The 576,716-nt window shown below is 38.2% G+C and overlaps 6 protein-coding genes, 2 non-coding genes and 1 pseudogene across 20 annotated transcripts; 8 read left to right on the plus strand and 1 right to left on the minus strand.

The window, feature by feature from the left end:
• Nucleotides 1-34,000: 34,000 nt before the first annotated feature.
• Nucleotides 34,001-243,555, plus strand: SLC44A1 (solute carrier family 44 member 1). 3 transcript variants are annotated; one of them, XM_059925223.1, is made up of 16 exons: nucleotides 34,001-34,138; nucleotides 82,275-82,364; nucleotides 93,047-93,189; nucleotides 125,707-125,843; nucleotides 138,276-138,369; nucleotides 145,355-145,524; nucleotides 147,478-147,567; nucleotides 152,051-152,190; nucleotides 153,413-153,599; nucleotides 154,774-154,939; nucleotides 155,945-156,101; nucleotides 156,791-156,874; nucleotides 174,686-174,823; nucleotides 181,468-181,704; nucleotides 183,503-183,583; nucleotides 243,330-243,555. In XM_059925223.1, the coding sequence occupies exons 1-16, from the start codon at nucleotides 34,103-34,105 to the stop codon at nucleotides 243,342-243,344; spliced, it is 1,965 nt and encodes a 654-aa protein (XP_059781206.1). In that variant the 5' UTR covers nucleotides 34,001-34,102; the 3' UTR covers nucleotides 243,345-243,555. The 3 variants fall into 3 exon arrangements, with proteins under 3 accessions (XP_059781206.1, XP_059781205.1, XP_059781203.1); XM_059925222.1 differs by lacking the exon at nucleotides 243,330-243,555 and adding an exon at nucleotides 186,447-188,825; XM_059925220.1 differs by lacking the exon at nucleotides 243,330-243,555 and having other exon boundaries at nucleotides 183,503-183,953.
• On the plus strand, nucleotides 89,609-90,685 carry LOC132367593 (Y-box-binding protein 1-like; annotated as a pseudogene).
• Nucleotides 243,556-250,722: 7,167 nt separating the features above from the next.
• FSD1L (fibronectin type III and SPRY domain containing 1 like) lies at nucleotides 250,723-321,289 on the plus strand. Of its 3 annotated transcripts, XM_059925224.1 has the most exons (14): nucleotides 250,723-250,912; nucleotides 264,195-264,290; nucleotides 266,565-266,696; nucleotides 274,315-274,416; nucleotides 282,163-282,185; nucleotides 287,524-287,645; nucleotides 292,176-292,385; nucleotides 293,589-293,687; nucleotides 298,094-298,223; nucleotides 299,136-299,168; nucleotides 304,076-304,176; nucleotides 304,629-304,880; nucleotides 310,589-310,677; nucleotides 315,183-321,289. In XM_059925224.1, the coding sequence occupies exons 1-14, from the start codon at nucleotides 250,898-250,900 to the stop codon at nucleotides 315,303-315,305; spliced, it is 1,527 nt and encodes a 508-aa protein (XP_059781207.1). In that variant the 5' UTR covers nucleotides 250,723-250,897; the 3' UTR covers nucleotides 315,306-321,289. The 3 variants fall into 3 exon arrangements, with proteins under 3 accessions (XP_059781207.1, XP_059781209.1, XP_059781208.1); XM_059925226.1 differs by lacking the exon at nucleotides 304,629-304,880; XM_059925225.1 differs by lacking the exon at nucleotides 299,136-299,168.
• A 6,002-nt stretch (nucleotides 321,290-327,291) lies between these two features.
• FKTN (fukutin) lies at nucleotides 327,292-426,981 on the plus strand. Of its 7 annotated transcripts, none has more exons than XM_059925231.1 (11): nucleotides 327,292-327,332; nucleotides 340,478-340,664; nucleotides 351,787-351,846; nucleotides 355,648-355,851; nucleotides 367,731-368,008; nucleotides 368,695-368,827; nucleotides 375,486-375,615; nucleotides 377,559-377,692; nucleotides 380,052-380,179; nucleotides 394,768-394,865; nucleotides 426,902-426,981. In XM_059925231.1, the coding sequence occupies exons 2-11, from the start codon at nucleotides 340,560-340,562 to the stop codon at nucleotides 426,913-426,915; spliced, it is 1,284 nt and encodes a 427-aa protein (XP_059781214.1). In that variant the 5' UTR covers nucleotides 327,292-327,332; nucleotides 340,478-340,559; the 3' UTR covers nucleotides 426,916-426,981. The 7 variants fall into 7 exon arrangements, with proteins under 7 accessions (XP_059781214.1, XP_059781213.1, XP_059781211.1 ...); XM_059925230.1 differs by lacking the exon at nucleotides 426,902-426,981 and adding an exon at nucleotides 413,734-413,812; XM_059925228.1 differs by lacking the exon at nucleotides 426,902-426,981 and adding an exon at nucleotides 404,231-404,328.
• LOC132368312 (U6 spliceosomal RNA) lies at nucleotides 379,194-379,300 on the plus strand. Its single transcript, XR_009504050.1, has one exon. It is a non-coding gene; the product is annotated as a U6 spliceosomal RNA (small nuclear RNA).
• Nucleotides 413,752-429,973, plus strand: TAL2 (TAL bHLH transcription factor 2). Of its 2 annotated transcripts, none has more exons than XM_059925234.1 (2): nucleotides 413,752-413,839; nucleotides 426,902-429,973. In XM_059925234.1, the coding sequence occupies exons 1-2, from the start codon at nucleotides 413,808-413,810 to the stop codon at nucleotides 427,227-427,229; spliced, it is 360 nt and encodes a 119-aa protein (XP_059781217.1). In that variant the 5' UTR covers nucleotides 413,752-413,807; the 3' UTR covers nucleotides 427,230-429,973. The 2 variants fall into 2 exon arrangements, with proteins under 2 accessions (XP_059781217.1, XP_059781218.1); XM_059925235.1 differs by lacking the exon at nucleotides 413,752-413,839 and adding an exon at nucleotides 421,697-421,768.
• A 34,675-nt stretch (nucleotides 429,974-464,648) lies between these two features.
• LOC132367917 (10 kDa heat shock protein, mitochondrial-like) lies at nucleotides 464,649-464,960 on the plus strand. Its single transcript, XM_059926520.1, has one exon. The coding sequence runs from the start codon at nucleotides 464,649-464,651 to the stop codon at nucleotides 464,955-464,957; it is 309 nt and encodes a 102-aa protein (XP_059782503.1). The 3' UTR covers nucleotides 464,958-464,960.
• Nucleotides 464,961-467,558: 2,598 nt separating this feature from the next.
• Nucleotides 467,559-537,602, plus strand: TMEM38B (transmembrane protein 38B). 2 transcript variants are annotated; one of them, XM_059926522.1, is made up of 7 exons: nucleotides 467,559-467,786; nucleotides 487,742-487,898; nucleotides 509,526-509,634; nucleotides 510,208-510,271; nucleotides 510,533-510,620; nucleotides 516,240-516,357; nucleotides 537,069-537,602. In XM_059926522.1, the coding sequence occupies exons 1-7, from the start codon at nucleotides 467,675-467,677 to the stop codon at nucleotides 537,282-537,284; spliced, it is 864 nt and encodes a 287-aa protein (XP_059782505.1). In that variant the 5' UTR covers nucleotides 467,559-467,674; the 3' UTR covers nucleotides 537,285-537,602. The 2 variants fall into 2 exon arrangements, with proteins under 2 accessions (XP_059782505.1, XP_059782504.1); XM_059926521.1 differs by lacking the exon at nucleotides 510,208-510,271 and having other exon boundaries at nucleotides 509,526-509,710.
• A 29,004-nt stretch (nucleotides 537,603-566,606) lies between these two features.
• LOC132368333 (U6 spliceosomal RNA) lies at nucleotides 566,607-566,714 on the minus strand. Its single transcript, XR_009504069.1, has one exon. It is a non-coding gene; the product is annotated as a U6 spliceosomal RNA (small nuclear RNA).
• Between the last annotated feature and the right edge of the window lie 10,002 nt (nucleotides 566,715-576,716).

Here is a 576,716-nt window from a genome sequence, read left to right on the forward strand (position 1 = left end):
CAGCTAGCATTTATTGAGAGCTGACTTCAGGCTAGGCACTGAGCTAAACACATTATATGTATCATTTATCATGACATAGCTCTGATGACTATCTTCATTTCACAGGTAAAGTGAGACAGAGAGATTATGCAACTCACCCAACTTTGCATAGCTGAGATGCAGCTGAGCCAGAATTCAAACCTGCTATATTAGTTTGCTAGAGCTGCCATAACAAAGTGTCACAGACTCAGTGACTTAAACAACAGAAATTAATTTTCTCACCGTTCTGGAGGCTAGAAGTCTGAAAGCAAGGTGTCAGCAGCATTGATTCTTTCCAAGGGCCATGAGGGGAGGGTCTGTTCCAGGCTTCTCTCCTTTCCAGGCAAAGCCTTTTTGATCTTGGAGAACCTCATCTCCTGCCTCAGTCCCCCTGACTCTCAGGCCTCTGCCCTTTGCACAGGCCAGACTCTCTGCCTGGAAGACCTTTCCTCACACATCTGCCTAACTCCTATTTATCTTCCAAAGCTGACAGCAAGAACCACCTCCTTGTGGAAGGCTTCCCTACGCTGCCAGATTCTTCTGAGCTTCCTAATGCTGTAGTTTTGCTACTGGACCTAAAGGTCTCTCCTCTGGAGAAAGGGGGCAGTGTCTCCATCCCTGTGGAATCTCTAACACTGGCCTGGCATATCACCGTGCTGAGGAAATGTTTGACCGTTTGATCCTCAGCCACACTCAAATCCCACAGCACCGACAGACCCCTGAGTGGTGATTATTTGCCTGGATTTTGAAAAATCTCTGTGGCCTTGACCCCTAGCCTTTATAAGTCGTTGATTTCTATTGTCTAATCATCCTCTGACTTGGGGCTGCCCAAGCCCTGGGCACCATGCCCATTTCTCCAAGCCCACTCATACCCTCAGCCTGTCATGTTACAGTATGATAGAATAATCCTCCTTTTACCTGCCTCTACCCAGTGTTCCTTCTCTATCACCATGGGGAAGCGTAGGACAGTGTGTGTGTGTATGCTCATGTGTGTGTGTGTGTGTGTGTGTGTGTGTGTGTCTGTGAGTGAGAGAGAGAGAGACAGACAGAGAGAACCAGACTGGCTTAAGCAAAAGAAAAGGAATATCTGGGTTTATGAAACTAAAAGACCCAGAGGTAGTGTTCAGCATCAGTCCAGATGCCAAACTCAACCTCTTCACCAATCTCCACAAGATAATCGCACATGCTGAATATCTCATTCGTTTAGCATATTTGACCAAGGATCTGTGTATCCCCACAAAGGGTTCCAGAGTGCAGCAGACACCTCCGCGGTTGCACTGTGGTTGCACACTCTTCCCTCCACCTCCCTGGCCTCCCCCTTCTCTGCCCCACCCGTTCTCTGCCGTCTCTTAGGAGCAACACAATCCGTCTCCTTGTGTCATGCAAAGCAGTTTAGCAGACATCTTTCCTTGATGGACAAGGCCCTTGGGACTTCACCTTCCACCCCAAATGTCATTGCAAAGTATTTCTTCTAATCAAGCGGAGAGCTCTCCCTAAGAGGGTTCTGGTGACCAACATTTTCTCTACCTCATTACTCACCAGTCCTCACAGTTCTGCCATTGGCTGTGGATAAAGCTTGTATCTCAGGCCCCAAACCCGACGAGTGCATGATTAATAGAGCAGAGGGCTTACTTATAGGAAAGCATCCCTTGGGCAGGGAGCCTGTCCAATTTATCCCACTGAGTCGCCACAGAGCCCAGAACACGCAGAATGGATATCTGATACTGTTTGTGGAATGGAGAGTAGTTTGAGTGATTAACCAGCAACTCTTATGAGGCAGGGAAAAGATGATTCACAGCGCTTGGAGAAAGGCAGGGCCTAGGAGGGCCAGAGTTCAGGCAAGATGTACACAAAGGGAGTCATTTACATTTCCTCCCTTGGGTAGAAGGTGATTTCCTGAACCTAAAATAACGTGTCCATTTCTCTGCATTTGGTGCCTTCTGTAACTACATATTTCCTTTAAATCCTTGTTGTTTATTTTGTTATCTGTATTATAATTATATATATATCCTTGTTTTTTATTTCATTTGTTTTGGAAATATAAACCCGTGGGAACTATTTTAGGAGAAAATCAAAATGTTCTGAACTGACCCAAACTAATTTGGCCAGTCAGCAACTGCCAGGCTCTTGGGGTAAATGTCAGTAGCGCTAGTGCACACAGGTGGGCTGTGGCATACATCCTCTACCTTACAACTTCCACACCAGGTGAGAACTCAGACCTAATTCTGCCAAAACTGCAAATGTTTACTAGCCAGCAGGTACAAGAACAGTCCTGTGACTGGTTCTTGAGGATTTGGGGGTCCGTTTACCACAAGCAGCAGGCACTACAGGCAATGCAAGCACAAACACTTCTCAGGTAGAGTCTGTCCCCTGAGCTTGCTGGAGCTGTACACTCAGCCCTGCAAGAGCAGTGGGGCTTCTATTTCCTAGTCAACCACATGCCTTGTTCCAGCACTCATTTTACCTGTTCAAAAATATTTCTAACATTCCTTATAGGAATTAAAAACCAAGTGAGATTTTGATAAAGGTATTTGAAGTGTTCCGTAGCCACCTCTGGGGTGTTAATTCCTGGTAAGAGAACTTCAAAAGCTAACTGCCTGTCCCAAGGGTATATATCAGAGTTCATTTGTGCACATATGTATTACAACATGTGTAAAAAGTATTTGTAGAGTAAATGTGACCATGCAGAAGATAACATTAAAAAATAGTGTCTATTCCATGATGGGACAGGAGTTGTAAGGTTATAAGGAGAATGTAAAAGGCCTCTTTTGGTAGGGGCAGTAGCAGGAATCCGAGTGGGAGGACCTCAGGGAAAGGGGAAGATGCACAGATGGGCCTGGAATCTGGCTGAAGGTTGGTTGATGATCTAGAATTTTCCTCTGTTTAAACATTAAATGACTTGTGTTTGTTTTCATGTTGGAGGCTGTTCCATCCTCCCTGAACTTGAAAGAACTAATTTCAGCCCTCCTTTTACAACTCCCCTTTTTAGAAGGGGCAGTTTATTCTCCTGCTGTCAGCACAAATGTAAAAATTAGAAACACATCTGATTGCACCTGTAGTTACTCACTTGCAGCCACAATTAGCCATAAGCAGGCTCCAAAAATGGCAAAAGCAGTTTAAGCATGCCTGCGATTAAGTAATTGTGGGCATCATTAGTTGCATCTTTACTCACATGAGTAACTTTCATGGTCTCCATGGCTACCTTCTGATACTAAATTATCCACCCAACAAGGGAGCACTTGGGCTGAAATCTGACCACACCCTCTCCCATTTTGTGAAAATTGTGTGCTCTTTTTCTAATTACTTCATACAAGTGAATGGGGAATGTTTGCAAATTCACACTATTCATGTCAAACCAAAAAGAAATGGTCATCCTGGGTCCTGTGTGTTATCTGTTCATCATTTTTTTTTCCGTTTGACAGACAACAAAGGCAAACTAGCTTTTTTTTTTTCCCCGGAAGAATAACTCACTAGTGGTATCTAGGTGACAATACAATCGTTCATTTGAATATTCTGTCCAATAAAGAAGGTTTATTTTATGCCGTAGTTACCATTTCCCAACTTGAATATCTGCTACAAATTTTCAGTTGGAGAGCCTTACTGCTTGTTTGAATGGAAATGATTAGATCTTTTTTCCCAGAGGGTTTTAATATGAAAGGGAAATGGACCCAGACCTAGGAAGAGAGTTCCTGCTTGGAGAATGATGATCTGTGGAAATGTCATTGAGAAATGTATTCTTAATGAATCACCAGCTTGAGAATGAAATATCATGTTCTTCAAACTCCCAAGAAACGTATAATCACATACTAGATCAGAGCAGGGTAGAGAGATGCATGTTTTTGTTTTTGTTTTTTAATTAATGTATTTTATTTTTGGCTGCATTAGGTCTTCGTTGCTGCGCGAGGACTTTCTCTAGTTACGGCGAGCGGGGGCTACTCTTCGTTGCGGTGCGCGGGCTTCTCATTGCGGTGGCTTCTCTTGTTGCGGAGCACAGGCTCTAGGTGCACAGGTTTCAGTAGTTGTGGCTCGTGGGTTCTAGAGTGCAGGCTCAGTAGTTGTGGCGCACGGGCTTAGTTGCTCCACAGCATGTGGGATCTTCCCGGACCAGGGCTTGAACCCGTGTCCCCTGCATTGGCAGGCGGATTCTTAACCACTGTGCCACCAGGGAAGCCCGAGATACATGTTTTAATTTATATTTATTTATATAATTTCAAAATGCTTGATATAACAACAGATTAATCATCCCTTACTAAGTAGCATGTTTCAGATTTACCCATCCCAGAGGTGAGGGGCTAGGACCTATTCATCCCATCTATGTGTTTAAAAAGTATGGAATAGATGACTGAACAGCTCATATTTCATCATCTGTCTATTAGCCTCGTTTGCCATTTGAAGAGTAGAAAGATTCTATCAGGGATTCTGACCCCAGCAACTTTGGCTAAAGAAGGAAATCTGGCTCTAGAGCAATGCTGTCCATCAGAACTTTCTGTGGTGACATAAATGTACTTTATCTGTATTGTCCAATCTGGCGGTCACTACCCATATGTGGCTAGGGTGTGCTTGGAATGAGACTAGAATGACTGAGAAACTGATTTTAAATTTTATTTATTTTCAATTAATTTGAATTTAAGTAGCTACATAAGGCTAGCACCTACCATATTGTACAGTGCAGCTCTAAAGTGTATGGCTACAGCCAGAAAAGGGAATCAACAATGGCTCCTAATATGATTTTTTTTAATGTGATAAGTGGACAGCAAAGTATTTGAATCCAAAATCCCAGGCCCATGGTTTTGGCTTCACCACCTCTTAGCTAAATGATCTCCGATAAAACACTTGTTTCCTAGCACAAGTTACCTTTTAAAGGTAGCGTGCTGATGGTAGGGTGGAAATTGGAGAGAAATCAGAGAAGATCACGGTGAACCAGCTTGTTTTCCTGTTGCTGGATGTGTACGGTCTGTACTAGAGAAGACTGTTGAGGAGAGAACACTGAAGAAGTGAGACAGGAACTGTTCTTACACAAATTAGGAGCCTCTTGACTACAAGTGGCAGAAAAACTCAACCTAAACCTACCTTAAGCAAAAAGGGATACTATGGGTCCACATCTTTACTGAGAAATCCAGACCTAGGGCTGGCTTCAGGTAAGTGGATTCAGGTTTCAATTGAAATCATCTAGATTTAGTTTCTCTCCAATCTCTTGACTCTGCCTTCCGCTATCTGGTTTCAGCCTTGGGCTTTATATGCTGGCAATATGGCAGCAGCAGGCCAACTCCCTATAAACTCTCAAATCTACCTTCAGTGTAAAGAGTGAGAGTCTCTGTCTTATAAAAATCCTTCATTATGGCTCATTGACTCTGCAACAACTAACTAGCCATGTTTGAAGTCCATGGTCCCCTCTGCAGCTTGGCATTGGCTTAACCTTGCCCAAGCCACAGGGGCTGAGAATGGAGGAGGGAGAGCTTCTCAGGGGTAAAGGAGAGTACTTCTAGAGGGAGGGTGAATTGATGCACTATGGCAGAAAACAATAGATGTCCTCTAGAGTCTTGTTCCCAGGACCTTGAAAGACAAAATCTCTGACCCCTTGAGTAATCACAGAAGAAATCAATCCAATTCAATTCAATTTGACTCATTTCAACAAACACACCCTAAGACTACCTGGGAGCCCTCTGCTTCTAAACCCATGCCTGTGGTAGCCATGAAAATGTATTTCAGCCATTTTGGAAATGTATCTGGTCTTCCATCTTTATACATGATATTGCTTATACAACAGATCAGAGTTAGTATTTTCTACTGGCTGTGTTCTAGGATTTTGTATCCTTTAGGGATTGTGCTAAGAATGGACAGTAGTTCTTCAGAAATTCAATTTCCACTTGATTGAATTATTTGAGTGGCAGGGATCCCAAAGGTCATTCATTCATGCTGATACTACTTCTTGGAAACCCCAAACACATTCTGCCAGTTTGCTTTCTTTACTCCCTGCTATACTAGGGAGAAAAGGAAGAATCAGGGAGTAGAGTAGCTGTTGTTGGTTTATTTATTCATCATATTTATTATGACACTACTATGTGCTAGGAATGGTACTTGGTGCTGAAAGAGCCATTAAAAAGTCAAATATTACAAGAGAGAGTTGCCGGTGAAGAAAGCACTAGCCTTCAAGTCAGAAGACCTCAGTTCAAGTTCTGACTTTGCTAGCAATTATCACTGTGATTTGGAGACAAAGGCGTCACTTAAGACACTTTGGAAAATCCCTTGAGCTGGAAAACTCTCAGAAGCCATGAAAGGTTAGATCTCCATTAACATGACTAAGGCTTGCTGCCTGACCTTTGAGAACTAAAAGAAAAACACTCCCTTCACCCTCAGAATTCAGCGCACACACCTCCACTGGGATTCAAGCTAAGAGGATCAAATTAAAGTAGGAGACACAAAAGGAGCTTTTCATGAACTCTTAGAAATTGTTTCTCTCCTTGGGACCAGCTCATTACCAAAGAATCCCTAGGAGCCCAGGGCACACCTCTCCTGCAAAGTGGGGTTCAGAGAAAGTAGGGTCTTGCAGGAGGAGCAGGAATTTGACAGCTGGAGAGGCATGGTGAAGGACACTCCAGGCCTTTGACAGTCCAGTGGGGCAAGGCAGAACTGGAGCCAGAGGCTGACAGCAGCAGTAGTGAACATTTGTCCCTCTGGAGCTCAGGCCTGGGAGTGAAGGAGGACTGGTTCCCCAGAGGTGACCACACTTTCCCAGGTTGGTTTTGTGTATCTACAGTCTCAAGTTCTCTGAGTTCCAGAATCCTATATCCAACTGCTTACCTAAGATTTCTGCAAAACCTCCACCCTGCCAGCAAGCTGGAGAAAGAGTTATCGGGTCTCCAGTGTTCTTGGCCTGCCATGCCTTGGATAGAGACTCCACCTATACGTGGGTTTTGGTGAAACTGAGCGGGGCCCTGTGGGGCTCCTGGGCATGGAGGCCTTTTTGTCCCCTGTTTCTTCTAGGCAAGACTAGAGCCTCCATGACCTTCCCTGAGTTCCAAAGGGCAGATTCAAACTGTTCCTAGTCAAGGGAGGACCAGCCAAGAAACCACCTGAGGCAAGACTAACGGGAACGAAGAAGCTCATCAAGATTAGGAGACCACCTGAGACAAGATCAAGGGAGTGCAAGCCCTGCACACACCCTAATATTGTCAGCAACCCTACCCTTGAACTATTACTATGAATCTCTTCATCAAATCCTCCCGGCTTGGGACACGTAGTTTTAGTTTTCTCCAGGGCAGGAGCCTACTGTGTCCCCCTTTGCCTGGCAAAGCAATAAAGCTATTCTCTTCTACTTCACTCAAAACTCTTGTCTCCGAGATTCGAGATTTGATTCGGCACCAGTGCAGAGCTTTGGGCATCACTGGGTGGAGGAAGGAAGCCCCTCACCTGTCAACCACACTCCCCAGAGCCGCGGCATGAGAGATGCTGGTGGCCTGCTCCTCCACATCCCTTGACTGGGAGCTGAGAGGAGAAGGAGCTTCATTTTTCTCGGTGATACCTTCCCAGATCTGAGCTTCTGTCATCAAGCTGTGATGGGAAGCGGGGAGGGAGCAGCTTGTGCCACAGACTTTTGCCGTTCTGACCAAGATCTACTAATAGCATTTCTTTAATAAAGGTTTCTTCATTTTCAGACAGGACAGAAAGGGGCAGGACACAAATGCTAGATAATGGAGAAGGGGCTCAGCTGTTGGGATGTGATAAAGACTGGCTGGAACTGGCTGAAACCACGGTGGCTTTGAGAAGAGTCCGGTCATTGACATTTAACTCATTATACCTTCATTGTAATAGTAAAAATCACTCCCCCTTACGCCATGGCAGTTCCAAGTCAGACCATAAAAGGCCAAAAAGTGGGCAGTGGCCCAATCCCCACCCTTCCCCAAAATAGCAAGATTATTCTTCCCACTCGTTAGCCTATGAAATTACTTAACCCATAAAAACCTACTCCCCCATGCCTGGGGGCAGCTCTCACTTTCTGAGATGACCCCATGCCCTGGGGCCACTCACATTCTGAGCCTTCTGAAACTGAACCACCTTCGGCCTACGGAATGTGTTTCTCTAAATAAACTTGCTTTCCCTTTGCTAAGGCTCGCTCTTCAATGTTTTCCTACACAAAGCCAAGGACCCTCACTTGGTGGTCCGTCTTAAGGACTCCTGTGGGTCCCAGGACATGACATCTCCCTCTCCTGCAACACTTCACTACATGGCCTTAGGACAACCTCCAGAGATTTTAATGGTTGGTTTACGTATACATATATATAATAAAAAGGTTACTAGTTACGGTTGTTTCTGAGGAGTGGGTCACTGTTCCATAAGTGGAGCTCCTACAGGTTTTAAACAGGAGTTTTAAGCATTATCAAAACGTTACCAAGGCTGTTGCCCCAGGATCATGCCCCTTTCCCTCCCTCAAATGGAAACCAATTGCTCTTATCTGAGTTTCAGGAGGAAGCTGCAAAGAGAAAAACAAGAACTGGTTAGAGCCAACCAGGTCCAAGATGGCAGAAGATTTGACTTCTAGTGGACCCTGATCCTCATTATATGCTTATTGTAATACATTAGCATGCTAAATGACACACCCATCAGCGCCATGACAGTTGACAGTTGCCATGACAACAAACTGAAAAGCCCATACAAGGACTGAAAAGGAGTGTTGCCTCAATTCCAGGTCTGAAGCACACCCCTGTTCTTGGATAAGTCAGGAATATTCCTCCCACTCTCTTCATTTCCCTCCTTTTTACCTCCATCCTCCTATATATGTGGTGTCTCCACCAGAATCAAGTTAAGAAGTTAATTTGCAAACAAGTTCCTGCTTCTCCATTCTTTGGCCATTATAATGCTTGCGCCGTTTCAGTCTCAGCATCACTCTCATTATTGGCTATGCAAATCTGAGCAGAAAAAGAACCTCCCTGGCCAAGACAAGGGGTCTCGGCCCAGGCTAGGACCCAGGTACAGATTCCAGGCGGCCAAATTAGTAACAGAAAGGTTCTTCTGCCTGGATCAAAGGGAGATCAGAGTGTAAGCAGACACATCAATGAGGAGATAAACAGAGTTGCCCAAAAGAGACATGGGTGATGTGGAGATGGTGAAATGGACAGGGACCATATCTATCTTTTGTTCATCATTGTAACCCAAGCACCTAGTACACTAGCATATACTCAGTAAATATTTGTTAAATGAGAGAATGAATGAGTACTCCCAATTTACAGCTTTGGAATTAAATTTATACATTTTCAAACTTGCCACCCCTGACTTCTCTTTTACTCTGATTCTGGAATATGACAAGACTTGTTTTGTAAAAACGGCTGAAAAGTTAAAGTAGCAATTCTGGTCTATCACGAAGCCTTTGTTTAAACTCATGAGACAAGAAGGGGGCAGGGCACAACCTTTAAAAGAATAAGAGCCATTGAGGACATGACATAAACTGGTTAAAACCAACTAGGTCCAAGATGGCAGATGATTGACTTCCACTTGACCTTGAGCCTCAGTATACGCTCATTGTAATACATCAGCAAGCTAAATGCACACCCCCAGTCACCACGACAGTTCCGAGCTCATTCCATAAAATGTCAAAAAGTGGGTGATGGCCCAATTCCTGGAAATCCCTGCCCGTTACGCAAAATAGTTGGAATAATCCTCCCACTCGGAGAGCAGACAGCAGAAGCAAGGAAAACTACAATCCTGCAGCCTGTGGGACAAAAACCACATTCACAGAAAGACAGACAAGATGAAAAGGCAGAAGGCTATGTACCAGATGAAGGAACAAGATAAAACTCCAGAAAAACAACTAAATGAAGTGGAGATAGGCAACCTTCCAGAAAAAGAATGCAGAATAATGATAGTGAAGATGATCCACGACCTCGGAAAAAGAATGGAGGAAAAGATCATGAAGATGCAAGAAATGTTTAACAAAGATCTAGAAGAATTAAAGAACAAACAAACAGAGATGAACAATACAATAACTGAAATGAAAAATACACTAGAAGGAATCAATAGCAGAATAACTGAGGCAGAAGAACGGATAAGTGACCTGGAAAACAGAATGGAGGAACTCACTGCTGTGGAACATAATAAAGAAAAAAGAATGAAAAGAAATGAAGACAGCCTAACAGACCTCTGGGACAACATTAAGCACAACAACATTCACATCATAGGGGTCCCAGAAGGAGAAGAGAGAGAGAAAGAACCCAAGAAAATATTTGAAGAGATTATAGTTGAAAACTTCCCTAACACGGGAAAGGAAATAGCCACCCGAGTCCAGGAAGCACAGAGAGTCCCATACAGGATAAACCCAAGGAGAAACATGCCGAGACACATAGTAATCAAATTGGCAAAAATTAAAGACAAAGAAAAATTATTGAAAGCAGCAAGGGAAAAATGACAAATAAAATACAAGGGAACTCCCATAAGGTTAACAGCTGATTTCTCAGCAGAAACTCTACAAGCCAGAAGGGAGTGGCATGATATAATTAAAGTGATGAAACGGAAGAACCTACAACCAAGATTACTCCACCCAGCAAGGATCTCATTCAGATTCGATGGAGAAATCAAAAGCTTTACAGACAAGCAAAAGCTAAGAGAATTCAGCACCACCAAACCAGCTCTACAACAAATGCTAAAGGAACTTCTCTAAGTGGGAAACACAAGACAAGAAAAGGACCTACAAAAACAAACCCAAAACAATCAAGAAAATGGTCATAGGAACATACATATTGATAATTACCTTAAACATGAATGGCTTAAATGCTCCAACCAAAAGACACAGGCTTGCTGAATGGATACAAAAACAAGACCCATATATATGCTGTCTACAAGAGACCCACTTCAGACCTAGGGACACATACAGACTGAAAGTGAGGGGATGGAAAAAGATATTCCATGCAAATGGAAATCAAAAGAAAGCTGGAGTAGCAATACTCATAACAGATAAAATGGACTTTAAAATAAAGAATGTTACAAGAGACAAGGAAGGACACTACCTAATGATCAAGGGATCAATCCAAGAAGAAGATATAACAATTGTAAATATTTATGCACCCAACATAGGAGCACCACAATACATAAGGCAACTGCTAACAGCTCTAAAAGAGGAAATCGACAGTAACACAATCATAGTGGGGGACTTTCACACCTCACTTACACCAATGGACAGATCATCCAGACAGAAAATTAATAAGGAAACACAAGCCTTAAATGACACAATAGACCAGATCGAGTTAATTGATATTTATAGGACATTCCATCCAAAAACAGCAGATTACAGTTTCTTCTCAAGTGCGCATGGAACATTCTCCAGGATAGATCATATCTTGGGTCACAAATCAAGCCTCAGTAAATTAAAAAAAACTGAAATCATATCAAGCATCTTTTCTGACCACAATGCTATGAGATTAGAAATCAATTACAGGGAAAAAAACGTAAAAAACACAAACACATGGAGGCTAAACAATACGTTACTAAATAACCAAGAGATCACTGAAGAAATCAAAGAGGAAATCAAAAAATACCGAGAGACAAATGACAATGAAAACACGATCCAAAACTTATGGGATGCAGCAAAAGCAGTTCTAAGAGGGAAGTTTATAGCTATACAAGCCTACCTCAAGAAATAAGAAAAATCTCAAATAAGCAATCTAACCTTACACCTAAAGGAACTAGAGAAAGAAGAACAAACGAAACCCAAAGTTAGCAGAAGGAAAGAAATCATAAAGAGCAGAGCAGAAATAAATGAAATAGCAACAAAGAAAACAATAGCAAAGATCAATAAAACTAAAACCTGGTTCTATGAGAAGATAAACAAAGTTGATAAACCATTAGCCAGACTCATCAAGAAAAAGAGGGAGAGGACTCAAATCAATAAAATTAGAAATGAAAAAGGAGAAGTTACAACAGACACTGCAGAAATACAAAGCATCCTAAGAGACTACTACAAGCAACTTTATGCCAATAAAATGGACAACTTGGAAGAAATGGACAAATTCTTAGAAAGGTATAACCTTCCAAGACTGAACCAGGAAGAAAAAGAAAATATGAACAGACCAATCACAAATAATGAAATTGAAACTGTGATTAAAAATCTTCCAACAAACAAAAGTCCAGGACCAGATGGCTTCACAGGTGAATTCTATCAAACATTTAGAGAAGAGCTAACACCCATCCTTCTCAAACTCTTCCAAAAACTTGCAGAGGAAGGAACACTCCCAAACTCATTCTATGAGGCCACCATCACTCTGATACCAAAACCAGACAAAGATACTACAAGAAAAGAAAATTACAGACCAATATCACTGATGAATATAGATGCAAAAATCCTCAACAAAATACTAGCAAACAGAATCCAACAGCACATTAAAAGGATCATACACCATGATCAAGTGGGATTTATTCCAGAGATGCAAGCATTCTTAAATATATGCAAATCAATCAATGTGATACACCATATTAACAAATTGAAGAAGAAAAACCATATGATCATCTCAGTAGATGCAGAAAAAGCTTTTGACAAAATTCAACACCCATTTATGATAAAAACTCTCCAGAAAGTGGGCATAGAGGGAATCTACTTCAACATAATAAAGGCCATATATGACAAACCCACAGCAAACATCATTCTCAATGGTGAAAAACTGAAAGCATTTCCTCTAAGATCAGGAACGAGACAAGGATGTCCACTCTCACCACTATTATTCAACATAGTTTTGGAAGTCCTAGCCACAGCAATCAGAGAAGAAAAAGAAATAAAAGGAATACAAATTGGAAATGAACAAGTAAAACTGTCACTGTTTGCAGATGACATGATACTATACATAGAGAATCCTAAAGATGCCACCAGAAAACTACTAGAGCTAATCAATGAATTTGGTAAAGTTGCAGGTTACAAAATGAATGCACAGAAATCTCTTGCATTCCTATACACTAATGATGAAAAATCTGAAAGAGAAATTAAGGAAACACTCCCATTTACCATTGCAACAAAAAGAATAAAATACCTAGGAATAAACCTACCTAGGGAGACAAAAGACCTGTATGGAGAAAACTATAAGACACTGATGAAAGAAATTAAAGATGATACCAACAGATGGAGAGATATACCATGTTCTTGGATTGGAAGAATCAATATTGTGAAAATGATTATACTACCCAAAGCAATCTACAGATTCAATGCAATCCTTATCAAATTAACAATGGCATTTTTTACAGAACTAGAACAAAAAATCTTAAAATTTGTATGCAGACACAAAAGACCCTGCATAGCCAAAGCAGTCTTGAGGGAAAAAAACGGAGCTGGAGGAATCAGACTTCCTGACTTCAGACTATACTACAAAGCAACAGTAATCAAGACCATATGGTACTGGCACAAAAACAGAAATACAGATCAATGGAACAGGATAGAAAGCCCAGAGATAAACCCACGCACTTATGGTCAACTAATCTATGACAAAGGAGGCAAGGATATACAATGGAGAAAAGACAGCCTCTTCGATAAGTGGTGCTGGGCAAACTGGACAGCTCCATGTAAAAGAATGAAATTAGAACACTCCCTAACACCATACACAAAAATAAACTCAAAATGGATTTGAGACCTAAATGTAAGACCAGACACTATAAAACTCTTAGAGGAAAACATAGGAAGAACACTCTTTGACATAAATCACAGCAAGTTCTTTTTTGATCCACCTCCTAGAGTAATGGAAATAAAAAGAAAAATAAACAATTGGGACCTAATGAAACTTAAAAGCTTTTGCACAGCAAAGGAAACCATGAACAAGATGAAAAGACAACCCTCAGAATGGGAGAAAATATTTGCAAATGAATCAGCAGACAAAGGATTAATCTCCAAAATATATAAACAGCTTATGCAGCTCAATATTAAAAAAACAAACAACCCAATCCAAAAATGGGCAGAAGACCTAAATAGACATTTCTCCAATGAAGACATACAGATGGCCAATAGGCACATGAAAAGATGCTCAACATCACTAATTATTAGAGAAATGCAAATGAAAACTACAATGAGGTATCACCTCACACCAGTTAGAATGGGCATCATCAGAAGATCTACAAACAACAAATGCTGGAGAGGGTGTGGAGAAAAGGGAACCCTCTTGCACTGTTGGTGGGAATGTAAATTGATACCGCCACTATGGAGAACAGTATGGAGGGTCCTTAAAAAACTAAAAATAGAATTACCATATGACCCAGCAATCCCAGTCCTGGGCATATACCCTGAGAAAACCATAATTCAAAAAGACACATGCACCCCAATGTTCCTTGCAGCACTATTTACAATAGCCAGGTCATGGAAGCAACCTAAATGCCCATCGACCGACGAATGGATAAGAAGATGAGGTACATGTATACAATGGAATATTACTCAGCCATAAAAAGGAAGGAAATTGGGTCATTTGTAGAGATGTGGATGCATCCAGAGACTGTCCTACAGAGTGAAGGAAGTCGGAAAGAGAAAAACAAATATTGTATATTAACGCATGTATGTGGAACCTAGAAAACGGTACAGATGAACCAGTTTGCAAGGCAGAAATTGAGACACAGATGTAGAGAACAAATGTATGGACACCAAGGGGGGAAAGTGGGGGGTGGGTGTGGTGATGTGATGAATTGGGTGATTGGGATTCACATGTATACACTGATGTGTATAAAACAGATGACTAATAAGAACCTGCTGTATAAAAAAATAAAGTAAAATTCAAAAATTCAAAAAAAAAATAAAATAAGTAAATAAATAAAATGGATAACCAACAAGGACCTACTGTATAGCACAGGGAACTCTGCTCAATATTACGTAACAGCCTAAATAGGAAAAGAATTTGAAAAAGAATGTATATGTATAACTGGATCAGGTTGCTGTACACCTGAAACTAACACAACATTGTTAATCAATTATACTCCAATTTAAAAAAAAATCCACTCATTAGCTTATGAAATTACCCTCCCCTATTAAAGCTGACAACCCCGTACCCTGGCGCCTCTCGCCTTCTGAGATGGCCCACACTCTGTCTGTGGAGTGTGTATCTCCCTGAATAAACCTTCTTTCACTTTACTATGGCTCCCTCTTGAATTCTTTCCTGCGTGAAGCCAAGAATCCACGCTTGGTGGCTGTCCCAGGGACTTGCCTGTGACCTGGGACGTGACCATCCTCTCCAGCCCCACTTTCTTTCCTACAACACTCAGATGGCTCATCTCATCTGAGGCTGCAAAACTTCACAGAAGAGAGGACATTTGATCAGGGCCTTGAAGAGTAACACTGGCAATGCTATAGAGGGAAGGGGGGAAATCTCAGACTCTGCTGACTACTTTTTTTTTTAGAGGAAGGAATCGTTTTAATTAGCAGAAAGCCTCTGGAATATCGGAGCACAAAGGCTCTAGAATTTATAATCTTAGTAAACTTATCTTTGTCATTTCCTCACTGTCCTTAAATGTGAATTAAGGGGATAAGTGATCTGATCTGCACAGATCCAGCCAGTTCTAACATTCTAAGAGTCTATACGCACCCATGAATGGAAATCTGCGAGGAATAAATTATGAAGGGAAAAAAATGCTCTTCCTACCAGATACTAAACTTGAACTAGGACCAATGCATTTATTTGGAATATACATATGTTGTTTCCCTCTTACCCTTGAACTTCACACACGTGGAACTTTAGTATAGAAGAGAACAGGGAAAATATGGTTTTATTGAGCAAATCATCATTATTTTAAATCCCTGTCATTGGCAGGGATTTAAAAAATTCAGCAACATCTAAATGAATAAACACTAGACAGATCTGCTGCCCTCTTCCTGTACTTGTTAACTTTCTAATAATAATTTGCACTTTTAATTGCTTTTTTTAAAAAAATTAATTAATTTATTTTATGTATTTATTTTTGGCTGCTTTGGGTCTTCATTGCTGCACACGGGCTTTCTCTAGTTGTGGCGAGCGGGGGCTACTCTTTGTTGCAGTGCACGGGCTTCTCTGTGGTGGCTTCTCTTGTTGCAGAGCATGTACTCTAGGCACGCGGGCTCAGTAGTTGTGGCGCACAGGCTTAGTTGCTCCGCGGCATGTGGGATCTTCCCGGACCAGGGCTCGAACCTGTGTCCCCTGCATTGGCAGGTGGATTCTTAACCACTGCGTCACCAGGGAAGCCCTCAATTGCTTTTTAAACATGTTTTTGAAGTCAATGAATCCTTTGAAAATCTTATGAAATTTGTGGGCACCCTCTGACACACACATAGCAAAATGCACTTATCTACAAAGTAATGAATGCAACTTGAGAAGGTTCCCCAAACCTTAAGGGACCAGGTTTCCTGAGTAAGATTATGTTGTGACTTGCAATTGATGAGGTACAGGGCAGGCTGTCCCAAGATATACCACTCTGGCACACAGAGCTGAAATCAAGCAAGACCCAAAAGACTCAGGAAGAACCTTTGAACTCCCCCCTAACTGCCTAAAAGAATTTAAGACAGAAGACCTGTTACTGGAAGGAGCTATCACCATAGGTAACTATAATAAAGTATGAACTAGGTGTGGCCGACAGGGAGGAACCTAGCAAGGCCTAGTGATCAAAGTCCTCTCTGTCCCATTGTCTCTACATGTCCCAGCAAACATTTATTTATCAAATATTATTTTCATCTTCCTGTGAATTACCTTATTTCCCTTTGAAGTAAGGAAAGGGAAGACCCCTACCTCATTCTCCTTAGTCCAGAATGACATACATACCTAATCTTACCTTACTGTCTTTGGAATTCATGTTTATGTGAATTCCCCTTTACGTATGTGATAAGTTTGATTTTCTCCTGTTAATCTGCCTTATGTCATTTTCATTGCCATCAGAAAGAACTTAGAGGGTAAAGAGGGGAATATTCCCCTCCCCACAGTTTGCATAGCCGGCAGGATTCAGCTTTACTGGATCCTATTCACCTCAAGACAGCTGCCACTAAGAGATCCTGAGAAAACTGACAAAAGCCAGCCGAAGATAAGAATTCTTACCATGTTAGTCAGTCTCCCAGATCTCTGCCCTCAGGGTCTTTTGGAATCGAGCGTGGTAAGAATCCTTTCTCTTGTTTCTAAAATTAGATAAGCAGGAGAAAATATTTGTGCAGCAAGTTCCTTGGATTTAAGCAACTCTTGGCAAATTTGATAAACTTTTATTTGATTTTTTCTCCTGTTAATCGTCTCATGTCTATTTAATTCTTAGACCAGCCAGAACTTAGATGGGTAGAGGAAAATTTCTTCCTCCTAACACAATTTACAAAAGGCATTTTAAAATCCTGTTTATCACTTATAACTCTGAGTGAAGCAGTCTCAGCCCCATCTTAAATATAAAGAAATTAGACCTTAGAGGAGCTGACTACTCATCTTTTTCCAGGAAGGTAAGAGAAAACACTGAGGCTGCTTTTTTCCCCAGTGTTGACGGCAAGGGCGGGGGAAATCAAAGCCCAGGTCCTGTCCAAGATGGACTCTAAGGAGAAGTCTCTTCATCTCAAAGAAAATGGGGCCTCAAAGTGTCACACCTCTCCCCAACTTCAGGGGCTGTAAGAAAATTGTGTTGTTGCTGAACCCCAGGTCAGGGAGGGAAAGACGGAAAAGTTGTAACAAGTTACCTCAGATTTGCAGCCTACATTCACATCACTGAATTTGGTTGGTCCAAAAATTTGCAACTTCTGAATTCATTTTATTTTATTTTTAAAATTAATTTATTTATTGAATTATAGTTGATTTACAATGCTGTGTTACTTTCAGGTGTACAGCAAAGTGACTCAGTTTTATATATATTCATACACATATATATATCTATTCTTTTTCAGATTCTTTTCCCATATAGATTATTACAAAATATTGGGTTCAGTTCACTGTGCTATACAGTAGGTCCTTGTTGTTTATCTATTTACATATAGTAGTGCATCTATGTTAATCCCAAGTTCCTAATTTATCCCTCCCCCCCACCCCCGAATTTATTTTTAAATGGTTCCAAATTGTCAATGCCTTTGAGCACCTGGCAAAATCAAATGTATATTCTCCCTAGAGGAAAATACCTCCATCCTAGACCACAAGGGATCCCAAATATAATTTTTCAAATGGTGAGCAGCACACAGTCAAATATAATCAAGCACACAAACAAGGCACCATGAGCAAGAACCTTTTAAAACAATAGAACAAATAGACAACATAAAAAGACTCTCACAGATTTCTGATGTCTGAATTATGAGACCCAGGCTATAAAACAATTATGCCTACTATATTGTTGTTGTTTTAATAGCTGGGGTAGAGGTATTAAAAAAAAATTCCTGGAGAAAACTCACTCCTTTTTTTTTTTTTTTAATTTATTTATTTAATTTATTTATTTTTGGCTGTGTTGGGTCTTTGTTGCTGCGCGCAGGCTTTCTCTAGTTGTGGTAAGCGGGGACTACTCTTCGTTGTGGTATGTGGGCTTTTCATTGCAGTGGCTTCTCTTGTTGCGGAACACGGGCTCTAGGCATGCGGGCTTCAGTAGTTGTGGCTCACAGGCTCTAGAGCACAGGCTCAGTACTTGTGGTGCACGGGCTTAGTTGCTCCACGGCATGTGGGATCTTCCTGGATCAGGGCTTGAACCCGTGTCCCCTGCGTTGGCAGGCGGATTCTTAACCACTGTGCCATCAGGGAAGCCTGAGAAAGCTCCCTTCTGATTGGAGAAAAAAGAAAAATAAGGAACAGGAAACTATAAAAAGGCACCTAATATATTTGAAGAAAAAACAAAAAGAATGTCTATGAATAAAAATTGCAATAACCAAAATTAAGTACTCAGTAACAAATTAAATATAATTGAATACATATAAATGAACTAGAAATAAGCCAGAAGAAATTACCCAGAATGTCACATGAAAGGTAAAAATATGAAAAATATGAGCATTAAGAGACATGGAGAATATAAATAAAAGGTCTGATGCATGTTCTATTGAAGCTCCAGAAGAGACAGAATGGTTGATATGCCTCTTATATCTCTTTATTTTTTATTAGAAAATTATTTAAACATACATGAAAGAAAGAAAATAGAGGAAATAATACTATAAACCCCATATGCCCATCATCCAGATTCCACAATTATCAAGATCTTAACACATTTCTTCATTTTCTTTCTTTCTCTTTATGTCTCTCTTTGTTGGTACATTTTAAGGCAATTTCCAGAGTTCATATAATTTTACCCCTACAGGCAATATTTGAATACTGAGTGGCTGAGAATTTTCCAAAACCAATAAAAGATACCATCCACACAGATTCAAAAATTTCTACCATTCCGAAGCAGGATAAACAAAAAGAAATCCACATCTGAACACTTTGTACAGAAGTCACAGAAGATAAAGACAAAGACAAACTCTGAAAAGCAACCCAGGGATTACATAACTCTCTCAAAGCCATATAGCCTCCTTTAGTTCTAAATTCAGCATCTTTCCTCAATACTACCTTAAGCTTCTATACTCTAAGCCCCTTGCTCAGTCACCATTCAGAGAGTTGATACGTTACATCTTCCTTCAGCACTGGGACCAGAAGAACTAATACCCAGTTTTTACTGGTCTGTTTTTATTTAAGGATTAAGACTAGGCAGAGATTTTAGAGCTCAATGACTTTCTGTCTTCATTTATAGATGAGAAAAGTGAGTCTACAGTGAAGAAATACACTGAGGATCCCACAGCTAACATATTATGCCTGGATATCCAGGAAGCTTATGCTTGTAATGAAAACTGCTAACCATGTCCAAAATTTCTGGAGAGAGCTTAGCTATGAGGAAGAAATTTTTAAAAGATGGGAAAAAAATATTCCATCTGTTTGGAGAAAGTTAGGCTGTGTAAATATTTCTTTCTTTAATTTCTTAATGAGAGAAAGGAATTGGATGTCTTTTTTAAAAAACAGTTGACACTGTAGAAAAAAAAAAAAGGAACAAACTTGATTTGATGCAAAAGCCATGAGATAACTGGCCCAAAGAAAGTGTGGAGGAAAGAGAAATCCTGGGAATTAGAAAGTAAATGGGTAACTGGGTGCTTTTTGGGGTGGAGTGGGTGTGAAACTATATACCTCAGATTGGGACTTGAACCCACATGCTGGGACTCAAACCCGGCCAAAACCCACAGTCTTCCAACTGAGATCACACACCTGGTTTCAGGACTTAATGAAGCTCACGTTCTTGATGTCTCATGAAGAAAGAATTCAGTGAGAGACAAAGTGATAGGTAAGAAGTGGATTTATTTAGAGACAAAAACACTCCACAAACAGAGTGTGGGCCATCTCAGAAGGTGAGAAAGGCACGAGAGTATGGGGTTGTCAGTTTTTATAGGGGTGTGTAATTTCATAGGCTAATGGGTGGGAGGCGTATTCCAGCTATTTCAGGAAGGGGTGGGGATTTCCAGGAATTAGGCCACCGCCCACTTTTTGATCCTTATGGTCGGTCTTAGAACTGTCATGGCACCTGTGGGTGTGTCATTTAGCTTGCTGATGTGTTACAGTGAGCATACTGAGTCTCAAGGTCTAGTGGAAGTTGACTTGTCCGCCATCTTGGACCCGTTTGGTTCTAATCAGTTTATGTCATGTCCTTGGGCTATGTCATTCTTTCAAAGGTTGTGCCCTGCCCCCTTCCCGCCTGTTTCATTGGTGGGCACATATTACTTAAATGAGGATTACTATGTATGAAGAAAGCATTTTAGAAAGCATAAATCATTATTTAGCCTTGCAGTAAATAAATAAAATTATAAAAAAATAAAAAGCAGTCACAGAAGTAAATGAATGCCATCCCCCTGGGAAGGTTAGGAGCAATAAAGAATTGGTAGAATAAAAGCCACTAACAGCTGAGGATTAAAGGAAATATGAGGGAAGACAACAAAGTGACAGTTAATTCCAGCCTAGTACAGGTGTTGTTGGAAAGTGTGAGCTGTACAGAACATGTTAATCAAACTTGGTATAAAAGATCAGCATTCAATGATTGATCAGTTGAAGATTCACCAAAAATTTATCAGCATTTTCTAAAGCAACATTTTTTCAACTTTTTGGAAGTTACACATTCTTATCATAGAAATTCCAGAAAATATTGAAATATATGTACAATAAAATAAGAATCACCAATAGTTCAGTAACAAAGAATTAACCATTGGTGACATATTATTGTTTCCTTCTCATCTTTCTCCCATGTACATAAATATGTGTTTTTACAGCTATCACTCTGATAAATGTCCTCATTCATAAATCTTTGAAAACAATTTTGTTCATTTCCTTTGAATGAATCCCTAGAAGAGAGGTTATAAAGGTATAAAATAACAGAGTTGTTAAGAGATTGGGCTTTTAGTCAAACAGAACTGTATTTGAATCCCAGTTTTGCCACTTATGAGCTTGGGCTTGTAACCTTGGGCTACTTATATAACTTCACTTCTCTAGGTCTCAACTATCGCTTCTGTTAAAAAAAAAAAAAAGAAAGAAAGAAAAAGAAAGAAAAGAAAAGAAATAAAGAAATTTGAAAAAACAAAGTGAAAAATGAATCTACTGCCTAAATTCATAGTAAGGATTAGAATAATGGAATGAATGTACAGCTCCTGGGATACAGTAAGGGAATCAATAAATGTTTGTTATTGGTGTATAACATGACTACAGGGGATTTTATTGCTTTTTGTGTTCTTTAAAAAATACTTTTGTGGGCTTCCCTGGTGGCGCAGTGGTTGAGAGTCTGCCTGCCAATGCAGGGGACATGGGTTCGAGCCCTGGACCGGGAAGATCCCACATGCCGCGGAGCAACTGGGCCCGTGAGCCACACCTACTGAGCCTGCGCGTCTGGAGCCTGTGCTCCGCAACAAGAGAGAGGCCCGCGCACTGCGATGAAGAGTGGCCCCCGCTTGCCACAACTAGAGAAAGCCCTCGCACAGAAACGAAGACCCAACACAGCCAAAAAAAAAAAAAAACTTTTGTATATTTTCTAAATTAAAATGCATCTATTGCTGTTATTACAGAAGAACATTACTCTTTTTAAAAGATAATGCTACTTCTTTAAGTCATATTTCCATGTCTTTGTTTTTCTCTCTCTGCAACACAAAAGTAAGACCCTAGAAATCTTTCTGATTTCAAAAGACTTGCATGCTGGGACTTCCCTGGTGGCACAGTGGTTAAGAATCTGCCTGCCAGCGCAGGGGACACGGGTTCAATTCCTGGTCCGGGAAGATCCCTCAAGCCGCGGAGCAACTAAGCCCGTGCGCCACAACTACTGAGCCCGCATGCCACAACTACTGAAGCCCGTGCGCCTAGAGCCCATGCTCTGCAACAAGAGAAGCCGCCACAATGAGAAGCCTGTGCACCGCAACGAAGAGTAGCCCCTGCTCGCCACAACTATAGAAAATCCGCGTGCAGCAACGAAGACCCAACGCAGCCAAAAAATAAATAAATAAATAAAAATTTTTAAAAAGTACAATATTGTAAAAAGACTTGTGTGCCAAGTATACACTGGAAACTGTGCAGTGGTGTGCCAAGGGTGGGGCAGGGGCAGTGGCTGGCCCTGTTGCAACAATAGAGCATGCACTGTCTGGAGAGAATTTTAAAAACCACTCAAGCCTAGCCTGTCTGCTTTTTTTTTTTTTAATTAATTAATTTATTTATTTATTTTTGGCTGTGCTGGGTCTTCGGTTCGTGCGAGGGCTTTCTCTAGTTGCGGCAAGTGGGGGCCACTCTTCATCGCGGTGCGGGGACCGCTCTTCATCGCGGTGCGCGGGCCTTTCACTATCGCGGCCCCTCCCGTTGCGGGGCACAGGCTCCAGATGCGCAGGCTCAGTAGTTGTGGCTCACGGGCCCAGCTGCTCCGCGGCATGTGGGATCTTCCCAGACCAGGGCTCGAACCCGTGTCCCCTGCATTAGCAGGCAGATTCTCAACCACTGCGCCACCAGGGAAGCCCCCTGTCTGCTTTTTATTATCATCATGTGCTCACAATTTTAAACAATGCTGGTGATAAAATGCTCTTCCCTAAAACATCTTTGGTTGGTCTATCTACTAAACTGCTGTTTTAACAATATGTATATATATTATATAATATGTATATATGTGTATGTATAATAAACATATACTTATAAATTTATTATATAATATGTGTATATAATACTTATTATAGAATATGTATATGTGTGTATGTATGTAAACTTCAAATTCTTTCTTTTTTTTTTTTAGACATGAGTAGTTTCTATTTGTATAACCAATATTAGTATCTTGAAGCACTACCATGTAGTTTTGTTTATGTTCTATGAATCAAACCATTCATTTATTCATTCATCATTCAAATTGTCTCTTAATCCGCATTGTACTCTACGTGGAAGATACTTCAGAGAACCCCCAGTTACACAGGCCACCCTGACACATGTGGACGCAGCTTCATGGGTTTGCTTCGAGAGTAAGTTCATCATAGCTAGGAACTGTTCAAGCTCACTTAGGGCACTGTTCATTTCTCCAAGCCCTGTGGTACAATATATCCCTACATTTAAACAGTAAATATGAATAAACAATGATAGCACACTGGTTCTAAAGACAAAGAAACAAAACTGGATTAATTTAATTCAATCATTCCACTGACAATTTGATTTTTTAATTAAAGTTTAAAACTTTAAACAGTAGAATGGTGAGCTGCAAAGTGTAATACCTTGTTTAGTAACTGTGTATTTTAGTTCACACAAAACATACATTTTAGTTCTTAAAAATTAAATTTGTTCTTTTTAATTGTAAATTGTTTTGAAACTAAGGAATAAATTAAGAAAATGATTATTACTGATAATAATTTTCGCATCTACATGAGTGAGTTAAAAATGATCTGTTGCCAGTGTCAAACATGCCAGGTATACCACTGTAAACTTGCAAAGTTAGATTTTCCTCATTTAATAATCACGATGCTATGTCACAGACGAGGACACGGGCTCTCAGAGAGCTCATGTAACTGGCACAAGGTTCCATAGCTAGTAGTATGCTATGCTGGTTATCAAATCCACATTTGTCTTGACTACAGAGCCCAATATGGCAAGCAGTGTGTCAGGATGTTTCAGTTGCTAACAAGAAAGGGAAAGTAAGAAATAAAATTTGTTATGCTTCAGGCTCCTTTTGAAAAAGAAACTTGCTTTGGGAAGTTCATTACTTTTGCCATGAACCTTGGAACCAAAAGTTATTAATTATCTCTACCAATACTCTCCTAAACAATCATCCAGGGGCCTGAAAGAGTTAATGTGCCTTTCCGTAGCAAACAATTTACTTTCCTTTCCCAGGAGGAAAGGGCCCAGTAGGTTTCTAAAAAGACATTTTTCCTAACACCTGGTTGCTTTAATAGATGTTTAATTCTTTTTTCTAAGTAACATTAAAATAATATACAGGACCTATTTTCAGAGTTTAGGAGAGGCTACAATGGTGAACCAAATGGGTTTTCTCAGTAGGTTAATACCTGAAGGCATTAGTGCTCACTCTACATTAATACAACTTGACATTTACTTCCTAGAGAGGCTCCAACATTTCCATTGTTTTTAAATGTGAAACTGCTCTCAAGCCACAACTTTTAATTTTACTGTGACATTATCTTTTCCTTTTACCTGAAGTCATGAATGAGTTGTGCTTGGCAACACATGAAGGAAATCGCCGATGTCAGGAAAAGGACTTGTAATAGAATCAGAACTTTAATGCTGGAAGTGTTTTAGATCAGGTTACTGAAGGCTTTCCTCTGGCAAAATTTCAACTACAACTTTCAGCGAAAGCTCTTACTATGGAAGGACTTACATCCTAGGAAGGCACCCGCGTGACAGAAAGAGGGACAAGAAGACCATTCGTTGAGAGAGTGTTACAGGTCACGAAGGTCTCATGCTTTTAACTTCACAGTGATTTAATGAGTTTTAGTAACTTCTATTTTATAGATGGGAAACCTGCTCTTAGCAGAGAGGCTAAGGGGCTTGCCCAAGACCTCACAACTAGGAAGTGGCAAAATGGTTAGGCAGACCCACCTGTCACAAGTCCAGGTACCTTTCTACTATGCTATATTTGTTTCCTATGCAATGGCTACTTCTATCCCCAAAATGGCATTATGAAGTGATGAAAATACAATGGTTGAGACTCCCCTGGTGGTCCAGTGGGTAAGACTCCACACTCCCAGTGGAGGGGGCCCAGGTTCAATCCCTGGTCGGGGAAGTAGATCCTGCATGCATGCTGCAACTAAGAGTCCACATGTCACAACGAAGATCCTACATGCAGCAACTAAGACCTGGTGTGCCCTAAATAAATAAATATTAAAAAAAAAAAAAAGAAAAGAAAAGAAAATACAATGGTTAAGAGCATGGGCTTTGGGGTCAGGCAGCTTAGATCTGGATGACAATCCTGCCATCTAATAGCTATGGGATGGTGGACAAATTATTACCTTATAAAGCAGTGACAGTAGTGCTTACCAAATATTCCATTTCTTCTCCAGTTCCTCCCTCTTACTGTTATGTGAGACATATGACTAGTACTAGTTAATGAAATGCACGCAATGCAATGTATGCCATTTCTGGGCAGAAGCAGTGAAACATCCATGGATAATTATCCAGTTCTTTCTTATCTCTGAGAGATTGAAAGACTTCAAGTTAAACAGGTTGCAGTTACAATATCTTGGAGCCTCTATAAGCCTGGGTACCTGAATGACTGTATGGAATAGACGCTACCACTCATCTCTCTCCAGCCAGGCCAATTGTTGTGCCATACAAACTGTGAAGGAGAAATAAACCCTTGTTCTATGAAACCACTTAGATTTGAGGGTAAATTTATTGTAGCGGCATAACCCAGTCTATCAAGACTAGTTTTTTCGTACCTCATTTTCCTGAACTCTAAAATAGTGATAACAATTTTGACTTAATAGAATTATTGTGAGGATGAAATGAGACTTTTCAGGCTACACCTGAATACATTGTAAAACTAGCAAGAGGCAGGAGGAAAGAATGGGATGTGTGGCAATCTTGGTGAATCACTCTCTCTGTTTTTTCCAAAAGTAAAGGAAAATAGACTGCATGATCTCCAGACTTTCCTTGCCACCAACTAGGATGTTCTGCTATTTCTCACATCTAAATTTCTCTCTGACCTCAGAATTCAGTCATTCAACTGTTTGACCCAAATTTGTTGGTGACTATTCTGTTGTCAAATGCTGTGCTAGGAGCTGGCCTCAGCAGCAGATCTTGAGAAGGGGCAATGTGGACTTTCTCTAAATCCACACTGAGGACAGGGCATACACTTTCCGGAGGTGGTCTGGAGAACCTTAGCAGAGTCTCTCTTTCCTACTTATGAAAAAGCCATAAATGAAACGCTCCAGCAGTGAGCCTGGGGAGACTGTGATGGCTGTAAGACGGCGGCCCTTCGGGAGGGGAACTGCATGTCATTTTTGCTTTAGTACTCTCTTTAAATGTCTTTCTACATCCCTGCAACTAGCTGAGGGGGAGTAAGAGAGCAAAGCTGTCAGACCAGCAGCATCTTAATTATGGAGATTAGAAATATTTTATGCAATTGACACAGCCTCTTCTAAATTACATAGTATTAGGGAAAATGACTCTGTCTAATGCCAATGAGAAAGGAAGAAAGGAGCTCTGAGAAAAAGAACAGGTGGATTTTGACAGTTTGTCCAATAAAATAATAATAGTTGGGGGGAAAAAACCTTTAAAAACCAGACTAATGCCACAATTTTCATTGCCTGACAGAAATCTCTTAAGAGGACTTGAGGGAAGCTGAGAATGATGGTAGGTGAGCTTCCAATTGCTAGTCCAGCCAGACCTCACAGCCTGTCCCCTCCCCTTTTCCTTCATTTTGTTCTTCAGCACCACACTAGGAGACAAACTATTGGAACACTTGGGAAGTGAGCGAGTCGGTCGTCAAATCAGGCTTCATTCCCAGGTAGTATATGTCCTTTGCTGAGTGGGAGAAATACCAGTTAGTATCCCCGAAGTGGTACCTTGGTATTCTCAAAAAGTTCAATTACTTCCCATGGCCTAGTTATTTCCTGCCAGGCATAGGAGTATCTGGTTCTATAAGAATTGAGGCCCATTGAGAGCATCCTGAAGACTGAAGGCTTTGGTAAGGATATGGAGGACTCCTGTCAATCATATTTAGGCATCATTTTGCTGAATTGAGCAGGGGAGCTGATGAGTAGGGGCAACAGCTTTAGCACCCACTGTTTTTATTATTTAATCTCTCCTTCCTCTAGACCTCCTTGTAAGATATCATCATAGTGATCTTTTTAAAGCAAAAAGCTCCCTTTATTACCTTTTTGCTCCAAATTCCCTGCTCCTTTTGTCTGTAGGAATTACAAACTCCAAGGCTTATGGATGCCAGTGGGTAATGTAGATGGAAGAAGCTGACTCCTGTCAAAAAAGACTTGAGAGAGTGTTGGGAACCGTAGTAAATTGGAGAGCTCCTGGCACGGCTTCCCAACTTCCCATCCCATATGCTCTCCTTACAACGTGACATTGATATTTCTTCAGTTGGGGGTACGGTGGTGGTGGCATCTATAGTTTCTTCCCTTGAATCTGAATGGACCTGTGACTACAGCAAAAGTCATGCTATCTGCTGTCTGAGGTTAGGTTATAAAACGTAATGCAGTGTCAGCCTGGTTCTCTTGGGATGCTCACCCTTGGAACCCAGCCACATGCTGCAAGGCAACCCAGGTCACACGGTAAGCGTTCTGGCTGACAGCAACAGCCAGCATCAGCTATACCAGACATGTGAGTGAGAAGACTTTGCAATGACTCCTGCCCTGTCCACTGTCTGACTGCAACCACGAGAGCTGCCCAAGAGAGAACTGCCTAGCTGAGCCTACACAGTCCCCAGAACTATGAGAGGTGATCATAAATAATTGTTGTTTTGAGTCACCAAGTTTTAGTTTGGTTTGTGATGCAACAATGGATAGCTGGAACAGCCAACGGATCTTACTCATTTATTTATTTATTTTTTGGCCATGCCATGCGACTTGTGGGATTTTAGTTCCCCGACCAGGGATCAAACCCAGACCCTCAGCAGTGACAGCTCAGAGTCCTAACCACTGGACCACCAGGGAATTCCCAGATCTTATTTCTAAACCTGCACTTTCGCTTAAGTCATTTTGTGCCTTTGAACCTACCTACTGTTCAAGGACCGGCTCAATACCTTTCCTAAACATTGATTAATAGTGATCTGTTCTTTCTCCATATTTTCTCCATGATTAATAGGTCATTTGTGAGGACCCTATCCCCCTGCAGTTATTTTATTAAAATATTCTAATATAGTTTAAAAAACAATACCTGCTTTTGTCAAAACTACAAACAATACAGAAAACAATAATCCAGAAAGTTATTCTGTCTTGCTCTATCTCACTGCAGTTTACCCCCATCCCCTCTCCAAAGGTAACAGCTTTAACAGAGTGGTACATATTCCTCACAACCTCTTCTGCAAACACATACACACACACGTACAAACTATTCACATAAACAGGATTCCATCACAATACTGTTTTATAAACTGCTTTTTCAGTTGATGGCATATTTTAGTTATCTTTCTGTCAGTAAATACCAATCAATCTCATGCTTTTTAACACCTGTATAGTATTTCCTATTATTTAACCAATTGTTTAACTAATATTCTCTTTGTAGAAATTTAGGTTTTCCCCAACTTTTCCATATTAAAAACAAGAGTATATTGCTGTTGGATACATTCCTGGGAGAAGAATTGTTGAGATTTTTTTTAAAAAGCCCCTTTTAAGTTTGGTATAAATTCTTAAATTCTTCTTCAGAAAGAGGTAACTATATTCCCATGAAGAGTATATGAGAGTACTGTGACTTTCTCTGACACTGGGTATTATCAAGCTTTTAAATCTTTGCCAGTGTTTCAGGTAAGGAATAATAGCTCCTAAGTTTTTTAACTTACAGTTTTATTATTAGTGAAGTTGAGCAGCATTTCACATTTTATTAGTCCCTGTATTTCTTTCATTGTAGATTTTGTCTGCTATGCCCTTTGCCCATTTTTTTTTTTTTTTTGTAGGAGTTTTTTTAGTATTATGGATAATAAATGTCTTAATCCATTCAGGCTGCTCTAACAAAATACCATAGACTGGGTGGCTTATAAAAAATTTCTGTGAGAAACAGAAATTTGTTTCTCACAGTTCTGGAGTTTGCAAGTGCAAAATGAGGGTGCTGGCATATCAAGTTTTGGTGAAGGTTCTCTTCTGGGTTACAGATCATAACCGTGTCCTCACATGGTAGAGAGCTTTCTGGAACCTCTTTTATAAGGCACTAATCTCATTCATGAGGGTTCCATCCTCATGAACCCAAGCACATCCCAAAGGCTTATACCTCCTACTATCATCTTTGGGGTTAGGATTTCAACACATGAATTTTGGGGGACACATTAGACCACAGCAGTAAACCATTTACATATTGCTTTGCAAGTATTACTTATCTGTTTGTTGGTTGTGTTTATTTACAGAACCTTTTGCATCTAGGAGTTTTAAAAGGGTTATGTAATTGATCCTATCTGTCTTTTACTAAGGTGTTAGGTTAAAGTGTCTTCCAAAGAAAGACACTTTCATACTTCTAGTGTTATATAAGTAAATATTTTTTATTCCAATTGCTTTATAGAAAAAAAAAAGCCAGTAATTGTTTAATGTTTCAGATAACCTTTTCTTTGAGACATTCTAGTAGGCATTTAATTTACAAATCTAAATTTCCAGGAACTCATACTGAGAAAATTCATTCATTCATTGAAGAGATACTTATGACACATTCCTGGGTACCAAGCTCTTTTCTAGGCTTATGGTACCCAGTGGGAACTTGTCTAGTGGAGGTAAGAAAAAAAGGGGAACGGGAAAGAACATAACGCAGCAATTTTTTTTTTACAAACAAAATAATCTGTGGCTTCTGAGCTTATATAGCATGTGGACTCATTCTTCTCATTATATTTAAACATAACATACTCTCATTCTTGGCTTAAATGTCTTTCCACCTCACTAAAATGTAAAACGACTTAAGGGTGAGAAATGTCCTTCATTCATCTTTGGATCCTTGGCATCGAGCTAGTATCTGGCTCATTATAATGGCTCAAGAACTATATTGTTAAATAAATGGATTTCCCTATTTTACAAATTGCCTCTTTCCTTCTCAAATGAATATTCATAATCCTGCCTTCCTTCCCTTCCTTCCTCACCCATCACCCCAAAATAAAAACGAACACTAGTTTTATGTTAGGTCAGATCCCTGGGACTCATGTTTGCATACATGATACTTAAACATGCTTAGCTCATAAGAGGGACTCAATAAAAACAAATTGAATAAATGAATAACTACAGATTTAAAAGAAATGTCTTTCAGAAAAGTCATAGGGAAGTGCCACACCCCTGTGAACACAAGTTCACAGCAAGTATTTTTAGAGAACTTATATGTTGTCTGATCTTGCAAAGGAAATCCAAGTGAAAATAAATAAAAGCCAGAGTTATTAATTAACACTGGAGAAACATCAACTTACAAGTGTGGGCAGGAGCAAAGTTGCACAGCTAAGGAATTATGATTCTCACTGGAGTCTTGCTGGGAACAATGTTGTCTTTTTCTGCCACATGCCTGAGTTCAGGGAAGCTCTTTTCAGGGGTTTCTAACTTCAGGGTTTAACTAGGACGCTGGGATACATTTCAGTCTTCTCAAATAGCGACCTGCTCTTGCATGTCTGGTAATGAATGAACAGTTACAGCCCTTGGTTACAATTAGTTTTCACTTTTGGAGCATTTCCCAGGGGGGATATGCGAATAGCTTGAAGGAGGAGGTTGTGAGGCGGACATGGAAGCTAGGGCTCTGCCGAGGCAAATGTGCTCGTGTGGGATGCGGCTGTGAACACAGTATGCGCTAAAATGTAAATAACACAGCCAAAGCACCAAATGCCATGCTTTAAAAAAATTGTTTTTAATAGAGGACTCTTCTGAGCGATGAGTCGGGCTTTATTAAAATCTCCGGAAAGACCATTAGTACAGTGTTTTCCCTCGGTGAGTGACCAGCACCAAACCCTCCATTTGAAGCTGGAAACCCTGGAATTCACACGGCCAATTATGCAATACTAGACCACTGGGAAGCATTTCTGGCTGGCTCAGCTGGTGATCTGATTTTACCCTGCAGCATCAAGATTGATAGACCTTGTAATTTTATCCTGGTTAGCGCAGATGCTGTTCTTACATAAGTTTTTTTTTTTTTTAACCCCCTTTTTCTTAAAAGAAAAAGAAAAACAAACCCAAGTCTTTCCCAAGTGGTTTGCCTTGATGACACCTCATGGTGGTTAAGATCAGTACCCTGATCACTAGCTAGTGGAAAAAAATTCCCTCTCAGGATTTCTGAATTTGCTGTAATTTAATTTCATTGAATGCTGTGTGTGCTTGTTTATGAGAAAGAATGAAAAGAAGCAGTAATTTGCCCCCCTCTAAATCATTCCTTTTATGAGGCTTCTTTGGGTAGGGGGAGGGGTGGGAAAGAGACTCATTCTTAGAAGGTACAGAACATCAATTTGGGAGCTGTTAGTTTCTTTCATGCTAATGACAAGGTATAACTTAAAAATATAACATTCATATGCATATATGGTGCATATATACATAATTAGTATATTGACAAAGCACCTAGCAGAACCTTAGAACTCTTAGTTCCATTAACCCTTAAAGGGAAAACTGGAATTCAGATCAGTCAAGCACAGTGGAATGTGCTCCCTTTCAATTATATTCACCCATCATCCTTGTCGAGGAAAGAGACCTCCCAAAAAAGTGAAATGCATTTTTTTTTTCTGAAGCACTGTCACAGTCTGTTACGTGTTTATCAGTTTTTGCAGTTCTAATTACAAAATAAGCACTAGCTACTACATAGAATAACTACACTAGCCAAAAAGACTTTTATAATCTGAGAGAAATGCTCCCATATTGACTCTGCTAAGAGAAACAACTGCCCTTTCCTTGATTATAAAGAAGGAAGACAGATGGCTTCTTGTTCAAGACTGTAATTTTACTTTCAGCCTCCTCCCTCAGTTAAAAACAAGATGTACTTTGAGGCTTTGAGGGAAAATCTCAAGGGAAAGTTTTTTATTCCTGGCTGCATTGAATAATTCAACAAACATTTGAGAGAGCTGAGAAAGATACAAAGGAGAAAATGCTTTCCCTTGTTCTCAGGGCGTTTACAATCTAATTGTGGAGTTTACAGTCAGAATTGGGACCAGAGCCATTAAAGTTTTATTTATTTCACTTCTATTTAATGGCCTAATGGTTACTGGTAACACACTTAGGATTCACCAGCCCAGTGGTATGGTGGACCCTCTGATCAAATCTGAAGGGAACATAAGGAGAATGCAGAGGAAGAATAATCTCAAGCAGTACTTACTAAGTCCTTACCATCCTACTAGCTACTTTCAGGTAGTATTTAATCTTGACAACAACCCTTCCTGGTCATCCTTATTACCCATTTTTCACAGACCAGGGGAAAGAGGCAGAAGTGATGCATCCCTGGTCACAGACCTAGGAAATGGTATTGAAACACACCAACTGGGAATTCTTCTTTGGCCTTTTCTTTGGCTGTCCCTAGGTTCCCATCTTGACTTTCCTTTGCTTAGATTCCCTTTCAAGGCACGTGAAGTTAATTTACTTCTGTGCTATTTTTTTCCTCTTAGTCTTTAAAACTTGCTGTCTTTCATTTGGCAAGTCAGGCCTTCTAGAGTCTCCTTTGCAAATACTCTTTCTTTTTTTCTTCTTTTCTAACTGATTTTGTCTTTAAGACATTCTTTGACAGGATGAAAGGAAACATAAAAAGGTGCCTCATAAGTGGTTCTCTTAATATTAAGCAGGATCTTTAGTTTTATTCCTGCCACATTTTAACTGTTCTCATCTCACACGATTTCTCAAGGACTTGGGTTGTACACTTCTTGAAGGTGGTGACCGCACCTACTGTAACTTCTTGATACTGCATAGCGTATTCATGTATCAACAGGGACTTGTAAGAGAGCAGAAACTTTGGTTCTTTTGTTCACCTCTTTGTTCCCAGTGCCTGTAAATTACTGGAACTTAGTGTGCCCTCAGTATACATATGTTTTAACATGATGAATTAATACTCGCTTATTGTTTTTTGTGTACTATTCTGTATAAAAAGTTTCGTTTAGATCCAATATGGCTCTGAATTGAAAGACCTGTAGAATTTTTTGCCTTTTCCCTATTTTCGGCCCTTTATAACAATTTCGACCTTGGGTGCGTTCCATTAAGCTCTTGGTGCCCTTCAAGGCTCAGTTTCCACATCAGCAAAATGGGGCGAGTAGCAACAGTTGCTTGTTTCTCCTTGTCTTCAATCAACTACTACTTCTCCAGGGGTTTATTGCGTACGCTTTCCCTTGGATAAAATCAGCCACCTGAGAGGTAAGAAACCAGCGGGGTCCTCGGGTTGCGCGCCTACTGGGGATAGCAAGCAGCTCCGCAAGCCTCGCCCGTACCTCCCAGGTCCGGAAGCAACCCGACCCCATTTCGGCTGCGAGCCTGTCCAGCCCTCCGGCGCCCCAGCCTCAGGCGCCCTCTCGCACCGAGGTAGCGCTCTGCCTCGGTGCCACCGCTAAATGGGCTCGGCACCGCGCAGGTTCCGACGCGCGCCGAAGGGCCCGGCTTCGTTTTGGCCGCAGCCGCCCGGCCGCCCGCGCGGCGCTGCACTGGGGGCGGGGAGTCTGATGGGAGACGCGCGTGGCGCTGAGAAGGCGGCGGCCCGGGAGAGGGAGCGGGAGAGGGACTGGGCGCGGGAGGCCGGAGGCGGGGGGACAGGGGGAGGCGCCGCCGCCGCCGCCCGCCCCTTTCCGCTGGGGAACAGCTGCAGCAGCAGGAGCGGAGCAGGAGCCGCGCAGCCACTACCGCCGCCGCTAGGGGATGTGGTCGGCGCCCGCCCCGAGCCGCGCCGCCTCCTGAGTACCCGCCGCCGCCCGAGCCGCCGCCGCCGCCGCCGCCGCCGCCGAGCCGTGCGGAGCCAGGCCGCGCCCTCCCCGGGCGCCCGCCGGCTCGCATGCCGAGGGGCTCCGGGGCGTAGCTGCGCGCCCGGCGCCGCCTCCGGGCTCCTCCGGCCCCGCCATGGGCTGCTGCAGCTCCGCCTCCTCAGCCGCGCAGGTGAGGGGCTCCCGCCTCCCGGCCGCCCGCCCGGATGCCTCCCCGCGCCGTGCCGCGGCGCCCGCAGCCTCCCACTACCTGCGAGCGTCCCCTCAACCCGCCGTGCACTCCAGAGACCCCCACTCCCGCCTCCCTCTCCCGCCTCCCCGTGTCCCGAAGATGCCCCCGCGCTGGCTCCCAGGGCTGCCGATTCGCAGGCGCCTCTGCGCGGCCCCCAGGGCGCCCCTAGCTCTGCCCAGCCACTTGCCGACTTGGCCGCCTCCTCCCAGTCACACCTGAGCGGCCCGTCCCGCCAGCCCGCAGGTAGAGGCAATAAGGGCGTCTGCTCTCCACCCCTGGTGGCACCCCCTTCCCTCGTCTTCCGGGCCTGGCTCCTCTCTTCCTACCTCCTTGGAGTCTTCCCCCTCCCCATCCACAGACTATTTTCTGTGCTCCCTGGGGGAGTACCCCCAGTATGGGCTGTTCACCCCTCTCCCACCTTATTACAGTTTCTGCTCTTAGATATTCTGTCCCTTTTCTCTTGCCCGCCGCCCCCCGTCCGGGTTCAAGTGTTTAAGCGGATCCCGGAGCCCTTCTACGACCCGCTTCCCCGATTCTAGCCGCTCGCCTCCCACCCCATCCCATCCCCCCTTTGTGCCTTGACCCCGGGCACCGCGGCCTCTTCGCACCCCGAGGCCCCTGCGGGAGCGCGGGGATTGGACTGAGAAGGAGATTGGGCACCTGGTGGGTGACGGGATCGTTACGGAGACTCCCTCTTTGTTGCTAGTGTAACAGGAGGAAGAGGTGCCGAATTTAGTTTTTCTGTGTGCACTGGCTGAGTGTTGTCGCTGAGGGCTGAGATGCAGAGATTTCTCCCAGCTTCTACCCTGCCCCCATCCAGATTTCGCTAACCTCCCTCTTTTGCCGATCCCGGCCCTTAACCTGGATAGAAATGTTTAGACAACTGTATAAGGATCAAACGTAATAGGACTTGACTGCTGGCCACTAATAACTAAGAGGACCTGTTTGTAAATTACCTAATTTAGTGGATTAGTGAGTGTATTTACAAATACGATAAAAAGCAATCAGGAATACTGCATCAAACTGTCTGGTGGTGGTGTATGAAAAATAGGCTCTGACAACGCCTGGGATGTAATCTCACAGTTTCATTAGTGTAGAATGTAACTGTGGTCTTTGATTTGTTTGTTTTGGGGGGATACAAGGGCTCTTGTTTTTAGAAATAAAGGCTGGTCCGTTCTTGGTGAAGAAGAACGCTAGTTTGGAAAAAAAAAATTCCTTCAGAGATCTAGCATCTGTGATAATGCCAGAAGTGTTTTGCTGCTTCTAAATGACTATATATAACTCAGTTTTAAATAACCTGCATACTTGTTCTGAAAATCTGAGATCTGTTAGAGAGAAAATGACTAGAATTGCAGATGAATGGAGGACATTTATGTTTTATTAAGTATCCATCCTATTTGTCCACTTCTTTTTTGGGTGTTTGCTTACTCTTTTTTTGATTTTTTTTTCCTTTTCCTGTTAAGATCGTAGTCAGGCTGACTGGGTTAGTTAGTTAAACCTTCCTGTTCAGTTAGAATAACAGAGAAAAACTATATGTAGTGGTGTTAGGAAGGAGAGGTTGATAGACCACAGTTTTCATATTAACAGATAAAGGTGTGGAATCACACAGTACCTTTCAACTGGTTAGAGATTTTTGGGGAGAGGGAGGAATCTAGTTGGGTGCTATTTGTCTGATATTTACTTAAATATTATTTTCACCAAAAAGGTATCTTTCCTGTTGCCTTTCTTTTAAGAATTGGGTTATTTTGCATCCTCTTTTGGAGATAAAATGCCTTTAAGACAGGAAAGTATTGGATAGTTTATGGATGGCTTGTTCAGTGTTTAATCGATTAAATTTGGAAGGGATGGATGCTGGACCAAAACTCTGCTTAACAGGTCTTGCATTTGACTAGCTCCACATCTTACTTTTCAGAATGCTGTCCCATATATTTTCCTTGCCTCTTCCTCCTCTTGCAGCCACTGTTTCCTTCATGCTGTGCTCTACAGACAAGATGCATGTCATGCACTCCAAAGGGTGCATTTTTTTTTCTGTGGATTCCTATAACCAATCAACAGCTGTCACATGCCTTTAAGTTCAGCTTTAGGGACTTGTAGTGTAAATGGAGCATTGAGGTTTCGTGCCAAAGAGCTGGTCATCATTTTTTTTTTTTCCCTTATTTGAGATTTTGGCATCATTCTTCATTTGTGAAATGTTACCAATCTGCTGCATTTTAATGCTCCTTTCAGGAGCATCGCCAGTTAGGATCATATAGTATCTGTATGAGTTGTGTTGAAACAAAATAGGGATGCAGCTGCACATCTTCTCTAAATGTGAACCTTCACATCACTTTGAACTTCTCTTAGAGGCCTCGATTGTATTTTCAGGCAGAATGTTTCTTTCATCCCATCTACTGAATTGTAAACTTCTTTTTTTTTTTTTTTTTTAACTTCTTGAGTATAGGAATTGTTTTTATTTTCCACACGTTTGTATCCATTGCAGTGCCTCACTATACCTTGTACATAATAGTTGCTCAGCAGTAGTCAATGAACAGAATATAGATACACAGATTGGAACATTTGAACATTTGGCTGGCGAGTAACATTTAATATGAATGCAGCCCCGAACTATGTGCTGTCTTACTTCCATGAGCTGGTTGAGTAATGCCACCACACCACCCTCTTCAAAGCTCAAATTTGAACTAAGTTAAAATTCACCTGCTTTTCCCACATTCCTTCCTATTCTGTCAATGGTACCGTCAGTTTGCAAAATTGAGCAGGTTTTTTCTTTTCTCCTGGTGCTCTGCTCAGTGCTTATATTTTAGTTGGAGCAGTGGCTATAACATCTTAAAAGAGCTTCTCTGCAAACTCTAATGATAACCTGTACAGCACATCAAAACAATGTGCTTTGAGGTAATCTGCAGTTCAGCTTAGCTTTTCTCAGTGGTATCGTCAGCAACTTTAAAGCCCTGGCAGGTTTTATCAATGTAAATATCGTGTGTTTCCTCTTTGTAGTAGGAATTCACTTTTGAAATACATATAATTTATTTTCCCTCATAGTCTCTTGCTATGTTGTAGACTCTCATAAAAGAGTTTGACTTCCAAACTGCTTCATCTCTTGTAGTCTGTTCTGGTATTATTTTCATTTTCTTGGCAGTGTCTGGTTATCATAATTTGCCATCAAAATAATTATCCTGTTTTTGGATTTAGATAAAAGAAAAGTATCACATTCTATACTTACTTGTATTTTACTGTTGAAGGAGGAAATTTTTGGCAAAATTATTTGTGCTGTATCAGATATGTGTTTCTAAGAATCTTAAGAACTCTTAGATATATTTATAGAACTCTTATAGAACTCTTAATTATTTTTTTATCTGTGGCCACTACAAGTTACTTGCTAATATTAGTAATTGCTCAACACAAGCCAATACATGATAGCCTTTGCCTAAAAATCTCTTTGAAGAGAACATAAAAGTGAGATAGTCATGAGTTTCTTTTTACAGCACTCATCCTCCCTAAGATTCTTAAAATTTATTCCCAACTCTCCATAATTCGTTTGTTCTGTTATAACCTGACATAATTTCTATTCTTGTAATGTTAAACTTCAAAGTTCAGTTGTAAATCTTCAGATTTATGAAATGTTCTTTCCCATTGACAAACCAGTTTGAATGAAGGAGGCTTTTGAAAGATTACTTAGCAAATTGCCAAAAGTCTTTGTCGTTAATGGCTAGATCATCATTTCTCACAGCAGCGCTTTGGAGGCCAGGAGATTTCACAAGTGCTCTGAAGTTCTGTGTCCTTTGGTTCTAACCTTAGAAATTGTGAGAGGGATGGAGGAGAATCTTTCTGGTTGAACAAACTGCCCCTCATATCTCTCTGACTTTAGGAGAGATTGGTCTTGTCTCTGGTCTCGTCCCATGTCTTCAAATTGAGAGCTAAGTATTTAACTGTGTTTTTCTAGCTCTCATATCTTGTCTCAGGAGTAATGAAAAACAATCAAGTGGTTCACAAATACTGGTTAACTTTTGAGAATGTTAACTGTTCTTTAACAGAATTTTATTAGTACTGTAGTCTCCTTCTGCTTTGTGAACTTTGAAGTCAGAGGGTAAAAATGAAATTTGAAGAGTGTCCAGCAAAGTAGACCTGCTCTAACTGGAATAAAAAAAAACACAGCATGAAGACAATTTATTTTTTTCTTCTTCTTCTGAATACTATGCTATTAGCATAGAAGATCCATTCCTCCAAATATGTAAATCAAAGTTAATATTAAAATTGGCTGGAAAGTAATGTAAAAATGGTGAGAATTTTTGTATACCTATTTTTCACAGCCATTTTCATGTTTTAATTTCTCTAGTAACTCTGAAGTTGACTTTACTTCCATTTTACAGGGGAGGCAGTTGAGACTTGGACATTAGTTGAGACTTGGCTGAAGTCTCAGAGCTACTAAGGGATCAATCCAAACTTTACCCCAGGTCTTTTGAATGTGAGTCCTGTGCTTTACTTTCTATGTTCACATACATGCTTCCCATATCATAAATTGCAGTTCATTTTATCTTTAGAAAAGGTCCACTCAATAACATTTTGAATTAAGGAATGTCCAAGTTAAAGTCATGCCTTTTTGAACTTGCTGCAGTTACTAGCTGGAGAATGACATAATATAATACAGCAAAACTAGTCCAGTTAGAAAGTTCCCAGGCTTAACATATACTACCAAATACTATCTGATGTGTTAATCCTATCATTTAGAAATGTTATTGGCTTGGAGGATATTTATTTATAGAAATATATTCTCTGTTCTATTACTGGTGATTGATTAGTAGCTATTTTACTGTCTCCTTCCTCCCCAACCCCCCCCCCCCCAAAAGAAGTAAATATTTCAATTTCATAATTTGGCTCAGATTTGGGGGGCTCTAGTTTATCTCTATTAGAGATAAACTAGGCCTACTATCTCTCTTTTATATTGAGCTAAACTAGAATGTAGAGATAAGAAGTAGTCTAAGGTCAGAGAGATACATTATGAGGTAGCTAGGACTAGAAACCTACTTAGTCGCTTAATCTCTTGAGCTTTCTATAGTTAGTGTTAATACTTAATGTCTTAAGTCTTCTTATCTTTGCGACCTTGGCTCCACATAGGAAACACTTAGAGAACTTGAAAAAACACGGATTCCTGGGTCCTCCTTTCAGAGGTTCTGATGTCATTGGTCCAGGGGTATTTTTTAAAGTTCCCCTGGTGATTTTCATGTTCTGCCAAGGTTAAAACCCACTCTTACACACCCTTTCTTTAGATAATTCCATCTCCTTCTATGGTTTCAGTTACAATCCATATGCTGACAATTCCCAAACTGACTACTGAACTGAAACCAATTTTTTCCTGGCTTCTGAGCTATATATCCCCTGATTACTTAGCACTTCCACTAGAATGTCTTGTAGGCAACTCAAGCTCAGCATGTCAAAACTGAACTCAAAATTTGGAGGCACATACACACACATCTTTTTCAGTATCTTTAGTTCACTGAATGATACCAATATCCTGGTGTGGAAACTGGAAACCCGAGGCACATAGGAAACCTGCCTCTCATGATTCCATATCTAGTCACCATATCTTGCCTCTTTTACCTTCTAAACTCCACTACCAACCCCCTAGTTTAAGCTTCTGTCATCTCTGGCCAGAACCTTGCTTCCATATCTCCCGATATTCATTCATGCTTCCTTCTAATTTTTCTCCACACCGCAGTCTTAGTGATCTCTTTAAAACAATCCAAAGCTGTGTGGGGATTGTGTCCCCCACTTACTTGAAACCCTTTAATGGTTTCTAATTGCTCTTAGGACAAAGACCAGAATCACTGACCCTAGCCAACAATGCTGCATGGGCTGGTCTCCATCTCTCTCCAGCATCATTTTCACCTCATACCATGCTTCTCCTTACTCTGTGCTCGCTCCAACCTCACAGATTCTTCAGGAGACTGTATTCTTCTTTTAAAGCTTTTGCACATGCTTTTCACTTGTTTGGAAGGCTCTTTGCTTTTCTCCCTGGCCTTTGGCTGCCTGATACTCATCCTTTAAGTTTCAGCCTCAGAGTCACTTGTTTGGAAAAGGCTTCCTTGATCCTTCAAACCAGGCCATGTCTCCTCATTAAATTCTCACAGCCTTATGTATTTTCCCTATGAACACCTAAAGCAATATGCAGTTAATGTCTAGACTAGGAGTTGGCAAAACTACAGCCCATGGGCCAAATCTGGCCAGCTACCTGTTTTTGTATGGCTTGCAAGCTAAGAATGCTAAAAATGGTATCTATATATTTAAATGGGTGAAAAAAATTGAAAGAAGATCTTTGCATGAGAAATTTATTTCATAAAAATTATATAAATTTGAATTTCATTGTCTGCAAATAAAGTTTTATTGATACAACCACACGCATTCATTTATACATTGTCTATAGCTGCTTTTATGCTACAGTGGTAGAGTTGAGTGGTTAGTTGTGACAGAGACCTTATGGCCTGCAAGTGTAAATATTTATTCTGTGGCTCTTAGGGAAAATGTTTACTAACCCCTGGTCTAGACTGAGTTGATGAGGAGAGGGACCATGACTGCTTTGTTCATTGCTGTTATTCTCTGTGCTTAGTTGGTACCTGGTACCTGGTAGGTGTTCGTGAAATATTGGAACAAATTAGTGAATTTGTTCATATCTCTTTCCTTTCATGGATGGATGTGGATAAACTCCAACCGTAGTGACTCTGATGTTTTAAAATTCAATATAAGGACTTCCCTGGTGGTCCAGTGGTAAAGAATCCGCCTTCCAATGCAGGGCACATGGGTTCGATCCCTGCAGGGAACTAAGATCCCACATGTCGGGGGGCAACTAAGCCCACATGCCACAACTACTGAGCTCGAGCGCCTTAAGGAGAGAGCCCATGTGCCGCAAACTACAGAGCCTACGTGCTCTGGAACCCGTGCGCCACAACTAGAGAGAGAAAACCCGCATGCCGCAACTAGAGGGAAGCCTGCACGCTGCAACAAAGACCCTGTGTGCCACAACTAAGACCCGACACAGCCAAAAAAATAAAAGAAATAAATTTTTTAAAAACGAAAAGTAGTTACTTATTAAAAAATAAAATAAAATTCAATATAAAAATTTTTTAGGGACTTCCCTGGTGGCACAGTGGTTAAGAATCCACCTGCCAATGCAGGGGACACGGGTTCGAGCCTTGGTCCCAGAAGATCCCACATGCCACGGAGCAACTAAGCCCATGTGCCACAACTACTGAGCCTGCGCTCTAGAACCCATGAGCCACAACTACTGAGCCCACGTTCCACAACTACTGAAGCCCGTGCGCCTAGAGACTGTGCTCCGCAACAAAGAGAAGCCACTGCAATGAGAAGCCCGTGCACCGCAATGAAGAGTAGACCCCACTTGCTGCAACTAGAGAAAGCCCACGTGCAGAAATGAAGACCCAACACAGCCAAAAAAAAAAAGCCAAGGGCTTCAGTGTAAAAAAAATTTTTTTAAAGGACAAATACTTTTTTTTTTTTTTTTTGACGGTGCCTGGCGGCTTGCAGGATCCTAGTTCCCCCACCAGGGATTGAACCCAGGCCCAGGCAGTGAAAGCACTGAGTCCTAACCACTGGACCGCCAGGGAATTCCATAAAAGGACAAATACTTTTGAAGAAGATTCTCATCAGAAGTTTTAGCAGCTGTCTTAAGCAGCTTGTCTGTTGCAGGTATACGTCTCCTGTGTGAAGCAAGTGTACTTGTAGAGGTGTAAGTTAGGGGGTATTTTTTTTCCCCTGATGGACTCCTCTCTGATTTCATATCAGCTGTATAGTAAGATTTACTTAAAAAAACATTTGGTTGATAAACTACTGGAATTTTTTTTAATAATATTACTTTTTTTTAGCTGCTCTCTATAACATCCTGCAATCAAATATTTAGACATTTATTTAGTAAGGAAGCCATTAAAAGCTATTTTTATCCTAATCTTTAAGGTTGCGAGATACACTGAAGATTGCTGAACAGACGTGTTTGATTTCTGGATACATCTGTATAATGTAAAATAAGGAAAACAGCAAAAAGATGGAAAAATTGAAAATATATGTTTACTTCAAGATGTTCAAGTAGCAGGGAAGGTATTAAAGTTTGCTTCTTTTTTTTTTTGGTAGCATTATGATAATGGTAATGATAATGATCTTGTAAGATTTTTCATTATGAATCACTTAAGGATGATTCAGCTTTAAGAAATGAAAAACCTTAAATCTAAATAGCTAATACATGAAGGAAAACTTACTATCTCTTACAAGTTGAGAGGTAGGGTGGCTTCCAGCTTGGTTAATTCAGTGGCTTGATGATGTCAACAAGGACCTGAGTTGTCTCTTTTTGTCATTTAAGGAAGTTAGTTTTTCCCTCACTTAGCTCCCCTTGTGATCCCAAGATGGATGTGACTCTCACAGACTCATGCTGAGCTGCCGATCTCCAGTGCTTTTTCTTTCAGTAGGAGTTAGGGAGGGCTGCATACTCATCCCTAAACAATCTCTAGCAAGGGGGAGGCAAGGGCACCCTAATTGGCTTAGACTAACCAGGATTTCCCTCTGAGTCAAGTGGAGGGTGGAGCAATACCAGAGCAAAATTAGGGCTCCGCCACTAAGGCTTGGGGGTGCTGGGGAGAGTGGTGACTGAGTAGGCAGCCAATGGTATCTGCTACATAGCTTGTCATTTTCTTCTGCCTATAAAATCACACTTATATGGTGTTTCCTAACATTTTGCTTATAGCTCCATTATAAAACCTCACAGTTCGTAGTTGAAAGTCACACAGTTATCTTCCTATTTCCCCAGTGCTACTGCTCTAGCCACTGCTGAAGCCCCGTCTTTCTCTTTTCCCCACCCCTACTGCTTCTTTCCCATTCTGAGGCAAGCATAGCTTCTGAAAAAAGAAGAGCATTTAAGGTTGGAATAATGGTTAAGTAGGTAATCAGTTTTCCCACAACCAGTGGGACCCAAGAGAACCTTGGGGCTTACTATAACCTCTTCCCTTTCAAGCTCTCAATTTCCTTTTCTACCTCTTCTCACTTCTTTGTGTGTTTATCTCTCTCTGTCCGATTGGTACTCATGTTTTCTTTCTTTTTCCCTCCTTTCCCCTAAAGTTTTCTTTTTCGTCCCTTTTCTTTCTACCCCTACCTGATGCACTTAAGGGGCCGTAATACTGAGTGGAATATGCTAGCATAGAAAAGGAGAAAGAGAGTGTCTTTTTTTCCCTCCTGTTTAATTTTGGGTTTTTTGTTTTTGTTTTTTGGTATAGCAATAGTAAAACTGAAGATTCACATCATTATTTAGAATACCTCTATGATGTAAAGAGCTCTCACAGTATAAAAATTGCTTCTTTACAGAAGGAGCATCAGTAAACTAATATGTAAATATGTTCAGTCTTGCTAATAATCAAATCAAATTAAGGGTACATAGACACCACTTTCGTCTGTAACTTTGGTAAAATTTAACAGAATAATATTAATTGCTCATGTGGTTTCAACTCAAGTATACTTTATTGATTTGCTGAATAAATGGTACGACCCTCTTGGGACACTGTTTGATGACATACATTGAAAGCCATAAAAAAGTTGACACCCTTTAGTAATCCAAAGTATAGTAAATGCTAGATGACATTACATGTGGCATTATTTGTAATAGCAAAATAGTTTAATTTTAAACATAATATTGCTGATGTAAAATTTTCTTAATATAAAATTCAGTTGAATTCAGTCTGCTATATGTGTCTCACTTCACCATCCCCAACTAAATGATCCTCCCTTAATGGGTAAGTAGCCTTCTGCCATCCTTTAAAGAAATCCTTTCCCTACTGCTGCTCTAAAAGGATATTAGAATCTGAGAATTAAACACCGTCTTGTACTGGCAGGAGTGTGGGCTGTATAGCCAGACCGTATGGCTCTGTCACCAGCTGGGTTATTTGGGCCAAATTATTTAACATTTTGTGCCTCATTTTCCCCAGCTGTAAAATGGGAACAATAATAAAACCTATCTCACAGGCTTGTAGCAAACTGCACACCCCATGAAAATATCTTAGACATTATGATATTAATGTAAACTAAGGCTCTTAGATGTTCTCCTACCCATTAATACCCCCCTAAAAAAATCCTGTGTTTGGGTTTTGGAAAAGGGACCTCGACTTCCAAAAATTTTAAACTGTGTCTGGAAGATGAGTGTTAAGGGTGAAATGAACAGCAATAATGAGAGGCTAAATTGGGTGGTTAGGAGAAGTTAAGAAAGGATGGACTAGTTGGAGAGTGGGCTTCCTGAAAATCATCCTTGATTTGGCTTTGAAGGATGGGTTTAGAAAATGTGGGAGGATAGACAGATTTTAGTACAAAGCAGGGCCAAGAGAGGACATTCCAGTGAAAGGAACAGCTTGAACAAAGGCAAGGAAGCCTTTAACTGACTGCGTGTCCGTTTGGAAAGGAGACCTGGCCAGAATAAAGAGAAATGTAACATGTAGGGAAGACTACTATTCCAAGGGGAGAGACATGGACTGCCATGGAGGGTTTTTCAGAGCAATGTAAGGAGGAGTAATCGGAGCCTTGCCTATGACTGAAGTGAGAGAAAGGGAAACAGGCCACCCTGGAAACTGTTCAGTAGCTCGAACCAACAGTGTAAATGGGAAACAGAAGAGACATTATAGAATTGAAATAGGACAGATTCTCCTGACTTAATCTGGATATGTGGGATAATGGAGAGGGATAAAACCGGTTTAGAATACTGTATAATGGAAGAAGGGTATTATAATTGACAGACATGGGAGTTGAAATGGAGACTAGAATATGGGGAGGGGAAGATGAATTTAATTTTGTGTGAACTGAGTTTGAGATGATATTAATACTCCATGTAGCAATTTCCCATAGGCAGTTGAAGATCCAGAACTGGATTTCAGAAAATGTTCTAAGTCATATGCATAAAGGAGATGCTGTAAGGATGGGTGGTCTCCCAGGGGAAGGAAAGGGCATGGAATATGAGAGCAGACCACTGGGTTTTCCCTGCTTTCATTCCCTAGTTGTCTGCCCTCATAGAATAAATTTCATTTTATTCTTGCAACTCTGAGATGGGTATCAGTGTTAGCCCCATTTTACTGATTAAGAAACTGAGGCTCGGGAATTCCCTGGCAGTCCAGTGGTTAGGACTCGGTGCTTCCACTGCCTGGGGCCCGGGTTCAATCCCTGTGGAATCCCTAAGATTCCACAGTGTGGCCAAAAATGAAAAAAAAACAAAAACAGAAACAAAAAAACTGAGGCTCCTTTTGCTGCAACATGGATGGACCTAGAGATTATCATATTAGGTGAAGTAATCAGACAGAGAAAGACAAATATCATGATATCACTTATATGTGGAATCTAGAAAAAAAAGTGATACAAATGAACTTATTTACAAACCAGAAATAGACTCACAGACATAGAAAACAAATTTATGGTTACCAAAGGGGAAAGGGGGAGGGGATAAATTAGGAGTATGGGATTAACATACACACAACTATAAATAAGATACATTAACAACAAGGACCTACTGTATAGCACAGGGAACTATATTCAATATCTTGTAATAACCTATAATGGAAAAGGATCTGAAAAAGAATATATATGTGTGTTCTGAATCACTTTGCTGTACACCTGAAACTGACATTGTAAATCAACTATACTTCAACTGAAAAAAAAAAAAAAGAGAGAGAAACTGAGGCGCAGAAGCTTAGGCAGCTTGCCGCAAGGCCCCCAAAGTAGTGTAAAGCCTGGGGTAGTTCAAAATGTGCGTTTCCTGCTGGACTGCATTCCCTTCCTTCTGCTGTACTGAGAACTATATTTAAATAGTATATTAAATGTAGCTTAGATACCACTTTTCTGTCACTGAAATTCAGAGGCTGTGTGTACTATTTACTCTGGCTTTAAAGTGTATGTGTGTTTGTGGGGGTGGGGGTGTTGGTTTTCAGTCAGTGCACCCTAAACCAGAGGTAAGAATGTAACACTTTGCAGCAGGGTCTGTATAAGTGGTGGTTATAAACTGAAGACTCCTGGGACCCTTAACTGCTGTGCATTTCCTCCTGCGCCCTTCTGCATTTTCTTCTAAGAACTTAAGTCTGAACAAGTCTATCATGGCAGTAAGTTTACTAAAAGTGACTACAATTGTGTCCTTTCCCCATAACTCAGATTCTCAAGAATAAAGTTTTAATAAGGAATATATATTCATATATTTAGTCAGTCTTTGGAGACCCATGGCCTCTGAAAGGGTTAATGTAATTGATACTAACGTTATTTAATAGTATCGGTAAGGCTCAGGAGAGCAGTAAGGAAGGAAAGGGTGAAGAAAATGGCCATGGTGAAGTAGGAGGACTGTGGCACAAATGATTTGCATGCACATGGGGATCAAATTACAAAGGCAGAGATTTTTACCACTGGAGCAAAGCTGGAGTTTTTTGTTTGTTTTAACTAAACTGCGCTTTAAAACCTCAGTTGTTTTCAAACTGATTTTGCATGTGATTTTGTATTTTCATAAATTCTAAAAACATCAACTGTTGGAAGACAGTTCTGAAAACATCAAGTTTTAAAGTCTAGCATATTAAATATATTTTGAAACTAGCCCTACTTTTACATCAAGAAAAACATTTCGGAATGGACATCGGTGGTAGAAGTAGATTTCAGTTATGAAGGTATGGAAATAGTAGTAAGATACTTCATTTTAAAATTAGATGCAGTTCTAGTTTTGGTGATAATTTTTTTTTTTTAATTTTTTAATTTATTATTTATTTATTATTTTTATTTTTGGCTGTGTTGGGTCTTCGTTTCTGTGTGAGGGCTTTCTCCAGTTGCGGCGAGTGGGGGCCACTCTTCATCGCGGTGCGCGGGCTTCTCACTATCGCGGCCTCTCGTTGCGGAGCACAGGCTCCAGACGCGCAGGCTCAGTAGTTGTGGCTCACGGGCCTAGTTGCTCCGCGGCATGTGGGATCTTCCCAGACCAGGGCTCGAACCCGTGTCCCCTGCATTGGCAGGCAGATTCTCAACCACTGCGCCACCAGGGAAGCCCCTTGGTGATAATTTTTAAAGGTTTATAGTTTAATCTGAGAAAGTAAACCAAGACCAAGTGGAAACACACGTTTCTGTTGAGGTAGTGACAGGCATACAGGGTAAGGGAGCCCTCCTTGGGGGGAAGGAACATTTCCCCATCACCTGCTGCTCACTAGGCTCTCTGCTCTGTAGGTGGTGCTGCACATGCCCTCCCATTTATGTAAGAATACTGTAAGCAGGGTTTCCCCAAGTATGTGCTCCCGTAGCACCAGGGCTACAAGATGGTACTCCAAGAAGGGGATCTGAGGTCAGAAAAGTTTGGGAAGTTCCTGCGCATTCCATACCCACCCCACTCCCCCAATTTGTGGAGCCACAGTGCTTATCAGCCTGTTTAAAAGCTCCACATCCCCACACCTGAAACCAGTTTAACTTGGCTTATTTGACCTTCAGTCAATTCATTTGTCCTTAAAATTTATTTTTTTTCATTGCATCTTGAGGAACTGTTCTCCTACAGGACACACTTTGAGAAACAGTGCTTGAAATATTCCTTCTCAGTTTCCTCAAGTGAGAACAAAAGTGAGTGTGGTAGCAAGAACGTTGTTCATCAGGTAACCCTTAGTAGGAAGCGCTTAGCAGATTTGAAACTGAGTTTGAGCACATCGCAAACTTCAATATGTTCTTTACAGTACTGGCAAAATAATGTAGATAAGTATCAAGTCACTCAAGTATATTAGGAAAATGTAAAAGCCTTTCATGTGAATAATTTCTCAGATTTGTAGTTTGAGATTTCCAAGAAGTTGGGAAGGTTAAGGGTTTACAAAAGGATCCTTCAACTTTGGAACTTCAGAACAGAACTGCTGTGAGGCCAGCTGGGCCAACAGCTAGAGAGGGAACCAGCCATCTGCGCTTGGGGTTTTCTTCTCCTTTTGCCCAGGGTCTGCGGTAGAGACTACAGGGGTAGTTGTAGTTATTGCTCAGCATTCCAAATGGACATCTGCAGATGGGACCTGCTCATCGAATGCTGACTATCTTTTGTTAGAGAAAGAATCCAGGACAGAGGTGATATTACAGGGGCTAAGCAAATAATAGATCCCAAATAAATGTTTATTGAATATATGTGGCGGGGGCATGGGGTATTCAGAGACTAGAATTTTAGTTTATGATGCTAATGATTCTTGTCAAAATTACTATTAAAACAAAGGTAACCTGTCAGTGGAAGGAAATGGGAATGAACCTGAAAATTAAGCCACTATTTGAAATGTTTTAAGTTAATTCTGGTGATTTTGAACCTGACCTTGTTAGCATGTGTTCCCACATTATAATGAAGTCTTGGTAAAGACATTAATACTAACCAGTCAGGAAAAAAAAGAGCACATCATAAGCTAGAGACCAGTGGGCCTCATCAGCCCTGGTCAGTAGATTTATAAGAACAGAGGCGTACCTTTCCTGCTGCCACCTGTGCCCCCCCCCCCTTTTTTTTTTTTTTTTACTGGCCCACAGTACAGGATGTACAGTGAAAGCTCTTCTGGCCCACCTTCTCATGCCTGCCTGGGAGCAGAGTGGGTAGAGCTACAAATCCTGCTTATTTTGTTCAAAGTGCGGCCAGAAGGGTGAAGAGCAGCCTGCAGCAATGGCCCGTGCCTGTGACTGGCACTCAGGGGTGAGGGGAAGGCACTGAAAAGAAAAAAAAGAAAATCAAGAATGTTAGTAGAATGAAGAGGAAATCCCAGGCTAGTCACATGCTTTGGTTCGGGTCAACATTTATTGACCAATACGCTGCTTAGGGTGCTAAGTACTGGATTCAACCAAGAAGGAGACTTTCCGTCTAGAAGTGTGCAGTCAGTTAACAGAGAGAAGGTGGAGGGGCGTCCACAGAGTGTCGGGGCTCACCTGAGTCTCTGTTTCTTAAGTAACCAGTGGTCACACAGTTTACAGGGTACACAGTGCTGATAATTTCTTGGTAGATTCTAAACTAAGTTTTAAAACTAAGAACTAGAAATACAAAAGTGTCCTGAGGGAACATAGACATTTTTTAAAGTATGATCCATGTCAGCTCTTAACTGGTAAGGATGGAGTTTAGTAAACTTCGGGATAAATTTATTGTCTCTGTAGTCATGACAGTATTTTATTAGACAGAGTGAAAGAAAAAATACTGGCCTTGAGTAGAAAATAACATAAAGCTTCCCTGAAGCCTGTGGATAAGTCACACTCTTGAGGTGGTCCCGTAAAAATGATGGGACCTATAATGTGTTTAATATTTTAATTTCCACGTTGAAATGACCAACGTTGAAGCCGAGGTGTGATTTTTTTTTTCTTTGATAGCACTAGGTTCTAGGAACTTTATTTAAAGTAGAACAAATCAAGTGTCCCTTTGCTGTTGTTCTCTAATCTCAGGTGGCTCTCTTACAGCTCGTCTGCATCTAGTGACTGAGCCACAAATCTCTGCCCTTTCACTCTGCCAGGAAGCCCAAGTGCTCCTGCCATGGCCCCAAGGTCTCTTACCTAACTGGGCACTGTGACCTGTTTAATGTCCCACTGCCACCAAACCAGACACAGGACCCAGAGTGGATTCTTCATTTCTTACCACCCATCACACCATCTGCTTGTTTCTCGTCCAGCTTTCTCCCACTCAGACATGCATTTTCTCTTCTACTCTTTTTTTATATCTCATCTGCTTCCAAAATATTTTTTTAAATTAATTAATTTATTATTTATTGTTGGCTGCATTGGGTCTTTGTTGCTGCGCATGGGCTTTCTCCAGTTGCGGCGAGCAGAGACTACTCTTCATTGTGGGCTTCTCATTGCGGTGGCTTCTCTTGTTGCGGAGCATGGGCTCTAGGCACGCTGGCTTCAGTAGTTGCAGCATGCGGGCTCAGTAGTTGCGACTGGCGGGCTCTTGAGCACAGGCTCAGTAGTTGTGACGCACGGGCTTGGTAGCTCCATGGCATACGGGATCTTCCCGGACCAGGGCTCGAACCCGTGTCCCTTGCGTTGGCAGGCGGATTCTTAACTACTGCGCCACCAGGGAAGTCCCTGATTTGTAATGTGTCCTAAGTACCTCAGCTGCTTCACCTACCGGTGTTTCTAGTCCCACTTCAGAAGGTACTAATTCAATGGAGACGATTACCTGGAATCCTTTTACAGAATCCCCCAGCTGGTGGGGGCTTAGAGGCCTGTATTCCAGCCTACGAGGGTATGACGTCCACTAAGTGGTTTTGTTCAGGCTCTGCTTAAATACCTCCGTCAGCAGAGAACTCACTGCTTCCTGAGACAGTTCACTCTACTTTCAGGTAGTTATGAGAAATTTCTTCTTTGCACAGCTGACCTCACTTGTCCATGTAACTTTATTGTTGGTTCTGATTCTGCACCCACTAGCTATATAGAATAACTGAACAACTGAAGGTAAAACAACTGAGATCAGCCTTAATGTGCGCCAAGTTGCATGTGTGTGTGTGTGTGTGTGTGTGTGTACATTTAAACTTAAAAACCCTTAGTTTATATAACCATTTCTAAGTGTCATGATTCCAGATCCTGTACTATTCTGCCCCTCCCCTTTTTTTTCTTCTTAGGCTTTGATTTTTTTAAGTTTATTTCATTTTTATTTTTATCAAAGCTATACATGCATATATTTTTAAAGAGTCAAACATTAGTAGCACGATTGTTATTTTCTTTTTAAAGCCTTTCCCCCATTTTCTGCTGTCCTGAGGCTATCACTTTTAAATCTTTGAACTGAATCTTTTGCTATTTCCCTCTGTATCTCTAACATGCTTCTATTGCTACCACCTGATTTTTCAGTTTTCAGCATTAATTTTGGCCTCCGCTATGGAAGATGGAGACTACGCTCGCTTCCAGATGATTCTTTGCCCTGATTCCGTGTACATGCTTCCAGTCCCCCTTTTCCTACTGCAGAGATAATCACAGTTCTGTCTGGATTGATGTTCAGTCTTTCCATTATGACTATGTAAATGCTCTTCACAGCTGAGTCATGTAGTATTTCATCATTCCTCCATAATCCCGTGTTGCTCTTGGAGATGATAATTGTCTTGTGTTGCTGTTTACCTAGTTTTCTGTGTACTTATTGAGGACTAATTGACCTCTACATTCTTGCCTGGTTGTGCGAATTTCTTTGAGTCAACACAGATGCCTTAGATAATCTTTCAATTTCAGTTTCCTGAGGAGACTTTTCCTATAGCTCCAATCTGGGCTGGCCACTTCTCAGGCCTGCTTCAGAGTTATCAGTTTGAGATCTCTCTTCACATCACACCAAGGATGTCCTTTGTCTTTCTTGTGCTGGTGTCCCGATTATCTGGAACCCATGTCCTTAAAAAAAAATTTATAAAAAACTTATATTTTTGGCTGCGTTGGGTCTTTGTTGCTGTGCGCAGGCTTTCTTGAGTTGCGGCGAGCAGGGGCTGCTCTTCGTTGTTGCACGGGCTTCTCATTGCAGTGGTTTCTCTTGTGGAGCCTGGGCTCTAGGTGCGCGGGCTTCAGCAGTAGTGGCACGTGGGCTCAGTAGTTGCGGCACGTGGTCCCTAGAGCGCACAGGCTTCATTAGTTGTGGCGTGCGGGCTCAGTAGTTATGGCTTGCGGGCTCTAGAGTGCAGGCTCAGTAGTTGTGGTGCACGGGCTTGGTTGCTTCGCGGCATGTGGGATCTTCCCAGACCAGGAATCGAACCCATGTCCCCTGCAATGGCAGGCAGATTCTTAACCACTGCGCCACCAGGGAAGCCCCTAGAAAACTGCTTTTTTAAAAAAATGGCTAGGTAGCTTTCTTTATTTTACAACTCTGTGTAAGGAAAATGAAGGAAAGGAAGGAAGAAAAAAATGGTGAAATAGAATTGGAGGAAGAAAACTTGTATTCTGCCTTCAAACTCGAAGGTCTTGCAAGTTCAAAATATCTGTGTTTGGAATGAGACCAATGAATCTAGTCAACTTCGTGGATTGAACACAGGCACTTATCTCTGCTCCTTCCCCAAACTCCTTGGCAGAGCATAAATACAGACTCAGAACACCAGGAATCTAAGGCCCAGGGATCTCTGAGGGCGTGGGTGAGAAGAGAGGCTGAAAAACCACAGAACTGGCTGATAGTCTGTAACTGGAGTAAGCAGACCCTCAGATCACTTCCGCAGCTAAGCAGCAAGGTGACACACTGCCCTACAATATTCTATTTTCACGTTTGACGCTTAGGTCTAGAATCCATTTTGAGTTCATTTTTGGATAAGGTTTGAGGTATAGGTTGGGATCTTGGTTTTGTCTGCATATGGTTATACTTTTTCCATTGAATTGCCTTTGTACCTTTTCTAAATATCAACCATATATGTGTGGGTCTCTTTTTTTTTTTTTTTGGCTGTGCCGTGTGGCATGTGGGATCTTAGTTTTCTGACCAGGGATTGAACCTATGCCCCCTACATTGGGATCACGGAGTCTTAACCACTGGACTGCCAAGGAAGTCCCTATTTCTGAACTTTCTATTTCATTGATCTGTTTGTCTTAACTAACACCACATGGTCTTGATTATGGTAGCTTTATAGTATATATTGAAATCAGGTGGTGTGAATCTTTTATCTTTTTCAAAAACTATTTTGGCTATTCTAGTTCTTCTGCCTTTCCTTAATACATTTTAAAATCAGTTTATCAATATCTACCCCAAAAAATCCTGCTGGGATTTTGATTTGGCTTGCGTTGAAACTATAGATCAATTAGGAAAGAATTTGTCAAATAATATTGAGTCTTCCAATCTGTGAATGTGGTGTCCTTCTCCATTTATTTAGCCTTTGATTTCTTTCATCAATGTTCCTGTCCTGGTGTTTTCTTTCTTGGTTTATTCCCTTAATTTGGTAAAATACCTCCTTTAGTAGGTTCCTGAGAAAGGATACATATAATTTTTTTGATACCTTGCATACTTTTATTCTTACTTCATACATATTTAATGTTTGGCTGGTTTTAGAATTCTAGATTGGAAATTATTTCCTCTCAGAATTTAAAATGAGTTTTTCCTTTGTCTTCTTTCTGCTAGGGTGGCAGTTGAAGTCTGATGCCATTCTGATTCTTGCCTTTTTTTTTTTGTATTAAACATGTTTAATTCTCTCTGGAACCATTTAGGATCTTCCTTGTGACCCATGTTCTGACATTTTTCAGTGATGTGCCTTTTGTGGATCTGTTTTAATCCATTATGCTGGACACTGTGGGGTCTTTCAATCTGGAAATTTACGTTTTGCAGTTGGGAAATTTCTTCCTGAATTCTTCTTTTATTCCTTCCCATGTTTTCCCTGTTCCTTAATTTTCTTGTCTTTTCTTTCATTTCTGAACACCTTGTCTTCTAATCCATATTTAATCAGATTTCCTCAACTTATCTTTGTCCTTCTATTACATTTTTATTTCTGCTATGAGTTCTTAATTTCATATGGTATTTTACATTGTTCTCTTCAATATTTTTTTTTATTTTTGCACCATCTGTTCTTCTCTCTCTGTGCTATGTGTGTGCATTTGTTTTAAGTTTGCTTCTCTCTGTGTCTGCCTCATCTGTTTCTTCCAGCTTAGTTTCTTCTGTTTGTCTCTGCATTCATGTTAAAGATTTTCTTAAATGTCTGGTGATCCTTAGCTATCTGCTCATTATTTAAGTGTTGGGCTCCAAAAGGTTGCTAAAAAGCACTGTATTCATTTGGGGATGGGATTGTTGACTATGGGGTTCACTGTAGGGTGGTCTAGCTGGCCAGTTTCCTTGGGAAACACCCAGGGTAAGTATCTTTTGGTCTTTTCTCTTAGACTGGTCAGATTTTCCCAAAGAAGTCTTATCTAGCCTCCTGGTGGGTATTAGTCTGGCTGCCAGAGTTCTGGGACCCAAGCAGGGAAAGAACACTGGAGTGGAAGTTGGTCTCAGTATTTACTATGTACACTTGCACTTATTCCTTTTGTTTTCTGCCCCCCTGTCTGCAACTCTTCTGGGTAGAGGAGGGACAGTTAGTTGCCTACCTGCACAGAGAGTCTCACAACTTTTAAACAGCCTTTCATGAATCCTCCCATTGGTAGCTCCACTGTCACCTGTAGTTCCAGAGATATCATATACCACTAATTCCTGAAGTTTGGGGGAGTTTTGTGTCATAAATTGGTTTGCTTCTTGGCTTTTCTCACCTAGGCTCTTGTGTTTATTTACATATCGTATCTGACATGTGCCAACTTTGCCGCCACCACCCTTTCCAAGTTAGCCTCTTGTGCTTGGTGCCTGTAGTCGTTTCTCCACACAGCAGCCTCAGTGATCAAAAAGCAACTCAGATCCCATCTCTCTTGGAGCTTGGAGCCCTCCAGTAACTTCCAGCACACTTAAATATGATATCCAGACTTCCTCTCTACCTTTATCTGGTTCTGCCTACCTCTTCTCCTCCCTTCTTACCATTGTTTTAATTCATTATGTTTTGGCCCAGTCCCTTGTTTGCAGGCTTGTCCTTGTCAGGCCCTTCCTCTTCTCTGGCTCTACCCTCGGATCTGCCAGACTTGCTCCCTTGGTTCGGAAACAGTCCTTCCAGCCCAGCTGTGTCATTTTTTTTCTTTACTTGGCTCTATTTTTCTTTAAGCTGATCATCATCTGAAATCATTAATGTATTTTTATTGGCTTTCTCCTTCCATAATCTCCATGAGCAGGGATTTGTGTATTTTGTTGATTTCTGTATCCCCAGTGTTATACTAGGGCCTGGCACCTAGGAGATAGATGGTCAGTCAGTGTTTGTTGAATGAATGATGCGTTATAGTATCAGTTTACATTGTTTCTTCTACCCTTCCATTTTTAGTTCAAGACCCTTCTGTTGAGAACTTTTATGAGATAAGCCAGTTTCTGGGCAAAGGCATTCTTCCAGACTTAATCAGGTGCCCTCTGGTAGAGTTAAGTGCTTAATCTTTGCAGTGTCTTAAGATTGTAAAAAACTAAATTCTGTTCTTTTTTTCTTTTTTGGCTGCATTGGGTCTTCGTTGCTGTGTGCAGGCTTTCTCTAGTTGCGGTGAGCGGGGGCTACTCTTTGTTGTTGTACATGGGCTTCTCATTGCGTGGGCTTCAGTAGTTGTGGCACGTGGGCTCAGTAGTTGTGGCTCACGTGCTCTAGAGCACAGGCTCAGTTGTTGTGGCTTAGTTGCTCCGCGGCATGTGGGACCTTCCCGGTCCAGGGATTGAACCCGTGTCCCCCGCATTGGCAGGCGGATTCTTAACCACTGCACCACCAGGGAAGTCCTAAATTCTGTTCTTTGATGCCATCCGTGTAACCAATGGTTAACTTTCCATATACTTCTTAGTCCTCTTGGAATAATAGATGAAAATACCAACTGTGGCTTTAAGGCCTTAGGTTTCATAATCCCTAGATACATTTCTCAGATTTCTGCTGCTGGGTTTTTTGTCATTTTTATTATCCCACAGTCTTGACAGCTTTCTCTTGCCTCTTGGATTCTTCATTCCAGACCTTGTTAGACTTGTTCATTTTCTCTTGTAGCATGGGATGATGTTTTTCTAGAAGATTCTGACGAATTTTTAGTCTTATAGTTACCTTCTAGCTCCTTTAGTACAGATTTTGCATTTCTTTCCTTCTTTCTGTTTGTCTCCTGGTATCACTTGTTGTTGTTTTAGTCACCTCCCTTAATTCCAGCTTGTTGTGGGAAAGGCTTTGTGAAGCAAATGGAATGGAATTTGGTCTTGAGGATGAATAATAACCGCAGTAGGAGTAAAGGAACTCTAGCCTGAAGGAGTGGCATGAGCAAAAGCACAGAAGCATACAATGCTTAATATGTTTGGCAAAAGTGGTTTGGAATGACTGGAGTATTGTTTCTCTATAGTGTGAGATCTGGCTGAAAGGTAGATTGTGACCTTAAATGTTAGGCTCAGGATTATGAAGAGTCTGTACTCTAGTCTCATGATACTTTTGTATTTCTACTGTAGGAATTATTTTTTTTCTTTTTATGTATTGGTTAGTTGGAGGTAAGGGACTTTTAATTTTTTCTCCTGTCTTCAATAGCCCCTATACAGTAGCTTGCACATAATAGGTGTTCAATGTTGAGTTGAATTCTGATAAGAGGATTTAATTTTTCCAAGAATCTAGATGGCCAGACTTTTTCTTTTTTTTTTTTTTTTTGAATTTTTGAATTTTATTTTATTTATTTTTTTATACAGCAGGTTCTTATTAGTTATCCATTTTATACAAATTAGTGTATATATGTCAATCCCAACCAGACTTTTTCTATTCAATTAATCTAAAGAAAAGACTTGTGTAATTTTTTTATTGCATACCTTATATGAGGTTGCACTGTGGATATTCATTTTTTGTCTTCTTTGCATCTCCCACATCATTGTTACCATGTATAATTTGTGATCCCTGTACCAGGCAGTGCTGGCAGCAAGGAGGGGCCTGTGGGATATTTGGTTTCCTCGGTATCTCCAAGTCCCCGTTCTTGATAAGACAGCTAATATTTTCATAATTTTCAGTGCAGTACTATGCAGAGGCATCTTCATGCACCCCCTTCCAGTCAGAGAACTGCCTCTGATTCTTGTGGGGACACTTTGTGTCCTTCAAAGAAGAAAATGAGCCACCATTAACTGTCCTGTGTTAGATACAACTATCTTATTTACAGATGAGAAAACAAGTTGATAGAAGTTAAAAGTCTAAAAAGATTTAGCTGGTAAGCAGATTGGGAATTAGAACACAGGTCTTATGTTATTTCCTTTCCTCTGTTTTTTAGGTATCTGAAATTCCATTAATGGCCTGTGGGCCAATTGAAAAACAATGCAATTTATGCAGCATTGGCTAGTACATATGCTGAAAGTATGCCTGCCCCATCTGCTAAGGGCTTACAGGCAAATTCAAAGCCTCTGGCCTTTCTTGTGACATATGAATAAAAATAGGTAATAAAAAGAAAAATAAACATTATTTTATACCACATTAAATATTATGTTAAAATACAGTAATTCCATTCAACATATTTAGTTTTTAATTTTCTTTCCGATATTTTCAACATTAACATTGTAATTCTCAAAAGGGCCTCCTCCATTTGGCATAAATTATTCCTGTTGGCTGGTAATTTTGATTAGAGTAAGAGTTACCCCAAATTTATTTCTAGGACATATAATGTTGATGAATTAGAGGTAGGGGTGTTATTCCTTATTGTCACTGTGGTAATATGGACTGCAGAGATGAGTGGATTACATTTTGCTTTATTAATACTTGTCAGGGAATTCCCTGACAAGTCCAGTGGTTAGGACTCCGCTCTTTCACTGCCGAGGGCCCGGGTTCAATCCCTGGTCTGGAACTAAGATCCCTCAAGCTGTGCAGTGAGACCAAAGAAAAAAACACTTGTCAGCTAGGTGTTTTCTTTTTTGTTTTTTCAGTTCTGATTGAACAGGTGCCCACTGATTTGAAAAATCCACATGTAAACTCAGGATGCTGGGCTCTTATACCATTTCATGGTGGATGATTTGTGTAAAATTGCAACTGAGTGAATTTCATTCAGGTAATAGGAGTCTTGAAGGTGTGAGTCCATTTTGAAAAAGTGTTATGTTCTGTGTATATTGTCTGATTCTTTACCAGCCATCACAGAGCAGTGATAGTTCATACGATTGTACATATCAATATCATAGTTCATTAACCAGTTTGGCATTGCTTTGTTTTTCCCTCAACAGAATGTGCCTAAATTTTTTGTTCTTAGTAATTATTAATAATAAAATACTTTTCCTGGTTCTGAAGGTCTTCAGAATCAAACAGCATTTTTAACTTGTAAGGAAACCTCAGCCCTATGTCTTCTGCATTTTATCTACACCCTCAGTCACATGTGAACATATACAATAGTTTTCCAAGTTATTATTTCTCTGTGCATACAAATACATTTCACACTGCTAAAAGACAGGATTGGGTGGGAATACCGACATTGATGTTAGAGATAAAAGTAGTGAATAAAGCTAATAAAAAACAAAGGATCTATCCACTGTTAAGACTTTGCTTATGCTCATTATAGCAAACTCTTATTCATGCATTCATTAGATAAACCACTAATTCTCATTTTCCTGCATGTTTTCCTATAAGCAGTATGAAGGTTCTCCTTTCCCACTTTTATTCTGTTTAGCACAGTATCCTTTATACCAGCATTAGATTCATAGTTCTCTCTGGACTCTGCCCTCGGTTTATTCATCTGGCATTTGCCCACTGAGCAAGAACTGTACTGGAGGCATACTTTTTGAATGAACATCTTTACTCTGGCCTCACTGCTTTTACTTATGATGGTCTCCTTTTTGGAATTTTTCTCCTTTCTGTCCAAATCCCATCCTGATGAGCCAGCTCATAGTCTTTCCTTTCAAGGAGGCTTTCTTTCTTTCCTTCTTTCTTCCTTTCTTTCCTTTCCTTCTTTCCTTCTTTCTTCCTTTCTTTTCTTTCTTCCTTCCTTCCTCCCTTTCTTTCTTTCTTTCTTTTTTTCTCTATCTCTCTCTTTCTTTCTTTCTTTCTTTCTTTCTTTCTTTCTTTCTTTCTTTCTTTCCTCTCTCCCTCCCTCCCTCCTTCCCTCCTTTCTTTCTTTTAAAGGTTACGAACTACAATGCTAGTTCTTTTTTTTTTTAATTTAAAAAAAATTTTTTATTTGACTGCACCAGGTCTTGGTTGCGGCACCCAGGATCATCCTTGCTGCGCACAGGAACTTTAGTTGCAGCATGTGAACTCTTAGTTGCGGCATGTGGGATCTAGTTCCCTGACCAGGGATTGAGCCCGGGCGCCCTGCATTGGGAGTGTGGAGCCTTAGCCACTGGACCACCAGGGAAGTACCCAAGAAGCCTTCTTTTTGGTCAACACTGATCATTCCCATCCCTGAACACTTAGCACTTAATCATACACCATCCTGGATCTTGTTATCTAAGTGTTTCACATCATCTCTCTATAGAAATATTGACCCTTTTTAAAGAGGGTCCTGTCATTCTGGGCATGAAACAAGTTCTCATAAGAAACACCTATCAAAAGTTTACTTTGCTATATAGTGCTATGTGTTTTACACATATTATCATTAGTCTCAATGTTACAGATGAGGAATTAAGGACACATTGGTTAAGTGAGTTGCCCCCAAGGTCAGACAGTAGTTTCTTTTTAGTAGAGCCAGGATTTGTAAACAGGTTTGTCGAGCTTCAAAATCTGTGTTCTTTGTATTCTGTGAAATTCTTGCTGTCTATAGTTCCAACGTGTGTGTATGTGAACAACTAGGAGAATTAAGCAGAAGTCTAAGTTTCTCTGAACACGATTTCCTTCTTTGATAGACATTTACTCAGTTCTGCTACCCCATGGCATTATCATGAGTCCAAGTTGTGAAGGATAATAATTTAGCTGTTCCTGTTCTCAAAGCTCTTGAATCTAATGGGTAATTTAGACATATATATTGTTTCCTACATATAAGGCAGGATGAAATAAGATCTATAAAAGGAAATTAAACAGGCATGTGGGTCCGTGGGAAAACTTATCACTTCCACCTGGAGGAATTAGGGATGGTAGTAGAAGTTAGCATTTGTTCTGGGACTTGATGGAATGATAGAAGTTGGCAAGAAGATTGTGTTCAGAGTTTGGACTTTGAAACTTAGAGATTGGGGTCCAAGTTCTTACACCACCACCTACTAGCCAGGTAACCTTAGGAAAATTAACTAAAACTCTGACTTTTTTTCATTTAGTAGTAGCACTTACCCCTAGGGGTTGGTGAGAAGACTATAGGGAAAAAATGACATGTAAATCTCTTAGCATTTTGCTTAGCATAAAATAAGCACTCAGCAAATGTTAGTTAAAGTAGGTAATTTTATTAATGAGAAGGGCATGAACAGAGGCTTGGAGGAAGCTTGATGGTGGGTATTGAGTTTGTGGAAGGGTTTTTTCTGCTTTAGTCAATAGGTAGAGCCATTAGAGTTTCTGTGGTTTTGTTTCGACAGAGAAGTGATGTGTTGTGACCTGAATTTTAGGAAAATAGCTTATAAGAATGGGAAAATAGACTGAAGTTCAGTGGAGGAGTGTAGGGAGACTGTTGATGCAGTAGACAAGGGGAGAACTGGTCAGAGTCCAAACCATTGCAGGTGAGAGAGGACAAAAGCGGAGCAAGAGCGTGAGAACTTGCAGGATCAGAAATAGCTTCCTGTTATTTTATCTCAGTATCACGTGGACTAATACCAAAATGTATTATGCTTATTGTTCAGATTTCAAATCTTTATACGGCCATTGTAAAGAAAAGCTTAAAGGATAAGATAATCCTTTATAATTCCAGCACATAGAAACAACCACTATATGCTTTAGTTCCCTTCCAAATTTACAACACCCTTCATATCCCACGTTAGTTGAAATAATGGTTTATTCTAATCTTCACTGTCACTTCAAGTCTCTATAAATGTGATCGTTTTTGTTATTTTGAGGTGGTTTTCTTTTATGTGTCTTTTATATTTTGTTGTGACAGAGCAATGGAAGATTTTTTGTTGTTGTTCAGTGAATCTATTTTTGACAACTTGCATATTGAGAGTAGCTGAAATTCCAGATTTCTGTAGCCTTTCTTGATTCTGTATCAATAACTAAATGAAACCATCTTTGTGGCATTGGCTTTTTTTTTAATAGATCACCCTAAAATGGCTAAAAATTTTTGTTGTGTTTCTAGAGTTTTTAATTATAGAATTAATTTTAATTTTGAAGTAATTTTATTTATTTATTTATTTATTTATTTATTTATTTATTTATGGCCACACCGCATGGCTTGCAGGATCTTAGTCTCTATTCCCCAACCAGGGTTTGAACCTGGACCGCAGTAGTGAAAGCACAGAATCCTAACCACTAGGCCACCAGGGAACTCCCTTGAAATAATTTTAGATTTACAGAAGAGTTGCAAAGAGTATGAAATTTTCCTGTATTCCCTTCATCCAGCTTCTCCTAATATTAACATCTTACATGATATAGTACATTTATCAGAACTAAGAAATTAACATTGGTACAATACCACTAACTAAACTACAGCCTTTATTCAGGTTTTCCTAATTTTTCCACAATTGTCCTTTTTTTTTTTTCTATCCTAGGATTTAATTCCAGATCCCACATTGCATTTAGCCATCATGTTTCCTTATTTAACTCCTTCAGTCTCTGACAGTTTCTCAGGCAGTCCTTATATTTCATTCCCTTGTCCCTACTGAAAAGTAAGCACCTATGTTTTTAAAGTGATGAATTACATAATTTGAAATCCATACATGTGTGGGCCCATGTGAAGTTTAAATTCTTAACAGTAATGAAATAAAACAGATCTATAATATGATTTCAAAATTAATCAAAGTCAGTTTGAAAAACAATTGAATAAACTTGTTAATCCCCAAAGTGCAGTTACAGGCCTGGAGCTACTCTTATAGTGTTCTTGATCTAATAAGAGGAAAGTGACGCTAAAGAAACAACCATATTCTGCAACTCTAGGTGGATAGTGAGGCATATTTCAATTTATTATGACTCTAGGTTTACATCACAGATGGTAGCTCCAGGGTTGATTTCAACACTTTCATGAAAAAGAATAGGTTTTCACAGCATCAGGGATAGAAAACCGAGTTGAGCACATGTGAGCAGTTTTAGGATTGTTCTAAGCTTTGGGAATTCATCTTCAGAATGTCATGAATATTGACTTTTTGTTGGTCGGATTTTGCTTTCAGCTCTTGCATTTTGTTCATGAAAATGTGAGCCATGCCAGTGGGACAAATGCGTGATTATTCAAGCCTATCCCTGAGGGATGACCTTCAAAGGCAACCACAGATACTGACAGCGTGATTTCTTTTTAAAATGTGTGAATTTCTTTTGAAATTGATTTATAAGATTCTTCACTTTTTAAATGCAATGATTTCGTTGAGTGCGGGGCTGATCTGCTGTGGACAGTGAATGTGGTCTCCGGCTGCTTGATTCACATGTCCAGTTTTAGTCAGAACGCTCGTATTTCCTTGGTCATGTCGGCAGTGCTTCTGGGTTTTCTTTCCCCCTGCAGTCTCAGTTTTGGTGTGTTCAGAAGTCTTGCCACATCATAGAAGAACAATCTTGTGAGTTGCTGGGGTGTCTGACAAGTCGAACCACTCAAAACCCTTTCATTTCAAGTGTCCTTGATCTGAGGAAGCAGCTCAGTAAATCTCTTGAACAGGTTTTCACAACCTAGCCATATGACTGCATTAAAATAAACTTCTGTGCACTGCTCACCTTCTTCCAAGTATTCCTTGAATTTGTGATGGTGAAGGCCATAACCTGGAGTCATCTTTGTCACTTCCTTCATCACACCATGCAGTGAACCTTATTCAGTCACTCTGCAAATAGTTATTGAGCGAGAGCTATTCTAGGTACTGGGGATGCCGCAGAGAACATCAGGCTTCTTTTCTAGTGGACAGGGCAGGTACAGAAATAAGTAAAATACATAGTTTTAGCTGATGAAGATACAGTCTGCTGTGGAGAAAATTAAGTTAGGGAAGGGGGATAGGGAGTGTGTGTATATTTGCAATTTACAATATGGTGGTCAAGAAAAGCCTCTCTGTGGTGATGGTGTTTGAGCAAAAACCTGAAGGAAGTGAGGGGGCAAGCCACCTTGATTACCTAGGAGAGGAGCATTCTAGGCAGAGGGAACAGCAAGTGCATAAGTCAGGAGATGGAAGCAGGCCTGAGAGGCTGGAGAGGCTACAAGGCCAGAGTGGTTGGAGCAGTGTGTGGAGGGAAGGGAACAGGTCAGAGGTGGTTGGTGCCAGAGCAACTCGGGTCTTGTAGGCCATTCTAAAAACTTTGGCTTTTGCTCTGAGTGAGGTTGGAAGACATTGCGGGCTTTTGAGCAGAGGAATAACGTGATCTGGCTTTCCGAGGAAAAGGGCCTCATCTTATTGAAACTGGTGTTGAGGGGACAAGGATAGAAGCAGAGAGAAATCTATTGCAGTAACTCAGGTGAGAGATAGTGGTGGTAGCTGTGGAGATGTGAGGACACATGGTCAGATTCTGGACATGGTTGGAAGGTTGAGACAGCAGCATTTCGTGATGAATGGGGCATATGGCATGAGGAAGAAAGGCCATAATGAGGCTTTTAGTCTGAACTCCTGAGAAGGTGGAATTACTGTTTACAGAGAAGGGGAAGGCTGTTGGTGGAGCAGGTTGTGCAGGAGAATATCAGGAGTTTGGTGACAGATGTGCATTGTAAATGGGACAGTGGAGCCTGAGTGTGGCCAGCCTCTTCACGTGAATATACTTCAGAAATTTGCACACCCCCTCTCTTCACTGCAGGTACTCCATCTATGAAAAATGATTTAAACTTTTTAATATTTAACTCAATTATCTTAGATTCCTTGATGGCAGGTACTTCGTGTCTATTAGCTGCCTGGGTTAAAAAAAAAAAATCTCAAATCTCAAGTGGGCTGCACTGTGATACGCGGGTTGCATTAGACCCGATGGTTCTAGGAGGAATGCAGATGTTTCTCTGCCACCCCATACAGGTGAACCTGGAAAATATGAGAAAGCAAAAACAGCAAGATTAAACCCTCAACAACAATTTAAAAATAAAATAAACTCATGTTGTGCAAATTCAGGTGCTAAAAACAACAGGGCTGATGGAGAAATAGAGTTGGGACAGAACACTTAAAACTAAGGAATTTTGTAACCAAGTATAGTCCTAATAGAAGTACAAAGGGAAACAAACAAAAAGCCCAGCACAGTTTACTGGTGTTTGCATCCAGTATCACAGTCAGAAAAATCTTGTAGCTTTCAATCCTGGAGCTTAATGCTCTCTTCTTTGAGAAGTAGGTCTTGTAGGATATTTCCTTCTATCAGAGACCTTTTCATCAGAATTAAATATCTGGTCCAGGACAGAGCCTTCTTAATTAATCCATTGTTTTAATACAGGGAGCAATGTCTCTGCAGCTTTTTCAGCTGCATTTGCACCTTTGCCAGCTAGCTTAAAAGAAGGAAAGTGTAATGGTTTTTTCGAAGCCACTAAATCAGCCATCATTTAAAAGTAAGTCACTTCTGTAAATTTTTTTAGCTTTTTTCCCCTGCTGAAGGTCTTAGATTGCTAAAGCTTTCTCTTAATAATCATGAGGAAACTTGAGTGTGACTACTTGGAAACATTAACATGCTGGGGAAAATTGCACGTGAGCCAAAGTGACTTCTCCATTATATTGACATCATTCATCTATTTGCCAGTTGTGTGTGAGGTAATGCGTGTCAAAGAAACACATTTTTTGCAGAACAGACTGTACTACTGACCTAGGATGCCTTATAGCTGACATACACACCAGGACCAAACTCAGACCTACCTCCCTATTGGATAGTCTAGAATTTTTCTGTTTCAAATAGGAAGTTGGTACGAAAAACCCTAAAATTATCTCAGTGGTATGCTCAAAAAACATGTGAAAGTTCAAAGTCTCCTCCTTTATAAAGCTATTTTAAAGCTAGAAGGTAAAGACTACATCTTTAATAAGATCCACTGCCTTGAACCAACAGCCAATATTATACTTGACAGTGACACACTAGAGGATTTTCTCTTTACTTTGGGAGCACATAAGCAAGCCTTCTATCACTATTAGCATTGTTCTAGAAGTTCTGACTGATGCAATAAACCACAAAACAAAAATAAGTATAATGATCAGAAAGGAGACAACATACAAAAACCAAGAAAATCAACTAAAAATTATTAATAAGGGCTATATTTGGTAAGTATACAAAAATCAGTAGCTTTCCCAAGTGTCAACAATGGCCAGTTGGAAACATATAATGGGAAAAATATCCCATTCACCTTAGTAACAACCAATACAAAATACTTAGAAATAATCCTAACAAGAAATATGTGTGATCAAAATGAAGAAAACTATAAAACTTTTCTTGAGATTTATAAGATAAAACTTGAACTGTAGGAATGTACTTTGTTCCTGGAGGCAAAAAATGGAATATTGACATGATGTCATTTTTTTCCCAATTAATTTATAAAGTTAACATGGTCTGAGTTAAAAATACATATATTTTTAGAGGGGCTTGGCAAAGCAGTAAACATAAAGGAGAGACCAATATCAGATAAAAAAGCTGTAGCAGTCAGTAAGGTGTTACAGTTTAGCAGAGTGGCAGTGAGTTTAGGTGTTGGAGGGAAAGTATTTGGATTTCAGGATTCCCGCTTACCAGACATGTGACCATTGCTCAGTGACTTAATCTCTCCAAGCATGAGTTTTCTCACCTGTAAAGTGTGAGATTAAATGAGATAATGTAATTAAAGAACTGAGCAAATTCTGGTACATGGAAGTACTCAAAAAATGTTAGCTACTATTGTTTTGTTGTTGACACAAGAGTAAAACAGGTCAATGGAAGAGTGTAAATGTAAGACCGTAGTGTAAACAAGAATTTATTATTTGTTACAGGAGCCATTTTGAATCAACAATTGATTAGCTATGATATTTAGTTAAAAGGTTTTGGATAACTCATACATCAAAGTTAATTTCATGAAACCATAAACAAGTAGAAGAAAACAATATTTATCAAATAATTGAAGAGTTTAAAAGCAGTGCGAAAAGGTCCAAAGTCAAATTTATTTGGCTATGCAAAAACTTATTTCTATATAAAAGAAAAACTCAAATTAGATGACAAACTGAGGCACAAGTAGTGGTGTACTGGTTAATGTTTAACAATCAGCTCTGCAAGGGAAGAAAGAAAATGCCCAGATTTGTCACATTTGCTGATTTCCACCGTATAAATACTCCCAGCAGGCTACCAACATGACGTGGGTGAGCAGGAGTTGGGAAGAGATGTGCTTTGCTGGTGCTCGGGAGCTGGTGCACGCCGGCTGCAGCAGCCCGTACACAGACGTGCCAGAGCGTGCTGAGAAACCACCTGGAGATCAACCCCAGGCCAGAGCACATTTCTGCTTGAAGCTGCCTTCCCCAGGAGGCACACAATAGAGACAATTGGGAATAAACATCCACTGTATTGTACCGTGGAGAGTTTCTTGAGCTGGACTTGCCCCAGCACGGGGTGCTGGACCTGCAAAGGATCTCTGGGGTGGAAAGATCCCAGTGGGGTGGTTGGGACCTACTCTAGAAATAGCCCCTTTGGGGCCAAATCATACAATGGCTGAGGACTAAGGGGAGAGGTGTTACTAGCCAAACGCTTAGCAGAAAAAGAAGAGTTGGACTAGAGCAGAGGATGTTTTCCCCTTGATTTCTTCTCCTTCTAAAGCCCATGATACTCTTGGCAGTGGTGCATGTGTTTTGCTGTCTCTGCATATTTATATTCTCATCTCTTTTTTTTTTTTTAATAAATTTATTTATTTTATTTATTTATTTTTGGCTGTATTGGGTCTCCGTTGCTGCGCGCAGGCTTTCTCTAGTTGTGGCGAGAGGGGGCTACTCTTCGTTGCGGTGAGCGGGCTTCTCATTGCGGTGGCTTCTCTCGTGGTGGAGCACGGGCTCTAGGCACACGAGCTTCAGTAGTTGTGGCACGCGGGCTCAGTAGTTGTGGCGCACGGGCTTAGTTGCTCCGCGGCATGTGGGATCTTCCCGGACCAGGGCTTGAACCTGTGTCCCCTGCATTGGCAGGCGGATTCTTAACCACTGAGCCACCAGGGGAGCCCTCATCTCTGTTTTTTATTCTCCCTTTGATACTGTTCAATTACTATGACAGTTTTCATAAGTGAAAGCACAAAAGCTTGTGTCTAGACAGTGATAAGGTGACCTAAGTGATATTTATAGTACACCAGCAGGCCAAAGATGGGTGTCATTGTGGCCAAGGAGCCATGGTGTTGTCAGGATTGGAAGCGGCAAAGGATGGAGCCTTGGAGTCCTATCTCATGTTTGTTGGATGGAGGGATTCTATCAGGGGCTTGCACTTTTATTCCACAACGAATCACTAGCTGGTCATTTTGTAACCCAGTCTTAAATGTACCATCTTAGAATAGGTTGTTTCTTTGTGATCATATCTGTAGTTCTAACAGAAGATTGGTTTATTATAAGGTCGACTTTGTGTAAAGAAGCAGGATTTAACTGGATTTCAGAGAAGTGGCTATCTACTGAAGATGGGAGCAGTGTTGTTAGAAGTTGTATAGTTGTTTGAAGCCTGTGACTGAGAATCATTGCTTTGGGCAGTACAGAAAGAACCAATTGACATAGAGATGGGAATAAAGGTGTGGAGAGAGAGAAAAAAAAGTAGTTCCTCTTAAGGGGTTAATAAATAATTAATCTTAAGAGAAAAGTAGCTTTAACAACCACATAGAGGACTGACTGATGGGAAAGATAGTTTGCCAGAACTGAATACAAACCAGTTAAGATATAAATGACGTCTGCCTGAGCTTGAGACTTGGTTTTGGAGGTGGACAAAAATGGTTTCTTATGAGTGGGATATTTTAATGACTCATTGGGCATGGAGATTTACAGATGCTCATGTTTTCAGAGCATTTATTTATTCAAGGTTGGTCCATTAACATTCATTATTCTTGGTTGATTTTCTTTTTTTTTAAGAGCAAGTTTAGTGTCTGTCATTTATAGGGCTATTAATTTGATGATTCAGTGTTCCTCCTCACTTATTTGGGTGTTTCTAGTCTTTGTGTGAGTTTTCTTTAATCACTTTAGGTCTTTAACTAGTTTTCATTAATTCTGCTTCTCCTGGAAACCTTTGCTGATTGTGAAACCATTGTATCTCAGGATTGGAAGGGACTGCAGTAGTCTTCTAATCCAACAGTTAATTTAATGCTTGATTCCCTTGTATTGTTCTTTTCCATTTCAGACTTAAATAACTGATATCTTGATTTTGAGTAGTTGGATTTACCTAGAAGTAGGATTTGGGGGCTTCGTGACAGCATAGTGTTAACAGACCCAGTAGTCATTTGGAGATAACCAATTGGCCATACTTTGGGGTGGCTGAGGGCCAGCTGGTTATCTGATGATGAAATATTGGCACCATCCAGTGGCTACTACTACAGGGTACTCCGACCTTTAATTTTAAACCCCCGGCTGGGGATGGGAATGTAGTTGGATTTAGGATCCAGACTCTAGGGCCAGGCTAAACCTAGGACTCTCATGCTCCTAGGGCTTTCTCCATGATTCTGATCTATTCACTCACAGGGAGAGGGTGTTGGTTGGTGGTAGGATAGAACCAGCCTCTTTTCTTTCAAAGTTAGTTGGCTAAGGCCAGTCTGCAGTTCAAGGAGCTGCCTATTTGTAAATTATGCTGAAATGCTGGGAAACATTCTCTAGAAGGATTCTAAATTATAGTGCTTTAATATTTTCTGCTTATAGAATTTGAATGCAGGGTCCTTGGTGTAGTTCAGGTTTTACCAGGCTGAACCTGGAAGCTTGGCCAAGTATTGTTTTTAGAATTCACGAAGCCCTGGGGCTTTGGAGGCTCAGAAACTTGATTTTTGCTAGTACATTAAGAGTAGATCCTTTCGTTAATAGTAGATTCATGTAAACCAAAGTCTTAAGAGACGTGCATCGACTCAGGAGGCTAATTTATTAAACTGACATACAAGCCAGAAGATTTTTTCAGCTTAGCTAGTATTAAGGTAAAGCCAAGTTATTATTTAAGAAGTATCATATTTATTCCTAATAGAAAAGTAGTGTGGTTATTAAAAAATCCAATCCACATGTGGACATGTATAAGTAGAGTCCTTTCTGACCCCACCTCATGAGATAACAATTGTTCACAGCTTAGTCTATATATATTCTTCCCAACTCTCTGCATATGCAATAACCTCTATTGCTCCACTGCTTTATTTTCTATAGCTCTGTAGTTATGTTATGCACACTGCTTGTCAACTTGTGGGAAGCCAGAGGACAGTGAGAAGGTCGCCTAACGTCACGGAATCAGATGAAGGGGAATAGGCTGGATGACTCACGGCACAGCAGCTCACCTGAATTGTCTATTCAGCATTCTAGAGTCTGCTGCCCTGGTACCCCTTCCCCAAGACAGTTTGGAAGGGCAGTGTCAATGTGTATCTTTTAGACCGTTATTTCTCAGTGTAACTGGCCAATTACAGATCCTGGCACCTAAGAGGTGCTAAATAAATAGTAGCTGTGTGTGTACCTTCCCTGTCTGGTCCCTTTTTTCTGACAAGTACATTCTTTCTGTAGCTGTGTTTATACCACAGTCTAGTTTTTGCCTTGGTGTGTGTTTTCTTTGGTCTCTTCAAAAGATGACTTTCCTCTCTCTGCTTGGTCTATTTTACCTTTTATTTCAGTTTTCTGCAACCTTGTTTCTCTTTTCCCCTTATGCTACCTACAGAGGAGTTGAACTATTACATGAAAATCAGCACTTTATCTAGTAATTCTTGTAACTTCTGATTTCTCAGAAAAATGTTTTCTTTCATCAGATTTCATTGTTACCCAACTCTTTACCTTAGTTAAATTATTCTGCTTTTATCTTGTCTACCTAATGGAACTGTATTAAAAGTGTTCGTATGGAGTCTATCATGAAATCAGTAGAACTCCATATGTGAGTGGCCAGAATGACCCCCTTTGCGCATGATTTTTCTTATACATATAACAACTTTATTGAGATGTAATTCATATACCATACAATTTACCCATCTAAAGTGTACTATTCAATGGTTTTGAGTATGTTCGCCGAGGTTTGATCATCACTACAGTCAATTTTAGAACATTTTCATCATCCCCCAAAGAAACCCCATAGCCATTAGCAGTTATTCCCCATTTCCTCTTAACTCCCATCCAATCCTAGGCAAACACTAATCTATTTTCTGTTTCTACAGATTTACCTATTCTGGACATTTCATATAAACAGAATTATATAATATGTCCACTTTGGCTTCTTTCACTTATAAAGTTTTCAAGGTTCATCCATGTTGTAGTATTGTATCACTACTTCATTCCTTTTTATTCCAAAATGTATATTCCATGCTATGGACCTACCACATTGTATGTATCTGTTCATCAGTTGATGGGCATTTGTATGTGCTTTCCTAATAGCAAAGTAGCATTTTAAGTAATATTACTCTTGAAATCCAAACAAGTGTTATGCAAAATATAGATGGAAGTTACAGAAGGCTAGGAGGAAACAACAGTTTGTTTCCACCTGTTAAACACCACTGCAGGTGTTTTCTTCAAATATCAACAGTAATATTTGGACATTTGGAAATTATTTTTGAAATCAAACTACAAAATATGTTAATAATCTCTTGTTCTTGGTTATGTCCTATAATTTTCCTGTAAGAAGAAATAGTAACCATGCAAAACATCAGTTTAGATAAAATAAGCCACAGAATTTACTATAGTATTTTTGCTGTGCATTTGAGCCTTGAACAACATGGGTTTGAACTGCGTGGGTCCACTTATTTGCAGATTTTTTTCAACAGTAAATACCACAGTTCTACATGATCCGTGGGTGGTTGAATTCTCAGGTACAGAACCTCGGATAGGGATCCACATAACCTCACATATGGATCCACGTAACCACAGATATGGGGGGGCTGACTATAAAGTTATATGCAGATTTTTGACTACACGGGGATAGGTGTCCCTAACCTTTGCATTGTTCAAGGGTCAACAGTAATTCTTATGCCTCTCATTTTCCTCTTTTTCCTCCTCCCTTCCAACACCCATCTATCCACAGTGTCCATACAGGATAAATATTTTTTTAATTTTTAAAAATTTTTAATTTTTTTTATTGACATGTAGTTAATTTACAATGTTGTCTTAATTTCTGCTGTACAGCAAAGTGACTCAGTTATACATATTCTTTTTTATATTCTTTTCCATTATGGTTTATCACAGGGTATTGAATATAGTTCCCTGTGCTATACAGTAGGACCTTGTTGTTTATCCATTCTATATGTAATAGTTTGCATCTGCTAATCCCAAACTCCCAGTCCATTCCACCCCTCCCCACCCTTGGCAACCACAAATCTGTTCCTTATGTCCACACAGGATGTGTTAACCGTAGTAAGCAAGGCAGAGTGGGGTGATCATGGGCCTTAGGGCCCAACTACCTGCTTCACATCCCTGCTTTTTTAGTGCTTATTGGCTGTATGACTTGGGCAATTTACTTAACCCCTCTTTGTCTAGTTTCGTCATCAGAAAACTGGGAATAATATAATAGGATCAACCTTATTGGCTTGTTGTGAAAATTAAATTAGTTAGTATGGGTAAAGTGTCTGGCACATGGCTTATGCTCACTGATACTAGCTATAGTCTGCATTTAGTGTTACAGTCATTAAGTACTCCAGATGAAACAGATTATTTTGGTAATCTTCTTAAGGTTGATCCATGACCTTTTTCTACCTTCAATAAACATACATTTTTGTCTATCATTTCAGCAACCCTCACATGTGAACTCAAATGAATTGTTTATGTATAGAAGGGAGGAGAGAGAAGGTAAAACCTAGAGATGAGGAAGGTAAATTAGCAAGAGGAGAACAGTAGAAAGGTGAAAGTAAACTAATGGGCTCTCGGAGTTCCAGCCTAGTTCTTTTCAGGTGGAACAATTATTTATTGAATGCATGGACTTTTTTTTTTTAATAATTTGGTTAACTGTGGTTTTAGGATTGATGTTTTCTTCACAACTCTCTTTAAAAATTTATGATATAAGAAGTCATTTCAGTTGCTCTTATTGTGTTATCATTTGAAAGTTACTATTTGTTTCTTATGTTTATCTCGATTATCTATAAAACTGTGCACTCAATTTCTCCCGGTTGTATTTCCTTTACAAATCATTTTTCACTTTCCAAGCACACATTTTAGAATGTATACAATATGGGAGCAGTTTTAAAATGTTTGAGATGATTGTTTGCAAGAATTCACTTTTTTTTTTTTTTAAATAAAATTGGGCTTATACTTTTTTTTTTAAATTAATTAATTAATTAATTTATGGCTGTGTTGGGTCTTCGTTTCTGTGCGAGGGCTTCCTCTAGTTGCGGCAAGCGGGGGCCACTCTTCATCGCGGTGCGCGGGCCTCTCACTATCAGGGCCTCTCTTGTTGCGGAGCACAGGCTCCAGACGCTCAGGCTCAGTAATTGTGGCTCACAGGCCCAGTTGCTCCGCGGCATGTGGGATCTTCCCAGACCAGGGCTCGAACCCGTGTCCCCTGCATTGGCAGGCAGGGTCTCAACCACTGCGCCACCAGGGAAACCCAAGAATTCACTTTTTAAGATGCTTCATAAGGAAGATTTTTCTCATAGCCCTTTGGGAAAGAATGTTAACAATGGTTTAGGACCTGGTCTAGCCAGCAGCTTTACTTTAATCCTGAAAACAACAGTGAATGGTGTAGGGAGAATCATCTTTACCTTAGAATTGGGAAGATCATGTCAGCTGATCATACTCCTATTTAGAAGAGGAGCTATGATTCACACCCAGGTATGTGTTCCTCCCTCTCACTACACTGGTGATTTCCTCTCTAATGTTTATTAGAGTGTATTACCTCTCTGACGTTGCCAGTTCTGCATTTTTCAGGAGAAACCTTGCTCTTCCCTAGGTGATTCTCGGCATATGGCTTTCTAGTGAAGTTTGAAATGTTCTGATCTCCTGTCAATAAGTGTCAGAGAGAATGACCTGAATATATTCTGGTAGTTTTCATTGTGCATCTATTTATAGCTGACACTATACTGAGGAAGTAGAAAAAGCATGATCTGAAGAAATGGGAGCTAATATTCCTCTTTTTTTTTATATTTCTTCCATAATTAAATAGCATTAATAGAAATCAAAATGAGAAAAATGCATTATAAGTCTAACTATTTAAAAATTGCACTATCCTCTTCTAATGCTAATACATTTGCATATACTATTTTATATATTGTGTCACCGGAGCATGGCATAATTTCATACCATGTTTTGGAACACAGCTTTTTATCACTATCATTTTATATGTTACTGTGCAAAGTCTTCATAATTATCGTTATGATTGCTTAATATTCCATTCTCATTTTTAATTATTTTCTATTATAGATAGTTAATTTCTAATTTTTTCTCATAATATCACTATATTGGACATCTCACGTGCAGCTATTTGAATGTTTTAGATGATTTCTTTGGGTTTTTTAAATGTATCACCAAATTACTTTCCAAAGTGTCGAACCAATGTACATTGCGTTCAGTTTCAGCATAGTCTTTTTTTTTTAATTGAAGTATAGTTGATGTACAATATTAAATAAGTTACAGGTGTACAATATAGTGATTCACAATTTTTAAAGGTTGTACTCCATTTATAGTTACTGTAAAATGTTGGCTGTATTCCGTGTTGTACAATATATACTTGTAGCTTATTTTATACCTAACAGTTGGTTCCTCTTAATCCCCTACCCCTATATTGCCCCTCCCCCGTCCCTCTCCCCACGGGTAACCACTAGTTTGTTCTCTATATCTGTGAGTCTGCTTCTTTTTTGTTACGTTCACTAGTTTGTTGTATTTTTTTTAGATTCCACATATAAGTGATATCAGTATCTGTCTTTCTCTGTCTGATTTATTTCACTTAGCATTAATACCCTCCACGTTCATCCATGTTTTTGCAAATGGCAAGGTTTCATTCTTTTTTATGAGTTTCAGCATAGTCTTAAACAGTGCTACCAGCCTTTACTTCTGAAAGTGTTTTTCAGTGGGAGCATCAATCCTAACCATGAACCGTTATGCTCTGGTTTCCAGAAACGTATGGTGAGAGAGGTTGGCACTGTCTGTATTCACGTCTCCCAGTCAGTGTGTGACCAGATACATTTTGGAGAGTCTCACAATAAGGTCTCAGAGAAGTCCTGCTCAAAAGACTAGATTTCATTAACTAGGATTTCCAAAACGTAGTTAAATCTGGAATTTATTTTTCTTATAGAACCTACTGACCAACATCTTTGGGAAATGTTATACTTTACAATATCTGTGGGAAAAGGAGCCAGCCTGTGATGCAATAGAATGCTTTTTAAGGAAATGGTCTCATGCAGGAGAGGCAGTGAGGATGTTTGCTCTAACATCATGCTACTTGAATGGTAAAAGACCTCCCCTTATTCATTCATCTATTAAATAAATTTGCTGAGAGCCTATTATGTGCTAGACACTGTTCATCTACTGGGGATATAGCAGTGAATAAAACCCAACAAGTCCCTGCCCGAAGTAGGCAGTAAGGTAGGAAGAATGGCCATTATATGTTCAACCACTTAGGGCAAGATTCTAGTTTCATGTGGAATAGGCTTTCACTTGAAGAATATTAAGTACTTACTGATCCCTGATTTAAACAAAAAATAGAAACATTATCCTTACCCTCAAAAAGTTCATAATCTACTGGGGAAGCAAATAATTATAATGTGAAATAATAATTACGGTGATGGTGGTGTGTATATAGTGTGTTACAGGAACACAAAAGAAAGGAATGTAATCTATATTTTTGTAAATTATTTAACTGTAATAAGTATTTGTTCCCTTGAGAGTTCTTGGGCACAGCCACAGAACTGAACATATATTTATTTCTGTGCACAATTGCTATGGACTAAAAACTCTTCATTGGCAAAGATGAGATCTAATTTTGATTTAAGACATAAATTTACTCATTTCCACTCACCTATTAGCTATATATACGATCAGTGTAGTCTTCATGTTTCTTCTCCATAAGTCATCATAGTCTTCATAAGTCAGTTCTTAGCCATTCCATCAAGGAAAGGAAGCAAGATTGGAATGATAATCCTCTTTTGAGTACCTATGAATTCCTGCTTTAAAAGAAAGAGTTACAGTATAGTAAGAAAAGTCAGTAAATCCATTAGCTATATGGAAACTGGCTGTACTGTAGCAGGTTGGAGGTGCAAAGTACAATTCTGGTCCTTTCAGTCTGCCCTTGGTGTCTCCAAGTACTGAAGATGTTCTGACACTTGTAGGATGTGATGGGGGGAATGAAGCCCATGAAAACTGTATAATTAGAATAAAACTAAATAGTAATTTTAAATTAAAAACATTGCTTACAGATGATTCAGAAGAAAGGCAAGTTAGAAATACTATTAGAGCATTACAGACAAGGCTTATCTGTATAACTTTGATCGTGTTTCATTGGTCATGGAGGTAAAAGATGCTATTAGCTATGTTGCAGGACAGGAGGAACGTGGCCTCTGCCCAGTAATTATCATGTGCTTGTGTGCAAGAAAGACAGCCCCTGAGAAGTCTGATGGAAGAAGGACAACTCTAACAGACCCACAGTTATTTTTTTTTAGGGCATTCAGGGAAAGAATGAAGTCATTGGCAACATATCTCCCATGATCTTTCTGTCACTGTGTAAATACATAACTTAGAGCAGCTCTAGTTGCCATTTCCCCCTTTTTCCTTAAATAGATGAATGTTTGTGATTTAGCATAAAGTTCATGAACTAAGAAAAGCAGTTGGACACAGATGCCTGTATCTTTCCACTTAATGTATCTTATTACCTTTAACTGCCTTTTAAAATCACAGCACTTATTTTTACCTTTCAAATATGAATTGCCATCACCAAGCTTAGCAAATGAAATGGATTACTTATGGTAACTGTAAGTAGTTATGCACTCCAAATCCTTGAGAGAACTTTCCCAAAGGACAGGCAATGTCTTTCAAAATCCTATTACAAGATTTTAGTTTCAGGTGCTATGAACAGAAAGTTGAAAGCCTCCATGTTTTATTGCTACCCAACTTCATCAGGTCTACTCACTCTATTCAAGAGTGTGGCAAAAATGATACACATCAGCTCTTTTATTTTGTTAATACTCTGCACAAATAAAAGCATTTTGGGGAATTTAATGAACCAGTATGTCCTGGGAGGGAGCTTTGAAGATTTGGAGTGTATGACCATTTGTCTTTAATATTGGAGGTTTTTGTGTAAAACAGATGTGCATGAACAAAATGAAGTCCTCACAGATAGCCCAATGCTTGCGACGTATGTACTTAGATCACAAATGTCTGTAGTAGTGACCTTGGAGATGCATTCAGTGACTGCTTTAGAGGCTTTCTAGTTGTGCCATGGAGTAGCTGGGAAATGAAAACTAAAGTAGAGCCGCTGGACAAGGTACTAGGTAAAGACAGTTGTACTAGGTAAATGACAGGGAGCCTGTAGTCCTTTAGCCCATCAGAAATTCCAATTTACAGCAACTCTGGATGTATACGACAAGATAGTACTTAACTCAGTATTAGTAGGAATCTCACCAATGACATCAACATGAAAATATTATTCTAGTAGCTTAGTTAAATATAGCCCTGCACTAATTGTGCCAGAAAACAAAGGAAGATACGTTTTCTCTTTTCCAAAACTGAAAGGCTCCTTTCTAACTGGAGCAGCCATAAAATGTAGTACAGAGAAATCTAATGGGTATAAAGTGAGGAAAATGGCTGATTTTTTAAACCAACTTAATGTTCTGTTTGTTTACTACTAAACATTTCTGAGTGGAATAATTCTTATTTGGCGGTCAATATTTCCCCATCATAGCTAGCAAGAATTTGTAGTATGTTTTGGGCACAAAAACACATTCTATTTTAGACAACAGAGGATCAGCTTTTAGTGTTTGCTTCAGAAGTTTATGAGGTAATTTCAATAAATCTTGCAAATGTTTGCTTAATGGTTCCCTATCTCTATTCCTGCAGTACTTTTTACACATCTCTATTTTGGCATCACTCACATTATCAATCCTTAGTTTGCCTCTCTTGCTAAACTAGAGCTCTGTAAGGGTAGGGGCTGTCGTACATGGCTTTGGATCTCAGGTTCTTTGTGTGGTGCTCAGTATTTATTTGAAGAACCAACAGAATGCTTAAGGGTATTACCTGAAAAATTAAGTAACTTCTTAGTATAACTGACAATACCATTTTTTTTAGCACATTTTTCATTATTTTCAAACCATATTTACAAAAAATCTGGTGTATCAAGGAAAGACTCATAGCATTAGGTAATACTGTTACTAGATTACGATAAGAATCTTTCGGGAATCTTTGTACATCTGTCTTAATTAGGAGAGAGTCATACAGACAGTATGCAGAGTATAAAAAGAGGGCAGGGAGCATTCGATCTTTGCCATTAGGTATCACCTGGATCTTCTGACTTCCTGGATTTTGGACCCTACTTGTTTCCATATTTGAGACCTAGCTGACTCTTTTTGTCTTAACTCCAGATTGTTGCTGTTGCCTCTCTGATCCTTTTATATCTTCCTGATCCAACCAGCCCTGCCTACTTCTGTGAACTAGATTCACATCTGCCAGAACTTTTCCTACCTGATTTGTTCCCTGGCTTGGCCCACCCTGCCAGCCCTATTACTGCTGATGCCCTCCAGTGGTGCCTGATTTGGCTAACTGATTGTAACATATCACTTGTCAAAATCTTTGTGTGTGACTATTATCTAAAAAAACAGTTACTCAACAACTGTGTGTTCATTAGGAACAACATGGAAATTTAAGACAAAACCTTTTATAGGTTTATTTCCTAAAAAAATACACACCCCTATCATATCAAATTCACCAGAAGGCCTTGGTTTTAGCTATTAGGGTTCATAGTGAATGTGAAGTCTAGGATATATATAGTTGCCTGTACTATGACTTCTGTAAGATACTATGGAAAAAAAAATTTTTTTTAATCTATGATGTAGAAAATGTAGGAAGGAATGTGAAGATGTTAAATATTGTTCCTTCCTCACTTTAAGGATATGAATATAATACAAACATAAGGCATACATCAGCTGTGGTCTGACTTAGATTTATTTTTTATGGTCTAATACTAGCATTAAAAATTGTAATCCTGCTTTCTAGGTTATTAATCTTGTAGAGTGTGCAAGAAGACTGTAATGTGGATGTTGTTATACACATATATTCATACCCTTATTTTTAAAATACTTTATTATGGAAAATTTCAAAACTTCATTTTTATTTCTTTGTGTATATCCAAGTTTGTCTCGTATCATATTCTTTCGGCCTGAAGAACATTAACATTTTTTGTTCTTCAGGTTTGCTGCTGATAAATTCTCTTAGGTTTTCATTGAAAAAGTCTTCATTTCTGAGAGACATTTTCTCTGAGTATAGAATTTTGAGTTAATAATGTTTTTGTTTTTCTTTTTAATTCTTTCAGTAATTTAAACATGTCATTCCATGGTTTTTTGCTTTGCATAGTTTCTGATAAGAAGTTTGCTTAATTGTTGCTTCTCTGTTTATAGTGTGCCTTTTCCTCCCTCTTGCTGCCATCAAGATGATGTCTTTATATTTGGTTTTCAACATTTTGAATATAGTTTGTGTAGGATGTGTTTGTGTGTGTGTATGCAGGCATGTGTGTGTTGTATTTATCCTGCTTGGGATTCTCTGAGCTTCTTGGATCTGTGCTTTGATTTCTTTTGTTATTTTTGGAAAATTCTCAGTCATTATTTCTTTATTCATTCCCTATGCTCCCTTTAATCTTCTTTTGGGATTCCAATTACACATATGTTAGACCGTTTGCTATTATCCTGTAGTTCTTGGATGTTCTGTTCTGGGTTTTTAATTTTCATTCTCTTTTTCTTTGTGTTTCACTTTGGGTAATTTCTATTGACCTATCCTTGAATTTATCGATTCTTTCCTTGGCAGTGTCTAGTCTACTGATGAGCCAGACAAAGGCATTCTTCATCTCTGTTACCATGGTTTTTTATTTTTAGCATTTTCTTAACTCTTATAGTTTCCATCTCTCTGCTAGAGTTTGAGGACTCAGGTTTCAGTACTGAATTTTCCACTTATTTTCTTTGAACCTTGGTTTTCTCTTTTACAGAGCAGAAAAACTGGGAATATATAATAACAACTAACAGAATTGTTTTGAAGATCAAAACAATTGATCTTGGGCAAGTCAGGCAAGTCCCTTCCTTTCCTTTCCCTAGGTCATTTAAAGGCTTAGACTGTATGATTACTTTGGTCCTATTTAGTTCCTGAATTGTAAGATTCTGTGAATGGAAAGGAACCTAACATTGATTGACAGCCTTTATTAACCTCATGTAGAATTTGAGAAAGGGATAAAAATCACATTTAAAAAGTGCTTTTGCAAAACATTTTACTTTTGCTAGGTCTATGTGGATTTTAACTGGAAGAAACAGGCAGCATTAAATCCAGTTACCACTTGGTTAAGTCTGTTAAAGAATCATTAAATTCTTTCAACTGTTGGGTTTCCTGACTCGCTTGGAAAATTTCATGGCTCATAAAACATCTCTCTTTTTCTCTGTGCCTATAGGATTTTAAATTATTGGGTTGGCTCCCAAATTTTGCAGTGTGAGGAAAAACTAATGGAGGTTTTTTTGCTCTTTACTGACTAGTGCAAAATGATTGATATTCTCATCAGATTTGGTTTTGTGGCCACAGACGTGGGTTCAAATCCTGGTTGCACAGTTGTGAAACCTTGGTCTGATTACTTAACTTTTGAGCCTGAGTTTCCTTAGCTGTGAAATAGGGATGATACATACATCAGAGAGCTATTTTGAAGGTAATGTGTATAAAGCTTTGGGTATAGTGCCTAGTTAATAGTAATCAATAACTGAAAGCATTAAAAACAGTAGCTAAAATGAAAGATGCCACCATTAAGTCAACATTTTAGTAATAGAAGGGGAAAAGGTGAATTTAATATTCTTTCTGTCCTTTTAGTGGAAAGGTCCACCTGGTAAAGGGATATTTTTACAATAGCGAGAAGGTTAACTGAAAAGTGAGTATTGATAAATAAGAATTATAACCAAGAATTAGTGCTTACTGTGTGACAGATGCTCACATTTAATCCTCAGAATAGCTTATGAGGTAAGCTGCCCCTCCTGGAGAAGTCTTTCTTTATCTGAGTGAGGTGACTACCTTCTTTTTTTATATTCTTCTACTCCGTGTTGTACTCTGTGACTATTTTTTATATGTAACCCCTACCCCTTCTCCACTTCTCATCCCCAGTGAAAGGTTTTCTATGTATTTGGCCCAGAAGTGGCCCACAGTAAGTTGACTGTTGAGATATTGAATCTTTGTGTTTTTCTGGTCAAAATGAAATTCTACCTTCTTTATGTTATAGGTAAAAATTTAAGCATTAAAAGCTGAATGTTGGTCTGAAGTAAAAATACGAGGAAAATAGTTGTGGATAAAGAAAATGCTCAATCAGTCTGAGACTCGTCCCCCCCACCTTCCCCTAATACATACTGTTTGTTAAGATAAACAAATATAGTATTTCAAAGTAGCCATTGCTCTGGAAATCACCTTAGAGTAAATGTAATGAATTTCAAAGATGCGTCCAAATTCTGTGTTTGTAAGTAATTTTACTATAATGGGTATTATGCAAGCTTGAAATTATTTCATACAAAGAAACATTCTTTATTCATACTATGAACAACGGTCTTCCAAAACACAGACCACAATGCATGCATTCTTGTTTGAATAACACAGGGAATAATGTCAAATTATTTTTGCAGTTTTTTGGTCATTGCACAAATTTTCACAAAACTGCATTCCTGACCATAGATTTTTAGAGTTGGAAGGAACCGAAGAGATTTAATCTCACTTCTTCCTGCCACCCAGGGAGATGAAGTGTTTTATCTAAAGTCATGTAGCTAACTAATGACAGAGCCAAGGAGAGGACAGAGTCCTTCATCCATTTGCCATAGTGTTATATTCCTCTGGAAAACACTGCCTACTCACTCTTGCTTTTTAATGCTAGTTAGAGTCTTGGGGTGAGGTTTTTTCCATGACTAACTAGTGCTCTTTTGTTTTCTTGTGTGGGTGTCTGGGAACAAGCTATCAAGGGTGGTGGTTTCTGTTGTTGTTTGTGAAAAACTAACAGTGTATAAGACACTAAAGAAGGGAAAGGCATTTGTCTGGTTAGCATTTAGGGGTCAGGAAGGAGTGGTTGTAGCTCCAATGCTTTGCCCTCAGTGTCCATAGGCAGGTATTTTAAAGTTGAGTTTCATAACCTGGGGTCTGAATTCCCTAAACTTTTAAGAAAATTATGCAACTGTATGCTTATCTCCTAAGAAAAGAATCTGTAGCTTTCATCAGGTTGTCAAAGTTAAAAACTGTTTTAGAAGGAGAGAAAGCTAAGCAAACCTGATTAAGAACTGGGTCCCCACTCTTGAACTCTACGTACTAATTATACTAGAGGGCTCTCTTATCTCCTTATCACACCTTGTGCGGGTGTCCTTTCCTACTGACAAGCCTTCTCCGGATAGCTTCCTGAATCTTGTCATGGAAGCCACTGGAGGCCCCGGCCTTCTTTCTGCAGGAACTTTTCCCATAAGTTTCCCAAGGCTACCTTCTCTCTCCCTTCTCTGCTTATTGTTTCCAGGAAAGGGTGTGAGACTCAGGGATTTTTGTTCATTAGAAAGCTCAAGAGTGTTATTTCAGTTACATTCTGGTTAAAGGGAATTTGTGAGCTGATTTGAGAACCTCAGGCTATTGCTGTATGAAAAAAAAAATGCACTCAATTCCAATCAATACTTTGCAAGTTAACTTTTTAGAATGCCTTTAGTTTTTTAGTTAGGGAATCTTTGTGTTTGATCTAAAAACTCTTTACACTTTCTAAAAACAGAATGAAAATCTGTGGATGGTGGTTTAGGAGTTGCCCAGATCTGTCTGTAAAAGTGTTTTAATTTAGTTTTTTGTTCCTGAATTTTATTAGACTTAGAAGAGTCTACCCCCCAATAGGAATTCATAATTAATGAGCTTCCTTCCTAGATGAGAACATGTAGAAAGCACGTTCTACATTTTTAAGTCTAGCATCTGGACACACAAAGAAAAAGCTACCACCAAGATTGATGTTGGAAGAATTTGTCTGTTTATTAATTTAAAAAAGCCCTTACTGAGTATATACCATGAACCCTCAAGCATCACGTTAGACACTGGGAAATGAGAAGTGGTCTCTTCCCTTGCAAAGCTCATGCTCTGCTAGGGGCACAGCTCAATCAATAATAATTCAGCACGCTAACTGCTCTAATAGAGGTACCAAAAAAGCATTGGAATCAATCCTGGCCAGGAAGAGAGGTGGGTGTTAGGGTAAAATTCACAGAAAGGTGACACATATTTGAGGTTCCTATTGAACTCAAAGGTTCAATAGGAATTTGTCAGGAAAAGAAGGGATCTAGGTATCGATGGCATGTTTGCACCTTCCTAACTTTAACTAAAATTCACATTTACCACTCTCTTTGTGTTTTCAATTAGAGCTCCAAACGAGAATGGAAGCCACTGGAGGACCGTAGCTGCACAGACATACCGTGGCTGCTGCTTTTTATCCTGTTCTGCATTGGGATGGTAAGAAACTCACAGATCCTCAGAACCTGAACTCATGATCCGAGGGGATGATGGGGAGTTAGTTTAAAGAGGGAACTTGTTATTTATTATTTATTTATTTATATTTGTAAATAAATAAATAACCCCTCTTGAATTGCTTATACCTGGAAACCCTAGGATACCATTGAAGCAGGTTATTTTTCCCCATACAGTTAAGTGGTATTTGGTACCCCTTGACTTTTTTTTTTTTTTTTTTTGGTTTGCATGAAAACTGTGATCAGAATTAAGGAATAATTGAAATTCTATCTTTTTGATTAGCCCATTTCAGAAAGCCACGTCATTTGACCAAAATATCCGTGAACTATGATCTTGATGGGGTGGTGAGCAGAGCAATGGTCATGGAGTCGAGTCCTGAGTATTTATCCAACCCAGTCACACAAACCTGATGGTTATTTTTGTGCCATTCAGTTTCCTTTCTGGGACTTGGTGTTCTTTTCTATAAAATTAGAGGTTTTGCTAGATGATATCTACAATGGTTCCAGTTCTGACATTTTTTAGTTCTTCCTAGAAGGAGGCTGGTTTCTCCCTGCTTCTTCCTCCTTCGACCCATACTAGGCTCCTGCTGCCTGCTGTGTCTATTGTAATAAGTGGCATCTCTCAGTCAGAGGTCACGGGAGCTGGTGATTTTCCAATGGGTATGGAGGATGGAGGAGCAGAGTGCAAAGTGCTGGGGCTGTGCTTAGTCAGATTGCATCCCCGCTCTACCCTGCAGGAGTTTCCACACAGGGTTCAGGGACTTTAGTGTCAACTGCCAGTGTGCTGGGCTGGAAAAAAGGTAGAAAGCAGCTGTTTTAGAGCTAGCCGATATTTCGAGCTAGCAAGGGCTTAGAAATCCTCAGCTGGTGCATCACCCTCATTATATACGTTAAGAACATCAGACCCCAGAGATGATAATGACCATCCCAAGGCCACACTGTTAGTGAATGGCAGAGTTGGGAACAGAGCCCCAGGACTCTTTACCTTCCAGGCCAGTGCTCTTTTCTGCCACTTAGTTTCCTCCCCCTCGAGGGGATCAGGGGATTGCGCAGACAGTATTGTTCTCTCTTTCCTTAGTCTTTGCAGCTGGAAACAAAATTATGCTACGTCGGGCACCCTTTTTTTTCACTCAAGTGTGAGTGTATTTAACCTCCTTTTTCCCATACCTTTTTTTTTTTTAGGAATCTTGTTATTTTTTATTTATTACTACTTTTTAGGTAATCTTATTCTGTGTCTCTCTGCGGCTGCCCACCTCGAAAATGTCATTTGAGAAACACAGAACAACCCTATTCATGGCTAATGGGCATAAGTGTAGGCACCAGTCCAGCTCCTGAATCAAGGAAAAGAAAGCAGTGAACTCTGATGAGATATAATAAACCCAGTAAAATAAAGAGTGTTAGTTTTAAAGATAATAGACAGCTCAGTTTCATCAAATCTAGGATATTTAGAAAACATCAAAATACCCATTTCCTAACTTAGGACTTGTAAGATGTTGTTCAAGAGTCTGCTTAGTTTAATGGAGTAGCAACTGAAATGCAGCATCGGAGTGTGGAGAACATTCTTTGCTAACAGAACTAGTCCACAACCACTCCCCACCCCCAAATTTCACCCTGGGACAAATAGCAGCTGACCTTTCAAAATTAAGTTTATAAAAATATGTACCTGCCACCCGAGGTGCTTTTGATTTTCTGTGCTAAAAAAGCTCAGGAAAGTGCAATCATTAATGTTAATAGGCTGATTTGGGAGTGACCAGAGAGTAAGGAGCTATTTGTTTACTGAAACGTTGTAATGCAGTGGTAATTAATATAATGTTAATTTCAGTGTGATGGTAATTAAGACCCACTGTGTGTACTTTTAAATGCAGGCATAGCGTTATTTGTTTTGGAATGATTCTTTTTATGGATTACCATCTTGGAGCTGAGCTAACATCAAATTTTTCCATGTGGAAACTGGAGAAATCTCAAAGTTCTGTTGCACACCTTACTGGCAAAACAATAGACCAAAGTTTTTTTTTGGTCTTCTGAGTATGCGTTTTGTATGTTTTTTAAAAGTTGTATTTTGTTTTTGCCTTTGGATTTCATTCTATAGTACCTTTAAGAGAAACATTCAACAAATATTTTTTGAGGATTATCATGGGCTTGATGCTTTCATATATGTATTTATCTCACTAAATTCTCCCAGTTACACTATGAAATGGGTTTTATCCCCAGTTTACAGGCAAAGTGTAGTGAGATTAAGTATTAGCTTATCTAAGAATATACTGCTGCCCATGAAAGGCAAAAATAGAATAGGAACCAGAACTTTCTGCCTATATTCTTTTCACCTAGTGGCCCAGTTGCTTCTGCTTTTATAGTCAATCTTTGCAGCCCATTACTCAAACCATATCTTTACTCACTGCCCTTACTTGCAGTTCTTTTCTCACTCCTTGGTATCTATTCTGTAGTTCTGAAATATTTTAAGATCTTGTCATCTTTCACTCATCTTCACCATTAAATCTTTTTATTTACACATGTTCATCTCGTCATAAATACTTGTACTTCTCTTTTATTTCTTCCCTTACTTTTAAGGTTTTTCCATGCTTGAATTGTCTAGAACTTAGGGTATTTTTCAAAGTAAATTGCTATCAGCCTTTGTGAGAGCTATCGTCTTCCAGATTCGAACTTATTCAATATTTTGACATTTTTGGACATATGCTTACGCTGTTCTAAAAAATTACATGTAGCATTGTACTTCTAAATTTCTATTTTCCATTAAGATAGTAAACAAGTGGTTCTTAACACTAGCTGCATATTGGAATTAGCTGGTATTAGAATAAAAATACTCGTTCCTGGGCCCCACCCGAGTGAATCTGATTTAATCTCTGTGATTCTAATGTTCAGCCAGTGTTGAGACCCACTGTTGTAGGCACTGATAAACTACTGAAGAGTTTTAAGCAAGAAATGATATGGCTGGGTTTAGAAACATGGCCCTGGTAGCCAAAATAAATGTAAAGTCATTGTAAAGAGGGAAGAGATTTCAGGCCACCAGTTCAGAGGCTGATGCAACAGTTCAGATGAGTCTAGATAAGAGGTGAAAAACCTGAAATAAGGAAATAGTAAAGGGGAGGAGAGAGATTGAAGGAGTGGGATCAATAATATTTGGTGTCACCAGTGTTGCGGGCAAGTGGGAAACAGATAAAGGATGACTGAGAGATTCTTGTGTTATGGGTTCCGGGTGAGCTTTTTCAGCTCAAATCCTACTCCAGCTCCTTGTAGGTTCCAAACCACAGTTTCTGTGCACATGAAGGAATAAGAGTGGGATGGATAAACAAATTACTACTTTGTTAGTAGCCAAGCAGTCACTTGATTATGCCCAGTAAAGAATTCCTTGGTAAACATGACCAGTGGAATGAAGCTTGGCCCACATGGACTCAAGGTTCTTCCCACCTTGGATAGTCTGACTTCATTCTGTCCCAAGTAGAGGTATATGTGAGAAGAGGAAAGAAAAGAGATCCACCTGGACCACATCTGCCCAGATCATCTTACCTCAAAAGTCAGGAAAAAGAAGAGTCTGGATGGTCCTAACAGGAGTACCTACCTTGGAAAATAGAAGACACAGATACCTCCTCCAACTTAGCCCTGATCATTATTGCTGCTAACTTATGGACTAGGTACTGTTCTCTGCACTCGATACAGATTTAATTTTCACAACTGCTCAATGAAGTAGATACTATTGTTATCATCATTCCCACTTTACAGATAAGGAGGCACAGAGATACGTTGAATAACTTGTCTAAGATTATACAGTGGCAGCAGCATTGAACCCAGGGGAGAAGAGGAAGAAGGCAAGGCATCAAGAGATAGTCAGTCCCTTCTTTGTTGCCCGGAATTGGGAACAACAAAAGAAGTTGCTGTTAAGAACATGGACCTGTAAGACACAGTAACCTCACCTGCCAGTTAAATGTGGTCTAGTCCATATTTCAGACTCTGAGCAAAGAGTTTAGCATTCCTGCTTCCTCTAGTACAGAGTTAGGACGCTAGAGTCTTCTCACTCCATATCCTAGCTGTGCAGTCTAGTCAGGAACGGTGCTGCTAATGGAGATAGGGCGTATGCAGGAAGGGGAAGTGGTTTGGGGAAATGTGGAAGGAGGTGAGTTGTGGACATGTACAGTGTGTGGGTAGGGATAAGCAGTTGGAAACACAGAGCTGGAATTTTGGAGAATGATCTGGACTAGGGCTGGATTTAGGAGCCCTTATAGGTCTGCATAGGTCGTCCCTGCAGACTGCTTTCAAGGACCTTTTCTATTTTATAGCCTTAGTCTAGTTCTTAGCGCACAGTGTTTCTACCTCATTAACTATTGTGGAGTATGCAGCACAAAGTGAAAGACTCAAAGACTCACTGCAGTGTTTCATCACCTGTGTGATGGGCTGTGCTGTGGCAGGATGATAGAATAGGAAGAACAGCATGCCAAAAATTACCTTAAGGTCACCTGATCCAAATGACTACCTACTTTCTGTTAAATCTTTTGGTTTTTCTTTTTTTTTTTTATCATTGTGGTAAAATATACATAACTTAAAATTTATTATTTTAACTATTTTTAAATGTACAGCTCAGTTAAATCCATTTACTTTTAATCTACATCCCCTCCCGCCCCTTCCCCACTCAGTCATTATAGTGGATCAAAAGGGCCTATACTTCTCCCTGGAAGTATACCTTGAAAAAATTTGCTCTGTATGTACTTTCCCTTAGAATCATAACATTTTGGAAGTGGAAAGGGCTTTTGAGATTAATCTAGTCCATTCTTAGTGACAGGTAAGGAGACTGAGGCTCAGAGAATTTAAAGTGACTTGTCTGGGATCATGAGTATTTGCAAAAGAGCTGGGTTCAATTCTCAGTACATATCCTTTGTCTGTGTTTTCTTTTTCATTGCTCGAGCTGCCCATGAAACTGAACCTCTCTGATTTTGCTCCCTCATGCCCCATTATTTTTTTCTTTTGAGAACACTTCCGTTCTTTCAGGGTGAACTTTACGTATTATAACCCTTTGTACCTTGCATGGCATCTTGCGTTTTTATGTGCTCAATAAATGCTTATTGAGTGGACATTTCCTAGACTTCAAACCATTCTTGTTTTTTTCCTCTTTCCTCTTTCTTAGAGTAATGTATCCTATTAAACTTTAAAGAAATCCAGAAATCTGGCAGATTGGCAAAGCTTTTAACTTTGTTTTTGAAATTTGCTTGCATAAGTATTAGTTCTGCATCAGACATTCTAATTCTATCCCATCTGCTGGGTCCTAATAGCCCCCTTGTCTCAGGGTTCTCAGAACAGGAGGAAGAGAAGCCAAGTGTTACTCTGAAGTCTGACAAATTAGTTATTAGCAGACTGACTCCAAGTGTTGATTGAGATAAGAGAGGAAGTCTTTGAGAAAAAAGCCTGGATATATTTTCATTAATCCCTGGGAGAAGGCTGTAAGCCTATGTCTTTTCCCCCCATCTTTTTATGTTGAAGCATAATGCCATATCATACCCCATCCCCACCCCTCATGCATGTTTTGTTGACTTTTTTTTTTTCTTCAGAGAGAAACTAAGGCCTCTGCCTTGCTCAGTGGCATGGTAAATGCTCCACGTGTGAAATTCAAACATGCTTGTGAAATAAAATATGTCCCTTCTTTTGACTGATAGTGAATGAAACTAAACCAAAACTCTTACTTAAGTTGAACTAAACCTTGTGATGTGAAGGGGAAATGAGCACAGTTCATTAATTAGCAAATTTTCTTTCTCTGACGTAGGCAATAGGTACTTATTAGTTGCCAGATCTTGCCTGTGATCTACCATCCCTGTATCCCTTTATCTGATTTGAGTCACCTCCTGTTTGTTATTAGATTTGTCTGCTCCTTCTCTCTCTCTTCAAATAGCAGTTCTGAAAGCACTTCAATAGCTTAGTCATTTTAAGATTTTAGCCATGATTCTCTTCCTTACTAATAGGCTTACTTTCTCTCTAGTGATTGCTCCCTACTATAGGTGTATAAAAGCTTTCCTCATCCCCCTTATCATTTGCTTCGTTAATGTGATTTCCTTCTGTTGAGTACGGCCCCCATCTGCCTCATGGAGCCATTAAATTATTGAGTGCATTCTGTAAAATTTCTCTCAGCCTATTTTAATTTCATGTACCACATTTTTTCTCATTTGAAACTGTATTGCTTCCTGCATTTGGATTTCACATTTTTTTAAAAAGGAGATTGTCTTTTTAATTATATTTGGCCTAGTTCTCCATTGTCACTACTTGTACCATATGGGAAGTCTCTGGAATAACAGTCTTGGTTTCTTTCTATCTTATTAGCTTCCTATTCTCCTTCCTTCTCCCCTGCAGCTTTTCACCCTCTCCACTCTAATGCTTTGGGAAGCTACTAAGAAGTTTAAATGGCCTATGTGAAAATATGTCAGTGTCCCATTTTACCATATATATGTAACATTTATAATTTATACTCTGCCTACATCCCAGAGGGATACGAGGTGGCTTATGATTTTTAAAAAAAAACAACACAAACACACACACATGCACAAAAACCGCATGTCCAACAGTATTGTTAAAAATAGTCATAAAGGGAAATCAGAAACCATTTAAGGCACTCTGTAACACAAAGTACTTATCAAACATAAGAAGAAAATTTCTATAAAAAGTGAAAGAAGAACATAACCTTTTAATTATGCAAGAGCTTTCCTATTTTAGGCTAGTAGTGAAAGAAGATTGTAATTGTGGTCTGAATGTTTCTGTGTCATAACAAAATGACTGACAATATTTCTCACTTCCCCTGACCCCTTAGAAAGTCTTGTCTAAAATAGAGAACTGAAGGGGTTTTTGGTTTGTCCCCAATTACTGTTGTCAACCTCTTTAGTCTGACTTTCTCACTAACAGGCACCATATATTGACCACCTGCCATGTACCAGACCAGCTAGAAGTCAGAGATGCATTATGTCATTTAGTCCTCATCATTAGGCTGTGAAACAGTTGATATTACTTTGTGTCAGAGATGAGGAGGAAACACCTAAGTAGGTAACTGGATCAAAGTTATACAGGTAGTAAGTGGTAGAATGAGGGTTTGAATCCAGAACTTTCTGATTCCCTTTCTATTACTCTGTGATCCTTCTTGTTAAAGAACTGTATTGGAAAAGTTAGCCATGAAACCTCCAATATTTACCTCCACCTCCAGTTTTGTTTAGTGTAGGGCTTCCTAATGTGAAGTTCAAGGATATGCTTAAAATAGAATGCTGGGAGAGCGGACCCCACAGAGCCCGGAGCAGCGCCACCGCTGCCACCGGCCTAGTTACCATCACAGCCCGGGAGAAGCCGCAGGGGGCCCCAGTCACCGTCGCTGCAACCAGGAGCAGCGAGGCCGAGACCCGCTGCCGACACCACGCCCTGCACGACGGGCAGCGGCGGCGCAGGGCGCGGCGGCCCGGGCGGCCTCACATCGGCAGCGCCTGCCGGCGGGGACGAGAAGGTCATCACAGCGAAGGTTCTGGGAACAGTAAAATGGTTCAGTGTAAGAAGCGGGTAGGGCTTAATCAACGGGCATGACATCAAGGAAGATGTATTTGTACACCAGACTGCCGTAAAGAAGGAGAACCCCAGGAAGTACCTTCGCAGCGTAGGAGATGGAGAGACGGTGGAGTTTGATGTCGTTGAAGGAGACGAGGACGCGGAGGCAGCAAATGTTACAGGCGCTGGTGGATTTCCAGCGCAAGGCAGTAAATATGCCGCAGACCATAACCATTATAGACGCTCTCCACGTCACAGGGGTCCTACCCGCAATTACCAGCAGAAATACCAAATTAGTGAGAGCAGGGAAAAGACGGAGGGATCCGAGAGTGCCCCCGAAGGCCAGGCCCGACAGCGGCGGCCCTACTGCAGGCGAAGGCGCCCACCTTACTGCGTGCGGAGACCCTATGGGCGTCGAGCACAGCGTTCCAACCCTCCCGTGCAGAGAGAAGTGATGGAGGGTGCTGACAACCGGGGCGCAGGAGAACAAGGTAGACCAGTGAGACAGAATATGTATCAGGGTTGTAGACCACGATTCCGCAGGGGCCCTCCTCGCCAGAGACAGCCCGGAGAGGACGGCAGTGAAGAAGATAAGGAAAATCAAGGAGATGAGACCCAAGGTCAGCAGCCACCTCAACGTAGGTACCGCCGCAACTTCAATTACCGACGCAGACACCCAGAAAACCCTAAACCACAAGGTGGCGAAGAGACAAATGCAGCCGATGATCCACCAGCTGAGAATTCCTCCGCTTGTCTGCTCCCGAGGCTGAGCAGGGCGGGGCTGAGTAAACACCCGGTTTACCATCTCTACCATCATCCGGTTTAGTCATCCTACAAGACATGAATACGAAATTCCAGCAGTAAGCAATGAACGAAAGATTGGAGCTGAAGACCTTAAGTGCTTGCTTTTTGCCTGCTGACCAGATAACTAGAGCTATCTGCATTATCTCTGCAGCATGGGGTTTTTATTATTTTTACCTAAAGACGTATCTTTTTGGTAATGACAAACGTGTTTTTTTTTTTTATTTTAAAAGCCTGGTTTTTCTCAATACACCTTTAAAGGCTTTTAAATTGTTTCATATCTGGTCAAGTTGAGATTTTTAAGAACCTCATTTTTAATTTGTAATAAAAGTTTACAGCTTGATTTTTTCAAAAAAGCCAACAAACTGCAAGCACCTGTTAATAAAGGTCTTAAATTTTTAAAAATGGCATGCTGATTTGCACATGTATATGTATGTTGGGGATTATACATATTTTTCTCATGTCTTAGTATTGGCTTGAAGTTCTGATGTGGGACTAATTGCCCTGCAGTGTCCTTGGAGGAGTCAGGAGAGAGGGAGAGGGAAACCGGGGTGAGGGTGAATGAGTGAATACTGACCAGCCTATGCCTAACTCCAGTGCTAGCAGTTAGCTGTGCTTTGAGGCAGAAGGGTACTAACATGTACTGAGACAGACATTTTACATTATTATTTTAGATAATTGTCACAGCAGCCTTAGTGGTAAGTGGTTTTAGCCCCAACTTAGAGATGGGTAAAGTGAGGCATGGAGAATTAAGCAAGTTTGTCCAAGGTCACCTGAGTAGAAAATGGACTCATCAGTATTCCACCGATCAGTGCAGGTTTATCTGACTCGAAAGCCCATGGTCTTTCCCTTACAACATGTTCTCATTTCTAGCGACTGTAATAGCCAACATTTATTGAGCTGTTACTATGTGCCAAACAGGATTCTTACCCCCTTACTGGATTGTTTCATTTAATCCTTACAGCAGCCTTAAGAGCGACACTCATTATCTTCATTTTACAGGTGAGTAGATTGAGGCACAGAGAATTAAAATAACTTGGCAAAAGGATCAGAGGGTGAGAGGGTAGCGAATCAGGCATAGTCTCTGCTCCAAGTCCACTTTCTTACAAAGCGTAGTTTCAAGACGTTTTTACTAGGTAGACCTACACTCTCTATGCTTCCCCCTTCATTTTCCTTACCTGCACGATAAACATAGAGGAGCTATTTAGAAAAAAGAGTTTGTTTGCCTTTTTAGGAAAGTAGGTTTAAGAGGGAAATCCTTTGAGGCATTGCATATGAGTACAGTATTTACCAGTGTAGACCTGAGCTCTAGCAGGGCTGCTTAGGTAAGTACTACTCATGATACTTGGCTATGATGAGTGAAACAGTGATCATCTCTATCTTCATTCGTCACTTTAATAAAGATAACAAAAAACTCAGCCTTTTTAATGACCGTGTTGCAAGAATATTTCTTAACCCCCATCCTTTCTCCCAATTCAATCAGTTATTAGTAGGGACTCACCTTATTTCCTGTTCTTATGCCCAGTAGCCTGCAGTTGAGTGTAGGGTTTTATTGCTTTGCTTTGGTCAGTGCATCCTCAATTTAGCAAGCATGATGCAGTTCTGAAGGAAGTACCATTTGCCTTTGGCACTGTGGCGAAGCATATTCCCATGAAATGAAGTGACCTTTGCGGCACATGGACCCAGTGCCTCACTCTCCTTGAGTCTCCAATATTCAGAGCGTGGTGGTGCTTCATGGTATAATTCTTTGGCTTGTATTCAACTTTACTGCGGGAAGGGAACAGAAGTGTTGTGTGTACTGAAGTGATAGTAATTCAAAACCCACGTACCTATTGTTCTTTGAATTTTTGTCTTTCATCTGTTGCTGTTGTTCATTTAACAGAACTCTTTTACAACCAAATAAAACTAAAGAATGAAGAAAGCTGGGTCTGAGTCTATGCTCTGATCTTTACTAGCTTCTATGGCCTTGGGCAACTTATTTATGCTCTCTGGGCCTCAGTTTCCCCATCATCAGGATTAGAGAAAATGTATGGTAAGCATCTGGTACAGATCCTGGCATTGAGCAGATGTTCAATACAGAGAAACTGCTATTATTATTATAAAATGCAAAGACAATCTTACGATGTAAAAGCTTGAGATTTGTTATTGTAGTAAATAGTGTTACCCTGTGGACTGCTTTGTATATAGCTTATGTGAAATCCAAGGAGAACAGTGAAATAGTGTTTGCAAAAGGAAAGATAGCTCTTTATTCCCTTCAAGGGACAAAAGCAGCTCATTATTGTATCAAGTAGTGACTGTTGCTATTGAAATGGTTTATTTGTATGTTTTTTTTCTGTTTTTTTCCCCTAGGGATTTATTTGTGGCTTTTCAGTAGCAACAGGTGCAGCAGCAAGACTAGTGTCAGGATACGACAGCTATGGAAATATCTGTGGGCAGAAAAATGCAAAGTTGGAAGCAATACCAAACAGTGGCATGGATCACACCCACCGGAAGTGAGTAGACTGGCTGAATGGTGAACACTGGAAACTTTGAAGGGGAGGGGGGCATCCTGCTTTTCTTACTGTTATAAAGATAATATCTTACGGAATATTATTTTTATATGCTTCCTGTTGATGTTTTTTATTTTCTTTTTAACTGTCCACTTGAATCGTTTCTGGTTTTGGTCTATAAATACATTTTCCAGGAAACAAAATTAGGTGCCATGTTAAAATGGGCTACCTTGAGGTTTTAATGAGTAAATGCGTGATTTGAGAGGGTTACTCTTGTACTCTGTTTTCCAGCTCACCTTTAGGCTGTACACTAAGTTTTAACACAGAAAATAATATAATATTTTTCTTCCTAAGAGTGTACTTGATGGAAGGCAGAGGGATAATGGATTTTGACGCATTAAAGTTACAATGAAGCATTTTGTGCTGCATCATTTATAAGTACACATTGATTTCCAATTTTATAAGAGATATATTTTCTTTGTCAGACTTTGAAATTTCTTTTGGTTCTCAAGGTTCAGCTTTTGGATTTCATGAAATTCCTGACTTAATCACCTCTTTTCTTCAAAAGAGCTATTTTTCATTTTTAATGTCTGTGAGGAAAATATATTTCATCAAACATTTTATGTATGATAGTATGTTTGTTCAAACTGTGTATTTATGCCCCATCAAACTTTATTAGACAGGTCTAATAAATAAATACAGGTCTTCAGAATTAACCGAATTAATTTTAAGGTAACAGGTTAACCAATTCCATTAATGAACTTAATAGGAAAAGGCTAAAGCAGATAAAAACATTTTTTAGAATGTAGTTCTATTACATTTGGGGGGATATAATAACTATATTTATTGTTAGATAAATCTGTTGGTTAAATCTGGGCCCCTACTTAAGTAGAAGTTTCATTTGATAAATGCAAAGACTTGAAAAAAATCCAAGTAGTTCATCATATCTTAGATATTCCTCCATTTAATGAAGGAATAATGCAGTTCAAATAAATAATTCTAAATAATGATAGTGAATACTTGTATAGCATGCCATAGTCAAAAAGTATATAATACCAACCTGTGGGGTAGGTGTAGCAGAGGCTTAGAGAGATTGAAATGACTTCCCCAAAAGTCTGGTGGGCAGTGGATGTCCAAGACAGACCATGGGCTTTTCTCTTGATAGGTACCTGCATCCCTTAACAGGAGAAGTGAAAATTGGACTCTTAGAGCATAACTTGGAGAATTGTTTCATTTGTCCTTCTTTTTGATTGCTTCATGAAATTAACACAAATTTTAGGCTTTGTGTTATTTGTTGTAGCAAATCTACCCATACTTCTTATTTTGAAATAATTTTAGACTCATAGAGAAGTTGCAAAAATAGTATAGAGTTCTGCATATGTATATATTTTTGAAGGTAGTGTCAAATATTTGTAACTCTTTAATGCTGTTGACATGTACCAAACATGAAATATTTCCATTTAGATAATTGAGACAGGAGGAAAAGGGCTCTACTTCCTCAGGTCTACTGCTGAGATGAGGTCATGATCTTTCTTATGGCTCCCTTTTTAACTTGCTGATAACTCCAAGCATATTCTTACCATGAAGTTTGTGTAACTGTCACTTCATCCTTAAGCTTATAGAGGTTCATTTGGTCAGTTTTTAATTTCATATCCTCGGATTATTCTATGTACATCTCGGCCTCTTGCAAAGAAAGCCTGATTATTTTTCCGAAAAAGTGGTTCCCTTTCCTTGAATGCTTAGCACAATTGAGACACATTCATGGATAGCTGTAGGGTAGTGTCCCAAGTATAGCTATGCCTTAACTCATGTATATATGTTTAAAATTTATTTTTGATCTCTACTTCTTCTTCTCTGCATATGAACATTTTAGCACTGAGCCATCTAAGTATTTCTATCTATAAGTAGTAATTTTTTTAATAAATGAATGGTACTGTTTTGAATGTATCTTTCTCAGGTAAGTCTATACTATTTGGATTTGAGAGGAGGTAGAAAATCTTTGTGTTTGTTACCTATACTCCATCCTTTTTTTTTTTTTTTTTTTTCCTGCCAAATGCATTGGTTTCCTCCTTTTTCACACATACATCTTTGGCTTTATTATGAATACCATGCCCTTCCATTCCTATAGAAACTTTTATACCTGTTTTGTCTGCTGTCACCTCAACTTGACCTTGATCATTTTCTCCCATCCCTTATCCTCAGCCCCTAGTTCCTGGTACTTACTAGAACCTCCATACATAGTTGTTGAATAAGTTAATGAATGAATCCTCTAAAATCTTGAATACAACTCTTTCTTGCCTTCATGAATATTGTTTCCTCTATCAGAAAAAAAAAAAATCCTCTTATTCTTCATGTGTCTAAATTCTATTCATCCTTCAGCTCTCAGTATAAATGTTACTTCCCAGAAAGGTCTTTTTTAAACTCATAATTTGTCTCATTTTATCGTGTAATATGTGCAATTATACATTTATTTTGTGATTATTTGTTAAATGTTGGTCTCTTCTAAGTTCCATGAAAGCAGAGGTGAGGTCTGTTTTGTTCACTGCTGTATCCTCAGTACCTGGAATGTAGTAGGCACTCAATTAAACGTTTGTTGAATGAGTAAATAAATTTATTTATTGTTTTGAATATGTTCTCAAAATGAATTACTGAGTCTGAGGATCTGCATATTTTAAGGTTATTAATGCATATCACTAAGTGCCTTTCCATACAGTCTGTTCCATTTACATTCCCACCAACAAAGTGTCTGAGATTTCTTTATCTTTGCTAGTATTATTAGTTTTTGTACTAATCTGATCAACCACAAAGTGGTATTTTATAGTTTTAATTTGCATGCCTTTGATTATTCATGAGTGTGAAAGCCCCCCCCACCCCTTCACAACAGATGAAGACTGTTGTGCCAGCATATCTATTCTTGGTCTTCTTATCTCTAATCTTCTCCATCCTTTATACTGTGATAGGATTAAGTTCTTTGAAGCACTTTTTACTGTCATTTCCCTGCTCAAGAGCCTTTCCTTTTGTGTGATTACCTACAGTATTGAAAATGAGCCCACTTCGCCCTACCGTGACCTAGACCCAATGTACCTCTTCAGTCTTAGCTCACTGTTTCTCAGTGTAGTGATACTATTGTCCATGGTATTCAGTTTATTCTACCTCTGTGCTGTCCCTCTACCTCTCTGCCAATCTGAATTCTTGAAAGAATGTGGGTCTCATACCCTCTCTATGGAATATTTCAAAACTAACTTTATCCCAGAACTTTATACTTGGATTTCTATTGCCTTTAAGTTGTTCTCTAATTACACCGTGCTTCTTATCTGCTTGTATTAGTGATCAGTTGCTAGGTAACAATATTTCCATAAACTTAGTGGCTTACGACAGGAGACATTTATTATGTCACAGTTCCTGTGGGTCAGGAATCTGGATTTGCCTTAGCTGGACTCCTGCTTCAGAGTCTCTCAGAAGGCTGCAATCAAGGTGTTGGTCAGAGCTGGCGTTCTACTGGGGAAGTTCCCCTTCCAAGCTCAGGTGGTTTTTGGCAGCACATACCCCTTGAGGATTGTTAGACCGAGAGCCTTAGCTCTTTACTGGCTGTCAGCCAGAGGCCACCTTCGTTGCATGCTACGTGGGCCTCTCCACATGGCAGCTTACTTCAAAGCCAATGGGGAGGGAGTCAATACAGAGACTCTGCTAGCAAGATGGGAGTTACAGTCTTATGTAATGTAACTATGCAAGTAAGATCCCCTCACCTTTGCCATATTCTACTGGTTAGAAACAAGTCACAGGTCCAACCCAAACTTAAGGGGAGGGGTCTGAATTATAGGAGGTAGGGATAATTAGGGCATCTTAAGAGTCTCAGTGCCACACTACCCAACTCTGTCTCCCTGGAGCACCATGTTTTGTATGACTCCCAAATTTCAGAAACCAAGAGTTGTTTCATAAGGGCTTATTGAATTGCAATAAAATAGGAAGGAGGTAAGTCAAGAGAGTCATGGGAAGGGAAATGTCTTTGACCTGTTCTAACCAGAAAATTTAAGATACCAAGAAGACCGTAAGAATTCTATAGTAGTAAAGAAAAGGCTGTGTTTTATTTTTTTAATCATTCTAATTATAATGTGTTCTTCTTCTCCAAATAATATTTACTGTAGTAATAAAGATGTATAGGAACATGGCAGACAATATTTTATGAGATACTGGAAGGCCTCAACTTCACATGGATTATGTTCCCAAAGTTGATTTTTAAGTCAGTTGCTTGAGATGTATAAAACTTTTCTGCATAGAAACAATGCTATAAATAAAGTTCTGACTCTGGGTCAATGTAGAAAAGCTCATTTATCTTAGAACCATAAAGTGCCAGAGATGAAAGGGATCTTTAAGATTATCTAATAGGTAACCTCCTTAAAGCATTGCATCAAGTATTTGTGAGTGCCAACTAAGGCCCAGAGAAGAAAATGACTTGTATTTATAGCTGAGCTATGGTATTAATGGTACTGTAAAGCACGGGTGTAGCTTATAGCCATTTTTTTTTGGTAGTGGGGATTGGAATGGTAATAATATATTTTGAACTCTGATTGGCAGTTCCCAAAACATATCTCTTCTGCCACATTCTAGATTGCCTATCATTTTCAAAACCATAAAGCTAGTCTTAGGGCTTCCCTGGTGGCGCAGTGGTTAAGAATCTGCCTGCCGAGGCAGGGGACATGGGTTTGAGCCCCAGTTCGGGAAGATCCCACATGCCTGGGAGCAGCTAAGCCTGTGCGCCACAACTACTGAAGCCCACATGCCTAGAGCCCATGCTCCACAACAAGAGAAGCCACTGCAATGAGAAGCCTGCACACCTCAGCAAAGAGTAGGCCCCGCTCACCGCAACTAGAGAAAGCCCGCATGCAGCAATGAAGACCCAACACAGCCAAAAATAAATAAATTTTAAAAAAACCAAAAAACAAAAAAATAAAATAAAGTTAGTCTTAGAGTGTATGTGTCAATTTTTAGACAGAGAATCATTATTATTATAGAAATTGTTCCCAGAAAGGAAGCCCCATCTTTTTTTATTTTATTTAAAATTTATATTTATTTATTTATTTTTACAGTAGGTCCTTGTTGGTTATCTTTTAAATATAGCAGTGTGTACGTGCCAATCCCAAACTCCTAATCTATCCCTCCCTCCTTCCTTCCCCCGCTGGTAACCATAAGTTCATTCTCTAAGTCTGTGAATCTGTTTCTGTTTTGTAAATAAGTTCATTTGAATAATTTTTTTTTAGATTCCGCATATAAGTGATATCATATGACATTTGTCTTTCTCTGTCTGACTTACTTCACTTAGTATGATAATCTCCAGGTCCATCCATGTTGCTGCAAATGGCATTATTTCATTCTTTTTATGGCTGAGTAGTATTCCATTATATATATATATATATATATATATATATATACCACATCTTCTTTATCCATTCATCTGTCGATGGACATTTAGGTTGCTTCCATGTCTTGGCTATTGTATACAGTGCTGCAATGAACATTGGGGCGCATGTATCCTTTCAAACCATGTTTTTCTCTAGATATATGCCCAGGAGTGGGATTGCTGGATCATATGGCAACTCTATTTTTAGTTTTTTCAGGAACCTCCATACTGTTCTCCATAGTGACTGTGCCAATTTACATTCCCACCAACAGTGTAGAGGGTTACCTTTTCTCCACACCCTCTCCAGCATTTATTTTTTGTAGATTTTTTGATGATGGCCATTCTGACTGGTGTGAGGTGATATCATTATAGTTTTGATTTGCAAAATGAAATCATCCATCAAATCTCTGCTTTATCCTTATCAATTTGGATAAAGCAGAAATGCTTCTAGTTCTAAGATACCTGAATTAGTGTATGTGAGGACTATATGGGGGCAAAGTATCTAGCTCTGTTGACCCCTGGTAAGACGATTGGAGGAGGGGAGGTACTGTGTTTCCTCCACGGATAGTCCCCTTTTCTGGTTGCTTGGGATGGGAGAGGCTAAGGCAAGGTGGCGGTGGCTCTTAGTATACATAGGCTATCGTAAAGCCGGGTGAGGGTATGTAGGGAACTGCTTTTAATCATTTTGATATAGGCATTATATTATTAATAGAACTCTGTTCTCCATTCTGTAAACAATCCTAACACACAGCTTAGTGTCCACTTTCTTTGTTGCTCTAAGAAATTTTCTCAGCTTATCTCACTTATCAATATTGATCTTTCTGCAGAGGTTCTGAAGGTACCTCTAATACACAAATTTTTTGTGTGTGTTTTTTTTTTGCACAAATCTAACGTTCTTCTTTATCTTTTTGGCTTTTCTCTAAGGAAGCCATTAAAGTCCCAATCACTGATAAAGGCTCTGTGGCCCTAAAATGCCTCTCAGATTTCAGATAAATCAGTGTCAACAAGATGTACAGGAAGTAGAGGTCTGAGGAGGTTGATGGCATGCATGTGTGAGTAAAATCCATAGGGGGCATTTTATTTGAGACCTTTTTCAGTTACCTTCATAATCTTAAGCAGGGTATCTAGCGTGAGTTTTACTTCTTTTCTTTAACTGTCTCATTCCCCAGAAATCCACAGCTTAGAATGTTTGTGCTGGAAGGGCCCTTGAGATCACTGAGCCCCTTCATTTTATAGGTGAAGAAACTGGGGTCTAGGAAACATCAGTGACTTGACAAAGACAGTAATACCAGGACTAGCTCTCCACTCTCCATGCTTAGTCTAGTGCTCTTTGCATTATATGCTATACTGTCTCTGGTAAGCTACACAGTGATTCTACTTTCTCACCTTTTTCACTTTTGGGGCCTCTCCCTTCCAACATTTAAAGATGAAAGAAACTTTTAGTAGAACATGCAAAGAAGAAAGGGTAGGTTATATAAATCAATAAAGTTATAACTAAAGAAACTTTGTGAGGAACCAAAGCACCTATACAGTCTCTGAAGGCTTTGAATAATTTGGAGGCAATCTTGTGTGTTTCTTTCTCTGTAAGATAAAGAATATGAATTTTAATGATGAAATGCATTATTCTCATTTCACATTTGTATATTTTTACCATTTGTATGTGTTAAATATTCATTGAAAAACATGTAGCTTAAAACTGGCAATGTTACTTTCTTAGTAAGATCATTGATTATTTAATAGGCAATAGTCTTATTTTAAAGAAACTGTCTATTTTTATAATCTCTACATGGATACAGAATAGGACTTCAGGGACTTCCCTGGTGGTCCAGTGGTTAAGACTCTGCGCTTGCAGTGCAGGGGGCCAGGTTCGATCACTGGTCAGGGAACTAGATCCCGCATGCTGCAACTAAGACCTGGCATAGCCAAATAAATAAATAAATAAAATATTAAAAAAAAAAAAGAATAGGACTTTAGTGGCCACTGAATCTCAGAATTCTGTAGGTTTAGTGTCTGGTTCAGTCTATCCCATGATTGCTCATTACCTTATTAACTTTTTTCCCCTGGTTTCTTTTTTTTTTTTTAATTGAAGTATAATTGATGTACAATACTATATAAAGCTTATTAACTTTTATGATGTCTTATTTATTATTTAGGGGGTTGGTAGTGATATTATACCCATATGAAGAATGTGTTCACATTTTAAACTACTCATGACCGGATTGCCAAGCTTTCTGGGCCTATACTATGCCATATAACCATATATTTTAGGAAGAACTTAAAAAAAAATTAGTTATCATATAAAACATAGGCCTCTTTTGAAGACTTTTTAAAGAGTTATCAAATCTTGTTGACTATGCATACCTGTCTCTGTTTGAAAAAAAAAAAGACTAGAAAAGTAAAGAGAAAATTTGCTAGAATATTCACTTTGAGGATCCTTTTATCAGCTATGTACAGTTCTTCATGTTTACATCACTAGGGCATATTTCTTTTCCTCCCAATGACTTAAATCAAATTACTGCCCACTGAATGACTATCCTTCACCATTCCTTAAAATTCTGTTTATTATTTTATTTAGTTGTCAGCAAACATTTATTGAAAATCTACTGTGTGCTAAAAACCTCTATTAAGAATAACAAAATAGGAAACAACCTAAATGGCTGAAAAAAGAGGTTTGCTTTAATTAATTCATTCATTCATGAATTATATTTCTTGGCCATCTTCTTTGGGTTAGGCATTGGAGATTATACTCCTGAGAAAAATAGGCACACTCTTTTATCTCATGGAAATTACAATCTAGTAGAGAAAACAGAACTTAATAATATCATCATACAATCACAAATGTTATTACAGCTGTCAAAAGTGTTATGAAGGGCGAGATACAAGGGCACCAGAGTGGTTATAACAGGAGGACCTGGCCCAGTCTGAATACTATGGAACGGTAAAAATGATGGTATAGAATTATGTCCATTGACGTGGAATATCCACATAACATTATTAAGGGGAAAATAAAGTTATAAATCAGTATATATAGTGTGATTTTTATTTATATATATGAAAAATACATGTACATAATAAAGTATAGAATGACATGAAAATATTAACAGTTGAATTATTAACTGTTGAATATTAACTGTTGAATTATGGGTCATTTAAATTTTCTTTCATGCTTCTTTTTTTCCTAAGTTTTCTACCATCAGTGTATATTATTTGGGCAATGAAAAAAAATTAGAGTTAAAAAAAAAGGAATTCACAGTCCCTGTCCTTGAAGAGCTTGCGTTCTAGTGAGAAAGACAAAATACACAGATAAACTATGACAGTGCAGTGTGGGGCATCCTATAAAAGTGTTGTATATTGAAAGCTGGGTGACTCCAGTTTCCTGGGTTCCTAACTGCAGGCTGGTGGGGGCAGGAAAATAAGGCAATTTGGTGGTAGCACTGGGGGCACTATTGTGTTCAGTTCCACTGCTTCTGTAACAAATTGCCACAAACTAAGTGCCTTAAAACAATAAAGTTTTGTAAATCAGAATTCTGTGCACAGCACGGCTCAGCTGGTTCCCTGCCCCAGGTTTCACAAGGCTGACATCGGAGGGTTGGCAGGGCTGTATTCCTTACTAGAGGCTCTGGGGAATGAATCTTCTTCCAAGTTCATTCAGGCTGTTGGCAGAGTTCAGTTCCATGTGGCTGTAGGACGAGCTTCCATTTCCTTGCTGGCTGTCAGCCAGGGGTCATTCTCAGCTTCCAGAGGTAACCTATGTATTCTGTAGCCTATATATTCTGTGGCTTATGGTCCCTTTCCTTCAACAACAGTGGGTCAAATCCTTCTCATGCTTCAATGTTTTTGACTTCCCCTTCTTTAGGGTTGCCTCTTAGTTCTAGATTGTCCATGTGGGTTGGAGAATCTCTCACCCAATGACTGGGGGTTCAGGAACAGAGTCATTCAAAGTAGGGTTTTTTTAGAGCCCCAGTTAGGTGAGTTGGGGGTTCAGAGCAGAACTTGCATTCTAGCAGGGGAAAAATCAAATAAAGTAGATCTGTGGAAGGAGGGCACACATAGTGATGATGGTGCAGGAGGGAGCTGATGATGGATGGTCATGTGGGTTCTTGGGCCAAGAGGCAGCTCCAAGAGCCCACCTGTAGTGAGGATGAGATTCTGATTAGAATGCTAAGCTTGGTTCTTGTTGGCTGAAGAACATCGTCTGCAGGTTGGGGTTCTGCAGGCCAACCTAAAGCCTGATGAAAACTGGTGCACACAGTAAGGAGCTCCCAGCTCTGTCTTGTGGAGTTGTAGAAACTTAGGAGAACAGAGGTAGCACATTTATCCATTGTGCTGGGTTTTATGTAGTGTCCCGGGTATTCTTCAGAGCAGCCCAGTAGATATCTGCTCATTCCCACACTTAGGGATAAGTTTGAACAAATGGAGATACTTTGAGCCTTTGTTGAGTTTGCCTTTTCTTCGAGGGAAAGCACTCTCCTCTGTGCCCTCCTGTCAAATACTCTCTGACTGCAACATTAACCTACCACCTGTCCTAGTTTGGCTTGACACAAAAAAGAGCAGCCTAGATAGAAACTTCACTTGAACTTGCATTTGTGGACGCATTTGCCCACAAATTTACAAGCATTTGGAAACAGTAACATTTATGGTGTTCTATGGAAATTTACTGTATTATTTATGCAGTTTTCTCCTAATTTTTCATTTTTCTCTCGTGGAAGTTGTGAAAATGATAGTTAAATTTTCAGAAAGCAGATTTATGATGGCATCTTTGGAAAACAGTTTTTGTCATTTCATGATTACACCCTCTTTATCCTGAGTTTTTAAAACACTTTTTACGAAGTAATGTCTGTATTGCTAGTGAAATTCTTCCTTTAGGAGAATACTTACTCTGGATAATACTGCTAGCAATTTGAAAGAAGAGATCCAAGTTCATGCCATAGGAAATTCAGGACTTGAAAGTCAAAATGTTGAGCAGATTCTAAATAAGGAAGTAAAAAGCCACTCAACAGAATTAGATGATAGACATACACCTAGGCAAGGGAGGGATGATTGGTTTCTCTGTGTTACCTGCCTAGGTTGTATACTTGACATATCTAAGTTAAACAACTGATTACACATCCTCAACCCAGAGTCTTACTACTTGGGTTGGTTCCAGGTTAACCAGACAGCTGTAAAAGTTCTTTGTTATTTTGTCATTGTACATAAGCTTATGGATATGACCTTTGCAATATACTTTAGGTTATTATGAACCACTTCAACTGAATTTTATAGTCATCAATTTGCAACCTACTTATGTTTATCTGGATGTGAGAGTTGAGGGCAACTGAGAAGTTAGAGGGTATACAGTCCACACATGACCACACTCACTTCTGACACCAAGTGCAAGTTCAGGGGTCCACAAGACCACCCTTAGGTTCGATAATTTTCCAGAAGCCCTCACAGAACTTACTGAAATCTATTACACTCACAGTTACAGTTTATTATAAGGAAAAGCAAACAGATGTAAGGAGATGCTAACAAGAGAAGCTGGTACTGTTGTTCTCTCCCCCTGGAGTCAGGGCATGTTACTTGCTTGGCATTGATGTGTGGTAATATGCATGGAGTATTGCCACCTGGGAAGCTCAGCCAAGCTTCAGCATTCAGAATTTTTATTAAGGCTCCATTATGCAAGCATGATTCATTACCCATGTGGCTGACTCAGTCTCAGCCCCTTCTGGTCAGGCTAATACCATATGATCCAAAACTCCTGGTCTATATGACATTGCTGATCTTTCTAAGAGTGGTCAACTTCCACCCTAAATCCTATCTGGTGAGGCCCACCTCCAACCTTCACATTGTTGACTACCTGCCATAACCTAAATCCCCAGGCAAATAAAGACACTCCTACAAAGCTTAGAGATTAACTCCCAAAAGCCCAGGGCAAAGTCCAGACCTCTTTCTGAGTAGGTTAAATTTGTTACTACCCACTGGGACTCTTTAGATTAAGTTGGATTTTGTAAAATGCATTTTCAAGATGAAATTTAAAATATAGTCTTATTGAGGTATAACTTACGTATAATAATTTATCCATTTTAAGTGTACAGTTTTGGTAACTATACAGTCATGTGCTCCCCATCATAATCCATACTTCTTTTACCCCCAGAAAATTACCTCATGCTCAGTTGCAGTCAATCCATGTCCCATCCTTGTCCCCAAATAACCACTGATCTGCTTTCTGTCAGTATAGTTTTGCCTTTTCTAGAATTTCATATATATACATGGAGTCACACAGTGTGTAGTATTTTCTCACTTTTTTTCACATAGCATAATAATCTGAGATTCATCCATGTTGTTAAATATGTCAGTAGTTTGTTCCTTTTAAATTCCTGAGTAGTATTTCATTGTGTGAATATATCACGTTTTGTTTATCTGTTCACCAGTTTTTGGTTGGGTGTGTGTGTGTGTGTGTGTGTGTTTTCCATGCTTAACATTATTTTTTTCTATTGTGAATAACACTGCTTTGAAAATGTGTGTATATGATGTTGTATGAAGGTCTGTTTCATTACTCTTGGGTAGATACCTAAGATTGGGATTACCAAGTCATATGGTGAGGCTATGTTTAACTTTATAAGATATTACCAAACTGTTTTGCATTCCCGCTAGGAAAGGAGGAGAGTTACAGCTGCTCCATCTCCTCACTAACATTTCATATTATCAGGCTATTTAATCTTAACTATTCTAGTACATGTGTAGTGGTATGTTACTGTGGTTTTAATTTTCATATGTCTAGTGACTGATGATGTTGAGCATCTTAAGTGCTAGTTGACCATCCATATATCTTCTTTTGCAAAGTATTTAAGTCATTTACACATTTTTAAATAAATTGGTTTGTTTGTTTTAATAAGTTATGAGTTCTTTATGTATACTAGATAAAAGACCTTTGTTGGGCATGTTCTGTAAATATTTCTCTATTATGAGGTTTTCCTTTTCATTTTCTTGATGGTATCTTTCGACAAATGAAAGTTTTTAATTTTGATGAAGTCTAATTTATCCATGAGATAAATTTTAAAAACATCACACAAAAATGTGTCTTTTTAATGGTTCATGCCTTTTCTGTTCTAAGAAATCATTGCTGTGCCCTAAAGTCACAAAGATTTTTTTGTTTTCTTCTGGAAGTTGGTTATTTTTTTTTTAATTTATTTGTTTATTTATTTATTTTTGGCTGTGTTGGGTCTTCGTTTCTGTGCGAGGGCTTTCTCTAGTTGTGGCAAGCGGGGGCCACTCTTCATCACGGTGCGCGGGCCTCTCACTATCGCAGCCTCTCCGGTGGCGGAGCACAGGCTCCAGACGTGCAGGCTCAGTAGTTGTGGCTCACGGGCCCAGTTGCTCCGCGGCATGTGGGATCCTCCCAGATCAGGGCTCGAACCCGTGTCCCCTGCATTGGCAGGCAGATTCTCAACCGCTGTGCCACCAGGGAAGCCCCCAGAAGTTTTTTTATTTAGCACTTATGTTTAATGTTTGTGTACAGTGCGAGAGGTCAAGGTTTGTTTGTGTTTCCCTTACAAAAATCTAGTTATTTCTGCAGCATTTATTGAAAAGATTATCTTCCCCATTGAATTACCTTCGCACTTCTGTCAGAAATAGATTTCATTTTAAGTCTGAGGGCATGAGGGAAGTTTATGGAGTTTATAGTAGTGGCAGGTACCAATATTATGGAGAAATAGTCTATTTAAAATTAAACATAATAAGAATGTCACCTTTTTTATAGTATTATTTTAAGTAAATAGTTGCAACAAATCATATAAAAGAGATAAGTGAAATGTGTGTAGATCAGTAGAGAGAAAAATAATGCTATTTGTCAATGACCAGGGACTGTATCCTGAATGTTTAGGAGATTCAACAAAACCATGTCTTGAAATGAGATGCTTAAATCATGGGTTATAAAAATATGCCTAACTGAATTCAGTCATTTATTTTATCAGTAGACAAAACGTAATGAAAAAGATACTTGTTTTATTAAAAAATCTAACAAGATATAGGGCCAAATACAGAGCATTATAATACTTCAATAGAAAAAAAGAAAACAAATAGTAAGAGAAATATAGTCTACTCCTGGTTGAGTGGTCTTAATATGATAAAAACGACAATACTAACGAAGTTAATTTATAGATTTAATGTAATACCAGTTAAGATCCCAATAGGATGTTGAATTGAATTTGAGTGATAGTATAAATCACACAGTAAAGGAGCAGGCAAGAACTTCAGGGGACAAATGTTTTTAAAAGTTATTCTTGTTCATAAAATTATTTGAGACGGTTAGAATTCGGTGCATATATTTTAAGATAATTAAATGAAGATAAAGATCAGGAGCCATACCATGGAAGTAGAGAAAAGATTAGACCAGAAATCTAGGTTAAGTGTGGTTACTGAAGTTGATCATCAAATTAACTGTGAACTTTCTGGCTTTGAAGGCAGAGAGGGGAAACTCGTAGGTTTTACCAGAAGTTGCAATTCAAAAGCCTTTAGGCAGACACTGTTAGTCACTTAGGTGGCCTGGGATAAGACAACAGGGAATGTTGGACACTTTGAACTTTATATGTGTGTGCCCATATGAAGGAGGGGAGGTAGTGGCTGATTGATTCTAGCTAATTCTTGGCATGTGGGTACATGGGCCCAGTGATACTAATTTTTCAAGAGAAGCCAGAAATTTATAGGCATGCTTAGGACCTAATCACCTCCCAAAGGCCCCTATACCTCCTAATACCATCACCTTTGGGGGTTAGAATTCAACATGTGAATTTTGGGGGGACACATTCAGACCATAGCACCTATCATCTACTGATTTTTATTTTATTTATTTTACTTAATTTAATTAATTAATTTATTTTTGGCTGCATTGGGTTTTTGTTGCTGAGCGTGGGCTTTCTCTAGTTGCTGTGAGTGGGGGCTACTCTTCGCTGCGCTGTGCAGGCTTCTCATTGTGGTGGCTTCTCTTGTTGCGGAGCACGGCTCTAGGTGTGCGGGCTTCAGTAGTTGTGGCACGTGGGCTCAGTAGTTGTGGCTCACGGGCTGTAGAGTGCAAGCTCAGTAGTTGTGGCACACGGGCTTAGCTGCTCTGCAGCATGTGGGATCTTCCCGGTCCAGGGCTTGAACCCATGTCCCCTGCATTGGCAGATGGATTCTTAACCACTGCACTGCCAGGGAAGCCCTACTGATCTTTAAATACTGGCAATTAGTGTACTGGCCAGACAAAATGTGTAGGGGGGAGGGGTTACTCATTGTCTGAGTAAGGATTATATGTGTATAGTTGTCATTATCTAATTAAGGATTGTGTAGCTTAGAGAGGCACAAAGGGAGTTTTGCCATTCAAGACCAAAACGTATTCCAAAGTATATTAACAAGACTACCTGAATGTGTGTTAATAATAGTGATGGAAACAAAATAGAAATATCAGAAATAAACTCATAGTGGTTTAATATATGAGAAAAGCGATCAGTGTTTAATAAAAAACATTGTTGAATGATAATATGAAGAAAACTGCATTTAGCTCTATCTTAATCACATTCCATGTGGAATAGATCCCAGATGAGTTAAATATTTTTAAACAAACATTATGTACTTACCTTTGTTATGGAGAGGAGATCATTTATACATTGTTGAAGCAGTAAAGAAATAAAATAGTACCAAGGTAGGCATGTTTGATTATCAAAAACTTTGATTCTCTGATATAAAGAAAAAAGCAATGCAGTGAGAATAGTATTTGTAGTTTTTCTCTGATAGGTAAGATTTTCCATGAAATTGGGATGTATCTATAAGTAGGCAGGTAACCAGTTATGGTTTACACTATAACCAAGGATGGTTTGCACTAGAGAGAAAAACATGAATATGTTTGGCTTAAAGATCTTCATTTGTAAAGTGAAGATAATAGTAGTACCTACTTCCTAGGGTGTTTTGGAGGAATGAGTATGATAAATGATGTCTACTCCTTAGCACATTGCCTGGAACCATAAATGTTAACTGCTATTTATTATAATCATCTTCATTATTACCATCTTCCAAAACAAGTTTCAAAGTTACTTATCAAAGCTTTTAACCCAGTTGGGAAAAACACAGCTATTTTAACCAACCTTACATTTGTGTAGTTTACAGAGCACTTTCACATCTTCTGTCTCATTGATTCTCACCCTAGACGTGGGAACTGTTTTAATTTCTTCCCAGTGGGAGTTTTCAGGATTCACTGTTCTGTAGTCACAACTTCATCTTCATCATCACCCTTAAATCAATTCAGCCTGATTCAAGAATTCCCCATTCTGACCACAGCCTTCTCTCCTTCTGGCTTGGGTGTTCTTCTTTGCCCACTGGAGTCATTCTTTCACTTCTAGTCCTTTGACTCCTGTACTTTCTAAACACTCTTCCTTCACTACTTTTATCCCTATTTTTTCTTCTAATATAATTTTTTCATACTGTTGTGATAGTATCTAGTACCTTTCTCTGCCTTACTCTGTCTTTCTCAAAGATTAAAAAGAGATCTGTGATGGGCAAAGGATTTGAATGGATATGTCTCCAAAGAGGAGAGATCAATGACCAATAAGCACATGAAAAGATGCTCAACATCATTTGTCATCAAGGAAATGTAAATCAAAACCACAGTGAGTTACCACTTCACATCCACTAGAATAGTTATAATAAAAAAGGCATACAGTTAAATGTTGGCAAGAATGTGGAAAAATTGGATCCCTCTTACATTGCTGGTGGGAACAAAACAGGTGCAGCTACTCTGGGAAATAGTCTGGCAGTTCCTCAAAATATTAAACATGGAGTTACCATATGACCTAGCAATTCCACTCCTTGGTATCTACCCAAAAGAAATAAAAACATATGTCCACACAAAGACTTGTATACAGATGTCCATAGCAGCATTATTCATAATAGCCAAAAAGAGAAAACAACACAAATGTGCACCAGCTGATGAATGGATAAATAAAATGTGGTATATCCATACAAAGGAATGTTATTTAGCCATCAAAAGGCATGAAGTACAGATATATGCTACATCATGGACAAACCTCAAAAACATTGTGCCAAGTCAAAGAAGCCAATCACAAAAGACCACATATTACATGATTACATTCATATGAAATGTTCAGAATAGGCAAATCTATGAAATGAAAATAGATTAGTGGTTGCCTAGGTCTGGGGGTTAGGGAGTGTGGGGGGATTGGAAGTGACTGCTAATGGGTATAAGGTTTCTTTTGGGGGTGACAATGTTCTAATATTAGATTGTGGTGATGGATGAACTTGGTAAAATGCACTTAAAAACATTGTATTGAATTATACAGTTTACAGGTGAATTTTATGGTAAGCAAATTATATCTCAATAAAGCTTAAAACTAAAAAGAAAAACAAATTTCTGGCCTTTGGCTCTTAGCAGATAGGATTTATTTTGAGTACTGGAACAAGATGATTTTGAGAATCATCCCTTTGTGTAGTGTTGACCATGAACTTGGGTTTAGGTATATTCTTCTAGTTAACTAGATTAAATAGAAAATTTTTCTTGTAGCTCTTATGAAATATTTTTAAAAGGCTGTTTTAATTTTCTTTCTGTCTTAGTTTAGTATAAGGAACACAATATGATATCTGACTCTTGGTTACCATTCTTGCAATTGTTTCTCCCTTTAATGAACAAGTATAAGGAGGAGACAGACACTGGAGCTAAACGGGAGAATCATTTTTTCCCCATGGTTTCCAGTCCCATGCCTTTGTTTTGCAATGTTGGTACCTCTTTTGGCTCTTTGCTCATCTTACTTTACTCTTAGTTTTAATCTCTTTGGGGGCTTTTGACAATCTGTTCAAAACTATGAACTATGAAGTCTCTCTTCAGAAAACTACACGTGAATTTGTACCAAATTTTGCTTACAATTTCAGGAGAGTCACAGATTTCACTTAGGATAAGAATCTTTACCCCATACACTCACTTTAGTGACCTCATGCCCTCCTAGGGGTGAGGTTATCATTTATATGCTGATAATTCCAAAATCTCTGTCTCTTGTCCAGATTTCTCTGCTAGAACAATACAGCCAACTGTCTAGGTCCACTTGGACACCCCACAGACACCCCTGACTCAAATTGTCTAAAGTTGGATCATGGTCTTTATCCCGCCTTACTGTCCTCCTCCTCCTGAGTTCTCTGTCTTATTGAATGGAACAAGAGCCCAAACCAAGGATGCCTTAGCTGCCCTGCCCTAAATCAGATGCTAAGCATCCTTCTTAATTTCTTCCTTTCCCTCTCCATGTATAGTTACCGGGTTTTCTTAATTATGCCTATGTGCTCTTGAAATCTCCTTTTCATTCCCTTTCTCACCCTAGTCCAAGTCATCCTTCCTTGGTAGAGATTCAGTAGCCTCCTGAAAGTCTCCTTACTTTCTCTCTTGCTTATCTTTAATTGTCTCCCCATGGCAGCTGATGAACTCTCAATGGTTTCCTAGTGTCTTTAGAATGAACTCCAAACTTTCTGACGTCTTTAATACCACTTGCAAGGCCCTATGTGATCTAGTTCCAGATGGCCTGTCCAGCCATCTGTCTCTTGCATCACTGTCTGTATCAACCTTCCCGACCTTTTCCATTTTCTCAGTAATGCCATGCTGTCTCTCACTTCATACGCCTTTGCGTGCCCCCTTCCCTCCCTGCTCCCACCCCTCTTCCTCCACACCTTGCTAACTCTTACTCACTCTTTAGGTTCTGGCTGTAGATTTTCTTTCTTCTGGACTCCTATCCTGACTCTCCATTCATAGGGCCCTTTTGATGCATCCTCTGCTATCCTCTTTTCTCTGTTAAAGCATTTACACACAGTTTTGTCATTGCCTCCCTACTCTCTGGGCTATAAATGCTGGGAAGGGAGACACTGGTTTGCGTTGGTCTTACTTTTCACTGTATCACTAGTGCTTATTTAGCCCTGCACCTCAAAGTGTTCAGTAAATTTCTGTTGAATGAATGAGAGTTGTCTCTTTTTACCTAAAATATCTTCTTCCTTACCTTCCCTCTACTCTTGCCACACTTGGTAAAGTCTTACACACTTACCACCCATTTATTAATTCAACAAATAAGAATGAAGCTCTTTTCTTATTCCAGGCACTATTGTAGGCACTGAGCATATAGTGATGAATTAAACAGTTAAATATCTCTGCCTTCTGGGAGCTAATACTCTACCAATGGAGAAAGATAATAAACAGATAAATAAGTAAAATATACATTGTCTTATTGAGTGTAAGTGTTGAGGAGAAACAAGGCAAGAAAGATGGATAAGGTGCATCAGAGTAGAGAGATGGTATTTTAGATAGGGTGGTCAGGGAAGGCTTCTTTGAGAAGGTGACTTTTAAGTGAAGGCTTGAAGCAAGTGGAGGAGCTAACAATAGCCATGCTGCTATCTGAGGAAGGAACATTCCAGGCAGACAGAGGTGCAAAGGCCTCATGTGAGAGTGTGCCGGGCTGTTTGAGGACAGACTGGAGACCCGGGGGAGTGAGGTCAGGGAGGTATTTATTCTCTGAATATCAGTTGCTGCCTCAACCCAATCCCTGGGCTTCCTCTATAGTTCTAAGTTTTTCCCAGCTCTCAATGCTATGAGTTTCCCAGGAAGGACTCTGAAAATTTCTCTTCTTAGCAGTGACCTGTGCATCAAGGGCTCTGGCGGTGCTGGCGTAGAAAGCTGCCGTGCTGGTGAGGGTTCAGTTGCTTCTTTGGAGGTTGGTGAGGTGCATTTCTTTAAAAAGAACTACCTCTTTCTCAGGACGGTTTCACCATTTTCTCGTTGGGATTGGGGGGGCAGTGGGAAAGTGGGACACCACTGTCATCAGCCTCACGTGTTGGGCTCCCCACAGTTCACCTCAGTCCTTTTCTGTTCTCTGGTCTGTCTTCGTGGAGTCTCGGGGGCTTTATAAAAATTGTACAACTCTGTCAGCCACCATCGGGAGTTACAAATTTGAAGTCCAATGGCTGCTCTCAGCTTGTTTCTCTCTCTCCCCTTAGCTTTGTCCCAGTTAAGTTGTAGTTAATTATGTGTTGCACTTAGTTGTGTTGGGTTAGGCTGGGTTTCACCGACATCAGTGTGCTGGCCCCGTAGCGCTATTCTTGTATAACACAGCTCTTCGTGGGGTAATTGGGTCCCCCCCCCCCTCCTGGGATGACTGGACTTGCCGTGCTGGCACCCCGCACAGGAAGTAAGAAGCCTCCTCTGGGCGGAATTCCTCTGTGACTGGAGTACAGACCCGGGATTCTCTGCAGCCTATATTTAGCAGAAGCCTCTGCTAGGCCGTCGTGTTTTCCTTTTGGTGTGACTCACTAATGGCAGCATACTCTGTGGAAAGGGGCTATAAATTGTAAATTGATATGAGGTAATAATTGGGAAAACGATCAGACTCCATTTTTATTCCCCTCTGGGGAAAACACGTGTCAGGAATCACTAAAATGGAAGCGGCGGAGGGATTTTTAAGCCGGCTTTCCAGTTTTAGTGCTGCAGGGCTTCCATCCTGATGAGAGAGGAGAGAAGCCAAATTTGGCAGGAGGCGGCCAGCAGACCCAGTATCTGCTTGCCACCTTTTGCTCCAAAAAGCCTTGCTGCAGAGAGTTGCCATGGCAGCGAGAGGCAATTTAATGGCAAAGGCTCATCTCTGGGGCAGCGCGCTGCTGGTACTGTGGCCTTCCCCTCTCTGGCCTTCAACCCAAGAGGCTGGTTATACTAGGGCATCACTGTGTCGTGGCCATTTGAAAGCAAGTTGTCTAATGGGGTAGAATTGAAAGATTCTCCCAAGTCTAGGGATAGCTATTTCTTCCAGCGCCTGCCTCTCCTTGGTGCATAGCCCTTTGATGTCCCATCCTGTAGTCCACTTTCTCAAGTTATTTACAATTCCTTAAATATGCTCTTTCATGCTTCTGTGCTTTTACATATGCAGTTTCTTCTGCCTAGAACGCTCCCTTCCCCATCTGTCTGGAAAATTCCTACTCACTTTCAGAATGTGGCTGAGCTACTGGCTCCTGCTCTGTAATGCTTCCTCTAACCCCATATCCTCTGCGGAATTACACTGTTTCCTCTGCCATCCAAACCCTGCCGCGTATCACGTGATTTTGAGATGACTCTGTATTTTTCTTTTCTTCTCTAGTTACTTGCATTCAAGAATTTTTTTTTTTTTGTGGTTTTTTTTGTGAATTTTAAAAAATTTTTTATTTGTTTATTTATTTTTTGGCTGCATTGGGTCTTCCGGGCTGAGCGCAGCCTTTCTCTAGTTGCAGCGAGTGGGGGCTACTCTTCGTTACAGTGTGCGGGCTTCTCGTTGCGGTGCGCGGGCTTCTTGTTGCGGTGGCTTCTCTTGTTGTGGAGCACAGGCTCTAAGCGCACGGGCTTCAGTAGTTGTGGCACGGGGGCTCAGTAGTTGTGGTACGTGGGCTGTAGAGCGCAGGCTCAGTAGTTGTGGCACACAGGCTTAGTTGCTCCGCGGCATGTGGGATCTTCCCGGACCAGGGCTTGAACCTGTGTCCCCTGCATTGGCAGGCGGATTCTTAACCACTGCGCCACCAGGGAAGTCCCTGGTTTTTTTGTGAATTTCATATCCCCAGGACCTAGCCCAGGAGTGGGCACATAGTAAACACTTATAATGTTTGTTGAATGAATGAAGTGTTTTCATATCAACCTATTTAATCCTTGTCATGGGGGTGTTGCATACCACGTAGCGGACAACACCATCATGTCCAAGTAGGGGTTCATCTGTTCTGGGATTCTAGAGGACTGACCCATCTTAATTCACTGATTTGATTGCTCTGTAACTCACTTTCCATTGCATTTATTCTCACTTTCCAATTTGAATTGGAATAGCAGTGGTGGAAAGAGCAACCCTTGGGAGTCAGTCTCCCCAGGGCTCGTGTCTGTGTAGCCTTTGGTTAGTTGCCCAGCTTGTAAGTCTCAGTTCTCTCTTGTTGAATTAGGACGTGTGAGGACAGTGCCGACATGCTTTGTGGCCCAAAGTAAGTTCTTGGTAAATCTTACTGTTTTTACCTTGCCCTATCTTCCATGAGGCAAAATAGAAGTTTAACTTCTATTTGTGAAGTTAGCTTCTATTTTGTGACAGCAAAATAGAAGTTTAAACTAGGTTTGAACCTTCTCTGGCACCTTTATCTGCATCAGATTGTTCACTGTTCATCTTTTTGGCTCTGAGCACGGCTTTGAAAGTCACCCCTTTCTGTGCCTCTTGTCACTTTCCTTGAGCTTCCCTGTGTTAGTGCCCCTCCCTTTGCCTCATAGCCCTGTTTTCATCTTTGGTGCATCTGTCCCCTTGAGTTCACTGTGTAGATAGATATTTCATTTAGATATCTCTCCTTTCCTCCCCTTTTGGGGATACCTTGCTATTGCATTTCAAGAATTTCAGTTTTAAATGAATTTATCTTTTTCTCTCCTTCGATAATTCCCAGAAACCACTTCGACCGTAATATATATTTATCTGTCTTAACTGCTGTCCTCTCTAATGTTTGCATTACAGTTTGGTTTGAACATTTTTCTCCCTTCCCCTAACTTTTAAGTTCAAAGCTCGCTTCAGCTGCTTTACAATTCTCTTTGCAAATGTGTTCTTCTCAGGATCATGCTGTGTGCATGTTGTATAGGCCAGTGCCTGCAGGTGTCTGGGCTGTTTCATTTGTGGAGTATTTTTCTCTTGGTGCTTCTCTTCTCTCATTCCCACTTTTGCTATTTTAGTCATTCTAGTTCCTCTAAAGAATGGGAAGCTTATATCAAGCTGTTTTTAAGTTATTACTAGGTCTAGTAAAAGATTCACTGAGGATAGCAATGAAAATTTGCTTTTAACTTAGGTTTATAAATTATCTGTGACAGTGGTTCTCCGCCCTGAAAGGATGGGGCATAGGAGCCAAGGCGTGTAATTAGAGTTGCCTGAGATGCTTTCTCAAAATTCATATGCCCCATCCCTTTCCCGTCCATTTGCCTGGTGGCAGAGCGGAAGTAGGATGTTTTAAGAAATCTTTCTAGAGTATTTTATAGCTTTTTACCCAGTATCTCTTGCCTCCTCTCAGTTAAAAAACACTCATCTGTTGATTTGTTATTAAAGTCTGCCAATGCCATGATTATTTGAGAGTTGGTTATTTGTTTCATTTCAAAAAAATAAAATTACCACATATAGTTCATTTTGTTTGAAGTGAAAACTGAAGCTAATCTAAGGATTTATTTACTAGGCTAAGGGCATTTTCAAATCAAAAGGCAAGAGAGTGCAGTTTTAATGAATCCTAAATTTGTCTGTTTAATAGAAGCACTTTTCCTACTCTGTAAATATTCAATTAAATACCAATTAGTTAAAATATAATTACTTATAGACATGTTGCCATGGATTGGATGAACTTCAGAATGCTGGAAACAATATTCAGAGTTAATATAGAACAGTTAAAATTATTAATTGTATTTGTGGGAAATATTTTAAGAATAGAGCAGACTGGAAATAGAGTGAAACTCAGAATCAGAAGGACTAGGTTTGATTTCATAACTCTGACACCTACCTACTAGCTCTCTTGGGCCATGTAGTTAGGCCCTACTACAAAACTGAGTTCATCTCTGTTTTGTCCTCTGTGGAAGGTTAAGACCTCCATCTCATAAAGTTGTTGTGAGGATCAAATAAAGTCATTAGCGTGACAGTTCCCAGCACCCAGACATTCAGTAAATGTTGATAGAATCTAAATCTAAGGCCTACAAATTATTTTAAACGTTGTGTGTGTCTACATGTGTTATGGGTATATGCATTTGAATATGGGAAATGTATAGGGAATTAAGTTTATTGTGTTCTTAGACTGTGGAGTTGGGTGACTTTTGAGTTTAATGACGTGTATGTATGTGAGTGTAATTCCTGAGGATACCATTTAAAGTTATTTTTGTAGTTCTGTTGAAGCAGATTCTTCTGAACCATATACACAGGGTAAAAAAATGTGCAGTGTTTTACAGTATTATAGTCAGTGTAGAATTCTTCTTTCCCTCTTAATATTGTTTGCCTTGTGCTAGATCAGTTCTGGAGACCTGCTTAGTTCTTATCAAGGCTAATGCCCTAACAGTCATGACTACACCTACACAGATTTTTCCTCCAAATGAAAGCTAAATACTAATATTGTAGTCCTGTTTTATGTCCATATCAGAAGGTGTTGAATTTAGTGCCTTACTATGAAATGTAAATTTTTTGAAAGGCAAGTCAGTTTCTTAATGATATGAATCACTGAGTATATACTGCCTGTTAGATGCTTTATGTACATTGTCAATAACATTACAACAAATAAAGTAGGTGGTATGCAGTTTTACAGGTAAGGAAACTGAGGCTCAGAAGGATAAATATATTCCCCAAGGCCAGAGGACTATTAAGAAAGAGAATCAGAAAGCAAGCTCAGATTGGTCTGACCCAGGTGTGGTATAAGACAGCTGCCCAGTCACTAGTGTAAATCAAGGGAGTGTGCTTTAAGATATAAAAAAAGTTGGAAATAAAGTGAGGGCACTCCTGGCCTTGGAGGGGGCAGAAGCTTGCAGGACAATCAGACAAGGCATCTGTTCTCAGGAAGCTGTAAAAGGCACTGTCATTGATCCAGCCTAGGCCCAGCTATCTGCAAGACCCTGGAAACCTCTGGCTTTCTCTCCTTTTCCCCAAGCATGTTTTTTGTTTTTTTTAAACTGTCATGAGATTCTCCAGATATTTCTTAAGGCATTGCTCATCACAGTTAACTCCTGTACCCCACCCCAGTTCTGCTGTCCACACCCTTCCCACCCCAAGCACGTACCTAGAAACACACAACAGGATTGTTGTGAGGATAAATGAGTTAATATGTATAAAGAGTTTAATATAGTGTCCGGTACATAGTAAGTACTCAATAAATGTTGGCTACCATTATTTTCATTGTTAATAGTATTATTAATAGTGGTGGTGGTAGTAAATGATTCAGTGGTTCTAGGACACCTTCCTCAAAGACCAGCATGTTCCCTGCCTAGTGGCTGGCTTGAGCAGTTCATTGCACAGGGTCCCAGGCATGGGCATGCCCAGTAAGATGCACAGGATGGATGGAGGGAGAGTTAGTAAGGGAAAGATTGCTTCCACACAAAGGGTGCCAGAAAGTTTTCTCTGTGCCCTAGATCCTTTGTTACCAGTGAATCCACTTCCAAACCACATCTTCCTGCCTGACTTCTTTCCTTTCCTTTTATCTACGTAGAACATTAATGGTATTGGAGTCACTAACAGAGTTACAAAAAGTTCACTTTTTTTAGTTTGGTGGTTTGTAGCTTATACTTGGCCTGCATGCTGGGTTCCTGGTCCCCAGCTCCATTGAAGTGTTCAGTGGTTACTCCACCTACAAAGGCCTTCCTGGTCTGTCATAGCCACCACTCCCAACTTTTTTTTTCTGTTTAATTTTTTTTCTGATATCCCTTTATATGATCCATCTGAGCGCATATATTGACTTTATCTTTTTGCTTTTCAGTTTTCTCACCTAGTTCTTGTATTCGGTTATATTTCCTGATTTGAATCATATTTTGTAAAGCAACAGAGTTTAACAGCGTGAGAAAGGTATTGGAAGATATATTATTTTATAAAACTTTCCATGGACCCAGTAGAGTAGAACCCAGGGCTGGAGGTTCTTTAACTCTTATTGGGAGAAAGTATCCCTACTTGTACTCTCTCCCTGGATCAATAATATTAGACTTTGTTTATCTAAGTTAAGAGTGTTTGGCTCTTACCGTCTCTTTGAGCAAATGATAACATCTGCAATCTTTGTCATCTCTTCTACCTTATAACATTAAAAAAAAATGTTTTAGTGTAATTTCTAATTAATTTTCTCTTTCCTAAAATATAAATGTACAGGAAACCAAAGGATAATTTAGGATTTGGGGAGTATTTTGTTTACATGAAATGGACATTTTTAGAAAACAACATTTATTATTATAGTCATCTCAACTCAAAAGTAATTGGCATTCATTCTAGAAAATAATAATTTTTTTTAACATCTTTATTGGAGTATAATTGCTTTACAGTGTTGTGTTAGTTTCTGCTGTATAACAAAATGAATCAGCTATATACATACATATATCCCCATATCCCCTCCCTCTTGCATCTCCCTCCCACCCTCCTTATCCCACCCTCTAGGTGGTCGCAGAGCACGGGGCTGATCTCCCTGTGCTATGCAGCTGCTTCCCACTAGCTATCTATTTTACATTTGGTAGTGTATATGTGTCAATGCTACTCTCTCACTTTGTCCCAGCTTACCCTTCCCGCTCCCTGTGTCCTCAAGTCCATTCTCTACGTCTGTGTCTTTATTTCTGTCCTGCCCCTAAAAGTAGACGAAAAAAATTAAAATCACTTTATTCTAACATCCAGAGATGACTGTAGTTGAACTGGTGGTGTATTTTCCTCTAGTCTATATTCAACTTTATATATTAAATTTTATATAATTTTATAATGCATTTTTATAATAATATATTCATTAGCTCAAGTTTATATGTCCTTCTTTCAATTTTTTTTACTAACACCAGAACATTCAGATGAATCAATGAAACAAAATAGAGAACAGAAACCCATATCCTCTAGTGTAGAAGAGTGACAACATGCTATGAACAGGAAATAATATTTTAAAAACAGCACTAGGACAATTGGTTAATTACTTAGAAAATTAAAGTAACATCTTTTCTCTCTTTTCTGTACACCAAATTGTATCTATGAAACATTTGATATGAGAATGGGGAGCTACTTTTTGAAGCATAAAAAAGTAGTGAACTAATTACAAAAATAAAACAGAAAAGATTTGATGACAAAAATAGAAAACTATTTCAAAGTGACAGTTGGCAAATCATGAAAATACTTGTATCAGCCTTAACAAATATTTAATACCCTTAATATACAAAGTTTTTATGATTCAGCGAGTAGTAGAACACCTCAATTTTAAAAGCAAGCAAAAGATACAAAAATTTTGAAAATACAAATGAACAATGTATGAAGTAATGTTCAAACTCATCAAAAATGCAACTAAATCAGTAAGATATTATTTTTTACCCATTAATTTTTTTGGGGGGGGCCCTGCTGCATACCTTGTGGGATCTTAGTTCCTCGACCGGGGATTGAACCTGGGCTCTCGGCAGTGAAAGTGCGGTGTCCTAACCACTGGACTACCAGGGAATTCCCTTTTGTTTTCTTTTTTTAATTGAAGTGTAATTGACATACAACACAATGTTAGTTCCAGGTGCACAACATAGTGACTTGATATTTCTATACATTACAAAATGAACACCATGATAAGTAGTTACCATCTATCACCATACAAAGATATTACAATAATATTAACTCTGTTCCCCATGCTGTACGTTTTGTTCCTGTGACTCATTTATTTTGTAACTGGAAGTTTGTACCTTTTAATCTCCCTCACCTATCTCACCCATCCCCCACCTCCCCCAGCCCCTCTGGAAAGCACCTGTTTGTTCCCTGTATCTATTTTCTGAGTCTGTTTCTGTTGTGTTATGTTTGTTCAATTGTTTTGTTTCTTAGATTCCACATATGGAATCATATGTGTATTTGTCTTTCACTGTCTGACTTATTTCACTTAGCATAATACTCTCTAGGTCCATCTATGTTGTCACAGCTGGCAAGATTTCATTCTTTTTTATGGTTGAGTAATATTCCATTATACATACATGTATATAACACATCTTCTTTATCCATTTATCCGTCAATGGGCACTTAGGTTGCTTCCATATCTTGGCTATTGTGAATAATGCTGCGAATGAACATAGGGGTGCATATACCTTTTCGAATTAAGTGTTTTATTAGTTTTCTTTGGAAAAATACCCAGAAGTGGAATTGCAGGATCATATGGTAGTTCTATTTTTAATTTTTTTAGGAACATCAGTACTATTTTCCATTGTGGCTGTACCAATTTATATTCCCAGTAACTGTACATGAGGGTTCCCTTTTCTTCACATCCTCACCAACACTTGCTACTTGCTGTCATTTTGAGAATAGCCATTTTGACAGGTGTGAGGTGATATCTTATGGTTTGGGTTTGCATTTCACTCATGATTAGTGATGTTGAGCATCTTTTCATGTCCCTGTTGGCCATCTGTATGTCTTCTTGGGAAATTGTCTGTTCAGGTCCTCTTCCTATTTTTTAATTGGGTTGTTTGTTTTTCTGATGTTGAGTTATATGAGTTTTTTGTATATTTTGGGTATTAACCCCTTATTGGACATATCATTTGCAAATATCTTCTGCCATTCAGTAGGCAACCTTTTCATTTTTTTGATAGTTCCTTTGCCGTGTAAAAGCTTTTTAGTTTGATGTAGTCCCATTTGTTTATTTTTGCTTTTGTTTCCCTTGCTTGAGGAGACAGATCCAAATAATTTGCTACGACCAATGTCTAATAGCATATTACCTGTGTTATCTTCTAGGAGTTTTACAGTGTCAGATCTTACATTTAATCTTTAATCCATTTTGAGTTTATTTTTGTATATGGTGTGAGAAAGTAGTCCAGTTTGATTCTTTAGCATGTTGCTGGCTGGTTTTCCTAACACCGTTTATTGAAGAGGCTGTCTTTTCCCCAGTGTATATTCTTGTCTTCTTTTTCATAGATTAACTGATCATAAGTGCATGGGTTAATTTCTGGGCTCTCTATTTTGTTACATTTTTCTATTTGTCTGTTTTTGTGCAAGTACCACACTGTTTTGACTACTGTAGCTTTGTAGTACAGTTTGCAGTGAGGGAGCATGATACCTCCAGCTTGTTCTTCTTTCTCAGATTGTTTTGCCTATTTGTGGCCTTCTGTGTTTCCATTCAAATTTTAGAATTATTTGTTGTAATTCTATGAAAAATGCCATTGATATTTTGATAGGGATTGCATTTACTCTGTGAATTGTGTTGGGGAGTATGGTAATTTTAACAGTATTAATTCTTCAGTCCATGAGTATGGTGTATCTTTCCATTTGTGTCATCTTCAGTTTCTTTCATCAGTGTCTTAGAGTTTTCTGAGTGTAGGTTTCTAACCTCCTTGGGTTAGATTTATTCCTAGGGCTTTTTTTTTTTTTTTTTGATGCAATTGTAAATGAGATGTTTTCTTAATTTCTCATTGTGATAGTTTGTTGTTAGTATATAGAAACATAACAGATTTCTGTATATTAATTTTCTTATCCTGCAACTTTACTGAATTCATTGATGAGTTCTAATATTGATAGTTTTTGGTGGCATCTTTAGGATTTTCTGTATATAGTATCAAGTCATCTGATATCAGTGATAGTTTTACTTCTTCCTTTCCAGTTTAGATTCCTTTTATTTCTTTCTCTTGTCTGATTTCTGTAGCTAGGGCTTCCAATACTATGTTGAATAAAGTGGCAAGAGTGGGCACCCTTGTCTTGTTCCTGATTTTAGAGGAAATGCTTTCAGCTTTTCACCTTTGAGTATGATGTTAACTGTGGGCTTGTCATATGTGGCCTTTATTATATTGAGGTATGTTCCTTCTATGCCCACTTTGTTAACAGTTTTTATCGCAAATGGATGGTGAATTTTGCCAAAAGTTTTTTTCCACATCTATTGAGATGACCATGTGATCTTTATTTTTCAATTTGTTAATGTAGTGTATCACATTGATTGATTTAGAGATGTTAAATCATCCTTGCATCCCTGGGATAAATGCCATTTGATCATAGTGTATGATCCTTTTAACGTATTGAATTCTGTTTGCTAATATTTTGTTGAGAATTTTTGCATCTATGTTCATCAGTGATATTGGCCTGTAATTTTCTTTTTCTGTGACATCTTTGTCTAATTTTGGTAGCAGGGTGATGCTGTCCTCATAGAATGAGTTTGGAAGCATTCCTTCCATTTCAATTTTTTGGTATAGGTTGAGAAGGATTGGTGTTAATTCTTCTTTAAGTGTTTGGTAGAATTCACCTGTGAAGCTATCTGGTTCTGGACTTTGGTTTGTTGGGAATTTTTTGATTACTGATTCAATTTCCTTACTAGTAATCAGTGTATACATATTTTCTGTTTCTTCCTGATTCAGTCTTGGGAGATTGTATGTTTCTAGGAATTTATTCATTTCTTCTAGGTTGTCCATTTTGTTGGCGTATAATTGTTCATAGTAATCTCTTGTGATGCTTTGAATTTCTGTGGTGTTGGTTGTAACTTCTCTTTCATTTCTGATTTTCTTTATTTGGGCCTTCTCTTTTTCTCTTGATGAGTCTGGCTAAAGGCTTATCAATTTTGTTTGTCTTTTCAAAGAACCCACTCTTAGTTTCATTGATCTTTTCTGTCATTTTTTAGTCACTATTTCATTTTATTTTTGCTCTGGTCATTATTATTTCTTTCCTTTTATTAACTTTGGGTTTTGTTTGTTCTTCTTTTCCCAGTTCCTTTAGATGTATGGTTAGGTTTTTTATTTGAGATTTTTCTTGTTTCCTGAGGTAAACTTGATCACTATAAACTTTCCTCCTAGAACTGCTTTTGCTGTGTGTCATAGACTTTGGATTGTTGTATTTCTGTTCTCATTTGTCTCCAGGTATTTTTTGATTTCCTCTGTGATTTCTTTAGTGACCCATTGCTTGTTTAGTAGGATATTGTTTACCCTCCACATGTTTGTGGCTTTTGTAGGTTTTTTTTCTTATAGTTGATTTCTACCAACTATGGTCTCATACCATTGAGGTCAGAAAAGATGCTTGATATGATTTCAGTATTCTTAAATTTATTGAGATTTGTTTTGTGGCCTAGCATGTGATCTATCCTGGACAGTGTTCTATGTGCACTTGAAAAGAATGTGTATTCTGCTGCTTTTGGATGGGATGTTCTCTATAGATCAATTAAGTCCATCTGATTTAATGTGTCATTTAAGGCCAGTGTTTCCTTATTGATTTTCTGTCCATTAATGTAAGTGGGGTGTTAAAGTCCCCTACTATTCTTGTGTTAATAATACAATTAGCAATTAACAATTAATAATACAAGAAACTGTGTCAATTTCTCCCTTTGTCTGCTAATATTTGCTTTATGTGCTTAAGTGCTCCTGTGTTGGGTACGTATGTATTTACAATTGTTATATCTGCTTCTTGGATCAATCCTTTGATCACTATATGATATGTTTCTTTGTTTCTTTTTACAGTCTTTGTTTTAAAGTGTATTTTGTCTGTTCTAAGTATTGCTACCCCAGTTTTCGTTTTGTTTCCACTTGTATGGGATATCTTTTTCCATGCCCCCCACTTTCAGTCTGTATCTGTCTTTAGATCTGAAGTGCATCTCTTATAGGCAGCATATAGATGGGTTTCATTTTTTTATTGATTCAGCCACTCTATGTCTTTTGATTAGAGAATTTAGTCCATTCACATTTAAACAATTATTAATAGGTGTGTACTTACTCCCATTTTGTTAATAGTTTTCTGGTTGTCTTGTAGTTCTGTTTTGTTCCTTTCTTCTTCATTTACTCTCTTCCCTTGTGATTTGATGACTATCTTTAGTGTTACATTTGGATTCCTTTCTCTTTTTTGTGTATCTATTATAGATTATTGATTTGTGGTTATTATGAGGTTCATATATAACAACATATATTTATACATGATTATTTTAAGTTGATAATCTCTTAAGTTCAAAGACATTCTAACAAGGTGGGTGCAATTTTAACACCCTCTTCCCCCTGCAATGTTTAATGTTTTTGGTGGATGGGCCTGGGCCCTGGCATGGCTGACAGTGGGTCCCAGGGGGTCCAGGGCTAATGTCAGTCTGCTGGTGGGCAGGGCTGGTTCCCAGCATGGGTGGCTGCAAAGTTTGGTGAGTCCTGGGGCAGGTGCTAGCCTGCTGGTGGATAGGCCTGTGTCCCAGCATAGCTTACAGTAGGTCTTGGCCCTCTGGTGGGTGGGAGTAGGTCCTGGGGTAGCTCTCTATGGTGCCTGGGGCTGGTGTTGGCCCATTGGATGGTGAGACTGTGTCCCTGCATGGCTGGCTGCTTGTCCTGGGTTGGGGGGTGTCCTGGGCCTGGGGTAACCAGCTGGTGGGCGGGTAAGCCCCTGGTGCTGATAGGCTAGAGGGAGGACTCCAAAATGGCGCTTGTCAGCACCAGTGTCCTTGTGGTAGAACAAGTTCCCCAAAATGGCTGTGACCAGCAATCATGTCCCCAGGTGGGTTGAAATTGCCTCCTACCTGTCTAGGAGGCTCTCCCAAGATCAGCAAGTGGGTCTGACCCAGACTCATTTCAAATTACTATATCTGTGCTGGGTTTTGGAGCATGTGAGATTTTGTGTGTGTCCTTTAAGAGTGGAGTCTCTGTTTCCTACTGCCCTCTGACTCTCCAGTGTGCAAACCCTGCTGACCTTCAAAGCCAGATGTTCTGGAGGCTTGTCTTCCTGGTGCAGGGTCCCAGGGCTGGGTGCCCATATGGGGCATGGATCCCTCTCTCCATGGGGAGAACCTCTGCAATTGTGATTATCCTCCCATTTGTGGGTTGCCTACCCAGAGGTGTGGATCTTTCCTGTACCACGTCTCCACCCCACTATTCATCTAATTGTGATTCCTTCTTTATATCTTTAGTTGTGGGAAATCTTTTCTGCTAGTCTTCAGATCATTCTCATCAATAGTTGCTCTTGTAATTTTGGTGTGCCCATAGAAGGAGATAAGCTCAGGGTCTTCCTACTCAGCCATCTTGGCTACACCTTGTATATATCAATATATGTTCATTTTTACAATGATATACTTTATATATGATTATGTATTCATTAAAGTTTATGTTTAAATTACAATTCATGTTATATAACAGTATTTCAGTAATTTGGGGGATACAACTTTGTCAAAAAAATAAAACTAAAGTTAGTTATTTAAAAAAAAACTAAAATAGATAATTTCTGATTATAAAATACACACTGCAGAATTTTAAATATTAGAAAAATAGATCATGAAAAATATGAGTCCCGTATTTCCTCCATCCCCACTGTTAACAGTATATTTATAAGCAATTATTGTTTTTAAAATTCATGTTTGATTAGATTTGTGAAATGTTTGTTCATCTATGATTAAATTTGTGAAGGGGAAATGAGATGTTCTTTGCTCTTAGGTTTATTCAAATATGCAGTGAACCAGACTGTATTTTGTGAAATAATATCTCAATATTTTTCTTCATGCTTTAGGTACGTATTCTTTTTGGATCCATGCAATCTGGACTTGATAAACCGGAAGATCAAGTCTGTAGCACTGTGTGTGGCAGCATGTCCAAGACAAGAACTGAAAACCCTAAGTGATGTTCAGAAGTTTGCAGAGATAAATGGTGAGACAGTAGGCCATCCAAGTCTACAGCCCAGTCACTGTTAAATATTGTGTTTGCCTTTCAATATAAATTTGTCCTAGCATTAAATAAGTCATCAAAGAACCTTAGAAAGAAAAAGAGAAATGAAGGTGCTTTTGGACTTCCTTGATATAAATTATTATAGTCACCTAGGGAGCTGTTGAAACTCCAGATTCCTAGGCCCCACCCAGGGAAATTCTGATTGTGTAGGTCTTTGGGCTCTGGAAGTTTGTATTTTTTACAAATGTTTCAGGTGATTTTGATGTAGCCTGTTTGAGTATTTGGGAATTATTAGATTACTCTATGGGAAATTTGGGGGTTTTTTCCACCTCTTCCTAAGTATAGGTTAAAAGTATTTCAATTAGTTTATTTTATTTTTACCCCTGGATGTAATATATATCTATGATAGGAAATTTGAAAAGTTCAGAAAAAAAATAATGAAGTAAAAAGGAAAATTCCAGCATTTTTCAAATTTTGTGTTTTGCTTTTTTAATTAGACATTATGTCTTAACCATTTTTTGAAGAAATAAGTTTTGAGAAACTGAGGTTAAACATATGGGAATTCCCTGAGAAAACAAGCATAGTCAATTTCCTGAACTCTAGCTCTCTTCTCTTGGGTTGCTAATCTCCAGGTGCTATCCTCAGCTCCATATGACTCACAGCATTTCTCTTCAGAGAATTTTTTTTTTAACCTCTCTTCGTGGAGGGCTGCATAGTGATAGTTCTTCAAGGCTGTATTTTTCCATGAGGTTTCAGGTTTGTATTTTGTGTATAAGAATCCTCAGAGCTGCCTCAGTCCTGCCCAAACTCACAGGCTAGTTCTAGCCTTGGAACAAGGGCTGACTCAGGCGTCCACCTGGTGTAACTTCTGGCTGGGTGGAGAAACAGCCCAGGGACATAACTATATACATACCAGCGTGGCTCCAGAGTGTTTCAAATGGGGGTGCTAGCCTTCTGAGGGCAGAAGGACTGCAGCCTTCCAGACTGACAGTATTCCTGTCCCATTGCTATATGCCCTCCACATAAGATAGTAGGAAGAACATAGGATTGATTTGGATCTGGATTCTACTTCTGCTTCGGTCACTGATGGGCTCTATAATGAGGGACAGAAGGTATAGCCTCTCTGAGCCTAGATTTCCTCAACTGAAAAAAGGTTTTAAAATAATGCCCCTCTCTTAGGTTGGTGTGAGGATTAAATGAGATGATGCATGAAGAATACTGGGCACTTGGTGGGCATTGAATAAAGAGGTACCAACTATTCTTTAAGATCTCATTTTCTAGTCCCACATGATATCCTCACATGTGTTGATTTGCTGAGTCTAATACCAGAACTATCAGCTCTGTCATTATCAGGTTTCAGGGGTGGATGAGTTATTCCTTAAGCGTTTTCCTAAAATATTAGACAATGTGAGCATATGTAGTATACTCTGAGAAGTGGTATCATAGAGTGGTTAATAGTAGAGACTCGGGAGCTAGGTTATCTGGGTTCAAATGTTGGTCCTGCTACTTAATATCTGTGAGACCCTGGGCAAGTTACTTAACCTCTCCATGCCTCAATTTCCCCATCTATGAAATAGGGATAATATTTTTACCTAAAGTACCTCATAGAGTTGTTATGAGGAGTTAATACATGAAAAAATCATTAGAACAATGTTTGGCTAATATAAGTTGTTAAAAAAAAAAGTGTTGGCTACTGCTGTTACATCATCATCATCATCATCATCCTTATTATTATTATTATTATTATTATTCTACCAATGAAATGTAATACTCTTCCTGTCTCCAGTCTCTAACTTCTAGTGCCCTTACATACTGCTGCCATATTAATATTCCTAGAGCTTCAATCATGTTAATCTCTTATTCAGAAATCAGTGGTAAGAAAATAAAATAAAAGTCTATATGTCTTACCCTGCGTTCAAAACTATGATCTAGTATTGAACTAACTTCTAACAAGTTCTCTTGGACCTACCAGATGTGTCTTGGTCCCTTGAACCTGACATATCATCTGGAGGGCCAGAAAAGAGCCAGTTCCTTGTTGGCTGTATTGCCTGCTGTGATGACCCACTGGGGAGAAATGCTCCATGCTGCCCTGCTTTTATGCTTTGTTTCCAGGCCCCTATCCTGGGTGAATATGATACCGAGTATGGCCTTAATAGGCCCTGATAAGAAGCCCCTTCTGGTGAGTTTTGCAGCTTTGTATTACCCATAGTATCTTGCACAAAGTGAGTGTTCAGGAGTATTAATGAATAAACATTATTTCAGAAAACAGACCTCTTAGATTGGTGCCTAGTGACAAAGGCACCCTTAGGCTTTTGAGGCAGCTGTTTGCAAAATAAGTTAACAGATTAGGCATTTTAAAAGGTAATAGCAATGGCAGCATCAAAAGGCATGGCAATGGAGGATGGAGAAGATAATAATTTAAAAAGGCAAGTAGAAAACTATAAAACTGTAATAGAGAGAGAGCCTTTGGTGTAGCGGCCTAAACACTTTAATTTTAACAGCAACCCTAAGTTGAAATTTCTAAATTTCTCAAAAGAATCTATATTGTTTTTTGGATTGGTGACTTAAAACTGGAGGTACAAATTGATTTGGAAGGAGCAGATAATTTTTATTGTTATCTGTGTCCATTTGTTATTACAGCTATATTTCTGTTAGAAAATACACAGTTCTTTGACCTCAAATATATATAGCTCTCAGTCATTAATTTCAGAGAGTTATATCTTTAGAAGATAATTTAGGTTTAAGTGGGAACTTTCCAAATCTGTAAGAGAATTGTTAAACGCCCATGAAAGAACCCTAATGCATGAGAAAACTGCAAAGCTCCTAAAAGAAAACATAAGAGAAAGCTTCCTGATATTGGATTTGGCAATAATTTCTTGGATGTGAACCAAAAGCACAGGCAACAAAAGAAAATGTAGATAAATTGAACTCATCAAAATTTAAAACTTCTGTGAGTCAAACACAATCAACAGAGTGAAAGGCAACCCATGGAATGGGAGAAAATGTTTGCAAATCTTTGTATCTGGTAAGGGGTTAATATCCAGTATATATAAAGAACTGTACAACTCAACAGCAAGTAGAAACCTACAACCTAATTAAAAAAGGGACAAAGGACTTGAGTAGACATTTCTCCAACAAAGATATATGAATGGCCAATAATAAGGATATGAAAAGATGCTGAGCATCACTAATCATAAGGGAAATGCAGATTAAAACCACAGTGAGATACCACCTCACACCCATTGGGATGGCTACAATAAAAACAAAAAAAGAGAACGTAACAAATGTTGGTGAGGATATGGAGAAATTGGAATCCTTGTGCACTGTTGGTTGGAATATAAAATGGTATGTCTGCTATGGAAAACATTATGAGGTTCCTCAAAAATTAAAAAAATGGAATTACCAAGAGGATTTCTAGAGCAGTGAAAATACTTTATATGATACTATAATAATGGATACATGTCATTATACATTTGTCCATGCCCATAGAATGTACAGCACCAAGAATGACCCCTAATGTAAACTATGGACTTCGGGTGATTATCACTGGTCATTGTAGTTTTATCAGTTGTATCAAACATACCACTCTGGGGCGAGAATGTTGATAATGGTGGAGGCTGTGCATATGTGGGGGTATGAGGTATACAGGCACTCTTGTACATTTTTCTCAGTTTTGCTGTGAACCTAAAACTGCTCAAAAAAAAAAAAATTAAGTCTTAGAAAAAACTAGATTGCTATATGACCCAGAAATCCCACTTTTAGAAGAATTGACAACAGGATTTCAAAGAGATATTTGCAGACTCATGTTCATTGCAGCATTATTCTGCCAAGAGGTAGAAGCAACCTAAATGTCCATTGACGGATGAATGGATAAAGAAAATGTGGTATATATCAATACATACAATGGAATATTAGTCATCCTTAAAGAATAAGGAAATCCTGTCATATACTATAACAGGATGAACCTTGAGGATATTATGCTAGGTGAAGTAAGCCAGTCAGAAAGACAAACACTGCATGATTACACTTATATGAGGTATCTAAAGTAGTCAGATTCTTTAAAGGTAGAATGGTGGTTGCCAGGGGCTGGGGGGGAAGGGGAAATAGGAAGATGGTGTTCAATGGGTATAGAGTTTCAGTGTTGCAAGGTGAAAAAATTCTGGAGATCTGTTGCACAACAATATACATATAGGTAAGACTGCCATACACTTTTAAAAATGCTTAAGATGGTACATTTTATGTTACGTGTTTTTACCACAATTTTTTTTAAAAAACAAGGAAATTCTGACGCATGCTACAATATGGATGGACTTTGAAGATATTATGTTAAATGAAATAAGCCAGACACAGAAGGACAAATATTGTATGAGTCCCCTTATATGAGATACTTAGAGTAGTCAAACTCACAGAGACAGAAAGTGGAATGGTAATTTCCAGGGGCTATGGGGAGAAACGAATGGGAAGTTACTGTTTTATATATAAAGAGTTTCAATTTTGCAAGATGAAGAGTTCTGGAGATGGATGATGGTGATGGTTGCACAACAGTGTGAATGTACTTAATGCCACTGAACTGTACACCTAGAAATGGTTAAGATGGTAAATTTTTTGTTATGTGTGTTGTACCACAATTTAACAGTTCATGAAAGAGAAGGATCCTGTTTGGGGTAGTAACGTTTTTTTTCTTTAATTTATTTATTTTATTTATTTATTTTTGGCTGCGTTGGATCTTCGCTGCTGTGCGTGGGCTTTCTCTAGTTGCGGTGAGCAGGGGCTACTCTTCATTGTGGTGGTGCGAGAGCTTCTCATTGCGGTGGCTTCTCTTGTTGCGGAGCACGGGCTCTAGGTGTGCAGGCTTCAGTAGTTGCGGCACTCAGGCCCTAGAGCGCACAGGCTTCATTAGTTGTGGTGTGCGAGCTCAGTAGTTATGGTTTGCGGGCTCTAGAGCGCAGGCTCAGTAGTTGTGGCGCATGGGCTTAGTTCTCCGCGGCATGTGGGATCTTCCCAGACCAGGGCTCGAACCTGTGTCCCCTGCATTGGCAGGCAGGTTCTCAACCACTGTGCCACCAGGGAAGTCCCTGGGGTAGTAACTTTTTAAATGATACTTTTAAACCTTATTTTAAAATGCAAGGTAAAATAACATTTTTCTTGCCAGAATGAAAAGATAATATAAATCCTTTTCAGAGTTTTAAGTTTCCATGACAACGTTTGAAGGTACTTTTTAGCACTTAACCATCCATTCATGTGAACTTTTATTACCTTTACCAACTATTTAAAATCTTTATAAGGAAAAGCTCTTAGTTCCTGTAGTAATATAAGAAATGCATTTATTAGGCAAATAATATTTCCTCAATTCTTTGTTTCTTTTAGACAAGAAAGAGGAGATGTTTTCTTGGACACTTAAGTTCGTGGAATGCTTCTGTCAAATATGTCTGACTAGAATAGAAAGCTTGGAAGAAATAGCTGGAAATTAGATTAGTTATGTGAAGATGCTGCCATATTACAAGGAGCTTTAAAAGACAGGCAGAAGATTTCAGATGAATATAAAAGTATAAGTTTTAGTACATGAATTGAGTGGTAGGTGTATAAATGTGCGTTTTATTATTTTGGTTCATAGTTTATATAGACACAAATCATAAATATATGATGCTAGAGAATAAAACAATTTAACAATTGCCTTTAAAAAATTAGAGTTGCCAAATACCGTAAGGACTCAGTATTAAGCTTCTTTGGTTCTTTGTTTATCATCTTGCTGCAGTGGTGCATGAGTTTCCTGGGGGCAGGATCATGCTCTATTCATCTCTCAATATCTAAGCCCTAATATAGGACCTCACATAGCAACTATTCATGTTTTTTGAAAGAATAATAGACTGAATTTCCCTCTTCATCTCTATTGCCACTTAATAATTTCTCATTCTCTTAACATACTATCCTTTGCTCAATTCTGTATCCATGTGAGTTGCCACCAGCAGGCAAATTGTTTAGCTTCAGTCTAACTAGAATTGCTGTGAAATCAGTTCTTTTTATTCATCTCTAAATAATTCATCTTATTCATTCATTTATCTCTCTTATACATACTCTCCAAGGATTATTCATGCCTTTTATTCTCTTAAGCTCTCTTATCCTTCCTCTTTCCTAACCTTATGCCCTACAGAGGAAACTAAAACCATCTGGTGAGAGCTCCCATCTTGAGTTCTTATTTTCAGCAGAGCATGAACCCAGCAATGTTTCTTCCCTCCGGTTTCTGATGAAGAAGTTTCTTTCCTCCTTTATTATCGTTATTTTTGAAAACTCAGTAATGTATACATTGTAGGGGGGAAAAGAATCACCCTTCTTCTGAAACTAACTTCAGCTTTACATGAGACTTTCATCTCAGCCCAGCCAGACCATGACAGGTGGTGAAGGAAAGGGAAGATAATGCCTGCTCAGATGTTCTTCCCCTTCCTCTCCCCCTTCCCTAATTCTGGCCCTACCACCGCCTCTGGCCTGTAGTCCACCCTTCCCTTTATTCCACTGTCCCCATTGTTCAGCATGGGCATCTGAGTCTGAATAGGTAAATCAGACTTAAGCCCTGCGTTTTGTTTCAACATACCATTTATTGGTACCTACTTTGTGTCATGCACTGTGGCAGATGCTTTACATGTCATTTTATTCTTTCCACATGCAGTCTAAATTCTAAACAAAAGTTTAGAAATGAGAATAACCCGTAGGTTGGGGGCTGGCTGCATGTTCTCAGTTGGTGCTAATATTTTACATGGAATTCCTTATTTTCTTTTGTATTACTCTTATCAAACTATTGTGTCAATATTTATTTTGTTTTCCCTAACACAGTAGTAAGATGACAGAATTATTATTTTCCTTTTGTTTGTGTCCCTTTTATAGCACTCCTATTTAAGAGTGCTTCTTCAGTGTACTGTATTTTGTATAAATTCTGAGAGCTTTATCACCTGCCAATTGGACCATGTTCACATTTTGAGTAGAGCCATGCAGCTTGGTGCTTTCTCAGTGATCACTGCTGAAAATCATGAAAGATTATGTGATCCATTCGTGTAAGATTTATGAATACTAACAAGCCTTTTGATTATCGTTATCTGGTTGGTAAGTGTAGAGTTAGTATGAATGGATGATCAGATTATTACCCTATTTTTTTACCTGGCAATAACACTATAACTTAAGCCACAGAGAGTATGGATTCTTTTTGGCCACAGTGAATCAAAAGATTGGTCTTGATATAATTTATAAATGAATGAAACATACAACCGTAGCAACTGATTTAATTGCCTCCAAATCAGAGACCAGCAAGGGAAACTTGATTGTTAAAAAGGGGAGGAAAAAATCCTTAAATTTAGTAATGCAATTTTAACTAATTCCTTTATTCAACAAACAATTATGTGCCAGAGAGACGAAAACAAGGTACAGTCTGCCCCACGTTTAAGGAGCTTGCATTAGAGTAGGCAGTCAAACTTCTCTTTGTCCTCCACAATACCTAGTAGAAGTCTTGTACATAGGTGGCCAAAGTTAATTCACTCAGCAAATATTTCTTGTGTGCCTACTGTGTGCCAATAGTGATTGACAGATGATGTCTTATATCCAGCTGGCTAATGGTGCTTCTTGGGAATTGCAAATACGTCCATCCTTTTCATTGGTTACTAGAAATTGAAATCGGAAAATTGTCTTGCTTTCTTCTGGCATATAAATATATAATGCTTTCCTAATTGGAGAGAAAGGGGTTAAATTCATTAAACTTCTCATAGCAATGTAATTTGTTTTTCATAATGAAAACTGTTCTGCATCAAAAGTTTTTCTTTTTTCTTTATTTTTAATTGTATTGATTGATTGATTGATTGATTGATTGTTGGCTGCATTGGGTCTTCGTTGCTGCGCGCGGGCTTTCTCTAGTTGAGGCAGGTGGGGGCTACTCTTTGTTGCGGTGCATGGGCTTCTCATTGCAGTGGCTTCTCCCGTTGTGGAGCACGGGCTCTAAGCGCACAGGCTTCAGTAGTTGTGGCACGTGGGCTCAGTAGTTGTGGCACATGGGCTTAGTTGCTCTGTGGCATGTGGGATCTTCCCGGACCAGGGCTCGAACCCGTGTCCCCTGCATTGGCAGGTGGATTCTTAACCACTGAGCCACCGGGGAAGTCCTAAAGCATGTTTTTTAAGGACTGTTTTTTCTCTTTGTATATCCTACAAGTATTATTGAGATAGCAAATCAAACAAAATTTTTAAACAAGAATTAGCTTCCAACTTGCCAATTCTTTGTTTCAAATAATTTGATGTTTTAGACCAGTAGATCTTAACTAAGGGTGATTTTGCACCTGCCACTGCTGCCCACCCTCCAGCCCCCCCCAAGGACATTTAATAGTGTCAGGAGACGTTTTTGGTTGTCACAACTGGGTGAGAGGTTACAGGGAGGCTGCTGGCATCTAGTGGATAGAGACCAGGGATGCTGCTGAACATCCTGCAAATGCACATGCCAGCCCCACACAGCCACGAATTGCCCAAGAATTGCATTAATACCATGGTTTAGAAATCCTGTTTCAGATAGTGTACTTTGTAGTCAATGCTGAAAAGCATGTATCATTATATATAACATGTAACACCAAAATATAAGAGATTAAAAGTAGTTATTTCTGTCTGTTTTATTTACCAGATGGCTTTTGAGTGCTGTCTGTATGCCGGGAGATAGGAGTTCCAGATATTTTGAAGGCATAAGGTCCCAGTTCTCAAAGAGCTCGCATTCTAAAGATAGAGATGATATGTAAACTAAAAAATTATACAATAATATGCTAAGTTTTATAATAGAACTAAGAAGTAAATAGCTTTGTTTGGGTGCATCAGAGAAGACTTGACAGAGGAGGTAAAGCTTGAGTAGTTTGTAGAAATTCTGCTCAAACTTGGAACACTCATTCAGATGCTAGTTAGGAGTTTGGAATTTTCCTGAGGGCAGGGATGTAATACAACTAATGCCCAGTTTACAGAAATCATTCTGAAGGTTGTACACAGGATGGAGTTAAGAAGCCCTCTGAGAGAGTAGTTTAACTGACCCAATAAGAGATTGTGATGGTCTGAAATAACACAGAAAGATCTGATTGTCGGGACTTGGTATCTTGAATGTCTTGAATAGTGTGGGAAGACGTAGATGGAAGATGTAGATTAAGAAGATATAGGATGACTTCCACACTTCATCTTGGGGATTGTATGGGTGGTGGAGCCATTAACCAGGGTAGAATTAACATGGGAGGAGACAGCAGATTTAGAGAGTGGGTGATGAAAAAAAATGTTTTCAAACATGTTATCTTTGCAGTACCTGTGGACCATATGTTTTTTGCCCAGGAGCTTATTGAATACGTGTCTGATTATGATTATTAGAAAAGACACAGAAGAAGCATTGTAGCCTAGGAGTAAAGAATTCTGTTTCTTAGTTTGCCAGTGATTGCTTAAAAGGCCTTGGAAGTATGACTTATTTTTTTCATCTGTAATGTTTGGAGCATGGCAATGGAAACATACCTCTTAGGGGTGTTGTTATAAGTGATATTGAGCTAAAGAATAAATAATTGACTATTAAAGGCATTTGATATATTGTAGTAGTTAAACATTCTGGGGACTATAGCAACCGTTTACCAAGATAAATGTTTATATACCCAAGTTAGGTTCCTAAGATCACTCATTCTGATGGCCTTTGAATAACACTGGCTGAATTGCATGGATTGCCTCTGGTGTGGTTTAGATAAGCTTTTGTTTTTTGTTTTAGACTTTTCATTACTCTAGCATGGTTTTTCCCTGCTTTTTGCATTAGAAGAAAAATTTTGTCTTGCTGTTTATAACCAAACATCATATGTTTATACTTCTACTATTAAAAAAAAAATAAAATAGATACTACCTTAAAAGAGTTCACTAAAAATGCATTAGCTAATAAACATGAAAAGAAAAACAATTGTAAAACATTGGCCATTTCTGGGTTGTTTTAGTGTTCTTCATTGAGGCTTCTCTGTCCATGAACCCTTTGAGCAGGAAGCAATATAAGGTTTCTTCTGATTGTTACTACTAACACATTGTAAAGATCTTTTTTCTTTAATCTGTTTAGTACAGGATCTATTTAGTACTGGCCTCTGTCCCAGAATACCATCAGAGATAAGGCTATTATCCTTTCATTGAGCATTATCCTGGGAAAGTCTTTATAAAATTGAACTCTGTTGCACCTGCTGACCTCCTTTTTTAAATGAAAAAATGGTGGGGATGGAGATTATGTTCACTGAATTCAGATGGAGCCGTGTGTTTGACAGCACTGACACAATATGCTTTAGTTAGGGCCTTTTATATTGTGCAAATCGATTCCATCTTGGACTCTGAAAGAAATAAGTTGACAATTCAGATCAGGAAGTTGATGATCACGTTGGGTGCTCTGCAGTTATTGGCACAGTTGCTATTTTTTCATGAGCAATTCTATAATAGGGCTCCCAGTTATTTTAGAATTAATCTAAGGTGTTTGCTTGCCATTGCTGTCATATTTTCTCTAAAATTGCTATAAATAGTATCTAGTTGCATTATCTTTAAACACGAAAGCCTAATTTTAGAAGAGTTAGATGCTTAATATTCATGTTTAACTTAAAGAAAAGAAAGTCACTAAAATGGAAGAGAATGATCGAAAACAATTTCAGAAACTTAGTTTTCTATCGAGTCTATCTTAAGAGCTGAAGAAACTTGAAGAACAGTGCCATGTAACTTTCAAGTGTCTCTTTAAAAATATTTTACACTGTCAAATTACTTGAATTATTTTTATATAAAATAGATGCTACATGTATTTATATAAATGTGCTATTAAGGCCCACGTATTCAAACACTTAACAAGTTGGTTGCTGGTTTAGGGGCAGCATTACTGAATTAAATGCAGGTTTGTGGCTTTCTAAAAGTGCTTTTGATTGAAAGGACCAGATATAAATGAAACAAATCTCCCAATTTTGTTGTCCCAACAACTCTTTTTTTTCTATATTCCCTTCTAGTTCCTTCTCACATCCTCACGTGATGTTTCCATAATTAATCCAATGTTAAAGTCTGACTTCACATTATAATTTAAACATTTTCCATGGTGATACAGTGCAAAATCTCATTATTGCTATAATATAAATGCAAAGCTATTCTATTTGTATTTAATAATGAAGTATTTGACCAAATTAGTAACCTCGTAAGCACTTCAATTAATGAAATACAAACAGTTTACGTGATATAATGTAGTAGGTCTCAGCAAAATTAGAACTAAAGCCTAGATCTCCTTAGTTAACAATATCTGTTGTACAATGAATCTTACAGTATTCTAGTTGCTATGTTATAAAATTAGCAGGTCAGTTAAATAAGACTTATCAAAGATAGGGTGTACTGTATCCATTTGAATTTTATGTATTATTTAGATATATATTAGCCATATAGTCAGAGAATAACCAATCTAGGACTGAATTTAAGCTGTTTTAAACTATCTGAAAACAGGGAATCCTTTGATCAATTTATTGATTTTATCAATTAATTCAGTTTATTTACAGTTACTGTTTCCTGCCTTTTAAATAAGGAGAAAGTAATATATTATCTGAATGCATATGTGCTATATGCAATAATTTTAAATATTTAGTAATGGATAGCATCAGAAGGAGAGATGGCATATGTAGTTGAAGTTGGGTTTCGTAGTCAAAGAGATCTAGGGTTTAACCCCAGCATCACTGGCTTAGCAGCTGTGTCATCCTGGACAAGTTATTTACCTTGTCTCTTGGCCTCTATTTTCTCCTCCATCAAGTGGGCTTAAAAAGGCCTGCCTAATGGAGTTATAGTAAATGATATAATTTATATATATGATGAGAGGAGAGGCTCACCGCACTGCATGATAGGAGGAAAGACCAGGTCCTCTATCTATCCCAGCCCTCCTCTTGGCGTGGGGAAGAGAACCAGCCTCAGGAATGGGCTGCTTTCAGTCTAACCCTCAGAAGCACTGGGGCTGGCAAAAACTCTTGGTTTCTTCAAGAGGATATTTTTATCATGTTTCTTTGGTTCTGTTGTTTGAAGACATTCCTAGACACAGTTTGGTCAGTTACAATGAAAAGTTGACTCTATTAAAAAAAAAATATGTGTATATGTATGTCATCTTGTATAGGGCCTGATATATGGCACTCAATAAAAGTAGCTCTAGTACTTATTGTTATTACCCTTAATATTATTAATTAACATTTGTATATAAGTTACCAGAGAAAAATCTGTTTCAAATGATTGAGAATTGATACTATAGACCAAATCAGACTCTTATTAATTCTATAATGTTTGAAAGTTGTATATGTTGAGTTAATATTAACCTATAAAATAAAGTTAAAGTGAATTAATAGAAGAATTTATTTGGACTCTGTTCTGCTAGCTAACATATAGCTTTTCTTTCAACAGGCTCAGCGCTATGCAGCTACAACCTAAAGCCTTCTGAATATACTACATCATCAAAAGCTTCTGTTCTTTGCCCCAAACTACCTGTTCCAGCGAGGTAAATTTTACTGTATTTTGTTAACTTGTGACTTCTGTTTTTGTAGGTAGATTTTAAACTGTATATGTTTTTCTGAGAAAAGAGTCACTTGATGATACCTGTTGCCCAGTTTCAGTACTTTTACAACAAAATTTTAAAAGTAGTAATAGAAATGACATTGTGAATTTCACATCATTTTAAAACACACACACACACACACACACACACACACACACACACACACAGGCAAACAACTTTTCTCATTCTCAGATATTTTAAATTTCTTTTGGGGGCTCAATTTTTTTTTTTTTAATGCCATAGTTTTTAAGTATACAAAGCTGCTGAATCATTATAAAACCCACAACAAAATTTGAAGCCAAGTCTCACACTCTCCGAAGATTCTTTGAAGTTGGTCGTACTTATTGGTATTATTTTAAAATTTTCTTTGTAAGTTTAAAAAATATGCCAGTGATTATTCTCCATAGTTTATTTCAGGCTATATCCTTTAGGTACATTCTCTATAGTAAGCTGTTTGTCTTAATCAACAAACATTTATTGTTAAGTACCTACTGCGTGTAATGGATGCAAAGATGAAACAAATGTTCTGTGTTTGGAAGGATCTCACAGTAGTTTTAAGTAAAGCAAATTTTAAAATTATAAATTGATTTTTTTAAAAAAGGAAATAAATTCTCAAGCATTGAGGAATATATCCTCAGAATTAGGTATATAGTTTTTGGAGCATGTCTGATCTTGAGAACCTTAGCATATATCACTAACCATGTATGACATGAGTATTTCCCAGGAATGTTGAATCAAAACCACTTTTTACTGTATCTCAGTATGTTATAGCAAGCTATTAGTTAAAATTCTTATCTTATGTCTTCTTTCCTTCAACTTGCTTATGGGTGTTACTTGTGCTTTATTAACTTGAATTTGAAATTTTCTGTTGAAAAGTCGACAAAGGATATATCAGTTTAATTGATTTCCAGCTTTTAGTCCTGTCAAGTTGCTATTGAAACTAAAATTTAAAGCCTACAGACATAAAAATAATGGGACTGTTTTAAAAGGTACTAAGTAGGAGGGACCTACAAATTATGGGCTTAGACCAGTAGGTAGGGAAACTCCATTCATGAAAATTGAGAATATTAGGGAGGCTGAGACAGTAAAGAAAGGAGGTTCTTTGAATAGAGAAAATTATCAACGTAAAAACAAGAAAAGCTCTGTTCTCTATTCAACTGCTAAAGCCTATTTTAAATGCATACTTTGAGTATAGAGTCACTATTTTAAGGCATAAGTATATTATAAAAGGATAACCAGAAAGCCGTGGTATGAGAATGAGGTTGCTCTGCTCTAGTATAATATGGGTGGGCAGTTCATACTGCAAATCCTCCGGCACCTCTGACCTCTGACTCTCCCATGTTGAGGACTGCCTGTTCCTGGTTATACTGGGTGATCCAGTCTTGGCTGCACACTCATGGACGTCTCACATACAGCATCCTAAGGGCATTTACTAGGAGACAAAACGTGGTATTAGGGGCTTGGGTTTTAGAGATGGACAGGCTCGGCTTCTAACAAGGTTATCCACTAATGTTTTAGTAATCCAAGATGCAATGATGAACCTAAACCACGTGAAAGCCGGCTATATGCTATATATATATAGTATATATACTATATATACTAATATATACTATATTTACACTGTATTTAAAGATTCTAACATTTTACGTATCTTAGTAGCTCACAGTCTATCACTTTTGTCTGAACTCACATTGTTGGAAGGTAAAAGAGAAGCAACAGTTGATAGAAGGAAGGCAAATCAAGATCTAGTAAACAGCATCATCTGGTATTTGGCAAAGTGAGAGGATCAAAAAACAAGAATAAATTTGTTTTAATAAAAAACTTAGGGCACTACCCTGTTTCACACACAGTATTAGATTAGATACCAAATCTCCAAAGATGAGTAAGATCTCATCTCTGTCCTTAAGAAACTCTGTCTTTAAAAAGAGTAGGGACTATGCTTTCATTGACTTTTCTATATGCACCATAAGACCAGCACTAGGCAAACCTGTGATGCAGGCAAATGGCCCTCAGCATCTTTTATGTCTCCTTTGCTGTCCCTCTGGGAGCACAGCAGTGGGACAGAAAGAACTGAACTTTGAGTCCAGATAGGCCTGGGGCTGAATTCTGTGCTACCACTTTCTATTTGTCAGCTTAAGCAAGTCTGTTAAGCCCTCAGTAAACCAAGTTTTCTCATTTGTAAAATGGGAATATCAATACCTCTCCCATGGAATTGTTGTAAGAATTAAGTAAGATAATATGTGTTAAATATTCATTACTGTGCTTGGCATTTGGCTTAGGGACTATTATTTGTCTCAACTTCTAGAGCCTTCCAACCTTCCTGGGTACCCAGGAACCTTCTGCAGCTTGAAGGTACCTGTTTTAAAGAAAAGCAGTTGTAAACTAATTTGCAATAAAACATTAGTGCCACATAATTGCCAAATGGTTACTATTCCTAAGAGCTTTTGAATTTTAAAAGCAAATGCCTAGAAAGGGCCATATTGTATCCAAATTCAGAACTCTACTGGTGACATGCTAAACATAGTAGCAACAGGGAGTCTAGCCAGCCCTTATACTTAGAGTGCTTAAAGGTTTGGGTATAGCTAGAAAAAATTGCAATACTAGAAACAGATTTCATAAGTTCAGTTTATTCATCAGACATTTATTTTGGTACTTCCAGATGCCAGAAAGGATACTTGGTGTTGAGGAATTAACATGATATGGAAATAAGAAAATAGTAGCCAAGAAAAAAAATATTATCTATCTATATTTTTTTAAGTGAAGGATTCAAGGTGAATTACCATTTATAAATCATCTATTGGATGCCGAGTACCATATTATGTTTCTCATATGTACTATCTCACTTAACCCTCACAAAAGCCTATAAGGATATTGTCCCTAATTTATTGATGAGGAAATAGAAGATAAGAGGTTAAATGGGTTACCCAAGGCCACACAACTAATGGCTGGGAATCAGAATTTGAATCTAAGATCTTGTGAAGTCTACACCACAGTTAGTTTGAAGGGAGAAAAGGGAGTATAGGAATGAAAGAGGAGAGAAAAGAAATAAAATGAAATGTGTGAAAATCACTGCACATTGCCATTAGATTCTTGATTACTTATCTCCTGCCTTTGTTGTGCTACAGAGATATTGCCAAAACCCTTCATTTTTATTCTTTCTTAAATAAAACTTTTAATTAGAAGCCTTGTGTAATTGCTTATTTATAACCTGAAGTTTTAAAATAATTGTGTGAAGTGCAAACTCCTATCTTCTCTTACAAAGGCATATGGACAAGATATTAGGCATTGTTTGTCATCATTCTTTGAGGGAGCTCATTAACTGTGATAGTCTGGACTTAGAGGCAAATGGGCAATATGTTTGCCAAGGTAAGAGACAATTTTCCTATGAGTGGCTAATTTAAAAAAAATCTTTAAAAGACTCATTATAAATTCATTTTGTTCTTGTTGACTAATGTTTCAATAAAGTGAAACAGCATCTGTTTCTAATGGGACAGCACTGACTTCTTAAAGATTCAATATTCTGTAGGCTTCAAAAGGTAGAAAAACTTACTGTAAATAGAATTCTTTATGCTCGTTGTCTGAATTAAGAAGCACAGAGTGTGTCATTTAGGTTAGACACTAAAGTAGAAGTGATCTCGTACACTAGGTTCTCAGAAGGCTTATTTTCTGAGAGGTATATGAAATCAGGTAACATCTTAAATTCATCATATCACATGGAATTTAAATGGTAAAATATAAGACAAACCATTTCAATGCCATGACTACTAAAATTTTTTTAAATAATAAAATAAAATAATTCAAACAAAATAATTCATGACTAGTCAAGTTGTTTCTGTTTGGGAAAGAGTTGAGAAAAAGAATGACAAGGGAATCTAGTACTTTTTACTTTAAAGCTAAGTATTTAATTTCATTTTTGCGGTTGTGTCCAAATATTATCTTCGGTTTTGTTTGCCTTCTATTTCTGTTATTCCTTACCACTAAGAGCAGCTTTTGACCATTTTGACCATCAGCTAAACAGTGTAGTTGATCAGTTTGTGCTATTTTTATACCTTTAAATTTAGAACTGTCAGGTTTTTTTAACGGACATAGATTGAATTATAAGGCAAGGGACTGTTATTTTATTCCAGTTCTTTGAAGGATACTTGTAAAAGTACTCTTTCTAATTGGCCAGGTGTTTATATACAGTATACAAATGACTTGAAAGCATAAGTTCAAAACTGATATTACTCAGCTTTTCCTCTTAAATACAAATGAAAGATTAGAATTTTAAGACTATAATCCTTCCCTTTTCAAGTCAGCTATCCTCATTATAAGTATGAAAAGCAGAAAAATACTAAAGCTACTGGGCATCCTGCTTCTACTAATTTAGAATCATTGATTTGTGGGTGGACATTATTATTATTATTATTATTAAGATGTGAAAAGACTTATAGAGGACTTACTTCTACCCTTTCAGCTAACAGAAGGACGGACTGAGAAAGAGAGATGAAGTGACCTGTGTAATGTTAGGAGAATCACCCAGGGCTTTTGAACCCGAGTCCAGTTTTCTTTTCTTTATCACAAGTTCCACTCTCTTTTGGAAATGATGTATATTTCTCTTTGAGTATAAAAATACATCAACATCCTGTTAGGATATGGGAGATTTAAGTGGAGCCACCTCTGGACAGAGGATAAAGTTCACGGTTATATGACAGGAAAAAGGAAACAGGGGAGCAGGACCAAAAAAAATTGGTGGGTATTAAAAACAGAACATCAGTATCCTTAAGGTGGATGTATTTTATGTTCAAGGTTGGAGGCAAGTGAGTTAAACTGAGATGACATCAGAGATGTAGGGTAATAAAGCAGATGAAGATGTAGACAGTCATGGAGCAGAGACGACTTTAGTTTTGAAGGACAGAGAACCAGCCTTTTAGTTAAAATACGGTTAAAAGTCCTTAGACAGGGACATTAACCTGGCAGGGACAGTATCTAGACAGTATCAGGAAAAAAATAGTTGTAGGTCACAACACAGTTGTCAAGTTTAAAGGTTTCTGTCCCAAGTTAGCCTCCATTGAGTAGGAACTTGTAGTTAATCTTTTTTTATTCTTTCCTGTAATATTTCTAACTAAATCCATTTCACCTAAAAGTATTCTGTAATTTAATGTCTTTTTAAATCATTAGTAAAACAACTTTCGGTCAAAAAATGGTGACTTACATACCTGTAATTCAAGCATTACTCAGAATGCTCTGGCTTTCTGCACTTTGTGACAAAATATCAAATCTTTGGTATTATCTTTCACCAACACCATTTTGGAGGTGTATACAAACACACCCACACATCACAAGAGGCAATTTTTAAAAAATGAACATGCATGTCATCATCATTTTTGGATACATTTTACTTTAGAGCATAACTAAGGTAAGGCTAGATCTTTAAAATTATATTATTTTATTGCTCCATGAAGTTTAACATCACGGAAGATGTTAATTATTCTTACTCCCAACGGTGCTCATGTACCAACATTTAAGGAAAATCAATATATAGTTCACTTATATTCTTACTTGAAAAGAAATATTCTAATTGTTTTTTGAGGAAGGAAACAAAGGTAGTATTTTGCTTTGCGTTATACAAAGTTGCTTTGCTGAGATTAGAAACCTTGGGATTTTATTTGGTGTTCAACCATGTAATCTTATTCACTAATTTGACCAAAATACAGTGCCAGTCAAGAATGAGAACACACTTATTTCAGTCCAGTCAAAAGTGTTATGTTAGACTGTGACTGATAGTCCTACAAATAATTCTGACAATGTGGGATTCGTGTTAGTAATGACTAAATTTTAACTTAATGCACACATAAATGTGTGTTTGTGCATAGGTGCATGTATGGGCTCTTTTAGAATCCATATAAGTCACAACTGAGGGCATGTTCATAGAGCTTGGCTTAAAATCTCTCACTGATTAGTGCATACATGTTCTCAGAAGCTAAAATAGAACCATGTTGTAACAAGCTATATTTATGTCATGGTTTATACATAGCTATGTTCCTTCACAAGTGAAAGCTGCAGTCAGTATAAACCTGATATAATTGATTCCCTCTTTTTTGGACACAAATAATCTCATAATAATAATAACATACAAAAGGAAAAGAAAATGGCCCAGAATCCCATGACCCTAACAAATCAGAGATTTTTCATTTCTTTATATTTTTTCCTGTTCTCATTCTTATGTATATATCTTTTATACAGAGATGTAATCATCACATTAGATATCAATTTTTGGGTTTTTTCCCTTGTACTATTAAATCATAAGTTCTTCCATACATTAGTATTCAAAGTTATTGTTTCAAATAGCTGCATATTATGCTGTATGTTGATGTCTTGGTATGACTACTTTGTATGAGTTATTAAGCTTGTGCCCCCAAATACCTTTTTTAATCTAAGGTTTTGTATGCCATTCTGAGAGAAGAAATACTCTATTAATGGTGGCATGTTTCAAGCAAAAGTATGTTTGTTTTTATTTTTAGATAGCTAATGGCAAAAATTCATTTTCAGTTCAATGAAGTATATGTTTGTAAGTTTTGCCATCTGCCCCTTGATTGATAGATGTGTAGGCTGAGGAGTTTAAGTGTTTGGTTTTGCTTTTAGTAGTTGTGTATGTGTGTGTATATGTGTGTGTATGTGCGTGTGTGTTTCTTTTCAGAAGGGGAGGGTAATGTCTTCTGTTGGAATATGCACTTCACCCTCTTTGATAAGGCTTGTGGTAAGGTGTGCATCATGCCCCATGACGGTCACCTTCATAGCATTAAGCTCACAGCTCTTAGCTCCCATATGACGCGTGGAGGGTGGACTGTATTGCAGTCATATTCACCTTTCATTTGTGTGTTTGATGTGGCATTTATATTAAGTAGGAGTAATTTTTTTTCTGATTTTTTTTTTCTTGTGTCACCAGTGCACCTATTCCATTCTTCCATCGCTGTGCTCCTGTGAACATTTCCTGCTATGCCAAGTTTGCAGAGGCCCTGATCACCTTTGTCAGTGACAATAGTGTCTTACACAGGCTGATTAGTGGAGTAATGACCAGCAAAGAAATTATATTGGGACTTTGCTTGTTATCACTAGGTAATTGTTTTTCTCATTATTAGCTATTGCATAGTACTGCAGTAGAAGACTGTTCTTTTAACCAAAATATGAATACTGCTGGGGATACTTGTAAATTGTTTAACTTCCCATAGCCAAAATAATTGTTTCAGAATATATATAGTTATAAATAGATACATATTTTAAAAAGAATATATATATATGTCTGAAACTCATTTCCCGTCTTTTTCTCTCATTGGAGAAAACTGGTGTATTCCCAAACTTTGATTACAAAGTCTATAATAACCTTTAATATGATAATAGGAGGTTTCTATTATCAGCATCCCTTTGTTTTTAGTTTTGATTCCAAAAGGCTTACTTGCTTATAAAAAGAGGCTACATATTCTCTTTTATATTTCCATCAAAGAGCATAGATTTCTGATATATTATGTTTGGATTATGTAATTTTTTTCATTGCTACAATTAATATCTGTATTGCTTGAAAAAGTAGGAAATCTCCACTTGTTAGCCATTTAGTTTTTTGGTCAATAAATAGATAATAAAATAAATAAAAGCAAATAAATGTTCTTTTCAAAATGTAAATTCCCTATATTATCCGAGAACTATATGTAGCCATATCAGAATTTATAGACTTTTTTAGTTGGGAGAAGTAAACTGTAGCAGGAACCAAACAACTCTTTTGTTATATAAGTAAAATGAGTGTTTATGCCTGTTAACACCAATTATAGTCATTGAGAAGTCTAGCTATATTTCTGTCTTGTCATTAGAGAGTATTTTCTTTTTGCTTAGGTAGTACTTGACTCAGTTGAAATAATGCTGTCCATATGAAAAGCTATTTCTGTGATATTTGAAACGCTCCCATCTGTTTTTGGTTCCTGTACATTTATTGCAAATGTGAGTACCTTAATAATGTTACCTAGTCACAGATCCCAACCATTTATTTGGCTTTGCAAATGGTCCAAGGAAACTTGATTATTAGTCTAGCTTTATATAAAAATTTTTTGATTTCTGAAATAGTTGAATACTTGAACGAAGAAAAAAAAATCCAAACCTAAAAATAGTGTTAATAATGTTTTTAAGCCATTGGAATTCCATTTTTTATTAGAATGGTTTTCTTTTGAAGTTTAAGATCTTTATTCATTTGTTTGTGAAATGGGACTTTAGATAATTAAAGATGAACAAATTATGATTTCAGAAATGAATTTCCCCATGCAAGGGTTAAATCTTCTCAGTTTCTTTTGAGATTTTCACTCAAGATTTTGGCATGTTGGAATTTAGCTTGGGGTGGGTAGAGGAGTTGGTTAAATAACTCAAACTAAGCTTTGCTCCTTTTTTTGAAGAGCTTCTTAGTCAGGACCCCTGACCTCAGTTGAGAAGTAACGTCAGAGGAATTTTGGCTTCAGTAGTTTTCAGGATATTATTCTATAGGGTCAGACCATCTCTTGGAGTTTTAGAAGAGAAACAACTAGAAAAAGATAATATACCATCTGGCTTGTTGACCGAACATCAGAGAAGTTGGTCCTGAAACGCATAGGTGACTCAAGGAAGTGTAGCACCTAATTTAACTGATCTCTGTCTACATGTGGTAATTTTTCCGGTCATCAACATGGCATGTCATTCTCTACACTTTGTGTGTTGGCATCTATGTTTGCATGTGAGTTCTGAAGTCTTCCTGTGGCAAATCCACAACAGTTCTGTGCTGTTTTTGAGTCACCATATACATTTGCATGTATTCTTTTCTGTCATTTATAAACCCAGTTAGGTGCCTTTGGTTTTAAGTGATGCTGTTCAAGTGGTACAAGTACCAAAGTCAAAGTACAAGAGCAGCCAGTTTCCTTTCTTACCTAAATTGGAGTCATGAACTTTTCAATAGCAACAAATTATTTCCCTAGGAGAAAACAATTGAAAGAGTTCCTCTTTATATTTTCTAAAGTTTTCAAATGATATTCTGTGTGTTCTTTATCTTCCCTGCAGTTCTGTCCATGATTTTGATGGTGATAATCAGGTATATATCAAGAATACTTGTGTGGATCTTAACAATTCTGCTCATCCTGGGTTCACTTGGTAAGCTGCTTATTCCTTTGTTTTTTAGTGATTAGAATTGAGAGTTAAAGTTTGCCTTTAACAATCCCTCAATTCAGAACTATTTTGGTTATTTTAAATAATTTTCCTCTTGTAAGGCCTGTGAATTCATTGATAAAATGTAAAGACAGGTGAGTGGATTACATTTAAGTTAGTTCACTGTGAGATCACTAAATCAAATAAAATGGGAAGGTCAGTGGCTTTTGGAATAAGAGCAAGTGAGATATTTTTAAATGGGGACTAACGTTTTTCTGTCAATATCAGTTTGAGGGGGAGAGTACAATTGAAAAGAAAGGAATTGAGCCTCTGTTCTGCTCCTGCTTTTGAATTTTCACTTGATTCTTCCAGTGCTCCCTGCCTGGCAAGTGAAGGGACCCTTTCTTTTTATCTTGCACTTTTTTACGGCCTGAATCAGCCATTCTAAGGTGTTGAAATTCTTTCTGGTTGAAAAGTGTTCCTGGCAGGATAACTCTGTCGGGGGCGGGGGTGTGTACATGTGTGTGTTTAAAATTTTGTTACTCGTTTTTCTGTCTATTGACATACTATTTTGTTTTTATTTTAGTGTTTCTAATGAAACCTTCTGGGTTTTCTGTGTTTATTGTCTTTAAAAAAAAATTTCCCCCTCCCAATTATAAATGTCATACCTACTCATGGTATCTAACTACTTCCATGGTAGAAAATAGAAATATAGGAAAGAAAATAAAAGTTTTATTTCACATGCTACATCTTCTCTTTAAAGAGTATTTACCTTTGCCTTTAAAAATGTCATAATTATAGGGACCCACTTTCAGTTCACCAGTGTTAGCATTTGGAATCCAGGCCTTGATATTCATATATATATATGTATGCGTGTGTGTGTGTGTGTGTGTGTGTGTGTGTGTGTGTATGTATATAGTATAAAAACGTTTTAACCCAATATGAAACTCTTTCAGTAGGAGAATTTGTCACGTTTACCTGGTATGTTTGGTCTTACTGATGTCATCTGTTTTATGTTTTCCTTAAATTTATGCTTCCTTATTTTGTTTTCCCTATCTTTGCTGTATGGAATTGTGTTTTCTTTGGTTATTTTCACCATTGCTTTGGACGGTATAATTTTATTTTCACTTCTTCAGTTGGTAACCTAAACATTTTCAGAAAATATTCTTCAGTCTAGAATTCTATAATTATTAAAGGCTGAAATGAAACAATATTTGTTGAGGTCCCCCCCCCCTTTAAATTTAGCATAAACTTTCCTTCCTGTCTAATCCTACTCTCTTCTGCCCACTCGCACTTTTTAGCTCTTGTTAAATATTCTGAGTGTTCATATTCAGGTTATTATTAAACTTAAAATATTATTTGTTGTACTATATCTTTTCAAAGAATTTTGCTTACCTTTGCCTTGAGAAGTTTCATAATTATATTTAAGTTTATTTAAGTTCTCTCCTGTCCTGATTTTAGTGAGAACTACTGGTCCTGTTTTTATTTCTATTTTTATTTTTTTTTAATTTTTATTTTACATTGGAGTATAGTTGATTTACAATGTTGTGTTAGTTTCAGGTGTACAGCAAAGTGATTCAGTTATACTGGTCCTGTTTTTATAAAAGTTCATTCTTGAGTTCTAAATTTCAGTTCATATTTGTTTTGACTGGAATCTGAGTTCAAGTAACTTATTCATGAAAGACTTATGGGTTGTAATATTCTGAATTCTTGGTTATCTAAGGTTGCCTTTGCCTTCACATGTGAATATTGAATTTGTTGCATATAAAAGTCTTAAGATACAGTATATTGCCTTATGTCTGTACTTCATTTCAGAGAAGAACTTTGAGACCAGTCTAAATTTTGTTCCTGTGCCCATAACCTATCTCACTTACCTAGATGTTTATATAATTTTTAACTTATCCTTACAACTTAAAATTTTTGTCTGGTTCAGAATCTTAACTCAGTTTGCCTATGATCTCTTTTTTGGGGAATCTTTTTCAACTTTGAAAAGTTTACTTTATTTCTATACTTGTTTATTGTTTCCATCCTGGTGGTTTTCTCTTTAAGATCCTTGTTACTCTCCTGCTATCATCTTCTAAATTATCATTTTAATCCTTTTGTCATTTTCTTTACATTCAGGAAGAACTCTTCAAGTTTATCTACCATATCACTGATTTTGTTTTCCTTGGTGTCAGTCTGTACTTGGCTACTTAATTTTGTTATTCCAATTTCATCTTATTTGTAGGTCTTCCTTCTCTCAGCCATCTTCCTTTTCATTTCAGTTTGTAGCCTTCACATCTAATTCTGTGTTTAGATGATGTCTTAGTCAGTTTGGGCTGCTGTAACAAAGTACCACAGACTGGATGCCTTATAAACAACAAACATTTATTTCTCACAGTTCTGGAGGCTGGGGAGTCTCAGATCAAGGCACCAGCAGATTCGGCATCTGGTGAGGGCCAGCTTCCTATTTCCGGCCATCTGATTGCTGTGTCCTCACATAGCAGAAGGGGGAAGGAGCTTTCTGGGGTCTCTTTTATAAGGGCACTAATCCCATTCATGAGGGCTCCACATTTATGGCCTCATCATCTTCTAAAGGCCCCACCTCCAATTACACCATATTGGGGATTAGGATTTCAATAGGTGGGTTTTGGGGAGGCACAGCATTCAGTTCATAACAGATGGATAGCTTTTATAATAAAAGTAGATTTGAATCCCAGCTCTCCCACTTACCAAGTATGTGACATTTGGCATGCTGCTGAAATTTCCTAAATTTCAATTTCATCATTTGCAAAGTGGAGCTAATAATACCCACTTAATAGCATTGTGTTTAAATGTGGTTGCATCTATTTGTGCTAATTCCTGGCACAAGTTTAAATGTTTAATTAATGATATCTACTGTGGATGTTATGAACAATGCCCTTGGTAGGTAGTCATCATTATCATCTCATTCTATTTTCCTTGAACTTCAGGCTTTCTCTCAACTTTTTATTTCTGTTTGTAGAGAACGTATTTTATTCCATTTTTTGAGGATATTAAACAGTTTTCCAAACAATTTTCTTGTACATTCAAGATTCCAAAATGGAAGTAGCCTTTCCCTTTCTCTGAAATATTCTCCATAGACTCATGGTTGTTTTGGTTTGTTTAATCATCTTCCATAGAAGAAAAATTCATGCTTAATATTTGCCCACAAGTAGTTGGAATTTCCCTTTGACACTATTCACTCTTGACTTGAGTGCACATGGAGGTCAGGTTGATTTGCATAGATCTCAGCCCAGTTGCTTCTCTCCCAGGCATTCATCTCATCCACCTATACATACACATCTCTACTCTGAATCTTCCATTTCCTTACCGTGGCCTACAAGGCCTTGCAGTATGATCTGGTGCCCAGCTCCCTCTCTGCACACATCTCTTACTGCTTTCCCCATTGCTCATTGCCGTAGCCACAGTGGCTTCCTCTTTTCTTTCCTGCCAGGCATGGCCCACATCAGCATCTCAGAACTTGCTGTTTCCTCTTGCCTGGAACACTCTTAGATAGTTTCATAGATTGCTTTCTCCCTGTCTTTGATTCTTTTGCTCAAATATCGTCTCACCCCAGTGAGGCCTTGCTTATATACAATTGTAATGCTTTCCCAGCCCTAGCACTTTCTATTCCTTACTGGCAACTTTTTTCTTAGATTTAATATACTCTATTTTCACTTGTTTCCTTGTTTTTTTTTTGTTTCCCCATTACTATATATGCTGCATGAGAGTTGATGTTGGTTTTTCACCGCTCTATCCCCAGCCCCTAGAACAGTAGGTGCTGTAGGCACTCAAAGTGTTTGTCGGATGGATTGAATGAAGGTGTCCAATGCAGCTGTCTTATATGGAGGCAGGTCTGCCTCCCTCTTCAGTCTAGATCTCAGAATCTCTGAACCAGTCATGGAGATAAAAATTCCCATCCCTAGTGCCCACCGCTATCCAGCTATCAAAGATTTCCTATCTTTGTTCCTACCTTTGGTGGGAACTACTCATTTGATCTTCATTTATTCATTGTACAAATATTTCGTCAACTGCACGAGTGTCTCCTCACTAGGCACTGGGGTTACTGTACAACAGAGAAGATCTTTGCCTTCCTCAGCTTCATTGCTGATTTCTGTAACCCTTACTTGCTTCCCACAGGCTCCTTAGCTTAAACAGGCGCTGAGGCTCTCTTCGTGACCAGTTCCTCTCAGGGGTATCTGTCCTTGCTGGCTCTCTCTGAGCTTCAGAGTTGATAATAAGTACAGTTAAAGGAAGTTTATTTGATACAGTGAGAGATTTGTAAGTACCTAATGTGGAAGTTGTAAGTGGAGTCATTGGAGTTCCCCTTATGCTGGCAAAAAGTTACAGCCACGCACCTCCCAGCCAAATGGATTGCTGCTGTGTTAGTCCACGTTGATATATAGGAAGGGTCCAGAAAATTGAAGATTTATGTTACACATTTTCTTGTGCCAATAATTGCAAAAACAATTGGTTTTTTTGTCTCCAGGTGGCACAGGTGTACTATGGTGGCTATATGCAAAGCAAAGAAAGTCTCCCAAAGAAGCAGTTATCCCTGAACAGCTTCAGGTAGCTGAAGACAATCTTCGGGCCCTCCTCATCTATGCCATTTCAGCTACAGTGTTCACAGTGAGTATAGGCCTTGGTGTATCTTTCAGGTTTATATTTTTATTTATAGATCATTAATGAAGCAGAAACTCACGCTTAGCCATTGCATGCCTAACCATGATCCCTATTGGATAAAATCTCTGCCCCACAGTGTATGACATACTCAAAAGTCTTCAGAAGGCTCCCCTAAATGATGAGTGCTATTTGATGTGACATTTTGTTCTGTACTGCCTGCTTTTTGAGAGGGAATTTTCACCTAGAATATTAATTATCATTTTCTAGTAAGAACATACATCTTATTGTCATGAGATAGTGTAATTATTTTTAAAAAACAGTTCTCTTTACTATAGAAAAGTCTATTAAGAAATAGGCTACCTAGTGTAATTCCATCTACTTAGTCACTAATTATTTTCCCATTTTTCCCTTTTAAACTTTTAACAACATTATTTTAAAAAGAGAGGTGAGCTTCACTAACTAGTATAATTATTATAATAATTGCAGTAAAATTATTCATTAACATGTGGTTCAGTAATCTATATTCATATCTTTGGTTCATCTCCTTCTCCTCTCTGAAAAAAGGGGAAAAAAATCTCAGTCCACTTCTTGGAGCAATCCCAAGCTTTTCATTGAGCATTAGAAACTAAAAATAAAGCCATCATAAAACCATTGGTGCCAAAAGATTTTTGTTTGCTATCATTGTACAAATATTTATTAATCATCTTTTAAGTACAATTCTCTGTGCCAGGTGCCAGGGCAGAGTGGGGAGTGACAAAGGGTAAATTTGACATGGACCCTGCTTGTAAGCTGCTTTTGGTCCAACAAGGGAGATGAGGTATAAGTTCTCTGTGCTTTTGTGGTCATAGCATATCATCTTTTCGCCTATTTTCAGAGTGGCAAGCATGTATCTATTTAAATAAATTAAGAGTCTCATCCTGATGACAAACAACATGTTTTGATTCATAACTAGTGGAAAAAGGGAAAGTAGAAGAATTAATACATCTAGGATGTATTAATAAATTGAGAAACTCTTTTATGTTTAGCTTTAAAAGATATTTTCAATATATAATGAAAAATAAGGGCTGCAAGAGAGATACAGACTGTTAAAGTGTTATTGGGATTCAGAGAATGATACATCCCCATTTTGGAATGAAGGGTTATGTTAAAAAATTTCCACCATTGTTCAGTTTCTGTTTTTACTGCTTAAAACAGTAGCTGGACTCTTTCCATCTGTTCTCTCCTACAGGTTATCTTGTTCCTCATAATGTTAGTCATGCGCAAACGGGTTGCTCTCACCATCGCCTTGTTCCACGTGGCTGGCAAGGTCTTCATTCACTTGCCACTGCTAGTCTTCCAACCCTTTTGGACCTTCTTTGCTCTTGTCCTGTTTTGGGTGTACTGGATCATGACACTTCTCTTTCTTGGCACTACCGGTAAGAAGACATGTTACTTCTTTCTTTTAGCGATGAAACTGATTTGCATTAAAATATTTTAAAACATCAGAGAGATATAATTCTTAAGACATTTATGGACTAAGGTCTAACAACCATCAGAACTAGCAATGGTTATGGCTCTTCAATAACATATTCCCCGTTCATGATTTTTAGAACATCCCAGCAAAGTGAGTCTAAACCAGGTAGGGCCTGAAATCATATCCAGTTTCAAGATGGTTATGGATTTGAAGTAAGCTCCTGTACTGACTTAGACATTTGGATTCATTCTAAGATGAACTAATGAATGCAGTGCTGCTCTGGAATTGCCTCAAACTCCAGTTACAGCCAAAGATCAAGTTGCTTCCTCGGGACTTTCTAGTTTGGAAATGACCTGAACCTATGTAGAGCTAGTAGTGATACAGTTCACAGTTAGACTCTCAGACTTGCTTGTAGGCATACTTAATATCAAAGGTTATGTATGTCTAAATGGAATTAATTATGAGGAGTGGTATAAGGATAGTAAGCTTATATGTAACTTATCTGGCCATTCAGCACACCATCACCAATTGAAAATAATATTAATTTCTGTACTTTGCTAATAATTTAGGTCTATAATTATTGGACAAGTAATACCTCTGAAAAAAAGTTGAAGCGTTTGAAAATTCATGCCTACACTAAATAACTGATAATGTGGTAAGAACTATATTCAGGGACTTCCCTGGTGGTCCAGTGGCTAAGACTCTCAGCTCCCAATTCCGGGGGCCCGGGTTCGATCCCTGGTCAGAGAACTAGATCCCACATACCTCAACTAAAGATCCCGCACGCGGCAACGAAGATCCTATGTGCCGCAATTAAGACCCAGTGCAGCCAAATAGATAAATAAATAAAATTTTTTTTTTTAAAAAAAGAACTATATTCAAATAGAACAACTTTTAAAAGCTATATATCATGCCTTTGAGGAAAACAAATGCTTAATTGTACAGTGTTTGTCTTTACAAGTTCTTAAGTGATAATTACTTTTGTCCCTTAATGTAATAGCACTGTGATCATGAAGTCAGTGGTTTGGGGATAGGGACATACTGTTGGAAATTAGATTAATCTCTTAGATTTAATAGCCATACTTATTGGTTTATGCTTTATGTGCTTCTTCTTTCCTTCTTTGATATTTTCCTAGGCAGCGCTGTTCAGAATGACCAAGGCTTTGTGGAGTTCAGAGTTTCTGGGCCTCTGCAATACATGTGGTGGTACCATGTGGTGGGCCTGATTTGGATCAGTGAATTTATTCTAGCCTGTCAACAGATGACTGTGGCAGGAGCTGTGGTAACATACTATTTTACTAGGTGAGAATTTATACTTGTCAGAAAACTTAACTTGTAACTACCTGGATGGACCTAGAGGGTATTATGCTAAGTGAAATAAGTCAGACAGAGAAAGATAATAACTTAACTTGTAACTACACGGATGGACCTAGAGGGTATTATGCTAAGTGAAATAAGTCAGGCAGAGAAAGATAATAACTTTGTATAGTGACCAATGATAACTAGACTTATTGTGGTGATCATTTTGTAATGTATAGAAATATTGAATCACTATGTTGTACACCCAGAACTAACATAGTGTTGTAGGTCAATTATACTTCAATTAAAAAAAGAGAGAAAGAAAGAAAACTTAAGATCATCTAAGTGATTGTGTCTAAAGGAAGTGGAACTGAGACCGGTAAGAGTTCCATTTCTTCAAAAAGTAATTGGAAGTGAATATAACAAAATGTGTAGTTGATCATTCTGTGAGGTAGGAAAATGGGAGGTTATTATTTTATTCTTTATACTCTTCTGTAGCTTTCTCAAAAAATTAATTAGAACCTCAGGTCATGCTACACTTAAATTACATTTAGCAGAAGAACAAATCTTGTAGTAGTGTCTTTTGTACTTTTGCTTTATATAAACGTCCATCAAAGGATAACAAGTCTTTTTAATTTGTATGGATCAGAACAAGTATTGTGACTTCCTTTCCTAACTTCATAGCTGAATATACACTACAATAGCCTTATAATGAGGTGCCAGGTCTAACATCTTTTTAAGTTCCATTATCTGATTCTACAATTAACCCCATAACTATTTACTAATAAGAGCTTTCAAAGCACAGTTTTATTTAACTTAAAGTATTACAGCATAAGAACCCCATGAAACTACCATAAAGAAACGAAACATTAATTTTACATGGTACATCTGTAGCATTTGTATTACTTTGCCATTTTGTCATAGAGCTAGAATAAGAAAAATGAACTAATTTTTCACTCTTTTGTACTCTAAACCATTTCTCTGTTTCCATCTTGGTCTTTTATATAGGGATAAAAGGAATTTGCCATTTACACCTATTTTGGCATCAGTGAATCGCCTTATTCGTTATCACCTTGGTACTGTGGCGAAAGGATCTTTCATTATCACATTAGTCAAAATTCCACGAATGATCCTTATGTACATTCACAGTCAGCTCAAAGGAAAGGTAAGGAAAAACCCTTTTCTGGACTTACTGTGGGCACATTCCAGAACTTCAGTTCTGCATGTAGCAAAGTTCCCAGCGATATTAAGTCCAAGTGCAAATGTTTTTTTCAAAGTCCTTGCCTAGTAGAATCTAATTCTTCCCCTTTGTCTCCCACTCTTGCACTCTGTAGTTTCCCCATATGTCCTGTGCTTCTCTTCCTCTGTGTGGACTCAACATGCTTTCTTCCTTGGAACCTCCTTCCTGTCCGTGACTGCAGAAATACCATGCATTTCTACATAGCTTAGCTCAAATGCCCCCTCTTCCTAGAAGCCTCCCCTGAGTCCTCTCACCTCCCAAGTGATGTCTTCTCTCTCTCTTCTCCACTCTCATAGCACTAGTATCTATATCATATTCTGATTGTAATTGTGGTTATGTTTAGCGCTTTTTTTTTTCTCCTACTAGATTATAAGTTCCTTATTGGTCTTATATACCTTATATCTTGTATGCAATAGGTACTAAGTAAATGTTGAATTGAACTGATTAAAAATAATTCAGCCATTACATTTTGAGGAAAAAAAGGGTGAGTGTGGAGGCTTTGAAGCATAGGTTGTGATTTTTCTTAATTTTTATTTTTCTAAAACTTAGAATATTCTGTATGATATGGTTTGATTCTTTGGTCTTTAATTATTTCCATTTTTCATTCTTTCCAGGAAAATGCTTGTGCTCGATGTGTGCTGAAATCTTGCATTTGTTGCCTTTGGTGTCTTGAAAAGTGCCTAAATTATTTAAATCAGGTAAAATGGTTTTTTTGGTTTTTTATTTTTTTGTTTGTTTGTTTTTAATTGTCATATCCTTTCTATGTTTCTTTTTTTTTTTAATTGGGGTATAGTTGTTTTACAGTGTTGTGTTAATTTCTACTGTACAGCGGAGTTCCCTGTGCTATACAGCAGGTTCTTATTAGTTATCTATTTTATACATATTAGTGTATATATGCCAATCCCAATCTCTCAATTCATCCCCCACCCGGCCCCAAGGTAAAATGTTTTAAAAATACATTTAACATTCACTTTCAAAGATAGGTTCATTGTTTCTTCTTCCAAGATAAAGTTATTGAGCTTAAGTGAAAGATGTTTTGTTTTTCTCATGGTGTTATACATTGTGCCTTGATCAAGTATAATTGTTTCAATCATATTCTTGTTTTTAAACGTAATATGTGTTCTTACCAAGGCTTATTATTAATTAATTGTAGTACATTGATAAAATATCATTAGGGACCATCTTTCAGGAAAGACATTTATCTCTTATCCCTTAATTCACATCCTTTCATCTTTGATTTTCTCTGAGAATCTGTCTACTCTAGCCATAGTTCTTTAATTTTTTTAATGGTTTTTGAAAGCTTTAGTGAAAAGCTGTTGTGACACTTGCTCCTTTTTGCAACTGTCTACTATTGTTCAAAACTAGCATGCTCTGTATGCCGTGGGGTTTTTTTTGTTTTTGTTTTTGTTTTAATTTTTTGTCTAACTCCTGAAGACTATGATACTGGCCTGGAAAATATTATCAAAGGAAGTGCTATTTCTAAGGTCAAATGGAGGGATTGATACTTATGGGGTAACAGTTCTTAGTGGAGTGGGTCTTTCTGTATCTGAGCATGTAGGACTCTCGCTGTGAAGTACTCTGTTCATCTGGGTTGTTTGTTTTTTTTTTTTAACCACTTTTCTCCAGTCACTGAAAATCAATTCTAATGTACTGATGCCCTCATCTAATAGACCAAAGATAAAAATTGACTTTCTCACCATTTACCTTTAAGTGATTGCAGGGTAGCATTGCACTTTCCATTCACTCACGGGTAGTCAAAGGGTAAGAGTCCTGTGGTGATGGTGTTGAGCTTGCCTGGAGTTTGCTTTATTGGAGTTTTATGGTTAATATGATAAAGTAGGTATGACATGTCATTAGCAAAATACATTCTTGTAGCTCATCATACTCTATGGATGTAAAGCATTTGGAAGGTTATTATTAAAATAATTAGTAACAACCACAACATTCTGAAAAATTATATCCTTTAAAATTTGGTTTGGGATCAAGTCATCTTCATCAAAAAAGTTGATGGATGCACTAAAGATAATCATCATTACATTTTGTATCTGTCACTAAATAGCTTATTCTCAGAGAGATGTGCTAACCTCAGCTCTCTGTTTTCAGTTCCCACAGGCACCTTTTGCTCTCGCAGTTTCCAAAATGTGCCGGGAATAACTTCCTTCCAATGCTTGACTAACTCCTACTGATCCTTACTGATTCTGCCTGAGCATCACCTCTAAGGAACGTTCCCTCATTACCCCAGCCCCTCCTCTGACTTTCCACAACATCAGTTCATACCTCTGTGAAAACACTAAGAACACTATATGGGAGTTGTCTGTTCACTTCTTCATCTCATCCTTTAGACTTTTACATCCTTAAAGGCAAGATCTTATTTTTTGTCTCTCCAGAAACTATCACAGTGCCTAGTATACAGTAGGTGGTCTTTAAATGTTTTCTGAATGAATGATTAGTTAATCAATGAATATTTGGACTAAAAAAGACTGAGACGGTGATATAAAACTCTAAGAATCTCAAAAAGGATATGTGCAGTTATACTACAGGAAGAAAACAAATCACATCATGTCAAGATGGTCAGTAACCAGGTGCAAACATCCAACGTTTTCAGCTCATTCCAAGCTAAACATTAGTCAGCAGTTTAGTCCCAACAGTCCTGAGATGTATATCCAAACTACAAGTTGGTCTTTCTTTTACAGGTTTTGTCCATTTTGCATCCTCATTAGGTAGGCATGATGTCTGAAGATTCAAAGGAGGCATCAAAATAGTAGTAAATCAAATATGGGAGCAAAGGTTTAGGGAGAGTGATTCTGAACTCATACCTGGTAGTTCTCTTTGGGAATATGAAGCGTTGCGATATGGGAACTGGTTACCACTGGAGCTTCATGTCTCTTGTTTTCATAGGAATTTTATTTGAAATGAGGTCAACATATTGAAGACATTAGAATACTTCCTGCCGTGACAGGTTAGGCATAAGTACCAGTTACCAGTGGAATTTTTTTAACCCTTGTTCCTGTGAAATGTTTCAGAGCTGGGTGGGCACCCATCTGTTTGAAGTGTTTAAGATGATAGGGGTCATGGTGGTACTGAATAAATGAGCTCCAGAGGCTTTTCTAAACTTTGAGAAAACAGTAGGCTATAAGAGTATGATCTACTAGTGCAAGAAGGGACATTTTTAGTGCTGTCACACACATTCGGCAGTTGTAAGCTCAGTGCTCTGCTAGAGATGAAGCCATAGCTGGCATCAAGATGATGGAGTCGACTCACACCTTTCGTTTTGTCTCCTGTATTTTATTTATCATTGCTTTCTGCAAATGAAGTTCCTTTTCCCATACACATAGGATTAAGCCCACACTTTTATAGCCTTGTTGGAGAAGGTACAGTGGATAACTGGGGGGAGGCCCAATAAAGACAGCCCAGATGTTGAAGACGTGTTTCAATCCCCAGCAGTGTAACTGTTTGGCAAGCTCAGTGAAAGCTCTGAGTCTCAGTTTTCTTCTTCAGTAAGTGGAGAAAAATATACCTGTCCTCACAGGCTTCAGGTTAGGATGAAATAGAATGCAGATAAATCAGCTCTTCCAGTGTCTAACTCTTGGCAGACACCTAGTAAGTGTTGTTATTGCTCTCCCTCCACCGCATTTTATTTTTTTATAAAGAACTCCCTATGTTTTTACTCTAAGATAACAGAGCTATGACAAAGAAAATTCAAAAGGTAGTTCTACAAATGAATCTATTTTCTCTAAAAAATAAATGTAATGTAAGATACTGAAGATTTTGGAAAACCAAGACAAGAACAAAACATCACCCATGATCTCACCATGCTAACATAACACTTTTGTTACCGGCCAAACGGCAATTCCTCTGTCCCTGACCTCCGGAAGGAGAGAACTCAGTCGAGAGACATAGAGCAGTTTTAAGCAGCAGAAGTTTTATTAAGCAAAGCGAGAATATACTCCCAAGAGAGAGAAGGGGAGCAGGCCGTCCGGAAACCAGAAGCAGCCCCCAACGGGCGTAGGGCTGGTTTTTCGGAGTGGTGGAAAGTCCCTCCTTGTGTCTTGCGTCATTTGACTGCCGAGGTGATTGACAGCTTTAGGTTATATGACTTTTCTCTTTGTGCGCAGGCGCTTACCCACAAGCACCCAAGCGAAACCCCGGGGGAACTTGGGCAAAAACCGCAATGCTAATTTATTATAAATACGGCATAATGAACCCCGGGTTTTACTCTGAGGCACCTTTTAGGTCTTGGTGGGCCTGCGTCAACCTGTGCTGGCGGGTTCGTCTTGTTTGGTCTCGATAAGGCTGGAATCCTAGCGGTCCTTGACTGCAAAAGGGGAAGATCTCTGGGCATGTTCTGATCACCCGTTTCCAGGTCGGAGAGGGAAAGATGACCCCGTCCAGGACAGGGCGAGGAGCCGCTCATGTCTAACTACCTACCACTTTCATTAAAATACTTATCATTAGCTTTGAGAAAAAGTTTGCAGTATTTCACTTCAATTAATGTCTGATAAGCTCCAAACCTCATATGTAAAATGGGGCTAATAAGAGTATCTGTAGTGGGACTTCCGTGGTGGCGCAGTGGTTAAGAATCCGCCTGCCAATGCAGAGGACACGGGTTTGAGCCCTGGTCTGGGAAGATCCCACAGGCCACGGAGCAACTAAGCCCATGCACCACAACTACTGAGCCTGTGTTCTAGAGCCCACGAGCCACAACTACTGAGCCCGCATACTGCAACTACTTAAGCCTGCGCGCCTAGAGCCCGTGCTCCGCAGCAGGAGAAGCCACCGCAGTGAGAAGCCCGCACACCGCAACGAAGAGTAGCCCCCACTTACCGCAACTACAGAAAGCCCATGCGCAGCAACAAAGACCCAACGCAGCCCCCAAAATAAATTTAATTAATTAAACAAATTTAAAAAACAAAAGAGTATCTGTAGTGCCTGTTACCATGAGGATGAAGAGAGTCTACAGTGCTCTAAGCATGTGTTCAGTGAGTGGTGAATCTTATTCTATAGTACTGTCCACAGTTAATTTCTTTTACATTTTTATAATGTGCAGCAGTTAAATTTTTTATTTTCTCTTGTCAGTTCTGTTTAACTTTTCTTTCATGGTTTCTTACTTGGCTTTTATACTTAGAAAAGTTTTCCCCACCTCAAGATTAAATAATTATTCTAGCATTTTTTCTTATAGTCCTTTAGAGATTCCCCCTTTTTATCTTTTTTTTTTTTTAAGTTTTATTGATTGATTGATTGATTGATTGCTATGTTGGGTCTTCGTTTCTGTGCTAAGGCTTTCTCTAGTTGCGGCAAGCGGGGGCCACTCTTCACCGCAGTGCGCGGGCCTCTCACTATCATGGCCTCTCTTGTTGCCGAGCACAGGCTCCAGACGCGCAGGCTCAGTAGTTGTGGCTCACGGGTCTAGTTGCTCCGCGGCATGTGGGATCTTCCCAGACCAGGGCGCGAACCTGTGTCCCCTGCATTAGCAGGCAGATTCTCAACCACTGTGCCACCAGGGAAGCCCCTCCCCCTTTTTAAAAGGGGAAAAAAAAAAAAACCCATTTTAGTTTATCTGGGATTTAATCAGTTGTCCCAGGACCAGTTAGTGATTAATCTATCCTTTCTTCTGCTGTGAAATGTCAATTTGATCGTGTATTAAACTCTTACATATCATACTTGAGTCTGTCTTTGGGCTTTCATTTCTGATCTATTCTTCTACTGGCACTGTTTGTTTTTAATTTTAAAAATTTTTTGAAGTATAGTTGATGTGCAATATTATATGTTACAGGTGTACAGTGCTGGAATATTTAATTATACTTCATTATATATCTCAAGTATCCTGTGATGCAAATCTCTCATTCTTATTTTTCAGAGATTTCTTGTCAAGTCACCTGTTTATTCTCTGAGGTTATCTTTAGAGTATTCAATAGAGTACAGTGAAAACATAATACTAATTATAATGCCAGCTGACACTTACTGAGCCCTTACCATGTGCCATGCACTGTGGCTCACACTTCACATGCAGAGTCTCTCAGTTGGAGTTCTGTTTTGTGTAGTACTCTCTGGAAATGGTTAACAATGAGTTAGTTAATGTCCCTTTGCATCATTTTCCTCGTATCCTTTCTTCTGCTGTCAACTCCTGATGTCAGCTTGCAACCCACAGTCAAAAGCCTGGAGCAGGACTGGACAACACAAACCCCTGCAGGGCCGGTTGAAGTCCGTTACATCACTTCTGTAAGTGAGTGCAGCAGCCAGGGTCTAAAGCAATAGGGAGCAGTAGAGAGTGGTCAACTGGAGAGCTCATTTTCCATCCAAAGAGGGCCATCACTACTTAGCTCTGGGATACTGTTTGCCATGTGAGAATTTATAGACAGTTTGTAACTCTTCCAGTTTTCTAAGAGAAGCCAGAATTCTGGATGTTTGCATTTTATCTCCTGCTATTAAAATGTTGACAACTAATAAAAAAAAGAATAACTCTGAGTGAGCCAAAGCAAACACTGTGTTGTCTTTGGGCCCCACAATGTCAGTTGCCCATAGGCCACCAGTTTGTTGCCACTGCCTTAGAGGATGTAGAGGATAATAGAGAGGGGTGTTTACGTGGAGGCAGGGTAGACCAGAGTCATTGTGCAGCACACTATGAAATTCCATAATCCCAAACCATGCTTCAATGCTAAACAATGTGGAAAATACAGCTGGCTTCAAAAAAAGAGCTTTAGATTTTTAAAATAAGCTATTAACTATTTACAGCATAGGTGCTAGAGTTTTGCAGATAAACAGAGTGAACTGTGAACTGCTCTTTGTTTCTGCAGGTGCTTATCTTAATGTGACAGGAAAGTGATGGTACATCTAATCTAACCTATAGAATTCACTTTAGGTAGAAAGATTGTTACAACTAGAATCTGTTACATTTGGGCATTGGATTACTCAGGCCTTGATTTACTTTGACTCCACTTGAAGATAGTACATTTAACACTGGAGGGTATCTGCTCTCTGGCTGATAAGCTCTTAAGATTATAAAGCTTTTCTCTACATAATATGAGTGGGAGTTATTTTTTGAGCACCTACTTTAATCCTTGATAGTATACAAAGCGATTCATATATATTATCACTTTCTCTACACAACTCTGTAAGGAAGGCACATTTCCTCTGTTATACATGAGAAAATTGAGCCTGGTACCTTGTGGTAGATCACATGACCTAGAGGTGGAAGAAGTTTCTAATCTAAGTTTACCTAGATCTTAACCATGACAATGCACAGCTTCCTACAGTTGACCCTTGAACAACATAGTTTTAAATTGTGTGGGTCCATCACAGATGAACTTCTCGCCCACCTGGCGAGAGGGATTTAATTTTAAAGGGAGGAGGAGTGAGGCTAATGATGAGGAGGCACATGCATTAGTCTACCAGGCAAGGGGCAGGGCTTTTTCGAGGGAGTGGGGTGCCACCCCCTTTTTATCCTGTTTTGGTTCTTAATGTACAGTTCTGGCATGGGTAGGTGTGTCGTTTAATATGCTAATATAGTAAAATCAACATAGAATGAAAAACAAATTGTGCGGGTCCACTTATACGCAAATTTTTAAAAATAAATACTACAGTACTACACAATCCACTGTTGGTTGAATCCACGGATGCTGGAACCACAGAAAACATAGACTATAAAGTTATATGTGGATCTTCGACTGTGAGGGGGAGTTGGCACCCCAGCCCCTGCGTTGATCAAGGGTCAACTGTATATACATTTTTGTGAAACTTAAAGAAAAGAAAACTAAAGTATAGTTTATTATAGAGAATATGCAAACATCTCAAACTTTCATGTTTCATGCTGTAAACTAAGATAAGTGATGGTTTTAAAGACAGTCTATTTAAATTAAGATTTGCAACATATTTTTAATTCTTATGCCCCTTAAAAAAATATTTGCAACCAAACTGAGTGAAATATATGGTATAGATTGGACTTTGTGCCCCCTCCATCCCTCACTCAAAATAAGAAAAGGATCATTTTACTTACCATTTCCCTTATTTAATGTATAATGATCCACAAAGTTGTACATAACTGTTCCCCTTTTCCTACCATTGCTGTCTAGCTTGCCCCTATTAAGTGAGTTATTATGTAAAGATTTTAAACTTTAAGAGAATTTCTAGGTCCTTCAGTGAACAAAAGAAAGAATGTGTAAAAATGTAGAAGCTGTTGTCTGACCGGTGGCCAGGCAGGCCTGCGTTACCTGTCCGGCGATCCTCTGCCCTAACATATTTTCTTCCACATGACCAGTACTTTTTCACAAAAATGCACACACCAGGGACCACTTGGACTAACAGGCATCCTTTTAAAAAGATTCCTGGATGGTGATCATCTTTTATCTTGCTTCTGAGAATTGAATAGTCTCTAAGCCTGTGTCCTACCTGAGCAGATGTTGTGCACAGGCTAAATGTTAATCATCATGCCTGTCTGTGGGCAGTTTAGCTCAAGATCAGGAAGGCTGTCTGGGAAGCAGGTGGGTGGGCTCTAAAAATCTTAACTAAGTGGTCTGCAGAAAGCTCAGAGAACAGTTATTAGGCAAAGCTACAAAGGACTGAGAATCTCTTGAGAACCTTAGCATGAATCCTTTAGACTAAGAGGTATAGAAGCAGAGGGAAATTTCAATGGCCTGCTATGATCTTTAGCACATTGTTCTTCCTGAAGAGGTCATCTTGACCTTTGTGTATCACATGCATGTCATCTTCCTGCCTTGAGAGAGGGAAAACGTTTATAAAATATCCACCTACTTTTTTCAGTTAGGTTGAATATAAAGGAGTTGCATAGATCTGTAGGAATATTGCCAAGAAGGCTAAATTTCTATGAGCATATCCAACCCTGGAACTGAGGAGTGGAGAAAAGAAATCATTGCTGCCTCCTTTCATGTCTACAAATAGCCTTTTGCTCTAAAAGTAGATGGAATGGGTGGAGCTGGGTGGGGAAGAGAAGAAAGAAGCAGCAGAGGAAGAATAATAATTGTCAAATGAACTGAAGCTTCTGAAAATTAATGAGAGCAAAAAAAAAACTTTTGTAGTTTAGTTTGGAAGTGTTGGGTCTGCTCCTAGACTCAGCTGGTCTGATGATAACAGAGAAGAGAGATTGGAGGTGTGTGGATCCTCTCTTGCTTCTGTCTCTTCTTTCAAGGAAAGTTATGTTCAAACTGGAAAGGGGAGAACAACATAGTTAAGAGTTGTTGGTCCTCACTGACGGGGGTGGGATTTAAGACAACATCTAGTTGATTTAAATGGGTCATCCAATATCCTTGATTCTAGACATTATAGTGATGCTTTTTTATATCAGCATTAATAATATATATAGTTAATATGGTAGGGTATTTCCCTCTGAAAACCTTTTATTAAATAACTGGCTTATTAGCCCCTGGATCATATCTTAGAATAGGGGAAATAAGGTTTTTCTCTTTAGGGAAATTGTATCTCAGATCACCAAGGACGTTTGTCAATTGTTGAACTGAAGAATTATAGTAAAAAATGCTACAAGTCTGGAAGTTGTGGAAAAAGGTACTAATAGACTGGAAATGAGCAAATGTGGTTTGTATTTCGAAAGGGATGAGAAGGTGGGTTCCATAGCCTGTAAGTGAGGTTGGTATTGATTCTTGGCGTTACTCTAGAGCTGGGGTCAGCAAAGTTTTTCTGCAAAGGACCAGATAGTGAATATTTTTGGCGTTGTGGGCCATATAGTCCCTGCCACAATTGCTCAGTTCTGCCATCATAACATGAAAACAGCCAAAACAGTTTGTAAACAAATGAACATGGCTGTTTTCCAATAAAACTTATGTACAGAAGTACAGATTTAGCCCACAGGTGGTAGTTTGAAAACGTCTGCTCTAGAATAAATTGTTAAATAGGGTTTTTTCGTGAGTACATAGGGAACTGGTGAGAACTGGGAACTAATCTGGGTTCTTTGAGAATAGATCAGGCTTGGGAAGTTCTTTATCATTTTTCAGCCGAGTTACTGTTATACAAGATTAGAAGTATAGTTTATTTCGATGTCATGAGGCCTTTGGCAGAATGTTTCAAAAGAAGCTTTGTAGAAGATGAAAAAATGTGAAGCACTGCAGTTAGGTGCCTGCTGTCTTTTAACTGATAGAAAGCACTGGCAGATGACAGTATAAGTGAGCAAGCAGCAAATGAATGCTACCAGGACAATTTAATAGTATGATTTCCTTAAAATGTTGTATATATTAGCTTTCAAGATAAGAAGACCTGCAAACGTGATATAGTAGTATATTGTGATGTTATGCCAATTTGTATGATGGAATTTCATATATCACAATCATACTATATTTCTCAAAGAGCAACATAATTTCTTGCTGCTCCATTACTGAAAAAAGTTTATGAACCACAAGTAGTGACCTACTCAGTACAGTACTCTCTCCTTGGCCCTGAAAAGTTCTGCATTTTTTTTTTTTTTTTAAATTAATTTATTTATTTATGGCTGTGTTGGGTCTTCGTTTCTGTGCGAGGGCTTTCTCTAGTTGCGGCAAGTGGGGCCACTCTTCATCGCAGTGCGCAAGCCTCTCACTATCGCGGCCTCTCTTGTTGCGGAGCACAGGCTCCAGACGCGCAGGCTCAGTAGCTGTGGCGCACGGGCCCAGTTGCTCCGCGGCATGTGGGATCTTCCCAGACCAGGGTTCAAACCCGTGTCCCCTGCATTGGCAGGCAGATTCTCAACCACTGCGCCACCAGGGAAGCCCCAAGTTCTGCATTTTTAACCAATAAAATTAAGCATATAATGGCAAATTAAATTTTTGATAACTCAAACCTCATCTTCATACCAGGTTCTTAGTAACTAACAAGCGTACAGTTGGAACATTCATAAATTAAAGACCATCTCTCCTGGGCTCAATATTTAAAACTTTTCAGACAACACAGTGTAAAGTAAGCCCTTCGTGTCCTGCAGTGTTTCAGCAACTTCCATATTTTGGACTCACCAACAATTTCTTAAGTCAGCACAAAGCCAAAAATTCCTCAGGACCGTAAGTTTTTGGGTTTTTTTTGTCAGAAGGAAATTATTATTAGAATGATGAAAAATGCCAAATCCATAAATCATTAAATGTGTATACATAAATATATACATCACTGTATTTTTTTTCACATTTTTTTTTATTCAAACAGAAAGTCACCAAAATTATAATCACCCTCATCAGTTCACTCAGTCCAATGTAATACATTTTTTTTTCATCTTGATCTTTTGTTAGCACTTTTATGAATTCATCAGTTTTCCATTAGATTTCTGAAAATGCTAATTCATTCAGTTCAGCAATACAGTTATCAGAAACCTGTACTTGTCAGAGTCTTTTCCATGAATTCCTTGAAGATGAAACCCTTTTATAGGAACATTTTTGCAAAAGCATCAAAGTACACCCAGAACTGTCTGTAAATGACAAAAGACTTAAAAATGACCACGGTTAAAGATTTGATGAAAGTTCATAATAATGCAATTGACAAGGAAATTTAGTTATTTCTGAGGTATACATTTTAAAGTAATAACTAGAATTATGACTTATAACATTATACCAGAACATATAAGATTTTTAGGAATCTCATGTAATGTCTGAAACATTTATATTAACATCTTTCCATACAAATAACCCAAACAAAGTTTAGTATTAGTTTTTTGGGGTATTTTTGAATTTTTGAATTTTATTTAATTTATTTTTTTATACAGCAGGTTCTTATTAGTCATCAAGTTTATACACATCAGTGTATACACGTCAATCCCAATTGCCCAATTCAGCACACCACCATCCCCACCCCACCGTGGCTTTCCCCCCTTGGTGTCCATACATTTGTTCTCTACATCTGTGTCTCAACTTCTGCCCTGCAAACCGGTTCATCTGTACCATTTTTCTAGGTTCCACATACATGCGTTAATATCTGATATTTGTTTTTCTCTTTCTGACTTACTTCACTCTGTATGACAGTCTCTAGATCCATCCACGTCTCAACAAATGACTCAATTTCGTTCCTTTTTATGGCTGAGTAATATTCCATTGTATATATGTACCACAACTCCTTTATGCATTCGTCTGTCGGTGGGCATTTAGGTTGCTTCCATTACCTGGCTATTGTAAATAGTGCTGCAATGAACATTGGGGTGCACGTGTCTTTTTGAATTATGGTTTTCTCTGGGTATATGCCCAGTAGTGGGATTGCTGGATCATATGGTAATTCTATTTTTAGTTTTCTAAGGAACCTCCGTACTGTTCTGCATAGTGGCTGTATCAATTTACATTCCCACCAACAGTGCAAGAGGGTTCCCTTTTCTCCACACCCTCTCCAGCATTTGTTGTTTGTAGATTTTCTGATGATGCCCATTCTAACTGATGTGAGGTGATACCTCATTGTAGTTTTGATTTGCATTTCTCTAGTAATTAGTGATGTTGAGCAGCTTTTCATGTGCTTCTTGGCCATCTGTATGTCTTCTTTGGAGAAATGTCTATTTAGGTCATCTGCCCATTTTGGATTGGGTTGTTTCTTTAATATTGAGCTGCATGAGCTGTTTATATATTTTGGAGATTAATCCTTTGTCCGTTGATTTGTTTGCAAATATTTTCTCCCATTCTGAGGGTTGTCTTCTGGTCTTGTTTATGGTTTCCTTTGCTGTGCAAAAGCTTTTAAGTTTCATTAGGTCCCATTTGTTTATTTTTCTTTTTATTTCCATTACTCTAAGAGGTGGATCAAAAAAGATCTTACTGTGATTTATGTCAAAGAGTGTTCTTTCTATGTTTACCTCTAAGAGTTTTATAGTGTCCGGTCTTACATTTAGGTCTCAAATCCATTTTGAGTTTATTTTTGTGTATGGTGTTAGGGAGTGTTCTAATTTCATTCTTTTACATGTAGCTGTCCAGTTTTCCCAGCACCACTTATTGAAGAGACTGTCTTTTCTCCATTCTATATCCTTGCCTCCTTTCTCATAGATTAGTTGACCATAGGTGCGTGGGTTTATCTCTGGGCTTTCTATCTTGTTCCATTGATCTGTGTTTCTGTTTTTGTGCCAGTACCATATTGTCTTGATTACTGTAGCTTTGTAGTATAGTCTGAAGTCAGGGAGTCTGATTCCTCCAGCTTCTTTTTTTTCCCTCAAGACTGCTTTGGCTATTCGGAGTCTTTTGTGTCTCCATACGAATTTTAAGATTTTTTGTTCTAGTTCCGTAAAAAATGCCATTGGTAATTTGATAGGGATTACATTGAATCTGTAGATTGCTTTGGGTAGTATAGTCATTTTCACAATATTGATTCTTCCAATCCAAGAACATGGTATATCTCTCCATCTGTTGGTATCATCTTTAATTTCTTTCATCAGTGTCTTATAGTTTCTGCATACAGGTCTTTTGTTTCCCTAGGTAGGTTTATTCCTAGGTATTTTTTTCTTTTTGTTGCAATGGTAAATGGGAGTGTTTCCTTAATTTCTCTTTCAGATTTTTCCTCATTAGTGTATAGGAATGCAAGAGATTTCTGTGCATTAATTTTGTATCCTGCAACTTTACCAAATTCATTGATTAGCTCTAGTAGTTTTCTTGTGGCATCTTTAGGATTCTCTATGTATAGTATCATGTCATCTGCAAACAGTGACAGTTTTACTTGTTCATTTCCAATTTGTATTCCTTTTATTTCTTTTTCTTCTCTGATTGCCATGGCTAGGACTTCCAAAACTATGTTGAATAATAGTGGTGAAAGTGGACATCCTTGTCTTGTTCCTGATCTTAGAGGAAATGCTTTCAGTTTTTCACCATTGAGAATGATGTTTGCTGTGGGTTTGTCGTATATGGCCTTTATTATGTTGAGGTAGGTTCCCTCTATGCCCACTTTCTGGAGAGTTTTTATCATAAATGGGTGTTGAATTTTGTCAAAAGATTTTTCTGCATCTACTGAGATGATCATGTGGTTTTTCTTTTTCAATTTGTTAATATGGTGTATCACATTGATTGATTTGCATATATTTAAGAATGCTTGCATCTCTGGAATAAATCCCACTTGATCATGGTGTATGATCTTTTTAATGTGTTGTTGGATTCTGTTTGCTAGTATTTTGTTGAGGATTTTTGCTTCTATATTCATCAGTGATATTGGTCTGTAATTTTCTTTTTTTTTTTTTTGTAGTATCTTTGTCTGGTTTTGGTAGCAGGGTGATGGTGGCCTCATAGAATGAGTTTGGGAGTGTTCCTTCCTCTGCAATTTTTTGGAAGAGTTTGAGAAGGATGGGTGTTAGCTCTTCTCTAAATGTTTGGTAGAATTCACCTGTGAAGCCATCTGGTCCTGGACTTTTGTTTGTTGGAAGATTTTTAATCACAGTTTCAATTTCATTACTTGTGATTGGTCTGTTCATATTTTCTATTTCTTCCTGGTTCAGTCTTGGAAGGTTATACCTTTTTAAGAATTTGTCCATTTCTTCCAGGTTGTCCATTTTGTTGGCACAGTGTTGCTTATAGTAGTCTCTAAGGATGCTTTGTATTTCTGCCATGTCTGTTATAACTTCTCCATTTTCATTTCTAATTTTATTGATTTGAGTCCTCTCCCTCTTTTTCTTGATGAGTCTGGCTAATGATTTATCAATTTTGTTTATCTTCTCAAAGAACCAGCTTTTAGTTTTATTGATCTTTGCTATTGTTTTCGTTTCTATTTCATTTATTTCTGCTCTGATCTTTATGATTTCTTTCCTTCTGCTAACTTTGGGTTTTGTTTGTTCTTCTTTCTCTAGTTCCTTTAGGTGTAAGGTTAGATTGCTTATTTGAGATTTTTCTTGTTTCTTGAGGTAGGCTTGTATAGCTATAAACTTCCCTCTTAGAACTGCTTTTGCTGCATCCCATAGGTTTTGGATCGTCGTGTTTTCATTGTCATTTGTCTCTAGGTATTTTTTGATTTCCTCTTTGATTTCTTCAGTGATCTCTTGGTTATTTAGTAACGTATTGTTTAGCTTCCATGTGTTTGTGTTTTTTACGTTTTTTTCCCTGTAATTGATTTCTAATCTCATAGCATTGTGGTCAGAAAAGATGCTTGATATGATTTCAATTTTTTTTAATTTACTGAGGCTTGATTTGTGACCCAAGATGTGATCTATCCTGGAGAATGTTCCGTGCGCACTTAAGAAGAAAGTGTAATCTGCTGTTTTCGGATGGAATGTCCTATATATATCAATTAAATCTATCTGGTCTATTGTGTCATTTAAAGCTTCTGTTTCCTTATTTATTTTCATTTTGGATGATCTGTCCATTGGTGTAAGTGAGGTGTTAAAGTCCCCCTCTATTATTGTGTTACTGTCGATTTCCTCTTTTATAGCTGTTAGCAGTTGCCTTATGTATTGAGGTGCTCCTATGTTGGGTGCATATATATTTATAATTGTTATATCTTCTTCTTGGATTGATCCCTTGATCATTATGTAGTGTCCTTCCTTGTCTCTTGTAACATTCTTTATTTATTTATTTTTTTAAGAAATTCACGTTCTTTTATTTATTTATTTATTTATTTATTTATGACTGTGTTGAGTCTTCGTTTCTGTGCGAGGGCTCTCTCTAGTTGCGGTAAGTGGGGACCACTCTTCATCGCAGTGCGCGGGCCTCCCACCATCGCAGCCTCTCTTGTTGCTGAGCGCAGGCTCCAGATGCGCAGGCTTAGCAATTGTGGCTCACGGGCTTAGTTGCTCCGCGGCATGTGGGATCTTCCCAGACCAGGGCTCAAACCCGTGTCCCCCGCACTGGCAGGCAGACTCTCAACCACTGCGCCACCAGGGAAGCTCCACATTCTTTATTTTGAAGTCTATTTTATCTGATATGAGTATTGCTACTCCAGCTTTCTTTTGATTTCCATTTGCATGGAATATTTTTTTCCATCCCCTCACTTTCAGTGTGTATGTGTCCCTAGGTCTGAAGTGGGTCTCTTGTAGACAGCATATATATGGGTCTTGTTTTTGTATCCATTCAGCAAGCCTGTGTCTTTTGGTTGGAGCATTTGATCGATTCACATTTAGGGTAATTATCGATATGTATTTTCCTATTACCATTTTCTTAATTGTTTTCGTAGGTCCTTTTCTTCTCTTGTGTTTCCCACTTAGAGAAGTTCCTTTAGCATTTGTTGTAGAACTGGTTTGGTGGTGCTGAATTCTTTTAGCTTTTTCTTGTCTGTAAAGCTTTTGATTTCTCCTTTGAATCTGAATGAGATCCTTGCTGGGTAGAGTAATCTTGGTTGTAGGTTCTTCCCTTTCATCACTTTAATTATATCATACCACTCCCTTCAGGCTTGTAGAGTTTCTGCTGAGAAATCAGCTGTTAACCTTATGGGAGTTCCCTTGTATTTTATTTGTCGTTTTTCCCTTGCTGCTTTTAATAATTTTTCTTTGTCTTTAATTTTTGCCAATTTGATTACTGTGTGTCTTGGTGTGTTTCTCCTTGGGTTTATCCTGTCTGGGACTCGCTGCACTTCCTGGACTTGGGTGGCTATTTCCTTTCCCATGTTAGGGAAGTTTTTGACTATAATCTCTTCAAATATTTTCTCTGGTCCTTTCTCTCTCTCTTCTCCTTCTGGGACCCCTATAATGAGAATGTTGTTGCGTTTAATGTTGTTCCAGAGGTCTCTTAGGCTGTCTTCATTTCTTTTCATTCTTTTTTCTTTATTCTGTTCCGCAGCAGTGAATTCCACCATTCTGTCTTCCAGGTCACTTATCCGTTCTTCTGCCTCAGTTATTCTGCTATTGATTCCTTTTAGTGTAGTTTTCGTTTCAGTTATTGTATTGTTCATCTCTGTTTGTTTGTTCTTTAATTCTTCTAGGTCTTTGTTAAACATTTCTTGCATCTTCTCGATCTTTGCCTCCGTTCTTTTTCCGAGGTCGTGGATCATCTTTACTATCATTATTTTAAACTGTTTTTCTGGAAGGTTGCCTATCTCCATTTCATTTAGTTGTTTTTCTGGAGTTTTATCTTGTTCCTTCATCTGGTACATAGCCCTCTGCCTTTTCATCTTGTCTGTCTTTCTGTGAATGTGGTTTTTGTTCCACAGGCCGCAGGATTGTAGTTCTTCTTGCTTCTGCTGTCTGCCGTCTGGTGGATGAGGCTATTTAAGAGGCTTGTGTAAGTTTCCTGATGGGAGGGACTGGTGGTGGGTAGAACTGACTATTGCTCTGGTGGGCAGAGCTCAGTAAAACTTTAATCCTCTTGACTCTTGTTGGGTGGGGCTGGGTTCCCTCCCTCTTAGTTAGAACTGTAAGTTTTAGTTACAAAGTCCATATACGTTCCCTTCTAAGACTCAGGCATATTTCATGTTATGTTACTTATTCACATTTCCCAGAAAATGCCAATGCTGTTCTAGAATGCAATGTAAAAAAGAAGGAAAAAAGTCAGAGTGGTCAAAGAAAACATGGGGCAGCAGAAGCAGGTATGACTTAATAAAAGTATGTCAGCTGGGAACTCAGTACTACAAGGGACAGAAAGCCAACTCAGTCTGGCCTAAAAAAGAGCAAGAGTGAGAAGGGGGTGGGGGAGAGAGGAGAAGGGAGAGATTCTTAGCTATTTATTAGCTTCAATAACTAAGAAGTCCAGAATCTGGCTAGTTCCTAATCATGCAAACATTGTCACCCAATGCGAGTACCTGTTTCTCTCTCTGTTCTGACTCCCATTATGTTGGCAAAACAGCTATGGCAAATTCGTACCCTCACACCTTGGTGTCCAGAAAAATGAGAGAGCTGCTCTGTCAGGAGCACCTATGGAAGAGAAAGGAAACATCTTTTTTTTCCCCTGGAAGCCCCAGGGAACATCTTTTACTTTCATAGGCTCTGATTAGTTTATGTACCAATCCCTGAATCAGTCGTTGTAGGTAGAACATGTTGATTGGCTTACATCAACCAAGGCCCACCCCAAGAGCTGGAGGTAGTGTCAGTCTCACTCAGACTCCAAGAGAATGGTGAAGGTCTGTTTTCTTAAAGGGGATTTAGGATCCTGCCCCAGGAGGGAGGGGTATAAGATCGGCAACAAACAGCAATCTATTGCAAGAACTATGAGGTAAGACAGCATAGAAGAAAGTACCAAGGAGGAGGTGTTCCAGTTAAAGCAGCACAGCAGTCTGATGCCTTTATGTGTGTGTGTGTGTGTGTGTGTGTGTGTGTGTGTGTGTGTGTGTGTAGCTTTTAAAGCATCACTGAAGTGGTAATAATGCATCACTGATATGCATGGTAATGAACCCAAGATATCTAGGAAAGTTTAAATTATGGTTTGATTTGCTAATATATGGAAGAAGTTAATGGATATTGGAAAGGTTTATGTGTGTTTTAGTAAATATCAGTGTTTTTAAAGGACCTAAACTAGGCCAAATGAGAAGCTCTCATTATCATATCAGGTTTTTTTTTAATGTCTCATATTTCCTTGTGCTTAATCTAAATCTGTACCTCACCAAAGCCATGGGTTTAACTGTGAAATATTTTTACAAGCTATGCTTTAACTATGTTTGGTTTAAATCTTAAAGATTACATTTACTGATGAAAAATTGTTTTTGCTTTTGTCCAGAATGCATACACAGCCACGGCTATCAACAGCACCAACTTCTGCACCTCAGCGAAGGATGCCTTTGTCATTCTCGTGGAGAATGCTTTGCGAGTAGCTGCCATCAACACAGTGGGGGATTTCATGTTATTCCTAGGCAAGGTAATAAGACCAAGTATATTATCTGAGACAGACAGTAAATTTTTGCATATGCATATAGTTGCTCTTTAATTTCAAAAATATATGTAGCCCACAAAAAAACTAAAAGTCACATAATATAAAGCAAGCACTTACAAAACCCTTAATATGTGTCAGGCACTGTTCTAAGTACTTTTCATGTATTGTGCTCATTTAATCCTCATAATAAGTTTGTAAAGGAAGTACTATTATTATCTTCATGTTTCAGATGGGGAAACTGAGGCACGGAGCAGTTAAGTAATTTGACCATTACATATTTTGAATTAAGAAACAGTCTGTGTAGTGGTTAGGGGCAGTGCATCTGCAGCCTGACTGCCTGGATTTAAATCCTGGCCTGACTAGCTGTGTGACCTGAGGCAGGGTATATAACCACTCTGTGCCTCAGTTTGTCCATTTGTGAAATTGAGGTAATAATAGTGCCAAACCCCTAGAACTGTGAGGGTTAGACTGATTAATAACGTGTAGTGTACCTAAGATAGTGCTTGACACATTGCAAGTTCTTGATGAATATTAGCAGTCATCGTTACTATATATAAACCCCTTAAAATAGAGATGTTAGGGAATGAGACCTAACTGTCCTCAAAAGTGTTTTTCTATTCTGTGCTATTAAAATCTGCAAAATATTAGATAACAGAATAATTGAGGACTCACTTTACCTTTGTATCTATATTTCAAACCATAACATACTCAGAAAATTTGAAAAATTGAGTTAAGAAAACGGCACCACCACTATAACCTAATAACTTATTTTTATATTCCCTCCCAGTGTTTTTTCACAGGCTTATATTTCTATAGTATAACAATCCTGGTATACATAGCTATTTGTTCTGCTATTTTCACTTCATATTCTATCTATACATTTTTTGTATTACTTTGATAATCTTCATAATTACTCATTATCATGATGACCACTATTCCATCAAATGCTATTCTCTTACTGCTGAACACTTAAGTTACTCCAACCACTGTGCCTTTAAAATGTTTTTGAAAGGGAATTAAATATTTGATGTAGAAAGGCATTGATTAGCACTGTGTAACGTAGTTTTAAGTTCTCAGGCAATTGTCATCTAAAAAGAATTATAAAACCATACAGATAGTTATTTTGAAAATTTGTAATTAAACGTACATTATGACTCCTGGATTTGCTTTTGTCACGTTTTAACAGTAAGAGGAAATTTTTTATAGTAAAAATTGAATGAGTTAATTCATGTTAACAAATGAGTACAGGTCTGACCCTGTCACTAACCATTGCTATTATTTATGTGCTATGTGACTAACTCAGGAAGGCTTCAGATTTTTTGTTCATTTTTTATGTATTTATAATTGACCCCTACTGCTAAGAAAGATATGAAGCAACTTAAAATAAAAACATATATATATGCAGAGCAATTAAAATAAAAGAGAAATAAGAAGACATATAAAGAATAACGGAGAAAATTATACCAAGTGGCAACATTTGATCACGATGATGATTTTAGTAACTCTGATTGAGACACTTGCTGGGTACCAGGTACTGAGGGCAGTGCTTTATGTGAAGTGTTATATTTGGTCCTCCCCTGTAAGGAGACCTACTACTATTATCTTCATTTTACAGAAAAGGAAACCAAAGTTTAGAGAGCTAAGTAGGTTGTCCAAATTTAGAAAACTCGAATGTGGCAGAGCTGGAGTTCAGACTCAGATCTGTCTGACTTCAAAGTTTTTAATCACTATGTGCTATAATTGCCTCAACTGACATTAATTTTGTCCCTGGGCCTTTTTTTTTTTTTTTCCCCTAAAGCCTTTTGATTCTGATGATGGTAAACTACTGGAGATAATTCTAAATACAGCATTACTTATAGTAGTGACTAATTGTAAACAATCTACTGCCTAACAATAAAGGTTGGAAATAATAATCAACAGACTATTCACCTCTTAAACCCTGTTTTTTTATTTTATTTTTTTTAACTTTTTAAATTTTTTTTGGCCACGCCGTGTGGCTTGTAGGATCTTAGTTTCCCAACCAGGGATTGAACCCGGGCCCATGGTAGTGAAAGCGCCAAGTCCTAACCACTGGACCACCAAGGAATTCCCTAAACCATGTTTTTTATTGAGTTTATAATGTGATAATGTGTATAATAAGTGGAAAAGCTGAGTAAAACTACTAGACCATCACAGAACCATTTAAAAATGTGTGTAAAAATGTGCATAAGAAAGAGAAAGAAAGTTAATATCTCAAAATGTTTTTAATAACGATTGCTTTGGGATATTGAAAATATGAGTGATTCCAAACACCTCTCCCCAGTTTATCATATAATGGTAAAGTTTCTATGATATGATAGAAACTTTGATAAAGTTGATAAACTTTATGATATGATAAAGTGTCTATATTAAGTATGCATTTCTCTTATAATGGAAAAATATATACATGATAAAATACAGTGTTTTAAAATTGGCTTTGAGTTTTTCAGCAACCTAACGACCTGTCAAAATTTTTTCTTTAGGTTTATCATAACCTTTTAGTCATTCAACAAATATTTATAGAGTACCTACTGGTAATGTACTAGGGGCTATTCTGGGTGCTGCTTATATACTAGTCAATAAAGAGAATTTAAAATCTGGTAGAAAAGGAAGTTTTGTATCCCTTTTTTCACTTCGTGTTATATTATGAGCATGTCTCATTTTATTAAAAATGGTTATATAGTTGTTGTATCATTTATTTAACAAAGGCTCCGGGATTTTTTTGTTTTTTTTACAGTTGAACTTTTCTCAATTTTTTACTATTATAAAGTGAAACTTTTGTATACCAGTTCTTGCCCACATTAATACTTATTTCCTGAGGCCAGAATCCTAGAAGTGGAGTTAATGAGTTCAAATACATAATAGGATTTTTGATACGTATTTCCAAGTTGCTTTCCAGAAAAATATAATTTTGAATAACATAATATTTCTAATGTTGTAAAAAAAAGACTTTTAAAACCATAAAAGGTAAACAGTTTTTAAATTGAGAAATCAAAAAAGGAGAAAGATAAGAGGAAAAAAAAACTTCTGGGTTTCCAACATACTAAGATAAATTCTTGTTTTCCTTTTCCAAAAATATAGTTCTGATCACAGGATACAATAAATCTTTTAAAGAGTTTCTTTCATTACAATTAATGAAATTAATGTCTACTAGTATGCAGAAATAGTTTTTGATCAGATAGTTCAACTAGGTAGATCATAATAAACATTATGAAAGTGTCAGGAACAAACTACTAGTACATGGAACAACTTGGATGAATCTTGAGGGAATTATGCTGAGTGAAAAATGCCAATCCCAGAAGATTAAGTGCTGTATGATTCCATTTATATAACATTCTTGAAATGACAATATTTTATCAATAGAAATGGAGACCATATATGTGGTCACCCAGTTAGTGATAGGGGAGGGGGGAAGTAGGGATATCTATAAAAGGTTAAAGCGAAGGATGCTTGTGGTGATGGAAATGTTCTGTATCTTTGTCGTATCAGTACGAATATCTGGGTTGTGACTTAGTACTATAATTTTGCAAGGTGTTACCATTGAAGGGAACTGGGTAATGGGTACATGGAATCGTTCTGTTACTTTTTATAACTGCACGTGAATTCATAATATCTCAAAATTTAAAATTTAATTTTCAAAACCTTGATTTTAGAAAGAAAACAAAAGACAGTGTCTTGTATTCCATTTCTATGAAGCCCCAATGATTTTATGGAATGGTAAATTAGATTTGGAAGAGACCTTAGCTCCTCTAGTTTAGTGGCTTGTGACCTATGATCATTGGCCTACAGGGTCCTCAAAGATTAAGAATAGTGATTTAGAAGCTTTTTAAATATTTTTAAGTCTAATAGATATTGCATTTTAAGTCTAATAAATATTGCATACTGCATATTTATTGCCAATAAAACTATACCAAAAAAATCCCCCAAATCTTGTTTCTTTGCTTCTGTTTGAAATTATTTTACCTCTATTTGATAATACTTTTTATGACAATTAGATGTTCTAGCTGATAATTTAATCTGGCTTCAATTATTAAAAAAATATGAGTTATTTGTTGATGCTATTTTGTTGGTAAACAAAATCTTTCAAAATATGGGTTCAATGGGGGAAAAGGGCATCATAAATGCAAGATTTATGATGACAAAAAAAAAAAAGAAAGAAAGAAGCTAAGTTTGCCAGTCACTATGTTAAATGCTTTCAGAATGCTTATTTTAACAATTACGAGATGTATGTCCTATTGTGTCTCTCTTAAAGATGGAAAAACAGTCTCAGAAAAGTTAAGTGAACTTGCTTAGAGTCACAAAACTAAGAAGGTCTAACTCTGATTCAGTCCTACATCTTTCTGACTCCAAAACCAGCATCCTTTTCTTCCTGCTTCTCACATCCTACTCTGTGTATGAATCTCTTCTACTGCATCACAAATAATTTATCCTTTATAACAAGAGTGTCTAAACCTTTAAAATCAAACATCTTATTACCAAAAAATAATTTGAGCACATTTCCCCAATATATTTACATTTATTTATTAATGACATATGTATAGCTTTCACTAATATATGCTTTATAAAGTGTAAAATTTTAAATGTATGAGAAATACAAATAGAAGTCCCAGGTGATTCTCTTGAACCTTCTCTTGGCTAGGTGTACTCTACCATGGAGATCAGTGATATAGAGCAGTACTCCTTATAGGCTGTGGACTTTCTAAGAATCACCCAGGGGTTCTTTTAAAGTGAATATTGCTGAGCTTCATATTAAATCCAACCAATCAGATTCTCTGGGAGCAGGACCCAGGAATCTGCATTATTCACAAACTCCCCAAGGGATTTCCAGCCCCTCTAATAGTTTGAGAACCACTAATGTATCTTCTGCTTGAATGAGTGCATGATACCCTTTCCTTATATTGGGGAGTAATTATTACATTTCTTTGACTTTTTAAGGTAAATGTCACTAGTTTTTGAAGTTGGTTCTCATGTGACAGTGTTCTACCTTAACAGCTTTTGTCTCAGCATCTACTTGTCTGAGCCACATCTTCTGCCTATAATTGACTTTAACATTTCAAATGTGGTTTAACTTTTAGTGGCATAGAGAGAGTGTAAAGCAGCTGAGTTCTCCCATAGGGTGGATGTAAAAACATTGAAAAAGAGTATAAGAAATACCTCATCCTAAAATTGAAACAGAAGAGTGAAAAAAAATGGACCTAATTAGCTATTTGTGGACATGACCCCAGAAAATAAGTCACTGTGAGAGAAGATTCATAGGTATATTGCCACAAAAAATGATGGGAGGGGAGCAGACCCAGATTTGCTCCCTAAAATCATCTGAGAGAGGGATCAATTTATAGCTTAACCAATATATCCTCTGATGCATTAAAATTCCTGGTTAAGATAATGGTGAGTGAGAGATGTTTTGGTGTTGATAAATAGTGGGGGAAAGGCAAAAGAAGAATTCTCAGTCTGCCTGTCCTCAGCACTGGGCAAGGAAAGGCTGCTGTGGTTCTAGAGAACTCTTTTCCTTTGTTATTTAAAGCTTGATGCTAGGCCAGGTAAAGGGCTGGGGAAGAGTGTGACTAGGATTCAGTGTAATCTGTTACGGTGATATATCAGTATCCAAGTATCTGCTGAATTTTTACCTGGAAAGAGTACTGGTGTTGGCATCATAAGACCATTTTTTGAATGGTATCTGCTCTTTATTTCTACTCTGTGGCCTTGGGCAGATCAGCTAGCCCCTCTAAGCATGTTTCCCAGTCTATAAAATGAGGGTGATAATGTTTGCCATAAGCCATTCATAGAGTTATTGAAAAACTGAAATAAAAAGTATTAAAAGGAACATAGAAAATTTAAAGTGCTGCATGTACAGTGTTGAAGCATCAGAGTAGGTGGTTCTTGACAGGAAGCAAATGGCTATTTCTTTTCTTTTTACAGCATGAGTGTGTTTGGCAACCTCTTTCTCCACAAATAGTCCAAATCAACACTTCATGGCAAATCATATTAAATTTAGCACATATTCTATGTGAAATAAAATATGAAACAAAGAAAAAGCTCTTAGAGATGTTCGTTGCAGCATTATTTATATCTGAAAACAGTATGTCTCCAAGTATAGGAGAATGGTTAAATAAATTTTAAATCACCCATAAAATATAAATATGTAGCTGAATACATATTTATGAAACATTTATGATATATAAATATTAATGAAGAGCTTTTAATGATATGTTTATATAATACTATTTCATATATGTAAAAATGCTTAGAAAAAATACATAGCAATACCCTGCAATGTCAATAATTTTCTTCTGAGTGCTAACGGTGTGTATAATTTCTTTTCTAATATATGTATACATTTACCTTAAAAATTGCCACAGATGCTAAATGAGTGAAGTCTTAGGAAACAAGCATAACATTTGGAAAACTTGATTATTTTTAGTGTCAACAAGGATGATATTTATGTTATGTGATATACATGTATATGGGTATTTATGGATTATGCTTTCTAATGTGAGGTGGCATGGACTCATGCAACCATCATTTATAAATGGTAAAGTCTGCAAATGATGAAGAAATCATGGTTTTCTGCAGGAGGTTATTAAATGTGATCTTTGTTCTCTCTGCTTCAGGTGCTGATAGTCTGCAGCACAGGTTTGGCTGGGATTATGCTGCTCAACTACCAGCAAGATTACACAGTATGGGTGCTGCCTCTGATCATCGTCTGCCTCTTTGCTTTCCTAGTCGCTCATTGCTTCCTGTCCATTTACGAAATGGTAGTGGATGTATTATTCTTGTGTTTTGCCATTGATACAAAATACAATGATGGGAGCCCAGGCAGAGAATTTTATATGGATAAAGTGCTGATGGTAAGTACCACAAATGCCCTCTACTGCTTTAAGGATAAAAATACTAATATAAATATTTTGTAGACCATTCTCTGTATTTAATTCCCATTATATGAAACTGAGTAATTCAGAATTAAACCTTCAGCACCCGTGAATGAGGTTAGTCTTGGGGAAATCAGGGAAGAAGATCCTCTTGGCATGAACGAGACCATTTCAAATCTACCTAGCTAGAGCAGTTTCCCATTAATAGTCCTGAGTTCACACTATTCCATACTGCTCTCTCCATCTCTCCAGTTAGATACACTTGAATAGACTTCTTTAGCCCTTGAACTGGAACATTGGACAGCTGGTGTTCTAAATGCCTTTTCCTGAATCAGAGCTCAAAGACAAAAAGTTTTATTTCCCAGGTTGTAGTGCCTATCTGTATTTCTCCATCCACCACCTTTCCAAGTATTATTGCTGTCAGCCCTGTTAAAACTCATTATCCTAAGTATGCCAGGCCAAACTGAAGGAGTTTTGTAATGAATACAGGTTATCAGACCCATGACTGGTAGATGGTATTGTTTTCCATTAGTCAAGATCTGAACCTTTACACAGATATTATATTCAGATTCTTTATAGTTACGTAGCCTCTGCAGCCTCCCTATATTAGAACCTCAATTAAATTTTTTAAAAAATTTAGAAACCATTCTAATATGGTTTAAATACTAGTATCAATGTCAAATGCTGCCCAATTAAAGATGTGTTTTAATAAAACTGTAAAATATTCCTATCTCAAGAATGGATAATATTTAAGATTAAACATTAGACCTTGAAATAACAAACCATCTTCCAGAAACATGGTTTATCCAGTTAAATCTAAAATAAATGTATTAATAAATAAGCTAGATTCTTTTTTTTTTTTCAATCTCGAAAATTCCAAGTGATTCAACTGACCTATTTGGTACTCATTATCTCTTTTACTAAGAACATTACCAGCTACATTTTGGACATTTTCATAATCTCAATTATAATCCTAACTGATTATTTTCATAATGGAATTTGACATAGAAGCATCGCATCTCTCTTGTGATTAAGGCATTTAGGAGGAGAGGTTTGTTTTTGTTTTTTAAGCCGCTGAAGAAAAGCAGAGTAAAAAATATAGTTTTTATTATTTTAGTTTTCTCTATAAGAATGATGAGATATTGAACGAGGAAGTGCTCCATAAACTTTGACAGGATAAAAATGTTTCCTTCAGGGCATAATCCCATTTTAACTACTTCTATCCACTGGTTCTGGTTGTTACTCCCTGTCTTCCTGCTTTATGGAGTAATTTCAAGGCCAGATAGACTTTTTTTTTTCAAGTAGCTTATTTATGGCTTGGTAAAAACAGTATACTATACTTAGTAGTATCAATGCTTTCTTTTACCTCCTAGGGTTATTTTAAAGAGGAGGCTTATAGAGTAAAATGTTGTTGCTTTTCCATTTAACCTTGATATGGAAAAAGTAACACAACAAATAAAACAATATTCTAAGTGTGGAAAAATAGTCTTTTCTAAAAAACAAAAGATATTTTCTCTTTCACATAGAACTAACATCTCTTTGAGCCTAAGTGAGATTGTCACAAGGAATGGTGGGAAAAAAGGTTTTATATCAACAGATTGCATCCCCACAAATTTAGCTGCTCTTGTGTGTGGTACCAAATATTACTTATTGCTATGTTTTTAGGCCATCCATTTACCATTACTGAGTCAAAAATGTAAATGTTCTTTAGAAATCATCTACCAACTGAAGTCTGAAAGGACCTAAGAATTTATGTAATTTGGTCCCTGTTTTGCAGGAGTTTGTGGAAAACAGTAGGAAAGCAATGAAAGAAGCTGGTAAGGGAGGTGTTGCAGATGCCAGAGAGCTGAAACCGATGGTAGGTGGAGATGAGGAGGTGGCCGCCCTCCAAGAATTTCACTTTCACTTCCTCTCTCTCTCTCTCTTCACTGACTGCACTTCTTCCGGAGAAGCTTTTGTGATCTGTGTCACGCAGGACGTGCTGCTCTTTCTGTTTGTGTGTTTACCCATCACTTGGATGGCAGAATTCTTGTCACAACTGAGACCACCTTCTGTAAAAGTAAGCTGAAAGGAACAGTGTTCATGGTGGGGCAGGGGATATTTTTGTCCCTGAGGTGAACTTGCAGTTTCCATTTTTTTCTTTTTAACTGTCAGTGTTTAGTTTTCATGGGACTGAACATTTGGTTGTGCACTTGAACTGACAGTTTGATACTTATTTTAGAAGTGATGATAGCAATTCCTTTCAACTTGCTGAAATTCATATTCCCCCCTTCTTTTAATATTGGTTTGTTTATGTTGCTGTCTTTTCCCCTTTGCTGACTTTTTCTTCTGTTGCCTGGATTGTACTTTCTTTGTTTCTTAAGCTATTTTTCAGTAGCAAACAAGGCTATTTCCATCAACACCCACATTCCCACTCAATAAGACAATCTGGTCTTCTCCAGCCTCAGCTTAATTGTGAGAAAGATAAATTACCTCTGGTCAGTGATATATATAACCACTCTCCTTTCATTTGATAAAAGCAACTTAAAGTTAACCAGTGTAAGAAAATCCTGAGTAGCTTTTCCCATATATGCTCTTACCACTGCATAACGACAGATGTCTTTAGCTATATTGGTCTAATTACTGCTTGTATTACAAGTGTATTATTCTTAAATAGCATGTTTATTTCAGAATATTATATAATTGCCTACATCCTTAAACACTTAATTTTAAAACAATATGCCTTCTATTTGCATATAATGTCCAAAAAAAGGAGAGGTGAGGACTCTCTTTTCTTTCTCCTTTATACTTTAATAAATGGTTTGATTTGTAGGTGTCCAACTTAAGAAATATGTAGTATAAAACAAGCCCATTTAAGTATGTAAGAATAAAGGAAATGGCTTCATTGCAGGGGTGGGGGGGTGGTATATGTACATGCAAAATAACTGCATTTTCAACCTACATTAAAGCCTCAACAGAATGCTTGGATATAAACTCTTCTCTGTAACCCCATCCAGTGCCTGTTTTGGTGTTGCTCTTAATAGCATTGATGATGATAAAGTCAAAACTTCAATGTTTATATTCCCAAGGCACAGATCACTCTAATCATAAGTAAGAGCATGTAGAATGGCCATGTAACTCTTATTTTTAAGTGTGCATCAGACAGAACTGGATGAACAGGGAGGGGGCGCTAATCACCAATCCCTCCTGTCAGGTTCCTTGCCTCCCTACCCTTTCTTTCTGCATCCCTCTTACTTCATGTAGGCTGAGGGGGACCACAGTGAAAATTCTGCCAACCCTAAGATAGCCTGGAAAAATGAGGAAGGTTTCCTTCTTGCCACTGCTTGGTTGTCCTAATTGTTCAGAAAATAAGGTTTCAAACCTAAAACTTTTAAAAGACATATAAAATCTTAAAATGTAAACCACCCTTCCCCCCTTTTCTGTCTTTCCAGTGGTTGAAGCGTACATTAAATCACTCTTCAGTAACAAGCATTTAAAGAAAGGGAGAAATAATTAGAGGTTTAGGACTAGCTACTTCGACCATGAATTGGCATGTATTTCTGTATTATTCTTGAGGGAAAGATAGCTGAATTGTGGTAGACCAGAAGCCAAAAATGTAGAAATGTTTTCCCCCTAATATTACTTTCAGCTTTAAATTAATGTCCCTTAATTCAAACACCACATTAAAATCTTCATTCCACTTTTACTTTTATTTTATGTTATTCGTTGCTTGCAGATTAATGGCAAAGCCCTCTGCCGTCTCCCAAAATACATCTTCTATGTGCATTGTTTTTCTGGTGCTTTGGACATTGTAGCATTTGATCTCTAAGAATGACGTTTTAAGTGGTTCAGAAAGTCCCCATGAGAGATGTGTGAATTGTTGCTCACAGGATAGTTAAATCTTTCAAGCATATCAGTACCTCTAAATCTGCTCTCTTTCGAAGTATGCATGGTAAGAGTTGACCCGTAATACCACCACCATCTTGTGTGTGTCCCTAAAGAAGTACCTGAGAAACTCCATCCTAAAGTTTGGGGATTGGTAGAATTTACGATTGCTTATTTGTATTTGCTTGGTTTAATTCACATGTTATTCCCATAGATGAAAGTTCTGTTAACAGAGCGTCATAACTATTTTGCTGCATCTGTAGAAACACTGCTGTTGGAGTTCACTGTCTGTCTCCTTAATGGGATAGTTTAATATGGGTTTTTTTTAAGTCTATAAAATAATGTTCAGAAAAATGAGGTTTAAATTTTTACTTTTGACAGGACATCACTAAACTAAACATAAGTACTTCCAGCTTTCCTCTTAGACTTTTTTTTTTGAGAGAGCCTCACTAGTTAAGGAAACTTTGAAGGTTTGTAAGGTCTTTCTATAAATCTTTGAAAATTATTTTAGAAAAATTTACCAAATGTGATGTAGAGGTTTAAGAAAGAGACATCTGGCCATCTGCTCGCTATCATACAGGAAAAACTTAGAGAAAATGGAGGAAAAAACCTGGACACTATAACAATATAGACTAGAGATGAATTCTCTGCATATCTCAAAGATGACCCAGAGGGAAGTGTGACTTTCAACAGTCACAGGAATTTCAGCCCCTGGAATTTAGGTTTGGGGGAGAAGGATTCTCAATCCATTTTGCTTTACTGCTGTTTGTGACCATCTGTGTATCTGTAACATCATTCATGATCTCCTTTTAATGGTAATTGTCTAAGATTATACTCTGTATGACTTTGTTTTCTAGGCTTCGGGAGCAAGTTCTGCTTGAACCTAGCCGACCGTTATGGAACCCATTGACATTCCAAAACAATATATACACATAACTATGTATTTGTGTGTGTGGGTGTGTGTATATATGTATATGTATGTGTGTATATATATGTATATGTATATACACACACACACATAATCAGCCAAAATCAGAGAACAGGAACAGGGATTTAATACCTTTTTTATGCTTATTTTTGTCAAACATGTACTCCTTTCATACGGGTGGCTTTTACAAGGCAACTGCCGTCATTTAATGTTTTCAATTGTAATTGTCTTAATGGAAATGTTAAGATTCATATCTGATTAACATTTTTAATAACTTAGAGGAGATTTTAACTTTAGTTATTTAAATTAGGTAAAATTATTGTACCGAATTCTCTGTCTAAAGTTCATTCAGGGGTGATTTCCCTGATGTGTGCATAAAAATCAAGACCTTATTTTACTGATGCATAAGTCCTAGTGGAATGAGACTAGGCATATGCTTTCAGGTAAATAAGGAGTTACTCCATTCATTTTTCCCCAATCAAAGAAGCCATGTCGTTTTCCTTTTAGAAACATACAAGTGGACCCAATATGGGAATTTTCGTAATAGCTCATGCATTTGTCAGCCAACATTAAAAAGTAACCAACTCCTCAGGTATTTGTAGTTTACCCTAATGCTTCTATAAGAGAGTAGGTAAAAAAGGAAAGGGTAGATAATCTTTCTTATGCAAACTTTTCTCTTATATTTTGTCTTTCTTTCATTTTGACGTCAGTAGCATCCTCCACACATTTGTGTGCCTGATTTGAAAGGAAGCTGGGGTACCCAGCAAGTTTAGCCTTTAAGTTTCTGTGTATAGGTTTGCAGACTAAGTAATGCTGGAAGGAATGAAAAAGGGAGAGAAACATGCAACACAAAGCATTGAAAATTCTGGTACTTGGGTTTCTGCTTCAGAGGAACTTCAGTGGCTTAGGGCTAAATAGCCATTTTATTCAAATGCTTGCTATAAAATCTGAAAACATACTGGCAGGTGCTCCTCTCCTTGACAATTCATTAAGTATCCAGAATTCTACAATGTTTAACTGAAGAATTGGTTAATGTTTTGATCCTCAAGTGTTGAACGTTCTTTGTGTTTGGGGATGGGTTTTGGGTTCTGGGGGGTTTTTTAATTCCTGAAGCTTACCAGATATGAATGGCTAATATTTCATTGTTCTGCTTATTGTAATGGTGAATGCTTTAAGAAAAAAAAGTGTAATTTGCTAAGAATAATTCATGATCTGTTTATGCGATAACTCCTTTTTGTTACAATTTTTTTAAAAAAAGCTATTTTTGTTAATGTAAAGTAAATATTTCAGAGCAGATTTTTTAAACTTATTGCACTAAATATAGGCTCTGTACAAAAAAAAAAAAAAAAAGCCTCAGCATTTTATCTTTCCATGGAAGGAGAATCTTTTGAAAGAAAGCATTGCCTCCTACCAGAATTAGACAGTGAATTAGACCGGTATTATGGAAATGTGTACAATTAATGTCACTAGGGCTTAATAAGCAGCTGTTTGCTAATGTGCTTCCTTTCAAAGGGTTGGACCTTTAAATTTCTGCAAAAGGTAAATTGTATTTTTTTTTAAGTATCCATGTTCTTTACTCTAGCTAGGCTAAAATTTGCTAAATGCCTCGGTTTCTTTTCAAAGCTCATGTAATATTTCTGATTTTTCAGAATATCTGCAATAACAGTCCAGAATTTTTTTTTTTTTTTTAAAGAAACAGGAGCTCACGTCTTGGCAAGATCACAGGAAACAATATTGTGAGAGTAGCTATTTTGAAACAGTTAATTCTCCAGAAGTTAACATTCTAACATGTGATGTCACTAAACGATAACATTGTACTCTTTTATATCATTTGAAATGGAATAAATATAATTACGTAACTAACAATTATCCAAATAGGTGAGAGAGCAAATCATGTAAGAAAATTCAGACTACCTTCAGGTTCCTAGCCACACAGATTGTGGACATTAAGAAACATTGGGAAGTAAATTTAGGATTGGCAAAAGTATGGAAGATGGGTATCAGAACAGAAGACATTCATTACAGGAGCTACTTATCTTAGGAGGTGTCCCTCCAGAGTGACCTGGTGGAATTATTGAATTTGGAAATTAGCTTCTCCTCACTTGGACGTCCCGGCACCATGGACTCCTGCTGCTGCCTGTTCCCTATGCTCGCAATCTCAGCTGTTTGGAAGCCAACAGGAATGCTTTCTAATTATCATTTGCAACTAGAACTGTAATCAGAAAGAAATTTTGTATTTTTGTATAACTTGATTGTGTGCCATTTTCTATAACAGGTCCTGTTTTACAAATAAATTTTGTTTTACTAACATTGTGTTTAGCAATTATGATCTATGTGTAACCATGTCATTTGAGTTCCGGATTAATTGCCAGGCTGTTTCCCCTAAGTGAATATGTGTGCCATATAGGTAGATATATGCAGATATGCATATATATTACACAGACACTCACAGAGAGATATTTGACTTACAGACTATCACTCTCTCATGAGCTTCATTCGTTGATGCATTTCAGAGAGCCTCACAGAGGCTTTTAGCGATATTTGAATGTTTTGAGGCTATGTTCGGATAGACCTGCTGCCGCTGTCATTCTTCGTGAGCCGTTCTTCAGCTGGCTCTGGGCTGCCTTATTGCTGTTCGCTCACTGCCTCCATCTCTGCCCAAGTGAGAATAGATGAAGGACCAAAATTATCTGTGAAATGTGGTTACCTGAATACTTTTATCAACCAGTGACTCTGTGTGGTGGGTTCTGTCTTTTGTCTGCGGTGGATCTTCAAAATTGTGTTCAGGACGCCTACTTCCAGAGTTAAGTTAGCATCTGCAGTTGTCAGTGGTGATCACAGTGAGAAGAGAATCGTGATCGTTTGCTGCCATTGGAAAATTAAGGTTCTGGTGCCTGATTTAGACTTTCTAGGCTCCTGCCTCAAGAGTAAGCTCTGCCGTGTATGATATGCAAGGGAAAAGGTTATATTTCGATATAAATCCAAGAGACCCATCTTCTGTGGGAGGCTTACCAGTACGTTAGGTAAACATTAGGAATTTAGCCAGAGCGCTGAGATTGTATAATCTCTGCACCGACGAGCACAGCTCAAAGCAGGCTCTTCCTTTAAACCATTTAATGCAATGTTTAATGTTTAAGGATCAAAGCTTTTATCCTATCCTATAGCATAATTAAGTCCTATGTTACTGCAATATAAGTAGCTTAACTGTGTGTTGGTCCCTAAACTTTCTGCATAATGGTTGAGGAGGGGGCATTCACTGAGTCTATTTAAAAATTAAGCTGGAAATAAGTTTTTCCTTTGTAGAGATGCTCCCTTACTCTAATTTTGTCTTTTTTTTTTCAGCCAAGTGCGTTAAGCTGCCAGTTCCCAATACCACTGACCTCGGTATCTGCCAAGGGCTCCCTTATCTTCCCAGGGCAGTTTCAGGATTTCACCCCAGTAGGGGGTGGTGAGGAGATGACCCCTTTTATAGTGGTCCTGAGCCCCTTGAAACCGGAGTAATGCTCCTCTGCTCCACCCTCTCCCTTAAAATAGCTGCGGAAACTACAGGCACCAAATATTTGTGAGGCCATGTTAGTGCCCTCAAGACCCCGACCATTTCCACCAAGCACCACTAATAGCTAATAAAGGCCATTTCAAGAGGGCTCCTGGCCTTCAAAGTAGAATTCTGGGGTCAGTTCTAAAACCAGAGCTGCCAATTATGGTGACCTGAACATTTTATCTTATTTTTCATCAGCAACCTCACTTGAATTTTTGGAGTTTCCAATAGCCTTTAACACAGCCTCTGAGAAGTTTCCTTCAGAAAGGTCTTTAAAAGTTTTCACCTTTTCAGTAAGTTCTCTACTGCATTTTTACCGCTACTTAAAAAAACAAAATCAAAATCCTCAGAGTCTGGAGGCTTATCAATGCACTTGCCACAGTTAATCTCTGTATTCTTTTCATATATTCCATCTGATAGATAAAAGTGCACTATAATGGCTTGCCTAGAGTTTTTAAGATGTGGTCTGTGAATATATATTGGAAAATTGTGGGTTCATAAGTAAATGCATAAAGCAGAGCTTTGTGTATTATATAATCACAGTGCAGAATGCCTTTTGCTTTAAATGCATATTCATGTATCTTTGTGTACTAAGGAATACATGTTAGCCCATTTGAAAAGTAGGCACTCTTCATATACAGTGGCTACTTTCAGAATAAGCTCATCTTTTTAATGACACATAGCCCACATTGTGAAAAAGCAGGGTGCTTGAATGTGCCAAGAGAAAATATAAAGCTAGCAAACTTAGAAAACAAAATAAAAAGCTAAACATGTTGTACACACCGAAAAATTTTAAATAGCACACTTTCCCCCATTCACATTTCATAAATTTGAGTCAAATTCTTATTCTCCAAGTTTTAATTTAAGAGGAAATTTTTAATCCAAGATTTAAATCTTTGAAGATATCTTTCTTACAAAAAACTTCAGTGCAGCGTTTTTAAACTTGAGAATTTCTGTGGAAAACCTTTCTTTTCTATGGAAATATTATAGTACCTTTTCTTCCACCCCATCTCCTTGATTTTTATATGTGTAAAAAAAAGACAAATGATGCTTCCATTTCAGTATCACATGAACAGCTATCACTTTTCTAAATTAAATGAGCAGGATTTAAGTTGGATATTTTTTAAAGGAATTCATTAGTAAATTTGTGGAAAAGATATGCAATTGTTAGAGACCCAAATATTAGGCTATTTTCTTCAGTTTTGATACTCAGTTTTACAATATAAATGATTTCCTGAGGAATAAACATTCTAGACCAGGGAATTCAGAATAGTAAGGCTTTCAGGTTACTCATGGTCTAGGCAAGATCTAGCTGAACATGAAAACGTTGTAATTTCCAAATGTTTCAGAAATCTTTCACTTTTATTTTCTAAGACCCGAATTTAGTATTTGATATTCAAAAGCAGGTTCTTAATCTTTTGAGGGGACCAAGGGCCCCTTTGAGAAGCTTATGAAAGCAATGAACTACCTTTCTCTCAAAGTCACATAGCCTACTTAGGAACATTTAAAATACTAATAGAATTTCGGGACCCTCAGACTGCCAGTCTCCACCCAGCCCCCAGCCCCTCAGGGCCTAAGGAACACAAGTCAGAGGCTGCTCTAAAGTTGGTTTGATAATGTGTTTTGAAATAAAGTAGTGATTAGGCCTCCACTGAAGATACTTTTAAGATGGTACTTACCAATTTCAGACCTGGAATCGTTTTTTTTTAATTGAAGTATAGTTGATTTACAATGTTGTGTTAATTTCTGCTGTACAGTAAAGTGATTCAGTTATATATATATACTTTTTTAAAATATTCTTTTCCATTTTGGTTTATCATAGGATACTGAATATAGTGCTCTATATTCACTATAGTGAATATAGTGCTATACAGTAGGACCTTGTTGTCTGGAATCCTTTTTATAACTTGAAAACTTCTAGTACCAGCTTTGAAAATCAAAACCACACTAATCTGAATGAAAAACAGGACGTCAACACTGAATCTTCAAGACAGTAAGATTTCTCTCCTTGGAGGTGTGAGGTTGTATGTGTCCTACGATGAATTTTTGGCAAGGTACCAAATTAGTTGCAATGGACAAGAAAATCCAAGAAGAAGTGAATAGGGAATCCCTGTAATTATCCATCTACCAAAACACTAGATTCTTTATTATTGTCACTCAGCTATGACATCTGTAGCATAGTGTTATCAGTTAGATCACTGTCTAAAAATATACCTCTGTCAACATGACCAAGAACATTTGAAGATGGTGATAAATTAGCAAATTTACCGTAGTCCATAGCTGACAAAAAACTTTTAGTGGAAAGTTGGAGGAGCAGATGCTGGGGGGACAAATTCAAAAGTTATTTTTTTCTCCTTCGTAAATCAGTGAGGCTTTCCTCCTGTTTTCCGGTCACCACTAGAGCAGCCTTGGACCACTGCCCATGGGACTGTGCCTCCACTCCCCCCCCATCCACATCACCTTCTTTCTTTAGGGAGCATGTGGGTTTCTTCACATTTACACCTTACTATTAGGTAAGCTTGCTGCAACTATATGGAGGGTCCTCTGGGCCCTTGAAAAAGCAGGCAGACATCCTTAAAGGAATTTGAAGTTTTTTAAGATTTGATTCCAGGCGGTCATGACCTGTAGTCAGACATCAAACTATTACCTACATTTTCAAGCTGAAGAAAGCAGTGGAAATGTCTTAATTGACTGGTGAAGAAAATAGAAAAGTCAGCTCTCCTCCCCACCCCCCAACCCCAGAAGAACTCTATTGAACCTTCCACAGTAGCAAAGGGAGAGACCACAGGTGGAAGTTCCCATATTGGGTGGAAAAGGGCCCAAGTCCGGTGTAAGTATCTATATTTGATAATGTCTTTTTGTCATAGAAGTGTATGACCTAAAGGAAATGTCTTGACTTTCACATAGGAATCTGATCCACCCATCCCATCAGCTAGGAAATTAGTTTGAGTTAGTTTTTTTTTTTTTTTTAACAGATGTAACTTTATTTATTTATTTATTTATTTATTTATTTATTATTTTTTTGGGGGGTGTGTTGGGTCTTCGTTTCTGTGCGAGGGCTTTCTCTAGTTGTGGCAAGCGGGGGCCACTCTTCACTGCGGTGCACGGGCCACTCACTGTCGCAGCCTCTTGTTGCGGAGCACAGGCTCCAGACGCGCAGGCTCAGTAGTTGTGGCTCACGGGCCCATTTGCTCCGTGGCATGTGGGATCTTCCCAGACCAGGGCTCGAACCCGTGTCCCCTGCATTGGCAGGCAGACTCTCAACCACTGCACCACCAGGGAAGCCCCAGTTATTTTTTTGAGGAATAATGTGTTAAACCATTCTATGTGAGTAAAGTAAGCACTGAAAAGAAGACTTGAGGGACTTCCGTGGTGGTCCAGTGGTTAAGATTCCACGCTTCCAACGCAGGGGACGTGTGGGTTCGATCCCTGGTCAGGAAACTAAGATCCCACATGCTGCACAGTGCGGCCAAAAAGAAAAAAAAAAAAAACAACAAAAAAGAAAAGACTTGAGGAATGAATGGACACAGGACTGGAGTGAACGTCCTACCAGCATCCTGCAGACCATTCTACCTGCCACTAGAAAGTGTGAGCACTTCCTTCATTTACCACATGGATCATTAAGACAGGATTCTTTTCAAAAATTGTATGAGGTGATTCATAGGAATGAAACAATACTAGGACAGCTTTGGGACTGATGATTGGAGACAGAGACTACTGAGTAAATTTTCCCCTTCCTCTGGGTTCTAGCAGTGTTCTCCCAGAACTTTTTGGCCCTCTTGTTTTGGCTAGTTTTGATTTTCAAAGACATCACGGGGGGGATGTTACCTTTCTTCTACTATATTGCCTTAGTGCTACTAGATTATGTTGCTGTTGAGGTTCTCTTGATTTTGTCCATCCTATAAAAGGGTACTGGGAGCTCCATAATGAAGTTTCAGTTACACTGTCTCAGAATATTCTTGACCATTGAATGCACTTCTAATAGATGTGGTACCCAGTGAAATAAATTCAGGAGGTTGTTAGCTGATCTGATTTGTTACAACTAACACAGGAGTGGGGAGAAAAGTGTAGAGGGCACCTAACAAAATGACAGGGGCTCTGGGAAAACAACCAAAGACAAAAGCATATCTTTTGAAGACCTAAGGTCCAACTTTAAGTACTTTCTGCCACAGCCTTCCTGAACTCCTGAGTTTAGAATAGGCTCCTAGAATAAAGCAGCCAAGTCTGAAAGATCAGTCATTGCAGAGGGACCTGCTCTTTGTCTCTCAGGCTCTGAGCCTAACATCCCAACCAGTCAGATCCCATCCAGTGTATGGGGTGATTTGAACAGAAAATGCCCATCAATGTGTTTCGACATCTCACTGCTGTGAAATCCAGCATGAGAAGTATGTTGTGGTGCCACATATTTCTCAATCTGAGGCCTTTTTTGTCTTTTTGGTTTTGCTTTGTTTTACTATTTGCATCCTATTTCACAGTGTCAAAATGAATTTTTGTATCATGTCCGGTCTTTGTCCATTACAAACTATAGGATCATGGTTAAGCCTTCCATGAATTCCCTGGTTTGGGATCTTTTACCTTAGCATTATCTTGGGCTTTTTCCTTATTATTATTTCTTTATTACAGTGTCACTACACTGTATTCAGGTGGGGAAACAAACATGTAGGTGCTTGAACATGCCCCGCAGACATGGTCATAGCCCTGTAGTATTTGTGACTGTCATTGACACAGTGCAGACTTTACAGAGTGTTGTGCTCTCAGAGGACTTTAAAAATATGTATATTAAGCAATTAACTTTCTGGAGTTATCAAATCTTGCTGGGAAATTAACTTCCAAGAGCTCTGAATTGGATGGAATTCCATCTGGCTTCAGAGTACAATGAGCCTATATGAAATGGAGCTTTGAAATGTTTTCCTTGTGCAGAAATATGAACTAGAAAAAAAAGTACTGATCTAATGCTAAGTTTTCTGTGTACTGACTCAGTTTCCAGAATTATAACGCAAACTGTATTTTAGTCTAACAAATGTATAGAATTTTTTTATGTGATAAATAAAATTTTATAGGAAAGAATGTCATTGTCTACTGTGTCGTAGCACTTTCCCATGCCCAGGGTGGTGATGAATAGTGTAGGGGAGGGAAAATAATTGTCCCCCCTACCCTTCTGAGTTCTTAGCTGAGACTCTGTAATAGAAGACACATCAACAAGGGAAAAACACACAGAAGTTTATTAACATGTATACCTCAGGTATACATGTGAGATACCCAGGAAAAATGAGTAACTCCTCTAAGTGGCTTAGAATTCAGATTTAAATACCATCTTAATAGGGAAAGAGGAGAGAGGATGTAGGCCTCTTAGGGGAGAGTAAATGATTTTTAGGAAAGATGAATGGACCCTTAGAGGAATAGCTGGGCGGCATGATAGCTTATGGCAAAGTGTGTCTGGGTGTGGTGTCGACTTCTAGGCTCTTCTCCTGTGATAAGAGTCAATCTCCCCTGGTTGATGAAACTCCTGAGAAGGGGATTTATGACATTTGAGTTCTTTTTGGAGAATCTGTCCAGGGAGATAAAGAGAGTTCAGAGAATACCTCACCCACATTTGCTGGTTTTCAAGTGCCTTCAGCTCGCAGTAATACAACAAAGCGGCATTTTTTTTGAGGTGGCATGTCCTGAACTCCTGCAGTCATATTTGGGGGTGGCGTATTCTGCTGTGCTGCAATAGAAAGTGATTGTGGGCAACACCTTGTTTTCAGATTAGGTCAATATGCTGCAAGGGTGCCCTGGAATTGGCCAGCTGTTTCTTTCCAGCATCTCTCAGCATGTTCTAGGATCCCTGAAGTATGAAACATAAATGTACTAAATAAAACCTAATTTCCGAAGTACAAAGTTCATCCGCTGCCCAGCCAGGCTTCCTAGCTGGAGCCTGAGTCACTCTGTGAATGCTAAGGCTGCAACTGAATTCAATCATCAGGCAGAGAGGAAAAGCCTGTTAGATAACGTTTACCATGGAAATCACTCGTGCTTGGTACAGTGCCCTGCACATAAATTGAAGCCTGGATCTGTGCTAAGTTGGTGAGCTGGTGGAACTGTGGTGTGCCATAATGTAGGCAGTAAATTATGGAAAAATCAAGCTTGTTGATTTTTCAACAAGCTTGAGAAGTTTGGAAAAATCAAGCTTGTTTAAAACTAATCCTATTTTAAATGATATTGGGGACTAAGAAAGGGGTGTTCTTAAGTGGAAGACCTTTTGCAATACCAATAAATCTCTCCCAATTTGTTTTTTAATTTTGGATTTTTCTTGAGAGGCTGCTGTACAGACTGCTTTTCATTAGCAAATGTGAGTAATGCCCAGATCATACCCCTAGTTATTTATCTATAACTTGCTTGCCAAAAGAAGTTGTTAGAGAACATTTGTGAGGAGTCCTCAGACACTACAGGTGTTTGAGATACTAAAGAATATTAACCAATCTGGACTGTTAATTCTTTTTGGAGGTGTGGTCCTGATGCAAATGTACACAATTTCTTGTTCCGTAGACCACCTAGTGATTAAAGAGCCTGTGAAAAGCCTCACATCTCCTAAAAGGTACCCAGATATTCTTTTTCTGTTTGGCTATGAAAAGTATAATCTGTATTCAATCTCAAATTTTAGACAGTAAAGAAAAATCCAGAGGGTCTCTTTTAAGAGGCATACTGCTTGTGCGCTTTAGGATAATATATAAGTTGTGATTGAAATTTCAGCTTCAGATGGTGCTCAAAGCTCCTAGAGGTGTCGAAAGTTTCAGAAAGAAGCCAGCATCCTAATGAGGCCCTCTGGCCTCCTATTTTTGACCAGGTGTTGTGGAACTAACCCACAAGGCCAGGCCTCTTCACATTATTGTTAATTTTTTTCAGTTGTTGCAAGTAGCAGTGAAGGTAAGGAATACTTTGTGCCTTTAATTTGATATTGTGCCTCCTTTACTGTCCAAATCCTGAGAAAAATAATTTTAGAAGATATACCTAGGTTACATACTGGAGTCCAGAAAAAGCAAAGCTACGCTATTAGACCACTTCCTGGGCTTATCAGCAATTTCAATAGAAGTCTTAGAGTTCTCTAGGTAGTTATAAGCTCCCTGGCCAGTTATGTCAGACCAGAGAGGCGACAGTAAGGAATTGCCTTCAAGGCAAAACAAAAGGGCTTTCAGTCAACCAAACTCATACTATAACCTCACACTTGGAGACAGGATATTAAGGGTTTGTGTTTGGTCTATTCTCTTTGCCAGAAGGGATTCTCCCAACTTAAAACAAGAAACAATTTTAACACAAAAATTTAAAAAAAAAATTTTTTTTAAAGCAGGCATGTGAAAATTGAGAAAAGGAGATTAACTGTATAAGACGGCTGCACATAAAACTAAACTCCAAGTTTTCTGTCAGTCCCACGAAGAGGAAATCAAGAAAGGTACATAGTTTTATTTATTTTTTTAACATCTTTATTGGAGTATAATTGCTTTACAATGGTGTGTTAGTTTCTGCTTTATAACAAAGTGAATCAGCTATACATATACATATATCCCCATATCTCTTCCCTCTTGCGTCTCCCTCCCTCCCACCCTCCCTATCCCACCCCTCTAGGTGGTCACAAAGCACTGAGCTGATCTCCCTGTGCTATGTGGCTGCTTCCCACTAGCTATCTATTTTACACTTGGTAGTGTATATATGTCCATGCCACTCTCTCACTTTGTCCCAGCTTACCCTTCCCCCTCTCCATGTCCTAAAGTCCGTTCTCTAGTAGGTCTGCGTCTTTATTCCCATCCTGCCCCTAGGTTCTTCATGACCTTTTTTTTTTTTTAGATTCCATATATATGTGTTAGCATACGGTATTTGTTTTTCTCTTTCTGACTTCACTCTGTGTGACAGGCTCTAGGTCCATCCACCTTACTACAAATAACTCAATTTCGTTCCTTTTTAATGCCTGAGTAATATTCCATTGTATATATGTGCCACATCTTCTTTATCCATTCATCTGATGATGGACACTTAGGTTGCTTCCATGTCCTGGCTATTGTAAATAGAGCTGCAATGAACATTTTGGTACATGACTCTTTTTGAATTATGGTTTTCTCAGGGTATATGGGCAGTAGTGGGATTGCTGGGTCATATGGTAGTTCTATTTTTAGTTTTTTAAGGAACCTCCATACTGTTCTCCATAGTGGCTGTATCAATTTACATTCCCACCAACAGTGCAAGAGGGTTCTCTTTTCTCCACACCCTCTCCAGCATTTATTGTTTATAGATTTTTTGATGATGACCATTCTGACTGGTGTGAGGTGATATCTCATTGTAGTTTTGATTTGCATTTCTCTAATGATTAATGATGTGGAGCATCCTTTCATGTGTTTGTTGGCAATCTGTATATCTTCTTTGGAGAAATGTCTATTTAGGTCTTCTGCCCATTTTTAGATTGGGTTGTTTATTTTTGGTACATAGTTTTAAATGCCTAATAAAAGGAAACATTAAATAGGACTTCAGCAGGAGGGGCTGGGCGGGCATTAAAAATGTTGTAATCTTTAATGACTCGAAATAATGTCTACAGTATAGTCAGTGAAAAAGGGGATAAAGCAGTATTTATAGCATGATCTCATTTATGTAAAAATCAATATTTTTATACATTTTTAAATGACTGAAGGTATAATACATGCTCTCTTAACCAAGTCTGTGGGCACTGGTAGCTGATCGGTTAATTGAAAAATTTGGTTAAGGAGGAGAATCTTTATAAATGAAATGTTTTTTAAAACTACAACAAGTAAATAATCATTGGCCAAACTTTGGCATAGTTATTAGTTCTACTTATGACTCTTTGAGTCCTCTGAAGTTGTCTGTTGTCTTTTTTTTTTTTTTTTTGGCAGCATTAAACATACCAATAATGTAACCACCAAAAAATGTAAAAATGTGAAATACTGGTTTCTTTAAAATGGATCAAGAATTTAGAGAAGCTAAATAATGAAGCAAGCTGAGTATAGACTCCTAGATTTTTATTTCTTTCCAATGTTTATAATTCTCATGTACACATAATTTGAGTAATATTTTTAGTATCTTATCTTTATAGAGTCTTTCCAAAGCATTCAACTTACTTTTCTTAGAAATTACTCTCTTCATACTCATTGTTTTTATCAATATACATAATATTTAAATAATCATACCATTTGAATAACCACTGCACCTGGCATAACATGTTGGAATAAACACAGCTGACTCTTGCTAAGCACAGTCCGCTGATGCTGAGAACAGTGCACAGGCCACCCTCCTGGACCATTCAGCCTGCTATGGACATCAGCCAGCACATTCTACCGAGGACTAGAGGTGTCAGTTAATCTGGCAAGATGGTTAAGTGGAAGTCAGCTACCACTCTTGTTACATCAAAATGAAATTATCGTTATCTCTGGGACATGGCATTAGGGTAATTTAATTTTTTCTTTGCTTATCTGTATGTTTAAAATATTCCTGTATTGTTCTTTTTTTTTTTTTGAAGTAAGCTCTATAGTTTTTTAACATGAAAAAATATAGTTAAGTTAAAAAGCAAATATCCAGGTACGTATAATAAGATGACAGCAACTAAACCCGAGTGATAATAGGCCAATAGGGTAGAAGAGAATTTCCCCAAAACAAATTCTATTATATATAAGAATTTAATAAGAGCTAAGGCTACACCTCAAAATGAATAAGAAAGGAAAGAATTCATTTAATAAACAGTGTTTAGGACAATTGGCTTTCAGTTTGAAAACAAATCTAAGTCAAATCCAAATGGAATAAGGAATTTTTTTTTTTAATTGGACAGAGGAAAGAGTGGGAAGGACTTAATAAATGTAGAAGAATTGAGGTGGGAGAGGGGGAAACATCAAGCTGGTGGAAGTTGGTGAGGTCCACGTCTCATACTCTGGAAACTGTTATGAGTGAGGCCCGTTTCGTGCGCGTTCACTGTGTCTACAGCAGTGTGCTAAGCATGTCCACGTCCGATCAACAATCATTTCCTGAGACCTGCTCTGGTCAGTAGGATTTATATTCTGGGGACTCTGGTAACTTCACTCCCTGATCTGAAGTAGCTCACAGCCTAATGAGGGAGACAGACAGCAGTGAAGGTGCTTCAGGAGCACATAGGGAGGTGCTGGGTTATTAGGAGAAGCTGTCTGAGCTGTGTCCTGAAGGATGAGCGAGAATGAGCCAGATGATGAGAGGGCAGGAGGGAGGAAGGGAGAAGATTCTTCCCAGAGGAATAGCGCAGGCCATCATATAGCGACACGAGGACACCTCAGTCGTTTAGAAAATCCAGAGCCAAGAATGCGTGGATGGGCAGCAAGAGGTGACCCCGGAGAGGATATGGGAGTTTTGCGCGTTCATTCAGACCTAGAGCCTGTGGGAGACTTGGGACAGAGGGGGAAGGGGGAAGGGGAAGATCCCAGTGGGAAATTTACAGACCTGGTGACTAATTAGATCTGGGGGGAAGGGAAAAGGAATCGTGGAGGTGTATGCTCATTGTGGGGTATGCCATTTCATTTAAAGATAGGGACTTGCTCCAGATGGCCAAGTTCTTCCAGGCTCTGAGTCTCTAATTCACTGAATACTGGAAATGTTTACCTTTTCTTCTCAGTGCCGTCTGATGCAAAATCTCTGTAACGATAAGAAGGAGCCATTTGGAGAAGAGTTTGAGGGCCTGAAAATATTTCTCTGTGCCAACAAAATTTTTTTCCACTCCCTCATGAAGGAAATCTACCTAATTTCTGGTTTTCATTTAAGAGACCCCAACCTAACAATGGCTTGTACAGCTAAAGTAACTGCAGACAAACTCTTTCTCAATGGCTCTAACTCTGCTCTTCTGCATTGTCACCTTAACAATCTGTGTGTTTCTCTGCTAACAAGAAATACATACAATGTATTTTTAGCATATATATTTACATATTTATGCTCCACTTTTTTCCAAAAAGGCTTATGTACAGTAAGATTATTAAAATAAAAATAGAAAAGCAAAGACATAAACAGGAAGAAACAAATATGCTAGACTCTAGGACTAATATAGTTACAGAACAATGAAGCATTAAATACTTTGAGTGTCCTAGCAACCTAAAGAGAAAGAACACTAAGATTTATATAGAATGTTATCCTTTGCTGGAAGAAGGTATATGCATTCTTCAAGTTACTGTGAAAACAAAAATAATCTGCGTATGGCTCTCAAACGGGGCTTGGGGAGCTGAGTTGGTAAAGTCCAAGCATATAACTTCCTGATTCTTTAACTGAATTTGTTACCTCATCCTTATGTAGATCCACTTCTGTTAGGACTTAAAGGACATGTTCATAAATATAAATAAAACAGAAAAGTAGTCTTTATTCCAAAGACATTTATGAAGTCTTATATTCACTAAGGATACAGAAATGAGAGACCTAGTCTTTGCCTTCCAAAACCTCATGGTCTGTTTAGGAAGGCAAAGGGGTAAGCAGATGATTGCATTCTAGTGTACCAGCTGCTCTGAGCGGTAACTCAGGAGTAACACAGAGACTGCCTGAAGTGGGGAGGGGCAGGGACACAGGGCTGTGGCAAAGAAGCCTTTTGGGAAAGGGAGGTAGTGTTCCCAGCGGAGGGAACAGCATGTGTGGGGAAATGATGTGTCTGTGACTCTAGGGTGTGGGGACAGGAAACTGGAGAAGTCAGCGGGTATCAGACACTCTTGAAGTATCTTTGGGCCATACTGAGGGACTTGATTTCATGCTGAAGAAAATGGGGACTCACTGCAGGACTTTTAGCAAGGGAGTGCTTTATGATATTTGCATTTTAGGAGGAAAAAATCACTGTGACAGCAGTGGGGGAAACTTAACCTGATAAAGCGTGTTTACCAAACACTCACAGCTAACATCGTACTCAATAGTGAAAGACTGAAAGCTTTTCCCCCAAGATCAATAACAAGACAAGCATGCCTCTCTTGCCATTGCTATTCAGTATTGTACTGAGAGTTCTAGCCAGGGTAATTAGGTAAGAAAAAGAAATGAAAGACATCCAAATCAGAAAGAAATAAAATCTCTCTCCTCAGATGACATTACCTTATAGGTAGAAAATCATAAACAATTCATACAGACACACACAAGTAGACTTAATAAACGATTTAAGCATTGTTGTGGGATACAAGATCCACACGCAAAAATCAGTTTTATTTCTATGCACTAGCAATGAACAATCCAAAAAGGAAATGAAGAAAACAATTCCATTCACAAGGGCATCAAAAAGAATAAAGTACCAAGAAATAAATTTAACCGAGGAGGTACAAGACCTTTACATTGAAAGCTACAAAATACCATTGAAAGAAATGAGCAAAGACGTAAGTAAATGAGAAGACACACATTCATGGATTGGAAGAGCAAATATTGTTAGAATGGTAATACTACCCAAAGTGATCTACAGATTCAGTGCAATCACTTTCAAAATCCTAATCGTCTTTTTTTTTGTAGAAATGGAAATGGTGATTCAAAAATTCATATGGAATTGCAAGGAAGCCCATATAGCCAAAACAACTGTGAAAAAGAAGAAAAAATTGGAGAGCTACCATTTCCTGAACTCAAAACTTACTAAAAAGTTATGGCAATCAAAACAATGGGGTAATGACCTACAGGTAGATATAGAAATCAATATTAGAATAGAAAGAATTAAAAGGACAGAAATAAAAGTGCGTGTCTGTTGTCAACAGATTTTTCAACAAGATTGCCAAGACTATTCAACGAGGAAAGGATAGTCTTTTCAATAAATGATGCTTGTACAATTTGATATCTACATGCAAAAATAGAGGTTGGACCCCTACCTCACATCATATACAAAAATTAACTAAAAATGGATCAAAGAGCTAAATACAAGAGCTAAAACTATAAACCTCTTAGAAGAAAACATAGAGGTGAATCTTCATGACCTTGGATTTGGCAATAGCTTCACGGGTATGACACCAAAACACAAGCAACAAAAGAAAATTGGACTTCATCAAAATTAAAAAATTTTTGCTTCAAAGGATACTATTTTTTAAAGTATGAGAAGGCAACCCACAGAATGGGAGAAAATATTTGTGAATCATATATCTGATAAGGGTCTAGTATCCAGAATATATAAAGAACTCTAACACTCAACAGCAAAGATAAACAACCCAAAGCCCTTGAACTCTCCTATATACAGCCCTCCATACTGCCATGATGTGTTTGCTGGGCTGCCACACTTGCTCTCCTGTCTTTTAGGTCATATCTCTCATTTTTCTTCAGCGTAAGCCTGGTTCTGGGAGCTGATCCTGTTTATCCAAATTACAAAGGACAAGACTCTTAGGAGCTAAGCAGACCTGAGCAGGTATACTGGTGAAATAGTCATTAATTGAAGGACCAAGCCCAAGTCTTGCTAATTAATTTCAACCCAAGGGAGGTTCCTGTAGAGGAGGCCAACTCCAGATGTGAGTAAACAAAAAAATCCCAAAACAACAGTTGCCAAAATAAGACAGAAGTTTACATCTCTCACACATTGCCCAAAGGCAATGCATTATAGTGATTAATTAGGAACATGAGCTCCAATTCAAGCCCACTTGTATCCCTTATGAACTATATGACCTTGGGCTTCAGACTCTCTAGGCCTTTGTTTTCCCACCTACGTGTAATATAGTATAATTATACATAATTATACTACATAATTATTATTATTAATAATATAATAGTGCCCAACTTCCCCACAAGCATCTGAATTCAAGGCACGCTCTGTATGAATTAACAGCAGGCTGTTTCAGTTCAGGGAAATTATAATATAATAGTGCCCAACTTAAGAATGTTTTTGTGATGATTAACTACATTATTACACGTAAAATGCATAGGGCAGTGGCTGGCACATAGTAAATGCTCAATCAGTATTATCTCCTATTATCGTTGGTGTTTTTTGCCTTCGTCTTGGATAGTTTAATGTTTTTACCACTGACGTGGATGAAGAATGGAAGGAGTGGCCAAGACTACAGGTTGTCTCCCCATATCTTTTTACTTAATCTTTGATGACAGCAGTCACCTGGTTTTTAAATGGATATGTAGCCATCCTGAACAAAGACTGCATTTTCCAGCTCCCCCTTACAGCTAAATTGTGACCATGTGACTCAGTTCTGGCCAGTGGCACGTAAGTGGAAATGACATGTAACTATCAGGAAATATCTTTAAAGGGAAGGGCTATTACTCCTTCCTCAATTTCCTTTTCCCTGCCAGCTGGAATTCAGATGTGATGGCTAGAGGTTCAGCAGCCATTCTGGACAACAAGGTGACCTTGACACTGGAAGACATGCATGATGGAACAACAAGACAGAAGGTGCCTGCATCCCTGACACTTCGGCATATCATGTCAACTTGGCTAACAACTTCCAGACTTTTGAATTAATTTCTGTCTTACGTTAGCAGCTATTATTTGGGGCTTTTTTTTTTCATTACAGCTGAACACAATCCTAACTAATACCAAAGATACATCATATTTTATGGTGACTTAGAGCTAAAAATGCTAGATATATAGTCCATTGGGTAATAATCCGAGCTCAGGAGCAATGGACTAAATCTGATAGCATGGAGGATGGAGGTTAGCAGTGATAATGTAAAGTGCTTCCTTGGGTCCATAAAAGCAGGCTTGCAATGGCTAAATGAGACCCCCCTGGGGGGGTCTTCTGAATGGATGCCTTATAAAGGAGATGGTGGGGTGCCTGTCACAAGGTAAATACTCAGTGATGTGTGCCCCCCTTGGCCCTACCCCTTCCCCGCAGGCATCTGAGTTCAAGGCGTGCTCTGTATGAATTGACAGCGGGCTGTTTCCATTCAGGGGATTTTAGGCTCTGTTAATAATAGTATGGTGTACAGCAGGAGGAAGGAGATGACTCTGCATTACTTTTTATAGGTCAGGCCGCACCTGGAATATAAACAAATGGGAGTGTTTTCAGAGACAAGCCTGGAAAAGACATCACTTGGAAAAGAGACATCTTGAGATGGGGAAAAGGAAAATAAATGATCACAGTGTGCAAATATCTGAAGGGATGTTACAGAAAAAGAAAAGAGTTTCTATAATCCTGTCCTAAGCCCCTAAAGGGTTCTAATGGTTAGAAAGACAGATTTCATCAGTCAGTTAGCATATTAGTCACCTGATATTACTCTCAGGCTGTGGCAGTGACTGCTAATCGCCCTCCCCAAAATCTGTCCCAGCCTTCTTCCTCGTGGATATAACCCAGATATTGTTCCGGTCACCAGCTAAAATACCCACCGTCCCATACTTCCTTGAAGTTTGAGGTGGCCATGTGACAGAGTCGTGGCCAAGAAGGCCACGGCTTCTCTCACTTGAGTTGTCTTCTGGGCTTCCTGTTACATGAGAAGAATTAAGCCCTGCCTTGTTTAAGGCACTGGATCAGGTTTCTCATCAATGCAGCCGAGATGCCATCCTAATCCAGGCACCCTGCTCCATTCTAGGAGGGGAAAGCCTTTCTGGTGAAAACAACAAAACTGGCTTTTCCTGCTTATCAGACAGGATGTGAGGTAGAAAGTGCTAAAAACTGGAACAGTCCCAAGATGGGCTGAGCTCCAGGGAGGCAGTGATCCTCTTGACCCACAGAGGAATAGGATGCATGCAGAGGCTGTAGGGCACTTCTGCAGCTGCGATGTTATAAAGCAGTATTGAGTGTGGACTGAAAGGTCGGAGTTAATGACCTTTAAAGTCCTTTCTAGAACAAAAACTTTTCTGATGGTCAGAAAGTTAAAAATAGGTGAACTCTGGCATAGTAAGTTTTGGTCACTGAACAGATGGTGTTTTTCAGCTGTAGCCTGAAAAACTACAGTGGGATATGCAATTTTCATTATAGTTTCTAAAAAAGCGCTCTCCCTCAAATCCCCCAGGGTAACCATATCATGGTGATTTAAAATTTCTAATGGAATTTTAGTTTATGTTTTATTTATAGTAATGTAATTTATCCCACTGTTTAGTACCAGGATTTTTATTTATCTTGGACTTACAAAGTTAACATGGCAGTGAAACATACTCAGCAGCATTTTGATTTTCAGATACACATGGATTTATTATTTTTGTCTGTGTTTTTAAAGCCATGGATTTATTATTTTTGTCTGTGTTTGAAAGAATGAATCTTGGTAACAAGATTCCTTTCTAACTATATCATTGGAATGTTTATATCCTATAAAATAACCATTAGGGATCAATTTAGAGGCAGGATTTCTGTAAACATGGCAATGTTCTTTATGCAAAAGGGGGGCTTTTTCCCCTATCATGGTGGAAGCCAGGTTCTTTGATGGGGGTGAACATAAGAAAGGATAGGCTAAGTCTTTACTGGATTCTATGATTGATCCCTTGATGGGGATCTCAAGCCTGAGAGAGGAAGATGAGCTGCATGACTTTGTGAAGGTGCCCAGTGGTGACTGGCTGGCAGGCTGTAAGGGCCCAGTAGGTGTTTGACGAATGAATGAACAAATGAGTCCCCTTCCAGCCTGTCTCTGAGTTGCGGCTGTGAGATGATATTGTACAGTCTATGTAGGTGCAGATTAGTGTTTCTCAAAGCGCTTCACAGTGGGAGGTTGGAGGGAGAAGAAGATGGTGCCTAAGATGAAAATTACCCCAGGCTCCACTCCAGACCTACTGAATCGGAATCTCCACAGCTGCAGCTCAGGAATCTGCATTTTAGCATCCCACCCCCACCCCCCGCCACCGCCGCCCCCGAGTGATTCTCCTGTATGATACACTTTGAGAACTGCAGGTGTGCATACTGGCTGTTCCAGCTGAAGCTCCCACAGAGGGATAGGATCTTAGGAGGCAGCAAGAATTCCACCTGGAGCAGAATTTGGGTGATCAGCCTCAAGAAGGCAGCCATCGCAAACGCGCTAGTCTCTGACGACACCTGCTGGTTGAGAGTAACAATTAGCAAAGGCTCAACCCCTCAAACTATTGATACACCGGTGTTTTCTCTTAAGGGGCCCAGATACTGAAGGTGCTGCATTTTAGTGTCTGAATTCTAACAGCGATGTTTAATATACCCAAAACCCCAGGTATCTAGGGGATATGCTTTTATATTTGTATCTTCTTTTCACTAGCTTCAAGTAGAATCAATATATATTTGAATATTATCCTTCAATTATCTTACATGTTTCTTAGAACAAATATTCTTATTTCACATTTACTTGAAACATTACCAACTCTTGGATTTCCTCTGAAGGGATTTACTGAACTCTTCGGCTGGGGAACTTATTCTTTGTGGTTGTTTTAGAGGAAAAGTGAGAAGCCAGCTTTTATCTCTCATTGATGACTCCAGGCAAGATTAAAAAAAAAATTGTTTCATGACATCTTGGTTCCCTCTTTTTACTGAGCACCTACTTATGCCAGCCACCCTCTCAGAGAACTCGGGGCTCAGGGATGGAGAGGGCGCAGGCGTGGTCCCTACAGTGGAAGTGTGTGTGATGCGGAGAAGCAGCGAGAGGAAGGGGTGGAGTCAAGGACGATGGTGAGATGTGGGAAAGATTCGTTCTTCCAGATCCTACATGGACATTACCAGGTCCCAAGCTCCCAGAAGAGAGACTGGCATGTGCTGAAACACAGAGGTGTGAAATGGCATTCGGGGTGAATGTCACAGGAAAGGGGTAACCTCCAAATAATTTGCCCTTATAAAGTGTGAGGCTGGAAGTCAGTGATGGGTGATGGGACCAAGGAGTCAGGCCAAACCTCCTCCACTTGCCAAGGTTAGATTTCATCCTGTAGGTTATGACTAACCACTGAAGAGCTTAAATTTAAGATGCGCTTTTTATCAGATTGTTTATTCCATTGGAATAGCAATACACAAAGCAGAGCACCTCCTTTTTATCTGATGGTCGACAAATTTAACTGAGTCCAAATTCCTGATTAAAGTTCCCTGGTGGTCCAGTGGTTAAGACTCTGTGCTCCCAGTGCAGGGGGCCTGGGTTCAATCCCTGGTCAGGGAACTAGATCCCACATGCCACAACTAAGACCCAGTGTGGCCAAATAAATATATATATTTTTTAAATTGTATCTAATAGTTGAGAATTTCATGCATATTCAACACACAAAAAAGCCCCAGTCCATTTGAAAAGACTTTTAGCATTCTGGTAATTAGATTTGGCTTGTGTGCTATAACAGAGGTTTGGTGGGGGGGGGGGGGGGGGTTGGTTGGTTGGTTTCTTTGTTTAGTGTAGCTATTAGTCAGAGCAGGCTCTCCATGCCTTTTATTTTGGAGCTTCTGCACTGCCTCCTCTTGCTGTGCTAACAGGGCCCCATATACAGCAGTGCCCATCACACAGACCCCGGGAAACTCCCACAGGTGTCCTTAACAGGGCCAAAAGCTGAGGTCTGGTTTATATTCAGAGCCTGAGGCATGAAATAAACCAACTCATTATTTTGTGCACAATTTTTCACCTTGAACCTATAATAAGTGATAATGGATATATTTGCATGTTGCTTTTGACAACAGGAGGAGGTGCTTACCTTGGGGCCATGCTACACAATCAAGAAAGATGGACAAACACAATCTCTTTGTTTCTTCCGCCTCCCTTCTGCTTGGTCTTCAGCCACGCCATGCATAGCCTTACCCGCTTGGCATAGTCTAGAGGAAAAAAGCATGAAATTTGAAATCCAAAGGACTTGAATTTGAATCTCGTCCTTCCCTGCCCCACCTCCCACCCCATTATGTTGGCAAGTCACTTAACTTTTCCTCTTTCTCTACCTGGCAAAGGGAGTTAATAATACCTTCTCTTGAGGATTGAATGAGAAAAAATATGTATAGAATACCTGAGAGCAGTGCCCAACACACAGCAGGACCTTAGTAAATGTTAGCTTTCCCCCCTTTTTTTTCTATCCTTCCCTTGATACCAGTGAGTCATCAAAAGACCAGGAAGCACACGGCCTTCAGACTGCAACAGTGGTGAGTGGCCATTAGTTCCTGCTGTTCTGTGCTGTTCTATGGAGTTTACCTCTGAAACGGGTTAATTAAATTAGAGACCTTTTCTTAGCTTACAGATTTCCTGTCCCAATCTCTCTGTCTAGAGGTTAGGACTCGGCGCGTTCACTGCCATTGCCCGGGTTCAGGGAACTGAGATCCCGCAAGCTGCGCGGGGTGGCCAAAATTAAAAACAAAAACAAAACAAAAAGATTTTGAGCCCTTTCAAATATGGAGTTGGACGGTCATTAACCAGCCACCCACCCTCCTTGCAGTTCCAAGAGGGATCCAGTTCTGTCAATATTTGCTCACCACCGGACATGGACCACAACCCTGACGTGATGCCCGAAGACAGGCTCTCCTGACCTGTGGGCGGGGCTGCCCCCATCTGCACAGATAAGCAGACTGGTGCCTGACTGGCCCGACCCCAAATCAGGAGAGGGTCTCTTAGCCACTCATGCTGAAGTATGACTTTCCTATTGGTAGATATTACCTAACAGACCAAGGTTTCTTACTCATCGGCCAAGTCAACAGCCTAAAGAACATTACCCTCAAAGATCTGGTCCAAAGGTAATCTTTGACTTAAAGGGACAGTATTTCAGGGACAGTTCCCATCACGCATATTCTGTTCTGTTGTACTCATCTACTCTTAATATCCTGGAAATGCCGAGAAATTGGCAAATTATGACTAAACACAGTATGGCAGTGAACATGACAGTCAAAACAGAGGCAAATGACACAAGATTGAAAAGCCGCCAAAGAAAAAGACTCACAAGCTGAAGAACCCTTGTGTTAGCATAGAAACTTTTGGTGAGAAACATGCTAGTTTGCACAGCTTTTGTACTTGGAGTAGCGCTGGTATAAATGCCTACCCAAGGGTGGCTGCAAGACAAAGCTGGTGACTGATGTGGGGAGATAATGATGATGCTGAAACATTACCCTGCTTTATTTGTACTTGAAGGAGTTTTTAAATCTGATTTTTAAAAAAATTTTATTGAAGCATAGTTGATTTATAATGTGTTAATTTCTGCTGTACAGCAAAGCGACTCAGTTATACATATATATGTCCTTCTTCATATTCTTTTCCATTATGGTTTATCACAGGATATTGAATATAGTTCCCTGTGCTATACAGTAGGGCCTTGTTGTTTATCCATCCTATACATAATAGTTTGCGTCTGTTAATCCCAAATCCCAGTTCTTCCCTTCCCTATCTCCTCTTCCCCTTGGCAACCACAAGTCTATTTTCTATGTCTGCGAGTCTGTTTCTGCTTCGTAGATATGTTCATTTGTGTCGTATTTTAGATTCCAGTTATAAGTAATATCATATGGTATTTGACTTTCTCTTTCTGACTTACTTCATTTAATATGATGATCTCTAGGTTCATCTATGTTGCTGCAAATGGCATTATTTAATTCTTTTTTATGGCTGAGTAGTATTCCATTGTATATATGTACCTCATCTTCTTTATCCATTCCTCTGTCGATGGACATTTAGGTTGTTTCCATGACTTGGCTATTGTAAATAGTGCTGCTCTGAATATAGGGGTGTGTGTATCTTTTTGAATTATAGTTTTGTCTGGCTATATGGCCAGGAGTGGAATTGCTGAATCATATGGCAACTCTATTTTTAGTTTTTTGAGGAACCTCTACGCTGTTTTCCATAGTGGCTACACGAACTTACATTCCCACCAACAGAGTAAGAGGATTCTCTTTTCTCCACACCCTTTCCACCATTTATTATTTGTAGACTTTTTAATGATGGCCATTCTGATCCGTGTGAAGTGGTACCTCATTGTAGTTTTGATTTGCATTTCTCTAATTATTAGTGATGTTGAGCATCTTTTCATGTGCCTCTTGGCCATCTGTATGTCTTCTTTGAAGAAATGTCTGTTTAAGTCTTTTGTCCATTTTTCTATTGGGTTGTACTTGAAGGATTTTAAAGTATGTTCAAAGTAATTTTTATTTTGCTTTTAATAAGCTCAAAGAGTAGGAAAGAAAATTGTACCTGCATTGTAGTTTTACAAAGGGAGTATCAGAAAATACACAAGTCAGGATAAAAAGCCTTTGGACAGGTGATCTGTCCCAATCTGGGATTTAGAAGGCTTGAACATCCTATACTCCAGGAAGCTTCCTGATTGCTCTGGATCTCCTAATTTGCAGGTACAGCCAACGCTAATTATTAGTAGAAGTTAATTTAGTAATTCCTATCTTCTAACTGGTTCAGAATCCTCTTAGAAGGCATCGTGTTCCCATGCTGGCTGCCCTGATGGTTAGAGAGCAGGGTCTGCTGCCTTGCCCCTTCCACACGCTCCCTGCTCTGTCTTCTGGAACAGCTGGTGCCTGTGTTATTTGACAGCCTTTCTATCATTTTATCAGAGGTCTCTTTTGTCTGCCATTATTTAGGACAAATGCTGCCTTCACCAGAGCCCTTCCCATCCAGGATCCCCCGATCCTGGTGGAATATGCCTTGTTGCCTGCAGTACCTCCAACATTTCGGCAAGATGAGAGGGGAGAGACTAAATGTCCTATTTTACTCTTTGTTAGATTCCTAGGAAGAGGGAGGAAGTTAAAGGACTTGGTTAAATAAAAGTCATGGTTGTCTGTATCTTTTATTGTTTAAGAAATGTTGGCCTCCTATTGGGATTCAAAAATTAAAGTTATCACAACATTCTTTAATTTGTCCTGGAGACATGTGTGCATGGTGGGGTATGAGAGAGAGAATTAGAAAGACTCTTTCCTTCCCCTGGAGAGCACGTATTCCTTTTTTAGACATCTCTTTCTTTTCTTCCAAAGTAAGGAAGTCTGCAAAGTGCCAGAATGTTGAGTTGATTATAGTCAGTGCAATGCTTGTTTGAGTAGGATGGTCTAGATTGATCTGCTGTTGTATTGCTTCAGTATCCTACTGAGAAAAGAATTGCAAGAGCCCATTCAGAAAGACACAGATATATAGCATAATTTTGGTAAATAAAAAATGTTCAGCAAATGTGGAATAAACTAATAAATATCTAGAGTTCCAAAGATTTAACCACATCGTATATTTTTAAAAGGCAGTTGTTAATTCTTTCCAAAATCATTTTACTCTATTTTTCATTACAAAACAATACCTGGAAATGGTTCCTCTGGCTTTCAAATAGATGGTCTGATTAATAAAATGCATTAATATTTTATGACTCAGATGTGGTATGATGGTGTACAGTGTTCCAGAAACAGCCACCACTTACTAAACACTAAGTGAAAGCTACTATGGGCTTTAGGTGCATTATCTCCTTAAATGCTTATAAGAATCATGAGACTAGAATGTTGTTTCCATTTTAAAGAGGTGAACACAATGACTCAGAGACTTAGGTAGCTTACTAGAGGTCAAAGAGCCTCTACCAAGTTACTTAAGTAAGTAAGTGTTAGAGCTCTGGATTACAGGGATTTTCTAATAGCCCATGTTTAAAAAGAGAGCAGTGGTACTCATGATTAAGGCTTGTGTTAGGTTCACAATACTCCAGGAATCTCCTTTTAATTCCTTGGACACATAGGTACACTGTCATTATTTTCCAGCCTTTCAAGGGGCCTAAGTCTCCAATGACTGGTAATAAATATGGTGTTATGTGTGCTGAATGAAGTCTTTCACTAAGTGCCAGTTGAGAAAAGATATTGTTGTTGGGTTGGACACTCCTATCTGAATTACAATAATAAGGAAGTCCACCGGTGCCTGTTTTAACTCAAGGTCATAGTTAAATCCAGCTACTCAGGTGTTCAAACCAAGTAGTATGGGATATAATCTCAGAAAAAGACATTGGGGGTTGGCCCTAGTGTGCACAAAGAGGCCTCATGCTGGGAACTCCCGCCCTGACCTCTGGTCTCCTGCTCCATCCTTCTCTATCAGCTCCCAGGAGACAGACCCCTGGCTAGGGCAACCCTACCTCAAAGCCTGGAGAAGTGATGTGGCCATTGGCTAAAGTGTAAAATTTGCATAATATTTTAAAAGCTCATTGGAAAATGATACCCTCTAAGTTACAGTTCTTTGGGGGCAAAGCCTGGTCTCAGTGTCCTATTCGCAGTCTGCTCAAAGGTAAACATTTTTTCTTCCAAATTCTTAGAGTGGCATCACCAACCTAAATGAAGAAGGAATTTTAACTAATTTGGCCTGCTATCCAGAGAGAAAGAAGTTTGTGGGTGGGATATCCAAGTCATCCAATTCAAAACTCTAGCGTCTTCTATAGATCTTCCTCTCCCAGTCACCTCGCAGCCCCCAACAAGGAACAAAGCTAGATTTATCTCAGGCCCTGTGTGGGATATAGTAGGTACTTGATAAAAGTTTAGTTATTGAATGGACAAAGGAAAAGTGGGAAGGAGAAAAGGAAAGAAAAAGAGGGAGCGTACTGAGAACCTCAGTATTCAAAATATACCCTAATAATAACAGTGTGAGGAAACAGCTCTTTCAGAACTTATTTGGCAATGTGTATTAAAAATCTAAAGAATGTGCACATCCTTTAACCCAAAAATTAAGTGTTTAGAAATTAAGCATGTGTGAAAAGATTTTGCCGTAAACCAGAGTATTGTTCCTAGTTATAAGATATTGCAACCAACCTAAATATCCAAATATAGGGAATCAGGTCAACGAATTACGTTACACCTACACCTGTTCTTCCCCGGTCTTTCTCCTCTCAGAAAATAGCACCACTGTTAAACCAGTTGCTCAATCTGGAAACCTAGAATCATTTTAAAATTTCCCTCCTTCTCTTTCAACTTGTCATTCCGAGTCCTATCATTTTCTAAAATATACAGGGTATCGTCTTGTAGATATATTAACTTAAGCAGGTAATAGATGCCATCAAGCCTAAAAGCCAATATATAAGGAAGGTTGAATGCTTTCAAGGGTTTATTCACCACCGATAGAGGAAGATGTATCCTCTGCACATCCCTGGGAGATGACTAGGAAAAAGAAAGAACTATGAAAGGCATTGTTTAAGTAGCCAGGTAAGTGGGCGTTGATGACTCTGCAAATATTGTGGAAGATGAAATTAATCTGAGAGCCACGGACAAGGAAGAATTAGAAAATAGTGATATAGGATTTTACATATATACAGTACTATACTTTATGGATAATTTAAGAGGTTTTTCAAGGTTAATTTTGACGGGATGGGATCAGTACCACCTTAAGATCCTGAGCCTCAGGGTCCTCACCCTTGCCCTCTTCCCTCTGGACCCCTTCCACAGGGCAAGAAGTCAACCCAAAGCCCACTTCCTCCCCCTGAGACCACAAAGGACCCCAGAACTCCCTCCTCAAACAAGGCTTGCATGGCTCTCTTCTCCAGGTACTTCCTCCTAAGGGTGGATCCTGGCTATGGCAGGTGGTGTGGTTGGAGCTTGGAGTAGTGGGTTCAGGTATCCACAAGCGAGTGTTAGGGCAAGCGGTGGGGAGAGAATGGGAGAAGGGTCTTCTTTTGTCCTCTTGTCTCAGCCCTGAAAATGTTAGCAGCCACCCTGGATGCAATATTTACCGCTGACTATTCGGAGTAACCAACTCCCCACACCGTTATATCTCATATCCAACTATTACCTCTACACTACTCCAAGCCCCCAGCATCTCCGGTTTGGGTTCTTGCTGTACTCCCCTAACTAGTCTCCCATCTTCCACTGTTCTCCCCCAATCCATTCTTCAACACGGAACAGGCAGAGTGAGCTTTCTAAAATAGAAATCAGACCATGTTGCTGCCACAGACTGAAGGTACAGTACCTACTCCCTGCCATGGCAGAGAAGCCCTCCAGCTGCATCTGTCCCAGCCTCATTAAGTGCGAGCCACAGTGAGCACCTTTCAGTTTCCAGTGCTTCCTAAGAATTTGTTTCCACCTCAGGGCCTTCAAATACACTGCTCTCTCTGCCTAGAACTTTCTTTCTCAGTTTTCACATGACAGATTTTTCGTCCTTCAAGTCCAAATTTTTTCCCTCCGGCAGACCTTCTGCAACCAACTTGGGTACCCCTATTTTTTTCTCCTAGTATCCATTTGTTTCCTTCATGGCATTTCATCACAAATCAGGCTTCTGTATTTCTTTTTCTTGTTTATTTGTTTAATGCCTGTTTCCCCCTCATCAGATTGTAAGCACCATGTTCATAATGTGTATATCAGAAGTTAGAACTGCATAGTACATCTATGCAATTAAGTAATCTATCAATATACAATGGAATACTATTTAGTCAACAAAAATAATGTTTTCTATGGATATTACTGGCATAGAAAATTGCACATGATAGAATTTTAAATGAAAAAAAGGTCATATAGTAATATAATCCCGTTTTTGTTTTTATAAATGTGAATGTATGCTAATATATGTTTACATATGTATTATATGTGTGTGTGTGTGTTTAAAAACTCTGCAAGGTGTAACAGTGGTTATCTGGGTTGGAAAATTGTGACTGTAGTTTATTTTCTTAATTTTGCTTAACTTTTAAAATACTAATTGTGTATTACCTTCATAAGAACATATTTTAATTTTTATAAATAAATAAATACCTCATATCTACCTGTAAAGAAACTATCGCAGTAAACTGACATTTTACCTGGAAGCAGTCTAGATGTCCAGCATTAAGGGAATGTTGAAGCGGGGTATGGCACGTCCGTTCAACAAAACGCTAGGCAGCCATTAAAAATCATTGTGATGAATGTCACAGCACGGAAAATCCTAATTATATAATATATTATAATATTATAATATTAACTTAGAAATGAGTAGAAAATGGGATGAAATAATAGAAATAATTTTTGAATGATGTCATCGCTTTCAAGTGACAGAATTCTGATTTTTTGTTTGTTCGCCAAGTGTCCTGTAACGTCACTTTCTACAGTTAACTTTTTTATTTTCAAAGGAAGTATGTGCTTGAACAATTTATGTGTGATCTCACCTTGTTACATGTTATTTTCTTTTGTAAGAATATTTGCGTAATTTAGTCTTTCTATACCGACTATGTAAAAAAACCAAAAAACAAAAAAAAGACTCAAATTTCCTCGGATATGTAATGCATCACTAATTCCACAAGGTGGCAATGTCATAGTTATTAAGCAGCTTTAGAGAATTTGCTGGGGTTACCTCATGCATTGCATTATTCCTAACATTATTTTTCCTCATGTTTGATCTTGATTTGCATTGACATTTGCATTCCTTTAAGGTCCCAGGATTGTAATATCTTTTATGTTTTTTATTTTTAAATTAGAAATTAAATAACTCCCTTGTCCGGGAAAAAATTCCTCTGCCTTCACTACTACTTTGCTTCCTAAATCTTTTCCATTTTTAAAAATAACAATCGAATAATATCAACTGCTATTTCCTGAAAGCCTTTTTATGAGTGAGTCATCGTGTTGGGTCTTTATATACATTTCCCCATTTACTCTTTTTTTTTTTTTTTAGCATCTTTATTGCAGTATAATTGCTTTACAATGGTGTGTTTCTGCTTTATAACAAAGTGAATCAGTTATACATATACATATATCCCCATAACTCCTCTCTCTTGTGTCTCCCACCCATCCTCCCTATCCCACCCCTCTAGGTGGTCACAAAGCACCGAGCTGATCTCCCTGTGCTATGTGTCTGCTTCCCACTAGCTTTCTATTTTATATTTGGTAGTGTATATATGTCCATGCCACTCTCTCACTTCATCCCAGTTTACCCTTCCCCCTCCCCATGTCCTCAAGCCCATTCTCTACATCTGCGTCTTTATTCCTGTCCTGCCCCTAGGTTCTTCAGAACCATTTTTTTTCCTTTAGATTCCATATATATGTGTTAGCATACGGTATTTGTTTTTCTCTTTCTGACTTACTTCACTCTGTATGACAGACTCTAGGTCCATCCACCTCACTACAAATAACTCAACTTCATTTCTTTTTATGGCTGAGTAATATTCCATTGTATATATGTCCCACATCTTCTTTATCCATTCATCTGATGATGGACACTTAGGTTGCTTCCATGTCCTGGCTATTGTAAATAGAGATGCAATGAACATTGTGTTACATGACTCTTTTTGAATTATGGTTTTCTCAGGGTATATGCCCAGTTGTGGGATTGCTGGGTCATATGGTAGTTCTAATTTTAGTTTTTTAAGGAAGCTCCATACTGTTCTCCATAGTGGCTGTACCAATTTACATTCCCGCCAACAGTGCAAGATGGTTCCCTTTTCTCCACACCCTCTCCAACATTTATTGTTTATAGATTTTTTTAAAAATTATTTATTTATTTATTTATTTATTTATTTATGACTGTGTTGGGTCTTCGTTTCTGTGCGAGGACTTTCTCTAGTTGCGGCAAGCGGGGGCCACTCTTCATCGCGGTGCACGGGCCTCTCACTATCGCGGCCTTTCTTGTTGTGGAGCACAGGCTCCAGACGCGCAGGCTCAGTCATTGTGGCTCACGGGCCCAGTTGCTCCGCAGCATGTGGGATCTTCCCGGATCAGGGCTCGAACCCGTGTCCCCTGCATTAGCAGGCAGATTCTCAACCACTGCGCCACCAGGGAAGCCCCTATAGATATTTTGATGATGGCCATTCTGACTGGTGTGAGGTGATACCTCACTGTAGTTTTGATTTGCATTTCTCTAATGATTAATGATGTTGAGCATTCTTTCATGTCTTTGTTGGTAATCTGTATATCTTCTTTGGAGAAATGTCTATTTAGGTCTTCTGCCCATTTTTGGACTGGGTTGTTTGTTTTTTTGATATTGAGCTGCATGAGCTGCTTGTGTATTTTGGAGATTAATCCTTTGTCAGTTGCTTCATTTGCGAATATTCTCTCCCATTCTAAGTGTTGTCTTTTCATCTTGTTTATGGTTTCCTTTGCTCTGCAAAATGTTTTAAGTTTCATTAGGTCCCATTTGTTTATTTTTGTTTTTATTTCCATTTCTCTAGGAGGTGGGTCAAAAAAGGATCTTGCTGTGATTTATGTCATGGGGTGTTCTACCTATGTTTTCCTCTAAGAGTTTTATAGTGTCTGGCCTTATATTTACGTCTTTAATCCATTTTCAATTTATTTTTGTGTATGGTGTTAGGGAGTGTTCTAATTTCATTCTTTTACATGTGGCTGTCCAGTTTTCCCAGCAACACTTATTGAAGAGACTGTCGTTCCTCCATTGTAAATTCTTGCCTCCTTTATCAAAAATAAGGTGACCATATGTCTGTGGGTTTATCTCTGGGTTTTCTATCCTGATCCACTGATCTATATTTCTGTTTTTGTGCCAGTGCCATACTGTCTTGATTACTGTAGCTTTATAGTATAGTTGGAAGTCTGGTAGCCCGATTCCTCCAGCTCCGTTTTTCTTTCTCAAGATTGCTTTTGCTATTCCAGGTCTTTTGTGTTTCCATACAAATTGTGAAATTTTTTGTTCTAGTTCTGTGAAAAATGCCATTGGTAGTTTGATAGGGATTGCATTGAATCTGTAGATTGCTTTGGGTAGTAGAGTCATTTTCACAATGTTGATTCTTCCAATCCAAGAACATGGTATAAATCTCTTGTCTGTTTGTATCATCTTTAATTTCTTTCATCAGTGTCTTATAATTTTCTGCATATAGGTCTTTGTCTCCTTAGGTAGGTTTATTCCTAGGTATTTTATTCTTTTTGTTGCAATGGTAAATGGGAGTGTTTCCTTAATTTCTCTTTCAGATTTTTCATCATTAGTGTATAGGAATGCAAGAGATTTCTGTGCATTAATTTTGTATCCTGCTACTTTACCAAATTCATTGATTAACTCTAGTAGTTTCTGGTAGCAGCTTTAGGATTCTTTATGTATACTATCATGTCATCTGCAAACAGTGACAGCTTTACTTCTTTTCCAATTTGTATTCCTTTCTTATCTGATTACTGTGGCTAAAATTTCTAAAACTATGTTGAATAATAGTGGTGAGAGTGGACAACCTTGTCTTGTTCCTGATCTTAGTGGAAATGCTTTCAGTTTTTCACCATTGAGAACGACGTTGGCTGTGGGTTTGTCATATATGGCCTTTATTATGTTGAGGTAAATTCCCTCTATGCCTACTTTCTGCAGGGCTTTTATCATAAATGGGTGTTGAATTGTGTAGAAAGCTTTTTCTGCATCTATTGAGATGATCATATGGCTTTTCTCCTTCAGTTTGTTAATATGGTGTATCACATTGATTGATTTGCATATATTGAAGAATCCTTGCATTCCTGGGATAAACCCCACTTGATCATGGTGTATGATCCTTTTAATGTGCTTTTGGATTCTGTTTGCTATTATATTGTTGAGGATTTTTGCATCTATATTCATCAGTGATATTGGCCTGTAGTTTTCTTTCTTTGTGACATCTTTGTCTGGTTTTGGTATCAGGGTAATGGTGGCCTTGTAGAATGAGTTGGGCAGTGTTCCTCCTTCTGCTATATTTTGGAAGAATTTGAGAAGGATAGGTGTTAGCTCTTCTCTAAATGTTTGATAGAATTTGCCTGTGAAGCCGTCTGGTCCTGGGCTTTTGTTTGTTGGAAGAGTTTTAATCACAGTCTCAATTTCAGTTCTTGTGATTGGTCTGTTTATATTTTCTATTTCTTCCTGGTTCAGTCTCGGTAGGTTGTGCTTTTCTAAGAATTTGTCCATTTCTTTCAGGTTGTCCATTTTATTGGCATAGAGTTGCTTGTAGTAATCACTCATGTTCCTTTGTATTTCTGCCATGTCAGTTGTTACTTCTCCGTTTTCATTTCAAATTCTATTGATTTGAGTCTTCTCCCTCTTTTTTTTGATGAGTCTGGCTAATGGTTTGTCAATTTCCTTTATCTTCTCAAAGAATCAGCTTTTAGTTTTATTGGTCTTTGCTATTGTTTCCTTCATTTCTTTTTCCTTTATTTGTGATCTGATATTTATGATTTCTTTCCTTCTGCTAACTTTGGGACTTTTCTGTTTTTCCTTCTCTAATTGCTTTAGGTGTAAGGTTAGGTTGTTTATTTGAGATGTTTCTTGTTTCTTGAGGTAGGATTGTATTGCTATAAACTTCCCTCTTAGAACTGCTTTTGCTGCATCCCATAGGTTTTGGGTTGTCATGTTTTCATTTTCCTTTGTTTCTAGGTATTTTTTTCTTTCCTCTTTGATTTCTTCAGTGATCTCTTGGTTATTAAGTAGTGTAATGTTTAGCTTCCATGTGTTTGTATTTTTTACAGATTTTTTTCTGTAATTGATATCTAGTCTCATAGCGTTGTGGTCAGAAAAGATACTTGAAACAATTTCAATTTTCTTAAATTTACCAAGTCTTGATTTGTGACCCAAGATTGATCTATCCTGAAGAATGTTGCATGAGCACTTGAGATGGAAGTGTATTCTGTTGTTTTTGGATGGAATGTCCCAGAAATATCAATTAAGTCCATCTTGTTTAATGTATCATTTAAAACTTGTGTTTCCTTATTTATTTTCATTTTGGATGATCTGTCCATTGGTGAAAGTGGGGTGTTAAAGTCCCCTACTATGATTGTGTTACTGTCGATTTCCCCTTTTATGGCTGTTAGCATTTGCCTTATCTATTGAGGTGCTCCTATGTTGGGTGCATAAATATTTACAATTGTGATATCTTCTTGAATTGATGCCTTGATCATTATGTAGTGTCCTTCTTTGTCTCTTGTAATTGTCTTTATTTTGAAGTCTATTTTGTCTGATATGAGAATTGCTACTCCAGCTTTCTTTTGGTTTCCATTTGCTTGGAATATCTTTTTCCGTCCCCTCACTTTCAGTCTGTATGTGTCCCTAGGTCTGAAGTGGGTCTCTTGTAGACAGCATATATACAGGTCTTGTTTTTGTATCCATTCAGCCTGTCCATGTCTTTTGGTTGGAGCATTTAATCCATTTACATTTAAGGTAGTTATCGATATGTATGTCCCTATTACCATTTTCTAAATTGTTTTGGGTTTTTTATTATAGGTCTTTTCCTTCTCCTGTGTTTCCTGCCTAGAGAAGTTCCTTTAGCATTTGTTGTAAAGCTGGTTTGGTGGTGCTGAATTCTCTTTGCTTTTGCTTGTCTGTAAAGGTTTTAATTTCGAATCGAATCTGAATGAGATACTTGCTGGGTAGAGTAATCTTGGGTGTAGGTTTTTCCCTTTCATCACTTTAAATATGTCCTGCCACTCCCTTCTGGCTTGCAGAGTTTCTTCTGAAAGATCTGCTGTTAACCTTATGGGGATTCCCTTGTATGTTATTTGTTTTTTTTCCCTTGCTGCTTGTAATATTTTTTCTTTGTATTTAATTTTTCATAGTTTGATTAATATGTGTCTTGGTGTGTTTCTCCTTGGATTTATCCTGTATGGGACTCTGTGCTTCCTGGACTTGATTGGCTATTTCCTTTCCCATATTAGGGAAGTTTTCAACTATAATCTCTTCAAATATTTTCTCAGTCCCTTTCTTTTTCTCTTCTTCTTCTGGGGCCCCTATAATTCGAATGTTGGTGCGTTTAATATTGTCCCAGAGGTCTCTGAGACTGTCCCCAATTCTTTTCATTCTTTTTTCTTTATTCTACTCTGCAGTAGTTATTTCCACTATTTTACCTTCCAGGTCACTTTTCCATTCTTCTGCCTCAGTTATTCTGCTATTGATTCCTTCTAGAGAATTTTTAATTTCACGTATGGTGTTGTTCACCATTGTTTGTTTGCTCTTTAGTTCTTCTAGGTCCTTGTTAAACGTTTCTTGTATTTTCTCCATTCTATTTCCAAGATTTTGGATCATCTTTACTGTCATTACTCTGAATTCTTTTTCAGGTAGACTGCCTATTTCCTCTTCATTTGTTTGGTCTGGTGGGTGCTTACCTTGCTCATTCATCTGCTGCGTGTTTCTCTGTCTTCTCATTTCGCTTACTTTATTGTGTTTGGGATCTCCTTTTCGCAGGCTGCAGGTTTGTAGTTCCCATTGTTTTTGGTGTCTGCCCCCAGTGGCTAAGGTCGGTTCAGTGGGTTGTGTAGTCTTCCTGGTGGAGGGTACTGGTGCCTGTGTTCTGGTGGATGAGACTGGACCTTGTCTTGCTGGTGGGCAGGACTGTGCCCGGTGATGTGTTTGGGGGTGTCTGTGACCTTATTATTATTTTAGGCAGCCTCTCTGCTAATGGGTGGAGTTGTGTTCCTGTCTTGGTAGTTGTTTGTTATAGGGTGGCCAGCACTGTAGCTTGCTGGTCGTTGAGTGGAGGTGGGTCTTAGTATTGAGATGGAGATCTCTGGGAGAGCTTTTGCAGTTTGATATTACGTGGAGCGGGGAGGTCTCTGGTGGGCCAATGTCCTGAACTCGGCTCTCCCACCTCAGAGGCACAGGCCTAACACCCGGCCGGAGCACCAAGACCCTGTCAGCCACACAGTTCAGAAGAAAAGCGAGAAAAAAAGAAAGAAAGAAAGAAAAAATAAAATAATATAAAATAAAGTTATTAAAATAAAAAATAATTATTAAAAATAAAATAAATTTAAAAGTAATAAAAAGGAAAAAAAAAAAACGGACAGACAGAACCCTAGGACAAATGGTAAAAGCAGATATACAGACAAAATCACACAAAGAGGCATACACATACACACCCACAAAAAGAGAAAAAGGAAATATATATATATCTCGTTGCTCCCAAAGTCCACTGCCTCAATTTTGTGATAATTCATTGTCTATTCAGGTATTCCACAGATGCAGGGTACATCAAGTTGACTGTGGAGCTTTAATCCGCTGCTTCTGAGGCTGCTGGGAGAAATTTCCCTTTCTCTTCTTTGTTCACACAGCTCCTGGGGTTCAGCTTTGGATTTGGCCCCGCCTCTGTGTGTAGGTCGCCTGAGGACGTCTGTTCTTCTCTCAGACAGGACGGGGATAAAGAAGCAGCTGATTAGGGGGCTCTGGCTCACTTAGGCTGTGGGGAGGGAGGGGCACGGATGTGGGGCAAGCCTGCGGCGGCAGAGGCCGGCATGACCTTGCAACAGTGGAGGCGTGCTGTGTGTTCTCCCGAGGAAGTTGTCCCTGCATCACGGGACCCTGGCAGTGGTGGGCTGCACAGGTTCCCGGGAGGGGAGGTGTGGAGAGTGACCTGTGCTTGCACACAGGCTTCTTGGTGGCGGCAGCAGCAGCCTTAGCGTCTCATGCCCGTCTCTGGTGTCTGCGCTGATAGCCGCGGCTCACACCAGTCTCTGAAACTCGTTTAAGCGGTGCTCTGAATCCCCTCTCCTCGCGCACCCTGAAACAGTGGTCTCTTGCCTCTTAGCCTGTTCCAGACTTTTCCCCGGACTCCCTCCCGACTAGCTGTGGCACATTAGCCCCCTTCAGGCTGTGTTCACGCAGCCAACCCCAGTCCTCTCCCTGGGATCTGACCTCCGAAGCCCAAGCCTCTGCTCCCAGCCCCCACCCGTCCCGGCGGGGGAGCAGACAAGCCTCTCGGGCTGGTGAGTGCTGGTCGGCGCCGAGCCTCTGTGCGGGAATCTCTCCGCTGTGCCCTCTGCATCCCTGTTGCTGCGCTCTCCTCCGTGGCTCCAAAGCTTCCCCCCCGCCGCCACCCGCAGTCTCTGCCCGCGAAGGGGCTTCCTAGTGTGTGGAAACTTTTCCTCCTTCACAGCTCCCTCCCAGAGGTGCAGGTCCCGTCCCTATTCTTTTGTCTCTGTTTTTTCTTTTTTCTTTTGCCCTACCCAGGTACCTGGGGAGTTTCTTGCCTTTTGGGAGGTCTGAGGTCTTCTGCCAGTGTTCAGTAGGTGTTCTGTAGGAGCTGTTCCACATGTAGATGTATTTCTGATGTATTTGCGGGGAGGAAGGTGATCTCCACATCTTACTCTTCTGCCATCTTGAAGGTCTCCCTCCCCATTTACTCTTGCAGAGTAGATGTTCTTCCCATTTTATAGATGAGAAAACAGAGGCTAAGGGAAGATTGGTAATTTGCCCAAAGTCACACAATTATTTTTTGCCAGAGTCAGAATTCAAGCCCAGTCTTTGTAAAGAAATTGTTAAATGGGTAAATTGGAAAATAAACAAATAAATGAGTAAATAAATAAAATTGCTATACATAAATAAATGAGTGTGTGTGTGTGTGTGTGTGTGTGTGTGTGTGTATCTATCTGTCTGCCTATCTGTCTGTCTACTATCTATCTGATTCAACTCATATGCAAAATAAAGGTTATATGGGGAGTTCCCTGGTGGCATAGTGATTAGGATTCCAGGTTTTCACTGCCGTGGCCCGTGGCCCGGGTTCAATCCCTGGTCGGGGAATTGGGATCCCGCGAGCCATGTGGTGTACCAAAAAAAAAAAAAAAGGTTATATGAAACTAATATAACATTGTAAACCAACTATACTTCAATAAAAATAAAAGGTTACAGTAAATAAGATACATACTAAATAATCTGTAATTAACATATGTTTAACATGATATATGCTTCTGCTTAACATGATATATGAGAATTTCCCCATGTTACTGAAATTCTTTGAAAGTTGGACTATTAATAATATTCTTTCATTTGAACGTACTATATTTTATTCAGTCTTTCTTCTATAATTGAATTAAACAGTTGCCTCTCAAAATTAGGGGATTATTAGCAATGCTAAAATGATCGTCTTTGTATAGAAATCTTTGTCTATATCTCTGCCCATTGTTAAGGATACATTCCTAGAACTTCAATGACTTGTTAGACAAAATGAAATGAACTTTTGAAAGGCTATTGTTTGTTATCATTTTTATTCCTGATCATTAAAGTAGCACATTTTTATTTTAAAATACATAGCAAATGTTTCCAGAAAAGACAGAAAAACCGTGTGCATCCATCTAACCAGAATAACTACTTTAATGATTTTTGTGTATTTCCTTCTATATATATTTGTGTATATATATATATCTACATATTTATACTGATTTTATTTATCTACATATCTATACCGATTTTCACAGTTGATAATAAAATATAGATATATAGAAACTTTCATATCCTGTCCTTGTCACTTAACATTATATAACATTATATATATCATATATATGTATAAAGCATGTTTCATATCATTAAATATTCTTCAAAAAAAATGGTCATGAAGAACCAAGGGCAAGATGGGAATAGAGATGCAGACCTACTAGAGAATGGACTTGAGAACATGGGGAGGGGGAAGGGTAAGCTGGGACAAAGTGAGAGAGTGACATGGACATATATACACTACCAAATGTAAAATAGCTAGCTAGTGGGAAGCAGTCGCATAGCACAGGGAGATCAGTTCGGTGCTTTGTGACCACCTAGAGGGGTGGGATAGGGAGGGTGGGAGGGAGGGAGACGCAAGAGGGAAGAGATATGGGGATATATGTATATGTGTAGCTGATTCACCTTGTAATAAAGTAGAAACTAACACACCATTGTAAAGCAATTATACTCCAATAAAGATGTTAAAAAAACCCATGATTTTTACTAGTGGATTTATATTCCCTTATATTAATTTTTTATTAAACTTTTATAGAATATTTATATATATATTTATTTATTTATTTTTGGCTGAGTTGGGTCTTCGTTGCTGCGTGCTGGCTTTCTCTAGTTGTGGCAAGCAGGGGCTACTCTTCATTGCGGTGCACGGGCTTCTCATTTTGGTGGCTTCTCTTGCTGCAGAGCAGGGGCTCTAGGCATGTGGCCTTCAGTAGTTGTGCCTCGCAGGCTCAGTAGTTGTGGCTTGCAGGCTCTAGAGCACAGGCTCAGTAGTTGTGAAGCATGGGCTTAGTTGCTCCACGGCATGTGGAATCTTCCCAGACCAGGGATCGAACCCGTGTCCCCTGCATTGGCAGCTGGATTCTTAACCACTGTGCCACCAGGGAAGTCCCTAAATTTTTAGATTACTTATAACCCTTTTACTGTAGAGATATATTTGTCACACTGCTGATTATTTCCTTAGAATAGACTTCTGGAAATAATATTACTAGATGAAAAGGTGAGGGTACTTCTTTATGAAGGTTGATACATTTTGCTAAATCACTCTCTAGAAAGGTTCTACCACTTTGCATTTGTACTAAAGTGTATGAATGTCCCTGTCTTCCCATACCTGGCAGATACTCATGACATTATTCTCATTCACCTTTGATCAACCTAAAGCAAAAGTTGACAGTCCTTGGTTGTTTACATTTGCCTTCTTTTATTAGCAAATTAAATATTTTGCATTTATTTATCAACCCTTTTATTTCCTCTTCTATAAATTCTCTATTCATGTCCTTTGCCAATTTTGCTACTGAGATATCACGACTTTTCTTACTGTTGGATAAAAGATTTTTATATATTAGGACTTTTTCACTCACATTTATGGAAAATATTTTTCCTTCTGTATAATTTGTCTTTTAATATTGTTAGTGATGTTTTTACCTGTAAATGATTTAAATTTCATGATAAACAAATTGATAATTTATTTTGTGTTATTTTCTCCTATATTTTTTTCTGTTCAAAAGTCTCTCCTTAAGCCCCTAAATCAGTAAAATACTTATCTATCTTTTCTTTGATTTTTTTCAATTTTTTTCTTTTTAAAAATAAGGTATAATTTATGTTCTATTTTTAATAGTTTTATGTCTTTATCTTTCATATATCTTAATAGCTGTAAATAATTTTAGGATATTATATGAAGTGAGGACTGTGGATGGGCTCAAAATGGTGGAGTAGAAGGATGTGCACTCACTCCCTCTAGCGAGAGCACAGGAATCATAACTAACTGCTGAACAATCATAGACAGGAAGACACTGGAACTCAAAAAAGATACCCCACATCAAAAGACAAAGGAGAAGCCTCAATGAGATTGTAGGAGGGGCGCAATCACAATAAAATCAAATCCCATAACCGCTGGGTGGGTGACTCACAAACTGGAGAACAACTATACCACAGACGTCCACCCACTGGAGTGAAGGTTCTGAGCCCCACGTCAGGCTTCCCAACCTGGAGGTCCGGCAATGGCAGGAGGAATTCCTAGAGAATCAGACTTGGAAGGCTAGCGGGATTTGATTGTAGGACTTCGGCAGGACTGGGGGAAACAGAGACTATGCTCTTGGAGGGCACACACAAAGTAGTGTGCACATCAGGACCCAGGGGGAAAGAGCAGAGACCCCACAGGAGACTGAACCAGACCTACCTGCTGGTGTTAGAGGGTCTCCTGCAGAGGCAGGGGGTGGATGTGGCTCACCACGGGGACAAGGACACTGGCAGCAGAAGTTCTGGGAAGTACTCCTTGGCATGAGACCTCCCTGAGTCTGCCATTAGCCCCACCAAAATGCCTGGAGCCTCCAGTGCTGGGTTGCCTCAGGCCAAACAACCAACAGGGAGGGAGCCCAGCTCCACCCATCAGCAGACAAGTGGATTAAAGTTTTACTGAGCTCTGTCTACCAGAGCAACACCCAGCTCTACACACCACCAGTCCCTCCCATCAGGAAGCTTGCACAAGCTTCTTAGATAGACTCATCCACCAGAGGGCAGACAGCAGAAGCAAGAAGAACTACAATCCTGCAGCTTGTGGAACGAAAACAACATTCACAGAAAGATAAACAAAATGAAAATGCAGAGGATTATGTACCAGATGAAGGAACAAGATAAAACCCCAGAAAAACAACTAAATGAAGTTGAGATAGGCAATCTTCCAGAAAAAGAATTCAGAATAATGATAGTGAAGATGATCCAAGACCTCAGAAAAACAATAGAGGCAAAGATTGAGAAGATGCAAGAAATGCTTAACAAAGACCTAGAAGAATTAAAGAACAAACACCTAGAAGAATTAAAGAACAAACAAACAGAGATGAACAATACAATAATTGAAATGAAAAATACGCTAGAAGGAATCAATAGCAGAATAACTGAGGCAGAAGAATGGATAAGTGACCTGGAAGGCAGAATGGTGGAATTCAGTGCCACAGAACACAATAAAGAAAAAAGAATGAAAAGCAATGAAGACAGCCTAAGAGACTTCTGGGACAACATGAAACACACCAACATTCGCATTATAGGGGTCCCAGAGGAGAAGAGAGAGAGAAAGGACCCAATAAAATATTTGAAGAGATTATAGTTGAAAACTTCCCTAACATGGGAAAGGAAATAGCCACCCAAGTCCAGGAAGTGCACAGAGTCCCAGGCAGGATAAAACCAAGGAGAAAAACACCGAGACACATAGTAATCAAGTTGACAAAAATTAAAGACAAGGAAAAATTATTAAAACAACAAGGCAAAAACAACAAATAACATACAAGGGAACTCCCAAAAGGTTAACAGCTGATTTCTCAGCAAAAACTCTGTAAGTCAGAAGGGAGTGGCATGATATATTTAAAGGGATGAAAGGGAAGAATCTATAACCAAGATTACTCTGCCCAGCAAGGATCTCATTCAGATATGATGGAGAAATCAAAAGCTTTACACAAGCAAAAGCTAAGAGAATTCAGCACCACCAAACCAGCTCTACAACAAATGCTAAAGGAACTTCTCTAAGTGGGAAACACAAGAGAAGAAAAGGACCTACAAAAAAAAACCCAAAACAATGAAGAAAATGGTAACAGGAACATACATATTGATAATTACCTTAAATGTGAATGGATTAAATGCTCCAACCAAAAGACACAGGCTTGCTGAATGGATACAAAAACAAGACCCATATATATGCTGTCTACAAGAGACCCACTTCAGACCTAGGGACACATACAGACTGAAAGTGAGGGGATGGAAAAAAATATTCCATGCAAATGGAAATCAAAAGAAAGCTGGAGTAGCAATACTCATATCAGATAAAATAGACTTTAAAATAAAGAATGTTACAAGAGACAAGGAAGGACACTACATAATGATCAAGGGATCACTCCAAGAAGATATAACAATTCTAAATATATATGCACCCAATATAGGAGCACCTCAATACATAAAGCAACTGCTAACAGCTATAAGAGAGGAAATCGACAGTAACACAATAATAGTGGGGGACTTTAACACCTCACTTACACCAATGGACAGATCATCCAGACAGAAAATTAATAAGGAAACACAAGCTTTAAATGACACAATAGACCACATAGATTTATTTGATATTTATAGGACATTCCATCCAAAAACAGCAGATTACACTTTCTTCCCAAGTGCACACAGAATATTCTCCAGGATAGATCACATCTTGGGTCACAAATCAAGCCTCAGTAAATTTAAGAAAATTGAAATCATATCAGTCATCTTTTCCAAGCACAATGCTATAAGATTAGAAATAAATTACAGGGGAAAAAAAAGTAAAAACCACAAACACATGGAGGCTAAACAATACGTTACTAAATAACCAAGAGATCACTGAAGAAATCAAAGAGGAAATCAAAAAAATACCTAGACACAAATGACAATGAAAACACGATGATCCAAAACCTATGGGATGCAGCAAAAGCAGTTCTAAGAGGGAAGTTTATAGCAATACAATCCTGCCTCAACAAACAAGAAAAATCTCAAATAAACAATCTAACCTTACACCTAAAGGAACTAGAAAAACAAGAACTAACAAAACTAATAAAGATCAGAGCAGAAATAAATGAAATAGAAACAAGGAAAACAATAGCAAAGATCAATAAAACTAAAAGCTGGTTCTATGAGAAGATAAACAAAATTGATAAACTATTAGCCAGACTCACCAAGAAAAAGAGGGAGAGGACTGAAATCAATAAAATTAGAAATGAAAAAGGAGAAGTTACAATGGACATTGCAGAAATACAAAGCATCATAAGAGACTACTACAAGCCACTCTATGCCAATAAAATGGACAACCTGGAAGAACTGGACAAATTCTTAGAAAGGTATAACCCTCCAAGACTGAACCAGGAAGAAATAGAAAATATGAACTGACCAATCACAAGTAATGAAATTGAAACTGTGATTTAAAATCTTCCAACAAACAGAAGTCCAGGATCAGACGGCTTCACAGGTGAATTCTATCAAACATTTAGAGAAGAGCTAACACCCACCTTCTCAAACTCTTCCAAAATATAGCAGAAGGAGGAACACTGCCCAACTCATTCTACGAGGCCACCATCACCCTGATACCAAATCAGACAAAGATATTACAAAAAAAGAAAATTACAGACCAATATCACTGATGAATATAGATGCAAAAATCCTCAACAAAATACTAGCAAACAGAATCCAACAGCACATTTAAAGAATCATACACCATGATTAAGTGGGATTTATCCCAGGGATGCAAGGATTCTTCAATATACACAAATCAATCAATGTGATACACCATATTAACAAACTGAAGAATAAAAACCATATGATCATCTCAATAGATGCAGAAAAATCTCTTGACAAAATTCAACACCCATTTATGATAAAAACTCTCTAGAAAGTGGGCATAGAGGGAACCTACCTCAACATAATAGAGGCCATATATGACAAACCCACAGCAATCATTCTCAGTGGTGAAAAACTGAAAGCATTCCCTCTAAGATCAGGAACAAGACAAGGATGTCCACTCTCAACCACTATTATTCAACACAGTTTTGGAAGTCCTAACCACGGCAATCAAAGAAGAAAAAGAAATAAAAGGAATACAAATTGGAAAAGAAGAAGTAAAGCTGTCACTGTTTGCAGATGACATGATACTATACATAGAGAATCCTAAAGATGCCACAAGAAAACTACTAGAGCTAATCAATGAATTTGGTAAAGTTGCAGGTTACAAAATTAATGCACAGGAATCTCTTGCATTCCTATACACTAACAATGAAAGATCAGAAAGAGAAATTAAGGAAACAATCCTATTCACCACTGTAACAAAAAAGAATAAAGTATCTAGGAATAAACCTACCTAAGGAGGTAAAAGACCTGTACTGAGAAAACTATCAGACACTGATGAAAGAAATCAAAGATGACACAAACAGATGGAGAGATATACCATGTTCTTGGATTGGAAGAATCAATATTGTGAAAATGACTATACTACCCAAAGCAATCAACAGATTCAATGCAATCCCTATCAAATTACCAATGGCATTTTTTACAGAACTAGAACAAAAAAATCTTAAAATTCGTATGGAGACACAAAAGACCCTGAATAGCCAAAGCAATATTGAGAGAAATAAATGGAGCTGGAGGAATCAGACTCCCTGACTTCAGACTATAGTCTAAAGCTACAGTAATCAAGACAATATGGTACTGGCACAAAAATAGAAATATAGGTCAATGGAACAGGATAGAAAGCCCAGAGATAAACCCATGCACCTATGGTCAACTAATCTATGCAAAAAGAGGCAAGGATATACAATGTAGAAAAGACAATCGCTTCAATAAGTGATGCTGCGAAAACTGGACAGCTCCATGTAAAAGAATGAAATTAGAACACTCTCTAACACCATACACAAAAATAAACTCAAAATGGATTAAAGACCTAAATGTAAGACTGGACACTATAAAACTCTTAGAGGAAAACATAGGAAGAACACTCTTTGACATAAATCACCGCAAGATCTTTTTTGACCCACCTCCTAGAGTAATGGAAGTAAAAACAAAAATAAACAAATGGGCCCTAATGAAACTTAAAAGCTTTTGCACAGCAAAGGAAACTAGAAACAAGATGAAAAGACAACCCTCAGAATGGGAGAAAATATTTGCAAACAAATCAATGGACAAAGGATTAATCTCCAAAATATACAAACAGCTTATGCAGCTCAATATTAAAAAAAAAAAACAACCCAATCAAAAAATGGGCAGAATACCTAAGTAGACATTTCTCCAAAGAAGACATACAGATGGCCAAGAGGCACATGAAAAGCTGCTCAGCATCACTAATTATTAGAGAAATGCAAATCAAAACTACAATGAGGGGGGCTTCCCTGGTGGTGCAGTGGTTAGGAATCTGCCTGCCAATGCAGGGGACACGGGTTCGTGCCCCGGTCCGGGAAGATGCCACATGCTGTGGAGTGGCTAGGCCCGTGAGCCACAACTACTGAGCCTGTGCGTCTGGAGCCTGTGCTCCGCAACGGGAGAGTCTGCGGCAGTGAGAGGCCCACGCACCGCGATGAAGAGTGGCTCCCATTCACAGCAACTGGAGAAAGCCCTTGCACAGAAATGAAGACCCAACACAGCTAAAAATAAATAAATTAATTAATTAATTTTTTAAAAAAAGAAGGAAAAAAAACTACAATGAGGTATCACCTCACACCAATTAGAATGGGCATCACCAGAAAATCTACAAACAACAAATGCTGGAGAGAGTATGGAGAAAAGGGAACCCTCTTGCACTGTTGGTGGGAATGTAATTGATACAGCCACTATGGAGAACAGTATGGAGGTTCCTTAAAAAGCTAAAAATAGAATTACCATATGACCCAGCAATCCCACTACTGGGCATATACCCAGAGAAAACCATAATTCAAAAAGACACATGCACCCCAATGTTCATTGCAGCACTATTTACAATAGTCAGGTCATGGAAGCAACCTAAATGTCCATTGACAGACGAATGGATAAAGAAGAAGTGGTACATATATACAATGGAATATTACTCAGCCATAAAAAGGAACGAAATTGAGTCATATGTAGAGATGTGGATGGACCTAGAGACTGTCATACAGAGTGGAGTAAGTCAGAAAGAGAAAAACAAATATCGTATATTAATGCATATATGTGGAATCTAGAAAAATGGTACAGATGAACCGGTTTGCAAGGCAGAAATAGAGAAACAGATGTAGAGAACAAATGTATGGACTCCGAGGGGGACAAGTGGGGGTGGTGGTGGGATGAATTGGGAGATTGGGATTGACATATATACACTAATATGTATAAAATAGATAACTAATAAGAACCTGCTGTATAAAAAATAAACAAAATTTGAAAAAGTGTAAAAAAAACTAGAAAAGAAAACAAAACAAAAGACTAAATAAAGTATGAAGTGAGGCACATGGTGAATATTTAACAAATTTTTCACCGATTTATTAGGTAATTGTTCCTTCCCCCATTGATTTGTGAACATATTTTACCATATGTAGTAGATCCTTAATATTCCAAGAATTACAGTAGCTAATAGATGGACTTTGTGATCAGCACATCTGGGTTCAGATCCTGGCTCTGCTGGTTTTTTTTGGTCTTGAGCAAGTTACTTAGCCCATTGAATCCTTGGTTTCCCCATGTATGAAAGAGGGATTGTAGGGAGGATTACGTTACATGGTGCATGCAGAGCATTTAGCATGAGGTATATAACCTGGAAAACCTCCAGTACGGTACATATTAGCTACTCTGATTATGACTATGATATTGGTAAAGTTATTGCATACTTCAATAAATCTTGATGGTCTTGAACAGTGTAGAAAGCTGTAATGAGATACTGGGAATTTGACTGAAAAATGAAATGAAGCTGCATTAATATCTTCACAATGGGCATTAGCTTGACTCACTCACAGCTAAGTGATACGCATCCACAGAGCACACAATTCATCTCATGCCTTAGAAGGGAGATCTGGAAGGATATAAAACTAGATTATCTCGAAAGTTTGAGGGATTTGAAGGTAGGGTTTTCTGTATTTAATTTCTTGACAATAATTATGAATATTGAGGGAAAAACAATAAAGATGTTTCTGGGAAAAGTACATACCTCAAAGTTAGAGATTAATCATCATCCAAAATTTCATTACAAATAGCGAAAACATCACAGTTAAATATGCAAATGCACAGAGGCCTTTTAGGAACCATTTCAAGGTATATCTCTAGTTTCATCCATCTCTTTTGGATTTCTTGTGCCAGTTTTATTTATTGTAGTTTTAGATTGCACTTTCATATCTGTAAGGACAATTCCCTACATTAATCTTCACATTGAAATTTTACTTAGCAACGCTTGCCCATCTTTCTACCAGATGAAATTTAGATTCACTTTAGGCCATTCCAGTGGCCTACCTGCCATCACCATGGATTTATAATAACTATGTCTCACTTAACATTCCCCAACCAAACTCCCTTCTCAGTAAACAGCAACACTGACCTTCCATTTGTTGAGAATGAAAGCCATGCGATGATCCTTGACCACTCTTTTTCTCTCATACCTCACATACAGTCCAGCAGCAGTTCGGACTCTATTTTTTCATAAAGATTCATAATGCAATCACTTCTCACCTCCTCCACTGCTGCCACCATTTACTTCTTGCCTGAAAAATTGCAATAGGTTCCTAACTTGTCTTCCTGATTCCAGCCTTATCCCCCTACCTATTCTCAACACAGGAGTCAGAGTTATGCTTTGAAAATCCGTCAGATCCCATAACTCTTTTGCTCAGAACTCTCCAATGGCTTGTCATCTCACTCTGAATAAATTTCAGAATCCCTACATGATTCACACCCACACACTCATCTATTACTGCTCTCAAATCATTTCCTGCTAACTCCTCTTCATTCACTCCACTCCAGCCACCAGACGCGTTGGCCCCTTGCTGTTCTTTGTATAAGCAGGCATATCTCAGGGCTTTTGTACTTGCTGCCACATCTCCTGCCCTCACTTGCTTCATGTCTCAGTACAGATGTTACCTCATCAGTGAAGACTTCCTTGAACTACATATGTAAAAGTGTAACTAACTCCACCACCATATTCTCTGTCTCGGTTAATATCTTTCATTTTTCTGTATAATACTTTTTATCCTTTGGCATAAAATCACTTATCAACTGTTTACCATCTGCCAAAAAGGCCTCTGCTATTTTAATTAGAACACCATTAGGTATATAAATTAATTTGGAGAAAATAATTTTTAAAATAATTCTTCCCATGCAGAACTTTGATTTTATATCAATTTTGTTTAAATCTTCTTTTGTGTCTCTTTATGTGTCTGTGTTTGTGTGCTTTAACTACAGTTCTTATCATGTGGGGCTAAATAATTTCTTACTAAAGTTTTTCATAGGTCTTTTCTCTTTTTTTTATTAAGATATAATTTACATATCATAAAATTTACCATTTCAGTGTACTATTCATGGCTTTTAGCATAGTCACAAAGCTGTGCAACCATGACTATGATCTAACTCCAGAACATTTTTCTCATCCCAAAAAGAAACCCCATGCCTTTTAGCAGTCAATACCTCTTCCCCTCACTCAGCACCAGGCAACCACCAATCTACTTTTTTTCTCTATGAATTTGCCTGTTCTGGATATTTCATGTAAATGGAATCATACAATATGTATACTCTTTTGTCTGGCTCCTTTAACTTAGCATAATGTTTTAGAGGTTTAACCAAGTTGTAGCATATACCAGTACTTGACTCCTTTTTATGACTGAATAATATTCCATTGTATAATATACCACATATTGTTTATTCATTCGTCAGTTGATGGATATTTAGGTTCTCACCTTTTAACTATTATGAATAATGCTGCTATGAACATTTGTGTACGAGTTTTTGTGTGGATATATGTTTTCAATTATCTTAGGTATATACCTTGGAATGGAATTGCTAGGTCATGTGGTAACTGTGTCTAACTTTTTGAGGAACTGCCAAACCATATTACACAGCAGCTGCACCATTTTACATTCCCAGCAGCTATGTACAAAGGTTCCAATTTCTCCATCTTTGCCAATATGTGTTATTTTCCATCTTTTTGATTGTAGCCATCCTAGTGGGTGTGAAGTGGTATCTCATTTTGGTTTTGCTTTGCATTTTCCTAATGACTAATGATTTTAAGCACCTTTTCATATATTTATTGGCCGTTTGTATATCTTCTTAAGAGAAATGTCTATTCAGGTGCTTTGCCCATTTTTTAATAGGATAGTTTGTCTTTTTGTTGTTGAGCATAAAATTTCTTTCCATACTATGGATACCAGATCCTTATCAGATATCTGATTTGCAAATATTTTCTCCCACTCTGTGGGTTGTTTTCTTCTCTTTCTTATAGTGTCCTTTAAAGCATAAGAGTGTTTAATTTTGATGAAGTCCAATTATGTATTTTTTCTTTGGTTGCTTGTTCTTTTCTTATCATATATAAGAAACCATTACCTAGGTTGTAAAGATTTAGTCTTTCTTTTTCTTCTGAGAATTTAATAGTTTTAGCTTATATATTTAGATCTTTCATCTATTTTTAGTTAATTTTGTGCATGGTGTAGGGTATGTGTTCAACTTTCTTCTTTTGTATGTGGGTATCCAGTTGTCCTGTCACTCTTTGTTGAAAGACGATTCTTTCCCCATGAAATGGTCTTGGCATTCTTATCAAGGCCAAAATTAATTGACTATGGATGTATGGGTTTACTGCTGGACTTGCAGTTCTATTCCATTGGAATTTATGTCTTTGCTGAGTTTTTGATGAATACTGGACTGAAATGAGTACATTTTGTTCTCTAACAAGTACCTGGAGTATAGTTGAACACTGGCCCATGCTTCTTACCTGTTGCCTGGCGTGGGTAGGAGACTGACATCTCCTCTAAGACATGAGGGTCATAAGAGGGACACGCACCTGAAAAGACGGTGGAACTCTAGTCTGCTTAGAGACAAATTGACAAATTAGGCCCAAATTCCAGCCCATATAGTGTGGTTAAAAGAATTTGAAGCCTTGTCAATTTTAGGCAAATATAACTCCATACACTCATCTCAGCTTCCTCAAATTCATCTGGTAAATATTTATTGAGCCCCTCCTCTGTACCATGCACGATAAAGCAGCTTTGATTTGAGGCCTTCTATTTCTGGCCTACCTCCAACATAAACTATTTGCAAAGTTACCAAAAACAGTACACTGACTGTATGAGATTATCTTTTTCTGGTCAAAAACAGTTGAATGGTGGCTCTAGTTTGTGAACAGTTGATTATAGCCCTTCTCTTTGTCAATAATTAGCTAGTAGGCCAACTACAGTATCTGTTCAGGCCACTCCTTGTTAAAGGTAATAAAATCTTATCATTTGTATATAATAAAATGCTTGTCTTTCTGTTCCACTTTGTTGAAGATGGGGGCACAGGAGTATTCAGGATTGCATAAAACATCCAAAATGATATCAGATTATTAACAAGTGATGTATAAAGTAAGGGGCAGAGACAATGATTCCCTGGGCCTGGAAGCTTTGTCCGTCTGTCTTTAGAGATCAAAGCTTTGTTGCAGTATGGTCTCCTAGAACAACCAAAGACTGATCCCTCTCTTCCTCCTTGCTGTTACCTGTAGTAGCATAATATAGTTTGTGTCTGGTAATGTTTAATATTGATGACAGCTGGAACAAGAATCATCATCCTGAACCCTGGAGCAAAGATGGTTTTCTGCTCAGCATAAGTTTTATTACAGTACATTAAAGTGAACTCAGAAAGACGGACCAGACTTTTAAATGAAATCATTCCCTTTTAAGTTGTTTAAAATTGAGCCTTCCATTGGACATTATAAAAATCAAAAGCTTCTGTTTGTCAAAAGACAGCATTAAAAGAGAGAAAAGGTAAACCACAGACTGGAAAAATATTTGCAAAACTCACTTAAAAATGGACTCACTTAAAATGTATAAAGAACTTCTGCAAATCAATAAGATAAAGACAGGTAACCCAAATGGGTAAAAGACTTGAATAGGCACATCACAAAAGAGGATAGTCCAATGTCCAATGAGCATATAAAATGATGCTTAACATCTTTAGTTATTGGGGATATGCAAATTAAAACCATAATGAGATACGACTACCCACCCACCAGAATGGCTAAAATTCAAGGTGTTGACTAAGTTGTGGAGCAATTGGAACTCTCATACACTGCTTGTGGGAAAATAAATCAGTACAAGCACACTGGAAACTTGTTTGGCTGTATGATTAAAGCTAAAAATAAATATATGTCCTAAGATCTGGCAAGTCCACTCCTGGTTATGTACCTGACAGAAATGCATGCACATGTGCACCAAAAGATAAGTTCAATGATGTTCATGGAAGGATTATTTGTAAGAGCCTCAAACTGGAAACACCTCAAGTTTCCACAACAGTTGAATGGATTAATAAATTGTGGTATATTCATATGATGGCAAACTACACAGAAACGAAAAATAATGAACTACAGCTAACTTGAAACAATATGAATAAATCTCACAGATATAATGTTGAGCAGAAAGCTAGACACAAAAGAATACGCACAGTGTGATTTAATGGTTAAATCAAGATTAAGAACAGGCAAAACTAATCTATGGTAAAAGATATCAGAATAGTGGTTACTTTAGGGAGTGCTTTGACTGGAAGGGGTCATGAGGGAGTCTTCTTGGGTGCTGGAAATAGTCTATATGTCAATCTAGATGGTGTTACATGGATACATACATGTGTAAAAATTCATTAGTCATGTAAGATTTGTGCACTTTATTGTATTTAAGTTATAATTAAATTTTTAAAGGTATGCTAAAAAAATTAATTTTTCCAGACACCATCCTCTATTCTGTGAAGTCAGGCCCCTTTTCATACCCAGCAGACAATTAGGGGGGGAATCTCTGAAGAGGGTAAAACAGGACGTAGGGTGGCATCAGAAGCAGGGAACCATAGTACAATTTGGGGGTTAAGTGGAAGTCTACATACTGAAAGTAGAGGACCTGTGGCCTCCTTCCCCCTCTGAGCTCGCAGAAATCTAGCAACCAGGCCTTCACCCACCATGCATGAGATTGGAAGATTATTCTCTGGGGAATTTGACTAGGCCAAAGGAAAATACCTAAAGATGTTGACACCCAGAGTTCTCCAACTAAATGGCCCAGCGAGGTTACCCTGTAGTAAAGCTCTTCAATTCCAAAATCTACCTAAAATAAAAAGCTTCCAATTAGTTTTTAGTGCCCCATTCTTTTGGTTTTTTTTAAATTGAAGTATAGTTGATTTACAATGTTGTGTTAGTTTCTGGTGTACAGCAAGGTGATTCAGTTATATATATATATTGTATATTCTTTTTCAGATTCTTTTCCATTATAGATTATTACAAGATATTGAATATAGTTAGTGCCCCATTCTTAAATAAGAATTACCAGACCCCTGAGGCAAGTCTCTACCATGAAAGATAGAGACCAAAACAAAGAGAAAACAACAACAACAAAATGACTTGGTGGAAACAGACTGTAAGATGCAAGAACACTTTTTAAAAAATTACTAAATTAAGATACATAATAGGGCTTCCCTGGTGGCACAGTGGTTGAGAATGCCAATGCAGGGAACACGGGTTCGAGCCCTGGTCTGGGAAGATCCCACATGCTGCGGAGCAACTAGGCCCGTGAGCCACAACTACTGAGCCTGCGCGTCTGGAGCCTGTGCTCCGCAACGAGAGAGACCGCGACAGTGAGAGGCCCGCGCACCACGATGAAGAGTGGCCCCCGCTCGCCGCAACTAGAGAAAGCCCTTGCACAGAAACGAAGACCCAACACAGCCAAAAATAAATAAATTTGTTTTAAAAAAAAAAAGATACATAATACAGAAGATTGTATTCATTAAAAAGTTTGGTTATTTAAAAGAGGAAGATTCAGGGAAAAGAGGTTGGAGGAGGAACAGAGGGCGGGAGAGAGGGAGAGAAAGAGAGAAGGGAAGGGGAGAAACATTATACATAGTAAAAGGATACAGAGTCAGAACAACATTGGCTTCCTCAAGAGAGCACTGAGAGCTAAAAGAAAATGAAAAGACAATTTCAAAATTCAGAGGGAAAGTGATTTCCACTGTAGAACTCTATAATCTATACAAACTATGAAATAAATGTGAGGGTAGAATAAAGACATTTCAAATACACAAGGGATTTACATGGAATCATACCAATCATCATCAAAGAAAATTGATCACTCAATGTTTTCTACATAAAAAAGAGAAAATGATCGTAATAAACTTTTTATTTCATGAAGGTAGAGTGAGAAAAATTAACTAGTCAAAAGAAGGCAAGATGAAATTTGAAAAATAATAATATATGAGTAAAAATTTGAAACCATTTGAATTTACTTTTTATTCAACAAATATGTATTGAGTGTCTACTTTTTGCCAGCATTGTTTTAAATGCTGAGGGTACAGAGGTGATGAAAACAGAAGTCTATGCCCTCATAGAGCACATTAGGGAAATGTTTAAATAATAATTATACATCTGCTTAATGAAATGTTATGTAACCATTGAAAAATTACATGAATACCAGAAACACAGGGAATGTGTCTAAAATAATGCAAGGTGAAAGGGGCACATGCTGTGGACAAAGACAAAAGGGGAGTCATAAACCTGAAAACAGGTATGTGAGGATGGCAGAATTACAAATTAATTTTTCTTTTTTCAAAATTCCCTTTAATTTTATATTGGGTTTTTTTAACAGACAAGAGAAACATCAAAAAATTTTTTAAATAAAAGTGATAAAAATCCTATGTTGCCTATTTAAAATTCTATGCCAAGTATTTCATTTGGAAAGCTTTGTTGTTACTTTTCAAATATTTTTGTTATCTGAAATCTTTATAGCTATTAGCCCTTAGCAGGATGCTAAAGGATATTGTACTTAAATTCAGGTTCCATCTAAGAAATTTTTCTAGGAAGTGGTATTATCTCTCTTCCTTAAGAGAGAGAATGGGAAATTACCCACTCCTGATGGGAAAAACGTGGCCACTTGGTTAAATGTTATCATGAATTTTTTCTTTCTACTCCAGCTATGCAGAGAAAGATGAGGGTGTTGGAAAGAATGCAGATCCAGTGTCAAATCGGTGGCTAGAAAGAGCGATTAAACATTGCCTGTTGGGCTTCCCTGGTGGTGCAGTGGTTGAGAATCTGCCTGCCAATGCAGGGGACACGGGTTCGAGCCCTGGTCTGGGAAGATCCCACATGCCGCGGAGCAACTAGGCCCGTGAGCCACGATTACTGAGCCTGCGTGTCCGGAGCCTGTGCTCCGCAACGAGAGGCCACGACAGTGAGAGGCCTGCACACCGCGATGAAGAGTGGCCCCCGCTTGCCGCAACTGGAGAAAGCCCTCGCGCAGAAACGAAGACCCAACACAGCCATAAATAAATAAATAAATAAAGGAGTTCCTTTAAAAACAAACAAACAAAAAACATTGTCTGTTAATTGGCTCCACGAGCTAATGAGCTCTGTGAGTGGGGTAGGTAGACTCCCTATAACTGAATGAGAGAAGAGTCTCCGCCTGTTTAAGGGCAGTTGATACCACAATTTTCCATACAGGACACTAGTATTCCTGGCCCATGCGGGAATAATACAGTGGTGATGTTTCTGAGGTACTTTCCACAGGTGGTAGTGAAAGCCCATTTTACCACCATGTGTTTGTGTCAAACAAGAGATTTCAGGAATCTCCATGTGAGTTACTGTGTAGAGAATTCCTTTACATTGTATAGGAAGCAAAGCTTTCTTGGACCAGCTAATTAGATGTAGTCTTGGACATGAAATCTGAGAAGGCTGTTCTGGGTTCCCAAGGGATCTGACACAAGGAGAAAACTCAGGATAAATGTTCTAATCATGCCTGGGGATGAGTTAGATGCTGTGAGTTTTTTCGTGTTCAAGGGTAGTGGGAAAGATATTGCGTCAAACTGTCATATAAAATCTTATTCAGTTAGACTATACACTTTGTTTACATTTGGCTTTTAAAATAATATTCTACAATTTAAAAATAGGAGGAAAGCTAACTGTAATGTGGTCTCCTGGATGGAATCACGGAATAGAAAAGGACATTAGGGGAAATTAATGAAATACGAATAAAGTATGGAGTTTAGTTAATAACTATGTACCAGTGTGGCTTCATTCATTGTGACAAATAAATGTACCATAGTGACGTAAGATGTTAAAAATAGGGGAGACTGTGTGTGGAGGATATGGAAACTCTTTATCTTTGCAACTTTTCTGTAAACCTAAATCTATTCTAAAATTTAAGTTTATTTAAATTAAAAAATATATAGGAGGAAAGAACTATTATCTCAGTCTCAGAGAAATCACAATTTTGGCATAAGCTTAGTGCTCAGGCCACATGACTGCAACTAAACATCAACCACTATCGGGTATCAGTTGAATCCCAGGTTCTGTTATTTTCAGCGACAGGGAAAAAAGCTGAAACTGCAAATCAAAATACATAAAAATCAGAAAATATGGAACTGATAAGACAGCAAGGTTTAGATTTGGGTTGTGGAAAATAGGAAGCCATTGTAATTTCCTGAGTGAGGAGGTGATATAGTGAGAGCGACAGTTGAGGGATTTATTCTGCGAGCAGTTTGCCAAGTGGGTTGAAGTTGGGGAGAAGTTGAGGCAGGGGGATCAGCAAAGAGGCGACAACTGGCATGGGAAACAAAAATCTTAAGACTAAAGCCCTAAAATGGAGCTTATGGCAAAGGTTTCAAGTAATGTTATTCTTAGTGCCACATACAGCCTGTTTTAGTCACCTGGGGACAAGCAGAGCCTCCTGCGGAGACGGCTGTATCAGACGATCTTAGTTTGCCTGGTTCCATTAGATATTTGAGTCACAGAACCACTTTCCTTGTTCCAGGTCCAGGCTCTCCTGGTGTCTTGTCAAGACTGTGCCTTGTCCCCTCTGCTTGTCCTGTAGCGGCCCAGTGCTTGCTTGATCGTCAAACTTGAGTCAGTGCTTCTTTTTATTTTTAACCCATCCTAATGGGTTTTTTAAAACTTATCTGGAAATGATTTCAAACTTACAGAAAAGCTGCAAGAATAAGAATTGTACACTGAACACCATAGACTCTTGTTACACCTATTGTTAAACATTTCTCCCTCTCTCTCTCTCTATATATATACATATATATATGTATGCACATCTAGTATTTTTTAACTACTTGAGAACAATTTGCATACAGCATGGCCCTTTAGTCCTAACTACTTCATTGCGTATTTCCTAAGAATTAGGATATTCTGTTCCTTGAATTGAACTACGGGACCACCCATCATCCTGGTCTGACCTCTCCCACCGCTGAGTCATGGGAGTGAAAAATCCAAAGTTTTATATGAATTTTGGGTTTGGGTCTTTGACTGTACCACAGAATCAGATTTTTCAGATTAGTTTTGAATTTGATTCATTATGTGTTTGACTCAGTTGTTCAGCTATTCTGAAAACATCTTTGTGAATGAGTAATACTGATACCAAATAATGGCAAACACTAACCTAGTATTCATTACTAAGTGTCAGGCACTGTTCTAAGCACTGTCTACTTAGTAATGCATTTAATCCTCACAAAAACCTTAAAGGAACTTACCGTGATTATCTTCATTTTATGATGGGGAAATGTAGGCACAGAAGTAGAATCACTTGCCCAGAAATGAACAGCTGATAAGGGGGCAAAACCAGAATTTGAACCCAGGCTCTCAGATCTCTTTCTTGTCTGTTAACCTAAGTGTGTGTGTGTGTGTGTGTGTGTGTGTGTTTAGCCTTCTTACATTTCACAGTGTCTTCTCTAAAGATGATCCCACACTATTTCTTGTTATTGATTGCTTCTCATTGTGTCGTGTTCCCCTAGGAGAGATGCATTCATTTTCTTGATGTGTTTATTTTTCAGTTGAGGGGAAGGTGACTGGTCCCATGAGCCCGGAGGAATGAACTCAGAGGAAGCTGTTTACACGAGGTTCTCCCGCTCACCAGCTGTTGAGAGTCTGTGGATGGAGAGCAGGATCTTATTACTTCAATGGAAGCCTGGGACCATGTTCCCAACCACCAACCCACCAAGAGGATTTGGTACAGTGGGGCTGCCTAATAAATGATTCATCAGAAGCATTTGATACAAATGTGTCTTGCAGCAGCCTCTTTAAATTTAGTGTTGCCTTCTTTTCTAGCCTTGCATGTGTTTAATGATCCCACTGCCTCTCACTCCAGCGCCAGTACTGACCTGAAGGCTGGATCCACAATGGAATTCTCTTCATGCAGGCTGGGTCTGTCCTGTTTGACAGCTATTTATAGAGCCAGTGTGGGTTAGTAACTATTTATTGAGTGCCAGTTCCATGTCAATTGTTAGGCTGGGTGCTTTACAAACATTTAATCCTCACAAAAACCCTGTGAGGTTGAACCTATTATCTCCATTTTGCCCACGAGCAAATGGAGGCTCAGAGAGGTTGTGCGCTGTGTATAAGGTCACACAGTTGGTAGAGTCAGGGCTCAAATTGAGATGAAATCCAAAGCCCCTCCACTTTAACACGCTGCTTTGCCTATCACTGCTCCAGAGATCACTAGCCCACCATATCATCACTGGCATTCCTCTCATAAATAGAGGTGGGGATGGCAGCGTATGTGATGGGAAATGTCTGAAAGGGAGGGTCAGGGAGCTTTAGAGGCACTGAAAAATCACAGAATTATTCTTTAAGAAAGATAACACAATGCTCTTTTAGATCAGAAGTTGATAAACTGTGGCCTGTGAGTCAAATCCGCCCCCAACCTCTTTTTGTAAGTTAAGTTTTAGGGGAACACAGCCACACCCAGTTCTTTATGTACTGCCTAAGGCTGCTTCCTCTCCAAAATGGCAGAGTTGCATAGTTATGACAGAGGCCATATGGCTCTCAAAGCCTAAAATATTGATTCTCTGGGCCTTTCTAGAAAAGGTTTGCTGACAGCTGTTTTAGATGACTTAGGAAGAGAGCCAATAGTTTTTATTAAGGCCAATTAATTATTTTTTTCATTTGACTGAAAAACCGACTTAAAGATTCGTACTGCTAAGGCCATCACTGGTGGTGGAGTGGGGCATGAGGGTGGGGCTGCAGGGATCCAACCAGGGGAGGTTAAGGGACAGGGAGGAGAAGGGGGAGGCCTGGGCCTCTGGGTCCCCACTCAGCTCCTCCCCCAAGACTCATCCCACTCATGTCCTTCCGATTTCCCCTGCCAAATCAAGTTTCCGAAAATAACTCCGCTCATAAACTTGTAAGTGGCTTCCCACTTACAAAATGCTCAAATTCCAACACCCCAGCTGGGAATTTAGAGACCATAACAATCTGACCCCTATGAATCTCTCTCTCCACCCCTTTTATTCTTTTTTTTAATCATGAGGAAGTCACGCCAAGTTTGGGTTTATATTTCAAAGCCAATGTACTTGTCTTTGATTCACTTTTATGTAAGCAGAAAAGTAAACATATAACAGTTGTAGGTGATAATAGGAAACCAGGCTGAGCTTTCTCATACATGATGTATTGATACTTCACCTAAGCTAAAAGTTATATCAACAGGGACTTCCCTGGCGGTCCAGTGGTTAAGACTCCGTGTTTCCACTGCTGGAGACTCAGGTTCGATCCCTGGTGGGGGAACTAGGATCCCACATGCCTAGCAGCGCAACAAAAACAAAAAGTTATAAACAAAAGAGAAGTTTATAAATGTTTCAGTTACTTTTCTACAGAAGGCATTATCCAATTGTGTTTAGAAAAAAACTATTCCAGCTAAGGTTTTTGTTTTGTTTTTAAATTGTATTATCATAAGCTCTCTTCCACGTTGCTGTGTATTTTTCATAAAGATAATTTTTCATGGCTGAGAATATTTCATCTCCTATATGTTCTAGAATTTTCCTAATACTGCCCGGGTATTTGGGCATTAAAGGTTGCTGTTTTCATTTGTTTCGACTCCTATCTCCATTCCCTCTAGTTATTCTTCTCCTTCTTGTTCACCTTTGCTCAGGCTGTTTTCTTGGCTTGGGAAGGATCCTATTGTCCTTTCCCGTCTGCTTAAGTCCTGTCACCTTCCCTCTTCAATCTCTGATTGCTAGGAGAGAGTTCAGATTTACCTTTAGAATGAGGGACAGATTTCAAGAGACTCATTTCCCTAGAAGGTGCTGACATGGTACCATCTGAACTTGACTGCAATGGCACTGCAGTATCAAAGGGCTCAGAAACCATTATTTCCTGGTGCTGTACTCAAGAATGGTTTATTTTAGAAAAGAATAATAGATAGCGGACATATACTATGTACTTCCCATATGTCAGGCATTATCGTAAGCACTGTATATACATTGTCATTTATCTTCCCAACAACCCTTTCAAGTGGGTCCTGTTAATACTCTCATTGTACAAATAAGAATATTGAGGTACAGAGAGGTTAAGAAATCACCCAAGGCCACACCACTGATAAGTGGGAGATTTGGCATTTGAATTCACACAGTCTGGTGTCAGAGTCCTGGAGCTTAGCCAGTGAAATTGAAGTGCCGTCAACTCACAACGGCCCTCTCTCTCCCTAGTCTCAATCATGCAGTCTCAATCGGGCCCATACCATCTTCAGAGCATATGCAGAGGGAGAGGGGCTGCTGAGCAATGTTCTTACTAGCAACAGTGAGTCTGCTCCGCTGTGTTGGAGAGACCTGGCTGGGGGCCAGCATCCTTTCACACAGAGGAGCTCAAGAGGCAGATAAATTTGCTGTGTCCTTGGTCATTCTCTGAACATGATGAATCCAGGGGCATTTCCAGAGCCAAGGTAGGATGTGATGGAAACACCTGTGTCTTCCAGACCTCACTTATCTCAGTGTCCCAGGGGCCTAGCATAAAGCAGGCCATCATTCATGGAGAAGGGCTTGTGACATAGTAACATCATAACGGCTACAGTTTAGTTAACTGCCCCTCTCATGCTATCTCCCAGGAAAGAGTGGGACCTCTTGTGATGGATCTTATGAGAGTGAGGGTGGGGAGAAGAGATTCAGAGTGCATTCCAAAGGTGAGTACAGTTGCAAAGCTGAGTCAGAAAGGGAATGCATAGTAACCAGCCTCTAGTTTGAAGAATGAAAGAACCTCAGGGTTCGGAAAGATGTTAAAGGTTATCTCTGCCGGTTATTTTCCAGTGCCTGATCCCCTCCTAGGACAGCTCTGACAAGGAAAGGCCCAGCCCTCTGTTTGGACACCTCCACTGATGGGGACCTTCCAACCAAACAAAAATCCATTCCAGTTCGGTATGGTTCTCTTAGAAAATTGGACTTTTTGTTGAGTGGAAATCTATCTTCCTGTAGCTTCCACCAAATTGGGTCTAATTCTATCTGTGGGAGGCTAGAGGACAAGCCAGATTCCTCCTCCACACAACAGCCCTAGAGAGATTTGAAGTCTAAATGACTGTGTCCTCCCTGAGTTTTTCCTCTCCAGGCTAAATACTCACAGGTGCTTTAATTGTGTCTCTTCTCACATGGTTTCCAGGCCCTTGTCAGATTTGCGTCCACTGACTGCTTCCCGCTTTGCTTAGAGCTCTCCAAGTATGGAGCTAGACCACCCCACAGAGCACAAGCTCACGTCAGACCAGAACCATCCCTTCCCTCCTATGAGAGCTTCTAGGATCAGAAATTAGTACTCCAAGTTCCAAGGGGTTCCAGGGATTTTGGGTGAATTTATTTTTGGTCAGAAGGGGGCAGGAAAAAAAAGAGTGAATTAGATTTCTGTGGTTGGGAAGAGATGATAATAGATAATGTTTTTTGAATGCTTATTACATGCCAGACACTGTGCTTAACGTTTAATATGAATTCTCTCATTTAATCCACTCAACCACCCTTACAGGTGGTACGGTTATGATGCCCATTTCACAGCTGAAGAAACTGAGGCTTAGAGAAGCTCAGGGTTTTCTGAGGCTATGTGGTGTATGTCAAGACTCAGGCCAGATATTAACAGGGAACCATGGGTGAAGATTTGGCTTCAACAAAGAGCAGCATCTGGCCAGTGATTATGCTTCAGAAAAGCCAGGTATGACAGTGAAAACTGGTCAGGGGTGAGAATAGGACTTCTAAGACCCCAGAGATCAAGAAGCAGAAAGCCATGCCATGGTGGCACAGAAGGATATGATGTACAAGGCAGTAATAACAGTAGCAGCTACCATTTGTTAAATGTGTCTAAATCAGGCGTTTTGCATACATAATCTCCTTTAATCCTCACAACAACCCTAACTGGGAATTACTACCACTATGATCGCTATGTTACAGATAAGGAAATTGAGGCTTATTGAGGTTAAATGACTCACTGAAGGCTACACAGCTGGTAACCAGCAGTGGCAGGATTAAAATTCGGATGGCTGACTCCAGGGCGATGGCCCTACACTGACTCCCAAAGGGAAAGACTGTTGGCAAGAAACTTAAGGGAAGAAATTTTCTCTCCCAAGAGATGGGGGATCCCAGAACTTACGAGGGAACTCAGGGCTGCAGGCGATGCCTGGCAAGAGAGAACAGGAAACCTGGTTCTGGAAGAGACAATTTTGCCAGACTCTTTAAATCAGCAGTGCCAAGCCTGAGGCTATCCTAAATTGGGATTTAGTCAGAAAGGCTGTCCTGAAGGCTGAGGAACCTCATTCAAATAAATATCTATGACCAGATATGCTATCTCAGAATCAGAAACCTGTGTTGAAAAGTCATCTGTTTTTGTGCTTCTGTAGTTCCCTTTTTCCTTTTTTTTTAAAAAACAATTTGCTTTCTCTTAGTTCAATGGCAATCAAACTTTAGTGTGCATCAGGATCACCTGGAGGACTTGTTAAAACATTGATTACTGTACCCCCCTCCCACCCCCCGGAGATTCTGATTTAGTAGGTCTGGGGATGAAGCCTGAGAATTTGTACTACTAACAAGTTAGCAGGTACTGCTGATTCAGCTGGTCTGGGGATTACATTTGAGAACAAGGGCTTTGGTTTATTAGAAAAGCTACTTTTGAAAATTTCTAAACTGACTCGGCTGTGAAGAGGCAAAGGATTTGCCCACAGGCCAGAAGCAGCGGGAGTGGGTCGGGGAGCAGACTTAGTGCCCAGCTAGGTGAATGCCTGCTGTATGGGCTGGGGAAGACAGAAGTCACAGCTAGAAGAGACTAGCTGTTTACAGATGAGAATGAGGGAAACCAGAAGGCCCGGGAAGCTGGGCAGGGAGCCAGACTGGCCAAAGGAGACAGAGATCTGGCGAGAGCAGAAGTCAAACGGGGTAGCACTCTTGTCAAAAGCTGCAGGCTCTTGGCTGGGTTGCAGGGAAAGAACTAGGGGAGCGGGGAGGCAAGGGGCCAGGAGTGAGCTCCTGGGATGTGGCCTGGGACAGAATCTGGAGATCGCATTTCAGCTGTGACTCACTGTCTCCAAAGCTTCTTTCTGCCTCCTTTGGGGGTTAAGCCCATCAGTCACAGAGTGCCCAGGAGTTACCCTCTGACAGTAGTGAGGTAAAGTCCTTGCAGCAAGAGAACTGGGGACAGTGCTAAATGCTGTTTCTTCTTCACTGGGTCACACAGTGGCAGGCAGGTGCAGGGCTGGGGAGCTCACAGTAGCGTGGTTTGACTTCTGATGTTCTCCAGTCCCTAGGCTGCATTTCTCCCTCATGGGAAACTGACTCAGCTGCAGTGCGCGTGCATTGCGGAGAATGGCCTGCGTGGCCACAGCGGCAGGCTAGTCGCTGGGTGCCTGGCTGGCCTCATCTCTCCTCATGGAACTGGGGCAGCTTGGAGAGGAGGCTCCGTTCCCTTGACACGAAGAAAAGGAGCATCTCCCTGCAAGGCTGCATGCCACTACTTTCAGATGCAGGAGCAAAATTGTGCACATAGGCCCTGGACCCTGGTCTTCAAAAACAACCCACCTAGCCTGAACTAGTTTTTCCTTTTGTTCCCTTCATCCCGTTTCGTGTACATGTCTGGCCATTTAAAAAAGGATTTATTGAATGCATACTAGATGGCAGGCCCTGTGCTGGCGATACAGATCTGGGTAAAAGAAATTTCGACCCACAAGTATAGTCGGGGAGATCCATCTACAGAGATAATTACAGGCTTGTAGGATAAATGCTGTTTCTTAAACGTAGAGACCGTGCCCTCTCAGGACCTTTGTATTTGCTGTTTCTTCTATCTAGAATGCTCTTCTCCAAATGTTTGTATAGTTATTCTCTCACTCTCAGGAGTGACCCGAGAGAGGCCTTCCCTGACTCTCCTACCGAACATGGAACCCACACAATTCTCTGAGTCCATTTATCCCATGTAATTTTTCTCTGTAAAACGTCTAAACTCCTTACATTTTATATATATATATATATGTATGTATATAAAATGCCTTGTCACTGCTGATTCTCAGTCCGTGGAATTGGTACCTAATAGGTACTCAATATATTTTTCCCTTTTGTTCATTCACCATAAATGATTGCCCAGTTGAACTTTTCTGAACCTCTCCAGTCATCGAAATGGAAGATGAGGCCTGTCCACTTGGGGAAGAACATTTTGAATCGTACCTTCTCAAGCTTTCTCGTCTCTATTGTCTCCTCAGTCCAGACTGAGCAGGTTCTAGCTTCCCACCAATAACTATAATTACTGAGCATTAACTATGTACTGGGCACTTCCAATACGTTATTTAATCTTCATAATGCTCTGCGAAGTCAGAATTTTTTCTTATTTTACCAAAGATGAAACAGGCTCTGGGAGAGTAGTTGCTCAAAGTCACAGCGAGCAAGGTTTCCAGGGGGCTCTTTGGGAAAGGTCTACCAGGCTCCACAGTCTACCCAAGTTTCTGTCACGTTCCTACAGGCTTTCCCCATGTTTCCACTACATCCCCCTCCCACCCATTTCCTTCTCACTGGACCGCTGGGCTTGTCTTAGCCTGGCTGCTTCTCCAAGGCTAGCATAAGGAGGTGCTTCAGATGTTTGCAGGATGGAGAAGGGGCTGATCTATCTCCAGGGCCAGAGCTTTCCTTCCGCTGCCCTCCCACGGACCCGGCTGCTGGATGCCCAGTGGTCCATTCCAAAGCCTGCAGCAATCGCGCGCTCTGGAGGAAAAAGGATGTGGGAAGGAGGGCGAGGCTTCTTCAAACGACCGGCGGGACCGAGGGGCGAGCACTCCTCTCTCTCTGACGCTCCGTCGCTGCACTGGATAACCAGCACCCCCCTTCCACCCCTCCCCATCTCGTCTCGCAGCAGGGCGCGTGCGCAAGGCGCTCCTCGCCCCCTCCCTTCCGCGGGCCGCCCTTTCACCCTGGCAACGGCGGCGCGACTGCGGCGCGCGCGGGGCTGGGCGCGGACGGGGCGCGGCCGGGCGGCGCCGGTGCGGTGTGAGGCTGAGGCCGAGGCGGCGGTGGCCCAGGAGAGTAGCTGCCGCGGGTAGCCGTGTCGGCGTGTCCGACCTCCCTCCGTCTCCTCGCAAGGTTCTTCGACGCGGTTTTGGGTCTAGCGGACACAGCCCCTGGCCATGGACTCCCAGAAAGTAAGCGCGGGCGGGGGGCGCTGGGCCGCCGAGGCTGGGCGGAGCGCCCCGGCCGGGTGGGCGGTGGGCGAGCAGGGCTGACCAGGCCAGCCTGGGGCTGGGCTATGGCCGCGGAGGGCGAGGCCGCCAGGCCGCTTTGCTCTTTCCCAGGAGCAAAGCGGCGCCCGCCGGGCTGCGGGGACCGCGCCCCGTGATCCTGGATAGCTTCTGTCCTGTACTTGGTCCTGGGTCCTGGGCCCTGGCTCCTGAGGGGATAGCGGGAGCCGCCCCCAGTTTTTCATCATTTTTTTGCAACGGTCTGGGCCCCCTTTGATTCTCGCAGCCTCCCGGCGTGCTAGTGAGGGTTTATCCATCCTTAGCAGAAGAGGAAGCCAAGGCACATGGGGGTCTACCGGCTGACGCCGAAGCTGACCCCTCTCCTCGACCCAGTCTTCTCCTATCTTGGCAAAATCTGTGCCTCTTTAGGTCGGGAACCCGATCTCCTTAGTACCGCCCCTCGCCCCAGCCTTGTCCACCGCCCAGCCCTCCTCGGGACTAGTTCACTAGAACGTCTTGGTGTTTAGTGTTGGTTGAATTGAGAGAAAAGACTGACAGTTGTCAGAGCAGCGGTCCCACCCTCCGACCAGTTCAGTGTTGCTGGTCAGTTACCTTAATGGTTGTTTTGGCATGTTTTGTACTTTCTGAACAAGTTAAAGAAAGGGTATACAGAACTAGCCGTTTATATTAACCAAAAAAAAAAAAAAAAAAAAAAAATTTAGAGAACATAGCCAACGTTCTGAATACAATTAGAAGTGTTATTAATATTTAGTTATAATCCCTATATAAAAATCAAGCACCGTGCTCTCTTTGTTAGATTATAGTAATTGAAATATAGTGCAGTATAGGAAGGAACACAGTGTTACTAATAATGTAGCAGGGAAAAACAAGGGCATGTCCAAGAGGCCATTCTTTTCTATTATTAGATAGAAAGCACTGGAAAAAACGTTAGAACATTGTTTTCTATAATTTTGCCTGGATTCACTTCCTTGAGGAGCACTGGGGGCATGAGAGAATAGTGTAGTCATGTGTTTAGCGTTAACTATTACAGTATTTAACAAAAGTCATATGATTTCATTGTATGTGTGCATCTTGAAACTCAGGTATATTCAGTTTTTTTATTTGCATGAGTATTAGTAAGACATTTTTTAAAAATTACATTTTGTGTGTTTTGAATTTGTAAAACATTTCAAAGCTTATTTAACTTTTTAAATAAAAGTCATGTGGTATCTGAGTGGACATTAGTTCAGAGCAAATGGAAGGGCAAAGACTTGGAGTCCAGAGACTTGGGTTCCATGCTGCTATATGTAGCTCTGTGATATGGAGCAAATCACTTAACTATGATTAATCAATTTCCTCATATATACAGTGGAAATAAGAATATTGTATAGAGTTACTGTAAAAAGCAGGTAATATAATTAAGTATGAATTATATACTTTAAAGTACAGTGCCTTAAAGTTTACAAAGAATAAGTACTAAAATACTCTGTGTGCTGTAAAATATAATTTTAAAAAGTATTTTAATGTGGATCATCTTTTTTTGCCAGGGCATGCATTGTCTCTCATTTTAATGAGGACTCAGGAGTTGGAGTGAGTCCTGCAAGGTCATACCACTAGCCATACATAAGGCTAAGATCTGAACTTGATTTCATTCCAAATCTTGTATTTGAGTACCTACACATACTGTGTACAGTTTTACCAGAGGTAGCGAAGAATTAGCTGTTCTTTCTTACCGGTACTAATGTATCTTAGATAACTTAGAGAAACAACTTCTCAATATTAGAAAATACGTTGAATTTCATTGATAGTCTCAAATAATATTTCTAATAAAAAACGCTTTGCTTTATAGCTTAAAATAAGCATCATGTGTTGATGCTTATAACCAATTCAGTGCTCTGAATTTGAGCATTCTTTTCTCATGAATTACTGCAGAATCAATTATATACCTCAACTAATAATGAACTGAGCTGGTTATGTATTTCTCTTGAAATAAGACAGTAGTAGTACACCCCTGGCATGATTTTTCTTTTCTATTATAGAATGTTACAACGAAAATAATAGCAGGGATGATACCTTAGTCAGCATAAGGAAACATAGTTACTGCAAGTGGCAAAGGGTGAGAGTGGCTTGAATATATACCCATTTGTAAGGTATTTGGGATTTGGGCTTTAAATTATTAAGAGGATGGCTTCAGAGTCGTCTCCAGTCCTACTATTTATGAACTGAATTAGGTTGGGCAATTTGCTGTCTCCATTTCCTCATCTTTAAAGTCTCCTTACCTCAAAGGGTTATGAAGATCGTGTTAATTTTTAAAAATCACTTGGTGCCTAGCACACATAAGTACTATCCGTTAGCTATTAGTAATCTCATAATCTCAACTTCAAAATAACTTTATCCCTTTGTTGATAATTTGTATAACCATTTTTCTAATCCAGTCTAGCCATTTCTTACCTTTGTCCTTAAGTTTAAAGCATGTTTTCTGCGTTTATGTCTGTAATAAATGTTTCAAATGATGATGCCAAAGAAGAGTTGTTAAATCCTAATTGAAAGAGGATTGGAAGTTCTGACTCATGCAATCTGACAATAGAGGTTAAGTTAACTGGACAGTCTTACAGAAGCTTGATGGTGGCTAGTCAGCAAATGGATTAGCTTGACCAGCTGCTTTTTTGTCTGTGAAAACAACTTGGACTTGTGTTAGCAACAGATGCTCTGTTTGAGTAGAGGAAGAAAACATAATTACCTTGGGTATGTAAGGTGTACTGTTGGATACAGAAAACCACAGTATTATCTTCTGGAAATAAACAGAGGGATTTTGTTTATATCGAGTTTCTGGGACACTTGTGAACAGGATGTGTTATGGATAGGTGGCTTTATTTGATACTCAAACCTTTTGATTATGTCCTTAAGTGGTTTTAAGATAAAATCCCAATGGTTTCTTTACCTGATAAAATGTGTATGTTCAAAGAAACCATTGAAACAAATAAGACATTTGCACCTTTCTAGAATCTTGGTGCTTAGAATTTGATAGTTTCAGTTAAATTCTTGTGCAGGAGATCATTCATATTCATAGGGGTTGCTGTTTCTAGGAAAGGTTTGTGCTGTAGGAATAATAAAGGTGGAGAGGAAAGGGGAAGGGATCCCAGAGGAAAGATGTCATCAAGAGCATACATTGTCAGTTGTTTGCTTTTCCTCACTTTTCCCCGCATATTCTACTTTCTGCTTGGAAAGGAATAGTGACAGTCAGGCAAGGCTTGATGTGCAAGACTGGACAAACCTAGACTGAGGAGATTGAACTGAGTAGGGAGAGTTTTAAAGCACAACACAACCTGCAACCAGTAGCATGTCTAGACTTGGCTTCCTCATCCCAGTTTCTTCCTCTGCCCTGGTATTTGCTACCCTTTGCCTTCTTGTTGTACCCTAACAGTTCGGAGACCTCCACCATATCCAGATAACCAACCGTCTCTCATGTTCCAAAATTATGCCTTTTTCTCAGTTCTGAGGAAAGGAAAGAGGAATGAAATTTGAGTATTGTTCTGTATCCAGTATTGTATTAGACTGCTTTAAATTCTCACAACAGCTGTTATTCCTATTGTAAAGATATGGAAGATGGAACTGAGAGAGGTTAAATAACTTGTTCAGAGTCACACAGCTAGCAAGTGGTAGTCTGGATTCATACCAGGTCTTTCTTCACAGCTCAAGCTTTTTTCATTACCACCCTTCTTGCCTTGCTCCTTTGCCTTTAAATGGTGGTATGATTAATGTCATTAAAACTTAAGATATTAACTTAAGATATAAACTTAAGATATATCTTAACTTAAGATATAAACTTAAGATATATCTTAAGATATATCTTTATCTTAAGGTATATCTTATATCTTAAGATAAAACTTAAGATATAAACCCCTATAAAGTAGTTTTTTGTTTGTTTGTTTGTTAAGAAACTAGTCTAGTAAAAATCGTTGTTAGAAAGTATAGAACATGATTTAGATAAAACTCTGGAATTTGGTCTCCCTTGCTGCTACAAATCATTTTTCTGTAGTATATGTATCTCCCTTCTCTCCAGCTCTCTTTCTTTTTTGAGGGAAGGTCTTTGCTTTCTAAAATAGAGGTGTGAACAGGAAGGTATAACTGGGGTTTTATACACCCCAGCCAAGCACAACTGCAGTCATTCCCGTGGAGTGGATCAGAGTAATCTGGGATGTACAAGGTACGAAGTACCCTCTTCAAAGGACCATGCTGACATACTCGTATCATTGTGTTTAAATACAGACACCTTCATTTTTATTGAACTTGACAGTTTAAAAAAACTAGAAATATAGTGAAACAGACCTAACTTTAAAAAATTTTTTTAAAGACAATGGTTCTTTGCAATGCCTGGCTGAATGTAAGCAGGATTATTCATGCAGCAAACACATATTGAATGCCGTAGTGATAGATATTCCACTCCAGTGTAGGGTGGACAATACTTTGAAGTTAGTGGATTTTTTCTACAGCTTTCTTTTTGTATGTTTTATATCCTCAGTTGGCACTTCTTCCCAGCCACAAGGTTCTGATGAATCTGGTCTCAGTTATTGATATTTGTTGATGATAGCTAATTATATTTTGAACTAATTTATAATAGTGTTAGCACTGCCAGCCTGTGCACTTCTGTTGCATTATAAATATAAGTAATACAAGTTTATTGTAGGAAATTAGGAAATATAGATAAATGAAAAAAATAAAATAAAAATCACCCGTAATCCTGCCACCCAGAGATAACTTCTTTTAACATTTGTATGTATTACAGTCTAGTCTTTTTTAATGCGTATAGAAACTTAAAAAAACTATGGTATCATGCTATGTATAGTGATTTATAATTTGCCTCTCACTTAATATGTAATGATATCTTTTACCATGTTAATATCATTCTACAGCACTTTTAATGATTTAGCAGAATTCTTTAATATGGATATATATTACGTGATTTTTTTTTTAATTTTAATTTTTTTTGGCTGCGTTGGGTCTTTGTTGCTTCACGCACGCTTTCTCTAGTTGTGAGCGGGGGCTACTCTTTGTTGCAGTGCGCGGGCTTCTCACTGCGGTGGCTTCTCTTGTTGCGGAGCACAGGCTCTAGGCACACGGGCTTCAGTTGTTGTGGCATGTGGGCCTCAGTAGTTGTGGCTCACAGGCTCTAGAGCGCAGGCTCAGTAGTTGTGGCGCACGGGCTTAGTTGCTCCGGGGCATGTGGGATCTTCCTGGACCAGGGGTCGAAGCTGTGTCCCCTGCATTGGCAGGAGGATTCTTAACCACTGCGCCACCAGGGAAGCCCTACTTGATTTTTAGTTAGTATCCTTTTGTCATACGTTTATGTTGGTCCTAACCTTTTAATATTACAAATAACAGTAAGATGAACATCTTTGTCGTCAAGTCTCGGCTTATACTCTTTAATTATTTACTTAGAATAAATTAGTAGAAATGGAATTACTGAGTCATTGTGTATATGCTTTTAAATATCTTTTGATGTGAATTGCCAAGTCGCCCTTCAGAAAGGTTATGTCAGTTTATACTGCTACCAGTGGTACCTGAGAGTACCCCCATCTCTACTTCCATTCCACCTCCCTTAATTAGATGATGGGACCTCTGGTTTCCGTGGCCGAATGTGAGCCTCCTAGACTTCATTGGATGGAACAGCCAGTTCAGAGGCTGTGAAAATGGATGAGGCTTCCTCAGCCTCTGATACACTGTATTTCCTCAAATCCTAGTTGGGAAAGAACCTCTTCTTCTGCCCTGATATCTGCAGCTGGGCTCAGGGCGAAAAGACAGTATTCCCCACCAGGTCTTTTATTAGATTTTTTTTCTGTGGATCACCTCAGTTGCATCTGTATACAGAGGTAGTAATCCCAGCTGTTTCACTGTTACAGAGGGCGTAGCTTTCTACCAGGTAACTATTTATGATTATCAGATTCTTGAATTCCTCAACAATATATAATTCTCCTTTTCTAGCTCGTTGCATCACTTTTGAGCACAATACTCTTGTTATGTGTTGCCATAGCTATGGTCAGCTGGTAAGATTCTGGTTGTCTAACTTACCAGCTGGATAGAGCATTGTGGATTTCTATTCATTACCGAATTCAAAGGAGAGGTCTTTGGTGTGGAGTGATACAAGTGGTGTAATTCCTGGTGGCATTAGGATTTTTCACTGATCCCTTTGCTCTGGTTGCAGGAACCCTGTGACTGTTTTGTACAGTCCTCTGCAGTGTATGCAGCCTAGAGTGGTGTAAAAGTACAGACTCTGGAGGCAGCTTCCTGGATTTGAATTGTGACTGCCATTTGACAGCTGTGTGATCAAAGGAAGTTTCTTAACTTCTTTAACCTTCTCTTTCTTCAACCATAAAATGCAAAGACTAATACTACTTTCTATTGTGATGATTAAAAAGATAGTCCATGTTAGAAGCTTAGCATAGTGCCTGGCACATAGAAAGTGCTTAATGAATACTAACTGAAATGGCTATAGTAATAGTTTGGCCCCTTTAAATTGTAGATTGATTAGTGATATTTGCAGTGGTTCTAGATTCGTGTATCTCAGCTGTCTGGAATACTAATGTAGAATTTGAATCAGAAATTTTCTCCTGGTCTGAGTAGACGCTGGTGGGAAACCCATATATCACAGTGTCTAATTATGGCCACTTGGTTATTGATGCCTTTGGATTCAGAGTAGCATATAAACACAGGTATAATGGTTTTTTGCCACTGGTTCTAAGAACAGGAAGTTTCTGCATCATAACTTCAGGGGCTTATTGCACTGGATAGTTTCCAGTTAAGTAGCCCAGTTGGCAGAGTTTTTTGTTGAATGCAGAATTAAGACTCACATTTGAATTTGTCATATTCACATATATTAAGCTAAAACCAGTAGAACCATGCCATTTCAAATGGTGACCGTCCTCATGTTCTCGGACATAACGATCATACGCCTGTGGTAAGCATAGCTGTTACTGTTGCCCTTGTGTTCGGCAGGGTGGCGCATGTTACCGCTGGTTGCTCATCCCTAGTTTTTTCCAGTCTTAAAGAAAATCTTAAGTCCTTTTGATGCTCTTAGATGTTGACTTTCTTTTCATGGACCTCTGATCTTTGTTTTCAGGTAGTACAGTACTAATTGTTAAGAGCACAGACTCAGGAGTCAGACTGTCTTAATTTGAATTCTGGTTCTGCCACATACTAACTCTGAGGTCCCGGGCAAGTTACTTAACCTCTTTATACCTCAGCTTCCAAATTGGAAAATGAGGATAACCAAGTATCCTACTTCATAGGATTCTTGAGAGGATTAAACAAATTAATGTATGTAAAGAGCTTAAGATAGTGCTTGGCCCTTAAGAGTATAAAAGTGTTAGTTATTATTATTTTGCTTAGAGTCAGTTGATTGTGCTTTTACTTCACATGATTTATAGGGACTATAAGCATAACTTTAAGCTGTGCTGCTTTGAAGACGGTACCTCGTGCCTTGTACACCCCAGATTACTTTGAGCCATTCCATGGGAATGACTGCAGTTGTGCTTGGCTGGGGCGTGTCATTCCCCCCCTCCTTTTGTGAACATAGCAGTTACCTTAGACTAATTCCATAGTCAAGTAATTGAGAGGCTTAATTTTGATAGTGTAGGTTTTCTTGAGCTTCTGGTGACTGAGGTGCGTGACCAAAGGATAATGGCTGAGATTGCCTATGCATACTGCCTCTGGAGACATACATTCTATATATTTTGCTGTGATCCAGCAGAATTCGTATTTGTCAAAGCATATCTTCAGACCTGTATCACCTAAAGCTTTTAGTCATGGCCACCTGAAGTCTTGCAAAATCAGTTATATTATCTAGATAAACTTCAGATAATTTATATTGCCTTTATCCATCTATGTTTATCTGTCACTTTATCCATCAGTATTTGGAGGGTAATGGGAGACTTGAGATCTGAGATGAAGTCTGAGAGACCCTGGTAGGCATTCTTTCAGGTTGATAGAGTCCCAGTTGAAAGTTGTCTTTGCCCTTCTTCACCATCAGGCTTTGATAATAAAAGAAATGAAGCAAGTGTGCATGTGTGTGCATGCGCGTGTGTGGGTGTATACTTAGATATATAGAATGGGCTCATTCTATACTTTTTTGGAACTTGTTTTAACAAAAAATTGTGTATATGTTTTAGAACAGGAGGAATTGATAAATGTGAGGGTTCCCAGATGGGAAGCAAAGCATATTAGAGAAACTCACAGCAGGCTACTGCAGCTGGAATACAGCAAGAGAGAAGAAGTCTGGTGTGAGTTGAAACAGGTGAGGTAGGCAATGGGAAGATCATGCAGGGTCTTACAGATTATGTAATGTCACGTTTAAGGTCATGTTAACAGCTCATGTTAAAAGATTTTCAGTTTTATCCAAGGACTTGTGGCAAGACGATTAAGCAGGAAGAGTGATGCTAACATATTACTCTAGCTGCAATATAGAGAACTGATTACTGGGGAGAAAGAATGGATCAGAGGCCTGTTAAGAAGTTTTGCAAGAGTATAAGTTGCGATATGATACTGACTTGTGGTAATAGTGATTACAGAGTTATTTAGGAGGTAAAATCTACAGAAGTTGGTGACTGCGTGTAGAGCACAAATGAAAGGAAAGGATGTAATGATGATGGCCTAGGTTTCTGGGTTTTTTTTCCTTCCAGTTTTATTGACATATATCACTATATAAGTTTAAGGTGTACAGCGTAATGATTTGACTTACATACATCATGAAATGATTATCGCAGTAAGATTAGTGAACATCCATCATTTCATGTAGATAAAAAATAAAAGAAAAAGAGAAAAGTATTTTTTCTTTGATGAGAACTCTTAGGATTTACTCTCAACAACTTTCATATATACTAGGCAACAGCATTAATTATATATAACATATAGCAGTGTTAATTATATTTATCATGTTGTGCATTATACCCCTAGTACTTGTATCTTTTGACTACCTTCATCTACTTCTGAGTCCCCCCACCCCCTCCCTGCCTCTGGTAAACACAAATCTGATCTCTTTTTCTGTGAATTTGTTTTTGAAGTATAATTGACCTACTGTGTTAATTCCTGTAGGAATTAACTATGTTAATCACACAACATAGTGATTTAATATTGCTATGCATTACAAATGATCACCCCAATAAATCTAATTACTATCTGTCACCATACAATGATATTACATTATTATTGACTGTTTTTACCACACTGTACATTTTATCTCTGAGACTCGTTTATTTTGTAGCTGGAATTCTTTACCTTTTAATCTCCCTCACCTACCTCACCCATCCCCCTACCCCTCTCCCCTCTGGCAACCACCTGTTTGTTCCCTGTATCTATGACTCTTTCTGTTTTAATATGTTTGTTCATTTGTTTTGTGTTTTAGATTCCACATATAAGTGAAATTATATGGTATTTATCTTTCACTGTCTGACATATTTCACTTAACATAATACTCTCTAGGTCTATCCATGTTGTTGCAAATGGCAAGATTTCATTCTTTTTTATGGCTGAGTAATATTCCAGTGTATATATCTCACATCTTCACTAATCATTCATCTATCGATGGGCACTTAGGTTGCTTTCTTATTTTGGCTATTGTGAATAATGCTGCGGTGAACATAGGAGTGCATTTATCCTTTTGAATTAGTATTTTCAGATTAGTATTTTTGTTTTCAGGTAAATACCCAGAAATAGAATTGCTGGATGGTATGGTAGTTCTATTTTCATTTTTAAAGAAACTCCCTACTGTTTTCCATAGTGGCTGCACCAATTTACCTTTCTACCAACAGTGTGCAAGGGTTCCTTTTTCTCTGCATACTCTCAAGAGCTTGTTATTTGTTGTCTTTTTGATAATAGCCATTCTGACAGGTGTGAGGTAATATTTCATTGTGGTTTTGATTTGCATTTCCCTGATGATTAGTGATGTTGAGCATCTTTTCATGTACCTGTTGGCCATCTGTACGTCATCTTTGGAAAAATGTCTGATCAGGTCCTCTGCTGATTTTTTAATTGGGTTTTTTTTTTTTTTTTTTTTTCTGTTTTTGATTTTGAATTGCTAGGTTTCTGGTTTTACAGCTGGTAGTGCCATTGGCAGAGATAGAACACTAGAGGAGGGCTCAGGTTTAGTGGAGGACATTATGACATGTTGAGCTTTGAAGTGCTTTTGAGAATATCCGAGTGGAGATTTCTAGTAAGCAGTTGGATTAAAATGGTCTGGAGCGGGCTTCCCTGGTGGTGCAGTGGTTGAGAATCTGCCTGCCAATGCAGGGGACACAGGTTCGAGCCCTGGTCTGGGAAGATCCCACATGTCGTGGAGCAACTGGGCCCATGAGCCACAATTACTGAGCCTGCGCGTCTGGAGCCTGTGCTCCGCAACAAGAGAGGCCGCGATAGTGAGAGGCCCGCGCACCGCGATGAAGAGTGGCCCCCGCTTGCCACAACTAGAGAAAGCCCTCGCACAGAAACGAAGACCCAACACAGCCATAAATAAAATAAATAAATAACATTTAAAAAAAAAAAAAATGGTCTGGAGCCCAGAGAATAGGTGCTGTACACAGCTTACATCACTTTCATTGAGACTTCCGGCTTTGCACTTCCTCCTCAGCTTCTTTATCAATTACTTGTGTCTCCATTATAAAAGCTAGTGATTAAATTTGGAGGCCCTGGAGGGGTAGAGTAGGGTAGAAAACTCCATGCATTATGGTATCTTTTAGTTCTTTTTGCCTCTTTCTCAAAGTTTCTTATCCTGCCCTGGTATGTTGCTTGGCATATTTAGAAAATACTTTAAAAAAAGTTCTACTGGACTTGCCTCCCCTTGCATATCTCCTATATTAGGAACACAGTATCCCTGTATAGATCTCTTCCCTGGGTCTTACCACCTAGAGAAAACTTTAACCTCATGTCACATACACAGGCTAGGGTAAAGTTTCAGAACTCAGCTTATGTAGTCCTGCTTTCAGAACTTTTTTCTTGGAATACCAGAATTTCTATATGTGTTTATATTATGTCAGATTCTTGAATTATTTTTTTAAAATGATACTCCTTTCTTTTTTTTTAAACATTTATTTATTTATTTGGCTGTGCCGGGTCTTAGTTGCGGCACACAGGATCTTTTAGTTGTGGCATGTGGAATCTTTTAGTTGTGGCATGTGGGATCTAGTTCCCTGACCAGGGATCGAATCCTGACCCCCTGCATTGGGAGCGCAGAGTCTTAGCCGCTGGACCACCAGGGAAGTCCCAGATTCTTGAATTATAATAGCTGTATGTGGATAGAAGTTAAAATGTTACAATCAAGTTCCTTTACCAGAAATTCACTAATTTCAGTGGACAAAGCTTAAGCTCAAGCTGTGATTCTCCAAGAAAATTCCAGTGGTTTTATATGTCATTGAAGAGTCTTAGCAAACCAAAATATTAAAACAATATGTAATTTATTGTATGGGTGTTTCATATAATGGGCAAATTGGTTAGGTTTAGAGGCAGTATTCTAAAGTGGTAAAGAGCATGGGCTTTCGAGATAGACTGAACATAATCATTACCTTACAAGCAGTGTCACTTTGGGCCACTGATTGAATCTCCATTTTCTCATCTATATAATATGGATGTAACCCTACCATTGGGAGGGTTAGAAGAGGATGCAGATAGTCTGTTAACCTGAAAAGCCCAATCTTAATTGAAGCTTACTGTACACAGGCCGAGGACTGGCAGAACCATTTTTACTGTTCCATTGTGTTTTTTAAAGTATATAGAGAGTCTGTCTTGGAGGAATACTCGAAAGACTCTTAAGTCTTCTACCCTCCTTTTCTACATCTCTGTACTACCACTCTCGTCCCTCCAGCTGTGCCCACCCCTCCCCCAGGTACTGGCTGCATTCTGCGTTGTCTTTGTACTCAAATCTCCATGTACCTGTTTCTGGAGGGAACACCGAGAGGATAAACAGCTAACTCTTTCATAGCATAACTTCATTGTGTTATTATACTAAAATAACAACAGTGGTGAGGATGGGAAGAAATAGCATTGGTAAGTGAAGCAGAGAGGCTTAGTCCGGCCCAGGGATGATAATACCTACTTATCTCCAGGGATTGTTGGGAGAATGAAATGAGAGCTGTAATTATTTTAATTTTTTTACTATAATGCTTTATGAACATTTATATGAAATGTTATCCCGTTATCAGATTATTTCCTGAGCTCTTTATATTTAGCCTTTTATCAGTTTTTGATAATATTTTGAGGAGAAACTTTATTACACAAAATCTTACAGGAAATTATTGAAATATTTATGTTTGTAGGTGCTTATGGAAATAAGGCTTGTACTTCTGGGAAAAATTATAAAGTGGAAGTACTTGCTTTTGATTTTTACTGAGAATGCAAGTACCTTGTTTGGATTTTGCTTTTACTACCCACGAAGAGTTATTAAACAACTAGACCTGTGATGTACAATGTGACAGCACTTGTCACATGTGTAATAAAAAGTGAAATTAATTCAAGTTAAAATAAATTTAGTTTCTCAGTTGCTCTATCCACGTTTCAAGAGCTCATTAGCTTCATGTGGCTAGTTACCACCATACAGAACAGCACATATATAGGATATTTCCATTATAGCAGGAAATTTTATTGGACAACACTGAAGCAGAGAGTATGAGAAAGTTAAATAATCAAGTGTTTTATTTAAATAGGAAGCATTATCAAAAAGTCTGAGGTATTTGCTACTAAAATTACCTTATTTATTATGGTTCTATAGCATCTGTAACTATTGCAATGAATGTTGTAATTTTAACTGCAAATTTATTATCTACTTTCATACTTCTAAAATATAATGTTTTTAATTTTTATAAATAAATAAAATGTCAAATTTCAGTGTCTCTGCTTTTATTCCTCATTTCCTGATGTTGATCAGAAGTTTCCATTTATTTTTGCAACGTTTAAGGATTTGGTTCTGTTCGTTTGCCATGGCCTTATGACCTAAAGTAACAGTCTTTATGTTAAATAATATTGATCATCTTCAGTGTGAAAGATATGGTGGTAATTAAGTTGTACACTAGGAGTAAGAGGTTGTAAAACAGTACCAATATATATCCCATCTTTTGTAATTATAGCGTTTGAACAATGAAGTTTTACATTGCTCCTGTTTATTATGTAATATACTCTTACATACAGAGTTTGTTTAGAGAATTGTTATAAAGTTTATAATTCTCTTTTAATAAAATATAGTGTTAAAAAATTTTTTTTATCCTAGGAAGCTCTACAAAGGATCATTTCAACTCTGGCAAATAAAAATGATGAAATTCAGAACTTTATTGATACACTAAATCAAACACTAAAAGGAGTTCAGGTATGAATCTGTTTTAAAAAAAATTTGTGTGAATATGTCACAATTAATGATTGTTGGGTCGAATCAGAAGTATAAATATACACTGTCAACTATAGATTATAAACTAATGGAGGTGAGAGCAGGGTTTTTAAATGGCAGATAAATAAAAATGCTTTATTTGCTATTACCACATTCTCCATGGAAAGATCGAATAGTAAGGGAAAAAGAAAACTCTGGAATATTGCTAGGAGTATTATAATGCTCACTTTTCTTCCTTTCCGTTTCATGTTTGTCTTTTCTAATTCCAATTAAGAGCAAATTGTGCCTTTCTAAAAGTACTGGGAAGCTAAACATTTCTTTTACTGTAAATAGTAGAAAGAAAATGTAGATGATAAGAGGTCCACTTGCAGAACTAGATGAAAGTAAGATATAAAAGTAAAAGGTAAAGTGCCCATTGAGGAGAGAGGGGAATACTTAAGGAAATGGTCCCAGGTATAGGTGGATAATCCATACTGTAAATAATCAAATGTTGATTGTGGAAGAGACCTTAAGATAAGCTGGTGATGCTTTCCCATGAATGTGCCTTAATTAATTTAAGGGTCATTTCTTTGTGAAATAAACATAGAAGATTTCCAGGATACTTGTAGACAGTGAATCCTTCCCTGTGGTTTTTGTTTGGTTCAACCTAGGTAATTGCATGGCCTGTTAAACCTTATGGTCTTGTATTTTCTTTACTTCTGAATTTGCTGTAATTGAAGTTAGTTAATTATAATCTTCACCAGTTTAACTGTCTTTCTCAAACTATTTTATTGGAAAATTTGGTGAATCCACTAATCCAGTTTCTTTAAATAAGCAGAGCTAGTGGTTCTAAAACTCTTGGTCTATGGACGAGAGAATCATCACATTTGAAATCTGTAAAAGGGTACCTTTAGATAGAGCTAGCTCACACTGTTCTTCTGATTGACAGATTATTAGGACTTTACCTTAGCATCCATAAAAAAAATAGAGGGGGAATTAAGCTACACCCTCGTCACTGAAGATGGGAGCATAAGCTGTAGTGGACGAGAGACCATAAGAATGTGCCAGTTGGTTATTGAGGGGGAAAAGAGCAGTCCAGTTCCTTCTTACAGATGAAAAAATTGAGGTCCAGGAATTTAAGTGGCTTGTCCAAGGTCACACTGTTGCTGAGTGGTTAATGTGGAATTTGACTTAGGTCTTCTGCCTTCCAGACTGCACATTTCTTCCTCCACATCATGTTCTTACTACTGTAAAGAAACTAGTAAAATGATTAACACCACTTTTGGTAAGACTCCAGTGAGATGATGTCTGGTTTTTATAAACATTTTAAGCAAAAGTTTGGATTGTAATATTACAGTAGATTTTGTGTATTAGTTTTGTAAACCAGTGCCAATTTCGCTTCTCTTAGTTGAATGATTCATCTATGTTGAAAAATGCCTTAAGATAATTTCTTCTATCTCATAATTGTTGCAAGTGTGAATATCGCTTATCTAGGGATTTCACAGATATTTTGTTATTTCTTGTTGAGATAGCATCATCTTGCTTAATGAGGCAGTGAGGAACTCTTGGAGGTCAACAGACTTTATAAACAGATTTCAGTTTATAAAATTTAGAAGTTTGACTACAAATTCTAGTCAGTAGATGATTTCTGAGGTTCCTTCTAGCACCGAAATTCAGCATTTGATAAATCTCTTAGGACCCAGTAAGGAATTGCTTAGTGTTTTAATTCTGCTTATCTTATGTAAATGCAGTGTTTTAGGCAACCTGAAAGATTTAAAAATTTGCGCAAAATCAGCCCCATCCCTATATGCCCAGACTATTTCTCAGAGTTACAGAATCAAAATCTCTGGAATATTTTATTAAAATCTGCTTCACTGATGATTCTGATGCACACCAAGAGTTGAGAACCACTGGCTTAGGGTCTGCCTTAGAGCCTAAAGGTCTGGACAAAGTTGACAACCTTAATACAAACTTTCACATTGTCCTGTGGAAACAGTCTTATAAAAGGTGAGGAGAGTATGGGCTAGTTCATAAAAGGCTGCTTAACTCATAGCATTGCTGAAGTAGAACTATCAGCATTAGCAGCCAGCTTCTTGGATTTATCTGTTTTTAAAGGTGTATGTCAAATATTAGAATTTTAATTATTTTATGATATTAGGCTGATATTAGATTCATAATATGAATCTATTCTCTTCTTTGATAAGTACTATATCTTTTAGTTTTTTAATGTTTGACAGCTCTTAAGTAAAATCTTTGTTTTGTTTGTTTATTAAACAGGAAAATTCTTCTAACATACTTTCAGAGTTAGATGAAGAATTTGATAGTTTATACTCCATACTGGATGAGGTAAAAGAAAGTATGATTAACAGTATCAAGCAGGAACAAGCTCGTAAATCACAGGAGTTACAGGTGAGATCGTGCAACTATTTAAATATGAATAATTTTGGTCTGTATAATGCTTGATTTATTGAAAGCAAAAATTAGTGAATTTTTTGTATAACTGTACTGATATCTTGTAGAAGAATGATTCTTAATTTTGTTTTGGTCATAGATACCGTTTTTTTAAAATTGTGATAAAAAACCTAAGATTTACCCTCTTAACCATTTTTAAATGTACAGTAGTATTAACTATATTCACATCGTTGTGTAACAGATCTCAAGGACTTTTTCATCTTGCAGAACTGAAACTCTATACTCATTGAACAACGCCCCATTTGCCCTTTTCCCCCACTGCATGGCAACCACCATTGTATTGTCTACTCTAGATATCTCATATAAGTGGAATCATACAGTATTTGTCCCTTTGTGACTGGCTTATTTCACTCGGCATAATGTCTTCAGATTCATCCATCTTGTAGCATGTGTCAGGATTTCCTTCTTTTTTATGGCTGAATAATATTCCACTGCATGTATTTACCACATTTTCTTTATGTGGTATGTCCATTTATCTGTCTATGGACATTTGGACTGCTTCCATCTCTTGGCTGTTGTGAGTAATGCTGCAGTATACGTGGGTGTATATTGAAATTTTGATAGTGATTGCATTGAATTTGTAGATTGCTTTCGGTACAATGGTTGTTTTAACAATATTAAGTCTTCCAATCCATGACCATAGGATGTCTTTCCATTTATCTGTGTCTTTAATTTCTTTCAGCAGTGTTTTGTAGTGTTCAGTGAATAGGTCTTTTGCCTCCTTGGTTAAATTTACTGCAAAGTATTTCATTCTTTTTGATGCTATTGTAAATGGGATTGTTTTCTTTTTTTTTTTTTTTACAATGGAATAATATTTATTGTTCATATGGAAAATTTAGAAAAATTATAAAATAGAAAATAAAGATCATCCATAGTCCTGTCACTCAGAAATAGTCACTATTTTTTTCTTTTTTGTAATATACATTTAAATATACATATATAATACACATATATAGGGACATTTTTAATAGAATTAATATCTTATGTATAATTTTTAACCTGGCTTTTTAATCATTTATTATGCCATTGAAAAGTCTTTGAAAACATTCTTCTTAATATTACCTACCAAAATTTGTTAAACCAATTCCCTATAGTTAGGTATCTAGTTATTCTGTTTTTTGCTACTGTAAGTAGCTCCATGTTGTACAAGTATTTTGTATTTTTGTGGACATCTCTGATGATTTCATCAAGATTAAACAACATTTTTCGTGTTCTTTATACTACCATATTGTCTTCCAAAATGGTTGTATTCCTTTACCCTCCCTGAACAAGATGCAAAAACGATCTTTTCACTGCTGAGTAAGGATATATATTTTTTTAATTTCTACCAACTAAATGGAGGGAGGAAAGCATGTTATTATTTGAAGTTCCTTCATTATTAGGTTGAATATTTTAACATGCTTCTTGATATTTTTGCCATTTATGAATTATCTTTTATGTTCTTTCCCTTTTTTGGTATTGGTATGCTTGACTTGTTGATTTTATTTATTTATTTATTTTTTCCGAATTTTGAACTTTATTTAATTTATTTTTTTTATACAGCAGGTTCTTATTAGTTATCTATTTTATACATATTAGTGTATATATGTCAATCCGAATCTCCCAATTCATCCCATCACCACCACCACCACCACCACCACTACCCCCCCTTCCTTTCTCCCCTTGGTTGTCCATATGTTTGTTCTCTACATCTGTGTCTTGCAAACCAGTTCATCTGTACCATTTTTGTAGATTCCACATATATGCCTTAATAGACGATATTTGTTTTTCTCTTTCTGACTTACTTCACTCTGTATGACAGTCTCTAGGTCCTTCCACGTCTTTACAAATGACCCAATTTCGTTCCTCTTTATGGCTGATATTCCACTGTGTATATGTACCACAGCTTCTTTATCCATTCATCTGTCGATGGACACTTAGGTTGCTTCCACGACCTGATTATTGTAAATAGTGCTGCAATGAACATTGGGGTGCATGTGTCTTTTTGAATTATGGTTTTATCAGGGTATATGCCCAGTAGTGGGATTGCTGGGTCATGTGGTAATTCTATTTTTAGCTTTTTAAGGAACCTCCATACTGTTCTCTATAGTGGCTGTATCAATTTACATTCCCACCAACAGTGCAAGAGGGTTCCCTTTTCTCCACACCCTCTCCAGCATTTGTTGTTTGTAGATTTTCTATGATGCCCATTCTAACTGGTGTGAGGTGATACCTCATTGTAGTTTCGATTTGCATTTCTCTAATAATTAGTGATGTTGAGCAGCTTTTCATGTGCTTCTTGGACATCTGTATGTCTTCTTTGGAGAAATGTCTACTTAGGTCTTCTGCGCATTTTTTGTTTGGGTTTGTTTTTTTAATATTGAGCTGCATGAGCTGTTTATATATTTTGGAGATTAATCCTTTGTCTGTTGATTCATTTGCAAATATTTTCTCCCATTCTGAGGGTTGTCTTTTCATCTTGTTTATAGTTTCCTTTGCTGTGCAAAAGCTTTTAAGTTTCATTAGGTCCCTAAATGGGATTGTTTTCTTAATTTCCTTTTTGGATTGTTCATTGTTCATATATATAAATGCAGCTGTTTTTTGTGTGCTGATTTTGGTCACAGATGTCTTTGAGAATCTGAAAACTATGGAAGAATACAAATGTTCTCTTTCTCTTACAAACATGCTGTACACACACAATTTCCCAGTATTAAATATGCTTTCAAGTCTGTCCATTCTTCCCAGGTTGAAATTTGTTGTTTATATTTAGGAGGTGGGAGTTGTATTGCAGTTGAACAACGTGGGTTTGAACTGTGAGGGTCCACTTATACACTGATATTTTTCAATAGTAAGTACTACAGTACCATACAGTCTGTGGTTGGTTGAATCGTGGATGCAGAAGAACCACAGATATGGAGGGTCAACTCTAAGTTATATATGGATTAACCCCCCCATTGTTCAAGAGCCAACAGTACTTAAATCATTTAAAGGTAATTAGTTTAGTCATAAAGTATCCATAAATTTCAATAAATAAGAAATTCATTCATTTAAAAAAGCAAGATTGGAGAATAAAGGAAAACTCAGCATCTTCTGAAGATCTCACCCATGACTCATCCTGTGGAGATTTCTGTTCTGTCTTGGGCCGAAATCCTCCATCATAGCACCAGTTTGGAATACCCTTTAAGCGTTCAGTTGCTTAATCTCTAACCTTCCCTTCTCCCTCCCCATACTTTTTCTCTGCCAGAGCAGCTCTAATTATCTTCATTGTATTCACCAGACACCATTTCTGTCAGCCTGGCCTATACCACATATTAAATTTGCTACCAAAATGGTCATGAGTCATATTTTTTCTCCTACATTTTCCTCTTCCCATCAAGTGACAAAAATCTCACGCATATTGAATGTGCATTATCAATTCTTATCTGCCACCTTTAACCACCCCTGGAGTGAGTGATGCTCCAGTGCTGCTACTATTATTTTTCTTCTCTCTTACCTGTAAGTTTCAAATACCTGGTTGGTGCCTTTTTTTGTTGGCACCTTCTTTCTGCTTAACTGTGCATGCAGTTTATTTTTCTGGCATTGTTAATAGGGAAGCTAGAAGCAGCCAATAGACACAATTTTAAAAACTTGCAATTGGGGAGTTCCCTAGTGGCTTAGTGGTTAGGATTCCAGGCTTTCACTGCTGTGGCCTGGGTTCAGTCCCTGGTCGGGGCACTGAGATCCTGCAAGCCATGCTGCGTGGCCAAAAAACAAAACAAAACAAAACAAAAACAAAAAACCTTGCAATTGGCTAAATAAAATTGAACTGATAACACCCTTCATTAGAAGTAGAAACTTTTCCAAGGAGGAAAAATACTTCCTCCTTGTCCCATATTATTCACGTATCTTATTATATTGCTAGGTTTTAAATAATGGCAGTTGACTTGCTTCTCTTAGGTCCTTTTCTCTACTTTTCCCTTTCTTCCTCTCCTCAAAATTCACATACACTGGAAACAAAGCTCATATGATAATAGCTTTAGAAATGCATTATTAGACATTGAAGTCATAATTATCATTGGATTTTTAAAAATTATATTATCATCTTCATTATGTCCTGTTATGCTTACTCTAAAGATAGTTTAGAGTCATAAAAGAATTTGAAAAACCTTGGAATGTTCCACATCTTTTAATGTTCCAAATTCATATTTGGGAAGCTACTTTAATAATTTATGGGGAAGTCAGTGATAATATTTGATTGCCAGTATCAAGATTTTATGCATTCATTCAGTAAAATTTGAGTTAGGCTATGCTGGATTTAGAGTAAGTAGTAGTGAGCAAAACAGTTCCTGCCCTCATGCATTTCACATTCTCATGGAGGGTAATTTGCAAGAAATGCAGAAGAAAGGAAAATCAAATTCTTTTGCCAAAGAGATTAGAATTTATAAGAGTAAGCAAAAATGTATGTAAGATATAACCGATTTAAGAATAATGTTAATGTAAACACTCTACAGCTGTATATAATGCAGAGGGATCATGAAGGGAACTGAGTTCAGGAGCAATTCTTAGAAACTGATTTGAAGCACTTTGAGGGAGGGAAAAGCTTACTTAATAAAGGGAAGAGAGGGTATTCCAGGTAAGAGGCAGTTCAGTTGTTAACATAATCAAAGATTAAAAGTCTAGAAGAGTCTTAGAATCATCTTTAAGCCAAGTCACTGCTGATTTGGAGGAGAGATCTAATATTCATGTCATGGCATGTGGATTTTGATATTTAGGTGTGCTGTCCTTAAGTCAAGATGTTTGAGATTTTCAGAATTAGGTACTCTCTATCCATTGTGGAGTTTTGGTTTAAAATATGTCCTTTGACTTCTAGAAGAAGTGTGATATTTTCATATCAGAACTTACTTTCTGGCAGCCCTATACAGAGCTAGGTATATGTGTGTACACATAAAATCTATAGTGCTCATCTTAAAACAGGCTGCATTTATTGCTCTTGTAAACTATTGAATTTATATTTCTAGTTATTGGCTAAATTCCCAGTAATGAATAATTGGGTCATATAAATTTATTTAACCTTTTTTTCTCATGGAGTCTTAGATGAACTTTGTCCACTTTGGGTTTTGTGACTCTTAATTACAATGCTAATGAACATAATTATTATTATTATTTTTGCAACTGATCTGATTCGTGGAAGTCTTCCATGCAAACTGCATTTGGGCTCTTTTTAAATGAGATGATGTTACTCTGATTTTTTGATCAAGTATTCTATCAAATTCATCATAAGTTGTTGAATATTGATGGGGGATTCAAAATGTTGCAGAAAATGAGAGGAACAGAGTTCTAAATACTCTTTGGAAGTGGTGACTGCAGAGATGTTAGCACCATCTTTTCTTCCTTATCATCATTTCAGATCTTCATTTTTTATAGCGATTCCATTTTTTCCATCCTTTTATTATCCTTTGTGATTCTTAGTACTTGACTTTTCTTCTCAATGGCACAAACATTTTCAGTTTTTTTTAATGTATTTTTTTAAAATAAATTTATTTATTTATTTATTTATATTTATTTTTGGCTGCACTGGGTCTTCATTGCTGTGTGCGGGCTTTCTCTAGTTGAGGTGAGCAGGGGCTACTCTTCGTTGCAGTGCATGGGCTTCTCATTGCAGTGTCTTCTCTTGTTACGGAGCACAGGCTCTAGGCACGTGGGCTTCAGTAGTTGCAGCATGCAGGCTTAGTAGTTGTGGCTCATGGGCTCTAGAGTGCAGGCTCAGTAGTTGTGGCGCACGGGCTTAGTTGCTGCACGGCATGTGGAATCTTCCTGGACCAGGGCTCAAACCCGTGTCCCGTGCATTGGCAGGCAGATTCTTAACCACTGTGCCACCACGGAAGCTCCTTTCACAGTTTTTTAATAGAAATGGTTATCTAGGGGAGAGCACAGGATATTGAGGGGACAGTAGGCTGTAAAATAAAACTCTTAAGTTATTGAGATGTAAGCTTAGTGAACATAACTTCATTCTTCAGTATGTTCTTGTGTTATGGTTCAAAGGAAAACCTATGGTGATCTCAAACCATAAAGCTTTCTTGGGGTAGTTTGAAAACCAAGTATTAAAAAGAATCACAACTTGGCTACTGATGCCATTTCTTTCTTTATTTGGAGTTAATAGAGCATCTCTGTTCTTTCTTTGGGTTCACAAACTCAATAGCATGTTGTTTTTATTAAGGTATTTTAATAATTCCTCTGAATAACTAAGTGCTCTTTAAGTTGTAATCCTTTGTTCTCCCTTTTTTTTTGCTTTCCCTCTTGACTTCAAAGCAAATTTATAGCATTTTCTTAGAATAAGATATTTTTTTTCAAACTTTGACTTCAGATTGGTTTTTTTTTACTTTAATAGTTCCTTGAGATATATTATTTATTCTTCTTGGTATTTTTTACTTTTATACTACATTGACTTACTCTGCCCTAGTGATCCTGTATGGACCATTTACACCTACCATCTTATTCTCAGTGATTTTGCTTTTATAAAGCTCTATTTCAAATGGTGGTTTGTTAATTCTTTGAAACTCATAAGAGGCTTACTCATAGGAAGAGCAGTATTTTTATGAAATTGTAGTTAGGTTCTTAGAATGACACATGAAAACCTATTCTAATCCAAACTATGACTGAACTATTCTACTTTTCCAAAGTAAAACAGGACACATCAGAAACCAATAAAATCAGATGTAGTTTATCTTTAGTTTGTATCAGAAGGGGAAATTAAGTAGATTTGAATATGGAATAGATATTAATAAATATTCTGAAGAAGAATCTTGGATACATTTAAAAGCTTAGAAATGGGTCCGTTTCTTTGTTTAAAGGTATCACTAACAATATTTTCACATAACTGGGCTTAGTTTTAAATCTACAAATGATAATGGAGAGAAGGGGGGAGGGGAGGGGAGAGAAAGAACTGAATAAGAAAGGTTGTGTTAGGTGAAATTAACACATCACTATAACAGAGCTTATCACTGTAACAGTTACCATTTTTTGTTCCTATTTGATTTTTTTGAAATCTAGGCACTTCCTGTGTTATCCAGTTTTGGAAACTGTAAATTAGCATTTATAGGAGCATGTATTACTTGAGTAATGTGATAAGTGGAGTACTAAGATTGTGCTCAACTGAATGTACCTGTAACTTGATTCATGAACTTTAGCTTAATTAAATATCATCAAGAAATTTTGTCTTCATTATAGAGGATGTTGCCTGCAGGTGGATTATTTTGATATTTTACTTTAAATTTTCTGACTACCTGATTGAGAAGAATCTTTAAATAAATTTGACCCCAACCATTTATAATTGCTTTGTTTTCTTTTTTGTTTTTAAATGATGAGTATATCTTTATCTGTATGTAATTAAGCTGTTCCGGACAAATTATGGACAGTTTAAGATAATTAAAATTTGTTATATATATGACTAGTGATTACCTTGCTTCAGTACCTCTCTAAAATGTTTGTTCAATTATTGCTATTAAGATTGTAACATTCATTGTAACAATATATATTTAAGATTCTGATGACAATAGGAAATTCTATTTTAATGATTTTTTGTTATTATTATTTTTAGAGTCAGCTTAGTCAATGTAATAATGCCCTGGAGAACTCGGAAGAACTACTAGAATTTGCAACAAGGTCATTAGATATAAAGGAACCTGAAGAATTTTCAAAGGTACCAAAAAACTAACCAAAAAAATGAAACTAATCCACTTAAAAAGGAAAGTTTTGTTGAAAAGAAAATGGTGTTTTCCCGTTTGATTTTGGATTCATTCAGTCATTTCTGATACTAGAAAAGGTTTGGCAGTTCTTGTTAAGTAAAATGCTAGCTGTTCATTTATTCCAAAGCATATACTTAGAAATGTGTGTCATTGGGGTCACGAACAAATTAATTATTTGTTTAATGCTCAATTCTGATGAATGACGTTACTCTTTTTTTCAGTTACTTCCCCCTTGGTCATTTATTTTAAAGGTACTTGTGTACTTTAGCCGAGTCATACCTTTGTTATAAACATTTTATAACTAAGGAAAGGAGATTGATATTGCTATTAACATTCATAAAAATCTAAGTTGGTGTTCCTTTCAGTGAGCTGATTGGGAAAACATCGTCACTTGATGCATATGAAAGCATTGTGAAACTTACTAAATTTGTTATTAAATGTCCCAGTGTTCAGCTTAAGTAATTGTTTGAATGCTTTATTAAAATATGAAAATGTAGGTCCCTAAGGGGTATATTTGGTGTGAAGATACAAATAGTAGAGCAAGAAGACTGCTAATGTTTTAACCTAGATCCTGGTGTTTAAGAGATTCTGAATTCTAGATTCTTCTTCTTACTTTAAGTAGAGTCATTTTTAAATGATTGCCAGTTTATCAAATCATTTGATATTTGATATAGAATAAGTATGTAGACTATATAGAAAATGGCATGAAAGAGTGTGAAATAAAGCTATATAATTAGTAAAATATATACTGTGAAGTAGTCTTATCAAGATAAGATATTTGAGTTTGATATTTTCTTGGTCTTTGTGGACTGTGTAGTGAGCTGCTTGAAAGGTAGCTTTATAATCCATGTGTGCCCACCACTGATTTCATTTTATGATTTTTCTATGAACTTGAGGGTAGAAGAAACTTCCTTGAGAAGATAACATTTGCTGACTTAAATCCCTGCATCTTGAAAATGAACTTTAAAAATTAATTCCTTTTGACTAAATGAATGGAAATTTCTTTTGCTGTAAACGAGTTAACTAATTAATTCTTGAATTTGGATGTCGGTTGTAAGAAAATTCATCTTTGCACTTTGTAAGACTTATTATATAAAGGAATTATGAGGGAATAGTATCATACTCTAAATTATTCTAAAAGTATAGATATGTCACCTATTCAGAGGGCATTTATGTGATAACCTCAAATACCTGGAACATAGCCAAAAAAACATGCAGAAAGCAAAAGATGTCTGAGTCAGCAGAATCAGTGTCGCACAGTTCGTGAGTGGGAGTTAATATCTTCTATTCATGATAGCGTCTCAGAATCTGTTGACTATTAGTATGTACATGGTACTACTAAGTTTTTCGGGTTTTTTCCTTTTTATTTCCTGGTTGTCAACAGATTCCCCTTCTAGTGGAGTAGGGCAGCTGTTAATGACAGACATAATCATAGCAGCAAGAATTAACAGCTGAGCACCTGAGAGCGGAAGAAGACAGGAAAACTATAAAATGTGGACATAGTATTCAAAAATAGCTTGAATCCAGGTGAATTTAAATAGGACCTGATGCTTGGAAAAACTGATAAAAGTTTGTTTCTCCCAAGTTTCTCTTTCCATTGACATTTTCAGAGTCCTTTCTTCTTCCTCTCAAAAGATTCTGTTCTCTCTTTCTCTCTCCTTTGTTCTTTCCAGCTTTGTTAAAACTTGTTTCCAGTATACTGTAAATTGGAAAGGTTCTGATAAAATAAATCACCTTGTGGTTTAAATATATTTTCTTCATGTGCCACTTTGCTTCTTATCTTACTATTTTGGTCTTGTCTTCCAGCATTTTGCAGTACTTCCTAGTAGCTTGATCCCTTTGGAGATGTGTTGAAATGAATTATTTGTCAGTGTTTCCTAGCCAGAAATCTGAGTTTATTGTTCAAGAAAAATGCTTAACTGAGAGTTACTTGCAATTATTTTCTTAGTATATCCAAATAGTATCCAGATAATGTTTTGATTCCAAGTCAAAAACTAAATGTACTTTCCTAACCAGCTGCATGGACTCCAGGCTTGCCTCAGATACCTAATTGCTGACAGAGTTGGGAAAGATGACTTGGAAGATTAATTATTGGACTAGGAGTATGTTGTTAGATATTTGGAAACAATTCTTTTAATGTATATTATTTGCAAATATCTCATATTAAAGTGATTAAAGCAGATTAATATGAATAACTCATGGGGACAAAAAATATTGTAGGCTGAAATCTAGGCCATGAGTCTTTTTAGACTTCATTATCTTCAAAAAGAGTATTTTAAATACTAATATTTAAGTGATCATGTTGCAGTACATCAGCATGAGAATTGAACAGAAAGCTATGCTAATTATTTACCAGCATTAGACAGTCTGAAAGTGAACAAGTAAACTGTTAGAAGTTTGGTTGATAGTAAATATATGCAGGAAGATCACCAGCAAATGAGTTCTGGATCATTAGCTTTATTTCTGGATGAACAAGTAGCCAAAGCCCCAGCAGACTTGGTTTTTCTGCTAATAACTGGCCTGCAGAACACTGCATGGATCCCTTAGCAAAATTAATATTCCCACCAACTCCCCCTCTCCTCCGAATTTAGAACTTGAATTTTACTTATGAAAAGAATTTAGAATTTGAACTTGAATTTTAGAACTTGAATTTTACTTATGAAAAGAGCTGAGTTTATGGGACATTTTCCAAGTCAATATAACTAACCACTTCATCCCAATCTTGCCACACATAACTCAGTTGTCAGACAAGGAGGGAGGGAATGGTTTCCTGCCCACAGGTGCTTACACTGGAGAAAAAAGTACAGAGTAAGGTGAAAGGGAAACAGTCTTCTAGATTAGATCACAGATGAAAAGGGAGAAAGGATTTTGTGTATTTCCAACTTCTGACTCACATTAACTCACCATTAGAATATTATTCAGCAGGTGTCAATCTCTGACCACTGGAAGGAGCAAATAAGGAGAGGGGTGGAAGCTCACTCAGTATCTTCAAGGGAGCAGAAGTAGTACTGGCAGAAACTGCTTCTGTGGCTGCAGTCAGGAATTCTGGGAGAGGAGAGGACCATCAACAAAAGCGTGAAGGGAATTCCCTGGCGGTCCAGTGGTTAGGACTCTGTGCTTCCATTTCACGGGGCATGGGTTCGATCCCTAGTCGGGGAACTTAGATCCTGCAAGCTGCTCGGTGTGGCCAAAAAAAAAAGGCATGAATGTTTCAGTTATGAAGGCAGTTTAAAAACAAGTCTAAATATTTAAGAATAGCTCAAACTATAATTTTTCACCTTTACTTCGTTTGTAGGTGTTTATGTCTTATAGAAATGCAGTCTCCTGTTATATAAATGTACTTAGTCATAGAGTACAGATGTATGTGGTACTGTATTCCATGTTTATTTCAAGTTATTTACTAGGGTTTTGTGAAGAAGACTTTTAAATGATCGTGTTTTTGGAAAATAGTGCTTTTTATAAACAGATAAATATATGTATAGGAAATATAAAACTTCTAATGTTTGGAATCAACCAGTATGCAGTAATTTTTTTTGAAATCTAGTATTTTTTGCCTAAGGGAAAATTGCACTTTGAAACGGTCTCTTATTTACTCTCTCTGACTGAGTCCCCTTCATTTCCCAAGTTATTCCTTAATATGGTATTTTTGGGGTGAAGGTAGAAGTCTCAGTAATATATTGTAAAAAGTATTAAATATTTGCCCCCTAGCCATTTTCAGATTGTCTCAAGGAAAGATTGCAAAATTATCTGTCCCAAATCTAATAGGATAATCTGAAGTATGAAACAATGTGAACATATAAACATAACTTGAAAAGTTTCTTCAGTGTTGTGTGGCATTCACATTTTTAGTAGGAACTCTCTTGGACTTTACTGCAAATCAAAATCAAGACAAATCTTCTCCTGAAAATGTGACATCTAGCCTTTGCTACATTCATTGTTTTGACAATGTTAGTATACTTTTCTCTCAGCAGTTATCATTCAGAAACAGATATATTCTTATTTTTGTTGCTGTTTATCAGTGCTCTGATTTTAACTAACTTTTCCCTTGCTACCTTTCTCCATTTCAGCCTGTATTTTGGAGAATTAGATTGTTAAAATGTTTAATTTATTTTAGATAATTTTAAAAAGTCATTTATCTACACATAAGATGGCTTAGGATGGAGTTTAGGGTTCAAAGATATCATTGTGCTCATCATTTTATAGATGAGATAATTGAGTCCTAAAAGAGTTAAGTGACTTGCTGGTTAATGTGATGGGCTGAAACTCAGAGCTCTTAAAACTTGGTCTAATGCTCCGTATTTTTAAAAAGTTTAAAAATTTCTGCTGGTTGGGAAGAAATTTGGAAATCTCAAATTTTGTTCTGTTTGGGTAAATGATTCATTGAGTACAGTAAGCAAGATCTAAAACTTCTTTATTATTCCTATTTTAATTGTGTTTAGGAAAGACTATTTAATTAGCTCCTCCATATATGGAACTATTTTAGAGTACTTTGCTTCTAATGTCTTTCTATAAAAGGAGAAAAATGAAGATATTAAGAAGAAATATAGAAACAATAAGACCTTAATCTTCAAAGGGCTGAAATAAATTCACTGAGGAAAGTAGTTTCTATATCTACTCATTGCAGATTGGGAAAAGATCTGGTTTAAATACTTTATATTTAATTGGTAGTGATAAAGAACCATTTGTGATTACTTCTCCATTATTATTACAGTTTTATTTAAGGAAGTGGTCTCAGGTGACAGATTCACATAACTGGTAAAATAAAGGGTCAGAATTGTAGGATTTATTTTAAATAACATTTGAGAGATGGAGGAAGGGAATCTCAGAGAGAGAGAGAAAGGAGCCATCTCTGATGATAATAGAGAGAAATGAATTGTTGGCAAACAGGATTTCAGTAGAATATTGAAATCGAAATAGTGATTGAAATTGAAATAGAAAATAGTGATGTTGAGCAAAGTAATAGGACTAATGTTTCTTGAAGGCTTTCCAATAGTGTACACTGTCATAACCTAAAAATCTAAGTATTCACTGAGACCTCTTCATAATTCATGAAGTGGTATTATGTAGATACAAATAAATGTATTGGAGACAGAGCAGTGGTAAATCCTGGGATCAGGTGGTACTCATTAAGTAGAGATGTTTAATTGACAAAAATGCATCACTCTTGAAACTGAAACTTAGAGGAATCAAGCAACATATTAATGTGTATCTTTTAATGTGACAGCTTTCTGCTTTGGGAGAAGAAATTCCAGAAAAAAATTAAACAATCTATTTTCCAATTTAAGACATTTCTTGAAGTTGGGCCCTTTTATTGAAATACCTGCATAATTTTTTTTTTTACCTGCATAATTTGAGACTTTCTATCCTTTTCTCATTGCACAGTATAACTTCTTCAACCCCTCCTGCATTTATACAGTATATATACTATAAAATTTGAACCTAAATGAAAGAGGAACCATGGAGGGTCTCCAGTTTTACCAACTGGGTGTATTTATATATATAAATACATGGGGCAACAATTTTTCCTAGATTATATGGCTTTTCATCTATTTATTTTCTGGTTTGTCATGAACAGCCTAGTATATTAAACAATAACATGAAAGCTTTACATGCATGTGTACATGTGCACACTTGCACACAGATGCACTAAAAAAATGGCACCTTACTAAATTAATACTAGACACAAAATTGAATCATTATGGTCAGTTTTAAAAACAGTAATGGTCTTTATATTGTTGGGTTATTTGGGAGTGACTGGTAAGTAACATTCCTTTAACCAAGTTCTAAACCAATTGGGAAATAAGACAAAACAATAAAGTTGATAAGAGGCCAAATAAAATGATATTGGAGAATTTGGCTTATATCAATGGGCACACTTCCTAATATTGAATCCTAGAAGTAGACAAACTTACCCCACCCAGGGATGTAAGTACAGGGCTACCTCAGGTCTTTGTGTGTGAGGGGAGCCTGTTTCAATGAAACTTACTGAATAGAGGGAAAGAACCGAATATAGAATATATGTTCTCTGTGGGCAAGCAAGCTGCCAGAAAGAGGGAAAGGTGCTGAGCTACTTATTTCTAGTTTGTCCTTCCAGACTCATAATCGGATTAAGTCATATCATCTTCCCAGGAGAAAATGAGGGAATAGAGAGTAAGGCTAGTGGCACTTTTCTCCATGTGTAAAGAAACATCAAGTACAGAGTCGAGTCTCCTCTTCCCCTCCTTTCACACTTATATAAAAATCTTCAGTTATAATTCTAGCTATAATGACAATAATTTTTAAAAAATCAGTGTAATTAACTTTTTAAAGGTAAATTCAACATACAATATTAGTTTCAGATGTACATGTAATTGACTTTAACATTTCTTATTCCTAGTACCAAAGTAGGTACTTTGTACTTTTATGTATGACTTAAGACACGTATTATAGATGCCACAGAATTGGGTTGTTTGCTGTAGTATTTGGAGCTTGGAATGCGTCTTTAGAAGCATTAAGGACCAAATAGAATGATTAGTATACAAGGTCATGGAATTGATTATGATAGTGCTGTGATGTGCTCATTTTCTAAATCTCAATTCTGTTCTTTTTGTGTAGACAGGTGTGCAGACCAGAATATTTTAGGATGGGTATAAAAATGACCAATACCAAGTAAGAACAATATTAGAACTGAAGAAGAGAGACAACAGAAACATTGCTGAATACATCTAATTAATGTTCAATTAACTTTAGTAGTTATTAAATATTACTATGTGCCAAGCTTTATGCTAGACACTGGGGTTAGAATATCAAGCATAATAGCCATGTTCTACATTAGATGTGTTGTTAATTATGATGGTCAGTGTGGGGAAAAAACCTTTTGTTGGACCTATTATATGGTATGTAAATTTAAAGGGGACAGCAGTTTCTGCATGTATTTTTCATCATTTTTCTGTAACATACAGCACCGAGTAATAGCTGTGCCCTCTTCCTAAGCTTGTGCTAGCATTCTCAAAAAAAAAAAAAAAAAAAAAGATATCTTAAGTAGCGTCGGCTTAAGTTGGCAGCTTCTATGAAGTCATCTGAGGGAAAGACCCTATTGCTAGAAGTGTTTCTTTGGTTTCTCCTTGTCTGAATTTTTGCCATTACAACTTCATTTTTTGGGGTAAAGGATTGTAGAACTGCAGCCTAGTTTTATATGTTAGCAGGCAAGCTCTCAGAATACAAAGTCCTTGCCCAGTGAAGGCAAGTAGAGAAAACTTGGAAGAACCATTATGAAGTGGTGAAAGAGATCTCTGAAGAAAAAGTGAAGCGCAGATTTGAAATGTATAAGAAAACCATCAGAATGCATAGAAATGTGTGCCCCGTGAAGGAGATTGATTGTTCTAGTTGAAGAGTGTCAGACTGAATGAAAGTGGAGGTGTGTGTTGATATCTTAAGGTAAGAAAAAACATTTATAGTCATCTGGAATTAGTTTGAAGTGTTAAATTTTTCTCCTTATTTTAAGGTGATTTATATCGGGACTGGATTTCCAACTATAGTTCTAACATCACATTATGCAAGCTGATGTGAACTGTACAGATTTCTTGTAATTTATGTTTTGGTGAATATGAACTAATCTATTTCAGGGTTTTTATCCTAACTTTTCTTGCATGTCACTGCCATTGAAACTTGCATGAAAAGCACTAACTGCCTTCTTTCTCTTCTCCCTGATTTGCTCCAAGGCTGCCAGACAGATCAAGGATAGGTATGGTATAAAACCTACATTTTTATTTAAGTATCAACATTGAAGTCAGAAATGAAATTCAAGAAGTTTCTTATTAGAATCTCGTTAGTTAAAATAAATATACCTAATGGCGAAGTGCAAAAAACAAAAGAGAAAAAGTCTTCTGCATATATTCCGGAATAAACAGTATATCAGCAAGATTTTTAAAAAACATAGTTATTGACAATTATGTACTTCCAAAAGAATTTCATTTCTGGTATAATATAGTTTTAGTACAGTTCTTAATTAGCTATGCTAGTAGTTGGGGAACCATTTTGAATAATTAAAAACATATATATTCCTGAATGCACTTTTTGTTGTTCTTAAATTTTACCAGTATAAGTGTGTCTTATTTTATGAGACGTTACAGCCTTATTTCGTTCCTCAGGAGCTAAAGCTCTCCTTTTTTGCTCCCTCCTGCAGCTGGCGCAGCCCTAATAAAGCCTTGCCTGAATTTCTTGTCTGGGCTCTAGTCAATTTCTATTGATCGGGGGTGGGGGGTGGGGGTGGGGTGGAAGGCCAAGACCCCTGGTCAGTATCACAACCACCACAACAAAAGCCAGCCTGATGATAACTCGTTATGTTTGTGATCTGTGTCTCAGATGTACTACTTGGACTCAACCTACTGGACCTACTGGGTCAATAAAGTCCTTAAAAGCCACACACACAAAAAAAGAGCTATTGCTCTCCTACTTAACTGCTCTCCTGTTTAACACCTTTGTATTCTCATTCCATCTTGTTCCTGGTGCCATCTCTATTTCTAATGCCACTACTGTCTAGTTTGTGGGAGGAGAATATTAAAGAAAATGATGATAGACTTTGGCTTAAAGGTCTTTACCGTTGGTAGAGCCAGGATTAGCAGAGGTAATTTAGTACTTGCTGTAATGAATATACGAAAGGGCTAAAAGAGCTGTTGGCAATTTTGGATTGGGTTATCACAGAAGGGATGGTTTTGATCTGCTTGGCTAGTCACTAAGCATTGACTGTAGTGAAATTTATCACTTAAGCTTTCTTCATTTGAGGAAAATGAAATTCTCTGAAAGGCACAGCTCTTCAAAGCACCACTCTTGAGTCCTAGGTTAAATTATTCATCAGATAATTCACAAAATTATTCTGTATGTATTATGTGAAAACCAGTGTTGCTATTGTTAATCTTGGCTGAAGACTTCAACTCTTGTGTTTTTCTAGTGGCCTTTTATTTGACTAGAGGCAAGATTCACATGGCAGTCATAGCATTCTTAGCACAAATATTAATTTTTCTATTTTTTGCATATTTTATTTTTTAAATTAATTTTTATTGGAATATAGTTGATTTACAATGTTGTGTTAGTTTCTGCTGTACAGCAGAGTGAATCAGTTATACATATACATACATCCACTCTTTTTTAGGTTCTATTCCCATGTAGGTCATTACAGAGTAGTGAGTAGAGTTCCCTGTACTATACAGTATTTTTCGTATATTTTATATCAGGGAGTGTTTAAAGACTTGGATCATTCTTATAAATCCTGGATGTAGAAAGGAGATTATGAGAGTTTGAAAGTGAAAAGTATTGGCTGTATGAGGAATGGATGCTAGGTAGGTCAGTTTTCTGGATAAGGTATATGTGGGTTATGTGTGCTGGAATTTGCTATAAGTAATCCATCTTCCACCCTGGCTAGAGTATTCTTCTGTTTAGCCACCTACTGCACAAAATCCTGCTCTGGTCCGTGATTTTCTGGGTTAGAAGTCACTTCCTAATCAGGCTTTGGGCCGTCCAAAGACTTTGAGAGAAACCTTGCAGTTATTTTCTCTTTGCAAAAATAAAACTAAGAGGAAGAGATCCTTGTGTTCAGCTTGTACTATTAGAAATGAACCTAATGGTACATATATACGATGGAATATTACTCAGCCATAAAAAGGAGCGAAATCTGGTCATTTGTAGAGAAGTGGCTGGACCTAGAGTCTTTCATACAGAGTGAAGTAAGTCAGAAAGAGAAAAACAAATATTGTATATTAACGCATATATGTGGAATCTAGAAAAATGGTAATATGAACCTCTTTGCAGGGCAGGAAGAGAAACGCAGACGTGGAGAATGGACGTGTGGACACAGGGGTGAAGGGTAGGGTGGGATGAATTGGGAGATTAGGTTTCACATAAATACACTACCATCTGTAAAATAGATAGCAGGTGGGAACTTGCTATAAAGCACAAGGAGCTCAGCTTGGTGCTCTGTGATGACCTAGATGGGTGGGATGGTTGGGCGAGGGGAGTCCGAGAGGGAGGGGATATATGTATACATACAGCTGATTCACTTCATTGTACAGCAGAAACTAACACAACATTGTGAAGCAATTATACTCCAGTAAAAAAAAATGGGCAAGGTGAATTAAAACATTCCTAACCACATGGATCCTGTAATGTAGAGAATTATCTGTGGATTTTAGGTTGTTAGTTTGGGCTTTGAGGCACAGTTGTCTAAATATATTCAGTTTAAAAATAAAAAGTTCAGTCTTTTGGAAAATTATAGCATTGTTGTACATCTAACTTGATTAATGGAGACTGAAATTTTCATTGTCTAGAAAATAAAAGTCATTATTCTTTTTTTAGGCTTTGATAGGCCTTTCTGATATATCTTTAGGGGATATAATTTTTCTTTGCGGCCATAGTGATATTTTTTCCGCCAGATTTATCTTGAAGAGTGTACATACTATGCTTTTATTTGTTGGGTTTTTTTTTAGTTGAAGTATAGTTGATTTACAATGTTGTGTTAATTTCTGCTGTACAGCAAAGTAATTCAGGTATACATAGATGTATACATTTTTAAATATTATTTTCCATTATGGTTTATCACAGGAGAGGCCATAATGGTTAAATCAAGTTTTACAGATAAAGTTTCAGGTTTAAATTCCTTAAAATACTTTCAGATATTTTTCTCAGCAGTTCTCAACAAACTTTTAAATCATCAGGTTTCGAAGCAACCAAGTAAGTTCAAACCTGTTCATTGATTTAGTGGGCATTTACCAAGTACCTATCTGAATATAGCTCTTTAAGAAGTCTTTAAATCAAAAGATAGTTGGGACTGTCTAGAACAACATATGTAAGATTTAGCCTTTGTTCCTAACTTCTTATTAATGTAATCTGAAATTTTATTATTGAGAACCAAGAGCTTAAAGTAATAATGTGTGAAATGCTCAGCGTTATACTTGGCATTCAGTTAAGTGTGAGTTCCCTTCTCCATAAATTGTTTTTTAGTATAGCACTTCCTTTTTTTTTTTTTAATTAAAGTGTTGTTGATTTACAATGTTGTGTTAATTTCTGCTGTACAGCAAAGTGATTCATTTATACATATATATATTCTTTTTTTATATTCTTTTCCATTACGGTTTATCACAGGATATTGAAGGTAGTTCCTGTGCTATACAGTAGGACCTTGTTGTTTATCCATTCTATTGATATATATAATAGTTTGTATCTGCTAACCCCGAATTCCCACTCCATCCCTCCACAACCCCTTCTCCCCCTTGACAACCACAGTCTGTTCTCTCTGTGTGTCTATTTCTGTTTTGTAGGTAAGTTCATTTGTGTCATATTTTAGATTCCACATATAAGTGATATCATATGGTATTTTTTTCTCTCTGACTTACTTCGCTTAGTATGATAGTCTCTAGTTCCATCCATGTTGCTGCAAATGGCATTATTTCGTTCTTTTTTTATGTCTGAGTAGTATTCCATTGCATATATGTACCATATCGTCTTTATCCTTTCATTTGTCAATGGACATTTAGGTTGTTTCCAAGACTTGGCTATTGTGAATAGTGCTGCCATGAACATAGAGGTGCATGTATCTTTTTGAATTATAGTTTTGTCCAGATACATGCCCAGGAGCAAAATTGCTGAATCATATGGCAACTCTGTTTTTAGTTTTTTGAGGAACCTCTATACTGTTCTCCATAGTGGCTGCACCAATTTACATTCACACCAGCAGTGTAGAAGGGTTCCCTTTTCTCCACACCCTCTCCAGCACTTGTTATTTGTAGACTTTTAATGATGGCTATTCTGACCAGTGTGAGGTGGTGCCTCATTGTAGTTTTGATTTGCATTTCTCTAATAATTAGCGATGATGAGCGTTTTTTCATAGCATTTTTTTCTTGATAAATTGATCAGCTGTTGTTCACTCTTTGTTACTACTAAAGTGACTACTTTCCTAGTTTTAAGATGAAAGAAAATGACTGAATACAGCAACAGTGTGACATTTTTCATCCCCAAGTAACCGAATACAGCAACATGATTGATACCTTTCATACCATTGATCTTTAGGGTAGTTTGGTAGATCTGAATGACTAGGCCTGGTATTCCCTTTGTTTCTGCGGCTCTATTTACTTCCTCTGCCAAATTCTGTACTAGGAGGACAACATTCATGAATAGCATTTTTGTGTCATTCTTTGACCAAAGATAATAAGGAGAGTTACTTTGTGATACATGTGGAAATCTACTGTAATATGAAAAATTGAAATTTGAGATAAAATAACAAATGAATAGAATATGAGAATTTCTTTTAATCTCTAGTTTTAATTGACAGACTGTTTCCCCCTGCTTTGGGTAAAATGATGTCTGGTATGGCTTCTTTCTTTTTTTGTTTTGTATACCACATTCATCTAAAATATATTTATTGAGTTTTTATTATTTCCATGGCATATGGTTTCACAGGGCTGTTTCTTCTTGTCTCCTTCCATTCAGCTGATGTTGATACATCAGAGTGATACCTACTAGCATGGTATTCAAAATTGTAATTTTACTTCTCTCCTTTCTCATCCATGGCCTATAGCAGCTACCAAGCTATGCAGTATTTGGTCAGTGTACCTCTACTTTTATTTAAGGACACATGGAATAGCTGTGACAACTAGGCAGAATGTTTGAATCAGGGTATATTTACAGTTCATTATTTGGCATATGAAAAGGAGTGAGGCTGGCATCAGGAAATCAGATTGAGTGTACAGAGGTTCAGATGACTGTTGGGTCTGTTAAAGATGATTTATCTTGGATATTTGTCTCTTGAGTTATTTGTAATTTTATGCAATTTTATAAAACTGGCTGGAGGAAAGTTCTTTAAAGGTTATCTTAAATGTCTTTAAATTTAAAAATATTTTACAGTTTTTTATTAAGTCAATTTTCAAAAGATCTAAAAGCAAATTTCTATTTAGTTTTGTTACGTTTGTTAATAGCTTCTGAAATCACTAGAGCAAAGTAAGTTCTATCTGTTCGTTTTATAAGTTAAATAGGATACGATACTTCCCATTCTTTTATTTTTAAAAGAATGTTTATGTTTGTGTTTTCTGTAGAGTGACAATGGCTTCAGCTTTTCGCCTTTCTTTGAAACCAAAGGTCAGTGACAACATGACTCATTTAATGGTGGATTTTTCTCAGGAAAGACAGATACTGCAAACTTTGAAGTTTTTGCCAGGTAAGTTAGTACATATATTACATATAAAGTTATTTATAAAACCTTTTTTTTCCTTCAAGATTTTTCTGTAATGAACATTAGAATGTAAATATTAAGGAAGTATAGTGTGATTTTTTTTTTTCTTCATTCAGCTAAGGAATAACTGAATTTGCTAGTCTTTATTTTTAGAGGATTATTTTACTGATAGTAAAGATTCCATTTTAAGAATCCCAGAAAGGGATACCTTTTGTTGCTAGTTTGGCAGAGAGAAGCAATATGCCATGGTGGTTCACAGTGAGTCGTGGGCCAGACTTCTAGATTTGCATCCTGGCTACCACTTACTTGCTGTGTAGCCTTAACAAGTTATTTAACTCTCCCTCATTTTCTTCATCTTTAAAATGTGATGTTATCCTTCTGGGGTTTTTATAAGGATTAAATGAATTGAGAACTCTAAAGCACTTGAAATAGTACCTGGCGCATAGTTAACACGCAGTGAATGTTAACGGTTATTATTACCATTATTGTGGTGGTTGCTGGTTCAGATGGAATTTTACTTCCAGTAATAATGTGTTAGCATTGGTTTAGTAGAGTATTAGTATGAGGGTATTCCAGCAGTCAGAACCATTTGAAATTGAGTCCCAAGTTATTGTCCACAGGTGTGAAAGAGCCAGGTAAGGACCTTTCGGTCATTATTCTCTTTTTAATAACATCAAGTAATGTGGTTAGGTTGATAGCTAAAACAATTTGGACTTGGTGATTTGGGGGATCAGGAAATCTCTTGAAAGCGAAGTGTTTTACTTACAGGCTTATGGTTTTTGGAGGTTAGCTGTTTTTGAGTAGAGAATGTTGATCATATGAAACCATTCTTTTCTTCTCTGAAGATTTGGTCCAGGACTTTAGAATATGATTGGAAAGACAAAGTTAGTAGTCATGAAACTGTAATGGAACTAGTAATGGTAGTACAAGTGAAGTATTAACTTGTGTGGTATAGATCAGAAGTTCTAGAGGAGTTTAGAGAAGGAAAAGATGAGAGAAGGAATCATAGTTGTAGAGGAAGGAAGTATACATACTTGTCAGTGGATACCTACCTGTAAATTGGCCTTTCAGAATTCCTAACCATTATATTTTCTTTCACACTACTACTCAATTCAGAAGGAGAGTCAGGAGTGGTAGATTGTGAATATACACATGAGTAGTAGTAGTTTGATTAAAAAAAAAAAAAAACTACTAAAAAAGTAGTCCTCTCACCATTACTTTCCTTCTCTTGGATTTTCAGTGATGGCTTAACAAACCACGGCCACGTCTGCCGTACAGTCGAGTAGATTGCATGCACAGTTAGGATTTCCTCTTTTGCAAACTGTTAAGACAGTCTGAAGGAATGAGGTATAATGAAAAGCAAGAAATCCTTTTGTGGAGGAGTTTCATCCTGAAGGAAGGTATAATAGGTTGTTAAAATTTATGAAAGGTGAATTCATATTACTAATTTTTTTGTATTCTGCTATAGCATAAAAATTTCCTATAAGATCCAATCAGATTAACTTAAAAATGAATACCTTCATCCCTTAATAATTCCTTCTGTAAACACTGCAAAAACCAACTCTATACTGAATTATGTATAGTAATGAGCTTTGGACTTACCTGAGTCTGAAAATTGTAAGTGATGATGATGGATGATAATAATTACAGTCATTTTCTTCTGCTCTAATCCATTATTTATACATTGAAACTTAGAGTTTATATCCTTTCTGAGCCTTTGCAGCCAAGAAGAGAAACATGTTTGTGGCAGTGTTGATGTCAGTTGTCCTTTTACATTCACATGCAGAGAAAAACATTAGCAGAATTCTTACACCAATGTCCACACAATTTAACTGTTGCTTTATGGAAGTCGCTGTGAATTGCTTTCCATTCGCATTTCTAAAGAGAGTTCTGCCTTTCCTAATATTTTTATATTACAAGTTTACAAACATTCATCTTCCCCTGAACTTTTATTCCACATTTGTTGAAACTCTTCTCTTACTTCTGTTTAGAATATTGGGTGAACTTCCTACATATCAGATCCAAGTCACTCTTAATTTGACCTACCACTCCTTTTTTTAAATTTAATTTTTATTTTATATTGGGATATGGTTGATTTACAATGTTGTGTTAGTTTCAGGTGTAAAGCAAAGTGATTCAGTTATCCATACGCATATATCCGTTTTTTCAGATTCTTTTCCCATATAGGTTATTATAGAATATTTGACATACCACTCTTAAATTATCTAAATTTTCTTTTTCCCTCCCAAGTTTGCTTTCTTCTGGGGCCATTATTCACAAGAAAGAAGAATCTTCTTGCCAGTACATTCTTACTGGAATGGTAGCTGAATTTGGGAGATAGATAGTGGGGAGTTAGCTGGACCCACTTACAAATTAAGTGATTCTCCCTGTATACAAGCCTCTTGAGACATTCAGTACAGGTTTTAACTCAGCAAAGCTATAAAATTACTACATGCCATAGGCCATTACACTTCCTCACATGTAGGCACTGCACAGCATATTAAATTTATGAATGCCTCTATCTCTTCCCTTAGCAATGAATAGAAGTCTGTATTGCTTATGTTCCGGTAACAAGAGACTAACATCTGTAATGTATTATAGGGACGAAACCCCTACAGACAGATGAAGGAAATTAATCATAATGAGAAATGATAAATATTTCTTTGTCTGTTGTCTTACTGATAAGATATATCAGATTCCAAGTATTTACTGTACAATTACACACATGCAGTAGTTCAACTTTGAAGACTATAGCTAATGGAGATCAATTGCCCCACCTCTCTCCTTTCCTCCCTTTCTTACTAGTTAGGCTTGAAGATTTAAAATGTATATCAAATTCCTTTCATCTTGATCTTGATTATTGTATCTAAGATATTTGGTTTACTTTGTTATTTGTTAGGTCTCACATTGCTTTGAATTTTCATGTATAGAATTCCTTTGTTGTTATTGTTACAGTTTTTTACAAAATTAATACTTTGTTTTTTAGAACAAGTTTAGGTTTATGGAAAATTGAACAGGTAATACAGAGAGTTACCATATCCTTCCCCTCCTCCCCCACATACAGTTTCCGCAGTTATTAATGTCTTGCATTAGTGTAGTACTTTTGTAGTAATTGATAAATTATTATTAGCTAAAATCCACAGTTTACATGAGGGTTCACTCTGTGTTACACAGTTCTACGGCTTTTGATAAATGTATCATGTCATGTATCCACCACTACCGTATCATACAGAATAGTTTCAGTGCCCTAAAATTCCCTTGTACTCTGCCTGTTCATCCCTTGTATCCTGCAGCCTTGCTATAAGCTTGTTAGTTCCAGGAGTTTTTCTGTTGATTCTTTGAGATTTTCTACATAGACAATCATGTCATCAGTAAACAAAGACAGTTTTATTTCTTCCTTCCTAATTTGTATATGTTTTACTTCTTTTCCTTGTCTTACAGCATTTAGCTAGAACTTCCAGTACAGTGTTGAGTAGGAGTGGAGAGAGGGGATGTCATTGCCTTAGGAGAAAAGTATCTACTTTCTCAACATTAATGTTAACTGTAGGTTTTTTTGTAGATGTTCTTTATCAAGTAAAGTTTCCTAGTTTACTGAGAGCTTTTGTCATGAGTGAATGTTGGATTTTGTAAAATATTTTTTTCTCCATCTATTGATATGATCATGTAGTTTTTCTTCTGATCATCTGATTTTTCTTCTACTGATGTGATAGTTTACATCAACTAGTTTAGAATGTTGAACCAACCTTACATACTTGGAGTAAATCTTTTAAAACTTTTTTTTAGCAACGAAAGGTTTAAATACAGTACTTGCAGTTTCACACATTTCAGACACATCTGTATCACTGGAGGACCACATTCTCCAGTTAGCCTGCTATTTAAATGGAACATCTGTTAATGTTGAGGAGCTATGGAAAACCTCTTTCATGGAAAAGAAATTGATTAATGTTCATTCATGTTAATTGTGATTCATTTACCTCAGTTTGTTTTAATGAATCATAGAGCTCTTTGGAGAAACATTTAAAAATTCTTAAATATTTTGTGGGATTGCGGAGTTCATTTTTGTTCAGTGTTGAGAAATTACAGTTATTTTATAAACTAGGTTTTTTAAATACATTGAAAATACCTTGAATTATTTTAATCTTTGGATTCAAAGCAAGTTATTTTATTTTGTCAATAGTGATTTAATTTATATTCTCCAGCTGTTTGAAATAGCAGATTAAAAACGTGTTGAGCAGTAGCAAATCATTCTTGATTCTCTATTCTTAGCATGTTTGAATTGCTTTTTGCTAACTAGGGTTTTAATATACTTTGAATAAGTCTATGAAAAACTTTGAAATATGAATTTTAAAACAGAGCTCTGAAAAATGGTTATTTTGCATTTATAAGGTATCCCTTCTCTTAGCCTGATTCAGTTGAACAGTTTAAAAGCGACATGAAAAGCGTAATTTGAACGACAAACATAAATACTGGATTAGTACTATAGTGAGAAATGAGCTTTTTTTTTTTTTCCTTCAGTCCCCAAAGCTCCAGAGATAGATCCAGTAGAGTGTTTGGTGGCTGACAATTCTGTAACAGTAGCTTGGAGAATGCCAGAAGAAGATAATAAGATTGATCATTTTATACTGGAATATAGGAAAACTAATTTTGATGGACTTCCACGTGTAAAGGATGAGCGATGCTGGGAGATAATTGATAATATTAAGGGTACTGAATATACACTATCAGGTAAGATGACTGCATTTCATGAATCTCATTCTCAGAAGATAGATGTAATTGTGAAAAATATTTTGAATTACATTAAAAGATGAAGTTATTAAGTTTCTTTAGCCAAGCTGACTTTTTGTATATTTATTATGGAAATGAATTTCTCTTAAAATATCAAGAAAACCTTCATTTTAATTACTTCTGGATATTTGCAATCTGGTAAAACAGTGTATTTAAAACAAACATGAAGGGATGTTCTGGAAACTGTATTTCAGAGTGACATTTAATTTTTACCTTGGTTTTCTAACAATAAAAAAGCTGTCAATTTTCTATACGTATACACTACCCCTCATTTCAGTGATACTGTAAAGACTTGCCTTTACCCTTTTTTGATAAGCTTCACGATAATACTTAAAGTTAAGCTATGACTTGGTATTAGAAATTTGTGTGTTGGCCTTTTGATAGTCTTTAAAAACATATCTCCATGTATAGGGGACTTCGGGTATTTGAAATGGCCAAATGTTGCCTGAGTTGTTCAATATTTGTTTTATGTGAGCAGTAACATTAGTAACGTTACCATTACTGAGCACTTACCATTTGTCAGGAGCTGGGCTGAAGTGTATTACACAGTACATCTCATTTAATCAGTACAATACATCTCATTTAGTCTTTACGGTGAAGAGGTTGGTTTTCTCTTTTCTATTTTAACAGATACAAAACTGTGGCTCTGTCAAGTTGTTGAAGGTCCCATAGCTAGTAATTTTTGGATTGAGATTTTAATCTAGACCTGACTGACTTCAAAGTTTTGCTATTAATCCTTATGCTTCACTTTCTCTTTAAATTCATTTTTCACATATGAAACAATGTGTCATAAATATAAAAATTCTATAGTGTCTACTTTCCAGAAATTGAATATGTTATTTTAAACTGTAGTGTCTCTCCATGAATGAAACCTTACTTATAATGAGGCTTGAGAGTATCTTTTTATTGCTAGGTTTAAAAAGCCCAGTGACAAACTGTATAATTTATTTTGAAGAAAATAATAGATAAATCATGATTTCTCTTATTTCAGGCATTATCACCCTTTTAACATAAATTTGTACCCTTCCTGAGTGAAAAGATAGTTCCAGGGAGGGAAAAATGTCTGTTTGAAGGTTCATACTCATACTTTTGGAGTAGATTCCTTTACTTTTCATATCTGAAAGCCATTTTTCATTTTTTCAGGCCTAAAGTTTGATTCAAAGTATATGAATTTCAGAGTGCGGGCTTGTAACAAGGCTGTGGCTGGAGAGTATTCTGATCCAGTGACTCTAGAGACCAAAGGTAAGATCAGTAGCTACTTGTACAGCATGAAACAGAACTTGACATCAGTCATTATTCCAGACTTCGTGACAGGAAACATTTCATGTATAGTTGCCTTCCTTCCCCACCTTGATCCCCCCGCCTTCCCCCCACCCACCCTGCAAAGGAATTCTCAACAGGAGGAATTTTAAGATGGGAAAATTAGGACTACAGTAGTGGTTTTCATTAGTTTTTCTTTTACCATGGTTTCAGATGGGTAAAATAGACTGATGATGGTGTTATGTTCTCTCATGCATACTTACTTTACAAATTTCAGTCTAGTATAAATACATTCGCATGACTGAAGTTTGCCCAGAGTTTTCCCAGAGAATGGATTATGACTCAATAATGGGGAAGTACGTATTCAGTTTAGTTCAGGTTCTTTTTGTTTTCTAAAATCTTATTGTAGAAATTAACATTTAAATAGTTTATTAATGTTTACAAAGCTCACAAGTCTTCATTTGATCATTGAAACCATCTTGAGAGATCAGTAGAATAGATATTATTGATATCCATTTTTCAGGTGAAGAAAGTGAAGTTAAAGTCAGTTCCTAGAACTAGCTTGGAAAGTTGTGAATAAGAATCGATTTACAAGTTCTGTGCCAGCCCTTATTGTGGGCCTGGAATGTAAGTGCTTCTAGTCTCTGAGAACAGTTTGGATTTACTGTAGAATAACATATTTAAACACAGAAGATTTTTCAGGTATTTACCAATTTGAAGGCCACAGTGCTAGAGGTCTTTCCAGTTGTGAGGTGATAATTGACTCAGTTTACTTCCAGAATCAGATTCTACACATTGTTGTTAGATAGTTGGGCCTTAGAGTGTTCCACTGACCTCTGGTTCATACAGCATTTAAATAGGGTTTGAATGCCAGAAGTTTGATATGATTTGGAGGCTGATATAAAAATATCATATTAGAATAAAGCAAGATATGAGGTTCATAAGTTATTGACAAGACAAACTCATAAGAATATGTTTGCATCAGAAAGATTAAAAGAAACAAAACTAAGTCAAAGTAATTTGGATTAGCAAATGTTTTTATTTGAGAACTACGGATAACTTAGCCAAGAAATGCAATTACTTAGAATTACTTGTTAACAAACTGAGATGATACTGTGGTTTCTTTAGAGATGTTTACCATTTCACAAACAGTCATCTTTACAGGCAGATAATCCTTCCTATTTAACTTGAACTGATTTTAGCCCTTGTCAGGTAAAATTGCATTATTATTAATATCCTCCCTCAAGAATATTATATGTTTTTTATTTCTTTTGTTCCTTCTCATTTACTTTTTATGTTTAGTGACCAAACTTGGGCCTAAATATGGTGAATTGTAGATTTCCATTCAAATTCCATAGATTCAGGAAAATGAATAACTGGCTTGTAGTTTCCTTGGAGCTGGGCTGTCTGCTCCTGTTAGCAATGTCTAGATTTTACCAGTCAAATTCTTGGTTTTAGGGTTTGTAGGGAAAGACTAAGTTGATTCTAGTCCTTTTGAGCAGTTCTCTCTGTGGGGTAAACCCCCTGGGGTTGGGTTAGACTGACACTAAACGCTGCGGCCCACTGAATCTTCTGGGACCTTCTGGGAGACTCAGAGTAAAATTATCTCTTTCTTTTTTTTTTGGAATTCCTTTATTTTTTATTTTTTATTCATGTATTTATTTTTGGCTGTGTTGGGTCTTCGTTTCTGTGCAAGGGCTTTCTCTAGTTGCGGCAAGTGGGGGCCACTCTTCACCGCGGTGCGCGGGCCTCTCACTATCGCGGCCTCTCTTGTTGCGGAGCACAAGCTCCAGACGCGCAGGCTCAGTAGTTGTGGCTCACGGGCCTAGTTGCTCCGCGGCATGTGGGATCTTCCCAGACCAGGGCTCGAACCCGTGCCCCCTGCATTGGCAGGCAGATTCTCAACCACTGCACCACCAGGGAAGCCCTAAAATTATCTCTTAAGAAACTATGGGTCACAGGTTTTCTAGGGTTATTCCATACCACTGGAGTGGCCACTAATGACAACAGGAGCTCCAGAGAAAAGTCAGATTTTTAAAATGCTGTGTTAAACAGTTGTTTACTAATTTTTTGACTTGTTGCAGCCCTTTTTGACCAACCAGTAGAAATAAGTATATGAGCAAAGAACTGGAGGGAAAGGGAGAGAGATGGAGATTTAATAGTTGAGGCCTACCAAAACTTCATATCCTGCCACTTGTGGTGCTTGGTGTGGAAAATAGTGAACGTTGTTAATATCTGTCTCTCCAATTGTATGTAACTCTATTTCTTCTGTTACTGGAATTGTCAAAAGTGATGAATAATACTTCTTACGACCAGAATTTTTAAAGTACATTATCCCTTACTTCCTTGTAAAGGTAAATGATGTGATATTAATCACCAATTACTTTCTAGCCTCAAATGTTAGTGTCTATGATATAATTTTACAGTGCCTAGAAAGCAGCCACCAACACAAACTAAACACATGAAACATATCTGTGTCTGTGTTCTGATTTTTTTGGTACTTTGTTTTCACACTTTTAACGATATGGAAACTAATATCTGGCCATATTACAGGGCTTATATGAGAGACAGGACTAAAATTTGAGACCTCACTTTTGAGGCCAGTCTTTTATTTGCTTTTAAACTGCATGGTATTATCCCTCTTACCTTAGAGAGCCTCTATGATTTAGTTGAGGCCTCATAAAGGGACAGTGTCCAAAAAAAGAAGAGATAAAAGGTTGCACCCCTGGGACTGGAACCCATGCTTTTCTGTTTGGGTGCTGTGGTATTTGATAAATCTGGTCTCAAGCGGCTTGGGGGTGATACCTGTTTTTGCCACCCTTGACTCTACTCATCTCTCCATCATCAAACACAGGGAATAGCTTTAGGATTTGTTTCTTCCCTTAGGATTTTAACAGGCAACTGAGAGTGATGGCACCTTAGAGTTATATGCAATTTTTCTTTCTCTCAAAAATGCAGATGCCCTCACATGTATTAACTAATAACTAATATAGAGGCTAACCCTGTTTTCTTAAGGCAGTTCATTCTTGGTAATACAGGGTCTCAGTTTTGCTTAATCCTAACTTTTTAGTAACCCACCTGTTGAGGAATTCTGTTTCCATTTTTACTGAAAAGCTGTATTATTTCGTCTTTCAGTAAGCTCTTATCTGTTTACATGCAGATTTTGAAAGCTATTAACTTTTTTGCATATAGTATGACACTTTCTAAAAGTGGTTATGGTCAGTAGATTTGTATTTAGAATATTTAAAATACACTGAGCAATGGGTCAGATGCATAGGTAAAATTAAAGTGCTCTTTTTGAAACAGTAGAGTATGAAAGGATTCTTGATTCACTAGGTAAGCACTAGTTCTCTATATGAATATTTTGTTGTTTGATGATGTATATTTCACGGACACACTGAAACCTTAGCTAAATCACGTATTATCCTTAAGTGAAATGGGGTATTGTAAAGGAATATTTCTTCAGTGAGTACTTACCAGAAATTTCAACTTTTGGAGGGAAGTATAACTAATAAGCAGATTTATTGGTAACTATGTAGTAGATAATACCTTGCTTAAGACCCAGTTTCTAGGAATTGCATATTAAATAGGGGGAAATGTGCATTACTCAGCTGTGAATCAATACATTTCAACAATTAACCCTCAGTCAGTATCCAAAGGGAGAAGGTAATACTGTGTTACACTGATTTCCTAAATTAGCAGTTCTGAGTAAGTCTTGTGAATAGTACAGATAGTTCCCCCGATACCAAATAATTTGAAAAGCATAGTTTTGTTTTGGATTTTTAAAATTTGATTTCATTTAAGTAGCCCCTCTCCCCAGTCTGTTCTTTGCCATGTATATCATCTTTAGCTCTATCAGATGGGTTAGTTCCCTTGCTTCTGCCATCATGGCCTGTTTCTCTGTGCTTGCCTTATTTTGAAACTACTAAGAGTTTAAATATGAAATTATTAAGTGTTAGAGCATAAGAGAAAATGTGTGTGTGCCAGGCTCTATAATTTTTTACACCACATCACTTTCTCCTCATCCTTAATTCTACCAGCTCCTCTTCCTATTTAGTCATAACAATCAGCTGATGCTCTAATAATAGGTAATTGAGTTTATTGATTCCAGCAGAAGGAATAGCAGAAAGACCAGTGGCCATGAAAGTACGTTGCATTTGGTTGGAGTACAGGATAGATATATAGAGGAGAATAATGGGAAATACAGTAGGAATTAGTAGATTACGGCTTTATTGTTGTAGACTTTAAATTTTAGGATTAAGAATTAGAACTTTATTCTCTATATACAGTGTTAAATCCATTGAGTAGGAAAACAATGTGATGATGGTTGTGCTTCAGAAACTAGAGATATGCTACATTTAAAAAAATTGAAATATTGTTTTGGTTAGCACTTAACTTCAGTTTGGATAACTCATCCTCCCATTTGAACCTGAGAGTTGAAGATACCTGTGTAGAGTGGGATCCTACTGGAGGAAAAGGTCAAGAAAGTAAAATTAAAGGAAAAGAGAACAAGGGCAGGTAAGCTAGTTTATTAAATCTATTATCTGAATAAAATGCTTGTAAATTGATTCTTACTTGACAATAACTTAAAATGAAATTCTTGGGAAGGGTAAGCTGGGGCGAAGTGAGAGAGTGGCATGGACATATATACACTACCAAATGTAAAATAGATAGCTAGTGGGAAGCAGCCACATAGCACAGGGAGATCAGCTCGGTGCTTTGTGACCACCTAGAGGGGTGGGATAGGGAGGGTGGGAGGGAGACGCAAGAGGGAGGAGATACTGGAATATATGTATATGTATAGCTGATTCACTTTGTTATAAAGCAGAAACTAACACACCACTGTAAAGCAATTATACTCCAATAAAGATGTTAAAAAAAAAGAGAAATTCTTATTAGTAACACCAAAGTGAAGAATATAATATTATCAGTACTTGAATTTGTCATTAACATTTTTCATTACTTTTTTTTAGTTTCTTTCCTAATCCTCTTCTTACTTACACCTTTTATTTCAGTATTCCATTTCTTTAAAGTTATATCTACAGCAGTTTGAACTGCTTAGAGAGAAATTCCTAGCAATAGTTCCTGAATTTTAGACTTATAGATCACCTGTCTTACCCGAAGGTCTGCAGTGAATGACAACTATTACCATGTACAGTCCCAGTGTCTGGCCCCTGATCAGCAGCCTTATGAACAAAGAGGAAGGTTTGGGACCTTTTGTTATTGTAGGACTTATTTAGATAGTCTCAAAGTATGGGGGCCTCTTTAAACAGAGATAAATTTTGCTCAAACTAAAATAAGGTAATCATTGTGAGTTAAACAGTGAATCAAAAGAAATTCCTCAGCAGGCTTTTGATCTAATTTTATTATAAACTGTTAAATTTAAGTTGTAAAGCAGTCTCTTAACAGTTGCCTATTTTTATCTGACAGTGCCCATGTTACTTCACTGAAGAGACATACAAGGTGATGATCTATGTCTGTATAGTTCTAGGACTTAGTATATCTAGCTTGGCTGAATAACTTACATTTTTCTTTAACCAATAAGCAGAAGCCATTGCAGCAGCCTTCATAAGCTAAAATATTGGTCTGTGTAGACTGTCTGTATTGGTGGCTTATGTTTTGAATTTACAGCATTATAATGTGCTGTATATTATTTGGATTATATTGTATACAATAACAAAACAGTAAGCTCTGCTTTAAAGTCTTTCTTGAATTATTTTCCTTTATCTGATTTTTTCTGCATTTACTTATAATTGGCACCTTTCTTGTTGTGCTGTATTCAATATATCTAACATTACAGCTTTGCATTTATATATATTTGACATGAGGCAGGTTTGAAGTGTCCTATGTTTTATAATAATCATGCAGTTTCAGAAGCATCAAGGATAAAAAATAAAGGTCATTACTGAAGTTATTAGGACAGTGCCAGAAAGATGAATCACTTCAAATTGCACAAGTAATAATGTGCTAATTTGAAGATACTCCATATCTTTCCCAGAAACAGAATGTGTTCTGTTTTCAAAATTATCTTTTCTTTTTTCTAGTTTATTTGCTTATTATTGGTGAAAATGATTTCATAGTTAGTATATTATAAATTGTAAAGTGCTGCTGGATTTAATAGGATCAGTGAAGTTTCATTTGGTCATTTGGAGATTTTTAGACTACTTGTATGTAGAATTTCATCATGTTATTTCTCTTTCTCTCTTCCCTCCTTTTAAGAGTATTTTATTATGTAGGCTACTTCTGGAATGTTATATACATTTATTCTTTCCATAAATATTTGTTCACTGCAGGATGTCAGCTGGATGTTTTGGAGTTTATAGGGATAAACACTGTCCCTGCCTTCAAGGAATTTGCCCTAATTTATGTAGATGAGATATATCTCTCTATATAAATAACAATAATACAAGATAGAGATTATGTGTAATAGTATGTGTGAATCAGGGAGTTTAGAGGAAGAAAGATTTCCTGCGCTGCCACATGTTGAAGTGGTCAGTTAGGACAATAAGCCAAACTGAAAGTAACAATCAAGACTTCATGCACTTACTGTGATAGTATAAGCAAGAGGCCACAAAGGAAAGGGTGTTAGCTCCCCCAGGGTTCCACTTTTCACAACAGAATGGCTCAGGGTGAGGGTTAGGTAAATGAGAGCAGATGGCAGATGGTGAATATCTGAGGATCATCTCACTGGCCAGGAAGGCCCAAGCAAAAGGCTTCTCCGATTGTTTTATGGACCTGAGGCCAAGGAAATGAGAGAGGGGGAAAGGTTAGGAGTAGAAAAGTATTGAGACAGAGTGGAGAAAAGTGTCTTCAGACTGCTTCCTGACCCCTGCCCTCTTTAAGGAGGTCTCTGAAGAGGCAGCTGGAAAGGGTCTCAGCTGGGGGCCCCCTGCTCTAAGGGGGCCTCTGAATACAGGTGCCCAATCTAGGAATGCAGACATGCATATGAGCACGGGGTTGCAGGGGGTATTGCAACTGCTTCTAGAAACTGCAGTGAACTAGCTCTGCACCAAATCTGGGGTAGAGAAGGCAAGCATTTATAATTGCTTGTTGGGCCTGAAAGATCATACTAGGATTTTGGCCTGGAGCTGGACTCTTCAGAAAAGTTATTTAGCCTGGTAGGATCTGGGAAACCTTCATTAGTGAAATGATATTTAGGTTGGTTCTCAAATAAGTGGAAGAATGTGTAGCGTTTGGACTTGCAGTGAGAGGAGCAAGGAAAGGAAAAGGCACTGAAGCAGATTGCCTGAGTTTAAGGAACACTTGAGTGACTATATTTAGCTGGATAGTGCTCTCCAGAGGTGAGAAGGCTGGAAAAGCAGAGTGGGCCCAAATCAAGAAGAACCTGAAAAGCCAAGCTAAGTCGTTTGTAGGCAGTAAGAAAGTGCTTGAAGATTTTAAAGTAGGAGAATCAGTTAGGTTTATCTCGTAACAGTGAACAAATGAATTGGGTAGCAGAGAGATCATCTGGGAAGCTGGTAAAACAATCCAGAGTAGAGGTAACAAAGAGCCTTAATTCAGATAGTTGAGTGACTGAGGTGTCTTTAAAGGATGGGATCACATTTGCTTTAAGACAGGGGGTCCCCAAGCCCCGGGCCTGGCCATGACCTATAACGGTCGTCCTGGGAGGGGGGGCGCACAGCAGGAGGTGAGCGGCAGGTGAACAAGCGAAGCTTCATCTGCAGCTCCCCATCGCTCCCTGTTGCTCGCCTTACCACCTGAACCATCCCGCCCCCGGTCCATGGAAAAATTGTCTTCCACGAAACCGGTCCCTGATGCCAAAAAGGTTGGGGACCGCCGCTTTAAGACAATAACAGCTGTTGTACTTCTTGCAAAAATGTACTTAGGGTTGGAAGTCTAGAATGCTGCAAAGGAAGACACCTCCTTATTTAATTTTTCTCTGAAATTTAAGCTGCCATTCTTAGTAGTTACATCTGTTTTTCTTTTTGCCATGCTTTCCCTTTATTTCTTTACTACTGGTAAGTTATAAATTTTTTTTGTTTTATGAATGCAGTGATTTGATATAATTGAAATGTTATTTTTTTAAACATCTTTGGGATTTGATCTATTTTGAGCTTTGGGGAGTTAGTGAGAGGCCTTAATACTGTCCAGTTTACCATATCATATAATTTGATAAAGGGAGGTCAGGTTGCATCTTGTCCATTTTAGTGGAAGAAATGCTTTATAATACTTGATATTATCCTGTGCCTGGATTTGGGTAATTGCTATTTTTCTTTTTAAGAAGAAAAGATACAGAACAAAAATATTGGGTTGGCCAAAAATTTCTTTCAGTATTTAAGTAAAAATAAAATACCTATTTTTCATTTTCGCCCAGAACTTTATTGAACAACGTAGTCACCATTTTGTTCCACTACCTTCTGCCATTTTTCAGGCAGTGTCATAATTCCATCTTCCTAAAACTTTTTATCTTTTTGAGCAAAGAACTGTTCCAGGTGCCTTTTACAGTCTTCCAGGGAATTGACATTTTTTCCGTTAAGAGAATTTTGTAAAGACCGAAATAAATGGAAATCCAAAGGTGCAATGTCTGGTTAATACAGTGGATGAATCAGAACTTTCCAGCCAAGCTGTAACAGTTTTTGCCTGGTCATCAGAGAAACATGTAGTCTTGCGTTATCCTTTTTTTTTTTTTTTTTTTTTTAAAGATTTATTTATTGATTGATTGATTGATTGCTATGTTGGGTCTTCGTCTCTGTGCCAGGGCTCCCTCTAGTTGCGGCAAGCGGGGGCCACTCTTCATCGCGGTGCGCGGGCCTCCCACCATCGCGGCCTCTCGTTGCGGAGCACAGGCTCCAGACGCGCAGGCTCAGCAGCTGTGGCTCACGGGCCTAGTCGCTCCGCGGCATGTGGGATCCTCCCAGACCAGGGCGCGAACCCGTGTTCCCTGCATTAGCAGGCAGACTCTCAACCACTGCGCCACCAGGGAAGCCCTTGCGTTATCCTTATGGAGGATTATGCATTTTCTGTTGACTAATTCCAGACGCTTTTCATCGAGTGCTGCTTTCAGTTGGTCTAACTGGGAGCAGTACTTGTTGGAATTAATTGTTTGGTTTTCTGGAAGGAGCTCATCATAGAGAACTCCCTTCCAATCCCACCATATACACAACATCACCCTCTTTGGATGAAGACTGGCCTGTGGTGTGGTTGATGGTGGTTCATTTCACTTGCCCCATGATTTCTTCCGTTCCACATTATTGAACAGTATCCACTTTTAATTGCCCATCACAATTTGTTTAAAAAACGAAACGTTATCATTACGTTTCAGTGGAGAATCGCATGCAGAAATATGGTCAAGAAAGTTTTTTTCACTTAACTTATGTGGAACCCAAACACCAAAGCGATTAACATAACCGAGCTCATGCAAATGATTTTCAGTGCTTGATTTGGATATTTTGAGTATGTCGGCTACCTCCCATGTCGTTGATTGTTCTCAATTAATGTCTCGATTTGATTGCTATCAACTTCAACTGGCCTACCCAACCGTGGCACATTATCCAGTGAGAAATCTCCAGCACGAAACTTTGCAAACCACTTTTGACATGTTTGATCAGTCACAGCACCTTCTCCATACACTGCACAAATCTTTTTTTGCGTTTTTATCTTTCTTGAAATAATAAAGCATAATATGCTGAAAATGTTGCTTTTTTTCTTCCATCTTCAATATTAAAATGACTACACAAAAATTCACCGATTTTGATAAGTTTTTTTTTTAAATGCACACTGATATGATAGCTGTCACAATACAGTCTAACAAAACTGTTTCGAATGAAGTTAAAGACAACTAAGCGCTAGTAGAGCCATCTTATGGAAAAAAGCTGCACGAAACTTTTGGCCAACCCAATACCTACTGCTTATAAAAAAGGTTATTTAGTTTTGATTATAATAAGTCTTAAAAAGAAAAATAGCAATTACCCAAATCCATGCACAGGATAATAACAAGTATTATAAAGTATTTCTCCTACCAAAATAAGACTTGCTTTTCATTTAAATTTAACTGCAAGAAATGTAAGCTATAATCCATTATCTTTCTTGAGTTCTTTTTTTTCCCTTGAGTTCTTTTTTTCCCTTTTTGTATTGTCTCCTATTTCAACTGTGTTTTCTCTGTACAAGCCTTGCTCAGTCTGCATGGTATTAGTGTTTTTAGCATGCTTTATGTTGATGACTTCTTACATTTAAGTGTTATAATTGACAAATCTGTTTAATAATAAATAATTCAGATAAAATTAAATGTTGCTATTTGTGCAGTGTGATTAGAAATCTTTAGAAAGGTTCATTTCTTGATTTGTAATTTTAGTTTGTGAAACATGTGCAACATAGAATATTTGTTTTTCTTTTTGTTCCTGTTTATCTAGAAGTGGTACACCATCCCCTAAACGGACATCCATAGGCTCCAGGCCACCAGCAGTAAGAGGCAGCAGAGATCGTTTTACTGGGGAATCATATACAGTGCTGGGTAGGATAAACATAATAGTTGTTCATTATCTCAGATTAAAGGCATCATAGGCACATTGGTGGACTTTCCACTCAGCGGTGGAGTGGCTGCCTATGTATTGAATGAATCGTTGCCAAAGTTTCTCCCTCTTGAAGCTTAATTACTTTGGTGGGTTTTCAAATTGTCTTTTTATTGATATGTTTTAAATTCTGCTTCAGTTTACATAGTGCTCCACATTTATAACTCTTGAGGGGATAGTAAGGAAGAGAAGTTCTGAAGCCTTTTATATTCAGAAAAATTAGCAGTAAATGTACAAGTCATTATAGCAGATACTCTGCATTTAGTGTCTGTGTGTTAGCATGATTTTTCTCCTGAATCAGATATTTTGTGCCACTTTGTGGGACGACAAATAGATAAAACTGTGACTCATAAGGAAGAGGTAAGAGTCAAATTTACCTTCTGATCTTTTGTAGGAGACACTGCTATTGAAAGTGGACAACATTATTGGGAGGTCAAGGCCCAGAAGGATTGTAAATCCTACAGTGTGGGAGTAGCATACAAAACTTTGGGGAAATTTGACCAATTAGGAAAGACAAACACTAGTTGGTGTATCCATGTCAACAACTGGCTACAAAACACATTTGCAGCAAAGCATAATAATAAAGTCAAAGCCTTGGATGTTACTGTTCCTGAAAGAATAGGTGTATTTTGTGATTTTGATGGGGGTAAGTTTACTGATTTTCTCCTAAGTTATTTCGTCATCGTTGCTTGTATTTCAGTACTTTTCATTAGTAATCATCTCTACAGAATTTCCATAAGTATTGTGGTAAGGGTATTTTGACCTTCTAGGATTTGATCACAAACATAATTTCAGCCCTGTAATTGACTGAAAGGGCACGCGATGTCTGCTTGCAGGCCTGCAAAAGCACTCATCTATAATATACTAAGTAAGTCTGAAAAAAATATTTTGCTAATTTTAGTCTTGAGCCTTAAAATTTCTTATGCCCGTTTTAATTCCTCCTTTACCTTGTTTTATTACTTGTTAAGAGTGGTAGAGTCAGATTTTTTGAGTTGGAGTAGACCTTAGAAATTACCCAATCCATTTGCCACATAGTGTAAAATCCTTATTACATTATATCTGCAAGTAGTTGCCACTCCTATGCTTGAACTTTTCTATGTGAAGCTAATTGTCTTAGAAGGCAGCCTGTTTCGCTATAGGATAACACTTGGTTAGAAGGTTTTTCTTAAATCAACTCACTTTGTCTTCTCAGTAACTTCTGAGACTTTTGCTGTTAAATTTTGTCATCTGAAGAAACACAGAATTATGTTCCCTAATTCATACTTACATTACAGTAAGTCCCCTACATATGAACCTTCAAGTTGTGAACTCTCAAAGATGTGAATGTGCGTTCACATGTCCAATCATGTAAGTTAGTTCAAGTGTCTAGCATACATTGTCACGTGTATACGTCCTCTACAAGTGGTTGTGCTTTTGTGTACTCTACTGTACAGTACTGTATAGGGTACAGTAGTACAGTATCTTTATTTCAAGCCCAGGATGTCAGGAAGCAAGCCTAAAAGCAGCGGTGATGTAGCTGGTGCTACTAAGAAGAGCCAAGTGATAAGGATGGAAACAAAAGTGAAAATAATTGAGAGAGTGGAGCAAGGTGAAAAGATGGTAGACATCGCTCATTCTTATAACACGAATCGTTCAACCATCAGCACAATTCTAAAGAACAAGGACAAGATCGGACATGTGAAGTCTGCTGTGCCGAAGATGTCGACAATAATATCGAAGAAGCGTGGAAAAGTGATGGAGGAGATGGAGAAACTTCTCAGTGTGCGGATGCAGGATCAGCATCAGCGTCGAGTCCCGCTCAGCTTAATGCTGATTCAAGAAAAAGCTAAAAGCCATCATGAAGACTTGAAGAAGAAACATGGCGAAGAATCAGAGGGCACACCTTTTAATGCCAGCCGTGGCTGGTTTCATTGGTTCAAGGCTAGCGCCAACCTTCACAACATAGAAGTAAGTGGCGAGGCAGCGAGTACAGATATGGTAGCTGCTCGGGAATTTTCTGAAACGCTTCGAGAAATTGTTGATGAAAGCGTGTATTTACCCAAGCAGGTTTTTAATGTGGGTGAGACAGGACTGTACTGGAAGAGGATGCCAGACTGAAGTTACATCAGTAAGGAGGAAAAGGTGATGTCAGGCTGTAAAGCAGCAAAGAATAGGCCAACTCTGTTGTTTGGAGGCAATGCTTCCGGCGATATGAAGCTGAAGCCTCTCTTAGTTTTATCATTGAGAGAACCCAAGAACCCTTAAACACATAGCCAAGGGCTCTCTTCCTGTTTTGTGGAAGAGTAACCCCAAAGCCTGAGTTACACAGACCATTTTCCAGGACTGGTTTTCCCACCACTTTATCCCGGGGGGAGAGAAATATTGCTTGGCGAAGGACATCCCATTCAACATTCTTTTGCCGCTTGACAGTGCTCTGGGCCACCCCCTATTCATGGACAACTTTCATCCCAACCTCAAAGTAGTGCATCTGCCACCAAATACTATGTTGTTCATCCAACCTATGGACCAGGGAGTTATACCAACTTTCAAGAAATATTATTTACATCACACTTTTCATCAGGCAGTAAAGGCAAGTGATGGATCAGGGACAACCTTGCAGCAATTTTGGAAGGACTGTAACATCTACAAGGTCATAAAAAATACGGACTTTGTTTGGCCGTCACCATGAATGAGGTTTGGAAGAACCTTTGCCCACAGTGTGTTCACGATTTTCATGGATTTGAGAAGGTGGATGAGGAGTCCAAAGAGGTCTTCAGCAACTTAGTGACCCTCAGCGAGTAGCTGGAGCTAGATCTGCAAGAGGACGACTTCATTGAATTCCTTGCTGTGCAACATGAGGAGCTTACTAATGAAGACCTGATGGAATTGGAGGCCCAGAGAAAGGATGAAGAGACAAGAGGAAGAAGAAGTAACTGAAGAACTGAAGAGATTCATGACGCAGGAAGTGGCAAGGGGATTTTCTTTATTCGAGGAGGCACTGTTAGTTTTTGAGTCACAGGACCGGAATGTAGAACGGTATACAAAGGTTGCAGCAGCCATTCAGAATGCAATCCAGTGCTACCGTGTCATCTATAACGAGAAAAAAAGAGCTACTACCCAGACATCACTGGATTGTTTTTTCAAGAGGGTAGATAGAATTGAATCCAGCAAGGAACCAGGACCTGTGCCATCAACGTCAGGCCTGAGTGAAATTGCAGCTTGCCCTCCATCTCCTTTTGCTGACGATCCTTCAGCTCTGCCATCTCCCACCTCCTCTCCCTCTTCCAGTCAGTAACTCTTCTTGCCTGTTCACTTGATGCCACCCCCTGTATGCCAGCTGTTGTACTGTACAACTGTACTTTTCAAGGTACTGTACTGTAAGATTTTAAATGTTTTCTTTATTTTTGTGTTTGTTTTTTATGTATTATTTGTGTGAAAAGTATTATAAACCTGTTACAGTACAGTATTATATAGCCAATTGTGTTAGTTTGGTACCTAGGCTAATTTTGTTGGACTTAGGAACAAATTGGACTTATGAATGCACTCTCAGAATGGAACTCATTTGTATGTAGGGGACTTACTGTATAATCCTTATTTGTTTAAAAACTACTAACATTGCTTCTCTTGCCCTGTTTTTCCAGACTGTACATTCCCTATACCATTAGCTGTTCCTTTTATAATTTAATTTTTCCAAACCCCTTATTATCTCCTATGGTTGTATGCTATGTCTATATATATTTTAAAGATTGGTTCTCAAAGTAGAACACACAACTTCTGACCATCATAGGTTAGTGATTTGGCAGCATAATTTCTAGTAATATGACTTAACAGCACTGTAGCTCAATATTGAGCTTGTAGCCACCTAATCCACTAGATCTTTTTCCATGGAGTTCTGTCAGATTATCTTTTTTCTCTGATATTGTCAGTATAAGGGTGTTTTTTTGTTGTTTATAACTCAAATGAAGAATATTATATTCGTCCTTAAGTTTCATCTTAATAGATTTGGCCAATCTTTCCCTCCTGTTAAGATCATCTAAAAATTAACTTGGTGGGGTTTTTTTTGGCAAAATTTCTTTAAGCTTTTTGAGTTAGGTATTTGATAAGTATCTTCTCTACTGTCATCTAAATATTTATAAAACTTTTGAAGATGAGGTACTGTTGAACTAGGGAACAAAAGTAATTCCCTAAATGCTTCTCTCCAAGTTGACACTTAAGAGCTAATAAAACCAAATTTTACCGTTTTAGTTAACATTGTGTCCAGATGATTCCATGAGGCATCAACCTGGTTACTCAAACAAAAAAGTAAACAAATTGATTTTGTTTTGATTTATTTTTAGTGATAGTGATGACATGTCAGTTTTGCTGCATCTTTTTTATTTATTCCTTTTGAATCAGATAAATATTTTCCTCAGGATAACTAGTAAATTTATTGGCATACATTTTTTTTTTCTTTTTCAACTACCAAGATAGCATTTGCTTATCTTCTCTTTTCCCATACTTGGTGGTTCCTTAAAGATAGTAGTAAGAAGTATAATTGTTAACCTAGAGCATAGGGTATAGGAAGAAATTGTAATGTAGGATGGGATCAGATTCTGAGGGCCTTGAAAAATAATAATAGGCTAGTCTTTTTTTAGTAGTTGGTGGGGGGGCTTCTGTTCATTTTAGAAAACTGTAGTCATATGATTGTAATATAGTTTTAGAAATGTTAGAGAGTAAATGGTTAAATGTGGAAGAGACTGCAAACATTGATAGGGGAAGACTTTTCAAGGAGGTGGTCTTTAAGCAATATAGACAGGACCATGTCTGTTTTGTTAAGTATTATGTCCTTATTGCTTGGCAAGTGCTTCACATAGTGAGCCCTTAATAAGTATTTGTTGAGTGATTAGTGGTAAGAGGGATCTGAGCAGTGAGGAATCAAGAAGAATGAATTTGATGGTGTGAAAGTAGAATTCATAGGACTTGATAACTAAATATGGATTGGGGGGAGAGAGACAAGAACTGAAGATGACTGAGGTTCCATCCAGTGTGACCAAGAGGGTGATAGTATCATCAACAGGATAGGGAGCGTAGAGTCCTGGGGAAAGATGAGATGCCAGCAAGACAGCCATGTGGCATTATTTAGTTGAAGCTAAATATTAGAGATGGCATCACAGAATGGCCACTTAATATTGCACAGGACAGTTAAGCATTATTGCTCTGCTGTGTACTAACTTTGTGACTGTATATAGGTTGCTTGATATTTTGAGGTAATGTGTATAAATCACCCAGTTCTTTAATAGTAGGCATAGATATTAGTTTCTTTTCTCTTCTTGTTTAGTGGCAGCAGTGGGAGCATTGTAGAGAGAAAGAGCCTGGACAAGCATCTACATTTATTTTTTTTTAATTAATATATGATTATTTTGATAGCATCACTAAGAGTTCCCACTAATAGAAATAGTTGTCCATATTACATGTTGGGTATGGATTTAAGCTCCTTTTGCATATTGTTCTCACTTAATCCTTATAACTATCCTAAAAGGTCAGAATTATTAATCTCATGTAACAAATGAGGAAACTGAGGCTCAGAGAGGTTAAGTGAGAAGCATCTAGAAAGATGGGTTTGAAAGAGCAATGAGGTGATCTGTTTCCTCCCTGGGAGTCTACCCACTGTTGATGCCCCTGTTTCTGGCTTTAAGCATCTACATTTAGAATAGGAGAAAAAGAGACAGAAGATATCCTCAGGATTAGGAAACAAACCAAGAGAATAGTCATGAGAGAAGAGTTTGAAGAAGTGATAACAGTTGTGAGGATGCCATCAGGTTGGACATTTAGGTGGTCAGAAAGAGTGATTTAGTTGCATGATCATTGTTGAAAGACGGACTGTGAGGAGATTTTAAAAATTAACAAAGCTGAAGCAGTGATAACTATACCATGATTTCAGAAACTCAGGTATAAGCATGGCTTCAAGTAGTTAGAAGACAAAGTTTCATAGAGTAAACCTTTAAATGGTGATAGGATTTGGGTGGAAAGGCTGATTATATAATAAAAATGAGGAAGAAATAACCATGGCTTTTACTGGGCTAAGGAAGCCATTTGTTAAATAATGATAAAATAAATAGTCTATAGTTGAGTAAGTAGAATAGTGCCAGATTATGCAAGCACTATGGAGATCTTGAAAACCAGGGAAAGAAAACTGGATTTGGGCTTTTTCTTAAGCATGTTTACTACTGATTTGCAAGTGAGAATTACTAAGTCCAGTCCTCATAGTGACAAAAAAATTAATGCCAAAATGTACATTTGGTTATTACTTTTATGCATGATTTTATGTTAGACTTAATTAGATATTATAAGTTTTTTCAATAATAAATCAGACGTTTTTTTTCTCCTTCCTTTTAGGTCAACTTTCTTTCTATGATGCAAACTCAAAACAGTTGTTGTATTCCTTTAAGACAAAATTTACTCAGCCAGTACTACCTGGTTTCATGGTTAGTACGTAATTTATATTTTATTTGGTTTGGCAACTTTAAGGAGAACAATCTATGCTGTATATTTGGGGAAGCACAATATCTTATTTTTTCTTTATATTCCTCTCCCTTTCCCCAGTCCACCTCTCCCAAATCTGTGTTTGTCTGTATATTTTTGGTATATTTTATTGCAATAAGTGTTAAGACACAAAAGTCTGCAAATCATAAGCGTGTAGTTTGATCCACATTCATAGGACCGCACTCATTTTTGTAACCAGCATCTAGGTTAAGAAATGGAGGATTGTGCCCATTTCCAGCCCCTAATGGCCCTCCTCCAAAGTGGTTACTGTCTTGAGTTTTAATACCATAAATTCATTAGCCTTCTTTTCAACCTTGTATAAATGGAATCATACAGTATCTTTTTGGCTCAATATTATGTTTGTGAGATTTATCCATGTTTTTCTGTGTGGTGGTAGTTCACGTAGTTTTCGATTGTATGTATATGTATAGTTTTCCATTATATGACTATATCATAATTTATTTACCCATTCTAATTTAGTTGGATACTTGGGTGGTTTCCCATTGGAGACATTTACAAATAGAACTTCTATAAATATTCTTGTTAATGTCTCTTGGTAGATATGTATATGTATTTCCAATGGGTATATAATTAGAATTGAGGTTGCTAGATCATATGGAATGTGTGTAACCAACTGTAGTAGAGTTTTCCAAAGACGTTGGTTATACTAATTTACCACCAGCAGTATATGAGAGTTTGAATTCCTCCACATCTTTATCAACACTTGGTATTGTCTTTTTAAAAATTTTTGTCCTTCTAATGGGTATGATACATTACATTGTGGTTTTCATGTGCATTTCCTTGGTGATTAGTGCTGTTGAACACCTTTTAATATGTTTATTGACTGTTTGGATGTATTCTTTTGTGAAATGCTTGCTCAAGTCTTTTGCCTGTATTTCTGTTGGGTTTTCTTCCTCTTTCTTATTGATTGTTTTGGAGTTATATCTGGCAAAAGACTCAAGACTATAGAAATATGTATTGCAGTTATCTTTTCCACTCTGGCTTTCCTTTCCCCTCTCTTATTGGTGTCTTTTGATGAACAAAAGTTGTTAATTTTAATGTTGCTCAGTTTATCATTTTTTTCATTTATGGTTAGCACTTTTTGTGTTCAGTCTAAACAATTTTTATTCATTCCCAGGTCATGAAAATACTGTGCTTTCTTCTAAAAGCAAAATTTTCCTTATACATTTAGACATAGACTGCATTTATAATGCAAGTACAATATAGAAATGATATGTTTGGTATGATGTTAGGGTTGAAATATATTCTTTAATTCCATATGGATAGCTGCTTATTCCAGGACCATTTACTGAGATCATCCTTTTTCCACTGCAGTATAATCTTTGTAAAATATTAGATGACTATCTATGTGTGGTAGACTGAGTATGTGTATGTCTATATACACGTATGTAATTTCAGGACTACTCAATTTCAGAAAAAGTCATGATTCTCCACACAAATGAAACTTGGTTTTGAATTTATATTTTTATTAAGAAATATTACTGCTTCTCCTAATTCCTTTATCTGTTGCATTTCCCTATAAGATTAGGCCACTGTGGGGAGTTCTGCAATGCAGTTAAGATCATCATTATTCTGGCTACAAGTTTCCTTAATTTGGGGGCTGCTTCTGCAGATCAGGATGGTATATTTCCATTGCAGACTTGGTGGAGTGTTTATATGTGTGTTCTTCCACAATCACCCCCAACTGTAACGCCTAAACTGTAAGGATAAAGTATTCAGGTTATATGTGGGTTTAAAATACAGTACTTTTAAATCTCACAATTGATAATGATTATTTACCCTAGATACCCTAAAGTCATAAAATAAGTTTAAAAGACTGCTAATAACCAAGACTCCTAGATTTCCCTTAAAAAGTAAAAATGATTAGTGAATAAAGTTATTGTTTGTAGTACAATACTTAGGGATATTGGAAAGGTTATTTTCTTTTTAACTTCTGCATATGATTTATTTTTGGCTGTTTTTCCAAATTGGTCACTCAAGGACAATATTTTTACCATGTGGAATTCAAGGTTATTTTTCCCCTAAGTCTCAGATATGCTTTTTAAAAGGGTAGATTTCATGTTTAATTTGAATCTATCTCAGGAAAGTACGTTGTGAGTTTATTCGTTGTTTTTCCATTCCAAATGATGAAACTATAATTACATTAGTGAATGTCATAAGATGCTTTTTTCATGTGCTTATTTGCCATTTGTATAATTTCTTTGGTGAAGTATCTTAAAATCTTTTGCTCATTTTTAAAAATTGGGTTACTTGTTTTCTTATTAGTGAGTTTTAAGATATCTTTATGTATTCTGGATAAATCCTTTATCAAATAAATGTTTTGCAAATATTTTCTCCCAGTCTCTGATTTTTTTCCATTTTCTTGACATTTCAAAGAGAAGTTTTTCATTTTGATTAAGTCTAGTTTATCGATTTTTTTTCTTTTATGGATCATGCTTTGCCCAACTCAAGGCCACAAAGATATTTTCTTTTGTTTTCTCCTTGTAGTTTTATAATTTTAGGTTTTACATTTAGGTCTGGGATCCATTTTGAGTTAACTTTTATATATGGTATAGAGTATGGTTTGAGATCTATTTTTTTTAACATCTTTATTGGAGTATAATTGCTTTACAATGGTGTGTTAGTTTCTGCTTTATAACAAAGTGAATCGGCTATACCTATACATATATCCCCATATCTCCTCCCTCTTGTGTCTCCCTCCCACTCTCCCTATCCCTTTTTGCATATGAATGCCCACATGTTCCAGTGCCACTTACTGAAAAAGACTAACCTTTCTCCATTGATTTTCCCTTCCACCTTTGTGCTAGATATTTTGAGTAAATATTTTTTTAAATCAAATAATTTTCAATAAAGAAGATAGTAGTTTTGTAATCAGTTGCTTTTGTATTTTTTAATTTATTTTTTATTGAAGTATAGTTGATTTACAATGTTGTATTAATTTCTGCTGTACAGCAAAATGAGTCAGGTATACACATATATACATTCTTTTTTGTTTTTGCCACACAGCTTGCGGGATCTTAGTTCACCAACCAGGGATTGAACCCAGGCCTCGGCAGTGAAAGTGCCAAATCCTAACCATTGGACTGCCAGGGAATTCCCCTATACATTCTTTTTTATATTATTTTCCATTATGGCTTATCCCAGGATATTGAATATAGTTCCCTGTGCTGTACAGTAGGATCTTGTTGTTTATCCATTCTATATATAATAGTTTGCATCTACTAACCCCAAACTCCCAGTCCATCCCTCCCCTACCCCCATCCCTCAGACATAAAGAACAGCAACCACAAGTCTGTTCTTTATGTCTGTGAGTCTGTTCCTGTTTCGTAGATAGGTTCATTTGTGCCATATTTTTTTTTTGTTTTTTGGCCATGCCACGTGGCATGCGGGATCTTAGTTCCCCGACCAGGGATCGAACCCATGCCCCCTGCACTGGAAGCACAGAGTCCTAACCACTGGACCGCCAGGGAAGTCCCATGTTTTTGTATTGTTTTGTATTTTAAGAGTTATCGTTACCTTCTGTCATTAATATTTTAGAATGTTAATTATATAGTTATACATTTCACAGGTCAGCAAATTCTTTGTAACTATACTATACTTAGTAAATATTGAATACTTTAGGATATAGTTGAAGTTGGGAATACTTAAAAAATTTCTAGACTCTCCCTCGATTTATGCTTATGTCTGCTACATAAATGGCAGTTGATGATAGTTTAAATGATTCATATTTTCACATTTTAATTCTCTTGACTCTATTCCAAATAAGTTATAGTTTACTTTACTGAATGACAGCTGCTCTGTTCACAAGTGAAGCAGTTTCATCTTTCATAAACTCATTCACATTTATGATAATAGAATATGGCAAGTGTATCTGGATATTGCCATTTGCATTTTTCTCTGACAACCTTAAAGAATTATAAAAGAGTTCTTATTGTTAACAAGCTAGGGAAGAAACTCATGGAATTACTCTGTTAACAGAGGGGTGTTAGATTCCTATAGTGTCAGGCCACACCTCGTTATCAAAATCTAAAGCAGTAACTGGGGTAAAGAAGTTGACTCTTTGTGCACTTCTCTTGGTTGTGAACATTAGCATCAATAATGATAATGTCTTTTGCCTAGATTAATCCAATTTAGTCTCTAAATTTCTACAGCCCTTACTTCCCTTTCTTGTGTGCAGCTCCAGTGGGTTCTGCTGTCATAAAGACTTCCTTTGGTCTCTTGGAAAGTCTAAAAGACTTCTTTGGTTCTAGAAGACTCTTGAGTTAGCCTTTCCACTTCCCCTCAGTTCACATACGAAAGTTATCAGTTTGGAATTTGATGATGTTCACTTATGTGGCATTTTGCCTTTCAAATGGAAATATAAGGATCATTTAAGTTTTCATTTGATTTGAAATCTGACTGAAGCTTTGTTTTTGGCCTTTCGTAGGTTTGGTGCGGTGGACTTTCTTTGAATACTGGGATGCAGGTTCCAAGTGCTGTGAGAACACTTCAGAAAAGTGAAAATGGAATGACTGGTTCGGCTAGCAGCCTAAACAATATTACTCAGTAATGCCTGTTCAGAATATGTTTACCTTCCCTCACCCCTTTTTGATTGGGTGGCCTTTTCTGTGCAGTTACTAATCACAGAAATTTATGAGTGGTGGAAATCAGGTTTGCTACATTCTGCTTTAAGGTGTGGAATCTGTTAGCATCAAGCATCTAGTACGAAGCATTCACAGGAACCTGCTGAGCAATATCAGGGAAGCAAGCAGACATCGAGCAAGAAGCTGACGTTTTGAAGAGTAAATGGGAAAAAAAGGCAGTGTTTAAGTAGTTACGTAGAAACTCATTTTTGTGTTTCTTGGATTACTTTGGTTCTTCTAATATGTTTAGTTACATATGGTAGCCCTAGGACCTGAGGGAAAAACATTTAAATCTTGTCTTCTTTCCTCTGTACTTTCTCTTTTTTAATGTCATTACTACCTGCTATTTAGTTCTTACACTGAAGCTTGAAAACTGTACAGTCCTCCGTGGTTTTCTAAAAATGGAAATAATTGGGGGTGCTAGAAAGGTTTTCTTACAACAGTTTATTTTTCCCCTTTTATAAACAAGCTGAGGTTTGCTAAATTATCCTCTTTTGTTTATTGACTGGATTGAATATCATTTTCTCTTTTCCAAATATTGTGATATTTCTCTTATGGTTATAACTCAAAAAAGAGAGTGGATAGGAAGAGTTTCTAGACAAAATAGCTTAAAATCACCCAAATTTCAGTTTTTTACCTGCTGCAAAGGGATATTCTTTATATGTTACCCTGTTTAATTAGACTTTTCTTTCCATCGTTTTGGATGATGGGTAAGATTTTTTAAAGCTTTATATTTTCTGATTTTTTGTCTAGTTTAATACTACCTTTAATAGTTACCTTTGGTAAATTCCCACTTGAATTTGGTAATAACTGATTTTTAACATTTCTAGGAAGATGAAAGTTTATTAAAGCTATATAGTAAGTAGAGAAAGCTACCTATTCAAGTTTTATCTACGAGGAATAGGTTATAGAGGGAGGTGCCTAAAACTATTCTTTACTGAAGTCACTTAAATCTGCTTTTTAATAAGATGGAATGGTTTAAACAACTGTTTTGAAAAACTGCAAATCTCTGACTTATTTGGCACATGAGTTTTTCAGATATAACTATTCAGAGGTGGTTTTTCTCTCAATCTTTTTGCTACATTCATTTGCTTTCTAAAGGGTTGTAATTCTTCCAAAAATCAACATAGAGTAATCTTACCAAACTTAGGGAAAATGTGTTAAACAAAGAGTAGCACCCATGGTTATTGAGCAGAGTATTTATATTTTTAAAGTTGATTAAAATTTGTAACAAGTCCTTTGAGCCAAACTGAAAGTTGTAATTACAGTATTTAAGAATCCCTTGAGTATTTTAAAGAGGTCTGGATTTGTATATTCCTTAATTTTTGAAACTTTTACTTTCTCATGTTGACTTTCTTTCGTTCACATTTTAAGTATATTGTGTTATGACAACCTCCCTAGAAGTGACCGTGGCTGCTTATTACATTTGAATTGTTTTCTACAGAAAGCCCTGTGGAATAGGAACAGCTCGATCTCTCTTAAAGTTTACTGATAGGATGTTTTGTTCATTGTAAAACAAATCTAAATGAGGAATTTCATTTGAACTGGTTATTATTTTTTCAGAGGACATTCATATCGATACCATTGTCTGATGACATATTTTAGAGACTATAATGAAGTTTAGAGAATGACATTGTCAATAGATATTCTTTTGATTCTCCAAATAAATGTAATTTTGGTTTTTGTTTCTGCTAGAGATTTTGAAAGAAATTTTTGGATGTCCCTACAGCAGGGTCATTCCAGGACCTAGGGAAACAGGAAGTTATAATTCTTTTTCATAGAGTTAAACCTGAAAGCAGTAAGTTAGTGGTGGAGCTTTATGTGAACTGCTTTTTGTGAACAGTTACGTATATTTTAACAAAATGACACAGAAAAAGGCAGAAGTTCTTGTATTAAAAACTTTTACTGTTACGTCTATATAATTGTATCCTCTCTTTAATTTTAAGTGCCTTCTTCCTCTAAGCATGCTCTTGCTCCATTCCCCATGCAGTGTCAACTGATATTTAAACCAGAGACCATTATGTTATACTGGTAAGGGGCTTCTATTGCAGGGGCATGAGGAAAAGGAAATACTAATCAGGGGCTGGAGGAGTGCATATTATTCTTCCTGTGCTCATGCCATCATTTGAAACCCTTCATATAAAATTTTCTAATATTCATTTGGAAAATTCATTTGAAGTAATACTATTATACTTCAGAATAAGAATCTGAGGTTTTCCTCTTACTGTGCTTCTTCTTAAAAGTCTCTAAAAAAAAAGAACAAAATGTGTGGGGTTTTAGCTTAATTGATTTACGTTTATTTGTGTTAAGTTAAACTGGAGGAAGTTTGCCACCCTTATTTTCAAACTAGAAAATAATCTAACTGTAGTGCCTATTTACATAGTCTCAAATTAAGGTAACTATTAACTTGACACACAGTATATAACATTCTCTTTGACATTTGAATTAAAAAATATTGAGATTTTTTGCGCTCAATTGAAGACATTATGGAAAGTTGGTATACCTTTTCAAATATTCTTTATTGTTTTTTTTTTACTCTTCGTTTTGACAGGTCAAACATGATTGCTTTCTGTAAAAGAAATGCATGAGAGGTTGACGGTAATGTATGTTATCACAGGTGTGAAAAAAATTATGTTTTATAAAAACGTACATTTAGTATTGCCTTTCTCTTTTAGCAGTTGAATCCCAAAGCAGTTTTAGTAAACTGGATAAAGAAATGAAGGAATTGCCTTAAGCACTTTAGAAAAAGAATTCTTTTACAATTCATTTTGACTCTTTGGACTGACTGTGTCACATACATCTTTGACTTTTCGTAAATATGTATATACCAAGCATTTACTAACTGAATGCACATACAAATTTAATATACAGTAATTCTTCGAATGTTCCAGGTGTAGGTAAACAAATTGAAAGTATTAAAGGCGTGCCTGTCTGTACATGGGTTTAACTGATGGCACCTGTACCATTTTGACAAACCATGAACTGCTGCTGTACAGCTAGACTTGACCGAATTTGTTCTGCAATCATTTTTTCCCCATGTTATCATCTAAAGAGACATACTGGCTTGGCTTTATTTGCTCATTTATGAAATTAAGGTGTGTACAGTATCATGTATAATTTGAATTTTTGAGACTAATCCCTGGTGGTATAAAGAATAAATAATTTGTAATGAAATCTTTTAATTAGGCTAAGATACTGTATTTCATGACTTACCTAGAATGATTAGTTTTTCTATATATACTTTTCCCATAAAATTATTAAGTTACTTAGTGTCTTTTGGAAACATGGGAAAAAATTGGAAAAGGATATATATGGAAAATGATTGTTTCAGAGTATTAATTTTAAAGAGACAGTGTAGACTTCTATAAAATATGTGAATCTAGGCTAAATAAACTACAGACTATATTTAAAAATCATCATGATAATTCTTTTTAAAAAACCCCATATTTAAAAAAAAAAAACCCATATTTGTAAGGTCAGTGTTCATTCATTGGCTAATTCATACAAGAAATATTTAAGTGTCTGGGATATGACAGTCATACTTTGTATTTGGATTTCCCAAATTAGTGAAGTGTGATTTTCTGTGCGTATAGTAGTTTTGCTGCTTTTGAGTGCTAAGACATAGTTTGCATCTTAAAAACTATGTTTTTGCTAATAAGTCAGAAATTTTAAAAAGTAAATGTTAGAGTTTGTAAAAAAAATTCTAATGAACTGCATATAAAATGGTTCACTTATATGTAGTCACATAAAATGTGTCTGGAGAAGTTTCTTCCCTGATTTTATTTTTACACCGGATATAGGGAAGTGTATGGTCAGCATAAATTTACTCAACATCCAAATAACCATAAAGTTATTTGTTATTTTTAATTTACATTTCATAATGCCAGTACTAGAGCACTTATAAGAGATCATGAATGTTTCCTTAATCATTGCAGAAAGATTATCTCATATTCAGTGTAGTTTTAGTTTCGCGTGTATCTTACAGTATTCATATTATGCAAATATTTGTGATCTTGATATGTCACATATGATAGCTTTGTTACCTGGAATATTTGATTAATGTAAATACTTTAAGTGTTTTGAGTAATTTGGAGGTTAAGTGGATTATATTTGGTATATGTTTTTGTTGAAAAGATATTGTTGGGTATGCCATATAAAGGTTAGTATTGGCTTATAAATATTGAATAGATATCAGAGATTGTCATAGTACTTTTCTCCTCAGACTACTCACTTATTAAATTAAAACAGTATTTGTTATTTCTGGGTCAATATAAGGTACTGACTTTTGATTCGTAATCATTTGAGCTATGTTAAATTGATATATTTTCTTAATGGTACCCGTTCAATGTAAGTTGGTCCTTGGGAAGAGACATATAGAGGATTTCACAGTATGTAGGACAGCAGGTAGGTGAATGTGTTTGCTTTGGCTTGGAGCTTCTTAAGTTTGGGCCAGTTTTAAAATAAGTCAAATTGTAAGTGATTGGTAAAAGGCATTTTTATTAGTATTGGAACTTTTTGGAGAGCCTAAGTGTTATGAAAATGCGTTTTTTTTTTTTTAAACATTTCCAGTATCTCTAAGGTACCAAAGCATTGAGTCTAATTTACCTTTTAAGGGAGACTCTTTAAAATCAAATTTATAACTAATTCATGCTGTAAGATAATAGTAGCTAAAGTTAGAGTAATTTATATTAAAAACCACTAGTCTTTAAATTTTCTGGATGTAACAAAAAATATTTTGGCTTAATTTCTTTTAAAGTATTTAAAATTAATCACCTTAGCTCTACCATATACTAGATCTGTTATCTCTACATAAATCATTTATCATCTTTGGGCTTCCATTGCCTTACTTAAAATATTGTAACTTGTTCAGCCTACCTCACAGGGCTGTTGTGAGGAATAAAATGAAATGGAGTGTGTGAAATTGCTTCAACAACAGTAAAATGCTATGTAAATGTAAGGTATTACTTTCAGTTAATAATGGACTTAAGTGTTTGGATACCTCTAGATGCCATTTACCTTGACAAAGCATGTGTTTAAAGTGGTATCACCAGGACATGAAACATGATTTTATTTTAAAAGAAGAAAGCCTGATTAAAATATCCTTTAACATTTTTAGTTTATGCATGACTTGTGGCCTTTTTGTATTTTCTCATCAAGCCTGTTACTCTATTAAGACTTACAGAACTGTAAACTTTTTCCCACAGCATTAAAGTGTGTCAGAGTAGAATAGTAGCATAAATAAATGATTTAAGCTATGTTTCCATCCAGGCATTTGCACTTTCAATTTATGACTGCTGAGTGCCACATGCAAAGACTGAATTTGGCCTAAATAATTCTTTCCAAAACAACAGTTTTAGAATGGTTCAGCAGTTTGCTGTCATCAGATAAATGATAGAAGGTGTATGTGCCCACTTAAAACATTTGACAACGTTTGTTACATTGTCATTTTTTTAAAACATGATGAGGCATTTCAAAACTCTGTCAAACTGGATATCATTTAGTATCTCTCCTAACATACTTGTTTTGCTTTAAATTGGATTAAATGGTTTACAGGTTGTCTTGATCCACAGATTGTTTGGTGTTTCTATCATCTGGACATGGTTTTGCTATGCAGTTCTGATAATAAAAATTCTAATTCCTCAGGTTTAACCTTTAAGTTAAGGATGAAGAACATTAATGGACTACTTATAATGTACACAGTGCTGCAAACTAGTGTTTTATAATAAGCATTTTGCCTCATTTTCCTTGGAAACAAGACAAAGCTTTTAAAATGTTTTTTTAAACTTTAAAATAGAGTATTCAAAGTGGAGTAACTTGTATGTTGAAATGATTGTATGTTGTGTATAGAATGACCAAGTTAAGTTCTTTAAAAAGCACCTGGAATATCTCATCTAAAAATTAAACTTTTTTTCCTGCTATCTTTTGCTTCAGTGCTTGCATTTTTATCCACTCTCATTAGATATCTACAATGTGCTGTTGAGCATGAGAAGATAAAAGTGTCATAGTACTTTTGCCCCCAAAGATTTTTATTTTAGAGCAGTGCTGTTCAACACAATTGTATGCAATGATGGAAGGTTCTGTATCTGAGCTGTCCAACACAGTAGCCACTAGCCATAGGCAGCTGTTGAGCACTTTCTATGTATGTGGCTAGTTCAGCTAAGGAACTAAAATTTTTATTGTAATTTAAATGTAAAGAGCCACATCTTGCTAATAGCTGCTGTTTGGTACAGTGCAGCTATAGATGGAAGATGAAACATGCTATAAGTAACTATAACATAAACCAGGAACTTAGTTTCTGTCTTTGGAGCTTGTCACATCTTGCATTACATTTTGGTAGATGGTAGCTAGAGAGAACCAGAACCTAAGATTTTTTAAAGTTTATATTCTAACTTGAAACCAGTTTAGGAGAAAAAAGAAAACCAATCTACGACCAGGCGAGACTGGATCTCCTGTAACTAAGATCATTTTCACCAAGAGAAGAATGAAGAGATACTGGATAGTCTTGAGTCACAGGGAGAAGAATGTGACAAAAAGATATTGAGAAACCAGTACCCTCATATAGAAGATGGAGTGTGTGAATGGGTGCAACATTTCTGGAGAACAATTAAGTAATATCAAGGTATTAAATATACATACCTTTGAAAAGTTGAATTCCATTTCTAGGTATTTCTCTTACATATATACTCACAAATAAGTACTCATTGCAGCATTTTGATAGCAAAATACAAATAACCTAATTGTTAACTGAACAATGGGCTTACCAGGATTCTGAAGGCTCCCGTTTTCTAAGTTGCTACACAAGTTGTTATATACTTGTCTAGATATATTCTGCATGCCTCCCTCCCAAACTGTTATGTAGACCATTATGGGAATTGGCTTCCTCAATTAGAGAACATTTTCCTTGGTATACCAGTCCTACTGTGCCTCACTGGATCTCTGGGATGAGAGCTCAGGAAATTTTGTGCCTTCTACTTTTCTGTCCGAGTGTTTCCCTTACTACACCTCATTTTACATTTATACTCCATGGTACTAGTAGTATGTTTCTGCCCATTTTGCACAAGGTCATGGGATTAGATTGTGATGCTTCCAGGTAACCCTACACAGCTGATTCAGAATATGCTATTAATGGGTTTTCATGATACTATGAAATGGAAAAAGCAAGTCCAACAGTATATATAGCATGGTGCCATGGGGGTGTGTGTGTATACTTAGACTTGGGCAAGAGGGGTTCCCTGCCATGATCCTCACTCTCTGGCTGTACCTCTCCATGGAATGAAAAAGTGAAGGAGCCAAGAAATCACGCCCACTTGCAGTCTGTGTTCCTGGCTATGAACCAGATAGCTAGGACCCGATAATTCCGTGTCCCACCAGCCCAAAGCTTGCTTACACGGCACATGCAGGCCTCTTGCCCAAATCCATCCTGCACTGCACTACAGGTGTATACCCCTAGACTCAAGGGGAGGCAGTTTGGGAGGAGTGTGGATGGGGCTTGGATGTGCAGACTGGGGTGTCCACCTTCATGCTTACCAGGACCCTTGTGGCAAGCTGTAACTAGACGTTAAAAGGAAAAAGACCCAGGGACTTGTGGGGAGAACAGGCCAACCTTGTTCTCATGTTATCACTTTCCAGCACATGTCTGAGAATTCAGTTTTGAACCTAGATTTCTGTTCCTTGAGAATAAATATTTGTCAAGATAGAAGTGTGTGTATGTATGTATATATGTGTATATGATTGACTCTTACCTATTTAGACACTTAAAATATATGTCAAGTTGGGCCTCCATTTCTACTCTTGCCCCGGGCCCCACAGTGTTAGGGTGGGCCAGGATGTGTATGTGCTTCAGCATCTGAATAATTTTTAAAAGATGGATGTTTGCTTATACTAGAGGCTGTTTTTACCAGTCCTTGTACCCCTTCTCCAGCTGGACTGGCTAACCAGGTTAAAGCATACTGACTAGGAGTCATGGTGAGTTGAAGGCTCACAGCTGGGCTCCCCTTGTATGCTGGAGGAGTACCGCTCCCACCAGTTGCATGGTATGTGTACCTCTAGTTAGCTGTTTGTTCCCAAACTTGTTAGGCCAGTGGCATTGTTGTAATTATATAATTTAAATATTACATAAACCAATGAAATTCAAGTGGAGGGAACTTTAGCGATGAAGAGCAAGTGGCTGACAAGTTAGTTGTGTCCAAGATAATTGTAAATTACAGAGGATTGCAAAAAAGAAAAATACAAATCTAGGACTCTGAGTTGAGATTCCTTCACTTGTATCTGTAAGTTCCTGGTCCACTTTAAAGAAACATACCAGAAACTACAGGTGATCTATTATGTCTGTGGCTTATGTAAGAAAAACTAATCAGTTGATCCACACTTAAAAAGACCATAGTTCAAATCAAAAGATTGGCCAATGTTGGGAATTCCCTGGCGGTCCAGTGGTGAGGACTCTGTGCTTCCACTGCAGGGGGCATAGGTTCGATCCCTGGTCAGGGAAGTAAGATCTCGCATGCCACGCAGCACAGACAAAAGAAACAAATAAGAAAAAAAAAAAATGGCTAATGTAATCCTCTGCTATTACTGCATTTTTTTAAAGCTTTACATGGAACAAGATTTGTTGTGCCCTTTACATTTATGAACCTGATAATTTTTCCCTTTTCTTGTTAATTTATCATGACAATTTTGAAACATACAGAAGAGTAGAGAGGCTATTTATAATGAACACCTTTATGCTCATCACCTAGATTTATCAGTTGTTAACATTTTGCCATGTTTGTGTCATTTTTCTTAAGTTTTAAAAAGTTTCACTCATAAGTAGTACTGTAATATGCATCAATGATGACTTTTTCTTTTAAACACAGCCACATTCCCTTAACATTCCTGGCGAAATTAATATTGTCTAATGGCCCAGCCCATATTAAAATTTCAGTTGTCTCAAAAATGTCTTTTTATGGTTGCTTTATTCAAATCAGGATCCAGACAAGGTGCATGCATTGCATTTGGTTATTATGTCTCTTAAGTCTCTGATTTTGTATTAGTTCCCTCCCGCACCTTTTAAATGCCATTGATAAAGAAACTGGGGCATTTGTCTTGTAGAATGTCCCACATTCTGATCGATTCTCTATAGCCTTTGTTAAATCTAGAGTCATGGTTAAATGCAGGTTCAATTTTAAGGCAAGAATCCTTCACAGGTGGTGCTGTGTAATTTCTGTTGCATCACATCCGAAAGTGCATAATCGCAGCTTGTCCCACTTAAAAAGATTGATCAGTGGGTTCAGGTGGTGCCAGCCTAATCCGTCTACTGAAAAGTTCCCCATCAACGTTTCAACTTAATTTTAGCCTCTACTGATGAGGGCTGTCCTTCATACTTCATTAGTAGCAATGATTGTTCTATCATTCATTCTTCATTTATTAGCTGGAATTCTCATTAGCATTTTGGTTACACTGAAATCCTGTTCCAATAAGAAAGGCCGGATAAATGCTTGATATTTTTATCAAGTTTCAGGATAGTGAGGTGGTGCCCTGGCAATCTTCAATCATGACTAATGAGTTTCATTTTTAAGGAATCATGAAGTCAAGAATTTTCATGTATTTGATGTGTTTTAATCAATAGCAATTATTCATTTTGATGTTCAAAATTTACCATCTTTGGTCCCTCAGGTTAGCACCTGTGTCCAATGATCCTGTTAGTCTTTGGTAACTTCCTTCCTCTGGGTGCTACCTACTTTTTTTCTTTTCCTTCTTCTATGTCTTTTTTTTTTTTTAACATCTTTATTGGAGAATAATTGCTTTACAATGGTGTGTTAGCTTCTGCTTTATAACAAAGTGAATCAGCTACACATATACATATATCCCCATATCTCTTCCCTCTTGCGTCTCCCTCCCTCCCACCCTCCCTATCCCACCCCTCTAGGTGGTCACAAAGCACCGAGCTGATCTCCCTGTGCTATGTGGCTGCTTCCCACTAGCTATCTATTTTACATTTGGTAGTATATAGTCTGTGCCACTCTCTACCTACTTTTTAAATTAACCTACCAACTACCAGTTCTAAGCAATAAGAGGACTCTACATAAAACTGAGTTCCCTAAAACTGAGTTCCTCTGCTGAGTTTATGATTAACCTCTCTATCCCAAACCTTACTTCCTTTCTTGTTCCACACCTCAGGATTGAGGAGTATCAAAGAAAAAGGGGTATTGTAACCAAGCAGGACCCTATGGGGCCTTCCTGGGACAGACATTCCCCCCCACCCCCATGTCCTCCACCTGCCTCTTGATTGTAGAAAAGCTTTAGTCTCCCAGGCCTCCCCTGATTCTCAGAAGGCTGGCTCAAGAGTGAATGATTAGGAAGTAGGAAGATGTAGAAACAAAGAATAGCTGTTGAGCTGGGAAACTGGCAACAATTTAGACTATAAACCAGCCACATAGAATCATCAAACTCCCCGTTTCCCTGAAAGAGATAAATGAAGGTCTGACACACAGTCCTAAGTTATTTTAACAGGAAGCAGACCCCCACCAGATGAAAACTGCTGACCACAAGCACATAGACAACATACTGGTCGAAACCAGAAGATTGGTGATGCTGGAAACTTCACCTTGATGCCAGCCAATCCAAGAACTGTGCACAAGCTGATCACGCACACTGCCCCCTCCCTCACACTGCCTTTAAAACCTCTGTCTCCTAACTAGCAGCTTGGAGATGGTCTTAGGACATCAGTCCACCATCGTCCCATGTTGCTGGACTCCTGAATAAAGCAACTTTTCCTTTTCCACTAACACTTCTCTGGAGTACTGGCCTCGTCTGGTTACATACAGCATAAACTTGTATGTACACAGAAAACTTCTGGAAGGAAAAACAAGAAACTGATAAGGATCATAACTCCTGGGAAATGAGAAGGAAAAGGACTTTTCATTTTATACTTTTCCAAAAAACAGTTTAGATTCCATGTGCTTTATTGAGCATACATAATGGTACGTGGCGTTGTGCTAGAGGGCACAAAAATGTATATATCATGCATCAAGTTGGAAACCAAGTTAGCCCACTAAAAATAATTCAGGGTGTAAGAAAATGTATATACAACATTATGTACTACAACAATAAATGTATGTTATGTATACCAGCATTCTCTACTATTATGATAAAATGATTTCAAAATGCAAAAAAAAAAAAAAAAGTTTAGAAAACAACTCAAATATATGAGGGGAGTATTTTCAGTTTTCCCCATGGGCTGATAATAGTAATTTTTGTAGAAAGAACTTCAAATTACAGTAATTTGTTTAGTGCTTTATAGTTTTCAAGATTATGTCAAAATTGATTCGTCTGTGATCCTTAACAATAATTCTTTGGATTACACAGTTAAACAACCAGGTCCGGAATTGAATGTGTGTATATTTCCAGTACTTAACAGGAGTATAACAGTCCGCGGGAGCTTGCACGTCCCACAGACACCTCAACCTCAAGAGCAATATTAACTCGGCTACTGTTTCCCAATCTATCTCCCATCTCACCCCATGGTACCCAAACCAGAGTTCAGGGAGTTATTCCGAATCCCTCTGCAAAGCACACTCAAAAATTATTCGTTGTTTATCTGAAATTCATATTTAACTGGCATCCTATATTTTATCTGGCAAACTGACACACTTTGGGAAACACAGCTCAGCTGGTGCCTCTCCAATTCCAGGAGCAATTCCTAAAATCTCAGATCGCCTCAGTGCCCTGCTGTAGTTGTTACCTAGGCAACAGATAAAAAAAGCTTTGCCTACGTGTCTAAATCCCAAAACCCAGGAAATCGCCGGGCTCCGTAAACTTCGGTGAGGAAGCAGCGTGGGCAGTAGACCAGGCGGAGGCCGGGGCCAACGGCTGCGACACCAACCCAACCGGTACGTAAAGGCTCCGCGCTTGACGGCCCCTTTTGCAGCGGTTGCTGTGAGTGCCGTAAAGCGGCGTTGCCGCTGGCGTTGGAGGAGGTAAGGTGTGAGAGGCGCGGCTTGGCCTCCGGGGGTGGGTGGGCGCCTCAGCCGGGTGTCGCCGGTGGCTAGGGTACTGTCACTGGGCATTCCCCTAGCCTAATGGGCACTTGCCTCGGCCCAGGCGGGCCATAGGTCGAGCGCGCTCCGGGCGGGGGATACTCAGGCAGTCCACGAGCACCTCGGAGTAGATGTGCGGTTCGGCGTCCCTCCCACGCTCTTGGGCTTGCCAGCAAGTAAAATCCTCATCCCGGGACAGGTCCGGTGTTGGAGGCCGATCGAGACCCTTGTAGGACCCGGCTGGGGTAGTGACGTTTGAGTAGGGTCCTGAGAGCTGTCTCAGAATTTGCAAGAGGATCTCGGGGGCAGGGGTCGGCGGGAGGGAGGAGAGCATTGCAGGCTGTGGGGCCCGTGTGTGCAAAGGTGCAGAAGCATGAAAGGGACTACCAGGTTTGGGCAGCACTGCGTGTTAGGGTAATGGCTGGAGGAATGGGTGCGGAGACGGGAGGGCCAGAAATGCGGTGGGAGCTACCGTTGGGTCTCAACTGGAACGAACCTTGATGCCCCATGAGAGAGTGTGGAGTGCTTCCTTGGGCAGTGGGGGAGCTACAGCAGCTTTCTAGAGAGAGGGTAATTTAATTAACCATCCCTTTCTTTTATGCTTTCCCCCTGGGTTCAGCTTTCAGTTCAGTTGGAGGAGTAGTTACTGAAGCGTCCCTTTTTTGTGCCTAATAGTGGGGTGGACACAGCTAGCCATGCTAAATAAAGTTTCATATGGCTTTGACGTCTGCCTTTTGCTTGCACTATCAACTGGGGGATGTCGGGAAAGACTGATACACACACACACACACACACACACACACACACACATACACATATATATATATATATAGAGAGAGAGAGAGAGAGAGAGAGAGAGAGAGAAGAAGAGAAGAGGAGAGGAGAGAGGAGAGAGAGAGATGACCGAAGCTTTGGATAGGAATCTGGGGAACTGAGTTCAGATTTCATCACCATCACCAATTTCTCAAGTAACATGAGAGAAGTCGCTTCTCTCTGGGCCTCAGTTTTCTCAGATGTAAACAGAGGACCTAGATAACAACAGGTTCTTTCTACTTTTGAAGATAGCAGGTTTCCAAAGAATAAACATCAGCCTATGAACAAATATGAAAGTGAGTGACGGAGCAGTGCATTAGGAATTGGGAAAAGTAGAAAAGGCTGGGATTGAGCTGTACTTTGAGGATGGATAGGGTTTGAGTCATCAGGAGCTATCTCTGCTGAGCACCGTAGATAAAGATACAGAAGACAGGAATAGGCATTTGAGAGTATATTTGCGGAGGTAGGCTTTGAGAGGATGGAGGATTTGAGAAGTATGGCACTAGAGGTTGAAGGAACCCCAAGTGGAAAGAAAATGCAGTACGTTCTGAAAAGGAAGAAAAAAGGAATGACAGAAATGTCAACAATATACAGTACTTGATTTCTTGGATCTAGGCGATTGTTATTTTGAACGTGTGTTTCTCAAAAGTGAGTTTAAGTGCTGTTGATAAAAATGAGAATTCTATCAGAATTTTAGCATGTGATAATGTATTGGGAGTAAGGTGATGCAGATTGTAGCTTTGCGTTGCCAATAACTAGCCTCTTGGGCTGTCATTTATTTCTTCCAGATCCTATTCTCCTCTGTAAAATGATGTTCTTGGATTAGGTGGTCTCTCTTCTCTAAAACCTGTAAAACATGAGTCTGTGAGGATGGAGAACTGTTCTGTTTGAAAGGGCAGGGAGATAGTAGATGGAGAATAAAATTGTTAACTTTGAGGCGTAGGAAATAGAGTTGGATATATAGACAGATGGGGTTTATAGACTGAAACTTAAGTAGTAAGTTTTCTCTCAGGTGGTATTTAAAATCTTGAAAATGAGTTTTCTTTGAGGGAGAGATTGTAAAGAGTAACTATAGGGTGTGCGCATAGACAGGAGACTAGAGAAATGATTGAAGGAGACATGTAGATCTCAGAGCTATGAGCTAGGACTCCTTTTCAAAAAGGATTACATTTTGGGGGCCAGCATTTTTATTAAAATAATTTAACAGTATTTACAGTAAATATTAATATTAAGCAATCATTTTTGGGAATGCTAGCAGAAAATAATTCAAACAGATACAGTCTCCACTGTCGTTCTGATTGTCTATTCAGAAGTAATATCATTTACATGCTTATTTATTCAACAAATACTTGTGTGTTTCAGGCACTGCTGTGTGATAGGGATGTACAATGAAGAAGGCAGATGTTGTTCCTATCGTCCCTGGATGTAAAGGCTGTAGTGTCCAAATCAGTGCTTTTCAAATTTTAATGCAAATATGAATCACCTGAGGATCTTAAAATGTAGATTAAATGTAGGTTCTGAATCAGTAGGTCTGCAGTATGGCCTGAAAATTCTGCATTTTGACACACGCTCCAGCATGATGCTGGTGCTGCTCGTCTGAGGGCCGTACGTTTAAGTAGCAAAGATCTAGATCCTGTCTAGCAGGTATTAAGCCACTGCTACTACTAATCAGCTGTCTTTATTAATAATTTTATTGTCTTTATGAAAATAATATATGCTCGTTATAAAAATTTGGGGACAATATAAAAAAAGCATAAAGAACAATGTAAAAATCATGCCAATCCCCACACCTAGAGATGACCATTATTGATGTATTGGTGAACATCCATCCAGATTTTATGTATGTACGTATATTCACACTTTATATTTTGTACTAAGTACTTGATGCTTGCTGAGCCCTATGTTTGATTCTGTTTGTTTGGTTAGCTTTATAGTTTTACTAAGATCAACACCCAGATATCCTCAACCAAGCAGTTAAGTACTTGCATTCTTGAGGGGAAGACTTTACTCAGTTAAAAATAGCTTGGTTTAACACTATTCTGTTACTCCAAAAATTGGAAGATAGTAAGATGATTAAAGCTTATAATGTGTGTGGGCTGTAGAATTTGTTACTTGAGCCACAGAATGAGAGAATTTTTTAATATATATATATATTTTAAATATTTTATTTATTTATTTATTTATTTATTTATTTATTTATTTTTATTTATGGCTGTGTTGGGTGTTCGTTTCTGTGCGAGGGCTTTCTCCAGTTGCGGCAAGTGGGGGCCACTCTTCATCGCGGTGCGCAGGGCCTCTCATTATCGCGGCCTCTCTTGTTGCGGAGCACAGGCTCCAGACGCGCAGGCTCAGTAATTGTGGCTCACGGGCCTAGTTGCTCCGCGGCATGTGGGATCTTCCCAGACCAGGGCTCGAACCCGTGTGCCCTGCATTGGCAGGCAGATTCCCAACCACTGCGCCACCAGGGAAGCCCGAGAGAATTTTTTAAAAGTTTTTTTGAAACTTAGTATTTTTTTTTTCCTCATTACGAAATCAATCGGTATTCACATAGGATAAATGAAAAGGAAAAAGAAAAGCACCTACAGTCCTCCCAACCTAAAGACAGCCACTGTTTTTACACTGGTGTGTATGCTACTAAGGTAGCTCTTAAATGACCCATGAAATAATGTATGTAAATAATGTTGGGGTCAAAAGAAATCCTTGGTTCCTCAACTTTCTGCTGCCTTTGAAATAAACATAATCTATTGTTTGTACTGTAGAGTCTTGTGACAGGGAACAGCTGGCAGGTTGCCTGGTGTCTATAGGATGTACATAGTGCTCAGTGATATTTGTGAACTTAATGGAAAAATGAATGAATGAGGGAACAAACCAAACTGACTTGTGTGACATAAACTCTGGCTGTCACTCTTCACCTGCAGTTGCTCACATTCACCACTTATCTCAAATACTTTTGTATACTCTTCTGGGCACACAGAGCTCTTGGGGCAACAGAGGTCCATCATAAATCTTTTAAAAATCTATGTCTGTGCTTGAATTCTACTGTGGAAGACTATAGAATATGGAATGCTGGGGAATATGGAAACATATGATAGCCTCCTGTCTAAAGGAACTATAATGAGTTAAGACTGACTGCAAAAATAGTACAAATATACAATGCTGTGTGGATATAAAAGAGGGAGCCCTTAGTTGTCTGAGAGCAGAGGGAATTCCTAGTAGGCTTTTAAGGTGACAGTTATTAATTATTGCTGGCATTTATTGTATAGTTATCATGTTCTAGGTACTGTTCGGTGCTTTCCATGTATTAATCTGTCAGAACAGCCCTGTGAGTCAAGTACAATTTATAGATCCACTTTAAAGATGGGGTATAGAAAGATTAAGTAACCTGCCTAAGGACATACATATAGGCTGCAAGTGGCAGAGCAGGATTTGAACATAGCAGTCTGTCTTCGGAGCCTATGCTCTTAACTACTCAAAAGACAGTGAGGGGGCAGGATGTGGGGGAGAAAGTACTGTAGAGAGAAGGAATAGCATAGATGAATGCACCGAGGTGAGCAAGCGCTGTATCGATGGGTTCATTTAGGGGATTAGTACTAAATAAGCCATAGAAGTTCTTAAAGCAGGGGAAAGTGACACAAAGTGGTACTATAGAAATGACTGGACTTTGGTCCCTAAGATGGTATTTTGAGGAAAGCCTGGTGGTAGAGTACAGATCTTCCTCAATTTGATAAACCCATCGTAAGTTGAAAATGCTGTTAATACACCTAACCTACCAAACATCATCAGAGTTTAGCCTAGCCTACCTTAAACGTCTTCAGGACACTTACATTAGCCTACAGGTAGGCAAAATCATCTAACACAAAGGCTACTTTATAATAAAGTATTGAATATCTCATGTAATTTATTGAATACTGCAAATGAAAAGCAGAATGGTTATAAGCGTCGGTTGCTTACTCTTGTGATCACGTGGTTGGCTGGGAGCTGTGCCTCGCTGCCGCTGCCCAGCATCATGAGGGATTATGTGGCATTTATTGCTAGCCCAGGAAAAGATCAAAATTCAAGTGCGGTTCCTACTGAATGCTTGTCACTTTTGCATCATTGTAAAGTCAAAAACCATAAGTCAAACCATCGTAAGTCAGGGACTATCTGTACTCATGTAGGAGGCTTTCTATTTAGGCAGAGTTAATAAGGCCTTTAAATTAGGCTAACTATACTGGAAATGGGAAAGAAATAACAGCTTTTAGAGGCACTAAGAAGAATGTAAGTTTGGTGACTCAGATGTGGAATTAGAACCACAAAAACTATTTTGTTTTGAACATAAATAATTAAGAAAATAGGGATACCATTAACAGAATAGAGGGGCGAGTAATGAAAGAAATCTGGTTTGAAGGTAGACAGTGATTTGTTTTAGGTGCTGGTGGAATGTTCAAGAGGACATCACCAACAGTCTGGTGAAATATTTATAAGTAGTAATTAGCCAGTAGATATGGGAGGTATATCTAATAAAATGATTAGGAGCAAGAGAATATAAAGAGAACATCCATCCAGATTTCATATCAAACACAGAATAGTAGGCATATTAGGCAATGCCACTTCCTTCACCCTTTTACTTTGCCCCTGTAATATCAGTCCCTTCCTGTCTTCACTTTCTTTCTTATCTAGGTCTTTCATTTCAGACACTCTCTAAAAACTCAGTACTCCATAGCCATTTCAAAAGGAGTCACTATATATTTATGATTTTTCTGGGGTATCAAATGGAGAGACTAATTTTTTAATCTTCAAGTGTCAGCATATTGAGAGAGGGTTAAGAAGTGAATGAGCGGTAAGCAGATAAAGACACTTCTTAAACCCTTACAGTCTAACCTTTGCTTCCAGGCTACTGACACTCTTTTGCAAAGTTAGCAATGAAAGGAATGGAAAAAGAGCAGCAGTATTTAAGGAAGATGGGTAGCATCTGTTGCTACTGGGCTTTTTTTTGGCTTAGAGCAGCTGAAAATGTTGATTTTTTTTTTTTTTCATCTTAACTCTGAATACCTCTTCAGAAGCATTTTCTCTTTATGCTTTCCAGTCTGCTGCCTTATCTCAAAACGTGCCTTTGCCTATTTACACTACCCTCTTTCTTCTCTGTAGTTTAGCCTCCTGTTTTATTTTGCAGTGCAGGGCATATTTGAATCTCAGTTCTGTCTGATTCATAGCACCTATACCTTCCTCTCACTCCCCAGTGTTCCTGAATAAATTGGATCTAGCAGCATTGAGGGGACCAGGCTAGCACACATCATCTTACGAGCCTAAGTTCAGTGTCAGGGCTGATTATTTCTTGTCCAAGGGCCTCTGATATCGAGAGATGATCCAGAAGGCAGTAGTGGGAAGAAGTGGGATAAAAAAATCAGGCCGTTTGACATTCTTTCAAACAGATCCCTACCAAGATGATTCTTAAAAAAGTAGTTGGAGGGGGGATGTCAGGTTAAGCCAGGTGCCAAAGTTTTTTGTGCCATTACCATCAAAGAACAAATGATAATGTGAAAGGGAAATGGGAAGCTGAAAGAATGTGAAATACTGCTCTTGGCTGTAGCAAGAGCCTGAGAGCTATCTTGAACTTCCCATTCTGTACATTTTTCCTTCAAATTTCTATATGGCTTTTATCTACCACTGGGTTTTTCCACCTTTCTCATGCCTTGACACAAAGCAAAATTGATAAAGGACGAAAGAAAGGGTAAAAGAATGTGTTTGTTCTTGGCTGGAGGTGACAGTCTTGGACTCTAGCTACCCCAGGCTCAAAGACTGAGAGGATTGATAGCTCAGACACCCACAACCCGTTAAAGGTTCAGCTGGGAAGCAGATCTGCCCATTCCTGTCTTCTTCATTGCCAGATCCTAGTTCATGCACTAGCTAGAGCCTGTTTCCAAGTCATCTAAGACTAATTCTATGCTGTAATATACCATACTTATATTAACCTCATATTTGCATTAGAACTTGAAGATACTTCGGTACTTAAACCTGGTAACTCCCCTTAGAGTCCCCATTACATCTCCCCTCCCCCTCATTTAAATTTACATCTCTGCAGTACTCTTTCTTCTTTGCCATTATACTGTTTTCTTTAGGAAGCTTTACCTAAGTATATGTAAGAAAATACATTACTTGTCTTCTCTAGCATTTTTATTATGATAGCTAAAATGTCACATATAAAGAGAAATGTATACACAAATAATATTTTTATTTTGGTTCTATGCTATATTTCTCCATATGTTATTTTAAAATGTTTATTGCTCAGGAGTTGGAACCAAGTGTAGGCTTTAAACTCTAAAAAAATCACTTTTTCGTATTTCATATTCTGTTTTATTATGAAAGTTTCTGTAGGACAGAGAACTTTTTTAAATAAAAACTTTTTTTTAATAGTTTTGTGTTCTCTTGAGCATTGTGCAGTGTCTTTGAGTATACTTAGCATACTTATTTCTTGATAATAATTCTACCAGTTTTAGGCTGGTGGGGGAGATGATTCATGCATTCTAATAGCTATAATTCAAAATAGAAAGTAGTAAAATCCTTAGGGTTAGTTTCCTCTCCTTGTGCTCCATATTAACCTGTATTTACTCCATGACCATTACACTTGATATTGTCTCTATATTTATCTCTGATAGAGTCTATCACAAACTAGAACAGTGGTTCCTAATAGATGTGAGGGTGGTAAGGATGGTGCTTGTGCATTTTGGAAAAAACTTCCCATGCTGTTCTTTAGCACATCATACCCTCTACCACCATTACCATCACCATTCTTCTTTTGAGAACTCTTATATACTCATCTCTAACATCTTAGAAGATAGGGAACTGTATCATTTTCTCTCCAGCTTAGCATTTTATTGGCATCTCTGCCTGTTAAGGTAGACAGTAAATATTTATTCCCTTCAAGAAGGTAAGACTAGGAATTTAGAGCTAGAAGAGTTCACTTCTGACTTTGAAGAGCATGAAAGACTTCATAAAAGAAGGGTCACTTGAGAGGAGTGATGAAAAGAGGTGTAGAACTGGTTCTGTGGAAATGGATGAGAACATTTCAGACAGGAGGGAATGAGTAAAAGCAAAGAGGCAGGAAAGGTCGTGTGTATTCCAGGAATACCTGGGCAAAAACCATAGAGTGTGTGAAGTGGGAGAAAGACTAGAAAATTTGCGTGTGTTCAGTCAGATTGTGAATATCCTTGAATGCCATTACAGTTGACCCTTGAACAGTGCAGGTGTCAACCCTCTGTCGACTGAAATAAAAACACACAACATGAGAGCTGTGAGTTTCAGTTTTATTTGGGGACTTACTGAGGACTGTAGTCTGGGAGACAGTCTCTCAGATAGCTCTGAGTAAGAAGAGGTAGTGGGGGAGGTCAGTAGATACATGATTTTGGCAAAGGGGTACGTGCACTCAAGCACACATGTCTGTAGAAAGTTGCTGCTAGTCACGAGGAGCACATATCTCAGTTAATGATTTTAGTGCTTTTCTAAGTATGGGAAGATGCAAGGGTCCAGGTTCCTAAACTGTTTCTCCTGAAATATTTCTAAGTATCTAAGGGCCTGTTTTGCCTGTTTTCCCGGAGCACAGAGTGCCTCATCCCGATCTTCACCCTGAATTCCTTTCAGATGTATTGTAAGTCAGCAACTGCAGTGGCTAATAACTTGATTCTTGTAGAACTGGATGGTGGGCACCATTCTTTATTTTACACCTCCCTGCAGTCAAAAATCTGCATGTAGCAGAGTCAGCCCTCCGTATCTGCAGTTCCACAACAAAAGATTCAGTCAACAACAGATTGTGTAATACTATTTATTATTGAAAAAAAATCTGCATATAAGTGGACCTGCGTAGTTCAAACCCGTGTTGTTCAAGGGTCAAATGTATGTGGAATTTGAGCTTTATCTGTAGGTGGTAGAGAACCACTGAAATATTTTGATTATGGTGTAATTTGATTCATTTATCAGCAACTTGGTATATCTGTCAATGTATAGGTAAGATTATGAGTAGGCAGAAAGTAGAACCTGGGACATCAGTTACAATTAAGACATTTTTACAATTAGAGTTTAAATTAGAATGACAGTGAAGAAAGAAGAGGGAGTTGGTGCCAGAGGGATTTTAGAGGTAAACTCAACAAGCCTTGGCCTGTCTTTTTTAAAGTATCACATTATTCATTTTAAAGTGGTAACTCCATTCCTAATGAAGAGATGGTGCTAGCAAATAGGAATGTTTTGACAGGCTAATATTCTTCCTTTGCAATAACTGCCTTGGCATTTATAGAAAATAAGTTATGAAGTAAAGTTAATTGGATATCATCTTGATAATAAAAATGTAGTTGTGATTGATGATATATTCTGGAGGTTTATTTCATTTAAGAATTAACTGTAAGTTAGAGATATGTCCAAAGAAAGAACAAGATATTAATTTGGACTTTATGTTTCTGTAGTGGTTTATATAGGCCTTTCTTTCCACCTGTTAATTCTGGCACAGAAAAGGCTGGGTTATATAGCACACTCCAAATGCTACTTTACATTTCACTAGGAATCTGTGTACAATACGTTGATGCACTATTTACTACAACTACAAGAAACTGAGCTGAAATACTGAAAATGAAGAATATTCTTTTTGTTATCTTGTGAGCTGTCCTTATCAGAATACATATTTGACTGTTTTATTTTAGCAAGGTTTAGCTGACAGCAAAACTAATGCCATCATCAATATTGTTTTATGTTGCTAGTTTTTACAGTTTTAGGAGATAGAACATGATCATGATTTATTCCGTTATCTTTGCTTTATGCATTATCTGTAAATCAAGTAGATTACTCACGTCACTGGTGATATTCCTCTTAAGTAGTTTGTTGACTTTATATAATATCATGTAGTGTTTGCTTTATATAGGCTTCCACACTGGAAGCTCGTTTGGATTGTTTTAAAACCCTAAGACTTCTGATTTAAAGATGACAGAGTAAAGACATTTGTGCCTTCTTCTATCTGAAATTACCCTGAAACAGCAAGGAGAATGAGAGACAGAGATGTACAGTTGACCCTTGAACAACATGAGTTTGAACTGCTATATGTAGATTTTTTTAAATAGTGAATACTGCAGTACTATATGACCCCTGGGTGGTTGAATCCACAGATGCAAAACCGCATATATGAAGGAACCACAGATACAGAGGAACCACGTATGTATATGGAGGGCCAACTATACGTTATATGCAGATTTTTAACTGTGCAGAGGGTTGGTGCCCCAACCCCTGCATTGTTCAAACGTCAACTGTAATTACATCTTTGATGGGACTAGAGTCCTGTACCCCAAATTGAAATATTTGAGAAATATTTGTCAAATGTAAGCAGAAAGAGATTAAAAGAGCATTCTGGCAGAAAGAGATCTCAGGTAGAACTGACAGAGCAACGAGAAATAGATCTTCCGTTTACAGTGGTGTCAGGAGGCATAGAAAAGCAGTGGGAGAAGCTTCCTTGGAATGTTTGGCAACATGAACTAGCAGGAAAGGAAGAGCAAATGAGAAAGCACACAGATACACAATCTTTGCACACAGATACACAGTCTTTGCAGGAAGCACTCTCTTGGTGAGGCAAGAAATAACGGCTAAACAACTTTCTCTTGCTTGTTCTCACATACATTCTATCTGTCTCTCTCACGCACACACATGCGCAGAGCACCCTGTATCATAAAGAGCTTTCTTGTGTACTAAAGAGACTACCTTCTAGTCCAGAACACAGCCTTGCTTCTTCCTTCCACAACCCTCTTGCAAATAGTTGGCCTGAGTGGAGTTCATGTCATTCAAAGATTAATAATAATAAAAAGGAAATGAGCACAGCATCTACACAAAAATGTTACAAGAAGAAAAGCGAAAAGAAACGGAAAAACAAGTGACAAAGAACCCATGAGAAAACTGTATTGGCCTAACAAATTTAAGGAGACCATCACTTCTTTAAAGTAATAAAGGAAGTTCATTGGCTAGGAAGAAATAGTAAGACAACAGTAAATGGTGAGTAATAATTTGGCAGAACTCAAGAAAGAAAAGAAAGAAAAATAAAATCAGAAATAAAAGGCCAGGACTTCCCTTGTGGCACAGTGGGTTAAGAATCCGCCTGCCAATGCAGGGGACACAGGTTCAAGCCCTGGTCTGGGAAGATCCCACATGCTGTGGAGCAACTAAGCCCGTGCACCACAACTACTGAGCCTGCGCTCTAGAGCCCACGAGCCACAACTACTGAGCCTGTGTGCCACAGCTACTGAAGCCCGCATGCCTAGAGCCCATGCTCCGCAACAAGAGAAGCCACCACAATGAGAAGCCCATGCACTGCAATGAAGAGTAGCCCCAGCTCGCTGCAACTAGAGAAAGCCCGCGCTCAGCAACGAAGACCCAACACAGCCAAAAATAAAAATAAATAAATAAAGAGTCAATGGGAACATCGAGGAGTGGTCCCTTATAAAAAAAAATAATAATAAAACGCCACATAAGAGGCAAAAAGGAGAATTAACACTGTTGAAAACTCAGTAAGGGACATGACGACAGGCTTTTGAAAGTTGAGCAAAGTGAAATGGGAGTGAAAGGAGATGAAACACATGATTAATTGTAGTTCTGGAAATAGAGAACAACATTAGAACAGAAAAGTATTCAAACATATAACTTAAGAAAACTTGCCGCAGAGAAAGAAATCTTGATTCTACAGATTGAAGGTGCACATAATGAAGAAAAACTAATATACAGTCATTAACATCATTACATAACCTAGTTTTTAAAAAATTGGATTGCAAAGATAAGGAATGTGTTCTTTGCTCATCCCATTAAAAAGATCAGCTTATCTATAGGGGAGTGCCAGGGGAAGGATCAGATATTGTCAAGGGAGTATCTCGCATTGCAGGACAGTGGTACAAATTCTATAAGTCATCAGAGGAAAGAAAGTGTGATCTCAAAGCCAAACTATTAGTTGACACCCGTTTTTTTGTTGTTTTTTCATAAATTTATTTATTTATTTATTTTTGGCTGCATTGGGTCTTCATTACTGTGCGTGGGCTTTCTCTAGTTGCGACCAGAGGGGGCTACTCTTCGTTGCGGTGCGCGGGCTTCTCATTACAGTGGCTTCTTTTGTTGCAGAGCACATGCTCTAGGCGCACGGGCTCAGTAGTTGCGGCTCACGGGCTCTAGAGCGCAGGCTCAGTAGTTGTGGCACATGGGCTTAGTTGCTCTGTGGCATGTGGGATCTTCCCAGACCAGGGCTCGAACCTGTGTCCCCTGCACTGGCAGGTGGATTCTTAACCACTGCGCCACCAGGGAAACCCGACACCCGTTTTTGAACAATGCAGGAACTCAAGGTAAATAGTGCCCACAAGTCCTAAGGAGAAGATGAATACCAGCCATCCAGTAGCTGAACAGAGATGATACAGCAAAAGGATTGGCAGGGAATATAGTAGGAATAAGACTGAAAAAGCTGTGAGATTTGTATTGCAGAATGCGATAGAACGATAGCAAAGTAAACTAATAAAAGTCAGGATTGAAAGAGGAGAGATGCAGAAGGTAGATTTTCTCTTATTTTTTAGCTGGAGAACTAAAGACATACAAAGTTTAGACATCAAGTAATAGAGATGTTAATATATTTAAAGGAATAAAGATAAACGTTTGAAGAACTGAATTTAATATGTTTGACCAAAATCAAACAGTGGAGAGGAGGTAAGAAGAAGTAGAACTATATTAAATTTCTTGTTCTAAAGAAATAGTCAGATGGGACCAAAGATGAAAGAACAAAAATTTTTATCATGGCTTTTTTTACACTTGCAGAAAACTGAAAATGTATATGGGATATTTATAAAAACTGACCACATCCTACATAACAAAAGACAAAGAGCTATTACACAGATGATGTTCCTTGACCAAAAACTTAATTTTTTTCTATGGAAGTGGTTCTTAGTATGTTCAGCAGCATCAGCATTGCCTGGGAACTCATTAGAAATGCAAATTCAGAGGGCTCACCCCAGTTCTATTGAATCAGAAACCCTGGGGGAGAAGCCCCCCAGTCTCTTTGGGTCAGTTTTTATAGATATCCCTTTAATGTTTTTTGTTATTTGCAACTGTAAAGAATGCTATGATAAACTTTTTTGTTCTTTCAAGTGTGGTCTCATATTTGATTATTTCTTTAGGATAGGAAATTACCAAATCAAAGAAGGTTCTGTTGAACTTTAGATAACTTTTTCTTGGTTAATAAAGGTGAAAATTAAATACAGGTTTTTGTCTCTTTAGAAATATCTTTTTGTTCACAGAAAACAAGATTATCTTCTTACCCAAAAAGATGAAACCAACTGGGTTACTTTCAAAAGACAACCAAGTGAGCACCACAGACTAATGAGTAGGATCAATAAGAACGTGATTTTGGCGCTTTTAACTTTGACAAGTTCTGCATTTCTGCTGTTTCAGTTGTACTACTACAAGCACTATTTATCAGCAAAGGTAATTTTTTTCTTCCTTTCTCATTATTAGACTTCATTTTAGCTGTATATTTTCCTAACATACTTCCCTTTTGCAGTACATAAAATTAATCACAGTTTTTAAAATCCTTGCAGAAATAGTTCTTTGAGATTCTCATCCTCGTGAGTGTGGCAAGCAATTCAAGATTACAGTTAAATGTTATTGTAATAACACGCTAAAAGTCAGAGGTGCCACGTTTCAGTGATGTTGAAATTTTCTGATAGAGTTATGTGGAAATTGTTATTTTTCCAAACAGATCATCACTCATTGGAAAGAATTCAATGATAAATAATTTTGATAAAATATTAGAATTAGTTTATTTTTGTATAGAGTATATTTTAATATAGTGTCTAACAGGGAAGTGTAGCATTATAACTTACCTTTATTATAAATCTATAGGTATAAAGATGTAGAGACAATAATTTGGAATCTGGTAGCTTCTGAAGATGATACAGAAGTCCAGATAAGAAATTCCAAAGTTGAGAAGGTATTGCTGAATTGTGAAAAGTTGCCAAACACTCCCACTGGGGTTAATTATAATAATAGCTACCATTATTGAGAATTGTGCTAGATACTGTCTGTGCTTAATTTAACCCTAAAAACATTTTGGGGGGGGGATATGTTTTTTGTTTGTATCGTCATTTGATAGTTAGAACTATTCTTCAGAACCAGTTACTTCCCTTTCCCTCCCAAAGGGTATGATACTTCCCTGCCCTAGTTAAGCTTGACCATGAGACTTACTTTGGCTTGTGGAATGTTATAGACATTTGCAGAGATTTCAAATGGGCTCGTATGATGTGACTTGCCCTTTGTGCTCCCCTGACCTGCCAGGAGAAGAGTGTGCCCTGGGTAGATGCTGACCTCCAGCCTGAGCCCTGAATTAGATGTATGGAGCAGACCAAACATAGTTGTCCAGCTGACTCATACATCTATGAGGGAGAAAACAAATGCTTAAGCCTTTAAGATTGAGAGAGGTTTATTATGCAGCATTATTACATGAGGTTCCTAGACCTCATTTTACAAATACGAAAACCAAAACTCTGACAGAGATGTTAGATAACCTACCCCACTTACCCAGTTTCTAACATGCAGGCCTGACAGGTGTACCTAACTCCATTCTTTCCAGGCTATATTATTTTTAAAATAATTGACAAGTACTGAGGCTACCAGCTGTCTTGGCTGTTGATCCAGTGAATGTCTTTGTGTTTCATCTTCAACCCTTTGCTGATTATTTTCTTAGGATAAAGTCCTAGAGTGGAATTTCTGGGTCTAAGATGTACGTTCTAGATTTTGTTACATATTGCAAAGTTACCTTTCCTAAGGATAAGTAGTGTGCCTGATTTCCTATACCCTTTCCAAATATGGGAATAATAACAACAATAACAATAATTATGGCATCTGTGTCATGCTTTTGAGATGCTTTTGGCTAATAGTAGCTTAAACAAATAGAGGGTTATTTGTCTCTTATACCTTTCAGTCCAGAGCTTCCAAAATTCTCTTGACATTTCCCTGGTGCTACAGTCCAGGCTGGAGGAGGAAATAGTGCATTCTAGGAGGCTTCTTCTTTTGTGACATGGCCAGCAGATTCCCAGCTGTAAGAAAATCTGGGAAAGCAAGATTTTACTATTAGTGTTAATGCTGTTGTTAGTTAGGTTTTCCAGACTTTATAATAGAGATCGCAAAGGAGAAGGGGTTTGGGAGTGGGTGTTAGGTCAACTTACCTATCGTGTCTGCCATAGCAGTTCACGCTTTTTTGGTGTGCCTATAGGCTAGGCACTATGCTAAGCACTTTACATATATTTAATTCTTACAACGATAAATTGAGTAGATCCTGTTGTCCTCATTTTCCCAGCGGAAAAAACTGAGGTTTAGAGAAACTTACTAAATTTGTCCAGTGTCACACAATTATTAAGTGAGGGAGATAGAATTTAAACCTGAGGAGTCTACCCCAAGAGCCCTTGTTCTTTATATTTCTGGTATTTTTGATGTTCAAAAGCTGAAAGATATTAAACTCCATTAGAGGCCATTTCTTTCTAATGAGGTTAAACATCTTTCCATATGCTTTTTGGTTCTTTTTATTTCTTGATTATAATTTCTTTTTATTCCGATCTGCATATTTTTCTGATGTTGTTGACTTTTTCTGTAGCTGTTCTTTATAGTTTTAAGGATATTAAGCATTTACCATATATATTTCAAATATTTTCCCCAGTTTATTAATTTGCCTTTTACCTTTATATTCACAATGTACCCCCTTAATACACTAGTGTTCTATTTAATTTCTAAGTAGACAGGTATCAAGATCTTTCTCCCTTAGGGCATCTGGTTTTTATGTCATAAGTAGCCCAAGATTGTGGAAATATTCACCTGTATTTTCATCAGATATATTTTATGTTTAAATTTTTATACAAAATATAATTTATTTTAGTATGAGGTATGAGTTAGATATTTAATTTACAGTTTTACCCAAATGGTTAATCAGCTGTTCCAATGTCACTTATTGAATGACTTCATTAATTTAAAAATCCCATCTTAATTATATGTTAAATTCATGTAAATAACTCCTGTCTTGACCTTCTTCCTTGGGAAGCAATGTGGCATAGTTGTTAAGAGCATGATCTCCAGCCTAGGATTAAACCTCATCTATCCTGCTTATTAGCTGTGGGATGTTGGGTAAATTACTTGACTTCTGTTACTTGACCTCTACTTCCTCATCTACGGAATTGGGACAGTAACAGTACCACCTATGAGACTTGTGAAACTTATATGAATTAATATACATAAAGCATGTGGAACAGTACAAGTCACATAGAAAGAGATCAGTACATATTAGCTATTATTTTTATTATTATTATCTTCAATTTTATAATGAAAAATAGTATTTGTTGTATTGAGTCCATGGCATACAAACTGCTTTAGTAATAAGTGCCATATTCTTTAAACAAAATAGAATATTTTGAACAAAATAAAGCGTTAAATTAAATAAAGTTCAGTTAACCTTTATATACTATTAAATTTGTGAAATTTGCATTATCTGTACTAGAGTTCTTGTTTTTTATGTTTAATTTTAATGATAGGTGGAAATTACAACATCTAAGTTCTAAATACCAAAGGTTATTTTTATTTTATTGAAGAATATGGAAATTATATTAAACTATTCCTAGGCAAGTAATTTTGCATTCTTTAAGATGGAATTTTAAAACTTACTCATTCATTCAGAAACTTTTATTTAAAAGTCATGTGTTGGGCATTTTGCTAAGGTGATAAACAGTGATTGGGAAGTGGTCTCTTTCCTCTCTATATTTATAATTTAATTGGGGACAGATGCTAATGGGACAATAAATGTTTCCTATATATTATTAATGTGAAGGTAAGATACTCTGTAAGGAATACAAGTAGTTTCTCTATACTAACAGGAAAAAAAAAGCTTTATTTAAAAATAGGGTTAGACTAACTGCTGAAGCTACCAACTTTTAAAAATTTTTTAGTTTTGTTGTGGAAAAACTTTTAACTTTTGGCTTTTTATTAAACTTCAAGATTTTACTTACATACAATGTTTTTGAACTCAAACTTTAAGGAAGTACAGATGCATCCTCAGTAATCTAATACAGATTGTCCTGACATAGGAGGAGAACCCAGAATTTTGTGAACTTTGTTTATTGATCGTATCTGAATTGTATTCCTCATTTGTTCAGTGAACAAAATTTTGGGGGGATAATCGTAGATAAATAAAGAAAGTTCACACGAAAATGATTTTTAGTTCAATCAAATTTGTTTGATTTGGCAAAAGAGTACATAATAGTAGCCTTGATCAATACTAACTAATAGGTCAGAATCATCAACATAAAAACCTTGATTCTAGGTCATCCTTGAACTTTGAGGTGATTTAGAGAGACCCTTGAAATTATGTATTAGAACTAGGGCAGGGATGAAAAATGGGTTTTATCTTTGATCCCCAACCCATATCTAGTGTAGTAAATGTTTAGGACTACAGAGTTTTTCAGGCTCTTCAATAGAGAGAAATACAATATCTATCATTGGTTAGGGAAGAAGGGCTATTTGCTTTCTTGGAGTTAAGGAGGACTACTTCTGTCTATCTATTTCTTGGGCCTCACCATGGAATTCCTTTTGACCCTAGCTGGTTATGCAAGTTTAGTCTCTCAGTGATCTCCTAAATGAGGTCTGAATAATCCAGTTATCTGATAGCATTGAAGATAGGAACTAACAGATTATATCTGTTGGGTCTGGTAAAATTCCATTGATGGATAGAGTTCACTCTTCAGATTCCATAACAACCATCCAAGTCTTTGAAATACAAACTCTTCCAGTCCTTCAAAGGAAAGGACTTGTCTCTAGCACCCTCTAGGGAATGTCAGTTGTTCATTGTTTTTTACTGAGTCTAACAGGATAGTGTGATTATGATTCTGTGTTGCTCATTCAGTCTGTATTTCTTGACTATGTGTTACATAAAGGGCACTTGGTAGGAATACAGAGATAAATAGAACACAGGTCCTAATCTCAAGGAACTCAAAATTTGATAGAAGTGGTAACAGCAGTAATTCTTGAGTTTTGGGCCTAGATAGTCCTGAGTTTGAACCCTCATTCAGTTGTTTGGCTGAGCCTGCACTCTAGAGCCCATGAGCCACAACTACTGAGCCCATGTGCCACAACTACTGAACCCAGCACGCCTAGAGCCCGTGCTGCACAAGAGAAGCCACCACAGTGAGAAGCCCACGCACTGCAACGAAAGAGTAGCCCCCGCTCACTGCAACTAGTGAAAGCCTGCGCACAGCAACGAAGACCCAACGCGGCCAAAAATTTAAAAAAAAATAAAATAAAAATAAAATATAAAATAAATAAAAGAATACATTTTAAAAAAAAGATTGCTAAGTTCAGTTCCTAAAGCTTGTGTCTTCACTCATAGGGCTATTCCAACATGTAAATACAAGTATGTTCAAACAGAATACTATAACATTGATAAGAAGATATGAAATGAGATAGCTTTAAGGAGTTCTGCATCCCAATTGAAAGTCGTAAAATATTGATGCCTCAGTGGAAAGAAGACAAAGCCAATGAACCATGTTTGTGTAAAGCACTGAGTGAACCAAACCTTAATGATGTTCTTGACTTACAACCGTAAGCTGCACCGCTGCCTGTAGTAATCAGTTATTCTTATTACCTAGAAGGCCACTTACAGTGTTCTGTGCTGTGATATCGTTCTTTGCATTATATTTAGTAACCTGTGTGTGTTTGGTTAGAAGGCAGGGGAAGGAGTTGAAAGGGGAATTTGGATTTCAAATTTGGCAGTAGTCATTCACAGTGAACAATTTCATAATCCATTATTAGAAATGGAAATTAATCTTATAACCATTTAGATCATGTGTAACAGGTTTTTGAAGTGTTTTCAGTTCATCAGTTACTGAAGCATGATTTTTCTTAGATCCTCTTTGACTTCTGGCTAGTTCCATTTTGTTCTGAAGGCTAATGTCTAGGTCATTGCTGAGAAAGAATATCATGCTTGATAGTCTGATCTAGTATGGTAAACTTTGATAAATGCTACTGTTCCCCCTTCCCATCCTTCCCCCCACCCCGCCACTCCTGCCATTATCCAGGAGAGATGTGAAAGAATTTCTTTCATTAGAATGAAAGGATATTTAAATTTTTTTTTCGTTTATTCCCAGACTTTAGGCTGTATAAGTTTCTGGCCAAGCAGCTTTGATTATTAAGAAACACCGCTTTCCCACCAGTTATTGAAGACTTAACAAAATTTCTTTAAAGTATTACCATTAGGTCCAATAGGCATGGTTAATTATCATGCTGAATTAAGAATTGTTTTTTGGTGTCTGTAAGAAACTGATTGTTGGCTACTATCTTTAAAAAATGACAGGATCATTTAAATCTTTACTTCTGTTTCCTGAATGCTTTTTCTTTGATGGCATATCTTAATTTGATTCATTTATCAGTGGAGTTCAGTAGCCACCAGACTGTTTCTACCAGTCCTATTTGGGATCTGAGTCTATCTCTCCATTCATTTATTCATTTCACTTAAGTTTTCAACACAAATATCTCATAGGTAGTGTTTCAGAATATCTTTAGACATTTTTAACCTCTTGACTTTTACCCTATGGCTTTTCTTTTAGAACATTCAGTCATTCATTTGTCAAGTATTTGTTGAGGGTTTACTATGTGCTAAGCACAGTACTAGGCTATGAGACAAAATGATGAATCAAGTGCAGTCCTTGCTGCCTAGGAACCCACAAATTGGGGGAGTTTGGGGTTGAAGGGGAAAGGGGAAAAGAAATATATAGAGACATATAAACAAATGGCATCAATGTGATATGTTACTTCTTCAAATCACACATCATAAAACACTGTTCTGCCTACTTTACTACTTATAGCTTAAGAACTCTTCTTTATCTCTACCCTTTGTAATGCTCTTCTGGCAAAAATAACAGCCGTCAGAGTTATTTTTCTTAAATACAGATCTGATCAAGTTATTCTCTGCATAAAATACCTATGGAATAAGATCCCAACTTCTTACCGTGGTGTGGTGGATAGTCTCTGTTTGCCTCTCCAGGTCCTCTCCTCGCCATACTCTGTGCCTTGGGAGGTTGACCTCTGTGGACTACGTTAGCTGAGCTCCCTTGCTCTTTATTTTCTGTTTGGGTTCAGCCAATGGGAAGCATCAGCTGGAGACTGGAGACCAGAAGGAAAGAGGCCAGGTTATTTATTCTCTTGGTTCTCCATTTGTAGGGTCATCGGTTGATAGTGACTGCATTCCTCCTATACAGCAAAGTTGTAGCCACTGCATACCATTAACTGTTCCTTCCGAGGTGGATTAACCATTAAGATAATGAAATTTAAACTGCAGCTCCCCTCACTTCCAAGGCTCTTGGAGGAGCCTTAGGAATATGTTACAAAACTCTGTATTTTTGTAAAGTTTGCAATAGATAATTTTTTGCATTTTTTTTTTCTGAAAAAGGACCAACAAAATTGTATAATCTTCAAGCTCTATAAAACTGGATCCTCTTATGTCCCTATCCTTGACTCTTTGAGCTTAGATAAGTGCAAAGTTTTCAGGGAATGAGGAACTGCTGAATAACCTGTTTGGGAAGGTTATGATTAAATATTTCATGGATAAAATAATATTTTGGGTTGGTCTTATAGGATGAGTAGGAGTTCTCCACGTAAAGAAGGATGGGAGGGCCATTACAAATAGAGGAAACAGCCTGTGTAAAGAGAATGAGCTATGTGTATGTTTAGAAGAGGAGTACACTAAGTAGAGACCAAAGGAAGCACAAAGGTCCTGAGGCAGGAACTTGCCTGGCAGTTTTGAAAACAGCAGAGAGATCACTGTGGCTGTAGAGGAGTGAGAGAGGAGAATAGTAGGTAAGGTCAGAGAGTTCTATATTTTTTATGGCCTTGTAAGCCATTATAAAGGCTTTGGCTTTTATTCTGAATGAGATTGGGGACTCTAGGAAGGTTTTGAGATGAAATGTGACACGATCTGACATTTTTTAATAAAAAGAAGTAGTGCGGATGCTCTGTTGAGAACAGATTGTAGGGGCAAGGGCTGAAACAGACCAGTTAGAAGGTTTTCTAGTAATTTACATGAGATGATGATGGCTTGGACACAGGAGCTAGTGGTGGAGTTTGTGAGAAATGGAAAGCAGAGTTATCAGGATTTGTTGATGGGCTAAATGTGGGGTATGAAAGACAGACAAGAGTCAGGGATAACGCTAGGTTTTTTTGTGTGTGTGTGGCTGCATTGGGTCTTTGTTACTGTGCACGGGCTTTCTCTAGTTGTGGTGAGCAGGGGCTACTCTTCTTTGCGGTGCGCAGGCTTCTCATTGTTGTGGCTTCTCTTGTTGCAGAGCACGGGCTCTAAGCACGCGGGCTTCAGTAGTTGTGGCACACGGGCTCAGTAGTTGTGGCTCGTGGGCTCTAGAGCTCAGGCTCAGTAGTTGTGGAGCACGGGCTTAGTTGCTCCGCGGCCTGTGGGATTTTCCCGGGCCAGGGATCAAACCCGTGTCCTCTGCATTGGCAGGTGGATTCTTAACCACTGCGCCACCAGGGAAGCCCCAACGCTAGTATTTTTGACCTAGGTAATTGGAAGGGAGAAGTTGCTGTTTAACGAGATGGGAAAGACTAGAGGAAGCAAGTTTGAGGAATGGTGAAGATCAGGAGTTTTTTTGTACATACTAAGTTTGAGATGCCTATCTGACATCCAAATGAAGAAGGTGAATAGACATTTGAATATATAAGTCTGGAGTACAAAGGACTGACGTGGTTGGGAATATAAACTGGGGGTTGTAAGCATATAGATTGTATTTAAAGCTATGAGTGGATGAGTTACCAAGGAAGTAAACATAGAGTAAAAAGAGAAGGAGAAAAATCTCATGGTCTGAGCTTTGGGACCCTCCAACATGTCAGGGAGCTGAGAAGAAGTAGCAAATGGGACCAAGAAGTAGCTGGAGAGAAATAGCAGGAAAGCAGAAGTATGGGGATCCTGAGAGCCAAGCGAATGAAGTGTTTTTTTTTTTTTTTTAAAGAGGGGTTTTTTTTTTAAATTATTTATTTATTTTTTTTTTAATTTAATTTATGTATGGCTGTGTTGGGTCTTCATTTCTGTGCGAGGGCTTTCTCTAGTTGTGGCAAGTGGGGACCACTCTTCATCGCGGTGCGCAGGCCTCTCATTATCGCGGCCTCTCTTGTTGTGGAGCACAGGCTCCAGACACGCAGGTTCAGTAATTGTGGCTCACGGGCCTAGTTGCTCTGCGGCATGTGGGATCTTCCCAGACCAGGGCTCGAACCCGTGTCCCCTGCATTGGCAGGCAGACTCTCAACCACTGCGCCACCAGGGAAGCCCGAATGAAGTGTTTAGGTGAGGCAGAGGTGATAAATAATTCTTGATAGATCAAATAAGATAAGAACTCATAGTTGACCATTGGATTTAGCAATATGGAGGTTACTGGTGAACTTGATGAATACCTGGCAGAGTGAACTTAAGCTCAAGTGAGTACATGACAGGAGAGAAATTGGAGGGAGTGAGAACAGATTACCCATTAAGAGTTTTGCTGTAAAGGGGGACAGAAAATTGTTAGTTGGGAAAAGAGAAGTCAAGACGGGTTTTTTGTTTTAATTATTTAAGATAGGAGAAATAATATCATATTTGTATACTGATGGGAGTGATCCAACAGAGAAAACAAATTAAACAACTCAGAAATTTAGTCTTATCTACTAATGTAGGGCTATGGTGAGCAACAAGTGGCTATATTATAGAATTTGCAATCTTTTTTCAAGGATGAGGATCGCAAAGCTGCCTCTGATGTTGTTTTATAAATATCCTTGGTATATTTTCTTTTTAAAAAATTAATTTATTATTCAAATATAGTTGATTTACAGTATTATATTTGTTTCAGGTGTACAACATAGTGATTCAATATTTTTGTAGATTATACTCCATTTAAAGTTGTTATAAAATATTGGCAATATTTTCCTGTGCTGTACAATATATCTTCATAACTCATTTATTTTATACATAGTAGTTTGTGCTTCTTAATCCTCTACCCATATCTTGCCCCTCCCCACTTCCCTCTCCCCACTGCTAACCACTAGTTTGTTCTTTATGAGTCTGTTTATGTTTTGTCATATTCATTCATTATTTTTTAGATTCCACATATAAATGATATCATATAGTATTTGACTTTCTCTGTCTGACTTATTTCACTAAGCATAATACCCTCTAGGTTCATCCATATTGCAAATGGCAGGATTTCCTTTTTATGGCTGAGTAGTATTCCAGTGTGTGTGTGTGTATGTGTGTGTGTGTGTGTGTGTGTGTGTATGTGTATGTGCCACATCATCTTTTTCCATTCATCTGTTGATGGGCACCTAGGCTGCTTCCAAATCTTGGTTATTGTAAGTAATGCTGCTATGAACATTGGGATGTATGTATCTTTTCGAATAAGTGTTTTCATTTTCTTTGGACATATAACCAGGACTGCACTTGCTGAATCCTAGAGAAATATTCCTTGGTGTTAAAATGTTATTGTTTAAGTTGCAGAGCTTGTGAGGAGAGACCAGTTCTGGTTCTACCTTAATCACTCAGTGTATCTTTTTTCCTTCCTTCCCTCCAATTAGCAAACTGTTATTAAGCACTTTACTAGTTGTCAAGCACTATGCTAGATACTGGTGATACAAAGGTGGATTGGATTTGGTCCCTGCCCTTGAGTTTACAGTTTAATGGGGAAATGAGTCTCCTGTTTAGGAACTTGGAACACACTTCATTTTCAGGGTGAGGATATTCTTACTGCTTTTCAAAATCCTTCCATCTAACAGATAAAGAACACATTCAAGGCATAAGAAACTTCTTTGAGCTTGAAACATTCTTCCTTTTGTCTCTAGACCATCAGACATTCTTTCTCCTGTGACTTTCAAAGTGTTTTGATGATTAACAGATGAAAAACTGATAATGCTTTTTTCCTTCTGATTCTCTAGACCTGAATGTTTTAAAAAATATTCTTTAAAAAATAACTCAACATTTGCAAGTATGATGTATGTTATGAAAAGTGTGGGCATTGGAGCTCTCTGTGGAACAGAAATAATAATGCCTACTTTGCAGGATAGTTATGCGAGATAGATGAGAATACATAATTCATATGTGGAAGTACACTTAGGAGCTGCTCAATAATTATTATTATACTTTCTTATCACTTTGCCAAGGTCTGCAAACACTAACTCAGTGTGTGGAGGTAAGCTGAAGTTAGGGATATGGAGCTAAATGGATAAACACTAAAGAGATAGCAAAGAGTTTACTATTCATTGATGGAAATTAATTGGTTCAGAGATGTTGACCATATTTATTTAATTAAGTGATGGCACTTAATTAAATTATAGCAATCTGTCAGTGTTTTTCATCTTGGGTAGTTGTATTATGTAATTGTAGAATTCTTAGCTCATGACTGTATGAAAATAGGTATTTAGATAATGCTTTTTAATGATTATGAACCACTTATATAGGTTGACTCTCGTACCTACCCTAAATGTAACGTTGCATGCTGGGCTTTGAATTTACTACAATTTTTTTTTTTTTTAATCTTCCTAGAATGGAGCTGGTTTATCAAAATCCAAAGGAAGCCGAATTGGATTTGATGGCACACAGTGGGTATGTATGATAATCAAGAAATTCCTCAATTGCCGTGTTCATTTAGTTCATTCATTTATATACTTAATAAGTATTTGTTGAATGATGACAGTGATAATAGCTAGCTTTGTGAAAACAGGTAGTAGGTGATAGAAAGGAAGAGGCAGACCCTGTGCCAAGTGCTTTACATGCAGTATCTCATTTAGTCCTTATGCAAACTTTAAGAAGTCAGTACATATGTTTATGCTCAATTCACTTAGAAAGATTAAGGTGGTTGGCTAATAAGTGGCTGAGTCCAGATTCTAACTGCTTGCCTCCAAAATCCTCATTCACTGAGCTGTGGTGCTTCCCCAAGTGAATAAATATGTGAATCAGAATTGAACCAAGAATGAAGGTAAATAGGAGTACCTATTTACCTAGTAAATTTACCTAGTAAATAGGAGTTTAGGAGTAAAAATCTATTCAACATGTTTTCTATTTTTTTGGCTGTGCCGCAGGGCTTGTGGGATCTTAGTTCCCCAACCAGGTATCGAACCCAAGCCCCCCGGCAGTGGAAGCACAGAGTCCTAACCACTGGGCCACCAGGGAATCCCATGCTTTCTTTCTAAGATAAGGAAAACTAGCAATATGTTCAATAAATCACTGTTTCACAGCCTGTACATTTATAAAATTTATAAAATATATTTTCTTACTTTTTTCTAATCAAATTTAGAATGAAAAACAATGCTAAAAAATTACATTTATCCTGTTAGCATACATATTGGATATGACTAGTTATTTCTTGTGGATTCACTTCAATCTTTGGCTTCTCTTTAACCAGAGACATGAGAGGCTTTAGATTAGAAGTGAGTTTTCAAATCACCAAGCAGCTATAAAGTAGTGATAATTTTAGATCAGTGCTGATACCAATTGGATTTGAAGTATTGTTTAAAAAGTAAAGTCTGGGATATCCTATATCAGGCTCCTCAACTATCAGGTCTAGAAGTATCAATGTAAACTTTTAATTTATTAAAAGTAGCAGTTTTGCTTTGTGAACTTAGGGTAGTCTGAGGGGAAAGGGAAGCCCTATCTTTTTAATTCAGGGAATGACCCTTGAGGTGGGAGAAAATAACAGATTTTTTTTTTAAAAGGTTGACTTCCAAGATAAATGAGCAAAAAATTACGGAGCAGCTTACTACATTCAGTGAGTTCTCTTTGTTAATTACATTGCAGGGTTCTGAAAATCACTCCATATAATATTTGCAAAGTCATAGGGAAGGGAGAAGTAGTACTAAAATACTTTTGTTCTAATATTTTAGAAGGAACAAAAAAGTGAAGTGTGATCAGTAGATGTGATACTGAACCCTGATAAAATCCTAGAATGAGTTATTAAACAGATAAGTTGAGGGGCTTAGAAGAGAAAATAAGATGATTATTAGGAACTAGCCTTTCACTAAGAACATGTCCTGCCAAGCCCTTGTAGAAGAATGGACTGTTATAGTCTCATTGTATCCTTTTTTCAACAAGACGTTTTTCTTTCTTGTAAACAAAATGAATTACTGAAGGTCAGATGATAATAGTCATGTTGATTAAGAATTAATTGGATTTAGAGTCAATTGGACATCTATGTCCTGGGAACCTTGATGATTGCATTGATAACAACCTGGAAGGCATATTTAGAAGGTGAGTTGTAGAATCTCTCCTTGACCCTGCCCTAATCTATATTTATATTAATAATCATAATGAAGCTGTGTGTTCATCAAGCTGAAAGAGATTCATTCAACAAACACCAAGCTGAAAGAGATTCATTCAACAAACATTTATTAAGCACCTTATATGTACTAGTATCTGTCATCTCATCATCTTTCTTCCAAAACCCTTTCTTCCTCTTTTATTCCACAGAAAGTAATAGCCATGAAAGAAAAAAATTTTGATAAATTAGACTCTCAAAATTTAAAACTTCTGCTCATCAAAAGCCACCATTAAGAAAATGAATAGCTAATGCCACAGATTATAAAATATTTGCAAAACATATATGTGATGAAAGATTGATATCAAGGATAAATGAAGAACTACAATTCAGTAATAGACTTTTTTGTTCATAATCTTTATCAAATTCAACAAGTGTTGTATTCCTGATTTGCTAAGAGGTTTTAATCATAAATAGATATTGAATTTTGTCAAATACTTTTTTGTGTTGAAATTATCATAGAGTATTTCCCCTTTATTCTGTTGATATGGTGAATTTTATTGATTGATTTTCAAATGCTGCCTTTCATTCCTGGCATAAACCCTACTTGGTCATGATATTTCCTTTTTTTTTGGTCCTTTTTTAAAAAACTACAGGAATTGATTTTTTAGTATCTTGTTAAGTATTATTGCATCTGTGTCCATGAGGGATGGTGGTGTATAATTTTCTTTTTTTGTAATATCTTTGTCAGGTTTTGCTATTAGGATTACACTGGCCTCATAAAATGAGTTAGGAAGGATGTCCTCCTGCTCAGTTTTCTGAAAGAGTTTTTGTGCACTGGTATTATTTCTTCTTAAAGCTTTGATAGAATTCACCAGTGAACCATCTGAGTCTATAGAGTTTTTTCTTGTTGTTGTTTTGATGTCAGGTTTTTTTTTTTTAATACATAACAAATTCAGTTTTGTTAATAGTTATAGGGCAAGTCAGATTTCCTGTTTCATCGTGTGGTAGTTTTCTTAATCATGTTTTTAAAGAAATTTGTCCATTTCATCTGTTATTGAATTTTGGGGCATAATTGTTTATTCTAACTTTTTACTTAGTTGGCTTTCCCACTAAGAGATGATAAACTCCTCTAGAATAGAGATTATTATATTCTTGGTATTTGCATAATACTCTACAGTAAAAACAAAGGATAAGAGACTGATTCCTGCGTTTATCTCATTTTTAAAATTTTTATAATTCTTGATACTCTAATCTATTTATTTATCTTGTATATGTTTTTATAAGTTTCCTCAGATTTTGTAAATAAGAATTTATCCTTAATTCCCTGAAACATCTTTTTCTGATGGCATACGTCCCTTTGAAATCATTATTGCTTTCACTAAAGTAGGCTTTTAAGCAGTAATGTATTACAGTTATTCTATTTATCTTGACTACTCTTAGGTATTATTTACTCCTAAGTGTGATTGTTGTTTCAATTCTAATTTTGAAATTTATTTTTTCAGTAGGGTGTTCTGCTTACTGCTCAACAGAATTATGTTTTTAAGTATTACAGTATTATTAGAAAATCAAACTGTAGATAGGAATGGTCAGGCAGGCGATGTATTTTAGTTTGTCTTTTGACTGGCAAGATTATTTAGCAGTATTTCAAATACGAAGGAAAGTGGCACATACAACTGATTTTTGGTTTCAGAAAGGTTGACATGACTGATTTTTAAAAACTGAAAAGGCTGGTATTTCCTGTCCCACTTTTGCTTGAAAAGATTTAGCTACTACCAAGGGAATAATTTGTAAGCCCAAAGTTCTCATTTCAGATACTACTTCCTCTATGAAGATTTTGTTATCCTTTTGATGTACAGTTAATTAGTATCTATTGTTCTGTACTTTATAATATGTTGCATATATTTTTACTACAGCATATTTTACATTGTGTTGTAAATATTTGTTCTTCTTCCTCAGTAGACTCTGTACTTCTTGAGAACAGGAACAATGTATTATTTATTTGTGGGGGTTTTTTTTAGCAAAATAATAAGCATGCAATCTACTGAGTAAGCAGTCTAGATATCCTTATAAAATTAATGAATAAAAATTTAATAAGATAGATTATTGTATTGGTTTAGAAGAATTAAGGGGATTCTTTTCCTCTCAAACAGCGCACAGTTAAAAAATTTATTATGCTAACATCCAGTCAAAATGTACCTGTGTTCCTTATTGATCCTTTGATTCTGGAATTGATTAATAAAAACTTTGAACAAGTCAAGAATGCTTCTCATGGCTCCGCTTCAGAATGCAAGTTTTTCTGTGTTCCAAGAGACTTTACTGCATTTGCACTACAGTATCACCTATGGAAGAATGAGGTAAGATGATTTGCTTTCAGATAATGGAGTGTCTTTTACAAAACAGTATGGGATTAAACCAATTTAAACTGTAAAATATTTTAAAATTTTCATAAAGACTTTTATAAATTGTATCAGGAATACTTTCAGCAATAAGTAACAAAACACAATCGTGGCTTAAGCAAATAGGGGACTTATTTTTCTGATATAACAAGAGGTTAAAATGTTGGTGGCTGTTGGTATTAGTGGAGCTGTCCACTGAAGTCAGCATGTGCATCACTGAAATTCTTTCTGCATTTCTCTCATCCTCACAAGGTAGCTGTTGTAGCGCCAGGGTATCATAGTGACACTGTCTATTTTTTTTTTAATTACTAATACTGGTGTTTATTATCACCACAAAAAGATGAGAGTACCATTTTTTTGTACCTTTTTAAAAACTGACTTTTTTCAGCCATTGCATGAAGAGCCATCTTTTATGTCAAGTTATATACATGAATAGGCCAGTTGTGTCTCATCCAAACTTTGTCCAAAATTTGGATGTCTAATCATTTTTTTTAAAATTTCTTATTAGTCATCAATTTTATACATATCAGTGTATACGTGTCAATCCCAATCACCCAATTCATCACACCACCACCCACACCACCCCGCTGCATTCCCCACTTGGTGTCCATACATTTGTTCTCTACATCTGTGTCTCAATTTCTGCCCTGCAAACTGGTTCTTCTGTACTGTTTTTCTAGGTTCCACATATATGTGTTAATACACGATATTTGCTTTTCTCTTTCGGACTTACTTCACTCTGTATGACAGTCTCTAGATCTATCCACGTCTCTACAATAGACTCAGTTTCGTTCCTTTTTATGGCAGAGTAATATTCCATGGTATATATGTACCACATCTTCTTTATCCATTCATCTGTCGATGGGCATTTAGGTTGCTTCCATGACCTGGCTATTGTAAATAGTGCTGCAAGGAACATTGGGGTACATGTGTCTTTTTGAATTATGGTTTTCTCAGGGTATATGCCCAGTAGTGGGATTGCTGGATCATATGGTAATTCTATTTTTAGTTTTTTAAGGACCCTCCATATTGTTCTCCATAGTGGCTGTATCAATTTACATTCTCACCAACAGTGCAAGAGGGTTCCCTTTTCTCCACACCCTCTCCAGCATTTCTTGTTTGTAGATTTTCTGATGATGGCCATTCTAACTGGTGTGAGGTGATATCTCATTGTAGTTTTGATTTGCATTTCTCTAATAATTAGTGATGTTGAGTAGCTTTTCATGTGCTTCTTGGCCATCTGTATGTCTTCTTTGGAGAAATGTCTATTTAGGTCTTCTGCCCATTTTTGGATTGGGTTGTTTGTTTTTTTAATATTGAGCTGCATGAGCTGTTTATATATTTTGGAGTTTAATCCTTTCTCCGTTGATTCGTTTGTGAATATTGTCCCCCATTCTGAGGGTTGTCTTTTCATCTTGTTTATGGTTTCCTTTGCTGTGCAAAAGCTTTTAAGTTTCATTAGGTCCCATTTGTTTATTTTTGTTTTTATTTCCATTACTCTAGGAGCTGGGTCAAAAAAGATCTTGCTGTGATTTATGTCATGGGGTGTTCTGCCTATGTTTTTCTCTAAGAGTTTTATAGTGTCTGGTCTTACATTTAGGTCTCTAATCCATTTTGAGTTTATTTTTGTGTATGGTGTTAGGGAGTGTTCTAATTTCATTCTTTTACATGTAGCTGTCCAGTTTTCCCAGCACCACTTATTGAAGAGACTGTCTTTTCTGCATTGTATATCCTTGCCGCCTTTGTCATAGATTAGTTGACCATAGGTGCGTGAGTTTATCTCTGGGCTTTCTATCTTGTTCCACTGATCTATGTTTCTGTTTTTGTGCCAGTACCATATCGTCTTGATGACTGTAGATTTATAGTATAGTCTGAAGTCAGGAAGTCTGATTCTTCCAGCTCCGTTTTTTTCCCTCAAGACTGCTTTGGCTATTCGGGGTCTTTTGTGTCTCCATACAAATTTTAAGATTTTTTTGGTTTAGTTCCGTAAAAAATGCCATTGGTAATTTGATAAGGATTGCATTGAATCTGTAGGTTGCTTTGGGTCGTATAGGCATTTTCACAATATTGATTCTTCCAATCCAAGAACATGGTATATCTCTCCATCTGTTGGTATCATCTTTAATTTCTTTCATCAGTGTCTTATAGTTTTCTGCATACAGGTCTTTTATCTCCCTAGGTAGGTGTATTCCTCGGTATATTATTCTTCTTGTTGCAATGGTAAATGGGAGTGTTTCCTTAATTTCTCTTTCAGATTTTTCATCATTAGTGTATAGGAATGCAAGAGATTTCTGTGCATTAATTTTGTATCCTGCTACTTTACCAAATTCATTGATTAGCTCTAGTAGTTTTCTGGAAACATCTTTAGGATTCTCTATGTATAATATCATGTCATCTGCAAACAGTGACAGCTTTACTTCTTCTTTTCCAATTTGGATTCCTTTTATTTCTTTTTCTTCTCTGATTGCTGTGGCTAACACTTCCAAAACTATGTTGAATAATAGTGATGAGAGTGGGCAACCTTGTCTTGTTCCTGATCTTAGTGGAAATGGTTTCAGTTTTTCACCATTGAGGACAATGTTGGCTGTGGGTTTGTCATATATGGCCTTTATTATGTTGAGGAAAGTTCCCTCTATGCCTACTTTCTGCAGGGCTTTTATCATAAATGGGTGTTGAATTTTGTCGAAAGCTTTCTCTGCATCTATTGAGATGATCATATGGTTTTTCTCCTTCAGTTTGTTAATATGATGTATCACGTTGATTGATTTGCATATATTGAAGAATCCTTGCGTTCCTGGAATAAACCCCACTTGATCATGGTGTATGATCCTTTTATTGTGTTGTTGGATTCTGTTTGCTAGTATTTTGTTGAGGATTTTTGCATCTATGTTCATCAGTGATATTGGCCTGTAGTTTTCTTTTTTGTGACATCTTTGTCTGGTTTTGGTATCAGGGTGATGGTGGCCTCATAGAATGAGTTGGGGAGTGTTCCTCCCTCTGCAATATTTTGGAAGAGTTTGAGAAGGTATAGGTGTTAGGTCTTCTCTAAATGTTTGATAGAATTCACCTGTGAAGCCATCTGGTCCTGGGCTTTTGTTTGTTGGAAGATATTTAATCACAGTTTCAATTTCAGTGCTTGTGATTGGTCTGTTCATATTTTCTATTTCTTCCTGGTTCAGTCTCGGCAGGTTGTGCATTTCTAAGAATTTGTCCATTTCCTCCAGGTTGTCCATTTTATTGGCATAGAGTTGCTTGTAGTATTCTCTTAGGATGCTTTGTATTTCTGCAGTGTCAGTTGTTACTTCTCCTTTTTCATTTCTAATTTTATTGATTTGAGTCCTCTCCCTCTTTTTCTTGATGAGTTTGGCTAATAGTTTATGAATTTTGTTTATCTTCTCAAAGAACCAGCTTTTAGTTTTATTGGTCTTTGGTATTGTTTTCTTTGTTTCTATTTCATTTATTTCTGCTCTGCTCTTTATGATTTCTTTCCTTCTGCTAACTTTGGGTTTTGTTTGTTCTTCTTTCTCTAGTTCCTTTAGGTGTAAGGTTAAATTGTTTATTTGAGATTTTTCTTGTTTCTTGAGGTAGGCTTGTATAGCTATAAACTTCCCTCTTAGAACTGCTTTTGCTACATCCCATAGGTTTTGGATTATCGTGTTTTCATTGTCATTTGTCTCTAGGTATTTTTTGATTTCCTCTTTGATTTCTTCAGTGATCTCTTGGTTATTTAGTAACGCATTGTTTAACCTCCATGTGTTTGTGTTTTTTATGTTTTTTTCCATGTAATTCATTTCTAATCTCATAGCGTTGTGGTCAGAAAAGATGCTTGATATGATTTCAGTTAAATTTACTGAGGCTTGATTTGTGACCCAAGATGTGATCTATCCTGGAGAATATTCCTTGCGCACTTGAGAAGAAAGTGTAATCTGCTGTTTTTGGATGGAATGTCCTATAAATATCAATTAAATCTATCTGGTCTGTTGTGTTATTTAAAGCTTCTGTTTCCTTATTTATTTTCATTTTGGATGATCTGTCCATTGGTGTAAGTGAGGTGTTAAAGTTCCCCACTATTATTGTGTTACTGTCGATTTCCTCGTGTATAGCTGTTAGCAGTTGCCTTATGTATTGAGGTGCTTCTATGTTGGGTGCATATATATTTATAATTGTTATATCTTCTTCTTGGATTGATCCCCTGGTCATTATGTAGTGTCCTTCCTTGTCTCTTGTAACATTCTTTATTTTAAAGTCTATTTTATCTGATAAGAGTATTGCTACTCCAGCTTTCTTTTGATTTCCATTTGCATGGAATATCTTTTTCCATCCCCTCACTTTCAATGTGAATGTGTCCCTAGGTCTGAAGTGGGTCTCTTGTAGACAGCATATATATGGGTCTTATTTTTGTATCCATTCAGCAAGCCTGTGTCTTTTGGTTGGAGCATTTAATCCATTCATGTTTAGGGTAGTTATCGATATGTATGTTCCTATTACCATTTTCTTAATCGTTTTGGGTTTGTTTCTGTAGGTCCTTTTCTTCTCTTGTATTTCCCACTTAGAGAAGTTCCTTTAGCATTTGTTGTAGAGCTGGTTTGGTGGTGCTGAATTCTCTAAGCTTTTTCTTGTCTGTAAAGCTTTTGATTTCTCCATTGAATCTGAATGAGATCCTTGCCGGGTAGAGTAATCTTGGTTGTAGGTTCTTCCCTTTCATCACTTTAAGTATATCATGCCACTCCCTTCTGGCTTGTAGAGTTTCTGCTGAGAAATCAACTGTTAACCTTATGGGAGTTCCCTTGTATGTTGTTTGTCGTTTTTCCCTTGCTGCTTTTAATAATTTTTCTTTGTCTTTAATTTTTGCCAATTTGATTACTTATGTGTCTCGGCGTGTTTCTCCTTGGTTTTATCCTGTATGGGACTCTCTGTGCTTCCTGGACTTGGGTGGCTATTTCCTTTACCATGTTAGGGAAGTTTTCGACTATAATCTCTTCAAATATTTTCTCTGGTCCTTTCTCGCTCTCTTCTCCTTCTGGCACCCCTATAATGCGAATGTTGTTGCATTTAATGTTGTCCCAGAGGTCTCTTAGGCTGTCTTCTTTATTCTGTTCTGCAGCAGTGAATTCCACCATTCTGTCTTCCAGGTCACTTATCCGTTCTTCTGCCTCAGTTATTCTGCTATTGATTCCTTCTAGTGTAGTTTTCATTTCAGTTATTGTATTGTTCATCTCTGTTTGTTTGTTCTTTAATTCTTCTAGGTCTTTGTTAAACATTTCTTGCATCTTCTTGATCTTTGCCTCCATTCTTTTTCCGAGGTCCTGGATCATCTTCACTATCATTATTCTGAATTCTTTTTCTGGAAGGTTGCCTGTCTCCACTTCATTTAGTTGTTTTTCTGGAGTTTTATCTTGTTCCTTCATCGGGTGCATAGCCCTCTGCCTTTTCATCTTGTCTATCTTTCTGTGAATGTGGTTTTTGTTCCACAGGCTGCAGGATTGTCACTATCTATCTTTTGAAGGAAAATTTTTCTCAGGAGCTTCTGGTAAACTGCTTATAGCTCACTGTCTAGAACTATATTCATATGTCTCCGTGCTGTGAAGGAGGCTAAAAAAACGGGTATTTAGCATTTTCATCAGTGTAGGCAGGCAGGTAGGAAGGGATTCGGTGATGAATTTTCAGTATCTGCCACATAAGGTATACATGAGGGTAGTATTCCTTGTCTGTAGCACTATTCTTGATAGTTTGTAAGTGCATAGGACTTGTTTGATACTCGAGTGGAGTGCTTCTTAGGTGTATCCAAAAATTCAAACTTATATTTTCATCCTGTCTAAATGGTTACAAAGCAAAGGTTAGACGGTAGTCAAAAAAAAAAAAAAAAAAGATCTCAACCAAACATGTCAAAAATTTGCTTACTTCTTTATTTGGAATACCTCTAACTTTGCAGTTTCACTGTTTTTCATTCTGAGGAGTTATTCAAATAAGAGTAAGAAAATTAGCATTAGATTAAATGAGCTCAACTATTTAGTCAGCCACCCATGATAGATGTGCACTAGCTCTGCAGTGGATTGTTTTAGTTGTGTTGACCCCTGATAGGTGGGGCTTATGTTCCAGGGTGATGGTATGGTCTGGCAAAGCAGTATAAGCTGCATGTTTCCTTGATTGCCCAGACTCTTAGACAAGGTCTCAAGAGAGTGAGTTTTGACTTTTTTCTGCCTATGGTTCTTCCCAGGCAGTGATGCAGGTGATGAAACAGATAACATGTTTATATAACATGATGTTTGTTTGCTTGTTTTCTCTTTCCTCCCAATTTTATATTGATATTTTGAAAATATTTAAACTTATGGAAAAGTTAGGACATGGCATTTTAATCAAAAGAATATTAGTACTAGGTTTAAAAAGTCAGATATTAAGGCAAAGCTCATAATGAAAAAGATCAGTATCTGACTCTTCTTTCCTCCCCACCCCTTATTCCCACTCTTAGAGCCAACCACTTTCAACTCTCTCTACCTTGTTTATCTTCTCCTTTATAAATGAAATGTTTATGCTTCTATTTTTTTAATATTTCATATTTAGATTATGAATTATGAGAATTTAGCTGTCATATCTATTTTGTCTCATGTAGACACACACAAACACACACACTCTCTTCTCCCATTATCATGACTGTATCACATTTTGTAGTTAAATCAATAGTCAGTGTTTATCTTACTATGAATATACAGATAATCACATGAATGCTACCTTGTTTACTCTGAATATTTTCCTTTTCGTATATGACTCTCTTTTTCTTTTTTTGTTTGCTAGTTTTCTATATAGTTATCAATAATCCATGTATGAACTCTGCAACAGAAACATAAAACTCTCAGTAGGATCAAATACATCAGGTCATTTCTCAGTTCCTTTTTTTTTTTCCTGGAGACAGCCCTCCTAGATCTCGTGGTCTTTCTGCCCTAATAGTCTGATCTGCTCTGCAGATACTGTTGTGTAACTCCTCTTAACAACATTTTAGGAATTCTCTTTGGAGAAAGGTTGAATGGGAGGTTGAAACCTTGCATATCTGAAAATGTTTCTTTTTACCTGCACGTTTGATTTCTAATTTGCTTCTGCTGTATAACAGTTGTCCCCAAATTTAGTGGCTTAAACAACAACCATTTATGTAGGTTATGATTCTGTGACTTAGCAATTTGTGTAGGATTCAGCTGGGCAGTTCTTCTGGTCTCAGCTAAGTTCACTTATACAGCTGCCAGTCAGCTAGGCAGCTCTGCTTCTTCAGGATGGCTGGCTGGCAGATGGGACAGTGGAGGTGCCTGTGCCATGTGTCTCTCATTATCTAGGTTAGTCTAGGCTAGTCAGAGAAAGCAAAAGCATGCAAGGCCTCTTTACATTGTTAAAATATGAAGAGTTCTTATCCATGAACATGAAATATATCTCCTTTAATTCAGGTGTCCTTTGGTGTTCTTTAATAGAGTATTCTATATTTTTCTTACAGATTTTGTGCATCTTTGTAAGATTTATTTCTTGCTACCTTATAGTTTTGTGTGCATGCGGGGGGGGTGTTAATGTAGATACTTTTCCTCTTCTTTTGCCAATTCATTATTATAGGTGAATTAGAATGCTGTTGTCTTTTGTGTTTTGATCTTGTTTTCCAGCAACTGTACTGAACTCTGAACTCTATAGGTAAACTCCAATAGTTTCTCTCTCCTCCCTCAATCCCCTACCTCCTTTTCCTCCCTCTCTTTCATTTTCTCTCTCCTTGAGTGTAGGTCATTGTATTCTCTGCACAAAAAGATAATTTGGTCTCTTCCTTTCCAACTCTTATGCCTAATTTCTTTTTCTTGTCTTATTGGTTTAGGTAGGACCCCCAGGATAATGTTGAATAAAAGTGTCTTTCTTTCTGAACTTTTTATTATTTGGATGTTGGACTTCCAAAATTTCATTTTCTTATCTTTGCTCTGTGATTTTTTTCATCTCTTTTGTTAACTGTTCTACTTTTAAACAAAATCTTTAACAATGCCATTGATTTTTTTCATATTTTTGCTTGAAATTTAATATTTTTATTTTCTAAAAGCTCTGTGCACTCTGTTTCTTATAGTAGCATTCTTATTTTATGGATGCAGTTTTGTCTTTTTCCCTCTGCAGATTTTAAACGTTTGGTGTTTTTCTTTTTTTAAACTTTTTTTAAAAATTAATTAATTAATGTATTTATTTTTGGCTGTGTTGGGTCTTTGTCGCTGCATGCAGGCTCTCTCTAGTTGCATCAGGAGGGGGCCAACTCTTCGTTGCAGTGTGCAGGCTTCTCATTGTGGTGGCTTCTCTTGTTGCGGAGCACAGGCTCTAGGTGCGTGGGCTTCAGTAGTTGTGGCACACGGGCTCAGTAGTTGTGGTATGCGGGCCCTAGAGTGCAGGTTCAGTAGTTGTGGTGCACAGGCTTAGTTGCTCCACGGCATGTGAGATCTTCCAAGACCAGGGCTCAAACCCATGTCCCCTGCATTGGCAGGCGGATTCTCAACCACTGCGCCACCAGGGAAGCCCCAAGGTTTGGTGTTTTTAAAAGAAAGTCTTTTGCTCTCTACTGCATTTTGTTTTTGTAATTCCCTTCTTTGTGGGTGTTTGGTTTTTGGTATGGTTATTTTATTTTGTCTGTTTTTCATGATACAGGTTTTCTACAATGTTCATTGATCTTTGTTCATATTTAAGAATGAGGCACTGAATACCAATTGGAAGCTTTTTTTTCTGGTCAGGCCTCATTAACTGGTGGACTTCACTATAGGGTAATAAGAGTATGCCAGCTTTTTCACTGCAGAGACTTCTAAATGTCAGTATTTGTAGGTCATTCCTATTGGACTGTTTGAGTTTCTCATAGAAAAAGCCTACAAAGCTTATAAACCTTTTTTACGACAAGTATTTTATCATCCCTTTATTTTCCCAAAACGAAGTCTATAGAAATTATAACTTACCTACATACATAATCTCCCAAATCCTGTAATGTCTCAACTATAGTATAAAGTAGAAATGAAAGGAAATGTATATTTCAGTGTGTAAATACCCAGGCATGACTACACTGGAAGACATAAGGAAGAAAGTCGGATGCTTGCACTTATCCTACTTATTTAGTAGGAGCACTGAATGTGATGACTTCCAATATAGACTCTATTATGAATGATACTGTTTTTAGTAATATATTTTTCCAAAACAGTAAACAAGTTTCAAACAGCAGAAGAGTAAAATTGTCTCTCCTTTAACATGGCAATTGTATTCCTCAGAAATGGAGGCTCACATAATTACAAATACGTTTTTCACTATGTGACTATCTGATAGAACATTTGAAATTATGCAGGACACAGGATAGATTTTCATATTTTGGATTTTAGGATGTCTAGTGTACCTGGCCTAGACCTCTAAATGCCAGTTGTGTCCTCAATCATTATGATAACTGAAAATATCTCCACGAATTTCTAAAATGTCTCTTGGTTACAGTACCACTTGCCTTGAGAACCAGTACTTTAGAAGAAAGAGAATATGCCATAATTGGCAAAACCAGAAAGACCAGAGTCAGAAGCAAAAGGTCAGCAACACCCAGAATAAGCACACAAGGTCATGTTATCATTTTATATAAATGACATCATACAGAGCCCTTGGATAGTCCTCCCAAAACCTTTTTCCAAGGTAGAGCTAATTCATTAGATCAACAGATCTAATTACTATAGACTTAATTTACCTGTGATTTTTCTTTGTTAATACCATTACCATGAAGTGAGCAAACTACTGCCAAGGCAACTGGGAGTAGATTTGTGCAGTATAGTCTTGACCTAGGCCTTTGCTCTGTTTGATCAGAGCAACTACTTTGTTCTTGACTTTCCTCTGTCATGATTATAAAAAGGCAAGCCATTGCATAGTTCTGCCAATTTTGTCTGTCAGTTTTTCTTCCCACAACCCAAGGTGTGATTCCTCTTCAAGTTCTGTCTGGCCTTTTAAATTTTTCCCAAATTTACCAAATTATAATGCTTTTCTTTCATCCTATACAATAGATTCCTTCTCTGAGTTGGCCACTCTTACACTCATCAGTACTTTCCACCTCTTAGGTTTATGAAAAAGGGGAATCCTACAGTTGATAATTCTAATATAAGGAGTACCAAGGTGAAATTGTATTAGCCAGGCTAAGTTACATTAGTTGCTACTAAAAGCAACCCTAAAATCTCATTGGCTTAGGGCAAAAAAGGAGTAATTGTCTCTAGACAAAATCCAGCGTAGTTATTCTTGGTCAGCGATATTCCTGGATGACTTTCCTCTAAGCAGTGACTTAGGGATGCAGGCTGTTTCATTTGTGTGGCTTCCCCATCTTGTAGTTCTTTGCTTCCCTACATACAGATGGAGGAGGGAAAGCAGGGAAGGTCTTATGGGACATTGTAAGGCCAGGCCTGGAAGTGGTATCTGATACTTCCGTCCACATTCCTTTGACCAAAACACGATTTCACTCTATATCCAGAAAGGAGAAGACAGTTGTTATTGATACTGGTTAGCATTCTTTACCAGAATGGTCACTTTCTCTTGTTTAACAATATAAACAACAACAACAGGTATCTATTGAGCACCTGCTGGTACTAGCCACTTTGTTGATTCTTAAGGTTGAGGAACTTGCAGTCTATTAATGGAGTTTAAACAACTAAAAAACAGTACAATCAATACTATGATAAAGGTTTGTGTGTATTATAAGAGCATAAATGAGGACACAGCTAATCCAAATGACAACATTCAAAGACAATAATTGATGTAAATAAAGTACTCTTGAAAAATGTTTATGAATGCTGTGGCTCGTAAGACTTTCAGATGCACTTCCATCCTTTAATAACTTTAATGTCTGGTATTACCACTTTATTTTCCTTAACTGTAGACTAGGTATAATATCTTCCTTACTAACCTCACATAATTTCTATGGACATCAGATGAGATAATTAATGTGAATGAGCTTTGTACACATTATATAAATATAGACTTAAAGAAATAGTGTTGTAGAGTAGGAAGAACCTTGTATTTGGTTAGATAAGACCTAAATGCTGGCAGTGGCTTTGCCTCTTATTAATTTTGTTTCTTTGGACTTCTGTGAGTCTGTTTCTTTATCTATAATATCTGTGCTACTTACTCTATAAGATAGATGTCATATGTAAATGCAGTAATGTTTATAAAAGTTCTTTGGAAACTGTACATTTCTATTCAAACATAAGGTGTTCTTAATAATTAATACTAGTTAATCATCTAAAGCACTGGTGTCGAGATTAAGATTAAAAATCTACCCTATAGATTAATCTTGTTACATGAGAGTTATAACTAATGCTGTTGGAAAATGCACCTTGTTTTATAGTACATCTCAGTCTATTTTCTAATGATGTGCATTATGATAGGCTTCTATTTTAGTAGCAGTTTAAGGTGTTGGGATATAACTATGAGATGAAAACCTTGCTTCTATGAAGCATTTTTGAAGGTTATTAGAAGTTAAATTGAAAATTACAGGTTTAATTTTAAGTGCTATCCTTATATTAACATTTACTTTATAGATACTAACCAAAGAACACTATAATGAGTGGACATTCTCGTTCCAAAGAAGAAATTTGTATTAATTTTCATAAAGAGAGTCTTTGAACATGTCTTCCATGCTATGTGGTTTCCCTTTTTGGTACTTTCCTTTATTCTCCCACTACCACCTTTCCTTCCCCACCTTCATTTTTTAATCTTCAGGCAAAGACCAGATTAGGACAAAAATATGTATGACTTAATTCAGTGTAAGGATCACTTTAGTTTTACTACTAGTATTTGGTTTTAAATGTTCAAGCTTGATGTTTCTTTGGTTTTAGGAAGGCTGGTTTCGGATAGCTGAAAATATGGGATTTCAGTGCCTAAAGATCGAGAGCAAGGACCCCCGGCTAGATGGGATAGACTCACTTTCTGGAACTGAAATCCCCCTGCACTACATCTGCACATTGGCCAGTCATGCTGTCCACTTGGTGGTCTTTCATGAGAGGAGCGGCAACTACCTTTGGCATGGCCATCTACGGCTCAAAGGACACATTGACAGGAAGTTTGTTCCTTTTCGAAAGTTACAGTTTGGTCGTTATCCTGGAGCTTTTGACAGGTAAATTCAGGGTCTAAAGGGGAGATGTGAAACCTATCTTGTTCAGTCATGAACTCTTACTCTTTCTTTTACATTTAGTAATTAAATCTAAAATGTAATTCATGTAAATCAGCTTTGAAATGTAAATATTCAACAGGAAGCAACTCATGCACATGTGCCCCAGGAAATATAATATATATCAGAATGTTCATAGCAACATTGTTCTTAATGCCCCACACAAAATATATGTGCACCCAGCGAAGAATCGAAGAATCGTAGGGCAGGGAAACAAGGAACCTGAACTCGCGCTCTGTGCAACAACAGAGATGCATCCTACAATGTTGAGTGACAAAAATGAGGCATAAAAGAATACAAATCTTTCTAGATATATAAAGAGTTCAAACACAGGATAAAGTATGTTTGTGGATTTACATACTTACAAGTAAAAGTGTTCAAAATGTACAAACTTCCAATTATTATGAGATAAATAAGTTCTGGAAATCTGATGTACAGCATGGTGACTATAGTTAACACTGCTGTATTGTATATTTGACAGTTGCTCAGAGAGTAGATCTTTAAAAATGATATCTGAGGTAATTGAGGAAAATATGCTTGGTGTTTAACTATTTGCTTATATTGTATATTTTGAAGAGGCTGCCAATATTCTGAGTTAAATCCTTATAATAAGTCTTAACTTTTGTTTTCAGGCCAGAGTTACAACAAATTACTATTGATGGATTAGAAGTTCTCATTCCAAAAGATCCAATGCACTTTCTAGAAGAAATACCACACTCTAGATTTATTGAGTGTAGGTATAAAGAAGCTCGAGCATTCTTTCAGGTTAGAGATAACCAAATATTGTACTTTTCAAATTAAAGGAAGTGTATTTATAATATTTCTGGGGGGGGCGGGAAATGAAGGAACTTATGGAAAATAAGTAAGACAACATCTTTTCTGATTTGTCTGTTTTCTTCTAGATGGTTTCAATTTTTTTTAAGTAGATTAAACATTAACCTTAAGGAACAATTTCTTCCCCGGTTGAATGGTTTGATATCTATGGAGACCTTGTTTTATTTGGATAGACTTTGACAGGTTCAGCATTGGCCTCCGCTTTTAGTTAGGATAGCCCATGAACTTTATAAAGATGGTACATTCTGTTCTTGAAGCAATCCGAGTAGGATGAAGCCATGTAGAATATGGACCATGCGGATTTAGAGAGGACTTCATAGAAAATACAGTTTTTCTCAGAGGGTTGGCACTGAATATGAATTTTTTGTGTTTATGAAGGTTTTTGAAGATAAATGCTACACAAAGACCAAGTGCTTTTGAACTCTACTTTATTCTGCTGCTTTAGCTTTCAATTCAATAAACATTTATTAAAAGCCAGCTTCCCAGGAACTCTCCTGACCCTGGGGATATAAAGATGATTTTAAAGGACATGAAAGTTCAGCTGTAAGAAATGACATGAAAGAGAGATACAGTGAAAGCAGTCAAATTTATGGTGGGGTTTTAGTACCCTAATTTTTCCACTTGCCCTTTATTTTCTGGGGTTCCCTTCCAAGAAAACTGTGTACACAAGGACAGGAGTGGAATGGGAAAATGAAGTACCAGCTATATCATCATTGGCCAAATGCCCAGCACCCACAAATGCAAGGTTTTTTTCTGGTAGGCTGTGCTGGCACCCAGGGCCTAGACCTGACAGCCTGGGTGGGCCTTCCTAGCCCTGTTCCCTTAAATCTATGGTTATGTGACTGTGAAGCATACCCAGTCAGCCTCATGGATGAAAAGCTGGAAAACTGCATGTGTGGCTGGGCCAGCATTATTAGGCAAGTGCTGCCCATCATATCCCCACCACAGAGTAGCAGGAAGCGGAAGAGATGCAGACTGGTGCTTGCACTTGACCATTCATTCACTGTTCCTGCCTCAGGGGAGTTTTTTTCTGGTTGCCACCTCTGTCATAGCAATTATCACAATTAATTGTGAATGTCAGTCTTGTCCCCCTACAAGATTATGTGAAATCCTTGATGGCAGGCATCTTATTTTACTCACCTCTATAGCCCCAGTATCTAGCACAGTAGCTGGCGCAAAGAAAAGCTCCTATAGTGATGGAAAAATGCATGAAGAATTAGGTGCTCATCCGAATCAACTGGTTTTTTTCCAGGATACTTATTAGGGCTACTCCATTACCTAGCAAGCATTTGCCCAGACTCATTTTATTGAACTTTGTGAGAAGGCAGTGTAAGATGTAAAATGTTTCAAGATACTGAGAAATCATGAGAATAGTGTTATATTTTTTTAATTGCATATTTTCACTTTTGCTTCTTAGATTTTAAGGACAACCATTGAGTCAGCATTAGAGTAAAGAATATGGATGACAGATGCTCCGAGGGCTAATCAGCGTATCATAGCCTCATACTTTTGGTGTTTAAAGTGCCATCACATAGCAAGGCTATAATGCTATTGACAGGTTTCTCTTCATAACAGGATCAAGTGGAACTTTGCATTCATTCTTTTTTTTTTTTAATGCTAAATCTGTTTTTTTTTTTAATTTTATTTATTTATTTTATTTTTGGCTGTGTTGGGCCTTCGTTGCTGTGCGCAGGCTTTCTCTAGTTGCGGCGAGCTGGGGCTACTCTTGGTTGCGGTGCGCGGTCTTCTCATTGAGGTGGCTTCTCTTGTTACGGAGCACGGGCTCTAGGCTTTAGTAGTTGTGGCACGCAGGCTCAGTCGTTGTGGCGCACGGGCTTAGTTTCTCCACGGCATGTGGGATCTTCCCGGACCAGGGCTTGAACCTGTGTCCCCTGCATTGGCAGGCGGATTCTTAACCACTGCGTCACCAGGGAAGTCCCAAACTTTGTATTCATTCTTCACCATGTTATTTGTGTCCTTCACTAGTAGCAAGACAGACTCGTGATTACTAATTTGTTTTCCTCTTCTGCTAATGTACTGTTATTACTGATATAGAGTACCTAATGGGATTGATAACTTTTTTTAATCCTTACCCTCGTAAATGTTTCATTCTTCATCATTTCTTACGTTATAACCACAGGAAGGTCAGTTTTCAAATTAAGGTGAACATACATAACTTTGAACACTTGATGGCGCCAAACAGTCTTAAATACAATGCCTGGTGTTTTTTAAAAAAAAACATCAATGAACTAATCTACTAGATCTCATAAAGCAGCGTCCTAACTTTCTTTTTTTTTTTTATAATAATTTTTGGAAACATTTTCAAACTTTCAGAAAAGTTACAGATGCAATACAAATAATTCTTTTTCCTGAACCATTTGCAAGCAAGTTGTCAACATCTGCCCCACAACTTCAAATAATTTAGTATTTCTTGAAAACAAGAACATTCTCCTACATGTCTTAGTACAAAAATCAGGAAATTAATATAAAGATTATTACCATTTAATCCTCATTCAAGTTTTGCTAATTATCCCAATAATGACTATTATAATAAAAGGATTCCGTTCAGAATCACATGTTGCATTTAATTTTTCTGTCTCTTTAGTTTCCTTCAGTCTGGAACAGTTTCACAATCACTTTTTAACTTTTATGACTTTGCTACTTTTGAAGATTACAGGCCAGATATTTTGTACATTGTCCCTTGTTTGGGGTTTGTTTGGTTTTTCCTCAAGTTAGATTTAGGTTATATGCCTTTAGTAGGAATAACACAGAAGTGATTCTGTGCATGATTTTGATTTGTCCCATTACTACTGACTTTTACATTGATTACGTGATTAAAGTGCTGTCTGCTGGCTTCACCCTGGTGAAGTTTCTATTTTTCCCTTTGTAATTAATAGGTATTTGGCATGAAGGTACTTTAAAAGTCTGTAAATATTGTCAATATCTTCCTCAAACTTACAAGTTTATTTGTTTATATCAGTATGAACTCATGATTTCCTATTTTCTTCAATGAGTTATAGTGCGCTATTTTCATTTATTTTGATCCTCAAACTGTTCCATATTTGGCCAGTGGAAGCCCCTTCACGTGACTTCTGTGTCTTTTTGACGTCTCCATCATCTTTTGAGCACCTTCTTGCTTTTTGGCTCAAGATATTCTAGGTTCATCTTGTAATTTCCCTGCTACAATCCTGGAATCAGCCATCTCTCTGGATACTGATTCCTTTTAGAAGCCAAGCCTGGATGCCAGATTTGCTTGCCTGCAGGGCCTCTCAGTGACAGGAGTAGAGTGTGTGTGTGTGTGTGTGTGTGTGTGTATTTACTTCTGTATCTGTCTATCTATCACGATCCATGAATCCACATTGATGTCTTCAGTCTAATTTATATTTCAATTAAACAGCATAGGGTTCATTTCCATATTTATGACTCCCCTCTCAAACAGTGAGAAGCCTGACTTATATTACCCTTAATATATTTACTTATTTGTTCAGTCTCCCATTATTTCTGCTGTTCCCTCTCCCACATGGATGCTATCCTCATCCTGCTTGGGTGTTGCTCTCCCCCACTGGGCTACTTGCATATATAGACACACTTCTCATCCTGCTCAGGCTCTGGCTCCCCACACTGGACTCTCCTCCATGTGGATGCCCTCGACGCCTTCTCAGGCTCTGATACCCAGGCCAGGCCACCACTGTGCGCTTTCTTGCTCTGCCTCATCTAATGGCTCTAGTTTAGAAGAGTCCAGGGAGGGAAGGAGAACAGAGGCAAAGTGCTCTCCTGGCTTACTTTATTTACTTTAATTATTTTCTCAATCTACCAAGAAGTTTAGGACTAGGATAATACACATTTTCCTGCACTTGATTTTGTTTCAGCAGTAACCATCAAAAAATAATTGATGAGCTTCAGTTTGTTGAGTTCCAGTAAAAAACCAGAGGGGAGTATGGAAATATCTGGACCCCTGGCCCAGGAATATCTAGAAAGCCACATTCATATCCTCTTTCTTCTACTAAGTTGCTCTGAGACCTGGGGCAAATTTCTGAGCCTTAGTTTCCTCATCTGTGAAATGAGTGGACACCTTCTGTCATTTTATTATTTTTCATCTATATTTTGGGGAAAGATTTGGGGAGAGGTTGCCTGAACAGGGAAAGATCATATGGACTGGTATTTAAATTGGGATTTGGTCTTTTTCTAAGAGGCCTGGTAATCCCAAGATTTATAGGAGGCATTTTTAAATGAAAAAAAAGTATGTATAACCAAAATTTTTAAAGTCCATAACAGATGTATAAGGTGCATAGGTATATACATGTTTATACTTTAACGCATATGAGGGTCAATTCTAAGAAATGGAATTTCTGGGAGTGTCATGTTATTTATTAAAGGTATGTCAGAGCTGGGAGTGTGTCAATGCAGGGGCAGCCTCAGTTGGACATAATTGTCAGCGTAATATTTTTGTAGAACACAGAGTTTTCATTTCTGTTACTTAATTTGATCCTTTCAGTTACTCTGTGAAATAAGCCAAGGATTCACCATTAACTGATAAGAAAACTGAGGTTTCAAGATGTAAGTTACACAGTCATTATTGGCTGAGCATGGAGTAAATTCTGGGTCTCCAAATTTCTAGCTCCAGGCTTTCGCCCTACAACAGGGATATGAACATGCATCTCTCATGCCAATCATATGTTCTAAGAGAATTATGGCTCTGAGGATGTTTTCATATTGAAAAGACCCCACATACTTTGTGTATTCTGGAGAATGTAACTTATCTTCAGGAATCCATCTTTTTTCCTAGGGATACTTTTTGCTTGAGATATATGGTCCTTCTAGGAACTATATTTCCTCCTGCTATATTGTAAAAGAATGCCAGGATATTTTAAGATACTGTGGGATGGGAGGGGATTAGTCAGTTATTTACTCATTTACGCATTTATCAATATGTGTTGCTCACATATTATATACCAGGCACCATTTTCAATTTGTACATACAGTGTTGGAGAGATTCAGTACCTGCCTTAAAGGAATCATGTTTACAGCCTATTGGAGGAAATATAAATAGAATCAGCAATTAGAATGAAATATGATAAGGGGGATGGGTGAAATAGGTGAAGGGGATTAAGAGATATAAACTTCCAGGTATAAAATGAATACGTCATGGGGATGTAGTATACAGACTAGGGAATATAGTCAGTAATATTGTAATAACTCTGTATGATGACAGATGGTAGCTAGAGTTATCATGGTGATCATTTTCTAATGTATAAAAATATCGAATCACTATGTTGTACACCTGAAACTAATATGATATTGTATGTCAATTACAATTCAATTTAAAAAAAAGACTTTGATCTTTTGTTCTGGAACAAAAAGAATTAAATATGATAAGAATTATAATGAAAATATATATAAATGGTAACTGTTATAAGCTCACTGAACAGATTATTTTATTTGTCTCTGTCTATATCTAGTACCAAGGGTAATTTCTTGCTCTTTAAATGTTGAGCTGAAGAGGAGCCCTGGGAGAATAAATACGTTTGTGTTCCTGGGAAAATCAGGGAATGTTTTTCAGAGGGTGGAACTGAGACCTGAAAGATTTTTTGTTAGTCAAGGGCATTTCAGACAGAAGAAACATGTTGACACAGAGGCTTGAAAAGTTGTGATATATTTGGGGAGTGAAATATGAGAAGGGTGGAGATAAGGCTGGACCAGTACTCTGGCCCTAAACACGGTGTCCTTGTCTGCCATGCCAAGAAGTTTAGATTTTGTCCCGTATGTAGTGAAGCATCAATGAAGAATTTTTAGTGCTTTCTTCAGTTCCAGAACACCCTAAAAATGAAGAAAAGCAGAAAAGCAAAAAGACTATAAGTAAATGACAGTAATATTTGTATAGAATTTCAAAATTTGTGAGACATTTTTCTGTCATCAATTATCTCATTAAATCTTCACAGCAGTCCTGCAAAGTATAATTATTATTCTTTAATTATTGATGAGACAATTATATCTGAGAGAGGTTTGTTCTTTGATTCTCTCATTCATTCAAGTACTCTTTTAGACATTGGAGATATAGTGATAAACAAAATGAAGTCACTTTCCTCGTAGAGCTTAATTCTTCTGAGGCGCTATGCCCAGGGTCATAGCTAAAATGAAGTGAGTTTAGACTTGAACACAATCTGATTCAAAAATCCCACATTCTTTGTACTATACTGTTCTGTCCTAAAGACCATTTGCACCAGTGAATGATGAAAACGTCACTGAAGGCATTGTGCTTCAGATATGCCTGTAGCTCTCTTAATTAACCTTCTTTCCCCCTAACTACCCAATCTGCTAAATTGTGATGTAGAGGAGGGAGTTGATAAAGGTATAAATCTCATCCTTTGAGAATCCTGGTTATGGTCCTTCCCCTTTAACTTGTCTCTCCTAGAATCCACTCTTATAGTCTTATTTTAATGTGTGACTAACAAGGAATTCTGAAACTTGATTTTTATAATAAAAAAATATATAACATGGGGTTAATTTTCAAGTTTAGTTTGGATGTCACAGAAATATTTCTGGCAACTTAGAAATGGCTGTAATAGCTGACTATTTATTATATCTGTAGCAATACCTTGATGATAACACTGTGGAAGCTATGGCCTTTCGGAAGAGTGCAAAGGAATTGTTGCAACTAGCAGCCAAAACGTTAAAGAAATTGGGAGTACGGTTCTGGCTGAGCAGTGGAACTTGTCTAGGTAAAATTCTTGTTGCTTTACATTTGTCTTTTTGACATTTCATTCTCTTTGGCTCTAAGGATGACTGCTTGAGATGACAAAACATCAGTGGTATTCGAAGCGTCATATTTATAGAAAGAATAAACATAGTGCATGGAGCAAGGATTTATTGATTTTTTAAAAGAAATAACTTCAGAAGCATAAAACAGAATTAGGAAGGCCATGTCGTGTGTCCCAAAATTATAAGTAATTTGTATAAAATTTATATCAGAACATGTAGACTACATGTGATTCTCAGGTAATCTTTAGATTAGCATTTTATTATTTCTATCCCAAAGGTTGTTATTACCTTAGAAAAAAAAACTGTATTCTGTTTCTTTACTTACACACAATACAAATAACTTGCATTGCACCAAAAGTTTCTGAGAGGAAAGGGAATGTCATAAGGTCTTCCACAAATCTTTTCCAGATCATGATTGGACGTCACTGTCTTACCACATTCTGTTCATTCTGAGATGGGGAAATGTAGAATCCAAGAAAGATTTCTGGATCTCTTTCCATTGTGCATTAGCTCAAACTCCTTTGGATTTTAGAATTATTTAGAATTTAACATTTTTTTGTTTTTATTCCCTCTTGTTTATAACTATAGTTGATTCTATCTATATTTGTTCTTTTTTAATTATAACTGTATTTGTACAAAAATTATTTTTGCTCTTGCTTTTATAGGGTTGCCATATAATTTATTGTCCATTTCAAGAGACTTTTTGAGAGTGAAAGGAGTGCCATTATTAATTATGTTGGTACAACAGGTGTAAACAGGGATGTATGGTTATCCTGTCAATTAGGCTTTGAGGAAAATTTCCATGGTTCTTCCTGTCAAGGAGCTTCCAGCTAGAGTAACCCCCACCCCCCCAAAAAAGAGTACATCTCATTTATGTGATACATGCTTTAAGGTTTAACTTTCTGGAGTAAGACTGTTTTATAGACTGTCATCAAAAATATTTCGTAATCATTTATCATGATATCTTTTGAGTTCTTAGCCCCATGGTTTTCTTAATTTAAGGGCATTTATAAAATGAGGGAGTTGGATTAGATGATAGGTAAGGAGCCTTCCATTTTTAGTAGTTCATGATTCTTTGTTAGATGTGGATTGTAGATTTTTCTTAAACTAGAGGTGAGATCCCATGCTAGGCTTCTAAAGATCTATGTTAAAATGAAATTAAAGTTTAGAATTCCAAACAGTATTTCCCAAAGATAATCGTAGACATTTATTTACTTTTTGAATACTTTGAATGGAAGGATTAGAAGGATAATAAGAGAAACTCAGAGCCCTTAGCAATATTAAGGTATAAATTTTGCCTTTTTAGAACATTATTATAGCACCCAATTTAGAAGTAGATACATAGTAAATATGTAGAAATATCTTTTGACAGTATGCTGAAAATTGAGGCTGGTACTGCTCTTCTTTTTTATATGACCCATCAGACATGAGCTGTTCAGAGCTGTTAAGTTCTACAAATTACTGCTCAGGAAAGGGATATTGCTTAAGCAAAAGAATTAAATTATATTTTTTAGCATATCTTAAAAGCAACCTTCATCATAAGAGATTTATGATTAAACATTTTAAAAAGTAACTTAATGTTTTAAATGGATGGCCCAGTTAACATTATTAAAGCTAATAGTTTATTCAGAAATTACAGGACATCATGAAAGTTTTTGAGGCTGCTGAGTGCTCAAACCAGTAAAAATGAAGGAAGGAAGGAATAAAAGAAATGTTCTTCAACAAGTGGCTCCTATAATCATAGATATTAAGTTGGGATCTAATTTTTTTTAATTTTGGTAAAGCACACTAAGTCTAATCCTGTGAAATAAAATACACTGTTACAAAGACTATCCATTATAATAATGACTAATTTTTTCCAAACTTAAGTTTTTAAAAAAGTTTTCTCATTCCTTTTTTTTAGGATGGTATCGGCAGTGTGGCATTATTCCTTATAGTAAAGATGTTGACCTAGGAATTTTTATACAAGATTACAAATCTGATATTATTTCAGCATTTCAAGATGCAGGACTCCCACTCAAACACAAATTTGGGAAGGTCAGTAATAAAAATATGATTTACTTCATTAGTAACATGTCTCAAAAGTAAAGTTTATATTAAGCAGCTCAGAGATGTTTAAAAGCACTGTATGTAGCATTTTATCACTCATTATCAGCCAGGATGAGTTCAGCAGAAGATTATTACCACTTGTGACTTCTGCACTATTTAAGGAAAACTAGAAAATCTGGCTTTCTATTGACCATGAGAAGGCAAAAAGGAGCTTGGACTCTTGCAGAAGAATTTATTGCCATTATATTAGGCAACAATATAACATAATTAATTAATATAATAAGTAAGAATCTCATATACCCTACCTGAAGTTATGTTGTTTCTCTTGAGCCATTTAATTTTATGTTCACGTAGGCATCATATTATTATCAAATTGAAACATTCCATTGATTGCTAAGAATTAGAAATACAGGGACTTCCCTGGCGGTCTGGTGGCTAAGACTTTGCCTTCTAATGCAGGTGGTGTGGGTTCGATCCCTGGTTGGGGAGCTAAGATCCCACATGCCTCTCAGCCAAAAAAAAACCAAAACAGAAGCAATGTTGTAACAAATTCAATAAAGACTTTAAAAAATGGTCCACGTCAAAAAAAAAAAAAAAGCTTAAAAAAAAAAAGCAATATGGAATCATTTCAAACAATACTTGGGTTTCTTGTTTATTTCACATGTCCTAGGCCATAGCAGTCTTCTCACAGGTCAACTAGGAATAGGTCATTGTGGCTTAGATGAAATCTCCTTTTAGACAATTTGATTCCTATGCCCTAAGCCTATGATCCTGGCAATGACCTTACTCTTAATTTGGTTGTTCCCAGGGAGGTGTTGTCCTGGAAAGCAAGTAGAAGTATGTTTAGTTCCTGGAAAATTACTTCTCTCATCATAATCATTCTAGTTTATTTAAAAATTTAATAAAATATCTTCCTGAGGTGAAAGGCAAAGCAATAGAACTCTAGTCATTCAGCAATTGTTTCCTTAACACTCAGTCTCTGCCTGGCACTGAGCTCTGCACCCAGAACACAAAGATGAATAAGGTACAATCCATCCTTATCCTTGAGGAGTTCACTGTCTAATTGGCAGAAAACAAATTCATAAACAATTAAGTGATTAGTGCTGCCACAGACAGATGCACCAAGTCCAATGGGAACATAATTATTTGTAGGATAAGTTTCTTAGGGAAATGCTCTCAGAATTCTTTGTACTTTTAAACTTCTTTTTTCTTTTTTTCATGTATATAATGTAATGATATATGGGTTTCTATGCCACATTTACATAAGTACTCATTTATTGATTGTGATGAGAGACTTACTTCCTGATAGTTTTACTTGGTTATTAAAGGGAATAATTATTCTTTGATTACTTTCCTTCTTTAGTCAGAGAGGGGCTCAGGAACAGGATGTTTTGCAGAGTGACCATTTAACTACTATAAGTCATTTACTCTGAGTTGTCATCAGTTGTAAGAAGCAACATTATTTTATGTGCATTTAAGAAAGAAATCAGTGCTTGCTTCGGCAGCACATATACTAAAATTGGAATGATGCAGAGAAGATTAGCATGGCCCCTGTGCAAGGATGACACGCAAATTCGTGAAGCGTTCCATATTTTTGCAGCCTAAGTGTCCATTGACAGATGAATGGATAAAGAAGATGTGGCACATATATACAATGGAATATTACTCAGCCATAAAAAGAAATGAAATTGAGTTATTTTTAGTGAGGTGGATGGACCTAGAGTCTGTCGTACAGAGTGAAGTAAGTCAGAAAGAGAAAAATACTGTATGCTAACACATGTATATGGAATCTTAAAAAAAAAAAAATGGTTCTGAAGAACATAGGGGCAGGACAGGAATAAAGACGCAGACGTAGAGAATGGACTTGAGGACACGGGGAGGGGGAAGGGTAAGCTGGGAAGAAGTGCGAGAGTGGCATGGACATATATACACTACCAAATGTAAAACCGATAGCTAGTGGGAAGCAGCCGCATAGCACAGGGAGATCAGCTCGGTGCTTTGTGTCCACGTAGAGGGGTAGAATAGGGAGGGTGAGAGGGAGACGCAAGAATGAGGGGATATGGGGATATATGTATACGTATAGCTGATTCACTTTGTTATAGAGCAGCAACTAACACAACAATGTAAAGCAATTATACTCCAATAAAGATGTTAAAAAAAAAAAAAAGAAATCAAACGATGGTGTGCTACTGATGCATCCCAATTTCAGAAGTGCTCCAACTTGAAAAACAGTATCTTGAAACCTATACTCTCTATATATATAAAACATAAGAATCTTTTGTTTTTTTAATTTTAAAAAATGTACTTCCTTTGTTTCAGTCTGTGAAGATTTTCATCTTCTCCCTAGGTAGAAGACAGCTTGGAACTATCTTTCCAGGGAAAAGATGATGTAAAACTTGACATTTTTTTCTTCTATGAAGAGACTGACCATATGTGGAATGGAGGCACTCAGGCCAAAACAGGAAAAAAATTTAAGTATGAATCAGATAAGTACTTACAAAAGGGGCTATAGTAATAACTGCAGAAGGTAGAAATAAGGAAGTAACTGGAAATGGGGGGAAAAAAAGACTGTCAAGTCTCACTGTTAGCTGATACTTTCTCAGCTTTCCCAGAGAGCCCAGTTATGCTTGAGAAGTGAGGACTACCTATAAGGACAGTCCCTGAGGAGGAAGTGCCCCTGGGTTTGTCAGTCCATAGAGTCATTGTGATTGGAAGCCCTTGAGTCATCAGAAAGGGAAAGCCAAAATAAGGAACAGAAAAATCAGGCCCAGAGCCTGAGCCAAAAAACTGATCGGCTGTTAGAGCTATAGGAGCTTGATAATTTGATGAGAATGGGTAAGGGTCAGTAAGAAGGAGATTGTTAAGGTCAAGTGAAGTTTAAGTGAGGAGATTTGGTTTGGCTGGAGCTGAGGTCATGAATGCCGGGCAACCTCTGGAATGTGCCTTTAACACAGACTGAGGGCTAATCCTTAAAGGATACTGATCGGGCTTAACAGCTACCATATTTTGTCAAATGTAAGGTGATATGCATTGTAAGATGTACCATTATTTTATGTGCTACCAAGAAAGGAAAGACACTGCCAACTATAATCTTAAGACACATGATTCAGATAGAAAATTGCAGGGGGAGAGTCTCTCAATTCTGAATTAATTGATGGACTACAATATGTTAGATTGGCATTTTGAACATTTTTTCTTTTAATACTGCCATAGTCAAACTCCTTGATGACGAAAGACAAAAATGACGTTAGAGTAACTGAGTGCCCTTTATGATGCAGTTGGCCTGTTCACGGTTCTGAGAGAGAGAGAACAAATGCAAAAGAGAACCCAGAGAGCAAGGGCTCTGGAATCAGGCAGACCCGGGAAGCCTCAGCTTCACCCTAATTACGGCCTTTAGCTTTTCTGAACATTAATCTCCTCATCCATTAAATTTGAGTAGTACTACTGTGTACCAGGCACTACTATGAACATTTTTCATGTATTAACACATCTAATCCTCATAACAACCACAGATAGTCTATGAGGCACTGAGAATTTAAGTCATTTGTTCAACATCACAGTGAATAAGTCAGACAGCAGCCTGTCTCTAGAGTTCATACTTTTAATCACTACCCCCTACTGCCTCTCCAATACACCTGACAGTATGAGGCACTTAGCGGAATGCTTAGCACTTATTAAGTTATCAGTAAGTGGTGGTTACCATTGTTATTATTATTTAATGTTATTAATATTATGATTGTTAATGTGATTGCTGTTGTTGTTGTCATTCTTATGGTTGTTATATGACCAGTAGCATAAATTTCCCTCACCAACTAGCTGAGATTGGGGCTCCTATCATTGAATAAATTTGAGCCATTGGGCGCATTGGGGAATGTTCTACATAGCATAGAAGAAGAATTCCAAACTTGGACTGGTTTCTCCTGGGTACTTAGACATACCCTACTGGGGTCACTGAATCTATTTCAAGGCAGGGAGTCTCCGTGTAAGGTTAAACTTGTTCTGGAGGTTTGAGAGTAATCCAAACCTTTTTCTCAAAGTCATAAAGTATCCCAATTGACCCTGATCCTGGAGCATATTCCCGAAACTCATTTATTATAAAAAATTATTTTGCTTTATGACAACAAACACCTTCATGCTGAGTAAGCTCAGATTATAAGACAGAAATTAGTAAGTTAATGAATTTGTAATTGACACTCTCACTATGGCTAGGTGAATAGGGAGCTAAGTGTTTTTGACATTTAGCTATAGTTTGTTTATTCAAATATGATAATGATGCCAAATTTAACACATAATTTAGAGGCTTTTTTTTTAAACTGGGAGATAGTATAGCATAGAAATTAAAGGCGTGGAGCCAGTCTGCTTGCTTTTGAATCCCAGCTCTCCGTTTTACCAGCTATATTATCTGTACCTAAGTTTCCTCAAATGTAAAATGGGAATAATAATAGAAATTCCTACATAGGATGGTTTTAAGAACTAAGTGAGTTAATACACAAAAAGGGTGTTGAAGAGAATTAAGCATGTCCTGAGTGCTAAGTAATTATTAGCTGCTATTATTAATACTCTCTGTAGCAGTAGTATTTCTCTTCTTAGTCTTATAAGAAATTTACAAATCAGAAACCTATATAATTATCTCAATATTAAACTACCACACCTATTCTTAGAGAACTCATATGAGAATGTCACCTTTGTTCTAAGAAAAGTAATCTCTGAAGCTTGTATTATAATCATGTTAGTCTTAATTTTTCTTCTAAGGCTTTCTTAGAAGGATTTCTTTCTTCTCACTGACATAATCCCATGTCAGACCTCAAAAGAACTATGCACTTCTAACCACTACATCTCTGGCTAGAAAAGTCTTCTTTCATTCTGCTTTAACTGCTCTTTATGGTAGCAGTGTTTGGGAAGTGGAAAGTGTTCTGATTATTTAACGAGAGAAATGAGCAGTGATATAACTGCCTGGACAGATGGTGTGAGTCTCAGATTTTCTATCATGTTACCGTAACCTTAAAAGGCAGAGAAGAGAAAAGGGGATGGTTGTGTGGAGTAGTTTCTTTGGAAGATTCCCCCAGCCATATGCCATTTTCATACTCTTCAGTACTATTTACTTTAAGGAACTGTAGAATTTTCACCACTATTGTTCCTAGAGGGAAAAATCTTTAAAGCTAGTCTAAGGGTCTTTTTATCTTTATAATATTCTACGTTTTATTCATGTGTAGTTTATTCTGAGAAAAAGCTTAATAATAGTATAGGATGCTTACCATTTTTTAAAAAGGTGAAGAGGAATGAGGAAGGAAGAAAAAAGTTTCCCCTTTCAAAACTTTATTCTGCATGCCTTCAGAATGATGTTTTTGGTCATAAGATTTAATAATAATTACAATATTGATAGCAATGATAAAGCTGTAGCTACCAGGTGTCAGCTAGATATCAGGCACTATGATAGGTAATTTATTATTTAATCTCAGATCATCCTCACATTATCCCTGTGGGTTAGGTGTTCTCACTCCCAGTTAGTTGCGAGGAAACTAAAGCCCAGAGAAGAGAAGTAACTTGTCCAAGGTTCTCTGGCCATTAATGGTAGGGCCAAGATTTAACTTCAGACCTGTTGGATTCTTAAGCCTAAATGCTTCCGTCTAAGAGTTAATAGGTTAAATGAGTTAATATATGTAGTAATGCATTTAGAACAGTACCTGCCACATAGTACTGTGTAAGTATTAGCTACGGCTGCAACTATCATTACCATATTATTATTCTATTACTATTACTACTCATGTGTTGCACTGGTACAAAACATTGGACTTTCAACACAGTGGTAACCTGGATTAGTTACTCTTTGGGCAAGCATTTTCTTCCCAGGTCTCATATTTCTTCCATCTCCAATTCTTACTCTAAACCCATACTTTCACCTAAAATCTAAATTCCATTCTTAAATATTGTCTGGATTTTTAATATTTATTTTTCTTCTCCAAGTTCCAATCGCCAATAATAAAAAGTGATGAATATATTAACTATGCCTCCAGATGTGAAATTGTCATTCCAGAACTTCACAGTTCTTACAGATGCTGCCCAGATTCCTTTGGGTTATTTCTTTCCTTCACATCTGAATCAACTGATGTAAGTAGAGGCCAGAAGTTTAAGAGGCAATAATAATGGTAATAATAAAAATTAACTTTTATTGAATATTTACTATGTGCTTGGCACTATGCCAAGCTTTTATATGCATCATCTCATTTAACCCTCACCACAAGTTTATAAGGGAGATTTACTGTCACCTCATGATATGGATGAGGAAATTAAGGCAGAGCTAAGCCTCAGACCTAGGGCCATATCACTTCAGAGCTCGTATTCTTACCCATACACAATGTTAGTGTCACCACAATCTCTATCATATTGTTAATACTCCCTCCATGAAAGTAGCTCTTCTATTTATCGACATTGTCAGAATATTACAGCTACCTCTGTATCCTCTGATAGGAAATCTGCTACCCCTAGGGCTAGCTGTGGGTTACTTAGGCCTTCTGATATCTGCAGCTTCTGCTTAGTGTATAGATCTTCAAAAAATTTGGATTTGTCCTCTGTGAGACTAGACTCATCCAAGTGTGACTCCTATATAATTTAACATTTCATTTCTGCAAAATTTATTTACTAACTGCTGTGTGCTAAGGATTCTGATGTGAATATAACTTAGTTTCTGCTCTCAAGGATCTCATAATCTAGACCATGAAACAAATATTAAAGTACTCTGTCAGCAGGATGTGATTTAAATAGGTGTCATGTATAGTTGAGATACAAATCAACTATCTAGAAGCAGCGACAAGGAAGTGTGGCATAAAAAATAGAGAAGTTTGTTAGGGAGACTTAGGAGGAATATGGAGAAATGTCTAATAATAGGTTTATATAACTATTATTCTATTTAGATTATTCCCATTTTTTTTATTATTAAAAAATTCTGTGAACATCTTTATATATAAAGTGAAAGCTTTATTAGGGGTTGTTTCTTTGAATAGATTCCCAGAACTGGAATTATTATTATTGTTTGATTGTGCTATTTGAGAAAAAGAGGAGTAATTGGTCAGTGTTCTGATAACAGTAAAAGTACAAGATTTTACTGCTCAGTGTCCTGTATTTCCTTTGACTCCTTAAGGCTCTTTGCAGCTGTACAGGCCTCCTCAGTCATCTTTGTCAGCTTGCTTTATTTTACTTGCCTTTTTTCCCCCTATTTTTTAAAAATAAATTTCTAGTTTTGTGATAATTTTAGATTCACAGAAGATAATACAGATGAGTTTCTGGATACAGTCACCCAGTTTCCCCTAATGTTAACATATCGTTACCATGGTACATTTGTCAAAACCAAGAAACCAGCCTCGGTGCATTACAGTTAACTAAACTCTCAATATTATCTGTACTTCACCAGTTTTTCTAATGTCCTTTCTCTGCTCTAGGATCTAATCCTAGATACCACAGTGTATTTAGACCCCAGCCTTTTGAAACTTGATTTTAGTCTGCGATTTTAAGTATGTCACTAGTAGTGCCAGGTTATTAGACGTCATCCCATGTCCCAGTTCTGCCATTCAAGGGCATTGAGTTGCCTCCATTTTGAGGTTGCTCCTCAGTACCTCTAAGTGGAAATAATCTCCCCTTCCTCTGAATTCCCATAGATTTTTCTTTTCCCTTTACCTCTCATGCTGTATTTGGGTACTTCTGCTGATTTTTCTGTCCTTTCTGAGTTATATGTAGAATCAGTCCTGATAAATCTGTCAGGCTGAGTGAGACCTGAACCCTACTTGAAACTAAAACCAGGTCCACTTAAGCACAGTTTACAGTGTTTCGTTAAGATGAAAGGGTGACACCAGACTGATGACTTGATCCAACGTAGCACCTTTGGAGAATCAAAGCCATAAAGTTAAGTCACCGCAGTTGTTTTAAGTCACTGCTTCAAAAGAAGTTAAAGACTCGTGTCGGTTGTTGAATCCCCACTCATAGACTCTCTCAGCTCCATAGATTGATACTATGCGTCCATAGTTCTAGCTCTCAAAAAACACATTTGTCTTTTAAGTACTTATAGCTGTGAAGCTAAAAGGCAAATTTGAATAATTTCTTTAAATGAGTGCATTTAAAACATTAGCTTTTCTAAAAATGGTGTCATATTTCCTACTCTGTTTATACCTTCATATTTTACAACATTTAGATTATGTCTTAGGTCTCCTTAGTAACACCTCCAAACCATGGAGGGAAGAACATTGAATGCATGTTATATGGTAATTGTATTCTTATACAATATATAGAAGTGGCAGTTCTTTATATAGTGAGCTTTATTTGTTTTTTTAAGAGAAGATTACCTCAGAATGAATAAATAGCGGGCCTTTCACTTATATGAAGTAAATTTGGTTTTTTAAGGCTGCGATATATTTTGTTGTTTGAATATAATTCTGTAGGAGATTCTATATGGTAGTATTCTGAGAGAAATAAAAGCAAATTTTCACTAAATGACTTCTACACAAATGTTCACAGCAGTTTTATTCATGGTAGCCAAAAAATGGAAACAACCCAAATGCCCATCTTTTGGTGACCAAATAAACAAATTATGGTATGTTCAAACAGTGGAATTCTACTCAGCAACAGAGAGGAACCAACTACTAATATATGCAATAACGTGGATGAATCTCCAAAAGTCATGTTACGTGAAAGAATTCAAATAGGAAGAGTAGGCACTATGTAACTGCATTTATTTGTAATTGTAAAGCAGGCAAAACCAATCAAGAATGTGAAAAGGTCATTGATCACCAGGGGCCAGGGTGGACTGACTGCATGCCTGCCAAAAAGCACAGGGAGCTTTGGGAAGCAGGGTGGTAGAAATGTTCTGCATCTTGATTTTAGTACCCAGGTATATGCACCTGTCAAAACTTAAAATGGGTGCATTTCATTATGTGTAAATAGCAGCTTGAAAAATTGATTTAAGAGTTTGAAAGAGAAAAAAATTCTGTGACTTAGAAAATTGTTACTAAGAGAAAAGAGCCCAAGATCACAAGTAGAAACAGAAGGATATCTGGGACCAGAAGCCATGAATTTGATCAAGGCAGACCTAATTGCAGTGATAAACTTGGAGCCGTTTGCATCTGCTTGGACAAATTAGATAATCTGAGATCAAAATAAACGAAGCTTTTTGTATTTAGTATGAAATTTGAAATCGTAATTTAATCTCCTTTTTTCATTATCTATTATATCCAAAAAGGAATCCTATAAAAATTGTCTGAGACAAAGCAAGCACAGCTGGAGTCTAATTACTTGTTGATGAGCTATAGATATAGTTTTGGGAAGTTATGCAGTAGAAATAAAAATGCCTCGAGGTTTTTCCCTCTGGCCTTAAAGAAAAGTCTTGTGCATGCTTTAAATGAATAGTTTTTGATATGGTCATTAAGTATGTGCATTCAGGTGTTAAATGATAACTATCCATACAAGCTTTAATTTGTCTACTCATTGGTGATATAAATTTCTTCTACTTCACTAGTTCTGTCCTATGGAGATTGCATAGGAGAGTTTGTCAGTAAGATAGATGGAATCACTCAACTTACAGTGGAAGTCAGAAGAAAACCAAGGTTCAATGGGTAGAATTTTATCTTATAAAACATGTATATGCTATATGTATATTGATTATATGTTAGAAGTTTGGGACAGGATTGGCGTATGGGATCTACAAAGACCTCAGAGAGACTATATTCCAGTCCAGTCTCTGAAAAGTATGTTAGCCATTCCTCTATTACCCCTTTTGCTTCTGTATAATCTGTGGTAGGATTGTGAGAGGTTTAGTGGAAGAGATAGTTAAAAAAATACTAGTCAGCATGCTGTAACTTTGGTTTTCAAGAGTTGGTTTTTAGGGAAGATCCAGTGGTTAGGACTCCACGCTTCCACTGCAGGGGGCCCAGGTTCAATCTCTGGTCCGGCAACTAAGACCCTGCAAGCCACATGGCGTGGCCAAAAAAAAAAAAAAAATCAAAAACAAAAGAAAACAAAGAGTTGATTTCTTAGAAATGCTTAGAAAACTATGGGCAAAATTGATGCTGATGACATATAATTAATGTGGCACAATAATTCCTCACCTTGCCATATTCCCTTTGCTCCAAACACAAATCACTGATGAATATGTCTAAAAGACATAGCTGAGCTAAAAGAGAATGAAGTAAATGATGAAGAAGGAGTATATAAAGAGAATTTCCAAATTAAAGACAGGCAGGCAGGATAAATAATAAATCTACATCTAGATACTTCTTAAGGAAACAGTAATACCAAAACCAAAAAAATTTTATAGTCTACCAGAGAAAATAGATTGCTCATAAAGGAATAGCAAATACACCTCGGCTACAATAGAGGACAGAAGATAATGGAGTAACATCTTCCAAAAGCTGAGGCGAAATAACTGTCAACTAAGAATGTTACGTACACTTAAAACTAATACTCAAGAGGGAGGTCAAGATAAAGGCATTTGCATATGTACAAAGACTAAGAAAATTTATGTCTCACAGATCCACACTTAAAACTGTATTAAAGAACACAGAAGGAAGATATGATATATGTGAAAAAATGGTGGACACACAAATGGATAAAATATGTCAGTAAATTTGTTAGCCATTACCTGTGTAAAGACAAAAAAGACGTGTCAAAAATAAGTTAAGGGGCTTCCCTGGTGGCGCAGTGGTTGAGAATCTGCCTGCCAATGCAGGGGACACGGGTTCGAGCCCTGGTCTGGGAAGATCCCACATGCCACGGAGCAACTAGGCCCGTGAGCCACAATTACTGAGCCTGCGTGCCTGGAGCCTGTGCTCCGCAACAAGAGAGGCCGCGATAGTGAGAAGCCCGCGCACCGCGATGAAGAGTGGCCCCTGCTTGCCACAACTAGAGAAAGCCCTCACACAGAAACGAAGACCCAACACAGCCATAAATAAATAAATAAAAAATTAAAATAGCTTTACCTTAAAAAAAAAAAAAAGTTAAGGAGGAGGCGATTTGTTAAGTGTTCAAGGAATAAAGTATACTAAGTCCCATGTTTAGGAAGAGGATAGAGATTCTGTATACATTTAGTCTTTATTAGAAAATGTTGTAGTGAAATATGTTTGCTGAAAAATAAACAGTAAATATTACAAACAGTAATTACTACTGGATAGAAATATTATTTAAAACTTCTAAACAAGCAGAACAAAAGATAATTTATAAACCTTTATCATTCTAAATGAAAGTAGGAAAGGTAGGGCAAAGAAAAAGTATGGTAAACTGAAAACATGTAAAAATAATCATAAAACTAGTCAGCATTGTTATAGCACTTACTATGTGTGTTAGATACTATTCTGAGCACTTTACATTTATAATATTTTTCATTCTATGCTAACATCTCTCTGAGGTACTGCTAGTACGCTCATTTTATAAATGAGGTTAAGGCGCAAAAACATTGACCAAGGTCACACACGAGAGTAATTGGCGAAGCCAGGATTTGAGCGAGACAGTCTGGCTCTAGAGTTCAAAATATGTCCAAATACATAATTTATTACAATAAATATTCACAGATTAAGGTAACCTACAAAAAGAGAAACAGTATCAAATGAGATAGAAAACAACATTTAACTATAAAATACTTGGAAGAGGCACACCTGAAGCAAAATCACATGGGAAGGTTGAAAATTAGAGGAATGGAAAAAATATACCCCAATATTATTAGCCAAAGAAAATTCTACTGTCATTTTACTATCAGACAAAATAGAATTTTATTGGGTTGCGGTGGGGGAGAATGTTAAAGGATTAAAAGACCCACTACATAATTTTACAAAGGAACAGTTCACCAAGAAGAAATAATATTCATGACCTTTATGACTCTTAACAATATAGTCTTGAAATATATAAATCGAAAACTGATGAAATTCTGATGAATATTTGACATGTCCACAATTTTGGTGGGGTATTTTGGTATACTTTTATTTTAAAAACTGCTGGGTCAAGCAAAGAAACTAGTAAAAATATTGGAGATATGGACAAAATCAACAGGCTTGATCTATTTGACATAAATGTATATATAAATCTTCATCCAGCAATGGTGCATGTACTTTCTTATCCACTATAAATGGAGCATTTACAAAAGTTGATCATGTACTACAACATGAAGGCAATCTCAATACATTTGAAAGCATTAATAAAATTCTTGTGAGGTGTGTGTGTATGAGTGTAATTCTCCACATTAACAGATTAAAGGGAAAAAAGAACTATGGTTATTTCAGTAGATGGCATTGTATGACCGCAATGGAATTGAATTAGAAATCAACAATTAAAAGACATCTTTAAAAAGTGTGGAAACTTTAAAATGCCCTCTTTAATAACTAATGAATTAAAAAGGAGATCATAGTGGAAATTACAGAAGTTTTAGGATTCAAATAGGGTGCAGTTAAGAGGATAGAGGTAAACTTGTAGCCTTAAAAACAATAAGTATTTCAATAGCTGATGTGAGGTACCCCGTATGGGGGCCTCGTAACCCAATTCAGACTCACCCCCACCCCCCACCCCATCCTCTAAAAAGTAGGGTGGAGGGAAGCTCATCGGTGGGGCACAAGCTGAGTGCATTTAGTCACTCCATCCCATGTCCCTTGGGAAGGTCTGAGACTAGGAGAAAAAAAAAAGTGTGAAAGAATAGGTTTGAAAAAATTAAGCTACCAACTGAAGAGATTAAAAGAACAGCACAGTCAGTCTAAGGAAAGTGAAGGAAGGAAACCAAGAGAAAAAATTAATGAAATAAAAAACAAACAGTATCATGGGAATTCCCTGGCAGTCCAGTGGTTAGGACTCCGTGCTTTTGCTGCCGAGGGCCTGGGTTTGATCCCGAGTGGGGGAACTTAGATCCTGCAAGACATGTGGCTCTGCCAAAAAAAGAAAAAAAAGAAAGAAAAACTCTCAAAGATGAACAAATCCAAATGCTAGTTCTTAAGATAACAAATTATAAAAGTAGTAAACTAAGTAGACATCTAGCAAGATTGATCCAAAACAACTGTGTTACACTGACTCAAAAGAAAATGCTATGGACAGCTAAGACAGCAGTCTAAAATGCAGTATCAGATAAAATGTGAAAATGACAAAATTTTAACTCAAGAAGTTCTAAATAACTTATACTCATTAAAGAAATTGAATTACTAATCAAAAATCCTCCTTTCCCCTTTTTTTCCCTACCAAAAGACCTAGAAAGTTTACAGGAAAGTTTTACCATGCCTTCACAGGATAGATTATTCCCTATATTATATAGCTTATTTTGGGGGAAAAAAAAAAAAGAAAACTGCTTTAAGCAATTCATTTTATGACTGATAGCAAAACTGGACTCGGACAGTACCAAAAAAAAAATTTTAAGGGAAATTACTGTCTTAGTGGACACAGATGAAAATATCATGAATGAAACACAAATGAATAGAATTTTGTAGTGTGTGTGTATTAGTGTAATTCTCAACACTTAAAAGATTAAAGGGAGAAAAAAGTACATGATTGTTTCAATAGATGACATTAAAAACATTTGATACATTTCATAATTAACAACAACAACAAAAGGCCTTTTAGTAAACTTGGAGTAAAGGGGATCTGAAATTTCTTTAACCTAGTAAAGGGAATATACCAAAAACCTAGAGTGAGCAATTGTATTTAATGGTAAAACTTTAGAAGCCTTTCTGTTAAAATCAGAAAAAAACATAAGAATGCATGCTGTCCCTGCTTTAATTAAGCAGTATGCTGGAGGGCTATTGCACTGGAATAACACAAGAAAAAGAAATTAAGAGTTAGAAGAAGAGACAAAATTGGTAATGAGAATAAACTATTGTGTTGTTTTGCAGGAAATTCTTGTTTAAAAAAGCTCTGCTGTTCCAACTCTAGAGTTTAATGCAAACTTATGTTTAAAAAGGTCAGATTCAGTTGTCATTGATGATGTCTCTCTCACTTAGCCTAGCTAACTAATTAACAGTAAAAACAGTGTTTTTCATTTAGCAATTATGTTTTTAGGTGGTACAGTTAAACTGATGAAATTACTTTATCCAACCACCAAAAAGTAGTTTTACAGATTTTAAGGATGTCTGTGAGGGAAAAAATGGTCTTCTCCAACTAACTCTTAATTCTAACTACTGCTTTTTGTAAAAATAAAAAGAAGTAAAAGTGGTATGAACTAGAAAATGAATGGAAGGATTTTGTGTGTGTGTGATAAGATCCCTTGAATTTATATTCTGATTTGGGGTTGTTTAGTCTGAATTTAAATCTGTTCACATTTTGGATCCTATCTCAGAGCTTTAAAGTACAAACTGCTTAGGAGAACTTAATATGGGCATTAAAACCTAAGGGAACATTGACTCTAATTATAATCTTAGTCATTATTTACTGGTAACCTGGACAGGGTACATGGCATGTGCTGTTCTGAGTCACTCACCCCCCCCTTTTCCTCTCCACAATCCCATTTTACAATCAGTTTTCACATTTTATTGTTTATCTTCCCTCTTCTCCTAGGAAGCTGGAATTTTCTTTTTGCTGAAAGGCTTGAAAATTATTTGGTGAAAAGAAAACCACAAAGATGGTTTAGGGATTTTTTATTTAGGGCAAAAATTAACATTTGAGTTAAATTGTCTTTGAGTAATTTTAAGATTGCTTATATATTTTAAATGTTTTGTTTTTGTTGATAAACCTTTCATTGTTCAATGAAAGCTTTGAACATTTCATTTTATAAAAGCTTTTATTCTCATCCATTGTATCATCCTGGACTTATGGTTTTTCTTTCTTTCATCTCTTTGATGAGACTGTAGAGGATTATATTTAAGAGGGAAGTTTCCTGGCCTATGTTACTAGATAGACCATGATTTCTGCCTCATTTCAGCTTCAGTGTGTCAACTTGATAGGATGGGACAGGTGGACATTCTGCTGACCAGCATCTTGATTGGGGAGGGTGTAGGCTGATGATGGATGGATATGTCTCATGACAAAATAAGCAAGTCCATGAATATGAGCATGCGGAGTAAAATTGGGACCAGCAGATGGTGGAGCTGTGCTGTATCCTATTTCTTCCTCAGCTTTGAGATTTGCTGTGGCCTTCTTTTCACAGAAGCCAGCTGGTATTGTCTATTAACTGCCAGCACCTATTGGTCTGTGTAGAAGGGACTTGTTGCTTTCTTTAGAAATGTTCAGCCTCTCATTTTCATCTGTGGCTTTATGTTCATCTGGTGGTAAAATAATATTCAAAAGGAAAATATCTGAGAACTGACCTTTCCTTGGAGAACATCCCAGTTAGATCCCATTTCTATAATCTGATTACACTTTGACACCTGGTTTTTTCTCTGTTCCTTGTTTCTTTAATCCTCTGATATTTTAAATTTCTTTAATCTCTGCTATTGCCACTTTAAATCTCATTACTGAAGGTTCTTGCCATGTTGTGAAGAGAAGGAACATTTCTCAGAAAGCAACAACACAGAATATAGAACTAAAATATAAACTTAAATCTAACGAACCTGCTAGTTTTAACTTTCCTTTGTAATATATAGAATTTCATTTACTGATCCAAAGTACCTTTAAGAAACATGGTTTTTTTAGTATAATTTCTGAAACTTACTAATTGAAATAATTCTGCTATAAGTTGAGTTAAATTCATTATAACTAATGGGCTAGCTTAGAGATATTCTTTTACATTTGAGATGAAAAAAAGAAAGGCCAAAAAAAAAAAAGGGTTCACGTGAGGGAAGGAAGCAAGGGAGAAGCCTGGGACAGCATCTTGGAGTTGTGCTTGCTCTGTTTCCCCAGAAAATCCGTGCTGTGAAGGAAAAGAAGATTCACCTTACACATGTGATGCTTATTTTGGTTTTCTTTAGTTAGGTTCTTTTAGTAGCAGTTTGGATTAGATGGAGATTTAATGATGTGTAACCTATTAAAAATAATCAAGAAAGAAGTTTGAGGCTGAGAACAGAAATTAAAAAGGGGAGGTGATAAAATAAAAGGCAGAGCAGGAAGAAGGTGGTTTGTATAACTGTTTCCTTTAAGAGAAGTATTGTTGAAGTACAGTACATCCAAGCATTAGATCTCTATTCCTGCATCTGAGGAGGGGGTGGGTGTGAAGCTTTGCTCAAAAAGCCAACATATAGTGGGTCTTACCATGTTCACGTATTGTGGTATGAAATTCTCACTACTGTGCGAGTTAGGAAAGGAGTTTGAGAAATATCCTGTCTGATCCTGGGAATTTCTCCTTCAGCTATCTAAGGTCATCAAAAGCCATCTGGGACCACAGTGAAACCCAGGAAACAGGAAATAACATGTCCTCTCACAAACACACAAGCATTTATGATGCTATTGTTGGAGAATGTCATATATTGCCAGGATTGATTCAGGTTCTCTGGCTAACTAGGAGGGTTTTATTTCCTCTCTCACTGCTATATGTGCCTCCCTCCATGTATTACGAATTCCAAGTATTAGAAATGTAGTCAAAAAGAATATTTGTATATTTATTGGTATTTAAGGAATAGCCACAGCCAAATCCAAGCACTTCCCCAGGGTTTTCTGACCTCTATCATTTTCCTCCATCTTTTGGCAACTTTTTGCTTTGACTTCATTCTCAGACTGGCTCTCCCTGCTAACAGCAAAGATGGCCACTAGCAGTGCTCAGTTTCCATCCTACAGCTTAGAAACCTCAGCAAAAGAACACTACTTCCCCTGATAGTTCCAAAAGAAATTCTAAGGCTGATTTTCATTTGCCTAATTTGTGTAAATTTCCATCCCTGACCCAATCACTATAATTTTCTGGTTAGGCCTGAGTCTTTTTTACCCATCTCGGGCCTAGGGGTGGGGTCAGCCCCTCCTGAACCATATGGACTGGGAATAGGGGAGATAAATTGGGGTGCTATTGCCATTAGAAGAAGAAAGAGATACTGGACAGTCAGAAACAGCAAAATGTCCCCTGTGTCTATCCCCAAAGCTATTTAGTGGAAGAGGACTGTCCTTTAGCCAAGAGTACACTAGTTGTGTGTTCTTTAGCTAAAACTTCTGCTGTTGGAGCCTAACGCCTCTCCACATTGCCTGTTTTGCCACAGATACCTGTTTCCCAAGTTTACACTGTGCTGGACCGAGTTTGTAGACATGAAGGTTCGCGTGCCCTGTGAAACCATCGAGTACATCGAAGCCAACTATGGTAAGACCTGGAAGGTTCCTGTGAGGACATGGGACTGGAAGCGCTCTCCCCACAATGTGCAGCCCAATGGAGTCTGGCCCGTTTCTGAGTGGGATGAGGTTATCCAGTTGTACTGACACAGTAGGTTGAAATGGTAGAATTCCCCTCCTGCACAAAAGGGAGATGACTGTTTAAAAAGATACGTGTCTATTTGTCAAACGTACGTAGGAGCCAAAGAAAAATGACAAGTTTGAAGATACAGAGAGAGTCCTAACTCCTGAGCCAACTGATTTAATTCTCTCATTTTACATTTATTAAAGTCTCCATGTACCAGGTACAATGCTAGGTTACAGTGGAGAAGCAGAGATGAGTGAGACAGATGCCTTTTCCCCCTCCCTTTGGTAAGCACCCCAATTTTCCTTTGAGGGAAACACCCTCACCCTTTGAAGAGCTTATATAGAATACGATATGTTCTGTAAGTGCTTTCAAAATGTTAAATAATTAACATTTTGGACGATGGGCTTACCAGGTGCAGCTATGGAAGGATATACTAGTAAAAAAGAATAACCTGTGTAAGCTTGTATGTTAGGGCTACTTTTAAGGTGTGGAGGCTGAGTTAATATTCAAGTGATCAGACTTCAGGTGACATCAAGAAAAGATGCTAGCAGATTCCTATTACAAGCAACCTGATGTGGAATTGACTTAGAGCACAGAGCATTATATAAGAGAATGACAGCTTATTTCTAGCCTTGTCAAAGATACATAAATTTCCATACACCTTCTATTTTCATATTTGAAGTGAAAAGAAAGCTTATGCTTGTGTGATGCTTAAATTTCCAGCCATTGTGAGAATATTTTCACTGACCTGATGGTACTTGTTTGACTAATCATTCAAGTGAGACCATGCTACCAGGCATGATATCGAAAGGGTGGTGATTTCATAAAACATATTTTCCTTATTTCATTCTCGGTCAATAGGTAAAGTATGAGCAACTCATGGTCATTTAATATTTTCTGAATTTATAATCCTTGTACTCCAATTTTAATGTTAACCCTAAAATATTAATAGAAATACCTCTACTTTTTCTAAATGTACTCCTCAGTGTATTCATTCATCAATCACAGTTCCATATCTTTCACTTATAGCCTATAAACCAATTTCCATGGTATGTAAACCTGCCTGTTCACTCTCCTCTTCCAGCACTACATCAGGACTCCGAAATACAGATAAGTGGCAAACCTGAGAGCTGTTCTCCACCCCAGATCATAGTATTTGTAAAGTTTGTATTGGTTCCTAGTTGTCCTATCTATTGAATATCAATGGGGCAAGAACTCAGACATCCCTACTTTGTCAAGTACCACCCACTCTGAAACCCTCCAGTTTCCTTTTTCCCCTCAAGATATGTCCCTGAGTGGACTGGGATGGCTGTGTCTCCCCATCACGAGTCACTTTAATTATGTATTGTAAGTGACAGGTAAAGGGATATTAGGCACAGAGCATTGCTATCTTTTTCTTTGTCCAGGATAGGAAGCTAAGTCTTACATTTTATCTAGGTTGCTTAGGACTACTTTCTGGACCAGATTGGCAGATTTTCGCGAAAACTAGAGAATAATAGGAATGTCAGAAATGGAAACCAGAAGGTCTGAGAGAACGGGCTGATAGTTTCCCTAAAACAAAGTTGGGGAAACCTACAACCTACAACCACCCCACTCCAAATTTTAAAAACAACAAAAACTTTTTTTTGATAAGTGATAACCAATGACCTTCCTCTCTTAGGATGAGCTTTCAGTGCATAGTCACTGGGTCTTCTTATAAAAACCTAACATAATTTAGGTTTTCAGGTAACCTTTATAGATTACTAGTAAACTTGTCCCCAAATGACAGGCCATTGTAACCAGCTTTCTTTTTGCTAGAAAATCAGCCCATGGAAATCATACCCAAATTCTAAATAGCTGAACCTAATTTTTTTTTTATGGTTGAAAAAATGTAACAGGTAATAATAGTGTTCCCAGGCAAAATCCACCCTGTTTATTGAGGACCATTTGCTCGTACTTAGTGTCTAAAAGTGCATACACTACACATTTCTGCCCATTTCAAATTGGGACTCCCACTGTTTGCCAGGGGGTGTCTTACCCACCCCCTGTTTAGGTTATTTCTTTTTATCTGTCCCCAGAGTCCAAGGTCTTGAAGCATTCAAACATCTAAGCTGTCTTGGCCGCATGGACAGAGGTTCCATATACATCCCTCTATAGACCACTGGCTGCTAGAATACCTTTTTTGACTGCCTTCTGGTTTCACAGAGTTCAGATCTCGGGTCCTACCCTAACTTGGGAGAATGAAAGCCCTTCCCAAACTCTGAAAGCCAGGCTTGCTCTGTTACAGATTCAGCTACACTTCATCCTATACTTCTTAAATGTTGCACTCTGCTGAGTGTCCAGAGACCTTGGCTCTACCATCAACACCTCATCAGATCACTTTTCTTTCCTCACCTGAGTGTTCCAATAATAATTCTCCTAATCTGTCCACTTCCAGGTACAGTTTGCCTGGCTTACCAGGAGAAAACCTCTTATATTAACTTGTTTAGCACCCATGGATGTCCCCAGAGAGGTCCTAAGAGTCAAGATTGACAACCTCTCACTTGACAACCAGGTGACCACTCAGTCCTTCTCTAAGCAAGGAGCACTTGTCCTTCTCTCCTCTGCTGCAGCTGCTGACATCTGGATCCTGGAATAAAACCTCAGTTCTCCAAATTGAGCATTCCTGAGAAGCTGGGCAGTGGGGCAAACCCTGAAATATGACCACTAGATGGCAGAATGTGTGCCACCATTCCCCCCCAAACAACTTAACACTCAAGTGAAAATCATCTTGCGCTTGAGTCTTAAAAGCCAGAGGGGCCCTCACTGCAACACTCAATCTAACCCTTTTATTGTATAGCTAAATAAATAAGCACAGAAAGTAGTGATTTGAGCAAGAAAGAGTTGAGGCTCTAAGGGTGCCATGACTCCCAGCACATGCCTGTTTCATTGATCACAGCACAACATCTTTAGCCCTGCTTGACAGAGAAGTTTTCAAGATGTTTTTGCCATCACCCACTTAATATCTTTCTGCTCAAATTTAGAGTGTGAGGTGACAGAGGAGGAGTGTTTTGTCCAGAATGCTTACACTGTCTTCATACCTTTATCTAAAACATGCCTTATCTCCAGAAGGTGAAATAGTTCATATTTGGAGGCATCAGCCTTTGGTCATTATATTTTTAATATCCAGGAGTACCTGATTCCCTTAGGCTCAAGATGTGTCCCATTTCTGCTTACCTCTCTACTTCCCCAGGAAACCATTAGCACCAATCTACTAAGTGCCCATTTCTGAAGATTCCCTCCTCTTCCTCTTTATTGATACTCTCTTATGGAGGATCCAAGAAATTGAGAATAGATTATGCTCATTTCCTTTTTTTTTTTTTGTGTGACCCTAAACCATTGTGTCTAGCCTTACAGGCTACAAAGCTTCAAATGGCACATAGGACAGCAAGGTGTTACACAGGAAAGCAGGGGTAGATTGGGGACCAGAGCTGCATCTGGGAAACACACTTGGAATGAATTCCCACACTCCAATAAACCCTCACCCAATGTCACAAGCCTAAGGCTGCAAATGTTTCTAAGTCTCCACCTAGTTTCACCTTCTGAAAAATGAACAGTTCTCTCATTCTTAGTATTATAAATCCCCAGGGGAAGCTTCCCCTCAAAACCCGGTCAGAGAGAGTGCCACATTCCCACCTTCTAACACATAGCCATCATTTGTAACAACTTTAAAGCATGGGAAAAACTCTAGTTCTTGACCATTCAGAAGGATTTCTCTGAAGAAATGCCCCAGCAGCTACTTCTCTTTCCTCCTCCTCTTCCTCTGTCACTAAGACCTGGGCTAAGTCACCTCTAACATGTCACTTAGGGAAAGTGCCATGTTAGCATAAAAGGGCACAAAGTTTTGAATTAGGCCCGAGTTTGAATCCCAGCTTCATTGTGTGGGATTTATGGTGGGGACCTCTTAGCCTCAATTTCCACATGAGTGAATTGGCAAAATGAAGAATACTTCTAAGGGTTTTTAGTTAGGATTAAGTGAAATATAAAGTGCTTCGTATCAGGCCTAGAATTAGGTAATACTCAAGAAATGTTCCATTTCTTGTTTCCAATCCTTTTTCTAATTATTCTTCAAATGAGATTAAAGAAACTGTGGTAGGACACAAACCTTACTCAGAAGGTTGCATGACTGAATTTGCTTAGGGAAAAAAAATCGTTTCATTATAACAAGGCATTAAAGGACAAATTGTATTGTTGATGAATTCAGAGACATGACCAAGTTACCTCCTTCTCTAAATAGAACAAATATTTTCATTTTATTGGTGAAGCTGTTGTCCTCTAGGGTCTCCTTGTGCTATCCCCATATGCTACCTAGTTCCCGGGTCCCAAGCAGGTCACTCTCTGCACCTCCCTAGATTTGGTGGCTGGTCTGCCCTGGACTTCTGTTTCAGTATTCTAGCTGTTCATGGAGGTGAACCCTCACCTTCTTGTTAGTAAATCTCTGCCAACCAAAATCAGATATAAGCCATGATTTGGAGAGGGAAAGAATTTGGAATACTTTGTTTCACTTAATTATCTGTGCTGACGAATGCTTATGTCAGTATTAATAAAGGGGAATTGAAAATACTCTTTTCTACCTTCTTCCCCCAAATTTGTGTTTCTGTCTCAGCAAGGCAAGAATCAACAGGGTATGTGATACTATTTTAAGCTGCTCCACATCAGACTGAAATCCTAATTATAGTTTATAAGTCAAATAGACCAATTCAATAGTGATGCTTTTTGTACGGTACCTGTGCTAAAGTAGACAAGTATACAGTTTTCTATGAGAAATCTGTTTCTATATTCTCAGAACTTATATCTTAGAATGCCTTCCTTGCCATCCCCCAGCCCAACCAATGCAGAGATTATGTCGGAACCCATGAGCCACCCAAGCTGCTGTGTTCTTATGCACAGCTCTCACCGTGGGGTTGAAAGGCAGTATGAGGAGAATTAGAAGTGCTGTATTTTGTTCTATAAAACAATAAACTACTGTCTCATGTACCATTAAGAAAATTACAAGAGTATGCAGACTTATGATGACTCATTCAGAGCATGGGGAATAGTTCATGTGTTTGTTAAATGAAAATCATATGTAGCTATTTATGTATCCCACATCATAACCAGAAAAACGTGTTTGTGAATTTTCTAAACAAAGTGATATTTTAAACATGAGTAAATTTCAGTGTATGCTTACCAGTTTACTATTTGACTTTATCTTCAGGTACAGATAGTTTGTGGTACTACTGAAAATACCTTTAATATTATTATTTTGATCAGAATTTATAATATATAATCCAGTTTGGGACGATGAATAAAATTTTTCTAATCACTTGAGATATTTTGTGTTTATTTTTGAAGCTTGCAGTAGAAATAATAGCCACTAACATTCATAAGCAATCTAGTAAAATAGTAATCTTGCCACCAGTACAGTACTTCTAAATTAAGGTGAGATATGTTGTATGGGTGGACCCTAATCCAATATGATTGGTATCCTTGTAAGAAGAGTTTAAGATACAGACAAGCACAGAGGGACGATCAAGTGAAGATTTAGGGAGAAGATGGCCATCTACAAGCCAAGGAAAGAGGCCCTCAGAAGAAACCAATCCTGCCAACACCTTGATCTTGGACTTCTAGCCTCCAGAACTGTGAGAAAAGAAATTTGTTTTAAGCCATCTGGTCTGTCATACTTTGTTAGGTAGCCCTAGCAAACTAATGCAGTAATCAAGGCAGAATGGTATTGGTAGAGGCATAGACACACAGATCAATGGAACAGAAAAAAAGAACTTAGAAATTGGCATACAAATATGCTCAACTGATTTTTGACAAAAGTGCAAAAGCAATTCAATGGAGGAAGGATAGCCTTTTGAACAATTGGTACGAGAGCAATTGGACAGCCATAGGCAAAAAAAAAACCCCAAAAAACCCTCATGCTTTATATAAAAATGAACTCAAAATGTATCATGTGCTTAAATGTAAAATATAAAACTATGAAACTCTAAGGGGAAAAAAAGGAGAAATTTTTCATGATCTAGGGCTAGACAAAGAGTTCCTTCTTAGACTTCACACCAAAAGCACAATCAGTAAAAGGAGAAATTGCTAAATTGTACTTCATCAAAATTGAAAACTGCTGCTTTGCAAAAGCTTACAAGAAGAGGATGAAAAGTCAAGCTACAGACTAGTAGGAAATATTTGCAAACTACATATCTGAAAGAAGACTAGTATCTAGAATGTATTAAAGAAACTGAACACTCAACAGTTTTTTAAAAATCCGATTAGAAAATGAGCAAGAGATATGAACAGACATTTCACTGGAGAGGCTATACAGATGGCAAATAAGCACATTAAAAAGATGTTCAGCATCGTTAGCCAAATAGCCAAAAGCAATAGCCAAAGCAATCCTGAGAAAGAAGAAAAAAGCTGGAAGCATCACACTTCCTGATTTCAAGCTATATTATTACCATATACAATGCTGTAGTAATCAAAACAGTATGGTACTGGCATTTAAAAAGACACATAGACCAATGGCATAGAATTGAGAGCCCAGAAATAAACCCATGCATATACAATCAACTAATATTTGACAAGGGAGCCAAGAACACTCAATAGAGAAAATATAGTCTCTTCAATAAGTGGGGCTGGGAAAATTTGGATAATCACGTGCAAAAGAATGAAACTAGATCCCTATATCACACCAGTCAAAATTAACTCAACATGGATTGAAAACCTAGATATGAGACCTGAAACCATGATCTCCTAGGAGAACACATAGGGAAAAAGTTCCTTGACATTGGTCTTGTCAGTGATATGACACCAAAAGCATAGTCAACAAAAACAAAAATAAACAAGTGGGACTACATCAAACCAAAAAGCTTCTAAGCAGAAAACAACAAAATGAAAGGCAGCCTATGAGTTGGAAATAAATATTTGCAAATCATATGTATAATAAGGGGTTAATATCCAAAATATATAAGGAACTCATACAACTCAATAGCAAAAAAACATCCAATTCTTAAAGTGGGCAAAGGAACTGAAACTTTTTTCTAAAGAAGAAATTCTAATGGCTAACAGATACATGAAAAATTGCTCAACATCACTAATCATCAGGAAAATGGAGATCAAAACCACTGTGAGATATCACCTTACACCCATTAGAATGGCTATTATCAAAGAAGACAAGCGCTAACAAGGGCATGTGAGGATGTGGAGAAAGGAAAACCTTGTATACTGTTGGTGGGACTGTAAACTGGTGCAGCCACTCTGGAAAACAGTATGGAGTTTCCTCAAAAAATTAAAAATAGAACGATACGATCCAGCAATTCCACTTCTGGGTATATATTCGAAGGAAACGATATTACTATCCTGAAGGAATATCTGCACCCCCTGTTCACTGCAGCTTTATTTACAATAGCCAAGGTATGGAAATAACCTAAGTGTCTATCAACAGATGAATGGATAAGAAGATGTGGTATATATATAGAATGGAATATTATTCAGCCACAAGAAAGAGGAAGTCCTGCCATTTGTGACAACACAGGTGGACCTTGAGGGCATTATGTTAAGGAAAAGAAAGTCAGATAGAAAAAGACATGCTGTATGATTGCGTATGTAGAATCTAATAAACAAACTCAGAGAACAGATGGTGGTTGCCAGAAGCAGGGAGTAGGGGCTGGGGTAATTAGTTGAAGGTGGTCAAAAGATACAAACCGCCAGATATAAGTAAGTTCTGGGGATGTAATGTACAGCATGATAACTGTAGTTAGCAATACTATATTGTATGTTTGAAAGCTGCTAAAAGAGTAGATCTTAAAAGTTCTCATCACAAGAAAACAAAAATTTCTAACTGTGAGGTAATGGATGTTGACTTATGGTGGTAATCATTTCACAATATGTACATATATCAAATCATTGTTGTACACCTTAAACTTATACAATGTTATATGTCAGTTATATCTCAATAAAATGGGGAAGGGGAAGAAGTTACAATTTTTCTTTGTCATAATTTCTCCCATGAACACATCATGTGATCTTCCTGAAGTAAATATTAATAAACCAGATGTTGCTCCGATAATAGTTAGAAACCATTTTCTGTGTTGTCACTGGTATGAGCTTACAGGTGTTCAGCTGGTGTCAGCTCTGCCACATCATACTTTCTGTTTTGGGCTCTTATTTGTTTTCTTTGGACACAAAAATACAAAATCTGCTGAATCTCAACATATTCCTCTTCCTTAATATATCATTTTCTAGAAATTTTGTGAAAATGTCCACCTTTACTGAAAATTACTACTCCTTTTATTTCTTTTTCTTTTCTTTTTTTTTTTTTGGCCGTGCCATGCGGCTTGTGGGATCTTAGTTCCCCAACCAGGGATTGAACCCGAGCCCCAGCAGTGAAAGCACAGAGTCTAACCACTGGACAGCCAGGGAATTCCCTCCTCCTTTTATTTCTAATCTGAATTGGTATTTTCCCAGTTACTCTTTAATAAAGTTTCCCTTACCAGTCCCCCTGTAACAAATACCAAAACTATATATAAACTGCTAAGTAAAGGTGGTAAGTGTAAAAACATTTTCTGGAAGGAGTTAAAGTTGTCATTAATGATAGAGAAGTAAAGATAGAGGACTACAGTACTGATAACTAATAAGCTTAAAAAAAATGTTCAACATTGTTAACCATCAGGGAAATGCAAATTACAACCACAACGAGATATCACTGCACAGCTGTTAGGATGGCTAAAATTTTACATAGTGAAAACACCAAATACTGTAGTTGTCTCTCTTATGGTTTCTTTTTGAATGTGTTCTTTGCACCATTGTTTGACTATGATTTTACTAGAGTGTCCTTAAACATTTTATAAACGTTCGTAATATGTAACACTCTCCATAATAAAATTAAAAGGAATAATCTTGTCTCAGTTTTTGAAAGACAGATTTTTAGCTTTTTGTTTTGTTTTTCTCTTTTTCTGCTCCAATTTTTATTGATTTACTCTGTAAATTTAATAACCCTCTTTAAAATTTATTTTCTCATTATTCTTTTGTGTCCTTTATAGTTGACTTTTCCCCAAGAAGATTTATCAGCAAAAGCCCTTTAGCAGCAGGTGTCATTGTTCTTAGGTCTCTAACTTTAATTAATTTCATATTTATCACCAGTTTCTTTTTAATTTAAATTCATTTTTTTTCTAGTTAGTCTCAATACTTTGGAAAATATTTTCTAGGGAATATTGCAGGAAAGGTGACTGGGTGACGAATTTTCTGAAAATGTATTACCAACAAATGTCTTTCAGGTGTCTTAGAAGAACGATCGTCTCATAGTTGGAGTGTGTATGAGTTTGTTTTGGAGCCTAAACTGTGCAACTGTTTAATCCAGCCAGATCCTGCTTAGAAAAACCGAAGGGTGAGCTCACAAAGCAAAATGCTTAGCTTTTAAGAAGCTGTCCTCTCCTCATGTCATGTGGTCACAATTTGCTAGGAGCCAGGTTTCCCCTGTATCCTAGTGGAAGACCAGAGAATATCTACAACAGTGCTGGCAAATAGAGCATTCTCTGATACTAGAAATGACTCTACCTGCACTGTCCAAGACAGTAGCCACGAGCCACATGTGATCTTGAGCACTTGAAATGTGGCAAGTGCAAATGAGGAACTGAATGTTTACTTTGATTTTTTTTTTAACATCTTTATTAGAGTATAATTGCTTTACAATGGTGTGTCAGTTTCTGCTTTATAACAAAGTGAATCAGTTATACATATACATATGTCCCCATATCTCTTCCCTCTTGCATCTCCCTCCCTCGCACCCTCCCTATCCCACCCCTCTAGGTGGTCACAAAGCACCGAGCTGATCTCCCTGTGCTATGCGGCTGCTTCCCACTAGCCATCTATTTTACGTTTGGTAGTGTATATATGTCCATGCCACTCTCTCACTTTGGCCCAGTTCACCCTTCCCCCTCCCCATATCCTCAAGTCCATTCTCTAGTAGGTCTGCATCTTTATTCCCATCTTGCCCCTAGGTTCTTCTGACCATTTTCTTTTCTTTTTTTTTTTTTTCTAGATTCCATATATATGTGTTAGCATACAGTATTTGTTTTTCTCTTTCTGACTTACTTCACTCTGTATGACAGTCTCTATGTCCATCCACCTCACTACAAATAACTCAGTTTCGTTCCTTTTTATGGCTGACTAATATTCCATTGTATATATGTGCCACATCTTCTTTATCCATTCATCTGTCGATGGACACTTAGGTTGCTTCCATGTCCTGGCTATTGTAAATAGAGCTGCAATGAACATTTTGGTACATGACTCTTTTTGAATTATGGTTTTCTCAGGGTATATGCCCAGGAGTGGGATTGCTGGGTCCTATGGTAGTTTTATTTTTAGTTTTTTAAGGAACCTCCATACTGTTCTCCATAGTGGCTGTATCAATTTACATTCCCACCAACAGTGCAGGAGGGTTCCCTTTTCTCCACACCCTCTCCAGCATTTACTGTTTGTAAAGTTTTTGATAATGGCCATTCTGACCAGTGTGAGGTGATACCTTGCTGTGTTTTTGATTTGCATTTCTCTAATGATTAGTGATGATGAGCATCCTTTCATGTGTTTGTTGGCAAGCTGTATGTCTTCTTTGGAGAAATGTCTATTTAGATCTTCTGCCCATTTTTGGATTGGGTTGTTTGTTTTTTTGATATTGAGCTGCATGAGCTGCTTGTATATTTTGGAGATTAATCCTTTGTCAGTTGCTTTGTTTGCAAATATTTTCTCCCATTCTGAGGGTTGTCTTTTCGTCTTGTTTATGGTTTCCTTTGCTGTGCAAAAGCTTTTCAGGTTCATTAGGTCCCATTTGTTTATTTTTGTTTTTATTTCCATTTCTCTAGGAGGTGGGTCAAAAAGGATCTTGCTGTGATTTATGTCATGGGGTGTTCTGCCTATGTTTTCCTCTAACAGTTTTACAGTGTCTGGCCTTACATTTAGGTCTTTAATCCATTTTGAGTTTATTTTTGTGTATGGTGTTAAGGAGTGTTCTAATTTCATTCTTTTACATGTAGCTGTCCAGTTTTCCCAGCACCACTTATTGAAGAGGCTGTCTTTTCTGCACTGTTTACTTTGATTTTAATTAAATTAAATAGCATCATATAGCTAGTAGCTAGCATACTGGACGATGCAGATCCAGAGGATTTGATGGGACCAACAAGAGCTTTGGAGTTGTAGAGATCTAGACGCAAATCCAGGGGTGTCACTTCCTAGGTTTGTGACCTCAGGCTGGTTATTTAACTTCTGAGTTCCAATTTTTTTTTTCAACTAATGGGGCTAAAATTAATACCTGCCTGTAAGAGTTATTATAAGAATTATAGGAACTCTGGTATACTGCTTAGTACAGAGTAGAAGTTAAATAAATGATAGCTATTAATATTATTATCTTTACTTGCTTTTATTTCCACCTTTGAACTTGTATTTTCCTGATAATCCCAAGTAATTTTTCTGTAAGATTAGAGCCTTTCTGTATTTCAGAGTATTCCTGGTGAGAGGGCCCTGTCCTGAGGACTGGTGATGAGAAGTGAGAGTGGCCTCAAGGGCACAGGTGCAAGGCCTGTCCTTTGGGGAGACAGGAGGTAGGATTAAAACATAACACTTGGGTACGGCTTCAAGATGGCGGAGGAGTAAGACGTGGAGATCACCTTCCTCCCCACAAATACATCAGATACATCTACATGTGGAACAACTCCTACAGAACACCTACTGAGCGCTGGCAGAAGGCCTCAGACCTCCCAAAAGCCAGGCATCAGGGCTGTGCCTCTGAGGTGGGAGAGCCAAGTTCAGGACACTGGTCCACAAGAGACCTCCCAGCTCCACGTAATATCAAATGGCAAAAATCTCCCAGAGATCTCCATCTCAACGCCAAGACCCAGATCCACTCAACGACCAGCAAGCTACAGTGCAGGACACCCTATGCCAAACAACTAGCAAGACAGGAACACAACCCCATCCATTAGCACAGAGGCTGCCTAAAATCATAATAAGGCCACAGACAGCCCAAAACACACCACCAGACATAGACCTGCCCATCAGAAAGACAAGATCCGGCCTCATCCACCAGAATACAGGAACTAGTCCCCTCCACCAGGAAGCCTACACAACCCACTGAACCAACCTTAGCCACTGGGGACAGACACCAAAAACAATGGGAACTACGAACCTGCAGCCTGCGAAAAGGAGACCCCAAACACAGTAAGTTAAGCAAAATGAGAAGACAGAGAAACACAGAGCAGGTGAAGGAGCAAGGCAAAAAACCCACCAGACCTAACAAATGAAGAGGAAATAGGCAGTCTACCTGAAAAAGAATTCAGAATAATGATAGTAAAGAAGATCCAAAATCTTGGAAATAGAATGGAGAAAATACAAGAAACGTTTAACATGGACCTAGAAGAACTAAAGAGCAAACAAACAGAGATGAACAACACAATAAATGAAATTAAAAATTCTCTAGAAGGGATCAATAGCAGAATAACTGAGGCAGAAGAATGGATAAGTGACCTGGAAGATAAAATAGTGGAAATAACTACTGCAGAGCAGAATAAAGAAAAAAGAATGAAAAGAATTGAGGACAGTCTCAGAGACCTCTGGGACAACATTAAACGCACCAACATTCGAATTATAGGGGACCCAGAAGAAGAAGAGAAAAAGAAAGGGACTGAGAAAATATTTGAAGAGATTATAGTTGAAAATGTCCCTAATATGGGAAAGGAAATAATCAATCAAGTCCAGGAAGCACAGAGAGTCCCATACAGGACAAATCCAAGGAGAAACACGCCAAGACACATATTGATCAAACTATCAAAAAGTAAATACAAAGAAAAAATATTAAAAGCAGCAAGGGAAAAACAACAAATAACACACAAGGGAATCCCCATAAGGTTAACAGCTGATCTTTCAGCAGAAACTCTGCAAGCCAGAAGGGAGTGGCAGGACATATTTAAAGTGATGAAGGAGAAAAACCTACAACCAAGATTACTCTACCCTGCAAGGATCTCATTCAGATCTAACAGAGAAATTAAAACCTTTACAGACAAGCAAAAGCTAAGACAATTCAGCACTACCAAACCAGCTTTACAACAAATGCTAAAGGAACTTCTCTAGGCAGGAAACACAAGAGGAGGAAAAGACCTACAATAACAAACCCAAAACAATTAAGAAAATGGTAATAGGAACATACATATCGAGAATTACCTTAAACATAAATGGATTAAATGCTCCAACCAAAAGACATAGACTGGCTGAATAGATACAAAAACAAGACCCGTATATATGCTGTCTACAAGAGACCCACTTCAGACCTAGGGACACATACAGACTGAAAGTGAGGGGATGGAAAAAGGTATTTCCATTTTAAAGTAGCAGGATACAAAATTAATGCACAGAAATCTCTTGCATTCCTATACAGTAATGATGAAAAATCTGAAAGTGAAATTAAGAAAACACTCCCATTTACCACTGCAACAAAAAGAATAAAATATCTAGGAATAAACCTACCTAAGGAGACAAAAGACCTGTATGCAGAAAATTATAAGACACTGATGAAAGAAATTAAAGATGATACAAATAGATGGAGAGATATACCATATTCTTGAATTGGAAGAATCAACATTGTGAAAATGACTATACTACCCAAAGCAATCTACAGATTCAATGCAATCCCTATCAAACTACCACTGGTATTTTTCACAGAACTAGAACAAAAAATTTCACAATTTGTATGGAAACACAAACGACCCCAAATAGCCAAAGCAATCTTGAGAAAGAAAAACGGAGCTGGAGGAATCAGGCTCCCTGACTTCAGACTAGACTACAAAGCTACAGTCATCAAGACAGTATGGTACTGGCACAAAAACAGAAATATACATCACTGGAACAGGATAGAAAGCCCAGAGATAAACCCACGCACATATGGTCACCTTATCTTTGATAAAGGAGGCAAGAATATACAATGGAGAAAAGACAGCCTCTTCAATAAGTGGTGCTGGGAAAACTGGACAGCTACATGTAATAGAATGAAATTAGAACACTCCCTAACACCATACACAAAAATGAAGTCAAAATGGATTAAAGACCTAAATGTAAAGCCAGACACTATCAAACTCTTAGAAGAAAACATAGGAAGAACACTCTATGACATAAATCACAGCAAGATCCTTTTTGACCCACCTCCTAGAGAAATGGAAGTAAAAACAAAAATAAACAAATGGGACCTAATGAAACTTAAAAGCTTCTGCACAGCAAAGGAAACCATAAATAAGATGAAAAGACAACCCTCAGAATGCGAGAAATATTTGCAAATGAAGCAACTGACAAAGGATTAATCTCCAAAATTTACAAGCAGTTCATGCAGCTCAATACGAAAAAAACAAACAACCCAATCCAAAAATGGGCAGAAGACCTAAATAGGCATTTCTCCAAAGAAGATATACAGATTGCCAACAAACTCATGAAAGAATGCTCAACATCATTAATCATTAGAGAAATGCAAATCAAAAACACAGCAAGGTATCACCTCACACTGGTCAGAATGGCCATTATCAAAAACTTTACAAACAGTAAATGCTGGAGAGGGTGTGGAGAAAAGGGAACCCTCCTGCACTGTTGGTGGGAATGTAAATTGATACAGCCACTATGGAGAACAGTATGGAGGTTCCTTAAAAAACTAAAAATAAAACTACCATAGGACCCAGCAATCCCACTCCTGGGCATATACCCTGAGAAAACCATAATTCAAAAAGAGTCATGTACCAAAATGTTCACTGCAGCTCTATTTACAACAGCCAGGACATGGAAGCAACCTAAGTGTCCATCGACAGATGAATGGATAAAGAAGATGTGGCACATATATACAATGGAATATTAGTCAGCCATAAAAAGGAACGAAACTGAGTTATTTGTAGTGAGGTGGATGGACATAGAGACTGTCATACAGAGTGAAGTAAGTCAGATAGAGAAAAACAAATACCGTATGCTAACACATATATATGGAGTCTAAAAAAAAAAAGGTTCTGAAGAACCTGGGACAGGACAGGAATAAAGACGCAGATGTAGAGAATGGGCTTGAGGACATGGGGAGGGGGAAGGGTAAGCTGGGCCAAAGTGAGAGAGTGGCATGGACATATATACACTACCAAACGTAAAATAGATGGCTAGTGGGAAGCAGCCGCATAGCACAGGGAGATCAGCTCGGTGCTTTGTGACCACCTAGAGGGGTGGGATAGGGAGGGTGGGAGGGAGGGAGACATGGGGACATATGTATATATATAGCTGATTCACTTTTTTATAAAGCAGAAACTAACACACCATTGTAAAATAATTATACTCCAATAAAGATGTTAAAAAACAACAACAACATAACACTTAAAGGAATTGAATTTCAAAGACCAGGCTTAGGTAGGGGAACCAAAGATCCCATACTTTATAGAAGGTGGCCTGAGGCTAGAAAAAACTCCAGGAAGGAGGACAGGGAGAGGGACAGTGAAGTTCAGGTGGATCTTAAGACTTAGCGGACAGAAAATTTGAATAAATGAAGAAAGGGAAGAAAGCATTCTTGAAGAGAAGGAATCAGTACAGTCACAGAATGGGCTTTATGGGACATTGAAAAAGACCATCTGTCTATATATGGATAAATAGTAAAAAATACAACTAGAAAGGTGGGCAAGGAGCAGACTGGGAAGGCACTAAATATCCTGCTGTAAAGTATGGATGAGAGAAAATGGAGAAGGTTTATTTGAATCAGAGCATGATGCCTTCAATAAACACTTCTGACTAGATTACTACTCACAGCCACAGTGCTAAGGGCCGAGGTTCATTCATTGACTCAACAAACATTCATGAAGCTCCTTCAAGGGTGGAGTAGGGATTTGGGGAAATTTAGGTTCACACAGACTCATCCCCAAAACCCTGGGATCCCTACAGTTGCAGGACAGAGGACAGAGACTTAACCAGGTGGTCATAAGCCACTCAGGTGGCTCAGGTAAGGCCAATCCTAGGAATTACCAGCCAGTGCCAGGCACGGACACAGGGAGTCCAGGGGCAGGAAGTGCTTGAGGCTGAGGGGCACTTCGTGTTGCTCTGGGAAATGGGGCTCAAGATCAGTGCTGCCGGCCTCAGAAAAGCACGCTGGGACCAGGGTAGGGTCTTATCCAGGGGGCTCCAGGAATTAGAACAGGCATTTGAGGACCAAGGCTCAGTTAGATGAATTGGGGCAGGAGAGTCGGTAGTGAGGTCTTAGGCTCTGGGGAAGTCAGGGTTAGGCCTGGGCACCACAGTGCAGGCAATGTGAGAGCTGTGGGGAAGAGGCTGGAGCTATTTCTACACCTGCTGCTTCAGTCAGAAGCCAGGACAGGATGGGCTTTCCCTGTGGGGACACCACAAGGCCTAGCTCTGGGATCTGGGGAACTGAAGCCAGGAAAGGAGATGGGCCCAGTAGAGGTGTTCAATTCTGGGTCTTAACCTGGTCCTCATTTCCCTATTGTCTGTTCATCTCTGAAGACTCTGGTCTCCAAAGGGTGAAGAGGAGGTATTCTAGTTGTACTAGGAGCACAGCTTTGCTAACAACTGACATCACCCTCTCCACCCAACCTCCTATCCCCCCAGGAAAGCTTGGGACCCCATCTGCTGGGATCATAGGGGTGGTGAATGGAGGGGAGCCAAGCACAGGTGTATCTTGTTAAGCAAGCAGTCTGCTTCAGCTACAGTGTAAATCTCAAAAATCGGGTCTGAAACCTCAGCTGATAACCCACTTGTTTCAGACAATTTGCAAAGAAACCAAATCTCCACCAGCTAGAAGAGATGGATGTGCTCTTGGGTAGTGCAGAATTATCTGTGTTATGAAAAGCAGAGGTGAGAACTGTGGCGAGAAGTCAAGGTTTCCTCTGAAGGTTTTTTATTGGTTAGATTTAAAGTAACATCCTTTAATCTTCCTAAGATGCCCCAGGGGAGCCTCCTGAAAACATCTGCTGGATTTGAAGGGTCAGGGAGTGCCTCCCTCATCCCCTCAGTATATGTGTTTGGTTTGGGATTTGTCAGTCTGGGAAGCTGAGGGCTCTGGGCAGCTCAGGCCTGGCAGATTTCCCCCACCTGCCTAAAACTCAGCCCAGGGAGACAGAGGACCCTCTCCAGCCCAATTCTGTACCTTCACTCTCCAGCCCCTGGAGCTCTGGCCTTTATTTCAAGTCCTGGTCCCCCGGGGCTGCATGGGGAATGAGGACAGCTGATAAGCCTGACATTATTGACTTTATGGGGAGTATTCAATGAATTTACTTTCTGCAAGAAGGCTGCACTCTTATCTGCTGCCCACAGAACATCTAAATCCTCATCTAGGGGACCCGTTGATGAATCATGTCTCTTATACACAAAGAGCAGAGAATGTAAAGTGGAAAAGGGGAGTCGCATCCCACCCCTTTCTTTTCTCCAGTACCTGGTTCTGCCCACCCTCACCACCCTTGCTTTCGCACTGCACTTTGGTTTATTGGCTGGAAATAGAAGCACTCACAGCTCCAGGCCTACAAAGTTGAGGCCAAGCCAGCCTGGTCTTTAGAGTGTCAGCAGCTGGGCACACCCAGGGCTGTGCGTCCTGCTAACTGGTAACTAAGGGAAGAAAAGCCCACTCACTTGAGGCAGTTACGTGTCCTGGTTTTTGCTGCGACGGTCAACATTTGCTCTGGACAGAAATACCCGCCTGGCCTCAACACCAGGTGTCTTGGTGGAGAAATGTGTGTGTGCGGTGGGGGGCAGTTACCAAGGGGTACTGGGTCTGGGAGCTGGAGAGCGAAAATTAACTGGAAGAGAGAGCCTGATGCTCAAGGCAAGCTTTTCTTTCCCCCCTCTCTGATATCTCCTTAATCCATCCAGCCCTGGGATGTTGGCTTCAATTAGTGGAAGGAAATAAATGCTTCTTAGTAGCACAGGACCCAAAGCAACTGGAAGGAGAGAGGTGAGAGCCAGGATACTGAGTTGGACAAATGAAAGAAAAATATCAAAGTACCCTTTGGAGGAAAATTAGAGGCATGTATTCATATTCCCCATCTCGTTTTTGGATAGAGTTTTCTGGTAATAAAATGATTATTTATTGAGCAACTATGATTTTATTAGATGCCTGTTACCACCGTTTTAAAGCATTTACTCCCAGTCACTAACTTCATGTACATTAGTGCACTGAGTCTTTACAGTAATCCATGAAGTTGATATTATTTCCAGTTTACAGCTGAGAAAATTGAGACTGGGAGAAGTTAAGTAACCTGCCCAGGATGGCAGCTGGTGTCAGAGCAGGAATTCAAACACCAGTCTGCCTCCAAAGCCTAATGAAAAGCCTCTCAGCTTCTATACAAAACTGCTTTCCATTTGGTATTTCTCAGTACCTTTTCCCACTTAGTCCACAGCACATCAATGAGTATTTATTACTCCCATTTTATAGAAAACAGGCTCAGAAGAGTAATTTTTTTGTTTTTGCAATTTGACCAGCTTTTTATTTCTTAAATAAGTGGCAAGTGTAATTGAGAAAGTTACAATGCAGCAGTGAGCCTCTAGACCAATTAACAAATTCCTCTACTTAAATGCAAACCAGTAACCTCATCATTGTGCTTATCCCGGGCAAGGCACTGGGTTAGCAGACAGAAAAGAGGGGAGACAGGAAGAAAGGGCATCAACGGGGCAGATGAACAGTGCTAAACAACAGTACAGGGAACCTTTGCAAAGCTGATTCCGGATTGTGGTTGGATCACTCTCCCCACCCCCACCTTCTTTATTCAAACAGGGCTCCTTACATGTGGATCCAGTTGAGGACCATCCCTGAGATTCAACGTTCGTTCGCTACTTCTCAGATGGAGGATGTTTGGTAACAGGCTGTGGCAAGCTTCCAAGTAAGCATAACTTATTTACAGAGTAATATTGTTTCTCCTCCTTTGTCACTGAAAGTCACAGTGTGCTGCAGGGGGGAAAAACCCAGTGGACAGCAGGTGTGCTTCCTCCTAAATCTGTATAATTTTTTTCCTTTGTTGTTCCTATCTATGAGTGTGTCCAGGGCCACGAAACCTGTGTGCCTCAGGGACTCTGGTCTAAAGATTCTAGCATCTTTACTCTTCTGTCATGCCTAGGGAATGACCTCAGGGAAGTCCCCAAATGATGATGAAACAGCCAGATCTCTCTTTCCTTAGGAGAGAAGACCAAAGCTCTCATCCCTCCCAACGCTCGGGTAAAGATGTGGGCCACATCAATGTATTTCTCCCTTCCACGTGCCCTGGTTTCCCACATCACCCGCTTTCATCATAGAGCAGCTACTTGCTCTGTTATTTTTTCATTCAGGGGAGGTTAGAGTAGGGGAGGCGGGAAGAGGAGGTGAGCTAATCAGTTGTTTGCCCTGTGGGTCCTGTGAATGGAGTGACATTAACATCCATGAGAATTTATAGCCTCTGCTGGCTCTGAAAAGATGTTTGTGTAAAACTTGCTAGTAAAACAGAGTCAGCTGCATTTGAAGGCCTGTTTCTTTGGGCATACATTTTAGAATTTAGGTAAATACTAAATTTATTTGGGAGCTAAATTGTGGGGGAGTGATATTTTGTTTTGTCTAGGATAACACCTTGTTATGTAACTTTATAATGAAGATATATAATTTCTCATATTAAATGAGAAAATTGGGTGAAATGCCTAGCGTGACACCTAGTACTTAGTGCTACATAATAGGGGTAGAGAATTCAGTGTGTGGCCCAGAGTTGGTGCTCGATGCCACCCCCTAGGTCAAGCCATCATCCTCTTTCGTCTGTATTCCTGTCACAGCTTCCTAGTCTCCCCACATCATTTCTTGGCCCCCTCCATACAGCAGCCAGAATGTTCTTCTCATCGCCTTAAAAAACAAATTAAGCAATCACCAGAAACTCCTTCCATGGCCTTAGAAGCATTCATTTCACAGAAACAAGCTATGTGACTTCTGACGGAAAGCAGGGCAAGCTGAAGGCAGCTGTTTGGAGAAATGAGTCAGTGCTGTCTTGCATTCATTCATCAAAAGCAAGTAAACTAGAATGAGACTTGCTTTAAAGAATTCAACATGGAGATGGGGGCTCTTTTAAAAAAACAGAGGATTCAAAGGAATTTAAATTTCCCAAATAAAATGTCACAGAAAGATAAAACCTATGACCGAAAGTAACACCCTCATACTGACAAATTTAGTTGTAAAAGAATTGGCACAGTTTTATTTGGAAAATGCAAATTTAAACACAGGAGTTGTAATATCACAAAACAAAATGGAATTCATGAGAAGAAGCAAGGCAAAGAGGATCATTTTATGTTGACACAGGGCACAATTCTCTTAAGTCAATAAAACTTCCAAGAGTCTTTATGTGCAAAATGCATTGTATCTCAAGGTGTAAAGATTTAAAGCAAACACTCTTGGAAAAACCAAAAGGAAGGAACAGACACAAAACAGTAGAGGGAGATTTTCACATAACTCTCTCTAACAGATCAAATAGACCCAAATTCCCTTGAATATAGAGGATCAATTTAATGGATGTATATAAAAATTTTTTTTATTTTTCAAAGGATATATCTCCTTTTCTATTACCTAGGGATCATTTATAGAAGTTGATCATATGTTTTACCTAGAGAAGCTCTTAATAAATATCCCAAAGCAAAAACAATATGGAGCACACCTTTGACTACACTGCAATAAAATTAGAAGTTAATAGCACATGGTTACCAAAAAATACGATAAGGAAATTTTTTTAAAGTTTCAAAAAGAAAAATTAAAATAAACAACAGATGTTAGAGGCTAATGGCAAAGATACTGCAAATGGAAGTGAAGGATGACACCAAAGGTATATCAGAAGAAAATTCATAGCCTGAAATGCTTTTCTTATTAAACAAGAAAGAATGAAAATTAATAAACAATCTAAGAATGGGAGATGGAGAAAGAACAAAATAAACATAGGCAAATGAAAAAGCAGATTTAATAAAGATATGGTAGAAAGTGAAATAAGTCAGACAGAGAAAGACAAATACAGTATGATTTCACTCGTATGTGAAACATTAAACAAGCAAAAACTAAAACTTAGATGAAGAAAATGGAATAGTGGTTACCAGAGGGGAAGGGGAGGGGGCTAAATGGCTAAAGGGGGGTCAACTGTATGGTGACAGATGGAAACTAAACTTTCGGTGGTAAGCACGCTGTAGTGTATACAGAAGTTGAAACAGAACGTTGTACACGTGAAACTTATATAGTGTTATAAACCAGTTGCCTCAATTAAAAAAAAAGATGAAACCTAGAAAGTCCAAAAAATAAAAATAAAGATACAGTAGAAATGAATACATTAGAAAATCAGAAAAATGATGAACCACGAGGTAGTTTTTTAAGAGAAAAATAAAATGGACAAGCTCTGCAAAGCTAATAAAGGAGAGAGAAGTCCTAAACACATAACATGAGGAATGAGAAAGTTGATAATGTAAATACAGAGATATTTTTGAAAGCATTTGTTACCGACCAGGGTTCTTGGCCTTCCCCAATCAATGAAAATTGACTAGAGGCCAGAGAAGAAATTTAGGCAAGGTTTTATGGGGGCCCCTGCTGCAGCAGCAGGGAGTGAGAACAAACCACAGGTTCCTTTGTTTGCTCGCTCCCTGAGGGGAGAGCGAGCTTGTTCCTTATATGGGGCGAGGGTAGGGGTGTGTCCAGGGGTCGGGCCGGAGGGGTGGCTTAGGTGCTTTGCCCACCCCTTAGGTGGTGGGTTTTTTTAATTTTTTAAATTATTTTTTAAATTTATTTATTTTTTATTGGGGTATATTTGTTTTACAATGCTGTGTAGTTTCTACTGTATAGTGAAGTGGAGTTCCCTGTGCTATACGGCAGGTTCTCATTAGTTATCTATTTTATACATATTAGTGTGCAGAGGGCATGAGCAGTACCCTGTTTTTGCTCCAGGATCCTCAAAAGTGGCAGTTGGGTTTTTTGGTCTCTTTGTATCTTTTGTCCAGGATTTGTCCCAACTGCGCATGCACACAGTTATTTTTAGTCCCAGACAGTTTCTTTGTATTTTGCTGCTGGAGGAGAGGTGTGCCCACGTGGAAGCATTGCAGCACTGCAGCAAAGGGGCCCAGGTCCCAGCCTGTCTCACTTTGAATAACTGTATATAACACTTTACTAATGAATGTGAAAATGTCAAAGTTCATATGTCAAAGTACCAAAATTGCCTTGCAAGGTAGCACACTTGAAGGAACAAAATCTATCTAGGATTTACTAGTAAATTTTATTAACTATCAAGAACCAGCTAATTCATGTGATGAATAAATTGATGGAAGCTTAACAATAGATGGATGGAAGTGGGGCTGAATGTATGACTGGATAAATGGAGAAATAGATGGATGCTTTGGGGCCTGGATATGCAGAATTGGGGATTGGGAAGGGGGTTGAGAATGAGCGGGGAAGAAGGGAGTTTTAAGACTAGATAGAGCTGATGCTTGACCTCCAGCCAAAATGACTGGTCCACAACCACCTGGGCTCACAGGAGTCCCTTCTGAAAACCTCAGGTTCGTCTTTTCTGAAGCTAACAGCCCCAGCACACAGGACTAGAGATCCAGCATTCACAGGCTAATCCAGACAGATCAATTAAGACAGCAGAACCAGAGAGGCTGACAATGCCCCAGCCCTCCTAGGGACCTGCTCTTCTCTCCCCAACCCTCTGGTCCCTCCCCAGGAGCCCGCAGGTGCAGTCTCTCCAGGGGGCGGTGAGAGCCATGAATAGTAAGGGTTTTAGCTCAAGCACACAGAGGCGTTTAGCTGCCCAAACCTAATCCCCCCATAATCGGATTATGTAAATTCCTACTTCAACCCCTTCCCCTGCAAGACCTCGCCCCTAAACTCTCCACACTGGGAGACCAGGATGGGAGAGGGCCCATCACGCTGAAGCATCACTGCTAGTGGAATGCTGCACCAAGACGGTTTCCCCCATTTCAAAAATTATAAAACCAACAATAACATGAAAGAAACTTCAAAGAAGAAAACAAATGTCGACCCTGGTTGCACTGTGCCAGCACATCTGTGCTCCCTTCTCCACAGTCCTCATCTTTCCCCTCGTCCTGTCTCTCAGTCCGCGTCCACTTGTACACAGATCCTATTTTACACTTACTGTTGCTTACCTTAGCCTCACACATTTCCAATCTTGCTTCCTAGTTGGTACACTTCTTTTTTACAACTGTAGAATGTGCCATTAAGAATATATTACCTCGCAGGCTTTTGGCTGAGAGGAAGGGTAATGTAGGTTCTTGGTTTAAATTCCAACATGCCCTCTATCAGGATTGAGGTACAACAGGTAGGGTGGGAGACATGGGCACCATGAGGCACCATGAGGCAGCAGTTCCCCTCAGTGGCACACAGAGACAGATGGCAGAAAGGACAAATCAGGGCTGCTCACTGCAAATATTAGAGTATGTTCCCAAAGGCCCCTTTTGTGCCTATGCATAATTGACCCATTCATTCTCTCCAACCCACCCTCTAATCCATCCACTGACTGCCACCAGAATGAGCCTTGTAACTGTAAATCAAAACATATCACTCCCATGTTCAAGGCACACAGTTGCCTTCATATGGACTGCCCTCTCCTCCACTCATACGTGTGTAGTTCCTATCCAGCATTTCCCACTTTTGCACCCAGGTGATCGGGGCCCCTGCCTTGGATTCTGTGCTTTAGATGGACCTGCTCTGGTCCTCCTCCAGTGCCCACCAGGTGCCCATTTTCCACATTCTAGACCACACTCAGGGTATCAGGGACCCCTGAATTTATACCACACTCTGTATATCCAGAACCCCTGCATTTCTGCTCAAGTGGCCCTGAGTCGATTTTCAGAACCTTCACAGGGCTCTTCCTTAGGTCCGTGTGGGCTGGGATTCCACGTCATATACACAAGACCCTTCACAGAGAAGGGGGTGGGAAAAGAATGGGAATGGGGATGGGTCAGGAGTCTCCATTTGTACCCTTTTCCCGAGCCCCACATATGTCAGAGGCAGCCCCGCCTCAAGGCCTAGTTTAAATGGCATCCCTCCCACTAGCAATTGCTGATCCTCCAGCTAGAATCTTTGCCTCCTTAACTCCAATTTCATACTCTCTGGCACTCAGGACTGTCTATCTTGTATTTAGTCATTTTTGTCATATCCTCTTCCTCCCAAAGACTGTGAACTCCTTAAAGGCAGATACAGAATTTTCTTCACTTTCCTACCCTCTGAGAACTAGCAGTTTGTGCAACAGCTTTTTTATTTATAATAAGAACTGTATGCATTTTTTTTTTGAGGAGGGAGACAAACAACCCCAAAATCTCTGTGGCTTACAACAGCAAAGATTTATTCCTCACTCATGTGACGTGAAGGCTGTGGTTGGCTATGGGTTTGCTTTATGGCTTCCAGGCTGAGAGAGCAACCCCAAACATTACTTTCTCATGACTAAGCCCAACCAGCAATCACTCTTTTTTTTTTAAACATCTTTATTGGAGTATAATTGCTTTACAATGTTGTATTAGTTTCTGCTGTATAACAAAGTGAATCAGCTATATGTATACATATATCCCCATATCCCCTCCCTCTTGCGCCTCTCTCCCACCCTCCCTATCCCACCCCTCTAGGTGGTCACAAAGCACTGAGCTGATCTCCCTGTGCTGTGCAGCTGCGGCTGCTTCCCACTAGCTATCTGTTTTACATTTGGCTGTTAAAGCTTCTGTTCTATCACCACCATGTCAAGTCTGCTCACATTCCATTGGCTGATGCAAGTCACATGGCCAAGCCTGGAAGGGAGTGAGGAATTGCTCTCCCTTCACCTACAGGGAGGCACTGCCAGTCACATGACAATGGGAGGGGCTATATAATCCTCTCACAAGGAAGGGAGCCAGTAGTTGTAACAATAATACAATTTACAACAGTAAAATTTATAGTAGTCTGACTGTGTACTAGGTACAGTGCTAAATTTTACAGATGAGGAAATTGAGGTAGGGAGAAGTTACATGATTTACCTAGGGTCACATAAATGGCTACATCAGGGATTTCAACCTGGGTAATGCAAATCCAGAGTCCTTTGCTCTTATCCACTAAGCTTTAATGCATTTGTGAATTTATTGTGCCAAATCCTATGCTGGTACCTTCAGAGAGTGTGAAGCCTAGAATTTTATTACTTACCCATTCATTTATCAACCAACATTTGAAGAATGCCTGTTCACTGGGTTTGAGGAGGAAACAGACAAGATAAATGGGTAAAATATTACTAAATGGGAGTGAGTGCTAAGGAGAAGAATAAAGCAGGGCAGGAGGATGAAGAGTCCTGTGTGTGTGAACGTGCAATTTTAGATATTGTGGTCAGAGAATCCTCATTGAGAAGGTGACATTTGAGCAAAGACCTGAAGAATGTCAGCTCCTTGAGGGCAGAATTTGTGTCTGTTTTGTTTGAAGTTGTATCCCCAGTGCCTATAACAGGCACTGGCCCATAGCAGACACTCAATAATAATTTCTGAATGAATGAAAGGAGGTGAGGGAAGGAACTATTTGGATAACTTGGTGGGAAGAGTGTTTCAGGCTGTAGAAACAGACAGTGCAAAGGCCCTGAGGCAGGAGGGTGCCTGGAGTGTTCCAGAGCTGAGTACACCCCGGGGAGTAAAGGAACACACGGGGTCAGGTAAAATCTGGGAGCCATTGTTAAGACTTCAGCTTAACTCTGAGTGAAATGGGGAGCCAGGGGAAGGCTTTGAGTGACAAGTGACAAGAACCTGACTTGGGTTTTCATAGGATCATTCTGGGTGATGTTGGAGAATGGACGGAAAGAGGAAAGTACAGAATCAGGAAGACCAATGAGGAGGCCCTGAAATACCAAGTCCCTGGGGCACTCTGGAAGCTGGGATGAATAAATCGGGGGATCTGTCCAGTGCAGTGATTGTTAAATTTCTTTGTGCATCTTCATCTGCGGGGATACTTGGTAAAAACGCAGATTTCGGACCCCATCCCCAGAAAACCTGATCTGGTGGTCTGGGTTGTGGGTATTGAGATCTGCCTCCCCTCACCCATGATTCTGAAGCAAGCGGTTCTTGAACTACAGTTGGAGACTTACTGGGCCTTAAATGATTGACATCTGATGAGTTAACCACGTGGCATGGACTTTCTGAGGTTTGTAGACGTAGAAGAGGGTGGGTAGGTCACACGCCCAGCTTTGCCGTGGCCGGGTAGGTGGCAGGACGCCTCCCGTCCCCAAGCCTTACGCAAAGCAGGGTTCTCCTTCCGCCTCTGCTCCGTTTCTAGAACACAGGGAGGCTGGTCCCGGGAAGCGGGCGCGCGGTGGGGGGAGGGGGGAGGGAGGGACCTGCGGAGTCCGGGTCAGAAAGGGGCCCCGTGGGTCCCCGAGACAAAGGGCGGTGTCCTATAAAGACGGTAGCGGAGGCGTGGCGCCCAGGCGAGGGCGACGACTACGGCGCGGGCTCCTGGATCTTGGAGAGGAGGTGCGTGGACTCCGAGAGGGACGTGGGCACTGCCGGGGCTTGTGGGCCAGCGGGTCTCCGGCGCAGCTCCCCGAGTCCGAGCCGCACTCGCTGCGGAGGGCAGGGGTGTGGAGTTGACTTGGTGGCAGCCACCAAGGCGACTCGGTGAGAGAACCTGGGGGCTTTTCGCGGAGCAGGGGCGGTGGTGCGGCTCCGGGGGAGCCTGGCGGGTCCTCTAGCGCGTGTTGGCGGGGCTGCTGCGCCTTGGTGTGCGATGCCCGGGCACCCCTGGATGTGTCTCCGAGGGCCGCTTAGGGCAGCTTCTGCGTCGGGATGAGCGACTCGTGGACACCTGGCAGGTGCGAAACTTTAGCCGAGATGCTTTCCCGGACGCCTGAACTTCATCGCAAAGCAGGCGCTGCCGGCGAAGGGGAGCAAAAGTTATACAAAGAAAAAGGGAAAAGCCGGGAATGAAGCGGTCAAGGGCAGCAGGTTGGGCGGGGTGGGCGGCGAGGCGCGGGTGTTGAGCGCGTTTTGGAACAGGTGGCGCTCCCAGTGCGCCGGGAGCGCACCCAAAGTCCCGCATTCATAGTTAATGTACTTATTTAGAAGAGTTGTCTGGTGAGAAAAGTAATTGCATAATAGTATGTATTCTGATTTTTAAAGGATACATACATTTTATATAAAAGATATATATATATATGTGTGTATATATATACATATATTATATATACACACACCAAACTGGCTACTGCTGGGGAATGAGTTTGAATAGGTAGATGGGTAAGGGTGGTCTTTTATTTTTTGCTTTATCACTTGTGTACTGCTTGAATTTTTTTTTTTTTCTTAAGTTATCATGTGTTATTTCTATAGTAACTTCAAAAGGCAAAGCTGTGCCTCGTATTGGAGGTTAGGCACCTTCCCCTAACGCAATTGTGTAAACCACCCTTCACCACCCTCTTTCTGGACATTGTTTCCACTTACTTTTAAAAGAAAGATGAAAGAGACAAATACACAGGACCAAAGGCCAGAAAGAGAAATTTAAAGTTTTATGAAAAAAGAGCAGTGTGAGTCTGAATGCCTGGGACAGGCCACCATAGGAATGTTAGCTGTACTTCTGTGCTGCAACCTTTCTAGTTGACCTGGGCTCTGTGTCCAGGAAACACCCACACGAAAAAGCAGCACCTTTTCTGGGGGCATAATTGTTCTTTTCTCCAGTAACCTGTTACCTTCTGTGGTGACAGTATAAGTAGAAGTTGGTGCACACCTATATTCCTACTCAGTTTACCGTGACATTCCTCCTATCCAGGCATTCTTAGCCTGGGGCCCATGACACACACCCACTTGGGTGTGTGGATAGAATTCAGGCGTTCTATATATTTAGGTGGGAAAAAATTACATCTTTATGTCTACTGACCTTTAGTTTAAATTTAGCATTTCCTTTATTTATGAATGTGAGTAATAAACTACTTTGGCACTAGTAGTGCTGATGACTTTGTCACCAATAAAAATCATACTTTCAACTCATGTTACAGATGTTGCAGATCTTCTGAAAAAATCATTTAAATATCACTACTTAGAAATGATGGTAACAAATCTATTTAATGTGTTAAGAGTGAAGCACAGGTATTACTGTCTTGCTTTTTAGAATTATTTTAATACCTATGAAGTATAATTGGTTATTTTATGTGTCTATTTTAATTCATACATTTAAAATTCTTATTCTGAGAAGGGAACCAAAGGCTTTTTCCTTTATGTATTTGAAATCATTGTTCTGAGATGAAATCCGTCCCTAGGCTTCCCCAGACTGCCAAAAAGGTCCATGGCACAAAAAAGGTTATGGACCCTGACTCAGCAGGAGTCAGTGGTGACATAGATGCATAAATACTCAGGCTTGGGACACAGGCTCTGCCACACAGGGATGTGTGACTTGGGACAAAAAAACTTCACGCCTGTTTCAACATCTATCAGATGTTCTCTGATTCTCTGGCATCTGGGGTACTTTTTAAGTTCTTAAATTACTCTGAATCAAGAATTAGCAGCCATCAGTCCTTGCAACAGGAAAAACACTAAATGCCATTTTCCTTTGATTTAATAAGTCCTTAGCAATTTTCCAGTGACCTCTACTTTGAGTTTTTCCAGCTTGTTAAATCACTGATTTCTATTTCCCCCTGTGGAGAAGGAGAGTAACACACTTGAGGATAAGTCAACAAGTAATTATTAAGCACGTCCTAGGATGGCAAGGCTACGTTTCAGAAGCCTTCTCTTCTCCCCATTTCCTCTGTCTGCTTCTCACAATAGGATGGAGCCCTCTCAGAAGAGAACACCAGTTAGTTTATCCTGCCTAATCTTTTCTTCCCAGCTTGAAAAAGACCCCCCATGGGACTAGTGAATGAGCTAAAGCCTCTTTTGACAAGAGAAGCTTAAAAGTGACTTTGCTGCCACAGTCCTGGCTGCAAAGCAACCAGCCTTGGTGTGAGCAAAACTGAATAGTTTTTTAAATCCCCTTGATTTAGGTTCAAACTTTCATATTTTAGGTAGAGTTGGATGCAGGTCTGACAAAGCTCATATTTTCATTGTATATCCAAAGGCTAGGTTATTTAGAAATAACTTAGGTAGATAAAAGGCAAGGGCAGGGCATTGTGGCATTTCAGCATAGAAAGAGGCCTTGGGGATCACCCCCTTCAGTTTGGAAGCCCCCTAGAATGCCTGAGTTAGGTGCTGTTTCTCTGCTCCTACGGCCCCTGTGCTTCCCTCTCTGTGTCACAGGGCAGTGGGCTCCTCAGTGTCCAGCAGTGAGCACAGTGTCTGGCACGTAGAGTCAGTAAGTGTTGATAGTAAAGCTTAGAGTGCATGTGACTGTCTTGGATCATGGGTCCAACTAGGAGTGTCTCCACAGAGCGAGGAAATAAACTTAAGCGGCTGATGGAGGGAGCCTGAGGCCAGCCGGTGAACTTGAGCCGCCATGATTCTGCTCACCACTGGCTTCTCAGCACAGCACTGGCCTCTCCAACCCAGGCAGAAGCGGGAAAGGCAACAAGCACCTGCATGGGGAAATGTCCTGGGGGGCATATCTCCTTGTAGCTTATTTTATACATGATAGTTTGTACCTCTTAATCCCCTAGATACTGCTTCCTTCTCAAACATAGCTTTGCTAGGTCTCAGAACTCCTGTTTGGAGAGTACGGCAGTGTTCTCAGCATTGGGTGCACGCGGAGATCACACAGGGGTGCGCTGCTTGGATCTCACTTCAAGAAAAAACTTGCAGTTCAGCTGCAGGGAGTGCAGTTAGCTGACAGCCTTCAGTGGCAGTGCCCTCAGGACGGGGCCTCCGTTCTTCCGGCAGCCCCCAGCCTATGAGTGAGCGTGGCAGCGCTGCCCGGATCTGGTGATTTCTGCCCAGTGGGGTCTCCTCTACAGTCACTCCTTGCCCTAGAGCTCCCTGTTGGGTTGACTGCCATTTTTCCAGGTCTGCATCACAGCCCACCCTTTTGTACCATATATGCCAATTTTTAACCCTCCAACTCCTTCCTGCAACGTGGGCTGTTAACACAAACAACAGGTGTGGAAGGAAACTGGCACTTTGAGAGGCAGCTACCAAGTGCCCGACATTCTACATGGCGCTTTATATAACTTTTCTCAGATATTCGGGATGTTTACCTACAAACTCATATCCTCAGGAAAGCCCAAATAAAAATAGGAGATTGGGATTGACATATATACACTAATATGTATAAAATAGATAACTAATAAGAACCTGCTGTATAAAAACATAAATAAAATAAAATTCAAAAATTCAAAAAAAGAAATAGGAAAAAGGTAGAACTTAGGGAAAAGTTCAATGGCGTTGACCCAATCATTTTGGTCTTGACATGGTTCTTTTACACCTTTCTCTAGTCAGCAAGTGTAGCTCTGGATTTGGCCCTTGGTGTGTGGGACCTTCTGCTGTGATTTTTAAGTGCTTATGTATGTGCCGCCTCCTCCACCAGACCATCCAATAAGCTCCTTGAGCACCAGTACCCAGTCCAACCATGTCCACAAACCCATGGAACAGAACAGGTCTACAGGAAGGGTTAAAATAAAGCAACAAAGTCAGCAAGAGCGAAGAGATTACAGTAGGCTGTAACCTATAGGAAACCAAATAGGAAATATAACCAAATAGGAAAACAAGATATCACCCCCCCAGGAATATTCAGTACCTCACAAGTCATTTTTATTTATAAATATATTTATTATTTTGTTATATTTATTCCCCAACAATTTTATAGCCATTACTCTGTGTCAGGCACTGTTAGAGTGATTTACAAATATTAACTTATTTAATTCTCCTAATAGCCTTTGTCTTCCACCAGTGGCTGTGGGCATGGGGGGCTCTGGGATGGCCTGGAAGCCTTTATAGGAATGAAAAGGAGGATTTGATCTGCTCTTTAAAGAATGTGTAGAAATAGGCAAGAAGACAGCGAGGAGGGAATTCAAGGGACAGAAGATGGCATGTGTGAAGGTGTGGAGTTAGGAATATTTACTACTCTTTGGGGGCACAGGAAGGGGCCCTCTGACCAGGTTGCTGAGACTGGAGCAGGCGGCAAACTGATAGCCATGAGCCAAGGGCACCAAACGTTGGGTGCTGGGCTTTGGCTCGTTTGCTGATGCGCCATAAAGGTTCCCATTAACGTAGGTTAATCCAAGCCACCTGAACAAAGGGGCCCATGCCTCTAAAAGTTAAAAAGAGCACAATTAAGAATTGGCAATATGCGATAATAATCACCTCTCCCAGGGTTGGAAAGGTCATCCATATTCAACCTTGGAGAGCCTGGGTATCTTCTGCAGCATCCACACCAAATCGTCACCCCCACCTGCCCCTTTTCTTCTTTTGTCACGCTAAACAACCCCACTTCTGCTCCTCACGCAGCCGGGTTTCAAGGCTCTTCATCACCCTGTTCATCCTCCTCTAAATGTGGTCCAGTCTAGATATTTCAGCTCTTACACAGCGGGCCCAATCCTGCAGATGAGGTCGGCCGGCTAAGAGGAGAGTTGTGCTATCACCTTCTTCACTCCAAATATTATCTCGTTAATGAAACCTAGGGTCTCAGCACCCCCCTTTTTGAAGAATCCATATTCAACTCTCTATTAGCAAATATATGTTTTATTCACACATGTACTCAATCCTACACTGTGCCTGATTCTGAACAATTAGGAAGAGTTGGTTATAAAGGAAGTAATAGGGGTATTAGGATAAAACCACCTCTTAACTGGAGGCTTCAAAACAACCAGGGAGAGGAACGCTGAAGGAAGGTGTTCTTATCCTGCCCTTTCTTCTGCCATGTTCTCTTCCCTTGTCAAAGGAAGATTCAAAGCACCTGGAAATGAGGCAATGCATTTCCTAAGATCTGGGTGGAGAAGATTAACATCTCAAGTTCCTGGCAGGACATGTGCTACCCAGCAGGCCTCTGACAAGGTATTGGCCCTCAGTGCCCTTTCTCTTTCTCGTCTCAGGAACTCCAACATGACCAGAAAGATCTTCACAAACACCAGGGAGCGGTGGAGGCAGCAGAACGTCAACAGTGCCTTTGCCAAGCTGAGGAAGCTCATCCCCACTCACCCTCCCGACAAGAAGCTGAGCAAAAACGAAACGCTTCGCCTGGCAATGAGGTATATCAACTTCCTGGTGAAGGTCTTGGGGGAGCAAAGCCTACAGCAAACGGGAGTGGCTGCTCCAGGAAATATTCTGGGCCTCTTCCCCCAAGGACCCCACCTGCCGGACAGGACTCTCCTTGGTGATTACCAGGTTCCATCATCCAGCCCAAGCCACCACATTCCGTAGTGGGGCTCTGGCTGTGGTCACCCCAGGCAGCACTGGTTCAGAAGTAACTAGCTGTCGACAGCCTTTTGCATGTTCCAGAGTCAACTTGATGAATAATTTGTGAGGCATGAATTTAAGCTTCATAGGAGGTGGCTCAGGGTCGGCTTCAGGATGCTGAAAGGAGACCATGAGGAACGTGGCTTGGGAGTCTGTCACCCCCCACCCCCAGGGCTTCAGTAAGATCAGCCTGTCTCTGTCTATGTTATAGATCTGGGCTCTGCATAAGATGTTGTTTGAAAAAAAAAAAAAAAAGACCCTTAGGTTAAAAACTGGTTTGAAAATCACTGTTTTACTCAGTATGTTTTCAGTTATAAGAAAGTTTTCTCAAAATGGATCTCAGATGGATGAGTAGAAAATGCTTCCCTGCGAACATATTTTAAAGTTTGTTTTGAAAAATGAGGCATATTTGATCAAGGGTGAACAACGTTAAGACAAATGAAAAGATAGCCCTTGCAGAAACCATCCTGGAGACTTGCAGGAACATCTGTGAAGAAAAGACCCTCCTGACATGTGAGGACCACAGGAAGGCAGCAGATACCTGTGGAAGAGCTCTGCATCCTTTATCTCTATGGACATGTGAGGTGTCACTTGCATAGGGCTGTGTATATATATGTTATCTCTAAAGTCAAATGGTAGATTATACCTGTGAGAGGAAAGGACTTGATAATTTATGAGAGTTCATAGTTTTCTTATGAAAAACAGCTAGCTAAAATAGGTTTTCTAACCCCTTAGTTTCACATGTCAGGTATCAAAACTTTTAATTTAGCCTGAGTTTCTGCTGACTTAAGACCTGTAAAATTCAAATATAATGATGAAAATCTAAATATTACCATTTAACAGCTCATTTAACAGAGAGCTTAACAAAAGATTTAGAGTAGACAATAGGAATGTTAATACCAGACTCTAATGAATTAATGAACATGTGATTTGTTTTCCCTGCTATGGAGCATTAGCTCAGTCTTACGCTGGGAGAGGTGGTACCCACAAACGAGTGAAACAGCGTGGATCTGGCAGAACTCACCACCATGTGCCACCCTGATGATGCTTAGATTCAAAAATGAATCCCATAGTTGAGCCCAGAATACAAATAATGTCATTTGATTGCCTCTGGGACATTTTATTTCCCCAAAGTTCTTGGTGGTACATTGGTTTTAAAACCGTCTGAACTACAGGTAGGAAATAGATGGATTTGAGATTATGTATACACAATAGAGGAATTTAAATTTTCTGCCACTCTAGAAGGAAGGTATTTGATTTATGAAAGGCTGAAATGAGCCTCTTTGGTTTGGTGATTAGAAGAAATCTGGATGAGGCGCCCTCAAAATCTCATTCTCCCAAAATAGCAAGGTCATAATGTCTTTAAACTCTACACGGCATTGACACTTGTAGAACAACACATGTATCAGAAACAATGCATTTTCCGTGTAGGTCCTTTCTTTAAACTGCATTCAATAAATGTCCCCACAGACCCAGAATAGTCCTGGGAAACACATAAGCACAGAGACCAGGGGATTTCCCCCGAATTTGCATTTCTTTCTCATGAGCTTATGTGGACTTAAATTTGTCCCCAAACTACCAGGTGATAGTACATCTCGAAGCTTTGATGACAGTTTTTCAATTGAGTAACATTGCTTATTCTCTCATCTGGCATTAACTCAAAGTAACACTTTTGACAGCATTTTTATATTAGCCTCACGTTGCTGAGGAAGGCAGAGAAGACCTCTTTGCCTGAACACAGGATTTTACTGCTCTTCTCAGAATGAGTGCACTTCTCTGCTGCTGGGGCCATGTCTGTTGTGCACAGAGGGCCTTTCCACTGAAAAGTAACCGAGTACCACCAAAAAGTCGTGAGGAGATTGAGTATCATTAAACTAAATGAGGGAACAGTTATTTAAAGAAACCCTATAGGAAATTCCTACGATAAATGAATAAACATTTAAAATATTACTTAATGTAATTCATCTCTTAAATGATTTCTTTTGCGAGTTGGATTTTGGCCTATCAAGTTGTGTTAGGTTAAAGTGACTGTCAAAAGGAATTGTAGTTATATGGACCAAAACCTTGCCAAGGTATCTGTGAGATTGGAAGCTAATTCTAAAATCACTCCACAGCCTTCTTGGTGGCCTGTACTTACGGCTTGGTGATTACAGTAGTAAGAATTTATGGTTCAAATGAATTCTAGTTCACTGATGGTACATCTCTTTATGGACCATTTGAACCCAAAAGAAAAATTTAGACAGGTTATATCATTTATGCTACTCTGTTATTTGAAAACAAGTGTTTGTTCCACTATGGGCACCACTGGAAACTTCCGGAAGCCAAGTATAAACAGGCCCATTTATTTATACAGATCATTAGATTGGCTAATTCTACTCCTCCTTTTACAGAGGAGAAAACAGTCCAGAGGGTTTTGAAGTGACTTTCCAGAGGTCACATGGACAATTAGTGCAACCCAGGACATAGTGTGAGATCTTCTGAGCCAGCACGTCCAGCCTTTCTACAGCCCTGTTCAGCCACTAAGGATTTTAGGATTGAAAATGGCCAAGCACCTCATTATTAGGCTCATCTCTTTTCAATAGTGTTAGTGATCTTCATATGCCTTTTAATTGAAATTGAATTATTGTGCTTTGTAGAATGTGATTAGAGGTACTGACCAAAGATTTTATTTGGTGATGTGTTTTGTGAGTTTGTAATCATTGATTCTAAATTGCTATTTAACTATTAATTTATTGAAAATAAATTATTTAAGAAAAGAAATTGTTTTTTTTTTTTTAGAAAGTATTTCACAAATTTACTAAGCACATCCACCCATTCTGTCCATCCTTTGAACCCCACTCCCCCTGTTATCTTGAGTCTAAAAAAAAAATCTAGGGCTTCCCTGGTGGTGCAGTGGTTAAGAATCTACCTGCCAATGCAAGGGACACGGGTTCGAGCCCTGGCCTGGGAAGATCCCACATGCCGGGGAGCAACTAAGCCCATGTGCCACAACTACTGAGCCTGAGCTCTAGAGCCCGCAAGCCACAACTACTGCGTCCGCATGCCACAACTACTGAAGCCCATGCACTGCAACAAGAGAAGCCACCACAGCTAGAAGCCCACGCACTGCAACGAAGAGTAGCCCCTGGTCACTGCAACTAGAGAAAGCCCGTGCACAGCAACGAAGACCCAACACAGCCAAAAATAAATAAATAAATAAATTTATTTTTAAAAAAAATCTAGCATCCCCTAATTAGTCCCTCCCTTCGCTTCATCTTTCACACAGCTTCCTAACTGTCCTTCTCAAATCACAGCTATGGTCAGGTCGTCCCCTGCTATCAAACCTTCAGTGTCTTGTCCACCAGACTGAGACAGATGCCATACCCCAGCAAACCAGGCCCTCTGCAGCCTGGCTCAATGTACTATTCCCTTTACCTTCCACAATTGCCTAAATATATTATGCATGCTAATGAAACCACTTCACTTGTTGGTCCAACAGGCCAAACTCTAATACCTCTGACTTTACTCTTGTGAGTCCATCTGCTTGCACTAAATTCCACTTGCTAAAATCCTTCATGACTGATCTTAAGTACCACTCCTTCAGGAAGCTTGACTCATCTTAAACACCATCTTACATGAAGTCCTCCTAGATTTCCACCACTCAGTCTAATGTCTCCTTTTGTAGAATCCTCTTATATGCTTCAAGACCCTTACTTCCTCTCCCCTGTGTTATATACATCTTGTGCATATTCTGTCCCCAGCAACAAGATAAGATCTCCTTGAGGGCAGTGACAGTTTATAACATTGAGTCTTCACAACAGCCCTGCCAGTGACCTCACTTTTAAAATGAGAAAACTATATCAAGACTAGCTCCATTAAGAATACTCCTCTAGCCTCCCCTGAAAGATGACACTGAAATGCAACTTGAACAGGCTGAATTTTCCTGAGAAATCGCAAGTCTAAAGCTCTTCTTTTTTTTTTAAAATTTTTATTGGAGTATAGTTGATTTACAATGTTGTGTTAGTTTCAGGTGTACAGCAAAGTGAATCAGTTATACATATACATATATCCACTCTTTTTTAGATTCTTTTCCCATCTGGGCCATTACAGAGCATTGAGTAGAGTTCCCTGTGCTATACAGTAGGTCCTCATCAGTTATTTATTTTATATATAGTAGTGTGTATGTGTCTATCCCTAAAGCTTTTCTTAAAAGTTTGTTTCTCAAAATATCCATTCACCAAGGCCCTTGCAACACCTGCCTGATGAGGTTTCACCAGCCAAGAATGGCTTGAGATGACCCAAATATGTATAAGTTACGCACAACAGGCTTTGTCCTTAAAAGGCCAAAGGATGAAAGGGGTCAGGAGAATGGACAGCTTAACTGCTGACCCACAGGCCAAAGGTTAGCTAAGAGTCATATCCTTAAATAAAAAGGTCAAAGATAAGGAGGAAATCTAAAAGCTCAATGGCAATGCAAAGTGGGGGATTTAAAGTGGCAGGTGTTAGGAAGGAATGCCAAGGGGAGAGTGTGGTTCAGTATTATAAGAAGCCAGGGCGTGGGCTCCTAAACGCACCCTCCCTTCTATGACTATTGGAGTTTACTATAAACAGGGAAATTTCTGTTCTATTTTCTCTTTATTGCTAATGACCTATCATTAGCATTAAAAATCACTAGGTTTAAAAGATTTTTAACCTAGATTTTAAAAAGCACTAGATTTTTACATAAACCTTAGTTAGGTTTGTAATCTACCAAATAATGTTTACTCTAATAATTTAATTTCCAGAGCTGAAGGGGGTAGTCGAATGAGGCAAGCTGTAGACTTGCCTTTTCTGGATAATTTTAAAAATCAGGGTTATCCAATATGTTCATACACTTGGACCTAAGTAACTCTCCTTCGAGGAAGCTATCATAAAGAAATAATCAGAATTATGGTCAAAGGATTATATATATGGGTATCTATTTCAGAATGGTTTACAATACAGTGTAAGTAAAAATAAAGTAAATGTATGGTAATAAAAGTCAGAGCCAAGATTTGCTGAGTGCTTACGATATGCCAGGCACTGTGACAAGAGCTTCCTGCATATCAGCTCACCTAATCTTCATAACAATATTATATTGCTAATATAATATCAATTATATGTATTGTTCTCACTTCACAGATGACAGAACTGTAGTTTAGGAGATTTTTTTTTTTAAAGGGTGAATTTAAAAAATTTTTTTTAAATTTTATATTGTAGTATATTTGATTAATATTGTTCTGTTAGTTTCAGGTGTACAGCAAAGTGATTCAGTTATACATGGACATGTATCTATTCTTTTTCAAATTCTTTTCCCATTTAGGTTATTACAGAGTATTGAGTAGAGTTCCCTGTGCTATACAGTAGGTCCTTGTTGGTTATCGATTTTAAATATGGCAGTGTGTACATGTCAATCCCAAACTCCCAATCTATCCCTTCCCGCTCCCCACTTCCCCCCGGTAACCATAAGTTCGTTCTCTAAGTCTGTGAGTCTGTTTCTGTTTTGTAAATAAGTTCGTTTGTATCATTTTTTTTTAAGATTCCACATATAAGCAATATCATATGATATTTGTCTTTGTCTGGCTTATTTCACTTAATATGATCATCTCTATGTCCATCCATGTTGCTGCAAATGGCATTATTTTATTCTTTTTAACGGCTGAGTAATATTCCATTGTATATATGTACCACATCTCCTTTATCCATTCATCTGTTGATAGACATTTAGGTTGCTTCCATGTCTTGGCTATTGTAAACAGTGCTACAATGAACGTTGGGGTGCATGTATCCTCTCAAACCGTGTTTTTATCAGAATATATGCCCAGGAGTGGGATTGCTGGATCATATGGTAGCTCTCTTTTTAGTTTTTTAAGGAACCTCCATGCTGTTCTCCATAGTGGCTATACCAATTTACATTCCCACCAACAGGGTAGGAGTGTTCCCTTTTCTCCACACCCTCTCCAGCACTTATTTTTTGTAGACTTTTTGATGATGGCCATTCTGACTGGTGTGAGGTGATATCTCATTGCAATTTTGATTTGCATTTCTCTAATAATTAACAATGTGGAGCATTTTTTCATGTGCCTGTTGGCCATCTGTATGCCTTCTTTGGAGAAATGTCTATTTAGGTCTTCTGCCCATTTTTTGATTGGGTTGTTTGTTCTTTTTGATTTTGAGCTACATGAGCTGTTTGTAAATTTTGGAGATTAATCCCTTGTCGGTCACATTGTTTGCAAATATTTTGTCCCATACTGTGTGTTGTCATTTCGTTTTGTTTATGGTTTCCTTTGCTGTGCTTTTGAGTTTAATTAGTTCCCATTTGTTTACTTTTGTTTTTATTTCCATTACTCTAGGAGATGGCTCGGAAAAGATATTGCTGCGATTTATGTCAAAGAGTGTTCTGCCTATGTTTTCCTCTAAGAGTTTTATGGTATCTGGTCTTACATTTAGATCTTTAACCTATTTTGAGTTTATTTTTGTGTGTAGTGTTAAAGAATGTTCTAATTTCATTTTTTTTACATGTAGCTGTCCAGTTTTCCCAGCAGCATTTATTGAAGAGACTGTCTTTTCTCCATTGTATAATCTTGCCTCCTTTGTAGTAGATTAATTGACCATAGGCGCATGTCTGGGCTTTCTATCCTGTTACATTGATCTATATTTCTGTTTTTGTGCCAGTACAATACTGTTTTGATTACTGTAGCTTTGTAGTATAGTCTGAAGTCAGGGAGCCTGATTCCTACAGCTATGTTTTTCTTTCTCAAGATTGCTTTGGCTATCAAGATTGCTTTGGCTATTCAGGGTCTTTTGTGTCTCCATACAAAGTTTAAGATTTTTTGTTCTGGTTCTGTGAAAAATGCCATTGGTAGTTTGACAGGGATTTTATTGAATCTGTAGACTGCCTTGGGTAGTATAGTCATTTTGACAGTATTGAGTCCCCCAATCCAAGAACATGGTATATCTTTCCATCTGTTTGTGTAATCTTCGATTTCTTTCATCAGCATCTTATGGTTTTTGGAATACAGGTTTTTGTCTCCTTAGGTAGGTTTATTCCTAGGTATTTTATTCTTTTTGATGCGATGGTAAATGGGATTGTTTCTTTAATTTCTCTTTAGGAGATTATTTAACTTGCCCAAGTTTCCACTGTTGGAGCCAGAATTCAACCCTTGTCATTTTTACTCAAAATCACTGCTTTACACAGACAGATTTTTTTTTTTTTTCCATCAGAGTTCTTGATTCTTTTTGAGCCTAACTACCTTAATAGAACCTCACAGACCAGGCATATTATCCAATAACATTATTGGGTAAACAAACACAACTCCAAAAAAACCAAGCTTCCTGTTCAGAAGCACCAGGCTGGGGGTAATACAATAAGTCCCCGGCAGGTAGACTGTCCTATAGAGGCAGGATTGAATGTGAGCCCACAGTGCAACTGGTCTGTGCCACAGTCTGGACTTGATGGGGTGTCAACATGAGCTGGCTTCATTTTTTCTCAGTCACTGTGGCAAACTAAAGAATGTCGCTCACCATCTGGTTCTACAAGAATGAAGTCACTAGCCACAGCAGTCACTGACCTTTAACACACCCTGAAAGGAGTTCAGAGTGGAGATCAGGAATGAGGCACTCTGTGCTTTGGTAAGAACTGGGAGAACAGGCCTTCAGATAGTTCGATATTTTCAGGAGAAAATTTTATGGACCCAATTTCTTTCATCTTCTTTTACCTAGAAAAGCACTAAAATCATTAATGGAGACATATGCTAAGCCCAGCAGCAACCTTCTACTGAGATGTGTGCTTGATTGCACATACCCGCTTCACCAAAATCACATATATATTGACCTCCCCCCCTTCTCTTTGGAGAAGTCCCTCAGAGCTATCTGAGAGGCTGTTTCCGGGCTATAGTCTTCATTAAGCCCCCCAATAAAACTGAAGTCACAGCTCTCACACTGTGCATTTTTTGTTTTTTTTTCAGCTGACACTGCCTTCAACCATGCTCTGCCTGATCTTCCTTTTCCATGCTATAATGGCATTTGGGCAGAGCCCATGCCTTTCCAGTCTTTCAGGAATAAAAAGACCAGTTCAGGCCAATTCAAAAGCCCATCTCATCTCCTTCCCTCCTCTACCATATATTGTAAAATACTTGGGTGTAAAAATTAGTTTTTAGAAGACAGTCACATATATACTTGCAAAGAGAACTTTCTAAGCAAAAGTTTAAAAATACACATTTTCCAAGGTGTAAACATCTTCTTTCTTTTCCTAAGCACTTTTGTTTAAAGAATAAATGTGTAAGTGTTACATGGTCAGATAAAATGTTTAAGTGAATGTGCTAAATGTGTATAAATTTTAAAAGCTATACATTTTCTCATCTGTGGTTATAAGTATACTAAATTTAAATGGACTCAATTCAGCTGCCATGCTTTTATAAATTGATAAAGTATTCTAAAATCTATAGTTTTTGTATTCCAGAAGTAATGCTTTTAAAGATATGATTGACATAATGGGGGATATGGTAATATGCTCAGAAAATGGTTATCAAAAAGTTATTTTCCAGAACTATTTTTAATGAAAAAAATGGAGAGTGGAAGTGGGGTTAGTACAGTAGTGTTTATTCTCTTAAAAATATTTTTGAGCTCTGCAAAAGACAGTGTCAAGAGAAGGAGAAAGCAAGCCACAGGCTGGGAGAAAATATTTGCAAAAGACACATCTGATATAGGACTGTTATCCAAAATATACAAAGAACCTTAACACGCAACAAGAGGAAAACAAACAACCTGATTAAAAAATGGGCCAAAGACTTTAACAGATACCTCACCAAAGAAGATATGCAGATGGAAAATACACCTATGAAAAGATGCTCCTCATCATATGGCATCAGGGAAATGGAAATTGAAACAATGAAATACCACAACACACCTATTAGAATGGCTGATATCTGGAACACTGACAACACTAAATGCTGGAGAGGAAGGGGAGCAACAAGAACTCTCATCTGTTGCTGATGGAAATGCAAAATGGTGCAACCACTTTGGAAGGCAGTTTGGCAGTGTCTAACAAAACTAAACATATTCTTCCATATGATCGAGGAATTGCGCTTTTTAGCATTTACCCAGAGGAGATGAAAACTTATGTCCACACGAAAACCTTTACATGGATGTTCACAGCAGCTTTATTAGTAATTGCCAAAATCTGGAAGTAACCAAGATGTCCTTTCAGTAGGTGAATGGGTAAATAAATTGTGGTACATCCGGACTATGGAATATTATTCAGCACTAAAAAGAAATGAGTTATCAAGCCATGAAAAGATATAGAGGAACCTTAAATGCATATTACTAAGTGAAAGAAACCAATATGAAAAGGCTACATACTGTATGATTCCAACAATATGACATTCTGGAAAAAGGCACAACTATGGAGACAATAAAAAGATCAGCATTGCCAGAGGTGGGGGGGGGGGCGGGAGGGATGAATAGGTAGAGCACAGAGAACAGTGAAAATACCCTGTATGATACTATGATGATGGATACATGTCACTATACATTTATAGAAACCCTTAAAATGTACACCACCAAGAGTAAATTCTAATTATTTTTCAATGGGTCTTTGTGCAAATATATTCTTATTTCCTCCTTTCTTATATCACCTTGCTTTTTTCTCTTAACACTATATTCCGGAGATCTTCCCACACCAGAGAACTTTCTCATTCTTTTCAATATCTGCATGTATTATATCATATGGCTATACCTTAGTTAACCAGTACCTTATGAGGGACACAGGTTTTTTCCAGTCTTTTGCTGATACTAACAATCCCATGATGAATAGCCTTCAACATACATGATTTCCCAATTTTGCAGGTATATCTGTAGGATAAATGCATTCTCAGCAGCAATGTATGGGAATTCTTTTTTTTTTAATTTTATTTATTTTTTTATACAGCAGGTTCTTATTAGTTATCCATTTTATACATATTAGTGTATATATGTCAATCCCAATCTGTATGGGAATTCTTGTTTCCCTGTGGATTCACCTGCAGAGTATGCTGACAATTGCTGGGATACTTACCAGTCTGATGGGTGAAAATGCTATCTCAATGTGGTTTTAATTTTCATTTTTCTTTATTTATTTAATGTATTTATTTTTGGCTGCGTTGGGTCTTCATTGCTGCGCGCAGGCTTTCTCTAGTTGCAGTGAGCAGGGGCTACTCTTTGTTGCAGTGCGTGGGCTTCTCATTGCAGTGGCTTCTCTTGTTGCGGAGCACGGGCTCTAGGCACGCGGGTCTCAGTAGTTGTGGCACACAGGCTCAATAGTTGTGGCTTGCAGGCTCTAGAGCACAGGCTCAGTTGTTGTGGTGCATGGCCTTAGTTGCTCCACGGCATGTGGGATCTTCCTGGACCAGGGATCAAACCCATATCCCCTGCATTGGCAGGCGGATTCTTAACCACTGCGCCACCAGGGAAGTCCCTGTGTTTTTCTTTTATGAGTGAGGCTGACATCACATGTTTATGGGTCATTTGTATTTCTGTTTCTGTGGACTGTCTGTAGATTTTCTTTTTTTCCATTGGGTTGTTAGGCTTTTTTCTTCCCAATTTTCAAAAGTTCTTTTTATATACAGGAGATCAACCTTTTGTCTGTGATGTGAATTACAAGTATTTCCCCCCAAATTTTCATTTGTCTTATGACTTTATTTATGGTGCTTATTTGCCATGTAATAAGAACTTTAATTTTATGTTGTGCAGTTTATCAATTTTATGGTTCTGGGTTTTTGAGTCACAGCTAGAAAAGCCTCCTTCACTCTGAGGTTTTATCCTTCTAGGTTCTCTTTAAAATCTTGCCATGAGACCTCATCTCTGAAGTTTCTGGGGTAAGAAATGGGGGGGGGTGCTGAATATTCCCTCCTTTTTCATAAGAAGGACTTATTAAGAAGTTTAACATGACATATTTCAAATAAATTCAAATTGGATAAAAATCGCTCCTTCACCAAATTCTAAATTTTCCTCTAATAAAGAGAAATTTCAAAAACTCACTCCCTGGAACTCTGACAAGAGGACGGGAGGAACTCAGGGCCCACCAGGTCTGAAGCAGATTAGCACCCACAATCCTGACCTGGCAGAGCTAAGAGCACACACACTCTTGGGCTGGAAGAAAAACATCCAAAAGGTAGGAAGGAAAAAACACATAATAAAAGTTCAGAAGGACAACTTTCTCAAAAATGGGGGCCCCAGAGTTTCCCTGGTGGTGCAGTGGTTAAGAATCCGCCTGCCAATGCAGGGGACATGGGTTCGAGCCCCCGTCCAGGAAGATCCCACATGCCGTGGAGCAACTAAGCCCGTGTGCCACAACTACTGAAGCCTGCGCACCTAGGGCCTGTGCTCCGCAACAAGAGAAGCCACTGCAATGAGAAGCCCTCGCACTGCAATGAGAAGCCCTCGCACTGCAACGAAGAGCAGCCCTCGCTCGCCGCAACTAGAGAAAGCCCGTGCACAGCAACGAAGACCGAACGCAGCCTATAAATAATAAATAAATAAATCTATTAAAAAAAAAAAAAACGGGGGCTCCAGAAACGGACAGCTGAGTTAAGGTGGAGTCAACATCTCCTGTGACCCCTGGTCTCCCCAGTGTAACTGGAACCCAGCTCAGGTGTGGCCATGAAGAGGGGATGCCTGACAGGCCAGAGTGGTAGAGGCCGAGATGTGTGCTTCCTGGGACACAGAGTAGGGCAAAACCTCCACTGCCCCCTCCCCCAAAGAAGGACCAGGCAATACATTTTAATGAAAGGTTTTCTGAAATCTACTGATATTGATATGAGATATATAATATTAATACATTGCCTTGCCTTGCTGGAATAAATCTTTACATGGTCATGGTATAATTGTATTTTCATATACTGTCAAATTGTGTGCCCCATCTATATCTTGACCATGATATAAGGTATCTCTGAAAAAGTCAGACTTTTTCAAAAGGAGCCTTTACTAAAACCTAAGTGGGTATGCAGAGCACCTTGTCTAAGGACACCTTGTGCCATTGCCTTTTCTGCCACTCCATCACTCTATGTAAGAGGATGTGTGAAATGCAACTGTTTCAACCCACAGCCCAAGAGAGACAGGGGCTATGAGAGCTAATCAGTTTCTCAGGCCTTCCTTGATCTGCTTCTCACCCCTTTCTCTGGATATCAGGCCTCCAGATCCCCAGATCACACTTAAGGTATTTTGCATGTTCACTTTGGCTTCTGGCAGATAGAAATTCTTTTCTTACCTGCCTCCCTAGACTAAATTTCTTCCCTAAGCTCCAGAGCTTCTGAAAACTGCCTTGCACTGTCTCCTTTGTCCTTCTCTGAGAGGCTGTATGACTCTAGGCTCCAGGAGGAAAGATGTTCCATCACAGAAATTGAGAAGGATGGATGTACTGGTGAAAAGACAGAGGAGATAAAGCAGAGAAAAGACAGCTCTTGGGAATAGAAAACTGCACTGTTCTTGGGTATCAGGATACGTCTACTTGGACATATAAAGAGAACTGAATACTGCAAGTTGGGGATGGGGACGGGAAATATAAATGCCTCAAGGAAGGGTTATTAATATTCACTGAGTGCCTATTACGTGCCAGGCATTTTATAAATGCCACCTTTGATACTTCTAACCTTTTAATGGAGGTATTTGCTTTAGTTTACAGTCGGGGCAATTGTGGCTTAGAAGATTCTAGGAGACCAACTTGAGATTCACGCAATGGGCAAGCAGCAAGGCTAGGCTCTGAATCCACGTCTGCCTTTCAGCACAGGCCAAATTTCTCTGTGTTCTTCTACCTTGAAGAATAGAAACCTCCCATGAAAGAAATGCTCACTGCAGGTAGGCAATGATTGAAATGGATTTTTTCTTTTTAAAGCACAGAGTAATTTGATTGGTGATCTAGGTTTTCTATCCAGAAGAATTCTTTGATAGACCATAAATTATCCAAAGGAAATGATGGAGGTTCCATTCCTCTCAGCATTTAAATTATGTTGAACAGCATTGCAGAAGATGTATCAACAGAAATGAGCCTTCACTAACTGGCCTTCGATGTTCATCATGTTGTAAGTCAGGCTTAAACAAGGTTTCCTTTTACTTCCATAGTCAGACACATTTAGATGTTCTCTGAGCATCACGTAAACCGGTGCAGATGATGGTTGGTCCCCAGCAAGTACATGGACATCATCTCAGGACTCCTTCATCTTTAAGGGTAAAAAAATCTTTCTTCCAGGTAAGAAGGATAGAAGTAATCACTTGCTTGAAACTCAACATTTACCACACATATAGATTAGAGTCCTTCTTAGTTTTCAAAATAATGAAAATTTCAGTTATACCCATCAACTGTCTATAGCAGAGAAAGGTGCACTCAGTCAAAAAATTCCCTGGCTTCCCCTATTTTAACAAGTTGATAGTTGAGTTTTTCTCTTGTGGTTTCTAAGCGCACATCACCCACAGGCCTAAAGCAACTACCACCTCCCAGCATTTTTGTTTGTTTGTTTGTTTGTTTTATTTTCTGGAAATAAAGGAAAGAAACAGAAGTCCAATTCAGAAAGTACTGAAATCAAACATCCAGTGAACTTTGTTCCCTACAAGTAAACCCCTTATCAGTCTCTTGCAGAGATTCTAAAACGCTTATCTCAATAGACCTGATTAGGGGGCTGACCCACTCGCAATGCTGAGTAGGAATCAAACGGGCTTTCTCTTCTGTCAGCAAGCCCCGCTTTGCGATCCAGATAAATCAATTAATGGATGCAGAGCCGCTGTCTTGCCTTTCTCTTCCCCATGCTTACCTCCCCAAGCTCCCCCGGACTCCTCAGTCCCCTGTTTAATACCATCTAAGAGTCCTTATTTATAAGAGGGCTTGTGCAGGTGCAAGCTTTCAGGCCAGCAGCCCAGGAGCAATTGTCGCCCCTCCCCTTCCAAGCTCCAGGCTCCCCTCTTTGTGAGACACTTTTCTTTTCTCTGCTTTTCAGACCAAAAAAAAAAAAACCGCCCCTCAGCAGCTCATCTAATCGGATTATGCTAATTTGTACTTCATGAACCTAAACAGCATGACTAGATCCGCAGAGAGCTAGGGCCAGGAAGAGAGGGACAACAACTTTGTCAGTAAACCTATCCCCCAAAAGTACCAAAAGAAAGTACGTCCTGTGTTCAGCTACACAAAGCTGCTAGTCCGGGAAAGCCCACCAAGCTCTTGACAACTTAGAGTGTCCAGAAGCCGGCTGTGTTCAGAATAAAAAAGGCAGCACAGTGAAGGCACAATAAGGACCACAATGACAAGGCTGTTTTCCCCACTGTAAAGTAGGGTTTCTCTTTTCCTTCCTTCCCAACTTGCTCACATTTACCCTCTTGGCTACTCAATATATAAGGCTGGAAGCTGAAGCCAGGTGGTACAGTTCAACAAACATTTACTGGCACCTACTACCCATTAAGGATGACAGTTGGGGGTACGGGTGGTGCAAAAGTGTCTAAAACTTAATTCTTGCCCTTCAGAATTTGCACTCTGGTAGGGAAAGATATTCTAGGTACAGAAATTAGAAAACACCTCAATGAGGCGATTGCAATTCCTCTATTCTCTGCCTCGTGTTTGCTGACCCTGCTAGGGGGCATCTTCCAAAATCTTCCACACATGATTTTTAAAATAATTTATGTTCATATAAAGCTTTATGTTTATTCAAAATATGTAAGTGTATAACTTAATCTTCATAATGGACAGTGAGATCAACAAAACTGGTATTTTCAAGCCCATTTTCAAGTGTCAAAACTGAGACTTAAGAAATGTTAAAGGGCTCATCCAAGAAGAATCCTCCAGTTAATGATTGAGCTTCTGATTCCAAATCCAGTGTTCCCTGCCCCCACCCACTGCATGCTGCCTCACATTGAGAGGACAGGACCTTAGGAGGCCAACTTCTCCATTCTGTGAGTAAGACTGTACACAAAATGTTAACATTTTACGCTAATAGCTTCAAAAAAGCCTTCATGCAGAACACTCTATGACATAAATCACAGCAAGATCCTTTTTGACCCACCTCCTACAGAAATGGAAATAAAACCAAAAATAAACAAATGGGACCTAATGAAACTTAAAAGCTTCTGCACAGCAAAGGAAACCATAAACAAGATGAAAAGACAACCCTCAGAATGGGAGAAAATATTTGCAAATGAAGCAACTGACAAAGGATTAATCTCCAAAATTTACAAGCAGCTCACGCTGCTCAGTATCAAACAAACAAACAACCCAATCCAAAAATGGGCAGAAGACCTAAATAGACATTTCTCCAAAGAAGATATACAGATTGCCAACAAATACATGAAAAGATGCTCACTAATCATTAGAGAAATGCAAATCAAAACTACAATGAGGTATCACCTGACACTGGTCAGAATGGCCCTCATCAAAAAATCTAGAAACAATAAATGCTGGAGAGGGTGTGGAGAAAAGGGAACCCTCTTGCACTGTTGGTGGGAATGTATATTGATACAGCCACTGTGGAGAACAGTATGGAGGTTCCTTAAAAAACTAAAAATAGAACTATCATACGACCCAGCAATCCCACTACTGGGCATATACCCTGAGAAGACCATAATTCAAAAAGAGTCATGTACCACAATGTTCATTGCAGCTCTGTTTACAATAGCCAGGACATGGAAGCAACCTAAGTGTCCACTGACAGATGAATGGATAAAGAAGATGTGGCACATATATACAATGGAATATTACTCAGCCATAAAAAGAAATGAAATTGAGTTATTTGTAGTGAGGTGGATGGACCTAGAGACTATCATACAGAGTGAAGTAAGTCAGAAAGAGAAAAACAAATACCGTATGTTAACACATATATATGGAATCTTAAAAAAAATGGTTCTGAAGAACCTAGGGGCAGGACAGGAATAAAGACGCAGATGTAGAGAATGGGCTTGAGGGCGTGGGGAGGGGGAAGGGTAAGCTGGGACGAAGTGAGAGAGTGGCATGGACATATATACACTACCAAATATAAAATAGAGAGCTAGTGGGAAGCAGCCACATAGCACAGGGAGATCAGCTCAGTGCTTTGTGACCACCTAGAGGGGTGGGATAGGGAAGGTGGGGGGGGAGACGCAAGAGGGAGGAGATATGGGGATATATGTATATGTATAGCTGATTCACTTTGTTATAAAGCAGAAACTAACACACCATTGTAAAGCAATTATACTCCAATAAAGATGTTTAAAAAAAAAAAGGCTTCATGCATTGTGAAATTGGAAAAGCCAATGTGAATTTTCAAACAGGTAAGTGAAATTGTTCTAGAATAATCTAGACAAGTGTTTTCGGTAAACTTCAGCTCATTTTTAACCCTTAAATTTCCTGCCACAGTTCTTGTATATTTATACCATTCACTTTCCTCCTTTCTTGGTCAAGACATAGACAAATGCTCCCTGAATTGGTCTCTTCCACCCATTCTGACCCTTTCACTCATCAGGTTCTTGCTGCCCGAGGTGGTTAGCACTCAGTTCTTGTGCTAGTTAGTTTCTAAACTGGTTACACCCTTGGGTGACGAAGCCCCAGTAGTTGCAGATTTCTTCCCTGGAGACTGCCACATACCTGTCTCTGTCACAACTTTCTCTTATTCCAAAGCCCTCATTCCCTCTGGGATCTCACACTGAGTTCCTGTATCTGATCTGAGAAATGCTTGGGGTTTTGTTTTTTTTTTCAGTCTGCGTCAGGTCATAGTTGCAGCATATGGGATCTTCCTTGAGGCATGCGGAATCTTTTGTTGGGGCGCATGGGCTTCTCTCTAGTTCTGTGGGTTTTCTCTCTATAGTTGTGGTGCGGGGCCTCCAGAGCATGTGGGCTCTGTAGTTGTGGCGCATGGACTCCAGGGCACGTGGGCTCTGTAGTTTGTGGCATGCGGGCTCTCTCATTGAGGCGCGCAAGCTCAGTAGTTGTGGCACTGAGGCTTAGTTGCTCCACGGCATGTAGGATCTTAGTTCCCCTACCAGGGATTGAACAATGCAGGGATTCCCTGCACTGGAAGGTGGATTTTTTACCACTGGACCACCAGGGAAGTCCCCGAGAAATGCTTGTAATTCACATTCATTTACAGAGATGAAAAGATGGACTGTCCTGAAATTAATGAATGATTGAAGCCTTCTCAGTTCACATAGTCACTTCACCACACCTCCATCTCCATCACCCCTAAGATAGCCTAAATATGCAGCAGTAATGTTTCTGTCAAGAGAAGAAAAGCAAGGCATATTTCATCTCTGCTGTCCCCTCCCTCCTTCCCTCCGCCGCCACTCTTTGCTGTTTTTTATTTTTTTTAATAAATTTATTTATTATTTTATATTTATTTTTGGTTGTGTTGGGTCTTCATTGATGCACGCGGGTTTTCTCTAGTTGCGGTGAATGGGGGCGACTCTTCGTTGAGGTGTGTGGTCTTCTCATTGCAGTGGCTTCTCTTGTTGCAGAGCACGGGCTCTAGGCATGCGGGTCTCAGTAGTTGTGGCACACAGGCTCAGTAGTTGTGGCTTGCGGGCTCTAGAGCACAGGCTCAGTCGTTGTGGTGCACGGGCTTAGTTGCTCCATGGCATGTGGGATCTTCCTGGACCAGGGCTTGAACCCGTGTCTCCTGCATTGGTAGGTGGATTCTTAACCACTGAGCCATCAAGGAAGTCTCTCTTTGCTGTTTTTTAAAAGCTAAAAAAATTTTCTTATAATCTCATAGCCTCAGATCCTAGTTAGGATGGAATGTGGAAGGGCAGAGGGTTACAGGTGGAAAATTTCAGGTGTGTTTAAATAAATCATTTCTTACCCCCAAAATGTTTTTCTTACTCAATTTACAATTGATTTAAGATCTTTTTTGTCTGAAAAGTATCCACCGGTAGTTTTGAATTAATTTTCTTATACAGTTGAATATTATAGGCCAATTTCAGACTTCCTTTTGCTAGCAGTTTAATAGTCAGCAACCTAAACAATAATGAATATTTAAACATCTTAACCTTGGTGTTAATTTAGCTGCAGATGGCCTTCTTTTGCCACTGTAATAATGCCCTATTGGATTTTTAGTGCTCCATCCATATTCTTTCATCAAATTCTTATAATGAACTAAGGGTTAGGGGTTAGGGTAGATGTGGGCTGAAGTCTTGGGACTTTGCCAAGCCAACTGCCTTGATCTCATTCAAATCAAGTATCACAGACATAGCTTTGTGAAAAAGATGACTTCTTTATGAAAATTGTAGGGATAATAGATTTTTTTTAAACCTAGAAGATTAAAAAATTTGGCTAACATTAAGAAAACAATGAATAGGAAATGCTTAAAACTGGATATTTCATAAGATATACTAATATACATTATTATTATTATGGTAGAAAATTATTTCTGAGTTCATGCTGGCAGTTTTTTCCCTATTTTTTTTTTTTTTTTAATAGCTACTTTATTTATTTATTTATTTATTTTTGGCTGTGTTGGGTCTTCGGTTCGTGCGAGGGCTTTCTATAGTTGCGGCAAGTGGGGGCCACTCTTCATCGCGGTGCGGGGACCGCTCTTCATCGCGGTGCGCGGGCCTTTCACTATCGCGGCCCCTCCCGTTGCGGGGCACAGGCTCCAGACGCGCAGGCTCAGTAGTTGTGGCTCACGGGCCCAGCTGCTCCGTGGCATGTGGGATCTTCCCAGACCAGGGCTCGAACCCGTGTCCCCTGCATTAGCAGGCAGATTCTCAACCACTGCGCCACCAGGGAAGCCTCCCTATGTTTTGTGTAGCCCTCAGGATTTCCTAAAGCCAGAACCCAGCAAATCTCTGAGTGTAGAATACCATGTGAATGAGCCTCTCCACTCCAGTTACTTGGCAGAGTGCACTCTCTAAGAGATGCTAATGCAAATATGGGAAAGGAGTTTTATATCAGGTTAGAATACACAGGATACCAAAACAAAATCCAAATACCTTTGAGTGTTTTGCCTAGGATCAAAGTTTCTAAGGTCACAATGGAAATTACCAAATGCAAATGCAACATAAGAAACAAAGTCCATTGTCACATCTGGGATTAAAGCCAGAGAAAGTTAACTAATAGGAAAGATCAGACGAGTAACATCAGCAAGAGGGTAGACAGCAGGTTCCAGACCTTGTCCTCCTCCCCAACAGAAACATCAATTTACAACCATCTGTGAATACCTTTATTAGAGCTGTGGAATCCAGTGAGAGGTCACAGCATCCCAGTGGAACACAGACAATAGAAAAGATGCAGTGAAAGGGTAAGAATAACAGTTTTACTTCATGCATGTCACCCCTCCCCCAGGCCAGCACAGCACAATACTGAAAGAGATCCCTTGTCCACCATGGGGGAAAGAGAGGGCAAAGTGAGAGCCCGATTTCCCCTGCCTTTCAGGCTTCTACTTGGGAGGCCGTCTTCTGTCGCACCTCACCCAGAACCCTGAGAGAACTGGCAAGGCTAGATCTCTGGGGAGTAGCTAAGAACAAAGAAAAGGGGTGGAAGGGTCTCATCAACCAGTGCACAGATCTCAACAGCTGGCTTGCAACCCCCAGTAGCAGATCACACTTGATCTCTGGGACCAGGCCCGTCTGCCTGTGGACCCCGCCAGCTGGGCCACCTGCAGACCCCACTAGCCAGCCCACACAGAATCTCTGGGTGGGCTAACCGGTGGAGGGCTTTCCCTGACAAAGCCAGTCTGTAAAATTTGGAAAAGGTGACGGTTTCTTTATATGTGCAGACACCAATGGAAGGCTACAAGGATCATGAACAAACACCACCAAAGGAACAAAATAAATCTCCGGTAACTGACCCTAAAGAAAAGGAGATCTATGAATGACCTGACAAAGAATTCAAAACAATCATCTTAAAGAAGCTCAGTGAGCACAAGAGAACACAGATAGACAACTAAATGAAATCTGGAAATCAATACATAACAAAACAAAAAGGTAAACTAAGAGAAATCATAAAAAAGAAGCAAACAGAAGTTCTAGAGCTGAAGAATACGACTGAACTGAAAATTTCAACAGAGAGCTTCAACAGTAGACTCAATAAGAATCAGAAGGCTCAAAGACATGTCATTTGAAATTATCCAGTTAGAGAAACAGCAAGAAAAAAGAAAGGAAAAGAGTGAGGAAAGTCTACAGGGCCTATGGCATATCTTTAAGAGAACCAATGTATGCATGGTGGAAGTCTCAGAAGGAGAAGAAAAAGAAAGGGGCAGAAAACTTACTTAAAGAATAATGTCTGAGAACCCATTGATGAATGGATAAAGAAGAGGTGGTGTATATATGTACAACGGAATATTATTCAGCTTTAAAAGAGAAAGAAATCCCGCCATCTCCTGAAACAACATGGATGGACATTGAGGACATTATGCCATGTAAAATAAGCCAGACATAGAGGACAAATACTACATAATATTGCTAACACAAGGAGGCTAAAATAATCACTCATAGAAGCAGAGAGTAGAATGGTGGTTTCTGGGGGCTGGGGGGGAGGGGGAAACAGAAGTATTAGTCAAAGAGTACAAAGTTTCATTTATACAAGATGAATAACTCCTAGAGATCTACTGTACAATTTAGAGCCTATAATAATAATACTTATTGTACTATACTTAAAAATTTGCTAAGAGGGTAAATGTTAAGGGTTCTTATCTCACACACACACACAAATAATAATAAATAGGGTGGGAGGAAACTTTTGGAGGTGATGGATGTATTTATGGCATAGATTGTGGTGATGGTTTCATGGATGTATACTTACCTCCAAGCTCATCAAGTTGTATTCATTACATATGCACAGCTTTTTGTATGTCAATCATACCTTATATTTTTTTTAAATAGGAACGATCCAATAGTTGTCAGATCTAGTGGTTCGGTGTATTCAGGCTTCTTATAAAGATATGAAGTCCCAGCCCTGTGACTGTCCTTCACTGTGCGTAAGACCCAACCCTCTGGACTGGTATGTGACACTGGCTTCCGACCATGGTGTTCTTTCCTGCAGCTCTATGCCAGTTCTTCAGCCTAAGTAGTGGCTAGGCTTTGGACTTGCGGGAAGGTGGTAGTAGAAGAATCTCATACATTTGAAGTATTGCAGAAGTTGGCAGCAAATTTTCAGTTTCACTCTTTGGCCATTTTCCCAACTCCCAATTCCCATCCACTAAATGCTGCAATCGCTCTGCTACTAGCGGGAGTCCTTGAGCTCCTCACTATTCTGTAGGATGTAAAAGATACCTGCTTTCTGAGCCTAGTCTTTGGTAGATGACTACGTCATGGAACAAGGGCCATATGCGGTACCAATAGACATAGCAGTGGGCCTTACAGAGCTCTTAATATGAGGCTGGGGGTAGGTGGGGGGAGCATATGAGGAGTGCTTGGCCCATGGATGTATAAACAGGAGCATGAGAATTAGATTGCTCTACAACAAAATAGGCATCAAATAATGGTGACTTGCCTGCAAGACAACTGTTCTTCCACCTACTTTAAACAGAAATTGTTGCATGAGTTCGTGGACTTGCACTTGGGCTTCTAGGAGACAGCTGTTACAAATAGCTTGTAGACCAGAGTCCTGATCAAGTTCCAAGTCTCTTCTTTTAGTTGGAAGCTAGATCTGGGAGAATATCTACTGTTAAGATCTGGGAGAATATCTACTATTCAGTGGCCTAATTTGCTGCCATGTGATTGGCTAGGGGCCTCCTGAAAGGAATCCTCTGCTTCATAGCCAGGAATGGCAGGCAAAACACTGTGGTGTACAAAATGGGGTTAGGACTCTAGTGCATTTGCTAAACAACTATTTCCCAGACTTTCTCAACCTTCTGAGTCTGGACTAGAGGCTCCTCCTCCAAGACCTCTCATAGTACTTTGTGCTTCCTGCTGTTATAGTACTTACCATGCCATGTAATCTTTGTTCATTGGTCCGCGTGCCATTAGAGCAAAGCTCCTGAGAGCCTGGAGGTGTTCTTCATCTACACATAAAGTAGTTCACCTACATATAAAGATGCATGAACCAGCCTGTTGGAGTTTTCTCACAAATATCTCACAAGAGCCCAATGTAGAGAGTGGTGATGATGGTCATTTTTCATATAACTATTGAACCATTCACCATTCCCCTTCTGAATGGCAACCTTTGGGCAAGTTGCTGTGTTCTCATCCCCACCTTCACTGACTCTCATGACTTAGCAGCCTGGTGGAGAATAACCGTTTAATGAATTTTGAGCCTGACTTCAGGTTCCCTTGCCACCCAGCTCTGAATTGGAAGTACCCAACAAAATGTGCATGCCTGGAGCCCAAATTACATTTTTTCAAGCAACAAGACAAGACTCTTACCCCTACTTAGCTAAAATTACTTCCATTTCAGGGAGGAGAAGAGATCCCTTATAACATGCAGAGGCACACAGTTGAGGGGCCCCACAGCAGACTTGGTGTCTGGTGACCATCCCCACCCCTCACCCCAACTCCCACTTTTTAAGCAGCTCTGTCCCCAGTGTAAAAAAAAAGAAAGTAAATGATTCAAGGAGCCGGTCATTCTCTTTCTTTCCTTCTTTCCTTCTTCCTTCCTTCCTTCCTTCCTTTCTTTCTTTCCTTCTTCCTTCCTTCCTTTCTTTCTTTCTGCCTTGGGTCTTCGTTGCTGTGCATGGGTTTTCTGTAGTTGCGGTGAGCTGGGGCTACTCTTTGTTGCGGTGCGCGGGCTTCTCATTGCGGTGGCTTCTCTTATTGCGGAGCATGGGCTCTAGGCGCATGGGCTTCAGTAGTTGTGGCACGTGGGATCAGCAGTTGTGGCCCACAGGCTCTAGAGCGCAGGCTCAGTAGTTGTGGCGCACGGACTTAGTTGCTCCGCGGCATGTGGGATCTTCCCGGACCAGGGCTTGAACCCATGTCGCCTGCATTGACAGGAGGATTCTTAACCACTGCACCACCAGGGAAGCCCCTGATCATTCTTAAGGCCTGAAATTACTGGCACCTAATGATTAACTCCAGGATGATTGTTATTAACCTCATCTGCTCTGGAAGGAATTCTTTAGAAAAAGGTGAGTATGGAACTAAGAGAATTGCATAGAGCTTAACTCTTGTGTCTCAGGATTCCAGAAGAAACCTCTGATGGAGCTGATGACATAACAATGCCTTTGACTGGACTCCAAAAACTTAACATGAATTAGGATAGGCTTTCATACCTTGGCTCACCATGCTGCTCCCGCAGAGATTGGGCTTCTTCTGGAGAGACAGAAAACCTAGCCAGGGCCAGACTGCCTACCAAGCCCTAAGCTACCTAGTAAATTTGTTAGAAGAGGTCATTACTCCTCTTTAACTGAAATTTTTTGAAGTATAAAATATGTATAAAAAGTGCACAAATCATACCAATGCAACTCTATGTATTTTCACAGTGAACACACCAACATCGTAAAACAGAACCAAAACTCCGGAAGCCCTCTCCCCATGCCTCGAAGAGCATCCACAATCCTGACTTCTAACTGTAGATAGATTAGTTTTACCTGTTTTAAAATTCCATATAAATGGAATCATGCAGAATGTCTTCTTTTTTTTAATCTCTGGTTTCTTTCTCTCAACATTATATTTGAGATTCGTTGATGTTGACGCAGGTAGCAGTATTTCATACTTCTCATTGCAAATATATTATTATATATGTACATATATTGTCAGTATATAACACAATTTATTAATTTTATTCATTCATATTACTTCTGATGAACATTTGGGTTATTTTCAGTTTGGGCTATTTTAAATAATGCCTCTGTGAACATTTGTGTACATGTCTTTTGGTAAACATATGATCTCTTAGGAATGGAATTGCTGGGTCTGAGGCTATCTGTGTTCACTTTTAGCACATACCACCAGTTGTCCAAAGAGGTTGTGTCACTTTATACTCTTACCAGCAGTGTAAGAGAGTTCAAGCTGCTTAACATCTTCAGCAGCAGTTGGTATTATTTCTTTTTCTTCATTTTAGCCATTTTAATGAGCAGATGGTAGTATCTTGCTGTAGTTGTAATTTGCATTTCTGTGATGACTATTGAAGTTGAGCACTCTGCATATGTTTATTGGTTATTTGGATATCCTCTTTTGTAAATTACCTGTTCAAGTTTTTGCTCAGTTTTGTACTGAACTTAAAAAATACTAGTTGTGGGCTTCCCTGGTGGCGCAGTGGTTGAGAATCTGCCTGCTAATGCAGGGGACACGGGTTCGAGCCCTGGTCTGGGAAGATCCCACATGCCGCGGAGCAACTAGGCCCGTGAGCCACAACTACTGAGCCTGCGCGTCTGGAGCCTGTGCTCCGCAACAAGAGAGGCCACGATAGTGAGAGGCCCGCGCACCGCAATGAAGAGTGGCCCCCGCTTGCCACAACTAGAGAAAGCCCTCACACAGAAACGAAGACCAAACACAGCCAAAAATAAATAAATAAATAAATTAATTAATTAAAGAAAAAAAGATACCAATTTAAAAAATTTAAAAAAAAATACTAGTTGTCTTTTACTTATTAATTTATACGAGTTCTTTATATTTTCTGGGTAAGATTCCTGTGTTGGAGATAAACACAAGTAGCAAGTATCTTCCACTTTGTGCTTGCCCTTTTATTCTCTTAATAGTGCCTTTGATAATTGGAAGTTCTTAATTTTAGTGTGATCCTATTTATCTATTTTTTTCTTTTATAGTTAGAGCTTTTTCTGAGAAGGTGTCTTTTGAATAGCAAGTCCTTTTTGGTGCAACTCTTCACCCATCTGGGAGAAATTTTTGTTTGGCTCCTGCCAAGTGCTAACATCAGTAGTTTTACTGTGGCTAGTCAGCCATACCCTGTCACCCAGGTGTTCCTTGGTTCATTGGCTTGACTTTTTTCACCTGACATTTTTGCTCTGGTAATGTTTGACTTTGTTCCTGCTTAAGCCTGCTGACTAAACCTCATCTGGTCCTCAGGTTGGATTTCTTAGTCTCAGCTACAATCTGACTGACCAAACTTGCCAATTACTCACTCTAATTAGCTAGTCTCAATATCCCTACATCTAATTTTATCCTCAGCCTCACTCCTGGTTATGGATTTGCAACAACTGTTGGCCCAGTTGTCCTAACCTCTGTCTGGTAAGGAATGTTCCCAGCTCTTCTTTAGAATATGCCCTGGCTAACCCTTCTTCTTCTTCTTTTTTTTCACTTTGATATGTCAAAGTTAGGTGAATTTAGAGGATTGGAGGCCCTGCCAAAGACTTTTCTGAACTGAACTAGTACATTTCAATGTAGATGATTTCTGGCTGAGAGAATGTGATAAGGGGACTCCTCAAAGACCTCAAGAACATGCCTTTGGTCAAAGCAATAGCATCACCTTCATGTATTCAGGGAAGCATTATTGTTATTTTTATTTGGGCACACATTATTACCAGGTATAGTGCTAAAGAGAAGGAAATAAGAAGAAAAAAACAGAACACAAAGCCAAAAGGGAGAAAAATAAAGGAGAAATGCCTATACCTGTTCTTGGAATGCTAAAGACAATTTTACTGAACTTTAGTAAGTCTTCATCCTTTTTTTTTTAAATATATCTTTATTGGAGTATAATTGCTTCACAATACTGTGTTAGTTTCTGTTGTACACCAAAGTGAATCAGCCATATGCATACATATGTCCCCATATCCCCTCCCTCTAGAGCCTCCCTCCCATCCTCCCTATCCCAACCCTCTACGTCATCGCAAAGCACCAAGGTGATCTCCCTGTGTCATGCTGCTGCTTCCCACTAGCTAACTATTTTACATTCAGTAGTGTATATATGTCGATGCTATTCTCACTTCGCCCCAGCTTCCCCCTCCCACCTCATGTCCTCAAGTCCATTCTCTATGTCTACATCTTTATCCCTGCCCTGCAACTAGGTTCATCAGTACATTTTTTTTTTTTTTAGATTCCATATATATGTGTTAGAATATGGTATTTTTTTTCTCTTTCTGACTTACTTCACTCTGTATGACAGACTCTAGGTCCATCCACCTCACTACAAATAACTCAGTTTCGTTCCTTTTTATGGCTGACTAATATTCCATTGTATATATGTGCCACATCTTCTTTATCCATTCATCTGTTAATGGACACATAGGTTGCTTCCATGTCCTGGCTATTGTAAATAGTGCTGCAATGAACATTGTGGTACATGTCTCTTTTTGAATTATGGTTTTCTCAGGGTATATGCCCAGTAGTGGGATTGCTGGGTCATATGGTAGTTCTATTTTTAGTTTTTTAAAAGAACCTGCATACTGTTCTCCATAGTGGCTGTATCAATTTACATTCCCACCAACAGTGCAGGAGGGTTCCCTTTTCACCACACACTTTCCAGCATTGTTTCTAGATTTTTTGATAATAGCCATTCTGACCAGCGTGAGGGTGATACCTCATTGTAGTTTTGATTTGCATTTCTCTAATAATTAGTGATGTTGAACAGCTTTCATGTGCCTCTTGCCCATCTGTATGTCCTCCTTGGTGAAATGTCTATTTAGGTCTTCCACCCATTTTTTAATTGGATTGTTTGTTTTTTTGATGTTGAGCTCCATGAGCTGTTTGTATATTTTGGAGATTAATCCTTTGTCTGCTGTCTCATTTGCAAATATTTCTCCTATTCTGAGGGTTGTCTTTTTGTCTTGTTTATGGTTTCCTTTGCTGTGCAAAAGCTTTTAAGTCCCATTTGTTTATTTTTGTTTTTATTTCCGTTACTCTAGGAGGTGGGTCAAAAAAGATCTTGCTGTGGTTTATGTCAAAGAGTTTTATAGTGTCTGGTCTTACATTTAGGTTTTTAATCCATTTGGAGTTTATTTTTGTGTATGGTGTCAGGTAGTGTCCTAATCTCATTCTTTTACATGGAGCTGTCCAGTTTTCCCAGCATCACTTGTTGAAGAGGCTGTCCTTTCTCCATTGCATGTTCTTGCCTCCCTGGTTGTAAATTAGGTGACCATATGTGCGTGGGTTTATCTCTGGGCATTCTATCCTGTACCACTGATCTGTATTTCTGTTTTTGTGTCAGTACCCTATTGTCTTGATTACTGTAGCTTTGAAGTCAGGGAGTGTGATTCCTCCAACTCCGTTTTTCTTTCTCAAGATTGTTTTGGCTATTCAGCATCTTTTGTGTTTCCATATGAATTGTAAAATTTTTTGTTCTAATTCTGTGAAGAATGCCATTGGTAGTTCGATAGGGATTGCATTGAATCTGTAGATTGCTTTGGGTAATATATTCATTTTCACAATATTGATTCTTCCAATCCAAGAATATGGTATATCTCTCCATCTGTTTATGTCATCTTTGATTTCTATGACCAGTGTTTTATCATTTTCTGAGTACAAGTCTTTCGCCTCCTTAGGCAGGTCTATTCCTAGTTATTTTATTCTTTTTGTTGCAGTGGTAAATGGGATTGTTTCCTTAATTTCTCTTTCTGATTTTTCGTTGTTGGTGTATAGGAATGCCAGAGATTTCTGTGCATTAATTTTGTATCCTGCAACCTTACTAAATTAATTGATTAGTTCTAGTAGTTTTCTGGTGGCCTCTTTAGGATTTTCTATGTGTAGTATCATGTCATCTGCAAACACTGACAGTTTTACTTCTTCCTTTCCAATTTGTATTCCTTTTATTTCTTTTCTTCTCTGACTGCCATAGCTAGGACTTCCAAAACTGTGTTGAATAAGAGTGGTGAGAGTGGACATGTTCCTGATCTTAGTGGAAATGCTTTCAGTTTTTCACCATTGAGTATGATGCTTATTGTGGGTTTGTCATATATGGCATTTATCATGTTGAGGTAGGTTCCCTCTATGCCCATTTTCTGGAGAGTTTTTAATCATAAATAGGTGTTGAATTTTGTCAAAAGTTTTTTCTGCATCTATTGAGATGATCATATGGGTTTTATTCCCTAATTTGTTAATGTGGTGTATCACATTGGTTTGCATATATTGAAGAATCCTTGCATCCCTGGGATAAATTCCACCTGATCATGGTGTATGATCCTTTTAATGTGTTGTTGGATTCTGTTTGCTAGTATTTTGTTCAGGATTTTTGTATCTATGTTCATCAGTGATATTGGTCTATAATTTTCTTTTTTTGTGATACCTTTTTCTGGTTTTGGTATCAGGGTGATGGTGGCTTTGTAGAATGAATTTGGGAGTGTTTCTCCCTCTGCAGTTGTTTGGAAGAGTTTGAGAAGGATCAGTGTTAGCTCTTCTCTAAATGTTTGATAGAATTCGCCTGTGAAGCCATCTGGTCCTGGACTTTTGTTTGTTGGAAGATTTTTCATTACGGTTTCAATTTCAGTACTTGTGATAGGTCTGTTTATATTTTCTAATTCTTCCTGGTTCAGTCTTGGAAAATTGTCCCTTTTCAAGAATTTGTCCATTTCTTCGTGGTTGTCCATTTTATTGGCATATAGTTATTTGTAGTAGTCTCCTATAATCCTTTGTATTTCTGCAGTGTCAGTTGTGATTTCTCCTTTTTCATTTCTAATTTTATTGATTTACATCTTCTCCCCTTTTTTCTTAATGAGTCTGGCTAAGGGTTTATCAATTTTGTTTATCTTCTCAAAGAACAAGCTTTTAGTTTTATTGATCTTTGCTATTGTTTTCTTCATTTCTATTTCATTTATTTCTGCTCTGATTTTTATGATTTCATTCCTTCTACTGACTTTGGGTTTTTTTGTTCTTCTTTCTCTAGTTGTTTTAAGTGTAGGGTTAGATTCTTAACTTGAGATTTTTCTTGTTTCTTGAGGTGAGATTGAATTGCTATAAACTTCCCTCTTAGAACTGCTTTTGCTGCATCCCATAGGTTTTGGGTCATCGTGTTTTCATTGTCATTTGTTTCTATGTATGTTTTATTTTTTCTTTGATTTCTTCAGTGATCTCTTGGTTATTTAGTAGTGCACTGTTTAGCCGCCATGTATTTGTTTATTTTTTCAGTTTTTTTCCTGTAATTGATTTCCAATCTCATAGCATTGTGGTCAGAAAAGATGCTTGATAGAATTTCAATTTTCTTAAGTTTTCTGAGGCTTGATTTGTGACCCAAGATGTGATCTATCCTGGAGAATGTTCCATGTGCACCTGAGAAGAAAGTGTATTCTGCCACTTTTGGGTGGAATGTTCTATAAATATCAATTAAATCTGTCTGGTTTATTGTGTCATTTAAAGCTTGTGTTTCCTTACTTATTTTCTGTTTGGATGATCTGTCTATTGGTGTAAGTGGCATGTTAAAGTCTGCTACTATTATTGTGTTACTGTTGATTTGTCCTTTCATGGTTGTTAGCATTTGCCTTATGTATTGAGGTGTGCCTATGTTGGGTGCATAAACATTTATAATTGTTATATCTTCTTCTTGGATTGATCCTTTGATCATTAGGTAGTGTCCCTCCTTATCTCTTGTAACAGTCTTTACTTTAAAGTCTATTTTATCAGATACAAGTATTGCTAGCCCAGCTTTCTTTTGATTTCCATTTGCATGGAATATCTTTTTCCATCCCTTCACCTTCAGTCTGTATTTGTCCCTAGGTCTGAAGTGGGTCTCTTGTAGACAGCATATATATGGGTCTTGTTTTTGTATCCATTCAGCCACTCTCTGTCTTTTGGTTGGGGCATTTAATCCACTCACATTCAAGGTTATTATCGATATGTATGTTCCTATTACCATTTTCTTAATTGTTTTGGGTTTGTTTTTGCAGGTCTTTTTCTTCTCTTGTGTTTCCTGTCTAGAGAAGTTTCTTTAGCATTTGTTGGAAAGCTGGTTTGGTGGTGCTGAATTCTCTTAGCTTTTGCTTGTCTGTAAGGGTTTTAATTTCTCCATCAAATCTGAATGAGATCTTTGCTGGGTACAGTAATCTTGGTTGTAGGTTTTTCTCTTTCATCACTTTAAGTATATCCTGCCACTCCCTTCTGGCCTGCTGAGCTTCTGCTGAAAAATCAGCTGATAACCTCATGGGGATTCCTTTGTATGTTATTTTTTGTTTTTCCCTTGCTGCTTTTAATATTTTTTCTTTGAATTTAATTTTTGTTAGTTTGATAAATATATGTCTTGGTGTGTTTTTCCCAGGGTTTATCTTGTATGGGACTCTCTCTGCTTCCTGGACTTGGGTGACTATTTCCTTTCCCATGTTAGGAAAGTTTTCAACTATAATCTCTTCAAATATTTTCTCAGACCCTTTCTTTTTCTCTTCTTCTTCTGGGACCCCTATAATTTGAATGTTGGTGTGTTTAGTGTTGTCCCAGAGGTCTCTTAGATTGTCTTCAATTCTTTTGATTCTTTTTTCTTTATCCTGCTCCTCGGCATTTATTTCCACCATTTTGTCTTTCAGCTCACTTATTCGTTTTTCTGCCTCAGTTATTCTGTTATTGATTCCTTCTAGTGAATTTTTCATTTCAGTTATTCTGTTGTTCATCTCTGTTTGTTCTTTAGTTCTTCTAGATCTTTGTTAAAATTTCTTGTATTTTCTCAATCTGTGCCTCCATTCTATTTCCAAGATTCTGGATCATCTTTACTATCATTATTCTGAATTCTTTTTCAGGTAGATTGCCTATTTCCTCTCCATTTATTTGGTCTTATAGGTTTTTACCTTGCTCCTTCATCTGTGACATATTTTTTTGCCATCTCATTTTTTTTTTTTTAATGAGTGGGATTGTGTTCCTGTCTTACTGCTTGTTTGGCCTGAGGCTTCCAACACTGGAGTTTGTAGGCTGTTGGGTAGAGCTGGCTCTTGGTGCTGAGATGTGGACCTCTGTGAGAACTCACTCTGATAAATATTCCCTGCGGTCTGAGGTTCTCTGTTAGTCCAGTGGTTCCGGTACAGAGCTCCCACCACAGTAGCTTTGGCTCAACCGCCTGCTTGTGAACCAAGATCTCACAAGCCGCGTGGGGTGACAAAAAGAAAAAAAAAGAGAGAACAATAACAAAGTAAAAAATAAAATTAGACAAGGAAACTAACAGATATGTTAGAAAGAATATAAAAATAAAAATATAGATGAATCAACAACCTGAAGGTACAACAGTACCACAGTAGTAAAAAAGAAGATGGGGGAAAAGAGAAAAAAAGAAAAAAAAGGGGGGAAAGGCCTTGGCTGTGGAGGGCAGGGCCTAAGCAAGGGTGAGGTTTGGGCTGTGGGTGGGGCCCATGATTAGGACCCACAGGGCTGGAAAATGTCCTGGGGGCCGTGGGGGTGGGGCTTAGGCTCAAGGAACAGAAGGGGCCCAGGCGTGCCCCTCACCCCTGGTCTCAGAGGATGGGGGACCTCACCTGGGAGCCCAGCAGGCTTCCTGGGCTCATGTGGGGGGGGCAAACGCCCTCCTCTCCTCTCCTGCTACTCTGGTCTGGAGGGCCCCTCTCGCCTGCCTCTCCTGAACTCCCCTCGGCTTCCTTCCTATGCCCCCAGGACCAATGTGTGTGTGGGGGGGAACTTGGAGGGCAGGGGACTGGCCTGGGAGCTCAGCAGGCTCCCCAGGCCCGAGTGGGTGGGGCAAATGCCATCCGCTTCTCTCCCACTCCTCCCAGATGGCTCCTCCCTCCTGCCTCTCCTGATCTCCCTGGCCTCCCTCCTATCCCTCCAAGGACCCACAAGGCCTGGAGGGGCCTTGGAGGGCAGGGCACCAGCCTGGGAGCTCAGCAGGCTCCCTGGGCCCGAGTGGGCGGGGCAAACTTCCTCCGCTTCTCTCCTACTCCTCCCAGAGGGCCCCTTCTGCCTTCCTCTCCTGATCTCCCCGGCCTCAGGGGCGCTGATCCTGTCTGGCCTCCACTTCTCCTCCGCCCTGTGTCGCCCCGCGTCCTACCGGTTCACTTGGGGGTTCCTCCCGTCTCCTTGGGTGTCAGGGTCTCCCACCAGCGGCTGACAGGTGCCCTAGTGGTGGGGAGACGCTAACTCGGTGTCTTCCCACACTGCCATCTTCTGCGTCCTTTTTCTATTGCACACTGATCATTCTGTTCATTATTTAGGTCAATGCACTAGAACACAAATTTGAATGCTTTTATGTGGTAGGTATTTTCCATGAAATTAGGTCCAGATTGAATTCTATTCATAAGAGAAAATTAAAGTACTTATTATGTTGGGTAAGTAAATTCTGAGTAATAATAACTGACATTGATGGGATTTCTATGCGCTAGGCACTGTTCTTTACACATCTTAACATATTTAATCCTCACAAAACTCCATGAGGTCCAGTATATTATATTCACCATTTTAGAGATGAGAAAACTGAGGCATGGAGAAACTTGCAGAAGGTAATTCATGGAGCAAGGGCCAGAGCCAGGATTTGATGCAGGACATCTGGCTTTAGCAACGGCACTCTTAACCACTATGTCTCTAAAATTAGTGTAATCTCTAAACTTTAGAAGTTAAGAAAGCACTAGGAAAGGAACTTCTAAGTTCCTTTTAAGAGATCTGAATATCACAGGAGAAGAGTCATAACTAAAATTTATCAAGCAGGCACCATGTGTCAGGCACTGTGCCAAGCAATTCATACGTATGCTCTCTGAATTGTTTTTTCCTCAGGTCCTGCTTATCTGTCAGGTCAGGTTTTTTTGTTTGTTTCCCTTAAAAAATTTTTTTGACACTTTTCAAAGGTTACACACCACTTATAGTTATTACAAAATATTGGTCATATTCCCCGTGTTGTACAGTATATCCTAGCAGCCTATCTTACACCCAGTAGTTTGTACCTCTCACTTCCTCACCCTTATATTGCCCCTCCCCTGACTGGTAACCACTAGTTTGTTCTCTATATCTGTGATACGCTCTGTTAACTTTGAAAACGACACTGTGAAGTAAGTACTATTCTTCCTAGGTTAAAGATGAAGACACAGGCTTATAGAGATTTAGCAGCTGCTTTCTATAAGGTTACACAATAAGTAGAATGTCTGACTCTAGAGACCGTGCATTCTGTTACCACTAGTGTACACCACCTCCCAAGATGAGAAAGTTTCTCAAATGAACTCCTTGGTATAAAGTCAAAAATATAATTTGATATGTTGCTCTGGCTGGCTAAGCCTAACAGAGAGGTAGCTGAAGAGGTGGAGGGAAAGACTTTGCTGTTATGATCTGATGGGCCCCAGCTGAAAGATGAGATACATATTTATTGAGTGAATGAACATTATAAATAACCTGATGGTGCAGCTGACTATAGTGGAGATAGGAAAAGCTTTCTGCAGGGTTCTCAAGCTGGATTTCCAGTTTGGTGAACTGTTCGGAGGGGAAAAAATAGATTTCCATGGTTAAGCACTTTGAGAAATTATCCCATTCTAAAATAATTATAATGCCTATAAGAAGTTGGACTAATATTAAAAATATTCTCTTTAGCTTTTTTAAGCTAAAGAAATATTACTATTTTTGTATGTAAAACTGTAAGAATACTTGGCTTCATAGATAATAAATACTAAGAGATTTTTATATTTTAGAGACTTTACATCTTCCACGACTTACACAGGTTTATAGACATTGAAGGAACATACAGTGATTGATGCAGTCCCTGGAATATATGTTGTATCTATAGACACACATACAATTCCACTAATTGAACACTGACTTTAAAAAAATAGACGCAGGAGATAGGTAATGTAGATACATTCTGTATGAAGTCTGGACAACTTAGTGCTCAAGCAATGGAGTATGTATTTATTGTCAGTTGTCATATATGGACTTTACATTGCAGTGATTTCCCTCCGTGATTGTTATGGGTCAGAACCCACCTGCAACTGCATCTGACCTCTCTATTTGTACTTATGGAGCTCACTGTTATTTGGACATATTTATGAACCTCTAGGTAGGTAAGATTCCTTTTGTTTGCCCAAACATCAGGTGCACATTGTCTTCTTGCTGCTAATGTTTTGGTTTATTCAACTCATCTACATAGATCACTGATATTTTGTGAGTTCCTAGCCTTAGCTACATGAATTTTCTTTTAAACCTCACTCATCGACCTTGTTTTTTAAATTTCTTTCCTTTGCCTGTCTTTTGGTGTAACAAGATGTTAATTGGGATTATCTTGGAATTCCAGGTAGAGCTCCAAAGACAAAAGATGTTACCTTCGCACTGTAAAGAGAGGAGCTAGGCTGTCTAAGTGGGACTTAATTAAAGATAACAACTAGTCCAGAGAACTTCACTCCCAACAGCCCAAGAAATCAAAAATTTTAAAGGAAATTCACAGAAGGGAATTCAAAAGGTTAGAGTGCTTTTTCTACTCCTCTCTGTATGAGGAAGGCGGTGCTTCTCTTCCCCAAGCCAATTCAGACTCTATTTGAATAGACAAAGGATTATTTTTTTCTCACATAGCAGTAAGTCTGAGAGAGCTGATACCTTCAGTTATCTGCTATTTTCTTGACCCTTCTCCCATGGTCACAGGGCATGCCCCAGCTCAAGGCAGAAAAAAAGGAGAAGGGCCCATCTCAAGGGCATAGTCACTTTAATAAGAGAAGCCCCATTGTTTTCATCCTTCTATTTGTCTATTCTTTTACCAATCCCACACTGTCTTGATTACTGTAGATGTACAGTAAGTCTTAAGACTGAGTTGTATCAGTCCTTCAACTTTGTTCTTCTTCATTTAGTTTTCGGAAGCGTGTCAAACAGATTTCTTCATTTTCATTTGCCCATATTCTAACACATGGCCACCGCTTGCTGAGAGGCTGGAGAAAAACATATTTAATGTTTTAACTCAACATGCAGAGTTGGATATGCCTTTTTGGTTAGCCATCTGATGGTATCTGCAGTTCCTGACAACTGCAGGTGTCAGGAAACCTTGCTATGCAGAGGTCCATGGCATCATTGTGGAGCCCGCAAATGTACCCCATGAATGAGTCAGCACTGGGAGCCTGCTATAAAGAAGAATATCGATAGCAAAAAGAAAAACAAAAACCATAACAAACCCCTGTGAACTAGAAGGCCTTTTGTTCCTTTTCTATAATTCCCCTACCTACTACCTTGACCCTGGAGGACACAGATGGTGGAAGAGGCAGAAGAGGAGGAAAGGGTGAAAGACCACCCCATGCCTCTTTCCCCCACTGCAAGGCTCTGAGCCAGGCAGACCTGAGCTGATGGAGTGGGAAAAGCTCTGAATTAGATGCAACACTGACATTTTAATTGGATTGGACTTTTAATATTTTAGTATCTTAAATGATGAGGAAGTAATGGGATCTGCTGAGATAAAGTTGAAGGATGGGAAGGGGAGATCTGACATAGGATCATAGTTGGGGGCTTTGTCTGGTGGATGATAGATCCACTTCCTGACTGTGCCCCACTGATTTCAGCCTCTTCAACAAACTGGTTATGCTGGAAACTACAGACTCCTTTAATCCTGGCTGTTGACCCACAGTCCTTACTCCTAATAGGTCTTTCTGGCTCTCATCCAGTAGCCTTTTCATTGCTGTGGGGATGCTGGATCTGTCAGTAAAAGGCAACTTTAGGAGAACATTTTGGGTTGTGTGGGACCAGAGAAAGCCCAGTAGGGAGATTGTAACATGATAATAACAAATCCTGGTCTGTCACTGCCTGCCTTTGTGATCTCTCTCTAGCTCTGAGTTTCCTACTCTGAAACAAATGGTCTAAAGAAAATGATTGTAATAGATACCTCTTGTGATGGCTGTGTGGCTCCCTCCATTCTCAGACATTGCCTCTGATACCTAGGGATGTGACCCAGCATCCCTCCAGAGCTGATCAACAAGGAGAGGACATCTGTCCCAGGCCAGGGCAGGCTATCTTTCCTGGCAGTACTGAATAGGGGGACACAGAGACTGAACAATATTAACATTGACTGTCATTAGTAACTGAGGGTAGCCCACATCTACCTACTGCTGCTGGCCTCAGAAATGCCCAACTTCTTGCTCTTTTGGGGGATTGATGGCTGATTCCCTGGTAGCCTTTCAGTAAATCCGTCACTTTGCTGAAGCCGCTCTGAACTGTTTTATATGACTTGCAATCCATGTTACTTTTTTTAAAGGGTCCATTCAACTTCCACAATTCTCTTATTCTTTGATTTAATGGTACCTGTTACTCTTGAACAGAGATGAATTATAACTTTGAGTGCTAGTAACCATAGACACCTGGCAACTATGGCACCAGTGGGTGACTGCAGTTTTGGAAGTCTTTATACTGATGAGCACTAGAGATATTCCTTTTCATAACATCAGATATTTTAAGCAGGTAAATTTGTACTTGTTACACATGGAGAATATTTTTAGTTTAATAGTTCATATTAGAGGTATAAGTGATGTTTACAGAAAAAGATTTTAGTTTCCAGTGCAAGAAATAAGTGAGCCAAGTTATATTTTTCAAGTCACCATATAAGTGTGTATTATTAGATACACAGAGTCTAAAGAGTTGAGTTTATAATTGAATTGGTTTATCACTTAAATCTCACGTGCCAGGATCTCACTGTACTGATTGAATTCAGGACAATTGGTGCTCTTTAGTTAATCCTCCTTGATAATGCTGACCATTAAAAAAATAGAAATTAAATTTAACATTTTGTCTTAAATGTCATATTTTACTACACTATAACTGGAAAGGGCATAGTTATCAAATCCCTATGAAAATAACTTTAGAATGAAAATCCCTAACCAGAATACTAAAGTTTAGAAGTGTAATTGGCTCCTCTAATATGAAACTTCCTCATCATGGACTCTTCATGGTTTTTAAAACGTTATTGACTTCCCAAAGTGAAAGGCAGTATTGCAGAGAAGAAATAGCTAGGATTACCTTTGTGGTACTGGGTTTTGGGATGTTGCCAACTTGATCCAAGGGAAGGATGATCAAGCTGAGACCAAGAAGGGTTATGTAGAATTAACTTGATGATTAATATTAGATGCATAACCATAATGTTTGTACAAATAGAGGAACATATTGCCAAAAAATTTATTCATTTATAAAGTAGTTCTGAACTAGGGGCGATTCCCCCCCCCCAAGACAAAAATGTCTGGAGACATTTTTGGTTGTCACAATTGGTGTGTGTGTGCGCGTGCTACTGGCATCTAGTGGGTAGAGGCCAGGGATGCTGTTAAACATCCCATAACACACCCCGTAAGACAACTAAGAATTGTTCAGCCCAAAATGTCAATAGCATTGAGGTTGAAAAACCTGGTTTATAACAATTATTTTCACATGTTTTTGTACTCAAAATGCTTCAAATATGTTTAGTCAAAATTCTTTTCCATTTCCGGAAGGGGGGCTAAGGGTAAGTATTTTCACCTGGGCCCACGGCCTAGAAAAGCCTAGAAAAACCTCCTCTTTTCTTCCGCCTGCCGGTCCGCAAGTCAGTGGCCTGCGCGGAGCCCAGGAAACGAATCATGGCGCGCGCTGGTGCGGCCGCCTCCTTCCGCGGGGAGGGGCCAGGGGCGAGGGCGCTGGGAGGTCTTTTCTCGAGTTCACGTGGCCGGAGGTTCAGACTTCGGATCTCTCTTTTGCGGCGGCGGCCAAACAGCAAGAGTACGAACTGCGGCAACCGGAGCCATGGCAGGACAGGCATTTAGAAAGTTTCTTCCCGTATTTGACCAAGTATTAGTTGAAAGAAGTGCAGGCGAAACTGTAACCAAAGGAGGCATTATGCTTCCAGAAAAATCACAAGGAAAAGTATTGCAAGCAACGGTAGTAGCTGTTAGATCAGGCTCTAAAGGAAAGGGTGGAGAGATTCAACCAGTTAGTGTGAAAGTTGGAGATAAAGTTCTTCTCCCAAAATATGGAGGCACCAAAGTAGTTCTAGACGACAAGGATTATTTCTTACTTAGAGATGGTGACATTCTTGGAAACTACGTAGACTAAAATAAGTCTATTGAAATGGCATCACGTGAAGCTGCCACTGAAGTTCTGAAATCTTTCATCATGTAAATAATTTCCCTGTTTCTTTTATAATAAAGTAATGATATCCAAAATTTACTTTATAAATAAAGTAAATTTATATCCAAATAAAGTAATGATATATTTTATTTTGATATAAAAACAAAAAAACCCTCTTTTCCAGATATTCATACAGTTAGACCACTTTTGCTTTCTAATAGATAAGCAGTACTTTATAATTTGATTTGTTTTATCTGCAATAATTATGTAACTTTGTAAACTGCTTCCAAAAGTCAGGGCAGGTTTTAATTTTCGCACATAATTTCCCCAAATCTTGCCTCTCCCTGTTATCAATTCAAAGCCTTCCCTCATTTTATTGCCCACTTGCTTCTGTTTGGCCCATTTCTTTAGACTAAATAACTGAAGCACTGACCAGAAGCAAATATAGTGAGCACAGTTAACGTTTAGATAGAACTTGTCTTTTTGTGAGGTGATATCATTTCCCTTAGATGAAAAAAAAGGTATTCTTTAGGCTCTAGGCAGATGGGGATCCAGCTTATTTTCACAGTTTGGAAATGAAACAAATTTCAGATTACTCGTAGAGTCTGAGATGATTAATTCTCTTCTGTTGGAATTAATATGTTTATGGAAAGCAAAATATTTGATTTATCTTTTTTTAAAAAAATTCTGATGCTTTTCACTATTGCCAATTATACCCCAGAATGATACTGGCATAGACATATGATTTAGAGATGTTATAGTATTTTTTTTTTAAGTCCAAGGACAAAACACATATTTTGTGGAGTCTAATTAAAGACTTTAAAACTGTAAAATCTTTTGGGAAATAACATCCAAGTTCTGCCCCTAAATTCACAAAGCTAAAGAAATGTATAAAAATTATGAAAGAACAAACTGAAACATCAAAGTATAAATATTCACAGCAGTTGCTTTTTTTTCTTTAGTTTGGCTAGAGGTCTAAAAGCCTTTCTCTAATAAGAGGTGCTTGCTTAGAAAACCACATATGAAAAGTATCTTAGCAACTCTATTCTTTCTTGATAAGTAGTGAAATGTAGAGATTTACTACAATTTTCCCCACATTTTGAACACTTAGGGTTTAGGGCAGGGCCTCTGATATCCAGCAAAATGCCTGGTACATAGCAAAAAGCACTTGTTAAACTAATTAAAACGAACAGACAAATATTCAGATAAAAAAAATCAGTGCAAGTCTGCAGTTCTTGCTCCCACGCGGCTCTTACCTATCTAGCAGCTCATTATGTTATTTCCAGTTTCCTGGTGTCCGCATGATCTGTTGACACATCAAATAAAAAATGTGCCAAACTAAACTTGTTTTTTCTACCCAAGTCTGCTCCTCATTCTTGTTTCCTATTTCTCTGAATGTAACCATAATTCTCCTACTCACCCATTCCCCACATCCTTTTTTGACAGGTTGAGGTGACACCCAGCCTATTCTGGTTCTATTGCATCTTTCCCCATCCAGTTCCCTGCTCCTAGTGTCCTCAGCCTCCACTACATTTTGTTTGGAACTGTGAATATCCTCCATTTTCGCCTGTCTTTAGTCTCTTTTTACCAAACTTTCCTAATCTTGTTGCTTGATTGCAACCCTCCCTCCCACCTCACCCCCCCCCCCCCCACCGCAAAAAAAAGAAAAGCGCAGTTTAGCATAAAGAGAGAGAGACTGGATTCTGGCTCGAATTTGTCTGAGCATAAAATGTAGTGATCAAGAGCTTAGACTCTGGGGCCAAACCACTTGGTTTATGGTCTGCCATTCAAGGACTTCTTTTCTGAGCTAATTTCTCACTTCGTAGTCCAGCCAAAGTACTTCCCTCCATCTTTCCCTTAGCTTTTAGAGGCTAGTTTGCCTTACCACTTCCCTGAAATAGCCTTCCTCTCCTTGGAACTTGCCCTATCACTGCACCTATACTTATTATTACCCGCTTTGTAATCTCCCTTGGGAAAACACGTTTCTTGAGGGCAGGATATTATCATATTATTTTTTATATCTCCAATAGGTCACGGTGTGATTTGCATACTGTGGTTCCTCGAGAAATGTTAGGTGAATGAACTCAATTCACAGAAATAAATCCGGCTCTGAGCGTCTCCCCTTGTGGACTGCGTTTATCCAAAATCATAAAACTTTACACTAAAAAACGGTGAATAAAATGTATGTAAATTAAACCTTTAAAAAAGCCGACTTAAAATTTTTTCTTGAGGATCCCAGAGAGTCCTGAAGACTTTTATGGGTTTCATGTATCAATACTTAGCATATTAGAAATAACTGAGAAACATTTAAAATAGTTCTTTATGTATTCCTTCTAAAAATAATAAATGCATTAAATGTTAAGAGAAATAATGCATATTCATTATATATGTTGTATTCATCTGACCATTCTCCGCGTCTTGCACAACTCCCAGCACGCAGAAGACGCTAGACTCTTATCAGGAGAACAAGATCCCGCCCTCCTCACCCCGCCCAGCGGCCAACCGCCCGCGCGCCCGAGGCTCCTGGGACACGCGGCCCGCCCCCTCCGCGCGCCGGCGCCAGGTGCCAAGGCGCACGCGCAGAACTCCGAGAGGCCCAGCCGAAGAGCGGGCGGCTGCGGCCGTCCCTTCCCCCTCCCCTCGTCGCGCACGCAGGGAACTCGTCGCCGCGGCTGCTTCGGCTGCGGCGGTCGGTCGTCGCGATGGACAGTCTGTGGAATGAGCTGACCCTTGCCTTTTCTCGTACTTCCATGTTTCCCTTTTTTGACATCGCCCACTACCTGGTGTCGGTGATGGCACTGAAGCATCAGCCGGGTGAGTGCGGGGCGCCGAGGACCGGCCCCCTCGGGATGCCCCTCACCGCGAGGACGGCCTGAGCGGGGTAGCGGCCGAGCTGCCCCCCCGCCCGGAGTCCTATAGTCGAGCTGGAGGGGCGCCGAGAGGTGGCCCGTCCGACCCCTCGAGCACAGGTGGGGAAAATGAGGCCCGGGCGGTCCTCGCCAAAGGAGGCGCGGGGTTGGGGGGAGTGCGGGGGCGCCCCACCGCCGCGGGCGGGACTCCTGGGACAGGTGACAGGGCGGCCGCAGCCGCTTTTGGGAGCCCAGGACTGCCCGCGTCCGCCCAGGGGTTGCACCGTCTCCCGGCGGTGCCACCAGTTGCTTGGAAGGTATTTTAAAATGACCTGGGAACAAAGCTTCCGGAGACAGCACGTCTGACTTCGTCGCTTGGGGTAGTGAATGGTTCTGGACGGCTCTCCGGTTTTGAAAGTTGGTTAAACACTGAAATAAAGAGCCTCAAGTAGGCACCTCCAAGTTCCCCTTAACGCAGAGGTCTCCCACCTTGTTTAGCATGTTAGACAATGATTGCTAAGAGGAGTGGATTCCCATTTTGGGTCATATGAGTGACGTTGTACAAGAAAAGCCATTTGGCATAGCTTCCCTTCTTTGTACAGTGGGGATGTGGTCTTAATACAGAGTTTTGAGTTCTTTCAAGTATGCATACAAGGAGCAATATTTGTTTTTTCTTGTATTTTACATTCAGGATATATTTACTCCTGTTGCTTTACTTTTGCCGTTATTCTACCTGCCTTTTCATTTTATGCTTTCTTCCTTTTCTGAGGTCAGGCATTTTCTTTGCCTTACTTTCTCTGTGTTCATGCTGCCTTTAATCTGCCTTGTCCTACAGTCAATGAGTGAGGGATTGAGGATGATGCTGTACCTCTTATGGTCTGTTTTTTTCGGTTTTTTTGTTTTCTTTAAAACCCTTGGACCTCAGAAATATTTTTCAATTAAATTGAAATTTGTAGCTCACCCTAAATCATTGTTTGGTAGCAGTTTTGACCTAGATAAGGGGAATAGTAGAGTATTAAATCGGGACAGATAATCTGCATAAGAGCCTGCTTCCTTGATTTAAAGTAAGTACATTTTATTATTATGCCATATTCAGTATTTGGTATTTTCTTGTATAGCTTAAATCAGAGGTTCTCAAAGTGTGGTCCAGGAGCCCCTGGGATTCCTGACACTTCCAACTCAAAATTATTTTCATAATAATATGCAGATGTCATCTTTTTCACACTCATTTTCTCACAAGTATACAGTGGAGTTTTCCAGAGGCCACATGACCTGCCGTACTGTAACAGGTTGAATGCAGAAGCAGATATGAGAATCCATCTGTTTTCTATTTGAAGCAGACATGAAAGAGATTTACTAAAAAAGTGTGAGTTTTCTCACCAAATATTTTTTGCTTTGGAAAATAGTTATTTTTCATGAAGAATATATTATTTGTTAATTTAGTGCATTTATTATTTAAAAAATGAATACCTAAAGAACTATTCAAAAATTGTCTCGTTTATAATTTCTAATAAGCTAAATATTGATAACCCACATAAAGAAAAGCTTTTTAGGGGGTCTTCAAGAATTTTGTTTTGGAGTCAGCCTTTTTAAAGGTTTAATTTACCTGTATTATATTCACCCTTTTTAATATAAAGTTCTATGATTTTGGACAAACACATACAGTCTTGTAACTACCACCACAATCAAGATAGAAAACAGTTTCATCACCCATCCCAGACTCCCTCCTGCCCCTTTGTAGTCAGCCCTCCCGAAGCCCATGGCAACCATTCATCTGCTCACTAATTTTGGGGGGTGCAGAGGAGTCCTGAGACCAAAAACCTTGAGAACCATTGGACTAATTGGACGCTAGTACAGTATTACACATGGTGTAAAAATATTATATTCCAGTACCAGTACTTGTAAACATGTAAAAATTATAGAATTCACACAAAAGAGTGAACCTGCTTTTACCAGAATTGTGTTAGACTGTCCTTCCACAGTATTGGCTGTTATCAGTCCTAAATAATCTTGTCATTCTGATGATCAGAAAACATAGTTTTCATTTGCATCTGTCGTAGTTACTAATGTTTACTGGCCATTTGTATTTACACGTATGTAAATGTATTGAGTTGATCATATTGTTTTTCCTATTTAAAATGTAATACATTTAAAAAAATGAATTATCCTTACATTTTTGGAATAAACTGTTTGATGTATTAGTTTAATTCATTAGGGATTTTCATTTGCCAATACTTATATAAAACTTTACTTAACTGGCAACTTTTTTCTGTTCCCCAGGGACTGATTCTTTAGAACACAGACCTGTAGTACAATAAAACCACAATTCATCTATGTACTGCTACCTGGGTTCTTCTTATCCTTATCTCCTCAAGCATGTTACTCCTTGAGACTCTTGACTTTTGGAATGTACTCTATCACTGCCAGTACCTCACTCCCCACTTTCTATAGTTTACATCTTATGGCTTACAGACTATGCCTAGATCTAGACTACTGAGGGCAAGTGGGTAAAGGGGATTAACTCTTTCTATCTGTGGTGTTGATAAGGATGGCATCTTTTTTTGTGTTTGGTTTAGGTTGTAGGCCTTCAAATCCAAGGAAAGATGATTGTCCCCCCTACCCCCTCTCTTTTCCATGTGACTTGCGCTTCATAAGTGAAACCATCAGGGGGTATTTTTAAAATTTTTTATTTATTTTAAAATTTTTATTGCAGTATGGTTGCTTTATAATGTTGTGTTAGCCTCCACTGCACAACAAAGTGAATCAGCCATACACATACAGATATCCCCTCCCATTTAGATTACCACAGCATCAGGGGGTATTTAATATGTTGGATTCTTTTTTATTTCTTAGTTTCCTTCCATTTGCCTCATACTTAACCTTAGTTCCTCCTGAGCTCTGGCATCTGATTGTCTATAGCTTTTAGTTTTGGCTAGTAGTGTAGGGTTTTTTTTTGTTTGTTTTTTCTATTTTCATGGGCATTTTATTAGGAAGTTGGAAAATGCTGCTTTGGGAATTGTTGGTCAGAAACCATTTCAACAGAATGTTTATGTCGTCAGTTGTAATCTCTCTTACATTTTTAATCTGTGTTCTCTGTTTTTTTCTTATTTAAATGTTCATTAAAATAAACACATTTCTTTAATCCTACATTCATATCCGATTGCTATTTTCTGTAAGACATCCTGAAAATTTAATCTACAATGATCTCCACTTGATTTTTACACACAAAATCTATTAATTTACTCTTAATTCTCTGACTGCTATTTTGCTAACTTCCCTCAAATCATATGTAGTTCAATTAAGCAAATATTCACTGTAGTAGGTACTATATTAGATGTTGAGGATACCAAGATGAAAGTTACTGTTATAGCTCTAAAAGAATTCAACTGTGCTGTTGTCACTGTCATCTCCTCTGCCTCCCCCTCCTCATCCTCCTCCTCTTTCTCTTTCCTTGCAGTGTCACATAAGGTTGCACTACTTTTCTTATACAATAATAATATTCATTCATTTCAGATACATGCAGAACATTTCAGTGTCTTAATTCTAATCCCCATACATCTCTTTAGGTAGGTGTTATTGAACAGATTTTACAGATGAGTAGTCTTACAGGAATAAAATAACCTTACTTAAGTCACATAGTTTAGTAAATTATGGAGCTAGTTCTTGGGCTAATTTCAAAGTTCTCAACTATTCTGTGCTCTCTCTTTGCAGATACATTTAATGTTCCAGGTTTCTCAATATTTAGCAATTTCTCAATAAGTTGTCATTTGACATCATTATTTTCTCCCATGATTTCAGTCATTTGCACATCACTACTCAGTTTCTCATTTGTTTTCAGGAATTAAATCCAGGAATAAAGTTTGTCATTGTTCCTTCCTCTAATCTGTGGGAGATGAAAAGATTAATAAAACAAGAATTTATCAGTTCTGGGGATTCTGGGAAGGTGGCAGCATACTTTTGCTATCTTTATGAATTCCGACGTGAACACATACAAAAAAGTGCAAAAGTAATCGTAAATGTATAGTTCAATGAATTTTCAGAATGAGCGCAACTATGTTAGTCAACATCCAGGTAAAAATAGAACAACTATGATACCCCCAAACCCCCCTTTGTTATAGCATGCTTTTAAAAGAGCAGATTCTGGCCAGTGTGGGGAGGAAAAGGATGTCTCAGAAATGACAGTCCATAATTTACTTATGTGAGTACACAGAATCTTACTTAAATATCTTTAATATATATATTTTAACATCTTTATTGGAGTATAACTGCTTTACAATGTTGTGTTAGTTTCTGCTCTATAACAAAGTGAATCAGCTATACATATACATATATCCCCATATCCCCTCCCTCTTGAGTCTCCATCTCACCCTCCCTATCCCACCCCTGTAGGTGGTCACAAAGCACCGAGCTGATCTCCCTGTGCTATGCGGCTGCTTCCCGCTAGCTATCTATTTTACATTTGGTAGTGTATGTATGTCCATGCCACTCTCTCACTTCGTCCCAGTTTACCCTTCCCCCTCCCTGTGTACTCAAGTCCATTCTCTATGTCTGCGTCTTTATTCCTGTCCTGCCGCTAGGTTCCTCAGAAACATTTTTTTTTTTTTTAGATTCCATATATATGTGTTAGGATACAGTATTTGTTTTTCTCTTTCTGACTTACTTCACTCTGTATGACAGACTCTCGGTCCATCCACCTCACTACAAATACCTCAATTTCGTTTCATTTTATGGCTGAGTAATATTCCATTGTATACATGTGCCAAATCTTCTTTATCCATTCATCTGTCAGTGGACACTTAGGTTGCTTCCATGTCCTGGCTATTGTAAATAGTGCTGCAGTGAACATTATGGTACATGACTCTTTTTGAATTATGGTTTTCTCAGGGTATATGCCCAGGAGTGGGACTGCTGGGTCGTATGGTAGTTCTATTTTTAGTTTTTTAAGGAACCTCCATACTGTCCTCCATAGTGGCTGTATCAATTTACATTCCCACCAACAGTGCAGGAGGGTTCCCTTTTCTCCACACCCTCTCTAGCAGTTATTGTTTATAGATTTTTTGATGATGGCCATTCTGACAGGTGTGAGGTGATACCTCATTGTAGTTTTGATTTGCATTTCTCTAATGATTAGTGATGTTGAGCATCCTTTCATGTGTTTGTTGGCAATCTGTGTATCTTCTTTGGAGAAATGTCTGTTTAGGTCTTCTGCCCATTTTTGGATTGGGTTGTTTGTTTTTTTTGATACTGAGCTGCATGAGCTGCTTGTATATTTTGGAGATTAATCCTTTGTCGGCTGCTTCATTTGCAAATATTTTGTCCTATTCTGAGGGTTGTCTTTTCATCTTGTTTATGGTTTCCGTTGCTGCGCAAAAGCTTTTAAGTTTCATTAGGTCCCATTTGTTTATTTTTGTTTTATTTCCATTTCTCTAGGAGGTGGGTCAAAAAGGATCTTGCTGTGATTTATGTCGTAGAGTGTTCTACCTATGTTTTCCTATAAGAGTTTGATAGTGTCTGGCCTTACATTTAGGTCTTTAATGCGTTAAGAGTTTATTTTTGTGTATGGTGTTAGGGAGTGTTCTAATTTCATTCTTTTACATGTAGCTGTCCAGTTTTCCCAGCACCACTTATTGAAGAGGCTGTCTTTTCTCCATTGTATATTCTTGCCTCCTTTATCAAAGACAAGGTGACCATATGTGTGGTGGTTTATCTCTGGGCTTTCTATCCTGTTCCATTGATATATATTTCTGTTTTGGTACCAGTACCATACTGTCTTGATTACTGTAGCTTTGTAGTGTAGTCTGAAGTCAGGGAGCCCAGTTCCTCCAGTTCTGTTTTTCTTTCTCAAGATTGCTTTAGCTATTCAGGGTCTTTTTGTTTCCATACAAATTGTGAAATTTTTTGTTCTAGTTCAGTGAAAAATGCCACAGGTAGTTTGATAAGGACTGCGTTGAATCTATAGATTGCTTTAGGTAGTATAGTCATTTTCACAATGTTGATTCTTCCAATCCAAGAACATGGAATACCTCTCCATCTGCTGGTATCATCTTTAATTCCTTTCATCAGTGTCTCATAGTTTTCTGCATACAGGTCTTTTGTCTCCTTAGGTAGGTTTATTCCTAGGTATTTTACTCTTTTTGTTGCAGTGGTAAATCGGAGTGTTTCCTTAATTTCTCTCTCAGATTTTTCGTCATTAGTGTATAGGAATGCAAGAGATTTCTGTGCATTAATTTTGTATACTGCTATTTTACCAAATTCATTGATTAGCTCTAGTAGTCTTCTGGTAGCATCTTTAGGATTCTCTATGTATAGTATCATGTCATCTGCAAACAGTGACAGTTTTACTTCTTCTTTTCCAATTTGGATTCCTTTTATTTCTTTTTCTTCTCTGGTTGCTGTGGCTACAACTTCCAGAGAGTGGGCAACCTTATCTTGTTCCTGACCTTAGTGGCAATGGTTTTAGTTTTTCACCATTGAGAACGATGTTGGCTGTGGGTTTGTCATATATGGCCTTTATTATGTTGAGGTAAGTTCCCTCTATGCCTACTTTCTGGAGCGTTTTTATCATAAATGGGTGTTGAATTTTGTTGAAAGCGTTTTCTGCATCTATTGAGATGATCATATGATATTCTCGTTCAGTTTGTTAATATGGTGTATCACATTGATTGATTTGCCTATATTGAAGAATCCGTGCATTCCTGGGATAAACCCCACTTGATCATGGTGTATGATGCTTTTAATGTGCTGTTGAATTCTGTTTGCTAGTATTTTGTTGAGGATTTTTGCATCTATGTTCATCAGTGATATTGGCCTGTAGTTTTCTTTTTTTGTGACATCTTTGTCTGGTTTTGGTATCAGGTGATGCTGGCCTCGTAGAATGCATTTGGGAGTGTTCCTCCATCTGCTATATTTTGGAAGAGTTTGAGAAGGATAGGTGTTAGCTCTTCTCTAAATGTTGATAGAATTCGCCTGTGAAGCCATCTAGTCCTGGACTTTTGTTTGTTGGAAGAGTTTTAATCACAGTTTCAATTTCAGTGCTTGTGATTGGTCTGTTTATATTTTCTATTCCTTCCTGATTCAGTCTCGGAAAGTTGTGCTTTTCTAAGAGTTTGTCCATTTCTTCCAGGTTGTCCATTTTATTGGCATATAGTTGCTTGTAGTAATCTCTCATGGTCCTTTGTATTTCTGCAGTGTCAGTTGTTACTTCTCCTTTTTCATTTGTAATTCTGTTGATTTGAGCCTTTTCCCTTTTTTTCTTGATGAGTCTGGCTAATGGTTTATCAATTTTGCTTATCTTCTCAAAAAACCAGCTTTTAGTCTTATTGGTCTTTGCTATTGTGTCCTTCAATTCTTTTTTATTTATATCTCATCTGGTTTTTATGATTTCTTTCCTTCTGCTAATATTTTTGTTGTTGTTCTTCTTTCTCTAATTGCTTTAGGTGTAAGGTTTGATTGTTCATTTGAGATGTTTCTTGTTTCTTGAGGTAAGATTGTTTTGCTATAATCTTTCCTCTTAGAACTGCTTTTGCTGCATCCCATAGGTCTTGGGTCGTCGTATTTTCATTGTCATTTGTTTCTAGGTTTTTTTGATTTCGTCTTTGGTTTCTTCAGTGGTCTCTTGGTTATTAAGTAGTGTATTGTTTAGCCTCCATGTGTTTGTATTTTTTACAGGTTTTTTCCTGTAATTGATATCTAGTCTCATAGCGTTGCAGTCGCAAAACATACTTGATACGATTTGAATTTTCTTAAGTTTACCAAGGCTTGATTTGTGACCCAAGATATGATCTATTCTGCAGAATGTTCCATGAGCACTTGAGAAGAAAGTGTATTCTGCTATTTTTGGATGGAATGTCCTATAAATATCAATTAAGTCCATCTCATTTAATGTGTCATTTAAAGCTTGCATTTCCTTATTTATTTTCATTTTGGATGATCTGTCCATTGGTGAAAGTGGGGTGTTAAAGTCCCCTACTATTATTGTGTTACTGTTCATTTCCCCTTTTATGGTTGTTAACATTTGCCGTATATATTGAGGTGCTCCTATGTTGGGTGCATAAGCATTTACAATTGTTATATGTTCTTCTTGGATTGATCCCTTGGTCATTATGTAGTCTCTTTCTTTGCCTGTTGTAATAGTCTTTATTTTAAAGTCTATTTTATCTGGTATGAGTACTGCTACTCCAGCTTTCTTTTGATTTCCATTTGCATGGAATATCTTTCTCCATCCTCTCACTTTCAGTCTGTATGTGTCCCTAGGTCTGAAGTGGGTCTCTTGTAGACAGCATATATATGGGTCTTGTTTTTGTATCCATTCAGCCAGTCTGTGTCTTTTGGTTGGAGCATTTAATCCGTTTACATTTAGGGTAATTATCGATATGTATGTTCCTATTACTGTTTTCTTAATTGTTTCGGGTTTGTTATTGTAGGTCTTTTCCTTCCCTTGTGTTTCCTGCGTAGAGAACTTCCTTTAGCATTTGTTGGAAAGCTGGTTTGGTGGTGCTGAACTCTCTCAGCTTTTGCTTGTCTGTAAAGGTTTTAATTTCTCCATCGAATCTGAATGAGATCCTTGCTGGGTAGAGTAATCTTGGTTGTAGGTTTTTCCCTTTCATCACTTTAAATATGTCCTGCTACTCCCTTCTGGCTTGCAGAGTTTCTGCTGAAAGATCAGCTGTTAACCTTATGGGGATTCCCTTGTACGTTATTTGTTGCTTTTCCCATGCTGCTTTTAATATTTTTTCTTTGAATGTAATTTTTGATAGTTTGATTAATATATCTATTGGTGTGTTTCTCCTTGGATTTGTCCCCTAGGGAACTCTACACTTCCTTGGCTTGATTGACTATTTCCTTTCCTATATTAGGGAAGTTTTCAACTATTATCTCTTGAAATATTTTCTCAGACTCTTTTTCTCTTCTTCTTCTGGGAGCCCTATAATTCAAATGTTGGTGCGTTGAATGTTGTCCCAGAGATCTCTGAGACTGTCCTCAATTCTTTTCATTCTGTTTTCTTTATTCTGCTCTCTGGTAGTTATTTCCACTTTTTTATCTTCCAGGTCACTTATCCGTTCTTCTGCCTCAGTTATTCTGTTATTGATTCCTTCTAGAGCATTTTAAATTTCATTTATTGTGTTGTTCATCATTGTTTGTTTGCTCTTTAGTTCTTCTAGTTCTTTGTCAAACGTATCTCGTATTTTCTCCATTCTATTTCCAAGATTTTGGTTCATATTTACTATCATTACTTTGAATTCTTTTTCAGGTAGACTGCCTGTGTCGTCTTCATTTGTTTGGTCTGCTTGGTTTTTACTTTGCTTCTTCATCTGCTGAGTATTTCTCTGTCTTCTCAGTTTGCTTAACTTACTGTGTTTGGGGTCTCCCTTTTGCAGGCTGCTGGTTCGTAGTTCCTGTTGTTTTTGGTGTCTGCCTCCAGTGGGTAAGGTTGGTTCAGTGAGTTGTGTAGTTTTCCTGGTGGAGGGGACTGGTGCCTGTGTTCTGGTGGATGAGGCTGGATCTTGTCTTTCTGGTGGGCAGGACTGTGTCTGGTATTGTGTTTTGGGGTGTCTGTGAACTTATGATTTTAGGCAGCCTCTCTGCTAATGAGTAGGGTTGTATTCTTGTCTTGTTAGTTGTTTGGCATGGGATGTCCAGCACTGGAGCTTGCTGGTCGTTGAGAGGAGCAGGGTCTTAGCGTTGAGATGGAGATCTCTTGGAGAGCTCTCGCTGATTGATATTACATGGGTCCAGGAGGTCTTGGTGGTCTAACGTCCTGAACTCTGCTCTCCCACCTCAGAGGCTCAGGCCTGACACCTGGCTGGAGCACCAAGACCCTGTCTGCTACCCAGCTCAGAAGAGAAGGGAGAAAAAAAAGGAAAGAAAAAATAAATAAATAAAATAAATGTAGTTATTAAAATTAAAAATAAGAATAAATAATTAAAAAAAAGAGAGCAAGCAAACCAGTAAACAAATCCACCAATGATAAGAAGCACTAAAAACTATACTATGATAAACGTAGGAATAAGTAACCAGGGTGTTGCATTCAGCAAACCTGAGGTCTACAGTTGATCGCAAAGTCCACTGCCTCAATTTTGGGATGATTCATTGTCTATTCAGGTATTCCACAATGCAGGGTACATCTAGTTGATTGTGGAGATTTAATCTGCTGCTCCTGAGGCTGCTGGGAGAGATTTCCCTTTCTCTTCTTTGTTTGCACAGCTCCTGGGGTTCAGCTTTGGATTTGGCCCCACCTCTGCATGTAGGTCGCCCTCTGGCGTCTGTTATTCGCCCAGACAGGACGGGGTTAAAGAAGCAGCTGATTAGGGAGCTCTGGCTCACTCAGCCCGGGGGTCGGGAGGGGTACAGAATGCGGGGTGAGCCTGCGGCAGCAGAGGCTAGCATGACGTTGCAACAGCCTGAGGCACCGTGTGTTCTCCCAGGGAAGTTGCCTCTGGATCTTGGAACCCTGGCAGTGGTGGGCCGCACAGGCTCCCAGAGGGGAGGTGTGGATAGTGACCTGTGCTTGCACACAGGCTTCTTGGTGGCTGCAGAAGCAGGCTTAGCATTTCATGCCTGTCTCTGGTGTCCATGCTGATAGCTGCGGCTTGCGCCTGTTTCTGAAGCTTGTTTAGGTGGTGTTCTGAATCTCCTCTCCTCGCACACCCCGAAACAATGGTCTCTTGCCTCTTAGGCAGTTCCAGACTTTTTCCCGGACTCCCTCCCGGCTAGTTGTGGCACACTAGCCCCCTTCAGGCTGTGTTCACTCAGCCAACCCCAGTCCTCTCCCTGGGATCTGACCTCCGAAGCCTGAGCCTCAGCTCCCAGCCCCCACCCGTCCTGGCGGGTGAGCAGACAAGACTCTCGGGCTGGTGAGTGCTGGTCTGCACCGATCCTCTGTGCGGGAATCTCTCCGCTTTGCCCTCCGCACCCCTGTTGCTGCTCTCTCCTCCGTGGCTCTGAGGCTTCCCCCTCCCACCCACTCCCCATCTCCACCAGTGAAGGGGCTTCTAGTGTGTGGAAACTTTTCCTCCTTCACAGCTCCCTCCCTGAGTTGCAGGTCCTATCTCTATTCTTTTGTCTCTGTTTTTTCTTTTTTCTTTTACCCTACCCAGGCAGGTGGGGAGTTTCTTGCCTTTTGGGAAGTCTGAGGTCTTCTGCCAGCGTTCAGTTGGTGTTCTGTAGGAATTGTTCCACACGTACATGTATTTTTAATGTATTTGTTGGGAGGAATGTGATCTCCGCGTCTTACTCCTCCGCCATCTTGAAGGTCCTCTCTTTAATATTTTTTAAGGTAAAGGAAAGTTAGAATATTTGAGTGACCTGACAAAACATTGATCAGGGAGTGTGCTGTAGTAGAAAGCGTTCATAAAGTCAGAAGTCAGAAGACCAGTGTTTAGTTCAAACTCTACCACTAACTAGGTAGCTTAGGATAAGAACTTAAAACTCAATATTTATGCAGTGAGTGAGGTGGACCAGAACACCAGCTGAGCAGTGTCCCCTCTCCAGGAGTCTTCAGTTTTGACTCTAAAGAGCTCTTCCTCCAAGCTTCTAAGTTTTAATAATTTCAGCCTATCCTTTATTCCTCCAGGAGTGGTAACAGCTTTCTACAGTTGATACTTCTGTGACTCCATAGTACTTACTTTTTACTTTTTCAATAATCTACTTGACAATTTTATATCTACTTACTTCTTTATATTAAATCCTTTCTGTTAATAAAACTTTGTATTTTCTGTTTCCTGACTGGACTCTGGTACAGAAACCTAGGAGTGGGGTTTAACTACTTGCTTTCTGGTTTTCATATGTAATATTAAGATATCTAAAGTGCTGGCTATTTCCTGTCCATAGACCTAGTCAGTATAATGCCTTCACTGTGGCAGGGCAGTGTGATGTTCTGTGGACTCAATATGATCAAAATCTCTGTGGACTTTTTTGGAGAACAGGAGAGTTGACATAGATCTGAGGCAAGACTGTGATAGCGTACTGTTAAACCTGCCAGGTAAAAGCAAAGTGTTTCTGGGATTCTTTGCAAATTATATGGAGAAAAAAGCATTTCTTTACTAGGTTACAGAGGTTAATGCTGATTTGTTCTAGTAAAAATACTATATTTTGAATACCAGCTGCAATTGGAGTCATTACCGGTCTATATTTAAGATAGTTCACGATTATTTTTCAAGGTCCATCTGCTTTACATATAGCCCAAACAAGCAAGTTAAGTGGAATGTGATAGCTATCATCATCTTTCATCTTTCATGTTTTTGGTTATGGTAGTCATCTCTGTAATACTGCTTTGTAAAAATATCTTGGTGAGGAGAAGAAACTCTAGGGGCTTCTACCTGATCATTCCTATCATAATGATTCTTATTCCAAGGATCAGAGAATCAATATGCAGAGTGTGCCAGTTGCTAAGTATGTCTAGTCTAGTTATACATTAAGGAACTGGGGAAATAACCACAGCTGTGGATTTACTTGTCCCACTATGATTCATACTTGATATAAAACTCCTTGAATTGTGTCACAGATAATCTCTAAGCCATTGTTGCCTACATGATTATTTTAAAATATTTTGATGAAAAAGCATACTTGAGGCATATGAGATAGATTATGTTGTTAATTTTTCTTTTTAAAGAGATAAATCTATAAATGGGAAAGACTAGGGTAAAGGTTTACTAATATGCAATTTAAAAATACTTAACCTCTGGAGATGAGGCTTTGAGAAGGCTAGAGCATTCCCCTGCTTCTTTCTGGAAGTCATATTAACCACCAGCAAGCTGAATGCTAACTGTTTGGAAATAGCTACAGTGTAACTAGTTCTTAAAAATGGAGACACACTGCGGAACTAAAGTAGACTGAGTATATCAAAATAAACAAGTCATGTGTGCAGTACATTAAAGAATATCTTTCTAGTCTTTGTTTTAACTAAGTCAGTAAAAGTATGTTAAACATAGTCTAATAATTCATTTGGCCAGAGAATGGGATTATTTTGTGGATGTGATTTTAAATGAATTTAAGGGAGTAGAATGTGACTTTATTTCTCAGCTTTCATTTCATAATGAAAATATTTTGATGTTAAAGTCCCCAGGTGATTATATGTACTTCAAATATCTTATACTTTGAATTAGATCCAGGTCTCGATGTGACAAATTTTGCTAAGGGTTTTGGGGGAAAGAATTCTATTGATAGCGTGTAACAAACATCTTAACTCAAGGTAGGACGGAGAATTTTTTTTCTCTTTTAAATGTCGGTATGTTAAAAATAATGTGTATAAATTAACACAGCTTATTCGTTAGCTAAAGGAATACACCTTTGTTTAAAACTGAGAAGAAATTAAAGATATCATATTAACTATTTTTTTCCTACTGAAAATTATTTATGTGCCCTAAAGATATACAGCTGTTTCTGGTTAACTTTCTGTATTTTTTTTTAATATAAATTTTGAAAGCATCATACTTTTATTTATTTATTTATTTGGCCCTGTCTCATGGCATGCCGGATCTTAGTTCCCTGACCAGGGATTAAACCCGCACCCCCTGTGGTAGATGCACAGAGTCGTAACCACTGGACCACCAGGAAAGTCCCTGTGTTTTCATAATTTAACTTCACATTAAACTAACTGGTGCCAGTATGATATATACAAAGGAACATCATACCCAAAGAACTTTGTCATAAGATTGCCTCATGCTGGAAAATGTGTTATGGTAGTGTGTGTACTGAAGAAAGCTTTAAAGAAAGGCCTGTTTGAGTTAGAGAAATATTTCTGGCTGACATAATTTTGAAAATCAGGCAAAGAAGACTGGTATGAGAGAGGCCCTCCCTTCAACTCTGTTCTTTTCCTTTCTTTTTTGGTCTAATAAAATCTTAGTTTCATTGATTTAAGACTGTTGGGGTTATGAGTACCTTTTCAGTGCCATAATGTGTCATTCTCATCCCAGCTTTGCAGTAAGAACTCAAAAGAATTATATCTTGGGCTCAGACAGTTGAGTCAGAAGCAGCCCAAGGGTTGCATTCTCCTTGCCTCTTTTCTCTCTTGTCAGTGATCAATCCATTCAGCACACAAATCAACAGAGTGTCTGACATGTACTAGGTAGTAAATATGTATTTTTATGTATATTCTCTTATTTTAAGTTCTTATAAGTTATGTATTCTCATTTTATGAAACTTGAATTTTAAGCCAAGAGAGGTTAGAGGTCCTACAAAGAGTCACAAAACTGGTACGTAATCACAGTTATCTCTGTGACTTGTGATAAAACAAAGGGAAATTAATGGTAGTAAAATCGTCATACTTAGACTCTTGAAATATTGCACATATATTTTTCTGTTGTACAATAAACATTTGTAGAGCATCTACTTTATACTAAAGTTTCTTAGAGTCTCAGGGGTATCAGTCTTATAGTGGAGCTAACACTTGTGAACAAAAACTAGAAAATGATATATTTTAAGAGGAAAGGGTAAAATACCGTGAAAGTTGAGGGAAAAGGAAAGTTATTTTGACAGACTTAATCGGAAATGCATATTACATGAGTGAATAATTTGTGTGAAAGCATCAAATTTAGTAAATTTGATTTGGATTGATTTAATGGTCAAAGGAAAACTTTTTTGGTATATTTGAATTTGCCTAAGCCAAATTGTTGTGTCAGATGGATGATAGTAATGCTAAATCTTCCATTAGAACAACCCTAAGGGATACAGAGGATACAGACATATTCCCTAATTGTATATTTACCAGAAGTAATGAATTACTTTGGAATGTGTCTTCATAGTAACTGTGTAATGATGGGCCCATTGTAGCTCTCATTCAGTTAGAGCTCCCATTTCCAGAATGTGTGTGCAGAGCTAACCAGGGTATGGCCTGAGAGAGAGAGAGGGACACACCCACACCCACACAGACAAACACACACACACGAGGACAAGGTTGGGGGAGAAGAAGTTCTTGAGGGGGAAAAGGGGTGTGCATGTGTAAATAAGCACAGAAAAAGAAGTCTGGAAGTTGTCACCCTACAGAAAATGAATGTGATTGAAGGGTAGAAGTAGAGAGGAAAGGGTAATTTTCTTTTTTTTCCTATTTACTTCTATAATAATAGTGATAGCTAATAGTTGTTGCTTACTATTTTTTTTTTTTTTTTTAAGATGTGGGAAAGCAGTTACCTTGTTCACTTCACACAGAGATTAAGTGCTGGAGCCATGATTTATAACTCGGCAATTAAGCTCCAGAGTCTGGACTCTTAAGCACTCTGTATTGCCTCTCAATGTGAGAATGGCTCAGTAAGGCAGCTAGTGTCCACTGACTAAAAGAAAAGATCATATTCATATATTATGCTGACTAGCCAATGTTCTAAACAGTCATCATCGTACAGGGCAATACTGAACAGTGCCCGTATACATATTTTGATGGATAGCAATATATATGTGTAGAGAGAGACATAGTGGTGTCACATCTTACATAGGGGTTTGGCTCTATAAAGACAGCATGGCCATGTATCATCAAAATAACTCTTGAATAATTCTTAAGTTTAGGGGAAATTGCTGCACTGGAGATAGACATCCTGTTTTTTAGTAAGTTTTTCAAAACTAGTTTTTCTTCCATATTGATACAGGTCACCATGTCTTGAGTTATCACCAGATGCATACCATTAAACCTTGGCATCACTTCATTTGACGATATATACACACCATCGAAAATTTACGTCTTCCAACTCATGTTCACTCCTGGGCACATTTTATTGTGTGGAATGGTGGGTTGCAATATTTAAATTTTTATCTCTCTCTTTTTTTTCTTCCCATGAGCACATAGAGATGAATTCCCATGTTAGTACAAGTATGACGATATTACCCTACTGAATTCACACATACGTTTGTATAGTTTGTTTTGTTGTTTGTTTTTGCATAAAAGGGCCTCTCCCTAAGAGGTAATAACAGTTAACAGTTTGGTTGGGTATTCTTGCAGACCTTCTTTTATGCATTAGCTGCATGTGTACGTACCTATAGAAATATGTATTTTTCTGTTTTCCCCCTGTAAATGATTTCTTACTGTACATATTCATATAAATATGGTTTTCTTTTTGTCATGTCAGTGCATGTAAAGCTGCTACATTGTTTTGAATCAATGCATTGTATTCCTCAGATTGGTTATGACATAATTTGCTAAATTTTAATTTAATTATACAATTAACAAACACTTTATTTTAAAGAATTCAGATATAATTAAATAATATAATCAATATAATTAAATAAATTTAAAGCCCCTTTGATCATCTTCCCTACTCCTAAGCTTCTCTCAGGAGATAATAACAGTTAACATTTTGGTGTATTGCAGACCCTTTACTGTGCATTCCATGTAAATGTATGTACCTGTAGAAATGAATAGTGTTTTCATTTTTGCCCATAAATAATTACATGCTGTAATTTTTTTCAACATGATTGTGTTTGGTTTCTTGTTTTTACTCAACAGCATGTCTTGGGGATCTTCCCATGTTGATGTTGATCTACCACACTCTTGAATTGCTCTTGTATAGTATTCCATAGTACAAGTGATCATGGTTTAACTGTTCCTCTGATGATGGTCGTTTAGATTGTTTTCATTTTTTTCACAGCATTGTAAACAACACTGCTTTAATATTCTTGTATGACACTCCTTGGGCACTTGAGTCAATTTTAAATTTAAAATTTTAATTGATAACTGCCAAATTGTTTTTCAGAATGGCTTTACTTGTTTTCTCACAAGAGTATATGAATTTCTTCACACCTTTGATAATTTATTAATATTAAGCTGTAAATTATTTTGCCAATTGAAGGTGTATGAAATAACATATTTTTAAAATTTCTTTTTCCTTGATTACTGATGAGTTGAGGACTTTCCTTTGTTTAGTTTTTTGGTATATTTATTAGTCATTTATAGTTTCTCCTTTGTGACTTGCCCATTTTTCTGTTGTGTTTGTTGTCTTTTTCTATTGATTTGTTGGAATTTGCCTTATTGGTTAAAAAAAATTTTATCCCAGTCTTTTGTTATGTAGAAGTTTTAAATTTTGATGATGTCAAACTTGTAAATCTTTTCCTTTATGGCTTTTTTCTGTTCTTAGATTGCTAGATTTTTTAAAGGGGAATGTTGAATTTTTATCAAATGACCTTTTACTTTCTGTCTAAAGGAGTGATCATAATAATTTGTTAGTATAGTGCATAATTTTTTTTTTAAAGGTAACTTGTATACCGAGGTAGGTACTTTTTTATTTTTTTAACGTGACTTTATTTGGAAATAGCGTCTTTTTAAAAAAAATGTATTGATTTAATTTATTTATTTTTGGCTGTGTTGGGTCCTCATTGCTGCACGGGCTTTCTCCGGTTGCCATGAGCGGGGACCACTCTTCATTGTGGTGCTCGGGCTTCTCATTGTGGTGGCTTCTCTTGTTGTGGAACATGGGCTCTAGCAGCGTGGGCTCAGTAGTTGTGGCTCACAGGCTCTAGAGCGCAGGCTCAGTAGTTGTGGCGCACGGGCTTAGTTGCTCTGCGGCATGTGGGATCTTCCCGGACCAGTGCTTGAACCCATGTCCCCTGCACTGGCAGGCGGACCCTTAACCACTGCGCCACCAGGGAAGCCCTATAGTGAATGATTTTAATGAATTTCTAACTATTGGACCTTCCTTAAATTCTTTGGATAAAATCTACTTGGTTATGATATATTATCCTTTTGAAAAACTAGGTTTCAATTTGTTATTGATGTATTTGTGCACCATACTCATAAGTTAGAATTATAGTGTATCTTCTTCCTCTCTTTTTTCTTCCCTCCCTCTTTTCCCTCCTCCCTTCCTCCCTGACTCTTTCCCTTCCTCCTTCCCCTCTCCTTCTCTCTTCTTTCTTTTCTCTATAATTTTTTATGCTGCAGTTATGTTGTTTATAGACTGATTTAAGTTTTTCTAAACTCTATAATGGTTATATAACATAAAAATGAGTAATCAAAAATTATTTGGTAAATGTTTTGCATAAATTTATCTGGGTCTAGCACCTTTCTTAGGATAGATAGATCTTGGATTACCCTCTAACTTTTTTCCATAGTTATTTGTTTGTTCAAGTTTCTACCTGTTTGTAAGGGAATTTTGCTAATATATCGTTTTTTAGGAAAATTGTCCACTTCAACTATATCTTCACATTTATTAGATTAAATGCATGTTTTCTTATAATAAAAAAACTCTAAAATTATTTCCTTTTTTTTTTTTTTGCTTCTAATATTATGTATTATTTTCATTCCTTCCCCTCTCCCCTCCATTTTTCAGACTTGCTGAAGAATGTTCTGTTTTATTGGTCTTTTCCAAGAAAAGCTTTGGGTTGGCTTTATTGATTGCCTATCTCTATCTGCCTGTTTTAGCATCTAATTAGTTTCTACTTTCATTTTTACAGTTTGCTTCTATTTCTCTGGCTGGGTTAAAAAAAAATTTTTTTTTTGTACTTTTTCCTTTAATAATTTCACTTACAGAAGAGTTGCCAGACTAGGTCAAGGAACTTCTATATACTTTACCCAGAATCACCAACTACTGACATTTTGCCCCATTTATTTTATTTTTTTCCCAGCTTTATTGACATATAGTTGACAAAATTATATATATTTAAAGTGTGCAGTGTGATGATTTGATATACAAATACATTGTGATTACCACAATCAAGTTAATTAGCACGTTAATCACCTCACAGTTACCTTTTGTGTGTGTGCGCCCGCGTGTGTGTGTGTGTGTGGTGACAACACTTAAAAATCTACCCTCAACAAATTTTAAGTATATAAGATAGTATTATACAGTATTATTAACTAGTCATTGTGCTGTACATCAGATCCCAAGAACTTATTCATCGTATAACTAGAAGTTTGTACTTTACCATTTCTCTGAATGTTTTTGTCTGTGCATAGTAATTTTTCAGAACCACTTGAGTGTGAATTGGAGACATTTTGCCCAGTTACTTCTGATTACTTAAGTGTGTTAATTTTAAGAACCACATTACAGTTATCAAAATCAGGAAGTTTAACAGTGATACAATACTGTAATCAAAGCCACAATCCATATTGAGATTTCATCAGTTGTCCAAAAAGGTCTTTTATAGATGTTCTTTCTCACTTGGGGATATGATCTAGGAAATGTGTTGCATTTAGTTGTCTCTTTAATGTCATTTAATCTGGAACATTCCATCAGCCTTTTTTGTGTGTGTTCCTTGACCTTGACATTGTTAAAATATAGGCTAGGTGTTTGTTGTTGTTTTTTTCAGAATAACCCTCAATTTGAGTGTGTATAATTAAATTAGTTCAGGTTATACATTTTGGTAGAAATACTACGGAAGTGATGATGTGGTCTTAGTGCATAATATCAGGAATCACCTGATATTGTTTGTTTACAGTGATGTCTGCAAGGTTTGTCCACTCTAAAGTTATTACTTCCCTCTGTAATTAATAAATAATTTGTTAGGAGACATTTGAGATGATGTAAATACCTGTTCCTCATCAGCCTTTCACCTCTGGGTTTATTTTGTTATTCTATTTCAAGCCTGTCATATTGAAATTTTAGTTTATTTATTTCAGGCTTTATTTTCTTACATACTTAAGATTATAAATTTTCTTAATGTATCACTTTGACATATTAACTGGCATACTTACAGTAGGGTTGGGAATGAAAGGAGACAGTAGTTGGGGAGATTGTCTATAATAATGTACTACTAGGAAACTGGCAATAAGATCCTGAACAGAGTATTTTAAAGTTGCCCCGAGTCACCCATGTCTTAACAAAATATTTCCAGTGTTGATTTAAAGAACAAAAGATATGTTTTATGATGATCATGATTGTCACACTTATGAGTATGTTCTAGAAAATTATGAAATTAAGAAGTGTGTTTCTTTAGTGCCACTGGTACCTCAGGACTTGTTTAATATACAGTATCTCAGATGACATATTTACTTTATCATTTCAGGAGCAGCGGCGATGGCATGGAAGAATCCTCTGTCAAGCTGGTTTACTGCTATGCTCCACTGCTTTGGTGGAGGAATTTTATCTTGTGTACTGCTTGCGGAGCCTCCACTGAGGTTTCTTGCAAACAACACTAATATATTACTGGCATCTTCAATCTGGTAAGCTGCCATTGTGGTGAACTATGAGACATTTAAAAAATTGTTCTGTAACTTGTTAGTAAATGGAATTTTTTTCTTAAAAAAATATTTTATGTTCTTAAAAGTTAATGCATATGCAAGGGAAGGAACCCAAATAATGCCAAAGGTTTTAAGTGCAAAGTATGTCTCTTTCTCACCCTTCTCCCTTATCCTCTCCCAGAGGTAGGTATTGTTGTCTCATGTATCTTTAGTGGAAGCATTTCAAATACGAAAGGGCATCAAATATTTGACCCTCAACAGTTGATCTTGTGAACCTAACCTATACACACAGTTATACAACATGATAATCAAGAATGTGACCAACTACACAAAAAGTCCAAGTGATTATGATATTTATGGTAATTGTTTTTGGTAATTGTCATACTATCTGATTTTTCAGAGCCTTATGAAATTTAACATTAATTTTATTTTGAATTTAGTTTTGAAGTGAAGAAAAAAATGTTAGTAGGAATTGCTTTGGATTCTTACAAGTTCAGCTTCAGTTATCTTTAAGATGAATGATACATCAAGTTAAAAAAAAAGTGTAATACAAATCAGAGAGCTTTGTTATACCTAAAGCAAAAACCGTGCTTTTGATTAGAAACCATAGCAATGAAATACGTAACATTAGGAGCACTTGAAGTTAATTTTTATTGTGATAATTTTATTGAATATGTAACCAGTCATAAAAGGGAATATTATAAATAGTAGTAGCAATGGTACAAATAGTGGAAACTAGTGGCAGTAGAAACTATTAAGAGTAGAACAATAAATTTGATAGCTAATATTTATTGAGTTATTACCATATGTCAGCTAAATTCTTTATATTCATTGTCATGTTTAATCACCAGAGTCCAATGAAGTAGCTATTATTATTTCCATTTGAAAAATGAGAAAACTGAGGCATAGAGGAACTTTGCTGAAATTTTCGTATTTAGTAAGTGATTGAGCTAGGATCCAAAACCAGGAAGTTTCACTTTAGAGCCTTGCCACTTAACAGCCACTGTCTCTCATTGATTTGTTTAACCATCTCTTAAAGTATATTCTTCCAGTTGCTATGTGTTTTAAAACACTTTCTCAAGGACTTCTATTTCTATAGCAATATTTTAAAAGGATATTAACATTTTGGAGAATTTTTTTTATGTGTGTAGATGCTTAAACTATATGAAAAGTAGGATATCCAGAATCTGACACTTTTCGTCACTTCCACTTCTGCTCCTGTATACTAACTACCGCTATTGCTTGGACAGTTGCAGTAGCTTCCTAAGTGGGCTAGCTGCTTCTTTCATTATCCCCCTGAGTCTTTTCTTCACATAGTAGATAAAGTGATTATTTTAAAATGTTAGAACGTATTACTTCTATGCTCAATAGTTTCTTATCTTACTAAGAGGAAAATTCAAAACTCTTAACGTAGCCTATAAGACCCTATAAAATCTTCCCTTCCACTCTCTTTGTTGTAATGTCTTTATACTGTACCGCCTGCTCAGTCTGCGCTAGCCACGTTGGCTTTGCCATTTCTTGAACACAAAGATGTTCTTCTGCCTCAGCGCCTTTGTGCTTGCTCTCTTTTCTCTGTGATGTTCTTTTCCCAGAAGGCTCATATTTTCTTTTCTTGGAGAGATCCTCTCTGAAAAAAAACACCTCCTCTCCCATGACTATCATATCATACTTCTTTTTTTTTTTTCCCTAGATTTATTACTGTCTGATGTGTTGTCTGTTTATTTCTTCTCATGTTGGTTTGTCTCACTCCACTAGAATAACAGCCTATCAGAGAAGGGACTTTGTTTTGTTAACTGTGTGCCAAGTATTGTTCTAAGTTCAGTAAGTACATTGCTAAAGCTGGTTTGGTGGTGCTGAACTCTCTCAGCTTTTGCTTGTCTGTAAAGGTTTTAATTTCTCCATCACATCTGAATGAGATCCTTGCTGGGTAGAGTAATCTTGGTTGTAGGTTTTTCTCCTTCATCACTTTAAGTATATCCTGCCACTCCCTTCTGGCTTGCAGAGTTTCTGCTGAAAGATCAGATGTTAACCTTATGGGGATTCCCTTGTGTGTTATTTGTTGTTTTTCCCTTGCTGCCTTTAATATGTTTTCCTTATATTTAATTTTTGACAGTTTGATTAATATGTGTCTTGGCGTGTTTCTCCTTGGGTTTATCCTGTATGGGACTCTCTGTGCTTCCAGGACTTGATTAACTATTTCCTTTCCCATATTAGGGAAGTTTTCAACTATAATCTCTTTAAATATTTTCTCAGTCCCTTTCTTTTTCTCTTCTTCTTCTGGGACCCCTATAATTCGAATGTTGGTGCGTTTAATGTTGTCCCAGAGGTCTCTGAGACTGTCCTCAGTTCTTTTCATTCTTTTTTCTTTATCCTGCTCTGCAGTAGTTATTTCCACCATTTTATCTTCCAGGTCGCTTATCCTTTCTTCTGCCTCAGTTATTCTGCTATTGATCCCATCTAGAGTATTTTTAATTTCATTTAGTGTGTTTTTCATCATTGCTTGGTTCCTCTTTAGTTCTTCTAGGTCCTTGTTAAATGTTTCTTGCATTTTGTCTATTCTATTTCCAGGATTTTGGATCATCCTTACTATCATTATTCTGAATTCTTTTTCAGGTAGACTGCCTATTTCCTCTTCATTTGTTAAGTCTGGTGTGTTGTGACCATGCTCCTTCATCTGCTGTGTGTTTTTCTGTCGTCTCATTTTGCTTATCTTACTGTGTTTGGGGTCTCCTTTTCACAGGCTGCAGGTTCGTAGTTCCCTTTGTTTTTGGTATCTGTCCCCAGTGGCTAAGGTTGGTTCAGTGGGTTGTGTAGGCTTCCTGGTGGAGGGAACTAGTGACTGAGTTCTGGTGGATGAGGCTGGATCTTGTCTTTCTGGTGGGCACGTCCACGTCTGGTGGTGTATTTTGGGGTGTCTGTGGCCTTATTATGATTTTAGGCAGCCTCTCTGCTAATGGATGGGGCTGTGTTCCTGTCTTGCTAGTTGTTTGGCATAGGGTGTTCAGCACTGTAGCTTGCTGGTCATTGAGTGATGCTGGGTCTTGATGTTGAGATGGAGATCTCTGAGAGATTTTCACCGTTTGGTATTACGTGGAGCTGGGAGGTCTCTTGTGGACCAGTGTCCTGAAGTTGGCTCTCCCACCTCAGAGGTACGGCCCTGATGCCTGGCTGGAGCACCAAGAGCCTTTCGTCCACACGGCTCAGAGTAAAAGGGAGAAAAAATAGAAAGAAAGAAAGAAAGAAAGAGGCTATAATATAGTGAAGTAAAATAAAGCTATTATAAAGCAAAGCTATACAGACAAAATCTCACCCAGAAGCGTATACATATACACTCACAAAAAAAAGGAAAAGGGGAAAAATTAATATATCCTGCTCCCAAAGTCCACCTCCTGAATTTGGGATGATTCGTTGTCTATTCAGGTATTCAACAGATGCAGGCACATCAAGTTGTTTGTGGAGTTTTAATCCGCTGCTTCTGAAGCTGCTGGGAGAGATTTCCCCTTCTCTTCTCTGTTCACACAGCTCCTGGGGATCAGCTTTGGATTTGGACCTGCCTCTGCGTGTAGGTCGCCTGAGGGCGTCTGTTCCCCGCCCAGACAGAACGGGGTTAAAGGAGCAGCTGCTTCGGGGGCTCTGGCTCACCCAGGCCTCGGGGAGGGAGGGGTACAGAGGAGGTGGGGCGAGCCTGCGGCATCAGAGGCCGGCGTGACGTTGCACCGGCCTGAGGCGCGCAGTGCGTTCTCCCGGGGAAGTTGTCCCTGGATCACGGGACGCTGGCAGTGGCGGGCTGCACGGGCTCCTGGGAGGGGCGGTGTGGAGAGTGACCTGTGCTCGCACACAGGATTTTTGGAGGCGGCAGCAGCAGCCCCAGCGTCTCACGCCCGTCTCTGGGGTCCGCGCTGATAGCCGCGGCTCGCGCCAGTCTCTGGAGTTCGTTTAGGCGGCGCTCTGAATCCCCTCTCCTTGCGCGCCGCGAAACAAAGAGGCAAGAAAACGTCTCTTGCCTCTTCAGCAGCTGCAGACTTTTTCCCGGTCTCCCTCCCAGCCAGCTGTGGTGCGCTAACCCCTTCAGGCTGTGTTCACGCCGCCAACCCCAGTCCTCTCCCTGTGATCCAACCGAAGCTGAGCCCCAGCTCCCAGCCCCGCCTGCCCCGGCGGGTGAGCAGACAAGCCTCTCGGGCTGCTGAGTGCTGCTCGGCGCCGAGCCTCTGTGCGGGAATCTCTCCGTTTTTTCCTCTGCGCCCCTGTTGCTGTGGGATCCGCGCTGATAGCCGCGGCTCACGCCCGTCACTGAAGTTCGTTTAGGCGGCGCTCTGAATCCCCTCTCTTCGGGCACGAGGAAACAAAGAGGGAAGAAAAAGTCTCTTGCCTCTTCGGCAGCTGCAGACTTTTTCCCGGACTCCCTCCCGGCTAGCTGTGGTGCACTAACCCCTTCAGACTGTGTTCACGCCGCCAACCCCCATCCTCTCCCTGCGATCTGACGAAGCCGGAGCCTCAGCTCCCAGCCCCGCCCGCCCCGGCGGGGGAGCAGACAAGCCTCTCGGGCTGGTGAGTGCTGGTCGGCGCCGAGCCTCTGTGCGGGAATCTCTCCGCTTTGCCCTCCGCACCCCTGTGGCTGCGCTCTCCTCCGTGGCTCCGAAGCTTCCCCCCTCTGCCACCCGCAGTCTCTGCCCGCGAAGGGGCTTCCTAGTGCGTGGAAATCTTTCCTCCTTCACAGCTCCCTCCCACTGGTGCAGGTGCCGTCCCTATTCTTTTGTCTGTTATTTCTTTTTTCTTTTGCCCTACCCAAGTACCGGGGGAGTTTCTTGCCTTTTGGGAGGTCTGACGTTTTCTGCCAGCGTTCAGTGGGTGTTCTGTAGGAGCAGTTCCACGTGTAGATGTATTTCTACTGTATCTGTGGGAAGGAAGGTGATCTCCGCATCTTACTCTTCCGCCATCTTCTCTCCTCTCCCAGTACATTGCTAAAGGAACGGACAGCTTGTGTTCTGTTATATGGGAGTTCTATAATTAGTAGCAAGAAATTACAGATCTTGGTTAGTGATACACTAAATGAAATAAAAGTGCTTGTCTGTAAATATATACTTCCTTGGCTGAAACAAAAAGATATGTTAGAAATGGAAAATAAGTGCATTTTTATGTAGTGAATTAATAGTATAGTATTTAATTATTTGATAACTTGAGATCTTTTATTATGCCCATTTTACATAAGAGGAAATTGAGGCTTGAAGAGTTGGTAAATGACGGGGTCTGGATTTCAACTTAGCATGATCTTAACCAAGAAGAGTTTTCATTATGAACAATATGTGTTTTTTAATTTAAAAGTTTTAATTAATATTGGGTAGGTACAAAGGAACATTTATAAAAATATGCAGAGTATAAAGAATTATGATATAATAAAAACTTGTATATCCATCATTTAGATTAAGAAAAAAATTGCCACTTACAAAAATATTTTATTATAAAGTGAAAATTCAGAAAACCACAAAAACCAAATATATAGCCTAGTGAATTGTTAAGTATATCCTTGAAACCATGACCCAAGTCAAGAAATAAAGCTTTGCCATCTATCCCAGAAGTTCCTTCTGGGTGTCATATTCCAATCACAACCCCCCTCCCACCTTAATCAGTACGATAACACACTATTATCCTGACTTTTATGGTAATCACTTCTTTGGATATTTTTATAATTTTATCATCCAGATGTTCATCCCAAGACACTATAATTTCGTTATGCCCATTAAAAAATCTAACGTCTCTCTTATTTTATAGGTTCCCCTTCCATTCCTTTTTTCCCTTATAGTTTATCTCTTGAAGAACCAGAGTCATTTGACATGTAGACTTTTCCATAGTCATGAGTTTGTTGATTGCATTCTCATGGTGCAGATCATTATATTCTCTGTTCTCTGTGTTTCCTGACAATTGGCAGATGGATCCAGAATCCAAATCAGATTCAGGTTAGATCCTTTTATTTTAGCAAGACCATAAGAGACCCAAAATGTCTGATTAGCTTTCTTTTTGTTGACATTAGCACTCTTACGCTTAATGACTATCGTCTGTTAACTGAGAATTACAAAATGGCAATAGTCGAATTCTGTCTTTTCTTCCTGTGTATTAGTTGGAATAGTATTATAAATAAATACTTACTACTAATCATTCATTATTTGTTTACCCAGTTGTATAGTTCATATAGGAAAGGCAGGATAAATACTTGATTCTTTCTCTTTATTTACCAGTTTTCAAGATTTTGATTTGGTCCCCTGCTATTCTCCAGAGGTGACCAGTTTTGTTTGTTTGTTTGTTTGTTTAATTTTTTTTTTTTTTTTAGTAAATATGAACTCATGAATTTAAGCATATTTTATGGATTTCAATAAATTGGAATTTTCTCATTATTGAAGCTCAAATTGTTCCTTTGTTGGCCAGTGGGAATTTCTTCAGATTGGCTCTTGAGACTTTGATTAGCATCCTTGCTACTTAATATAAGATTCATCTTGTACTTTCTTCTGGAATTACTCATTTCTCTAAGAAGCTCTGGTTCCTTTTAGTGAGAAATAGTATTTCAAGACCACTATCTGAGCACTAGACATGTTCATTATTCCTGAATTGGTTGTTTCTAGGTCTTTTCAGTGGACAGAGCTAGGAAAAATAAGGATAAAATAACTCATGAGTTCATTTGATATTTCTAATTCAAATTCAAGATCATAGAACTTTTATTTAACTTTTCTCCATTACATATGTATCTTCTTTCTCCCACACTAAGAATTTTGATTCTTAAGGGCACAAGACATGATAGAATTAGGATATTCCAACACTGCTCATTTATTCTGTATTGTTCATGCAATACACAATAGTTTTGAAGTAATAGTAGGAATACCACCACTGATATGATTACTGAAAATATTAACTTTTTGGGTATACACTTGTCGTTCTCTTCCTATTTTTTAAATAGATGTACTATTCTACACTGTCTCAGTAATAGCTATTATGTACTATACTCTTACCTTTTTATTCCCACTCAGCCTTAGTTTTATAACTAACTGTATATTTAATGTTTATCACCAGTCCTTATGTCTGTGTCACTAGTAATTTTGGTTTTCTGAAGGTTTTTCTCTAGTAGGTTCATCTGGAATAGTAGTCCCTGAATTCTCATGTGTTGATAAATTTGTTTGTGTCTTTTTACTTGAAAGTCAGTTTTATTGGATATAAAATCATAAGATCATACTTTCTTTGAGTATTTTAAATGTTACTCAGTTTTCTTGTGTTACAAAACATTGCTGTGAAAAACTCTGATGATCATTTAATTTTCTTTCCCTTATGAGTCACATGCTCTTCTTTTCTAGATGTCCAAAAGTTTCTTTTCTTTTTTCTTTTCTTTTTTTTTTTTTATTAACATCTAGTAATTTAAATATTTCTAGGTGTTGGTCATTTGGGGTCTGTCTTCTTAGGTACATGGTCTGTTCTTTTTAGTAGCTACATATGTTTTTTTAAACTGAGAAAGTTATTTTAGTATTTGTACTCCTCTGCTTTGGTTTTCTCCAGGAAGTCCTATTGGCTGTTTTTTTGCCCTTCTTCAATGAACCTTTTTATATCTTTAAAATTTTTAAAAAATATTTTCTTTTTTACCTTCTATTTCTTTGAAGGCACTGTTATTTTATTTCTCTTTGTTTTCCTTCTAGTTTGGTCTTCATTACTAAAATAACTTTCCTTCTTTATCTTTTTATTCTTCCTGAGTATTGTATCTCCAGTTCTCAGTTTTTCTAATTCTGATGTACATTGTTCTTTTATATGTTGTATCGCTTTTCTTAATGTCTTTACCTTGTTTTGAAATAGGAGGTTGCAGTTTTGACCTGTTTTGTGGACCCATTTTCCCGAATACTTTCATTGTAGGGATTTTTTTTCTCTTATAATAAATGTGTATGGGGTTTGACCTTGATACTTTTCTGTTGGTAATTTTTATGAGAAATCAGGTTTCTTGAACCTTCAAGATAAAGTGGAATTCAGGAAAGATTTTCTGACTTCGTAGAGCTCTTGTCCTGTGTCTGTTGTTTTTATGTAGTGTTCAAAAGATGATGACCTGCTTTCTGAGATTTCCTGGGTCTTTTCCCCTTCCCCAGTTTGGTCTAGACCTTCCCCTTCTTTTGTTGTTCTATCCTGCTCAGTTTTGATTCTACATCAGCAGTTTCTTCTTATTATTGGACTTGTTCTAGAAGGGAGCCTGGGTGGATCGTTTTCAAAGTTCACAGGAACTACATTGGTCCAACCCCTTCAGACGTTATCATGGACCCTTTGTCTCACCTGGTATTGGAAATGTCAGAATCCTTCCAGTTCAGCTGTTGTTGTTTTCCAGGTTGGCCTTCTGTGCTTTCTAGTGAATTCCCATTAGCTATTTTGAAGCTGTTTTGTTCTTAGGTCCATTAGTTGCCACCTTGCTGCTTTCTTCTTCCTGCCAAGCAGTTTAGTTCTATGGATGCTGGTGATTTGCCTTTACCCATTTGCATTTTGGGATTTAAAGGGATACCTTGTCACATAGTTTTGTTGTAAGTGCTACGGATGGGATTTTGGCTTTGCTATCTACTTGCCCTGTTTTTATGAGGGGATTTGAAGAGATCAAAATCTAGGCAACTACTGCTGCCACCATCTTCCCAGAACAGTTGCCATTAGTTTTGATGTCCCCGTATGACCCTCCACCCTCAGCCCGATCCCATCTTTTCTCTTCCTTACTCATAGGTAACAATTACCCTTAATTTTGTACCTTTCATTCCTTTACTTTTCTATGCAGTTCTGACATATATTTTTCTAAATAATATAGTTTTTGAAAATTTTATAAATGGAATCATATGTATGTATTTTTCAGTGACTTGCTTTTTTTGTTCAGCCTCTGTTCCTGAGATTCAGTCTTATTGTGTATGCTTGTAATTTATTACTTTTCACTTCTGTATAGCTTATCAGAATGAATCGTCATCGTATATTCATCCATTTCTCTGTTGACATAGAGTTGTTTCTAGTATTTTTTCTATTACAGTATTGCTAAGAACATGATGTACATGGGTAAGATTTTCTCTTGATATAGCTTAATAGTAGATTTACTGAGTTATAGGGAAAGTGATTTTTAAGCTCTACTAGATAATGAGAAATCATTTCCCAAAATGATTATAATAATTTACATTACCACTGTATTGTACTTAATCTAAGAACTGGACTTTACCAATAACTTATATACTTATATTTCTCTCCCCAATCCCATCTCTCTGCAATTTTTCCACAGTTAACCTCTACCCTGTGTTTATCTTTGTGTTTGTATTTTTTAAAAAGGTGTATATTTTATATATGAATATCTAAACAATAGATTCTTTTAGTTTTATTTGTTTTTGGCCCTATTTTAAAATGGGGTATTATACTCTATATAGTTCTCTAGGACTTTTTTTCATTCAACATTATATTACTAAGATTCATCTGTGTTTTGCTAGTAGCTATAGTACATTCCTTCTCACTGTTGTATAATCTATTATATTAATAACTATTTTATTTATTCTTCTGATGAGCATTTTTATTGATTCTAGTTGTTGGGCATTACAAAACAACAAGAGCAGCCACTGATGTAGTACAGACACTTTTCTAAGTGCTTTACATTTATTATCTCATTTAACCTCACAAGAAACTGGTGAGGTAGGCTCTCTATTATTTTCATTTAATAAATGAGGAATCTGAGGCAAGAAGGGTTAAATAACTTGCCCAAGGAATCACGGATATCTAGTAGCTGGAGCCAGCATTCAAACCTAGGCTACCTAGTCCTTTAGTCTGCACTTATGCAGTGTATTGTTTTGGACTTGGGAAATACTGACATTGTCTTTGTGCTCACAGACCCTTAAATATAAAAAATGATGCTTGCTTAAAGACATAGTATAGTTTACTCTTTTCTTTTTTAAGGTTTTATTGTTGAGAACAAATGTGTAATCTTTGCTTCATTTGATTTTAATTTGGGAAATTAAAATGATGTTTGTAATGTACTTTAAACTCTAGCAAGCTAAACTAAGGGAGTATGTGAATGTACTTATTGGCAAGGTCACCTTTAGTGCAGTAGCTCATAGTGCTCACATTTGGAGATTAGCACCATCTACTGGCAAAGGGAAACAATAACTTGGCATGTCATAGTATGTTTAATATTGTTTGGAAGACAGTGTACCCTTTCATAGGATTTTTCTTTTTGAAAACTGTTTCTGGGGGGAAATAAATATTTTGTAATTTTTCTGTGTATTGATTTTTATGCCCCATTTTGTTTTCCTTTAACTTCCAAGTATCAGTTATATATTGCACATTTGCATAACTGAGACTGCATTTTTATGAGGAAAAATACAACAAAAGGTATAGTTTTATAGGTCTGTCATTCTGTAATAGTCTTTTTCAAAGCATATACATAAAATTATTAATTTGTTAGAGTAGTAAGAGCAAGAGCAAAGCTCTCGTATTGAACTAATATGAACTGTATTAAGCTTACTGTTCTGTTTTAGCCTAGTTAAGTCATACTGTTTTGGTAGTCAGAGGAGGGAAATTAAGGGAGGGTGAAAACAGTTCTCAGAGACTAACCGTGGGAAGCTCAACTCTGGTATTAACCTAAATTCTAATTTCGTCTTTCCTACTTAAACTGGGTTAGCTTTCTTTTGTCAGTGAACTCGCATCCTGCTTGTATCCTGTTTTACTTTATTTTTAACATCTTTATTGGAGTATAATTGATTTACAGTGTTGTGTTAGTTGCTGCTGTATAACAAAGTGAATCAGCTGTACGTATACATATATCCCTATATCTCCTCACTCTTGCGTCTGCCTCCCACCTTCCCTATCACACCCCTCTAGGCGGTCACAAAACACCAAGCTGATCTCCCTGTGCTATGCAGCTGCTCCCCACTAGCTATCTGTTTTACATTTGGTAGTGTATATATGTCAGTGCTACTCTCTCACTTCGCCCCAGCTTACCCTTACCACTCGCCATGTCCTCAAGTCCATTCTGTATGTCTGCGTCTTTATTCCTGTCCCGCCCCCAGGTTCTTCAGAACCATTTTTTTTTTAGATTCCATATATATGTGTTAGCATATGGTATTTGTTTTTCTCTTTCTGACTTACTTCACTCTGTATGGCAGACTCTAGGTCCATCCACCTCACTACAAATACCTCAATTTTGTTTCTTTTTATGGCTGAGTAATATTCCATTTATATATTGCCACATCTTTATCCATTTATCTGTCGATGGACACTTAGATTGCTTCCATGTCCTGGCTACTGTAAAAAGGGCTGCAGTGAACATTGTGATATGTGTCTCTTTTTGAATTATGGTTTTCTCAAGGTATATGCCCAGTAGTAGGATTGCTGGGTTGTATGGTAGTTCTATTTTTAGTTTCTTAAGGAACCTGCATACTGTTCTCCATAGTGGCTGTATCAACTGACATTCCCACCAACAGTGCAAGAGGGTTCCCTTTTCTCCACACCCTCTCCAGCACTTACTGTTTGTAGATTTTTTGATGATGCCCATTCTGACAGGTGTGAGGTGATACCTCATTGTAGTTTTGATTTGCATTTCTCTAATGATTAGTGATGTTGAGAATCCTTTCATGTGTTTGTTGGCAATCTGTATATCTTCTTTGGAGAAATGTCTATTTAGGTCTTCTGCCCATTTTTGGGTTGGGTTGCTTGTTTTTTTGATATTGAGCTGCATGATTTGCTTGTATGTTTTGGAGATTAATCCTTTGTCAGTTGCTTTGTTTGCAAATATTTTTTCCCATTCTGAGGGTTGTCTTTTCATCTTCTTTATGTTTTCCTTTGCTGTGCAAAAGCTTTTAAGTTTCATTAGGTCCCATTTGTTTATTTTTGTTTTTATTTCCATTTCTCTAGGAGGTGGGCCAAAAAAGGATCTTGCTGTGATTTATGTCATGGAGTGTTCTGCCTATGTTTTCCTGTAAGAGTTTTATAGTGTCTGACCTTACATTTAGGTCTTTAATCCATTTTGAGTTTATTTTTGTGTATGGTGTTAGGGAGTGTTCTAATTTCAGTCTTTTGTGTGTAGCTGTCCAGTTTTCCCAGCACCACTTATTGAAGAGGCTGTCTTTTTTCCATTGTATTTTCTTGCCTCCTTTATCGAAGATAAGGTGACCATATGTGCATGGGTTTATCTCTGGGCTTTCTATCCTGTTCCATTGATCTATATTTTTGTTTTTCTGCCAGTACCATACTGTCTTGATTACTGTAGCTTTGTAGTATAGTCTGAAGTCAGGGAACCTGATTCCTCCAGCTCCATTTTTCTTTCTCAATATTGCTTTGGCTATTCAGGGTCTTTTGTGTTTCCATACAAATTGTGAAGTTTTTTGTTCTAGTTCTGTAAAAAATGCCATTGGTAGTTTGATAGGGATTGTATTGAATCTGTAGATCGCTTTGGGTAGTATAGTCATTTTCACAGTGTTGATTCTTCCATTCCAGGAGCATGGTATGTCTCTCCATCTGTTTCTTTCATCAATGTCTTATAGTTTTCTGCATACAGGTTTTTTGTCTCCTTAGGTAGGTTTATTCCTAGGTATTTTATTCTTTTTATTGCAGTGGTAAATGGGAGTGTTTTCTTAATTTTTCTTTCAGATTTTTGTCATTAGTGTATAGGAATGCAAGAGATTTCTGTGCATTAATTTTGTATCCTGCTACTTTACGAACTTCATTGATTAGCTCTAGTAGTTTTCTGGTGGCATCATTATGATTCTGTATGTATAGTATCATGTCATCTGCAAACAGTGACAGTTTTACTTCTTCTTTTCCAATTTGGATTCCTTTTATTTCTTTTTCTTCTCTGATTGCTATGGCTAAAACTTCCAAAACTATGTTGAATAATAGTGGTGAGAGTGGGCAACCTTGTCTTGTTCCTGATCTTAGTGGAAATGGTTTTAGTTTTTCACCATTGAGAACGATGTTGGCTGTAGGTTTGTCATATATAGCCTTTATTATGTTGAGGTAAGTTGCCTCTATGCCTACTTTCTGGAGGGTTTTTATCATAAATGGGTGTTGAATTTTGTTGAAAGCTTTTTCTGCATCTATTGAGATGATCATATGGTGTTTCTCCTTCAGTTTGTTAATATGGTGTATCATGTTGATTGATTTGCGTATATTGAAGAATCCTTGCATTCCTGGGATAAACCCCACTTGATCATGGTGTATGATCCTTTTAATGTGCTGTTGGATTCTGATTGCTAGTTTTTTGTTGAGGATTTTTACATCTGTGTTCATCAGTGATATTGGCCTGTAATTTTCTTTCTTTGTGACATCTTTGTCTGGTTTTGGTATCAGGGTGATGGTGGCCTTGTAGAATGCGTTTGGGAGTGTTCCTCCATCTGCAATATTTTGGAAGAGTTTGAGAAGGATAGGTGTTAGCTCTTCTCTAAATGTTTGATAGAATTCGCCTGTGAAGCCATCTGGTCCTAAGCTTTTGTTTGTTGGAAGATTTTTAATCACAGTTTCAATTTCAGTGCTTGTGACTGGTCTGTTTATATTTTCTATTTCTTCCTGGTTCAGTCGGAAGGTTGTGCTTTTCCAAGAGTTTGCCCATTTCTTCCAGGTTGTCCATTTTATTGGCATACAGTTGCTTGTAGTAATCTCTCATGGTCCTTTGTATTTCTGCAGTGTCAGTTGTTACTTCTCCGTTTTCATTTGTAATTGTGTTGATTTTGCCTTTTCCCTTTTTTCTTGAAGAGTCTGGCCAATGGTTTATCAATTTTATCTTCTCAAAGAATCAGCTTTTGGTTTTACTGATCTTTGCTCTTATGTCCTTCATTTCTTTTTCATTTATTTCTGATCTCATTTTTATGATTTCTTTCCTTCTAACTTTGTTTTTTTTTTTTTTTTTGTTCTTCTTTCTCTAATTGCTTTAGGTGTAAGGTTAGGTCGTTTATTTGAGATGTTTCTTGCTTCTTGAGGTAGGATTGTATTGCTATAAGCTTCCCTCTTAGAATTGCTTTTGCTGCATCCCATAGGTTTTGGGTCATCGTGTTTTCATTGTCATTTGTTTCTAGGTATTTTTTGATTTCCTTTTTGATTTCTTCAGTGATCTCTTGGTTATTTAGTAGTGTATTGTTTAGCCTCCATGTGTTTGTATTTTTTTACAGGATATTTCCTGTAATTGATATCTAGTCTCATAGCGTTGTGGTCAGAAAAGATACTTGATGCGATTTCAATTTTCTTAAGTTTACCAAGGCTTGATTTGTGGCCCAGGATATGATCTATCCTGGACAATGTTCCATGAGCACTTGAGAAGAGTGTTTACTCTGTTGTTTTTGGATGGAATGTCCTATAAATATCAATTAAGTCCATCTTGTTTAATGTGTCATTTAAAGCTTGCATTTTCTTATTTATTTTCATTTTGGATGATCTGTCCATTGGTGAAAGTGGGGTGTTAAAGTCTCCTACTATTATTGTGCTACTGTCGATTTCCCCTTTTGTGGCTGTTAGCATTTGCCTTATGTATTGAGGTGCTCCTATTCTGGGTTCATACGCATTTACAATTGTTATATCTTCTTCTTGGATTGATCCCTTGATCGTTATGTAGTGTTCTTCTTTGTCTGTTGTAATAGTCTTTATTTTAAAGTCTATTTTATCTGATATGAGTATCGTTACCCCAGCTTTCTTTTGATTTCCATGCATGGAATATCTTTCTCCATCCTCTCACTTTCAGTCTGTACGTGTCCCTAGGTCTGAAGTGGGTCTTTTGTAGGCAGCATATATACGGGTCTTGTTTTTGTATCCATTCAGCCAGTCTGTGTCTTTTGTTTGGAGCATTTAAACCATTTACATTTAAGGTAATTATCTATGTGTGTTCCTATTACCATTTTCTTAATTGTTTTGGGTTTGTTATTGTAGGTCTTTTCCATCTCTTGTGTTTGCTGCCTAGAGAAGTTCCTTTAGCATTTGTTGTAAAGCTGGTTTGGTGGTACTGAATTGTCTTAGCTTTTGCTTGTCTGTAAAGGTTTTAATTTCTCCATTGAATCTGAATGAGATCCTTGCCTGGTAGAGTAATCTTGGTTGTAGGTTTTTCCCTTTCATCACTTTAAATATGTCCTGCCACTCCCTTCTGGCTTGCAGAGTTTCTGCTGAAAGATCAGATGTTAACCTTATGGGGATTCCCTTGTACGTTATTGGTTGCTTTTCCCTTGCTGCTTTTAATATTTTTTCTTTGTATTTAATTTTTGATAGTTTGATTAATATGTGTCTTGGCTTGTTTCTCCTTGGATTTATCCTGTATGGAACTTTCTGCGCTTCCTGGACTTGATTGACCATTTCCTTTCCCATATTAGGGAAGTTTTCAACTATAATCTCTTGAAATATTTTCTCAGACCCTTTCTTTTTCTCTTCTTCTTCTGGGACCCCTATAATTCGAATGTTGGTGCGTTTAATGTTGTCCCAGAGGTCTCTGAGAATGTCCTCAATTCTTTTCATTCTTTTTTCTTTATTCTGCTCTGTGGTAGTTATTTCCACTCTTTTATCTTCCAGGTCACTTATCCTTTCTTCTGCCTCAGTTATTCTGCTATTGATTCCTTCTAGAGAATTTTTAACTTCATTTATTGTGTTGTTCATCATTGTTTGTTTGCTCTTTAGTTCTTCTAGGTCCTTGTTAAACGTTTCTTGTATTTTTTCCATTCTATTTCCAAGATTTTGGATCATCTTTACTATTATTACTCTGAATTCTTTTTCAGGTAGACTGCCTATTTCCTCTTCATTTGTTTGGTCTGGTGGGTTTTTACTTTGCTCCTTCATCTGCTGAGTATTTCTCTGCCTTCTCATTTTGCTTCACTTACTGTGTGTGGGGTCTCCGTTTAGCAGTCTGTGGGTTTGTAGTTGCCGTTGTTTTTGGTGTCTGCCTCCAGTGGGTAAGGTTGGTTCAGTGCGTTGTGTAGGCTTCCTGGTGGAGGGGACTGGTACCTGTGTTCTGGTGGTTGAGGCTGGATTTTGTCTTTCTTGTGTGCAAGACCATGTCCGGTGTTGTGTTTTGGGGTGTCTATGAACTTATTATGATTTTAGGCAACCTCTCTGCTAATGGGTGAGGTTGTGTTCCTGTCTTGCTAGTTGTTTGGCATGGGGTGTCCAGCACTGGAGCTTGCTGATCTTTGAGTGGAGCCAGGTCTTTGCATTGAGATGGAGATCTCTTGGAGAGCTTTTGCCGATTGTTATTACGTGGGGCTGGGAGGTCTCTGGTGGTCCAGTGTTCTAAACTTGGCTCTCCCACCTAAGAGGCTTAGGCCTGACACATGGCCAGAACACCAAGACCCTAAAGCAAGCCTCCCACAGAGCTTCCCGAGGATACCTTGTTTACAAGAAAACGGCCGGAGGAAGGGGCAGAGCTGGGACTGCACATTCCTCTGTCAAACCACCAAGCTGAATTCCTGTATCTTGTTTTAGACTAACTTCTGTTATTTAACACTCTTCTTTGTCATTTTTTTCTCTATGTTAATCACTTAGATTAAGTCACTTAGACTTAAAAATGTATGAGAAATAAATTGCCTTCTCGTTCCATTTCATGTCTGATATGTTCTAGTCCTTCATTTCTGATATGTTTTCTTTAAGCACTTTACAAGTTGAAAGTTCCATAGATGTTACAATTTTAGTTTAAGATGAAATTGTAATCTTTACAGAAGGAGAGACATGATGATTTCTTAATGTGTGTTGAGTGAGTCATTGAAGGAATTTTAAAAAGGTGACTTGTGTTATAGAGCAGGAATGGCTATTTAGGGCACCACTGGTCTGATCTACTTACTTGTAAGTCTACTGAGCACAATAAACAGTTGTTCTTTTGCCCTGTGGCTATTTAACAATTGAAACAAGAACTGTTTTCTGTTTAAAATATTAGCGTATTATAGGTATACTTTAGAAATACAGTAGGTCCCCTACATACAAATGAGTTCAGTTCTGAGAGCTGGTTCTTAAGTGCAACTTGTTTGTAAGTCCAACAAAGTTAGCCTAGGTATGTAACTAACAATTGGCTATATAGTACTGTACTGTAATAGGTGTATAATACTTTTCCACAAATAATACATAAAAAACAAACACAAAAATAAAGAAAACATTTAAAATCTTACAGTACAGTACCTTGAAAAGTACAGTTGTACTGTACAAGAGCTGGCATACAGGGGTTGGCACCGAGTGAACAAGCAAGAAGAGTTACCGACTGGAAGAGGGAGAGGAGGTGGGAGATGGCAGAGCTGAAGGATCATCAGCAATAGGAGACGAGGGCAAGCTGCAATTTCACTCAGGCCTGACGTTGATGGCACAGGTCCTGGTTCCTTTCTGGATTCAGTTCTATCTACTCTCTTGAAAAAGCAATCCAGTGATGTCTGGGTAGGACTAACAGTGCCTCCTCAAATAAAGAAAATCCCCTTGCCATTTCCTGCGTCATGAATCTCTTCAGTTCTTCAGTTACTTTTTCTTCCTCTTGTCTCTCTTTGTCCTTTCTCTGGGCCTCCAGTTCCATCAGGTCTTCATTAGTAAGCTCCTCATGTTGCATAGCAAGGAGTTCATTGAAGTCGTCCTCTTGGAGATCTAGCGCCAGCTACTTGCTGAGGGTCACTAAGTTGCTGAAGACCTCTTTGGACTCCTCATCCACCTTCTCAAATCCACGAGAATCGTGAACAAACTGTGGGCAAAGGTTCTTCCAAACCCCAGTCATGGTGATGGCCATAACCTCACGCCAAGCAAAGTTGATATTTTTTATGACCTTGTAGATGTTATAGTCCTTCCAAGAATGTTGCAGGGTTGTTCCTGATCCATCACTCGCCTTTACTGCCTGATGAAAAGTGTGATGTAAATAATATTTCTTGAAAGTTGGTATAACTCCCTGGTCCATAGGGTGGATGAGCAACATAGTATTTGGTGACAGATGCACTACTTTGAGGTTGGGATGAAAGTCATCCATGAATGGGGGGTGGCCCGGAGCAGCAAAAGAATGTTGAATGGGATGTCCTTTGCCAAGCAATATTTCTCTACCTCTGGGCTAAGGTGCTAGAAAAACCAGTCCTGGAAAATGGCCTGTGTAACTCAGGCTTAGGGTTATTACTCTTCCACACAACAGGAAGAGAGCCCTTGGCTATGTGTTTAAGGGTTCTTGGGTTCTCTGAATGATAAACTAAGAGAGGCTTCAGCTTCATATCGCCGGAAGCATTGCCACCAAACAACAGAGTTGGCCTATACTTTGCTGCTTTATAGCCTGACATCAACTCTTCCTCCTTACTGATGTAACTTCAGTTTGGCATCCTGTTCCAGTACAGTCCTGTCTCATCCACATTAAAAACCTGCTTGGGTAAATATGCACCTTCATCAATAATTTCTTTAAGTGTTTCAGGAAATTCTCGGGCAGCTACCGTATCTGCACTTGCTGCCTCGCCACTTACTTTTACGTTGTGAAGGTTGGCTCTGCCTTAAACTGATGAAACCAGCCATGGCTGGCATTAAAAGGTGTGCCCTCTGATTCTTCGCCATGTTTCTTCTTCAAGTCTTCATGATGGCTTTTAGCTTTCTCTTGAATCAGCATTAAGCTGAGCGGGACTTGACGCTGATGCTGATCCTGCATCCACACACTGAGAAGTTTCTCCATCTCCTCCGTCACTTTTCCACGCTTCTTCGATATTATTGTCGACATCTTCGGCACAGCAGACTTCGTGTTACATGATCTTGTCCTTGTTCTTTAGAATCATGCCGATGGTCGAACGATTCGTGTTATAAGAACAAACGACATCTACCATCTTTTTGCCTCACTCCACTCAATTGTTTTACTTTTGTTTCCATCCTTATTGCTTGGCTCTTCTTAACAGTACCAGCTACATCACTGCTGCTTTTAACGCTTGCTCCCGGATATCCTGGGCTTGAAATAAAGATACTGTACTACTGTACTCTATACAGTACTGTGCAGTAAATTACACAGAACACAACCACTTGTAGAGGACGTATGCATGTGACAATGTGTGCCAGACACGTGAACTACCTTATGTGATTGGACATGGGAACGCACGTTCACATCTTAGAAAGTTCGCAACTTGAAGGTTCAGATGTAGGGGACTTACTGTATCTGATTGATGCAATAAAGACTTATTTATTAGCAATAGCAATAATTACAAATTTTAGACCATATGCCATAATGTCACATAGTTGAATATAAAAAGTCCAAGATTGGGACTTCCCTGGTGGTCCAGTGGTTAAGACTCTGTGCTTCCACTGCAGGGGGCACGGGGTTTAACCCTAGTTGGAGAACTAAGATCCCGCATGCCCCGTGACACAGCCAAAAAAAAAAAAAAGAAGTCCAAGATTGCTCTTGTAATAGTGTAGCCTTTTAACTCATGTTGAAGATAGTCTTGGTGTAGAGAATGAAAATGGGGTCGTTTGTATTATTTTTGTTTTGTTGTTTTTTTGTTTGAGTATTTTGAGCATTCATTGCTGCTAAAGTGAAACCAGATCTCCCTGTCTTAATCTAATCTAGAGTGGATACCAAAATATTTTTATTTTATTTAAAAATACATTTAAAAATTGCTTAGGCGTAACTCTTTTTTTTTGCCCCTGGCACCTAGCCAACTTCCTGGAAATTTGTTCCATATTTAAAGAGAGACTTGTATAGAGGCTTTCAAAATGTTATATGAACATTAAAGATTTTATATAATACCAGTCATTTTTGAAAAGCTTTTTACTACTTTTAGATAATTTATTCCTTTGTCTCAAACTCTTTAATTATCAAATGATTCTTTGATTTGATATATTTTGTTTTGCCTCCTGCTAATTTTTTAACTGCTAATAAATGATTTAACTCAAGCCTACTGTTTTTTTAAAAATACATTTATTTATTTATTTATTTATTTCTGGCTGCATAGGGTCTTCATTGCTGCGCATGGGCTTTCTCTAGTTGTGCCGAGCAGTGGCTGGCTACTCTTCGTTGTGGTGCGTGGGCTTCTCATTGTGGTGGCTTCTCTTGTTGCGGAGCACAGCCTCTAGGCCCGCAGGCTTCAGTAGTTGTGGCATGTGGGCTCACTAGTTGTGGCTCGTGGGCTCTAGAGTGCAGGCTCAGTAGTTGTGGCACATAGGTTTAGTTTCTCTGTGGCATGTGGGATCTTCCCGGACCAGTGCTCGAACCCGTGTCCCCTGCATTGGCAGGCGGATTCTTAACCACTGTGCCACCAGGGAAGTCCAGGGCTACTTTTTGTTATGCTGAGTTTCAGGGGGTAACAAGATGAATGATTCCTGCCATCTAAGGACTGTTATAATATGAGTATTATAACCTTTATATATTATAAAGAAAAATGTCTAAAGAGCTATGTTGAAGTATAGGAACCAATTGTTTTAGTTGTACAGAACCATCAGAATTTAGTCTGAACTGAGAATATTAACTAAAACAAAACTCCCAAAGTCAATGTATATGGTAGTATTTAAGTGGCATCTTGAAGAATAGGAAGGAATTGGTAAGTGGAGTTGAAGAAGAGAGGGTGCTTCAGGCTGAACAAACCATTTCATCTTATATTGGGTCTCTGAAGCAGTGTTTTGGCAAACAGGATTTCATATTCCATGAATACCTTTAGGAATTCTGACTTTATGAGCCATGAATTACGATAAGGTTAACAACTTCTTTTAGAAGAGATAGAGTACTTCTTTCTTGCAGTGTATTCTGTATCAAGATAAATGTTCTGCTTTAAGCACAAAATTGTCTGCCAGAGAGTATTTTAGGAATGGGGGAAAAAGTACTGTGTTTTCCAATCAACACTACTGTTAAATTGTTGAACAGGTGTTTAGAACAAATGAGGCTTCAAAAAATAATTCACCTGAGGAGGAGTGAATTATTCTTAAACTAACGTCACAACTTAATTGGTCAAAACTTAAACTTACTCAACTAAATTGAAGAACAAGCTTCATATTCTTTTAGCCATATGAAAATAAGTTTTTCCTTAACATGAGTGAATCTGTCTCCTTGAGAGCAATGACCTTTCTCTGTATAGGTTGCAGTTTATGCACAAAGGGGCACAGGTGAAGATGTAAGTGGGGTTGAAATGGTGTCCCTTGCTCAGCTACTAAGGTCCCTTTTCTAATTCCTTTTCCAAAGACAACACACTCTACCTAGAGAAGCCCCAAACCGGAAGTGATTATACACTTGCTTAATTTTGTTGGTGGATCCAGCACTTAGCTTCTAGACTAGTGTAGTCACAAATTAGGAACTCAGTGAATACGTTTTGCATTTATAGAGTACTCAGAAGTACAAAATTTATATTCCCCTTTGATTATGACTTTTTGGCAGATTATTTTATGTGCTTCATGTGATTTTAAAAAATTGACTTTGGGACTTCCCTGGTGGTCTAGTGGTTAACATTCTGTGCTTCCCCTGCAGGGGGCACGGGTTTGATCCCTGGTCAGAGAACTAAGATCCCACATGCTGCACGGAGTAGCCAAAAAAAAAAAAAAAATTGACTTTACCCAATCTGTGGTCTTCTTGCAGGCAAATTCCATGTTTATATGGATAATTCCATGTGTTGTGTTTTATCAAATTGTTATTGCTGATATTCTGGATTTTTATTTTTGTTCTTCTGATTCCACTCATGTATTAAAATATTTAAATTTTAATTTCAGGTATATGATTTTTTTTTGCCCCTGTGACCTTGTTTCCCAGGGATATTCATTCCTACCTGTTCAACTCTTGGCTGCGGGAATGAAGGAAGTGACCAGAACTTGGAAAATAGTAGGTGGAGTCACCCATGCTAATAGCTATTACAAAAATGGCTGGATAGTCATGATAGCTATTGGATGGGCCCGAGGTAATATTAACAATATGTGGTCATAAATATTCTGTTATTGGTGTACTACAACTACTGAACAATTCTCTAGTTAAATTAATGGGGACCACATACTTTGATAACAGTCTTTTTTTGGAAGATGGAAGCCTTGTTTCTGTTGGCTGGTAAAGTTAATTCAAAACTGGCACTATTCACTAGTACTAGTCATCAGCCATTCTTTTGAGCCTGATTGTCTTAAAAATAGCATATTTATTATTGGTTTGATTAGCAGCCATAACCAGAGGGATTCATAGTTAATTAAGGTGTAGACACCATCATAAATAAAACAAGTTTACATAAGAAATTATGTGGCACGTGTAATTAAAAAACTTTGCTCTGTTTTTTATTTTTTTCTCGCTTTTTTCATCCTGAATAACCTGAAATAGTAAATGTGATTGATTATGGGTTCATGTTCACTCTGCATTACCTACCTTTATTGTATGTTGGAACTGAATAAATTTCTCAATCTATTGTTACAGTGTACTGCACCTAAAACTAAAATCAGAAAAGGAAATGATAAAGCAGAGGAGTTTACTTTTTCAGGTCAGAAACAAACCTCTAGCCACATCTCTGTCCGAGGCCCCAATTTTAACCTTAATTGTAGTACAATAGACAGTTACCATGAAAGAATTATAATTGTCTCTGTATCATAAATGTACAAGGCAACTTTTTTCTCCCTCCCAAGAATCATATTTTGGAGATCCTCTTGGAATTTTAAGTCAAAAGATAGAATTATGGCTTTATTTCATATATTTTCTCAAGAAAATTTGGTTAAGTATTCTTGTTTTATCTTGTTCTTTTTAGGTGCAGGTGGTAGCATTATCACGAATTTTGAGCAGTTGGTAAAAGGCTGTTGGAAACCAGAAGCTGATGAATGGCTGAAGATGTCCTAGTGAGTTGGTATAGACTGTACTGAGACTTGGCCTTTTATCCTTAGATCTTACCAATTTATTTTAAAAAACATTTTGGGATCTCTAAATAAATGTGGGTGAAACAAACAAACAAATAAAAGGATAATGGGAAGAAAACCAGGAAACCTAAGTTTTTCAAGAAGTCTGCTCTCTTAAATGTAGCTTTTAAAATAAATATTGATTCCTTTTTCTGTGGGTTCCTCCTCTTAGAAAATAAAACCAAACAAAAACTGTAGAACTGTGGGAAGAGTGTGTATTTATGGAGCAAGAACTACATAGGAACAGAATTCTCTGGAATCAATTGCAGGCTCTTGGCATTTTCATTAATTTTCACCCAGATTTCAAATTATTCATAGTTCCTGGTAGTAAAATGTCAAGCTTATGGTAACAGTCAATACGTTATCATAAAGCCCTGTTAGTTGCTTTAAAAGTGAGAGTTGAATTTAACTATTGGGTTGGCCAAAAAGTGCCTTCGGTTTTTAAGTTAAAAAAAACAGACACTTTTTTCATTTTTACCAAGAACTTTATTGAACAATGTATTCACCCTTTTGTTCCACTACCTTCTGCCATTTTTCAGGCAATTTCATAATTTCATCTTCCAAAAACTTTTTATGTTTTTGAGCAAAGAACTGTTCCAGGTGCCTTTTACAGTCTTCCAGGGAATTGAAATTTTTTTCCATTAAAAGAATTTTGTAAAGACCGAAGTAAATGGAAATTCGAAGGTGCAATGTCTGGTGAATACGGCAGATGAATCAGAACTTCCCAGCCAAGCTGTAACAGTTTTTGCCTGGTCATCAAAGAAACATGCGGTCTTGCGTTATCCTGATGGAAGATTATGCATTTTCTGTTGATTAATTCTGGACACTTTTCATCTAGTGCTGCTTTCAGTTGGTCTAATTGGGAGCAGTACTTCTTGGAATTAATCTTTTGGTTTTCCGGAAGGAGCTCATAATAGAGGACTCCCTTCCAATCCCACCATATACACAACATCAGCTTCTTTGGATGAAGATTGGCCTTTGGTGTGGTTGGTGGTGGTTTATTTCACTTGCCCCACGATCTCTTCTGTTCCACATTATTGTACAGTATCCACTTTTCATCGCCCATCACAATATGTTTTAAAAATGGAACATTTTCATTACGTTTAGTAGAGAATTGCCTGCGGAAATAAGGTCAAAAAGGTTTTTTTCACTTAACTTATGTGGAACCCAAACACCAAAGCAATTAACATAACCAAGCTGGTGCAAATGATTTTCAGTACTTGATTTGGATATTTTGAGTATGTCAGCTGTCTCCGGCATGGTGTAATGTTGATTGTTCTCAGTTAATGTTTCGATTTGGTCTCTATCAACTTCAACTGGTCTGCCCGACTGTGGAGCATCATCCAGCGAGAAATCTCCAGCACGAAACTTCATGGTCCACTTTTGACATGTTCAGTCAGTCACAGCACCTTCTCCATATACTGCACAAATCTTTTTTTGTGTTTCAGTTGCGTTTTACCTATCTTGAAATAATAAAGCATAATATGCTGAAAACGTTGCTTTTTTTCTTCCACCTTCAATGTTAAAATGGCTACACAGAAATTCACTAATTTTCATAAGTCTTTTTTTAACTGCACGCTGATGTGACAGCTGTCACATACAATCTAACAAAATTGTTTCGAATGAAGTTAAAGACAATTAAGTGCTACTAGAGCCATCTGCAGAAGAAACTGAACAAACCTTTTGGCCAACCCAATACATAATAAAAATAAGAAAAAGATTAGAGGAAATAACCCATTCTATGCTTGTACGATGCAGACTACCTTTTGCACCCATTTAAGAGAATCTAATCATTAGGTGTTCTCTAAAGACACCGACCCAGTCTTAAATAAGTCACAAATGTATCCCTGATGCACCTGAAAATGAAATAGAGAAATACAGTTACTATAATAAGCAAGGTGAGGAAGTCTTCATGTGAAAATAAACTCATTAGAATGGATTAAAAATGAAGGTTGAGAAGCAGTATGAATGATGAAGTATATGTTTGAGTGAACCAGTAGATTTCAGGATGTTTACCTTGGAATGTACCCCTTAAAGCTTGAATGAGGTAGTTTAGAAATAGAACAAAGGAGCTTTGATCGATAATAAGTTATAAATAAAGCATTAATGTTATTCAGGGGAAATTTTTCTCATTTCAAGTATGTGCTTTGAAACGTCTTCCATGAAACATTTCTTGGGACTGTAAAACTGAAATCGAATTGTGATTCTCCTGTGTTCAGAACCTTGCAGTGACTCCCCAGATGGCCCATGAGACCCTCCAAGATCTGTGTCTCTCCCGCACCTAATTTGCTCTGACTTCAGCTCTTACTGTTCTCTCCCTTGCTCACTGCACTCTGTCCTTGAGCAAGCCAGGTGTTGTCTGGTTTAAAACTAAGTTCTCTCTCTGCCTAGAATCTGTTTCCTCAGGTGGCCAACTCCCTTATCTACTTTGCTCAAAGGATTTTCTCAAAGCTTGCCTTCTCATTGAGGGCTACTGCTTAAAATTACACTTCCCTCTTTTTCTCCCACAGCATTTATCATATTTTATAATTTACTTATTCATTATGTTTATTTTTCTCTCCCTTTGGCTTTCCTCCATGCTTCAAAGAATACAAGAAGCAAAGTATAGGGATTTTGTCTTTTTTGATTGCTCTTATATCCTAAACACCTATCACATAGTAGACAGTAAATATTATGTGAATGAATGAATGATTAACAATTTGTCAGGTGAGATCATTGGGATCCATTATGATATTTTGTGTATGCATATATATATATGTTTTCATATATTTATTACCAAATACTTTTGCATAGTGGAAAAAGCCTGTATGGTCTTAGAGAATACATATATTGTAATAAACAGAATGTTGGTAAAAATATGAATGTTAGAGTTGCTGGTGAGGTCTTCGAGGAATTGAGGAACATGATACTGGAAACTGGAAGAAAGGTGATTTAGTTATATGTGCTGCAGTTGTGTGGAAATCATAATCTGTAAGCATTGAACTTGGATATTCAGTTGAGTTTCAGAAGCAAAGTGTTGGCGATCTGAGCTGGTTTCTTCTTGCTTCTTACAGTGAAGTGTGAGAGGAAAGAGTTGAATGGAGGGAATAACTGCTAAACAAAGAAACCAAGACTTGATGATTTGGGAAATTCTCAGCCTATCCAGATTGCAAAAGATGATAAAATTAGGAGAGTCATTCTTAGGAAAAGCCTGCTGTGGAGAGAAAGTTAAGGGTGTGGCTGGACAACTTTTGCTAGTGTTAAAAGAGATTAGGCGTGTGATTCATGGATCCATTCAGCTATCATAGCAGAAGCCTGGAATAGAGATGAGATTATCCAGGAAAGATCTGTGAAGAACCATCTTGACTGATGGCGTGGATCCCCTGTGTCATGCATAGGAAACCCAAAAGATTTTTGAAAGTGTTGTATCAGCAGAAACACTGCCAGGTTGGACTGAAAGGGACAGAGACAAGATGAAATAGAAGAAGTCAGACTCCCAAAATTCTACAGGTAGAAACGGGCTGATAAAATTTTTAGCTGTCGATATGTACTACCATTCAAGGAAAAGGAAGAATGGCTTTAAGGTGGGAGCTGCGGGCCTAGAAACCTGAGGCCAGACCTGAGGCTGGAGTCACAGGTGCAAAAGCCAGAGCCATGAATGCAGAGATTAGAGCTGTAAACTCAGAGGATGGAGCCTCAGGCCACAGAAGATTATTCCTGGGTCTGGAAACCTACCGGAATTTGCCCTGCTGGATTTTGAAATTGCATAGGACTGTGATCACTTTCTTCCTTCCATTTTCTCCCTTTTGGCGTGGGAGTGCCTGTAGCTGTTACCTATGCTTATTCCACCATTGTATTTTGGAAGCAGATAGCTTATTTACTAGGTTCACAGGAGACTAATATAATAAGTATAAGAATTTTCTGAATGCATTCTGATCTTCGTAACCAATCTCATTGACTTTTTCCTAAATCCCAGGCCTGCTCCAATCCCCTGCTTCAATTTATTGTTTACAAAATCCGTGCTCCTCAGATTCATTGCTTCTGAATTTATGCTCTAAGAGAACACAATCCAAAGTAGAATATGTGTATGCTAAGATGCCCATGATGAGGCACTATGGTTCAGAAACCAAACTATTAGAAACAGAGTGGCAAAAGGACATTAAGACAGTGTCTTAATGGAATTAACTATTTATTTTTTATCGCATCCTTTTAAAAGTCAGTTTGGTGTACATTTTATGATACAGTTGTACATGTACGTAATTTATAAAGTAATTGATATATATTAAGGAGTGTCTTAAAACACTTTTACCACTAGAGATGCACAGTCAAAAAGTTTGTGGACCACTGTTCTAAAACAGGAATGCTGCCCAGTTATTGGTAGGCAAGATCCAAACCCCTGTTACCCAAACCTAAGTGTTTTGAACTCAATCCTTAGCTTGTACTGATTAAACAAACTACTTTTTTTTCATAAAGTGGTTTATAGGGGCTTTTAAATTTGTCATATTTTATACTATGGCATTCTAAGAGTTTATTATTTATCTTTTTCTAGTTTTAAGCATGAAGAGCTAGAAGATGATCTGTTACTGAGATATACTTTATGTGGCAAATATATGACATGAAAGTAGTGCTTGTTATATGTTAATAGATAAACATCTTATTAAAGACTTTAAATTTTAATATATTGGCTAATGCTAATATTTTGTGCTGGAGTTAGCTAAGTGATGTGCTGGAGCTGGCTCACACTGTTTTATGAGAGCCATTCCACACAGCAGCCTGAAGTGGGCTGTGGGAGTACAGTTGGTCCTCTGTATCCATGGTTTCTGCATCTGTGGATTAACCAACTGTGGATCAAAACTATTAGAAAGAAAATTCCAGAAAGTTCCAGAAAGCAAACCTTGAATTTGCCATGTACTGATAACTGTTTACATAGTACTTATACTGTAATTACAACTACTTACATAGCATTTACATTATATTAGGTATTGTAAATAATCGAGATGATTTAAAGTATGTGGGAGGATGTGCATAGGTTATATGCAAATACTACATCATTTTATATCGCGGACTTGCGCATCAGTGGATTTTGGTAAGTGTGGGGTTCCTGGAACAAATTCCCTGCGAATACCACGGAACGACTGTATTTACACCGTGGAAATGAGGAAATGCTGCAAATCAGGGCTTTCTTTTCCATCCCCCATCCCACCCAAGGAGCTTGGTTAGCACTATAAGGTTTTTCAGGGCTAACATCCTTTTCCCAAATCATGCTGTGGAACGTGGGACTTTCAAATCCTTTGTGAAAAAGTGTTATGTGGTCAATTCAGAAATATTATATATAGAAACGTACTCTCTTTATCAGAAAGTCACAGTATGTATGAACATTCTAAACTTTGATACTTTATGCTGTGAAGAAAGGTATTTAACTTTATGTAACTCAGCATTTCCAAAACTTTATATGTACAGAACTCATTTTTGTGTTACATCTATTAATAACTCATTAAATTAATATTTTGAGAATACTGTTTGAGAAATATAGAGATAAATAATATTTATTACTTATTGAGTTAAAATGTGTTTTATTTTCAGCCCTGCCAAGGTAACCCTGCTGGGGTCAGTTATCTTCACATTCCAGCAAACCAAGCATCTGGCAATATCAAGGCATAATCTTATGTTCCTCTATACTATGTTTCTTGTGGTCACAAAGGTAAGAGTTCAAGGTAGCAATAAAGCAGTATTACAAATTCTGTGTAACCAAAATTCTGCATAAGGCAAGTAACGGAAAAATTTATTTTTTATTATAGTCTAAAAATATCAATTTTGGGGAGTTATTCAGCACATCCATGACTTACTGAAACATAGCTCTTCTATGATTCCTCATTTGATTTACGCTGAGGCTATCAGGAAGGATTTGCAGATAACCTTGTAGTATTTACATTGGAGGCCAGAGAGTAGTGGAAATAGCCAAGGCTGATCAGAGACTGCAAAGTGTTGTGTCATTTGTAAAATGAGGTTCTTGGAGTAGATGTTCTCTGAGGTTCCTTTAAACTTTAAAATTTTTATATTTTTATATTAGGACATATTTGTGGTCAGTCCCTTTAATTACTGCTGTCCGGTTGGATGCTTTATCCCTTCTTGAAGTTAGGAAATAGTGTAAGATGGTATAAGATCATAGGTTTCAGAGACAGGCAGTCTTAAATTCAAATCCTAGCTTCGCTGTCTAATCCCTGAATAGGCAAGTTACTTAATGTCTCTGAATCCTGATTTTCTCGTCTTCATTGTACCGATTGTTGATATGGTTCGAGATGACGTATACCATTCTATGACTGTGTCCGACACATCTTTTTAAATTATTTATTTATTTTTATTTATTTATTTTTGGCTGTGTTGGGTCTTCGTTGCAGCACGTGGGCTTTCTCTAGTTGCGGCGAGCGGGGCCTGCTCTTGTGGTGCGCGGGCTTCTCATTGGGGTGGCTTCTCTTGTTGTGGAGTGCGGGCTTCAGTAGTTGTGGCACGTGTGCTCAGTAGTTGTGGCTCGCGGGCTGTAGAGCACAGCCTCATTAGTTGTGGCGCACATGCTCAGTAGTTGTGGCGCACAGGCTTAGTTGCTCTGCAGCATGTGGGATCTTCCTGGACCAGGGCTCGAACCCGTGTCCCCTGCATTGGCAGGTGGATTCTTCCCACCAGGGAAGCCCTCTGACACATCTTACGAATTTTATTTCAGCTGTATGATGAGACTAATTCCGATTATTCTTCTTAAAATTTTTATATATTCACTATTCATGAGTAGACAATTGATTTTAAAATATTATTGTTTAAGCCTAGAGAAATTTTATAGATGTCTGTATCTCAGCCTAGATATTTTTGGCTAAAAACTTACCTATGAGATGCTTAGAAGGAAAACAGTATATATTATATAAATTTATGTCTTAGAAAGAACCAAATCACTGGAGGGATCATTAGTTTTTATTCCAGTAGTCTCTGCAGTGGAGGTGATCTGTGGTTGTTGTACTTCAGATATCTGAGGCAAAATCTCTTCATATGTGCCGACTTCTTCCAGTCATCAAATTTTGAGCTGCATTTTTTTATAACATTTTTACTGAGATATATTTTACATACCATACAATTCATCCATTGAAAATGTACAATTCAGTGGTCTTTAGTATATTCACAGAGATGTGCAGCTGTTACCACAATTGATATTAGAACATTTTCATCACCCCAAAATAAACCTCATACCTGTTAGCAGTCACTTCACATTTTCCCTCAGTCCCCTCAACTGTAGATGACCACTGATCTACTTTCTGTCTATAAATTTGCCTATTCTGACATTTCATGTAAGTGGAATCATGCAATATGTGGCCTGTGACCGGTTTCTTTCTGTTGCATGATGTTTTTGATGTTCTTCCATGTTGTAGTATGTATCAGTACGTTATTCCTTTTAATTGCCAAATAATATTCCATTGTATGGGTATACCACATTTTATTTCTCTATCAGTTGATGGAATTTGGGCTGTTTTACCTTTTGGCTAATATGAATAATGAGCTATGAACATTCATGTACACGTTTTTGTGTGGACATATACTACATTCCTCTTGGGTATAGCATATAGGAATGGAATTATTAGATCATATAGTAATTCAACGTTTAATCTTTTGAGGAACTAACAGACTGTTTTCCAAACTGGCTTCATCATTTTACATTCCCACCAGCAATGTATGTGAGAGTTCTAAGTTCACCACATCCTTAACCAATGCATATCTTTCTTATAGCCATCCTAGTGGTTGTGAAGAAGCAATTCATTGTTATTTTGATTTCTATTTCCCTGATGACTAATGATGTTGAGCATTTTTTATGTGCTTGTTGGCCATTTGTATATTTTCTTTGGAAAAATATCTGTTCAGATCATTTGCCCTTTTTTAATCATGGCATTTGTCTTTTTAATGTTGAGTTGTAAGATTTCTTTATGTACTCTGGATACTGGACCCTTATTAGATTTCTGGTTTGTAAATGTTTTCTCCTATTCTGTGAGGTGTCTTTTCACTTTCTTCATAGTGTCCTTGGAAGCACAAAATTTTTAAATTTTGATAAAGTCCAATTTGCATATTTTCTCTTTTGTTGTGTATGCTTCTGGTGTCATATCTAAGAACCCATTGCCAAATCTAAGGTCAAAAAGATTTACCTCTATGTTTCCTTCTAAGAGATTTATAGTTTTAGCTCTTATATTTAGCTCTGTGATCTGTTTTGAGTTAATTTTTGTGTATGGGATATCTAGTTGTTCAAGCACCATTTATTGAAAAGACTGCTCTTTCCCTCATTGAATTGTCTTGGCACCCTTGTAGAAAATCAGTTGACTGTAAATGTAAGAGTTTATTTCTGGACTCTTAGTTTTATTCCATTCATCTGTATGCCTATTTTTATGCTTGTACCATGCTATCTTAATTATTTCAGCTTTGCAGTAAGTTTTGAAATTGGGAACTGTGAGTCTTCCAGGTTTGTTCTTCTTTCTCAGGATTGTTTTGACCACTCTAGGTCACTTGAATTTCCATATGAATTTTAGAATTAACTTGACAATTTCTGCAAAGAAGGCCAGCTTATGTTTTCATAGGGATTACATTGAATCTGCAAATCAGTTTGGGGAGTACTGTCATCTTAACAATATTAAGTCTTATAATCCATCAACATAGATTTAAAAAATTTATTTAGGTCTTCTTTAATTTTTTTCAATGATGTTTTCAGTATATTAAGCCTTAGACTTCTGTTGTTAACTTTATTCCTAAGTATTTTGTTCTTTTTGATGCTATAGTAAATGAGATTGTTTTTTAAATGTTTTATTTTCAGATTGTACCTTGAAAATGTGTAGAAATAAAATTGATTTTTTATATGATCTTGTATATTGTAACCTAGCTGAACTTATTTATTAGCTCTAATAGTTTTTTTTTTTAATGGAGTCCTTAGGGTTTTCTACAAGATCATGTCATTTGCACATAGAAATAATTTTCCTTCTTCCTTTTCAATCTCCATGTCTTTTATCTCATTTTCTTGCCCAGTTGCCCTGTCTAGAACTTCCAGTACAGTGTTGAATAGAAATAGAGAGAATGAACATCCTTATCTTCTTTTTGACCCTAGGGAGAAAGCATTCAGTCTTTTCACTAACAAGTATGATATTAGCTGAGGGTGTTTTATAGATTCCCTTTATCACATTGAGTAAGTTAGTTCCCTTCTCCTCCTCGTTTGTTGAGTGTTTTTATCATGAAGTAATGTTGGGAGCTATATAATTTTTGAGAGTTTCTAACTTTAATCTTTAAAGAAAATGAATGTGTATTGTGGGTTTAGTTAGATTAACTGGTACTGGTATCTGTTAAATTTTTTGAATTGCAAGGATCAGTTTTTGTTGAAGGCCTAATTTGTGGAATAAAAATGATAGCTTTTCTTACAATTACTGCCAGGCATATAGTTGTTTATTATAGCACCTAAACTTAAATACCATATCGCAAAGTGATAATAAAAAGATATTTTAAAGTAGAATAACATACAGTATTGAACTTTTCTCATAGTATTCCTCAAATCTTCCTAATTAGAATATTATTCCCCTAACATTTTAGAATAATATTCTAATAATTTAGAATAATATTCCCCAGCATTTTACTAAATATCCACCAACTTCTAAACAGAATATTCATTTTTAGCTCATCCTTTTGCCCAGATTCCCTTTAGATTTATACTGATTTTTAAATAGCTTGTGATTTGTTTGAGTAGCTACTATAGTTTTTCATTTCTTAGGTATAAAATGATGAATTGACAGAATATACAGAGAAAAATTTGGCACTAATTATTTTTCTTTACCTTGCTTTTCTTGTATTATTTATATAGTTAGGAAATTTGCATTGTGTGTTTGTTTTGGATAATAATCCAGTGTTTTGACATATACAAAGATGCTAATAAATATGATTTTTCTTTTCAAAGAGAATATCTCCCACAAGTAAGACAAGGGCACAGGTATCTATAATACAAGTATAAAAATAGTAACAGAAAGTAAGTGCCACCAGTATTGCTCGACCTCTAGTATCTCTGTTGTCATCTCACCCACTAGAAGCTGCTCTGTGGTAAAACTCAGGTAGTCTCACTCTTGAAATGTGCAGCCTAGCTATGGACTTGTGGCACCATCCCATGTAGACATGAAGTCTCCTCCCCACCCCGCGCCTGCCTATCTTCCTCCTGACACCCTGCCTGAGGATTCCATTTAGTTTAGCTGCACCTAACATCAGTCTCTGCCGTCTCAGTTTCAGTTCTAGCTCTCTGCTTTCTGCTTGAGAAATTGTCCTGAAACAAGTGAGGGTAAGTGTGGGGATCACTTCATCAGTTTTCCTTTTCTCATGGAGCAGTCTTATACTGTCTGTTGTCCAGCACTTGAAAATAGTTGCCTCCTGTATTTTGTCAAGTTTATGATTTTTATGCCTGGAGGGCTAGTCTAGAAACAGTTATTCTGTTATAGGCAAGAAGGAAGTTCCTCTGTTCTTTCTTGCTCAATCTTGTCAGGGGTTTATCAGTCTGTAGTTAATCTTGTCAGAGGACCAACTTTTGGTTTTATTGTTCCTCTCAGTCATATTGTTTTACATTGCTGTCTCACATCACGTGTTTTGATGTGTATGTTTTTATTGTCATTCAGTTTAAATTCCTCCTACTTCACAATTTCTTCTTTGACACAGAAATGTTTACAATTGTGTTTTGAAATTTCAAGCATTAAAAAAACATTTTTTAAAAAATGATTTCTCCAGCTCCATTTTTTGTTCTCAAGATTGCTTTGGCTATTCGGGGTCTTTTGTGTTTCCATACAAATTGTGAAATTTTTTGTTCTAGTTCTGTGAAAAATGCCAGTGGTAGTTTGATAGGGATTGCATTGAATCTGTAGATTGCTTTGGGTAGTAGAGTCATTTTCACAATGTTGATTCTTCCAATCCAAGAACATGGTATATCTCTCCATCTATTTGTATCATCTTTAATTTCTTTCATCAGTGTCTGATAGTTTTCTGCATACAGGTCTTTTGTCTCCTTAGGTAGGTTTATTCCTAGATATTTTATTCTTTTTGTTGCAGTGGTAAATGGGAGTGTTTTCTTAATTTCACTTTCAAATTTTCATCATTAGTGTATAGGAATGCAAGAGATTTCTGTGCATTAATTTTGTATCCTGCTACTTTAGCAAATTCATTGATTAGCTCTAGGAGTTTTCTGGTAGCATCTTTAGGATTCTCTATGTATAGTATCATGTCATCTGCAAACAGTGACAGCTTTACTTCTTTTCCGATTTGGATTCCTTTTATTTCTTTTTCTTCTCTGATTGCTGTGGCTAAAACTTCCAAAACTATGTTGAATAATAGTGGTGAGAGTGGGCAACCTTGTCTTGTTCCTGATCTTAGTGGAAATGGTTTCAGTTTTTCACCATGGAGGACGATGTTAGCTGTGGGTTTGTCATATATGGCCTTTATTATGTTGAGGAAAGTTCCCTCTATGCCTACTTTCTGCAGGGCTTTTATCATAAATGGGTGTTGAATTTTGTTGAAAGCTTTCTCTGCATCTATTGAGATGATCATATGGTTTTTCTCCTTCAGTTTGTTAATATGGTGTATCACGTTGATTGATTTGCGTATGTTGAAGAATCCTTGCATTCCTGGAATAAACCCCACTTGATCATGGTGTATGATCCTTTTAATGTGCTGTTGGATTCTGTTTGCTAGTATTTTGTTGAGGATTTTTGCATCTATGTTCATCAGTGATATTGGCCTGTAGTTTTCTTTCTTTGTGACATCTTTGTCTGGTTTTGGTATCAGGGTGATGGTGGCCTCATAGAATGCGTTTGGGAGTGTTCCTCCCTCTGCAATATTTTGGAAGAGTTTGAGAAGGATAGGTGTTAGCTCTTCTCTAAATGTTTGATAGAATTTGCCTGTGAAGCCATCTGGTCCTGGGCTTTTGTTTGTTGGAAAATTTTTAATCACAGTTTCAATTTCAGTGCTTGTGATTGGTCTGTTCATATTTTCTATTTCTTCCTGGTTCAGTCTCGGAAGGTTGTGCATTTCTAAGAATCTGTCCATTTCTTCCAGGTTGTCCATTTTATTGGCATAGAGTTGCTTGTAGTAATCTCTCATGATTGTTTGTATTTCTGCAGTGTCCGTAGTTACTTCTCCTTTTTCATTTCTAATTCTATTGATTTGAGTCTTCTCCATTTTTTTCTTGATGAGTCTGGCTAATGGTTTATCAATTTTGTTTATCTTCTCAAAGAACCAGCTTTTAGTTTTATTGATCTTTGCTGTTGTTTCCTTCATTTCTTTTTCATTTATTTCTGATCTGATCTTTATGATTTCTTTCCTTCTGCTAACTTTGGGGTTTTTTTGTTCTTCTTTCTCTAATTGCTTTAGGTGCAAGGTTAGGTTGTTTATTTGAAATGTTTCCTGTTTCTTAAGGTAGGATTGTATTGCTATAAACTTCCCTCTTAGAACTGCTTTTGCTGCATCCCATAGGTTTTGGGTCGTCGTGTCTCCATTGTCATTTGTTTCTAGGTATTTTTTGATTTCCCCTTTGATTTCTTCAGTGACCACTTGGTTATTAAGTAGTGTATTGTTTAGCTTCCATGTGTTTGTATTTTTTACAGATCTTTTCCTGTAATTGATATATAGTCTCATAGCGTTGTGGTCGAAAAAGATACTTGATACGATTTCAATTTTCTTAAATTTACCAAGGCTTGATTTGTGACCCAAGATATGATCTATCCTGGAGAATGTTCCATGAGCACTTGAGAAAAATGTGTATTCTGTACTTTTTGGGTGGAATGTCCTATAAATATCAATTAAGTCCATCTTGTTTAATGTATCATTTAAAGCTTGTGTTTCCTTATTTATTTTCGTTTTGGATGATCTGTCCATTGGTGAAAGTGGGGTGTTAAAGTCCCCTACTATGATTCTGTTACTGTCGATTTCCCCTTTTATGGCTGTTAGTATTTGCCTTATGTATTGAGGTGCTCCTATGTTGGGTGCATAAATATTTACAATTGTTATATCTTCTTCTTGGATCGATCCCTTGATCATTATGTAGTGTCCTTCTTTGTCTCTTGTAATAGTCTTTATTTTAAAGTCTATTTTGTCTGATATGAGAGTTGTTATCCCAGCTTTCTTTTGATTTCCATTTGCATGGAATATCTTTTTCCATCCCCTCACTTTCAGTCTGTATGTGTCCCTAGTCTGAAGTGGGTCTCTTGTAGACAGCATATATATGGGTCTTGTTTTTGTATCCATTCAGCCAGTCTGTGTCTTTTGGTTGGAGCATTTAATCCATTTATGTTTAAGGTAATTCTTGATATGTATGTTCCTATTACCACTTTCTTAAATGTTTTGGGTTTGTTATTGTAGGTCTTTTCCTTCTCTTGTGTTTCCTGCCTAGAGAAGTTCCTTTAGCATTTGTTGTAAAGCTGGTTTGGTGGAGCTGAATTCTCTCAGCTTTTGCTTGTCTGTAAAGGTTTTAATTTCTCCATCACATCTGAATGAGATCCTTGCTGGGTAGAGTAATCTTGGTTGTAGGTTTTTCTCCTTCATCACTTTAAATATGTCCTGCCACTCCCTTCTGGCTTGCAGAGTTTCTGCTGAAAGATCAGCTGTTAGCCTTATGGGGATTCTCTTGTGTGTTACTTGTTGTTTTTCCCTTGCTGCTTTTAATATTTGTTCTTTGTATTTAATTTTTGATAGTTTGATTAATATGTGTCTTGGCGTGTTTTTCCTTGGATTTATCCTGTGTGGGACTCTCTGTGCTTCCTGGACTTGATTAACTATTTCCTTTCCCATATTAGGGAAGTTTTCAACTATAATCTCTTGAAATATTTTCTCAGACCCTTTCTTTTTCTCTTCTTCTTCTGGGACCCCTATAATTCGAATGTTGGTGCACTTAATGTCCCAGAGGTCTCTGAGACTGTCCTCAATTCTTTTCATTCTTTTTTCTTTATTCTGCTCTGCAGTAGTTATTTCCCCTATTTTATCTTCCAGGTCACTTATCTGTTCTTCTGCCTCAGTTATTCTGCTATTGATACCTTCTAGAGAATTTTTAATTTCATTTATTGTGTTGTTCATCTCTGTTTGTTTGCTCTTTAGTTCTTCTAGGTCCTTGTTAAACGTTTCTTGTATTTTCTCCATTCTGTTTCCAAGATTTTGGATCATCTTTACTCTCATTACTCTGAATTCTTGTACAGGTAGACTGCCTATTTCCTCTTCATTTGTTTGGTCTGTTGGGTTTTTGCCTTGCTCCTTCATCTGCTCTGTGTTTCTCTGTCTTCTCATTTTGCTTAACTTACTGTGTTTGGGGTCTCCTTTTCTCAGGCTGCAGGTTCGTAGTTTCTGTTGTTTTTAGTGTCTGTCCCCAGTGGCTAAGTTTGGTTCAGTGGGTTGTGTAGGCTTCCTGGTGGAGGGGACTAGTGCCTGTGTTCTGGTGGATGAGGCTGTATCTTGTCTTTCTGGTCGCAGGTCCACGTGTGGTGGTGTGTTTTGGGGTGTCTGTGACCTTATTATGATTTTAGGCAGCCTCTGTGCTAATGGATGGGGTTGTGTTCCTGTCTTGCTAGTTGTTTGGCATGGGATGTCCAGCACTGGAACTTGCTGGTCGTTGAGTGGAGCTGGGTCTTGGCGTTGAGATGGAGATCTCTGGGAAGTTTTCGTTGTTTGATTTTACGTGGAGCTAGGAGGTCTCTTGTGGATCAGTGTCCTGAACTTGGCTCTCCCACCTCAGTGACACAGCCTTGACGCCTGGCTGGAGCACCAAGAGCCTGTCCTCCATACGGCTCAGAATAAAAGGGAGAAAAGAAAGAATGAAGAAGATAAAATTAAATAAAATAAAGTTATTACAATAAAAAATAAAAAATAATTATTAAGAATAAAAACTTTTTTAAGTAATAAAAAAAAAGGGATAGACAGAACCCTAGGACTAATGGTAAAAGCAAAGCTATACAGATAAAATCACACATAGAAGCATACAGATACACACTCAAAAAAAGAGAAAAAGGGAAAAAAGTATATATATCGTTGCTCCCAAAGTCCATCTCCTCAATTTGGGATGATTCGTTGTCTATTCAGGTATTCCACAGATGCAGGGTACATCAAGTTGATTGTGGAGCTTTAATCCACTGCTCCTGAGCCTGCTGGGAGAAATTTCCCTTTCTCTTCTTTGTTCGAACAGCTCCTGGCAGCTTTGGATTTGGACCCGCCTCTGCGTGTAGGTTGCCTGAGGGCATCTGTTCTTCACTCAGACAGGACGGGATTAAAGGAGCAGCTGATTCATGGGCTCTGGCTCACTCAGGCGGGGGGGTGGGGTGGGAGGGGTGTGGGGGGAAGGGGGGGTGGTAAGGGTGCGGAATGCGGGGCGAGCCTGTGGCGGTAGAGGCCAGCAGGACGTTGCACCAGCCTGAGGTGCACCGTGCGTTCTCCCCCGGGGAAGTTGTCCCTGGATCACGGGACCCTGGCAGTGGCAGGCTGCACAGGCTCCCGGGAGGGGCGGTGTGGAGAGTGACCTGTGCTTGCACACAGCCTTCTTGGTGGCTGCAGTAGCAGCCTTAGTGTCTCATGCCCATCTCTGGGGTTTGCGCTGATAGCTGTGGCCCTTGCCCGTCTCTGGAGCTCCTTTATGTGGCGCTCTTAATCCCCTCTCCTCGTGCACCAGGAAACAAAGAGGCAAGAAAACGTCTCTTGCCTCTTTGGCAGCTCCCGACTTTTTCCCGGACTCCCTCCGGGCCAGCTGTGGCGCACTAGCCCCCTTCAGGCTGTGTTCACGCGGCCAACCCCAGTCCTCTCCTGGGATCCGACCTCTGAAGCCCGAGCCTCAGCTCCCAGCCCCCACCCGTCCCGGCGGGTGAGCAGACAAGCCTCTCGGGCTGGTGAGTGCTGGTCGGTACCGATCCTCTGTGTGGGAATCTCTCCGCTTTGCCCTCCACACCCCTGTTGCTGCGCTCTCCTCCGTGGCTCCGAAGCTCCCCCCTTCCGCCACTGGCAGTCTCCGTCCACAAAGGGGCATCCTAGTGTGTGGAAACCTTTCCTCCTTCACCGCTCTCTCCCACTGGTGCAGGTCCCTTCCCTATTCTTTTGTCTCCGTTTTTTCTTTTTTCTTTTACCCTACCCAGGTACGTGGGGAGTTTCTTGCCTTTTGGGAGGTCTGAGGTCTTTTGCCAGCGTTCAGTAGGTGTTCTGTAGGAGTTGTTCCACATGTAGATGTATTTCTGATGTATTTGTGGGGAGGAAGGTGATCTCCGCGTCTTACTCTTCTGCCATCTTGAAGCTCCTCTCTATTTTTAGTTTTTAAGGCACCTCCATACTGCTCTCTATAGTGGCTGTACCAATTTACATTCCCACCAACAGTGTAGGACGGTTCCTTTTTTGCCACACCCTCTCCAGCATTTATTGTTTGTAGACTTTTTGATGATGGCCATTCTGACTGGTGTGAGATGATACCTCATTGTGGTTTTGATTTGCATTTCTCTGATAATTAGCAATATGGAGCATTTTTTCATATGCCTGTTGGCCATCTGTATGTTCCCTTTGGAGAAATGTCTGTGTAGATCTGCCCATTTTTTGATTGGGTTGTTTGTTTTTCTGATATTGAGCTGTTTGTATATTTTGGAGATGAATCCCTTGTTAGTGCCTCGTTTGCAAATTTCTCTCAGTCCGTAGGTTGTCTTTTTGTTTTGTTTATGGTTTCCTTTGCTGCACAAAAGCTTTTAAGTTTAACATATACACACCGCTATATATAAAAAAGATAACCATCAAGGACCTACTGTATGGAACAGGGAACTATACTCAATACTTTGTAATACCTGTAAGAGAAAAGAATCTGAAAAAGAATACACACACACACGCACACACACATATATATACACACATATATATATATATAAATATGAGAAACTGAGTCACTGTGCTGTACACCTGAAGCTAACATGACATAGTCAACTATACTTCAGTAAAAAAAATAGAAAAAAACCCCTCTATTCCAAATACTTTTTATCTCTAAGAAATATTTCATAACAAGATTTTAGCCTTAAAAAATAGAAAACATCTCTAGTAGAACCCTGAATATTCAGCAGTTCATAAACATTCTTGAACTGTTAAGAAAAATTAAGGGATAAAGGATCAAAAGCCTAATAAATAATTGAAAGAAATCTATCAACAGACAATTCACACAACAAAGATATGATGTCCCTTAAACATATGAAAACGTGACACTCATTTGGGAATATATTAATGAAAATTACACTCAGATACCATTTCTCATCAGATTGGCAAAAATTAAAGTCTGGCTGCATATCCTGTTTAGAGAGAGAATTGGGCACTAACTTTAATGGCAGTTTGTCTAACTCCATAATAAAATTTGTTGGTATTTTTATTGAGATTGTATTCAGTTTATAAATTAACTTAGGGTGGTAGTTATATTACATAGGGACAAAAGCATAGAGTGAGACAGGAGAGAGGACAGAGTCATGAGGTTTTCTAATATTTAGAGAAGGAATATCCAGAATGAGAAATGGGAAAGAAGCTGCTAGAAACCAGGAGATGGTATTAAGAAGGATGGACTGGTCAGTTATGCTGCATGCTGTTGAGAGGTGTATTCAGATAGTAGAGTATTTTGTTGAACACATGAATGAGGGACAATGGTATTAGGCCCTTTCGGGGGATACAATTGGACATGTAAACTTTGAATAAGACACTGTCTTCAAGATGTTATTGTCTAAAAAGAAATATGAGGCATCGTACTTTTAAACTTACAAGGATACGGACTAAGTTTGTTTTATTCATCAGTGTATCCCTAGCATTGTGTCTGGTGCATGTAGTAGATTTTTAATATATATTTGTTGACTGATAAATGACTAAAATGCTCTTTCATAGGTGTCTCTATATTTAATTCTCTCATACTTATTTATCTAAGACTGTACTACCAGATGAACAGTTTATTTAACCAACTTATTGAAGAGATTTATAAAAATGAAGATCTGAAGATTTATTTGACAGTCATTCAGGTTAATAATTATTAATGTCTGAGTGAGTGATATCACCAATGAAGAAAGCATAGAGTAACCAGAAAACCAGGCTGAATATGCCATGTACCAGAAGTTAATTATAGGGCAAAGTGATTTTCATTGGAGGGCACTGGGGGAGGTTTAATGGAGTAGACACTTTGCAGTTGCCCTGCAAAGGATTGTTTGGATTTGGGCAGATGGAGGCAGGAAGAAGTATGTTCTGGGTGGAGAGAAAGATTAATTATGCAAATTTTGCTTATATAGATATATTGTAATAGTCTTTGAATTATTCATATGAGGTAGAAGTATTTTCATTCATTATACTCTCATTGCTATGCACTATAGAGGATTTAAATTACATGAGTACTGTTTGTGCCTTTGAGGAACTTATATTTTAGGTCACATTTTTCTGGGCATATTTTGAAATCATATAACATGAGATATTATATAAAGAATATGCCAAAGCAATCTTGAGAAAGAAAAATGGAACTGGAGGAATCAGGCGCCCTGACTTCAGACTATACTACAAAGCTACAGTAATCAAGACAGTATGGTACTGACACAAAAACAGAAATATAGATCAATGGAACAGGATAGAAAGCCCAGAGATAAACCTAGGCTTAAACCTAAATGTAAGGCCTGACACTATAAAACTCTTAGAGGAAAACATAGGCAGAACACTGTATGACATAAATCACAGCAAGATCCTTTTTGACTCACCTCCTAGAGAAATGGAAATAAAAAAAAAATAAACAAATGGGACCTAATGAAACTTAAAAGCTTTTGCACAGCAAAGGAAACCATAAACAAGACGAAAAGACAGCCGTCAGAATGAGAGAAAATATTTGCAAATGAAGCAGCTGACGAAGGATTAATCTCCAAAATATACAAGCAGCTCATGCAGCTCAATATCAAAAAAACAAACAACCCAACCCCAAAATGGGCAGAAGACCTAAACAGACATTTCTCCAAAGAAGATATACAGATTGCCAGCAAACACATGAAAGGATGCTCAACATCACTAATCATTAGAGAAATGCTAATCAAAACTACAATGAGGTATCACCTCACACCTGTCAGAATGGCCATCATCAAAAAATCTACACACAATAAATGCTGGAGAGGGTGTGGAGAAAAGGGAACCCTCTTGCACTGTTGGTGGGAATGTAAATTGATACAGCCACTATGGAGAACAGTATGGAGGTTCCTTAAAAAACTAAAGATAGAACTATCATATGACCTGCAATCTGACTACTGAGCATATACCCTGAGAAAACCATAATTCAAAAAGAGACATGTGCCACGATGTTCATTGCAGCACTATTTACAATAGCCAGGACATGGAAGCAACCTAAGTGTCCATCGACAGATGAATGGATAAAGAAGATGTGGCACATATATACAATGGAATATTACTCAGCCATAAAAAGAAACGAAATTGAGGTATTTGTAGTGAGGTGGATGGACCTAGAGTCTGTCATATAGAGTGAAGTAAGTCAGAAAGAGAAAAACAAATACCGTATGCTAACACATATATATGGAATCTAAAAAAAAATGGTTCTGAAGAACCTAGGGGCAGGACAGGAATAAAGACCCAGACATAGAGAATGGACTTAAGGACACGGGGATGGGGAAGGGTAAGCTGGGACGAAGTGAGAGAGTGGCATGGACATATATACACTACCAAATGTAAAATAGATAGCTAGTGGGAAGCAGCCACATAGCACAGGGAGATCACCTCGGTGCTTTGTGACCACCTAGAGAGGTGGGATAGGGAGGATGGGAGGGAGATGCAAGAGAGGGGGATATGGGGATATTAAGTATATGTATAGCTGATTCACTTTGTTATACAGCAGAAACTAACACAACAATGTAAAGCAATTATACTCCAATAAAGATGTTAAAAAAAAAAAAGAATGTGGCAGAGCACAAACAATTTCTTTACTGGAATTAATTTGTATTTTAGGATATGTTTAAATATCAGATTAGGGCTTCTACATTCTTTGGTTTACTTCCCTTTTTAAGCAAGAGACTATGAAGTCAAATGCTGTTTAATTTAGGTAATATGCTTTTTCTTTTAATAGTTTGCTAAATAGGGAGAGAGTTTTATATTTTATTTATAGAAGAATAAGGGTTCATTCCATTTGTCACCATTATATTTGTGTCACCTTATTGAATTAAGCCCTAAGAAGAGGCTGAATTCACAGAAATCCATCCATGTACCTCATAAGTCTATCTCAGCAGTAATTTATGATGCCAGCAGTACTCCTTAGCTGAGTGATGAGTCTACTGGGAGTGGAGATTCTATTAAAACTCGACTTTGAAAAATACTTAGTATAGTTCATGTTCTCAGGAAGTACTTTAGATCCTGACACTCATCTCTTTTGGATTTTGTAAAAAGACATTGCTGTTTTCCTGACAGTGGACCATTGTTTGACCTGAATTCTTTTGTTTTTTGTTGGCCGTCCATGAAGTCAAGCTATGACCAGGATAATTAATGCCAATACACCTCACTGTAACTATTTATTCTAAAGAATAATTTAATCTAAAGAAATTCTTCTTAGATATTAACCAGTAATGGTATAAACTTGGAGGTCAACATTATATTTGTACTCTTCTCATTCTATATTCTCTCCAGGTGATTACATTCTAATTCATGCCTTTACCTTTTACTTGTATGGTAACGACTTCCAAATCCATATCCCTTACTTAATGTTTCTGGGCAAACCTCCATTACTGCCCTTACTCTTTATGGTTTTGTAATTACTGATTTACTTGGCTGTCTCTGGCTAGTCTGTAAGATTTTTGAGGGCAGGGATTACAGTCAACATTGTTTTGGCAGCCAGGTGTAACGCACAAGCAGATTATTTTAATCCTGTGGATTTTAGGCTTTGTTAGTGCTATTCTGTTTCAGATTTGCCTTTCTAGAATGTGACCCTTTTGGGGTCTCAATTTAAGCCCGAGGTGTACCCCTGGGCAGGTCCACCTTGCCTGGCTTTGAACTCCAACCTGTCTTCCCAGAACCAAGCAGTGGGCTGCTCAGCTCTTTGGCCTCCCAGCTGTTGTTCTCTGCTAGGTTTTTGAAATCTGTTTCTATGTTTGCAGTTTAGCATTGGTAAACTCCTCCAGCACAGACTACACATGGACTTGGGGGCTTACTTAATGTGGTTCACTCCTCTTTGAGCTGTTATTGCTCTCAAGTGCTAGACGCTTTGGCCTTCTCAGACTCCAGCCTCTGTCTCTTTAACCCATTTGGGACTTCTGCATTTCATTTCCCTATGCTGTGAATTGACACATGTCCTTAAAAGAAAAAGCCAGGATAAATGTGGAGTTCACTTTGTTCAACTTCCTTTCTTTTAGGGATCATAACCCCACCAGGTTATACCTGTATTGGTTGTTCTCCAGTGTCTTTTTACAGTTGTTTTATGTATTTGTGTCTTTTATATTGATTTTGTTGAGATACTGAGTCTGATATAAGCTCTTTAGTCATAGCTGGCCTGTAGTTTATGTGCATGCATTAAAAAAAGGTTTATTTGTTATTTGTTTATTTTTATTGTGGTCAAATTGGCATAACAAAATCAGCTGTTTATACAATTCAGTGGTATTTAGTACATTCACAATGCTGTGTGCATGCATTTTTAAATTTATATAAATGATAGTACGTTATAGCATTTGTTCTTCGTCTCATTTTCACCTAACAATATATTTGAAGAATTTTTCCATATAACTTTACAATTTATTATTTTTAACAATTACACAGTATACATTTCACTTATCCATTCCTCTTGTGATAGACACCCACTTTGTCTCCAACTCCCCACTACCTAGACTATATTGCAGATAATAAGAATTTACTCTTGTTTCCATTGTCCTCAGGAAAGCTGATTATGTAGGGACCTCCTGTGAAAATTTAATTCCAAAAATATCTAGTTTGATTCATTATCTGAGATCTGCTGGAGGAATTGCCCCTTGGAAATTTATGGGCTTTTGGGAACCATTCTAGTCCATAACGTTGTCCCAGATTCATTTTGGCACCAGTATGATTTCTTGAGCAAATCTAAACATCTCTGAACACTATACATTTTGCCAGATAAAAGATTGGGTAGCACTCCATTCTATCTCTCAGTGTCTCAGTTGCTTATATATATTAATATATATGGAAAAAATTGGATGGCTAGAGACTTACTATAGTCCCTCATACTGGCAGGATTCTACAATTTACTGGAAGTCTGTGACTTTAGATAATGATAAACTGCAGTGTATTTAGTGATCAGACTCAAAATCTGAGTGTTCCAAACTGCTTAACCACTTATTAGCTCTGTGACTTTGAGCAAGTTACTTAACCTGTCAAAACCTCAGTTCCACCTCTCTATGATGAGAGTAATAATAGAGTAGTTTTTGGATTACATTTAAAGAGAATAAGGTAATACAAAACACTTATCACAGTTCTGGCACATGTTAAGTGCATAGTAATAATAGGTATTCTTGGTCATTTGGTGTAGACTGTAAATGATATTTTATCTTCTTATTTCCTTTCAATACTAAATGTATTTTTTTGCTTATGCTGCTCATTTGGCACTCAAAAATGTGGTATTTTGTATTATTGTTAATGAGTTATGTTCTTTTCCATTAATTAAGTGTAAACTTATAGAGAACAGATTTTTTTTTCCAGAACCTAACTTAATTTGCTTCTGCTGAAGATTAAATTAAGAATGCATATTGAACACAGTGAGAACTTCAACAAAGAAAATAGGAAATATAAGAAAGTACTAGATAGAAGTCACAGAGCTGAAGAATATTATAACTGAACTAAAAAATTTACTAGGGGGGTTCAACAGCAGACTAGAAGAAGCAAAAAGGATCAGTGAACTTGAAGACCAGGCAGTGGAACTCACCCAATCATAGCTGCAAAAAGGAAAAAGAATGAAAGAAAGTGAAGATAGCTTAAGGAATTTACGGGACAACATCAGGAGGACTGACATTCACATAACAGGGCTCTCAGAAGGAAAGAGGAGAGAGAAAGGGGCAGAAAAATTATTTGAAGAAAGAATGGCTGAAAACTTCCCTAATCTGGGGGAAGGAAACAAACATGCAGATCCAGAAGCCCAGAGAGTTCCACATAAGGGGACCCCAAAGAGATCCCACCAAGACACATGATAGTTAAAATGTCAAAAGTTTAAGACAAAGAGAGATTCTTAAAAGTAGCAATGGAAAAACAGTGTGTTATGTATAAAGGAACCCCCATAAGACTATGAGCAGATATTTCCAGTAGAAACTTTGCAGGCCAGAATGGAGTGGCATGATATATTCAAAGCACTGAAAGAAAAAAACTCCCAACCTAAATTACTCCACCTGGCAGTTACATCCAGAATTAGAGGAGAGAGAAAGAATTTTTCCAGACAAGCAAAAGCTAGAGCTTATCACCACTAAATTGACCTTACACAAAATATTAAAGGGACTTCTTTAGGCTGAAAGGAAAGGATGCTAATTAGTAACAAGAAAACATATGACAATATAAATCTCACTGGTAAGGGTTAATATATAGTAAAGGTAGTGGATTAATCACTTATAAAGTTAGTATGAATGTTAAAAGACAAAAGTAGTAAAAATAACTAACTATAATAATTAAGGGATACACACAAGATAAAAAGATGTAAAATGTAACATCAAAAACAAAAAACATTGAGGGGGAGAGTAAAAATATAGAACATTAAAATGCATTTATACTTAAGTTATTATCAACTTAAAATAGACTGTCACTAACATAAATTGTTATATGAAAATATGATAACTACAGAGCAAAAACCTGTAGTATGTACACAAAAGATAACAAGAAAGTAATCTAAGCATACCACTAGAGAAAGTCATCAAGCCATAATGGAAGTGAGCAAGGGAAGAAGAAAGGACCAGAGAGGAACAACAAAACAGCCAGAAAACAATTAACAAAATGACAGTAAGTACATACTTGTTAATTACTTTAAATGTAAATTGACTGAATTCTCTATTCGGAAGACATAGAGTAGCTGAATAGATAAAAAAAATAAGACCCATCTATATGCTGCCTGCAAGAGACTCACTGCAGATGTGAGGAGAGAAATAGACTGAAAGTGAAGGGATGGAAAAATATATTCCATGCAAATGGAAACGCAAAGAAAGTTGGGATAGCTATACTTATATCAAACAAAATAGACTTTAAAACAAAGACTAATTAGAAAGAAGGGCATTACATAATGATAAAGGGGTCATTTCTAATAAGAGTATATATAACATTTGCAAATATTTATGTACCAACATAAATATATAAAGCAAATATTAACAGACCTAAAGAGAGAAATAGCAAAACAATAATAGTAGGGGACTTATTGAAGTCCCCTCATTTACAACAATGGATAGATCACTAGACAGAGAATCAAGAAGGAAACATTGCCCCAAGGACATATTAGACTAGGTAGACTTAACTAAAGATATAGACAGGACATTCCATCCAAAAGCAACAGAATACATATTCTTCTCAAACACACGTGGAATATTCTCCAGGATTCATCATATGTTAGATCATAAAACAAGTCTTAATAAATTTAAGATGAAAACCATATCAAGAATCTTTTCCAGCTAGAATAGTATGAAACTGGAAATTGTTTACTAGGAAGAAAACTGGAAAAATCACAAACATGTGGGAATTAAACATAATGCTATAGAACGACCAGTGGGTCAGTGAAGAAATAACAGAGAAATCAAAAAAATACCTTGAGACAAAAATGGAAATACAACATTCCAATCTTATGGGATGCAGCAAAAGTAGTTTTAAGAGGGAAGTTCATAGCAATAAATGCCTACCTCAAGAAATGAGAAAAATCTCAAATAACCTAACTTTATACCTTAAGGAACTAGAAAAAGAACAAATGAAGCCCAAAGTTAATGGAAGGAAGGAAATAACATAGAGCAGAAATAAATGAAATACAGACTAAAAGGACAATAGAAAAGACCAAACTAAGAGTTGGTTCTTTGAAAAGATAAACAAAATTAACAAATCCTTAGTTAGACTCACCAAGAAAGAAAACGAGATAACTCAAGTGGATAAAATCAGAAATGAAAGAGGAGACGTTACAACTGATACCACGAAAATACAAGGGATTGAGACTGCTATGAACACTTATATGCCAACAACGTGGACAACCTAGAAGAAATGGACATATTTCTAGAAACATACAACCTGTCAAGACTGAATCACAAAGAAATAGAAAATCTGAACAGACCAGTTACCAGTAAGGAGATTGTATCAGTGATCAGTAACCTCCCAATAAATAAAAATCCAGGACCAGACAGTTTTGCTGGTGAATTCTACCAAACATTACAAGAATTAATACCAATCCTTCTCAAACTCTTACAAAAATAAAAGATGAGGGAATGCTTCCAAACTCATTTTACAAGGCCAACATTACCATGAAACCAAAACCAGACAAGGATGCCAGAAGAAAAGAAAATTATGGGACAATATCCCTGATGGGCATAGATGCAAAAACCCCCAACAAAATATTAGCAAACTAAATTCAACAATACATTAAAAAGATTATACATTGTGATCAAGTGGGATTGATTCCAGGGATGCAAGGATGGTTCATCATCTGCAAATCAATCAGTGTGATATATCACATTAACAAAATGAAGGATAAAAATCATATAATCTCAATAGATGCAGAAAAAGCATTTGACAGAATTCAGCATCCATTTACAATAAAAACTCTTAACAAAGTGGGTGTAGAGGAAATGTACCTCAACATAATAGAGGCTATATATGACAAGCCCACAGCTAACATCATAGCCAGGGCATTATGCCTGGTGAAAAAAATGAGACAAAGACAAATGCAGTATGATCTCATTTATGTGTGGAATCTAAAATTAAAAAAAACGCAAGCTCATAGATAGAACAGATTAGTGGTTGCCAGAAATGGAGTGGGGGGGGGCGCAGTGACGAGGCTTGGTGAAATGGGTTAAAAGGAGTCAAAAAGTTCAAACTTCCAGTTATAAACAAATAAGTCAACAGTGTGTAACGTATAGCATGGTAACTGTTGTAATACTGTATTGCATATTTGAAAGTTGCTAAGAGAGTAGATCTTAAAAATTCTCATCACATAAAAAAATTTTTGTGTGCTGTGTATGGTGACGGATGTTAACTAGACTTATTGTGGTGGTTATTTCGTAATATATGCAGATATCAAATCATTTTGTACACCTGAAACTAGTATAATGTTATATGTCAATTATACCTCAATAAAAAAAAAGCATTTTGAATCTTTTCTTCTTTTTCACTTTCCCCTCTCAGTTTTAGGAAACAGAAAACATTTGTATTTAAATTCAAAATTGAACTTTTTTTTTTCAGATAACCATGATGATTACAGAGACTGCTGTTATGCCTTTTGCTTGTTTTGAGGATACATTGAATCGGATCCTGTTTGGCTGGCAGCAGCAGTTTTCATCATGTGAAAAGAGAAGTGAAACAAAATCGTCTCTCAATGGTACTGGTTCATCGACCTCAAAACCTATAGCTGATGCTTCAGATAAAGTTCAAAAGAAACATACTAAGAAGACTGAGTAAATTTACTTGATGAGCTTTAGAAGGCAAAAAATTTTCTTTTTCTTATCTACCTGTCAGATTGTGATAAATATTTCTATGTAAATGATGTAAAATAAAGATTATATATAAGGATTGGAGGTGACAAAAAGAAAGAACTTTTTCTGAGGGAGACTGTCCCTTTCTGGATTGAAATTTCCTGAGTGTTATGAGTGTATCACGTGAAATGGTTTTTCTAAGTTATATATAAAAGAGTCTATTGTGATTTTTAAAATAGTTTTATATTGATAAAAGGCTAGTGTTTTTGAATGTTAGAAAAAGTAAACCTACTGTCATTGCAAAATAACAAAAATTAAAGTTTTATTGTTTAATCTAGATATTTTCATGTTTTTTATTTGAATCTATTTGAGCTTTAGTTTAGCAAAATTAAACTTTTATTACACATTACCATTATAATTCTTAGATATGGAAAACAATTCCTGTTTAATTTTGAGTACTAGGAAAAGTAAACTTTACTTAAGTCACTTTATATTATGAATGAAAATAAATCATTAGCTTATATTTCAGAAATAAACATTGTATATTTTGCCCACATTAAATAGAAATATCTGAAATTTTAATTTTTTTCTAGTAGTATTTTTCAGTGAGAGCAGAGTATTATTAGTCTTAATCTTAAGTGTGTTTCATGCCTTGTTTAAACTATTTCTTTTTTCTAAAAAGAAAATCAGGGGTATAGTTTTTAATAAGTTACTAAGTCCATGTTCTGCTTTGCAAGTTTTGAGGAGCTTATTTTTTTCTCTCTCCTTAAAACACATTTGTTTTAACTGTAGGAGAAATTATTCTTCTCAGCATTTCATATATTCTTAAGTATTATTTCAATTTAAAAATTTCACCTTTGTCTTCTTTTTAATGGGTACTTTTCAATTTTCTAGTTGAATGTCTCTTACTAGTTTACACAGGTTATATTTTAATGTACATGTACATATATTTCTAGTTTTATTTTAAATTAAAACTAGTTACCCTTATGTAAAAATGCTCAGCTCTAATGAGAATTGTCCTCGGGCATTTGATAACAACCACCTAATTAAGAAGAAACAAACTAAAATCTTGTATGGTAGTAGTCTATTTGAATGAAGAATGATGAAGTGAAATTTGGTACCTTATTGGCAAAAATAATTAAAAGAAGAAGAAAAGGTACTAAATAATGTTAGATTTTCCTATTTTATTTTGTAGTTTAAAAGCCCAGTTATAATTTTAAAATTTGTGACTGACATGATTTCTTCTACCAAGACCATGAGCCTGCAAAAAGTTAGTATGTATCAGGCATCTTTGGCTGGTATAGAACTACTCAAATCATATTCAAGTTAGAAGTCTTGATTTTTAAAAATTTTAACAAATATAAACACCAGCAGGGATTATACTTTTGTTAAAAAAATTTTTTGTGGGGGGAGGACCTTTGATAGCCTTGGGATGCTAAGGAGTTTATTTTTAATATTCTGACAGAAGGCATTGAGTATTTAAGAGTTCTGTATTGCATGTGACACTCTTGTAGTTAACATGTTGCTAATTACTGACTTAGTTTTGAAGTTTGGGTTTAACTGTAGTTGAAATGTTAGGAATCTTATTTTACACTTGTATTAAAGACCAGTTTATTAAAATAAGTTATTTAGCACCAATGGAATATTTTATCATTTTTATGTTTTTTCTATTTTTCTTGATTTAGGAGTTTATAACTCCTTTGGCCTTTCGACTGATATATGGTATATAATCAATGATTGCTGTCCGAAAGAGATGTACAACCTTTATTGAAGAAACTTTATTAATCTGTGCAAGTAGCCTATAACCTTTAATTCAAGGTTTTTAGGAAAAAGCTGTACTGGAGGACATGGCTTAGGTTTGAAACCTCCCACCCTTCATCTATTCATGCTGCCTGCAGAGACTTGACTGGATTTGCGAAGCAGATTATTAGACTCCTTACCCAACCTGTAGCATGAATGAAGCCTGTGGGCCTGCTTCACACAGTCATAGATGGCACTGAGAAAGTCAAGATCTGGTAGGTCTCGTTAAATAAAAGGAGACAAGAAGGTGGCAAGAACATGGGCTGGCTAACTCAGTGATCTCACCCTCTAGTAAAATATGGCCAAATTAATATCAAACTCTGATTTATCAGATTAGTCACTCTTCCTTGCTGAGTGTGCAAGGGCTGGAGAGGGACCAGATAATGTAGAGTGAGTGGATTTCAGTGGAAATTCCAGGTTTCCTGTAGGCAGAGACCAAAAAGTGGAGAGAATAGGGGAGACGTTCCCTCTGTAGTGTATTTTTTTGCTCTTATTCCTGTAAGGCCTACATCATTCCATTAAAATCTACCTCAGATCACAAGTTGATTGCAATTGAGTGATACGTTAGAAATGGAGTAACGTGTACAAGAATACCCTCTCTCCCCCACTGCTTTCTTGGTGTTTACATTTTACTGGTGGTGAGACATACAATAAGCAAACAGATGTGTTCTTGTGGTAATACTAAAGGTTATGAATATATATTAAGCAGGACACAAGGATAGAAAGTGAGAACTGGGGGTACTTGTTAATTAGGAGTTAGAAAAGGCCTTTCTGTTAAAATTGTATTTTACCAGAGACCTGAAGGAAGTGGGTGGGGCAGGCCGGGCAGACATCTGTGTTAAGTGCAAGGGTCATTCTGTTTCTTCATATACTTGACTTAGATTATGTACTTTTTTCCAAAAATTACTCAATTTCTTTTTCTTATTTAGTACAGTTTCACACTTGTAGTTTTTAACAGACGTGTTTCTTTGATAGAATTTATTTTTGTTTCTACAGTTTGTTCTTTTTTTAAGGTAAATTTCACATACAATGAAATGCATAAGTTGTAAGTGTATATTTAAAGAGTTGGCAAATACATACAACCATACAGCCTGAAGTCCTATCAAGAGATAGAAAACATTGCCAGTGCCTCAGGAAATTCCTTTCTAGTTAATTCACACCCTCCCCCCCAACTGAATAGAAATAAAATCATGCAATATATTCTCTTCGGCGTAAGACTTCTTTCAAACGACATAATGTTTTTGAAATTTATCTTGTTGTATTTATCAGTAGTTCATTCCTTTTTAATTGCTTGGTAGCATTGTACTATATGAATATGTTGCAGTGTGTTTATCGTATTGATGCACATCAGGGCGTTTCTAGTTTGGGATATTCTGAATAAGCTACTATGAATATTTTTGTACAGTTCTTTTGGGGAACGTATGTTTTTTTATTTCTCTTGAGCAAATACCTAGGAGTAGAATTATGTTTAGTTGTAAAAAAACCACTAGACCTCTTTTCCAAAGTGTTTGTACCATTTTATACTTCACAACAATGTATGAGAGTTCCAGTTGCTCTACATTCTTATCAAGGATTTTTGTTGTCAAGCATTTTAATTTTGTCCATTTTCAATGGGTGGTTTGTAGTTTTTAAGGTTTTAATTTGCATTTCCCTAATGATTAGTGGTGTAGAGCACTTTTTTGTTTGTGTTCTTATTGGCCATTTGTGTATCTCCCTCAGTAAAGTGTCTCTTCAGACCTTTGCCCATATTATATTGGATTTGTCTTTTTATTATTAAGTAGTAGGAGTTCTTCATGTATCTTGGATATCCATTCTTTGTTAAATAGGTGTTTTGTACATATTTTCTTTCTGGGCTGTGGACTACCTCTTCATTTTTATAATGATGTCGTTTAATGAGCACACATTTTTCATTTCAAAGAAGTCTAATTTCCCAGGATTTTATTTTACAGTTATTGTTTTCTGTGTCTTAAGAAACCTTTTCCTACCTCCAAGTCATAAATATATTTGCCTATCAAGGAACCCCAAATAAAGGAGTGCCTAGTTTTATTCTGAGAAACACTTAAAAGAGAAACACTTTATGCTACTATGTAAAGTAGTGATTATGTTACTCAGCAAGTCACTCAGGCCTAATTTATTGTTCTGCTTCTCAAAAAATCACTGCACATCTTATATATGTGGTCATTTTTTCTGTGCTTGTGCTAAAGGTAATACATTATAGGAGTTGAAGACTTTTTTTAATGTATGTCTATTTAGGGAGTTTATGTAGGCTTGTCCTTGGTTTTATCACAACTCTGATGTTTAAAAGAGATGGTGAATAAGAACGTGACAACAAAATATATTTAGAACGAAATAAAAAATCTTCTAAGCTCAGTCTAGGTGTGGGATTGGTTGGGAAGGTAGTGGTCCATATTGAAATATATAATCCAAGTGCATCTTTGTGGTGACAAAATGTGGACCAGTGATCTGGTATGAAAATGAGTACAGCTTAATTTACATGGCTCACTGTCCGATATTCTGTGACAATACAAAGTGGCACACTGAATTGAAGTTGAAAACTATTGCTTTCTTCCTACATTTGATAAAGAGAATTAAGATTTAATTGGGATAAAAAAATAAGCAGTTTGTATGGTGGGATTATGGTTTGCTCTGGGGAAGAGGAAGTGGGGGACTCCTGCCAGACAAAGTAACTTCAGATGTATTTTTTACCCCTGTAGAGTTGTATTAGTAAAGAGAATGAAGTTGATAGTGAATATTTGTATTTTTATAAATATTTTGTGTAATGTAAAGTTTGACTTAAAAATTCAGTCTAATCTCAGTAAAAGTAGACTGTAGACTGAAACCTTTCTTGAGAATAATACGAAGTGAAAGGAATAGGGTACAGTGGCTGATAAGCAACGTTGTTTTATTGACATCTTAATGAGATGTGAGAAGAAGTACATAATATCTTGATTAGATTTGCAAAGGACATTCGGTATAATGAAAGCCTGTGTAAGTGACAGGAAAAATTCAAAGGACTAATGGTATGCTTGGAAAATGATTCAATTTATTCAGTTAAAAAATGTTGAATTATACAGCTGGGGAGAATTATATAAGGCCCAAACCTAAGGAAAAATGCATGCATTTTGTAAAAATATGAATAACAAAAATTAATGAAACATTAGCATGTTGTAGTCTTTATTTTGAGCAGCTGATATTTTGGGGGTTATATTACTGAGAAAGAGAGCAATTCATGTTAGAGGACACATTGCTGTCTTTGCCATGACCTTAAAGGACTGTTTTGAAAATAAGATAATGTATATGAAAATGTGTTTGAAACATTATTTTACAAAGAAGAGTCTAGTTAATTTACAGATAAAACCAGAGTTCTGCAGTTTGGAGTGAAGAAGAATGTGCCCCAGTCATTTCTTATGTATAAGATTTAAATACCACAAGCCAGTAAGACAGGAATTTCAGAAGTCTACTCTCCTCATTACACTGTTACTGTGTTTTATTTTATTGTTATGCTGTGGTGATATAATGGTATTATTATGGAGGAGCTGAGTCACTCTGTATGGCATTCTGACTCATGCACTTAAGTAACTATCATTGCTATCACCGCATCGGATTCACCTTCTGTGTCTGATCTTTCATGTTCTCAGTTGAATACAAGTTTTCAGAAGCTCACATTATATTTCCCTCTGATTGAGAGTATGTATCATGATAAGCTTTGTGGTAATTAAATCCATTTGAACACAATCTTTTAAAACCCTTCTCTCTCCCTCTAAAGTGGTTATGTGTTCAAGAGTCTTCAGGTTTGGTCCTGCCTCCTTATCTTGAGCAACGTGTTGCTCTTTGTAAAGGAGACTTGAAGCCAAAACTATCCAGAATCTTTCATTTCCAATCCCTGTCCGAACCAAATCCATGGGATTCTAGGGCAGCCCAGGGCAGTGGGAATGGCACAAGTTGAGTTGATGGTCGCACCTCAGAGGTGGCCATGATCTGAGTGAACAGGTAGTAGGTTGGGGCAAAACGCTGGGGCAGGAAGTGTGGGCAGCAGGAATAAGGCTGAGTATTTCCTTGGAAGATGAGACTCCTCAAAAAAGTCTCCACGGGGAACAAGTGCTTTTTGTGCTGGCACAGTTACCCCCAAGAATCAGGTCTGAAGTAAGGTGGCAGAGGCTAGATCTTTAGCTGCCAGCAAGACTGCTAATGTGAGGTTCTTTCACAGCAGTTGTTTAAAGAGGGACAATCATCCTGTTTCATATGCCACTGAGGTGTTTTAATTTCTAACAGACTTCTCAGTAATCGATTCTCTTTGTTTCACTTAATACTGCCTTGTAGCACACAAACCTGGACCCCCTTATTCCTGCTTCCTTCTTGGTAACTGACTACCTCCACAAGAGATCATATTTAATGTCATTCAAAATACTGGTAGTTTTGCTAAGCCTCTATCCAAGGACAGGAGCCCACTGAAGAGATTCCTTGCAGAAAAAGGAAGATTTGCTTCAAGGTGACTTTTAGTCCTTGACCGTATCAAAATGCAGCTGACGCCCACTGTAGAAGAGAAATGAAAACACACATTTAAACTCTGACTGGATACTTCCCTCAGAAGGAGCTCCATTACCTAAAGGAGACAGAAGTTCAGGCAGGGATGAAAGCAAACCAGCAAGGCAAGTAACCTTTGTTAGAAACTCGTATTTCTTCAAAATAACCTCAGATTTGCATTTAAATTTTTTAATTGATATACACCATTTAGAAAAATGCACAAATCATGCGTTTGTCTTGTTAAATGATCACAAAGAGGACATAGCCATGCAACCACAACCCAGCTCAAGAAATGAAACATTAGCATTTTTCCTTTTCTAATCACTATTCTTCCCTTCTCCTCAAAGGTAACCAATATCCTGACTTCTAATACTAGTTGTTGGTTTTGACTGTTTTTGAATTTTATATAATTGGAATTAGACTGTGTTTATCCTGGTGTCTGGCTTATTTTGTACATATTTTGTTTGTGAGATTCATCCAGGGTACTTTGTATAACTTATAATTCACTCATTTTCATTGCCAGTATTGCATTGTATGACTATATATACTCAATTTGTGTAACCAGTCCATTGTGTTGATAGAAATTTAGATTGTTCTTAGTTTGAAGCTATGAAAATATTCTTTTGCATGTCTTGGTGCCCAGGTACACATATTTTTGTTCCTTACATTCTTAGGAGTTAAAGTGCCGGGTCATGGGGTATGAACACATTCACCTTTTGTAGATCCAAAAAGTTTTCCAAGATAGTTGGCTTAATTTGCACTCCCACCAGCAGTATATGAGAGTTCCAGTTCCCCCACTTCCTTACCAATGTGTGGTATTCTCTATCTTTTAAATTTAACATTTCTGGTGAGGGTATAGTAGTATCTTGTGTTTTAAAATTTGTTTTTCCCTGGTAACTAATGAAGTTGAACACTTTTTGAATAAGCTTATTGGCCATTTGGATATACTCTTTTGCAAAGTGTTCCAGTTTCTTGCCCATTTTTTTCTGTTGGGTTGTCTGTCCTTGTGTTTGGGTATAGGGTCATGTGTATGTGCTTGTGTGTGTGTGTAAATGGGTACTTTGGATATGAACTCCTTGGAGGTTTCTTGGATTGCAAATATGTTCTTCCACTCTGTCAGCTTGCATTTTCACTCTCTTAATAGTTTAGTACCATGAACATAAATTATGAATTTTAATGTAGTCCAATTTAACAATGTTCCCTTTATGATTGATTAATGCCTTTTTTATCTTATTTAAGAAATCTTTCCCTATCCCAAGGTCATGAAGATATTTTCCTATATTCTAGAAGCTGTATTTATCTTATTCTAAGATCTATATTCCACCTGAAAATTTATTTTTTTGTACGATGTGAGCAAGGGGTCAATTTTTCTTTTTTTTTTCTTTTTCCTTTTTCTTTATGGATATCAAGTTGGTCCACCATCATTTATTGAAAAGTGCCACTTTGTCATAAATCAGAGATCCATATATGCATTAAAATGCTTTGGACCCTGTTTGTTATATTATTCTATCTGCATATGTGCTATACATGCATTGGCTTAACTACAGTAGCTGTATAAATCTTAATATCCAGTAGAGTAAATCCTTCCACTTTGATCTTTTTTCACAGTTTTCTTGTCTATCCTTGGCCCCATTTGCTTCCATATAAATTTTGGAATTATCTTGTCAATTTCTACAAAAATAACTTGGTGGAGTCTTTATTGAAATTTTAAAAATTAGGATTTAAACAAATTTATTGAGATTTAAATTTTACTTTCACCTATTCCTTCTTGAATGCTCTTCCTTTCTTTATATGGATTGAGTTTCTGACCTATATTATTTCCTTCTCCCTAGAGAAGTTATCTTAACATTTCTTGCAAGGCAGATCTACTGACAACAAATTTCCTCAATTTTTGTTTATCTGAGAAATTATTTTCCTTTACTTCTGAAGGAAATTTTTCAGGGTACAGAAGTCCAGGTTGGTGTTTTGTTTTCTTTCCTCTCTCAACATTTAGATATTTCACTCCATTTCTCTTGCATACATGGTTTCTGAGAAGTCAGATGTAATTCTTATCTTTATTCCTCTATAGTTAAGGTGTTTTTTCCCACTGGCCTCTTTGAGGATTCTTTCTTTATCTTTGATTTTCTTTATTTTGAAAATGATAGGCCTAACTCGGGGGATTTTTTTGTTTGTTTTTTTTGAGGGCATTTTTTTTTTTTTTTTTTTTTTGCATTTAACTGATATTCTCTGAGCTTCCTGAGTCTATGGTTTGGTGTCTGACATTAACCTGGGTAAATTCTCAGTAATTATTACTTCAAATATTTCTTCTGTCCCTTTTTCTCTTTCTTCTCCTTCTGGTATTCCCATTACATCTGTGTTATACCTTTTGTTGTTTTCCCACAGTCATTGGATATTCTGATCCTTTTTTTCAGTCTTTATTCTCTTTGTCTTTTGGTTTTTGAGGATTCTATTGATATATTCACTAACTCAGAGATTCCTTCCTCAGCCATGCCGAGTCTTCTAAATAGGCTCTTCAAAGGCAGTCTTCATTTCTGTTATAGTGTTTTTGATCTGTAGCATTTTTTGTTGTTGTTCTTTCTTAGGATTTTTATATCTCTGCTTACATTGCTTGCCCATCAGTTCTGGCATTTTGTCAACTTTATCCATATCCATTATAGCCCTTAACATGTTAATCATAGTTATTTTAAATTCCCAGTCTAATAATTCCTGCATCCCTTCCATGTCTCGTTTTTATGCTGGCTCTGTTTCTTCAAATTGTATTTTTTGACTTTTGGTATGCCTTCTAATTTTTTCTTAATAGCCAGACATCATGTACTGAGTAAAAGGAACTGCTGTAAATTGGCTTTTAGGAATGTGGTGGTGAGGTGGGGGCGGGGGGAGGGGAAGCATTTTGTAGATTTATGATTAGATCTCAGTCTTTTAGTGAGCCTGTGCCTCAGGACTGTGAACTTCATAAGTGTTTCTCAGTTTGATAAGATGGCTAGAGGGGGCTGAAATTGGGTATCTCCCTTCCCCAGGTCAGTTAGGCTCTGATGATACCCCATAAGTTTAAGCTCTGGTTATATTCCTCTTAGGGCAGATCTTGCTAAGGAAAGAGTGCTCTTATTTCAAAATGGTTCCTCCCCCCCAGCCCCTTGCTGTAAGCCCAAGGGGATTTTTTCTCCAATATTTACTATGGGAACGTAATCGAGGTTCTGCAGGTTAAGTCTCACAATATTGTGGGGGACAACTTATGACTGTGTCCCTCTGCAGTTTTTAACTCTCAGAATTGTCTACACTCAGCCTTCGGCAATTCATCAGTTACAGTTCAGGATTTCCCAACTGGCACTGGTTTAATTGGTGTTTTCCGCTGGTGAGTCTCTGCTCCTGTGTACTGCAGGTCCCTCCATTCACCTGTCTGTCTCTGCATTCTTGGGAACAGTGGTTTACCCTGTGCCTTCCCCTCTCATGGATCCCAGGAGAGTTTTTGATTTTTCAGTCTGTTCAGCTTTTTGCTTGTTGTTAGAACAGAGTGGTGACTTTCAAGCTCCTTACGTGTGGAACAGGAAATTGGAATTCCCTCATTTTTAAAAATTGTGGTAAAGTATACAAAACATAATATTTACCATCTTAGTCATTTTTAATTGTACAGTTCAGTGGTATTAAATACATTAATAATGTGCAATTATCACCACCATCCATCTTCATAACTTGTAAAACTGAAATTCTATACCCGTTAAACAATAACTCCCTATTCCCCTCTTTCCTAGCCCCTGGCAGCCACGACTCTACTTTCTGTCTCTATGATTTTGATTACTCTAAGTACCTTATATAAATGGAATCATACATTATTTGTCTTTTTGTGACTAGCTTCTTTCACTTAGCGTAATGTCCTCAACGTTCATCTATGTTGAAGCATATGTCAGAATTTCCTGTCCTTCTAAGGCTGAATAATATTCCATTGTGTGTATATACCACAGTTTGCTTATCCATTCATCTCTCAGTGGGTACTTGGGTTTCTTCCACATCTTAGCTATTGTGAAGAGTGCTGCTATGAACATGGATGCACAAATATCTCTTTGAGATCCTGCTGTCAGTTCTTTTGGGTATATACCCAGAAGTGGAATTTCTGGGTCATATGGTAATTCTATTTTTAATTTTTTGAGGATCTGCCGTAATGTTTTCCACACTGCCTGTACCACCTTACACTCCCAGCAATGGTCCATAAGGGTTCCAATTTCTCCACACCCTCATCAACAGATTATTATTTTTTATTTTTTAAGATTTTTAGAAATTTCATGTAATGTCTGAAATATTTATATTAACATATTTCCATACATATTTCCATACAAATACAAATATAAGATTTTTAGAAATTTCATGTAATGTCTGAAACATTTATATTAACATATTTCCATACAAATAACCCAAAGAAAGTTTAGTATTAGTTGTTTTGTTTGTTTTTTTATACTGCAGGTTCTTATTAGGCATCAATTTTATACACATCACTGTATACATGTCAATCCCAATCGCCCAATTCAGCACACCACCATCCCCACCTCACCGCAGTTTTCCCCCCTTGGTGTCCATATGTCCATTCTCTACATCTGTGTCTCAACTTCTGCCCTGCAAACTGGCTCATCTGTACCATTTTTCTAGGTTCCATATACATGCATTAATATACGATATTTGTTTTTCTCTTTCTGACTTACTTCACTCTGTATGACAGTCTCTAGATCCATCCACGTCTCAACAAATGACTCAATTTCGTTCCTTTTTATGGCTGAGTAATATTCCATTGTATATATGTACCACATCTTCTTTATCCATTCATCTGTTGATGGTCATTTAGGTTGCTTCCATGACCTGGCTATTGTAAATAGTGCTGCAATGAACATTCGGGTGCATATGTCTTTTTGAATTACGGTTTTCTCTGGGTATATGCCCAGTAGTGGGATTGCTGGGTCATATGGTAATTCTATTTTTAGTTTTTTAAGGAACCTCCATATTGTTCTCCATAGTGGCTGTATCAATTTACCTTCCCACCAACAGTGCAAGAGGTTTCCCTTTTCTCCACACCCTCTCCAGCATTTGTTGTTTGTAGATTTTCTGATGATGCCCATTCTAACAGGAGTGAGGTGATACCTCATTGTAGTTTTGATTTGCATTTCTCTAATAATTAGTGATGTTGAGCATCTTTTCATGTGCTTCGTGGCCATCTGTATGTCTTCTTTGGAGAAATGTCTATTTAGGTCTTCTGCCCATTTTTGGATTGGGGTGTTTGTTTCTTTAATATTGAGCTGAATGAGCTGTTTATATATTTTGGAGATTAATCCTTTGTCCGTTGGCTCATTTGCAAATATTTTCTCCCATTCTGAGGGTTGTCTTTTCGTCTTGTTTATGGTTTCCTTTGCTGTGCAAAAGCTTTGAAGTTTCATTAGGTCCCACTTGTTTATTTTTGTTTTTATTTCCATTACTCTAGGAGGTGGATCAAAAAAGACCTTGCTGTGATTTATGTCAAAGAGTGTTCTTCCTATGTTTTCCTCTAAGAGTTTTATAGTGTCCAGTCTTATATTTAGGTCTCTAATCCATTTTGAGTTTATTTTTGTGTATGGTGTTAGGGAGTATTCTAATTTCATTCTTTTACATGTAGCTGTCCAGTTTTCCCAGCACCACTTATTGAAGAGACTGTCTTTTCTCCACTGTATATCTTTGCCTCCTTTGTCATAGATTAGTTGACCATAGGTGCGTGGGTTAACCTCTGGGCTTTCTATCTTGTTCCATTGATCTATGTTTCTGTTTTTGTGTCAGTACCATATTGTCTTGATTACTGTAGCTTTGTAGTATAGTCTGAAGTCAGGGAGTCTGATTCCTCCAGCTCCATTTTTTTCCCTCAAGACTGCTTTGGCTATTCGGGGTCTTTTGTGTCTCCATACAAATTTTAAGATGATTTGTTCTAGCTCTGTAAAAAATGCCATTGGTAATTTGATAGGGATTGCATTGAATCTGTAGATTGCTTTGGGTAGTATACTCATTTTCACAATGTTGATTCTTCCAATCCAAGAACATGGTATATCTCTCCATCTGTTGGTATCATCTTTAATTTCTTTCATCAGTGTCTTATAGTTTTCTGCATACAGGTCTTTTGTCTCCCTAGGTAGGTTTATTCCTAGGTATTTTATTCTTTTTGTTGCAATGGTAAATAGGAGTGTTTCCATAATTTCTCTTTCAGATTTTTCATCATTAGTGTATAGGAATGCAAGAGATTTCTGTGCATTAATTTTGTATCCTGCAACTTTACCATATTCATTAATTAGCTCTAGCAGTTTTCTGGTGGCAGTTTTAGGATTCTTTATGTATAGTATCATGTCATCCGCAAACAGTGACAGTTTTACTTCTTCTTTTCCAATTTGTTTTCCTCTTATTTCTTTTTCTTCTCTGATTGCCGTGGCTAGGACTTCCAGAACTATGTTGAATAATAGTGGTGAGAGTGGACATCCTTGTCTCGTTCCTGATCTTAGAGGAAATGCTTTCAGTTTTTCACCATTGAGAATGATGTTTGCTGTGGGTTTGTCATATATGACCTTTATTATGTGGAGGTAGGTTCCCTCTATGCCCACTTTCTGGAGAGTTTTTATCAGAAACCGGTGTTGAATTTTGTCAAAAGCTTTTTCTGCATCTATTGAGATGATCATATGGTTTTTAGTCTTCAATTTGTTAATATGGTGTATCACATTGATTGATTTGTGTATATTGAAGAATCCTTGCATCCCTGGGATAAATCCCACTTGATCGTGGTGTATGATCCTTTTAATGTGTTGTTGGATTCTGTTTGCTAGTATTTTGTTGAGGATTTTTGCATCTATATTCATCAGTGATATTGGTCTGTAATTTTCTTTTTTTGTAGTGTCTTTGTCTGGTTTTGGTATCAGGGTGATGGTGGCCTCATAGAATGAGTTTGGGAGTGTTCCTTCCTCTGCAATTTTTTGGAAGAGTTTGAGAAGGATGGGTGTTAGCTCTTCTCTAAATGTTTGATAGAATTCGCCTGTGAAGCCATCTGGTCCTGGACTTTTGTTTGTTGGAAGATTTTTAATCACAGTTTCAATTTCATTACTTGTGATTGGTCTGTTCATATTTTCTGTTTCTTCCTGGTTCAGTCTTGGAAGGTTATACCTTTCTAAGAATTTGTCCATTTCTTCCAGGTTGTCCATTTTATTGGCATAAAGTTGCTTGTAGTAGTCTCTTAGGATGCTTTGTATTTCTGCGGTGTCTGTTGTAACTTCTCCTTTTTCATTTCTGATTTTATTGATTTGAGTCCTCTCCCTCTTTTTCTTGATGAGTCTGGCTAATGGCTTATCAATTTTGTTTATCTTCTCAAAGAACCAACTTTTAGTTTTATTGATCTTTGCTATTGTTTTCTTTGTTTCTATTTCATTTATTTCTGCTCTGATCTTTATGATTTCTTTCCTTCTGCTAACTTTGGGTTCTGTTTGTTCTTCTTTCTCTAGTTTCTTTAGGTGTAAGGTTAGATTGTTTATTTGAGATTTTTCTTGTTTCTTGAGGTAGGCTTGTATAGCTATAAACTTCCCTCTTAGAACTGCTTTTGCTGCATCCCATAGGTTTTGGATCGTCGTGTTTTCATTGTCATTTGTCTCTAGGTATTTTTTTATTTCCTCTTTGATTTCTTCAGTGATCTCTTGGTTATTCAGTAACGTATTGTTTAGCCTCCATGTGTTTGTCTTTTTTACGTTTTTTTCCCTGTAATTCATTTCTAATCTCATAGCGTTGTGGTCAGAAAAGATGCTTGATACAATTTCAATTTTCTTAAATTTACTGAGGCTTGATTTGTGACCCAAGATGTGATCTATCCTGGAGAATGTTCCGTGCTCACTTGAGAAGAACGTGTAATCTGCTGTTTTTGGATGGAATGCCCTATATATATCAATTAAATCTATCTGGTCTATTGTGTCATTTAAAGCTTCTGTTTCCTTATTTATTTTCATTTTGGATGATCTGTCCATTGGTGTAAGTGAGGTGTTAAAGTCCCCCACTATTATTGTGTTACTGTCGATTTCCTCTTTTATAGCTGTTAGCAGTTGCCTTATGTATTGAGGTGCTCCTATGTTGGGTGCATATATATTTATAATTGTTATATCTTCTTCTTGGATTGATCCCTTGATCATTATGTAGTGTCCTTCCTTGTCTCTTGTAACATTCTTTATTTTAAAGTCTATTTTATCTGATATGAGTATAGCTACTCCAGCTTTCTTTTGATTTCCATTTGCATGGAATATCTTTTTCCATCCCCTCACTTTCAGTCTGTATGTGTCCCTAGGTCTGAAGTGGGTCTCTTGTAGACAGCATATATATGGGTCTTGTTTTTGTATCCATTCAGCCAGTCTGTGTCTTTTGGTTGGGGCATTTAATCCATTCACGTTTAAGGTAATTATCGATATGTATGTTCCTATGACCATTTTCTTAATTGTTTTGGGTTTGTTTGTGTAGGTCCTTTTCTTCTCTTGTGATTCCCACTTAGAGAAGTTCCTTTAGCATTTGTTGTAGAGCTGGTTTGGTGGTGCTGAATTCTCTTAGCTTTTGCTTGTCTGTAAAGCTTTTGATTTCTCCATCAAATCTAAATGAGATCCTTGCCGGGTAGAGTAATCTTGGTTGTAGGTTCTTCCCTTTCATCACTTTAAGTATATCATGCCACTCCCTTCTGGCTTGTAGAGTTTCTGCTGAGAAATCAGCTGTTAACCTTATGGGAGTTCCCTTGTATGTTATTTGTTGTTTTTCCCTTGCTGCTTTCAATAATTTTTCTTTGTCTTTAATTTTTGCCATTTTGATTACTATGTGTCTCGGCGTGTTTCTCCTTGGGTTTATTCTGTATGGGACTCTCTGTGCTTCCTGGACTTGGGTGGCTATTTCCTTTCCCATGTTAGGGAAGTTTTCGACTATAATCTCTTCAAATATTTTCTCTGGTCCTTTCTCTCTCTCTTCTCCTTCTGGGACCCCTATAATGCGAATGTTGTTGCGTTTAATGTTGTCCCAGAGGTCTCTTAGGCTGTCTTCATTTCTTTTCATTCTTTTTTCTTTAGTCTGTTCCGCAGCAGTGAATTCCACCATTCTGCCTTCCAGGTCACTTATCCGTTCTTCTGCCTCAGTTATTCTGCTATTGATTCCTTCTAGTGTAGTTTTCATTTCAGTTATTGTATTGGTCATCTCTGTTTGTTTGTTCTTTAATTCTTCTAGGTCTTTGTTAATCATTTCTTGCATCTTCTCAATCTTTGCCTCCATTCTTATTCCGAGGTCCTGGATCATCTTCACTCTCATTATTCTGAATTCTTTTTCTGGAAGGTTGCCTATCTCCACTTCATTTAGTTGTTTTTCTGGGGTTTTTTCTTGTTCCTTCATCTGGTACATAGCCCTCTGCCTTTTCATCTTGTCTATCTTTCTGTAACTGTGGTTTTTGGTCCACAGGCTGCAGGATTGTAGTTTTTCTTGCTTCTGCTGTCTGCCCTCTGGTGGTTGAGGCTATCTAAGAGGCTTGATGGGAGGCTCTGGTGGTGGGTAGAGCTGACTCAACAGATTATTTTTTTATTTTTTTGATAGTAGCCATCTTAATCAGTGTGACGTAGCATCTCATTGTAGTTTTGATTTGCATTTCCCAAATGATTAGTGATGTTGAACATCTTTTCCTGAGCTTATTGGCCATTTGTATGTCGTCTTTGGAGAAATATTTATTCAAGGCACTTGTTCATGTTTTAATTTGATTGTTCTTTTTTTTTTTTCTGTCATTGAGTTTTTAGGAGTTCTCTATATATTCGGTGTATTAATCCTTTATCAGATATATGACTTACAATATTTTATCGCATTCTGTGGGTTGCCTTTTTACTCTGTTCATATTTTGATACACACATTTAAAAAATATTATGAAGTCCAGTTTGTTTATTTTTTCTTTTGTTGCCTTTGCCTTTGGTGTCCTATTAAAGAAATAATTGCCAAATTCAGTGTCATGAAGGTTTTGCCCTATGTTTTCTTTTAAGAATTTTATAGTTTTAGGTGTTACATTTAGGCCTTGGATCCACTTTTAGTTAATATTTGTATATAGGGTTAGGAGGGTCCAGCTTTTGTCTATTGCATGTGGCCATTCAGTTTTCCCAGCACCATTTGTTGGGAAGGCTGTTCCTTCCCCATTGAATGGTCTTGACACCCTTCTCAAAAATCATTTGACCATATATGTAAGTTTTAATTTCTGGGCTCTCAATTCTATCCAGTTGGTGTATATGTTTGTCTTTCTGCTAGTATCACACTTTTGATTACTGTAGCTTTGTAGCAAGTTTTGAAATCAGTAAGTGTGAGTACTCCAGCTTTGTTCTTTTTCAAAATTGTTTTGGCTATTTGGGGTTGCTTGAGATTCCATATAAATTTTAGGATGAGTTTTTCTTTTTTCTTTTTAATATTTATTTATTTATTTGGTTGCACCAGGTCTTAGTTGTGGCAGGCAGGCTCCTTAGTTGCAGCTCACCAGCTTCTTAGTTGCAAAACGTGGGCTCCTTAGTTTTGGCATGTGAACTCTTAGTTGTGTCATGCATGTGGAATCTAGTTCCCTGACCAGGGATCAAACCCGGGCCCCCTGCATTGGGAGTGTGGAGTCTTAACCACTGCACCACCAGGGAAGTCCTGAGTTTTTCTATTTTTGCAAAAAAAAAAAAAAAAATCAAGAGTTTGACAGGGATTGCATTGAATTTGCAGATCACTGGGTAGTATTGAAATCAATACTAAAACTTATAATCCATAAACAGGAGATTGTGTTTCCATTTATTTATATCTTCTTTAACTCCTTTCAGCAATATATTATAGTTTTTGTTGTGCACATCTTTCACCTTCCTGGTTAAGCTAATTCCTAAGCATTAACTATAGTAAATGAAATTGTTTTCATGATTTCCTTTTCAGATTGTTCCTTTTTAGTGTATAGAAATGCTACTGATTTTTTGTGTGTTTACTTTTTATCCTGCTCTTTTGATGAATTCATTGATTATTTTTCACTTTTTTGTTGTAATACTTAGGGTTTTCTACATATAACACCATCAGCAAACAGAGACAATTTTACTTCTTTCCGTTATGAATGCCTTTTATTTCTTTTTCTTTCCTAATTGCTTTGGCTAGGACTTCTAGTACTATGTTTGAAAGAAGTGTCAAAAGCAAACATCTTTGTCTTGTTTCTGATCTTTGGTGGGAAAACTTTCAGTCTTTCACCATTGAGTATGATGTTCTCTGTATGTTTTTCATATATGGCTTTTATTATTTGAGGTAGTTTCTTCCTATTCCTAGTTTATTGAATTTTTTATCATGAAAGTGTGTTGAATTTTGTCAAATGCTTTTTCTGCATCAGTTGAGGTGATCATGTGGGGTTTTTTTCCTTCATTCTGTTAATATGGTGTATTACATTGATCAATTTCATATGTTCGACCACCTTGCATTCCAAGAATAAATCTCACTTGGTCATGGTATATAATCATTTTAATATGCTGTTGAATTTGGTTTGGGAGTATTTTATTGAAGATTTTTGCATCAGTGTTCATAAGGGATATTGGTCTGTAGTTTTGTTTTGTTTTGTTTTTTTCTTGTAGTGTTGCCTAGCATTGGTGTCAGGATAATGCTGGCCTCATAGAATGAGTTAGGAAGTGTTCCCTCCTCTTTAGTTTTTTGGAAAAGTGTGAAAAGGATTAGTATTAGTTCTTTTTTAATGTTTGGTAGAATTCACCAATGAAGTCATTGGATCTAGGGCTTTCTTTGTTGGGGGATTTTTTTTTCTTTTATTTTGTTTTTACTTCTTCTAGTTACAGGTGTTCTCAGATTTTATATTGTTTTGTGATTTAGTCTTGGTAGGTTTTGTGTTTCTAGGAATTAGTCCATTTCATTTAGGTTATCCGATTTGTTGATATACAGTTGCTTATAGTACTGTCTTATAATTCTTTCTTATCCCTTTAGAATCGTTGGTAATGTCCTCCCTTTCATTTCTGATTTTGGTAATTTGAGTCTTCTCTTTTTTTCTTAGTTCATCTAGCTAAAGGCTTGTCAATTTGTTTTCACTGCTTTTTGTTATTGTTTTTCTGTTCTCTTTCATTTATTGCTACTGCAGTCTTTATTATTTCCTTCCTTCTGCTAGTTTTGGATTTAGTTTGTTCTTTTTATAGTTTCTTAAGTTGTAAAGTTAGGTTGTTGATTTGAAATCTTTCTTGTTTTGAATGTAAGCATTTATAGCTATAAAATTTTCCCTTTGCATGACTTTCACTATGTCTCATAAGTTTTGGTATGTTGTATTTTGTTTTCATTTATTTCTAAGTATTTTCTAATTTCTCTTGTGGTTTAGTCTTTGATCCATTGGCTGTTTAAGAATGTGTTGTTTAATTTCCACAAATTTATGGTTTTTCCCATTTAATTCTGTTACAGATTTTTAACTTCAGCCTGTTGTAGTTGGAAAAGATACATTGCATATCTATCTTTTTCACTCTATTGAGACTTAATTTGTGGCTTAAGATATGGTCTATCCTGGAAAATGTTCTATGTGTACTTGAGAAGAATGTGTATGCTATTTTTGGGTAGAGTATTCTGTATTGTCTGTTAGATCTAGTTGGTTTATTGTGCTGTTTAAGTCTTCTATTTCCTTACTCACCTTCTTTTTGGTTATTCTATCTATTATTATGAGTGGGGTATTGAAGTCTCCAGCAATTATTGTAGAACTGTCTATTTCTCCCTTCAATTTTGTCGGTTTTTACTTTATGTATTTGATGGCCTGTTATTAGGTGTGTAAGTATAATGAACACAATAATGATTGTTTTGTCTTCATGCTATATTGAACCTTGCATTAATGTGTAATTATTAATGTATAATGCCCTTCTTTATCTCTTGTAACCTTTTTGATTTAAAGTTATTTTGTCATGCTCTGTTTTGATTATTATTTGCATTACATATATTTTTCCATCCTTTCACTTTGAATCTGTTTGTGTCTTTGGATCTAAAGTGATTCTATTATAGAGAGCATATGGTTGGATCATTTTTTAAATCCATTCTACCAATCTCTGTCTTTTGATTGGGAAGTTCAATCCATTTACATTTAAAGTACAGGCATACTTCAGAGATATTGTGGGTTCAGTTCCAAAGTACCACAATAAAGTGAATATCACAATAATGTGAGTCATAGGAAGTTTTTGTTTTCCCAGTGCACATAAAAGTTATGTTTACACTATACTGTAGTCTATTAAGTACAACAGCATTATGTCTAAAAAATAATGAACATACTTTAATTAAAAAATACTTTATTGCTAAAAAATGCTAACCATCATCTGAACCTTCAGGAAATTGTAATATTTTTGCAATAGTAACATCATAGATCACTGATCACAGATCGCCATAACATAAAAATGAAAAAGTTTGAAATATTGTGAGAATTACCAAAATGTGACACAGAGACACAAAGTGAGCAAATGCCCTTGGAAAAATGTGCTGACAGACTTGTTTATGCAGAGTTACCACCAAACTTCAATTTGTAAAAAAATACAATATCTGTGAAGTGCAATGAAATGAGGTATGCTTGTATTTAGTGATATAAACGGACTTACTCTTGTCACTTTTGATTTGTTTCCTCTATGCCACATAGCTTTTTTGTTCCTCATTTCCTGCATTACTGTCTTCTTTTGTGTTTAGTTGATTTTTTATAGTGAAGCATTTAAATTCCTTTCTCATTTCCTTTTGTATATATTCTACAGCTCTTTTCTTTCTGGATATCATGAGAATTCCATTTAACATCCTGAAGTTATAACACTCTAATTTGAATTTATACCGTCTAAACTTCAATGACATAAAAATTCTGCTCTTTTAACAGTTCTGTTCCCACCCCTTTTGGTTGTTGATGTCACAAGATTATATCTTTATACATTGTGTGCCCCCAAAACATAAACTAATAATTATTTTAAATGCATTAGCTTCTTAAGTTATGTAAGAAAACAAAATGTGGAGTTACAAACCATAGTTACAGTAATACTAGCTTTTAAACTAATAATTGTTTTTAAAAAATGTATTAGTCTCTTAAATCATGTGGAAAACAAAATGTGGAGTTATCAACCATTGTTACAATAATACCAGGTTTTATAATTGTACATGTATTTACCTTTATTAAATCTTTATTTCTTTATATTGCTTAAAGTTACTGTCTAGTGTCCTTTCATTTCACACAGCAACTCCCTTGAGATTTCTTTTAGGGAAGATTTTGTGATGTTGAACTCTCTCAACTTATGTTTATTTGAGAATGTCTTAATTTCTCCCTCACTTTTTTTTTTTTTTAAAGATTTTTGTTTTGATGTGGAACCTTTTTAAAGTATTTATTGAATTTGTTACAATATTGCTTCTGTTTTATGTTTTGGGGTCTTTTTTTGACCACAAGGCATGTGGGGTCCTAGCTCCCTGACAAGGGATTGAACCCACACCCCCTGCATTGGAAGGTGAAGTCTCAACCACTGGACCACCTGGGAAGTCCCTCTCCCTCACTTTTGAAGGACAGTTTTGCTGGGTGTAAGATTCTTGGTTGACAGTTTTTTCTTTTAGTACTTGGAATATGTTGACCTACTTCCTTCTGGCCTCCAAAATTTCTGATGAGAAATCTGCTGATAATATAATTGAGTATCCCTTATATGTGATGAGTCACTTCTCTCTTGCTGCTTTCAAGATTCTCTTTGTCTTTTGAAAGTTTGATTATAATGTGTCTTGGTATGAGTCTCTTTGAGTTAATCTTACTTGAAGTTCATCAAGCTTCTTGGATGTTTATATTTATGTCTTTCATCAAACTTGGGAAGTTTTCAGCCATTTTTTCCTCAGATATTCTCTCTTCTTCTTTCTTGCTCTCTTTTCCTTCAGGGACTCCTACAGTGTGGATGGTGTTCTGCTACACGATAGTCTTCAGATCCCTTAGGCTCTGTTAACTTTTCTTCAATCTTTTTTCTTTCTGTTCCTCTGACTTAATAATTTCATTGTCCTATCTTCAATTTTCCTGATTATTTCTTCTGCCTGCTCAAATTTGTCTTTGAATCTCTCTAGTAATTTTAATTAATTAATTACTTGAGCATATATTTTATGTTATTTAAAATTTTTTTATTAGAGTATAGTTGATCTTCAATGCTGTGTTAGTTTTTGCTGCACAGTAAAGTGAATCCATTATACATATACATATATCCACTCTTTTTTAGATTCTTTTTCCATGTAGGTCATTACAGAGTACTGAGTAGAGTTCCCTGTGCTACACAGTAGGTCCCTATTAGTTATCTATTTTATATATAGTAGTGTGTATATGTCGATTCCAATCTCCCAATTTATCCCCCCCCCCACTTTCCCCCCAGTAACCATAAGATTATTTTCTACATCTGTGACTCTCTGTTTTGTAAATAAGTTCATTTGTACCATTTTTTTAGATTCCATGTATAAGTGATATCATACAATATTTGTCCTTCTCTGTCTGACTTACTTCACTCAGTATGACAATCTCTAAGTCCATCCATGTTGCTGCAAATGGCATTATTTCATTCTTTTTTATGGCTGAGTAAAATTCCATTGTATTGTGTATATGTACCACGTGTTCTTTATCCATTCCTCTGTCAATGGACCTTTAGGTTGCTTCCATGTCCTGGCTATTGTAAATAGAGCTGCAATGAACATTGGGGTGCATGTATCTTTTTGAATTATGGTTTTCTGCAGGTATATGCCCAGGAGTGGGATTGCTGATTCATATAGCAGCTCTATTTTTAGGTTTTGAAGGAAGCTCTATACTGTTCTCCATAGTGGCTGTACTAATTTACATTCCCACCAACAGTTTAGAAGGGTCCCCTTTTCTTCACACCTTCTCCAGCATTTACTGTGTGTAGATTTTTGATGATGGCCATTCTGACTGGTGCAAGGTGACACCTCATTGTAGTTTTGATTTGCATTTCTCTAATTAGTGATGGTGAGCATCTTTTCATGTGCTTCTTGTCCATCTGTATATCTTCTTCGGAGAAGTGTCTATTTAGATACTCTGCCCATTTTTTGATTGGGTTGTTTGTTTTTTTGATATTGAGCTGCATGAGCTGTTTGCATATTTTGGAGATTAATCCCTTGTCTGTCACTTCACTTGCAAATATCTTCTCCCATTCTGTAGGTTGTCTTTTCATTTTGTTTATGGTTTCCTTTGCTGTGCAAAGGGTTTTAAGTTTAATTAGGTCCCATTTGTTTATTTTTGTTTTTATTTTCATTACTCTAGAAGGTGGGTCAGAAATGATATTGCTGTGATTTATGTCAGAGAGTGTTCTACCTATATTTTTCTCTAAGAGGTTTATAGTATCAGCCTTACATTTAGGTCTTTAATCCATTTTGAGTTTATTTTTGTGTATGGTGTTAGAAAGTGTTCTAATTTCATTCTTTTACATGTAGCTATCCAGTTTTCCCAGCACCACTTATTTCAGAGACTGTCTTTTCTCCATTATATATTCTTGCCTTCTTCATCATAGATTAGCTGACCATAGGTGTGTGGGTTTATCTCTGGACTTTCTATCTTGTTCCATTGATCTATATTTCTGTTTTTGTGCCAGTACCAAACTGTTTTGTTTACTGTAGCTTTGTAGTATAATCTGAAGTCAGGGAGCCCAATTCCTCCAGCTCCATTTTTCTTCTCAAGATTGCTTTGGCTATTTGGGGGTCTTTTGTGTTTCCATACAAGCTGTAAAATTTTTTTGTTCAAATTCTGTGAAAAATGGCATTGTAATTTGATAGGCATTGCATTGAATTTGTAGATTGCTTTGGGTAGTATAGTCATTTTCACAATATTGATTCTTCCAATCCAAGAATATGGTATATCTCTCCATCTGTTTGTGTCATCTTTGATTTCTTTCTTCAGCACCTTATAGTTTTCTGAGTACAGATCTTTTGCCTCCTTAGGTACGTTTATTCCTAGGTGTTTTATTCTTTTTGATGTGATGGTAAATGGGATTGTTTCTTTTTCTTTCTAAACTGTTGTTGTTAGTGTATAGGAATGCAAGAGATTTTTGTGTATTAATTTTGTATCCTGCAATTGTACCAAATTCATTGATGAGCTCTAGTAATTTTCTGGTAGCATCTTTAGGATTTTCTATGTCTAGTATCATGTCATCTGCAAACAGTGACAGTTTTACTTCTTCTTTTCCAATTTGCATTCCTTTTATTTCTTTTTCTTCTCTGATTGCCGTGGCTAGAACTTCCAAAATTATGTTGAATAAAAGTGGTGAGAGTGGACATCCTTGTCTTGTTCCTGATCTTAGAGGAAATGCTTTCAGTTTTTCACTGTTGAGAATGATGTTAGCTGTGGGTTTGTCATATATGGCCTTTATTTTGTTGAGGTAGGTTTCCTCTATGCCCACATTCTGGAGATTTTTTTTTCTTTTGGTCATAAATGGATGTTGAATTTTTTCAAAAGCTTTTTTTGCATCTATTGAGATGATCATATGTTTTTTATTCTTCAGTTTGTTGATGTGTATCACACTGATTGATTTGCACATATTGAAGAATCCTTGCATCCCTGGGATAAATTCCACTTGATCATGGTGTATGATCCTTTTAATGTGTTGTTGGATTTGGTTTGCTAGTATTTTGTTGAGGATTTTTGCGTCTATGTTCATCAGTGTACTGGCCTGTAAGTTTCCTTTTTTATGATATCTTTCTCTGGTTTTGGTATCAGGGTGATGGTGGCCTCATAGAATGAGCTTGGGAGTGTTCCTTCCTCTGCAGTTTTTTGGAAGAGTTTTTTTTTTTTTTAATTTTATTTATTTATTTGTTTGTTTTGGCTGTGTTGTGTCTTCGTTGCTGTGTGCGGGCTTTCTCTAGTTGCAATGAGCAGGGGCTACTGTTCGTTGTGGTACGTGGGCTTCTCAATGCAGGAGAAGCAGTTGGCTCAGCAGTTGCAGTATGCAGGCCCTAGAGCATGCGGGCTCAGTAGTTGTGGTTCGTGGGCTCTAGAGCTCAGGCTCAGTAGTTGTGGCGCACGGGCTTAGTTGCTCCGTGGCATATGGGATCTTCCCGGACCAGGGATTGAACCCGTGTCCCCTGCATTGGCAGGCAGATTCTTAACCACTTCACCAGAGGGAAGTCCCTGGAAGAGTTTCAGAAGGATAGGTGGTAACTCTTCTCTAACTGTTTGATAGAATTTGCCTGTGAGGCCATCTGATTCTGGACTTTTGTTTGTTGGAAGTTTTTAAATCACAGTTTCAATTTCAGTACTTGCGATCAGTCTGTTTATATTTTCTATTTTTTCCTGGATCATTCTTGGAAAGTTGTACTTTTCTAAGTATTTGTCCATTTCTTCTAGGTTGTACATTTTATTGGCGTATAGTTGCTTGTAGTAGTCTCTTATGATCCTTTGTATATCTGTGGTGTGAGTTCTAACTTCTCCTTTTTCATTTCTAGTTTTATTGATTTGATCCCTCTCCCTTTTTTTCCTGATGAGTCTAGCTAAAGGTTTATCAATTTTCTTTATCTTTTCAGTGAACTAGCTTTTAATTTCATTGATCTTTTCTGTTGTTTTCTTCATCTCTATTTCATTTATTTCTGCATCTCTATTTCATTTATTTCTGCTGTGATCTTTATGATTTCTTTCCTTCTACTAACTTTGGGTTTTGTTTGTTCTTCTTTCTCTAGTTGCTTTCATTGTAAGGTTAGGTTTTTATTTGAGATTTTTCTTGTTTCCTGAAGTAAGTGTTCACTTTTCTTCAATCTTTTTTCTTTTTGTTCCTCTGATTTAATAATTTCATTGTCCTATCTTCAGTTTTGCTGATTATGTCTTCTGCCTGCTCAAATTTGTCTTTGACCCTCTCTAGTAAATTTTAAATTTCATTTATTGTACTTTTCTGCTCCAGAATTTCTTTTCTGTTTTTGAGGTTTTCCATCTCTTTATTGATATTTCCATTTTTTTCACACATTGTTGTCTTGGCTTTCCCCACATCTTCTTTTAGTTTTTTGAGCATCTTTAAGACTGTTGCTTTAAAGTCTTCATCTAGTAGATCTGCCACCAGGTCTTTTTCAGGGACAGTTTCTGTTTATTTATTTTTTCCTTTGAATGAGTCATACTTTTCTTTTTCTTTTGTGAATTTTGTTGACAGCTGGACATTTGACTCTAATACTGTTGTAAATGCAAATCAGGTTCTCCCCCTTCCCTTGGGTTTGCTGGCTTATAAAAAAATATTTTTGTTTATTACTTTGTTTTGTCTTTTGTTTATTACTTTGTTTTGTCTTTTGTTTGTTGCAGATTATTTTTGTGTCAAGGATTAGCCTGAGGAATAAATGTAATGTCTTCTCACGTCTATTTTCAGCCTGTGCCCTTTCCTGGGCATGCACAGTCACTTTCTCATTTCCTCCACAGATGCAATTGTTTTCGAATGTCCTAGTCTTTGATGTCTGCCTCCCAATAGGGGAAAAAAAGAAAAATGAGGAGAGAAAAAAGGGCACTGGACCTTCATATCCCCTAGAATTCATTTAATCCATAGGGGGAGGGACTTCCAACAGTGGGGGGTGGTGCAACAAAAATGGCTCCCTACCTCTTTGTCTGCACCTTTGTGATCAAAAGCATCAATCAGCAATCAAAGCACAGATCCCTGATAATTGGAGGACAGGGTCTCTCCCTCTCTCCCTCCCTCTTTTTTTTTTTTTTTTGGCCAACCTTGGCTCCTGCAAGTTATGTGCAGGTTGTTCCTGCAATACATGCACAGCTGCCTGCCAGAGGGCTAGGGGTGGGAGAATGGGTAGCTGCTACTGTGCTAAGAGCTGAAACTGACCAAAATTAACCATAAAAAGAAACTATCTGTGAATTATTGGAGTCCCAGTAGAAGAAGAAAGGTAGAAGAGGGAAGAAAGTTTATTTAAGGAGATAATGGATGAGAATGTCCCAAATCTGGGGAGAAATATGGATATTCAAGTTCATGAAGCTCATAGGTCATCAAGCAATCTCAAATTAAAAGTTATTATTCTCCAAGACACATTATAATAAAGCTGTCAAAAATTAAAGACAAAAAGAGAATCTTAAAAGCAGCAAGAGGGAAGAAAGTTGTAACTTACAAGGGAACTCCCATAAGCCTGCCAGCAGAATTCTCAGCAGAAACCTTGCAGGCTAGGAGAGAGTAGAATGATATATTCAAAGTGAAATATATACAACTGAAAGAAAAAACTTCCAACCAATACTGTCTAACTGGCAAAGCTGTCTTTCAAAAATCAAGGAGATATAAATATTTTCCCAGACAAACAAAAGCTGGATGGAGTTGATCACCCTTAGCCCTGCCTTGTAAGAAATGCTGAAAGAAGTTATTCAAGCTGAAATGAAAAGATGCTAATGAATAACATGAAAACATGAAAGGATGTTAATTAGTAGCATGAAAACTTGAAAATATACAGGAAAAGGTAAGTATATAGTCGAAATCAGAATACTCTAATACTGTAATATAGTGGTGTGCTAACCACTTAACTCTAGTATAAATGTTAAAGGGCAAAAATATTAAAAATAATTGTAGCTATAATAATTTATGAATACACAATATAAAAAGGGATAAATTGTGATGTCAGAAACATAAAAGAGGGGCAGTAAAAGGGTGGAGTTTTTTATGTGATTGAAGATAAGTCATTATGTGTAAAATAGACTGCTATATCTATAAAATGTTTTATGTGAACCTCATGGTAACCATAAAACAGAAAGCTACAGTAGGTACACAAAAGGTAAAGAGAAGAGAAAGCATATCAAAATGAAAAATCATCAGTTCACAAAGGAAGGTAGTAAGAGAAGAGGAAGGGAATAAGGGAACTACAAAATAGCCAGAAAACAATAAGATGTCATTAGTAAGTCCTCACTTGATTAGTAAATCATCAAAAATTACTCTACTTGTAAATGGATTAAATTTTCCAATGGAAAGTCATAGAGTGGCTAGGTGGATAAGAAAACAAGACCCATCTATATCTGCCTACAAGAGATTCACTTAAACTTTAAGGATACACATATGCTGAAAGTGAAGAGATGGGAAAAGATATTTCATGTAAGTGGAAACCAAGAGAGCAGGGGTAACTATACTTATATCAGACAAAATAGGCTTTAAGCTTTAAGTCAAAAACAGCAACAAGAGACAAAGAAAGTCATTAACTAATGATAAAGGGGTCATTTCATTAAGAGTATATAGCAGTTGTAAATATATATGCACCCAACATCAGAGCACCTAGATATATGAAGCAAATACTAACAGATCTGAAGGGAGTAAGAAACACTACAATAATAGTAGGAACTTCAATCCTGTACTTTCAACAATGCATAGATCATCCAGACAGAAAATCAATAAGAAAACAGTGGATTTGGACAACATTATAGACAAAATGGGCCTAACAGATGTATACAGAATATTCCATCTAACAGCAGCAGACCATCCTTCTCAAAGGCATATGGAACATTCTCCATCATAGATCACATGTTAGGCCACAAAACAAGTCTCAACAAGTTTAAGAAGATACAAAACATTGCTGAAAGAAATTAAAGGAGACCCAAATAAATGGAAAGATATCATGCATTAGAAGACTTAATGTTAAGATGGCAGTATGTCCCAAAGCAATCTACAAATTCAATGCAATCCCTATAGAAGTTCCAATAATTTTTTTATGCAAAAAATGGAAAGGCTGGTCCTAAATTCATATGGAGGTTATGTATGAGCTCAACAACATGGACTTCTCACCAAGGCCAACTTGGCTATACTGCTGCTGAGTGCCCAATCTGCCAGCAGTAGAGAGTGATACTGAGCCTCCAGTATGGCACTGGTTTGATTACACTGGACTGCTTCCATCATGGAAGAGGCAGCACTTTGTTCTTATTGGAATAGACACTTTGGACATGGATTTGATTTCCCTGAATGCAATGCTTCTGCTAAAACTATCATCCTTGGGCTTACAGAATGCCTTATATACCATCATAGTTTTCCACATAGCATTTCTTCTGATAAAGGAACTCCCTTCACAGCAAATAAAGTGCAACAGTTGGCCCATGCTCATGATAATTCCCTGGTCTTACTATGTTCCCCATGCTTCTCTCTTGTGTCTCATCTCTGCCCTCTGCTGGTTCAAGGACTCAAGTTCTAAGCCTTGTTTAAGCATTGCAAGAAAAGCACATATCAGATAGGGACCCAGAGCACCCCTAACATTGTTTATAAACTGGGTTAACGGAAGTTCCACCTGGTTTCAGAAGTTCTTAATTACCCCAAAGAAGGCAACTTCCACATCTACTATCACAAGAACGAATGAAAAAAAAATCTACTCTAGAAGAGCAAGGGAAGTGAGTAATATAGATTGGCATTCTTTTGGATCCTGTCATCTCTTCACAGAGTGACACTGAAGTTACAGGCTTACATTCCCTCACTGAGGGATGCCATTCAAGCCACCGTTGGATGAGCAGACTGAGAGAAACAGGCTCAGGGCTGTGCATGTGTACACTCCCTCATCTCCTTGCCATAAATCCAGCTTTTTCCATCCTGAGTTCATAGACTGCTGTGCTTATTTAGATGGAATTGGCAGATAAGAAGCTGGGATCTCAGCCGTGCTGAGTGGGAGAAACCAACAAGCTAAGACTGAGTACAGGGCCAAGGAGGTTAACTCATCAATGAGGAGGGTCCTTGTGGATGATTCTCTAAAGGGTGTTGTGGATTGGGGCTTGCTCCACTTGTATTAGTTGGATAGGCCAACTGTAGTAACCAAAGTCTCCATATGTATAATGGCTCAAATACATTCAAGTTTATTTTCACTCACAAGAAGAGTTCAAGACATTTCAAGTTGGTGGGGAACTATGCCCTGCACAGGCATTCAGGGAGCCAGGCTGAAAGGCTTTGCAATTTAAAAAAATTGAAGTATAGTTGATTTACAATATTGTGTTAGTTTCAGGTGTACAGCAAAGTGATTCAGTTATTTTTTCAGATTATATTCCATTATAGGTTATTAAAAAATGGAATGCTTCACGAATTTGCATGTCATCTTTGTGCCGGGGGCCATGCTAATCTTCTCTGTATTGGTCCAATTTTAGTATATGTGCTGCTGAAGTGAGCACGACTTTGCCTTTTTTTTAAATTAATTTATTTTATTTTATTATTTATTTTTGGCCACATTGGGTCTTCATTGCTGCACGCGGGCGTCCTCTAGCTGCAGCGAGCGGGGGCTACTCTTCGTTACGGTGCACGGGCTTCTCATTGCAGAGGCTTCTCTTGTTGTGGAGCATGGGCTCTAGGCACGTGGGCTCAGTAGTTGTGGCACGCGGGCTCAGTAGTTGTGGCGCACAGGCTCTAGAGCACAGGCTCAGTAGTTGTGGCGCACGGGCTTAGTTGCTCCGTGGCATGTGGGATCTTACCAGACCAGGGCTCGAACCCGTGTCCCCTGCGTTGGCAGGCGGATTCTTAACCACTGCGCCACCAGGGAAGCCCGACTTTGCCATTTTTAATAAACGACTTTCAAGGTTGCCCTGGAAGGGGAAAGAGGCACATACGAGGTTTTTATGGGCTAAACTTGGAATACCATTTCTTACTTCCCTTTGGTAAAACTAAACCATATAGTCACATCTAACTGCAAGAGAGACTGGGCTACGAGCCCAAGAAGAGGAAATAAATTTGGTGAAGACTAGCAATGTTGGACACAGCATCTGTATCCAAGGGACAGTGTTGTGGTGTCTGGAGCAGGGCAGCAGGAGCTAAAGCCAAGATTTTGCTGGAATTTAGACAGGAGCTAGCATTCTGTTTGCACTGTTCTGCCCAGTTTGAAGTAAGATGTTAGCCAGCTGCAGGTGTGGAAATGGTTTTGGTGTTGGGACGGTTATGCATGCGAGTGTCCAGGCCCTGGAAAAAGGGGGCTCCAGGAATCGAGTAGGGTGAGATTCCCAGACCTGAACCGCAACAACTGAGATTCAAGTCCAGGCTCTAGTGGTGATATTAAAGTCCAGTAATATGGACAGAGATTTGGGAGAAGGCTTACGTGTGAGGGCTTACCTTGTAGATTCTTTGCCTATGACAGCAAAACTTAATTCCAGGTACCCCCTGCTATTGGGCTTTGGACTGTTTGGGTCAGGCTTGGTTCTGGGATAGTTTGGGGAGAGTCCTCCTCCTGATTTTCTTTAGCACTGTCTTTTCCAGAAGGGCACTCACATATGCCCTTCAAAGAGCTTCATATCCTCAGAAGAAAGGTGTCCTGGTACATGTGGCTTCCTCAAGCAGCCATACTCGTACTCCCCAGCTTTTAGGAGTTTACGTTAAAATAACCCTGGGACACAAGTCATAAATTTCTGATGTCCTGTGGTCTCACAGGACACATTCTGTCTCACAGTTTAGGCATGTAACCTAGGGGCTAAATAACTACTAGATACTAAATGATTGTATATAGAGAGCTGGAACATGAATTGCTTGCTTTGTTTGCTTTCCTCTTTGGAGGTGGGCAGAAAATCTCAACAATTGCTCAGGGTTTTCAGAACATTGTCTTTTAAGGATGATACTGCATGTACTGTCTAGAGATGTTGTTGGAACAGATGTTGTGAAAGGCTCTTACACTCTAATATGCTGAGAATGCCCACGTATCCCCCAGGCATCATCACAGAGAATCCTCAAACACATTCATAGCACTACAGGGCGTTGCCTTCCACTTGACCCTTCTGTTCTCTTGATTGTTCAATGCACAAGGGTTATTAAGAAGCTGAAAGATGATTATTACACTCCATCGTGGTTGCCAGCTATGTGCTGGCAGATTTTTGAAAACAGATTCAGGAAACCACTGTAGACTAATGACATAATAGGATGTGGAAAATTCTGGTCTTGTTCTATGAAATAGCTGGCCTACAAAATATGGGATGGTAAAGGATGCTGTATACTATAGTATTTGAGCGTAGTTTCTAGTAAATCTGCCATTTAATGGCAACTTGACCTTGGGCTAATTTAAAATACTTCAGTTTCTAAGTATCCTCACATGAGAAATGAGAATTCTAATGGTACTGACTTCCATAGGGTTATTGATAGGACTAAGTAAGTGAGACAGTGTATGGAAAAATGCTTAGCATGATGCCTGGCATATAGTTGGCCTTCAAAAATTATGTTACTTCAAAAAATATATAATAATATATTATAGGCTAAGGTTTTTAAAAATCCTGTCATTTGAGGAAGAAAAAAATGGGAGATAAATCAGCCACCAAATACAAACACTTGTTTTTAATGGTTAGAACTGAATCCTTGAAATTCTGCTGGTAAAAGGGAACATTTTTGATCATCTCCACCTGTATCAGTCCTTTTAGTTACCCACTCAGAGAAAATCTCAGATCAAGTGGGGAAAACAGCCCAAACAAACGTCTAGAGCAGAGGTTTTCGTGGTGTGAGCTCCAGGTCAGTCACAGCAACATCACAGGAAATTTGCTAGAAATACAAATTCTTGGGCCGGGGGCCCCAGACCTACTACTAACTCTGAAACTCTGGGGCGGAGCCCAGAAATCTGTGTTTTAACAAGCCCTCTAGGGGATTTGTAAGCGCAGGTTTGTGGCCCCCGGGCGTAGAGCCGCCAGGGATACATTTGTTGATAAAATGCAGCTGACAGTGCTTGCAGAGAACTTACCAGAGTTAATGAGCCCAGACCTGCATTTGCAGCTGCCTTCTGTGGTCACTGCCCGAGCCCTTCAGCCCCTGCCTCCTGTGGCATCCTGGTTAATAGTCCCATCATCCACCCAGTTGCCCACTCTTCTCGATTCTTTTACTCTCACTTTTCATCCATCCAGGTACTAGGAACCTGTTGATTTCCCTTCCTGAACGCTTATATCTGCCTGCTCCTCTCTCCCACTACCTCTTTTTGGGTTTTGGATGATAGTGCCATATTTTTGTGTCTGACCTTTGCACTTTAGTTTCCCCACTCTCCTCTCCACGCTGCCACAGTGTGACTTTACTAAAAAACGGATGGACCGGTTGTTCCAAGGTTTCAAAATCTTCAAACACTGCAGACACATCCTTACCATGATATTCCAGGCTCTTCACAATCTGACCAGAGGCTACGTTTCCAGCCTCCTCCACTTCCTACCCCTCTTGTACCACCTACTTTTGCCACTCTGCCTTCTATTCTGTCGATTCCAAGCTCTTTCCTACCCCCTTGCTCTGCATATGTATTTGTCCCCTGCTTTGCATGTTCTTCTTCCTTATCTGCTTATTGAGGTTCTATTTAACAGCTCAGTTCCCACATTGCCAACTCCGGAAATCATCCTTGACTCTTCTAAGGAGATCTGGAATCTTTCTTTTCGGTTCTCCAGCTATACTCCATTTTAAAAGCCATTTACCGCTCATACTGATGGTTTTCCTACTAGACTGTGAGCTTCCTCAGGGCCAGAGAATTTATTGTCTTATTCATCTTTGCACTCCAGCACTCTGCACCATGCTTAGCACTTATTAAGTAGCTGCTTAATAAATATTTGCCAAAGGAATGGAGGAACGAGAGTACGTGTGTCATTATAAGAGGATTTTCCTTTTAAGGAACAAAACCTCAGCTGCCCGGTCATAGACTACTGCCTCTGAGAGAGTATTTATGTTCTGGATCACTGCAGCCTTGGAAGAGGAATACGCCTCCCGGGGGAAGCCATGGGGGAGTTTGGGCAGGTGAAATGTAATTATCCAAGTTGGCCCTGGGCCAAGGCTTCTCAGCGCTGCAGCGAGGCCAGGGCTAAACACAAATGGGCACGACCTTCATCTCACATCCCTTCTGAAGAGCTGCTCCTCCGGCACCCCCGGGCCCCCTAACAGCTTGCGGGGCCTGGGGTCAGATTCACTCACAGGAAAGGGGCAGCCGAGACCCGTGACCCCGCTGGGCTGGCTGCTTGGCTCTCCGCTGCCTTTGGTCTAAGCACAGAGCCTGGTGTGGAAACGGAAGCTGGCCCGTGATCACTCGTTCATTCCTTTCGGCCGCACTGCTGCATTCCTTCCAGCTTAAGTTAGAACATGCACTTGGCTTTGAGGACACAAGACCCCAGCACATAACAATAAATTGACCTCAAGTTACTGGTGGCTGACTTCCTCACTGTGTGTGTGTGTGTGTTTATGTTTATTTCTAAAAACAAATTCCCCTACCCAAATCACCAGGCAACACGTGCACAAATGCACAGAATTGAAAAGCCTTTTTGCAGATGACCTTAAATCCTTTATGGAAGAAAGTGCAGGTTAAACAAAAAGTGGCTGAGCTGGGATTTAAAATCAGGAAATCTGACTCCATGATCTGAGCTCTGAGACCCCCGCAACTTTGTGGCAGGTGGGCCTCTCAGAAGATCTACCTGGTACACCTGAAACTAATGTAATATTGTAAATCAACTATACCTCACTTAAAAAAAAAGATCTACCTGGGAAGGTGCGGGTAGCGGGGGCCAACAAGCATAGCCAGGGCTCCTGGGCCCTTGCTTGTTTAATATAGTAAAAACCATAGAGCCTTGGTTCTTCCACAAGTAAATGACCTTGGAGGTGGCCACAGGAGACAGGCAGAAGAATGCAGAGTAAAGAACGAGGCCCGTCCTTTATACAAAGCAATCTCACGTTCAGTCAGTATTGCGCCTCTCAACCATTCTCCAGACAAGACTTTTATGCCCAGAGCAGAGACTTTCCCCTAAACAGCAATATTCCTGTATGTTCTACTTTTCATTTCCTTGATTCTCCCTCCAAAGGTCTCCAAGCAATTTACAAACTGTAGGTTGTGTTTGCAGTTTGGACCCTTAAAGTTTATCTTTCTCTCCCCTCTCACTTTTCCTTTGTCTTTTATGATTGTGATTGAGAAAGAGGAAGAGCTGGGAGACCAAAGCTCATGAATGTATATGAAGCCATTATATCTGCCGGGTGAGATGCGTACGCAGGCACTGTTTTTTAAATGTTTGTCTCCGCATTGCCAGAACCGCTTTAGAGCTTTTTCTTCCAATTGCACAAATTCATTACTTAGTCTTTTACTGCATCTATTTATAAGTCCACTTGGACCCTCTGGGAGGCCCAGTTCGGGCCTCAGAGCTCCGGTAACGAAGCCTGGCTCACTCTACTTTGATATATCTCCCTGCTATTGCTGCTTGGGGGATAGAGAGTGTGCCCACCTGTTTTTTGGAAGGTCAGCCTGACGGAGGACAAAGGATTTTAAATTGTGCTCTGTGGAATCCTGGAATCCTGAGTAGGCTGCCTAGATCTCTAGGAAATAACAATAATAAAATCAGCTATGGACGTTGTTTCATTTTTCAAGGCACGATGATTTTGGTTTGGTCGTTAACCTTTTTCTAGGGTTAAAATAAATATCTGGTGTAAGCAGTTTGTTGTAAGAGTTAACCACAGGCCTGGACCGAGCGTGTATGGGGGAGCCAGCTGAGTGGTTACTGGGGACATTCTGTGGTTGTGACTTGTCCCAAATAGAAATTTGTCACTTGACTAGGATGTCAGCCCCAAGAGTACCTGGCGATGGTAGGCACTCAATAAATATTTGTGGGATGAATGAATGAATGAATTTTCTGACTACTCCGTGTCCTCTGATGGCCCCACTTGCAGGCTTCATTCTGCTCCAAATCTTGTGCCCATTTCGACCAAGAACGGCTTTGCTGTAGGGGCCTCATGTGCTTAGAGTCAGGACCCTCAGGCCAGATTGGGACCAAGTGACCCCCACCATGGCTCATTGACTGATCCCAGTATTGCTCCCCTGATTGCCTTTCCTGCATAAGACTTGCTCCCAAGGGAATTCCTGGGTGCTTGGCTCACCTTTGGTCCTAGCTCTTCCCTCTCCCTTCTGGTGATGGCTCAGGTGGTAATTCTGGTCCCCGTTCTTTAGTTCCCCTGATTCAAGGACAGAAGCTCTGGGGTCCTGTCGCTCTTGGGTTTTTCTCCAAATAAGTGTCTTTTCTCCTAACGCTAGAGTCTTGGCCACCAACTGCGATAACCAGGTCCCTGGAACTGAGAGCTTTGTAGCCTGGATGTCCCTGGAATATGCTTCTCTAGGTAGCCAGACTTTCCTAGCAGAGAGCTGAGCACCTGAGTATAGGGACGGGGCTGTCAGGGCTTGACTCAGTTTCTCTTCTAGAGTGACCCCTGGCGCTCCAGTCCCCCAGCCTCCAAACTCTCCAGAACAGTCAAGATTCTCAGACTAGAGTTCAGAGGGAAGGGAAGTCTCTAACTTCTACCCCACTGGTCATAGGTAAGTTAACAGCATTACAAGTGCCTCAACTAACAAACACATATAGTGACTCCTTGGGAAAATTTTGGGGTCCCTGACCTGTTTGCTCTCTGAGGTTGCATTTGTAACAAATGGACAAAATCATCACCAAAAAACTTCTTTATTACAATTACCTTGGGAAGAGCACTCAGAGTGAGGGAACCTTGCTTCTTAGAGGACTTGGTCCACTTCCCTCCATAGGGAGCCATCCTAGTGTGCCTCAGAGGTGGTGGAAGCAGAAGTCCTGGCAGTGAGTCCTGGTGAGGATGTGGGCGAATTGGCCCATGAGGAAGGAAAATAAAGAACCTACATGGACAGGACACTTGGGGAAGTTTCAGGGAGAGATGTGGAAGTGAAGGTTTTAGAGGAAGCAGCTCCTGGAATGTAAGAATTAAGGGTGGAAAGGAAAATTTTAAGACATTTTACTTGGATTATGACTGCAGTCTTCTTTAGAGTTTTTTTAAGACCACAATAAAGGTTCAAATTATTTTTGGCTGCTGGATTATCTTACTTGAGTGAGACATCATGTTGGAATCGAACTACTTGGGAACCTGGGATTTCATTCCATAAATATTGAGTGCTGACTACTGGGGATACAGCAATGGATGAAATGGACCAAAAACCCCTCCTCATGGAGCTTATTAGAAGACATAGAAAGTAAATACAATATGTAAATCACATCATCTATTGTAAAGCTGGAGAGGGAGATAGGGAATTCCATGTTGAAAAATTTAAATATGGTGGTCAGGGAAACCCTCCATGAGAAAATGTCATGGGAGTAAAGAGTGGAAGGCTGTGAGGGGGTGAGCCAGGCAGGTGTCTGGGGCAAAGTCCCAGAAGAGTTGGAGCTAGGGCTTGTTTGCGGGACACCAAGGAGGCCAGTGTGGCTGGAGTGGAGTGATGGAGGCAAAGCGTGGTGTGTGAGATCAGAAGCCCTGACCATACAGGAGTTTGTAAACCATTATAAAGCTCTGGCTTTACTCCAGAGAGCTCTGGGCAGAGGAGTGATAAATACTATGTCTTAAGTTTTAAAAGGAGGAAAGACGGAAGAGGAGGCAGATATAAGGAGAACAGTTAAGAATTATCACAGAAATCCAGATGATAGAGATGGTGGCAGGGAATACAGTGAGAAGTGTGTGCGTTTGTTAGCATTGCACATCCATTTGTTTATTAATTAATTTAAGAAATCATTTAATAAACGGCTTAATAAATATTTATTGAGTCCTCACAGAGATTACATCTGAAATGGAAGACAAATAATTATCATAAGCCCATCCAGCTCCAGAGTTGTAGGAGCCTAAGGAACCTAAGAAACAATAGAATTGTCTTGTAACCTGTAATTGGGTGTTAAAAAAGCCCTCTACGAATCTTCATTGCTTTGTGAGTTGTATTTGCAACTTCAGCAGATTCCAGCAAAATTTAAAAATTGCCCCTGCAATAGACATATGTGGCCACCAGGTGGCAGGAGAAACCTGTGATGCAATCAAGGAGGAAAAACATTCCAAGAGATAGAATGAAATACATTGTGATTGTTAAGAGCAGCCAACTCTTTAGTGATAATTGAATAAACAAAAAAGCTTATTTATAAATCACAGTGTCCCTGAATAAACCAAATATAAAGCTTACAAAACTGTGTTTCAAACAGTTTTTTAGGCAACGGCGATCATTTTTCAGATGAAGTCTTATACAAAACCTCAAATACATGAAATAAATGAGAGTGACAGAAAGAGTGGTAGTCTTTCTGAAGTAGAGCAGGGACACTGGGAGTCTGTTCCCTCATCCTCCTCTTTCATCCTTGAGCCACCTCTGCTGAACCTCAGGGCTTCATGGGACAGAGTTTCATTTTTTTATATTATTATTTAAAACATTTATTTATTTACTTTTTACCAAATGGTTCTTTATAAGAAAATAGCTTCATTTAAATTTGATCAGTCAATATCTCAGGTTATTTGCATAAATTACAGGTTATATCTATTAAATGTGTTCTATAATAACCCTTTTTTTACCCCACTCCTATATTGCCCCTCCTCCCTTCCCCTCTCCCCACTGGTAACCACTGGTTTGTTTTCCATATCTTTGAGTCTGCTTCTTTCGTGTTTATATTCACTAGTTTGTTGTATTATTTTAGATTCTACATGTAAGTGATATCATACAGTATTTGTGTTTCTCTGTCTGACATAAAAATTTATTTTTTATTGAGGTTTAATTGACATACAACATTATATTAGTTTCAAGTGTACAACATAATGATTCAGTATTTGTATATAGCGTGAAATGATCACTACGATAAGTCCAGTTGACATCTGTCACCATACATAGTTACAGAATTTTGGGGACAGAGTTTTAAACCACTATTCTGATAAGTATATTTTCCTAACACACTCTTAAAACATTCTTTTATCATTATGAAAAAATATATGGTACTTTAAAAAATATAGGCTTTTAAATAGTTTACATAAAATATAAATTATAAACATGTATAAATGTATAAATGTATAAAATGTATAAAATGTATAAATTATAAAACTTATAGAATTTATAGAACAAGCATATAGAATTTTATAGACTATTTAGGATTATGACACATAAATATAAATTTTTAAATTTTAGGATAAAATATATTATTTTAAGGCACTTAAAGAAAGTATCTTAAAATAAGATTCCTTTTTTAAAAAAAATTATTTTATTGAATATTTACAATGTTGTGTTAATTTCTGCTGTACAGCAAAGTGATTCAATTATATATATATATATATATATATATATATATATATATACATTCTTTTTCATATTCTTTTCCATTATAGTTTATTACAGGTATGGAATATAGTTCCCTGTACTATACAGTAGGACCTTGTTGGTTATCCATTCTATATATAATGGTTTGCATCTGCTAATCCCAAACTCCCAACCCATTCCTCCACCACCCCATCTCCCCCTTGGCAACCCCAAGTCTGTTCTCTATGTGAATCTGTTTCTGGTTTGTGGATAAGTTCATTTGTGTCATATTTTAGATTCCACATATAAGTGATATCATATGGTATTTGTCTTTCTCTTTCTGACTTACTTCACTTAGTATGATAATCTCTAGGTCCATCCATGTTGCTGCAAATGACATTATTTCATTCTTTTTTATGGCTGAGTAGTATTCCATTGTAAATATGTACCGCATCTTCTTTATCCATTCCTCTGTCGATGGACGTTTAGGTTGTTTCCGTGTCTTGGCTATCGTAATTAGTGCTGTGATGAACATAGGGGTGGATGTATCTTTTTGAATTATAGTTTTATTTAGATATATGCCCAGGAGTGGGATTGCTGGATCATATGGCAACTCTATTTTTGGTTTTCTGAGGAACCTCCATACTGTTCTCCATAGTGGCTGCACCAAGTTACATTAAAACAATATTCTTAATATTCTCTGCAGCTCTCCACCTCTTATGTTAATTGTTGGAAATTTTCTACCTAGCTTTCAGTTCAAGATGGCAGACTGAGCACAAGCATTCAACCTCTTTCACCCTTAAGAGTATCAACATGAATAAGTTAGTTCAATGTAAAGAAGTAATAAAATAAATCAATTCGTTACAATGAGAAAGTGGTGTGGCACATTAGAACATCAAATATTTTAAAGAATTTCTAGAATATAGAAGGCAGATTGAGTTTAAACTCGTGGGCAAGCCAGAGTGGAGAGGGCCAGGACTCAGTCTTGCCCTGGAGAAAGCAGCAGAGCAGAGGAGAGGCAGGTTTCATTGGAAGGGGAGCCTCCCCATCTCCCAAAGTCAACAGTATGGAGATAATGAACAAACTGTCTGTGGGATGGTTGCCTTGCTTAACTTTTCAAGCTTCCCTCTTTATTCTCCTCCTCAAATTCCCCTGAAGAGTG

The sequence above is a fragment of the Balaenoptera ricei genome, chromosome 6 (assembly GCF_028023285.1).
Source record: "Balaenoptera ricei isolate mBalRic1 chromosome 6, mBalRic1.hap2, whole genome shotgun sequence".
Lineage (NCBI taxonomy): Eukaryota > Metazoa > Chordata > Mammalia > Artiodactyla > Balaenopteridae > Balaenoptera > Balaenoptera ricei.

What these genes read in the sequence shown, in the direction of transcription:
- SLC44A1 (XM_059925220.1), top strand. Translation starts at nt 34,103, where the DNA reads ATGGGCTGCTGCAGCTCCGCCTCCTCAGCCGCGCAG. An exon ending in TCTCTTTCTTGGCACTACCG is followed by an intron (nt 153,600 to 154,773) that starts GTAAGAAGACAT and finishes ATATTTTCCTAG; the next exon opens with GCAGCGCTGTTCAGAATGAC. An exon ending in GTAACATACTATTTTACTAG is followed by an intron (nt 154,940 to 155,944) that starts GTGAGAATTTAT and finishes TCTTTTATATAG; the next exon opens with GGATAAAAGGAATTTGCCAT.
- FSD1L (XM_059925224.1), top strand. An exon ending in GGAAAAGAGAACAAGGGCAG is followed by an intron (nt 298,224 to 299,135) that starts GTAAGCTAGTTT and finishes TTTATCTGACAG; the next exon opens with TGCCCATGTTACTTCACTGA. An exon ending in ATTTTGTGATTTTGATGGGG is followed by an intron (nt 304,881 to 310,588) that starts GTAAGTTTACTG and finishes CCTTCCTTTTAG; the next exon opens with GTCAACTTTCTTTCTATGAT.
- FKTN (XM_059925227.1), top strand. Translation starts at nt 340,560, where the DNA reads ATGAGTAGGATCAATAAGAACGTGATTTTGGCGCTTTTAACTTTGACA. An exon ending in AAGCTCGAGCATTCTTTCAG is followed by an intron (nt 368,828 to 375,485) that starts GTTAGAGATAAC and finishes TTATATCTGTAG; the next exon opens with CAATACCTTGATGATAACAC. An exon ending in AAAACAGGAAAAAAATTTAA is followed by an intron (nt 380,180 to 394,767) that starts GTATGAATCAGA and finishes GTTTTGCCACAG; the next exon opens with ATACCTGTTTCCCAAGTTTA.
- TAL2 (XM_059925234.1), top strand. Translation starts at nt 413,808, where the DNA reads ATGTTTGGTAACAGGCTGTGGCAAGCTTCCAA. An exon ending in AGGCTGTGGCAAGCTTCCAA is followed by an intron (nt 413,840 to 426,901) that starts GTAAGCATAACT and finishes TTCTCGTCTCAG; the next exon opens with GAACTCCAACATGACCAGAA.
- LOC132367917 (XM_059926520.1), top strand. Translation starts at nt 464,649, where the DNA reads ATGGCAGGACAGGCATTTAGAAAGTTTCTTCCCGTATTTGACCAAGTA.
- TMEM38B (XM_059926521.1), top strand. Translation starts at nt 467,675, where the DNA reads ATGGACAGTCTGTGGAATGAGCTGACCCTTGCCTTTTCTCGTACTTCC. An exon ending in GAATGGCTGAAGATGTCCTA is followed by an intron (nt 510,621 to 516,239) that starts GTGAGTTGGTAT and finishes TTTTATTTTCAG; the next exon opens with CCCTGCCAAGGTAACCCTGC. An exon ending in TGTTTCTTGTGGTCACAAAG is followed by an intron (nt 516,358 to 537,068) that starts GTAAGAGTTCAA and finishes TTTTTTTTTCAG; the next exon opens with ATAACCATGATGATTACAGA.